Raw genomic sequence first — 576,716 nt, forward strand, 5'->3', positions numbered from 1 at the left:
GGTCATGGTTTGATGGTTTGGTTGCTCCATGACACTTCCCAATTTCCCGTCTTTCGGGGATTGGAGATGTTAAAACATAATAGGGACCTATCCACATGGTATTGGTGGAGCTTCAAACTAGGAGGGCTGGAGATATTAAACCTCTTGTCCACCGGTCTCCCACCACTTAACTCAAGTACCTCCCCTAACGTTAAAGGAAATGGTACTAGCCCTGATTTGCTATGACCTTGAGGTACTTGAGAGCATACCCAACAATCTTTTTTATTTAACACACTACCCACTAAAGAGTGATAGTCACTCAATGGATGCCGGTCCATATGGATATTAAAACTGGATTGGCATTTCTTGATGCACCCATCCTCAATGACATTGTCACAGAGCCTACAGATACAGTTTTCTTCAGCTAACAATCCTTCACAATTCCTTCTATTGTCAATGCTATTGGATCGTTTTCTGATACTCGCCTTTACTTGTTGGTTAAGTTGTTCTTGGAAAACTACGCCTCCATCTTTATCATCAGAACCCATTCCAGAACCTTTCTCGACCTCCATGGTACTCTCGCCGGAACAGACTGCTCTGGTCAACATCATGGTCAACAGGAATATCCGGATCACAGTCTCTTGGGGCAAGTCCATCTTATAGGAGGAAACGAGGAAGAATGAGAAGGGGGAAAAAATAATTGAGGGAGAGGGGATGGGAAGTGGAGAAAAACAATAAAAGGGAACAGGGGATCGACAACTGCTTTTGATCTTGTGGTCTTCGATGCTCAGGTGCCGCCTTAGTCCTCCTGGAACAGACACTCCAGTGATACAACCTCTACCGTCTGTTCCTTATCACGGGACCTCTCTGGATCAGCGACCTTCTTACAGTGGGACGAATGAACCCAAGTTTCTCTCTCAGCAACCTTCAATGCTGTGGTGCTAGTCAGTAAGACTTGGTATGGTCCTTCCCATCTGTCAATAAGGCAACCTGAGCGTAGAAAATTCCGTATCATTACATAATCCCCAGGTTCAATGTCATGACAATTACTATCTGGTAAATCAGGAATCACCAACTTCAGATTATCATTTTGATTCCTTAACTGTTTACTCATGTTAATCAAGTATTTTACAGTCACTTCATTGTTACACTTCAAATCATCCTGAGGGTTAATCATAACATGTGGTTGTCGACCAAACAAGATTTCAAAGGGAGACAGATTAAGAGCGGACCTGGGAGTGGTTCTGATGCTGTACAGTACAAAGGGTAAAGCTTCTGGCCATGTCAATCCTGTTTCTGCCATGACTTTACTCAGTTTATTTTTAATAGTGCTGTTCACTCTTTCCACTTTCGCACTCGCCTGTGGACGGTATGGAGTGTGCAGCTTGCTATCAATTCCCATCAACTTACACATTCCTTGAAAGACATCACCTGTAAAATGGGTACCCCTGTCACTTTCGATTATTCTAGGGATACCATATCTACATACAAATTCCTGCACAATTTTCTTAGCAGTAAACATAGCGGTGTTTGTGGCCGCAGGAAATGCTTCAACCCAATTTGAGAAAACATCTATACAAACAAGTACATATTTCAAATTTCGACAAGGGGGTAATTGAATAAAGTCAATCTGTATTACCTGGAAAGGGCCGCCGGCAGGTGGGATATGAGATGGTTCTGTAGGTATTGCCTTTCCGATGTTCTTTCTCAGACAGGTAAAGCATGACATTGCTCTCTTACCTGCATGAGATGAGAATCCTGGGGCGCACCAATATGCTCTTACCAACTTGCACATCCCTTCCTTGCCCAGATGAGTCAGCCCGTGAGCTGCTTCAGCTAAACATGGAAGGTATGCTCTGGGGGCCACTGGTTTACCATGTCCTCCGTCCAGAGTCCTGAGGACTCCTGGTCATATCCCTTTGCCTTCCAGACTGCCTTTTCCTGTGTGGAACACAAATTTTGCATTTCACACAACTTCTGTGTGTTAATGGTATTGAATACCATCAGTTGTGTGGTGTCTCTCTGTCTGGGGGTAGCAGCTGCTAACTTAGCTGCTTCGTCTGCTCGGCTGTTACCAAGTGATACGGGGTCCTGGCTATATGTGTGTGCTTTACACTTGATAACAGCCACTCTGTCGGGTTCCTGTATCGCTGTTAGAAGCCTTTTGATGTGAGCTGCATGCGCTACCGGTGTACCAGCTGCCGGCATGAAATTTCTGAGGCGCCATAGGGCTCCGAAATCATGGACTACCCCGAATGCGTATCTAGAGTCGGTGTAGATATTGGCTGATTTGCCCTTAGCCAATTCACATGCTCTGGTTAGGGCGACCAGTTCAGCAACCTGGGCTGAGTGAGGTGGGCCTAGCGGTTCCGCTTCTATGGTGCCTTGGTCATCTACGACTGCGTATCCAGTACACAAGTCTCCCGAGTCTGACTGTCTATGACAACTACCATCCGTGTAGAACGTAAGTTCTACATCTTCCAGTGGGTTGTCACTGATGTCAGGCCTTGCGGTAAAATTTTGGGTCAAATATTCCATACAATCATGAGTGTCTTCCTTTGTATTAAATCCTCCTTCCCCACCACTCTCATCCTCCACCCTTTGTGCCTGTCCAGGCACACCCGGGAGATATGTTGCAGGATATAATGCACTGCATCTCCTTATGGTGATGTTTACGGGGGCCATTAGTGCCAATTCCCATCTTGTAAACCGCGCTGATGAGACGTGCCTGGTTTGGGCATAATTTAACAAGGCTGACACTGCATGTGGTGTATGAATTGTGAGGTTGTGACCTAGCACGACGTCTTCGCTTTTCGTTACTAGCAATGCTATCGCAGCAACGCTTCGCAAGCATGTGGGGAGGGATCGCGCTACCGTATCTAGCTGAGCGCTATAATATGCTACTGGCCTGCTGGTATCACCGTGCTTTTGGGTTAGTACGTCTGCTGCGCAACCAGCACTTTCTGTTCCGTACAGCTCAAAGGGTTTCCCATAGTCTGGCATACCTAATGCTGGTGCCTGCGTTAGGCACTGCTTAAGTTTCTCAAATGCCAGTTCGGACTCGTCTGTATGCGAAATCCGATCTGGTTTGTTTGAGGAAACCATCTCCTGCAAAGGTAATGCTAAGATGGAAAACCCTGGGATCCAATTACGGCAATACCCACACATTCCTAAAAACGTTCTGATCTGTTGCTGAGTTTGTGGCAGAGTCATGTCTCTAATTGCTTGGATTCTATCAGCGGTCAGGTGTCTCAGTCCTTGTGTTAGACAGTGTCCCAAATATTTTACTCTAGTTTGGCATAATTGTAACTTGTCTTTGGAAACCTTGTGTCCTGTGTCTGAAAGATGAAACAGGAGCTGTTTCGTATCCTTCAGGGATGCTTCCAATGAATCTGAACACAGTAACAAATCGTCCACATACTGTATCAGTACTGATCCACTCCCTGGTTGGAAAGACTGTAAACAATCATGCAAAGCCTGAGAAAATATACTTGGACTGTCTATGAAACCTTGTGGTAATCGAGTCCATGTGTATTGGACTCCTCTGTATGTGAATGCAAACAAATATTGACTGTCAGGGTACAGAGGTACCGAAAAGAAAGCGGAGCAGAGGTCAATAACAGTGAAAAATTTCGCAGTGGGAGGGATTTGCATAAGGATGACAGCTGGATTTGGCACTACGGAGAACTGACTCTCAACTATTTTGTTAATCCCCCTTAGATCCTGCACTAGCCTGTAACCCCTCCCCCCACTCTTTTTAACAGGGAAGATGGGACTATTGGCAGTGCTGGACGTTCTTACCAGAATGCCCTGTTGTAGCAAGCGCTCTATTACTGGGTAAACTCCTAACTCCACCTCTGGCTTCAGAGGATACTGTGGGATTTTTGGAGCTATTCTACCATCTTTTACTTGTACCACTACCGGAGCTACGTTTGCCATTAATCCAGTGTCCTGTCCATCTTTAGTCCAAAGTGACTCTGGTATCTGAGATGTCATCTCTTCTATTTGGGATGAAATCCTATTTGTCATAATGGTATGTGACATTAATTTTGACGGGGAATCTAACATGTCTTGCACTTCTTGAGCGTGATTCTCAGGTATGTCCAAGAATACACCTTCAGGAGTACAATAAATGACGCACCCCATTTTACACAGTAAGTCTCTTCCCAGGAGATTGGTTGGTGCCGATGCAGCCAGCAAAAAGGAATGCTTGGTATGTAAAGGCCCTATTGTAATCTCGGCTGGTTTGCTAACAGGGTAGTGCTGGACTACTCCTGTTACTCCTATGGCTGGGATTGTCTTACCAGTGGTTCTCATGCCCACTGCCGAATTTATCACTGACTTGGCCGCCCCTGTATCTACAAGAAAGTTTAAAGTGTTACCAGCTACGTTAATTGCAATTTCGGGTTCACTTCCAAGGCTAGCAATCAATTTTACTGGTTGCAGATTACAGGTATGGCCACACCCCTATTGGGTATGGTGACCTCCCTGAATCCCGCTGGCAGCAACTATTTGTGAAGGGGTTAATTGGGAGCTACCAGGGGCTTGCCAGTCTCTGTTCGGGGGGTATCTTTTTGTTTCCCCTGCATGTGGCTCATAACTCCGTTTCTGCGGACCCTGATCCCAATGTCGTGTGTCGTGTCGTTGTCTAGGGGGTTGATAAGATTTTTGTATATTTCTCGATCTACAGTCTCGTGCAAAGTGTCCTTGTTTGTGACAAGAATAACATGTTACCACATTTGACTTACCCACAGGGTTTGGTGATATTAACACAGGCTGTTTTGTGGTCAGGGCCTGTATACTTACTGCCATTAACTTATCACCTTGTTGTTCCCTGTGTCTGGTGATGTTCCTATCGTGATCAATTGCAGCCTCTCTCAAAGTAGCCACAGACAGACCTCGCCAACATGGTTGTGTGGTCTGTACCCTAGTCTTTAAGGACTCTTTTAAACCATCCATCAGTACCGATACTGCTACTTCCCGATGGTTTATGTTTGTTTTAATGTCCTCTATGCCTGTGTACTTTGCCATCTCTAATAATGCCCTGTGAAAATACTCTGTAGCTGTTTCTGACTCCTTTTGTTTAATGGAGAATATCTTGTTCCATTTAACTACTGCTGGGAAATACTCTTTTAACTGTAAGCTTATTCTCTTTACATTGTCTTTGTTGTACACATCTGTAAGAGGTACATCCTGGTCTAAACCACAGTCAGCTAAAAATTGAGCTGCATCAACATTGGAGGGTAAACATGCTCTCAGCAATATCTGCCAGTCTTTATTGTTGGGCTCTACAGTGTTACCTAGGTCTCTGATGTATTTTTGGCTGGCAACTAAGTCTTTTCTAGGGTCAGGGAATTCAGACACTATGGTCCTTAATTCCATTCGGGAAAATGGGCTGTACATGGCAATGTTCCTAATGGGAGTGGTTCCCGATGTGTCTGTTTTCCCATTTGGCACTGCTATTACCCTAACAGGAGTAATTCTAACAACATCATTCTGTGTAGATTCTACAACCTGTGGTGAAATGGCTTCAGCATAGTGCATGGTGCCGTACTTACCCGTTGATACGACCTCACCTACCCCTCCGCTAGGGGCTTTTGTTACTAATCTCGTGGGTGGAGCTGTGCCTACTGTTGTCTCTGCTATGGTGGCTGCTAGAGAGAGAGCTGATATTGTTGTCGCTTCGTCTTCTTGATCACACTCCTGGGGAAAGTTCAAAACAGGGTACAACTTGCACGGGTTAATACTTGCATTGGTTAATTGGTTAACATTATCTTTAACATTTATACAGTTGCTAAGTGTTTGGTTGTTACACCTTAGTGCGTCATTCTCCGCAACCAATCTCTCTCCTGATATGTATGGTGGCGGTGGGGCCGTGGCAATCAGTTTCCTGACAGACCCAGATCCCGCCGCCTGAGCCAATCCTCTCTGTATGTCACCTTCCTGTTGCCACAGCTGCAAATAATCATAATGCTTGATTCGTCTCTTTGCTGATTTAATGAGACATATCCTTCTCCTTAAATTCGTTAACACTTCTGAGCTGAAGCTACCTACTATTGGGAATTTCTCCCCGTCATGTACTGTCATTCTCTCCCATTCATCACATAATACTTCTGTGTGACTTCCGTACTTCTCACACATTACGTACCTTGCCGACCCAACGGGCCGGTTTACGGAATCAACCCGAACCGAGGTTGATCGCCTCCTTCCTGAACAGCTGGCCCCCATTATTTGCAGGTGTTACGGACCCTTACAAAAAACCAAGAGGTTCACGATAGGTTGACGGTAAGGTTTACCGAGCACCTTACTCAGTCTGCCCACGCCGACCAATACGACCTGATCACACCGATATGGTGCTGGCGCACTCGACCCAGGGCACCTAATAACCTTTGTTTACTAGAATATGTGAGTGTGATCCGCAGAGCATTAACCCTTTCCAGTAAAGGTGTGGTCGTTGGATAATTCCTGAGTGACCAGCGAACTTCCCTTTCAAAAAATAAAAAATTACACAAATCACGTCAGAATGTACAAATAGCGTTTATGACCCGTAGTACGTAAATGGTACTGGTCAGGTTTACTAATTTGCACACAATTACGTGCGGTACAATCGTTCAGCACATAAGCAACTAATCTTATGTGCTGGGCGACCAGTGGAATCGAAAATTGCGGCTGCGAATTCCTTCAGCGAGCTTGTATGGCCTATATGGGTGTTGCACCAACCTTTTTAGGCGTAGTGCCTGTGGACTGTATAGCGGACTTCCTTGTCTGCTGTACCTGAACCTGTTGGTCTGCTATGACCTCCTGGTCTGTTACCGTATGACCTCCTGGTCCGCTATACTCTAATGCTCAATTTTATGTTTAACCAAGGATGCCTCCCTAGCCACCGTGCATGTCACTTACACGTATGTTCCTCACGAGTACTCGGTGATTTCTTTTGGTTCAACCTCAAAATTGTATATATGTAAAAACACTCACTCACCACATGTACACTTTTGTTTCTATTTCTATTTCTGCGCAGAAATTTTTCTTTAGACCAGATGTGTTACAAATTAGGAGAAGGATCTATTAATTTAAATTTCGAATGTTAAAATAAATTTGCGCTATTTATCGCCTGTTGCGTTACTTATCGCGTTGCGCTATTTCTCGCGTTGCGCTATTTTTCATCTGTAAAAATAACACTTGTGATTTGAGTTACGTGGGCGTACACGGACGCTCCGTTGCGTAATGTACGCTGCGTGCGTCGGCCTTTGGGTTGCGTACGCAAGTCTCAGTTCTTTGGCCCTCATTCCGAGTTGTTCGCTCGCAAGGCGATTATAGCAGAGTTACACACGCTAAGCCGCCGCCTACTGGGAGTGAATCTAAACTTCTTAAATGTGCGACCGATGTATGCGCATTATTGCGATCACAAACGAGTTAGCAGTTTTAGAGTAGCTTCAGACTTACTCTGCCTGTGCGATCAGTTCAGTGCTTTTCGGTCCCGGCTGACGTCATAAACACACCCAGCGTTCGCCCAAGCACTCCCACCGTTTCTCCGGCCACTCCTGCGTTTTTTCCGGAAACGGTAGCGTTTTCAGCCACACGCCCCTAAAATGCCGTACATCCGCCCAGTAACACCCATTTCCTGTCAATCACAATGCGATCGCCGGAGCGATGAAAAAGCCGTGAGTAAAAATACTTTCTTCTTAGTAAAGTTACTTGGCGCATGCGCAGTGCGAACATTACGCATGCGCACTAAGAGAATTCTCACTGCGATGCGATGAAAATCTCCGAGCGAACAACTCGGAATGAGGGCCTTTGTTAGAGACACGTGTACGCAAAGCAAAGATCCACCGTAACACACTTTATATGTTTATCAATGTAGATGATCCTTTATCATCTACCGCGCACCACACTGACTTCGCCTTGTCTCTCAGGCAAAGCTGTGTTTGTCTATACTTTAACTATATTACCTTTTTACTCTTAAACTATGAAATAGCGGCAAATCTCTCTTTAACACGTTTTATCAATTATATATAAAAAATTTAATGGCAAACAGGAGAGTGATATACGAAAATACACGAAATGAAAAAGAAATGCAGATATGTGTGCGTGTGTACGCAAGACAGAAAAATGAACAGTTTTAAAAAGACACTATCGTTTTGTTCTTACCTCCGGTCCCGGATTCCTTCAGCACCCTTTACTAAGAGAAGCAGACGCTTATCCCGACAGCACTACGAGGAATATAACCTCCCGCCCTTTGCTGATGGATAATGTCTGCTGTATCTACCTAGTGCAGATATGTGAAGGACGGGCGAGCCGCCAATTGATAAAGCAGAATATTTATCGTATATAATACCCTTTATGAGGTCTAAGAACACTATACGCTATTTACGTATGAAGTACCGTAAGGGTACGCACGTTGCGTAACAATCGCTTAGCCGTAGTCGAGACGCTCAAGCGTCACGTTCGCTCACGGCCAAGAGATCACAGGCAGGCACGCTATTGGCTGCCGACTAACGTAATGATTCGCTAGAGCGTAGCGAACGCTCGGGACCACGAGGAGATCACCAGCGGCGCTGACGCTCACTATGTTAAACCTTTACCTCTAAACCATAAACAGTGTATTATGCAGTAAAACCTTAGTGTAATGATAGAGTGTAAATGCAACACAGTATAACCTTATTATCTTTAAAGCTGTTCGAGCGTCACCGACGCTCTGAGAATACTTAATGCTATAAGAAATACACAGATACCGTGCTTAGGGTCCAACGCCTAATATGTATATATTATGAATGATATACTTGCAAAAGAATTAATACAAATACAAATCATACACTACAATATAACATAGACTACCTAACCAGATAACTACACAGGAAATACAATACAATTACTATTTAAGGGAAAATAAGAGAGAAAGAGGAGAAGAGAGAGGGAGAGAGAGAAATGGCTCACAATAACAAGAAGATCAATATGATTGCGGAGAAACACTTACGCACAAGGGGAAACGATCACATGCGCCTCGATATCCAGCTCCCGATTATCAGCAATGAGAACCGTTGAAGAGAGTGAACTGGATATGGTCGGCTTCTCTATTTATGCCCCACACACAATACAATTCATGGTCCCTACAATCCCATTGTTCATTGGACACAGGAATTCGGCTTCGCATCATAACAAAAGGTCATAGGTTGATTCATACAGGTGGGCTGTGACTACTTCCAACTGTTCAGGTGGGTGGGATACTGGGTTTCCCGCCGCATGACTAAGTAAGAACAAATAATAGTAAATGGACATAAACTTCTTATGTCCATAACTATTCGCACGAGCGATTAATCCGCTCCAAACCAACACCGGAATATTGCTATTTAAATACTCTTCCGATGGGTACCAAACACCACTGTATGACCCCTGTTAGACCCTTCGTACAATACAAAGAGGGATTTCTCTGTCCAGGAACATGCTATGTTAACTAAACTTTCAGAATCTATCAAAGGGACCATTATCTATAAAATACATTATATGGTGAAAATATGTAACGATTGAGTCGCACGCTACGATCACATAAACTCTACCATAATGCGCATACCGTGCGCCTGCGGGTGCCCGCGACTGTGAGTATGCGCACGTACGGGAGAGCGTACGCATGCGCAGCATGGACCTGTGTGAGGTGCAAATATGGCAGTGTGTATAGAGATATTTTTCTGACTTTGACAGCCTGGATGCCGACGGCAACTGAAATCAGTACTCTGGAGGTAAGTAATATAAATGGTATAATAACAGTCACAGGTAATGAACTGGTCTGGGAACCAATGTAATTAGCAAACTGCGATGATCGGCTTGGAAGCCGATGGGGAACATCGATGGCTGGCTTGGAAGCCGATGGTAACAGGATCAATATGCAGTAGGTAGGTAATGCAACCAATGGTAGTAAATACAGGCAATAAGTAACTCCGGTAATGAGTCTGGAAACCGACAGCAATAGAATTCACAGTCAGAATATATGCACAAAGTCCACAGAGCCAAGCAAGGCCATAGCAGGAAACAGTTGATAATATACTAGCTGGTTGTTTAAGTGCTGGATGCAATAGCACAGTGCTGAATTCAGATTAACAACACACAGGTGAGAATGGTGAGGCAGCACCGGGAGAAAGTCTCTAACTGCATGCAGAGGTGGAAGCTGACTGTGGAAGGAGTTGTAGCAGAGCTGGATGGCTGGAGCCTGTAGTTCCACGGAGACACTGAAGCTAGGAAGTCACTGGAGACTGCTGGTGACTGGAGCGGAATGCAGATGGAACTGCAACAAACTGGATGGCTGATGCCTGTAGTTCCACCGAGACACTATAGCTAGGAAGTCACTGGAGACAGCTGGTGACTGGATCTGAATGCAGATGGAACTGCACCAAACTGGATGGCTGATGTCTGTAGTTCCATGGAGCTAATATACAGGGGAATCTCTGAAGACAGGAGACTAGAGCCAGGAGACGCTTGTTCACAGGATGTGACGCGTTGTTCAAGGCAATGATACTGAACAGGAACTCTGAGTATATACCCCCTGGTCAGCAGGGATTGGAGGATCAAGTCATGTGAGCGCTCCAATGCTCAGGAGTGGATAGCATCAAGTCAGCTGACTGCAGGTGTCATGGCAGCACCAATACTGTGGAGATGGTGGGAATACATCAGGGTACACACTGTATGGCAAGCGGGGTACACACTGGAGAGAGTCTCTGAACATTGCATGCAATTATGGAACATGCTGGTAAGTGAAATGATGCAAAATGCAGATTCCTGACAAATAACATTGATTCAACCAGGAATTGTATCTGTTCACTTTTGAGGTCTGTGTCTTCCTCCCACCTTCTCTTTACATGTTTGCACCCTATCTCATGTTGCATGCACGTATATAGTGATTTGACATCACAGGTTGCTAATAAGAGGTCTTCTTCCCATTTTATGTTGTTAATCATATTTATTACATGGGTGGTATCCTTTATATACCCTTTTTGTTTTACAACTACAGGTTGTAGAAATGTATCCACATACCCTGAGAGATTTGCAGTAAGAGATCCGATGCCGGCAATAATTGGTCCTTATGGATTTTTGGTAGATGGTAGAATACCGGTGTGATGGGGTTTTGCTGGTTAAGATAATCATACTCCTTTTTATTCGATATGCCCTGATCTGATCCTTTCCTTAACAATGATGCTAGCTTCTCCATGTATTGAGTAGTAGGGTTAGTCTTTAATTTAAAATATGTAGATCCGTCTTTTAGTTGAGATAATGCTTCCTTCTCATATGATGATCTGTCCATAATTACTATTGCCCCACCCTTGTCCGCAGGCTTGATAATAATTTCGTCATTCATGCTCAAAGATGTTAGGGCCTCTTTCTCTTCTTTAGTAATATTCAACTTTCTTCTGGGGATTTTTTCTGTCATTTTTTCTATATCTTGTTCAACCAGTATTTCAAATGTTTTGATGAATGGACCTTTTAAATGCTGTGGGTAAAATAATGATTGCTCCTTTAATCCAGAATGAACAAGTGTCATGTTCTTGATTGATTTGTTCCTTATTTGCTAGATGTTTCATATGGAATTTCTTCAGGGTTAGTTTTCTAATAAATTTATGCAGATCTATAAACGTGTTGCATTTATTTAATTTGTTCATGGGTGCAAGTTTGAGTCCCTTCTGTAGGACTCTCAGTTCCACATCACTAAGTTCATAATTGCTTAAGTTGAAGATGCCTTCTGTTGACGTCTCTTTGCATTCTTCTTTGATTTGTTGTTGTTTCTTTTTCCATTTGTTCTTAGCCCCGCCATGCTTTCCTCGCTTGTGCTTGGGCTTATAGTTCTTCTCTTTCTTTTCCCCTTGTCCTGATAGGGCTGTGTCAACTTCGGTATTGCACCTTGCTCCATCAATACATGGTCCTTGTATACCATCCCTAAAAAAAAGTGTATATAGCACGTATTTTACCCCAGAATTGACAGTGGGTACCCGAAAATAAAAAAACGCCGGGTCCTTCAGGACACACTCTGGCCAGCAATGCTGTCCTGTGCTGTGTCAGTTTCACTCTCAGCAGAGGAGATTATGGAGAGTGTGATATCCCGCCCTACCCTCACACTGTGATTTGCACCGCACCCGATCATACAGCCTGCTGTGTGTGGCTGAGGGCTGTCACCTCCAGCCAGGGCATGTGGCTGTGACATTGCTGGGGAAAGCCATGGTGCCCCGTCGGTGAACTACAGGGAGCCAGAATACTGACTGCGGAGGAAACAGCATGCAGGAGTCTTGCCCGCAGAAGATGCCAGCAGTATGTGGTGGGACAGGAGGCGGCTGGGGGTAATACTGGATGAGGGGGGGCATGGGCAGGGATAGGACAATCAGGCTGGAGAAGAGTAGGGGGCAGCTTCTGCAGAACCTAGACAACCCCCTTCACCCCCTCTACGATGCTGCAATACCGCTCTCTTTCCCCTCTAACCTGCCACTCTCCGGGGGTTATTCCGGTGCGGTCAGAGGTTCTATCACTGTTGCTTCCTTGGAAGCAGTAGCTATAGCACTGTATGTAGATGCAGCAGGAGGCGTCTATTACATGCAGACACCTCATGTGGCACTAGTGATCTGACTTGCATCCTAGGACACAGCATCAGATCAAAGCACCCCTTGGTGTCATGCAAGACACCCGTCAGAGAGGCCAGGAAGTGTCCATCCCACAACAGGGATTCCTCACCTCTTCCTACCCCCTAAACGGCAGCGACACGCCACAGTTTTTCAAAATGGAGCCCGTTGCCATGCCCTCCCAACTCCTAAAAAGTTATGACTCTTAATTAATGACAGTCTGATGCCGGCCTGTGTCCTATGCCACAGGACCCGCTCATGCATTGCAATGTAGTGCAGCGTATAAGGGGACTCCAGTGCAGTGATGTAGTATGTAGGGGGGACGTAGTGCAGCTAAGTGTAGTGGGGAAACTGCTGCTATGTGCAGTGAGCACAGCCACAGGTACTAACCGTCTTGCTTACCTTTAGCATGGGTTGGGGGAAGGCGTGTGAGTGGGGGGAGGGGGGGGGGGGGTGGCAACAGAAATTGTGGGGCCCTGTACAGCGATATCTCTGGGACCCTGCAAATACTCCCCGTCCCCCCCCCTGTTAAAGCAGGGGGTGAATTTTTTTAAAAAAAGAAGAGGATTTTGGTACTTACTGATAAATCCATTTATCTGAATCCACTCTGGGACACTGAAACTTCTTTATATAGCTGGGGTTTGAAGTATGCAGACTGGAGGTGGCACAATCTGACCCAAAATTTTTTTATGAAAAGCTGGCTCCTCCCCCTTCTCGCCCTCCAACCCTCAGTTTGAAAAATTTGACAGAGAGAAGAGGGAACATGAAAACAAAGCCCTATGGAGAGGAACCAACCATAGCAACAAGTCAAACAGGAACCAAGAACCATTAACAGAATAATTCAAACTGTTTGAACTAAGTTTAATAAGAACACTGTAGGTTGACAGCACCGAGGCGGGCGTCCTGTGTCCCCAAGTGGATTCAGAGTAATGGATTTATCGGTAAGTACCAAAATCCTCTTTTCTCTTTCATCCACTAGGGGACACTGGAACTTCTTTATGCAACTGGGGACGTCCCAAAGATACTTCCATGGGCGGGAGTGCTGTCTGAAGCCTGCAGAACCAAGTGTCTAAACCTTGTATCCCTGGATGCAAAAGTATCAAACTTGTAGAAACGAGTGAACGTGTGTGCAGATGACCACGTTGCCGCCCTGAGTAGTGAGTAGTGGAGGGTCCTCTATCCACCACCCAGGAAACGCCCACTGATCTGGTGGTATGAGCACCTACCCGAAATGGAACTCTTACCCTTAGCGATACAAGCTTGTCTGATGGCAAATTGTATCCATCTGGCTGAGGTCTGCTTTGAAGCCGGCCAACCCTTCTTTGGCCCATCATACAGAACAGAGAGTCAGACTTTCTAATAGATGACGTAGCCTGTATATAAATCCTCAAGGCCCTGACCACATCCAAAGACAAATCCCCCTTCCGCAGATCCTTAGAAGAAGGGAACAACAAGCAATGGGCTGGTTAATGTGGGAACCGGAAACCACCTTATGTAGTAAATCTGCTATAGTACGGAGCTCCGCTCTGTCCTCATAAAAACCGAGGAAAAGGACTCTTACACGACAGAGCTCCCAACTCTGAGACTCTTCTTGCTGATGCCAAAGCTAATAACAGGGTAACTTTCCAGCATATATATTTAAGATCCGCTGTCTCTATCGGCTCGAAAACTGCGGATTTCAGAAATTTGAGGACTAATTTTAGATCCCACGGGGCCGTGGGTGGATGAAACGGTGGTTGTTTTCTCAAAACACCCTGCAAAAATGTGTGAACCTCCTGCAAGGATGCCAGACATTGTTGAAACAGAATAGAGAGGGCCGAGAGTTGTACCTTCAAGGATCCCAACCTCAAACCCCCATCTAGTCCAGCTTGGAGAAATCGTAAAAGTCTATAGAGGTGAAATTCCTTGGAGCTCCACTACTTAGAGTGACACCAGTCCATATACTTCTTCCATATTCTATAATAATGTGTCGCCGTGACTGGTTTTCCGTGCAGCTAGCATGGTGGGGATAGCAGAGTTCGGAATACCCTTGCTTCTTAGAATCCTGGTCTCAATAGCCACGCCGTCAAATGTAGACTGGTCAGGTCTGGGTGAAGGAATTTGCATTGTGACAACAAGTCCTCCCTCTGAGGCAGCCTCCAAGGCTCTTCCGCCAGGAGTACCATCGGTCCGAGTACCAAATCCTGCGAGGCCAATTCACCCACACTCTTTCCTTTTTCACCTTCTTTAACACTCTTGGTATGAGGGGAAATGGCGGAAAGATGTATACCAGATCGTATGACCATGGAATCACCAGCACGTCCGCTGCTTCTGCTGCTGGATCCTGCGTTCTGGCCACATACCTTGGTAACTGATGGTTGTTGCGAGAAGCCATTAGGTCTATCTGTGGTAGACCCCACCGTTGCGCTACTATCTTAAACCTGTGGGTGTAGACACCACTCCCCTGGTTGCATATCTTGGTGACTGAGATAGTCTGCTTTCCAATTTTCCACTCCTGGTATGAAGACTGCTGACAGGATTATACTGTGCTTTTCTGCCCAGGACAGGATTTTTGTGGCTTCCTTTAAAGCCATGCGGCTCTTTGTCTCTCCCTGATGGTTTATGTAGGCCGTTACCGTCACATTGGGGGTCATTCCGAGTTGATCACTCGCTAGCAGTTTTTAGCAGCTGTGCAAATGCTATGCTGCCGCCCACTGGGAGTGTATTTTAGCTTAGCAGAATTGTGAACGTTTTTATCTCAGAGCACCTGCAAAAAATTTTTGTGTAGTTTCAGAGTAGCTCAAAACCTACTCAGCGCTTGCGACCACTTCAGACTATTCAGTTCCGGATTTGATGTCACACACCCGCCCAGCATTCGCCAGCCATGCCTGCGTTTTCCGTGGCACGCCTGCGTTTTTCCGAACACTCCCTGAAAACGGTCAGTTGCCACCCAGAAACGCCCACTTTTTGTCAATCACTCTGCGGCAACCAGTGTGACTGAAATGCATCGCTAGACCCTGTGCAAAACTACATAGTTTGTTGTGCCCGTACGTCATGCGTGCACATTGCGCCACATACGCATGCACAAAACTGCCGGTTTTTAGCCTGATCGCTGCGCTGCAAACAAATGCAGCTAGCGATCAACTCGGAATGACCACCATTGTCCGAATGTACTCTCACGTGTTGCGCCCTTACTAGTTCTTCTGCCAGAAGGAGAGCATTGTAGATGGCTCTTAACTCCAGAATATTTATTGGAAGACTGCTTTCCTGTGGTGACCATCTTCCCTGAAATTGATGGTTCTCCAGTACTGCTCCCCATACTCTGAGACTGGCATCTGTTGTTAGAATCTTCCAATCCCAGATTCCAAACCTCTTTCCAGCTGCAAGGTTCCTGTGGACCGACCACCAAATTAACAAGGTCCTGGTCTGGGACGACAAGCGAATCCTTCGATGGAGAAGCAAGTGCATGCCTGCCCCTTGGGCAATCAGATTCATATGAAAAGTCCTGGAATAGAGCCTGCCGTATTAGATCGCTTCAAAAGATGCCACCATCTTTACACAAAGATGCAGTGAGACAGTCTGGTCCTTCAGAACCTGACGTACCATTTCTCTGATATCTCAAATCTTGTCTTCTGGGAGAAACCCCTTCAAATGTATCGTATCTAAAATGAGACCCAGGAATTGAATCCACTGTGTTGGTTGAAGGTTGGATTTCTTGAAATTCACGATCCAGCCGTGTCGAATCAGAAAATAGGATTTTAAATACCTACCGGTAAATCCTTTTCTCGTAGTCATAGAAACATAGAAACATAGAATTTGACGGCAGATAAGAACCACTTGGCCCATCTAGTCTGCCCCTTTTTTATTTTATCCTTTAGGCAATCTCAACCCTTTTTTAATCTTGATTCTTTGTAAGGATATTCATATGCCTGTCCCAAGCATGTTTAAATTGCCCTACAGTCTTAGCCTCTACCACCTCTGATGGGAGGCTATTCCACTTATCCACTACCCTTTCTGTGAAGTAATTTTTCCTTAAATTTCCCCTGAACCTCCCCCCCTCCAGTCTCAATGTATGCCCTCGAGTTCTAATACTTCTTTTCCTTTGAAGAATGTTTCCCTCCTGAACTTTGTTAAGACCCTTTATATATTTGAAAGTTTCTATCATGTCTCCCCTTTCCCTTCTCTCCTCCAAACTATACATGTTAAGATCTTTTAGCCTTTCCGGGTAAGTTTTGTGATGTAGGCCATGCACCATTTTATTTGCCCTTCTTTGTACACTCTCTAATGTATTTATATCCTTCTGGAGATAGGGTCTCCAGAACTGGACACAGTATTCCAGATGGGGCCTTACCAATGACCTATACAGTGGCATTATCACTTCTTTTTTCCTGCTACTGATTCCTCTCCCTATGCAACCAAGCATCTGACTTGCCTTTCTCATTGCTTTGTTGCATTGCTTTCCTGCCTTCAAGTCACTTGAAATAGTGACTCCTAAATCTCTTTCCTCCTCAGTAGTTTCCATTATAGTACCCTTGATACTATACTTAGCCTTTGGGTTTTTGAGACCCAAGTGCATGATTTTGCATTTTTTAGCATTAAACTGTAGTTGCCACGTTCTTGACCATTTCTCAAGCCTACCTAGGTCATCAATCATTTGTTTGACCCCTCCCGGTGTGTCTACCCTGTTGCATATCTTTGTATCATCTGCAAAAAGGCATATCTTCCCTTCAATACCATCTGCAATGTCACCAACAAAGATATTAAAGAGAACTGGACCAAGTACAGATCCCTGGGGTACTCCACTGGTAACATTTCCCTCCATAGATTGCACTCCATTAACTACAACTGTCTGTTTCCTATCCTGCAACCAGGTTCTTATCCATTTCACTAATTTATAATCCACCCCCAGGCTTTCAAGTTTATTTAGCAGTCTGTGATGTGGGACAGTGTCAAATGCCTTACTAAAGTCTAGATATGCTACATCTACAGCTTCCCCTTGATCTATTATTTTCATCACAGAGTCAAAAAAGTCAATAAGATTTGTTTGGCATGATCTCCCACCAGTAAATCCATGCTGTTTTGGATCCTGTAAGTTGTTTGATTTAAGATATTCCACTACTCTTTCTTTTAATAGTTTTTCCATTACTTTCCCTACTACTGATGTAAGGCTTACTGGTCTGTAGTTACTTGCTTCTTCCTTGCTTCCACTTTTGTGCAGTGGAACTACATTTGCTCTTTTCCAGTCCTCTGGAATATCACCTGTATTTAGTGACTGGTTAAATAATTCTGTTAAAGGTGTAACCAGGACATCTTTTAGCTCTTTGAGTATCTTTGGGTGTATCCCATCTGGTCCCATTGATTTATCCACTTTTAGTTTTGAAAGTTCTGTTAGGACCTTTTCCTCTGTAAATGTATTTTCATCTACCTTATTTTTATGAATGTCCTTGCAATTTAACTGTGGCCCCATCCCTTCTTCTGTAGTAAATACTGAGCACAAATAATTATTTAGGTGATCTGCTATTGCCTTGTCTCCCTCCACCAAATGCCCACTCTCTGTCTTAAGTCTTATTATTCCTCCATTTGATTTTCTCCTTTCACTTATATACTTAAAAAAAGTTTTGCCCCCTTTATCTACTGACTGGGCCATTTTCTCCTCAGCTTCTGCCTTTGCACGTCTGATCACTTTCTTAGCATCCTTCCGTCTGTCCAGATACTCCTCTTTGTCATTATTATTTTGAGTCTGTTTGTATTTCCTAAAAGCCATCTTTTTTGCTTTCACACTAGTTGATACTACTTTTGTGAACCACACTGGCTTCCTTTTCCTGGTGCTTTTCCTAACCATTTTGATACAAAGGTCTGTTACACTTAGTAATGCACTTTTAATTTTTTTCCACCTCTCCTGCACCCCTTCCAAGTTCCTCCAGTCTGCCAATGAATCACTTAAACATCTCCCCATTTTTGCAAAGTCTGCATTTCTAAAATCCAACACCTTTGTTTTTGTGTGAGAGGAGTTGGATCCTGTCTTTATACTAAACCATACTGCTTGATGATCACTGGATCCCAGGTGCTCACCCACATATATATCAGATATCTTATCACCATTTGTAAGAATTAGATCTAATATTGAGTCTTTGCGAGTGGGCTCCCTCACCAATTGCTTGAGATATGCTCCCTGTAAGGAATGTAGAAATTTGCCACTTGTAGCTGAACTTGCAAAAGACCCCTCCCAATTTACATCAGGTAAATTAAAGTCTCCCATGATTATGACTTCTCCCTTAAAAGCCATTTTAGAGATGTCCAACAATAGGTTCCTGTCCAAATCCTGCCCCTGGCCTGGTGGTCTATAGATCACCCCAATGCGAATAATGTCCTTCTTCCCAGTTTCTATGGTGACCCAAAGGGCCTCAGTTTTGGCTTCAATATTTTGTATTAAAGTGGCATTTATGCTTTTTTTCACATACATTGCTACCCCTCCTCCTATTCTTCCTATTCTATCTTTCCTAAATAAATTGTATCCTGGTATAGTTAAGTCCCAGTCATGATTCTCATTGCACCAAGACTCTGTAATTGCCACAAAATCCAGGTTATCCCTTGTCATTATCGCAATTAGCTCTGGAATTTTGTCTCCTAAGCTCCTAGCATTTGCAGACATAGCTTTAAAAAATGTTTCTGTGCATTTGTTAGTAGTAGCCATGTCCAGAGTGTACAAAATAAATGACAAGTTTAAAGTTGAAATTACCTGTTTGGGGATGTTGCTCAGTATTTGTTTTCTTTTACTAATCAGTAATCATACTCTGTCCTTTACACCATGACTATACCTTACTAAATATAAAGACATAGTACACCTGACCACAATGGGTTAATGTTCAAAAGAGGTAATCACCAGTTAGTATGCAATACTAAACTGTTTCACTGAGCAACTTCCCCACACATGCAATGACATTTTCAAGAAATCATTACATAAAGAAACATACATAAGTTTGCATAAGAGAGAACTGTAGTGAGCAGATTGGGGATGCCTTTTCCTAGGTTTTGTAAAAACGGATGATATGCATAAGATGAATTACATACTTTTGAGCATTAAGGCAGTCCTTTTGTGGTAGTGTTGGTGTGTTGATGTTTTCCTTCTGGTTTTCTTCGGTTTTACGCAGGTATAACGCTATTTTTATAATAACACTTTTATGTCAGCACTTCTATGGAAGCACTGCCAGCCGACGGCTATCCAGCCGTATACTAGATTTCAAATAGGAACAATATCCATGTGAATGCAATGATTGCAAACTCCACCCAAGACCATCCCCCTTTAAACTAAGGCCATAAATTAGCTTAGAAAAACAGACATTACATGCCAATAAGGCAGCCAACTATATCTCTACAAAGAGAAAAACATACAAGAAAAAAAAAACCCGTATTCAATTTACTTAGACTATTCAAACATGAAATTCATTTGACATAATCAGCAAATGCAGTACAACTTGCTGGGATGTGTAGTCTAGACTATTCAAACATGAAATTCATTTGACATAATCAGCAAATGCAGTACAACTTGCTGGGATGTGTAGTTCAACAAATCATACCTAGACTATTCAAACATGAAATTCATTTGACATAATCAGCAAATGCAGTACAACTTGCTGGGATGTGTAGTTCAACAAATCATACCTAGACTATTCAAACATGAAATTCATTTGACATAATCAGCAAATGCAGTACAACTTGCTGGGATGTGTAGTTCAACAAATCATACCTAGACTATTCAAACATGAAATTCATTTGACATAATCAGCAAATGCAGTACAACTTGCTGGGATGTGTAGTTCAACAAATCATACCTAGACTATTCAAACATGAAATTCATTTGACATAATCACCAAATGCAGTACAACTTGCTGGGATGTGTAGTTCAACGAATCATACCTGTTGAGCACAAAGAGTGATGAGGAGTTGGTTCACAAGTTCACAATTGACAACAGCTGATGATATAACTTAACGTCCATAAGGGATATTGGGGACAGAATTAGTACGATGGGGTATAGACGGGTCCAAAGTATCAAGCGCACTTTAAATTTCTTCCACTGGGTGTGCTGGCTCCTCCACTCTATGCCTCCTCTTACAGCTCAGTTACAGGTAAAACAGTGCCCGAAGCAGAATGACATACTTGAGAGAAGGAACATAACAACTACAACAGGTGTGGTGAGATTTAAACACCAGCACACCAATACATAGCAAAGTCTGGCAACAGTAACAGCAACAGCTGAACAGGAACATGTAATAGAGAAAAAGACAAAGAAAATCTTGGGCGCTTACAATCAAGGTCCTGCAATGTTTAACTAATGACCAATCTGAAACTGCAGCTCCACTATGAAGTCACTGTAACCTCAAAAATAAAGCTAAAACTATAGAGAAAAATGAAGCGCTGTCCAGATCAGTTAAAGATAAAAACATACAACATTCATTAAACACACATTACATGTATATAAATCCACACGGCCGGTGTATTAAAAATAAATTAAAAAACCCCAGTTTATTCTCAGTCACTCTGAAGTAAATGAATTTCTTCAAATGCACGCTTGTTAATCACAATTGGTTAAGCACATGAAAAAGCTTGAAACATTCCATGCATAATTAGCTTTTTTTAGTAGCAAGCAGAAATGGTTAATATCTGTGGTTAGTGACTATTTCCAATTGTAGCAAAGTGGCAAGCAGAACTGGTTAGTATATAGATTTAATGACTGTTTCCAATTGTAGAAATATGTGGCAAGCAGAACTGGTTAGTATATATATATATATATATATATATATATATATATATATATATATATATATATATATATATATATATATATATATATATTCAGTGACTGTTTCCAATTGTAGCAATATATTTAAATATTCTTAGCAGTCTAGCGCGGCCACGCAAACTAAATAGCTTCACCCCGCGTGTCTTCAGACCTGGAAGCTCATGCAATGAAGGTGACGTCTCAACCCTTAGATAGCAGATGGCAATGCAGTCCGGTCCTCACGCTCAAGGCAACAGGTGGAAGCTAACGGAGATCCCCAGCCATGGGTCACAATCCTCTCTTATGCATTTCTCCGCCTGTAATCAGCTCGGCGGCTTCCTCAGAAAGATAAATGCACGGTCACTTGATTCAACAGAGAACCTGTAGAAAGTCACCGCACAGAGGCGGGAGCCCAGTGTCCCTCATTCCGAGTTGTTAGCTCGCTAGCTACTTTTAGCAGCTGTGCAAACACATAGATTGCTTGTGCAGCACTGCTATGCAAAAAAAGTTTTGTGTAAAACAAGACTAGCCCTGCAGTTACTTATCCTGTGCGATGAATCCAGCGACGAAGGTCCCGGAATTGACGTCAGACACCCGCCCTGCAAACGCCTGGACACAACTGCGTTTTCACGAACACTCCCAGAAAACGGTCAGTTGACACCCATAAATGCCCTCTTCCTGTCAATCTCCTTGCATTCGGCTGTGCGAACGGATTCTTCGCTAGAACCATCGCACAACAACGATGCTCTTTGTACCCGTACGATGCTGCAAACATCGGCAGCGAGCGATCAATTCGGAATGACCCCCAATATCCCTTATGGACTACGAGAAAAGGATTAACTGGTAGGTATTTAAAATCCAATTTTCTCTAGCATCCATAAGGGATATTGGGGACATAATTAGTACGATGGGGATGTCCCAAAGCTTCCAGAATGGGCAGGAACGTGCAGAGACAACTGCAGCACCACCTGCCCAAACTGGGTATCCTCTTTGGTCAGGGTATCAAATTAGTAGAACTTCAAAGGTGTTCATCCCCGACCAGGCAGCAGCTCGGCATAGGTGCAGGGCCGAGATTCCATGGGCAGCCGCCCAGGAAGAACCCACCGATCTAGTAGAGTGAGCCTTCAGAGACTGTGGAACCGGTAAGGCTGCCGACGCATAGGCCTGTTGGATAGTAAGCATAATCCAATGAGCAATGGACTGCTTTGAAGCAGGGCAACCCTTTTTTTGCTCATCATAGAGCACGAACAAGGAATCCCTCTTTCTGATCCGAGCCATCCTCTTGACATAGATTTTCAAGGCTCGTACAGCATCCAATGCCTCCGGAAGAGTAACAGTGTCAGAACCAGACTGAATCACAATAGGTTGATTCATGTGAAATGTGGAGACCACCTTCGGCAGGAACTGCCCTTCTAGTCCTGAGCTCCGCTCAGTTCTCGTAAAATACCAAGTATGGACTTTTGCACGACAAGGCCCCCAATTCTGAGACACGTCTAGCAGAAGCCAGGGCCAGTAACATCACCATTTTCCACGTGAGGTACTTATCTTCTACTGTCGTCAGAATTTCAAACCCAGAGGACTGTAGAAAGCATAACATTACATCCATTCCCAAGGTGCCGTAGGCGGCACGAAAGGAGGTTGTATGTGAAGCACCCCTTGCAAGAAGGTCTGAACTTCCGGCAAGAGAGACAACTTCTTCTGAAAGAAGATGGAAAGAGCTGAAATCTGGACCTTAATGGATCCCAGACGCAAGCCTTTATCCACACCAGCCTGCAGGAAACGGAGGAACCTTCCCAAGTGAAATTCTGCAGAGGGATATTTGCGTTCCTCGCACCAAGAGACATATCTCTGCCAGATATGATGACAATGTTTTGACATCAGAGGTTTTCTGGCTTGTACCATAGTGGCAATGACCTTCTTGGAAAGCCCTTTGTGAGCTAGGATGTTCCGCTCAACTTCTATGCTCTCAAACAAAGCCACCGTAAGTCCGGATAGATGAACGGTCCTTGTTGAAGAAGATCCCTTCTTAGTTATAGAGGCCAAGGGTTCTCTACGGACAAGTCCAGGCGAGCCATGTACCACGCTCTTCGGGGCCAAGACGGGCAATCAAGATTGCTTCCACTTTTTGATGTCTAATTCGCTTGAGTACCCTTGGGATCAGAGGAAACAGGTAGACCAGCTGGTAAAGCCAAGGCGAAGTCAGTGCATCCACTGCGCTCGCCTGAGGGTCCCTGGTTTGTGAGCAATAGCAGCGAAGCTTCTTGTTGAGACGAGAGGCCATCAAGTTGATCTGTGGGCAACCCCACCTGTCGACGATCAGTTGAGACACCTTTGGGTGTAGACCCCACTCCCCCGGGTGGAGGTAGTGGCGACTGAGGAAGTCCGCCTCCCAGTTGTCCACTCCCGGAATGAAGATTGCGGACAGCGCTCTTGCATTTCTTTCTGCCCAGAGGAGTATTCTTGACACTTCTCGCATGCTGGCCCTGCTTTTTGTCCCTCCTTGTCAATTTATGTACGCCACCGCCGTGGCATTGTCTGACTGCACCTGGATTGCCCGATCCCATAGTAGAGTAAACGCCTGAAGCAGAGCATTGTGGATAGCCCGACGTTCCAGAATGTTGATTGGAAGTAGGGCCTCTTGGGCAGACCACATGCCCTGGAACTGCGCCCCTTGGGTGACAGCTCCCCATCCTCTTAGACTCGCATCCGTCGTGAGGAGGATCCAATCCTTAATCCCGAAGTTTCGGTCTTCCAGGAGGTTGGAAAACTGTAGCCACCACAGGAGTGAAATCCTGGCCCAGGGTGACAGCTGAATCATCCGGTGCATCTGAAGATGGGAACCGGACCAGTTGTTCAGGATGTCCATTTGGAAGGGTCTGGCATGGAACCTTCCGTACTGTATCGCCTTGTAGGAGGCCACCATCTTTCCCAATAATTTTATGCAAAGATGAACGGAGACTCGAGCAGGTCTAAGTACCATGCGAACCATTTCCTGGAGCGTTCTTGATTTTTCCTCTGGGATGAAAACTTTCTGTGCTACAGTATCCAGTAGCATTCCCAGAAACAGGAGTGGCTGAGACGGTTCCAGGTGGGACTTCTGTAGAATGAGGATCCACCCGTGATGAGACAGAAGTTGGATAATGCGATCTATAGGGAGCAATAGAAGCTCCCTGGAGCTCGCTTTTATCAGCAGATCATCCAGGTATGGAATCACATTGACCCCCTGGACCCTGAGCTGGAACATCATTTCTGCCATCACTTTTGTGAACACCCTCGGAGTTGTAGACAGGCCGAATGGTAACGCCTGAAACTGGTAGTGATCGTTCAGCAGGGCAAACCTCAGATAGGCCTGATGAGAAGGCCAAATTGGGATATGTAGGTAAGTGTCGGTCACAACTGAGGGCCTGAGCTGACGGGAGGCAGCCTCAGTTGTAGGGGCTGAGGTGTAGTGAAACCTGGGAGGTTGTATCAGACCCCTGGACATGTAAGTTACACGTAGGAAGATTACCCGAAGGCGTGACCACGACAACCAAGATAAGTCAATGATGTTTATTTGACAAACTCCATGCAACACAGCAGTAATAAAAGAGAAACGTAAAATCAGCAGTAATATAACACAGTTCCTGGGTACTACAGGATGGCAATGGCCACAGGGCTCTGGTAGTATGGGTACAGTTCTTATTGTCCTCTAGATGGAAAGTCCTTACCAGGCCCGACTGTAGTAATGGAGATAGCCCAGGATCATACCAGCTGATGTTCCATGGGAAGCTGGACTGCTGTAGATAAAGTGGCTGCTGTGGGTACTGGTTGGAACCAGACAGATGTAGACACGGAGTGGATACTGGATGGAACCAGCCAAATAATAAATGAAGCTTGAGAGCGATTAAATACAAATGATATATGGAGCTTGAGAGCGGTGAAATAATAATACCGGTAGTTAAATGGAAATCTGCAGAAATGGTACCGGCACTTTAAGAGGAGCTGATCTCTGCTGGAAGCTAAGTGCTGGAAGCAGGTGAATCTGTAGCTGGAAACAGATGAGTACCAGAGGACTGGAGAGTCAGGCTGCACCGCAGGTGGTAGACTGGAGCGGGTCTCTTTAGTGGAAGCTTGGAGACAGGAACTGGAACCTGGAAAACAACCACAGGAGAGAGACAGACTGGAACTAGGTTTGACAACCAAAGCACTGACGCCTTCCTTGCTCAGGCACAGAATACTTATACCTGCAGCAAGGAAGGGATTGGCTAGGCAATTATGCAGATTTCAGTGGAGCAATGGATTGGTGGAAATTGAACAGGTGACAGAATCCAACATGGCTGCGCCCATGTAGTCACTTGGAGGGAAAGTTGGTTTGGTAATCCATGTGGAAACTTAGCAGCAATGGCGGCGCCGGCCACAGAAGACAGGAGACGCCAAACTGATGACTGCACACTAGAACCACGCGGACGACAGCGGAGGCGGCAGCTGACATGAGGCGCCACTCTGATATCCTGTATACTGAAACACAGGAACAGCGGCAGAGGCCGCGGAGGACGGGAGACGCCATTCAGGAAGTAAACATGGCGCCGCTGTGACAGCGTCTCAGGGTGACAGGAGAGGGAAGCAGAATGTGGACATCAGTATCACAGATGAAATCCGGCCCTGGAACGCTGAGCCAGCCTCAGGAGACATCTAAAAGGCAAGTAATGGCGTCCAGATACCTGGATCGTGACAGTGTCCTTGATATCCAGGGACACTAGGAATTCCTGTTGTTCCAGGCCTGTGATCACCACCCTCAAAGATTCCATTTTGAATTTTAAAACCTTAAGATGAGGATTCAAGGACTTCAGATTCAGAATGGGTCTCACAGACCCGTCTGGTTTCGGTACTACAAACAGACTGGAGTAGTAACCCTGTCCTTGTTGCAGGAGTGGTACTGGAACAATGACCTGGGACTGGACCAACTTGTTTATGGTCAGAAGCAGCGTACCACGCATACTTTCCAAAACTGGTAAGCCTGATTTGAAAAATCGTTGGGGAGGAGAACCGTCGAACTCCAGCTTGTATCCCTGAGATATAAGGTCCCTTACCCAAGCATCCTGACAAGAACCGTCCCAGATGTGGCTGAAGTGATGTAACCAAGCTCCCACCACGAGATCCCCTCAGGGTGGGTGGGCCCCCGTCATGCTGAAGTTTTTGCGGAAGCAGAACCGGTGTTCTGGTCCTGAGACCCAGCAACTGTTGGTCTTCTAGGTTTTCCTCTGGAGCCTCTAGCTGCGTTAGAGGCCCCTCTGGCTCTAGATCGAAATCTGGAGGACCAAAAGGACTGAGTAGATGGTCCCGGACAGGTACGTCTAGCAGGTGGGTGTTACGATTCCTCTACTCCAGACTGGAGAAGATCTTATGGCAAAGATCTGAGTACAGGAATGAAATACAGGTTGTGGGAGCTGGAGAGCCTAGTAACCCCTGGCGCCCTAACTCCGTTGTCTCGCCCGTGTTATCAGAAATCCCCTGCGAGACTATGGTTGCTTGAGCCCATGGCAGCCGCGTTCGAAGGGCGGATTATGTCTGCCCAACCCCGATGCCCCCGCAGGTCTTAATGGGAGACAAGGGGAAGTCCGAGACAGGGTGATAACAAGGGGCCCTCTGACTAAGCAACCAAGCCAGGGGTTACAAGCTAACTAAACTAAATCAAAAGGTATGTGCGGACTAGCCGCCAGGGAAAAGGACAACCAAAGATCCACGGATCCGACACTCCTATCCGGCACCGCTGGACACCAGAGTGGATCTTGTGGAAGCGGAATCCTCCGCAAAGCTCCAGAACTCAAAATAAACACAATAATTAATAGTAGCGGACAAGCCGCAACACACGGCTGCGCCGCGACTCACGAACGCCACCAGATGTTAAAGGTGCTCGATCAGACTCCAGGAACAGATGGTAACTTCCGAGTACAGGATCACTGAGAACAGGAACAAACGAACAGACCGGGACTGGGAACTCTCTCTGCAGCAGAATCAGGCAAACAGGAAGCTATCACCGGCGTCTGTGAGGAGTCCTGGGAGTGCTTTTAACAGAGAGTCTTCCAATCAGCTGTTTGGAGGCTGATTGGATTAAATGCCATGCAGCTGACAAGCTGCATGGCCAGGGAAACAGATGAGTGATCATTACAACATGCCGTGCAGCTGCATGCTACACAGCCAGGAAACCAGTGATGATATAAACTTAGACCCAGCAACGGGGAACACGATCCGACAGTGGCGTCCCCGTTGCTAGGCGCCGGCCGCACTGACGAGCGGACCCTCGGCGCCTAACAGTACCCCCCCCTTGAGGAGGGGTCAAGGAACCCCTAAATCCGGGTTTCTGAGGAAATTCTTGAAAAAATGCCCTTTTGAGCCTTGGGGCATGAAGGTCCTCATCTAGGACCCACGACCTTTCCTCAGGACCATAACCTCTCCAATGCACCAAAAAATAAAGCCGACCCCGGGACAACTTGGAATCGAGAACCTTCTCAACCACGAACTCCTGCTGACCCTGTACATCAACTGGTGATCTCCCCTGAGGTTTTTTACGAGGAAATCTGCTAGATGAAACATATGGTTTGAGCAAAGAGCAATGGAAGGTATTTCCGATCCGTAACGTTTTTGGTAGCTGTAACCGGAAAGCAACTGGATTGACTTTTTTGATAATGAGAAATGGTCCAATAAATCTAGGACCCAATCTGGCTGAGGTTTGTCGAAGTTTGATATTGCGAGTCGACAGCCACACCCTGTCTCCTACTCTAAAAGTGCACGGCCGCCGGAACCTGTCCGAAAAATCTTTTTCCCTGAAAGCTGCTTTTCTGAGAGCTATGTGCACTTTTTTCCAAATAAGTTTAAGATGAGAGGTCAGGGCCAGAGAGGAGACAGAGGAATGTTGGAAAAATGAATTAGCTCTGGGGTGGAAACCAAAAACTGCAAAAAATGGAGACACATTGGTGGAGGAATGACAGGCATTATTATAAGCAAACTCTGCCAATGGAAGAAACTCAGACCAGTCATTTTGGAGTTTGGCCGAGTACAAACGCAAATATTGTTTTAAGGATTGGTTCACTCGCTCAGTCTGTCCATTTGATTGTGGATGATAACCGGAGGTTAATGATGATTTCATTTTTAACGAAGCACAAAAAGACTTCCAAAACTGTGCAATGAATTGTGGACCCCTGTCAGAAACAATATCAGTGGGTAACCCATGGAGTCTGAAAACATGACGGAGGAACAAGACTGCCAATCCCTGGGCAGATGGCAATCGGGGAAGACCAATAAAATGAGCCATCTTACTAAAACGGTCCACTACCACCCATATGACTGTGCATCCAGCTGACAGAGGGAGATCCACCACAAAATCCATGGAGATATGCGACCATGGTCTAAGGGGAACATTCAATGGCATAAATTGACCAATAGGCAAAGAACGGGGAACTTTATGCTGTGCACAGACCTGACACGAAACAACAAACTCTTTAATGTCTTTAGAAAGACCAGGCCACCACACTGAGCGGGATACCAATTCAAAAGTTTTAGCGACTCCCAGATGCCCTGCAACTTTGCTATCATGAAATTCCTCCAAAACAGTTGCTCTCAAAAACTCAGGAACAAATAGACCACAACGAATCTTCCCAGAAACTCACGGAGCACATCATTAATGAGATCCTGAAAGACTGCCGGAGCGTTAGATAGGCCGAATGGCATGACCAGATACTCATAGTGACCTGATTGAGTACTGAATGCCGTTTTCCACTCATCCCCTGATCTGATTCTAATGAGATTATATGCTCCTCTCAGGTCAATCTTAGAAAAAATAACAGCCGAACGTAGCTGATCAAAGAGGACAGAGATCAGAGGCAGAGGGTAAGTATTCTTTACTGAGATTTTATTCAGGGCTCGAAAGTCAATGCAGGGTCTGAGGGAACCATCCTTCTTCTCTACAAAGAAAAAACCTGCACTTAAAGGGGATTTAGATGGCCTGATAAACCCTTTCTCAAGACTTTCTTTCACATACTCATTCATGGCCACAGTTTCAGGACCAGACAATGCATATAACCTTCCTTTAGGCAACGTGGCACCAGGAATTAACTCAATGGTACAATCATAAGGCCTATGGGGAGGCAAAATATCCGCATTGCCCTTGGAAAACACATCCAAAAAATCTTGGTATTCTCCAGGAATATGTGCGGACCTGGCAGCAGCTACTCGGATAGGAAGTGTAATACATTCTTTATCACAGATGGTACTCCATTGTAGGATCTCCCCAGACTGCCAATCTATGATGGGATTATGAAAGGCCAGCCAAGGGTGACCCAGAACCACAGGAACTGCTGGACAATGGGTAAGAAAAAACTCAATCTTTTCAGAATGTAGAGCTCCCACCGAGAGCAAAACAGGAGGTGTACATAGAGAAATAACCCCATTGGATAAGGGACTCCCATCTAAACCATGCATGGTGATACACCTACTTAAGGTTAACTGAGGAATACCTAAGGCCTTGGCCCATGTTAAGTCCATAAAGTTTCCTGCAGCTCCACTGTCCACAAAAGCAGAGACCGAGGAACAGAGGCTGTCATAAGAAACTTTAGCAGGAACCAATAGTGAATTATTTGAGGAGATGAGCTGTAGACCAAAGTGAACCCCCTCACTATTCACTTGGTCAGGAAGTTTCCCGACTTGTTTGGGCAACTACGGGCAAAATGTCCCTTACCTCCGCAGTACAAACACAGACCAGAATTTTGCCTCCTGGTTCTTTCTTCCGGAGACAATTTGGAGAGACCAATCTGCATAGGCTCCTCCATGTCTACCGGAACGGAAGAAACACAGGGAAAAGAAACTACAGATGCCCCTTTCTCAGTCCTCCGCTCTCTGAGCCTACGATCTATTTTAATAGAGAGCTCCATGAGTTTATCAAGGTTCTCAGGAGCGGGATACTGAAGGAGGCTGTCTTTTATAGATTCAGATAAGCCGAGGCGAAACTGACTGCGCAGGGCAGGATCATTCCAGCCACAGTCGTTCGACCAACGGCGAAACTCTGTACAATAATTCTCTGCAGGATTCCTACCCTGTCTTAGAGCACGCAACTGACTTTCTGCGGATGCCTCTCTATCAGGGTCGTCATACAATAGCCCTAAAGATTTCAAAAAGGCGTCTACAGACGATAAGGCCGGATCGTCTGTCTTTAAACCAAAAGCCCAGGTCTGAGGATCCCCCTGAAGCAGAGAAATTATAATTCCAACCCGCTGAGCCTCCGTACCTGAGGAAACTGGTCTTAAACGAAAATACAGTTTACAAGACTCTTTAAAATTAAAAAACTGTTTTCTATCCCCAGAAAAACGGTCGGGCAGATGCATTTTTGGTTCAGGGATGACCCTCGGGGAAGTCCGTAACAGATCTTCCTGTGAGCTTACCCGGAGGGACAGATCCTGAACCATCTGGGTAAGTTCCTGAATCTGACTAACCAAAAAATGGCCAGGATTTGGCCCAACACCGGTGGGATTCATGAGGCCGACAAAATTCTCCCAACTGGATAAGTGAAAAAATTAACTCCTGTTGAAATTTTTTTTCTTTTGTCGGGCCGGTGATAATGTTACGATTCCTGTACTCCAGACTGGAGAAGATCTTATGGCAGAGATCTGAGTACAGGAATGAAATACAGGTTGTGGGAGCTGGAGAGCCTAGTAACCCCTGGCGCCCTAACTCCGTTGTCTCGCCCGTGTTATCAGAAATCCCCTGAGAGACTATGGTTGCTTGAGCCCATGGCAGCCGCGTTCGAAGGGCGGATTATGTCTGCCCAACCCCGATGCCCCCGCAGGTCTTAATGGGAGACAAGGGGAAGTCCGAGACAGGGTGATAACAAGGGGCCCTCTGACTAAGCAACCAAGCCAGGGGTTACAAGCTAACTAAACTAAATCAAAAGGTATGTGCGGACTAGCCGCCAGGGAAAAGGACAACCAAAGATCCACGGATCCGACACTCCTATCCGGCACCGCTGGACACCAGAGTGGATCTTGTGGAAGCGGAATCCTCCGCAAAGCTCCAGAACTCAAAATAAACACAATAATTAATAGTAGCGGACAAGCCGCAACACACGGCTGCGCCGCGACTCACGAACGCCACCAGATGTTAAAGGTGCTCGATCAGACTCCAGGAACAGATGGTAACTTCCGAGTACAGGATCACTGAGAACAGGAACAAACGAACAGACCGGGACTGGGAACTCTCTCTGCAGCAGAATCAGGCAAACAGGAAGCTATCACCGGCGTCTGTGAGGAGTCCTGGGAGTGCTTTTAACAGAGAGTCTTCCAATCAGCTGTTTGGAGGCTGATTGGATTAAATGCCATGCAGCTGACAAGCTGCATGGCCAGGGAAACAGATGAGTGATCATTACAACATGCCGTGCAGCTGCATGCTACACAGCCAGGAAACCAGTGATGATATAAACTTAGACCCAGCAACGGGGAACACGATCCGACAGTGGCGTCCCCGTTGCTAGGCGCCGGCCGCACTGACGAGCGGACCCTCGGCGCCTAACAGTGGGGACCCCAAAGGGAGAAACGTGGACTTCCCAGCCGTATCTTTGGAAATCCATGCATCCAGGCCACCTCCAAAGAGCCATTCACCTGTGAAGGGAAGAGATTCCACATTACGGGGTTGGAGTCAGCATCAGCAATCCACTGACGTAACCATATACCTCTGCACGCAGACACAGCCATAGCCGTGGTTCTAGCATTAATAGTGCCAATCTCTTTAAGGGAGTCACAGAGAACTCTTGCCGTGTCCTGAATGTGAGTCAGGAGAGCAACAGTATAGACTAAGGTCAAATCACCCGAGAGACCTTCCTTAATTTGACTAGCCCAGGAATGAATTGCATGTGTCATCCAGCAACCTGCAATGACCGGCCTTTGTGCTACACCTGCGGCAATGTAAATAGATTTTAGAGTGGTCTCTATTTTCCTATCCGCCGGGTCCTTCACTGTAAGGGAGCCCGGAGCAGGGAGCACTGCCTTTTTAGAAAGGTGAGAGACTGAGACGTCTACTGCTGGAGACTCTTCCCAGAATTTTCTGTCTTCAGGGGCAAAGGGGAAGGTATTCAGAAACCAATTTTGACCTTGATATTTATTATCTGGATTTAAATAAGTCATCCAATTCCTTGGAATCAGGGAATGTGACTTTTAGTTCCTCTTGTGGGAGGAAAAATGACTGCTGAGTATTAGCATCGCCCAGTGGGAGCTTTAACACCTCCCTAATAGCCAATATGAGGGGTTCGATACCCTGGATCGGGGTGGGATCCCCACTTATGGGGTCCACATCATCCCCAGTGTCCTGTATATCATCATCAGTATCTGATAGGTGTGCAAGTAGAGCACCTGAAGCAGGCAGGGAGGGACGTTTAGCAGTAAGGCTAGCCACTGCTTGTTGCAGTTCCTGAGTAACATAGTAACATAGTAACATAGTATCTGAGGTTGAAAAAAGACAATTGTCCATCGAGTTCAACCTATTTGTGGTGTCCTATGCATGATGATTTGACTAAAATTTCTGACTGATGCTGCTGTCAGCCATTGCATTTTATCCCTATTTATAGTAACTATAATGCATGACTATGCACCATACCCCTGGATATCCTTATCCAATAGGAATTTATCTAACCCATTCTTAAAGGTGTTGACAGATTCCGCCATTACAACTCCCTCGGGCAGGGAATTCCAAACACGTATTGTTCTTACCGTGAAAAAGCCTTTATGCCATATTGTGCGGAATCTCCTCTCCTCTAACCTGAGCGAGTGTCCACGAGTCCTCTGTGTTGATCTAACCAAAAACAGGTCCCGCGCAAGCTCTGTGTATTGTCCCCTTATATATTTGTAGATGTTGATCATATCCCCTCTTAGTCTCCGCTTTTCCAATGTAAACATGCCTAGTCTTTCAAGCCTTTCCTTGTATTCCATCGTCTCCGTGCCCTTAATTAGTTTGGTCGCCCTCCTCTGTACCTTTTCAAGCTCCAGGATATCCTTTTTGTAGTACGGTGCCCAGAATTGTACACAGTATTCAAGGTGTGGCCTCACTAGTGATTTATATAACGGGAGTATAATACTCTCGTCCCTAGCATCAATACCCCCTTTTATGCATGTTAATATCTTATTAGCCTTCTTTGCTGCAGTCCTACTTTGGGTACAACTGCTTAGCTTGCTATCTATGAGGACACCTAAGTCCTTTTCCAGTACAGAATCCCCTAATTTTACCCCATTTAGTAGGTAGGTGTAATTTTTGTTCTTGTTACCACAGTGCATTACCTTACACTTGTCTGTGTTGAAGCGCATTCTCCATTTGGCTGCCCATGCTTCTAATTTAACTAAGTCGTTCTGAAGAGACTCGGCATCCTCCTCTGTATTTATAGCCTTACACAATTTGGTATCATCTGCAAAAATTGACACCATGCTCTCTAGACCTTCTGTTAGGTCGTTAATAAAAATATTGAACAATAGCGGTCCTAATACTGAGCCTTGCGGCACACCACTTAGCACTTCAGTCCAAGTTGAAAAAGATCCATTAACCACAACGCGCTGCTTCCTATTATCTAACCAGTTTTTGACCCAAGTGCATATTGTGCTTCCTAGCCCTGATTCTTGTAGCTTGTAGATAAGTCTCATGTGTGGTACAGTATCGAACGCTTTGGCAAAGTCTAAAAAGATTACATCCACGTCTTTACCCTGATCTAGGTTTGCGCTTACTGTTTCATAAAAGCCAAGTAAGTTGGTTTGACAGGATCTGTCCTTCATAAACCCATGTTGATTCCTTTTAATGACCTTATTGGTTTCAAGGAACTTCTGAATACTATCTCTTAGAATACCTTCCAATACTTTCCCCACTATAGATGTAAGACTAACTGGTCTATAATTACCTGGTTCAGCTTTACTTCCCTTTTTGAACATAGGCACTACTTCCGCTATACGCCAGTCTTTGGGAACCATACCTGATATAACTGAATCCTCAAAGATCAAAGATAGCGGTTTTGCCAGTTCAGAGTGAAGCTCCATTAGAACCCTTGGATGAATACCATTGGGCCCTGGTGATTTATTAATCTTTCGGTTATAAAGTGAAACTAAAATCAATAATGAAAAAGCAGGTAATATACTTAAGGTTGTTTATTCTAGGATGCTGAGATACTTTCTTTCCCAACAGGTATAAATTCGGTTTAAAAGTCAATCAGTGATTGGGGCACGCTCCTGGTTTGAGCTTAAATTCTGAAGTGCAAGGTTCAATTGAAAGAACAAATGCTGTAATCTTTGTAAAGTCGAAAAAAAGAAAAAGAAAAATGCCACAAAAAAATATTAATGATAATATGTACTAAAGTCCAAACGGTTTACAAGTCTATACAGACAGCGGCGTCCCGCTAATCTGTGCTCTGAAGTGAAGGATTCTCTTGTGAAGTGATGAACAGTTGACAGCGGTAGTGTATGCTTTGGTTAGAGTGGAGAATAAGGACCCTGGACTGGCGCTATTCCTCCTGCAGCACGTCCCACAGTAGAGCGCCCGAATCAGGCCCGCTCTGTGGGGCCGCTGACCTGGGGTGTGCGCCTGTCACAGAGGCGAAGTGGACCCGGCCGGAGCTCTCCGAGCGGCTGGCCGCGCCTCTCCTCCTCCTACAGGGACTTACCTTCTCCCTTCCCCTCCGCCTTCCACTCTCCGCTGTCTCGGGCTTCTTCCGTCGCCTGGCAACCGGTTGCTTCCGGAACTCCGGATCACGTGACCGGATGGTTTGCGGAACCATCTGGGCGGCCTATAGCATACACTCCCAGAGGAAGACCCTAACAGGTCGAAACGCGTTAAAAAAGGAGCTACCCATCTATACTACATTGGACTGAGGACGAATATTCACTACAAAGAAGGACAGTACTGCTAATCCTTCCGCAAACCATCCGGTCACGTGATCCGGAGTTCCGGAAGCAACCGGTTGCCAGGCGACGGAAGAAGCCCGAGACAGCGGAGAGTGGAAGGCGGAGGGGAAGGGAGAAGGTAAGTCCCTGTAGGAGGAGGAGAGGCGCGGCCAGCCGCTCGGAGAGCTCCGGCCGGGTCCACTTCGCCTCTGTGACAGGCGCACACCCCAGGTCAGCGGCCCCACAGAGCGGGCCTGATTCGGGCGCTCTACTGTGGGACGTGCTGCAGGAGGAATAGCGCCAGTCCAGGGTCCTTATTCTCCACTCTAACCAAAGCATACACTACCGCTGTCAACTGTTCATCACTTCACAAGAGAATCCTTCACTTCAGAGCACAGATTAGCGGGACGCCGCTGTCTGTATAGACTTGTAAACCGTTTGGACTTTAGTACATATTATCATTAATATTTTTTTGTGGCATTTTTCTTTTTCTTTTTTTCGACTTTACAAAGATTACAGCATTTGTTCTTTCAATTGAACCTTGCACTTCAGAATTTAAGCTCAAACCAGGAGCGTGCCCCAATCACTGATTGACTTTTAAACCGAATTTATACCTGTTGGGAAAGAAAGTATCTCAGCATCCTAGAATAAACAACCTTAAGTATATTACCTGCTTTTTCATTATTGATTTTAGTTTCACTTTATAACCGTATCATTCACCACCACAAATAGGGTTTGAGCGCTGGTTCCCTGTGGATTTATCCACATCTGTATACTTACCATTTAAGGGGGGGTGGGACCAGAGCCGGCCCTAACCAATATGATGCCCTAGGCAAGATTTTGGCTGGTGCCCCCTAGCACCACCGCTAGTTCCGCCTCTGACCCTGCACCCCTTTCCCAGCACCATCACCCCCCACCCATCGCAGTCCTTTTTTTTTTTTTTCCTACCCCCTGTAATTTAAATAAGAACAGTGTGCACATTTGGCCTTACACATATGCCGCACATTATTAGTGCCCTTATACACATAATGACACACATAGTGCCCCTTACACATATGTTACACATTATTAATGCCCTTATACACATAATGACACATGTAGTTCCCAGCGTGAGCCAACTGGCAGCTCTGCTAACGTCGGGTGCCTATTTTTTATGAAAATGCATCTTATTTGCATTGCTATGTGGCTAGGATACACAAGCAGCTTCTGCTGATTAAAATGATATGCAGCATGCCTATATACTGTGTGCGACTGTGGTTGTATCTGCATACGAAATGCTACACACAGAATATAGGCATGCCGCATATCATTTTAATCAGCAGAAGCTGCTGATACCCCTAGGCATACCAGATGCCCTAGGCAATTGCCTAGTTTGCCTATACCTAGGGCCGGCTCTGGGTGGGACACCCCTCATTACCAGCAGCACACCCCGCCTCAGATTAACACCTCAGTGCGCAGAGAACCCATTTCTGTATTTATTAATCTTTAAATGTTTTAATCGGTCACAGACTACTTCCTCGCTTAAATAAGTACCTATCAGTGTGATATTGTCATTATTGAGATTGTGTGTCAGTCCCTGAATTGGGTCCTCTCTAGTGAATACTGTTGAAAAAAACTCATTTAGTGTGTCCGCTATGTCATTATCATTTTTGCTTAAGACTCCCAACTTGTCTTTTAAAGGGCCTATACTCTCCTTTTTTAATCTCTTGCTATTAATGTATTTAAGAATTTTTTGGGATTCGCTTTGCTTTCCTTTGCTACTAGTTTTTCAGTTTCTACTTTAGCCGCTCTTATTTCCTTTTTGCAATTTTTGTTACATTCCTTATAGTGCTGAAATGACTCTGCTTCCCCATCAGATTTGTATTTTTTAAATGCTCACCTTTTCTTGCCCATAAGTTCCTTAATCTTTTTGTTAAGCCACATCGGTTTATGATTTTTATTCCCTTTTTTGCTACTCATAGGAATATATTTGAGTGTATTTTTAGCTAGCAGGAATTTTAGTACCTCCCATTTCTCCGTAGTATTTTTTCCTAAAAACAAACCTTCCCATTCAATATCCCTGAAAAATACCCTCATCTTTTCAAAATTTGCTTTGCTAAATTTTAAAGTCCTAGTTGAGCCAGTATAGGGCTGTTTGTAGAAACTGATATTGAATGTGACCATATTGTGGTCGCTGTTTCCTATGGGTTCTCCTACTATAATACCCGATACCAAATCCCCATTGTTTGTTAATACCAGGTCTAAGATTGCATTGTACCTAGTTGGTTCCTCAATTAGTTGGACTAGGTAGTTATCATTTAGTGTGTTTAAAAACATACTGCCCCTAGCAGTATCACATGAATCGTTTTTCCAGTTTATCTCTGGATAATTAAAATCTCCCATCACTACTATGTCTCCTACTCCTGCTGCTCTTTCAATTTGCTTTAGTAACAATTCATCATCAGATGCGTTGATACCAGGCGGCCTATAGCATACACCCAATACTAACTTTTTAATTCCTTTTTCCCCGCATGCAATTTCTACCCATAATGTCTCAACAGTGTCTACAGTCCCCTCCTGAATATCTTCCCATATATTAGGTTTTAAAAACGGCTTTACGTACAGACACACCCCTCCACCCTTTTTATTTAGTCTGTCTCTCCTAAACAGTGTATAGCCCTCTAGATTGACTGTCCAATCATGAGATTCATCCCACCAAGTTTCAGTAATGCCTATCCATACTGTTTGCTTGCTGCAAGTATTTCTAGTTCACCCTTTTTACCAGTAATGCTTCTGGCGTTTACATACATACAACTAAGATAAGTATTTTCCCTTGCGTTAGGGACATCTTTCACCTTATGTAGCAATGATGACCTGTAATCGTCATTGGTTAGTGCTTTGGTAAAATCCCTTTTAGTACCCATGTTAGTAACCTTACCGCCTGCTCTTACCCTCCCCCCAACTTCTCCCCCATTTCGTTTACTACCGCCATCCCCACTATTCTCACTGCATGACCCGTAGTTTCTAGCTATACCCTCCCCCCAGGCTCCTAGTTTAAAATCTCCTCCAACCTTCTAACCATCCTTCCCCCCAGCAACGCTGCCCCCTCCTCAGTCAGGTGCAATCCGTCACGACAAAAGAGATGGCGCCTGACCTGAGAAGTCCGCCCAGTGTTCCAGGAACACAAACCCCTCTTTCCTGCACCAATCCCTAAACCACACGTTTACCTCCCTAATCTCCCTCTGCCTCCCTGGACTAGCGCGTGGCACGGGTAATAATTCCGAGAATATTACCTTAGATGTCCTTGCCTTCAGTTTCTTTCCTAAGTCCCTATAGTCTTTCTTAAGGACATCCCACCTTCCGCTAACTTTGTCATTGTTATTTCCGCCGGCGGACTCCGGACCCCGCTCATCAGTACGGAGAACTACGTCTTTGAAGGTATTTCCCACGTGCAGGACATTCTTTGGACGTCTTTGAAGGTATTTCCCTCGTGCAGGACATTCTTTGGACGTCTTTGAAGGTATTATCATTTGGAAGGGAAATTTCTATAAGTGCCTTATCAGTGACTATTTAAATGCACTTGACTGCAGGATTACTCCTGGAAAGCTACCAGCAGTGACCTAACAAATTCCCATAGAGAGAGTAAGTCGCTAATTAGCGTGTCTCGTCTATTCTAAATTTTTACTTTACCTATGTACTGGAGACCACTGAAGTACTGTGGGGCATAATTATCAATTTACAATTACCCCTTGATTTTTTACCTCCTATTATATGTTTTATGTTTGTTCTTGTCATGTCCATGTTTACCGGTAATAGGTAGTCACATATATACCCTGATGTGGTTTTTAAATTTAAAACCCTATCATCCTTGATGGTTTCAATAAAATACATTTGAAAAGTATAATCATTGCGTTTAGTGTTTTAGTTATTACCATATTCTGTCCAGAGCGCTGGGGAAAAACTTTGGGGTTTATTTACTAAGATTCGTATTTTTCAGAATCATGTTCAAGTTCAAATGCGACTGACATCGACAGTGTAATCTTGCAACTTTTTGAATTGATTACGACTCATTTACTAAGCATTCGTATTCGTATTTTTGGTATCTTCCGATGTCGATGTCATTCGTGCTTTTCTGCTGTAGAATGCGGCCGCGTTTAGTTTTTTTAGCGGCCGCGTTGGGTTTTTTTTTACGACTGCGTCACAAGTCTGTTACGGCAGTGTTTTGGAATTTGCGGCCGCGTTTTGACTTCTAAGTTTCGATTTCGTCACGCGGCCGTGATTGGTTGTATTCGTCAAGGAGGAGTGTCTGTGCATGTTACTATAAAAACGCCCCAAACACTCCGCACCTCGTGGGTTTAGCTAGTGGAGAGGAGAGAGGAAGGTGTATTTGGAGTTTTTGGTGGATTTGGAGAGGAGTTTGGTGATTGTTGAGTGCTGTACTGTGTGTGTTAGTAGTCTTGTGAACTTTGTAGTATTGTTTTTTACCAGTTTGTAAACTTTTTTGTCCTTGTTGTTTTTTTTCAGTCTTTTGTCTTTGTTTGTGAGTGAGTGAGCGTGTGTGTTGGCTGTGTGGTGTGTAGTAGGAGTAGTGGAGGAGTGTGTTTTGTGTTTTTTTTTCCAGTGTTTTCTGTTGTTTGTCATGTCCGACTCAGAGGTCAGTGTGGTGGCGGAGGTTAGTGAGGTGGAGGCTGGTAGTGAGGTGGAGGCTGGTAGTGAGGTGGAGGCTCGTAGTGAGGTGGAGGGGGGTAGTGAGGTGGAGGGGGGTAGTGAGAGGGAGGAGGTGAGTGAGGAGGAGGAGGAGGAGGGGGTGCCTGTTGCTGAATTTTCCAGTGATAGTGATGGTGTTGTGGCTCCGCAGCCACGCACCACTACCAAGACTGGCAGGAATATAAAGTTCAGCTATGCTGAAAACATGGCGTTGGTGCGTGAGCTGATGAAGCACCATCGCCAATTGTTTGGTCAGGATGCTGCCAGGGTGTCCTCCCGCAGGAAGTCTGCCCTGTGGGGGCAAGTCATACTTGCTGTCAATAGTGAGGGTGTGGTGAGGCGGACAGAGGACACGTGCCGCAAGCGTTTCTATGATATCAAGCGGCGTGTCAAGGCCAAGATGGCCAAAGAGTCAAAAGCTGCACGTAGGACCGGAGGTGGCCCACCTTTACGTGTCGCCTATCGGGACTGGGAGGAGCCTGTGCGGGCATTGATTCCTGGCGAAGTGGTGTCTGCTACTCATGTCCGGGATTCGGACCGACCCACGCAGGATGGTAAGTTTGTTTGGTAATGTTGATATTAAAATGTCTGTTTTTTTTTTAAAAAAAAATTTTTGGCAATTTTTAGGGCTTTTTTTTGTTTTATTTAAAGATTGCAGGCCTATGCTCCCTTAAGGTGTGTTTTTAAAAAAAAAAAAAATTATTCTGCTTGCATATGTTGTTTGAAAATTTTTGGCCCTATTTTTGGCGATAATGCTGTAACATGTGTGTTTGTTTGTATGCCTCATTTTGAATTAACTTAAACATACCACTTAAAAGCTGGACATTTTTTAAAACATTACATTTTGTTTAACTTGGAAAGTACTGAATCTCTGCAATATTTTTATACATTTATGTTTGCTGAGAAAAAAAAGTGTGTCCCACATGAATTACATTTTGATTTTCAACTCCAAAAAAAAATAATTGCAGCTCTTAAGCTTTTTATTGTTGTGGAAACCAAAACAAATATATGCTTACAGTACATCAATGGTTTTCACTGGGTCCTTTTTAAAAAAAAAAAAGATAATAATGTTGGTGTTCCTTTTTTCACAGTCACACAGACCAGCCGCCCAGACAGGCCTCAGACCAGTCGTGATGATGCCGGTATTGCAGGTAAGTCTTCACTGTAGTCACATATTCTGAAAACACATAGAAGTACAAAATATTAATTTTTACATTTCCACCTAGGTTCTGCTTCTGGAAGCCGACCTCCTGTAAGGCGCCCATCACAGTGCTCGGGCCACTTACCCAGGAGGCCAACTAAGACTCGGCGTCTTGGGTCTGATTCTGCACCTCCATCATCCCCACCCAGGCGAAGGCTATCGGCAGTGTCATCCCAGCCACCACTGGCACTATTGGCGAGTTCGCAGAGTGATGAGCCCAGATCACCTCAGTTATCTGGTGAGTAAAATTGGATAAAAAACACATAAGCAATAATATACAGAGTACATTTATGATGTTGTTAGTTGGTTTGGAGTTTACATGTTTTCCCCTGCAATCAATGTGATGTAATGTCTTCAATTGCTCAAGGTGATTTGCTTAAAATAAATAAGGTCTTAGTGGATGGTCTATACAATCTAGTTGTTTGTAAAAAACAGATTTGAGGATACATTAAGCACACACACGTTCTCATTGTTCAAAATTATGAAGTCAATTAAATTTTAGTTCAAAACCCAAAAGCCAAAATAGTGATCACACATCGTCCCTGTCCAGTATGTAGATGGCTTACTTGCTCTGCTCCTCGGCACTATACAGGTAAGTAGTCTATCTCGTGGTGAGGGGAGGGAATCTAACAGTGTAATGTTGTGGAGGGAAGTTAGTTAGGTGAGGAATATGCCAATTTGACAATGTCTGTGCCTGTGTGGGGTTTATGTTTGTAAAAAGTGCAAAATTGTTAACGTAGAGAAAAACAAGAGGTAATATTACAAAAATGTCGTATTAGGAATGTATTAATGTGTTGTATTAGCCACGCCAAATTTAAAAACAAACAACATTGCATGTTGCCTCCCCCATACAGAGCCCAACTTGATGTCCGGTGACGAGCAGCAGGGACCAGAACAACAGCCATCATTCACACTGCAACTTACAGCTGTTGATCCAAGCATGCCAATCCAGTTGCAGGATATACCCCAACCAGCAGTCCACAACTGGCACAAGCTCCGCCCCAAACCCAAATTCCTGACGACTTTTGGTCAAGTTGGACAAGCCAACAGGCCCAAAGCAATGCCACCCTCACCCAACACACACAACACCTTGCCAGTCTGCCCCATCATCTTCCGCGTCTTAGTCGCAACTCGGGCAGACTAATAGTACAAGTAGGGAGAATGGCAACCTCTATGGAGCAAATTAGGGCGGAAAACAGTCAAATGAACGCCAACTTAACACGCATTATAGATGACCAACAGCGACATCAGCAGGCACTTGTACAGATAATACAACACAATCAAGTGGTGAATGAGGCCTTATCCAGGATAGTAGCCAGCCACACTGCTACAAACACTCAGCTGATTGCCAGTTTGAATAATCTGAGCAGCAATATTGCTAACATGGGTGGCCATCAAGCTACCTCCAGCTCTGGAACCACAACCCCTGTTCAAACGCCAGTAACCTCCCCTGTCCGGCGTTCATCAAGAGCACGTGCCAGTGAGCCAGCACCCAGCACACACAAGAGAAAAAAATAACAGTAAACTGTTGTTAAGAAAAAATAAAAGCTTTTGTTTTAAAAACACATTCCTGTGTCCGACTCAAAAATGTATGAAGCTGGTCTGTATGTATGATGTTAGGTTTTTCAAGGGTAATGACTGTAAATGTTTTGTTAGCATCAACTAAGCACAATGGACACCACTATAAACAACAAACAGTAAGTAACAGAACACACAATAGAAAGTATAGGAAATTGTTTAGTGAAGGCTAATTACAGCATAATAAAACTAACCTGTAAAATATCGCAGGATCACTTCTTGACGTACCTGCCTCCCTACATTTGTACTGACACTGTCACCAGATGGTTCTAACTCCTCTGCTTGCTGGCTGCTTTCTCCCTCACCATGTGCAAGATGTTGGCTTAAACACAGATTATGGAGAAAACAGCAGCAGAACACAATCCTAGTCACCTTTGAGGGACTATACAACAAAAGGCCACCAGATTTATCAAGACACCGAAAACGTGACTTCAGCACCCCAAAACATCTTTCTATCACATTCCGTGTAGCCTTATGTGCATGATTATAACTGTGTTCTGCAGGAGAATCAGGTTGGGACAATGGAGTAAGGAGCCAAGAGTAGCAGCCGTAACCCCCATCACCTGAAAAACATATATAGTCAACATTAGGACATATGTTAGATTATTCTATCACCTCCTACAAAATCTAGGCTGTGGTTAAAAGACATACACACATAACATTTACAACATACCCAACAGCCAGCCATCAGGCATTTGTCCCTCCTCAAATTTATCGAAGAGCGATGACTGACTGAGGATGAAGGAGTCATGGCAGGCACCAGGGTAACCTGCAACAACACTCATAATTTTTAATTTTGCATCACAGACCACCTGGACATTAGTTGATTGATCCATATGCCTATTAGTATATATATACTGGCGGCCCTTAGGTGATCTCAGCTGAACGTGTGTGCAATCTATGGCCCCCAGCACATTGGGCATGCCAGCAAGCTCATAGAAAGCTACCCTGACAGCACTCCACTCCGACTCCTCGGTAGGGAAGCAGATTGAGGCTTTAATGTGTGGCTCCAACACATCCAAAACCTGAGTGGACATTAAAGAAGCTAAGGTGAGTGTCATGTTAGGTAGTCTCTACAATACTGTGGTGTTTCAAATTACACAAGCAACACTTAGCCATAACCGCATAGGTATTTGTCGACTCACCTGCATCAAATATCTTGAAAAGGTGGGCTGTGAGATCCCAATGACGTCGCCTGCCACAGCCTGGAAGCTCCCAGTAGCCATAAAGTGTAACACAGCCAGGAGTTTGTGTAGGCCTGAGACAGAGCGAGAGCGTGCTGTCTCAGGGTCTATGCCCAGTTTGACAAGGTCATACAGGTGGAAAATGTTGTTTCTATTTAGGCGGAACATCTGTATGACCCTATCATCGGACAATGCATTTAAGTTTAAACGCCCTTTAAAAAAACGAGGCTGGCGCAGCCTCCGCGGTACCTGGACAACCTGTTGGCCATGTTCACTTACCTGGTCCTGATTCCTGGGAGCCTCATGAAGCAGTCTAACGTATCCCACAGCCAACAAAAAACCATTGCCACACACTACAGCCGCCATTTCAGAGTGAGAGTAGTTCAGAATGTGGCTGAAACACTTTTATAGGCCCAAAAAATCAGGTGTGAGTAATGGAAAATTAAGTTCACATGTAAACGCGGTTTTCAAAGGCTGGCGCGTTTTTTTTTAGGAAAAAAATGCGAATCGTAATTATTTGCGGCCGCAAAAGCATTTTCGCGGCAGCAAATACAATTACGAATGGTTAGTAAATGACCGAGATTCACATCTAAACAGGCGTAATTTGACCGATGGTGTATTCATTCGTAATTTTAGACTTGGACAAGGAAAAAAATACGAATGCCCTCATCACTGCCGTAAATACTGTTTAGTAAATGACCGAGATGACACTTAGAAGAAAAAACGCAATCACGGTCAAAATCGGGAGCTTAGTAAATATACCCCTTTGTGTTTCTGTGTTTCCGATTTGGTGGAGCAGGGTAGTAGCTCCACTCCCTTCAGCAGCACTGACAGGAATAACCCTTCCTTTCTTTCTCTATAAGCACAGTACCACAATTTTTTCTGTATGCACTGTGTGGGCCCACGAGGACCAAGTTTGAGAACCTCTGGTCTATTCATTCGTATTTGTGTGGTCAGCAGTGTATCTCAGTACGAATAGCACCAACACTGCCGAGATTTGTGTTTAGTAAATTCCTGAGATCACACTTTGAAAAAAAAAACAACTTGAATTAAATCCGGACCTTAGTAAATATACCCCTAAGTTCCTGGATGCCAAATCACTGTGCTTAGCATCTCTGTACAGTATTTTGTGTTTGAGTACTAAATAGCACGAACAGCTTGTAACGTACAGCAGCAAGTGTTATCATTATAAGTATAATGGGGAGAGATAAAATCTCCTCCCTGAGTTCCTGGATGCCAAATCACCGTGCTTAGCATCTCTGTACAGTATTTTCTATTTGAGTACTAAATAGCACGAACAGCTTGTAACATACTCTGCTGTAATGTCTACAGTGGCAAGTGCTATCTTTAAAAGTATAATGGGGAGAGATAAAAGCTTCTCCATAAATTCCTGGATGACAAATTACCATGCTTAGCATCTCTGTACAGTATTTTCTAGCTAGCCAGAAACCCCGCATCCCGTGCAAGCTGGGTGGACAACTGGAGGGGACTCGACACACGGTTGCTTGCCGTTTCCCTTTGCAGCGTCACATAAACTAGTGGTTGGTCTGCCCCGAAAGCTAGGAGTCTCCTCTTTTGTATGATACAAAAGTCTCTGGTACACCCAGAACCAGAGATATCAGGACACAAAGTGGACCCATTTTCCCATAGACTATAATGGGCCCGTTAATTCAGACCCACCATCGGTTCCGATGCTTGCCATGAGCCTTGTGGGGGTCACAGAAACTTGGGGTTGGTATCCTCCGGTAGCTAATCGTCTCCCCTTCCATACCAACCTGATACTGAGCCGATTGGACCCTCAGAACCGGAGATATTAATATTTAAGCCCATTTTAATTGAATTGAATAGCTCACATAAACCGAACGTCAATGGACCATTGCTTTAACACGTTCGTTTGTGTATGTATACACTATTTTTATTTATTGATTTGTTGGTTACTTTTTTTGGGCCCGACAGACAATTAATATTTTCAACAGCATCTCTGAACTCAGCTGGTTAATCCCCACCTCCCCCTTCCCCCTCCCCTTTATTTTGTTAAGGGACTTAGATGCTCATATAGCAGAACACAGTATTAAGCCACCACCTCCCCCTACCCCCATTCCACTTCCCCCTTCCCCCCTGGGAGCCTGCACAGTTCATACAGTAGAAAATGAGGGCGATCAGGTTACAATAAATGTACAACACAATACTGTACTGTATATGAAAATCAGATAGAGAACTGCAGGAGCTTTGATAGATGTGTAAATGGTACAGTAGCAGTGATCCCTTCTCATAAAGTACAACACAGATTCTCTAACACCGACGATCTACATTACTGTGCTGCTCGAACAGTTAGTTGCATCAGAATACACTAATTTATATTAATTGGTATGTCTACGGGTCCTCATTGCCACTGTGTATATTAGATAGCAAAATGAGTCGCTCCTGCAGATTTACCCTGATTTATGTGAAACCTGTGTGCACCCTTCCATTGAATGTATTACAATGAAAAAAAAAATTTATAAAGTGAATGTAAGGGGGGGGGGAAATACATTGACACTTTGAAAATCAAATCCGGGACTCTAAGCGTGGGAGGCGGAAGCCTTCCCCACTTGCCCACGTCGCTGCATGGAAGATACACAAGTTCATGTGTAAAAGTACTGCAAGCAGCGATTCCTTCCAATTGGTTTTCGTTTATGCCGTTAGGGGACTTGGATGTTCATATCGCAAAACACGGTATTTAGTGCACTGTACATACTTTAAAGTCAATGAACTACATTATTCCTTTCACACATTAGTTGCGTCTATATACACTATTTTAATTTTTACTCTATTGCTTTGTCTACGGGACTTGGACGCTCACATGCAGTAACACAGCAATTGACAAGTGTTTTAACACGTTCATTGCGTCTGTATAAACTTTTTTTTTTACTCTCTCCGTCTGACCATTGGTCACCATCTGTGTGTACAGTATGCAGTACAGGACTGTATATTAACATTACAGTCGTCCCTGACCATTTGCCAGAGCTTGTACTGTAGATCAATCCACCGCTATTCGATCTAAAGTACTGTATTAGTGGAGCATTAGCCACCCAGTAGTGGAGATGTGTATTGCATGCTGAGTATGTAGTCGTGCCTCAATGCGCCTGTCCGTGATTAAACTCAGCAACCTAAGCTATCGCCTAGGCATCACTAAACCTCCGTTTAGGCGGAGAAACAGCCAAGATAACGGAGAACCCATCTGTAGTAGATGCCTTGGCCGCCATAACACCTGCCTCAGAGGCCGCCTCCTGAATATAGTGGGAGGCTGTGGTAATATAAGACAGATATTGCCTGGCAGTGTCAGAAAAATCCTGAGGCAGCTCATCCTCAAGTGCCTGAACCCATGCTTCAATTCCTTTCGCAGCCCAGGAGGCTGCCATAGTGGGTCTATGTACAGCAAATGTAAGGGAGTAAATAGACTTCAGGCATCCCTCCACATGCTTATCTGTCGATTCCTTCAGTGAGGTGACAGTGGTGACAGGCACAGTAGATGAAACCACAAGACGGGCAACATGAGAGTCCACCGGCAGAGGAGTTTCCCACTTGTTACTCAACTCCGCCGGGATAGGAAAACGAGCTAGCATCTTTTTAGACAGGGAAAATGTCTTTCCTGGAGACGACCAGGTTTCCTGACGTATGTCAATTAAATGGTCAGAATGTGGTAAGACTACTTTAGTAACCTTCTGACGTTTGAACTTATCAGGTTTCTTAGACGCAGTAGTGGGCTCGATCTCATCATCTATTTGGAGAATCAGCTAAATATATTCCACTAGGTCAGGAACATGAACCTGGGTTGTAGATTCCTCATCAGAAGCGACAGCATCAGTGTCTGATGGATCAGTATATTCCTCATCCTCATCAGAAGAATTACCCAAAATATTAGTGGATAGTGAGGAAGAAATGTCCCGCTTAGATGACCCCTTGGCTCCAGAGGGCCGTGGGGTAAACTTTTATCTAACCAAGGATTGATTTGGTTGTAACTGTGTAGACAGAGTGTCCGCCCAAGGCGGATTTACTACAGGGACAATATGTGGCTGTAATGGCACAGGAGGCCCTACAGGGGGCGTAAGATGTGTCACAAGCGTATTCAGCATACATGAGAACGTTGCCCAAGGTGGGTCCATATTGACCACAGGTGCTGCGGGTTGACTGGGAGGTGTATGGCATCCAGTGCCTGAACCATCAGCTAAAACTTCCCCCTCAGGTAAATCCGTGGTGCCAGCACTGCATGCTGAAGAGGCGTCCGTGGATTTCCCGCCCTGTGTGGCAGACATCATAGGGAATCTAGCCTTAGTGCGTAACAGTACAATATAGCCAGACAAACACAATACCTGCAAATAACTTCCTGTGTTATGTGACAGTAAATACCACACACAAACAGAGGATTTAAGCGGTATGAGGTGACTGAAATACACAGTAAAAAATATCAAACAGTATATACTGTGTAGCACTATATATATATATATATAGTGACAAGGATCACAAACACGGGGACTCAGATGAACACTTTCAGTGTTTATTTTGAAAAGCAGGTCACAATATAGCAAGTTAAATCCATATGCAGTCGGTATTACAGGCAGTACCATACAGGCACTCTCAGCATAGCAGACTCTTGATAGGCTCCAGTGGTCCCTAATCTAACCCACACAACCAGGCCTATCACTTGGGTAGCTATTCCACCATCACGAGCAAGGTGACTCTTCCCTGGAAGACCTTATATCAGGAAATCCCAGGTGCTGCTGAACACACACCTGAGATTCTGCTACTGCTTCCAAAACCTGGTCTGGATCCTCCACATTACTTTCACATGGAAAAATGCTGTCTCTGCCACACTCCTCCCCCCTTAGCTTCAACCACCCTGGTGAAGCTACACCATTTTCAGGCGAGCTCTCTGCCTCGTCCACCCCTACCTGTCTCATCCGCCCAGGTACACAGCCTTCCACTACCTTCCAGAGGTCACCCACCTCGCCTTCTTCCTCCTCCCCTAGCTTCACAATAGGGTTGCTTGGAGGAACAGGACATACAAACCTCCAGGAAAGAGCATCGGCATTGAGGTGCCGTTTCCCCGGACAATGCCTCACCTCAAACTTAAATGGCTGCAAAGCCAAAAACCAATGGGTCACACGAGAATTCACCTCTTTGTTTGTATGCATCCACTGTAAGGGTGCATGGTCTGTGACCAACAAAAACTCTCATCCCAATAAATAATACCTTAATGACTCAACTGCCCATTTAATGGCCAAGCACTCCTGCTCCACAGTTGAGTACCTGCGCTCCCTGGGCAATAATTTACGGCTAAGATAGAGGATGGGCTTCTCCTCTCCATCTACCTCTTGGGATAGGACTTCTCCTAATCCTGTACCAGAGGCATCCGTTTGTAACACAAGTCAGGAGCTTGCAAGACAGGTTCAGTACACAATGCTCGTCTTAAATCCTGCCAAGCAGTTTCCACTGGTCTACACCACGTTATCTTGTCTGGGAATTGTTTTTAAGACATTCAGTTAGTGGAGCCGCTCTAGCCGCGAAATCTCGAATGAACCTGCGATAATATCCGACCAAACCGAGAAATGTCCTAAATTGTGATTTACATTTAGGTTTAGACCAGGTGAGGACTGCTTCTACCTTATTAGGCTGAGATTTAACCTGTCCTCTGCCCACAATGTACTCCAAATACTAGGCCTCAATCATACCAATGGCACATTTCTCAGGGTTGGCGGTAAACCCGTGTGCCTGTAGAGACTGTAAAACGGCTTCTACCTTTGGTAGGTGTGACTCCCAGTCAGAGGTGAAAAAAACAATGTCATCTAAATATGCAGTCACATATTCCCTGTGGGGCCGCAGCAACTTATTCATAGCTTTCTGGAAGGTTGCTGGGGCACCACGTAAACCAAATGGGAGCATTTTATATTGGAATAAGCCTTCTGGGGTAAAGAAGGCTGTTTTTGCCTTAGCAGCGTATGTTAATGGAATCTGCCAATAACCTTTTGTCAAATCCAGTGTAGTGAGATATTGACGATTGGCTAAATTTTCTACCAACTCATCAACCCGGGGCATAGGGTAAGAATCAAACCGGGACGCTTGAATTAATTTACGGAAGTCATTGCAGAACCATAAAGCACCTGAAGGCTTCAGTACTAAGACAATTGGATTATTCCACTCACTGGTGGATTCCTCTATAACCCCTAGGCGTAACATCTCTTCCGCCTCCTGCTTTACCGCTGCCCGCTTCGTTTCAGGTATGCGATATGGCCTCTGTTTAATGACCACCCCAGGTGGAGTCACAACATCATGTTGGATGATCTGTGTCTTTCCCGGAATGGCAGAAAACACATCTTGGTAGCGTTTCGCCAAGTTCACCACTTCCCGTTTCTGTTCAGGAGTAAGCGTGACTTCAATGGGTACCTGGCATTCTGAAACTTTTTTAGCTACTAAAGTGGGCCGATTGGCAATTTCCTTCCAGGGTTTTAACAGGTTTACATGGTAGACTTGTACCTCCCTCCTTCTACCCTCCAATCGGACTCTGTAATTGACTGGTCCCACTGCCTCGATGATCTCATAAGGGCCCCGCCATTGTGCATACATCTTGCTTTCTGTGGTGGGCACCAGCACTAACACTTTGTCTCCTGGATTAAAGGACCGGTTGACTGAGGTGACGTCATAACTCTGTTTTTGACATTGTTGGGCCCTTTCCATGTGTTCGTTCAGTAGTGGCGCAATTTGCCTTAGACGGCCGTATAACTGGGCCACAAACTGAACGACGTTAGGGTCCTGGCATGGTTGTTCTTCCCACCCTTCTTTTAAGAGATCTAGAATTCCTCTGGAATGTCTCCCATAGAGGAGCTCAAAGGGACTAAACCCTGTAGAGGATTGGGGTACCTCTCTGACCGCAAACATCAAGTTAGGTAGGAGCAGATCCCAATCTCATTTTTCTTGTGACACTGCCCTCTTTATCATTTGCTTAAGGGTTTTATTAACTCTTTCTACCAGGCCATCTGTCTGCGGGTGGTACACCGAGGTGGTCGTCCTGTTTATGTTTAGCAACCGACATAAATCTTTCATGAGTTTAGGCACGAAAGGTATACCTTGGTCCGTTAAGACCTCTTTCGGTATTCCTAAGCGGGTATACATGGTTAGTAAATACAATGGTAATGTGGTCACAATAGGTGCGCTAGAAAACAGTGTGCAGCCCGACAGTCGTACCCACAACAGAGGATTTCCCGTCACCTCCACCACAAGTCAATATATACAGAAAAAATGGGGTAAACTTATCTGGCGCTACTGTTGACCGGATTTCCTTTATCACTAATTCTCCGGATTGTGTGGTTTGTTCATATCATATCCACCCAAAAGCAAAAATGGAATTGGATATAGTGATGTACAGTTTTTTTATTATATAACACTGTTTGTATATATAAAAGTTTGGCGTATTGCAATGTCACAATAAAATATCACATAAAAGCTTCACACATAACAAACAATGACAAATATCAGCCTTATTGTCTGTGATATATATGAAATTACCAGAGGCGGCGAACTGACAAAGCAGTTCAGTCACAGCATGTGTAATGTGAGTCCCGGGCTCCCACCGATCTTATACGCACGCTGGAACAGCTTATCTGGGTTTCACTGGTCACAGTCAGGTCCAGCTCTCCAAACTGTCAATGTCCCTGCATCCAACGCGTTTCCACCCCTACACTGGGGTCTTTTTCAAGGAGTTCCAGGATGTATGTGTGAAGCAATCCTATCCACTATTTAAAAGACAGTCATCCAATCGGATTCCTCCTTTCCCAGCTGAAATTGATAGCCTGATGAAAACTACATTTCCCATCATGCTTCTGATGCTCTTCCTATATTCATGCTACTTCCTGTCTATTCACATTACTTTCATGTAGATCTAAAAGTCCAGACTACGGTACCCATGCATCCCACCCCGAGTCTGTTACAAATCCCCTACCTGGAATATGATTTACAGAAAGATTCGTCCATATTCCAGTCTAGATCGTCCCGGAGCTAATTTTCCGAGGCCGTCACGTAATATCCGGTCTGGTTGCCTAGGCAACCTTTATACTTTAGAGTCTGTTATGCCGAATGTGTCCGCGCGCACACACCTGCATGCAAACCTCGGCAAAGGATCACCGTTTCACGATATGGGGCTGCAACTTATTCGCAGACTACCCACGGACAGCGTCATTCCCGTATGTGTCACCATGGCAACAGCACTGGCGGTCCGTAACGTCACATCCGCCCCGGCTGCCATGGTCACCACCTATCGCGGACGTCGCAATGATGGATGTAATATGTTCTATACAATCCAAACAAAATGTTACACCAAACCCACGGACTCAGGTACTTTCTTAAGGGCCGACAGCTGTCATCATCCCAATTGGTTAAGTGCCATCCCAGGTGGACAATTTAGGAGGATTAAGCGAAATTGCTCCAAACCTCAGGGTTATAAGGAAGAAGCATCCCGGATGATGAAAAAATTCACGGCCTCAGGATATGAAGAAATCAATTTAGAAAAAACCATAAACACAGTAGAGGCCATACATAGAGATGATCTACTAATTAATAGAAAGAATATGTCCACCAAGAAGGTCAACCAAGATTGGGCATTCGTAACTGCTTTTAACAGTCAATATAGAAGCCTGGAAGGAATTCTTAACAAACATTGGAGTATACTTAAGGGTGACCCCATTTTAGGAAAAGTGATACCGGAAAAACCGAAATGTATATACAGAAAGGCACCGAACATAGGTTCAAAAATAGTGAGAAGCATGTGTCCACCAAAGAGAATGGGACAAACGGTGAAAACAAAGGGTTTCTTTAGGTGCGGATCCTGTGTAGGATGCAAGAATATAAAAGGAGGGAGTGGTAAATTAACAGAGGTGACCATAAACGGGAAGACATTCAAAATAAATGAATTTATTACATGCAATGTTAAAAACGTTGTTTATGGTATAGAGTGCAACTGTGGGCTCTTCTATATTGGCCGCACATCAAGGGCACTCAAAATCCGCATAGGGGAACACCTACGAAACATAAAAAATGGCTTACAGTCACATGCTTTGTCAGAACACTTCAGACAGAAGCATGGCAGCAATGCATCAGAGATAAAAAGCTTCTTCGGTCTGAAGTGGGTACCAGGACATTGGAGACATAGAAATTTGGCCAGCCAGCTAGCCAAATCCGAAATGCAAATCATTTTTGATTTGGGAACTCTGAAACCCGGTGGCCTCAATAAAGACTTCGAAATAAAGTGGTTTTTATGAAATTAGGTCCATATCCGATAAGAGAGTATGGTGGGCGATTCCTCTTTATACATCCATTTTTAGGGTTAAGGGGGGCTTATTTTTTCTTCGGGGATAGATTGTACATATTGGGAATATGGCATCTATGATGTTAGATATATCTTACATCTAAATCTGTTTTAACTTTCAGTATCCTGATGTATAACCATGGGAATAAATATGATCATTCTAGATCAGGATAATGGATCTGGACTTTAAAGTTAGGACTATGGACATACGACGGATTATATATGACATATGGAATCCCCAGGGGCCGACGAGTGAGAGGTAACATCAGAATTGATGAAGTCTTGGCAGGATCTGCGACAACTTGATCCATGGACAGGATCAGAAAAAATAACATGGACTGATGTAATGGGGGACATTATGTGGGACATTATGTGGGAAATATCATGTATATAAGAATGCATTGGAAAAGGAAGTGATGGGGGAGATCTGAAGGATCACATTATGTCTGACATGTACATGTAGATATATGCCACATAAGAGAGGGCAACCAATTTATTTAATTTATTTTAAAGTTCTATGTAATATAAGAATGCGGAACAATATAGAACATCTGCCCTGCGTCGTTGCCGTAGGGTGGTTGTCATGGCTACCAAAGCGGAAGTGACGTTGCCAACAACCAATGTGATCGTCATGGCAACGCTCGCGGTTATTATCGAATTAACTACAGCATTCACTAAATAATGAACCCCGTTCTACTTGTGTTTAAACAGGATTGTATAGAACATATTACATCCATCATTGCGACGTCCGCGATAGGTGGTGACCATGGCAGCCGGGGCGGATGTGACGTTACGGACCGCCAGTGCTGTTGCCATGGTGACACATACGGGAATGACGCTGTCCGTGGGTAGTCTGCGAATAAGTTGCAGCCCCATATCGTGAAACGGTGATCCTTTGCCGAGGTTTGCATGCAGGTGTGTGCGCGCGGACACATTCGGCATAACAGACTCTAAAGTATAAAGGTTGCCTAGGCAACCAGACCGGATATTACGTGACGGCCTCGGAAAATTAGCTCCGGGACGATCTAGACTGGAATATGGACGAATCTTTCTGTAAATCATATTCCAGGTAGGGGATTTGTAACAGACTCGGGGTGGGATGCATGGGTACCGTAGTCTGGACTTTTAGATCTACATGAAAGTAATGTGAATAGACAGGAAGTAGCATGAATATAGGAAGAGCATCAGAAGCATGATGGGAAATGTAGTTTTCATCAGGCTATCAATTTCAGCTGGGAAAGGAGGAATCCGATTGGATGACTGTCTTTTAAATAGTGGATAGGATTGCTTCACACATACATCCTGGAACTCCTTGAAAAAGACCCCAGTGTAGGGGTGGAAACGCGTTGGATGCAGGGACATTGACAGTTTGGAGAGCTGGACCTGACTGTGACCAGTGAAACCCAGATAAGCTGTTCCAGCGTGCGTATAAGATCGGTGGGAGCCCGGGACTCACATTACACATGCTGTGACTGAACTGCTTTGTCAGTTCGCCGCCTCTGGTAATTTCATATATATCACAGACAATAAGGCTGATATTTGTCATTGTTTGTTATGTGTGAAGCTTTTATGTGATATTTTATTGTGACATTGCAATACGCCAAACTTTTATATATACAAACAGTGTTATATAATAAAAAAACTGTACATCACTATATCCAATTCCATTTTTGCTTTTGGGTGGATATGATATGAACAAACCACACAATCCGGAGAATTAGTGATAAAGGAAATCCGGTCAACAGTAGCGCCAGATAAGTTTACCCCATTTTTTCTGTATATACATGGTTAGTAGTTCTCTGGCAATAGTGCCAGATTTCATATTGCGCAGGGGTATAGCCTCTGGGTACCTGGTGGCATAATCAACTACCACCAATATGTATTGGTGCCCTCGAGCAGATTTTTCCACTGGCCCTATCAGATCCATACCAATCCGCTCAAAAGGTACGGAAATGATAGGGAGGGGTACCAGTGGAGCACTAAACTCTGGCCGTGGGGCTGTCCTCTGGCAGACTGGGCATTCCTGACAATACCTCTTAATGGAAGCATAGATGCCGGGCCAAAAGAACCTTAACTGGATGCGTTGGAGTGTTTTCTCCTCCCCTAGATGGCCACCCCACAAATGCGTATGAGCAGCTTCTAATACCAACCGCTCCAGTTTTCGGGGAACTAAGAGCTGATCTACTCATTTCCCTTGTAAAGTAGTGACACGATATAGCAAATCATTTTCCAAAACAAAATATGGTACACCCCCTGATGGTAACGCATCACCTACCCTGTCGTTAACTACTTTGACAGTCTCAAAGGCATGTACCAAATTGCTGTCATCGTGTTGATCTCTCCCAAAGTTCTGCAGTGATATCTTCTCACCAACTGGGTTCCATTAGGGCCTCGGACTCAGTCTCTTGGGGTGGTTTGAGACCGGCAGCCTCTCTCCCGGATGCTAAACTTTGGTAGTCTCTGGTCTCTGGCTTCTGAGTTTTTTCGGTGGTTGACGGTATGTTGGTAGCATGCCAGCTAACCAGCTCCTGCAACAATGGAAAGTCCTGGCGCAGGATCAGTTGATACGGGAATCTGGAGGTCACCGCCGCTACCACCTTTAATGACCTTCCTTGAATGGTCAGGGGTAAGTAGACACATGGGCACTCCTCCACATCGCCATGGACGCACAACACCCTGACAGGAGGCTGGACCTTGTCAGCTCCCGGAGGAACCACGTTGACCGCGACAATGGTGAGCTCACTGCTGGTATCCACCAGGGCCCAAATCTCCTGGTTGTCCACCTGTACCTACACTCGGAACGGGGAGGACTCTGCTTGGGATACCCCTGCCACTGCCATGCTGACCAACGGCCAAGCTGTTTTCCCCGCACTGCAATCCATCGTCTTGCTCTGTTTTGGGCATTCCCGTCGCACATGACCAGGCTCGCCGCACTCAAAGCACACCAAGGGAGGCGGAGCCTTTGGTTTAACCACTGGGACCTGAGGTCTGGGTTTAGATGGCGGCCCGTAGCTTCACCTGGCTTTATTCTGCTTCCCCAGTGTCAGGTGCCGCTCAATCACCACTGCCAACTCCCCAAATGTCTGGGGGTCAGCCTGAAGGGCCCACTGCTGCCCCGAGCGGTCTAACACCCGCATAGCCTGTTCCAGTGCGACTACCTCCACAATCTGTACTGCAGAGTTTTTATCTGGCTGCAACCAGGCCCTTGCCAGTCAGGCTAGTTTGGCCAGCTAAATCCTGGGAGGCTCAGAGCCCTCCAGCCGCCAGTCATGGAATTCCTGGGCTTTGCTGGGCCCCGTCACTCCAATCCTATCCAGTATAGCCTTTTTCAGGCCAGGATAGGAGCATGCCTCAGCCACAGTCATGTCCACATATGCCCGCTGTGCGTGCGCTCAAAAGTGCAAAGGAATATCTCTATATCATCCGCTGGGGTAAGCTTCAGTAGCCTTTCCCGCTCTGGCTCAGATTTTTTAAGCGCTTTTAACTCATCGCAAAACATTTGAATTTGAGTTTGCTGTCTTTCAGCCTGGGTTCGTTGCCCCTGATGCAACATCTGAATCTGGGTTTGTTGCCCCTCATGTAACATTTGAATCTGGGTTTGTTGCCCAGCTGCAAGTTCAGCAAATTGTTTTAGTAATTTCTCCATATTGCCCTGCGTGGCCCATTTAAGGACAAATCTAGGAGGTTTAATATAATGTGCCAGGCTTATCAAACAGTCCATGCCGACACCCGCCTGCTTTGCTGGCTTATTTAACACATAACAGCAAACAGTCTGTCTATAACGCTATGGCCCTTTAAGGTTGACACTTGCACTGCATAACCAGAGAGGAAGAAAAGAAAAGGGAAAAACTTGCAGTTTAAACACTGGTATGCTTACCAACAGTTTCTGCTATACACCGTGTCCTTGCTCGCATTTTCCACCACTTGTGACAAGGATCACAAACACGGGGACTCAGATGAACACTTTCGGTGTTTATTTTGAACAGCAGGTCAGCACATAGCAAGTTACATCCATATGCAGTCAGTATTACAGGCAGTAGCATACAGGCACTTGTAGCATAGCAGACTCTTGATAGGCTCCAGTGGTCCCTAGTCTAACCCACACAACCCAGCCTATCATTTAGGTAGCTATTCCACTGTCAAGAGCAAGGGGACTCTGCCCTGGAAGCCCTTACATCAGGAAATCCCAGGTGCTACTACTGCTTTCAAAACCTGGTCTGGATCCTCCACATTACTTTCAAATGCTGTCTCTGTCACAATATATACATATATATATGAAACCTTGATGCACCTAGCCCGCCAGGGTATAAAATATAGTGATAGCAAGGGGATCCGGTCTCTAGGTCGACAATGTTTAGGTCGACCACTATTGGTTGACAGTAACTAGGTCGACATGTTCTAGGCCGAAATGTGCTTTTCACATTTTTTTTTCTTTCTTTTTTTTGAACTTTTTCATACTTAACGATCCACCTGGACTACGATTGGGAATAGTAACCTGTGCAGAGCACAGCGGCAGCGGAGCGAGGTACCTTACCCGAAACATGCCGAGCGAAGCGAGCCATGCGAGGGGACACGGTGCATTAATTGGGGTTCACGGTCACTGTACGGAGAAAACGACAACAAAAAAACTCATGTCGATCGACCCTTTGACCTGTCGACCTAAAACATGTTGACCTAGACACCCTGTCGACCTTGAGAACCCTTCGACCTATTTACTGTCAACCAATAGTGGTCGACCTAAACACAGTCGACCCTACGCTCCACACCCAATAACAAGTAGTGTGATACACGAGAATGAAATCCACACAGCAGCTACAGGCACACTCAGTCACAGGTACAATGCAGAAGTTATTACAGATGAACAATAAAACTGCACTGGACTGGTAAAACTACATATAGATATGTATGAATATAGATATAACAATGCACAGTAGATACTGGATGTATATCACAGAATACTTGTACTAAATATTCAGATACAGAAGCGGTACACTTGTTCTTAACTAACACAGTCTAAATGACATGTAGAATGCTTAAGTGTCTGTAAATGCACAGCGCTGATGAGACAGGCGGCTTTACGGAGGAGACAGTGCCCTGCAGTTCCGGAGATCAGCCCCGCTACTTGTGTAAAGATTGCACCAAAATCTCCTCAGGGAGTGAGGGAGAGTGAAATGCAGCTCCAGGGTGGGAACACCAGCAGTAGATGGCGCCCGGAGCTGGAGGAGGGGCTACAAGTCAGCGCCTTATCCCCTATGCTAGTCCTCACCACCGGGTACTGTGGAGCCTATGTAAAACGGAATTTAGTAAATCCGACATGTGCTCCCTGCCCTGGTGGATATAGTGGGGTCCCTGTGCAGTACAGTGTCCATGCCAGCAGCGCGGTCCGTGTCCTGCCGGACCACGATTTACCGGCGGGTCCCACCTGGGGGACCCTTTTACCTCCTCCCTGCCGTGCAGCCACGCGATCCTGGAGAGCATCAGCGGTGGTGTGCCTGATGACCCGTGCGCCTCCGCTGCAAGTACCCGGGAACCCGTCCGTGGGAGTATGCAGCGCTGCTGGAGAGGTGATGGAGCCGCAGCACAGTATATCAGAGTGACATATAAAGTGCTGCGGCCCTTGAAGTCTTCATAAAAAGCTCTTTTCAGGGCTGCCTAGCGCAGCCCCACCTGTTAGTTGACCTGCTCTGCAGGCACCAACTTAAAAACTAAGCTCCAGTGCCTGGAGGCGGGGTTATAGAGGAGGCAGTGCAGTGCATCCTGGGAACAGTCAAAGCTTTAGCTTGTTGGTGCCTTGGATCAAGATCCAACCCCAATGTATTCCCTGTGGAATTCCAGTGTACGCCACTGCAGAAATTGATTTAATGATAATATATTTTGAAGGGACGTGGAAATAATGAAGTGGGACCCCAAATTGTATAAATGATGGGTTCCTGGGACAAACATAATTTTTGTCTCAGCATGATCACTGAATACTATGTATCCCCCGAATGTATGTAGAAGGGCCCGCAGCAGAAATCTCTGATGCCTGCTGTGATCCCTCCAATGTCACCCACAGCCACATCCCCATAGGTTTCTATAGGGGATGTGATGCTGCTCGATGTATCTATATAGACCGCCACATTGCGGTAGTACATTGTCGCCTATGGGCTATACAGCGTGGGATGTAGTTCCAGCAAGGTTTCCCCGAAACTCTCCGCTGGAAATGGCCCCTGTGCACGACTGTGAGGCTAACGCGAATGCGCAGAGGCCCAGTCACCTTACTTGGCCCATCGCAGGGACAGGTTCTTTTTGGAACCCATGTTCCTGCTTGTGCTGGATGTTACATCCTGCCGATAGGATCGCATATTGCAATGAGATCATGGGCGGTAAAGGTCCATACACACTTAACGATAAAATGAGCGACGTCGCTCATTTTCCCCCTCCTTGAGCGACGTCGCTCATTTTCCCCCTCCTTGAGCGACGTCGCTCATTTTCCCCTTCCTTGAGCGACGTCGCTCATTTTCCCCCTCCTTGAGCGACGTTGCTCATTTTATTGTCAAGTGTGTATGCCGCCAGCGATGACCGATGGGTCGGCAACAATCGTCGCTGTCGGTAGGGCATGCATGAAGGATGTGGACTGTCGTCCAAGACCTTCATGCAGGGCTGGCGGGGGCGTGACGTCACTGAGCGATATGAGCGGTCATATCGCTCAGTGCGTACAGGCGGCCGCCGACCGGCTGGCCGGGGAGGGGGAAACATTAGACGATGTCGCTCACAGAGCGACATCGTCTAATGTGTATGGGCCTTAAGATCCCACACAGATGGTATGCAGTATGTGATCCTTAAAATGCCCCCCCATACTCCTGTATTATTAGGGAAGTACGGATGGTGTAATGGTTAGCATTACTGCCTCACAGCACTGAGGTCATGGGCTCGATTCCCACCATGGCCCTAACTGTGTGGAGTTTGTATAGTCTCCCCGTACTTGCGTGGGTTTCCTCCAGGTACCAAAAAATATACTGGTAGGTTAATTGGCTCCTAACAAAAATTAACTGTAGCGTGAATGTGTGGGTACACAGGGACGGATTAAGGTATGTGGGGGCGCCTGGGCAACAAATTTGTGGGGGCCCCTGTAGATAAAAGTATTTTTCAAGCTATCAGAGAGTGACAGATTTCCCTATAATATATAAAGGCAAACGTAGGATATATATATATATATATATATATATATATATATATACTGCAATGTTGGGTCTGGCATTCCTCGTCCCTCCTGGGTATCTGCACCGGTGCCCTTCTTTAGCAATGGTAGCTCAATATATTTGGTGGAAAAGGTATATATAACAAGTATATATATATAGGCGCTGTTATGAGTGTGTTTTTCTTAGCAGCTGAATAAATAGGGGTAGTCAAACCCTTTAAATAACAAGAGAAAAGATGTAAATACAGCGCTATTTGACACAATATATATTAAAATAAAAATAAGTATTTAATAATAAATTGTTTTTTTATATATAAAACAGTAAAATATAATAAAATTAAGGCAGTTATGTTTACACCTGTAACACAATATGTCACAAAAAGCCTGGTGGACTTAGAATTTGTAAATACTGACACTAACTGGTATGTTATGCACACATCAACATATTTTTTGACCAGCAAATAAACAGTCATGTATATGGACCAAATGAATAATAGTTCATCCGAGTAGATGTTGTTACCACATCTGTGTTCCGTTTAAAGAGGCTCCCATATAGTGCAAAGTCCGTATGGCAACGGCGACAATTGTTTGGGTCCTGGTTCACAGTTCACTCGGAACTCCGTGTTCCATTGGATGGACTCTCCTATGGAAATGGTAGGCAAAAGGCAATGCCTGTAGGGGTCCTGGTTCACGGAGATGAAAAGGTACAGGGTCCTGACTGTAAATGGTGGTTTGATGAAAGTGCAGGTCAGCAAATGTCCACACAGGTCTTGGCCTAACGCGTTTCGCTGCTCCAGGCAACTTTTTCAAAGGTGATGTGACATTGAGAGTGGTCACCCTGTGAGGCTATTTGTGATATTTGGATTAGGGTTTCTTCTCCATGTCCAGGTCTTCCTGGACATGGAGAAGAAACCCTAATCCAAATATCACAAATAGCCTCACAGGGTGACCACTCTCAATGTCACATCACCTTTGAAAAAGTTGCCTGGAGCAGCGAAACGCGTTAGGCCAAGACCTGTGTGGACATTTGCTGACCTGCACTTTCATCAAACCACCATTTACAGTCAGGACCCTGTACCTTTTCATCTCCGTGAACCAGGACCCCTACAGGCATTGCCTTTTGCCTACCATTTCCATAGGAGAGTCCATCCAATGGAACACGGAGTTCCGAGTGAACTGTGAACCAGGACCCAAACAATTGTCGCCGTTGCCATACGGACTTTGCACTATATGGGAGCCTCTTTAAACGGAACACAGATGTGGTAACAACATCCACTTGGATGAACTATTATTCATTTGGTCCATATACATGACTGTTTATTTGCTGGTCAAAAAATATGTTGATGTGTGTGAAAGGGATTTTAACCCTTTTGTGTGCCCCCTCGATGTGATCATCTCTTTGGTACCAGTGAGAGCAGCTCTTAACCCCATGCAGACAACACACAGTTGAGGGTTAAGAATCACTCTACTTTATTATAAGGTTAACAAAGGTTTATAAAGACAACGTACATGGGTGTAACTGACATGTGTTACACTCTTATTGGCTCGTTAGTAGTTACTAGGCAGAATACAGAAATAGTGCATCAGGTGGATTTCCATATATGGGTTTTCTGCAAGGTCTCAAACCTCTGGGAAAGTTGGTAACAGAAGTAGAAATAGAGATAACAGGTTTGGTCTGGAATGTAACTCTCCCTGAAAAGGAGACACAGACAAGCCTTGTATTGTATGAACAGATAAGGGTACCCTGTACAGAGTGGTACGTATCTTTTCAAACACATAACAGTTCATATAGCATATTTAACCCTTCAATCCCCTCTTAGAATCATATATTTATATAACATGATTCTTTTTCATGGAGCTTTTTATTTCTATATTCAGTTAGGTATTGCTTATAGGCTGCAGGGGAGTTAGGAGGGATTGTAAGGACGGCTTCATACATAAGCGAGTTTTCAATACCTTTTGTGGCGAGTTTTCTGCAGCAGGGTATAATGCAAAAGAAAACAACACAAAAAATTGCTATCACAATCAATATGTAGATTCCTAGTTGAACAAGACCCTGTTTCCAATTTTCAAACCAACCAAAGTATTGGCTCCATGGGTTATCAATACCTGAATTCCTTTTTTTAGCTCTATGGATAAATCATCTAGTTTTTTTATGGCTAGGGTAACTTTACCATTTGGCCAGTATTGTCACGTATATAGGTACAACACCCTTCTACCTTACTAATGTAAACACAAGTACCACCTTTTTTGCTAGTATCATATCAAGGGCCATTTGGTTTTGGAATGTCATCTGGGAAGTGGCTTCTAGTTGCTCAGAAAGACCCTTAAGAGCATCTTTTGTGTCATTTACAAATCTCTGCTGATTATAGTAGATATAATTGATCCATGCAACATTTCCATTGACAGTTATTATAGGGATTAAGGATTCAAATCCTGCAGCTACTTCATCTCTAGCTTTGAATTCATCTGGCACCCCTCTTGGGACCCCAATTGTGTCAATATAAACATGTGGATCGAAGCTACCTACTGGAGTTTCCCTTTTTCTTCTATGTGTGGGAGCAGTGTTTGAGGTAGGGGAACCTTCATTAGTTTCTGTGTTATTGTATAAACTAAAGAAACAGCTTTCTTGGTCTAAGGGGATATTTAGAGGGACTGTTCCCAGATGGGGTCTGGATTTACCATATACATAACAATTAGTCATATTATGTTTCTTGGCATTATAGCTCATCCATTCTACCCAAAGATTAATATCTGAAAACCCAGTTTCAATGGCCATAGTGTCTTCAAAAGTGGGGTTGTCTATAGCAATCATTTCCTGGAAGGTGGTTATATGAGGTCTCAAGAGGTTGGGGCGTGGTTTAGGGGACTTGAGCTGGGCATACTTTTCATTGTTAAACATATCCTGTAACAAGAATTGTGTAAGGGATGGATTTATAAAAAAGGATTCACCCAGGACATAGGTGCCTGCATCAGTAGACTGGGGATGTCTTATGCTTAATATGAATTTACTATCACATCTGTTTTGTCTATAAAGGGTAAGACGGGTAAGCAGGGACTCACCATGTTTGTCTTTACTTGAGAGAGCCTCCTTGGGCTGGTATCCATAACTATGACCAGAATTCCATCCCACTGATCCCTAATATGCACATTTATTTCCCCAATATTTACTAGTAACACAAATATAAGCTTCATTGGGGGTATTACGTGTTCCATACTGGTCACATCCCCATTCATAATGTTTTCTGAGGCATGGGCCAAAATTGCAAAAGTCTATTTTATAAGTAGCAACCTCAGTGTTGGAGGAGTTGTACCAGAATGTGTAAATGCCAGAGTTTTGTGTAATGTCTACTTCAGCTGTAGCTTGGCAAGTGAGGACCATTAGGATTGTCAACATAGTCCCCTGGCCATAGGTAGGCATCTTGTTCTTTTTCTGCATCGTCTGCTTCTCCATGTTGGAGGTCAGGGCTGTCTGCCCCGGTTAGTACCTCGCTGGAATCTCCTCGACTTGCTTCGCGGTTTGGGCTGGGTATCTTCTTTACTCGGGATGCGTGTATCCACGTGGGCCCGTCTTCAGTAAGGACAGCCGTCCTGGTCACTGCCACGACTTCAGTTTCTGGACCATAGGTGAAATCCCCTGGACCTTTATTCCTCGGGAGCACTTTCACAACGACTTTGTCTCCGACTTGAAAAGGATGTGTTGATTCCTGTGGGTTAGAAGGATTTTTACAAACAACCTTGTGTTCAATTTCATCTAGTTTCGTTATAAGGGACCTAACATATTCTTCCTTTATAAGTTCTAAATCACCTTCCTGTACTATTAATGGTTTCTTAGCCCAAGGTGTGGGAAAGGCCTACCCATAAGTATTTCAAAGGGTGAATAACCTAGGGTCTTTTGTGGGGTCATTCTGATTTCTGCTAAGATAATGGGAAGGACCTGTTTCCATTTGTGGAAGGTACCTCCTGTGGCCTTCCTAAGTTTGTCCTACCCCATGGTAGTGAGCAATGAACAAAGGGGCACTTGTTTGGGGTATACAAGGTTTCCCCTCTTTGCAGATTAATCCTGATTTGGGATTTTTCTGCAATACAGGATATATCCAGTCATCCAAATCCTTGTTGGAGGTTGTGGCCTGTAGTTCCGTGATAAGATATTGATCATTAATGGCAGGGGGGGTCATGACAGTCATATGGGACTGGGCAATGGGTTGTAGAGCTGCTTCTTTGGCAGTTCTGTCAGCAAGGGCATTTCCTTCTGATATGTCGTCCTTGCCACCAGTATGGGCCCTACAGTGCAAAATTGCAATGTCAGAGGGCAGTGTGATGGCATGGAGGAGGTTTGTGATAAGTTGTGCATGGGAAATGCCTTTTCCATCGGCTCCTACAAAGCCTCTTCTTGCCCAAATAACTTCATGGTCGTGGACAACGCCATGGGCATATTTGGAGTCTGTGTAAATTGTAACGGGTTTGTTTTGGTACATGTGGCAGGCTCTGATAAGGGCTATGAGCTCTGCAGCCTGTGCCGATTGGTAAGGTATGGGCTTTGCTTCAAGAATGTCATTGGGCAGGCGCACAACGGCATAACCTGCTTGGTATGTGGAGTCATTTGGTCTGCTACAGGAGCCATCAACAAAGACATTGTCCGAACCGGGTATTGGCACAGGGGACATGTCTAATCTCGGGGAGGTCTCTGATTCTATTGATGCTGAGCAGTCATGGTCGTCAGGTATGTCATCTTGGGGACCCTTTTGTCCTAGGAGTGCATTAAGAATGGGTGCTGGGCCTGATGACGTGTTTGCATATTTGATGATGAGGGATGGGTTGCTTTGCAATAGGACCTCATACCCACTAAGGCGTTGGGCCGACATATGCTGTGTATGCAAGCCGTTAAGTATTGCTACTACATCATGCGTTGTGTGTAGAATTGTTGTGTGACCTAAGGTGAGTGTAGTTGCCATCTCAGCCACCATTGCACAAGCTGCCAGTGCTCTGAGGCAGGCAGGCATACCTTGGACCGACACAGGAATGCCACAGGGCGCAGTTTGCCTCCATGTGAGTTAGTACCCCCGCCATGGTTTTACAGTTGTCCCTTGCATATAAATGAAACGGCAGTACAGTTTGGGAGGCTCTGTGCCGGACTTTTTACCAACATACATTTTAGACTTTCATATGCAGTTAACATTTCTTGTGACCATTGAATCTGTTTAGGTTTGTTATTGAGAGTGGCTTGTCTCAAGATATTGTCATAGTAGGAACAATCAGATATCCACTGTCTGCAGTAATTAATCATGCCCAGAAAGGATAACATTTCCTTCTGAGTAGTTGGGGTGACCAGGCCCAATACAGACTGAATGCGTTGTGGACTGATTTTCCTTTCTCCCTCTGTGAGTACAAAACCCAAATAATCGACATGCTTTTTACACCATTGCATTTTTGTTTTAGACACCTTGTGTCCACATTCACAGAGCCAGTTTAACAGTGATATACCATCCTGTCGGCAGGCCTCCTCCGTTTGACTACAGAGAAGCAGAATATCTGCATACTGTAGCAGGACAGAACCATAGGGGGGGTGCCAGGGAGCCAATATGGCTTGGAGTACAATGCTATACACAACAGGTGAATAAACATACCTGTGGTAATCTGCACCATGTTAACTGCTTGCCCTCAAAAGTAAAAGCAAAAAGTAACTGTGTTTGGGGGTCCACTGGTATGCTGAGAAATGCATTTTTTAAATTAATCACTGAAAAAAATGCAGCATCTACAGGGATGGCTGAGAGGAGTGAGTTTACATCAGGTACAATTGGTGCAATGGGAACAATTAGCTGATTAATTGCTCTAAGATCTTGCACAAACCTTATAGTCCCATCTACTTTTGCTACAGGGTTAACTGGTGTGCAGTATGGGGATACTACATGTCTAAGAATGCCTTGCTCTAAAAATTACTGTACCATAGGTCTAAGACCTTCTATTTTTTCTTTTAAACAATGGATATTGTTTCTGGTAAAGGGGTGTACATCAGGTTTCAGTGTGGCCTTGTAGGGGGTACAAGATATTAGGCCAGTGTCATAGGGCCCCTCTGGAACCTATTGTCTTGGGGTGGGCGGAAAGACCTATTTGGCTTTCCCGGGGGGTTCTGGTAGTTATGTGAGGGTATAGTACTGACAGATTTCCTCATTTCAAAACAACCTGCTGCTTCTTTCTCATATAAATGTTTTTCAAAATCTTTAAAATTATCAGAGGTCCAACTGGAAACACTCTGTTTTACAGTTAATGACACTGTTGGCAACAAGTTGTTTATAAATGTAGAAATGAGTAAGTTGTCGGTATTAACTAGGGTGAGACCTGCCTCCTCTGACCAACACTTTTAAATCACTTCCCATTCTCACTAGGTTTCTGTTTGCAAGCTAGTGCTGCTGGGAGAGACGAGCAGCACATTCCTTGCAGGTCTCTCCCGGGAGGGGAGGGGGGTATTCAGTCTCTTTACTCTGATCTGATCCCATATTACCAATAAGTAACTAACGTGTCTAAACTGAATTAATAACAATCTTTATCATAAAAAAAACCATAGATTGTTCCAAACACAGTGTCATATAGTGCGTGTACACTTACCACCCACGCAATATATTTCTAAAAGAATTCACAAATAACAGGGAAGGGGAGCAATAGTCTATGTATGCATTCAGCTGATCTGATCATAAATCATTGGTAACATGTGGGATTACACATTCCCTACACAAACTACCAGAGACAGAACAGAGAAGATAAGGAATAACAGCACAACTTGTGATACCAAATGTACGTACACTTACCACCCGTACAATTAATATCTCTGCAATTGTGGACAATGTTATTTGTTACAAATCAACTTTCAAATGTACTTAAAATCACTGTAAACAACAATGTCCTCTGAGACTCAGCGCCCGTGCACTTACCACCCATTCACTGAGTGTCCTTAATAGAAAAAATTACAATATGAGTACTTATAAGACAAACATACAAACATTTAGGTGATCAAATCGAGGAGGCGTTGTTATTTGGATTTCTGGTCCATCTATGGTATCCCGGATACCTGTGCCTTTTAAAGATTATATGGACCCCTGGTCCTTGTATTGGTATCCCTGATACCTTTGCCTTTAAAGATTGGTATCCCTGATACCTTTTTGTGGCGCCCGGCGCCTTTAAGAAAACAAGTTTCTTTTCTGCCAAGTCCCGGACTTGGATTGTATTTTTGGTCACGTGTTCCCGGAACACGGAATGAGTTCAGATCTAGTAGTAATCGCAATCCCTGAACGGAAAAGACAGACAATAAAATTCTCTATCTTACCGGGCAGGGGACGATCGCCTAGATCCCGGACCTAGCCCCCAGCTGAAAGGGATTTTAACCCTTTTGTGTGCCCCCTCAATGTGATCATCTCTTTGGTACCAGTGAGAGCAGCACTTAACCCCATGCAGACAACACACAGTTGAGGGTTAAGAATCACTCTACTTTATTATAAGGTTAACAAAGGTTTATAAAGACAACGTACATGGGTGTAACTGACATGTGTTACACTCTTATTGGCTCGTTAGTAGTTACTAGGCAGAATACAGAAATAGTGCATCAGGTGGATTTCCATATATGGGTTTTCTGCAAGGTCTCAAACCTCTGGGAAAGTTGGTAACAGAAGTAGAAATAGAGATAACAGGTTTGGTCTGGAATGTAACTCTCCCTGAAAAGGAGACACAGACAAGCCTTGTATTGTATGAACAGATAAGGGTACCCTGTACAGAGTGGTACGTATCTTTTCAAACACATAACAGTTCATATAGCATATTTAACCCTTCAGTGTGCATAACATACCAGTTAGTGTCAGTATTTACAAATTCTAAGTCCACCAGGCTTTTTGTGACATATTGTGTTACAGGTGTAAACATAACTGCCTTAATTTTATTATATTTTACTGTTTTATATATAAAAAAACAATTTATTATTAAATACTTATTTTTATTTTAATATATATTGTGTCAAATAGCGCTGTATTTACATCTTTTCTCGTAGCTCAATATATACATGGTAGAAGGCGGCACTCGGAGACTTGCATATATTCAAAAAGACGTTAATCTCCTCCTCTAATAACAAAGTATACGCGGTACTAGGAACCCCCCCTGCGTGCATGTATATATATATATTTATATTTCTCTTACGTCCGAGAGGATGCTGGGGACTCCGTAAGGACCATAGGGATAGAGGGGCTCCGCAGGAGACATGGGCACTTTAAGAAAGACTTTAGGTCTGGGTGTGCACTGGCTCCTCCCTCTATGCCCCTCCTCCAGACCTCAGTTTACTACTGTGCCCAGAGGAGACTGGGTGCATTTCAGGGAGCTCTCCTGAGTTTCCTGACAGAAAGTATATTTGTTAGGTTTTTTATTTTCAGGGAGCCTGCTGGCAACAGACTCCCTGCATCGAGGGACTGAGGGGAGAGAAGCAGACCTACTTCTGTGAGTTGAAAGGCTCTGCTTCTTAGGCTACTGGACACCATTAGCTCCAGAGGGATCGGTACGCAGGTCTCACCCTCGCCGTCCGTCCCAGAGCCGCGCCACCGTCCTCCGCGCAGAGCCGGAAGATAGAAGCCGGGTGAGTATGAGAAGAAAAGAAGACTTCAGAGGCGGCAGAAGACTTCATGATCTTCACTGAGGTAACGCACAGCAGTAACACTGTGCACCATTGCTCCCATACACCTCACACACGGCAGTCACTGTAAGGGTACAGGGCGAAGGGGGGGGCGCCCTGGGCAGCATATGAACCTCTCTTTGGCAAAAACATATATGTATACAGCTGGCCACTGTATATATAGAAGAGCCCCCGCCAATTTCTAGTGTATTTGAGAGGGACAGAAGCCCGCCGCCGAGGGGGCGGGGCTTCTGCCTCAGCACTCACCAGCACCATTTTCTCCACAGCACAGCTGAGAGGAAGCTCCCCGGACTCTCCCCTGCTTATACCACAGTGAAAGAGGGTTTTAAAGAAGAGGGGGGGCACATAATTAGGCACATATATACATATATACACAGCGCTACTGGGTAAACATATGTTTATTGTGTTTTTTCCTGGGTCATATAGCTCTGGGGTGTGTGCTGGCATACTCTCTCTCTGTCTCTCCAAAGGGCCTGTGGGGGAACTGTCTTCAGATAAGAGGATTCCTAGAGTGTGTGGTGTCGGCACGCGTGTGTCGACATGTCTGAGGTAGAAGGCTCTCCTAGAGAGGACGGGGAGCAAATGAATGTGGTGTCTCTGTCGACACCTGACTGAATGGATATGTGGAATGTTTTAAGTGCTAATGTAAATTTATTGCACAAAAGATTAGACAAAGCTGAAGCTAGGGTACAGCCAGGGAGTCAACTCATGTCTGTCCCTATGTCGCAGGGACCTTCGGGGTCTCAAAAGCGCCCACTATCCCAAATAATAGACACAGATACCGACACGGATTCTGACTCCAGTGTCGACTACGATGATGCAAAATTACAGCCAAAATTGGCTAAATGTATTCGATATATGATTATTGCAATAAAAGATGTTTTGCATATCACAGAGGAACCCCCTGTCCCTGACACGAGGGTACACATGTATAAGGGAAAGAAACCTGAGGTAACCTTTCCCCCCTCACACGAGTTGAATGAATTATGTGAAAAAGCTTGGGAATCTCCAGACAAAAAACTGCAGATTCCCAAATGGATTCTTATGGCGTATCATTTCCCGCCAACGGACAGGATACGGTGGGAATCCTCCCCTAGGGTGGACAAAGCATTGACACGCTTATCCAAAAAGGTAGTGCTGCCATCCCAAGATACGGCTACCCTCAGGGATCCTGCTGACCGCAAGCAGGAGGTTACCTTGAAGTCCAATTACATACATTCTGGTACCTTACTCAGACCGGCAATTGCGTCGAGCTGGGTTTGTAGCACTGTAGCATCATGGACAGATACCTTATCAGCGGAAATTGAGACCCTAGATAAGGATACCATTTTATTGACCCTAGGGTATATAAAAGATGCTGTCTTATATATGAGAGATGCTCAAAGACGCTATGTCGATTTCTGCTAGACGAGTCCTATGGACCCGGCAATGGACAGGTGATGCCGACTCAAAGAGGCATATGGAGGTTTTACCTTACAGGGGTGAGGAATTGTTTGGGGAAGGTCTCTCGGACCTGGTCTCCACAGCTACAGGTAAATCTAATTTTTTGCCTTATATTCCCTCACAGCCTAAGAAAGCACAACATTACCAAATGCAGTCCTTTCGATCACAAAGAAACAAGAAAGTACGAGGTGCGTCCTTTCTTGCCAGAGGTAAGGGCAGAAGGAAAATGCTGCAAAACACAGCTAGTTCCCAGGAACAGAAGTCCTCCCCGGCCTCTGCAAAATCCACTGCATGACGCTGGGGCTCCGCTAAAGGAGTCCGCCCCAGTGGGGGCACGTCTTCGAATTTTCAGCCATATCTGGGTTCACTCGCAGGTGGATCCCTGGGCAATAGAAATTGTTTCTCAGGGTTACAAGCTGGAATTCGAAGAGGTGCCTCCTCACCGGTTTTTCAAATCGGCCCTGCCAGCTTCTCCCCAGGAAGGGGAGATAGTGTTAAATGCAATTCACAAATTGTATCTTCAACAGGTGGTGGTCAAGGTTCCCCTGCTTTAACAAGGAAGGGGATATTACTCAACCCTGTTTGTAGTCCCGAAACCGGACGGTTCGGTCAGACCCATATTACATTTAAAATCCCTGAACCTATAATTGAAAAGGTTCAAGTTCAAGATGGAATCGCTAAGAGCAGTCATCGCCAGCCTGGAAGGGGGGGATTTTATGGTATCTCTGGACATAAAGGATGCATATCTTCATGTTCCCATTTATCCACCTCATCAGGCGTACCTGAGATTTGCGGTACAGGATTGTCATTACCAATTTCAGACGTTGCTGTTTGGGCTTTCCACGGCCCCGAGGATTTTCACCAAGGTAATGGCGGAAATGATGGTGCTCCTGCGCAAGCGAGGTGTCACAATTATCCCGTACTTGGACGATCTCCTCATAAAAGCGAGATCAAGAGAGCAGTTACTGAACAGCGTATCACTTTCACTGAAGGTGTTACAGCAACACGGCTGGATTCTCAATATCCCGAAGTCGCAGTTGGTTCCTTCGACTCGTCTGACTTTCTTGGGCATGATTCTGGATACAGACCAGAAAAGGGTTAATCTTCCGATAGAAAAAGCTCAGGAACTCATGACTGTAGTCAGAAACCTATTGAAACCAAAACAGGTGTCAGTGCATCACTGCACTCGAGTCCTGGGAAAGATGGTGGCATCATACAAAGCCATTCCCTTTGGCAGACTCCATGCGAGGACTTTCCAGTGGGACCTACTGGACAAGTGGTCCGGGTCACTTCTACAGATTCATCAGTTGATCTCCCTGTTCCCCAGGGCCAGGGTATCTCTCATGTGGTGGCTGCAGAGTGCTCACCTTCTAAAAGGCCGCAGGTTCGGCATTCAGGACTGGATCCTGGTGACCACGGACGCGAGCCTCCGAGGTTGGGGAGCAGTCACACAGGGAAGAAACTTCCAAGGTCTTTGGTCAAGTCAAGAGAATTGACTTCACATCAACATCCTGGAATTGAGGGCCATATACATCGCCCTACGTCAAGCGGAGACCTTACTGCGCGACCAACCAGTTCTGATCCAGTCAGACAACATCACCGCAGTGGCTCATGTAAACCGCCAAGGCGGCACAAGGAGCAGAGTGGCAATGGCGGAAGCCACCAGGATTCTTCGCTGGGTGGAAATTCATGTAAGCGCACTGTCAGCAGTGTTCATTCTGGGAGTGGACAACTGGGAAGCAGACTTCCTCAGCAGACACGACCTGCATCCAGGAGAGTGGGGTCTTCATCCGGAAGTCTTCGCACAGATTGCAAGTCGGCGGGGACTACCCCAGATAGACATGATGGCGTCCCGCCTCAACAAAAAGCTACAGAGGTATTGCGCCAGATCAAAAGATCCTTAGGCGGTAGCTGTAGACGCCCTAGTGACACCGTGGGTGTTCCAGTCGGTCTATGTATTTCCTCCTCTTCCTCTCATACCCAAGGTGTTGAAAATAGAAAGAAAGAGAGGAGTGAGAACAATTCTCATTGTTCCAGATTGGCCACGAAGGACCTGGTATCCGGATCTGCAGGAAATGCTCACAGAAGATCCGTGGCCTCTTCCTCTAAGACAGGACCTGTTGCAACAGGGGCCCTGTCTGTTCCAAGACTTACCGCTGCTGCGTTTGACGGCATGGCGGTTGAACGCCGGATCCTAGCAGAAAAAGGCATTTCGGATGAGGTCATTCCTACGCTGATAAAGGCTAGGAAGGACGTGACTTCTAAACATTATCACCGTGTATGGCGAAAATATGTTTCTTGGTGTGAGGCCAGGAATGCTCCTACAGAAGAATTCCATCTGGGCCGTTTCCTTCACTTCCTACAAACTGGAGTGAATTTGGGCCTAAAATTAGGCTCCATTAAGGTTCAGATTTCGGCCCTATCCAATTTCTTTCAAAAATAATTGGCTTCTCTCCCAGAAGTACAGACTTTTGTAAAGGGAGTGCTGCATATTCAGCCTCCTTTTGTACCTCCGGTGGCGCCTTCGGACCTTAACGTGGTGTTGAGTTTCCTTAAGTCGCATTGGTTTGAAATACTTCAAACGGTGGAGTTAAAATATCTCACTTGGAAGGTGGTCATGTTATTAGCCATGGCTTCGGCTAGGCGAGTGTCGGAATTGGCGGTTTTGTCTCCTAAAAGCCCCTATCTGGTTTTCCATATGGATAGAGCGGAATTGCGGACTCGTCCTCAATTCTTGCCTAAGGTGGTGTCTTCTTTTCATATGAACCAACCTATTGTGGTGCCTGTGGCTACACGTGACTTGGAGGATTCCGAGTCTCTTGATGTGGTCAGGGCTTTGAAAATTTACACGGCCAGAATGGCTAGAGTGAGAAAAACAGAAGCACTGTTTGTCCTGTATGCAGCCAACAAGGTTGGTGCCCTGCTTCAAAGCAGGCTATTGCTCGCTGGATCTGTAACACGATTTAGCAGGCACATTCTACGGCAGGATTGCCGTTACCAAAATCGGTCTAGGCCCATTCCACTAGGAAGGTGGGCTCGTCTTGGGCGGCTGCCCGAGGGGTCTCGGCACTACAGCTGTGCCAAGCTGCCACTTGGTCGGGTTCAAACACCTTTGCAAAGTTCTATCAGTTTGAGACCCTGGCTGAGGAGGACCTTGTGTTTGCTCAGTCGGTGCTGCAGAGTCATCCGCACTCTCCCGCCCGTTTGGGAGCTTTGGTATAATCCCCATGGTCCTTACGGAGTTCCCAGCATCCTCTAGGACGTAAGAGAAAATAAGATTTTAAACCTACCGGTAAATCTTTTTCTCATAGTCCGTAGAGGATGCTGGGCGCCCGTCCCAAGTGCGGACTAATTCTGTAGGATTGTATATAGTTTTGCTTACATAAGGGTTATGTTATATTTTTCAGCGGTCTTGGACTGATGCTATGTTGTTTTCATTCTGTTAACTGGTTAGTATATCATAAGTTATACGGTGTGATTGGTGTGGCTGGTACGAATCTTGCCCTTGGATTAACAAAAATCCTTTCCTCGTACTGTCCGTCTCCTCTGGGCACAGTTTCTCTAACTGAGGTCTGGAGGAGGGGCATAGAGGGAGGAGCCAGTGCACACCCAGACCTAAAGTCTTTCTTAAAGTGCCCATGTCTCCTGCGGAGCCCGTCTATCCCTATGGTCCTTACGGAGTCCCCAGCATCCTCTACAGACTATGAGAAAAAGATTTACCGTTAGGTTTAAAATCTTATTATATATATACATATATTAGTGATGAGCGGGTTCGGTTCCTCGGGATCTGAACCCCCCCGAACTTCACCCTTTTTTGCACGGTTCCGAGCAGACTCGGATCCTCCCGCCTTGCTCGGTTAAACCCGAGCGCGCCCGAACATAATCATCCCGCTGTCGTCTTCTCGCGGGATTTGTATTCTATATAAAGAGCCGCGTGTCGCCGCCATTTTCACTTGTGCATTGGAGATGATCGCGAGAGGACGTGGCTGGCGTTCTCTCAGTTTCTGTGTTCAGTGTGCTGCAAATATCTGTGCTCAGTGTGCTGCAAATATCTGTGCTCAGTGTGCTGCAAATATCTGTGCTCAGTGTGCTGCAAATATCTACGTTCTCTGCCTGAAAAACGCTCCATATCTGTGCTCAGTGTGCTGCAAATATCTGTGCTCAGTGTGCTAATTGCTTTATTCTGGGGACTGGGGACCACCAGTATTATATAGTAGGAGGACAGTGCACAGTTTTGCTGACCAGTGACCACCAGTATTATACGTTCTCTGCCTGAAAAACGCTCCATATCTGTGCTGCATTGTAGTATATAGTAGGAGGACAGTGCAGAATTTTGCTGACCACCAGTATATATATATAGCAGTACGGTACAGTAGTCCACTGCTCTACCTACCTCTGTGTCATCAAGTATAGTATCCATCCCTACCTGTGGTGCATTTAAGTTTAGAGCAGTATATATATATAGAAGGAGGACAGTGCATAATTTTTCTCACCACCAGTATATAATATATAGCAGTATGGTACAGTAGGCCACTGCTCTACCTACCTCTGTGTCGTCAAGTATACTATCCCATCCATACTTGTGGTGCATTTAAGTTTTGCACAGTATATATATAGTAGGAGGACAGTGCATAATTTTGCTGACCACCAGTATATAATAAATAGCAGCACGGTACAGTAGGCCACTGCTCTACCTACCTCTGTGTCGTCAAGTATACTATCCATCCATACCTGTGGTGCATTTTCTACCTACCTCTGTGTCGTCAAGTATACTATCCATCCATACCTGTGGTGCATTTAAGTTTTGCGCAGTATATATATAGTAGGAGGACAGTGCATAATTTTGCTGACGACAGTATATAATATATAGCAGTACAGTACAGTAGGCCACTGCTCTACCTACCTATGTTTCATCAAGTATACTATCCATCCATACCTGTGGTGCATTTAAGTTTTGCGCAGTATATATATATAGTAGGAGGACAGTGCATAATTTTGCTGACCACGAGTATATAATATATAGCAGTACGGTACAGTAGGCCACTGCTCTACCTACCTTTGTGTTGTAAAGTATACTATCCCATCCATACCTGTGGTGCATTTAAGTTTTGCGCAGTATATATAGTAGTAGGCCATTGCTATTGATATATTACTGGCATATAATTCCACACATTAAAAAATGGAGAACAAAAATGTGGAGGGTAAAATAGGGAAAGATCAAGATCCACTTCCACCTCGTGCTTGTCACGATCCGGGTATCTGGACGCCATTTCTTATCATTCAGATGTCTCCTGAGGCTGGCTCGGCGTCCCAGGGCCGGATCTCATCTGCGCAGCTGAGGTCCACACTGTACATCTCCCTCCTGTCACTTTACAGCGCTGTCACGAGCGGCACCATGTAAGTCTCAGAATGGCGTCTCCAGTCCTCCGCGGCCTCCGCCGCCGTTCCTGTGCTTCCAGCATGCAGAGTGGTCTGTGTGGCGCTTCATGCCTGCCGCGGCCTCCGCTGTCATCTATGAGGTTCCAGCATGTAAGTTGTCAGTGTGGCGTCTCCTGCCCTCCGTGGCCGCGCCGCCATTATTGCTGAATCTGCACATGTTCCTCTAACTAACATTTCCCTCCAAGTGCTAGCATGGGCGCAGCCATGTTGGATTGCATCACATGTCACAGTTTCCACCAATCCATTGTTCCACAGGAATCTGCATAATTGATCAGCCAATGCCTGCCTAGCTGCAGGTATAAATATCCTGAGCCTGAACCAGAAAATCGTCAGTGCTTCGTTTGTCTAACCTGTTTCCAGTCTCTCTCCAGTGGATGTGTTTCCAGGATTCCAGCTCCTGTCTCCAGCTTCCACTTAGAGACCCGCATCAGCATTTCATCTGCGGTGCAGCCTGACTCTGCAGTCCTTCGTGGCTATCTCAAGTTCCAGTTATAGCTTCCAGCGGTGATCAGCATTTCTTAAAGTGCCGGTTCGCTTCTCAGCATATCTTTACAAACCACCGGTATTATCATTGCATCGCTCTCAAGCTTCATATCATTATTCAGCTGGTTCTACCCAGCATCCACTCCATGTTAACACCTGTCTGGTTCCAACCAGTACTCACAGCATCTACTTCATCTACAGCAGTCCAGCTCTCCAAGGAACATCAGTTGGTGTGATCCTGGATTATTCCCACTACTACAGCCAGGCCTGGTGAGGACTTTCCATCTAGAGGTCTATAAGAACTGTACCCATTCCACCAAAGCCCTGTGGTCATTGCCACCCTATAGTTCTCAGGAACTGTGATATATTACCTGCTAATATTACGTATTTCTTTTATCATTGCTGTGCTGCATGGAGTGTGTTCAATAAACATCATTGACTTTTACCTTGGTTGTCGTGGTCACGCCTTCGGGCAAACTTCCTACGTGTAACTTACATGTCCAGGGGTCTGATACAACCTCCTAGTTTCACTACACCTCAGCCCCTACAACTGAGGCTGCTTCCCGTCAGCTCAGGCCCTCAGTTGTGACAGTAAGCACTGACCAAATGAATCCAGCCGGAGACCAGGATCAAGCGGCCAGGCCGATGCAAGAACTGGCAGCCAGGCTCGAACATCAGGAGGCTGCACAAGGCCACATTATCCGCTGTCTCCAGGATCTCTCTACTCGGCTGGATGGGATCCAGACAACCCTCCGTGGATCTGGCGCGTCCGGTGCGTCCACCACAGCGACATCTGTTGTAACTCCGCCCACTCTACCTATTTCTGCTCCACGTCTTCATCTTCCAACGCCAGCAAAATTTGATGGATCTCCAAGACTCTGCAAGGGATTTCTCAATCAGTGTGAAATTCACTTCGAGCTACAACCTGGCAGTTTCCCCAGTGATCGTACTAAAATTGCCTATATCATTTCTCTTCTCAGTGGCTCAGCCCTTGACTGGGCATCACCTTTGTGGGAGAAGTCCGACACCCTGCTGTCTTCCTATACCGACTTTGTAACGACATTCAGGCGCATCTTCGACGAGCCAGGCCGAGTAACTTCTACTTCCTCTGAGATTCTTTGTTTACGCCAGGGAACGCAAACTGTGGGACAGTATCTTATACAGTTCAAGATCCTGGCGTCCGAACTGGCTTGGAACGACGAGGCCCTGTATGCTGCATTCTGGCATGGCTTATCGGAGCGCTTTAAGGATGAATTAGCTACCAGAGACTTGACTTCTAAGTTGGATGAGCTAATATCTTTATGCACCAAAGTTGATCTGCGGTTTAGAGAAAGAGCAACTGAGCGGGGAAGGTCATCTATTTCAAAATCTTCTGCTCCTCCTCCTCGTCAGCCGTCTCCATCCAAAGATGAGCCCATGCAAATTGGTCGTTCCCGTCTATCTCCTGCTGAGCGACGAAGACGTCTTTCTGAGTCCCTCTGTCTTTACTGTGCAGCTCCGTCTCACGCAATTAATGCCTGTCCCAAACTTCCGGGAAACTTCAAATCCTGTGAAAAAACTACCAAGGTAGGATGGCGCTGACAGGTGTTATAGATCCTCAAGCTGCTGAATAAAAAGGGCTAGTTAGACCCTTAAATAGAAACAGAAAAGGTAAAAACAATTCAGCGCTAGGAACTAGTTAAGTGTATATTAGAAAATTTATTAAGAACGTACGTCATCAATTTCATACATATTGATATATACTGCTGCAACAGGTATTAATAAAAAAATTATATATAAAATATATGGTAAGGGTACCACAATTTGAAAAATAGAGCCAAAATCAACACTGCTAAATTTTGAGAAAAATTCTTGAAATGCTGGGTGTATTGCGAGAAGCCTTATCCTAGGGAAATTTTTGTACGGTGTTACCAGTTCACTGTAGTGAGTCCTCCAGTCGGTTAGCACTCCGTGGAAAAGGAGATCCTCTCACTTGTTTTGGTTGTCCCGTGCTGGTACTGGTAAGGGAATTGGACCATAGCAAGGTCCTGATGTTATTGTCTTCCCAGAAGTTGTCCCTTAGGGATCACCGTTCCCAATAGTCGGATAGCAGGCGAATCTTGTAGTTTGAAAGTCCCAGTCTTATCACCAATGCGTTTCACTGCTGGTGCAGCTTTTTCATCTTCTTCGACACCATTTTTTATCAACTATGGATTCCACCCTAAAGTTCCAGAATTCCAACCGCTTCCAGCAACTTCCGTTCCAGCTGTGGATATCACCTTGCGCCAGTTTTCAGACAACTGGAAGAATGTGCGTGCAGCTTTGCTTAAAGCATCATTTAGATACAAGAAGTTTGCAGATAAGAAGCGTAGGGCAGTTCCAGCTCTCAAGGTGGGTGATCGTGTGTGGTTGTCTACAAAGAATTTGACACTAAGAGTTCCCAGCATGAAATTTGCACCTCGTTACATCGGTCCTTTTCCAAATTGAATAAGTCATCAATCCTGTTGCTTACAGACTTCAGTTACCGCCATCCTTGAAAATTCCTAGGACATTTCATGTTTCCCTTCTGAAACCGATGATTCTGAATCGGTTTCATTCTGCGCTACCTCCGGCTCCTAAAGTCCAGACTCAACGAGGAGTTGAGTATGAAGTTGCCAAGATTCTGGATTCACGTTTCCGCTACGGCCAGTTGCAATATCTTATTGACTGGAAGGGATATGGTCCTGAAGAGCGCTCTTGGACCAATGCTTCAGATGTCCATGCTCCTGCCTTGGTCCGGAATTTCCACTCTAGATTCCCTCAGAAGCCGAAAAAGTGTCCTGGGGCCACTCATAAAGGGGTATCTGGACGGCATTTCTTACCATTCAGATGTCTCCTGAGGCTGGCTCGGCGTCCCAGGGCCGGATCTCATCTGCGCTGCTGAGGTCCACACTGTACATCTCCCTCCTGTCACTTTACAGCGCTGTCACGAGCGGCACCATGTAAGTCTCAGAATGGCATCTCCAGTCCTCCGTGGCCTCCGCCGCCGTTCCTGTGCTTCCAGCATGCAGAGTGGTCTGTGTGGCACTTCATGCCTGCCGCTGCCTCCGCTGTCATCTATGAGGTTCCAGCATGTAAGTTGTCAGTGTGGCGTCTCCTGTCCTCCATGGCCGCGCCGCCATTATTGCTGAATCTGCACATGTTCCTCTAACTAACTTTTCCCTCCAAGTGCTAGCATGGGCGCAGCCATGTTGGATTGTATCACATGTCACAGTTTCCACCAATCCATTGTTCCACAGGAATCTGCATAATTGATCAGCCAATGCCTGCCTAGCTCAGTGATCGCAAAAACGCGCTATGGTGCGTTTTTTACCCGTTTTTGAAGACATGGGACTCCAGTTTACAAAGTGGGAGGGTCCCCGGGGACGCGCTCCTCATTAGCCAATCCCTAAGGGGGATTTGTTTTAACTGACACGCTGGCCTCGGGCTGAATGATATTGAGGAGTTGGAGCCAGTTTCCCCTCCTCTTTGGCGCCTGGCTGCTTGCGGAGGCCGGGTGACTTTGTGTCGGTGAGTGAATAGTGCGGCTGGTGGATGGGTTACGGGGGGGGGGGGGGGGGGGTTGCCACAGCGTCTCTGGGGGGTGGGCAATGTGCAGGGATCGGCGTCCTCCATGATCTAGTGGGTGAGGCTGGGCTTTGTGACTGAGGCTTCCCGCGGTGCCGTCTGAGGCAGTGGCCACGCTGCTGCTCTTGCTTTGAGGTGTTCAACCCCTCGAAGCAAGAGCGGCAGCGTGGCCACTTCCTCAGACGGCACCGCGGGAAGCCTCAGTCACAAAGCCCAGCCTCACCCACTAGATCACGGAGGATGCCGATCCCTGCACGTGTGGTGCGTTTCCTGTACTGTGTCCCTGTGTCCGCTACGGCCCGGGGGGAGGGTGGGGGGGAGAGGAGGAGGACGACGGTGATTACTGCAGTGTGCCTTAGTGCTCTTACCTGGTGCAGTGTGTCTCAGTGCTCTTACCTGGTGCAGTGTGCCTCAGTGCTCTTACCTGGTGCAGTGTGTCTCAGTGCTCTTACCTGGTGCAGTGTGTCTCAGTGCTCTTACCTGGTGCAGTGTGCCTCAGTGCTCTTACCTGGTGCAGTGTGCCTCAGTGCTCTTACCTGGTGCAGTGTGCCTCAGTGCTCTTACCTGGTGCAGTGTGCCTAAGTGCTCTTTCCTGGTGCAGTGTGCCTCAGTGCTCTTACCTGGTGCAGTGTGTCTCAGTGCTCTTACCTGGTGCAGTGTGTCTCAGTGCTCTTACCTGGTGCAGTGTGTCTCAGTGCTCTTACCGGGCGCATTGTGTATAACATGCTCTACCGGGCGCATTGTGTATAACGTGCTTTACTGGGCGCATTGTGTATAACGTGCTTTACCGGGCGCATTGTGTATAACGTGCTCTACCGGGCGAAGTGTGTATAACGCGCTCTAACTGGCGCAGTGTGTATAACGCGCTCTGCCTGGCGCAATGTGTATAACGTGCTCTAACTGGCGCAATGTGTATAACGTGCAATAACTGGAGAAATGTGTATTACGTGCTGTACCTGGTGCAAAGTGTATAACGTGCTGTACCTGGTGCAAAGTGTATAACGTGCTGTACCTGGTGCAAAGTGTATAACGTGCTGTACCTGGTGCAAAGTGTATAACGTGCTGTACCTGGTGCAAAGTGTATAACGTGCTGTACGCTGTACCTGGCGCAAAGTGTATTACGTGCTGTACCTGGCGCAATATGTATAAAGTGCTCTACCTGGCGCAGTGTGCATAGGAGGTTCTACCTGGTGCAATGTGTATAAGCGGCACTACTGTGTGGTGTAATGTGAATTGGTACTATTATGTGGTCACGCCCCTTCCCCACGAAGCCATGCCCTTAAAATTGTGTGGCGCGCCTTCGGCGCGCATTGCCTATACTTTGCAGTCTGGGAGGTGGGACACCAATTCACTTCCTGCCTAAGGGCACCAAAATGTCTAGTTACACCTCTGGTGCAGGGTGTCCTGCATGCTACACAGCCCAGCAGCATTGTCGCCCCATCCTCCCCACCTTGCAACACTTTTGTAGTGTCCAAACAAGATTAAGTTTAAAAGAACCTTCCAATGGGACCCAGAAAAAGACCGGTAGGACCCCAATTTTCAAAAGTGAGGGGTCCCTGGGACCCACTTTTTTTTGGGCTCAGCGCGATCACTGCTAGCTGCAGGTATAAATATCCTGAGCCTGAACCAGGAAATCGTCAGTGCTTTGTTTGTCTAACCTATTTCCAGTCTCTCTCCAGTGGATGTGTTTCCAGGATTCCAGCTCCTGTCCCCAGCTTCCACTTAGAGACCCGCATCAGCATTTCATCTGCGGTGCAGCCTGACTCTGCAGTCCTTAGTGGCTATCTCAAGTTCCAGTTATAGCTTCCAGCGGTGATCAGCATTTCTTAAAGTGCCGGTGCGCTTCTCAGCATATCTTTACAAACCACCGGTAATATCATTGCATCGCTCTCAAGCTTCATATCATTATTCAGCTGGTTCTACCCAGCATCCACTCCATGTTAACACCTGTCTGGTTCCAACCAGTACTCACAGCATCTACTTCATCTACAGCAGTCCAGCTCTCCAAGGAACATCAGTTGGTGTGATCCTGGGTTATTCCCACTACTACAGCCAGGCCTGGTGAGGACTTTCCATCTAGAGGTCTATAAGAACTGTACCCATTCCACCAGAGCCCTGTGGTCATTGCCACCCTGTAGTTCTCAGGAACTGTGATATATTACCTGCTAATGTTACGTATTTCTTTTATCATTGCTGTGCTGCATGGAGTGTGTTCAATAAACATCATTGACTTTTACCTTGGTTGTCGTGGTCACGCCTTCGGGCAAACTTCCTACGTGTAACTTACATGTCCAGGGGTCTGATACAACCTCCTAGGTTTCACTACACCTCAGCCCCTACAACTGAGGCTGCCTCCCGTCAGCTCAGGCCCTCAGTTGTGACAGTGCTGAAGCTGCTGCCACTAGTCATGTCCGAGACGATGAAATGTCATCAACGTCGTCTGCCAAGGCCGATGCCCAATGTCATAGTAGAGAGCATGTAAAATACAAAAAAATAAAGCTCAGTAAAATGACCAAAAAATCTAAATCAAAATCGTCTGAGAAGAAGCGTAAACTTGCCAATGTGCCATTTACGACACGGAGTGGCAAGGAACGGCTGAGGGCCTGGCCTATGTTCATGGCTAGTGGTTCAGCTTCACATGAGGATGGAAGCACTCACCTCCTGCCAGAAAACTTAAAAGAGTTAAGATGGCAAAAGCACAGCAAAGAACTGTGCGTTCTTCTAAATCACAAATCCCCAAGGAGAGTCCAATTGTGTCGGTTGCGATGCCTGACCTTCCCAACACTGGACGGGAAGAGGTGGCGCCTTCCACCATTTGCACGCCCCCTGCAAGTGCTGGAAGGAGCACCCGCAGTCCAGTTCCTGATAGTTAAATTGAAGGTGTCACTGTTGAAGTACACCAGGATGAGGATATGGGTGTTGCTGGCGCTGGGGAGGAAATTGACAAGGAGGATTCTGATGGAGTCAGGCACCCGGGGAGACACCTGTTGTCCATGGGACGAATATGGCCATTGACATGCCTGGTCAAATTACAAAAAAAATCACCACTTCGGTGTGGAATTATTTCAACAGAAATGCGGACAACTGGTGTCAAGCCGTGTGTTGCCTTTGTCAAGCTGTAATAAGTAGGGGTAAGGACGTTAACCACCTAGGAACATCCTCCCTTATACGTCACCTGGAGCACATTCATCAGAAGTCATTGACAAGTTCAAAAACTTTGGGTGACAGCGGAAGCAGTCCACTGACAACTAAATCCCTTCTTCCTCTTGTACCCAAGCTCCTGCAAACCACACCACCAACTCCCTCAATGTCAATTTCCTCCTTAGACAGGAAAGCCAATAGTCCTGCAGGCCATGTCACTGTCAAGTCTGACGCGTCCTCTCCTGCCTGGGATTCCTCCGATGCATCCTTGAGTGTAACGCCTGCTGCTGCTGGCGCTGGTGTTGTTGCTGCTGGGAGTCAATCGTCATCCCAGAGGGGAAGTCAGAAGACACTTGTACTTGCCTCCCGCAGCAAGAACAGCAGCGGCGGCACCAGTAGCAGTATCTCGCAAACGCCAACTCGTTCCTAGGCAGGCTACGCTTTGTATCACTGCTTTCCATAAGAGGCACACAGCTGACAACCTCTTACGGAAACTGAGGAACATCATCGCAGAATGGCTTACCCCAATTGGACTCTCCTGGGGATTTTTGACATCGGACAACGCCACCAATATTGTGCGTGCATTACATCTGGGCAAATTCCAGCACGTCCCATGTTTTGCACATACATTGAATTTGGTGGTGCAGAATTATTTTAAAAACGACAGGGGCGTGCAAGAGATGCTGTCGGTGGCCCGAAGAATTGCGGGCCACTTTCGGCATTCAGCCACAGCGTGCCGAAGACTGGAGCACCAGCAAACACTCCTGAACCTGCCCTGCCATCATCTGAAGCAAGAGGTGGTAACGAGGTGGAATTCAACCCTCTATATGCTTCAGAGGATGGAGGAGCAGCAAAAGGCCATTCAAGCCTATACAGCTACCTACGATATAGGCAAAGGAGGGGAAATGCACCTGACTGAAGCGCAGTGGAGAATGATTTCAACGTTGTGCAAGGTTCTGCAACCCTTTGAACTTGCCACACGTGAAGTCAGTTCAGACACTGCCAGCCTGAGTCAGGTCATTCCCCTCATCAGGCTTTTGCAGAAAAAGCTGGAGACATTGAAGGAGGAGCTAAAACAGAGCAATTCCGCTAGGCATGTGGGACTTGTGGATGGAACCCTTAATTTGCTTAACCAGGATTCACGGGTGGTCAATCTGTTGAAATCAGAGCACTACATTTTGGCCACCGTGCTCGATCCTAGATTTAAAACCTACGTTATATCTCTCTTTGCGGCAGACACAAGTCTGCAGAGGTTCAAAGACCTGCTGGTGAGAAAATTGTCAAGTCAAGCGGAACGTGACCCGTCAACAGCTTCTCCTTCACATTCTCCCGCAACTGGGGCTGCGAGGAAAAGGCTAAGAATTCCGAGCCTACCCGCTGGCGGTGATGCAGGGCAGTCTGGAGCGAGTGCTGACATCTGGTCCGGACTGAAGGACCTGCCAACGATTACTGACAAGTCGTCTACTGTCACTGCATATGATTCTGTCACCATTGAAAGAATGGTGGAGGATTATGAGTGACCGCATCCAAGTAGGCACGTCAGACAGTTCGTACGTATACTGGCAGGAAAAAGAGGCAATTTGGAGGCCCTTGCACAAACTGGCTTTATTTTACCTAAGTTGCCCCCCTCTCCAGTGTGTACTCCGAAAGAGTGTTTAGTGCAGCCGCTCACCTTGTCAGCAATCGGCGTACGAGGTTACTTCCAGAAAATGTGGAGAAGATGATGTTCATCAAAATTAATTATAATCAATTCCTTCGTGGAGACATTCACCAGCAATTGCCTCCAGAAAGTACACAGGGACCTGAGATGGTGGATTCCAGTGGGGACGAATTAATAATCTGTGAGGAGGGGGATGTAACCAGTGAAAGGGGTGAGGAATCGGACGATGAGGAGGTGGACATCTTGCCTCTGTAGAGCCAGTTTGTGCAAGGAGAGATTAATTGCTTCTTTTTTGGTGGGGGCCCAAACAAACCAGTCATTTCAGTCACAGTTGTGTGGCAGACCCTGTCGCTGAAATGGGTTTGTTAAAGTGTGCATGTCCTGTTTATACAACATAAGGGTGGGTGGGAGGGCCCAAGGACAATTCCATCTTGCACCTCTTTTTTCTTTCATTTTTCTTTGCATCATGTGCTGTTTGGGGACTATTTTTTGAAGTGCCATCCTGTCTGACACTGCAGTGCCACTCCTAGATGGGCCAGGTGTTTGTGTCGGCCACTTGGGTCGCTTAGCTTAGTCACACACAGCTACCTCACTGCACCTCTTTTTTTCTTTACACCACGTGCTGTTTGGGGACAATTTTTTTAATCTGCCATCCTGTCTGACACTGCAGTGCCACTCCTAGATGGGCCAGGTGTTTGTGTCGGCCACTTGGGTCGCTTAGCTTAGTCATCCAGGGACCTCGGTGCAAATTTTAGGACTAAAAATAATATTGTGAGGTGTGAGGTGTTCAGAATAGACTGGAAATGAGTGGAAATTATGGTTATTGAGGTTAATAATACTATGGGATCAAAATGACCCCCAAATTCTATGATTTAAGCTGTTTTTGAGGTTTTTTTGTAAAAAAACACCCGAATCCAAAACACACCCGAATCTGACAAAAAAATTTCAGGGAGGTTTTGCCAAAACGCGTCCGAATCCAAAACACGGCCGCGGAACAGAATCCAAAACCAAAACACAAAAAATTTCCGGTGCACATCACTAATATATATCACTAATATATATATATACACATACATACATACATACACACACACACACACACACACACACACACACACACACACACACACACACACACACACACACACACACACACCCCCCCATGCAGAGCTGCTGGAGGCACACACACTGATGGACTTGTACAGTACAGTATACAATCTTTATTACATATATTGTAATTATGTAGTAGTAGTATTATTATTAATAGAATATGCAGTATACCTCCCCCCAAGCGCAGGGATCCTGACTGCTGCCGTTCGGGTGTTCCTGTTATTTCCAGTGCTACGGTGTGGTTGTATTCGGTGCTAGGGTGCAGGTGTCCACTCACTGTGTCTGGTTCTTCGAAGCTGGGTGTCTCCAGTGCCAGGATGTAGATGTTCCTGGTGTCCCGGGGCGGGATTTACTAAAGGGAAAATGCGGTAAAACCCCCGTTTTACCGCATTTTCATTTGTACTAAGCCCCGACCGCTGCGTTTTCGCCCCATAGGGTATCGCCATCTTTTTATGGTGATACCCTATAGAAGCCTATGGGATTCTTACCGCCGCCCCGCTCACGACAACCCCCCTCCCCCCGGCATACCTGTGTGTAACTGTGAGCTGCTGCTGGTGCGGCCCCCCTCCTCCTTCTCCCCCGCAGCACATCCTTGTCTCTTTCCGGCTGCAGGGGGGAGGAGAAGGACGAGCCCGGGGACTCTCTGCACACATCACCTCCCGGGTCTGGGAGGTGACGGAGACCCCCGTTGACCCCTGAAGACATCATCGCGGGGGCCTCCTATACCGCATTGCGATACTAACCGCATATGTTAGTACATATGCGATTAGTATAGCTGCGATAGGCGGCGAGGGGCGGCGATGACATATAGTACATTCCGCCCTCGGTCTTCAGCACAGGGTGTCCATGGTGCCGGAATGCCGATGTTCCAGGGGCCTGGGTTAGGTCGCGATCTCTACTGGCTCTCTTGTTTGCCTAGTCCTGTATGCAGCGCCGAATGTTGCGCCCGGGCTGGGGAGGAGGCCAAGGTCTGTAATCCTCACACACCTCCCAGCCCGGCCACTGTCAGTGCTATCAGCAGCCGCAGCTGTTACGACTAGGAGGAGGGGGGAGCGGGTTGATCGGCCACGGAGTGGGGGCCTAGGGACGACCGCCCCTGTCACCCCTCCTTTAATCCAGCCCTGTGTGTACATGTGGTAGGGCATATATTTTGGCGCCCCGGGTGGAGAATAGGGGCGTGGCTTCATACAGGGGGCGTGGTCAGTTATGCCCCCTGTAGAGTTGTGCCCCCTGTAGCGTAGCTCCGCTTGCACACACACAAAAAAATAATACGTACAATCCCCGCTCCTGACCGGCGCCGCTTCTCTCCTCGGATCTATGGGAGACGTCATGACGTCTCTCCCATAGTACAGCATACACAGACACTACAGGTCAAATATGACCCCTAGCGTCTCTCAGTCCCACAATGCTGTGCGGTGCGCGATGCACAGCAAAGGTCCTCTCCAGGAAGGGAAACCAGACGCATAGCGTCTAGTTCCCTTCACTGCGGGGGACACAGTAGAGGATCTTACCATGGCGCGGCGCCCTCCGGGCAAAAGTCCTGCTTGCCCGTGGCAAGATCCGCTACTGTATAGATTGTAAGCTCCACTGGGGCAGGGACTGATGTGAATGGCCAAATATTCTCTGTAAAGCGCCGCGGAATATGTGTGCGCTTTATAAATACATGTTAATAAATAATAAAAATAATAACAGGATTTTGGTACTCACCGTTAAATCCTTTTCTCCTAGTCCGTAGAGGATGCTGGGGACTCCAAAAGGACCATGGGGTATAGACGGGATCCGCAGGAGCTTGGGCACACTAAAAAGACTTAAATTGGCTCCTCCCTCTATGCCCCTCCTCCAGACCTCAGTTATAGGAACTGTGCCCAGGAGAGACGGACAGTACAAGGAAAGATTTTTGTTTTAACTAAGGGCTACCAAACTACCAGCCCACACCATAAACATACCGTACAACCGGAATAACGCCAAACCAGATAACAGTATGCATAAAACTCCAGCAACCAGCTGCAACAAACCAATACACAACTCGTGTACAAACTAACTTAACCAATAAGAAAACACACTGCAAGTAATAGTCCGCACTGGGACTGGCGCCCAGCATCCTCTACGGACTAGGAGAAAAGGATTTAACGGTGAGTACCAAAATCATGTTTTCTCTTACGTCCTAGAGGATGCTGGGGACTCCAAAAGGACCATGGGGATTATACCAAAGCTCCAGAACGGGCGGGAGAGTGCGGACGACTCTGTAGCACCGACTGAGCAAACGCCAGGTCCTCATCGGCCAGGGTATCAAACTTATAGAACTTAGAAAAAGTGTTCGAACCCGACCAAGTAGCTGCTCGGCAAAGCTGTAGCGCAGATACACCTCGGGCAGCCGCCCAAGATGAGCCCACTTTCCTGGAAGAATGGGCTTTAACAGATTTCGGCACCGGCAGTCCTACCGAAGAATGAGCCTGCTTGATCGTACTACAAATCCAGCGTGCAATAGTCTGTTTTGAAGCGGGATGACCAATCTTGTTGGCCGCATACAAAACAAACAACGCTTCAGTTTTCCTAGTAACAGCTGTCCTAGAAACATATACTTTTAACGCTCTTACAACATCCAGAGATTTTGGAATCGCCACCTCTTCCGTAGCTACAAGAACCACAATAGGTTGGTTAATGTGAAATGAAGAAACCACCATCGGTAGAAATTGTTGACGAGTCCTGAATTCCGCCCTATCCGAATGAAAAATCAAGTACGGGCTCTTATGAGATAAAGCTGCCAATTCCGACACTCGCCTGGCAGATGCCAGCGCCAAAAGCATAACGACCTTCCAAGTGAGAAATTTCAACTCAACCTTGCGCAAAGGTTCAAACCAGGAAGACATGAGAAACCTTAAGACGACATTGAGGTCCCATGGAGCTACAGGAGGTACAAACGGCGGATTGATATGCATTACACCCTTCACAAAGGTCTGAACCTCTGGGAGGCAGCTAACTCTTTTTGAAAGAAAATAGACAAAGCCGAAATTTGCACTTTGATGGAACCCAAATTCAGGCCTGCATCTACGCCCGTCTGTAAAAAGTGGAGAAAACGACCCAAGTGAAAATCCTACGCAGGAGCCTTTTTAAGCTCACACCAGGAAACGTACTTCCTCCAGATACGGTGATAGTGTTTCACCGTAACCTCTTTCCTAGCCTTAATGAGAGTTGGAATGACTTCCCTGGGAATACCCTTACGAGCTAAGATCTGGCACTCAACCTCCATGCCGTCAAACGCAGCCGCGGTAAGTCTGGAAACACGCATGGACCCTGCAACAACAGATCCTCTCTTAGAGGAAGTGGCCAAGGATCTTCCACCAGTAAGTCCTGAAGATCCGGGTACCAGGCCCTTCTTGGCCAGTCTGGAATGACGAGAATCGCCTGAACCCTTGCTCGACAAATGATCCCCAGCACCTTTGGAATGAGAGGAAGTGGAGGGAACACATACACCGACTGGAATACCCACGGAGACACCAGGGCGTCCACTGCAGTGGCTTGTGGGTCCCTTGACCTGGAACAATAACTCGGGAGCTTCTTGTTGAGCCGAGACGCCATCATGTCTATCAACGGAATTCCCCAGCGTCTTGTCACTTCTGCAAATACCTCTTGGTGCAGAGCCCACTCTCCCGGATGGAGGTCGTGTCTGCTGAGGAAATCCGCTTCCCAGTTGTCCACCCCCGGTAGGAAAACTACTGACAGTGCGCTGACGTGTTGTTCCGCCCAGTGAAGGATCTTTGTGGCCTCCGCCATTGCCGCTCTGCTCCTCGTTCCGCCTTGCCGGTTTATATGGGCCACCGCTGTGATGTTGTCTCACTGTACCAGGACCGGTCGATCCTGAAGAAGACTTCTTACTTGGAGCAGGCCGTTGTAAATGGCTCTTAACTCGAGAATATTTATGTGGAGACAGGCTTCCTGGAGCGACCATTTTCCCTGGAAATTTCTTCCTTGGGTGACTGCGCCCCAGCCCTGGAGACTTGCATCTGTCGTCAGAAGTACCCAATCCTGGATACCGAATCGGCGTCCCCCCAGGAGGTGATGAGCTGGGAGATAGACTTATCTTCCGGTGAATGTGTAGATGAGATCCGGACCATTTGCTCAGCAAGTCCCACTGAAACACGCGGGCGTGAAATCTGCCAAATGGAATGGCTTCGTACGCCGCAACCATCTTCCCCAGAACCCGAGTACAATAATGGATTGACACACTCGTCGGCTTCAGAAGTTCTCTGACCATCGTCTGCAGTTCCCGAGCCTTTTCTTCTGGAAGGAATACCTTCTGTAACTCCGTGTCCAGAATCATGCCCAGAAAAGGAATTTATTGTGACGAAAGGACTGCATTTGTTGATGTGGTGCCTTTTTCTGTTGTGTGGGAACATAAGGAAGAAAAGAGGACTTACCCGCAGTCGGGGTCGAGACTAGGTCCGCCAGGCCGTCCCCAAACAAGACAGTACTTTTAAAGGGTAGAGCTTCCATAGACCTCTTGGAGTCGGCATCCGCATTCCATTGATGGCTCTCCTGGCAGAGATCGACATGGCATTGATCTTTGATCCCAAGAGACAGACGTCCCTTGCCGCGTCCTTTAGGTAATCCGCAGCGTCCTTAATATAACCGAGAGTTAGAAGGACATTATCTTTATCAAGAGTATCCATGTCACTAGCTAAATTCTCAGCCCATTTAGCAATAGCATTTCTCATCCATACCGACGCCACAGCAGGTCTGAACAATGCACCCGTATTAGCGAAAATGGACCTCAGACACGTCTCCAACTTGCGATCCGCCGGATCCTTGAGAGCTGCCGTGTCAGGAGACGGAAGCGCCACCTTCTTAGACAAACGGGATAGAGCTTGATCAACAGTTGGAGATGTCTCCCATTTTTTCCTGTCCTCAGAGGGGAAAGTATACGCCATATAAATCCTCTTGGGAATCTGCCATTTCTTATCCGGCGACTTCCAAGCCTTTTCACAAAGAGTATTAATTTCATGAGAGGGGGGAAACTTCACCTCAGGTTTCTTTCCCTTGAACAAGCAAATCCTTGTTTCCTGTACCGCAGGTTCATCAGAAATCTGCAAAACATCCTTTATAGCCACAATCATGTACTGAATACTCTTAACTAATCGTGGATGTAACGCAGCCTCAGTGAAATCAACCTCGGAATCAGAGTCCGTGTCAGTATCCGTATCCCCCACCTGAGTAAAAGGCCTCTTATGGGACCCGGATGGGGTCTGTACCTGAGATAAAGCCTCCTCCATGGACTTTTTCCACACCTGCGTCTGTGACTCAGACTTATCTAACCTCTTAGATAAAGAAGCTACATTGGAATTGAATGTATTAAGGAGTGCTAGTAAATCAGGAGTCGGCTGCGTCGACAGTGCTACATCTAGCCCCGCATCCCCACCTTCCATAACCTCCTCTGGTGAATAACATTCAGGCTCCTACATGTCGATACGTAGTACCGACACACAACACACACAGAACCGTCCCAGCAAGGTGACAGGCCCACAATGCAGCACAGAAGAGGAGACAGAGGGAGTATGCCAGCTCACACCCTAGCGCCTGTATATTGGTACACGAATATATGTACCCAGCGCTGCCTTATCAAAAAGACTGGTACCACACTGCGGCTCCCCTCTGGAGATGCCCCCTTTACTTGAAATCAGCGTGGAGGTCTCGGCAGCGTCTCTCCCTCCGTCTGGTGCAGGGAGAAAATGGCGCATGTGAGCCGCGGACCGAAGCTCCGCCCCCTTCCCGGCGTCTTCGGCCCGCCAAATTCAAACTCATGTAAAATGCCGGCGGGGGTCTGTAAAAGGTGCCTCGGCACCCACAATCATATGCTGCCCTTACAAAACTTCAGTAACATGCCTCCTAGGGCGCCCCCCCAGCGCCCTGCACCCAGTGACAACCGTTGGTGATATGTGTGTGGGAGCATGGAGCACGGCGTTACCGCTGTGCTTTACCTTCCGTCACTGAAGTCTTCTGCCGTCCTGAAGTCTTCTGATCTTCTCATACTCACCCGACTTCTGCCTTCTGTGAGGGGGTGACGGCGTGGCTCCTGGAACAAGCAGCTAGGCGCACCAAGTGATCGAACCCTTTGGAGCTAATGGTGTCCAGTAGCCCAGAAGCAGAGCCTTGAAACTCACAGAAGTAGGTCATGCTTCTCTCCCCTCACTCCCACGCTGCAGGAAGCCTGTAGCCAGCAGGTCTCCCTGAAAATAAAAAACCTAACAAAAGTCTTTCTAGAGAAACTCAGTAGAGCTCCCCTAGTGTGCATCCAGTGACTCCTGGGCACAAAGTCTAACTGAGGTCTGGAGGAGGGGCATAGAGGGAGGAGCCAGTTCACAAACAGTTTTAAGTCTTTTTAGTGTGCCCAAGCTCCTGCGGATCCCGTCTATACCCCATGGTCCTTTTGGAGTCCCCAGCATCCTCTAGGACGTAAGAGAAAAATAATTAGCTTGCCATACATGGCAGAATCACTGACAGTCTCATGCACCCGCAGGTGAGTATTGCTCCAGTGTTAGCAATAGTAGGAGCATACAGAGGTAGGGTGACTGTATATAGTACTGGACAGTGGCCCCTGATCTCAACCAAGCAGCAGTGCACAGTAGCTGCAGGGGCTGTATAAGCATCGTTCCGTAATGTGGCTACCGGAACAGTGTGGTGTTATTATACAGGACGCCTCATGTCCCTCTCTCACCTGTGGCAATGCCAGGAGGTGTCACCTGAGCAGCATTCTGTGCGACACCCACAGACACCCGTTACTGTATAATGGGGACCTCCTGCCAGGGTGTGACTAACGCTGCAGGGAGCCGTTCCGGTAATTACCCAATACAGTAGCCAAGACCCGTCACACGGGAGAGGTGTCTCAGTACAGATAGAAGGCGAGCGCAGAGCAGCTGGTGATTCCCTGAGGTGCTGGGAGATCGGAACTTATCATTATAAGCAAGTGACTGACTGCCACCTGCACGACCATACCCCGCCTGTGGGCGGCAGCAGCCCCGGGGGACGTGGTGGTACCGCGCCACTTTAGAACGAGCGGGAAGGAGTCGCGGACGGTACTGGGGCAGCAGAGGAGGAAACATGGAGATGCGGCGGGTCCCAGCAGCAGGTCAGTAATACATTTCATTTATCGTTGATCGCGCAATAATAGGCGATCTCTTCGTCTGGAAATAACATCCAGCACATGCAGGGGCGCCCCTCCCTGCGATGTGCTCAGACGGATGCGGGTTTGGGGGGGGGGGTAAATTTCGGATATTAGTAAATTTGGCAGAAACCTATGGGCATACATGTCTACCTGTCCTCTCCATGAGGGAGAAAATGCTCTGTTCCTGGACTTTCCTGGTAATGTATGATTGCCATCACCTGTGCTGAGCTAGTTAATTGATAAGAAAGGTGTTTCACCACAGGTGATGGCAATCATACATTACCAGGAAAGTCCAGGAACAGAGCATTTTCTCCTTCATGGAGAGGGTCAGGTAGGCAAGTATGCTTTAGAGCAGGGGTTCTCAAACTCGGTCCTCAGGACCCCACACAGTACATGTTTTGCAGGTAACCCAGCAGGTGCACAGGTGTATTAATTACTCAGACACATTTTAAAAGGTCCACAGGTGGAGCTAATTATTTTACTTGCGATTCTGTGAGGAGACCTGCAAAACATGCACCGTGTGGGGTCCTGAGGACCGAGTTTGAGAACCTCTGCTTTAGAGGGTTCCCGTGCACCATAATAATTGTGGGGGATGGTATATGGTAGAATGGGAGATGCAGCTGCTGGCGGCAATGGGGATTCCTTATATTTTTGAGCTAACCCCCGAAAACAGATGCTTTCAGGGATATGGCCACAAATCTACTTTGATAAATGGGCCCCTTAAGGTGTGTACACACTGACCGATATATATCAGACGTTCTCTTGAACGGCTGATATATCGCGGGTCCGTTGGCCAGTGTACAGCCGACTATGGTTAGAAATATTGGCACGTCAGTGTGTGTGCATGGGCGATCAGCCAACCACCCGTACACAAGCTGCAGGAGCCGGCCGTGACTGACAGCTGAACTGGGCGCAGTGACAAACGCAGGATTATTAGAGGGGGGTTTCCAATTGAAGTCCACAATCTCCCACTCTACGTAACACTAGAGCAAGTGCAGGAGTCTTGGGGAGTGGTAGATGAACCTAGTAACGACCCTGGACATTAATGTAAACATTGTGTTTTTTTTATTTTTATACACTGGATACTGGATGGAATACAGTATTAATATTTCTGCAGCGTGGTACATTGGTTTCCACAGGGAAACATCGGGGTGTAGAGATGGATCTTGATCCAGGCACCAACAGGTTAAAGCTTTAGGCTGTCCCAGGATGCATTGGGGCCTCCTCTGTAACCCCGCCTCCAGGCACTGTGAGCTCCGTTTTCGAGTTGGTGCCTGCAGAGCAGGTCACTTAACAAGGGGGCTGCGCTGGGCAGCCCTGAAAAAGCTTTCTAAGAAGACTTCAAGGGCCGCAGCACTTGCATGTCAGAGTGACATACTGTTCTGCAGCTTCATCACCTCCCAAGCGGCGTCGCATAGTCCCGCGGCTCAGTTCCTCGGTACTTGCGGCGAAGAGGCTCCGGCATTAGCCACACAGTCGCAGACGCTCTCCTGGTTCACGTGGCTGCTACGGGCGGGGAGGCGGTAAGAGGGTCCCCGAGGCGGGACCCGCTTCTAATTCGCCTTCCGGTCACAGTCTAGGGAGATGGACTGCAACGCTGGCGTGGACACTGTTACGCGCAGGGACCCCACTATATCCCCCAGGGCATAGGAGTACAGGTCGGGTGTACTAACACCAAGTTTAATAAGACTCCGTAGTAGGACCAGCATAGGGGAGCCAGCGCTTGACCTGTAGCCCCTCTACTGGGCGCCATCTCTGAGCAGATTTTCTCGCCCTGGATCTGCCTTCCGCTCTCCCTCCCTGACTGAGACGCTGGGTGCCATCTTAGAGCGTAGCTGTGGCTGGTCTCCCTTGTAAAGCCGCCTGTATACAGCAATGTGACTTTACAAACACTTAAGTATTCTACATATCTATATACAGACAGCGTTAGTTAAGAACAAGTGTACCTGTTACAGAATATTTTGTACGAGTATTCTGATATATACCTCTGGTCTAGGACCGCGCTGTGTTATATATATCTATATAGTATTGTATACTAAAGAAAATACAAAATAGGTGTACATAAGATCCCACTGAGCGCCAATCACCGCAATCACGTGATATTCCCAACTGAATTCACAATACGTTCCTTTCTTACTGTTTCCTCCTCAGATAATGTCACACCAATATAAAGGTCAGCACATGAGGAAGAGAATAAAACAGATCATGTGTAGAAACATCTATTTAATTTACACACAATAAACATAAAATTGATAAAAAGATAAAAATATTGCTCCAATGAATCTGGCTACTGAAGTACAAAACAATTACCAGAGGTAATGTGAACCGTCCTGAGTCAGTTCAAACAAAGGGGTCGATTCAATTCGGCAATTTATGAATAGCGCCGGGAATTAGCTCCCGACGCTATTCAATTCAGCTGCTAATTACCCGCAGTTGTCTGGAATTCTTCTCTCATCTCTGGGGGGTGAGAGAAGAAAACCGACAAAAGTGCTGCCGCGTGGCTGGCACGAGGCTGATTCTGCCGGGAATCAGCATCGCCGCGGGTAGTTAAGTCGGAGAATGCCCGTTCTCCCGACAAAACTACCTGCTAAGTCGGCGAGAACGGGCTTTCGCCAACTTAATTTTAGCTGAATTGAATAGCGCCGGGAGCTAATTCCCGGCGCTATTCATAAGTTGCCGAATTGAATCGACCCCAAAGATTTCAAATGTCACCAGTTTTCGTTCCCGGGTAGGCAGTCTGGGGACGACTCACTCCGGCAGATGGTCAGCTCCAACAGTCCACAGTCACAATGGAGATCCAGTAATATACAACGCGTTTCGACCCTATTCCTTGGGTTTTTTTCAAGGCAATAAATTTAGAAATCCACAGAGGGGTATAAAAACCCCTTCCATCCAATCAAAAATAACCTTACACAGTTGAATTTCATTAGAGTGGTGAGGTTTTCCTGGTAGCCATGACGACCATAACACAACTGAGGCTCCGGCCTGACATCACTTCCGTCAGGTGCCACAATAAATAGAGTCCCTCCTGGGTCTATTACGACCCGTGGAGGCTTCCCTGGTGCGTGTATACAAAGCTCCCCCTGTAACCATGGAGACGTGGCTAAACCGCGTCACGGCATTTCCGTAGTGTCGGACTTCCTGTATTAGCCTGATGGAGAGAACCGTTATGTAGCGGTCGTCATGGCAACCGCGCGTCACCGCTCATAGTGTTCATGCTAGGCTGTTTTAGCAGGGCGCCGCGCCCTGCCCAATTTTTTTTTCTCTAACGTCCTAGTGGATGCTGGGGACTCCGTCAGGACCATGGGGAATAGCGGGCTCCGCAGGAGACAGGGCACATCTAAAAAGCTCTTTAGGTCACATGGTGTGTACTGGCTCCTCCCCCTATGACCCTCCTCCAGGCTTCAGTTAGGTTTCTGTGCCCGGCCGAGTAGGGTGCAACCTGGATGGCTCTCTTATAGAGCTGTTTAGAAAAGTCTTTTTTAGGTTTAAACTAATCAGTGATTCCTGCTGGCGACAGGATCACTGCAACGTGGGACTTAGGGGAGAGACTTGCAACTCACCTGCGTGCAGGAGGATTGAAGTCTTAGGCTACTGGACACTGAGCTCCAGAGGGAGTCGGAACACAGGTCAGCCTGGGGTTCGTCCCGGAGCCGCGCCGCCGATCCCCCTTACAGACGCTGAAGACGGCGGAGACGGAGGTCCGGTGACAGGCGGCAGAAGGCTTCACAGTCTTCATAGAGGTAGCGCACAGCACTGCAGCTGTGCGCCATTGTTGTCTCACAGGCTCACTGACACGGTCACGGAGGGTGCAGGGCGCTGCTGGGGGCGCCCTGGGCAGCAATATAAATACCTAATTTGGCAAAAGAAATACACCACATATAGCCATTAAGGCTATATGTATGTATTTTAACCCAGGCCAGTATTAAAAAAACCGGGAGGAAAAGCCCGCCGAGAAAGGGGCGGAGCTTATTCTCCTCAGCACACAGCGCCATTTTCCCTCACAGAAAGGCTGAGGGGAAGGCTCCCATGCTCTCCCCTGCACTGCACTACAGAAACAGGGTTAAAACAGAGAGGGGGGGCAATTATTTGGCGATATAAATATATATTAAATGCTATAAGGGAGGAACACTTATATAAAGGTTGTCCCTGTATAATTATAGCATTTTGGTGTGTGCTGGCAAACTCTCCCTCTGTCTCCCCAAAGGGCTAGTGGGTCCTGTCCTCTATCAGAGCATTCCCTGTGTGTGTGCTGTAGGTCGGTACGTGTGTGTCGACATGTATGAGGAAAATGTTGGTGAGGAGACGGAGCAAATTGCCTGTAATAGTGATGTCACTCTCTAGGGAGTCGACACCGGAATGGATGGCTTACTTATGGAATTACGTGATAATGTCAACACGCTGCAAGCCGGTTGACGACATGAGACAGCCGGCGGACAAATTAGTATTGGTCCAGGCGTCTCAGACACCGTCAGGGGCTTGTAAAAACGCCCATTTACCTCAGTCGGTCGACAGACACTGACACGGACACTGACCCCAGTGTCGACGGTGAAGAAACAAACGTATTTTTCCTTTAGGGCCACAAGTTACATGTTAAGGGCAATGAAGGAGGTGTTACATATTTCTGATACCACAAGTACCACAAATAAGGGTATTTTGTAGGGTGGGAATAAACTACTTGTAGTTTTGCCTGAATCAGATAAATTAAATGAAGTGTGTGATGATACGTGGGGTTCCTCCGATAGAAAGTTATGGGCGGTATACCCTTTCCCGCCAGAAGTAAGGGCGAGTTGGGAAACACACCTTAGGGTGGATAAGGCGCTCACACGCTCATAAAAACAGGGCGTTACCGTCTCTAGATACGGCCGCCCTCAAGGAGCCAGCTGATAGGAAGCTGGAAAATATCATAACAGTATATACACACATACGGGTGTTATACTACGACCAGCAATCGCCTCAGCCTGGATGTGCAGCGCTGAGGGGGCTTGGTCGGATTTCCTGACTGAAAATTTTGATACCCTTGACAGGGACAAGATTTTATTTACTATAGAGCATTTTGAAGATGCATTTCTATATATGCGTGATGCGCAGAGGCATATATTGCATTCTGGCATCAAGAGTAAATGTGATGTACATATCTGCCAGACGAAGACACGACAGTGGTCAGGTGAGGCAGATTACAGACGGCATATGGAAGTATTGCCGTATAAAGGGGCGGTCCATTGGACCTGGTGGCCATGGCAACAGCTGAAAAATCCACCTTTTGTTACCCCGAGTCACATATCGGCAAGAAAGGACACAGTCTTTTCAGTCTCAGTCCTTTCGTCCCCATACGGGCAGGGGGGCAAAGGCCAGTCATATCTGCCCAGGGGTAGAGGAAAGGGAAGAAGACTGCAGCAAGCAGCCCATTCCCAGGAACAGAAGCCTCTCACAGCTTCTGCCAAGTCCGCAGCATAACGCTGGGGCCGTACAAGCGGACTCAGGTGCGGTAGGGGGTCATCCCAAGAGTTTCAGCACGCAGTGGGCTCACTCGCAAGGGAACTCCGGGATCCTACATGTAGTATCCCAGGTGTACATTGGAAATTCGAGACGTCTCCCCCTCACACAATTCACAGGCTGTATTCCCAGCAGGTGATAATCAAAGTACCCCTCTTACAGAAGGGGGTAGTATTCCACACTATATTGTGGTACTGAAGCCAACCGGCTCTGTGAGATCTGAAATATTTGAACACTTACATACAAGCGTTCAAATCAAGATGGAGTCACTCGGAGCAGTGATAGCGAACCAGGAAGAAGGGGACGATATGGTGTCACTGGATATCAGGGACGCTTACCTACAGGTCCAAATTTGCCCTTCTCACCAAGGGTACTTCAGGTTCCTGGTACAGAACTGTCACTATCAGTTCAGACGCTGCCGTTTGGATTGTCCACGGCGCCCCGGGTCTTTACCAAGGTAATGGCCGGAATGATGAATTTTCTTAAAAGAAACATGGACGCTTTCCTGATAAGGGCAAGGTCCAGAGAACAGTTGGAGGTCGGAGTAGCACTATCTTAAGTAGTGCTACGACAGCACGAGTGGATTCTAAATATTCCAAAATCGCAGTCTTTTCCGACGACACGTCTACTGTTCCTAGGGATGATTCTGGACACAGTCCAGAAAAACGTGTTTCTCCCAGTGGAGAAAGCCAGGGAGTTATCCGAGCTAATCGGGATCCTCCTAAAACCAGGAAAAGTGTCAGTGCATCATTGCACAAGAGTCCTGGTAAAAATGGTGGCTTATTACGAAGCAATTCCATTCGGCAGATTTCCCGCAAGAAGTCTTCAATGGGATCTGCTGGACAAATGGTCCGGATCGCATCCTCAGATGCATCAGCGGATAACCCTATATCCAAGGACAAGGGTGTCTCTCCTGTGGTGATTACAGAGTGCTCATCTTCTAGAGGGCCGCAGATTCGGCATTCAGGATTGGATGCCGGTGACCACGGAGGCCAGCCTGAGAGGCTGGGGAACAGTCACACAGGGAAAAAATTTCCAGGGAAGTGTGATTAAGTCTGGAGAATTCTCTCCGCATAAATAAGCTTAGAGCAAATATATAATGCTCCAAACTTAGCAAGACCTCTGCTTCAAGGTCAGCCGGTATTGATCCAGTGGGATAACATCACGGCAGTCGCCCACGTAAACAGAAAGGACGGCACAAGAAGCAGGAGGGCAGTGACAAAACTGCAAGGATTTTTCGCTAGGCGGAAAATCATGTGATAGCACCGTCAGCAGTGTTCTTTCCGGGAGTGGACGACTGGGAAGCAGACTTCCTCAGCAGGCATGACCTCCACCCGGGAGAGTGGAAACTTCATAGGGAAGTTTTTCAGCATGATTGTGGACCGTTGGCAAAGACCAAAGGTGGACATGATGGCGTCCCGCCCAAACAAAAAACGGGACAGGTATTCCGCCAGGTCTTGAGACCTTCAGGCGATAGCTGTGGATGTTCTGGTAACACCGTGGGTGTACCAGTCAGTGTATGTGTTCCCTCCTCTGTTTCTCATAACCAAGGTATTGAGAATTATAAGACATAGAGGAGTATGAACTATACTAGTGGCTCCGGATTGGCCAAGAGGGACTTGGTACCCGGAACTTCAAGAGATGCTCACAGAGGACTAAGGGCCTGGGGAGCTAAGAAGGGACTTGCTTCAGCAAGTACCATGTATATTCCAAGACTTACCGCGGCTGCGTGTGACGGCATGGCGGTTGAATGCCGGATCCTGAAGGGAAAAGGCATTCCATAAGAGGTCATACCTACCTTGGTCAAAGCAAGGAAGGAGGTGACCGCACAACGTCATCACCACATGTGGTGAAAATATGTTGCGTGGGTAAGGCCAGGAAGGCTCCACGAAGGAAATTCAACTAGGTCGATTTCTGCACTTCCTGAAAACAGGAGTGTTTTGAGCCTCAAATTGGGGTTCATTAAGATTTAAATTTCGGCCCTGTAGATTTTCTTCCAGAAAAAATTGACTTCAGTTCCTGAAGTCCAGATTGTAAAGGGTGTATTGCATATACAGTTCTTTTGTGCCTCTAGGGGCACCGTGAGATCTCAACATAGTGTTGGGATTCCTTAAAATCATATTGGTTTGAACCGCTCAAATCTGTGGATTTGAAATATCTCACATGGAAAGTGACCATGCTGTTGACCAATATCTCACATGGAAAGTGACCATGTTGTTAGCCCTGGCCTCGGCCAGGCGATTGTCAGAATGGGCGGCTTTGTCTTACAAAAGCCCATATTAAAATTTTCCATTTGAACAGGGCAGAACTGGGACTCGTCTCCAGTTTTCTTCCTAAAGGGGTGTCAGCGTTTTCACCTGAAACAACCTATTGTGGTGCCTGCGGCTACTGGGGACTTGGAGGACTCCAAGTTACTAGACGTTGTCAGGGCCCTAAAGATAAATATATATATATAGTTAGGACGGCTGGAGTCAGAAAGTCTGACTTGCTGTTTATATTGTATGCACCCAACAAGCTGGGTGCTTCTGCTTCTAAGCAGTCTATTGCACGCTGGATTTGTAGTACAATTCAGCTTGCACTTTCTGTGGCAGGCCTGTCACAGTCGAAATATGTAGATGCCCATTCCACAAGGAAGGTGGCATCATCCTGGGCGGCTGCCCGAGGAGTCTCGGCATTATAACTTTGCCGAGCAGCTACGTGGTCAGGGGAGAACACGTTTGTAAAATTTTACAAATTTGATACTCTGGCTAAAGAGGACCTATAGTTCTATCATTCGGTGCTGCAGAGTCATCCGCACTCTCCCGCCCGTTTGGGAGCTTTGGTATAATCCCCATGGTCCTGACGGAGTCCCCAGCATCCACTAGGACGTTAGAGAAAATAAGATTTTACTTACCGATAAATCTATTTCTCGTAGTCCGTAGTGGATGCTGGGCGCCCATCCCAAGTGCGGATTGTCTGCAATGTTTGTACATAGTTATTGTTACAAAAAATCGGGTTATTACTATTGTTGTGAGCCATCTTCTTAGAGGCTACTTCGTTTTGTTATCATACTGTTAACTGGGTTCAGATCACAAGTTGTACGGTGTGATTGGTGTGGCTGGTATGAGTCTTACCCGGGATTCAAGATCCTTCCTTATTGTGTACGCTCGTCCGGGCACAGTACCTAACTGAAGCCTGGAGGAGGGTCATAGGGGGAGGAGCCAGTACACACCATGTGACCTAAAGAGCTTTTTAGATGTGCCCTGTCTCCTGCGGAGCCCGCTATTCCCCATGGTCCTGACGGAGTCCCCAGCATCCACTACGGACTACGAGAAATAGATTTATCGGTAAGTAAAATCTTATTTTTTTTTAGGGCAGAATCCGCCCTGCCCTTTCTGTGGCACCCTGCTAGAACAGCCGCCCGCTTTCTGCCCTCCCAGCATGTAAAGATGCAGTGCGCATGCGTGCGGCATCCATTCACGCTGTGAGAGAGCTTGGGGGAAGCCCAGCACCTCCGTAGGTGCTGGGCACGCCCCCAACAGTGATCTGCCCCCATCTGTGGGCTGAACCGCCCACTTTTATTACGTTTATTGACCACACCCCCTATTTTGAATGGTCACGCCCATTTTTGGCGCGCGCACACCCTTGTGCCCCTGACAGTCCGGCGCCCTGCCCAGATCCTAGAGTGAACACTACGCTCAGTTTATCCAATCCCTATGCGCTCCTCCCCAGTGTCTGTAGTAACGGAGATAGCTGGCTGCATGGTGATCTAATTCCAGTTTATTTATTTTTTCATCATATGATTTTTATTTTAAGTTAGAAACATATGTCATTTGTCGAAATACAAACGGTAAACAAGAGTTTGTAAAAGCAGAGTGGTCGTTATAGAAACAAATTATGCTAGTAAACTTCTTTGAGAGAATGGTGAGGAGGTGTGGTATGATTGGTAGAGAGAAGAACTGGAAGTCGAAGAATCCAGAGCCATGAGGTGAGGGAGAAAGCGGGGGAGTAGAGCAGTGTCAGTAATGGGACGTGAGTTCAGAGGATAGAAGGAAAAAATAGAAAAGAGAGGAAAGGGAAAAGAAGGATGAAAAGTAAATAAATAGAGGGGAAGAAAATAAAAAATAAAAAACAACATTTATAGGGGGGGGGGAGGGGATATAGAAGGAGGGGTTGTGGTTGCGAGGCTAAGTCTTTAATTAGTTAAGTCCTGGGAGGGGGCGGTCGTGGAGCCTGTACCATGGGAGCCAGGTGGAGTGGAACTTTTTAACTGTATTGTGGCGAAGGCTAGTGATGTATTCCATGTTTGCCACAAACCAGATTCTATTCTTGAGAGCCTGGCTGCTGGGGGTTTCAGGATTCTTCCAATTACTTGCAATTTGGTATTTTGCTGCGCAAGATATGAAGAGGACTAGGTTTTTAGATTCCTTGGAGATGTGATCGGGCGGAGAGCAGAGAAGGAGGTTCGCAGGCGATAAGGGCTCTGGCAAGTCGATTAGTCGTGAGATAAGCTTACGGACCTTTGCCCAGTAATGAACAATCACCGGGCAGGTCCACCAAATGTGATAGAATGTGCCTACTTGGTCGCAGCTTCTCCAGCAAAGGTTGGAGGTGTCGGGGTAGATCTTGTGCAGTCGGTCCGGTACCAGGTACCATCTAGTATATATTTTGTAAGAGTTTTCCCGTATGGCCACGCTGATGGAGCATTGTGAGATCCACTCATGTGGTTCGAGAGGTGGGGGTGTAGGGCTGAGGATAGTCTTGTAGAGGAGGGAGATGGTGCCTCTGCCGGTAGAGTAGTAAATACAGAGTCTCTCAAAAGGTGTGGGGGTCGATAGAGGAAATTTTAACTGTAGAGAGGAAAGAAAGTGGCGAATTTGCAGGTATTGGTAAAACAGTGAGTTAGGTAGGCTGTGCGTAGTTTGTAGGTCAGAGAATGATTTAATATAGTGTGTCCCTGTGAAGTGGTGTATCCTGGTAATTCCCGCTGAGATCCAGGGGCGGGCCATTTCCCGAGAGAGTCCCGGGGGAAATGTTGGGTTACTCCAGATGGGAGTCAGGGGGGAGGGGTGGCTTGATAGTTTTAATTTTTTGCTCAGGTTTCGCCAATGTGTAAGTGTCAATTCTATTGCGGGGGAGGTGTAGTGGGATGGGGTGCGTATTTTACTAGAGAGCCAGCGCAAGTAAGAGTTTGATGGGAGTCCCGATAAATCACTCTCTAGGTCAACCCATCTTTTAGTGTGTTCTGGAGCGTGCCAGGCAGCTAGTTGGCTTAGTCTGGTCGAGTCATAGTAGCGTTGGAGGATGGGAAGGCCCAGACCCCTGTTTTGAGAGTGTTTGGCTAAAATATCCCGCCGGATTCTAGGCTTTTTGTGGTTCCAGACAAATTTGCAGAGGGAGGACTGGAGTTTGTTAAGAGTCTGGGAGGGCACGGAAATCGGGAGTGTCTGAAATAGGTAGAGAAGTTTGGGAAGGACATTCATTTTTATAGCATTGATTCGTCCCACCCAGGAAAGAAAGTAAGATTCCCATTGTTGAATATCAGTGAGGATTGACGTGATAAGAGGGGGGTAATTAGCCTTGAAGAGGGAATTGTAAGTTTTGGTGATGGAGATTCCAAGATATTTGAGGGAGCGTCTGCGCCAGGAAAAGTTAAAATTCTGTTGTAGTTGTAGCTTAGTTGGTTTGGGGATGTGCAATGCGAGGGCTTCGGATTTGGTTTGATTAATTTTATAGCCTGAAAGATTGCCATATGTGGCTAGTTCCTGGAAAAGGTTTGGGAGAGAAATAGTTGGGTTTGTCAGGGTCAGGAGGATGTCATCGGCAAAGAGGGAGATGGTGTACTGAGTATGGTTGACTTGGACTCCTGTGATGTCAGGGTTAGTCCGGATGTGGCTTGCAAGGGGTTCAATGATGAGTGCGAATATAAGGGGGGATAATGGGCATCCCTGCCGTGTTCCATTTGAAATTTTTAGGGGGTCCGAGAGAAGGCCATTGGAAAGAACCGAGGCTGAGGGGTTCTGGTAAAGGGCTTGTATAGCCTGGAGAAATTTACCTTGAAGGCCAAAACGTTGTAGAGTCTGTTGCATGAAGGGCCAAGAAACTCTGTCGAAGGCCTTCTCTGCGTCTAGGGCAAGGGTCAGGGACGGGATCTTGTGGAGGTTAATGTGGTCGATAATGTCCACGACACGTCTAGTGTTGTCAAGTGCTTGTCTGGATTGAACAAAACCCACTTGGTCGGGGTGTATGAGCGAGGGGAGGATAGGATTAAGTCTATTAGCTAGTATTTTGGCAAAAATTTTCAGATCCGAGTTTAAAAGTGATATGGGTCTATAATTAGAAATGAGTTGGGGATCTTTATTGGGTTTTGGAATCACGGTAATGACGGCCTTGGTAGTGTGGGGGTGAAAGGAGGATCCATCTAAGATAAGGTTGAATAGTGATGTGAGGTGGGGGAGTAGTGCGGGTTGAAAAGTTTTATAATATGACATTGGGTAGCCATCAGGGCCCGGGGTCTTAGATGGTTTCTGGCTCCCGATGGCAAGGGTTAATTCCTCGGGGGTGATGGGTTTGTTCAGGGCCATGGAGGTGTTGGCGTCAATACGAGGCAAATCTGTGGAGGCTAAGTAGTCTGCAGCCGTGGGGTAAGTCGGGTCAATTGAGGAGGAAGTGTCTGGTAAGTTGTAGAGTTTCTCATAATACGTCCGAAAGAGAGAGTTGATAGTCTTTGGGTTGTATTGGAGGGTGTTTTGTTCGTCCTTGATAGCCGGAATAGTAGTGTGCGCTTTCTGAGCCCTCAATCTGCCGGCTAATAGCGAATCGGCTTTATTACTTTTTTCGTAGAATTTCTGTTTCAGCCAGCGGAGTGAGTGCTCGGTTTTTTCGGCTAGCAACGCGTTCAAAGTGGCCCTGGTGGAAGTGAGTTTTGAGTAGAGAGATTGCGAGGGTCGTTGCTTATGTAGTGTTTCTAAGTTGTGGACTTCAACTGTGAGGGTTGATATTTTTTGTTTGCGATCCTTGTTCCTATGTGATGCGTAGTTAATGATGTGTCCCCTGATTACTGCTTTGTGGGCTTCCCAGATTAGTGGGGTGCAAGTAGTGTCAGTCATGTTTAAGGAAAAATAGTCGGCTAAAGCTAGTTTGATCTTTTCCTGAAATTGAGGGATTTTTAGGAGCGTTTCATTTAGTCTCCAATTGGGGCGAGTCGTCGGGGTGTCAAGGAAGTCGAAGGAGACTGTGATAATGGAGTGGTCAGACCAAGGGTTAGTGAGAATAGATGAGTCTAGTACATGTCGGGAGAGCAATGCGCCGCAGTAAAATAGATCAATGCGAGAGTATGATTGGTGTGGGGTTGAGAAGAAGGTATAGTCTCTGGCTGTTGGGTTGAGAGCTCGCCAAACGTCGAAGAGACCAGATTCGAGGATATGTTTGTTTAAAGAGCGTGAGGGAGAGTCTCGATGGGGGCGGGACTGGGCAGAAGATTTATCTAGATCGGTGTCTGGGACAGTGTTGAAGTCCCCTCCTAGTATTAAGTACCCTTTTCTGATTTTGTTCAGATCTGAGAAAAAGGTGTTAAAGAAAGAGGATTGCCCAGAGTTGGGAGCATATACAGTTAGTGTTCACTCTAGGAGTGAACTGGGGCAGGGCGCCGGACTCAGTGGGGGCACATGTGTGCGCGCGGCGAAGCCGCCCGGAATGGGGGCGTGGCCACGCAAATTAGGGGGCGTGGTCACGCCTCCGTCATTTTAGGGGGCGGTGCGGCCCACAGACGCTACTATAGAGAGCGTCTGTGGCCGGCTACGTCACTGTTGGGGGCGTGCCCAGCACCTCCGTCGGTGCTGGGCTTCCCCCAGCCCTCTCCCAATGCGTAAATGGATGCCGCGCGCATGCACACGGCATCTATACACGCCGGGAGGGCAGGGAGCGGGCGGCTGTTCTAGCAGGGCGCCGCAAAAGGGCAGGGCGGGTTTTGCCTGTTAAAAAACGGGCAGGGCGCGGCGCCCTGCTAAAACAGCCTAGAGTGAACACTATACAGTGGCGATCGTGCATTCTAGGTGTCCGAGCGTGCCCGTCAGAATGATATACCGGCCATCCGAGTCTGTGTGGGATGAATGGAGTGTGAATGGGATTTTGGAGTGGATCAGAATGGCCACCCCATTGTGTTTCGATTGACTTGAAGAGTAGAAGGCCGTTGGGTAGCGTTTAGTGATTAGGGAAGGGTGTGATCGAGATTTGAAGTGGGTCTCTTGAATGAGCACAATTCCCGCTTTTTAAGGTTTGGAGAGAGTGGAATAGTGACGAGCGTTTTTGGGGGGTGTTGAGACTCTTGGTGTTCAAAGACGCCAGGAGTAGGGGCATCTTTTATGGCGTTGGGAGGGTGCGCAGAGGAGAAATGGGGGAGAAAGAGGGATGCGCAGAAGGAGAGGAAGCTAAGAAAATGAAACAATAGTGAGAAAGTGAAGGGAGAGATAGGGAAGAAAAAAAAAAGGAGGGGGGGGGGGGGAGAAGGTAGGGTGGGCCTGTGTAGATGTTCCTTACGACCAGCGAGAAGGAACGGGCACAGAAAGTGGGATCAAAGGATCCAAGGTGGAGGAGCGTCAGGTAGCGATCGTACTCCCTCCACGGAGGGAAAGAGGTGGGGATGGGGGTGGGCCTAGATGTTTGAAAACAACAGTGTGGGCCTGTTTGGGCTTGTGTGGTGGGTACAGGGAGTGAAGGAACACGTCCCTCCAGTGGTGGTCTGTGTGATAGAGGCAATATTAGTTGAGAGGCGTATGAGTCTTTGAGAAAGTGGTGTGTGGTTAAAAGGTAACATGCGAAGTCAAACAACAAATACAATAATAGCAATACAACATCAATACCAACAAAACTGAAAAGTAGTTAGATTTTCGGACTGAGCCTCTTGGTTCCTATATGGAAATAGAGAGAGCATGTTAGTTATTAGTATGCTACGTGAGGCGTATATGTCGTCGGGCCTAGGAGGATAGCCTAAACCGCAGGGTTTCAAATAGCGGGATTAGCAAGGTGGGTTAGAGAGAGGTAAGGACAGACAAAATACAGTATGTTCATGGACCGGTTAAGATGTGAAACTAAAACAGGTAAAGTAGTCTATAGAGGTATTATAACAGTAAAATGAACAAAGCGTCTTTGTAGTTGTAGATGCTGAGGCAATCAGGGTGGATGAAGGTCAGAGGTGTGGTCAGCTAGTGGGTCAGAGTCCTCCAGGTGTGATAGGAAGTCATTTCCGTCTCTCGGGTCTTTAATGACGATTGTCTTCCCATTATACTCGATCAGGAGTTTGAAGGGAAAACCCCAACTGTAGCGGATACCACGTGTGCGGAGAGCTGATGTTAGATCTCTGAGTTCTCTTCTTTTAAGTATGGTGGAGGGGGCAAAGTCCTGAAAAAACTGCAGTTTGACATCTTCAAACATTATGTGTGGCTTGCCCCGGGTCGGGAGAAGGACCATCTCTTTATCCTTGAAGTTGAGGAAGCGCATGATGATGTCTCTCGGGGGCTCGCCGTCTCGGGGTCTAGGACGGAGGGCTCTATGAGCTCTCTCCAGAGGTAGCTCTCGAGAATCTGCACTAGGTAGAAGAGTGGAGAACAGCCTTTGGAGGTATGGTTCGAGGGCTGTCGGGAGAATGGACTCTGGAATGTTGCGGATTCTGAGGTTATTTCTCCGTTTGCGATTTTCCAGGTCCTCGTTCTTATATCGGAGCTCTGTTATATCTTGGTTGAGATGGTCTATATCCCTGACCGTTTCTATGTGGTCTTTTAGTAGAACGTCTTGTCTGGCTTCCAGTTTGGAGGTTCTGGAGGATAAGGATGAGATATCTGACCTAATAGAGGTAACTGCTCTGTCGAGTTTGGTTTCTAGGGATTCTTTAAAGTCCATTATGAGTGACTTCAGAGCCATGATATCCTCTTTGGTCGATGGTGCGGGCGAGGGTAGTGGGTCATCTCCACCTGGAAAGGATAGGCTGGGAGAGGGAGGGCCAGAGGGTAGGGAGGGTTTATCGCCCTTGTCGGTTTTGGTGAAGTGTTGAGAAATATCTGTACCCGCACGTCTTCTCGTGTTCGGGTTAGGTTTGGACATGATTGCGCGTTGGTGAATGAGTGTGGAGGAAAAGGGGACCACACAAAGCGTTGAGGTAGGAGGGTAAAGTAGGATTATTTAGTCGCCAGAGAGGGAACCACTGGAGGGCTTAGTTATGATGTGATCAGTGGAGCATGAGGATTGGTGGGCGTATTAGAGAGTTGAGGTATACCCAGTCGGTGCTGTTTGTGAGTACGTTGGACACCGCGGTAGAGGAGGTCCGAGGGTTTTGGGTCGGATGTCACAGTCGCGGCTGCGGCCGGCCGTTAGTAGATCAGAGGCAGCGCTCCGTTGCCGCGTTGTGCGGTTGCGTAGTGTAGATAAGTGGGTGCGACAGTAATGGAGGTGGGTACAGTGCTGGAGAATGCGGTGGTTTCGGTCGTGCGGGGAGACTTGGACAGAAGGAACGGTACTTTTAGTGACCAGAAGCCACCTGGGGGTGGGTGACTGGATGCAGGAGCGTTTCAGCAGCAATAGTCGCCTGGTGTTATGTACAGCGGCCAGCGAGTCACCATCAATCTCTCCCGGAGGCCTCTAGATTGGTGATGGGGCAGAGGGATTTGTGACAATCGCAGGTAACGCTCAGTGTCACTGGTGTTGGGTACAAGGGAGAGGCAGTTTGGAGGTCACCAGGTCGCGGACAGGTCAGGATGGACCAGCGGGCCTCGGCTAGAGAGCTAGCTTGTGGGTTAATGTAGGGAGGCCCAGTAGTTCTCAAGGCTCTGTTGTCCCTGCACTGTAGAAGGAGGAGGCTGGGGAACAGGATTTGTGGTGGCGCCAGTCCCAATATGGCCGCCGGAGCTGTCTCGTCCCGTGGGTCTGCTATATGTTTGGGACCACCAGATCACAGTGTCAGCACTGGCGGTGTTACAGGTGTGGTGTACGGCTCGGGGACCCCTGTAAAAACCGGCCCAGCAACCGCAGCAGTGAAGGAGCATGTGGCGGCGCCAACCACAAGATGGCCGCCGCCGCTCGCAGCAGCCCTCACCTCAGTCGGTTTCAGCGGTCCGCGGCTCCTGGGGGTGTCCGCAGGCAGTGCGGCGATGGTCCCCACAGCGGAGGGTATACGGAGAGTGGGACAGTTAATCCTCGGCGGGAGGCAGGACGGTCCGGATCGAGCGGACGGGACGCTTCGGCGGCCCGCCACAGAAATCGAGGCCCCGGCTCCAATACCGAAGGTAGGCCGCAATCTGCGGGGGGCAAATCAGGGCCCCCCTGACTCCGCAGCTCCCGGCTCCTGGTGCCGGACGGGTCAGCAAGTCTGGGGATACAGGTGCAGGCCGGCCTGGCGTGGTTAAGTTGGGTCAAGGGACGATTAATGTAGGATTTAGCCTGGAGCTCCACGGGATCACAGCTTTCTCTATTGCTGGCTAGGCCACGCCCCCTCCTAATTCCAGTTTATTTTATATGTCCATCCTGAGATAATCGTTGTATAAAGGTCCACTTAGTAGTCATTAATTAACACTCCTGATTCACATCAAAAGTCCCAGTCACAGCGGATGAAGTTCATAAATACATATTAAGTGAAAATCCACAATTCTGGACCTGGTAGGTATAGGATATAAATAAACCTCAAAAAGAGAAAGAAGGAGAAAATATCATAAAACCAATAAAAATCTAAAAATTGCAGGAGAACTATAAGCATACAATAAAGGGGAGGTATCATAAAAACCACTTTAGCTCAAAATCACTATTTAGGCCATTTGGATGCAATGTATTAAAATCATAAATGCACTGCTATTCACTTTTGGCCAGTACAGTAGTGATATCCCTTTGACGAGCACTGCACTTTGCTATCTTGAAGCCTGCAAAGCATTTAATAGCATTGGTGGAACAACGATGTCGTTTATAGGGTCGAAACGTGTTGTATATTACTGGATCTCCATTGTGACTGTGGACTGTTGGAGCTGACCATCTGCCGGAGTGAGATGTCCCCAGACCGCCTACCCGGGAGGGAAACTGGTGACATTTGAAATCTTTGTTTGAACTGACTCGGGCCGGTTCAAATTACCTCTGGTAATTGTTTTGTACTTCAGTACCCACAGATTCATTGGAGCAATATTTTTATCTTTTTATCAATTTTATGTTTATTGTGTGTAAATTAAATAGATGTTTCTACGCATGATCTGTTTTATTCTCTTCCTCATGTGCTGACCTTTTATATTGGTGTGACATCATCCGAGGAGGAAACAGTAAGAAAAGAGCATATTGTGAATTCAGTTGGGAATATCACATGATTGTGGTGATTGGCGCTCAGTGGGATCTTATGTACACCTATTTCGTATTTTCTTGAGACACATTTGGGGTCGTTTATGGAGAGTCACCCATTTGGTGTATTTATCCTATAGATCTGCCGAAGTATCCGTGCGCAGTTTTTTTGAGTATCCAATAATTTTATTTTGCATCCAGTATTGTATACTAGTGCAGTGCAGTTTTATTGTCATACTAATAATTATCTGCATTGCCGCTGTGACTGTGTGTGCCTGTGTCTGTTGTGTTTATTTCACTTTCAGTGTTTCCCAGATATATCTATCACTATATTCTGTACCCTAAGTTACTAGGTGCGTCAGGGTCATTTATATAGTGCGTCGCCGTATTTACCTATAAAGTGTATTCTACTGTGTACTCAGTCACATAATACCAGATTAATTTGGAGGTGTTGTGTACTGGATACTCAGTCACATACTAAAGAATTTATTCGCAGGTATTGTACTCTGTCTGGCTTTATCGTACTCATATGCTGTTACTGCATTTGCTGAAATGTCGAACAAGAAGGACAGTAAGTCCGGGGACGCTCCTGCATCATGCAGAGCATGCGCCAAGGATTTACTTGAGGGGGAAGTTTTTATATGATGGTCTGTGTAATGCGTGCCATACCTCTCCCAGTCAATCCACAGCTCCTGCAACCAATCAGGAGCCACCATGGGCTACATTCTCAACCCTGTTGGGTACTCTGGTAGACCGTTTTACGCTTACTATGGGACCACCTGTGCCAATACAGCCACAAATTGTCCCGGTGGTTAATCCGCCTTGGGCAGATAATTTGTCTAACCAGTTGCAGCAATTAACTCAATCTTTGGTTAGACACAAATCTGCTATAGGTCACACTCGTGCCCCTGGGTCATCTAAGCGGGCTGCCTCCTCCTCACAATCCACGTATCTCTCTGAAGCTTCTACTGAGGAGGTTGGGGATCAGACTATCCTGTCATTCACTGAATCGGATGCTTCTGACGAGGAATCTTCTTTACAGGTTGATGTCCCTGACCTGGTGGCTGCTATTAGGAAGGTCTTACAAATCTCTGATGATGAGGAGGATTCCACTACGGTGTCTAAGAAACCTGACAAGTTCAAATGTCAGAAGGTAGCTAAAACTACTACCACATTCTGACCATTTAGTGGACATACGCCAAGAACCCTGGTCTGATCCAGGAAAGATATTCCCCCTGCTTAAACGGGCCTTAGCTCAATATCCTCTCCCTGCAGAGTTATGTAACAAGTGGGAAAATTCACTGCCGGTGGATTCCCATGTCACCCGTCTAGTGGTATCGTCTACTTTGCCTTTCACCACTGTCGCCTCACTCAAGGAACCGACAGATAAACGTGTGGAGGGATGCCTGAAATGTATTTATTCCCTTACAGATGCTGTACATAGATCCACGATTGCAGCCTCCTGGGCTGGAATAAGTATTGAAGCATGGGTTCAGGCACTGGAGGAAGAGCTACCCGAGGAATTATCTGACAAGGCCAGACAATACCTGTCTCATGTTACCACCGCCACCTATTACATTCAGGAGGCGTCCTCTGAGGCGGGTTTGTTGGCGGCTAAGGCGTCAACTACGTCTATCCTGGCTTGCTGTATTCTGTGGTTGAGGTCATGGAAGGTGGACCTGGACTCCAAAAAGACTTTGGAGGTACTCCCTTTTAAAGGGAACATCTTGTTTGGAGAGGACCTAAATAAAATTCTGTCTGATTTAGCGGCTGCTAAAACAGCATTTCTCCCAAACCCTACTCTCTCTACACAGAGGGCAAAAGGTACCACTTTTCGTTCCTTTCGGCCTCAAGGGAAAGCAAAAGGTCAGGCATACCCGAGACAGTCTAGTGCTACCAAAACCACAAAGCCCAAGGAAAAGCAGACCTGGGCGGCCCGTCAGCCTGCTTCTAAACAAGACAAGCCTGCTGCATTATGGGGCGGGCCTCCCCCTGGGGGACCCCAGTGTGGGAGGCCAACTTTTACAGTTCACCCAGGTCTGGTTGAAGACCACTTCAGACGCATGGGTGTGGGAAGTCGTCTCTCATGGGTCTCCTTCAAGAGACGTCCCCCTCGCCGGTTTTGCATCACGGTTATCCTTTCGGATCCCTTAAAAGCTCAGGCTCTACAAATGGTTGTGAGTTCCTCCTAGATACAGGAGTGGTAGTGCCAGTATCTCTGTCCCAGAGAGGCAGAGGATACTAGTCGACCCTGTTTCTAGTTCCGAAACCCAACAGGTCTTACCGGCCTATACTCAACCTCAAATCATTGAACAAGTTTGTGAGAGTGTCCAAGTTCTGTATGGAACTCTGCGCTCAATTGTACTGGCTATGGAACCCGGAGACTATATGGTATCCCTGGACATACAGGATGCTTACCTGCATATACTTATTGCCATGTCGCATCAGCAATATCTGCGGTTTGCTATTGGCAACATCCACTATCAGTTTCAGGCTCTGCCATTTGGACTGGCTATGGCCCCTCGGATCTTTACCAAGGTTATAGCCGTGATGACGGCTCATCTCCGTCGCCAGGCATTCGGGATCCTGCCGTATCTGGACGACTTGCTGATTCTAGCAAACTCCCCACGATGTCCTTCTCAGTCATCTACAACCAACGATAAACTTCCTACAAGCCCATGGGTAGCTCATCAATTGGAGGAAGTCCTCGCTGGTCCCAGCTCAGCATGGTGCACCTGGGGGCACTCCTGGACACACACAGTCAACGTCTGTTTCTGTTTCCAGTGAGGGTCCTGAAGCTTCAGGACAGAATAAAATACTTTCTTTGTTGCCCCAGAGTGTCGATACACTCTATGATGCAGGTACTTGGCCTGATGGTGTCGGCATTCGACATGGTGAAGTACGCTCAATTTCATTCCCGCCCCAACAGAGGTTAATCCTTTTCAAGTGGGACGGCCTACCTCATCGGATCAGGTCTTGCATGATGATATGGACTCCGGAGGTTTGTCTGTCGCTGACCTGGTGGCTTCAGGACCAGCGATTAAGCAGGGGTCATCCCTTCTGGATCCCCAACTGTGGGTCCTGCTGACTATGGACACCAATCTGAGGGGATGGGTTGCGGTGTTGGAGCAACATTCTTTTCAGAGTCGGTGGACCAAGGAGGAATTCCTCCTCCCGATAAACATTCTGGAGTTGAGGGCAGTGTTCAATGCGTTGTCTCTCGCCCTGCCTCTAGTACAGAACAAGCCTGTTCAAGTACGGTCAGACAACGCCACCACGGTGGCATACATAAATCATCAAGGCGACACTCGGAGCCGCATGGCAATGTTGGAAGTGTCAAAAATCCTTCAATGGGCGGAACGCCATCTGTCAGCGATATCGGCAGTGTTCATTCCGGATGTCCTCAATTGGGAAGCGGATTTCCTCATTCGTCAGGACGTGCACGCCGGAGAGTGGAGCCTTCATCCGGAAGTCTTTCAACTCCTAGTGGACAAGTGGGGCCTACCAGATGTAGACCTGAGGGCGTCTCGACACAATCACTGAGTTCCGGTCTTCGGATCAAGGACCAGGGATCCTCAAGCAGCGTTCGTGGATGCACTAGCCATTCCATGGAACTTTCGGCTACCTTACGTGTTCCCTCCAGTGTCACTCCTGCCCAGGGTCCTGCAGAAGTTCAAGCAAGAAGGAGGAATACTACTTCTAGTCGCTACAGCGTGGCCCAGACGGCATTGGTTCTCAGACCTGCAAGGTCTATCGACAGAGCGTCCTCTTCTACTTCTTCAACGACCAGACCTCCTCGTACAAGGCCCTTGTCTCTGTCCTTACCTGGCCAGACTGGCTTTGACGGTGTGGCTCTTGAAGCTTCACTCCTGAGGGCTAAAGGATTCTCTGAGGTGGTCATCCAAACTATGTTGAAAGCCGCAAACTGGCATCTACCGGGATCTATTACAGGGTCTGGAATTCTTACTTCACCTGGTGTGCTGATAAGAACTATGATACGTACAGATTCAAAACATCCAGAATCCTGGCTTTCCTGCAACTCGGCCTGGACTTAGGCCTTCGTCTGGCCTCTCTTAAGGTTCACATATCTGCCTTGTTGGTGTGGTTTCAGAGAAAGATTGCGTCTATACCTGACGTTCATATATTCACTCAGGGTGTGCTATGGATTCAGCCTCCCTGTGTCCCTCCGGTGGCTCCATGGGATCTGTCTGTTGTCCTGACTGACCTGCAAGAGTATCCATTTTAACCTCTTAAGTCAGAGGACTTTAAATGGCTCACAGCCAAGGTCCTCTTTCTGCTGGCTATTGCCTCTGCTAGAAGGGTGTCGGACCTAGGCGCTTTGTCCTGTCGTCCACCTGTTCTGATATTTCATCGTGTCCGAGCAGTTCTTAGAACTCGCCCTGGTTATTTACCTAGGGTGGTGTCATCTTTTCACCTTAACCAAGAGATTGTGGTTACATAGTTAGTGAGGTTGAAAAAAGGTAAAATGCCTATTGAGTTGAACCTGTATCCGTATTAAGCAGTGCACATTATAATGCACCAACCAAAATAATGGTTTCGTACCTATTAACAACTATATTTTGTATCACTCCCCTATACATATTGTCAATACAGGTTGAGTCTCCCTTATCCAAAATGCTTGGGACCAGAGGTACTTTGGATATGGGATTTTTCCGTATTTTGGAATAATTGCATACCATAGTGAGATATCATGGTGATGGGACCTAAATCTAAGCACAGAATGCATTTATGTTACATATACACCTTATACACACAGCCTGAAGGTCATTTTAGCCAATATCTTTTATAACTTTGTGCATTAAACAAAGTGTGTGTACATTCACACAAATCATTTATGTTTCATATACACCTTATACACACAGCCTGAAGGTCATTTAATACAATATTTTTAATAACTTTGTGTATTAAACAAAGTTTGTGTACATTGAGCCATCAAAAAACAAAGGTTTCACTATCTCACTCTCACTCAAAAAAGTCCGTATTTCGGAATATTCCGTATTTCAGAATATATGGATATGGGATACTCAACCTGTATATTAAATGCTATAGCCTTGGATGCCTTTTTCAGCTAGAAAACTGTCCAATCCGTTTTTAAAAGCATTTACAGAGTCTTCCCTTATTACCTTCTCCGGCAGTGAGTTCCAAATCCGTATTGCCCTTACGGTGAAGAACCCTTTCCTACATTGTGTACGAAATTTTCTCTCCTCTAGCCTCAGTGAGTGCCCACGTGTCCTACAGAGTTTTTTTTATTAATAAACTAATCCCCTGCTAACTCTTTGTATTGACCCTTTACATATTTGATGATATTAATAATGTCTCCTCTTAGTCTCCTCTTTTCAGGGGAATACAAATTTAACCCAGTAGGCCTTTCCTCATACTCCAGTGACTCTAACCCTTTAATCAGTTTAGTAGCGCGCCTTTGAACTCTTTCGAGCTCCCCGATATCTTTTTTATAATATGGTGCCCAAAATTGAACACAATATTCCAGATGCGGCCGTACCAATGATTTATACAGAGGCAGGATTACATCCTCATCCCTTGTGTCAATGCCCCGTTTTATGCACGCATTTTACTTGCCTTCTTTGCTGCATTTTGACATTGTGTACTGTTATTAAGCCTATTATCTATGAGCACCCCCCAAATCTTTTTCCACCACAGTTACGTCTATCTTTTCCACATTTAGAATGTAGGATGCAAGTTTGTTTCTAATCCCAAAGTGCATAACTTTGCATTTATCAATATTGAATCTCATTCCCCATTTAGACTCCCAAGTTTCAAGTTTAAATAAGTCATTTTGTAAAGACTCCATCGATTTCTGAATGAATTACCTTTACACAGTTTAGTATTCATCTGCAAAAATTGACAATGTGCTTTTCAGGCCTATTCCTAGATCATTGATAAATATATTAAACAGTAGCGGGCCAATTACAGACCCTTGTGGTATTTCGCTGACTACTGGTGCCCAGCTGGAGAACATCCCATTAACCACTACTCGTTAAACCCTGTTTCTCTGACGTCCTAGTGGATGCTGGGAACTCCGTAAGGACCATGGGGAATAGACTGGCTCTGCAGGAGACTGGGCACTCTAAAAGAAAGATTAGGTACTATCTGGTGTGCACTGGCTCCTCCCTCTATGCCCCTCCTCCAGACCTCAGTTAGAATCTGTGCCCGGCCAGAGCTGGGTGCTCCTAGTGGGCTCTCCTGAGCTTGCTAGAAAAGAAAGTATTTGTTAGGTTTTTTATTTTCAGTGAGATCTGCTGGCAACAGACTCACTGCTATATGGGACTGAGGGGAGAGAAGCAAACCTACCTGCTTGCAGCTAGCTTGTGCTTCTTAGGCTACTGGACACCATTAGCTCCAGAGGGTTCGAACACCGCGCCCGACCTCCATCGTCCGTTCCCGGAGCCGCGCCGCCGTCCCCCTTGCAGAGCCAGAAGACAGAAGAGAAGCGATGAAATCGGCGGCAGAAGACTCCTGTCTTCCCACAGGACACCACACACTCCGGTCACTGTAGGGTGCAGGGCGCTGGGGGGTAGGGGGACGCCCTGGCCAGCAATTATAATACCTTTTGGCAAAAACTACACATAATACAGTCTGACAACTCTATATGTGTGTGAACCCCCGCCATTGAGTTACATAAAACGCGGGACAGAAGCCCGCCGCTGAGGGGGCGGGGCCTTCTTCCTCAGCACACCAGCGCCATTTTCGCTTCACAGCTCCGCTGGAAGCAGCTCCCCAGGCTCTCCCCTGCAGTATTCTGATACAAGAAGGGTAAAAAAGAGAGGGGGGGCGCATAAATTTAGGCGCAAATAAGATATTTAAGCAGCTATTGGGTAAATCACTTTTATAGTGTAAATCCCTGTGTTATATAGCGCTGTGGTGTGTGCTGGCATACTCTCTCAGTCTCCCCAAAGGACTTTGTGGGGTCCTGTCCTCAGTCAGAGCATTCCCTGTGTGTGTGTGGTGTGTCGGTACGGCTGTGTCGACATGTTTGATGAGGGTTACGTGGAGGCGGAGCAGGGGCAGATAAGTGTGGTGTCGCCCGCGACGGGGCCGACACCTGATTGGATGGATATGTGGAAGGTCTTAACCGACAGTGTCAACTCCTTACGTAAAAGGTTAGATGACGCAGCAGCCTTGGGACAGCCGGGGGCTCATCCCGCGCCTGCCCAGGCGACTCAGAAGCCGTCAGGGGCTCATAAACGCCCGCTAGCTCAGATGACAGACACAGATGTCGACACAGAGTCTGACTCCAGTGTAGATGAGGATGAGACAAATGTACAGTCTACAAAGGCCATCCGATGCATGATTACTGCAATGAAAGATGTATTGCACATTTCTGACGTTAACCCGGTTACCACCAAGAGGGGTATTATGTTTGGGGAGAAAAAGCAGCCAGTGACTTTTCCCCCATCTGATGAATTAAATGAATTGTGTGGAGAAGCATGGTGTTCCCCTGATGATAAGAAACTAGTGATTTCTAAGAGGTTACTGATGGCGTACCCTTTCCCGCCAACGGATAGGTTACGTTGGGAAACATTCCCAAGGGCGGACAAGGCGCTCACACGCTTATCTAAAAGGGTGGCACTGCTGTCTCAGGATACGGCCGCCCTAAAGGAGCCCGCGGATAGAAAGCAGGAAGCTATCCTGAAGTCTGTGTATACACACTCTGGTACTCTACTGAGACCAGCTATTGCTTCAGCCTGGATGTGTACTGCTGCAGCAGCATGGACTGATACCCTGTCAGACAACATTGATTCCCTCGACAGGGATACTATTTTGCTAACCCTTGAACATATAAAAGACGTTGTCTTATATATGCGGGATGCCCAGAGGGACATTTGCCTGCTGGCATCTAGAATTAATGCAATGTCCATTTCTGCCAGGAGAGTATTATGGACTCGGCAGTGGACAGGTGATGCTGATTCTAAAAAACACATGGAGGTTTTACCGTATAAGGGTGAGGAATTGTTTGGGGACGGTCTCTCGGACCTCATATCCACAGCAACAGCTGGGAAGTTGACTTTTTTACCTCAGGTTCCCTCACAGCCTAAGAAAGCACCGTATTATCAAGTACAGTCCTTTCGGCCTCAGAAAGGCAAGCGGGTCAGAGGCGCATCCTTTCTCGCCAGAGGCAGGGGTAGAGGAAAGAAGCTGCACCAGGCAGCCTGTTCCCAGGAACAAACCTCCTCCCCTGCTTCCACTAAGTCCACCGCATGACGTTGGGGCTCCACAGGCGGAGCCAGGTGCGGTGGGGGCGCGTCTCTGAAACTTCAGCAACCAGTGGGTTCGCTCACAGGTGGATCCCTGGGCTGTACAAATTGTATCTCAAGGATACAAGCTGGAGTTAGAGGCGACTCCCCCTCGCCGTTACCTCAAATCAGCCTTGCCAGCTGCTCCCAGGGAAAGGGAGGTAGTACTGGCAATTCACAAGCTGTACCTCCAGCAGGTGATAATCAAGGTCCCTCTCCTTCAACAGGTAAAGGGTTACTATTCCACAATGTTTGTGGTACCGAAACCAGACGGTTCGGTGAGACCCATTCTGAATTTAAAATCCTTGAACACTTATATAAAGAAGTTCAAGTTCAAAATGGAATCACTCAGGGCGGTTATTGCAAGCCTGGAAGAGGGGGATTTTATGGTGTCGCTGGACATCAAGGAAGCTTGCTTGCATGTCCCCATTTACCTACCTCACCAGGAGTACCTCAGGTTTGTGGTACAGGACTGTCATTACCAATTCCAGACGTTGCCGTTTGGTCTCTCCACGGCACTGAGGATATTTACCAAGGTAATGGCCGAAATGATGATACTCCTTCGGAAGAAGGGAGTTATAATTATCCCGTACTTGGACGATCTCCTTATAAAGGCGAGGTCCAGAGAGCAGTTGTTGGTCAGCGTAGCACTCTCTCAGGAAGTGTTGCAACAGCACGGCTGGATTCTGAATATCCCAAAGTCGCAGCTGATTCCTACAACGCGTCTGCCTTTCCTGGGCATGATTCTGGACACAGAAGAGAAGAAGGTGTTTCTCCCAGTGGAGAAGGCCCAGGAATTGTCATCTCTGGTCAGGGGCCTCCTGAAACCAAAACAGGTGTCGGTGCATCACTGCACGCGAGTCCTGGGAAAGATGGTGGCTTCTTACGAAGCAATTCCCTTCGGCAGGTTCCATGCAAGGATCTTTCAGTGGGATCTGTTGGACAAATGGTCCGGATCGCATCTTCAGATGCATCGGTTGATCACCCTATCCCCGAGGGCCAGGGTGTCTCTGCTGTGGTGGCTGCAGAGTGCTCATCTTCTCGAGGGCCGCAGGTTCGGCATACAGGACTGGGTCCTGGTGACCACGGATGCATGCCTCCGAGGATGGGGGGCAGTCACTCAGGGAAGAAACTTCCAAGGACAGTGGTCAAGTCTGGAGACTTCACTACACATAAATATACTGGAACTGAGGGCCATTTACAACGCCCTGAGTCAAGCAGAGCCCCTGCTTCAAAACCAACCAGTACTGATTCAGTCAGACAACATCACGGCGGTCGCCCATGTAAACCGCCAGGGCGGCACAAGAAGCAGGATGGCGATGGCAGAAGCCACAAGTATTCTTCGATGGGTGGAGAACCACGTGCTAGCACTGTCAGCAGTGTTCATTCCGGGAGTGGACAACTGGGAAGCAGACTTCCTCAGCAGGCACGACCTCCACCCGGGAGAGTGGGGACTTCATCAAGAAGTCTTCACACAGATTGTAAATCGTTGGGAACTGCCACAGGTGGACATGATGGCGTCCCGCCTCAACAAAAAGCTAAAAAAATATTGCGCCAGGTCAAGGGACCCTCAGGCAATAGCTGTGGACGCACTAGTCACACCGTGGGTGTACCAGTTGGTTTATGTGTTCCCTCCTCTTCCTCTCATACCCAAGGTACTGAGGATAGTAAGAAAGAGAGGAGTAAGAACTATACTCATCGTTCCGGATTGGCCAAGAAGAACTTGGTACCCAGAACTACAAGAAATGATCTCAGAGGACCCATGGCCTCTGCCTCTCAGACAGGACTTGTTACAACAGGGGCCCTGTCTGTTCCAAGACTTACCGCGGCTGCGTTTGACGGCATGGCGGTTGAACGCCGGATCCTAACGGAAAAGGGCACTCCAGATGAAGGGATTCCTGCGCTGATAAAAGCTAGGAAGGATGTGACAGCAAAGCATTATTACCGCATATGGCGGAAATATGTTGCTTGGTGTGAGGCCAGTAAGGCCCCAACAGAGGAATTCCAGCTGGGTCGATTTCTGCACTTCCTACAGTCAGGGGTGACTATGGGCCTATTGGGGTCCATAAAGGTCCAGATTTCGGCCCTATCTATTTTCTTTCAAAAAGAACTGGCTTCACTGCCTGAAGTTCAAACTTTTGTCAAGGGAGTGCTGCATATTCATCCCCCTTTTGTGCCTCCAGTGGCACCTTGGGATCTTAACGTTGTGTTTGATTTCCTGAAATCACACTGGTTTGAGCCACTTAAGACTGTGGAGCTAAAGTATCTCACGTGGAAGGTGGTCATGCTGTTGGCTTTAGCTTCAGCTAGGCGTGTGTCAGAATTGGCGGCTTTGTCATGTAAAAGCCCATATCTGATCTTCCATATGGACAGGGCAGAATTGAGGACTCGTCCCCAATTTCTCCCAAAGGTGGTATCAGCGTTTCATTTGAACCAACCTATTGTGGTGCCTGCGGCTACTCGGGACTTGGAGGATTCCAAGTTGCTGGACGTAGTCCGGGCTTTGAAAATGTATGTTTCCAGGACGGCTGGAGTGAGGAAAACATACTCGCTATTTATCCTGCATGCACCCAACAAGCTGGGTGCTCCTGCTTCAAAACAGACTATTGCTCGCTGGATCTGTAGCACGATTCAGCTGGCACATTCTGCGGCTGGACTGCTGCATCCTAAAACAGTGAAAGCCCATTCCACAAGGAAGGTAGGCTCTTCTTGGTCGGCTGCCCGAGGGGTCTCGGCTTTACAGCTTTGCCGAGCTGCTACTTGGTCGGGTTCAAACAGATTTGCTAAATTCTACAAGTTTGATACCCTGGCTGAGGAGGACCTTGAGTTTGCTCATTCGTTGCTGCAGAGTCATCCGCACTCTCCCGCCCGTTTGGGAGCTTTGGTATAATCCCCATGGTCCTTACGGAGTTCCCAGCATCCACTAGGACGTCAGAGAAAATAAGAATTTACTCACCGGTAATTCTATTTCTTGTAGTCCGTAGTGGATGCTGGGCGCCCGTCCCAAGTTCGGACTCTCTGCATTACATGTATATAGTTATTGCTTAACTAAAGGGTTATTGTTATGAGCCATCTGTTAAATGAGGCTCAGTTGTTGTGATAACCATACCCAGTTAACAGTATGAACAAGTTGTACAGTGTGATTGGTGTGGCTGGTATGAGTCTTACCCTGGATTTCAAATCCTTTCCTTGTTGTGTCAGCTTTTCCGGGCACAGTTTCCCTAACTGAGGTCTGGAGGAGGGGCATAGAGGGAGGAGCCAGTGCACACCAGATAGTACCTAATCTTTCTTTTAGAGTGCCTAGTCTCCTGCGGAGCCCGTCTATTCCCCATGGTCCTTACGGAGTTCCCAGCATCCACTCCTACTACGAGAAATAGAATTACCGGTGAGTAAATTCTTATTTATCCAGCCAATTTCTAATCCATGTACAAATAGTATTTCCTAGTCCATGTTCCCTTAATCTGAAGATACAGTGCGTATCGAAGGCTTTTGCAAAATCTAAAAAGATCACATCCACTGCTTTACCCTGGTCGAGTTTTCGCTCACTTCCTCGTAGAAGCTAATTAAGTTAGTTTGAAACGATCTGTCCCTCACAAAAGCATGCTGACTATTGCTAATACGCTTAGATTTCCGTAGATAATCCTCTATGCTATCCCTCAAAATTCCTTCCAATATTTTACCCACTATAGAGGTTATACTAACTGGTCGATAGTTCCCAGGATGATTTTTAGATCCCTTTTTAAATAATGGCGCTACCTCAGCTATACGCCAATCCCTCCAGCCCTCATCTCTTCTGATTTGTCCTCCAAAGAGAGGTCTTTGGATGTGGTACGGGATCTCCGCATATATGTGGAGAGGACTGCCTTTATTCGGAGGTCGGATTCCCTTTTTGTACTGTTTGGTTTCCACAAACGTGGCTGACCGGCGAATAAGAAAACCTTGGCCAGATGGATTAGAATGGTGATTGCACAAGCTTATGCGCAGGGGGTGCACTTCCAGCTCCTGCTGCTATTAAAGCCCATTGTACTCAGTCTGTTTGGCCTTCTTGGGTGGCGCGTCCGCAAAACAATTGTGCAAGGCGGCTACGTTGTCTTCTGTGAACACGTTCATTAGGTTCTAAGCCTTTCATACTTCTGCCTCCTAGGATGCTTCCTTTGGACGCTGGGTTCTCTTGCCCGTTACGGCGCGTCCCCTTCCTTGAGGAACTGCTTTAGGACATCCCTGATGTTTCCCTGTGGAAACCAATGTACCTCGCTGCAGAAAAGGAGATTTATGGTAGACTTACCATTGTTTAAATCTCTTTCTGCGAGGTACATTGGTTCCACGGGACGCCCACCCTGACGCACCTAGCTTCTATTGGTTTGTATGGCATTAGCCGCTGGTACCTTCTCATGTCGTGAGAATTTGGTTCTATGTGATTAACATCTGTCTTCTCTTTTACCTGCTCCTGCATTGGACTGGTTAAGGAAACTGAGCTCACAGTGCCTGGAGGTGGGGTTATAGAGGAGGCCTCAGTACATCCTGGGACAGCCTAAAGCTTTAACATGTTGGTGACTCTGGATCAAGATCCATCTCTAAACCCGATGTTTCCCTGTGGAACTAATGTACCTCGCAGAAAGAGATTTAACAATGGTAAGTACACCATAAATCTCCTTTTATAACACTATAGATTGTCTCTAGTATAGGCTGTATCAAACATTTAAATAATATAAATAAGTGGTCATGAAAAGGTTAAACATACAATAATAAATAAATACACAAACGTAATCGAACCGGTATTGCACTTTCTAAGCACACATTCTCCCACATCATGGTAAGGCTCCTGTCTCTTCTTCCTAGTAGCTACTCTCTGGTCCAGTGCGCTGATTAAGGGTTCAGATCCACACGCACAACAAACTTGGTAGAGAAGAAGCTGCTACCACTGGGCATGTGCAGCAGCTCTGCTCTGTCCCTTACACTGCATGATGTGGCGGCTGCTCTAGTAATCGTATATACAATTGCTATTGTTGTCACAATTTGAGCCACTTGACAAGAGTAGGGGGGTTGCCGGGCAACCGGATTTCCCTCCCACGTTTGCCTATGGGGCGGGCATGTGTAAATGGCTACCCAGTTTATGACGTCGGTTCCCGACGGACGGGCAGTGTGTATGCACAGCACATTGCTCGATCCGGCTTTAGATGTATCTGCAGATCAATTCAATTGATCTGCAGATATATATTCCAGTGTGTACCAACCATAACACTTATGCGGCTATTGCTCTGGTAACGCCCAGCTACCGGACAGGGAAGGGGTGGTGTCGGGGGTAGCGGGAGATAGACGCAGATGTTAGGTAACACCCGCATGTATGAAGGAGGTACCGCATCAGGTACCTGCTGCAATCCCTCCTTGGCCGTCCGCAGCTTTATTCCCCCCATAGGTTTCTATGGGGAATGCAATGCTGCCAGATTTACCAATATCCGGAATGCAAAGCATTCTCGGTTTTGGCCCCACAGCTACGGCCATCTGAAGATGGTGGTACAGTAGCCTTTTGTAGCCCTTGTTCCTGCGGGTACTGATTGGTACATCATCCTGATTGCTTTTCCAATGTTATCCTGGGGGAGAAGAACCCACCCAGATCGCTACTAAGCCTTTGATCCCTGGGTTAACGCGTAATCTGACGTTACCCTATAGAAGTCTATGGGCTTCTTTTCGCATTCAGCACCGAGAGGGAGCCAATCGGATCTCTCCCAGTCATCCCCTTCCCCCCTCTCCTGCTGCCGTTGCATCTTTCTGCACATGCACAGACTATTTCCTGGAAACTTGGAAGTCCAGTGGCTGGCACTGATTGCAAAAGACAGTTCTCATAAGGGAAGCTGTCCTTTGCAGTACTAATCGCATATGTTATTAGCATACTGAGCGAACAGAAGTGTTGAGGTCACAATTATCTTGGGGCTGCGCTACATCCTACAGCACCTAGACTGACCGGCCTCTTATGTGAGAGTCCTATTTGTCGACTTCAGTTCGGCATTCAAAACAATCGTCCCCAGTATTCTACAAACCAAACTCCTCTCCTTAGTGGTCCCAGAATCAACATGCTTCTGGATCGTTGAATTCCTGACAGCAAGGAAACAAGTGGTGAAAGCCGTGTCATTCCCGTCTAGTGGGCGCACAATCAGCACGGGGGTCCCTCAAGGATGTGTCCTCTCCCCCCCTGCTCTTCTCTCTATATACCAACGACTGCACCTCGACCGAGCAATCGGTAAAAATAAAAACATTTGCAGACGACACCACTGTCATCGGCTTAATTGAGGACGAAGACAAATCTGCATACAGACGCGAAGTGGAACAGCTAACACAGTGGTGCGGTAGGAAGAACCGTGACCTAAATCGCCTCAAAACATTTGAGATGGTGGTGGTCTTCAGAAGGAAACCCAGTGCCATGCAACCACGCGTAATAGCCAACACTGTGGTTTTGTGGGTCAACTCCCTAAAATTTCTAAGGTCAAAAATTTCCTGAGACCTCAAATGGGGACCCAACATAAGCACTGTGGTAAAGAAGACCTAGCAGCAGATGTTCTTTCTGAGGCAACTCGGGAAATTCAACATCCCGCAGAAGCTGCTGCTCATCATCTACACAGCGATGGTAGAATCGGTCCTACGTTCCTCGATCACAGTCTGGTATGGGGCTGCCAATGAGAGTGACAGATGGAGGCTGCAAAGGGTGGTGAGGACAGCTGAAAAGATCATTGGGGGTGACCTCCCTCCTGTCCAGGAATTGTACCAGTCAAGGGTCAGGAAGCGAGCGGAGAAAATCGTGGCAGATATGCAGCACCCAGGTCACAAACTGTTTGAACCGCTTCCATCAGGCAGACACTACAGGTCCATTCCTGCGAAGTCGACCAGATCCATTAAAAACCTTTTCCCACTAGCTGTCCACCAGCTGAACAATATATAAAAGGTCTAACATGTATAATATGTCTAATATGTTGAGTCTATCGTACAGTTGCAATGTGCAGTATGATCTCGTACGTGTAATGTATGCTACGCTTTTCTCCCTTCTTATGCTATGTATTCCCCCTTCATGTTGCTGCTTGGCGATACATGAGTACACCTGCCCAATAAAGCTGATTCTGATATGTATCATTGCGATGTCACTGTGATGTGTAGCGGGCTGTACCGGTGAGGGTTAGTGCATCCCGCCCTCACTCTGGGCCGGATGCACTAAAATTGTGCGGTACATCCCTCCACACAACACATCCATACTAATTTAACATGTACTAACATATGCAGTTAGAATCACAAGGGTAGGCTTACCACACCATCCCTTTAAATCGGGATGCTCATGGATTACACAGGTTCTGTGGCTGATTAAAGCCAGAGGAAATGCAGGCTTTAAGTCAGTTAGCCACAGAACCTGTGTAATTTCTTAGTGTCCCAGTTTTAAAGGGATAGGGGTCTATTCATGTAGCAGAGAAAAGCCCTGTTTTGCGTTGAATGGGGCTTTTCTCTGCTTACCGCAATTCACAGAGCGGGTTACCGTGGAGAAGTCTCTGACTTTTCCAGCGGCACCCCCTGCGTGCTTGAATCGCATCACTATACTTTTTGTATGCTGAGTGCAATTTATGAAGGAACGGAGAGCTCTGTTTTCCATTTCTCTATGGAGTTCAGATTTACCATCTCAGGGTGGTGTAACCTGAACTGCGGTGCAGTAACTGCACGCTCCTCCTGACACTAGCTCCGCCCCCCTGACCTCCCAGCAGCCACTTCGGCATGCGCAGAGGGACCCACTGGTATATTCCGAACATCGCAGAAGGGATTCCCCTGGAGGAAACTGCATCGCTGGAACCCCAGACTCTGTAGTGCCTCGCTGGAGAGGTGAGTATATGTGAATTGATACTTATCACAGATATACATCACATCGAATCGATGCAATGAATAGTGATAAGTAACATTGAATTTTTCGTCTTCTTTATGAATAGACTCCATAGTATGGTAAGCCTATGCAAAGGACAGCTCTACTGATAAGAAATGTCTTTTGCTCTCTTGCGTAACCAGAACTTTGGGGGCCCCATAGCAAGGGACCCAGTGATTCTTGAGAGACACATCTCTGCAGAAGTTATTACTTTTATGCCCCATTATAGTGCCTTAGCTCATTTTCTGAACCATAGTAGTGCCTTAGTCTAAGGTGCCATGAAACTGGAAAGTGCAAAGGTAAAGTATCTATAGAAATTCTCCCAAACTTAAAAAAATAAATGGATTAAGGCATCGACACTTTCCATATGGGCCAAATAAAAATATTTAGTATTTGTATAAACAAGAATTGGGGTTACAGATGTATCTGGTTTTAGAGGGCGGTGTTCCTGGCCACAGCACTGATAGCCAATAACAATGTCAGACAACCTCCATCTCAGGGGTAGGCAACCTGTGCATGCCAGGTGTCTAGGAACTACACATTCCAACATGCCTTGCCAATGTTTTGCTGTTAGGGGACGCTAAAATTGTGTCGGGACATGCTGGGATGTGTAGTTTCTCAGTAGTTTGAGCACCACCGGTTGCCTATCTGTGCTCTAGCTACTCGCTGTCCACGCGGTAAAATCCCAAGTACTGACCACTCAGGGGTGAATGGGACCTAATGGTGGATGTTACTAATTTTTGTGTTCTCCCAGCATCATCGGATTCTGCAGCAGACGGCACAAGAGAGACCGGTACAGAGAAAAACAATAAGAACATGGAAGGAAGTGGACAGAACAAGCAAACAACCAAAGATGAAGCAAAGCCTTTAGATGGCAGCAGTTATGGTGAGATAAGTGATGGGGAATGTTCTTTTGTGCTGGACCCAGGGTCTACATAGGGAGGGCACAGTATTCTCATAGTGATGTTCATAAAGCAACTTATAGGCAAATAAACATGTTCATAAGTCATAATTGGTCACTTGCCCAGATCCCAGGGGAGTTCTGTTATCTGGGACAGTTAGCAGCCCTCCCGAATCCTACCACTTCTGTGCTGAAGAGGTGGGCGTTATGTCGTGGTTCGACCAATTGTTGGATTTTAGGGGGGGGGGGGCGGGGGGGTTAACAATAATGATGTGATTAGTGGCTCCAAGTCCCCACTACAGCCTCCTGGTCCTCCCTCTGCCCAGACCTTCCAGAGCTTAGCCTTCCAGAGTTGGTTGGTATGGTATAAGGAACGTACAAGCAGCATGAAGGGAATGCGGGAGTGCCAGGATACCTATTCTTCTGCAACCACAGCTTTAGCTAGGGGGGTGGGGGTGGGGGGGGGGCATTTGCAAGCAGGGATAATAGGATTTCTCTGACGTCCTAGTGGATGCTGGGAACTCTGAAAGGACCATGGGGAATAGCGGGCTCCGAAGGAGGCTGGGCACTCTAGAAAGATTTATGACTACCTGGTGTACACTGGCTCCTCCCACTATGACCCTCCTCCAAGCCTCAGTTAGATCTTGTGCCCGGCCGAGGTTGGATGCACACTAGGGGCTCTCCTGAGCCTTTAGAAAGAAAGTATAGACTTAGGTTTTTTATTTTCAGTGAGACCTGCTGGCAACAGGCTCACTGCAGCGAGGGACTAAGGGGAGAAGAAGCGAACTCGCCTGCTTGCAGCCGGATTGGGCTTCTTAGGCTACTGGACACCATTAGCTCCAGAGGGATCGACCGCAGGCCCAGCCTTGATGTTCGGTCCCGGAGCCGCGCCGCCGCCCCCCTTACAGAGCCAGAAGCAAGAAGAGGTCCGGAAAATCGGCGGCATGAAGACTTCTGTCTTCACCAAGGTAGCGCACAGCACTGCAGCTGTGCGCCATTGCTCCTCATACACACTTCACACTCCGGTCACTGAGGGTGCAGGGCACTGGGGGGGGGGCGCCCTGAGAAGCAATAAAAACACCTTGGCTGGCAAAACAATCACAATATATAGCCCCAGAGGCTGTATATGTGATAAATACCCCTGCCAGAATCCATAAAAAAGCGGGAGAAAAGTCAGCGAAAAAGGGGCGGAGCTATCTCCCTCAGCACACTGGCGCCATTTTCTCTTCACAGTGCAGCTGGAAGAAAGCTCCCCAGGCTCTCCCCTGTAGTTTTCAGGCTCAAAGGGTTAAAAAGAGAGGGAGGGGGGGGGGCCACAAAATTTAGGCGCAATATTGTATATACAAGCAGCTATTGGGGAAAATTCACTCAGTTATAGTGTTAATTCCCACATTATATAGCGCTCTGGTGTGTGCTGGCATACTCTCTCTCTGTCTCCCCAAAGGGCTTTGTGGGGTCCTGTCCTCAGTCAGAGCATTCCCTGTGTGTGTGCGGTGTGTCTGTACGGCTGTGTCGACATGTTTGATGAGGAGACTTATATGGTGACGGAGCAGATACCGATAAATGTGATGTCGCCCCCTGTGGGGCCGACACCAGAGTGGATGGTTAGGTAAAAGGTATTAACCGACAGTGTCAACTCCTTACATAAAAGGGTGGATGACGTAACAGCTGTGGGACAGCCGGCTTCTCAGCCCGCGCCTGCCCAGGCGTCTCAAAGGCCATCAGGGGCTCAAAAACGCCCGCTCACTCAGATGGCAGACACAGATGTCGACACGGAGTCTGACTCCAGTGTCGACAAAGTTAAGACATATACACAATCCACTAGGAACATCCGTGACTTGATCTCGGCAATAAAAAATGTGTTAAACATTTCTGACATTAACCCAAGTACCTCTAAAAATGGGTTTTAGGTTGGGGAGAAAAAGCAGGCAGTGTTTTGTTCCCCCTTCAGATGAATGAATGAAGTGTGTGAAAAGCGTGGGTTCCCCCGATAAGAAACTGGTAATTTCTAAAAGTTACTGATGGCGTACCCTTTCCCGCCAGAGGATAAGTTACGCTGGGAGATATCCCCTAGGGTGGATAAGGCGCTCACACGGTTGTCAAAAAAGGTGGCACTGCCGTTTTAGGAACGGCCACTTTGAAGGTACCTGTTGATATAAAGCAGGACGATATCCTGAAGTCTGTATTTACACACTCAGGTACTAGACTGAGACCTGCAGATCGTGCTGCTGCAGCGTGGTCGGTGACCCTGTCAAACATGAGAACATATTAAAGACGTCGTATAATATATGAGGGATGCACAGAGGAATATTTTGCCGGCTGGCATCCAAAATTAATGTAATGTCCATTCTGTCAGGAGGGTATTAGAGACCTGTCACTGGACAGGTGATGCTGACTTTAAAAGAGATTCTGCCTTATAAGGGTGAGGAATTATTTGGGGATGGTCTCTGGGACCTCGTATCCACAGCCACAGCTGGGAAGAAATATTTTTACCTCAGGTTTCCTCACAGACTAAGAAAGCACTGTATTATCAGGTACAGTCCTTTCAGCTTCAGAAAAGCAAGCGGGTCAAAGGCGCTTTCTTTCTGTACAGAGACAAGGGAAGAGGGAAAAAGCTGCACCAGTCAGCCGGTTCCCAGAATCAAAATTCTTCTCTCGCTTCCTCTGAGTCCACAGCATGACGCGGGGGCTCCACAGGTGTAGCCAGGTACGGTGGGGGGCCGTCTCAAAAATTTCAGCGATCAGTGGGCTCGCTCACAGATGGATCCCTGTTTCTTTCAAGTAGTATTTCAGGGGTACAAGCTGGAATTCGAGATGTCTCCTCCCAGCCGTTTCCTAGAATATGCCTTGCCGACAACTCCCTCAGGCAGGGAGGCTGTACTAGAGGCAATTAATAAGCTGTATTCCCAGCAGGTAATACTCAAGGTGCCCCTACTTCAAAAGGACGGGGTTACTATTCCACACGGGTTGGGGTACCGAAACCGCATGGTTCGGTGTGACCCATCTTATATTTAAAATCCTTGAACACATACATAAAAAAATTCAAGTTCAAGAGGGAATCGCTCAGGGCGGTTATTGCAAGCCTGGACGAGGGGGATTACATGGTATCCCGGGACATCAAGGATGCTTACCTGCATGTCCCCATTTTCCATACTCGCCAGGAGTACCTCAGATTTGTGGTACAGGATTACCATTACCAAGTCCAGACACTGCCGTTGGGACTGTACAAGACACCGAGGGTGTTTACCAGGGTAATGGCCGAAATGATGATACTCCTTCGAAAAAAGGGAGTTTTAATTATCCCGTACTTGGACAATCTCCTTATAAGGGCGAGGTCCAAGGAGCAGTTGCTAGTCGGGGTAGCACTATTTTGGAAAGTGCTACAACAGCAGGGTTGGAATCTAAACAGTCCAAAGTCACAGCTGGTTCCTATGACACATCTACTGTTCCCGGGGATGGTTCTGGACACAGACCAGAAATAAGTGTTTCTCCCGGAGGAGAAAGCCAAGGAGCTGTCATCTCTAGTCAGAGACCTCCTGAAGCCAAAACAGGTATCGGTGCATCATTGCACGCGAGTCCTGGGAAAAATGGTAGCTTCCTACGAAGCAATCCCATTCGGCAGGTTCCATGCAAGAATTTTTCAGTGGGACCTGTTGGACAAGTGGTCCGGATCGCATCTTCAAATGCATCGGCTGATAACCCTGTCTCCAAGGACCAGGGTATCTCTACTATGGTGGTTGCAGAGTGCCCATCTTAAGGAGGGCCGCAGGTTCAACATACAGGACTAGGTCCTAGTGACCATGGAGGCCAGCCTTTGAGACTGGGGGCAGTCACACAGGGAAGAAACTTCCAAGGACTTTGGTCAAGTCAGGTGACTTACCTACACATAAATATTCTGGAACTGAGGGCCATTTACATTGCCCTGGGTCAGGCAAGGCCTCTGCTTCTAAACCAGCCGGTACTGATCCAATCAGACAACATCACGGCGGTCACCCATGTAAACCAACAGGGCGACACAAGAAGCAGGATGGTGATGGCAGAAGCCACAAGGATTCTCCGATGGGCGGAAAATCATGTGTTAGCACTGTCAGCAGTGTTCATTCCCGGAGTGGACAACTGGGAAGCAGATCTTCTCAGCAGACACGACCTCCACCCGGGAGAGTGGGGACTTCGTCCAGAAGTCTTCCAAAGGATTGTACACCATTGGGAAAGGCCACAGGTGGACATGATGGTGTCCCGCCTCAACAATAAGCTATAAAAGATATTGCGCCTGGTCAAGGGACCCTCAGGCGATGGTTGTGGACGCTCTGGTAACACCGTGGGTGTACCAGTCGGTTTATGTGTTTCCCCTCTGCCTCTCATACCAAAGGTACTGAGAATAATAAGAAGGCGAGGAGTAAGAACGATACTCGTGGTTCCGGATTGGCCAAGAAGAGCTTGGTACCCAGAACTTCAAGAAATTATATCAGAGGACCCATGGCCTCTGCCGCTCAGATAGGACCTGCGGCAGCAGGGGCCCTGTCTGTTCCAAGACTTGCCGCGACTGCGTTTGACGGCATGGCGGTTGAACGCCGGATCCTGAAGAAAAAGGACTTTCCGGAGGAAGTCATTCCTACGCTTATTAAAGCCAGGAAAGGTGTTATGGAAAATCATTATCACCACATATGGCGGAAATATGTTGCATGGTGAGGCCGAAAAGGCCCCAACAGAGGATTTTTAACTAGGTCGATTTCTGCATTTCCTGCAAGCAGGAGTGAATATGGGCCTAAAACTAGGCTCCATTAAGGTACAGATCTCGGCTCTGTCGATTTTCCTTCAAAAAGAACTAGCTTCAGTACCTGAAGTTCAGACATTTGTAGAAGGAGTGCTGCATATTCAGCTCCGTTTGTGCCTCCTGTGGCACCTTGGGATCTCAACGTGGTGTTGAGTTTCTTAAACTCACATTGGTTTGAGCCACTAAAAATCGTGGATCTGAAATATCTCACGTGGAAAGTGGTCATGTTATTGGCCTTGGCTTCGGCCAGGCGAGTATCAGAATTGGCGGCTTTATCTTGTAAAAGCCCTTATCTGATTTTCCATATGGATAGGGCAGAATTGAGGACTCGTCCCAAGTTTCTCCCTAAGGTGGTGTCAGCGTTTTACCTGAACCAGCCTATTGTGGTGCCTGCGGCTGCTAGGGACTTGGAGGACTCCAAGTTGTTAGACGTTGTCAGGGCCCTGAAAATATATGTTTCCAGGACGGCTGGAGTCAGAAAATCTGACTCGCTGTTTATCCTGTATGTACCCAACAAGCTGGGTGCTCCTGCTTCTAAGCAGACTATTGCTCGTTGGATTTGTAGTACAATTCAGCTTGCACATTCTGTGGCAGGCCTGCCACAGCCAAAATCTGTAAATGCCCATTCCACAAGGAAGGTGGGCTCATCTTGGGCGGCTGCCCGAGGGGTCTCGGCTTTACAACTTTGCCGAGCAGCTACTTGGTCAGGGGCAAACACGTTTGCTAAATTCTACAAATTTGATACCCTGGCTGAGGAGGACCTTGAGTTCTCTCATTCGGTGCTGCAGAGTCATCCGCACTCTCCCGCCCGTTTGGGAGCTTTGGTATAATCCCCATGGTCCTTTCGGAGTTCCCAGCATCCACTAGGACGTCAGAGAAAATAAGAATTTACTCACCGGTAATTCTATTTCTCGTAGTCCGTAGTGGATGCTGGGCGCCCATCCCAAGTGCGGTTTATCTGCAATACTTGTACATAGTTAGTGTTAACTAAATCGGGTTATTGTTATGAGCCATCTGTTGAGAGGCTCAGTTGTTTTCATACTGTCAAACTGGATATAGTATCACGAGTTGTACGGTGTGATTGGTGTGGCTGGTATGAGTCTTACCCGGGATTCAAAATCCTTCCTTATTGTGTACGCTCGTCCGGGCACAGTATCCTACCTGAGGCTTGGAGGAGGGTCATAGTGGGAGGAGCCAGTGTACACCAGGTAGTCCTAAATCTTTCTAGAGTGCCCAGCCTCCTTCGGAGCCCGCTATTCCCCATGGTCCTTTCGGAGTTCCCAGCATCCACTACGGACTACGAGAAATAGAATTACCGGTGAGTAAATTCTTATTTTTAATACCTACCGGTAAATCCTTTTCTCTTCACTTCATAGACCATGAGGTATAGACGGGATCCTCAGGAGACATGGGCACTCTAAAGACTTTTAGTGGGTGTGAACTGGCTCCTACCTCTATGCCCCTCCTCCAGACCTCAGTTATAGGAACTGTGCCCAGGGAGACGGACATTTCGAGGAAAAGGATTTATTTTAAAACTAAGGGTGAGATACATACCTGCTCACACCACAAACACGCCGTACAACATGGCATTTGTAACCAAACCCAGTCAACAGCATGAACAAAAAACCAGCAACAGGCTGATTATAATCAAACACAACCATTGTGTAACACAAGCAAAAACTACAACCATTACTGCAGATAGAGTCCGCACTGGGATGGGCACCCATCATCCTCTACGGACTAAGAGAAAAGGATTTACCGGTAGGTATTAAAATCCTATTTTCTCATACGTCCTAGAGGATGCTGGGGACACTTCATAGACCATGGGGTTTATACCAAAGCTTCAGATCGGGCGGGAGAGTGTGGATGACTCTGCAGCACCGATTGACCAAACAAGAGGTCCTCATCAGCCAGGGTATCAAACTTGTAGAACTTTGCAAAAGTGTTTGAACCCGACCAAATAGCCGCTCTGCAAAGCTGTAACGCCGAGACCCCACGGGCAGCCGCCCAAGATGAGCCCACCTTCCTGGTAGAATGGGCCTTAACCGATATCGGTAACGGCAATCCAGCCGTAGAATGAGCCTGTTGAATCGTATTACAGGTCCAACGTGTAATAGTATGCTTAGAAGCAGGCGTCCCCAATCTTTTTGGGAGCATATAGGACAAACAGAGCCTCCGTTTTCCTAAGTTGAGCTGTTCTGACTACATAGATTTTCAAAGCCCTGACCACATCCAGAGACTTTGAGTCCACGAGGGTGCCAGTAGCCACTGGCACCACATTAGGTTGGTTCATGTGAAAAGCTGAAACCACCTTTGGCAGAAACTGCTGCCGAATTCTCAACTCCGCTCTATCTTCATGGAAGATCAAATAGGGGCTCTTGTGAGACAAGGCCGCTAACTCAGACACCCGCCTTGCGGATGCCAAGGCCAACAACGTGACCACTTTCCAAGTGAGGAATTTTAATTCAACCTTCCGTAAAGGTTCAAACCAAGGAGATTGCAGGAACTTTAACACCACGTTGAGATCCCATGGTGCCACCGGAGGCACAAAAGGAGGCTGGATATGCAGCACCCCCTTTACGAAAGTCTGAACCTCAGGGAGGGAGGCCAATTCCTTTTGAAAGAATATTGACAAGGCCGAAATTTTTACCTTAATGGAGCCTAGTTTTAGGCCCGCATCCACACCAGCTTGTAGAAAATGGAGAAAACGCCCCAGCTGAAATTTCTCCGTAGGGGCCTTCTTGGATTCACACCAAGACACATATTTTCTCCAAATACGGTGGTAATGCTTCACCGTTAATTCTTTTCTAGCTTGAAGTAGAGTGGGAATAAATTCACTGGGAATCCCCTTCCGGGCTAGAATATGGCGTTCAACCGCCATGCCGTCAAACGCAGCCGCGGTAAGTCCTGGAATACGCATGGACTTTGCTGTAACAGGTCCTCTCGTAGAGGAAGAGGCCACGGATCTCCTATGAGCAACTCCTGAAGATCCGGATACCAGGCCCTCTTTGGCCAGTCTGGGACAATGAGTATCGCCGGAACTCTAGTTCTTCTTACGATCCTTATCACCTTCGGGATGAGTGGAAGCGGAGGGAACACGTAGACCGACGGAAACACCCACGGTGTCACCAGGGCGTCCACCGCTATTGTTTGAAGGTCCTTCGACCTGGAACAATACATCCGAAGTTTCTTCTTGAGGCGAGACGCCATCAGTCTACATGAGGAATTCCTCAATGACTTGTCACGTCTGCAAAGACCTCTTGATGAAGACCCCACTCCCCTGGATGGAGATCGTGTCTGCTGAGGAAGTCTGCTTCCCAGTTGTCCACTCCTGGAATGAAGACCGCCGGCAGAGCGCTTACATGTCTTTATGTCCAGCGGAGAACTTTTGTGGCCTCTGCCATTGCCGCTGTGCTCTTTGTTCCACCATGGCGCTTTATGTATGCCACTGCTGTTATGTTGTCCGACTGAATCAAGACGGGCAGATCTTGAAGATGATTTTCCGCTTGTCGAAGGCCGTTGCAAATGGCCCTTAATTCCAGAATGTTTTATGTGCAGACAAGCCTCCTGACTTGACCATTTTTCGTGGAAATTTTCCCCCTATGTGACTGCTCCCCATCCCCGGAGACTTGCATCCGTGGTCACCAGGACCCAATCCTGGATCCCGAACCTGCATCCCTCTAGAAGGTGAGGACTGTGCAGCCACCACAGGAGAGAGATTCTGGTCCTGGAAGACAGGACTATTTTCCGGTGCATGAGTAGGTGAGACCCGGACCACTTGTCCAGCATGTCCCACTGAAACACCCTGGCATGAAACCTGCCAAACGGAATGGCCTCGTAGGCCGCCACCATCTTTCCCAGCAGTCGAGTGCACTGATAAATCGACACCCTCGCTGGTTTCAGAATCCCTTTTACCATGTTCTGGATTTCCAGAGTTTTCTCCACCGGCAGAAAAACTCTCTGTAACTCTGTGTCCAGAATCATGCCCAGGAATGACAGCCGTGTTGTCGGAACCAACTGATTTTGGCAAATTCCGGAGCCAACCATGTTGCTGCAGAATCTTCAGGGAGAGCGTGACGTGTTCTAGTAATTTTTCCCTTGATCTCGCCTTTATCAGGAGATCGTCCAAGTACGGGATAATTTTGACTCTTTGCTTGCGCAAGAGGACCATCATTTCCGCCATCACCATTGTGAAGATCCTTGGAGCCGTGGAAAGCCCAAACGACAACGTCTGAAATTGGTAATGACAATCTTGAACCGCAAACCTCAGGTACGCCTGATGTGGAGGGTAAATGGGGACATGTAAGTACGCATCCTTTTATGTCTACTGACACAATAAAATCTCCTCCCTCCAGACTGCAGATCACTGCCCGAAGAGATTTCATTTTGAATTTGAATCTCTTCAGATAGAAATTGAGAGATTTAAGTTCAGAATCGGTCTGACCGAGCCATCCGGCTTCAGAACCACGAGCAGGCTTGAAGAAAAGCCTTTTCCTTGTTGAGACGGTGGTACTGTGACAATGACCTGATTTTGACACCGCTTTTGTATGGCCGCGCATAACACCTCCCTTTCGGGGAGAGAAGCTGGCAAGGCTGATTTGAAAAAACGTTGAGGGGGCACATCTTGAACCTCCAGTTTGTAAACTTGGGTTACTATATCTAGAAACATAGAATTTGTCGGCAGATAAGAACCACTTGGCCCATCTAGTCTGCCCCTTATTTTTTTTATTTTTTTTTATATTATTTTTTATCACTAACCTTATTTGATCCTTATTTCTTTGTAAGGATATCCTTATGTCTATCCCATGCATGTTTAAATTGCTCAACTGTCTTAGCCTCTACCACCTCTGATGGGAGGCTATTCCACTTGTCCACTACCCTTTCTGTGAAATAATTTTTCCGCAAATTTCCCCTGAACCTCCCCCCCTCCAGTCTCAGTGCATGTCCTTGTGTCCTATTGCTTCTCTTCATTTGGAGAATGTTTCCCTCCTGGACTTTGTTAAAACCCTTGATATATTTGAAAGTTTCTATCATGTCCCCCCTTTCCCTTCTCTGCTCCAAACTATACATATTGAGATTTCTTAGTCTTTCTGGGTATGTTTTGTGATGTAGGCCATGCACCATTTTAGTTGCCCTCCTTTGTACAGTTTCTAATGTATTAATATCCTTTTGAAGATATGGCCTCCAGAACTGAATACAGTATTCTAGATGAGGCCATACCAATGACCTATACAGTGGCATTATTACTTCTTTCTTTCTGCTGCTGATTCCTCTCCCAATACAGCCAAGCATCTGACTAGCCTTCCTCATTGCCTTGTTACATTGCTTACCTGCTTTTAAGTCATCTGAAATAGTGACTCCTAGATCCCTTTCCTCCTCAGTAGTTTCCAGTATAGTGCCATTAATACTGTATTTAGCTTTAGGATTTTTGAGACCCAAGTGCCTGATTTTGCATTTTTTGGCATTAAACTGTAATTGCCAGACTCTTGACCATTCCTCTAGTCTACCTAGATCCTCAATCATTTGTTTTACCCCATCTGGTGTGTCTACCCTGTTGCATACCTTTTGTGTCATCTGCAAAAAGGCATACTTTCCCTTTAATGCCATTTGCAATGTCACCAATAAAGATATTAAAAATCACTGGTCCAAGTACAGATCCCTGAGGTACTCCACTGGTAACATTTCCCTCCTGTGAATGCACTCCATTTACTACAACTCTCTGTTTTCTATCCTTCAACCAAGATCTTATCCATTCAATAATCCTAATATCCAATCCCAAATTTTCAAGTTTATTTAGCAGTCTGCGATGTGGAACTGTGTCAAAAGCCTTACTAAAGTCTAGATAAGCTATATCCATGGCTCCACCTTTATCCATCACTTTAGTCACACAATCATGTACTGAATATTCTTAGCCAGTTTAGGATTCAATCTGGCATCACTATAGTCGACACAGGAATCGGTATCTGTGTCCAGTAACTGGGCAAATCAACGCTTCTGTGCCCCCGAAGGGGTTTGTGACAATGCATCCTCCAAGGACCTTCTCCATGCTCGGTGCTGGGACTCAGATTTATCAAATCTCTTCTTTAATAGGGCCACATTAGCATTCAAAACACTCAACATATTCACCCAATCAGCAGTCGGTGGTGCCAACGGGGTCACTCCCACAGTCTGTACTGTCTCCACACCTACTTCTTCCTGGGAAGAGCATTCAGCCTCAGACATGCCGACACACATGCACCGACACCACCAAACACTCTGGGCTATAGGGGACAGACCCACACTAAGACAGTCAGGGAGACACAAAGGGAGATTGCCAGCTCACAACCCAGCACCTAACTTGTTTTTGAAATGTGCAATACACAGCCCCAGAACTGTCAGCGCTTTTCAGCGCTCCGGTGTCACTCCTGCCCAGGGTAATAAGGAAGTTCAAGCAAGAAGAAGGAATCCTACTTCTGATCACTCCAGCGTGGCCCAGACGGCATTGGTTCTCAGACCTACAGGGTCTCTCGTTAGAGCGTCCTTTTCTGCTTCCACACGCCCAGACCTCCTCATTTAGGGCCCTTGTGTCTACTAGGATTTGACCCGGCTGGCTTTGACGGCGTGGCTCTTGAAGCTTCAGTTCTGAGGGACAAAGGATTTTCCGAGGCGGCCATTCAAACTATATTGAAGGCCCGTAATCCGGCATCTGCTCGGATTTTTCATAGGGTCTGTAATTCTTACTTTGCGTGGTGCGCATCTAACAATCATGACATCTACAAGTTTAGTACGGCCAAACTTTTGGCTTTCCTGCAACAGGTCCTGGACTTGGGCCTTCGTCTGGCCTCCCTCAAGGTTCATACTGTATTTCTGCCTTGTCGGTATGGTTTCAGAGAAAAATTGCGACTCTGCCTGATGTTCATACATTCACTCAGGGTGTTTTACGGATTCAACCTCCCTATGTCCCGCTTGTGGCTCCTTGGGATTTGTCGGTTGTTCTGGAGGCCTTACAAGATTCTCCGTTTGAACTTCTTGAATCTGTGGACCTTAAGTGGCTTACTCTTAAGGTTTTGTTCTTGCTGGCTAATGCCTCTGCTAGACGGGTTTCAGACTTGGGTGCCTTGTCCTGTCGATCACCCTTTCTGATTTTTCACCGTGATTGGGCGGTTCTTAGAACTCGCCCAGGTTATTTGCCTAAAGGTGGTGTCGTCCTTCCACCTTAACCAGGAGATTGTGGTTCCAGCATTCACCTCTCCAGGTTTGTCCTCCGAAGAGCGGTCTTTGGACGTGGTATGGGCTCTCCGTATTTATGTAAAGAGAACATCTTCTCTTAGGAGATCTGATTCCCTCTTTGTTGTGGCTGGCCTGCTAATAAGCAGACCTTGGCCAGATGGATTAGAATGGTGATTGCACATGCTTATGTACAGGCTGGCCTTCCAGCTCCTGCTACCATCAAAGCCCATTCTACTCTGTCTGTTGGACCTTCTTGGGCGGCCCGCTGTGGTGCGACCCTTGAACAATTGTGCAAGGCGGCTGCGTGGTCCTCAGTGAACATGTTCATAAGGTTCTATGCCTTCGATACTTTCGGCACCCAGGATGCCTCCTTTGGAGATTTATGGTAAGAACTTACCTTTTGTTAAATCCCTTTCTGCGAGCTATACTGGGTTCCACAGGGCGCCCCACCCTGATGCACTTAGCTTCTTTGGGTTTGTATGGCATTAGCCGCTGACACCTTCTCCTGTCATGAGAATGTGGTGTATGTAGCTACTAACGGTTGTCGTTTCTTTTACCTGCTACTGCATTGGACTGGTTAACAAAACTGAGCTCCTGTGCACGGAGGCGGGGTTATAGAGGAGGTGGTGCTGTGCATCCTTGGAGCAGTCAAAGACTTTAGCCTGTTGGTGCCTCTGATCAAGATCCTACTCTACACCCCAATGTTATCCCTGTTGAACCCAATGTACCTCGCAGAAAGAGATTTAACAAAGGTAAGTTCTTACCATGTATTTGTATAAACAAGAATTGGGGTTACAGATGTATCTGGTTTTAGAGGGCGGTGTTCCTGGCCACAGCACTGATAGCCAATAACAATGTCAGACAACATCCATCTCAGGGGTAGGCAACCTGTGCATGCCAGGTGTCTAGGAACTACACGTTCCAACATGCCTTGCCAATGTTTTGCTGTTAGGGAACGCTAAAATTGTCAGGATATGCTGGGATGTGTAGTTTCACAGTAGTTGGAGCACCACCGGTTGCCTATCTGTGTTTTAGCTACTCGCTGTCCACTATGGAGAATCTCAAGTACTGACCACTCAGGGGTGAATGGGACCTAATGGTGGATGTTACTAATTTTTGTGTTCACCCAGCATCATCGGATTCTGCAGCAGACGGCACAAGAGAGACCGGTAACCTGTCAGAGAAAAACAATAAGAACATGGAAGGAAGTGGACAGAACAAGCAAACAACCAAAGATGAAGCAAAGCCTTTAGATGGCAGCAGTTACGGTGAGATAAGTGATGGGGAATGTTCTTTTGTGCTGGACCCAGGGTCTACATAGGGAAGGCACAGTATGCTCATAGTGATGTTCATAAAGCAACTTATAGGCAAATAGACATGTACATAAGTCATACTTGGTCACTTGCCCAGATTCCAGGGGAGTTCTGTCATCTGGGACAGTTAGCAGCCCTCCCGAGGGTGTTATGTCGTGGTTCACCATGAGTTGCGAACCCAATGACCAATTGTTGGATTTTAGGGGGGGGGGGGGGGGGGTTAACAATAATGATGTGATTAGTGGCTCCAAGTCCCCACTACAGCCTCTTGGACCTCCCTCTGCCCAGACCTTCCAGAGCTTAGCCTTCTAGAGTTGGTTGGTATGGTATAAGGCAGGGCTGGCAAAACCAGTCCTCGAGATCTACCAACCGTACACATTTTCCAGATCACCTAGCTGGTGCACAGGTGTAGTCAGTACTAATTAAGATGTGCTGCATTCATTCCTAACTGACAATTCTACAGGTCTCCAGGAGGCCTGGAAAACATTAACTGTTGGTAGATCTCGAGGACCGGTTTGGCCAGCCCTGGTATAAGGAATGTACAAGCAGCATGAAGGGAATGCGGGAGTGCCAGGATACCTATTCTTTTGCAACCACAGATTTAGCTAGGGAGGGGTGGGGAGGGAGGAGGGGGGGGGGGGGGGGGGGCATTTGCAAGCAGAGATAAGGAAATAAATAGCTGAAGATACGGGACATAGAAGGGGATAGGTGCTGGTTTATAGAAGTGGAGATGTTGCCCATAGCAACCAAGCAGATTCTAGTTATCTTCTAGGAGGTGCTAGATAAATAATAAGTAGAATCTGATTGGTTACTATGGGCAACATCTCCATTTCTATACACCCGCACCTCAGTGCTCCAGCAGATTGGTGGCTGGCATGTTGTAGCTTTCAGCATGTTAATTAAGAACTAGACAAGGGAAAAATGTGATATTTCAAAATAGAAAAAATACTCCCAGCATGTTTGTTAGGTATCTGGGGTCTCTAGATGGAGGACATGTGACAAAGATTTTTGCAAGAAGCAGGATGGTAGAAAGATTTGGGCCTTCGAGATTAAGTATATAAACCAGAGGTTCTCTAACACAGTCCTCAAGGGTATCCGGATGATAGATAGTGTCTTGTTAGACAGTCAATAGATAGACACCACATGTTAGACAGACATTAGGTCGACAGAGTCAAAAGGTCGACATGAAAAAGATAGACAGTATAAAAAATACAAAAGAGATACGGGATGAAAATGGTCGACATAAAAAAGGTAGACACAGGTTTTTTTAATATTGCATTTTTATTACCTATTTCATATCTTCTCTATCCATGTCGGCATAGAGTTGGTTATAACCCTTGCGAGTCCTTTCTACAATTAGGGATCCCAGATGACAAAGCTTCGCACACAAACCCCAAAGTGTGTCTACCTTATGTCGACCATTTTCATATCGACATTTTGACCCAGTCGACCTTTTGACTGTCTAACATGTGGGGTCTATCTATTGACTGTCTAACTAGACACTGTCTATCTGTTATACCACACCCGTCCTCAAGGCACCCAACGGTCCAAGTTTTAAGTATACCTGTGCTTGGGGACAGGTGACTTAATTAGCACCTCAGTCAATTTGATTTAACCATTTGTGCTGAGCCATGGATATACCTAAAACCTGGATCGTTGGGGTGCCTTGAGGACCGCGTTTGAGAACCTCTGGTGTAAACCAAAAGAGAGAGGAAAAAAGAACTCCCTGTGGGGGGGGGGGGGGGGGGTACACTTAATAAATATAATTACTTTCTCTTACGTCCTAGAGGATGCTGGGGACTCCGTAAGGACCATGGGGTATAGACGGGCTCTGCAGGAGACGTGCACTCTAAAGACCTTTTATTGGTGGGAACTGGCTCCTCCCTCTATGCCCCTCCTCCAGACCTCAGTTAGATCCTGTTCCCAGGGGAGACTGGTTGCACACTAGGGGAGCTCTACTGCGTTTCTCTAGAAAATACTTTTGTTAGGTTTTATTTTCAGGGAGCACTGCTGGCAACAGGCTCCCTGCTTCGTGGGACTGAGGGGAGAGAAGCAGACCCACTTTCCTGGACTGATGGGCTTTGCTTCTTAGGCTACTGGACACCATTAGCTCCAGAGGGTCGGAACACAGGTGTCGTCCTTGCTGTTCGTCCCAGAGGCGCGCCGCCATCCTCCTCACAGCGCCGGAAGATAGAAGCCGGGTAAGTAAGGAAGCAAGAAGACTTCAAAGGCGGCAGAAGACTTCAGATCTTCATGAGGTACCGCGCAGTGGTCGAGCTGCGTGCCATTGCTCCCACACACACACAAGGCACAGCAAGGGTGCAGGGCGCAGGAGGGGGCGCCCTGGGCAGCAATTATGGCCTCAGAATTAGACTGGCTCATATATAGATACTGCGGAGGCAGTATATATTAAAAACCCCGCCAGTATAAAGAAAAATAGCGGGACCGAGGGAATCCGCACCGGTAGGGGCACGTCTTCAGCTCTTCAGCCAGGTCTGGGTTCAGTCGGATTTGGATACTTGGGTAGTCGGAATTGTGTCCCAAGGCTACAAACTGGAGTTCGAAGATGTGCCTCCACACCGATTTTTCAAATCGGCCTTGCCAGCTTCTCACCCAGAGAGGGCAATAGTTTCAGCTGCCATACAAAAGCTGTGTTAACAGCAAGTGATTATCAATGTTCCCCTAGTGCAACAGGGGAAGGGGTTTTATTCAACCCTATTTGTGTTCCCGAAACTGGTTGGCTCAGTCACGCCAATTCTGAATCTAAAATCCCTAAACCTATATTTGAAGAGGTTCAAATTCAAGATGGAATCTCTCCGGGCAGTGATCTCCAGCCTGGAAAGGGGGGGATTTTATGGTGTCACTGGACATAAAGGATGCATACCTTCATGTCCCCATATATCCTCCTCATCAGGCGTACCTGAGATTTGCTGTACAGGATTATCATTACCAGTTTCAGACGTTGCCGTTTGAGCTTTCCACGGCCCTGAGAATTTTCACCAAGGTAATGGCGGAAATGATTGTGCTCCTGCGCAAGCAGGGGGTCACAATTATCCCATACTTGGACGATCTCCTGATAAAAGCAAGACCAAGAGAACAGTTACTAAAAAGCGTGCGTCTCTCCCTGAGAGTACTACAATAACACTGCTGGATTCTAAATCTACCAAAGTCGCAGTTGGTTCCGACAACTCGGCTGTCGTTTTTGGGCATGATTCTGGACATGGAAAAACAGAGGGTTTTTCTCCCAATGGAAAAAGCCCAGGAACTCCAGAACATAGTCAGGGACACCGCTGAAACCAAAAAGAGTGTCAGTTCATCAATGCACTCGAGTATTGGGAAAGATGGTGGTGGCGTACGAGGCCATTCCGCAAGAACCTTTCAGTGGGACCTTCTGGACAAGTGGTCAGGGTCCCATCTACAGATGCATCGGAGGATAAGCCTGTCCCCCAGGGCCAGGGTCTCTCTCCTGTGGTGGCTCCAGAGTGCTCACCTTCTAGAGGGTTGTAGGTTCGGCATTCAAGATTTGATTCTTGTGACCACGGACGCGAGCCTCCGAGGATGGGGAGCAGTCACACAAGAAATAATTTTCAGGGAATATGGTCAAGCCAGGATGCTTCTCTACACATCAGTGTGCTGGGATTAAGGGCCATATACAACGGCCTGAAACAGGCGGAGAATCTTCTTTGCAACCTACCCGTTCTGATCCAGTCAGATAACGTCACAGCTGTGGCGCATGTAAACCGCCAGGGCGGGACAAGGAGCAGAGCAGCAATGGCAGAAGCCACCAGGATTCTTCGCTGGGCGGAAAATCATGTAAGCGCTCTTTTAGCAGTCTTCATTCCAGGAGTAGACAACTGGGAAGAAGACTTCCTCAGCAGGCACGATCTCTATCCAGGGGAGTGGGGACTTCATCAAGAAGTCTTTGCAGAGGTAACAAGTTATTGGGGACTCCCTCAAATAGACATGATGGCATCACGCCTCAACAGAAAGCTTCGGACGTATTGTTCCAGGTCGAGGGACCCTCAGGCAGTGGCGGTGGACGCCCTAGTGACACCGTGGGTGTTTCAGTCGGTCTGTGTGTTCCCTCCTCTTCCACTAATCTCAAAAATATTGAGAATCATAAGACGAACAAGAGTGCAGACAATACTCATTGTTCCAGATTGGCCTCGAAGGGCCTGGTATTCAGATCTTCAAGAAATGCTCACAGAAGATTCGTGGCCTCTTCCTCCCAGTGAGGACCTGTTACAACAGGGGCCCTTTATGTTCCAAGACTTACCGCGGTTACGTTTGACGGCATGGCGGTTGAACACCAAATCCTAGCTAGGAAAGGGATTCCAGGTGAAGTCATCCCTACTCTAATTAAAGCTAGGAAGGAGGTAACGGCAAAGCACTATCACTGTATCTGGAGGAAATATGTGTCTTGGTGTGATGCCAAAAATGGAAGATTTTCAGCAGGGTCATTTTCTCCATTTTCTACAGACAGGTGTGGCTATTGGCCTAAAGTTAGGGTCCATTAAGGTGCAGATTTCAGCCTTATCTATATTCTTTCAGAAGGAATTGGCTTCTCTCCCAGAAGTCCAGACTTTTGTAAAGGGAGTGTTGCACATCCAACCTCCTTTTGTGCCCCCAGTGGCACCTTAACGTGGTGTTTACAGTTCCTTAAATCGCACTGGTTTGAACCTCTTCAAACAGTTGAATTAAAGTTTCTCACTTGGAAAGTGGTCATGTTGTTGGCCTTGGCATCTGCAAGGCGGGTGTCCGAATTGGCGGCTTTGTCTAATAGGAGCCCCTATCTGATTTTCCATGTGGATCGATCAGAGCTGAGGACTCGTCCTCAATTCCCGCCTAAAGTGGTTTCGTCGTTTCACATGAACCAACCTATTGTGGTGCCTGTGGCTAAGGGTGCCTTGGAGGATTCCAAGTCCCTTGATGTAGTCAGGGCCTTAAAAATGTATATAGCCAGAAAGGCTCGGGTTATGAAAACAGAGGCACTGTTTGTCCTGTATGCAGCCAACAAAGTTGGCGCTCCTGCTTCTAAACAGACTATTGCAAGCTGGATCTGTACCACGATTCAGCAGGCTCATTCTATGGCTGGATTGCCGTTACCAAATTCGGTAAAGGCCCATTCCATTAGAAAAGTGGGCTCTTCTTGGGCGGCTGCCCGAGGCGTCTCGGCATTACAGCTTTGCCGAGCAGCTATTTGGTCGGGTTCAAACACTTTTGCAAAATTCTACAAGGTTGATAGCCTGGCTGATGAGGACCTCATGTTTGCTCAGTCGGTGCTGCAGAGTCATCCGCACTCTCCCGCTCGGTCTGGAGCTTTGGTATAAACCCCATGGTCCTTACGGAGTCCGCAGCATCCTCTAGGACATAAGAGAAAATAAGATTTTAAACCTACCGGTAAATCTTTTTCTCCTAGTCCGTAGAGGATGCTGGGCGCCCGTCCCAGTGCGGACTATTTCTGCAAGACTTGTATATAGTTGTTGCTTACATAAGGGTTATGTTACAGTTAAGCTCAGTCTCTGGCTGATACTGTTTTGTTCATGCTGTTAACTGGTTTAGTATATTCCATGTTATACGGTGTGGATGGTGTGGGCTGGTATGTATCTCGCCCTTAGATAAACAAAAATCCTTTCCTCATATTGTCCGTCTCCTCAGGGCACAGTTCTCTAACTGAGGTCTGGAGGAGGGGCATAGAGGGAGGAGCCAGTTCACACCCATAAAAGGTCTTTAGAGTGCCCATGTCTCCTGCGGAGCCCGTCTACACCCCATGGTCCTTACGGAGTCCCCAGCATCCTCTACGGAATAGGAGAAAAAGATTTACCGGTAGGTTTAAAATATTATTTTTAAAATGTAGCTTTTATTAATATTTGTAACAGTTTTAAGAGCAATTGATAAGTAAAAATGATGATGTACCACTGAACATGGAACGTAATTGATTCCTTTAATGCTACAGACGGAGCCACGCTCATCTTGGCTTCTCTGCTGCGCCTAGGCACACCATGGGTTATTAGCATAAGCCTTTCATCTATTGTTCATAGCTGCAATACAATACAGAGAACATTACAGCAGGGGATTAAGGGGTCCATTTACTAAACCTTGGATGGAGATAAATCCGACGGAGATAAAGTTCCAGCCAATCGGCTCCTAACTGCCATGTAACAGGCTGAGTTTGAAAAATGACAGTTAGGAGCCAATTAATTATCCTCTCCGTTCATGTTAATACAGTGAATTACAGTTCTAGCCCTGTTAGTATTCTCGATGGGCCAGCCTATCATGCTCGTTCATGTTTCAGATGGGGTGGTGCCTGTGTATGGGGCATATATTGGCACTCCTAAAATGTGTACATGCAGGAAATATTCAAAATATACTGTAAGTCTAGAGGATGAAAAACAATTGAGTACTGTAAGATTCCTCATCAGATCACCTCTACCATCTCTGCGTGTGCAAATGTACAAGTAAATAATAATTTATAAGACAGCAGACCATGCTTTAAGTATCGAGGGTGGAGAACAATTCAGCAATAGTCACGTGCCCTGTCTGTACAAATACAAGTAGAAAGCGGTTTATGTTTTAATGAGACTGACAATTGGGGGTATCCAATAACCCGCGGTCATTGTATCGCCGGGGGCTATCCTGTTTCAGTACCGGTTACGGAGACACTCAAAAGACAGGGAAGGAAGGGGAGGATTACCGCTATATACCTAAGGTGGGCGAATCCTGCAAGAAAAAAAAACTTCTGTCTAGATTGTGAGAATGGGGTGTTAAGCCATATTAATGGCTGCCATGAACTACTTCAAAGAAATTGAATTATCGTAATTTGCTGTTATCTCTTGCTGTACAAACACCTATAGAGTGGAAATAGAACTTGTGGAGAGCCACTGAAACCGCAAGGGGCTATATTGCGTTTTACACCCCCTCCCGCCGGTCAAATAACAGCCGGGACCTCCATGTCAGTATTGTGACCAGTCACACATACCCAATCCAAACACTGCTAGGTAAATTGGACTGTAATTTGTATTAATACATTTCAGTCTGAAGTAAGGCAGGAAATCATTGTGTATTTGTGGGGGTTTACTGGACTCTCAATGTTCACACCTTGGGGTATATTTACTAAGCTCCTGATTTTGACCGAGATGCCGTTTTTTTCTTCAAAGTGTCATCTCGGTAATTTACTAAACTCAAATCACGGCAGTGATGAGGGCATTCGTATTTTTTTGGAAGTCCTGAAAAAAAAATACGACTGAATACACAATCGGTCAAATACGCCAGAAAATTAGTAGAACTTGGTCATTTACTAAAAAGTGCAAATCTCAAAATAGCCAAACACTGCCGTGATAAATTACAATTCGTAAAAAAGTGCTAAAAAACCCCAGACCTGCTTTTTTGAGCCGTGATTGGATAGGCATGCACGGATCCATGAGATCCGTGCATGTATATCAGTGGGAAGGGGTGGGAAAGTGTTAATTTTCCCCCAAAAAATTGCGTGGGGTCCCGTCTCCTAAGCATAACCAGCTTCGGGCTCTTTGAGCCGACCCTGGTTGCAGAAATATGGGGGAAAAATGGACAGGGGTTCCCCCATATTTAAACAACCAGCATCGGGCTCTGCGCCTGGTCCTGGTTCCAACAATACGGGGGACAAAAAGCGTAGGGGTCCCCCGTATTTTTGAAACCAGCACCGGGCTCCACTAGCTGGATAGATAATGCCACAGACGGGGGTCACTTTTATACAGTGCCCTGCAGCCGTGGCATCAAATATCCAACTAGTCACCCCTGGCCTTCAATCAAGGGGTCCCCCCCCCCCAGCCACCCAAGGGCCAGGGGTGAAGCCCGAGGCTGTCCCCCCCATCCAATGGGCTGCGGATGGGGGCTGATAGCCTTTTGTTGATAGTGAAATGGACAAAGAAATTTTCTCCACAAATTGCTCAGCGGTTGACTGAAAGTGACCTCACCGCTGACCACAAAGTTCCCACCATTGGTTACAATGTAGCGCATAGGCGCTACATTGTAACACTGCCGTGTGCCGCCTGTCAGTCAGTACAGGAGCACACAGCCGATCAAGAGGGTGCCACAACGTGGCGCTCCCTGATTGGCTGAAGAAACCCACTTAGACATAAGTCAGAGGGGGTTTCTGGCATTTGGGGAAAGGGGACCCATGTGAAAACATGGGTCCCCTTTCAGTGCGTGGTCGGGTATCCGTTTTTTTATTTTTTCAAGTACGTGGATTACAAAAGGATTATCCGAGGAGCCTTCTACCATGGATTATGTGAGTATAATTTTTTCTACAGGTACACCATGGATTCTACTGGAGAAGAGGACCGACCTGCGTGGGAACATAAGGTAAGTATGTGTATATGGTGGTGTGGATGGATGTATTAAAGTTATACTATCAAGGTGTGTGTGTGATGTCTTTTTGGGGGTATTTTTTTAGTAGTAGTACTACAGGTACCAGCGGGCCCGTTTTTCCTCCGCATGCTGGTACTTGTGGTTCTCCAAGTACCAGCTTGCGGGGGAGGCTTGCTGGGCCTTGTAGTACTGCTACAAAAACAATATCAATCACTATCAACAAAGACTATCAGCCCCCCATCCGCAGCCCATTGGATGGGGGGGGGGGGGGGGCAGCCTCGGGCTTCACCCCTGGCCCTTGGGTGGCTGGGGGGGGGGGGGGAGGACCCCTTGATTGAAGGGGTCCCCACTCCCCCAGGGTACCCCAGCCAGGGGTGGCTAGTTGGATATTTGATGCCACGGCTGCAGGGCACTGTGTAAAAGTGACCCCCGGCTGTGGCATTATCTGTCCAGCTAGTGGAGCCCGGTGCTGGTTTCAAAAATACGGGGGACCCCTACGCTTTTTGTCCCCCGTATTTTTGGAACCAGGACCAGGCGCAGAGCCCGATGCAGGTTGTTTAAATATGTGGGAACCCCTGTCCATTTTTTCCCCATAATTCTGCAACCAGGATCGGCTCAAAGAGCCCGAGGCTGGTTTGCCTTAGGAGGGGGGACCCCACGCAATTTTTTTTTTTTTTACATTAAAACAATTTTTTTTAATTTTTATACAAGGTGAACAATGAAGCCCAGCACGGATCTCTCAGATCCGGCCGAGATTCATTGTATTAAAGTCGGCAGTGTTTTACAATTCACTCACGTAAAACACTGCAAAAAAAACGAATTACATCGACATCGGAAAACCCGAAAATGCAGAATACGGCATCTTAGTAAATTAGTCGTAATCAATTCAAAAAGTTGCAATTTTACACTTTCGATGTCATTCGTGATTAAACTTTGACCTCAAACGGGAAAATACGAATCTTAGTAAATTTACCCCGTTGTTGTAAATCTTTTGCTTTGGGTGGAGTTTTCTGAGGATGGCGGGCGTGATGTGTGTTGAGTGAGGGGGGCGCTCATTTCACACAGCAGTGAAGTGAGCGATGTAGTAGATTGTGCAGGCCAGTCTAATCGCTATGGGGCATATACACTGAGTCTCAGTGACTGAGAGATCAGTGCTTCATTTCTAAGCAATCCAGGCAGATTGCTTAGAAATTGAGCACGGATCTCTCAGTGTGCAGTGCACCCCCCTTTATTGTAAAGTGTGATGAAACATTAATATGCATATCGGAGATAGATCGTTGTCCCTCTGTATTTCTACAGTCTAACGTCTATACCTCCTCCAAAAGGCCTATGATCAACATACAACAGTAAAAACCATCTTCACGTTAATATTAGTTTTCTCTGGTTACACTGTTCACACCCCAAAAGTTTGCAACTGTGATCCTGTCTGCAATGAAACACCCCCTCTGCTAATTAGATTGCTGAACATACTGATGAACACCTCTCCCCCTGAGCCAGATGATAGTGTGTAGTATTTAAGAACATCATTGATAATGCCTGCAGTCAGGACCATGGCCTGCATTTGTTAAGAATGCATTTTAAGGATGTCATTTCAAGGATGCAGATAGAACCGGAGTTTGGACTTTGGACTATTCTAGGGCCCTCATTCCGAGTTGATCGCTCGCTAGCTGCTTTTAGCAGCATTGCACACGCTAGGCCGCCGCCCTGTGGGAGTGAATCTTAGTTTAGCAGAATAGCGAACGAAAAATTAGCAAAACTGCTACTAAATAATTCTTAGCAGTTTCTGAGTAGCTCCAGACCTACTCCTAGATTGCGATCAGCTCAGTCCATTTAGTTCCTGGTTTGATGTCACAAACACGCCCTGCGTTCGGCCAGCCACTCCCCCGTTTCTCCAGCCACTCCCGCGTTTTTTCTTGGCACACCTGTGTTTTTTTAGCAAATGCTGTGAAAACGCTGAGTTGCCGCCCAGAAACACCCACTACCTGTCAATCACACTACGATCACTCGAGCGTTGAAAAAATGTCGCTCGAGCTTGTGTAAATCTACTAAGTTCTTAGCTAAATAACTAAGCACATGCGCTCTGCGTACCATGCGCATGTGCAATTAGTAGCAAATCGCAGCATAGTGAAAATCGTCAATGAGCGAACAACACGGAATGACCCCCTAGATTAAAAAATGAAACCACTATTTTTACAAACACTGCAGCTCAGGATCATTATGTGGCCTCTCGTCAACTCTGCCATGAGAACACCAGGACCAGGCCTACCAGCCCTGGAAAGTCCTGTTCTGGACCATTTATTTGCAAACCTTCTTACTCCTGATCAGTGCAGAAGAAGGTCCATCATTCAGATGGTCCATTCTCTTTTAGATTCGGGGGTAGTTGTTGTTCAGGAAGGTCAACGAGGCCAGGGATTTTATTCACATCTTTTCTTGGTGAACAAGCCGGACGGAACCTTCCGTCCGATTTTCAATCTCAAGTGGTTAAATCTGTACCTTTTACTTGGAAAGATTCAAGATGGCATCCATACGGTCAGTGGTCAGTTCCATGGAACAAGGAGAATATTTGGCTTATATAGACATAAAGGATGCCCATTTACAAATTCCCATATGGAAGGGACATCATCATCATCTTCTAAGATTTGCTGTAGGTCATTGGCACTTTCAGTTTCAAGCCCTGCCACTTGGTTTATCAACAGCGCCCACAGTTTTTACAAAGGTCATGGTCCACTTGATCTCTGCTCAGAAAGTTAGGTATAAGGGTTATGCCTTATCTGGATGATCTGTTGATAAAGACTCACTCAGTAAGTCTGTTGAGACAACATCTTCAATTGATATTGGACACACTCCAAAAATTTGGGTGATATACAGTCTCATTCTGGAGTCCATGTCTACACCAAGCTTTGAGTCTTTTGACTTTGACTTCTTAGTTCTTGAAACCAAGATATTGAGAGCCAAGGGGATTTATAGTCAGGTTGTGGAAACCATGATCCAGGCATTTTATGTGGAAGTGGCTTTTTAAATATATTTTATGTTGGATCTGGCTTTAAAAATGTCTTTTATGTGGATCTGGCTTTTCAAATGTATTTTTTACCAGTGGCGTGGCCTAGCAGGCACAAGTGCGCACCCCATTTTTGCATGTGCGCTTTCAACTTGATGTCGGCTCTTTGACGTGCCTAACAAGATTTTTTGGCTCTTTGACTCTGATTGGTTGGCCACCCCTGCCCTAGACAGTCTTGCGTTTCCAAATCCACCAAGCCAGAGACCAAGCAACCTTGGGTGGCCTGTCAGCCTGCTGCAAAACACAACAAGCCTGCTGCCTGACGGGGTGGGCCTCCCCCTGTGGGACCCCAGGGTGGGAGGCTGACTTTTGCAGTTCGCCCAAGTCTGACTCACTACCACTTCAGACGCTTAGGTGCTGGAGGTTTTCTCTCACGAGTACGCTGTCTCATTCAAAAGATGTCCCACTCACCAGTTCTGACCCATTGAAAGTGCAATCTATACAAACAGTTGTAAACTCCCTCCTGAGTACTGGATTGGTTGTACCGGTTCCTCTGTCCCAGAGAGGCAGAGGTTACTACTCGACCCTGTTTCTGGTCCCGAAATCCAATGGGTTATTCCGGCCTATACTCATCCTCAAGTCTTTGAACAAGTTTGAGAGTATCCAAGTTTCGTATGGAAACACTGCGCTCAGTAGTTCTGGATATGGAACCCGGAGACTATATGGTATCCCTGGATATACAGGATTCATATTGCCATGTCTCATCAGCAGTTCCTGCGGTTGGCTATTGGCAACCTTCATTATCAATTCCAGGCTCTGCTGTTTGAACTGGCTATGGCTGCTCGGATCTTCACCAAGGTCATAGCTGTTATGACTGCCCATCTCCGTCGCCAGGGAATCAGAATCTTCCCATACTTGGACGACATCCCTGATTCTGGCAAGTTCACACGTCCCAACTTAGAGCATGGTACACCTTGGGGCACTACTAGACACACACAGGATAGGATAAGACTCTTCCTTCGTCGCCCCAGAGTGTCGATACACTCTGCGATGCAAGTCCTTGGCCTGGTGGTGTTGTCCTTCGACATGATAGAGTACTCTCAATTTCTTTCTCGTCCTCTGCAACGGTTGATCCTTTCCAAGTGGGACGGCTTACCTCATCAGATCAGATCTCAAATGGTCTCTTTGACTCCAGAGGTTTATCTGTCGCTGACCTGTTAGCTCCAGGACCAGCAACTGAGCACAGGCCGTCCCTTCTGGATCCCCGACTGGGTCCTGCTGACAACGGACGCCAGTCTTTGGGGTTAGGGAACAGTGTTGGAGCAACACTCGTTTCAGGGTCATTGGACCAAGGAGGAATCTCTTCTTCCAATCAATATTGTGTAGCTGAGGGCAGTGTTCAGTGCACTGTCTCTCGCCCTGCCTCTGGTAAGGAACAGGTCTATTCAGGTACAATCAGACAACGCCACCAAGGTGGCCTACATAAACCATCAGGGTGGTACTTAAAGCTGCATGGCAATGTTTGAAGGTTCCAAAATCCTATGTTGGGCGCCAAAGCCATCTACCAGCCATATCGGCGGTGTTCATGCCAGGTGTCCTAAACTGGGAAGCAGACTTCCTCAGTCGCCAGGACGTTCACTCCGGAGAGTGGGGTCTTCGTCCCGAAGTCTTCCAACTCGTGCTCGACAGATGGAGGTCTACCAGACGTAGACCTCATGGCATCTCGACACAGTCACAAGGTTCCAGTCTTCAGATCACAAACCAGGGATCCTCAGGTAGTGTCCATTGATGCATTAGCAGTTCCGTGGAATCTTCAGCTGCCTTACATATTCCCTCCAGTGTCACTCCTGCCCAGGGTGCTTTGGAAGTTCAAACAAGTAGGAATGCTGATTCTGATCGCTCCAGCGTGGCCTAGACGGCATTGATTCTCAGACCTGCAAGGTCTGTCGATAGAGCGATCCCTTCTACTTCCTTAGCGTCAAGACTCCTGGTACAGGGCCCTTGCCTCTACCCAGACCTGGCCAGACTGGCTTTGATGGCGTGACTCTTGAAACATCACTCCTAAGGACCAATGGGATTTCTGAGGCTGTTTTTCAGACTATGCTGAAGGCCCGCAAACCGGCCCCTTCCCGGATTTATTACAAAGTTTGGCATTCTTACTTGACCTGGTGTGCTGATAAGAATTATGACGCCTAAAGATTCGGAACTGCCAGAATTCTGGCTTTTCTGTAAAGAGGCTTGGACTTAGGTGTTCGTCTTGCCTCCCTCAAGGTCCACATATCTGCCATGTCAGTGTGATTGCCTCTATACTTGATGTTCATTCAGGGTGTTCTACGTATTCCGCCTCCCTATGTCCCCCCAGTGGCTCCTTGGGACCGGTCTATTGTATTGCAAGCCCTTGAGGAGTCTCTCTTCGAACCTCTTGAATTGGTGGATCTCAAGTGGTTCATGGCCAAGGTCCTGTTCTTGCTAGCTATTGACTCTGCAAGAAGGGTCTCGGACTTAGGTGCTTTGTCCTGTTGTCTGCCGTTTCTGATTTCTTTACTGTGACAGGGCAGTTCTTCGAACTCAACCCGGTTGGTGTCGTCATTTCACACCTTAACCAAGATATTGTGGTCCCGGCCTTTATCTCTTCTGACTTTTCAGCTAAAGAACGTTCTTTAGATGTGGTTAGGACTCTCCGTGTCTATGTGGACAGGGCTGCCTTCATTAGATGTTCTGATGCCTTCTTTGTCCTGTTTGGATTTCACAAACGTGGCTGGCCTGCTAATAAGCAAACTCTGGCTAGATGGATTAGAATGGTGATTGCACATGCTTATATGCAAGCTGAACTTCCAGTGCCAGCTTTGATTAAGGCCCATTCTACTCTGTATGTTGGAACTTCTTGGGCAGCCCGCCGTGGCGCGTCCGCATAACAATTGTACAACTGTCCTCTGTGAACACGTTTCTTAGGTTCTATGCCTTTGATAGCTTCACCTCCCAGGATGCTTCCTTTGGACGCTGGATTCTCGTGTCCACTCAGGCGCGTCCCCTCCCTTGAGTACTGCTTTGGGACATCCCCGATGTTTCCCTGCAGACACCCTATGTACCCTGCTGCAGAAAAGGAGAGTTGTGGTAGACTTACCATTGTTAACTCTCTTTCTGTATGTATGCATGCACTTAACAGGAGGCTGCCATAAGCAGCCTTTTCAGAGCTTCATTTTATAGACTGAAAACAATCGAAATGTAAAGAAGACTTCCAGGGCTGCTGCAGGCACAGTCTAATAGACCTTCCTGCATGCAGCTCCATCACACCCAGAGGCGTTGTATACTCCCGCGCCGCGGTTGCCAGGTCACTACAGCGGAGGCGCCGGCTTCTTCCAGGAATATTGAAAAAATACCCAGGGGTATTCGGGCGCTGTGAGGCGAGGTGCTTGACTAAGCAGCAGCCAGATTTTAGGGGAGTCACTCCCTATACGATAACAATAGAAAAGAAAAGGAGGCTGCGCTGTCAGAGGAAAGAACAGTACCATTCACTAAGTGTGTAAATTTTAAAACCATTTATTAAAAAACAATAACTCTTTAAAAAGCAGTATTTTGTGCAAAATAAGCCAATTGTAAGCAAGGAATGATATAGCCAATTATATAGGATGGATGAAGTTTACCCCAGGAAATGATTCAGGACTCTAGGATCCGTTCCACATTTTGCCCGTAGAAGATATGTCCAGTTAAATTCCACTGTAAAGAGTCCCTTTTAGATGGTATTGTAGAGAGTCCAAATAAAAGTTCCATATGCCGCTAGAGGGTTAGTGCAATATCCCATGTATGGTGGGTACCTCATGCGATGCAGAGATAGGATGGTGCCTCTCTAGGACTCCACTGGATAACTGGTAGGTGATATTGGCTGGTTCGGGTCCAATTCAGGGTTGTCCTGTTCCAAAGGGTAAATGCCTGGACATATCATCTATTGGTAAAATGTGGAACGTATCCTAGAGAATACAAAACATCAGTCCTGAATCATTTCCTGGGGTAAACTTTATCCATCCTATATAATTGGCTATATCATTCCTTGCTTATAATTGGCTTATTTTGCACAAAATACTGCTTTTTAAAGAGTTATTGTTTTTTAATAAATTGTTTAAAAAATTTACACACTTAGTGAATGGTACTGTTCTTTCCTCTGACAGCGCAGCCTCCTTTTCTTTTCTATTGCCGGCTTCTTCCATCCTAACGTGAGTCACACACACGCCACAGTCTCCCTGATCGCGGGGCCGCAGACAAATGGGAGGTAAGGGGCTTCTGTGCCGCACTTTATGATCCAGCGCGGCCGTAGGAGGCGGGCCGCGCGCACGCTGGCGTGGACACGGATTACTGGGCTGATGTTCCACTAGCCACCAGGGTTATATTATGGGCACAGGTCATGGGGGATGTTGTACCAAGCTCCCCCCGCGTTAGTTTTACTTCCCGCACACCTGGTGGGGATGCCGTCAGGGGGGGCAGGTCGGACCTGAGGCCCCTCCCCCCAGCCCCAGGGCGCCATTTCAGCAATGTTCCCACCCTGGAGCTGCTTCCCTCCCTAATTCCCGATTAGCAGCCATTACAAACAGAGCCTTGCTGTTTCCTGGGATTGCTGGAGCAAATACTCCTCTGTGGAACCGCCTGACTGCCAGTGCTGTGCTTCCTACAGGACACTTGAGTATTCTACCTGTCACTGGGACTGTGTTAGTTAAGAAAGAGTGCATACTGTCAGGGTTGTGTGGTACAAACACCCTGTGATCTACATCCAGTGCTTACTGTGTTTGTTATATCTATTGTTATCACATATAGCCATACTGAGTATTACTTTGTATTGCTAGTCCAGTGCAGTTTATGGTACATAATATCTGCATGGTACGCTTGTGACTATATCTGTGTGTGTGCATGTAGCTGCTGCGTGGCTGCCTTATTGCAGGGTATTTCACTCAGCGTGCTATTCCTATATTGTTATACCTGAGGGGGCCAAGTGTTTCAGGTTTTTCTATTTTCAATATAGGATTATATCACAAAATATACCGTCGGGGTATTTTTGTGTTTGATTTATAGTCACCTTATATTCTATATCTATTGAACCTCCAGTCTGTGCCTTCTGAGAGTTCTTGCTAGGTATAGTGCTGCTACACCTTGTACCGGGTTGCCCATTATTGTGCACATAGTTATGTCTGCTACACGTAGCAACAACGTTGGGGCCTCTCCCACACTGCGTAGTAGTGAGGCCGCTGACGCAACAGAGGATAATTTAGCAGCTGAGAGTTCTGGTTCAGGGGGTTCATTACCCCCCCAGTGGGTCAGTAGCGCATGGGTCATCACAGGATCCACCTTGGGCTACATTCTCCACATTGCTAAGCACGCTTGTGACTAAATTGACGCCCCCTGTGGGACCACCTGTGCCACTGCAGCAGTTTATGGTCCCTGCTACGAACCCGCCATGGGCGGATCAGCTTTCCACTCAGCTGCAGCATTTGAACGGATCTATGACTAAGTCTCACTCTCGCCCGCCTAAGACTAAGTCGTGTTCTAAACGGGCCATTACCTCCTCCCAATCCACGGCTTTAACCGACACATCCTCTGAGGAGGAAGTTGCATATACTGACCCCGATGACACTAACGCTGACGTTTCAGATGGGGAAGGAAAGTCATCCGTGGATGTCCCAGATTTGATTGAGGTGATTCGGCTAATTCTTCAAGTGTCTGATTCTGATTCTCCAAGAAACCGGATAGGTTTAAACGTAAGAATGTGGTTTAACAGGTTTTACCCTTCTCTAAACACCAGGTTGGCATACGTCAGGAATCCTGGGACAAAGTTTACACTGAATAAGAGACTGTTGGCTCGCTATCTTCTCTTCTATGGAGGTGTGTAAAAATTGGGAAACCCCACCTCCTGTAGATTCTCATGTGGTGTGTATGGTTGCAGTGATCGCGCTGAGCCCAAAAAAAAGTGGGTCCCAGGAGCCCCTCACTTTTAAAAATTGGGGTCCTACCTGTCTTATTCTGGGTCCCATCGGAATGAAGATTATTAATCTTATTAATGATTCAAATATGAAACCCCACAACTTGATTTGGACACTACAAAAGTGTTGCAAGGGGGAGAAGGGGGTGACCGTGCTGCTGGGCTGTGTAGCATACAGAACACTGCTCCCAGAGCTGTACGTAGACATTTTGGTGCCATTTGGCAGAAAGTAAATTGGTGGTCCCCCTCCCATACTGCAAAGTATGGACAATGCGTGCCGAAGGCACGCATAAAAAATTTAGGGGTCTGGCTTTGTGGGGAAGGAGCTTGGCCACATAATGGTACCAATTCACATTACACCACAGAGTAGCGCCGCTTATACACATTGCACCATGTAGAACCACCTACACACACTGCACCAGCTAGAGCACGTTACACAGATTGCACCAGTTAGAACACGTTATACACATTGCGCCAGGTAGAGCACGTTATACACATTGCGCCAGGTAGAGCACGTTATACACATTGCGCCAGGTAGAGCACGTTACACACATTCCACCAGGTAGAGCACGTTACACACATTCCACCAGGTACAGCACGTTATACACATTGCACCAGGCAGAGCACGTTATACACATTGCACCAGGCAGAGCACGTTATACACATTGCGTCAGGTAGAGCACATTATACACATTGCGTCAGGTAGAGCCCGTTATACACATTGCGTCAGGTAGAGCACGTTACACACATTCCATCAGTTAGAACACGTTATATAGATTGCGCCAGTTAGAACACGTTATACACATTGCGCCAGGTAGAACATGTTATACACATTGCGCCAGGTAAAGCACGTTATACACATTGCATCAGGTAAAGCACGTTATACACATTGTGTCAGGTAGAGCACGTTACACACGTTGCGCCAGGTAGAGCACGTTACACACGTTGCGCCAGGTAGAGCACGTTACACACATTGCGCCAGGCAGAGCACGTTACACACATTGTGTTAGGTAGAGCACGTTACACACATTCCACCAGGTACAGCACGTTATACAGACTTCGCCAGTTAGAACACGTTATACACATTGCGCCAGACAGAGCACGTTATACACTATGCGCCAGGCAGACCACCTTATACACAATGCAGCAGGTAGAGCACGTTATACACTTACTTTGCGCCAGGTAGAGCACGTTACACACATTGCAACAGATAGTGCACGTTATACACATTGCGCCAGGTAGAGCAGTATATAATGGCCACTGTGGGTGTGCATGTAATGGTCACTGTGTGGGTATGTGTGGGGGGTGTATGTTGGCCACTGTGGGAGTATTTGGTGTGTTTATAATGGACACTGAGGAGGTATGGGCAGAGTGTATGATGGGCCCTGCCCCATCCTCCATATTTGCATCATTAGCTGCCAACACTCTCCACCCTCCCACACACACACGCTCCCGCTTTTAGTTTATAACTTACTTAATCCCCCAGGGAGTGCAGCCGTATGCAGCCAGAGAGAGACAGGGTTTTTCAGTGATCGCGCTACTCTGGCTAGTGAGCAGCCACTGTGTGTGTCATAAGACAGCCTGCCCCGGCGCCTGCTCGCAGCTGCCTCTTACTGTAGTTTGGAGCAGCACGGCGAGCACGCTGGCGGACAGGGAGGAGGGACGTCACATCTCAGCCGCACTTGAATGACAAGACATTGCCGGCAGCGCGATTGGACGGGAAGAAGCTGCGGGCAATGCGATTGGACAGGGAGAAGCTGCCGGCAGCGATTTGATGGCGAGAGAGGCACTGAAGAATGGTATTGGCAGAGACGCACTGGTCAGTTAGAGACAGCGCGTCCCGCGGGACCCGATCATTTTAAAAAAGAGAGTCCCCGTCTGCTTGTAGCGCGTAAAAACGCGCTATAGCGCGTATTTTGCAATCACTGTGGTTGTTTCCTCTGCTCTGCCAGTAACTACCGTCACCTCTCTGAAGGAACCGATGGATCGATATGTGGAGGGCTGTTTAAAAGCGATTTATACCCTAACAGGGGCTGTACATAGGCCAACAATTGCAGCGACATGGGATGTTGAGGCGTGGGCTCAGGAACTCGAGGCGGAACTGTCTGCCGATGCGTCTGAGCATGCTCAACAATGTCTCCTATATTGCCACGGCTTCTCTGTACCTTAAGGAGGCGGCCTCCGATGCCGGGGTGCTCGCGGCCAAGGCTGCTACTGCATCCATCTTGGCCAGACGTAGCCTTTGGTTGAGATCCTGGTCGGTGGATTTTGGATTCCAAGAAAACCCTGGAGGTGCGTCCTTTCAAAGGAGACATTCTCTTTGGAGAAGACCTAAATAAGATTGTGGCTGATCTGGCGAGAGCTAACACAGCTTGCCTACCTAGTACGGCTCCTTCTACACAGAAGGCTAAAAGTACTTTTCCTCAGCCCTGTCGTACTCCAGGTAAAGCAAAAGGTCAGGCGTACCCAAAGCAAGATCGTGCTTCCAGACCAGACAAGCCCAGATCAAAGCGTGCGTGGGCTGCCTGTCAGCCAGCTTCCAAAACTAAAAAGCCTGCCGTATGACGTGGCGGGCCTCCCTCTGGAGGATCCCAGGTAGGGGGCCGACTTCTAGGTTTTGTCCAGGAATGGTTGAAGACCACTTCGGATGCCTGGGCGAGGGAAGTCGTCACTCGAGGTTACGCCATACCTTTCAAGAATCGTCCCCCGTAGTGTTTTTTCCTGACAGATGTGCCTCTGGAACCGGCAAAAGCAGACACGTTACACTCAGTGGTACATTCACCCCTGGTCACAGGAGTGATGGTACAGGTGCCTCTGGCTCAGAGAGGCAAGGGGTACTATGCCACGCTGTTTCTAGTCCCGAAACCGAACGGGTCCTCGCGGCCCATTCTCAATCTGAAGTCCTTGAACAAACGTGCGGGTCTCCAAGTTTCGTATGGAGACTCTGCGCTCTATTATTCTGGCCATGGAGCCTGGGGACTATATGACAGGATGCCTACCTGCATATTAATATCGCGGTATCTCATCAACAGTACCTGCGGTTTGCGGTGGGCAACCTGCATTACCAATTTCGGACGTTACCCTTTGGTTTGACAACGGCTTCCGGAGTCTTCACCAAAGTAATGGCGGTCATGACGGCTACTCTCCGCCATCAAGGGGTCAGGATCCTACCGTACTTGGACAATTTGTTGATCCTGGCAAATTCCCCAGAACTTATCCTGTGTCATCTTGATCTGACGGTCCAGTGCATGAAAGCCCACGGGTGGCTGATCAACTAGAAGAAATCCTCCCTGGTTCCTGCTCGGAGCATGTTACACTTGGGAGCGTTATTGGACACTCACAAACAACGGTTGTCCCTGTCTCAGGAGAAAGTCCTGAAGCTTCAGGACAGGATTCGATGCTTCCTATCTCGTCCGCAAGTGTTGATACATTCGGCAATGCAAGTGCTGGGTCTCATGGTGTCGGCTTTCAACATGGTGGAGTATGCTCGGCTCCACTCTCGCCCTCTGCAGAAGTTAATTCTGACCAAGTGGGACAACCTGCCTCACCGGATCAGATCTCGCATGAACTCATTGTCTCCAGAGGTCCGCCTGTCATTGAGTTGGTGGCTGCAGGACCAGCGATTGAGCAGGGGCCTTCCCTTCTGGATATCCGACTGGGTCCTACTGACGACAGATGCCAGTCTGAGTGGTTGGGGCGCGGTGTTGGAACAACACTCTCTTCAGGGTCGATGGACCAAGGAGGAGTCTCTGCTCCCAGTCAATATTCTGGAACTGCGGGCAGAGTTCAACGTGTTGACAATGGCCCAGCATCTAATTCAGAACAGACCTGTTCAAGTACAGTCGGACAAGGCCACCACGGTGGCGTACATAAATCATCAAGGCGGCACTTGAAGCCGCATGGCAATGAGGGAAGTATCAAGGATTCTTCAGTGGGCAGAACGCCATCTGCCGGCCATATCAACAGTGTTCATTCCGGGCGTTCTGAACTGGGAGGTGGTCTATCTCAGTCGTCAGGACGTGCACGCCGGAGAATGGAGCCTACATCTAGAGGTGTTTCAACTTCTCGTGGACAAATGGGGCCTCCCTGATGTGGACCTGAGTGCGTCTCGACACAATCACAAGGTTCTGGTCTTCGGAGCAAAGACAAGGGATCCTCAAGCAGCGTTCGTGGATGCTCTGTCAATTCCATGGAACTTTCGGCTGCCGTATGTGTTCCCTCCGGTGTCACTCCTGCCCAGAGTAATACGGAAGTTCAAGCAAGAAGGAGGAAAACTACTTTTGCTAGCTCCAGCGTGGCCCAGGCAGCACTGGTTCTCCTATCTACAGGGCCTCTCGCTAGATTGTCCCCTTCTACTTCCACAACGTCCTGACCTCATCGTATTGGGCCCTTGTGTTTACCAGGACTTGGCCCATCTGGCTTTGACGGCATGGCTCTTGAGGCATCCGTCCTGAGGGCCAAGGGTTTTTCTGAGACGGTCTTTTAAACTATGTTGAAGGTCCGTAAGATGGCTTCTGCTCTGATTTACCATAGAGTCTGGAATGCTTTACTTGGTGTGCGTCTCACAGTCCTGATGTTTTCAAGTTTAGCACGGCCAAACTGTTGGCTTTCCTACAACAGGGCCTAGACTTAGGCTTGCGTCTGGCCTCCCTCGAGGTTCACATCTCTGCCTTGTCGGTTTGGTTTCAGAGAAAGATTGACACCCTACCTGATGTCCATACACTCAGGGTGTGTTGCGGATTCAGCCTCCTTATGTGTCGCCTGTGGTCCCATGGGACTTGTCGGTGGTTTTGGAGGCCTTGCAAGTGTCTCCGTTTGAGCCTCTTGCCTCTGCGGACCTTAAGGGGGTTTCCCTTAAGGTCCTATTCTTGCTGGCTATTGCTTCAGCTAGAAGGGTCTCAGACTTGGGTGCCTTATCCTGCAAGTCTCCCTATTTGATTTTTCACTGTGACCGGGTGGTTCTTAGAACGCGGCCAGGTTATTTGCCTAAAGTGGTGTCTTCTTTCCACCTTAACCAGGAGATTGTGGTTCCGGCCTTTAATTCTCCTCAGTTGTCTCCCAAAGAACGGTCTTTGGATGTGTTACAGGCTCTCCGTATCTATGTGAAGAGAACATCCTCCATTAGGAAATCTGATTCTCTGTTTGTACTGTTTGGTTTTCACAAACGTGGCTGGCCTGCTTCCAAGCAGACTCTGGCCAGATGGATTAGAATGGTGATTGCACATGCTTATGTCCAGGCTGGTCGTCCAGCTCCTGTTACCATTAAGGCCCATTCTACTTGGTCAGTTGGACCTTCTTGGGCGGCCCACCGTGGTGCGACCCTTGAACAATTGTGCAAGGCGGCTACGTGGTCCTCAGGGAACACGTTTATAAGGTTCTATGCCTTCGATACTACCGCTTCCCAGGATGCTTCCTTTGGACGCCGGGTTCTTGTGCCCGCTACAGTGCGTCCCCTCCCATGAGGAACTGCTTTGGGACATCCCTGATGTAATTCCTTCTGGAGCCCAGTGTACCGCGCAGCAGAAAAACGAGATTTATGGTAAGAACTTACCGTTGTTAAATATCTTTCTGCGAGGTACACTGGGCTCCACAAGGCACCCACCCTGACGCACTTAGCTTTTTTGATTTGTATTGGCATAGCCGCTGACACCCTCTCCTGTGGTCGTGTAATTGGCTACGATCGGTTGTCGTCTTTGGTACCTGCTACTGCATTGGGCCGGTTAACAAAACTGAACTCTCTGGCAAGGAGGCGGGGTTATAGAGGAGGCGGCGCTGTGCATCTTTGGAACAGTCAAAAGCTTTGAGTCTGTTGGTGCCTCGGATCAAGATCATACTCTACACCCCGATGTAATTCCTTGAGCCCAGTGTACCTCGCAGAAAGAGATTTAACAACTGTAATTTCTTGCCATAAATCTCGTTTTTTAAATGATAATAAATGTGCGATTTAGCCCCTGGAAGAACAACATTGATTTTAGATCGATTTTTTTTTTTTTTAATCTATTAAAATCATCCTTTACTGAATTTACCCCTAAGTCTCAATATGGTAATACTAAGAGGAAAGCTGAATGTAGTTGCTTCACTTAGAGCGTGCCTGTAACTCGCGCACATTACGCAGACGTGATCAGGTGTAGAGGACACAGCTGTACAGTGTATTCATTCTTGCCTACTCACAAATTTTAGGGAATGTGGGAGAGTAGAATCCCCCCAGAGCGTTGGGTAGGTGTGACCTCCGGTCAGGAGACTGCCGGTCACCATACCGACGCCAGGATCCCGGCTGCGAGATGCCCGGTTGGGTGGAGGGGGCGAGCAAGTGCAACAAAGCCTTTTGTGGGCTCGCTACGCTCGCCACGCTGCATGCCCGGTGGTAAGCTGCACTCGCCACATGTTATTTTCCCACTCTATGGGTGTCGTGGACATCCACGAGTGGGAATAGGCCCCGTCAGTCGGCATGGCGACTGTCAGGATTGTAAGCTGGCGGGATCCCGACTTCTGTATTGTGGCCGGCGCTCTCCTGACCACCGGTCACACAACTACATCCCCCCCCTCCAGTACATTCCCAATTCCCCACAGAAGTGAACAGTCTGGGAGTTTGAGTCATGAAAATTCATGCGAGGACAGGAAACAACGTCCCACAACCACCCGCTTTCTTCCTGAATCTCCTAGAGGAATAATGTATTATTGCAGAGGGCGATTAAAGCACCTACGAGTTTGTCACGAATCATATATATATGATTTTCTTTGCTTTGCAAATCTTTCTTACCCCCTTGTAGAGGAGATGATAGACTACAAAACATGATTATTCTGGATAAGCATTTAGGGGTCTATATGTTCTAACTGAAAATCTGTGTAGGGGTTCTTTCCTCCTCACTGGCAGCTTAACATGGCATTCCTGATGTATACGTTGCTTTGATGGGTACAGCAAAACACCATTTCTCTTACGTCCTAGAGGATGCTGGAGTCTACATTAGTACCATGGGGTATAGACTGGTCCACTAGGAGCCACTGGCACTTCAAGAGTTTGAAAGTGTGGGCTGGCTCCTCCCTCTATGCCCCTCCTACCAGACTCTGTTTAGAAAATGTGCCCGGAGGAGCCGGTCACAGCTAGGGGAGCTCCATAGGAGTTCTTCTAGCTTTATTATTTTAAATAGAGTTTAGGCACAGGGAGGCTGCTGGCAACAGCCTCCCTGCTTCGTGGGACTAAGGGGGGGGGGGGGGAGTAGCGTCCGCCCTGCAGGGTCTGAGCCACCATCTCCGCTGACAGGACACTGAGCTTCTAGCTCCTGAGGGGATCGAACGTTCCCCGCCACAGGGGATCGCTCACCCTAGCAGCATGCCGCCACCCCCTTACAGAGCCAGAAGATCAGTGGCGAGTTAGTCACCGGCTCCCCTGGCAAGCGGGGAGCCGGTGTTAAGATGGCGGCAACAGGGTAGGGAGCGCAGTACTAACTGTGATCCGGGGCTCAGTGGTACATAGTGCGGCGCTGTGAGGGGCGCCCTGAGCCAGCGCCTACACCCTATACTGACCTCCAAGCCTGTCAGGGTCCTAGGATCGCTGCCAGCACTTTTCCTCAGGCCAGTATAATCTTCAGAAGAGCAGGAAGCAGTGCCATGAAAGGGGGCGGAGCTTCTCCTCAGAGCGGAACCAGCAGCGTTCAGCACCATTTTCCTGCCTGCAGAAGCGCTGTCAGTGAGAGCTGTCCTTCCAAATCAACTCCAGCTATCTTATACGGTACCAGGGGGTTGTAGAAGAGTGGGGAGGCTGTAAATCTGTACTGTGCAACCTATTAAGGTGCACAGTAAGCGCTGGTTGGGGTCTCCCTATATCCTGAAGAGCTGCGTGTGGGTTGGCTCCAATCTCTGTGTCTCTCTTGCCATTCTTAGGGGGGAAACTCTGTCTGCCCCTTCCGTGTGTGTGTGGAGTGTCTGTGGTATCCATTAAGCTATGTCCAGGGACTCTGTGTCATATGCTGCAGAGGATGTGTCCTCTCAGGATCTTCCCATTCCATGTAATCAGGATTGCACTGTGTTAGCACAGGTCCCAGCAAGGGAGCCTGAGTGGTTAGCCTCTATTAAAAGTATGATTTCTCAGATATCTACTAGGGTTGCACAAAATTAATATGCAACTCAGGTTTTACGGAACTCTATGGCAGTTTGGTCCGGTTCTGTTACCTCAGGGGCCCCTACTGTATGCTCCCAAAAACGTTCTCTTGTCCAAATTATGCAAGATGACACGAATACCGATTCTGATGCGGCAGGGGGTGAGGGGGATGTGCTGCGGGGGGTGGCATCTCTTGCAAAAGGGGTGCAGTTGATGATAGAGGCCATTAGAGATGTGTTGAATATTGCCAATACAACACCTGAACAGGTTGAGGAGGCTTACTCACTGACAATAAGAAAGCCTCGCTAACCTTCCCTGCGTCTAAGGAATTAGATGCTTTATTTGAAAAAGCCTGGGAAAACCCAGAGAAAAAATGTCATATCCCTAGAAAGGTTCTGGTTGCTTTCCCTTTCCCTGAGGAGGATAGGAAAAAATGGGAAAACCCACCCATAGTTGACGCGTCTGTATCAAGACTCTCAGAAAAGGTAGTTTTACCTATCCCCGGATCTACCGCGTTAAAATAACCGGCTGATCGCAAAATTGATACTACGCTCAAATCCATATACACGGCTTCAGGGGCAATACTACGTCCAACTATAGCCTGTGCATGGATTTCCAAAGCTATAGTAAAGTGGTCAGGCACATTACTTGAGAATTTGGATTCAATGGATAAAAGTGACGTTGAATTGTTTTTTTCATAACATTCAGGATTCTGCAGGATTTATGGTGGAATCCATGAAAGACCTGGGTTCGATGGCTGCTGGGATATCTTCCATGTCTGTCTCAGCTCGTCGGAGACTTTGGCTATGCCAGTGGTCTGCCGACGCGGAATCCAGGAGAGGTGTCAAGACCCTACCCTACACAGGTCAGGCTCTCTTTGGGAAGCGTTTGATGCATGGATTTCCATGGCTACAGTGGGTAGGTCACCTTTTCTTCCCTCAACTGCGCCTGCTACAAAGAAACCTTTTTCTTCAGCTGTCTCACAGTCCTTTCGGGCTGCTAAAACTAGAAAGGCCAAGCCGTCCAACACCTTCTTTAGAGGAGGTCGGCCAAAATCCAAGAAACCTGCTGCAGCGGGTTCCCAGGAACAGAAGACTGTTTCAGGTACGCCAAAGTCCTCAGCATGACGGTGGACAAAGCGGCCTGGTGGTGGGAGCTAGACTTGGGCATTTCAGCCACGTCTGGGTGTCGTCCTGCCTGAATTCCTTGGTGCAAGATATTGTATCCCAGGGATACATGCTGGAGTTTATAGATCTCCCTCCTCACCAATTCTTCAAATCAGGCTTGCCAGCTTTGCTAGCGGACAGGGCTATCCTACAGGAAGCCATCCAGAAGTTTGTGGAGTCACAGGTCATTGTACCAGTTCCAACCCATTTGCAAAACAAAGGTTACCATTCGAACCTTTTCGTGGTACTGAAACCGGATGGTTCGGTCAGACCCATTTTGAACTTAAAATCACTAAACCCCAGGAGGGCGTGGCCACGGCGGCAAAGGACTAGGAAGCAGGATCGAGGAGCTCCCTGGATAATTAATCCTGTCATAATCCTGGGGCTCTGTTCCTGCTCTCCTCTGGACTCCTCTCCTGCCTGGCGGTACTGGGGAGGCGGCGGGCACCGCTGTGAGTTTGTGCGAGCGCTCCCGGCTCGCGTCGGCGGCCGCCCGGACTCCGGGCCTAGGCCGCAGCTCAGTCCCCGGCCTCGATTTTGGAGCTCCGCCGGGCGAGTGCGCGCGCGCACACGATCGAGCGCCCGAGGCGGACACAGCGGCCAGCGGCACCGGAAAAGAGCAGCACCCCACTCCTGCACCCCCAGGGCTCCAACTATAAATCATCCTGCTCCCCTGAAGGCTGGTGCAGTGAGGGAAGAGGGGGAAATCTGTGTGCTGGGCGGCCATTTTACCTGCAGCTCCCTGTATTACTGACCACAGCAAGGTGCAGTGTGGGTGAAGACTGCACTGGGCTGGAGGTTTGGATATTGTCCTAGCTGCCCTGCCTATTGCTTATACTGCTGGAATATCACACACTGGACATATTTATTTATACCATTGGACCCCCCTGGTCCCCCTTCTCCCTTCATTACAACATCTGGCTATCCCAGTGCCTGGCGTGCTGCTGATACTGCATCTACCACCCACTGTTATACTTTTTGACACTGAATAACGGGACTCACAGTATTACTGGGCCTTCACACGATGGTGAGGGGCGGCCAGAGTGCGGCCGCGGCTAAATTGGAGAAGTTTGCTCGACAGCCTGCATCCCAGTCGACGCAGTCATCTCCTAAGCCCTCCCCCCCTGCCAGAATGGATCCATCGGCTGGGGCCGACTCGGGGGCGAATACGCAGCCGTCTGCTCCCTCCATCCAGCAGGTCCTGGAGGCCATAGCGGCCAGTGAGCAACGTCTATCGGACAAGATGGAGAAGGTGCAGTGTGATTTATCACTGCTACGACAGGACGTCCAACGAGTACGGGAGAGGGTGGGCAAACTGAGACAAGGGTCTCCAACTTGGAAGACCTCAGCGGTCCTCTGCAACAATCTGTGTCTGCAGTTACACAACAAGTCACGACGATGCAAGCCAAACTCCTGGACATGGAGGGCAGACTCCACAGAAACAACGTGAGGTTCGTAGGCCTCCCCGAAAAAGAAGAGGGGCCACATCCCGAGGATTTCTTGGAATCCTGGCTAAAAGAGGCATACGGTGCTGAATCCTTTACCTCTCAGTCTTCAGTGGAGCGGGCTCACCGCGTGCCCTTCCGGCCTTTACCACCAGGTGCCCCACCACGAACTTTTATAGCAAAATTCCTGCATTACAAGGACCGAGACTCTGTCCTGTGCCTGGGACGCGTGAAGGGCCCCCTGATCCGGAATGGAATCCGGGTGTCGGCATTTCCGGACTTTGCAGCGGACGTCCAAAAAGACCGAGCCCAGTTTCTTCCCATAAAGCGACGCCTTCGTGACCTGAACCTATCCTACTCGATGCTGTTTCCCTCCAGATTGCGTGTGGTGGCGGACGGGGAGACCAAATTCTTCAGCTCGCCCAGGGAAGCGGCCTCCTGGTTGGACAGATATGCTCCGGGGGCCCGCCAGCTGGCTCCAGACTGACATCGGGTCGCCCTCCTCTATGGGCCTACAACCCCCAAGTATAAGTCCAGGGAGCTTCCTCTCGTTTAGTGGTTCTGGACTTTGCTGAGAAGTGTTATAAACGTATAAACGCATAAAGGTTTAGGTATTGGGGTTGTTTGATCTGTACGCCTAGTACAGTGTTGCCGTAGGCTTTGGGTTCTCCAGGGCTAGAGTTCGGTTAGGGATCTAGGTATGCCACAGTTCGGGGAGGTATACGGGGAGGGGGGATGCCTGGGGGCCGCTGTTGGCCTCAGTAGTTTTTCTGTTTTATGTTTTGAATTTACGAAGCCTATATACTTGCTATACAGAGGGTGTGGTGGGGTCGCACTGTTTTCAGGGGTTCGGCTCGGGGTCCGGGACCTGTGGACTACGTGATTACGTGAGCGGAGAGCCGGGTGGATGAGCGGTCGATAGGAGTGTTGCGCCCCGGCTGATGACTTGGCTGACATGCCTCCCTTAAAAATCTTGGCGTGGAATGTCCGGGGCATCAACAACAAAGTAAAGCGATCCTTAGTATTTAAAATGATCAAGAAATATTGCCCGGATATCATTTGTCTAAGCGAAACCCATTTGGAGGGAAATAGGCTGTTGTCGCTCCGCAGGCCTTGGGTGGGCTGGGCATATCATTCCTCGCACTCCTCTTGTTCCCGAGGGGTGTCGGTAATGATAAAGAGGACTGTACAGTTTGAGATGATCAGAGTAAATACAGATCCACATGGTAGATACGTGTTCATAGAATGTAAACTGTTCTCACATAATTTTTTCCTATTGTCTGTGTAAATTCCCCCCCCCCCCCCCTGTTTTCATATGTTGTTCTGCAAAAGGCCGCCTCATTTGTTGCCTCCTCCCCCCACACCCCTGTCATCTGCCTGGGGGACTTCAACGCTGTGTTGGATGCCTCTTTGGGCAGATGGAGGGCTCCTCGGGATCAAGGGACAGGGGGCGGCTTGATCTCACCGGGATCTAAATTCGCAGATTTTCTAGACAGTATGCAGTGGGTAGACGTCTGGAGGATTCGGAATCCTAGTCTTCGGCAATACTCCTGTTATTTGGGTACACATGGCTCTTTTTCTAGAATCGACCTGGCCCTGGTCTCACCTGGGCTTTTGCCTGGCGTGACGCCCCTGGTGCTCTCAATAGATGGGGAATGTCAGAGGGGACAGTTATATTGGCGGCTACACCCTTCTTGGCTGGCCCAGCTGGGCGAATGCCCGGAGTTGGCGTCCACATGGGAGGGATTTTTTGCAGAAAATGTGGGATCGGCCCCGGCCCCGGTTGTCTGGGATGCATTCAAAGCGTATTTGCGAGGTACATTGATTGGCAAAATTGCAGCCTGCAAGGTGGCTAGAAGGGCGATGGAAAGACAGCTTGAGGCTGAGTGTAGAGATCTGGAGACGCGATACCTGACTGAGGGTACTCCTGCGCTGAAGGCCCGCTGGCTTGTGGCTCAGGAGGCCTGGCTGGCTCACCTTTCAGATACAAATGCACGTTCCCTTTTGTTTAGGGCCACTAACATTTATATGCAGGCGGACAGACCAGGTAGCCTGCTGGCCCACTTAGTGCACTACGATCGACCTGGGACCACGATAGCGCAACTGCTTGACTCAGGCGGCTCCATGGTGGATGCCACCCCTGACATCGCACAGATGTTCCTCAGCTACTTCAGGGAGGTATACGATAGCAGACTGACATGTTCCACGGAGGAACTAGACCTGTACCTGACAAATATTCCCCTTTCTAAACTCTCCCCTGAGGCCAGGGACGCACTGGACGCACCTCTGACCCTGGAAGAGGTGGCGTCGGCGGTAGAGGTGTCTCCTAGTGGTAAATCCCCGGGTAGCGACGGTATTCCCACGGAACTATATAAACAGTACATTGAGTTCTTTGGCCCTCCGCTGCTTGACACGTACGTTAAAATGATTGCCGCTAACGGCCTTCCTCCCTCAATGTCCGAGGCGATCCTTATAATGCTTCCAAAGCCTGGTAAGGACCCCAAGTTGTTGGACTCCTACAGGCCGATCTCCCTCATCCCCACTGATGCCAAGATCCTGGCGAAAATTCTTGCGGTCCGGCTCAACCTAGTAATTGAATCTATAATTCATCCGGATCAAACCGGCTTCATGCCTGGGAAATCCACATCCATTAACTTGCGCAGGCTATACACCATTTTGCAAGCTCCTCGCGACTTCCCCTCGGACGCGGCTGTGGTCTCATTGGATGCAGCCAAGGCATTCGACAGTGTTGAGTGGCCTTACCTGTGGGGAGTCATGAGGAGCATGGGCTTCGGCCCAAACTTTATTCAATGGATCAAATTACTATACCAGAATCCACGCGCCAGGGTCTTGGTGAACGGCTACATTTCCTCCTCCTTCCCTTTGACACGGGGCACCAGACAGGGATGCCCCCTCTCTCCTGCCCTGTTTGCCATAGCCATAGAGCCCCTCGCTTGCTTGATCAGATCGCACCCGGACATTGGGGGAATAGGTACGGGTTCCTGCACTGACAAGATAGCCCTTTATGCGGATGACTTGTTGTTATTCCTTCACGACTACGCGGTAGAGATGCCCACTGTGCTGCGGGTCATTGAGACCTTCGGTGGGTATTCGGGTCTCCGCATAAACTGGTCCAAATCATTTATTATGCCCATTATAGGCTCCCTCCCCCAGGTTCCGAAAATATCCCTGCCGCTGTGTTGGACAGTCCAGTTTAAGTACCTCGGAATTCTAATTACAAACGACCCATCAGACTTTGTGCCCTTAAACCTTGACCCTCTTGTACAGACAGTAGTGCGCAAATCGAGAGCTTGGTGTAAGCTACCACTGACAATGACGGGCAGGGTCGGCCTCATTAAACGGTAGTTTTGCCTAAACTATTGTATGTTCTATTACAGTCCCCTGTATACATCTTTCCAGCCTTCTTCAGGAAATTAAATAGCGTCCTGTCATCCTTAGTATGGGCCAATAAAAGAGCTAGAATAAAATTAACCACCCTCACCAGACAAAAAAGGGACGGCGGCCTGGCCTTGCCCCACTTCCAACTGTATTACTATGCTGCTCAGCTATCACATATCAGTATGTGGCTTCGGGAGGGGGGGGGGGGGCTTGGCTAGGTCGGGCGTTCCTTCGATGCTATTACCCGGACCTTTCCCCGGCACAGGTCCTGGTGGGGGGAAATCCTTCTAGATTTTTACCTCCTATTGTCTTTCAGGCAATGAGGATATGGCTAGCATTGAAGGGCCTGCTCGGGTATGAAGTGACAATGCTAAATTCCTTTGTCGTATAAACAACCCTTTATGAAGTCTAAGAACACTGTACGCTGTTTGCTTAAGAAGTACCGTAAGGGTACGCTATCTGCGTAACGATCGCTCAGCCGTAGGCGAGACGCTCAAGCGTCACGTTCGCTCGCGGCCCAGTGATCACAGGACACGTTATTGGTTATGACTAGAGTAATGATTCGCTATGGCGTAGCATACGCTCGAGACCACGAGGAGGTCACCAGCGGCGCAGACGCTCACAATGCTATACCTTTATGTCTAAACCTTATACCAATGAGATACACAGAATACCTTAATGTGAATACAGGGTGTAAGTGCAACCTTGTGTAACCTGACTAACTACAAAGCTGCTTGAGCGTCACCGACGCTCAAGTGAACACTTAACACTATAGAAAATACACAGATACTGGTTTAGGGTCCAAAGCCTATTAACTGTATTATATCTAATATACTTGTAAAAGGGGATAACAGTACAAATGATACACTACAATATAACAGAGACTTCCTAACCAAAATACAATACTATCTAATACAATACAATACTAGTCTAGGGGAGATGTGAGAGAAAAGAGACTGGAGAGAGAGAAAAGAGAAGTGGAGAGAGATGAGAGAAATTGGCTCACAGTAAGACAATGATTACGGAGAGAAAACTTACGCACAAAGGGTATGATCGCATGCGCCTCGATATCCAGCTCCCGATTATCAGCAGACAACCGTTGATGAGAGAGTGAAGTTGGATATGGTCGGCCTGCCTATTTATGCCCCACACACAATGCAATCTCATAGTCCCTACAATCCCATTGTCCATTGGATGAAGGAATTCGACCCTGTATCACAACAAAAGGTCATAGGGTGATTCATACAGGTGGGCTGTGACGATTTCCAACAGCTCAGGTGGGTGGGAAACTGGGTTTCCCGCCGCATACCTGAGTATGAGTAAATAATAGAAATGGACATTACTTCTTATGTCCATAACTATTCGCACGAGCGATTAATACGCTCCAAACCAACACCGGAATATTGCTAATTAAATACTCTTCCGATGGGTACCAAACACTGCTGTATGATTCCTGTTAGACCCTTCGTACAATACAAAGAGGGATTCCTTTAAACAGGGACCTTCTATATTAACCAAACTTTCAGAAACTATCAAAGGGATCATGATCTATAAACTACATTAATTGTGAAAATATGTAACGAATGAGTCGCACGCTACGACTACATAAACTCTACCGTAAATACGCATACCGCGCCTGCGAGTGCACGCTATTGCGGGTATGCGCCTTCACGGGAGAGCGTACGCATGCGCAGCGCGGACCAGTGTGCGGTGCAAATATGGCAACGTGCATAGAGACATTTTTCTGACTTTGACAGTCCACCCTTTGGCAGTCAATAATAACTGCCACCTTCTAAAATATTTAAGGAGAAAAATGTAAGTCAGGGGTTAATTGATTTCCATGGTGGGGTAAGGAAGAAGAGAGGAGTAGGTGTGAAAAGGGTATGACCTAGTGAGAAAGTAGAAGCATGTGTGTATGAGTCCATGTTTGGAGGGTCATGTATCATCGTGCCGTACGTGTGGTAAATCAAGCTTCGAGGTATTGCGAAGTATACATTTGAATTCCTTCTTATCCCGTACTAAGGGTCTGTGGATGGGCTGTCAAACTCTACCGAGCTCATTTCGGCTTTCAGTTGTAACAAAATGGGGATGCACATTTTAGTTGATGATACATGAATGGGGGAGGTATGTGGTTGCTGATATCTGTGCCTGTATTCCCTATCGTCTATGTGTGTCATTACCTGAGGGTTGTAGAGATGAAGATAAAGAACACTTATGGAAAATGCTATGATATTCTATGTCAGGGAAATGTACATCTGTCGTTGAAGTTGTGTTCGGTATCTGTTGAGAGTCGTCTTCTTTGCGCTGTATTGCTCCTTGGGCATGAGCAAATAGCTTTGTCAGAGCCATCGGATTTACAAAAAATGTTGGGCTAGCGTGAGTTTAAAAGTACTAGGGAAACTGGGGATCCATGGCAAAGTTCATCAAGTGTCCATATCATAGGTTGTCAAAACTTCATCTTTGGTGCTTGTCTGTTGTCTGTATAGCGTCTCATCAACTTCCTCGTCCAAGGGGGTCTTTGTATCTTGGAGAAAAGCAGAAAAACAGGTGAAAGAAACGGACCGTATAATCGCATTTTCATCACATCCTGGTTTCTATCATTGGGTCATAAATCAAATCCAGGTTAATTACAGTTTCCTCGCTCCTCAAGCTCATCACTCTTGTACTTTGTTTGCACCTCATTAAAGCCTGCCCGCATCTAAATATCAATCCAATCGATATAACGACACCCAAGATACATAGTAGAAACTTTCCAACATCCATTATGACTCCTTGAGCCCAGTCTCCCAAACCGGAGAACCAATTTCGCGGGTTCAACCATGACACCCAACCAGTCAGCTCATTACCTACAGCAGCAAGGGTGAGATTGTGTTTTCGACGAAATTCCCACTTTAATTGCAGAATATCGTCCATCTTTTGGTCTATGACTTCTACCGGATCCTCGGTGCTATTTGTGATATACGTGCAACACTTTATGCCGTACTGTGTTGCCAATGTAACACAATATCCGCCTGTTACTGCTGTAAGATAATTAAGAACCATCCTATGCTGAACTAGTTCTGTTTTGTAGGCTTGAAGTTCTCTTCCAGTGTATCTAAACGTGTCATCATACATTTCAGTGATATTATCTAACAAATTGGCGAGTGCGGAAATGTATCTATAATTCATCACTCCCCGAGCGGTACGAGTGAAATCTAACGCTACCAGAACCTGAATCCCGGTGGATTCATGGATAAGATCAGAGGCCGGATGCTCTAACCTTTCTGACAGTTGTCTTTTAACTCGGTGCTCGTAATGAGTGTGAGTATAAGGAGCTTGGGCACCACGGTGTATGTCCTTCATTTTGTCATGTGTAACAGTCATCACTTCAGGCAATACTTTTCCAATATAACACAATCCTTCAGAGTTTGGGGCGAGCCACTTGTACGCCTTTCTCCCGCATATGAAATATGCATCATCGGGGAGAACATAAGGGACGGAGAAGGACATGACCATGTTACAAACCTTCCAGGTGAAATCTCCTGACCCTAATTCTTCCATCTGCTTAATGCACGTATCAGTTTGTACGATATGTGCACAGTATCCTTGTGATACCTCTCCAACTCTAGTAATCCTATTTCCTAAGGTATATCGATACCGGAAAGATTTTCCTCTACTGGCTATGTGGCGTACGAGCTCTGTATCTGTAGGCATTCTATCTGCTCTGTGTGAAAAGGTCATGGTAAGGTTGCTCCATGACACTTCCCAATTTCCCGGCTTACGGGGGTTGGAGATATTAAAACATAAGAGGGACCTATCCACATGGTATTGGTGGAGCTTCAAACTAGGAGGGCTGGAGATGTTAAACCTCCGGTCCACCGGTCTCCCACCACTTAGCTCAAGTACCTCCCCTAACGTTAAAGGAAATGGTACTAGCCCTGATTTGCTGTGACCCTGAGGTACTTGAGAGCATACCCAACAATCTGTTTGGTTTAACACGTTACCCACTAAGGAGTGATAGTCACTCAATGGATGCCGGTCCATATGGATATTAAAACTGGATTGGCATTTCTTTATGCATCCATCTTCAACCAGATTATCACAGAGCCTACAGATACAATTTTCTTCAGCTAACAATCCATCACAATTTCTTCTATCGGATCGTTTTCTGATACTCGCCTTTGCTTGTTGGTTTGGTTGATCTTGGAAAACTACGCCTCCATCATCATAATCGGAACCCATTCCAGATCCTCTCTCGACCTCTATGGTACTCTCGCCGGAACAGACTGCTCTGGTCAACATCATGGTTAACATCAAAATCCGGATCACAGTCTCTTGGGGCAAGTCCATCTTTGAGGAGGAAATGGAGAAGAATGAGAAGGGGGAAAAAGAAATTTTAAGGGAGAGGGGATGGGAAGTGGAGAAAAACAATAAAAGGGAGAGGGGAGTCGACAGCTGCTTTCGATCTTCAAGGCTCAGGTGCCGCCTCAGTCCTCCTGGAACAGACACTCCAGTGATACAACCTCTACCGTTTGTTCCTTATCACGGGACTTCTCTGGATCAGCAACCTTTTTGCAGTGGGATGAATGGACCCAAGTCTCTCTCTCAGCAACCTTCAATGCTGTGGTGCTAGTCAATAAGACCTGGTATGGTCCTTCCCATCTATCAATAAGACAACCTGAGCGTAGAAAATTTCGTATCATTACATAATCCCCAGGTTCAATGTCATGACAATTACTATCTGGTAAATCAGGAATCACCAACTTCAGATTATCATTTTGATTCCTCAACTGTTTACTCATGTTAATCAAGTATTTTACAGTTACTTCATTGTTACATTTCAAATCATCCTGAGGGTTAATCATGACATGCGGTTGTCGACCAAACAAGATTTCAAAAGGAGACAGATTAAGAGGGGACCTGGGAGTGGTTCTGACGCTATACAAAACAATGGGTAAAGCTTCTGGCCACGTCAATCCTGTCTCTGCCATTACTTTACTCAATTTATTTTTAATAGTGCTGTTCACTCTTTCGACCTTCGCGCTCGCCTGTGGACGGTACGGAGTGTGCAGCTTGCTATCAATTCCCATCAACTTACACATTCCTTGAAAGACATCACCTGTAAAATGGGTACCCCTATCACTTTCAATGATTCTAGGGATACAATATCTACATACAAATTCCTGCACAATTTTCTTGGCTGTAAACATAGCGGTATTTGTAGCTGCTGGAAAAGCTTCGACCCAATTCGAGAAAACATCTATACAGACAAGTACATATTTCAAATTTCGACATGGGGGTAATTGAATGAAGTCAATTTGTATTACCTGGAAAGGGCCGCCGGCAGGTGGGATATGGGATGGTTCTGTAGGTATTGCTTTTCCAATATTCTTTCTCAGACAGGTAAGGCATGACATTGCTCTTTTACTCGCATGAGAGGAGAATCCTGGGGCGCACCAGTATGCTCTTACCAATTTGCACATCCCCTCCTTGCCTAGATGAGTCAGCCCGTGAGCTGCTTCAGCCAGACATGGAAGGTATGCCCTGGGGGCCACTGGTTTACCATGTCCATCCGTCCAGAGCCCTGAGGACTCCTGGCCATATCCCTTTGCCCTCCAGACTGCTCTTTCCTGTGTGGAACACAAATTCTGCATCTCACACAACTTTTGTGTGTTGATGGTATTAAATACCATCAGTTGTGTGGTGTCTGTCTGTATGGGAGTAGCAGCTGCAAGCTTTGCGGCTTCGTCTGCTCGGCTGTTACCAAGGGATACTGGGTCTTGGCTATATGTATGTGCTTTACATTTGATAACAGCCACTCTGTCGGGTTCCTGTATCGCTGTTAGAAGCCTTTTTATATAAGCTGCATGCGCTATCGGTGTACCAGCTGCCGTCATGAAATTTCTGAGGCGCCATAGGGCTCCGAAATCATGTACTACCCCGAAGGCGTATCTAGAATCGGTGTAGATATTGGCTGACTTACCCTTAGCCAATTCACATGCTCTGGTTAGGGCGACCAGTTCAGCAACCTGGGCTGAGTGAGGTGGGCCTAGCGGTTCCGCTTCTATGGTGTCTTGGTCATCTACGACTGCGTATCCAGTACACAAGTCTCCCGAGTCTGACTGTCTATGACAACTACCGTCAGTGTAGAACGTGAGTTCTGCATCTTCCAGTGGATTGTCACTGATGTCAGGCCTTGCGGTAACATTTTGGGTCAAATATTCCATACAATCATGTGTATCTTCCTTTGCATTAAATCCTCCTTCCCCATCACTCTCACCTTCCACCCTTTGTGCCTGACCAGGCACACCTGGGAGAAAAGTTGCAGGATTTAATGCGCTGCATCTCCTTATGGTGATGTTTACTGGGGCCATTAATGCCAATTCCCATCTTGTAAACCTTGCAGATGAGACGTGTCTGGTTTGGGCAGAATTCAATAAGGCAGATACCGCATGCGGTGTATGGATTGTGAGGTTGTGGCCTAGCACGACATCTTCGCTTTTCGTCACTAGCAATGCTATCGCCGCAACGCTACGCAAGCATGTGGGGAGGGATCGCGCTACCGTGTCTAGCTGGGCGCTGTAGTATGCGACTGGCCTGCTGGCGTCACCGTGTTTTTGGGTTAGTACACCTGCTGCGCACCCAGCACTTTCTGTTCCGTATAGTTCAAAGGGTTTCCCATAGTCTGGCATACCTAGTGCTGGTGCCTGCGTTAGACACTGTTTGAGTCTCTCAAATGCTGTTTCAGATTCGTCTGTATGCGAAATCCGATCAGGTTTGTTTGAGGAGACCATTTCCTGCAAAGGTAGCGCCAATATGGAAAATCCTGGGATCCAATTACGGCAATACCCACACATTCCTAAAAACGTCCTTATCTGTTGCTGGGTTTGTGGCAGTGTCATGTCTCTAATGGCTTGGATTCTATCAGCGGTCAGGTGTCTCAGTCCTTGTGTTAGACAGTGTCCCAAATATTTTACCTTAGTCTGGCATAATTGTAACTTGTCTTTGGAAACCTTGTGACCTGTGTCTGAAAGATGAAACAGGAGCTGTTTCGTATCCTTCAGGGAAGCTTCCAGTGAATCTGAACACAGCAGTAAATCATCCACATACTGTATCAATACTGATCCACTCTCTGGTTGGAAAGACTGTAAACAATCATGCAAAGCCTGAGAAAATATACTTGGACTATCTATGAAACCTTGGGGTAACCGAGTCCACGTGTATTGGACTCCTCTGTATGTGAATGCAAACAAATATTGGCTGTCAGGGTGCAGAGGTACCGAAAAGAAAGCGGAGCAGAGGTCAATAACAGTGAAAAATTTGGCAGTGGGAGGAATTTGCATTAGGATGACAGCTGGATTAGGCACTACGGGGAACTGACTCTCAACTATTTTGTTAATCCCCCTTAGGTCCTGCACTAGCCTGTAACCCCTCCCCCCACTCTTTTTAACAGGGAAGATGGGACTATTTGCTGTGCTGGACGTTCTTACTAGAATGCCCTGTTGTAGCAAGCGCTCTATTACGGGAAAAACTCCTAACTCCACCTCTGGCTTCAGAGGATACTGTGGGATTTTTGGAGCTATCCTACCATCTTTTACTTGTACAATTACTGGAGCTACGTTTGCCATTAATCCAGTGTCCTGTCCATCCTTTGTCCAAAGTGACTCTGGTATCTGAGATGTCATCTCTTCTACTTGGGATGGATTCCTATTTGTCATAATGGAATGTGACATTAATTTTGATGGGGAGTCTAACATGTCTCGTACCTCCTGAGCGTGATTCTCAGGTATGTCCAAGAATACACCTTCAGGAGTACAATAAATGACGCAACCCATTTTACATAGTAAGTCTCTACCCAGGAGATTAGTTGGTGCCGATGCAGCCAGCAAAAAGGAATGCTTGGTATGCAAAGGCCCTATTGTAATCTCGGCTGGTTTGCTAACAGGGTAGTGCTGGACTACTCCTGTTACTCCCATGGCTGGAATTGTCCTACCAGTGGTTCTCATGCCCACTGTCGAATTTATCACTGACTTGGCCGCCCCTGTGTCTACAAGAAAGTTTAAAGTTTTACCAGCTACATTGATTGCAATCTCTGGTTCGCTTCCAAGACTGGCAATCAATTTAACTGGCTGCAGATTACAGGTATGGCCACACCCCTATTGGGTATGCTGACCTCCCTGAATCCCGCTGGCAGCAACTACTTGTGAGGGGGTTAGCTGGGAACTCCCAGAGGCATGCCAATCTCTGTTCGGGGGATATCTTTTTGTTTCCCCTGTATGTGGCTCAAAACTCCGCCTCTGTGGACCCTGCTCCCAATGTCGTGTGTCGTGTCGTTGTCTAGGGGGTTGAAAAGATCTTTGTACACTCTTGGTTCTACATTCTCGTGCATAGTGTCCCGGTCTGTTACAAGAAAAACATGTTATTACACTTGCCTTACCCACAGGATTCGGTGGTACATACGCAGGCTGCCTTGTGGTCAGCGCCTGTATACTTACGGACATCAACTTATCACTTTGCGACTCCCTGTGCCTAGTGATGTTTCTGTCGTGATCAATAGCAGCCTCTCTCAATGTGGACACTGACAGACCTCGCCAACATGGTTGTGGGGTCTGTACCCTAGCTTTTAATGTTTCTTTCAAACCATCCATCAGTACAGATACTGCTACTTCTCGATGGTTTGGGTTGGTCTTAATGTCTTCTATACCAGTGTACTTTGCCATTTCTAATAGTGCCCGGTGAAAATATTCTGTTGCCGTTTCGGACTCCTTTTGCTTAATGGAAAATATTTTATTCCATTTAACAACGGCTGGGAAATACTCTTTTAGCTGTAAATTTATCCTTTTTACATTATCCTTGTTGTACACGTCTGTAAGCGGTACATCTTTATCCAATGCACAGTCAGCTAAAAATTGAGTTGCATCGACATTGGAAGGTAAACAAGCTCTTAGCAGTATCTGCCAATCCTTGTTGTTGGGTTCTACAGTGTTACCTAGATCCCTGATGTATTTTTGGCTAGCAACTAAGTCCTTCCTGGGGTCAGGAAATTCGGACACTATTGTTCTTAATTCCATTCGGGAAAATGGAGTGTACATGGCAATGTTCCTTATGGGAGTGGCTCCAGACACATCTGTTTTTCCATTGGGAACTGCTATTACCCTTACAGGAGCAATTCTAACAGCCTCATTCTGCGTAGATTCTACAACTTGTGGTACAATTGTTTCAGTGTAGTGCATGGTGCCGTACTTACCCGTTGACACGACCTCACCTATCCCTCCGCTAGGGGCTTTCACTAATCTCGTGGGTGTCGCTGTGCCTACTGTGGTCTCTGCTATGGTGGCCGCAAGAGAGAGAGCTGAAATTGTTGCCGAATCTTCTTCTTGATCACACTCCTGAGGAAGGTTCAAAACAGGGTACAACTTGCACGGGTTAATAATTGCATGAGTTACTTGGTTAACATCATTTACATTTACAGGGTTACTAAGTGTTTGTGTTTTACAACCCAGTGCGTTTCTCTCCGCAATCAACTTCTCTCCTGCAATGTATGGTGGAGGAGGAGCTGTGGCTATCAGCTTCCTGACTGCCCCAGATCCTGCCGCCAGAGCCAAACCTCTCTGTATCTCACCTTCCTGGTGCCATAACTGTAAATAATCATGATGTTGAATTCGTCTCTTTGTTGATTTTACGAGACATATCCTCCTCCTTAAATTTTGTAACACTTCTGGACTGAAGCTACCTATTCTTGGGAATTTGTCCCTGTCTTGTACAGTCATTCTCTCCCATTCATCACATAAAGATTCTGTGTGACTTCCGTATTTTTCACACATGATGTATCTTGCCGACCCGACTGGTCGGTTCTCTGAATCAACCCGAACCGAGGTTGATCGCCCCCTACCTGAACAACTGGCTCCCATAATCTGCAGGTGTTGCTTACTACTCCTTTGATCTTTAAATCACGGTCTTCAGCGAACCGTTACAGCAAACCAAATTATTCAAAAATAGGCCGGCGGTGGCGGTTTACCGAGTACCCCACTCACTCGCCCACCTCCACCAATACGACCTGATCACACCGACGTGGTGCTGGCGTACTCGATACAGGGCCCTACCAAAAGAACCTTCGGTTTACTGGAACATATGAGGGTTACCCGCAGGACACTTACTCTTTCCAGTAAAGGTGGGGTTGTTAGATAGTTCCTGAGTGACCAGCGAACTTCCCTTTAAAAATAAAAAATTACACAAATCACGTCAGAATGTACAAATAGCGTTTGTGACCACTTTACTCTAATGGTATTAGGTCAGATTACTAACTACTGCACACAATTACGTGCGGTCCAATCGTTCAGTACATAAGCACTACCTGTTATGTACTGAGAGATTTAATGGAATCGATGTTTCCGGCCGCGATTCCTTCAGCAAGAGCTTATGGCCTATATGGGTTCTGCACCAACACCCCAGGCGTTGTGCCTCTTGTACCTTTATAGCGGACCTCTTTGTCTATTTTACCTGTTACCTTATGACCTCCTGGTCTGTTAATGACCTCCTGGTCTGTTACCTTATGGTCCGCTATATTCTAATGCTCAAATATTATTTAACCAGGGATGCCTCCCTAGCCACCGTATATGTCACTTACACGTATGTCCCTTGACGAGTACCCGACTTTCCTTTTGGTTCAACCTCTAAGTTATATAAACTTATGTGATAAAAACACACTCACTCAACACATGTACACTTTGTTTCTATATCTATTTCTGCGCAGAAATTGTCTTCAGTCCAACTGTGTTACCAATTAGGAGCAGGATCTGTTAAACTAAATTTCAGATTTTCCAAAAATAGATTTGCGTTATTTACCGCTTCGCGTTATCTACCGCTGTGCGTTACTTATCGCCTTTGCGCTAATTATCGCTTTGCGCTAATTCAACTTTTCGTGACTTGAGCTACGTGGGCGTAACCGGACGCTACGTTGCGTAATGTACGCTGCGTGCGTCTGCCTTTTGGATTGCGTACGCTAGTCTTTGTTAGCGACACGTGTACGCAATGCAAAGATCCACCGTAACACAATATATACTTTTATCAATGTAAATGATCCCTGATCATCTACCGCAATCCACACTGACTGCCTTATCTCCCAGGCAAACCGTGTGTTGTTCTATACTTTAACTATTACCTCTACTATGAACTAACAGCAAATCTCTTTTAGCAAACAGGAATAGTGATATACGAAATTTGAAAAAGAAATGCAGATATATGTATGCGTGCGTGTATACGCAAGACAGAAGAGAAATAAACAGTTTTAAAAGACACAAGCGTTTTGTTCTTACTTCCGGTTCCCGGATTCCTTCAGCACTCTTTATCTAAGCGAAGCAGACGCTTATCCCGTCAGCACTGCGAGACAACCTCCCACCCTTTGCTGGAGGGATAATGTCTGCTGATCTACCTAGTGCAGATATGAGAAGGATCGGACGAGTCCCCAATTGACAATGCTAAATTCCTTTGTCGTATAAACAACCCTTTATGAAGTCTAAGAACACTGTACGCTGTTTGCTTAAGAAGTACCGTAAGGGTACGCTATCTGCGTAACGATCGCTCAGCCGTAGGCGAGACGCTCAAGCGTCACGTTCGCTCGCGGCCCAGTGATCACAGGACACGTTATTGGTTATGACTAGAGTAATGATTCGCTATGGCGTAGCATACGCTCGAGACCACGAGGAGGTCACCAGCGGCGCAGACGCTCACAATGCTATACCTTTATGTCTAAACCTTATACCAATGAGATACACAGAATACCTTAATGTGAATACAGGGTGTAAGTGCAACCTTGTGTAACCTGACTAACTACAAAGCTGCTTGAGCGTCACCGACGCTCAAGTGAACACTTAACACTATAGAAAATACACACATACTGGTTTAGGGTCCAAAGCCTATTAACTGTATTATATCTAATATACTTGTAAAAGGGGATAACAGTACAAATGATACACTACAATATAACAGAGACTTCCTAACCAAAATACAATACTATCTAATACAATACAATACTAGTCTAGGGGAGATGTGAGAGAAAAGAGACTGGAGAGAGAGAAAAGAGAAGTGGAGAGAGATGAGAGAAATTGGCTCACAGTAAGACAATGATTACGGAGAGAAAACTTACGCACAAAGGGTATGATCGCATGCGCCTCGATATCCAGCTCCCGATTATCAGCAGACAACCGTTGATGAGAGAGTGAAGTTGGATATGGTCGGCCTGCCTATTTATGCCCCACACACAATGCAATCTCATAGTCCCTACAATCCCATTGTCCATTGGATGAAGGAATTCGACCCTGTATCACAACAAAAGGTCATAGGGTGATTCATACAGGTGGGCTGTGACGATTTCCAACAGCTCAGGTGGGTGGGAAACTGGGTTTCCCGCCGCATACCTGAGTATGAGTAAATAATAGAAATGGACATTACTTCTTATGTCCATAACTATTCGCACGAGCGATTAATACGCTCCAAACCAACACCGGAATATTGCTAATTAAATACTCTTCCGATGGGTACCAAACACTGCTGTATGATTCCTGTTAGACCCTTCGTACAATACAAAGAGGGATTCCTTTAAACAGGGACCTTCTATATTAACCAAACTTTCAGAAACTATCAAAGGGATCATGATCTATAAACTACATTAATTGTGAAAATATGTAACGAATGAGTCGCACGCTACGACTACATAAACTCTACCGTAAATACGCATACCGCGCCTGCGAGTGCACGCTATTGCGGGTATGCGCCTTCACGGGAGAGCGTACGCATGCGCAGCGCGGACCAGTGTGCGGTGCAAATATGGCAACGTGCATAGAGACATTTTTCTGACTTTGACAGAAGGCATGGACCCTGATACTCCCCTATGGCACTCCACATTGCTTAATGAACTGAGGTCCCTAGAGGGCGGGGAGGTATGGGCTCCATATTCGATAGACTCGCTGTCCCAGTTATATAGTGACGGTTCATTGAAATCATTTCAGCAATTAAAGGAGGAGTTTGGACTTCCGAACTCTTACTTCTACAGATTTCTACAGCTCAGGCACGCCTTGCGGGCGCAATTTGGAGATTCCCCCCGGCGCTCCTCCCCTTTCCCATAAAAACATTTCTACATTCACTGGGTCGAGTCAAGGCGATTTCCTTCACCTACTCGTACCTTCTTCAAACAATACAAGCAGACCCGCTCTCGAATCTTCGGGAGAACAGGGAGTGTGACTTGGGTCCCATAGACGGGGATGACTGGGAGGGCGCTTTGGGTAATCCGAGTCAGGTCACCAAATCGCTGCGGTTTCAGCAGATACAGCTTTTTATTCTGCATAGATCATACATGACACCGAGCAGGCTGGCCAGATTCAGGTCTGATAGTGCTGATGTTTGCCCTAAGTGCGGGGCTGCCGGAGGCACATTCTGGCACCTCATATGGGAATGCCCGCTGCTGCAGGTGTTCTGGGCTGGGGTCGGGTCGATTCTGGAACATACGGGAACACAGAGGGGATTGCTGACTCCGAGATTCTGTATTTTGGGGGTGGGCTACTCTGATTCTGGGTCCCGATGGGAAAGCATGTATGCCCGCAGCATATGCGCACTTGCAAAAGTGTGTATCGCGCAGACATGGATGGCCCCTAGTCCTCCCACAATACCTGCTTTCAAAAGTTTGGTCAACGATACCCTATTAAAAGAACGATATGTATATATGAAATATAATGCCCTTACCAGATACGAGAAGATTTGGTCTCCCTGGATCACTTCCACATACTCCTCCCTTGCCCTTCAAATTTAGCGGGCACCGGCCATCGATGCGAAAGCGCTATTTGGGCCCCGGGGCGCTGGGCCGAGCCTTTTATCTCCCCTTTAATGCAGCTGTTTAACCATCTAGCTGTCACACCACACCATACACACATTAGCTTGACTAGGCTTGAGTTTGTTTTAGAGGGTTTAGTTCGGGGGTAGTGGGGTTGTGGGCTATGGCCCTCATTCTGAGTTGATCGCAGCAGCAAGAAAGTTAGCAATTGGGCAAAACCATGTGCACTGCAGGAGGGGTAGATATAACATGTGTAGAGAGAGTTAGATTTGGGTGGGGTGTGTTCAATCTGCAATCTAATTTGCAGTGTAAAAATAAAGCAGCCAGTATTTACCCTGCACAGAAACAAAATAACCCACCCAAATCTAACTCTCTCTGCACATGATATATCTGCTTCCCCTGCAGTGCACATGGTTTTGCCCAATTGCTAACTTTCTTGCTGCTGCGATCAACTCAGAATGAGGGCCTATATACGGCTCACTAGACGGGGTAATTACACAAAAGGTGTGGGGAGAAAACATTGAAAATGTTAAGTATGTGAACCATGACTTGTCTGCAGACTACAAACATTATGCATACTGCGGGAAGACCGCACGGGAATAGTAATACGGGGAATGTCATTCGTACATGTATACTACCAAAAAGTTAACAAGAATGACTCAGAATATTGTGACAATCCACTGTGACTCCCAATGTATACTGAAATGTCTGTATCTCTAATATGAAGGTGAATAAAAACTACTCTATTTAAAAAATAAAAATCACTAAACCCCTTTCTGAGGGAATTCAAATTCAAAATGGAGTCTCTGAGGGCGGGGATATCAGGTCTGGAAGAGGGAGAATTCCTGGTATCCCTGGATATCAAGGATGCGTACCTCCAGATTCCGATTTGGCCGCCGCATCAGGCTTTTATCCGATTCGCACTGTTAGTCATTTTCAGTTCCAGGACCTACCATTCGGCCTGTCCACAGCACCGAGGGTATTCACCAAGGTGATGGCAGAGATGATGGTTCTCCTCTGCAGACAGGGGGTAAACATAATTCCGTATCTGGACGATCTGCTGATAAAAGCATTGTCTAAGGAGAAGCTGTTACAGTCCATTGTTCTCACGACCCACCTACTCACGGAACACGGTTGGATCCTGAATCTTCCAAAATCACATTTGGAGCCAACCAGGAGGTTGTCCTTTCTGGGAATTATCCTCAACACGGAAGTGCAGAGGGTGTTTCTCCCGGAGGAAAAAGCGATGGTGATACAAGCAATGATCCGGGATGTCCTGAAGACAACCCAGGTGTCTGTTCATCAGTGCATTCGACTTCTGGTGAAGATGGTGGCCTCTTTCGAGGCTCTGCAGTACGGGAGGTTTCATGCTCGACCCTTCCAACTTGATCTCCTGGACAAATGGGGGGGATCTCATCTACACATGTACCAGAGAAGGTCAGGATTTCACTCCTCTGGTGGCTACAATTACCTCACCTTATGGAGGGCCGCAGGTTCGGTATTCAGGACTTGATCTTTCTAACCACGGATGCAAGTCTCCGGGGTTGGGGCGTAGTCACTCAAGGGGAGAGTTTCCAAGGTCATTGATCAAGTCTTAAAGCCGGCCTGCCTATAAACATTCTGGAACTAAGAGCCGTCTACAACGGTCTTCTCCAAGTGGCTCATCTTCTGCGAGATTGAGCCATTCAAGTGCAGTCTGACAATGTAATGACAGTGGCTTACATAAACCGACAGGGCGGAACGAAGAGCAGAGCTGCAATGTCAGAGGTAACAAGAAACATCCTCTGGGCAGAAAAACACGCGTTGGCGCTGTTGGCAATCTTCATTCCGGGAGTAGACAACTGGGAAGCGGACTTTCTCAGCAGACACGATCTCCATCCAGGAGAGTGGGATTTCCATGCGGAGGTGTTCACGGAGGTAACAGATCTTTGGGGTATACCTCAAATAGACATGATGGCCTCTCATCTCAACAAGAAGCTTCGGCGGTATTGTTCCAGGTCAAGGGACCCACAAGCCGTGGCGGTGGACGCTCTAGTGAATCCGTGGGTGTTCCATTCGGTGTACGTGTTTCCTCCACTCATTCCAAGAGTTCTAAAACTCTTAAGGAGAACAAAAATTCAGGCAATCCTCATTGCTCTGGACGGGCCAAGAAGGGCTTGATACGCGGATCTACTGCTAGAAGAGCCGAGGCCTCTTCCTCTTCGGAAGAACCTGCTGCAGCAGGGGCCGTTCGCTTATCAAGACTTACCGCGGCTACGTTTCACGGCATGGAGGTTGAACGCCAGATATTAGCTCGGAAGGGCATTCCGACCAAGGTTATTCCTACCCTGGTACAGGCTAGGAAAGGAGTAACGTCTAAACATTACCATCTTATTTGGAAAAGATATGTATCTTGGTGTGAGTCCAAGAAATTTCCTACGGTGGAGTTTCAACTGGGACGGTTTCTCCTCTTCCTGCAAATAGGTGTGGATATGGGCCTGAGGTTGGGATCCGTAAAGGTCCAGATTTCGGCCCTATCCATTTTCTTCCAGAAACAATTGGCTTCCCTCCCTGAGGTTCAGACTTTTCTGAAAGAGGTTCTGCACATCCAGCCTCCCTTTGTGCTACCTACGGCGCCCTGGGATCTTAATGTGGTGTTAAGTTCCTCCAATCGGATTGGTTCTAGCCTCTACCGGAGGTTGAGGTCAAGTTTCTCACGTGTAAGGCTGTCACTTTGTTGGCCTTAGCTTCTGCTAGACGTGTGTCGGAGTTGGGGGCTTTGTCTTGTAAGAGCCCTTACTTGATCTTCCATGAAGATAGAGCTGAGCTCCGGACACGTCCGCAGTTCCTTTTGAAGGTTGTGTCTGCATTTCATATCAACCAACCTATTGTGGTGCCAGTTGCTACTGACTCCTCAGTTTCATCAAAGTCCTTGGATGTTGTAAGGGCTCTGAAAATCTATGTGAAGAGGGCTGCTCGTCACAGAAAATCGGACTCTGTTTGTCCTGTATGATCCCAAGAAACTTGGGTGTCCTGCTTCTAAGCAGACAATCTCTCGCTGGACTAGGTTTACTATCCAGCATGCGTATTCTACGGCAGGATTGCTGTGTCCTACGTCTGTTAAGGCCCACTCTACTCATAAGGTGGGTTCTTCCTGGGCGGCTGCCCGGGGTGTCTCGGCTTTACAGCTTTGCCAAGCGGCTACTTGGTCTGGGTCGAACACGTTTGCAAAGTTCTACAAGTTTGATACCTTGGCCGCTGAGGACCTGAAGTTTGGTCAATCGGTTCTGCAGGAGCCTCCGCGCTCTCCCTCCCGCTCTGGGAGCTTTGGTACATCCCCATAGTACTAAGGTGGACCCCAGCATCCTCAAAGACGTAAGAGAAAATAGGATTTTAATTACCTACCGGTAAATCCTTTTCTCGTAGTCCGTAGAGGATGCTGGGCGCCCGCCCAGCGTTTTGTGATCCTGCAGTGGTTACTTAGTTCAGTACTGCTTAATTCTTGGTTAAGTACTGTTTTGTTACTTGGTAAGTAATATTGTTCAGCCGTTGCTGATGTTTCAAGCTAGTTAGCTTGGTTTGCCTTGTGTGTGAGCTGGTGTGAATCGCGCCACTATCTGTGTAAAATCCTTCTCTCGAAGTTGTCCGTCTCCTCGGGCACAGTTTCTAGACTAAGTCTGGTGGGAGGGGCACAGAGGGAGGAGCCAGCCCACACTCTCAAACTCTTAAAGTGCCAATGGCTCCTAGTGGACCCTTCTATACCCCATGGTACTAATGTGGACCCCAGCATCCTCTACGGACTACGAGAAAAGGATTTACCGGTAGGTAATTTAAAATTTTATTTTAAAGAAAAGTGCAGCTTTTTGACGCTTGTTAAGTTATGACACTTCTCAATAGCCATAGCAGACTGCAGTGACTGAGGTAAAAGGCGAAACAAGAAGGACCATAGGAGGAATATGGCTTCTCTGTGGTAGCACTCTTGTTAAATAGGAGGAGCCAGGAATAACGTTTTTGTTGGCAAAAAGGGGTAATGACTGCTTTATAAATGTTAATTTTAGACCACTACTTCACTTAACGTTTAAGTGTATTCTATTGCTTGTACTTAAGACGTTATTCAGTATCACATGCCAGGTACCGCCCAGTACAGGGCAAGGCTGCCTAGTATGCTAATCTCCGTCCTGCGATGCAGTTGCAAATCTTTAGATTGTAAGCTCTCCCGAGCAGGGCCCTCTTCCCTCATGTCCTTATCCTTTGTCTTACTTTAATAATCTTCAACTGAACCACATCCAGCAGTCTTCTGCCACCTGATACTTATTCCAGTGTCATCTGCTGATGTAGCTATGTGTATTTACCCTGTACTTGACCTATACTGTCATCAACTGTAAGTTGCTGTTTTCCTGTTTGATTATTTATGTACTCTGTAACCGGGCGCTGCGGAACCCTTGTGGCGCCATATAAATAAAGGATAATAATAATAATTGTGATTGCATCGCAGAATGAGAAATTAAGTTTGACCCCCTGCATACGCAACCAGGTTGCGGATGCAGGTGCAGTGCCGCCATTTTTATCGTCGCATAGGCCGCCTCCCTAAAACGGTCCGGACATGCCTGCATTGTCTGGACCACTCCCCCGTAATGCCGCGTCTATGCCTGCTGCTGTCAATCAAATTGCGATTGTGTCCTTTAGGGATACAGTCGCAACGCAGAAGTCCACGCACGCGCGCTGCTGACTTCATGTGATTTTTGCTCTTTAGCGAATTAACCTGAATGATGGCCTTAATCTGTGATTTTAGGGCCTAATGCAGACCTGATCGCGCCTCTGTGAATTTGCAGAGGTTTACGCTCAGATAATCGCCGCCCAGACAGAGTGAAATTCCGCCCTGTGCAAGTCTGTGTACGCCGTGCGAAAATCTCTACGAACGCCGGTCAGCTGCATGTCCGTTCGCAACTCACTCACCATGGAATGATTTCTCCAGTGTGTGCGTATCCCAGGACTTACTCCTACACTGCGATACACACAGGCTGATCGGGGCTGAAGCTGACGTCACACACCCGCCCTGAAAATGCTTAGGAACGCCTGCGTTTATCCTGACACTCCCAGAAAACGGCCAGTTACTACCCCAAAACGTCCGCTTCCTGTCACTCAGCCTGTGTTCATCTACCGATCAAAAAAGACGCTGGATTCTTTCACTGTTTGGCCTCGCGCCTGCTCACTACGATCCATACGTATGCGCAGTTGATCGATAATCGTCTGCCTTGCGAATTCGCACAACAGCGATCAGGTCTTAATTAGGCCCTTAGTTTGTTATGTCTCTTAATTCACCATGCATAAGTCTCATGTAACGTTCTCTTATTTTATATCCAATCCATTTTAGACTATCGCCTTTATAAGTATCTAGTGCTTCTATCTATTTTCTTATTTGGACTGATCTCTGCAATTATTTATTGTTTCTGCAGGACAGGTAAGCACATATTACTTTTAAAATCACACACATGTATACTTTTAATTTTTTGAAGATAACCTTTAAACATTTTTCAATCCTAAATCGAGAAGACTCCCCTTCCACCTCGTGCACTTACCCTGTCTGCACTCCTCCAGGGCCCCTTCTCTCTATTGTCCGCAATCTGAGGTGTTAACGAGGGGGAAGGGTGTTAGTCTGTTCCGAGTCAGACGTGGGGGTAAATTTACTAAGATGGGAGTTCTATTTAAGATGTGATGTTGCCCATAGCAACCAATCAGATTCCAGGTATTCTCATCTAGAAGGTGCTAGATAAATGAGAAGTAGAAGCTGATTGGTTGCTATGGGCAACATCTCATCTTAAATAGAACTCCCATCATAGTAAATTTACCCCATGGTCCCACTGCACACGTTTAACTCTGGAATTACTTTATAGAACTACTATATAGATGTTAGCTAAGCACTGAATTTTTAAATCAGAATCGTTCCATGAGAAATAACTTCAACGTATAATCTCTCCTACAGAACAAATCACTTTATTTACAAGCGATTTGTGCTGAATGATATCATAATCTATAATGGCAGTGTTTGCTTTAGATTTATTCATGAATAGTCTGACTGTGTTTATGACGAACCTATCTGCTTACAGCATTGTAATGGAGGCTACTGTTTTTATATTATGTGAACTGTGGAGAGGAGGGTCCAAATGTAATAGGCTGAGAGTTGCGGGTAGTGGCGAGATTCAGTGATGTAGTCTCAAAACCTACCTTCAAAAAATGTTCTGCTTTAAATCTCGAGGCCACATCATTGAATTCTTTCCGCTTTCTGCAACTCACAGGATGTTACATTCGGGCCGAGGTGAATTTAGAAAGCGCCTGTGTAAGATTCAAGTGGAGCTGTGAAACTGCTCATCTGTCCACACTCCCATGCTTCAGCAATAAGTGTTATAAATTGACATAGTGGCACAGTGGTTAGCATTGCGTGCTTCACAACAGTATGGGTTTGCTCTGAACCAGGGCACCATCTGTATGGAATTTGTCACTCCACCTAAAAAAACAGGTTGATATGCTGGACAAGAGCATATTTCTTGGGAAGTAGCTTCAAAGTATAATCTCTTCTACAGGGCAAATTATTTATTGCTGTCACTTTAAAAGCAACTATTTGTGCTGAATGATGTTGCAAAACGGGGGTACTGGCTGCTTCATAAATAGACCTCTCAGTGCAGGAGCGGTTCTTGGTGCGGGCAAGCAATACCTGCGCCCGGGGCGCTGCGGCCTGAGGGCACGGCCGCAGTCACCCCGCAGGCACCGCCGCCTACCCGCACCCCGCTCCCAGGCTGCAGCGCACGCCGTGGGCTGTGTGGGCGTCCGCTGCAGCCGGCTCCAGTGACAGACACTAGAGGGCAGTATTGACCTCTAGTGTCTGTGCGGCGCTGCTATGGGAGAGACGTCATGACGTCTCTCCCATAGAGAGGAGCCGCGGGAGGCAAGAGACGGAGCAGCGGCTGTGATCGGGAAGCAGTGGTAAGTATTGGGTTTTTTTTGTGTGTGTGTGTGTGTTTTTTCAGCGGCAGGGGGCACAGCAGTAGAGGGCACAACTCCAGGGGGCATGCAGCAGAGGGCACAAATACAGTGGGCACAGCAGCAGAGGGCACAACTCCAGGGGGCATGCATTAGAGGGCACAAATACAGGGGGCACATCGGCAGAGGGCACAACTCCAGGGGGCATGCATTAGAGGGCACAAATACAGGGGGCACAGCAGCAGAGGGCACAAATACAGGGTGCACAGCAGCAAAGGGCACAAATACAGGGTGCACAGCAGCAGAGGGCACAAATACAGGGGGCACAGCAGCAGAGGGCACAAATACAGGGGGCACAGCAGCAAAGGGCACAACTACAGGTGGCACAGCAGAGAGGGCACAACTCCAGGGGGCACAGCAGCAGAGGGCACAACTCCAGGGGGCACAGCAGCAGAGGGCACAACTCCAGGGGGCACAGCAGCAGAGGGCACAACTCCAGGGGGCACATAAGCATAGGGCACAACTCCAGGGGACACAACTACTGGGGGCAAAGCAACAGGGGGCACAGCTACTGGGGGCAAAGCAACAAGCGACGGGGCACAACTAATGGGGGCACAGCCACTGGGGGGAAATCTACTGGGGGGCACAACTACTGGGGGCAAATCTGGGGGCATAACTGTGACCACGCCTCTATTTTTGGGCGTGCGCCTCCGGCGCGCACAAACTGTTTTACCGCGCTCTGGGGGGGGGAGGGGGGGCGCGGGGCATTGTAAAGTTTTGCACTGGGCGCTACAAGGTGTAGAACCGGCCCTGCCTCTGTGTTATAACAGTTGTATAATTTAGGGGTCAGGTGGGTCGACTGAGACAATCTGTCAATAGTGGATTAATTACTATATGTATTTTAGTGCACAGCAACTCTTTATTAGTAAACCAATTTTATGATAGTGTTACTTTTCAGGCCATTGAGTCATTTAAAGTGTAAGGCCAAGTACACATTAAGACGACCCACAATCGGAAGAAAAAAGAGAAAATGGGAGACTGCGCTCACTGGTGGGGGAGGGAAATGTACGGAATTGGTGCTTCTAGACCTGGAGGTGTCCAACCTCCTACTGAATTATGAATTGGATATGGTCAGCGCACTCAGATGTGAGGATGTGTGTGAAGATTTGAAGGATGAGAGGGGGGGGGGAATATCAATTTAGTAAATGACTGTGTGTAAAATGATTAAAGAAATGAGGACTATGTTTGTACTGATTTGAGGGGATGCAGTCTCTTTACCTCCAATCATAATACCGACGGACTATATACCGACACCCATTGACCGATGGTCGATATCCCGACAAGGTCTAAATACCGACACGGACTAAATACCGACATGTGAAATACCGACAAGGTCTAAATACCGACATGTAAAATACCGACAGGTCGAAATACCGACACAAGTTTTTTATGATTTTTTTCATTAAAACCGACTTTTTCATACTTTACCGTCCCAGTGGACCTGGAGGGGGAATATAATAGTGTGCCGAGCGCAGCGAGGCACCGTGCCCGAAGCATGGCGAGCGCAGCGAGCCATGCGAGGGGACGCGGTACACTTTATATGGTGTCCATGTTGATTTATGTCGACATACACACAAAAAAACATAAAAAAAATCATGAAAAACTTGTGTCGGTATTTCGACCTGTCGGTATTTTACATGTCGGTATTTAGACCTTGTCGGTATTTCACATGTCGGTATTTAGTCCGTGTCGGTATTTAGACCTTGTCGGGATATCGACCATCGGTCAATGGGTGTCGGTATATAGTCCGTCGGTATTATGATTGGCGGGATATCATACCGATCCCGATTTGAGATCTGTTATTTATTTGTGGGTAAAAAAAAGTCTCTATCAGGTGTGTCATGCAGACCACCCTTTGTATAGTATACCCTCCTAAATGGTATACCCTGATCTGGATTGACCCCTGATGGGTGAATGTCAGGTGTTCCTGTTAGGGCACCTTTACCATAGGTGGATATGACCTATGTATTTAGTATGAGTATAATAGTTTATCAGTGTTCGTGGGGTGATGAGACTGTTGCGGCGTCCCACTAGTCCGACCCTTGTATTGCTGATGTCTATGTGCACCACTATGAGGAAGACAGGTTACGGGCTTGGTTCTTTTACTTACCGCCGGGGGTGCGTTCAGCGCGCCTGTGCCGGCTCAGCTTCCGTGCCTGTATCCTCCGGTGCTGTTGTCTACCAGTCCGTGGCGTCTCGAACACCATGCGGTGCAGCAGCCGCTGCACTCGCCTGCTTAGGGTCCCGTTCCATCATGTAGCTACACTTAGAAGAAAACCAACCAAATATACATACAACATAAATGCCACACACAGAGTAATCTCCTATATAATAGCCCAGATCTGTGACTTTGTGATTCATTTGCTAACGCTGGGCGGAGTCACAAACCTGGGCGCAGTTAGTCAAATGAGTCACAGATTTGGCCAAATCTATAGGAGACAAGGAGCAGAAGCAGATAGTATGGGCATGGCACAGGCAGGGGTGCATACCTCCCAGCTTTCTGCAGGAGCTTTCTTCAGGCAGGAGGGACACACACACACACACGGCGAAAAGGGGGCGTGGCTTCACGGGAGGGCCCCCGTTTTCGTCAGTGAGAGAGCATGCCCAGCGCTCTGTGAGCTGCTGGCATGCCCCCAGGGGCTGATTATGAGTCCGGGGGGCCCAGGGCACTTGTGACAGGGAAGCCCTATATCATTGCTGTGCCTGCTATGGGGTTGGGGGCGTGGCCTAATAGCGCCACGTGAGGCCACGCCCCTTATGCAAAATCCGGGATTTTTTTATTTTTTTTTATGGTATTTTGGCCCCTCAGCTAGGGGTAAATCCAGAGGGGGTGGTCACTCCCCCCTACACACCCGCACAGGCAGAAGAAAGCAGGGAGACTACTGCCTCCCTGCAACACCACAGACCTGCCAACACGCAGCAGCGTATACTGACTGTAGCACAATGCTGTTGCTGGCAGGACAGAGGAGCTTCAGAGCTGGGACAGAGCTACTCCAGCCGGGGGGGCCCCTTAAACTGTGGGGCCAACAGTACGTACCGCCTGCCCCCCCCCTTAATCCGTCTCTGCTGCGGGAATACCCCCTTAATCCGTACCCCCTGATGCCCCCTCTCCCTCTGTCTCCACTATTCAACGCTGCTCTGCTAAGCAGAACAGCGAGTACAGGAGCTTTTCAACTGCCCCCCCCCACCGCGGGACACTGCGACCCGCGGGTGGGACAGCGGGACAGACCCCAAAAAATGGGACTGTCACGTGAAAATCGGGACATTTGGGAGGTATAGGGGTGTGTGAGGGGGTATGCCGTACAGACAGACGGGCACCGGCTCACTGTGTACTTGACCCCCCACATCCGCATACTCAGCAGGGTCTCTCTGGCGCAGAGGAGCGTCACTTTCTGGCATACTCCACGCTTCTTAGCTGCAGTTTTGTGGGTCACCAGCTACTGTGCACTTTCCGTACTACCTCTGTTATCTCCAGCCCCGGCAACCCCACCGCTAGCTGCAGCGCTGCCGCCCGCAGTGAGGTGCGCCCAGCTCCTTCACACACTTTAGCCGGCGGGTAGCGCTGCAGAAGTCCGTGTTGCTTGCAGGCTCTGACCCCTTCCTCCCTCCAGCCGCAGCGTCTCCTGGGAGCTAACCAGTCACTCCCAGTCTCCCCTTACCACAGTGCCCAGCAGCCGCGAGGTCGGCACCACGTGCATGCTATGACCCCCTCCTCCCTCCAGCCGCAGCATCTCCTGGGGGCTAACCAGTCACTCCCAGTCTCACCTTACCACAGTGCCCGCCCGCTGCGCGAGGTCTGCGGTGTGTGACTGAGGAGAGGGGGAGGGATGTGGACGGGCAGAGGAAGCAGGACTTCAGTCTAAGAGAGTCAGCCATGCCAAGTCTCCACCAGCAGCAGATCCCAACAGGTTGGAGTGGAACAGCAGCAGCCAGCAGCAATGACTCCGGTAAGACACATCTGTCTGTCACCACTGTTTTGTCCCTAATACCAATCTCTCCCGTGCCCTGTGTTCTGGTATGTCCCTGTCACCCCTGGCCTTGACCTGCCACCCTTATCCTGGCCCTTTCACCCATATCGTAGCCCTTTCACCCTTATGCTGGCACTGTTACCCCTATCCTGGCCCTGTCACCCCTGTGCTTGCCCTGTCAACCCTATACTGGCCCTGTCACCCCTGTCCTGGTCCTGCCGCCCCTACCCTGGCCCTGTCACCCCTATCCTGTCCCTGCCATTTCTGTCCTGGCCCCGTCGCCCCTGTCCTGGCCCCGTCACTCCTGTCCTGGCCCCGTCACTCCTGTCCTGGCCCCGTAACCCCTGTTCTGACCATGTCACCCCTGTCCTGGCCCCGTCAACCCTGTTCTGACCCTGTCACCCCTGTCCTGGCCCTGTTACTGCATACCCTCCAACTACCTTTTTGGCATGTACAGTACCCGCAGCACCTCCAGACCTCTCCCCAATGCACCACACCTCCGCACCTTCCCCTCCACCACATGCGGCACTCCATCCCTCCCCCACATGCTGTACCTCCAGACCCCCTACACCACCCGCGGCTCCCACTCCTCCGCCCCTTCACCACCTCCAGCACCTCCAGGCCCCCTTCACCATTCACCCCCCTTATATGTCTCCCCCCACACCTGCCCCCCTCCACCCGCAGCATCTGCAGACACCCTCCTCTATCCGCGGTCCCCCCATCACCCACCCCTCCCCCACCAATGGAACCCCCGCACCTGCCCCTCCACCACCTGCAGCACCTCCAGACCTCCTTCCCCATCCGCCGCAACACCCGTATCTGCCCCTCCCCTACCCATGGCGCCTGTGGACCCCTACCCCACCAGCGGCACTCCCGCCCCTTCCCATCCCACAGCACCTCTGGAACCCTTCACCCATCCACAACCTGCCCCTCTCCCACCCATGGCACCCCTGCCTCTCCCCCACCTGCAGTGCCTCTGGACCCCTCCCCCATCTGCTTCCCCCACTCCTCTGCCCCTCCCCCACCCACAGCACCTCCCGACCCTTCCCCATCCGGGCCCCACCCCCACTTCCGCCCCCCCCTGCACCCGCAGCATCTACAGACACCATCCGCAGTCCCCCCCGCACCCGCTACATTCTGTACATCGTGCCCTGCAGGTGCTGTTCACGCCGTCGCAAGGGACTGCGCCTACTTCACCATTGCACGCCCTTTCATTGTGCAATATTTAACCACTAACAAAGGAATGCAGGTAATACTCTATATAATACAAATATTGAACTCCAGAAAGGCATGCAAGGGTTAAGGGGGCGTAGCCCCTTGAGACGGTGTAAAGAGCGCCCGTAGGGCGCGATGAAGCACCTAGTTCATATATAAGAAAGAATGGGTGTCTTTAATTGACACACCAATACTTTCAACCTAGGTGACACACACAAACCTTTGGTCCGTACATTACCATATCAACACAGTAAAACAGAGGTGATCTTAACCCTTTAGTTCCATGCATATCATCATGGTAAAATACACCTCGTCACAATCTTTCATCTACTGCATCCTACTACGGATATCGTAAGAAACACACAAATGTGATAAAGAAATAATTATAAATATACTCCACATATATCCATAGGTACTGATAATATTTTACCAACTCTTAACCCCTTCCAATCCTATCTGCTAATTTCTCCAAAAAAAGACAATTTTCTCCTCACCACTCTCCCTCCCATCTCTCTCTTCAATCTGATCTTATTATTCATCCTCCATTCATACTATCTATTTTCCAAAAAACAATTACTCCACATGACTTACTTTTTTGGTTTACAATACTGCTTTACATCTGTTTCCTTTTATTGATAAACCCCATCATCTCAACAATTGCATTCCCTCATTTAACCCCTCACGATACACTGCACTCACCATTAAATCATTAATCCCATTCACAACAAATGGTTAACAATCACAGACATACAGACACATATCCACGGACAACTGCTTGATTGACAGATTACTCCTCCAATGACTAAGGAGTCTGAATTCCCATGACAGCCAATTACAGACACATAGGCACAGATTGACATATCAACTGATTGACAGATGACTCCACCAATAACAGACGGAGTTGAACTCACATAGAGCCAATCAATACATACAGGGATGTTTAAAAGCATCCAAGGACTTATGGCAGGTAATCCTTGACAAAGGCATTATTGCTGAAACGCGTTGGACACTGCTGGACACTGCAACACCATTTTCTCTTACGTCCTAGAGGATGCTGGGGACTCCGTAAGGACCATGCGGTATAGACGGGCTCCGCAGGAGACTTATCACTGACCTGGTTTGGAAGTGTTGTGGACTCGGGGTCTCCTCCGGTGACCGGGAAGAGGAACCGCTACTGGGTCGCAGTAGAGACGGCCGGATGTAGGTCTTCCTCATACAGGGTTAGGACGGTAGGCAGGAGGCACGGGTGAATGCTTGAAGGTCTTCTGAAAGACAAGACTTGTAAAGGTGCTGATGAATTGGTGGAGAGTACCAAAAGCTTACTGTGAGCGATGTTGGGGTGCTGGAGGCACTGAGGTGCTAGAGGCACTGAAATGCTAGAGGTACTGAGGTGTTTGAAGGCGCTGAGGCGCTTAGAGACGTTGAGATGCTTGGAGGGACGAAGGTGCTGAGTGCTGCGGCACGGAGGTGCTGAGTGCTGAGGCACGGAGATGCTGAGGCACGGAGGTGCTGAGGCACGGTGGTGCTGAGTGCTGAGGCACGGAGGTGCTGAGGCACAGAGACACTGGAGGCACGGAGGTGCTGAGTGCTGAGGCACAGATACACTGGAGGCACGGAGGTGCTGAGGCACGTAGGTGCTGAGGCACAGAGACACTGGAGGCACAGAGGTGCTGGGGCACGGAGGTGCTGAGTGCTGGGGCACGGAGGTGCTGAGTGCTGAGGCACGGAGAAACGGGAGCTCTGGAGATCACCACAGTCTCAGCAACGATGATAGTCAGGCGCCGGAGCACTGCCCGGCGTCTGAATTTGAACTTCCCGCCAGAGCCTGATTGGTGGAGGTACCGATGACGTCACCCGCACCTCCCGTGGACGTCGAGCGCACACGCTGGCCGGACGGAGCGCTGGACGCGGGAACCGCCAGCGAGGACGGCCGCACAGAGACCCAGCGCGCCCGGAGGCGTAGGTATGGAGACCACGGCGGCGCTGTGACAGTACCCCCTCCTCTAGGAGTGGCCCCTGGACACTTTCCTGGCTTCGTAGGGTGTCTAGAATGGAATATCCGGATTAGTCGAGGAGCCGAGCCCTCAGAAACCTTTATCCAACTTCTCTCCTCAGGACAATATCCTTTCCATTCTACCAGATATTGCAGATTCTTGTGAAGGTAACGAGAGTTTAGAATAGTTTTGATCTCGAAGTCTGTTCCTGTTTCAGTCTCCACTGAGGTGGGGCTAGAGGCCTTTGAATGAAAACGATTAAGGACAAGAGGAATGAATCTTGGAGCAAACTTCATGGTGGGCACCTTCAACCGGAGATTACGTGTGGACAGCCATACCCTGTCACCAACCTTGTATTGAGGAGCGGCTCGCCGTTTCTTATCTGCAAAGAACTTGTACCGGACTGAAACCTTCTTAAGATTAGCATGAATCTTACTCCAAATTTGTCTGAAGTGTTGTAGAGTGGACGTTACAGCTGGAACCTCTTCTATCGGAAGGCTTGGTAATTCCGGAACACGTGGATGGAACCCGTAGTTGACGAAGAATTGAGATTCACCAGTGGAAGAATGAAACGAATGGTTATGGACAAACTCCGCCCAAGGTAACAACTCCACCCAGTTGTCCTGTGAAGGGGAGAGATAAAGACGAAGGAAAGTCTCTAGAACTTGAATGACTCGTTCCGTTTGTCCATTCGTTTGGGGATGATAAGCGGATGAAAACTTAAGTTTAATCTGTAGAGTCGAGCAGAGGGCTTTCCAAAACCTTGCGGTGAACTGTACCCCACGATAAGAGACTATTTCCTGTGTCAACCCATGCAACTGAAAATGTTCTTGGATGAATAGTAGAGCTAGTTTCGGAGCTGTCGGTAGACCAGTCAATGGAACGAAGTGTGCCATCTTCGAAAAACGGTCGACGATTACCCAGACGGTGTTGCAACCCTTGGAACAGGGCAAGTCAGTGATGAAGTCCATGGAAATGTGAGTCCAGGGTCTCACAGGAATAGACAAAGGACGAAGCAACCCAGCAGGAGGCAGGCGAGGAGATTTATGTTGTGTACACTGTGGACAAGAATTAACGTAATCCTGTACATCCTTCCTCATGGTGTTCCACCAATAAGAAACTTGTACATCTTCTGGGCACCGGGATGACCGGAAAACTTGGAGTTATGGGCCCACTGTAATATTCTTGGCCGGAATCTAGCTGGTACGGACATTCTTCCAGGAGGAGGAGCTGGAGTAGTTAAAGCAGCGGAGATAGAAACTGGATTTAGAATTAAACTCCGCTCAAAAGATTCATCCTCGTCTGTGGAAACTTGTGAACGGGACAGCGCATCCGCTTTAACATTGAGAGTCCTGGCCCGGTACTTGATAACAAAAGAAAATCGAGTAAAGAAAAGTGCCCATCTCACTTGGCGAGGATTCAAGCATTGTGCGGATTTGATGTACAACAAATTTTTGTGATCCGTGTAAATGGTCAACACATGTTTAGCCCCTTCTAAGAGGTATCTCCACTCTTCCAAGGCGGTTTTAATTGCCAAAAGTTCCTGGTCTCCAATAGTGTAATTTCGTTCGGCCGGAGAGAATTTACGAGAGTGGAAGCCACACGGATGTAATTTCTTATCAGAGGAGTACTGAGAGAGAACGGCCCCAACCCCGACTGAAGATGCGTAAACCTCTAGGAAGAAAGGTTAATCGAAACTTGGTTGTTGGAGAACTGGAGCGGACATGAAAGCTAACTTCAAGTGGGAAAAGGCCTCAATGGCTTCGAGGAGGCCACAAACTCGGATTAGAGCCCTTTCTTAACAAGTAAGTAATGGGTGCGACAATGGTGGAGAAACCACTAACGAATTTCCTGTAGTAATTCGCAAAGCCCAGGAATCTTTGTATTGCTTTCAAAGAGAGAGGCTGAGTCCAGTCACGAATGGCAGAGAGCTTTTCCGGATCCATGCGAAGCTCCGTCCCCGAGATGATATAACCGAGGAACGGAATTGATGTTACTTCAAAGGTACATTTGGAAAGCTTAGCATAGAGATGATTCTCTTGTAAACGGTGGAGCACTTCTTTGACTTGAGTCCTGTGTTCAACAAGATTTTTGAAAAAATCAGAATGTCGTCTAAATATACTACAACACTCTGATATAACATGTCTCGGAAGATTTCGTTGACGAATCCCTGGAAAACAGCAGGAGCATTACTAAGACCGAACGGCATCACCAGGTATTCGTAATGCCCATCCCGGGTATTGAAGGCAGTCTTCCATTCATCCCCTTCTCAGATGCGTATAAGATTATATGCTCCCCTCAAGTCGAGTTTGGAGAAAATGTGGGCGCCACGAACCCTATCAAATAACTCTGTGATTAGTGGCAAGGGGTATTTATTCTTGATAGCGATATCGTTTAAACCGCGGTAGTCGATACATGGTCTCAACCCCCCTTCCTTCTTCACGAAAAAGAAGCCTGCTCCAGCAGTGGAGGAAGAGGGGTGAATAAATGCCTTGAGCAGATTAGACTTAATATATTCTGACATAGCTTGGGTCTCGGGGAGTGACAGGGGATATGTGCGACCACGAGGTGGCGTCTTCCCTGGGACAAAGTCAGTAGGGCAGTCCCAAGGCCTATGAGGTGGTAACAGATCAGCTGCTTGTTTCGAAAACACATCCTTGTACCCTTGATACGCCTCCGGAATATGCTCTTCATCCGTCTTGGAAGAGTCACGGAGCGGACAAACAGGACTGAGACGGTAAGCGTGACAAAAGGTACTCCAAGATAGAATTTGAGAAGACTTCCAGTCAATGTAGGGATTATGAATTTTCAGCCAAGGCATTCCAAGGACCAGATCGTGATGCATTTCTGGAATCACCAAGAGTTCCAGACCTTCTTGATGTAGAGCCCAAATCTGCAGCTTAACTGGCTCCGTGCGCCACATTATGAGACCCTTGGAAATTCTAGTACTGTTGATAGCCGTCAACGAAATAGGCCGCTCGATAGGCCGTAACTTTAAATCCATGCTTTGGACACAGGAGGAAGAAACGAAGTTCCCCGCAGCTCCGGAATCCAACAAGGCTTCACAAGACTTGGAGGCTGAATCGGTGACTAAAGTTACAGGAAGCAAACAGTCCAAAATTGGAGAAGATTTTGTTGTAACCCCCAGCTTGACTCCTCCGGAACAAGCTAGGCCTGCCCGTTTCCCGGACGGGATTTACAAAACTTGAGGAAATGATCTGCGGCTCCACAGTAAAGGCAAAGTTTACCCTCACGACGACGCTGTTGTTCTTCCGGAGACCGCCGGGATCGGTTAATTTGCATGGGCTCGTCCGAGCTAGGCATAGTCACCGGTCTAGGAGTAGGATTCCGGAACCTGGAACGATCTGAACGGCTACGTTCTCTTCCACGCTCCTGCATCCGAAGATCCACCTTGACGCAAAGGGAAATCAACTCTTCTAATGGATCCGGCAGATCCCTTGTGACCAACTCATCTTTCAGCCGGTCGGAGAGACCGTTCCAGAAGGCAGCTCTCAGAGCATCATTATTCCAGCGCAATTCAGATGCAATGGTCTGGAAATGAACCACGTACTGACCCACGGAACGGGAGCCCTGACGAACACGGAGCAAGTCGGAAGAAGCAGTGGTCATCCTGCCGGGCTCGTCGAAGATTCTTTGAAAGGACGTGATGAAGTTGGTGTAGTTGGAAACCACAGGATCAGATCGTTCCCACAACGGAGACGCCCAATCCAACGCTGACACTTCAAGCAGGGAAATTATATACGCTACCTTAGAGCGATCCGTAGGAAAGTTATGAGAGAGCAGCTCGAAGTGCACCTCGCACTGATTTAAAAAAACACGGCAATTCTTTGGGTTCCCATTATAGCGGGAAGGAGTAGGAACCTGAAGACGTGACCTGGTACCGGCCGGAGGTTGGACATTACTGAAAACAGCAACTGGAGCAGTTACGGGAGCTGGAGCCGTAATTGCGGAGGCTAAGGATGCTTGGATTTGATCCAGTCGGCCGGACAGTTCCTGGAGATATTGCATCACCTGACCCTGTGTTGCCTCTTGAGACTGAACTCGGGAAGCCAAACTTTGGATGGCGCTCAACTCTGTGTTCCGATTCCCCGGGTCCATGAGGCCTGAGTATACTATCACTGACCTGGTTTGGAAGTGTTGTGGACTCGGGGTCTCCCCCGGTGACCGGGAAGAGGAACCGCTACTGGGTCGCAGTAGAGATGGCCGGATGTAGGTCTTCATCATACAGGGTTAGGACGGTAGGCAGGAGGCACGGGTGAATGCTTGAAGGTCTCCTGAAAGACAAGACTTGTAAAGGTGCTGATGAATTGATGGAGAGTACCAAAAGCTTACTGTGAGCGATGTTGGGGTGCTGGAGGCACTTAGGCGCTAGAGGCACTGAGGTGTTTGAAGGTGCTGAGGCGCTTAGAGACGTTGAGATGCTTGGAGGCACGAAGGTGCTGAGTGCTGCGGCATGGAGGTGCTGCGGCATGGAGGTGCTGAGGCACGGAGGTGCTGAGTGCTGAGACACGGAGATGCTGAGGCACGGAGGTGCTGAGTGCTGAGGCACGGAGGTGCTGGGGCACGGAGGTGCTGAGGCACAGAGACACTGGAGGCATGGAGGTGCTGAGGCACGTAGGTGCTGAGTGCTGAGGCACGGAGGTGCTGAGGCACAGAGACACCAGAGGTGCTGAGGCACGGAGGTGCTGAGTGCTGGGGCACGGAGGTGCTGAGTGCTGAGGCACGGAGAAACGGGAGCTCTAGAGATCACCACCACAGTCGCAGCAACGATGATACTCAGGCGCCGGAGCACTGCCCGGCATCTGAATTTGAACTTCCCGCCAGAGCCTGATTGGTGGAGGTACCGATGACGTCACCCGCACCTCCCGTGGACGTCGAGCGCACACGCTGGCCAGACGGAGTGCTGGACGCCGGGAACCGCCAGCGAGGACGGCCGCACGGAGACCCAGCCCGGAGGGGTAAGTATGGAGACCGCGGCGGCGCTGTGACAAGACATGGGCACTCTAAAGAACTTTAGATGGGTGTGCACTGGCTCCTCCCTCTATGCCCCTCCTCCAGACCTCAGTTAGATCCTGTGCCCAGAGAAGACTGGGTGCACTGCAGGGGAGCTCTGCTGAGTTTCTCTGAAAAAAGACTTTTTGTTAGGTTTTTTTATTTTCAGGGAGCACTGCTGGCAACAGGCTCCCTGCATCATGGGACTGAGGAGAGAGAAGCAGACCTACTTAAATGATAGGCTCTGCTTCTTAGACTACTGGACACCATTAGCTCCAGAGGGTCGGCACGCAGGTCTCACCCTCGCCGTTCATCCCGGAGCCGCGCCGCCGTCCTCCTCACAGAGCCGGAAGATAGAAGCTGGGTGAGTATGAGAAGATAGAAGACTTCAAAGGCTGGAACCTCAGTCAAAAAGAGCGATAAGCAATTACAGCATTGAGCAGAGATGAATCTATCGTCATAAAACCCTGTGATAAGGGTAGGGGTGTTGCCATTCTTAATTTGTCTGACTACACTCAAGAAATCATGAGACAATTATCCGACACAACTACATATCAAAAATTAAAAACTGACTCATCTATACAAATCAAGAACAACTTTGAGAAACTTCTCAACAAACATCTAGAATCTGGAGGTATATCCAAGGGTGAATTTGAATATCTGACTATAGAGAATCCTGTCACACCCACAAGTTATGTTCTACCGAAAGTACACAAGAGTCTGACCACACTCCCCGGTCGACCCATAATTACCGGTACGGGCAGCTTAACATCCAATCTATCAGCAATGGTAGATCGACTATTACAACACTCTGTTATTCAAACCCCTTCCTTCATCAAAGACACCAGAGATGCCATTAGGAGGATACAAAAGATCAATTGGAAAGAAAACACCTTTTTGGTAACAGCTGATGTCTGCTCACTTTACACCATTATCAAGCATGAGGACGGCCTTAAAGCAATCAAGTGGTTCCTTGACCAAACCCAATACACGGAAGGAAGAAAGAGCTTCATTGTAGAAGCCATCAATTTTTTTCTTATGAACAACTTCTTCTTTAATGGGCACCGCCATGGGCACCTGATTTGCCCTAAGTTACGCCAATCTTTTTATGGCATATTGGGAATCCACCACCATTTATCCAGGCGTAACTTGGGGTGAACAACTTAACGATTGGGGCCGATATATTGATGATGTAATCTTCACCTGGACGGGAGAAAGAGAAGAACTAGAGTCCTTTTGCACCTCTTTGAACAACAATAACATCAATTTATCATTCACCTTTTCCATCAGTCAATGTGAAATCAACTTCTTGGACCTTCAAATATATATCAAAACTGGATCAGTCCACACAAGAACATATCACAAACCCACTGATACACAGAATTACACTGCAATAAACAGTGAACATCACATCAACTGGTTAAAAGAGATCCCTAAGGGACAATTCATAAGAACAAGAAGAAATTGCAGTGAACTTCCGATATGTGAATCTCAAATACAGGATCTCAAGAAGTTGTTCTTGGAGAAGGGATACAAATCTAAAGATATCGAGCAATCAGTACAACAAACGCTGTTAATGGAAAGATCGACACTAATAGAAGAGAGAACAAAGCTCCCTAATGCCGCCAAAGAGACACAGTTGGCATTTTTTTCCAGTTTTGATTCAGACCATAAACTTTTTGAACAAGTCATAAAAAACATTGGCATATACTGCAAGGCGACCCCATCTTGAAGAAAATTATTCCGTCACCAAAATTCATCTATCGCAAGGCCCCAAACCTAAGAAATCTATTGAGAAGTGCGTTACCATTTAGAACATCCAACCCCATAAGGACATCTGGTTTCCACCGATGTGGGATGTGCATTGGGTGCAGAATCTGAAAAATTCAAATTTACCGAAGTCGCAGTCAATGGTATCAAGATGAAAATCCGCGACTTCATCACTTGTAACACCACCAATGTAGTTTATATTATTACATGCAAATGTGGGAAAACTTATGTCGGTTGGACGTCGAGATCATTAAAAACTAGAATAGGGGAACATCTTCCGAACATTAAAAAAGGTCTAACAACTCACCACCACAGAACATTTCAGAACCGAACATCAATGTTCCACAAACTCTATTTCCGACTTCATAGGCCTGCGCCACATTAAAGCAACGTGAAAGAATCGCAATCTGGAGACAAATCTTGCGAAAGCCGAAATGAAAACCATTTATAACTTACAAACTCTTTTTCCTATGGGTCTCAATAGAGATTTTGAAATTAAATGGTTCTTTTGACAATTCTTTAGCATATTCTTTAAAAAACATTTTTTAAATACTCTTAAAAATTCTAAAAAAATGTTTTTGTTATTTATTTGTTTATTATTTACTCATTATTTTTATTCACTTATTTTACATGTACCGGTACTATGGACCACGTTAAGAACAACATACCTTGATGAACACTTATAATAAGCTTTTCTGGAATTATGAAGTATTGTGGACACATGAAATAACAGGATCTGTTTTCACCATCCATTTCCGGTCAATGGAATGCACCCCACTTCCGATAACGTCACTTCTGGTTTCGGATGAAGCAAGACTACTTCCAGTCGGCGGGTGAAACGCACATGAATGTCACTTCCGGTTCCGGTAATGCACAGGGAACGTCACTTCCGGTTCCGGTAATCAGCAGACAGGAAGTGCTCTTCAAGAGGCCAATTCATCAATGGCACCCCTTATATAAAGACAGAATGTTAGCACTGGAGACATATTACCTTGAAAAAGGGACTTTGACGTCCCGAAACGCGTTGGTATCTGCCTACCAGTGCCCCGGACTACCAAGAACTGTTTTGAACTCGGTTCATTCCACAGGGAATTCTCACCTTCCGGAGCCTTATGCAGGGTATCTTTCCCAGGTATACCTTGCATATTACACCTGCGGCTCAGGCCACCATCTTGGTAGGATTCCCTATGTTATTCACTCTTGTTCAATTTAAGTGTCATGTTTTAAAAAAGTGTCTGTTTAAATTTAAACCTTAGCTTGTTTTTACTACACTTGACACATGCCTTATTTTTAATTTAATTGTACGCGTTATTTGAACAGGCTTGGGAAACTCCAGACAAGAAACTGCAGATTCCCAAGATAATTCTTAGGGCATATCCTTTCCCGGCACAGGACAGGGTACGGTGGGAATCCTCGCCAGGGTGGACAAGGCTTTAACGCGCTTGTCCAAAAAGGTGGCGCTACCGTCTCCAGACACGGCAACCCTCAAGGATCCTGCTGATCGCAGACAGGAAACTATCTTAAAATCAATTTATACACGTACGGGTGCCTTGCTCAGACCGGCAATAGCGTCAGCTTGGGTTTGTAGCGCTGTAGCAGCTTGGGCAGATACCTTGTCAGCTGACATTGATACCCTAGATAGGGATATCATTTTATTGACCTTAGGTCACATTAAAGACGCAGTCTTATACATGAGAGATGCTTCGAGAGACGTTGGGCTGCTAGGTTCAAGAGCCAACGCCATGGCGATTTCTGCTAGCTGTGCCCTGTGGACCCGCCAATGGACGGGTGATGCCGACTCAAAGAGGCATATGGAAGTTTTGCCTTACAAGGGTGAGGTTTTATTTGGGGAAGGTCTCGCGGGTAAATCAACTTTTTTACCTTATGTTCCCCCACAGCAAAAGAAAACACCACAATATCAGATGCAGTCCTTTCGGTCGCATAAGTCCAGAAGAGGTCGGGGCTCTTCCTTCCTCGCCAGAGGTAAGGGTAGAGGGAGAAGAATGCCTGCTACGGCTAGTTCCCAGGAGCAGAAGTCCTCCCCGGCTTCTACTAAATCCACCGCATGACGCTGGGGCTCCACTAAGGGAGTCCGCACCGGTGGGAGCACGTCTTCGACTTTTCAGCCACGTCTGGGTTCAGTCAGACGTGGATCCTTGGGCAATGGAAATTGTATCCCAAGGCTACAAGCTGGAATTCGAAGACGTGCCTCCTCGCCGATTTTTCAAATCGACTTTACCAGCTTCTTCCCCAGAAAGGGAGAGAGTTTTAGCTGCAATTCAAAAACTGTGTCAACAACAAGTGGTTGTCGAGTTTCCCCTAGTTCAACAGGGGAAGGGTATACTATTCAACTCTGTTTGTGGTCCCGAATCCGGATGGCTCGGTCAGACCCATTCTAAATTTAAAATCCCTAAACCTGTACTTGAAAAAGTTAAAATTCAAGATGGAGTCGCTGTGGGCAGTTATTTCCAGCCTGGAAGAGGGGGATTTTAGGGTGTCACTAGAGATAAAGGATGCATACCTTCATGTCCCCATATATCCCCCTCATCAGGCGTACCTGAGATGCTGCACAGGACTGTCATTGCCAGTTTCAGACGTTGCCGTTTGGGCTGTCCACGGCCCCGAGGATTTTCACCAAGGTAATGGCGGAAATGATGGTGCTCCTGCTCAGGCAGGGAGTCACAATAATCCCGTACTTGGACAATCTCCTGATAAAGGCGAGATTGAGAGATCAATTGCAGAAAAGCGTGTCGCTCTCCCTGAGGGTGCTGCAGCAGCATGGCTGGATTCTAAATCTACCAAAGTCACAGTTGATTCCAACGACTCGGCTATCTTTCTTAGACATGATTCTGGACACGGAACAAAAGAGGGTTTTTCTCCCAATGGGAAAAGCCCAGGAACTCCAGAACATGGTCAGAGACCTGTTAAAACCGAAAAAAGTGTCAGTCCATCAATGCACTCGAGTACTGGGAAAGATGCTGGCGACCTATGAGGCCATCCCCTTCGGCAGGTTTCATGCGAGGACTTTTCAGTGGGACCTTCTGGACAAGTGGTCGGGGTCCCATCTACACATTCATCAGAAAATAAGCCTGTCCCCCAGGGCCAGGGTGTCTCTCCTGTGGTGGCTGCAGAGTGCTCACCTTCTCGAGGGTCGCAGGTTCGGCATTCAAGACTGGGTTCTGGTGACCACGGATGCGAGCCTCCGAGCATGGGGAGCAGTCACACAAGGAAGACATTTTCAGGGACTATGGTCAAGCCAGGAGGCTTGTATACACATCAACATACTGGAATTGAGGGCCATATACAACGGCCTACAACAAGCGGAGAATCTTCTTCGTGACCTACCGGTTCTGATTCAATCAGACAACGTCACAGCCGTGGCTCATGTAAACCGCCAAGGCGGGACAAGGAGCAGAGTGGCAATGGCGGAAGCCACCAGGATTCTTCCCTGGACGGAAAATCATATAAGTGCTCTGTCAGCAGTCTTCATTCCGGGAGTGGACAACTGGGAAGCAGACTTCCTCAGCAAACACGATCTCCATCCAGGAGAGTGGGGACTTCATCAAGAAGTTTTTGCAGAGATAACAAGTCATTGGGGACTTCCTCAAATAGACATGATGGCGTCACGCCTCAACAAGAAGCTTCGGAGGTATTGTGCCAGGTTAAGGGACCCTCAGGCAGTAGCAGTGGACGCCCTGGTGACACCGTGGGTGTTTCAGTCAGTCTATGTGTCCCTCCTCTTCCGCTCATCTCAAAGATACTGAGAATAATAAGACGAAAAAGAGTGCAGACAATACTCATTGTTCCAGATTGGCCTTGAAGGGCCTGGTATTCAGATCTTCAGGAAATGCTCAAAGAAGATCCGTGGCCTCTTCCACTCAGGGAGGATCTGTCGCAGCAGTGGACCTGTGTGTTCCAAGACTTACCGCGGTTACGTTTGAAGGCATGGCGGTTGAACACCAAATCCTAGCTGGGAAAGGCATTCCGGAGGAAGTCATCCCTACTCTGATAAAGGCTAGGAAGGAGGTGACGGCGAAACATTATCTCCGTATCTGGAGAAAGTATGTATCTTGGTGTGAAGCCAAGAATGCTCCTATGAAAGATTTCCATCTGGGCCGTTTTCTCCACTTTCTACAGACAGGAGTGGATATGGGCCTGAAATTAGGCTCCATTAAGGTACAGATTTTGGCCCTATCAATTTTCTTTCAGAAGGAATTGGCTTCTCTCCCAGAATTCCAGACTTTTGTAAAGGGAGTGCTTTACATACAGACTCCTTTTGTGCTCCCAGTGGCACCATGGGACCTTAACGTGGTGTTACAGTTCCTAAAATCTCACTGGTTTGAACCTCTTCAAACGGTTGAATTAAAATTTCTCACTTGGAAGGTGGTCATGTTGTTGGCCTTGGCATCTGCAAGGCGGGTGTCCGAATTGGCGGCTTTGTCTCACAAAAGCCCCTATCTGATTTTCCATGTGGATAGAGCAGAATTGAGGACTCGTCCTCAATTTTTGCCTAAGGTGGTTTCATCGTTTCATATGAACCAACCTATTGTGGTACCTGTGGCTACGGTTGACTTGGAGGATTCCAAGTCCCTTGATGTAGTCAGGGCCTTAAAAATTTATGTAGCCAGGACGGCTCGGGTTAGGAAAACAGAGGCACTGTTTGTCCTGTATGCAGCCAACAAGGTTGGCGCTCCTGCTTCTAAGCAGATTATTGCTCGCTGGATCTGTAACACGATTCAGCAGGCTCATTTTACGGCTGGATTGCCGTTACCAAATTCGGTAAAGGCCCATTCTACTAGGAAGGTAGGCTCTTATTGTGCGGCTGCCCGAGGCGTCTCGGCATTACAGCTTTGCCGAGCCGCGACTTGGTCGGGTTCAAACACTTTTGCAAAATTCTACAAGTTTGATACCCTGGCTGATGAGGACCTCATGTTTGCTCATTCGGTGCTGCAGAGTCATCCACACTCTCCCGCCCGGTCTGGAGCTTTGGTATAATCCCCATGGTCCTTACGGAGTCCCCAGCATCCTCTAGGACGTAAGAGAAAATAAGATTTTAAACCTACCGGTAAATTTTTTTCCTCCTAGTCCGTTGAGGATGCTGGGTGCGCCCGTCCCAGTGCGGACATATTTCTGCAAGGCTTGTATATAGTTATTGCTTACATAAGGGTTATGTTACAGTTAAGATCAGTCTTTAGCTGATGCTGTTTTGTTCATACTGTTAACTGGTTGCGTATATTCCATGTTATACGGTGTGGATGGTGTGGGCTGGTATGAATCTTGCCCTTAGATTAACAAAAATCCTTTCCTCGTACTGTCCGTCTCCTCTGGGCACCCCCGGCGGTAAGTAAAAGAACCAAGCCCATAACCTGTCTTCCTCATAGTGGTGCACATAGACATCAGCAATACAAGGGTCAGACTAGTGGGACGCCGCAACAGTCTCATCACCCCGCGAACACTGATAAACTATTATACTCATACTAAATACATAGGTCATATCCACCTATGGTAAAGGTGCCCTAACAGGAACACCTGACATTCACCCATCAGAGGTCAATCCAGATCAGGGTATACCATTTAGGAGGGTATACTATACAAAGGGTGGTCTGCATGACACACCTGATAGAGACTTTTTTTACCCACAAATAAATATCAGATCACAAATGTATTTATTTATTTATTTATTTATTAACAGTTTATTATATAGCGTAGCAAATTCCGTTGCGCTTTACAATTTGAAATCACAATAACAAACTCAGTACAAACATAGTCCTCATTTCTTTAATCATTTTACACACAGTCATTGACTAAATTGATATTCCTCCCCCCCCCCCCCCCCCCTCTCCACCCTCCTCCCATCCTTCAAATCTTCACACACATCCTCACATCTGAGTGCGCTGACCATATCCAATTCATGACCCGCAATCGGAGACTGCTGGTATACTCTAGACAATTTAATGTACGACGAATAGAAAAGAGAGACACTCTGGTGGTGAGTCAGCACCACCTTCCCGGTGCTATTCACCAATTTAATTCATAGCTGCATATGTTTTGAGACTTGGGCCCCTATTTATCAAGCAGCAGTTTGTGAAGTGGTAAATACCGTTTTCACTCGCCGTGCTATAGTGGCATCGCGCTCTTCTATTTAAGAAGAGCCTATGCCACGGCGAGCAAATGCAGTATTTGCCAAGTCAGTGCTGATGTTTACCTTGCATCAGTGACGACGAATGACCTGTGTCCCCGGACTGGCCTCCTACCGCGCATGCACCGGTTTATGCTAATTCCCAGCACATGTGCGGTAGTGATTTCCGGACGCAGTGGCCATTTTCGTTATCTGATCTCTATAGCAACCCGGCATGCCGGGATTGCTGCGGGAGGGGGGATCCAGCGCGCAGTACGGACACCGTTGCAGTGGTGTCCATAACGTCTGCCCGGAGCAGACAAAGGCATTTTAGGTAAGCGAGCGCTGTTTCAGAAATAGCGCTCGTTGTTAAATACACTTTAGTGTGCAGCAGTATAGGGAATATGAAAGGCTAATAACGCTGCTAGTTAGCAGTGCTATTAGCCTTGTTAAATAGAAATTGGTCCCATTTACCACCTAAAACGAGTTTCCAGCAAGGAAACTCGTTGATAAATGGGGGGACTTGGTTAGAGTCTGGTACATAAGAATAGATTAATGGTTAAAACACTGTGCTTCTAGTTATCTATATAAACACAAACTTGAGTGTCTGTGTGCCTGCTAGAAAATGTTGGAAGACTTCAATTATAAAGAAATCATACATTCATTTTGAACACACACATAAATACAAAAAATAATCACAATAGTCATAGACTAAAAAATAATTGGTCATATAGGACTTAATCACAGAATGTCCCAGGTATTTTGCAGTATATAAATAGTTTGCAGGATCCTTCGTATTCTCCAAGGATAAATATACAATGTAGCACTGAATAGTGAGGTGATACGAATAGTGTCCTTTAGAGTTGAATAAAATTTTTGCTACAAATAAGTCCTTATTGAGACCAAGTACTTCACTGTATCCACAAATTGTTAAAACAAGTTTGTTTAAGGTCATTTGTATACGCCGGCTTCCCGGTTGTAATCAGACACAGTTCAATGAAAGCAAGGAAAAGCTGCTGGAATAATTACCCACGAGCAGATGTAGTAATCTTTCCACTTATGTTGCACCTCCGTTTCTCCTCTCCCGGTGGTGAGGTTGTCACCGCCGCGGGTGATTATTAGTGCAGATACAAAATCAATTCCGTACAGTGTAGAGCCGGGTACTCCATGCTGTGCATACAAGCCACAGTGGCGGAGATGAATTTTGTTCAGTGGAAACCCGGGTATTTAACGCTGCCCATACAAACCACAGTGGCGGAGGTGAGTCGAAGCGCATCCAGCAGCACCACGATCGTGGGATAGGGGTGGATAGTTTAAGCCAGTGTGTCTTCTGAAGCTGGTGGTACAGTGTATCGTCAACGCGTTTCATCCCGCAGTGCCCTGGGACTTTCTCAAGACTACTGATTTAATGAACGACGGAATGATCTCTTGCTCCGTACTTCATTAAACTGCACTGAATAGCATGAGATATCTTTTGATTGGCCCCCCCGTCGTGTACTTCACACCTCCACAGTCATACATGGAGGAGAAGTGCTATCCGTGCACATAACGTGCGCTGATACCACTTTTCCCCCATATTTGAGAATCATACATCTACCCCCAGTGTGCAGTTGAATAAAATGTTGATTAGAACCTAAAGTTATCTAGTAATGAGATCTTCACTCAGTATAATATATGAGCTTATCTGTCTATTGGGGGAAGTCCAGGTACAGCAGTCTCCTATACTTCCCCAAATGGACAGATAAGTTAATATATTTTCTCTGACGTCCTAGTGGATGCTGGGTACTCCGTAAGGACCATGGGGTATAGACGGGCTCCACAGGAGACTGGGCACTCTTAAAAGAAAGATTAGGTACTATATCTGATGTGCACTGGCTCCTCCCTCTATGCCCCTCCTCCAGACCTCAGTTAGAATCTGTGACCGGCCAGAGCTGGATGCACCTAGTGGGCTCTCCTGAGCTTCCTAGAAAAGAAAGTATTTGTTAGGTTTTTTATTTTCAGTGAGATCTGCTGGCAACAGACTCACTGCTACGAGGGACTGAGGGGAGAGAAGCAAACCTACCTGCTTGCAGCTAGCTTGTGCTTCTAAGGCTACTGGACACCATTAGCTCCAGAGGGATCGAACACAGGGCCCGACCTCGATCGTCCATTCCCGGAGCCGCGCCGCCGTCCCTCTTGCAGAGCCAGAAGAACGAAGAGAAGTTGAAAATCGGCGGCTGAAGACTCCCGTCTTCATTAAGGTAGCGCACAGCACTGCAGCTGCGCGCCATTGCTCCCTTAGCACACCACACACTCCGGTCACTGATGGGTGCAGGGCGCTGGGGGGGGCGCCCTGGGCAGCAATTAGATTACCTTAATTGGCGAAAAGCACATAATGCAGTCTGATAAACTGTATATGTGCATTAACCCCCGCCATTATACATTTAAAAACGCGGGAGAAGCCCACCGCTGAGGGGGCGGGGCTATCTTCCTCAGCACACCAGCGCCATCTTCTCTTCAAAACTCAGCTGGAAGGACGCTCCCCAGTTTCTCCCCTGCAGTTCCAGACTTCAAGGGTAAAAAAGAGAGGGGGGGCACATAAATTTAGGCGCAAAACTGTGTAAATAAGCTGCTATAGGGGAAAAATCACTCAGTATAGTGTACATCCCTGTATTATATAGCGCTGTGGTGTGTGCTGGCATACTCTCTCTCTGTCTCCCCAAAGGACTTTGTGGGGTCCTGTCCTCAGTCAGAGCATTCCCTGTGTGTGTGAGGTATGTCGGTACGGCTGTGTCGACATGTTTGATGAGGAAACTTATGTGGAGGCGGAGCAGGTGCCGATAAGTGTGATGTCACCCCCTGCGGGGCCGACACCAGAGTGGGTGCATATATGGAAGGTATTAACCGACAGTGTCAACTCCTTACATAAAAGTTTAGATGACGTGACAGCAGTGATACAGCCGGTATCTCAGCCCGTGCCTGCCCAGGCGTCTCAAAGGCCATCAGTGGCTCGAAAACGCCCGCTACCTCAGATGGCAGACACAGATGTCGACACGGAGTCTGACTCCAGTGTCGACGAGGATTAGACTAATGTACAATCCACAAGGGCCATCCGTTGCATGATTACGGCAATGAAAAATGTGTTGCACATTTCTGACATTAACTCGGTTACCACAAAAAAGGGTATTATGTTTGGGGAGAAAAAGCAATCAGTGACTTTTCCCCCATCTGATGAGTTGAATGAAGTGTGTGAAGAAGCGTGGGGTTCCCCAGATAAGAAACTAGTGATTTCTAAGAGGTTACTAATGGCGTACCCCTTCCCGCCAGAGGACAGGTTACGTTGGGAGACATCCCCTAGGGTGGACAAGGCGCTCACACGCTTATCAAAAAAGGTGGCACTACCGTTTCAAGATACGACCGCCTTAAAGGATCCTGCTGATAGAAAGCAGGAAGCTATCCTGAAGTCTGTGTATACACACTCAGGTACTATACTGAGACCTGCAATTGCGTCAGCATGGATGTGCAGTGCTGCTGCAGCAGCTTGGTCCGATACCCTGTCAGATAATATTGATACCCTTGACAGGGATACGATTTTGCTAACCATAGAGCATATTAAAGACGTCGTCTTATATATGAGGGATGCACAGAGGGATATTTGCCGGCTGGCATCTAGAATTAATGCAATGTCCATTTCTGCCAGTAGAGTATTATGGACTCGGCAGTGGACAGGTGATGCTGATTCTAAAAGGCACATGGAGGTTTTGCCTTATAAGGGTGAGGAATTGTTTGGGGATGGTCTCTCGGACCTCGTATCCACAGCAACAGCTGGGAAGTCGACATTTTTACCTCAAATTTCCTCACAGCCTAAGAAAGCACCGTATTATCAGGTACAGTCCTTTCGGCCTCAGAAAGGCAAGCGGATCAGAGGCACTTCCTTTCTGCCCAGAGGCAAGGGAAGAGGGAAAAAGCTGCATCAGACAGCCAGTTCCCAGGAACAAAAATCCTCCCCTGCTTCCTCCAAGTCCACCGCATGACGCTGGGGCTCCACGGGCAGAGCCAGGTGCGGTGGGGGCGCGTCTCCGGAACTTCAGCGACCAGTGGGTTCGCTCACAGGTGGATCTCTGGGTTCTGCAAGTGGTATCTCAAGGATACAAGCTGGAGTTCGAGGCGACTCCCCCTCGCCGTTACCTCAAATCAGCCTTGCCAGCTGCTCCTAAAGAAAGGGAGGTAGTACTGGCGGCTATTCACAAGCTGTACCTTCAGCAGGTGATAATCAAGGTACCCCCCCCCTTCAACAAGGGTGGGGTTACTATTCCACAATGTTTGTTGTACCGAAACCAGACGGTTCGGTGAGACCCATTCTAAATTTAAAATCCTTGAACACTTATATAAGAAAGTTCAAGTTCAAGATGGAATCGCTCAGGACGGTTATTGCAAGCCTGGAAGAGGGAGATTTTATGGTGTCGCTGGACATCAAGGATGCATACCTGCATGTCCCCATTTACCCACCTCACCAGGAGTACCTCAGGTTTGTGGTACAGGACTGTCATTACCAATTCCAGTCGTTGCCGTTTGGTCTGTCCACGGCACCGAGGGTATTTACCAAGGTAATGGCCGAAATGATGATACTCCTCCGAAAGAAGGGATTTATGATTATCCCGTACTTGGACGATCTCCTTACAAAGGCGAGGTCCAAAGAGCAGTTGCTCGTCAGCGTAGCACTCTCTCAGGAAGTGCTGCATCAGCACGGCTGGATTCTGAATATCCCAAAGTCACAGCTGATTCCTGCGACGCGTCTGCTGTTCTTGGGCATGATTCTGGACACAGAACAGAAGAAGGTGTTTCTCCCGGAGGAGAAGGCCCAGGAATTATCATCTCTGGTCAGGGACCTCCTGAAACCAAAACAGGTGTCGGTGCATCACTGCACGTGAATCCTGGGAAAGATGGTAGCTTCTTACGAAGCAATTCCTGTCGGCAGGTTCCATGCGAGGATCTTCCAGTGGGATCTATTGGACAAGTGGTCCGGATCGCATCTTCAGATGCATCGGTTGATCACCCTGTCCCCGAGGGCCAGGGTGTCTCTGCTGTGGTGGCTGCAGAGTGCTCATCTTCTCGAAGGCCGCAGGTTCGGCATACAGGACTGGGTCCTGGTGACCACGGATGCAAGCCTCCGAGGTTGGGGGGCAGTCACTCGGGGAAGAAACTTCCAAGGACAATGGTCGAGTCAGGAAACTTCCCTACACACAAATATTCTGGAACTAAGGGCCATTTACAATGCCCTGAGTCAAGCAGAATCCCTGCTTCAAAACCAACCGGTGCTGATTCAGTCAGACAACAAAAAGCTAAAAAGATATTGCGCCAGGTCAAGGGACCCTCAGGCGATAGCGGTGGTTGCTGTAGTGATACCGTGGGTGTACCAGTCGGTTTATGTGTTCCCTCCTCTTCCTCTCATACCCAAGGTACAGTGAATAATAAGAAAGAGTGGAGTAAGAACTATACTCATTGTTCCGGACTGGCAAAGAAGAACTTCAAGAAATTATCTCAGAGGACCCATGGCCTCTGCCGCTCCGACAGGACCTGCCACAGCAGGGGCCCTGTCTGTTCCAAGACTTGCTGCGTTTGACGGCATGGAGGTTGAACGCCGGATCCTAATGAAAAAAGGGCATTCCGGATGAAGTCATTCCTACGCTGATAAAAGCTAGGAAGGATGTGACTGCAAAACATTATCACCGCAGATGGCGAAAATATGTTGCTTGGTGTGAGGCCAGGAAGGCCCCAACAGAGGACTTTCAGCTGGGTCGATTTCTGCACTTCCTACAGTCAGGAGTGACTATGGGCCTAAAATTGGGATCCATAAAAGTCCAGATATCGGCCCTGTCTATTTTCTTTCAAAAATAACTGGCTTCACTGCCTGAAGTTTAGACGTTTGTTAAGGGAGTGCTGCATATTCAGCCCCCTTTTGTGCCTCCAGTGGCACCTTGGGATCTCAACGTTGTGTTGGATTTCCTAAAATCACATTGGTTTGAGCCACTTAAGACCGTGGAGTTAAAATATCTCACGTGGAAGGTGGTCATGCTGTTGGCCTTAGCTTCGGCCAGGCGGGTGTCAGAATTGGCGGCTTTGTCGTGTAAAAGCCCATATCTGATTTTCCATATGGACAGGGCAGAATTGAGGACTCGTCCCTAATTTCTTCCTAAGGTGGTATCAGCGTTTCATTTGAACCAACCTATTGTGGTGCCTGCGGCTACTCGGAACTTGGAGGATTCCAAGTTGCTGGACGTAGTCCGGGCACTGAAAATCTATGTTTCCAGGACGGCTGGAGTCAGGAAAACTGACTCGCTATTTATCCTGTATGCACCCATCAAGCTGGGTGCTCCTGCTTCAAAGCAGACTATTGCTCGCTGGATCTGTAGCACGATTCAGCTTGCACATTCTGCGGCTGGACTGCCGCATCCTAAATCAGTAAAGGCCCATTCCACGAGGAAGGTGGGCTCTTCTTGGGCGGCTGCCCGAGGGGTCTCGGCTTTACAACTTTGCCGAGCTGCTACTTGGTCGGGTTCAAACACTTTTGCAAAATTCTACAAGTTTGATACCCTGGCTGAGGAGGACCTTGTGTTTGGTCATTCGGTGCTGCAGAGTCATCCGCACTCTCCCGCCCGTTTGGGAGCTTTGGTATAATCCCCATGGTCCTTACCGAGTACCCAGCATCCACTAGGACGTCAGAGAAAATAAGAATTTACTCACCGGTAATTCTATTTCTCGTAGTCCGTAGTGGATGCTGGGAGCCCGTCCCAAGTGCGGACTCTCTGCAATACATGTATATAGTTATTGCGTAACTAAAGGGTTATTGTTATGAGCCATCTGTTAATGAGGCTCATTTTTATTTCATACTGTTAACTGGGTATAGTTATCACGAGTTGTACGGTGTGATTGGTGTGGCTGGTATGAGTCTTACCCTGGATTCCAAATCCTTTCCTAGTAATGTCAGCTCTTCCGGGCACAGTTTCTCTAACTGAGGTCTGGAGGAGGGGCAAAGAGGGTGGAGCCAGTGCACACCAGATATAGTACCTAATCTTTCTTTTAAGAGTGCCCAGTCTCCTGCGGAGCCCGTCTATACCCCATGGTCCTTACGGAGTACCCAGCATCCACTACGGACTACGAGAAATAGAATTACCGGTGAGTAAATTCTTATTTTATCATCTTGTACATGTATTTTTTTACAATTTTGTGTCACTATGTAACACCTATCATAATTTGAGGATCTTTTTATTGCGGAACTAATTTGTTCCTAAATATGTTGGTGTATTGCTACTCTACAACAAATTTGCAGTGTTAAAATTGTAAACACTATGTTGCATTTCTTTTTTTAAAATTTATATCCTATACCCTGATTTTACTGGTGGTCAATGGACCGAAGATTTCATTAGTTGCGGTTCTGATCATCATTTTATTCCACTGCACAGTGGGTGCTTTATCATTTCTATTACGTCCTTGAGGATGTTGGGGACACCAAAAGAACCATGGGATATATACGGATTCGCAGGAGACATGGACACTTTAAGACTCTCAAAGGGGGCGTGACCTGGCTCCTCCCTCTATAGCCCTCCCCAGACTCAGTTTTAGAAAATGTGCCCTGCGAGATGGAGGCACTCAGGGGAGCTCTCAGAGTGTCACGATCCGGGTATCTGGACGCCATTACTTACCCTTCAGATGCCTCCTAAGGCGGGCTCAGCGTTCCAGGACCGGATTCCGCTGTTCCTGAGTTTCCACATGCAGAGTGGTCTTTTCATCAGCCGCGGCCTCCGCTGTGCCCGCGTGGTTAAATGTGCATCTATCAGCCTGGCGTCTCCTGTCTCCGGTGGCCGGCGCCGCCATTACTGTTTCCCAGACCACATGGATTACAAACCAAACTTCCCTCCAAGTGTCTGCATGGGCGCAGCCATCTTGGATTCTGTCATCTGATCATTTCCACCAATCTGCTGTCTGTGTTGTTGATTTGCATAATTGCCTAGCCAACCCCTTCCTTGCTGCAGGTATAAGTAAGCTGTACCTGAGCAAGGAAGACGTCAGTGCTTTGGTTGTCAAACCTAGTTCCTGTTTGTCTCTCTTCTATGATTGTCTTCCAGGTTCCAGCTCCTGTCTCAAGACTTCCACCATAGAGACCCGCACCAGCATTCCACCTGCGGTGTAGCCTGACTCTCCAATCCATTGTGGATTCATCTGTTTCCAGCTACAACACTACCTGCTTCCAGCCTCAGCTTCCAGCAGAGTACAGCTTCCCTTAAAGGGCCGGTGTCCTTTCTACACTTTACCACTCTCCACCGGAATTATTATTTCTCCGCTCTCAAGTTCTACATTTCAGTTCACATTTCATCGCTCCCAAAGTTCATTTATTATTTAACTGGTTCCAGCCAGTATCCACTCCGTGCTAACAACAGTCTGGTTCCAGCCAGTATCCACAGCAGCTGTTTTACCTTCAGCAACCCAGCTCTTCCTGGAACACCAGCTGGTACAATCCTGGGTTATCTCCATTGCTACAGCCGGGCCTGGTAAGGACTTTCCATCTAGAAGATCATAAGAACTATCTCACACTACCAGTGCCCTGTGGCTCCTGCCATGCTGTAGTACTCAGGAACTGTATTTATTCTTTGCTGACTTTTACGTTTTCTTTTATTGCTGCTGTGATGCGGAGTTGTCATAATAAACATCATTGACTTTTATCTAAGTTGTCGTGGTCACGCCTTCGGGCAGTTATTATTCATGTTACTTACATGTCCAGGGGTCTGATACAGCCTCCCAGGTTCCGGTACATCTCAGCCCCTACAACTGAGGCTGCCTCCCGTCAGCTCAGGCCCTCAGTTGTGACAGTAAGCACTGACCTAATGAATCCAGCCGGAGACCAGGATCAAGCGGCCAGGCCGATGCAAGAACTGGCAGCCCGATTAGAACATCAGGAGGCTGCACAGGGCCACATCATCCGCTGTCTCCAGGATCTCTCTACTCGGCTGGATGGGATTCAGACAACTCTCCGTGGATCAGGCGCGTCTGGTGCGTCAACCACAGTGACTCCAGCTATAACCCCATCCACCTTACCCATTTCTGCTCCACGTCTTCATCTTCCAACGCCAGCAAAATTTGACGGATCTCCAAGATTCTGCAGGGGATTTCTCAACCAGTGTGAGATTCAGTTTGAGCTACAACCTGGCAATTTTCCCAGTGACCGTACAAAAATTGCCTACATTATTTCTCTTCTCAGTGGCTCAGCCCTTGATTGGGCATCACCGTTATGGGAGAGGTCCGACACCCTGCTATCTTCTTACACTGCATTTGTGTCAACATTCAGGCGCATCTTCGACGAGCCAGGCCGGGTAACTTCAGCTTCGTCTGAGATTCTCCGTTTACGCCAGGAATCACGTACTGTAGGACAATATCTTATACAGTTCCAGATCCTGGCATCCGAACTGGCATGGAACGACGAGGCCCTGTATGCTGCATTCTGGCATGGTTTATCTGAGCGTATTAAAGATGAGTTAGCTACCAGAGACTTACCCTCCAAGTTAGATGAGCTAATCTCACTTTGTACGAAAGTTGACTTACGTTTCAGAGAGAGAGCAACTGAGCGTGGAAGATCATCTGCTCCAAAATCTTCTACTCCTCCTCTTCGCCAACTGTCACCAACTACAGATGAACCCATGCAAATTGGCCGTTCCCGTTTAACTCCTGCTGAGCGCCGAAGACGTCTCTCCGAGTTTCTCTGTCTGTATTGTGCAGCTCCGTCTCACACCATTAATGCCTGTCCCAAACGTCCGGGAAACTCCAAATCCTAGCTCGCCAAGGAGAGGGCCGGCTAGGAGTAATGATCTCCTCTCCATCTCCTCAAGATTGTAACCTCCCAGTCTCGCTTCAAGTTGCTCAACGTTATCAGAACGTCATTGCCCTCCTGGATTCCGGAGCAGCTGGGAACTTTATTACTGAAGCCTATGTTAAACGGTGGTCCCTACCCACCGAGAGACTTCCTTCGTCCTTTTCCTTAACTGCTGTGGATGCCAGTAAAATTTTTGATACAGTTATTTCTCTAAGGACTCTACCAGTTCGTCTGAGAGTGGGAGTTCTTCATTCCGAACTTATTTCATTTTTAGTGATTCCAAGAGCCACACATCCTGTGGTCCTGGGCCTTCCATGGCTCCGTCTTCACAATCCTACAATTGATTGGACGACTACGCAAATCCTGGCATGGGGTTCCTCCTGTACTAAGACATGTTTGTTTAAAGTGTTGCCTGTCTGTTCTTCCTCCCCCAGGTCGTCTGATGTTCCACCTCCTCCATATCAAGATTTCACGGATGTGTTCAGTAAAGCTTCTGCTGATATCCTTCCTCCTCATAGAGAATGGGACTGCCCGATTGATCTCGTTCCAGGGAAGGTTCCACCTCGAGGCCGAACTTATCCGTTGTCTCTCCCCGAGACACATTCTATGGAGGAATACATTAAAGAGAACCTAGCAAAGGGGTTCATTCGACCTTCTTCTTCTCCAGCCGGCGCAGGCTTCTTTTTTGTAAAGAAGAAAGATGGTGGTCTGCGGCCGTGCATCGACTACAGAGGTTTGAACGACATTACCATCAAGAACCGCTATCCTTTACCCCTGATTACTGAGCTCTTTGACAGAGTTAGCGGAGCTACCATCTTTACAAAGCTGGACCTGAGAGGTGCATACAATCTCATCCGGATCCGTGAGGGTGACGAGTGGAAGACCGCATTTAACACCCGTGACGGACATTATGAGTACCTCGTCATGCCCTTCGGATTGAGCAATGCTCCAGCTGTCTTCCAGCATTTCGTCAATGAGATCTTCAGAGACATTCTATACCGTCATGTCGTGGTCTATCTAGATGATATCCTCATTTTTGCCAACGATTTAGAGGAACATCGTTTCTGGGTAAAGGAGGTTCTGTCCCGTCTCCGTGTCAATCATCTCTACTGCAAATTAGAGAAATGCGTCTTTGAAGTCAAGTCCATTCCGTTTCTAGGGTACATTGTGTCCGGTTCCGGACTAGAGATGGATCCTGAGAAACTACAAGCAATCCAGAATTGGCCGGTACCCTTAACCCTCAAAGGGGTCCAGAGGTTCTTAGGGTTCGCCAATTATTACCGAAAGTTTATACGAGACTTTTCCACCATTGTGGCGCCTATTACTGCTTTCACCAAGAAGGGTGCTAACCCGTCCAAGTGGTCTGAAGAAGCCATGCAAGCTTTTCATCTTTTAAAACAGAGGTTCATCTCTGCACCTGTCCTGAAACAGCCTGACATCGACTCTCCTTTCATCTTAGAGGTGGATGCCTCCTCCGTTGGAGTAGGAGCGGTGTTATCTCAGAGGGCTAAAGATGGTCATTTACATCCTTGCAGTTTCTTCTCACGGAAGTTCTCCCCAGCGGAGCGCAACTATGCCATTGGCGACCAGGAGTTGCTAGCCATCAAGCTCGCTCTAGAGGAGTGGAGATATCTGTTGGAGGGAGCTTCTCATTCAATCACCATCCTTACAGACCACAAGAACCTTCTATATCTAAAAGGCGCACAATGTCTCAACCCTCGTCAGGCCAGATGGGCACTTTTCTTTTCCAGGTTCGACTTTAAACTCCAGTTCTGTCCGGGCTCTCAGAATCGCAAGGCCGATGCCCTTTCCCGCTCATGGGAGCAAGAAAATGAGTCAGAGTCTTCAGACAAGCATCCTATTATAAATCCGTTGGCATTCTCCACGGTAGGGATGGACTCTACGCCCCCATCAGGGAAAAGTTTTGTGAAGCCGACACTAAGGAAGAAGCTCATGCATTGGGCCCATGCTTCCCGTTTTGCCGGACATACAGGTATCCAAAAAACCCTGGAGTTTATCTCTAGGTCCTATTGGTGGCCAACTCTGAAAAAGGACGTTTTGGAGTTTATTGCATCTTGCCCAAAGTGTGCTCAACATAAAGTATCCCGCCAGTCGCCTGCGGGGCAACTGGTTCCACTATCTGTTCCCCGTCGACCATGGACCCATTTGTCGATGGATTTTATTACAGATTTGCCCATGTGCAACAAGTTCAATACCATCTGGGTGGTAGTTGACCGGTTCACCAAGATGGCACACTTCATTCCTCTCACCGGTCTTCCGTCAGCTTCCAAGTTGGCTCAAGTATTCATACAAGAGATCTTCCGACTCCACGGTCTTCCAGAAGAAATTATCTCAGATCGAGGAGTTCAATTCACAGCCAAATTCTGGCGAAGTTTATGTCAAGTCCTCCAAGTCAAGTTAAAGTTTTCCACGGCTTACCATCCTCAGACCAATGGTCAAACTGAGAGGGTGAATCAGGACTTGGAGGCCTTCCTCCGCATCTATGTGTCCTCCTCTCAAGATGACTGGGTTCAATTACTTCCCTGGGCCGAGTTCTGTCATAACAACCAGTATCATTCTTCATCTTCCTCAACACCATTCTTCACCAACTTTGGATTCCACCCTAAAGTCCCTGAGTTCCAACCGCTTCCAGCAACTTCTGTTCCCGCAGTGGATATCACCTTGCATCAGTTTGCCAATATCTGGAAGAGCGTACGATCAGCTCTGCTCAAGGCATCGTTCAGGTACAAGAAGTTTGCGGATAAGAAGCGTCGAGCAGTTCCTGCTCTCAAGGTGGGTGATCGGGTATGGTTATCCACGAAGAATTTGAGGTTAAGAGTTCCCAGTATGAAGTTTGCACCTCGCTACATCGGTCCTTTTAAAATTGATCAAGTCATCAATCCTGTTGCTTACAGACTCCAGTTACCTCCCTTCTTAAAAATACCCAGGACATTCCATGTTTCCCTGTTGAAACCGCTAATCTTGAATCGGTTTCATTCCTCACTTCCACCAACTCCGAAAGTCCAAACTCAACGAGGCGTTGAGTATGAAGTGGCCAAGATCCTGGACTCACGTCACCGTTACGGTCAACTTCAGTATCTCATTGACTGGAAGGGCTATGGTCCTGAAGAACGCTCTTGGACCAATGCCTCTGACGTCCATGCTCCTGCCTTGGTCAGAAATTTCCACGCAAAGTCTCCTTTAAAGCCTAAGAAGTGTCCTGGGGCCACTCCTAAAGGGGGGGGTGCTGTCACGATCCGGGTATCTGGACGCCATTACTTACCCTTCAGATGCCTCCTAAGGCGGGCTCAGCGTTCCAGGACCGGATTCCGCTGTTCCTGAGTTTCCACATGCAGAGTGGTCTTTTCATCAGCCGCGGCCTCCGCTGTGCCCGCGTGGTTAAATGTGCATCTATCAGCCTGGCGTCTCCTGTCTCCGGTGGCCGGCGCCGCCATTACTGTTTCCCAGACCACATGGATTACAAACCAAACTTCCCTCCAAGTGTCTGCATGGGCGCAGCCATCTTGGATTCTGTCATCTGATCATTTCCACCAATCTGCTGTCTGTGTTGTTGATTTGCATAATTGCCTAGCCAACCCCTTCCTTGCTGCAGGTATAAGTAAGCTGTACCTGAGCAAGGAAGACGTCAGTGCTTTGGTTGTCAAACCTAGTTCCTGTTTGTCTCTCTTCTATGATTGTCTTCCAGGTTCCAGCTCCTGTCTCAAGACTTCCACCATAGAGACCCGCACCAGCATTCCACCTGCGGTGTAGCCTGACTCTCCAATCCATTGTGGATTCATCTGTTTCCAGCTACAACACTACCTGCTTCCAGCCTCAGCTTCCAGCAGAGTACAGCTTCCCTTAAAGGGCCGGTGTCCTTTCTACACTTTACCACTCTCCACCGGAATTATTATTTCTCCGCTCTCAAGTTCTACATTTCAGTTCACATTTCATCGCTCCCAAAGTTCATTTATTATTTAACTGGTTCCAGCCAGTATCCACTCCGTGCTAACAACAGTCTGGTTCCAGCCAGTATCCACAGCAGCTGTTTTACCTTCAGCAACCCAGCTCTTCCTGGAACACCAGCTGGTACAATCCTGGGTTATCTCCATTGCTACAGCCGGGCCTGGTAAGGACTTTCCATCTAGAAGATCATAAGAACTATCTCACACTACCAGTGCCCTGTGGCTCCTGCCATGCTGTAGTACTCAGGAACTGTATTTATTCTTTGCTGACTTTTACGTTTTCTTTTATTGCTGCTGTGATGCGGAGTTGTCATAATAAACATCATTGACTTTTATCTAAGTTGTCGTCACGCCTTCGGGCAGTTATTATTCATGTTACTTACATGTCCAGGGGTCTGATACAACCTCCCAGGTTCCGGTACATCTCAGCCCCTACAACTGAGGCTGCCTCCCGTCAGCTCAGGCCCTCAGTTGTGACACAGAGTTTCTCTGAAAAGACTTAATGTTAGTTTTTTTATTTTGGGGAGATCTGCTGGCTACAGACTCCCTGCTTCGTGGGAAAGAGGGGAGAGCAGTCTAGACCCACTTCTAATGAGTTTCAGGGCTCTGCTGCTGCTGACAGGATGCCTTCAGCTCCTGAGGGGAGATGAACGCCGGGCTCTCCTGGATGCTCGCTCCCACAGCCTGCCGTCACCCCTCTTCAAACCAGAAGTCAGAAGACAGGTGAGTATGTGAGGAAAAGACATCTTCTCTTCAGCAAAGACGGCATATAGAGGTATCGCGTGATTTGTTCAGTGCGCGCTAGGCTCCCGGACTGTACACATCGCTGGGTGCAGGGCGCTGGGCGGGCGGGGGTGGTGCCCTGGGGAGCTAAAAATACCTCATAAATAAAGCTGGCATATCTGTACAGTGCCCTGGCACTGCCCGCAAACCGCCACAAGGATAAACATGTAAAAATAAGCGGGAAGAAGCGCGCCATGTTGGGGGCGGGGCTTCTTCCTCCAGGCTCACTCATCGCCATTTCCTCCTCCAAGCAGCAGCGCTGGTCCTTCCTCACAGCAGCAAGTACCAGGGACTATAAAAACGAGGGGGGGGCAGATTATTTCTATACAGATATATAGCGCTGCAGCTCTGTGACACTTGAGGGTGTTTTTTTCAGACCTGCACTTTGGCGCTGGGGTGTGAGCTGGCTCCTTTCCTTTTGTTCCCTCACAGGCTTTTCTTTGGGTGCTGTTGGGGAGACAACATGTCTGAGGCAGAATTTTCCTCTCAGGGTGATCATTTATTGGGGTCACCAAATGTTTTGGGGGTCCTGTCGGCACCGTCGACTGCTGATTGGTTAACTGCTTTAAATGCTAATGTTACTCTATTAATTCAAAAGTTTACTGAATCTGACTCTCAACTGCAGATTTGGAAGAGATCAGTAGATGACGCTTTATTACAAGGGTCACTAAAACGTGGTGTTGACCAATTAGATGACACAGATACCGACACGGACTCTTATACCGGTGCCGATTATGCTGAATCTAGATTAGATCCTAAATTGGCTAAGACTATTCAATATATGGTTGTGGCTGTCAAAGACATATTACGTATTGACGAGGACCCCTTTACACCAGAAACGAGGGTCCTTATTTACAAAGAAAAGAGACGCTCTGTTTCTTTTCCTCCTTGTTTTGAACTAAATTACCTTTTTGATGGCATTTGGAATATACCTGATAAGAAATTTCTCATTCCTAATAGGATCAAGGTGACATACCCCTTTCCCGCAGCAGATAGGGATAAGTGGGAAATACCACACACAGTAGACAAAGCCCTAGCACGCTTGTCTAAACAGGTAGCGCTCCCTGCAGCTCAGTCGACGACTCTTAAGGAGCCGGCTGATCATAAGCAGGAGGCTACTTTAAAAGCTATTTTTACTACCACAGGGACGCAGCTTAGCCCGCTTATTGCGTCAGCGTGGGTTAGCGCCATTGAAAAATGGGCTGAAAGTTTATCTGCAGATTTAGATACTCTGGATAGGGATAGCATCCTAGTGACGCTTGGTTATATCAGGGACGCGGCTGCGTAGTTGAAAGAGGCTGCAAGAGATGCTGGCCTCCTGGGAGCTAAGGCTAATGCTATGTCAATTGCGGCTAGGCGTGCACTATGGACTCCTCAATGGAATGCTGACGCTGATTCCAAGAAAAATATGGAGTCCCTTCCCTTTAAGGGTGGGCAACTGTTTGGTAACGGCCTTACTGATTTAGTGTCAGCGGCCACAGCGGGTAAATCTACTTATTTACCTAATGCTCTTGCGCAACAGAAGAAACCGCACTATCAAATGCAGTCCTTTCGGCCCAATAAATATAGAAAAGGCCGAGGTAACTTCTTCCTCGCTACCAGAGGTAGAGGAAGGGGCCCTCCTCGAGTTCACAAGAGCAGAAGTCCTCCCCGGCTTCCGCCAAATCCACCGCATGACGCCGGGTCTCCCTTACAGGAGACCGCACCAATGGGGGCACGTCTAAGGCTTTTCAGTCAAGTTTGGGTTCGCTCGGACCTGGACCCTTGGGTGTTACAAATTACAATTTTGTTAGCATTGGCATCCGCAAGGCGTGTGTCTGAATTGGCGGCCTTGTCTCACAAGAGCCCTTATTTGATCTTCCATGAAGATAGGGCAGAATTGAGAACTCAGCAACAATTTCTGCCAAAGGTGGTTTCCTCTTTTCATATTAACCAACCTATTGTGGTGCCAGTGGCTACTGGCACTTTGGCTGAGGAAAAGTCTCTAGATGTCGTCAGAGCATTGAAAATTTACGTTGCCAGAACGGCTCCAGTTAGAAAAACAAAGTCTATGTTTGTGCTAGACGCTCCCAATAAACTTGGGTATCCTGCTTCCAAGCAAACCATTGTCCGCTGGATATGTCACACGATTCAGCAGGCTCATTCCACGGCAAGTTTGCCGTTACCTAAATCGGTAAAAGCCCATTCCACTAGGAAGGTGGACTCGTCCTGGGCAGCTGCCCGGGGTGTCTCGGCATTACAACTTTGCCGAGCTGCTACTTGGTCGGGGTCAAACACGTTTGCTAAATTTTACAAGTTTGATTCCTTGGCCGATGAAGACCTAAAGTTTGGTCAATCGGTGCTGCTGAGTCATTCGCACTCTCCCGCTCGTTATAGAGCTTTGGTATAATCCCATGGTTCTTTTGGTGTCCCCAACATCCTCAAGGACGTAATAAAAAACAGGATTTTAATACCTACCGGTAAATCCTTTTCTATAAGTCCGTAGAGGATGTTGGGTGCCCGTCCCAGTGCGTACTGTATCTGCAGTTTAGTTCTGGTTACAGACAGGTTATGTTATGGTTTCTTCAGCTTGTTGCTGAATTTTGTTCATGTCCGTTGGTATGTGTTCAGTTGAATGCCATGTTATTATATTGAGCTGGTATGATGCTCACCTTGTTGTTAATTCCTTTCCTCAAAATGTCTATCTCTCCGGGCACAGTTCCAAACTGAGTCTGGGGAGGGATATAGAGGGAGGAGCCAGGTCACGCCCCCTTTGAAAGTCTTAAAATGCCCATGTCTCCTGCGGATCCGTCTATATCCTATTGTTCTTTTGGTGTCCCCAACATCCTCTATGGACTCATAGAAAAGGATTTACCGGTAGGTATTAAAATCCTGTTTCTCTTACGTCCTAGAGGATGCTGGGGACTCCGTAAGGACCATGGGGAATAGACTGGCTCCACAGGAGATATGGGCACTAAAAAGAACTTTAGGTATGGGTGTGCACTGGCTCCTCCCTCTATGCCCCTCCTCCAGACCTCAGTTTAATACTGTGCCCAGAGGAGACTGGGTGCACCACAGGGAGCTCTCCTGAGCTTCCTGAAGAAAGTATTTTGTTAGGTTTTTATTTTCAGGGAGCACTGCTGGCAACAGGCTCCCTGCATCGTGGGACTGAGGAGAGAGAAGCAGACCTACTTAAATGCTATGCTCTGCTTCTTAGGCTACTGGACACCATTAGCTCCAGAGCGAGTCAGAACGCAGGTCTTCCCTAGCGGTTCGTCACGGAGCCGCGCTGCCGTCCTCCTGTGGGGTGCAGGGCGCGGGGGGGGGGGAGCGCCTTGGGCTACAATGTAGACCACAGCTCTGGCTTTTAGGAATATAATTACTCAGTTTGATATTATTTCAGAGCCCCCGCCAGTTTAAAGAAAGAGCGGGACCGAAGCCCGCCACTGAGGGGGCAGGGCTTCTCCCTCAGCACTCACCAGCGCCATTTTCTCCTCAAGCACACACTGAGAAGCTGGCTCCCCGGACTCTCCCCTGCTGATCACCGGTGACAGAGGGTTTTAAAGAAGGGGGGGTGGGCACATAATTGGGCGCAGTGAATAGCGCTGTATCTAGGTAATATTTTTCTTTTTCTCCAGATTATTGGCGCTGGGTGTGTGCTGGCATACACTCTGTCTCTCCAAAGGGCCTTGTGGGGAAACTGTCTCCAGATAGAGCTTTCCCTGAGTGTGTGGTGTGTCAGTACGTGCGTGTCGGCATGTCTGAAGCGGAAGGCTCTCCTAGGGAGGAGGTGGAGCGCATGAGTGTGGTGTCGCCGTCGGCAACGCCGACACATGACTGGATGGATATGTGGAATATTTTAAATGCAAATGTGAATTTATTGCACAAACGTTTGGACAAAGCAGAGTCCAGGGACAACACAGAGGGTCATACCCTGCCTTTCCCTATGTCACAGGGACCTTCTGGGTCTCAAAAGCGGCCGCTTTCTCAGTTAGTTGACACAGATACCGACACAAAGTCTGACTCCAGTGTCAATTATGATGATGCGAGGTTGCAGCCAAAATTGGCTAGGAGTATTCATTATATGATTATTGCTATAAAGGATGTGCTGCATATTATAGATGACCCCGCGGTGCCTAATCCTAAGATCCACATGTTTAAAGAAAAGAAGCCTGAGGTTACTTTTCCACCTTCTTTTGAATTAAATGAGTTATTTGAAAGTGCTTGGGAAACTCCAGATAAGAAGCTGCAGATTCCCAAAAGGATTCTTATGGCGTATCCTTTCCCTATCAAGGACAGGATACGGTGGGAATCCTCCCCAAGGGTGGACAAGGCGTTGACGCGCCTTTCCAAAAAGATGGCGCTGCCGTATCAGGATACAGCGGCCCTCAGGGATCCTGCTGACTGCAAGCAGGAAACTACCTTGAAGTCAATTTACACACATACCGGTACATTACTCAGACCGGCGATAGCGTCGGTTTGGGTTTGTAGTGCTGTACTAGCGTGGACCGATACCTTATCTGCTGATATGGATACGATGAATAAGGAAACTATTTTATCGACCCTGGGACATATTAAGAATGCGGTCCTTTATATGAGAGAGGCTCAAAGGGACATAGGCATACTGGGGTCCAGAGCAAACGCTATGGCGGTTTCTGCCAGGCGGGCGCTGTGGACCAGACAGTGGTCGGATGATGCCGACTCAAAGCGGCATATGGAGGTTTTGCCGTACAAGGGTGAGGAGTTGTTTGGGGAAGATCTCGCAGACCTAGTTTCCACAGCTACTGCTGGTAAATCAACTTTTTTACCTTCTGTTTCCTCACAGCCTAAGAAAGCGCCACATTATCAGATTCAGTCCGTTCGGCCGCATAAATCCAAGAGAGCTCGGGGATCTTCCTTTCTTGCCAGAGGTAAGGGCAAGGGGAAAAAGCTGCTGGCTACAGCCAGTTTCCCAGGAACAGAAGTCCTCCCCAGCTTCTACTAAATCCACCGCTGGGGCTCCGCTGGGGGAGTCCGCTCCAGTGGGGGCACGCCTTCAGCCAAGTCTGGGTTCACTCTCAGGTGGATCCCTGGGCAATAGACATTGTTTCCCAGGGGTACAAGCTGGAATTCAAAGAGGTGCCTCCTCGCCGTTTTCTCAAATCGGCACTGCCGACTACTTCCCCAGAGAGGGAGGGTAGTTTTAGCAGCAATTCAAAAATCCTTAAACCTATACTTAAGGAGGTTCAAGTTCAAGATGGAGTCGCTCAGGGCGGTCATTGCAAGTCTGGAAGGGGGAGATTATATGGTGTCTCTAGACATAAAGTATGCATACCTTTATGTCCCCATTTATCAATCTCATCAGGCGTTCCTGAGATTTGTGGTGGAGGATTGTCACTACCAATTTCAGACGTTGCCATTTGAGCTGTCCACGGCTCCGAGAATTTTTACCAAATTAATGGCGGAGATGATGGTGCTCCTGCGCAAGCAGGGGGTCACAATTATCCCATACTTGGACAATCTCCTGATAAAAGCGAGATCGAGAGAACAGTTGCTGGTCAAAGTATCACTCTCCCTGAGGGTGTTACAACAACACGGTTGGATTCTAAACCTGCCAAAGTCACCGTTCTTTCCAACAACCAGATTGCCTTTCTTGGGCATGATTCTGGACACGGAACAAAAGAGGGTCTTTCTCCCTACGGAAAAGGCCCAGGAACTGCGGGACTTGGTCAGGGACCTGTTGAAGCCAGACAGGGTGTTGGTACGTGAGTGCTGGGGAAAATGGTGGCATCTTACGAGGCCATTCCATTCGGCAGGTTCCATGCCAGAACCTTTCAGTGGGACCTTCTGGACAAGTGGTCCGGGTCACACCTACAGATTCATTAGATGATCCGCCTGTCCCCCAGGGCCAGGGTTTCTCTCCTGTGGTGGCTGCAGAGTGCTCACCTTCTAGAGGGTCGCAGGTTCGGAATCCAGGACTGGGTTCTGGTGACCACGGACGCGAGTCTCCGAGGATGGGGAGCAGTACACAGGGAAGAATTAAGGGCCATATACAACGGCCTTCGTCAGGCGCAGACCTTACTTCAGGGTCTACCGGTTCTGATTGTCAGACAACATCACAGCAGTGGCTCATATAAACCGCCAAGGCTGCACAAGGAGCAGAGTGGTAATGGCAGAAGCCTCAAATATTCTTCGATGGGCAGAGAGTCATGTAAGCGCTCTGACAGCAGTCTTCATTCCGGGAGTAGACAACTGGGAAGCAGACTTCCTCAGTAGACACGATCTGCATCCAGGAGAGTGGGGACTTCATCAGGAAGTCTTCGTAGAGATTACAAGTCAGTGGGGTCTGCCTCAAATAGACATGATGGCTTCACGCCTCAACAAGAAACTTCCGAGATATTGCGCCAGGTCAAGGGACCCTCTGGCGATAGCAGTGGACGCACTAGTGACAACGTGGGTGTTTGAGTCAGTCTATGTGTTCCCTCCTCTTCCTCTCATTTCAAAGATACTGAGAATCATCGTTCCAGATTGGCCTCGAAGGGCCTGGTATCCGGATCTACAGGAAATGCTCTCAGAAGATCCGTGGCCTCTTCCTCTCAGGGAAGACCTGTTACAATAAGAGCCCTGTCTGTTCCAGGACTTACCGCGACTGCGTTTGACGGTATGGCGATTGAAAGCAGGATCCTAGCGGAGAAGGGCATTCCGGAGGAGGTCATTCCTACTCTGATAAAGGCTAGGAAGGAGGTGACATTGAAACATTATCACCGTATCTGGAGGAAGTATTTGTCTTGGTGCGAAGCCAAGACTGCTCCTCCGGAAGAGTTCCATCTAGGCCGTTATCTTCACTGCCTGCAAACAGGAGTGAATTTGGGCCTAAAGTTAGCTCCATTAAAGTTAGAGATGTGTTAGGCGCCGTGGTCCGCGATGTCCTCGCGGCCCGGCGCCTAGCAACTAGGGACGCCGAGCGTGCTAGCCGCCGGGTCCCTAGCAACGCTGGACGCCGGGCGCGCTGAGCCGCCTGGACCCTAGCAACGGGGACGCCACGGGCGGACCGCGCTCCCCGTTGCAGGGTCAATCAAGTTAAACACACACACTTGTCTTCTGGTCGTGCAGCAAGGCAGCTGCACAGCATTTATGCTAATCAGGCTCTGAACATCTGATTGGAGGACTCCCTGATAAATACCTTCTCAGTGCTTCACACAGACGCCGGTAATAGCTTCCTGCATGCTGCTTAGGTTGCTGAACGTCTGTTCCAGTCCTGCTGTGTCCGGTCATTCCTTTCCTCAGAGTTCCTGAATCTGGCAGTGTCTTCTCATCCCAAGGAGTCTTCTGGTCCTCAATTGCCCGTAACAGTCGCCAGAGGATCTCGTGTGGTTTTCGTGAGTTGCGGCTCTGCCGCGTGCTGTGGCCCAGCCCGTTTCATTCTGTATTCTGTTTCGGAGCATTTGCGGAGGTTTCCGCTTCCACAAGTCCTCTCCGGAACTCGGCGGTGCCGGGTAGTAGAGTGGACAAGTGGGTATTTGGGTTGTCCTTTTCCCTGGCGGTTTTCTTGTATGATGACCCAGATAGAGAGGCGTCCGCTGAGAATCATCTGCGCGCTCTCAAACAAGGTAGAAATCCAGCTGAGGTTTATTGTACCGAGTTTCGCCGTTGGTCGAACGACTGTGGCTGGAATGACCCGGCCCTGCGCAGTCCGTTTCGCCTCGGTTTATCTGAATTTATTAAAGACAGTCTCCTCCAGTACCCCGCTCCAGAGACTCTCGATAAACTCATGGAGCTTGCTATAAAGATTGATCGTCGTCTCCGAGAGCGGAGGGCTAAAAGAGGAACAACTGTAAGGTCTAGTCCTTGTGTTTATACCTTCCCAGAGGACGTCGAGGAGCCCATGCAGATAGGTCTCTCTCGGCTGGCTCCTGAGGAAAGAACTAGAAGACAAAAATCCGGTCTTTGTTTGTACTGTGGGGATAAGGGACATTTTGCTCGTAACTGCCCGAACAAGTCGGGAAACGCTCTGACCAGGTGAATTGTAAGGGGGAGCACTTAGGTCTGCAGCTTATCTCCTCAAACAACTCTCTATTAGTCCCTGTTAAGGTTTCCTTTGGCAGCCTCAGTTCTTTGGTGTCGGCTTTTGTCGACAGTGGAGCTGCAGGAAACTTTATGGATTTAACTTGGGCTAAGGCCTTAGGCATTCCACATTTACCGTTAGATAGATGTATCACCATGCACGGCTTAGATGGGGGTCCGCTTTCCAATGGGGTAATTACTCACCGTACACCTCCAGTAGTACTTACAGTAGGAGCCTTACATTCTGAAGATATTGAATTCTACCTTACACATTGCCCGGCAGTTCCTGTTGTTTTGGGTCACCCTTGGCTTGCCTTTCATAATCCCACCATTGATTGGCGGTCCGGGGAGATTTCCCAATGGGGTACTTTTTGTGCTAAAGAATGTATTTCGTATCCAGTCAGAGTTGCAGCAGTCGTCCCAGAGCTCATTCCTGTGGAATACCAGGAGTTTGCCGATGTCTTCTCCAAAGGCAATGCGGACATTCTGCCTCCCCATCGGCCCTATGATTGTGCAATTGAGCTAGTTCCAGGTGCCACTTTGCCTAAGGGGAGATTATATGCCTTGTCCGGGCCAGAAACCATGGCCATGAATAATTATATTCAGGAAAGCCTTAAGAAGGGATTTATTAGACCATCAAACTCTCCTTTAAGTGCTGGTTTTTTCTTTGTGGAGAAAAAAGATGGCTCACTTAGACCATGCATTGATTTTAGGGCTCTGAATAGGATCTCCGTTAAAAACACCTATCCTTTGCCGTTAATTTCTGTGCTTTTTGATCAGTTACGTTCCGCCGTGATTTTTTCTAAAATTGACCTTAGGGGAGCTTACAACCTCATCCGAATTAAATCTGGGGATGAGTGGAAGACGGCTTTCAGCACTCACTCGGGTCACTATGAATATCTGGTGATGCCGTTCGGCTGTTACGCACACCAGTGCTAACAGGAGTATACTGGTGTATGAACAGAGAGGGAAGCGAAGCAAACGAACTCACAGACAGTATAACATAACATACACAGGATGTGATGGAATAACTAATAAACACAAAGTGAACGGAGAAGCCCAAAGGCTCAGGAATTGGGTGTCTCCCTAGTGTCAGGAATGCTCAGATGGAATAGAGCGGACAATGAAGCGATGTGTAGTGATTTAACATGTGGAGCACCTGAAATGATGTTGCTAAGAGCAACAGAAAAAACCCCAAAGGGTTACCAACGGGTGTGGGAATAAACTCCTTGGTCAGAGATAGAAATATAGACACAAGGAGAGTATCCACAATCCTAACCCCCACTTGCAGGGCACAGGTTCAGCTTACTGCCACTAAACTGACACCTGGACGCCCTGCACAGTGAGGGAGGATTAAGCAAGCAGGTCTGAGAGTACAGCCGCAAACCTGCTGGGTTCACAGAATAGCAAAAGAACCCCAGCAGGTCAAACAACTGACTCCAGTCTAACTGCTAGGTCCGGATTGGCAGAATGAAGTACCGAATCCCAAGGCCTATTCGCAGTAAGCAACAAGTAAATACAAAGTCACACAGTACTAGCTAACTCTTTGGAACTGACTAACAAACAAAGATTCAGCAGCATTTGCCTAGCCTGAGAGGATGGTTTATATAGCGGGTGCTGTCCACGCCCCACTCAGACCTCACAGACTGTGTGCACAAAACCAGCGCCGGATTCCCTGCCGTGCACAGAGCCTGTACCCACTACACAGTAAAAACCCGGACCGGAGTATCAGTGTTACTTCGCTAACACTTGCCTCCCGGTTGCCATGGCGACGTGGCAGCACAGAGCAGGAGATCCTAACAGTACCCCCCCTCTGACGAGGGGTCAAAGAACCCCTATCACCGGGTTTATCGGGGAACTGCGAGAAGAAAGAGCGTGTCAGTCTGGGGGCATGAAGATCACAACTGCGCACCCACGACCGCTCCTCCGGGCCATACCCCTTCCAGTGCACCAAAAATGACAGCCGACCCCGAACCATCTTGGAGTCAATAACCCTTTCAACCACAAACTCCCTCTGACCCCGTATCAGAAGAGGAGAAGGTCTTCCACTGGAAGAAGGATTACTAACCGCCAGTTTTAAAAGGGAACAATGAAATGTTTTATTGATACCCAATGAACGGGGCAGATCTAACTGAAATGCCACCGGATTGATAACCCTGGTGATCTTATAAGGGCCGATGAACCGGGGGCCAAACTTATGAGATGGCTGTCTCAACTTCAAATTCTTGGTGGACAACCAGACGAAGTCTCCTTATTTGAAGCTGCAGGGTCTTCTCCGCTTATCAAAAACCCTTTTGGTCACTAATGACACAGACACAAGGGCTTTCTTCACTTTCCTCCAAATACCCCTAAGGACCGAACAACAGAGGAACCACCAGACGTGGAATCCAGGGGGTCAAAAGAATTGGCCTTAGGATGATGCCCATACACACAAAGGAAGGGAGAGATCCCTGTAGCAGAGTGAGCCGCGTTGTTATAGGCAAACTCCGCCATGGACAGATGAGCAACCCAGTCAGTATGACACTTGGAGACATAACACCTGAGGAACTGCTCCAAGGACTGGTTCACCCTCTGTCTGCCCATTAGACTGTGGATGGTAGCCTGACGACAAGCTCACAGAAATCTGGAGATCAGAACAAAATGCCCTCCAGAATTTGGCCACAAACTGGGATCCACGGTCAGAGACCACATCAAGTGGCAACCCGTGGAGGCGCACAACATGCTGCATAAATAACTCAGACAGGCTTCTGGCCGATGGCAACCCAACCAGTGGAACGAAATGCGCCATCTTCGAAAACCTGTCAACGACAACCCAAATGGCTGTCATCCCCGAGGATTTGTGCAAGTCCACCACAAAATCCATTGAAATGTGGGTCCATGGCTTAGACGGAATAAAGAGTGGATGTAATGGGCCGACAGGAACCCCTCTAGGAGTTTTATTTCGGGCACAAACGTCACATGCCCGAACCCACTGATCCACATCCCTAGCCACCGAGGGCCACCACACCGCCCTAGACAGCAACTCCCGAGTTCTGGCAATACCCGGATGCCCTGCCGACCTCTTGGCATGGAATTCCAGGAACACTCGCTGTCTTAACCTAGGAGGCACAAACAAGAGACCTACCGGAAGGTCTGGAGGAGCCTGCTCCTGTTCTCTAAGGACTAATGACAAGAGTTCCTGGGTAATGCCCACTTTAATACATGATGGGGACACAATGGGCAATGGCTCCTCGGTGGTCTCTTGAACTGGAGCAAAACTCCGCGAGAGCGCATCAGCCTTGATGTTTTTTGACCCAGGGCGATATGTTATCAAAAAATTAAAGCGAGCAAAAAACAAAGCCCATCGTTCCTGCATGGCATTGAGCCGCTTCGCTGACTCTAAATATGCCAGATTCTTATGGTCAGTGAGAATTGAGACCACAAACTTAGCCCCCTCAAGCCAGTGTCTCCACTCCCCGAGTGCATCCTTTATAGCCAACAATTCCCGGTTACCCACATCATAATTCATCTCGGCAGACGAAAATTTACGGGAAAAGTAAGCACAGGGATGAAGGCGATTATTAGACACCCCCATCTGAGAGAGCACTGCCCCTATACCTATCTCAGAGGCATCCACTTCTACCACAAAAGGACGCTCTGGATCTGGGTGTCGCAGCACCTTGGCCGAGACAAATGCCCTTTTGAGACGGGCAAAGGCCGCTTTGGCCTCACAAGACCAGTGAGCAACATACCCCCCTTTCTTAGTGAGTGCCACCAAGGGGGCCACTATAGACGAAAATCCAGCGATAAACCGTCTATAAAAATTCGCAAAGCCCAGAAAACGCTGAAGCGCCTTCAAACTAGTGGGCTGCACCCAATCCAGGACTGCCTGTACCTTAGAACCCTCCATTTGGAAACCTGAGGAGAAAATATACCCTAGAAATGCGATTTGCTGGACTTCAAACTCGCACTTCTCCAGCTTCGCCCCAAGCTGGTGGTCTCTGAGTTTCTGGAGGACTAAGCGTACATGCTTCCGATGTTCCTTCAGGGAATGAGAGAAGATTAGGATGTCATCTAGATAAACAATTAAGAATCTATCCAAATATTCCCTGAGCACATCGTTCATGAATTCCTGGAAGACTGCCGGGGCATTAGAGAGCCCAAAAGGCATAACCAAATATTCATAATGCCCTGAGTGGGTATTAAAGGCAGTCTTCCATTCATCCCCCCTCTCTTATTCGGATTAGATTGTAAGCACCGCGTAGGTAAATCTTAGAAAAAATGGTGGCAGTACGAAGCTGGTCAAACAAAACCGAAATGAGAGGCAGTGGGTATGAGTTTTTAATCGTGATACGGTTCAATTCCCTGAAGTCGATGCAGGGTCGCAACGAACCGTCCTTTTTACCCACGAAAAAGAACCCCGACCCAACTGGGGACTGTGAGGGTCTGATAAATCCCTTAGCCAAGTTCTCCTGAATGTACTCTGCCATAGCCTGAGTCTCAGGACGTGACAGGGAGTACAACCTGCTCTTGGGAAGCTTAGCATCCGGCAACAAATCAATGGCACAGTCATAGGGGCGATGGGGAGGTAGTACCTCCGCAACTTTTTTGGAGAACACATCCGCAAAATCTGCATAACATCCTGGCAATCCTGGCAAACTTAGCTGCGAGAGCCTGACTGGAAGGCTCAAGCAACTCCTGAAACAATCACTACCCCAACTAAGAATCTCCCCAGAGACCCAGTCAAATTGAGGGTTATGGGCCCTTAACCAGGGTAACCCCAAAACCAATGGGGCAAAAGAATAGACAGTCACATAAAAAGACAATTTTTCAGAGTGTGTGGCTCCAATAAACAAAGGAATTTGGCTGGTGCAGGAGGTAATTTTACCCTGGGACAATGGTTCCCCGTTTAACCCACAGATCTCAATCTCTGATGCCAAAGGTACTGAGGGAACAGAGTGTTCCAGGGCGAATTGACAGTCCATGAAAACCCCATCGGCCCCACTGTCAACAAAGGCCTTAGTCTTGACAGTTTGACTGAGGATCTCCAAAGTCACCGGAATGAGAAAAGTCTTTTTAGGAAATTCTGACTTCTGGCCTGACAGGATATTTCCCATCACCCTCAGGCCCTGAAGTTTTCTGTTTTTTCTGGGCATGATACTACAACATGACCTTTATTCCCACAGTACAAACACAAACCCTGCTGTCTCCTCCGCGTCTTCTCACGCGAGGAGAGGCGGGTAGCCCCAATCTGCATAGGCTCCTCGGAATATTCCTCAGAGTCTGAGGTTCCCTTGGGAAAAAAGGAAACTGCGGTCTCCCTTTCAAGCCTACGCTCTCTCAGCCGTCTATCCACCCGGATGGATAACTGCATGAGCTGATCTAAGCTATCAGGCTAGGGATAAGGTCCCTTCGGTACTGGTTTCTCAGGGCTGGGTCATTCCACTGGGTATCATGAGCCAACCTCCGAAACTCCGTACTATAAACCTCAGCTGGCCGTCGCCCTTGCTTAAGAACCGTAATCTGAGCCTCGGCTGAAGCCATCTTGTCAGAGTCATCATACAAAATGCCCAGTGCCGTAAAAAAAGGGTCAACACTTTTAAGCGACGGACAGTCAGGCTGTAACCCATATGCCCAGACCTGTGGGTCTCCTTGTAGCAAGGAAATCACCATGCCCACCCGCTGAATCTCCGACCCAGAAGACTGGGGCCTAAGCCTGAAATATAGCTTACAGCTCTCCTTGAAACAAAAGAACTGCGAGCGATCTCCAGAAAAACGATCCGGGAGATTTACTTTCGGCTCCTTAACCCCTGAACTTGCCGCTGCTGCTGCGGGAGCTCCAGTAGCTGCCTGCGGGGTGTTCATTTTAATCTCATTAAATTGTCGAGTCAGGACCTGCACCTGATCGACCACCTGTTGCAAAGTATTTTGAGGGGTATGCTCCATATTCCCACAAAATTTCAACAGGAGTAGGGCTGCTGAATATGTTACGCACACCAGTGCTAACAGGCGTATACCGGTGTATGAACAGAGAGGGAAGCGAAGCAAACAAACTCACAGACAGTATAATATAACATACACAGGAGGTGATGGAATAACTAATAAACACAAAGTGAACGGAGAAGCCCAAAGGCTCAGGAATTGGGTGTCTCCCTAGTGTCAGGAATGCTCAGATGGAATAGAGCGGACAATGAAGCGTGATGTGTAGTGATTTAACATGTGGAGCACCTGAAATGATGTTGCTAAGAGCAACAGAAAAAACCCCAAAGGGTTACCAACGGGTGTGGTAATAATCTCCTTGGTCAGAGATAGAAATATAGACACAAGGAGAGTATCCACAATCCTAAGCCCCACTTGCAGGGCACAGGTTCAGCTTACTGCCACTAAACTGACACCTGGACGCCCTGCACAGTGAGGGAGGATTAAGCAAGCAGGTCTGAGAGTACAGCCGCAAACCTGCTGGGTTCACAGAATAGCAAAAGAACCCCAGCAGGTCAAACAACTGACTCCAGTCTTACTGCTAGGTCCGGATTGGCAGAATGAAGTACCGAATCCCAAGGCCTATTCGCAGTAAGCAACAAGTAAATACAAAGTCACACAGTACTAGCTAACTCTCTGGAACTGACTAACAAACAAAGATTCAGCAGCATTTGCCTAGCCTGAGAGGATGGTTTATATAGCAGGTGCTGTCCATGCCCCACTCAGACCTCACAGACTGTGAGCACAAAACCAGCGCCGGATTCCCTGCCGTGCACAGAGCCTGTACCCACTACACAGTAAAAACCCGGACCGGAGTATCAGCTGCGCTCGGGTTACTTCGCTAACACTTGCCTCCCGGTTGCCATGGTGACGTGGCAGCACAGAGCAGGAGATCCTAACATCGGCCTGTCAAATGCTCCGGCAGTTTTTCAAGACCTCATTAACGATGTTCTCCGTGACTTCCTAGGGAAGTTCGTGGTCGTTTATTTAGACGATATCTTGATTTATTCTGAATCGATGGAACAACATGTTACCCAGGTGCGTCTGGTTCTTCAAAAGTTACGTGAGAATCATTTATATGCCAAGCTGGAGAAGTGTGATTTTCACATCACAGAAGTATCTTTTTTAGGGTACATAATTTCTCCCCAGGGATTTTCCATGGAACCGAAGAAGCTCCAGGCCATCCTTAATTGGGCGCAACCCACTAATTTAAAAGCAATTCAGCGCTTTTTAGGGTTTGCGAATTATTATAGGCGGTTCATTCATTCTTTTTCTGACCTGGTTGCTCCCATAGTAGCTCTGACTAAAAAAGGAGCGGATCCTTCCAATTGGTCGCATGAAGCCGAGTTGTCTTTCCAGGCCTTGAAACAAGCCTTTGTCTCGGCTCCTGTCCTCAGACATCCTAATCCGGAATTGCCCTTTATTGTGGAGGTTGATGCCTCAGAGGTTGGAGTGGGGGCTGTCCTTTCTCAGGAAGATCCGGAGTCTCTGGAGTTACATCCTTGTGCCTTTATGTCCAGGAAATTCTCCTCCGCTGAATCCAGCTATGACGTTGGTAATCGGGAGTTACTGGCAGTAAAATGGGCTTTCAAGGAATGGAGGCATTGGCTGGAGGGAGCTAGACATACTATTTCGGTTTTAACTGACCATAAGAACCTGCAATATATTGAATCAGCTAAACGGCTTAATGCTCGGCAGGCACGTTGGGCATTATTTTTTAGTCGTTTCAGGTTTATCATCACTTTCAGGCCTGGTTCCAAGAATACGAAAGCTGATGCCCTGTCACGTAGCTTTCTTCCGGTTCACAATAGCAATCCTGTTGTTACCCCCATAGTTCCATCTTCGGTCATCCGGGCAGGCCTCACACAGGATTTATTTACCCAGTTAAACCAGCTTCAACACCAAGCTCCTAGACTTACTCCTGCTGGTCGTCTTTATGTCCCTGAATTTTTGAGAGCCACTGTTTTAACTGAGTTTCATGACAACAAAGTCTCAGGGCATCCGGGTATCACTAAGACCTTGGAGTTAGTCTCTCGCTCAGTGTGGTGGCCTAGTCTTTCTAAAGACGTTAAGGAATTCGTCCATTCCTGTCAGGTTTGTGCACAGCATAAGGTTCCTCGTTCGTTGCCTATCGGGCAACTCATGCCTTTAACTGTTCCTCTCAGGCCATGGTCTCATATCTCCATGGATTTCGTGGTTGACCTTCCTCTTTCAGCCGGATTCCGAGTCATTTGGGTGGTAGTGGACCGTTTTAGTAAAATGACTCATTTTATTGCTCTTCCCCGATTGCCTTCTGCTCAAGGGTTGGCAGTTTTGTTCCTCCGCCATGTGTTCAGGCTTCATGGTTTGCCCACTGATATTGTTTCTGATCGGGGTCCACAATTCATCGCACAATTCTGGAAACGTTTTTGTGCCTCATTGAAGATGAAACTGTCTTTAACATCTGGTTATCACCCACAGTCTAACTGGCAAACCGAACGAGTCAACCAGTCATTAAAACAATATTTACGTTTGTATTCAGCCAAACTCCAGAATGATTGGTCCGAGTTTCTCCCTTTGGCTGAATTTGCTTATAATAACTCTTGTCATTCCTCCACCAAAGAGTCTCCATTCTTTTCAGTTTTTGGTTTTCACCCCAGAGCCAATTCTTTTTTTCATCATTCTCCAGTCTCCTCGCTGACCTGAACCTCCCATCTCAGAGCAATTTGGAGAAAAGTTTACCTTGCTCTCAGAAAAGCGGCCTTCCGAGAGAAGAAATTTTCTGACAGACTCCGACGTCCTTGCACTTTTAAGGTGGGAGATAAGGTGTGGTTGTCTACTCGCAACATCAAGCTTCGACAATCCTCGGTTAGACTGGGACCCAAATTTATTGGACCATTTCTTATCATTAAGAAGGTCAACCCAGTTGCCTTTCGGCTACGTTTACCAAGATCTCTCAGAATTGGAAATACTTTTCACTGTTCCCTGTTGAAACAATATATTTCTTCCAGTAGATTTCCTCGGAGGATCTCTCAGGGTAGATCTCCAGTGGATGTGCAGGGACAACAGGAGTTCTTGGTAGAGAAAGTTCTTGATTCTAGAATATCCCGGGGTCGGCTTTATTTTTTGGTTCATTGGAAAGGCGGTCCGGAGGAAAGGTCTTGGGTCCTGGATAAGGATCTTCATGCCCCTAAACTCAAGAGAGCATTTTTTCTGGAATTTCCTCAGAAACCTGGCTTTAGGGGTTCGTTGACCCCTCCTCAAGGGGGGTGTACTGTTAGGCGCCGTGGTCCGCGATGTCCTCGCGGCCCGGCGCCTAGCAACTAGGGACGCAGAGCGTGCTAGCCGCCGGGTCCCTAGCAACGCTGGACGCCGGGCGCGCTGAGCCGCCTGGACCCTAGCAACTGGGACGCCATGGGCGGACTGCGCTCCCCGTTGCAGGGTCAATCAAGTTAAACACACACACTTGTCTTCTGGTCGTGCAGCAAGGCAGCTGCACGGCATTTATGCTAATCAGGCTCTGAACATCTGATTGGAGGACTCCCTGCTAAATACCTTCTCAGTGCTTCACACAGACGCCGGTAATAGCTTCCTGCATGCTGCTTAGGTTGCTGAACGTCTGTTCCAGTCCTGCTGTGTCCGGTCATTCCTGTACTCAGAGTTCCTGAATCTGGCAGTGTCTTCTCATCCCAAGGAGTCTTCTGGTCCTCGATTGCCCGTAACAGTCGCCAGAGGATCTCGTGTGGTTTTCGTGAGTTGCGGCTCTGCCGCGTGCTGCGGCCCAGCCCGTTTCATTCTGTATTCTGTTTCGGAGCATTTGCGGAGGTTTCCGCTTCCACAAGTCCTCTCCGGAACTCGGCGGTGCCGGGTAGGAGAGTGGACAAGTGGGTATTTTGGTTGTCCTATTCCCTGGCGGTTTTCTCTAACGTCCTAGTGGATGCTGGGACTCCGTCAGGACCATGGGGAATAGCGGGCTCCGCAGGAGACGGGGCACATCTAAATAAAGCTTTTAGGATCACATGGTGCGTACTGGCTCCTCCCCCTATGACCCTCCTCCAAGCCTCAGTTAGGTTTTTGTGCCCGTCCGAGAAGGGTGCAATCTAGGTGGCTCTCCTAAAGAGCTGCTTAGAAAAAGTTTTTTTAGGTTTAAATCTCAGTGAATCCTGCTGGCAACAGGATCACTGCAACGAGGGACTTAGGGGAGAGATTTCCAACTCACCTGCGTGCAGGATGGATTGGAGTCTTAGGCTACTGGACACTTAGCTCCAGAGGGAGTCTGAACACAGGTCATCCTGGGGTTCGTCCCGGAGCCGCGCCGCCGATCCCCCTTACAGACGCTGAAGACGGAGGTCCGGAAAGCAGGCGGCAGAAGACTCCTCAGTCTTCATGAAGGTAGCGCACAGCACTGCAGCTGTGCGCCATTGTTGCTACACGGCTCACTGATTCAGTCACGGAGGGTGCAGGGCGCTGCTGGGGGCGCCCTGGGCAGCAATATAAAATACCTTTAGTGGCAAAATAAATACATCACATATAGCCATTAAGGCTATATGTATGTATTTAACCCAGGCCAGTTTTCTTAAAACCCGGGAGAAAGGCCCGCCGAAAAAGGGGCGGAGCTTATTCTCCTCAGCACTCAGCGCCATTTTCCTGCTCAGCTCCGCTGGTGAGGAAGGCTCCCAGGACTCTCCCCTGCACTGCACTACAGAAACAGGGTAACAAAGAGAAGGGGGGCAAAATTTGGCGATATTGATATATTAAGAGCGCTTATATCAAAAACAACACCTTCTAGGGTTGTTTATATACATTTATAGCGCTTTTGGTGTGTGCTGGCAAACTCTCCCTCTGTCTCCCCAAAGGGCTAAGAGGGTCCTGTCTTCGATTAGAGCATTCCCTGTGTGGCTGCTGTGTGTCGGTACGTGTGTGTCGACATGTATGAGGACGATGTTGGTGTGGAGGCAGAGCCGTTGCCGGTAATGGTGATGTCACCCCCTAGGGAGTCGACACCGGAATGGATGGCTTTAGGTATGGAATTACGTGATAATGTCAGCACATTACAAAAGTCAGTTGACGAAATGAGAGGGCCGGAAAACCAGTTAGTACCGGCTCAGGCCTCTCAGACACCGTCAGGGGCTGTAAAACGTCCCTTACCTCAGTCAGTCGACACGGGTACCGACACAGATGAATCTAGTGTCGACGGTGAAGAAACAAACGTATTTTCCAATAGGGCCACACGTTATATGATCACGGCAATGAAGGAGGCTTTGCAGATCTCTGATACTGCTGGTACCTCAAAAAGGGGTATTATGTGGGGGGTGAAAAAACTACCTGTAGCTTTTCCAGAATCAGAGGAATTGAATGACGTGTGTGATGAAGCGTGGGTTAACCCCGATAGAAAACTGCTAATTTCAAAGAAGTTATTGGCATTATACCCTTTCCCACCAGAGGTTAGGGCGCGCTGGGAAACACCCCCTAGGGTGGATAAGGCGCTCACACGTTTATCAAAGCAAGTGGCGTTGCCGTCTCCTGATACGGCCGCCCTCAAGGATCCAGCAGATAGGAGGCTGGAAACTACACTGAAGAGTATATACACACATACTGGTGTTATACTGCGACCGGCAATAGCCTCAGCCTGGATGTGCAGTGCTGGGGTAGTGTGGTTGGATTCTCTGACTGAAAATATTGATACCCTGGATAGGGACAGTATTTTATTGACTCTAGAGCAATTAAAGGATGCTTTTCTTTATATGCGAGATGCTCAGAGGGATATTTGTACTCTAGCATCAAGAGTAAGCGCGATGTCCATATCTGCCAGAAGAAGTTATGGACGCGACAGTGGTCAGGTGATGCGGATTCCAAAAGGCATATGGAAGTATTGCCATATAAGTGAGAGGAATTGTTTGGGGTCGGTCTTTCGGACCTGGTGGCCACGGCAACTGCCGGCAAATCCACTTTTTTACCTCAGACCCCCTCCCAACAGAAAAAGACACCGTCTTTTCAGCCGCAGTCCTTTCGCTCCTATAAAAAGCGACCAAAAGGACAGTCTTATCTGCCGCGAGGCAGAGGAAAGGGTAAGAGAGGGCAGCAAGCAGCCCCTGCCCAGGACCAGAAGCCCGCCCCGGGTTCTACAAAGCCATCAGCATGACGCTGGGGCTTTACAAGCGGACTCAGGAGCGGTGGGGGGTCGACTCAAGATTTTCAGCAATCAGTGGGCTCACTCACAGGTGGACCCGTGGGTCCTGCAGATAATATCTCAGGGTTACATGTTGGAGTTCGAAAGGTCTCCCCCTCGCCGGTTCCTAAAGTCTGCTTTACCAACGTCTCCCTCAGAAAGGACGTCAGTTTTGGAAGCCATTCACAAGCTGTATTCTCAGCAGGTGATAGTCAAGGTACCCCTCCTACAACAGGGAAAGGGGTATTATTCCACACTATTTGTGGTACCGAAACCGGACGGTTCGGTAAGGCCTATTCTAAACCTGAAATCCTTGAACCTGTACATACAGAAATTCAAGTTCAAGATGGAGTCACTCAGAGCAGTGATAGCGAATCTGGAAGAAGGGGACTTCATGGTGTCCTTGGACATAAAAGATGCTTATCTACATGTCCCAATTTACCCCTCACACCAGGGGTATCTCAGGTTCGTGATACAAGACTGTCATTATCAGTTTCAAACGCTGCCGTTTGGTTTGTCCACGGCCCCTCGGGTCTTTACCAAGGTAATCACCGAAATGATGGTTCTTCTACGAAGAAAAGGCGTATTAATTATCCCTTACTTGGACGATCTCCTGATAAGGGCAAAGTCCAGAGAACAGCTGGAAGTCGGTGTAGCACTAACCCAAGTAGTGCTTCAGCAACACGGGTGGATTCTGAATCTTCCAAAATCTCAATTGACCCCGACAACACGTCTGCTGTTCCTGGGAATGATTCTGGACACGGTTCAGAAAAAGGTGTTTCTCCCGGAGGAGAAAGCAAGGGAGTTATCCGAACTTGTAAGGAACCTCCTAAAACCAGGAACTGTGTCAGTACATCAATGCACAAGAGTCCTGGGAAAGATGGTGGCTTCTTACGAAGCGATTCCATTCGGCAGATTCCATGCACGGACATTTCAGTGGGATCTGCTGGACAAATGGTCCGGATCGCATCTGCACATGCATCAGCGGATAACACTGTCACCAAGAACAAGGTTGTCTCTCCTGTGGTGGTTGCAGACTGCCCATCTGTTAGAGGGCCGCAGATTCGGCATACAGGACTGGGTCCTGGTGACTACGGATGCCAGCCTACGAGGCTGGGGAGCAGTCACACAGGGAAGAAACTTCCAGGGCGTGTGGTCAAACCTGGAGACGTCCCTTCACATAAATATACTGGAGCTAAGAGCGATCTACAATGCTCTAAGCCTGGCAAAACCGCTGCTTCAGGGTCAGCCGGTGTTGATCCAGTCGGACAACATCACGGCAGTCGCCCACGTAAACCGACAAGGCGGCACGAGAAGCAGAAGTGCAATGACAGAAGCTGCAAGGATTCTGCGCTGGGCGGAGAATCATGTCATAGCACTGTCAGCAGTGTTCATCCCGGGAGTGGACAACTGGGAAGCAGACTTCCTCAGCAGACACGACCTTCACCCGGGAGAGTGGGGACTTCATCCAGAAGTCTTCCACATGATTGTGAACCGTTGGGAAAAACCAAAGGTGGATATTGCGCCAGGTCAAGAGACCCTCAGGCAATAGCTGTGGACGCTCTGGTGGCACCATGGGTGTACCAGTCAGTGTATGTGTTCCCTCTTCTGCCTCTCATACCAAGGGTACTGAGAATTATACGGAAAAGAGGAGTAAGAACAATACTGGTGGCTCCGGACTGGCCAAGAAGAACTTGGTATCCGGAACTTCAAGAGATGCTCACGGAGGATCCGTGGCCTCTACCTCTAAGAAGGGATCTGCTTCAGCAGGGACCTTGTATGTTCCAAGACTTACCGCGTCTGCGTTTGACGGCATGGCGGTTGAACGCCGGATTCTAAAAGAAAAGGGCATTCCAGAGGAAGTTATTCCTACCTTGATTAAGGCTAGAAAGGAAGTGACTGTACAACATTATCACCGCATTTGGCGGAAATATGTTGCGTGGTGTGAGGCCAAGAAGGCTCCAACGGAAGAATTTCAATTGGGTCGATTCTTACATTTCCTGCAAGCAGGATTGTCTATGGGCCTAAAATTGGGGTCCATTAAAGTTCAAATTTCGGCCTTATCAATTTTCTTCCAGAAGGAATTGGCGTCAGTGCCTGAAGTACAAACTTTTGTCAAAGGTGTACTACATATACAACCCCCAATAGTGCCTCCAGTGGCACCGTGGGATTTGAACGTAGTTTTGAATTTTCTCAAATCTCATTGGTTTGAGCCTCTAAAATCGGTAGATTTAAAATACCTTACATGGAAGGTAACCATGCTATTGGCCCTGGCTTCAGCCAGGAGAGTTTCAGAGTTGGCGGCTTTATCATACAAAAGCCCATATCTGATTTTCCATTCGGACAGGGCAGAATTGCGGACACGTCCTCAATTTCTCCCTAAGGTGGTTTCGGCTTTTCACTTGAACCAGCCTATTGTGGTGCCTGCGGCTACTAGCGACTTGGAGGACTCCAAGTTACTGGACGTTGTCAGAGCATTAAAAATATATATTTCAAGGACAGCTGGAGTCAGAAAATCTGACTCGTTGTTTATATTGTATGCACCCAACAAGATGGGTGCTCCTGCGTCTAAACAGACGATTGCACGTTGGATCTGTAGCACAATCCAACTTGCACATTCTGTGGCAGGCCTGCCACAGCCTAAATCTGTAAAGGCCCACTCCACAAGGAAAGTGGGTTCATCTTGGGCGGCTGCCCGAGGGGTCTCGGCATTACAACTTTGCCGAGCAGCTACGTGGTCAGGGGAGAACACGTTTGTAAAATTTTACAAATTTGATACTCTGGCTAAGGAGGACCTGGAGTTCTCTCATTCGGTGCTGCAGAGTCATCCGCACTCTCCCGCCCGTTTGGGAGCTTTGGTATAATCCCCATGGTCCTGACGGAGTCCCAGCATCCACTAGGACGTTAGAGAAAATAAGAATTTACTTACCGATAATTCTATTTCTCGTAGTCCGTAGTGGATGCTGGGCGCCCATCCCAAGTGCGGATTGTCTGCAATACTTGTACATAGTTATTGTTACAAAGATCGGGTTATTACTATTGTTGTGAGCCATCTTTTCAGAGGCTACTTCGTTTTTTGTTATCATACTGTTAACTGGGTTCAGATCACAAGTTGTACGGTGTGATTGGTGTGGCTGGTATGAGTCTTACCCGGGATTCAAGATCCTTCCTTATTGTGTACGCTCGTCCGGGCACAGTACCTAACTGAGGCTTGGAGGAGGGTCATAGGGGGAGTAGCCAGTACGCACCATGTGATCCTAAAAGCTTTATTTAGATGTGCCCTGTCTCCTGCGGAGCCCGCTATTCCCCATGGTCCTGACGGAGTCCCAGCATCCACTACGGACTACGAGAAATAGAATTATCGGTAAGTAAATTCTTATTTTCCGCACATATTCTAGTTTTAGGTTAGTTTGTAGCCCCTGGCTTTGTTGTTTAGTAAGAGGGCCCCTTGTTATCACCCTGTCTCGGATTTCTCTTTGTCTCCCATTAAGACCTGAGGGGGCATCGGAGTTGGGCAGACGTAATCCGCCCTTCAAACGCGGCTGCCATGGGCTCAAGCAACCATAGTCTCGCAAGAGATTTCTGACAGCACGGGCGAGACAACGGAGTTAGGGCGCCAGGGGCTATTTCCGTTCCCGTTCCCTTTCCCAGCATTACGTTCCAGAGCTAAGGTCCTTGCTATAAGATCTCCCCAGACCAGAGTGCTGGAATCATAACAAGATGAGCGGGTTCGGTTCCTCGGAAACCGAACCCCCCCCCCCCCCCCCCCCGAACTTCACCCATTTTACACAGGTCCGAGGCATACTCGGATTCTCCCGTATGGCTCGGTTAACCCGAGCGCGCCCGAACGTCATCATCCCGCTGTCGGATTCTCGCGAGATTCGGATTCTATATAAGGACCCGCGCGTTGCCGCCATTTTTCACTCGTGCATTGGAAATTATATTGAGAGAACGAGGCTGGCGTCCTCTCACTTTGTTTCAGGGGGCTGCGTATCTTTATTCTGGGGACCAGCAGTATTATAGGAGGAGTACAGTGCAGCGTTTTGCTGACCAGTGACTACCAGTATTATACGTTGTCTGCCTGAAAAACGCTGCATTGTAGTCTATAGTAGGAGTACAGTGCATAATTTTGCTGACCACCAGTATATAATATATAGGAGCACGGTACAGAAGGCCACTGCTCTACCTACCTCTGTGTCGTCAAGTATACTATCCATCCATACCTGTGGTGAATTTCAGTTTTGCACAGTTTGCTGACCACCAGTATATAATATATAGCAGTACGGTACAGTAGGCCACTGCTCTAGCTACCTCTGTGTCGTCAAGTATACTATCCATCCATACCTGTGCTGCATTTAAGTTTTGCACAGTTTGCTGACCACAAGTATATAATATATAGCATTACGGTACAGTAGGCCACTGCTCTTCCTACCTCTGTGTCGTCAAGTATACTATCCATCCATACCTCTGGTGCATTTCAGTTGTGCGCAGTATATATAGTAGTAGGCCATTGCTATTGATACTGGCATATAATTCCACACATTAAAAAATGGAGAACAAAACTGTGGAGGGTAAAATAAGGAAAGATCAAGATCCACTTCCACCTCGTGCTGAAGCTGCTGCCACTAGTCATGGCCGAGACGATGAAATGCCATCAACGTCGTCTGCCAAGGCCGATGCCCAATGTCATAGTAGAGAGCATGTAAAATCCAAAACACAAAAGTTCAGTAAACTGAACCAAAAATCAAATTTAAAAGCGTCTGAGGAGAAACGTAAACTTGCCAATATGCCATTTACGACACAGAGTGGCAAGGAACGGCTGAGGCCCTGGCCTATGTTAATGGCTAGTGGTTCAGCTTCCCATGAGGATGGAAGCACTCATCCTCTCGCTAGAAAAATGAAAAGACTTAAGCTGGCAAAAGCACAGCAAAGAACTGTGCGTTCTTCTAAATCACAAATCCCCAAGGATAGTCCAATTGTGTCGGCTGCGATGCCTGACCTTCCCAACACTGGACGGGAAGCGGTGGCACCTTCCACCATTTGCACGCCCCCTGCAAGTGCTGGAAGGAGCACCCGCAGTCCAGTTCCTGATAGTCAAATTGAAGATGTCACTTGAAGTACACCAATATGAGGATATGGGTGTAAGGAGGAAATTGACCAGGAGGATTCTGATGGTGAGGTGGTTTGTTTAAGTCAGGCACCCGGGGAGACACCTGGGACGAATATGGCCATAGACATGCCTGGTCAAATTACAAAAAAAATCACCTCTTCGGTGTGGAATTATTTTAACACAAATGCGGACAACCGGTGTCAAACCGTGTGTTGCCTTTGTCAAGCTGTAATAAGTAGGGGTAAGGACGTTAACCATCTCGGAACATCCTCCCTTATACGTCACCTGCAGCGCATTCATCATAAGTCAGTGACAAGTTTAAAAACTTTGGATGACAGAGGAAGAAGTCCACTGGCCACTAAATCCCTTCCTCTTGTAACCAAGCTCCTGCAAACCACACCACCAACTCCCTCAGTGTCAATTTCCTTCTTACACAAAAAAGCCAATAGTACTGCAGGCCATGTCACTGGCAAGTCTGACGAGTCCTCTCCTGCCTGGGATTCCTCCGATGCATCCTTGAGTGTAACGCCTACTGCTGCTGGCGCTGCTGTTGTTGCTGCTGGCAGTCGATCGTCATCCCAGAGGGGAAGTCAGAAGACCACTTGTACTACTTCCAGTAAGCAATTGACTGTCCAACAGTCCTTTGCGAGGAAGATGAAATATCACAGCAGTCAACCTGCTGCAAAGCGCATAACTCAGGCCTTGGCAGCCTGGGCGGTGAGAAACGTGGTTCCGGTATCCACCGTTAATTCACAGGCAACTACAGACTTAATTGAGAGACTGTGTCCCCGATACCAAATACCATATAGGTTCCATTTCTCTATGCAGGCGATACCTAAAATGTACACAGACTTTAGAAAAAGAGTCACCAGTGTCCTAAAAAATGCAGTTGTACCCAATGTCCACTTAACCACGGACATGTGGACAAGTGGAGCAGGGCAGACTCAGGACTATATGACTGTGACAGCCCACTGGGTAGATGTATTGCCTCCCGCAGAAAGAACAGCAGCGGCGGTACCAGTAGCAGCATCTCGCAAACGCCAACTCGTTCCTAGGCAGGCTACGCTTTGTATCACCGCTTTCCAGAAGAGGCACACAGCTGACAACCTCTTACGGAAACTGAGGAACATCATCGCAGAATGGCTTACCCCAAATGGACTCTCCTAGGGATTCGTGACATCGGACAACGCCAGCAATATTTTGCGTGCATTACATTTGGGCAAATTCCAGCACGTCCCATGTTTTGCACATACATTGAATATGGTGGTGCAGAATTAATTAAAAAACGACAGGGTCGTGCAAGAGATGCTGTCGGTGGCCCAAAGAATTGCGGGCCACTTTCGGCATTCAGCCACCGCGTGCCGAAGACTGGAGCACCAGCAAACACTCCTGAACCTGCCCTGCCATCATCTGAAGCAAGAGGTGGTAACGAGGTGGAATTCAACCCTCTATATGCTTCAGAGGATGGAGGAGCAGCAAAAGGCCATTCAAGCCTATACATCTGCTTACGATATAGGCAAAGGAGGGGGAATGCACCTGACTCAAGCGCAGTGGAGAATGATTTCAACGTTGTGCAAGTTTCTGCAACCCTTTGAACTTGCCACATGTGAAGTCAGTTCAGACACTGCCAGCCTGAGTCAGGTCATTCCCCTCATCAGGCTTTTGCAGAAGAAGCTGGAGACATTGAAGGAGGAGCTAAAACAGAGCGATTCCGCTAGGCATGTGGGACTTGTGGATGGAGCCCTTTATTCGCTTAACCAGGATTCACGGGTGGTCAATCTGTTGAAATCAGAGCACTACATTTTGGCCACCGTTTGGAGGCCCTTGCAGAAACTGGCTTTATTTTACCTAAGTTGCCCACCCTCCAGTGTGTACTCCGAAAGAGTGTTTAGTGCAGCCGCTCACCTTGTCAGCAATCGGCGTACGAGGTTACTTCCAGAAAATGTGGAGAAGATGATATTCATCAAAATGAATTATAATCAATTCCTCTGTGGAGACATTCACCAGCAATTGCCTCCAGAAAGTACACAGGTACCTGAGATGGTGGATTCCAGTGGGGACGAATTAATAATCTGTGAGGAGGGGGATGCACACAGTGAAAGGGGTGAGGAATCGGACGATGAGGAGGAGGTGGACATCTTGCCTCTGTAGAGCCAGTTTGTGCAAGGAGAGATTGATTGCTTCTTTTTTGGTGGGGCCCCAAACTAACCAGTAATTTCAGTCACAGTTGTGCGGCAAACCCTGTCGCTGAAATGATGGGTTTGTTAAAGTGTGCATGTCCTGTTTAAACAACATAAGGGTGGGTGGGAGGGCCCAAGGACAATTCCATCTTGCACCTCTTTTTTCTTTCATTTTTCTTTGCATCATGTGCTGTTTGGGGACTATTTTTTTGAAGTGCCATCCTGCCTGACACTGCAGTGCTACTCCTAGATGGGCCAGGTGTTTGTGTCGGCCACTTGGGTCGCTTAACTTAGTCATCCAGCGACCTCGGTGCAAATTTTAGGACTAAAAATAATATTGTGAGGTGTGAGGTGTTCAGAATAGACTGAAAATGAGTGGAAATTATGGTTATTGAGGTTAATAATACTATGGGATCAAAATGACCCCCAAAAAACACCAGAATCCAAAACACACCCGAATCCGACAAAAAAAATGTCAGGGAGTTTTTGCCAAAACGCGTCCGAATGCAAAACACGGCCGCGGAACCGAATCCAAAACACAAAACCCGAAAAATGTCCTGTGCACATCACTAATTAAGGTTCAGATTTCGGCCTTATCCGTTTTCTTTCAAAAGGAATTGGCTTCTCTTCCAGAAGTCCAGACTTTCGTGAAAGGGATGCTGCATGTCCAGCCTCCTTTTGTGCCTCCAGTGGCACCATGGGACCTTAACGTGGTGTTACGGTTCCTTAAGTCTCACTGGTTTGAACCACTTCAAACAGTTGAGTTGAAGTATCTTACTTGGAAAGTGGTCATGTTATTGGCCTTAGCTTCGGCACGGCAAGTGTCAGAGTTGGCGGCTTTGTCTCACAAAAGCCCTTATCTGATTTTCCATGTGGATAGAGCTGAGTTGCGGACTCGTCCCCAATTTTTGCCTAAGGTGGTTTCTTCTTTTCATATGAACCAACCTATTGTGGTGCCAGTGGCTACAAGGGACGTGGAGGATTCCGAGTCCCTAGATGTGGTCAGGGCATTGAAAATTTATGTGGCCAGAACGGCTTGGGTTAGGAAAACAGAGGCTCTGTTGGATAAACAGAGCCTCTGTTTTCCTAACCCAAGCCGTTCTGTATGCAGCCAACAAGGTTGGTGCTCCTGCGTCTAAACAGACTATTGCTCGCTGGATCTGTAACACGATTCAGCAGGCTCATTCTACGGCTGGATTGCCGATACCGAATTCGGTAAAGGCCCATTCCACTAGGAAGGTGGGCTCTTCTTGGGCAGCTGCCCGGGGCATCTCGGCATTACAACTTTGCCGAGCCGCGACTTGGTCGGGTTCAAACACTTTTGCAAAATTCTACAAGTTTGATACCCTGGCCGATGGGGACCTAATGTTTGCTCATTCGGTGCTGCAGAGTCGTCCACACTCTCCTGCCCGTTTTGTAGCTTTGGTATAATCCCCATGGTCCTTACGGAGTCCCCAGCATCCTCTAGGACGTAAGAGAAAATAAGATTTTAAACCTACCGGTAAATCTTTTTCTCGTAGTCCGTAGAGGATGCTGGGCGCCCGTCCCTGTGCGGACAACATCCTGCAGGACTTGTATATAGTTATTGCTTACATAAGGGTTATGTTTCAGTTGGATCAGTTTTGGACTGATACTGGTTTTGTTTCATACTGTTGACTAGTTCGTATATCCCATGTTATACGGTGTGGATGGTATAAATCTTGCCCTTAGATTTACAAAATCCTTTCCTCATACTGTCCGTCTCCTCTGGGCACAGTTTCTCTAACTGAGGTCTGGAGGAGGGGCATAGAGGGAGGAGTCAGTGCACATCCATTCTAAAGTTTCTTTTTAGTGCCCATGTCTCCTGTGGAGCCCGTCTATTCCCCATGGTCCTTATGGAGTCCCCAGCATCCTCTACGGACAACGAGAAAAAGATTTACAAGTAGGTTTAAAATCTTATTTTTATTACGCAGGATGCGTTCATTAGGTCGACATCACTTAGGTCGACATGCATTAGGTCGACATGTGCTAGGTTGACAGGTCAAAAGGTCAACATGAGTTTTTCACATTTTTTCTTATTTTTGGACTTTTTCATACTTGACGATCCACGTGGACTACGATTGGAAAGAGTAACCTGTGCCGAGCGCAGCGAGGCATCTTGCCCGAAGCATGGCGAGGGGACATGCAAGGGGGACAGATTCCTTGTCACTTTACAAAGAAAACGACACAAAAAAAACAACTCATGACCTAGTACATGTCGACCTAATGACCCCGTTGACCTAAGTGGTGTCGACCTAATGACCCATACCCTATTACACTATTAGGCACTTCATTCTCTCCATTTGTTAGATTTATTTTTAATATGTGATTACCAACACATAACACCCTGATTTAAGAAACGGCCACTCATAAACTAAATAAGGAGCCACACCAAAATCACAAGTCCAACATAAATTAGCTCTATCTATCTATCTATCTATCTATCTATCTATCTATCTATCTATCTATCTATCTATCGCACTGATGCCCGTTAGGGGCCAGCAAGTAGGCTGTAGTGTTATAGTGCCAGGGACTGATGACATTGGCTGTGCCAGGAGAGCATGGCAGACTGATTGCTGAGCACAAGGAGTGCTAGGAATTTTTTTTTATGTTTGTTGGTTTATTTTAGGCATGTTCCGGTGTGACCTGGCACAAGCCTGTGTATGCTATATGCACAGTGTCTGCTGCCATTAAAAGACACTGTGTAAAACTGGAAGACCTGACTCACAAGTCCTTATTTACAGTACCTGTTTTACTATATATATAGATAGATATGTATATATCATATAAAGTGATGAGGAGGCTGCGGCACTCACAGGACTTCTTAATCCAACTTACTGTCTCACATAGTCAGCGTGACTCCTTATTGATTGTCAGCGTTTAATTTTAATTTATAAAATTTTCGTCCTGATGAAATTTTATAAATTAAAATGAAACGTTGACAATCAATAAGGAGTCACGCTGACTATGTGAGCTAGCAAGCTGGATTAAGAAATCCTGCAAGTGCCACAGCCTCCCCTCCACTTTTGCATATTTCTTTTTCATCCACTAGGGGTCACTGGAGTACTCTTGGGATATGGACGGTGCAGTAGCAGGGATAGGCACATTTAAATATTTAAATGTGTAACCCTCCTTCCCCCTCCATACTCCCAAGTACCTCAGTGTTTTTTATGTGCCTCATGGGATAGGACATACTGGATTCAGCTTCCAGATATATTTTTACTTTTTACGTTTTCACCACAGCCCTTCCCAGCTTATTAAGAAGCTTGGGTCCGGTTCTGTGTGTACTGCTCTGGGCCCCTCCTCAAGACCTCAGTTAGAGAAACTGTGCCCAGAGAAGACGGACAGTACGAGGAAAGGATTTTGTTAATCCAAGGGCAAGATTCACACCAGCCCACACCATCCACACCGTATAACCAGGAATATACGAACCAGTCAACAGTGTGAAACAGACCAGCATCAGTCAAAGGGTATCCGGACTCCAGGTCGACAACAAAAAGGTTGACACACCTTAGGTCGACACCAATTGGTCGACACACCTTAGGTCGGCATGGACAAAAGGTCGACAGGAACAAGGTCGACATGGAAAAAGGTCGACATGAGTTTTATGTTTTTTTTTTCTTTTTTGGAACCTTTTCATACTTAACGATCCACGTGGACTACGATTGGAACGGTAATCTGTGCCAAGCGGAGCGGAGCGAAGGCACCATGCCCGAAGCATGGCGAGCAAAGCGGTGCACTAATTGGGGTTCCCGGTCACTCTACGAAGAAAACGACACCCAAAAAACATAAAAAACTCATGTTGACCTTGTTCCTGTCGACCTTTTGTCCATATCGATCTTTTGTCCATGTCGACCAATTGGTGTCGACCTAAGGTGTGTTGACCTTTATGTTGTCGACCCTGAGTCCCAGACCCAGTCAAAGACTGAACAAAACTGTAACATAACCCTTATGCAAGCAAATAACTATATACACGTCTTGCAGAATGTTGTCCGCACTAGGACGGGCGCCCAGCATCCTCTACGGACTAGGAGAAAAAGATTTACCGGTAGGTTTAAAATCTTATTTTCTCTTATGTCCTAGTGGATGCTGGGGACTCCGTAAGGACCATGGGGATTATACCAAAGCTCCCAAACGGGCAGGAGAGTGTGGATGACTCTGCAGCACCGATTGAGCAAACATGAGGTCCTGCTCAGCCAGGGTATCAAACTTGTAGAATTTAGCAAAAGTATTTGAACCCGACCAAGTCGCAGCCCGGCAAAGCTGTAATGCTGAGACGCCTCGGGCAGCCGCCCAAGATCCAGCCGTAGAATGAGCCTGCTGAATTGTGTTACATATCCAGATAGCAATAGTCTGCTTAGAAGCAGGAGCGCCAACCTTGTTGGCTGCATACAGGACAAACAGAGCTTCTGTTTTCCTAATTCGAGCTGTCCTGGCTACGTAAATTTTTAAGGCCCTGACTACATCAAGGGATTTGGAATCCTCCAAATCTCCCGTAGCCACAGGCACCACAATAGGTTGGTTCATATGAAAAGAGGAAACCACCTTGGGCAAAAATTGAGGACGAGTTTGCAACTCAGCTCTGTCCACATGGAAAATCAGATAGGGGCCTATGTGCGATAAAGGCGCCAACTCAGACACTCGCCTTGCAGACGCCAAGGCCAACAACATAACCACTTTCCAAGTGAGATATTTTAATTCCACGGTTTGAAGAGGCTCAAATCAATGAGACTTAAGGAACTGTAACACCACGTTAAGGTCCCATGGTGCCACTGGGGGCACAAAAGGAGGCTGTATATGCAGCACTCCCTTCACAAAAGTCTGGACTTCTGGTAGAGAAGCCAATTCCTTCTGAAAGAAAATAGACGGGGCCGAAATCTGTACCTTAATGTAACCTAATTTTAGGCCCAAATTCACTCCAGTCTGTAGGAAGTGGAGAAAACGGCCCATATGGAATTCCTCCGAAGGAGCATTTTTGGTCTCACACCAAGACACATACTTCATCCAGATAAGGTGATAATTTTTCGCTGTCACCTCCTTCCTAGCCCTTATCAGAGTAGGAATGACCTCATCCAGAATGCCCTTTTCAGCTAGGGGGCGGCGTTCAACCGCCATGCCGTCAAACGCAGCCGCGGTAAGTCTTGGAATTGTCAAAGTCGAAAATTATCATGATTCACAATGCCTTGTACTAACCCCAATGCACATGCCCGCTGCTCGTGCACCCACTCCCCCGTGCGTACGCATCCCCTCAGGTTGCGTAAGGGACGCTCCGACGTCTCCTGCGCATGGAGATGTGTATTCACGGCGGAGTTTGTAAGCAACTAGCGGGCGACTCGATCGCAACATATTTAACCCACATAGTGTGTTTTATAGACAATATTCCCATAAGCAATGTCAGCAAGTATGTTTAGTGTAAACAGTTCGTGGACAGAGGGATTCCTCTTTGCATGATAGGAAGGGTCAGATAAAGGTTGAACGGTGGTGTCTAGTATCAAGCTGTGAAGTATTTTAATAGTAACATTTCGGTGTTGGTTAGGAAGAGATTGCTCGCTCCTGCGTATAGTTATGTATAAAAGTAGTTTATAGACATTTACTGTATTTGCTGTTCATTATCCATGCGGCGGGAATCCTGAGGATACCTCCCACCTGAGCAGTTGGAGAAAGATACAACCCACCTGTTCGAACCCACCTATGACCTTTTTGTTATAATGCAGAGACACATTCCTGTGTCCAATGAACAATGAGATTTTAGGGACCATTGTATTGTTACTGTATGCTGTGTATATAAAGACCACCATTGCTGGGCCAGTCACTCACTCTCTGCAAGGTTTTCACATTGAAGGCTGAGGGCTGGATCCAGGACGCGCTTGCGAATCATTCCCACGTGTGTAAGTTCTCTGTAGCCATTTTGTTATCTGTAGTGTTTGCCATTTATTCTCTTTCTGTTTGCTCGTGTTTGCGATAGTTTGCTATTGTTCACATTATTCCTTGTTATTCTGTTTAGATTTTGATGTTAGTTTTGTAGTGTATAAGCTGTATTGTTTTCCCCTTTTTATACTAAAAGAATCATCCCCGAAGGTGTTAGAGCCTGAGTGGTTGTTAAATCCATACCAGGTCTTGTGTATTTCACCATTTACTACAAAGGGTTTCTGAGCGTCTCAATCGCTCAAACAGCTTTCATATTGAGGGTAATTCCAAGTTGATCGCAGCAGGATTTTTGTTAGCAATTGGGCAAAACCATGTGCACTGCAGGGGAGGCAGATGTAACATGTGCAGAGAGAGTTAGATTTGGGTGGGGTGTGTTCAATCTGCAATCTAATTTGCAGTGTAAAAATAAAGCAGCCAGTATTTACCCTGCACAGAAACAAAATAACCCACCCAAATCTAACTCTCTCTACACATGTTATATCTGCCTCCCCTGCAGTGCACATGGTTTTGCCCAATTGCTATCAAAAATCCTGCTGCGATCAACTTGGAATTACCCCCATTATCAAGGTCAATAAGCGTTACATCATTGTAGTATTACAGTACTAAGGTTTACAGTATAAGCATACCCTTACAGTGTGTTGTTAATAAGGTTTACTGTGTATCATTCTGTGAGCGTCTGCGCCGCTCGTGTCCCACTCTCACGGCACAGCGTCCGCTACGCCAATAGCATAGCATTACGGTACTCGGGCCGCCTATAGCGTTTTCGATAGTAGCGTGAGCCTGTGAGCGTACGCGTCGCTCGTGTGTCGCGCCCACGGCCTAGCGTCTGCTACGCTAAGTGCGTACCCTTACGGTACTCCGTGCGCCAATTGCGTACTTAGTCCATAATAAGTATATAGCTTACTTTTAAAGGATATATTTGACTTTATCAGAATAGACAGGGCCCCTGTTGCAACAGGTCCTCTTTGAGAGGAAGAGGCCACGGATCTTCTGTGAGCATTTCCTGTAGCTCCGGATACAGGCCCTTCGAGGCCAATCTGGAACAAAGAGAATTGCCTGTACTCCTTTTCGTCTTATGATTCTCAATATTTTTGAGAGGAAGAGAAGGGAACACATAGACTGACTGGAACACCCACGGAGTCACCAGGGCGTCCACCGCTACCGCCTGAGGGTCCCTTGACCTGCACAATACCTCGGGAGCTTTTTGTTGAGGCGTGACGCCATCATGTCTATTTGAGGCAGTCTCCACTGACTTGCAATCTCTGCAAAGGCTTCTTGATGAAGTCCCCACTCTCCTGGATGGAGATCGTGTCTGCTGAGGAAGTCTGCTTCCCAGTTGTCCACTCCCGGAATGAAGACTGCTGTCAGAGCGCTTACATGATTTTCCGCCCAGCGAAGAATTCTGGTGGCTTCTGCCATTGCCACTCTGCTCCTTGTTCCGCCTTGGTGGTTTACATGAGCCACAGCCGTACGTTGTCTGACTGAATCAGAACCGGTAGGTCGCGAAGAAAATTATCTGCTTGACGTAGGCCGTTGTATATGGCCCTCAATTCCAGTACGTTGATGTGTAGACAAGCCTCCTGGCTTGACCATAGTCCCTGAAAGCTACTTCCTTTTTTTACTGCTCCCCATCCTTGGAGGCTCGCGTCCGTGGTCACCAGAACCCAGTCCTGAATGCCGAACCTACGACCCTCTAGAAGGTGAGCACTCTGCAGCCACCACAAGAGAGATACCCTGGCCCTGGGGGACAGGCTGATCATCTGATGAATATGTAGATGTGACCCGGACCACTTGTCCAGAAGGTCTCCCTGAAAGGTCCTCGCATGGAACCTGCCGAATGGAATGGCCTCGTAAGACGCCACCATCTTTCCCAGAACTCGAGTGCATAGATGGACCGACACCCTTTTTGGCTTTAACAGGTCCCTGACCACGTTCTGGAGTTCCTGGGCCTTTTCCATTGGGAGAAAAACCCTTTTACATTCTGTATCCAGAATCATGCCTAAGAAAGGCAAACGGGTCGTTGGAACTAACTGTGACTTTGGTAGATTGAGAATCCAGCCGTGCTGTTGCAACACCCTCAGGGAGAGTGACACGCTGTTCAGCAACGGTTCTCTCGATCTCGCTTTTATTAGGAGATCGTCCAAGTACGGGATAATTGTGACACCCTGCTTGCGCAGGAGCACCATCATTTCCGCCATTACCTTGGTGAAAAGCCTTGGGCCGTGGAAAGCCCAAACGGCAACGTCTGAAATTGGTAATGACAATCCTGTACAGCAAATCTCAGGAATGCCTGATGAGGAGGATATATGGCTGGCGATGACCGTTCTGAGCGATTCCATCTTGAATTTTAACCTTTTCAAGTATAGGTTAAAGGATTTAAACTTCAGAATGGGTCTGACCGAACCATCCGGTTTCAGTACCACAAACAGGGTTGAGTAGTACCCCGTCCCCTGTTGAAACAGTGGCACCTGGACCACCACTTGTTGAAGACACAGCTTTTGAATTGCATTTATAACTACTTCCCTCTCCGGGGAAGAAGCTGGTAGGGCCGATTTGAAAAACCGGCGAGGAGGCACCTCTTCGAATTCCAGCTTGTAACCCTGGGAAACAATGTCTATTGCCCAGGGATCCACCTGTGATTGAATCCAGACGTGGCTGAAAAGTCGAAGGCGTGCCCCCACTGGGACGGACTCCCTCAGGTGTGCCCCAGCGTCATGCGGTTGATTTTGTAGAAGCCGGGGAGGACTTCTATTCCTGGTAACTAGCTGTAGTTGGCAGCTTTTTCCCTCTGCCCTTACCTCTGGCGAGAAAGGAAGATCCCCCGTATTCTCTTGGATTTATGCGACCGAAAGGACTGCATCTGATAATGTGGCATTTTCTTTTGCTGTGAGGAAACATAAGGTAAAAAAGTGGATTTACCTGCAGTAGCTGTGGAAACCAGGTCCGTGAGACCTTCCCCAAATAATTCCTCACCCTTGTAAGGCAAAACCTCCATATGCTTCTTCGAGTCGGCATCACCCGTCCATTGTCGGGTCCACAGGGCTCGCCTAGCAGAAATCGCCATGGCGTTGGCTCTGGAACCCAGTAGGCCAACGTCTCTCTGAGCAGCTCTCATATATAGGACAGCATCCTTAATATGACCCAAGGTCAATAAAACGGTATCCTTATCCAGTGTATCAATCTCAGCAGACAAGGTTTATAAGAAAAAGAGGGTTGTGTGAGGAACTGCGCCACTCCTAAATATGGCTGTAGGATTTGGGTGGCAGCTGTAGAACAATTGGTGAGTGTACTATAGGCACCCACTTGAGTTTTATATGGTGTAGAAAAATGTTCAGCGCTCACCCTCCCCCCCCCCTTTTTTCTAAAAATAGTATATGCAATCAGCTATTCTATTAAAAAATATTCACATACAATAAAATTCAAAAATAGTTTATTCAGAGAAAAGTATATAAAGTTTTAAAATAAGAATGAGGTAATGTCAGGTTTGGCTAATAATTAATCAATTAATTAATTAAGATGAAAGTAAAACTAATTGAGAATAAAAACGGACCTGAAAACTGTATAAATGAATCTAGTTTAACAAGCTTAATACCGGTATACAAAAACAGACATATAGCACAAATATGAACACAAATATGGGCTGCAAGAGTTCCACATGTGGGTACACTTTCAGCGTTTTACCCCGTTACGTGCATATGCTTGTGGAGTCTCTATAGGATTAAGTGATCCAATCTGAGTTTTGCGTCTGGTGTTACCTATGGGCAGTCTGTGCTGTAACGTAACTCGATACACTTAGGTGTTTGAAACAAAAGCTCCGGGTAAGTAGTTAAATTCCTTGCATGGAAATAGTCCTGTGGTACCATTTTCCGTTGGTGGTATAGTGAGGTTCCCGTGGTCTGCCGGCAGACACCCGCTGCTCCGTGTCCCTCTCTTTTCCGGACTCCGTGCAGGGATCGATTTCTCCGCAATCAATGCATTTCGCCTTGGTGTAGGCTTCGTCAGGATGGCTGGATAGTTGATTCACGGATCGCCTTCGTCTTTATAGCTGCTGCTGAGTGCCATTCTCCTCCGCCCTTACTTAAGATGGCCGCACTGTTCTTTTTCGAGGTGTATCTTTTGCCCATACTTAAAGCAATCATATACAGTGGTTCTTTCCATTATTCCTGTATTAAAATACTAATAATTGGCAGTGGTTTAGTGGATAAGACTGGATCCATGGTATTTATTAGTGTATTAGTATCTATTTTAAAATTTTATAATAAATTGCTACGTACTATTCGAATCAAGGAGTTACGTGATATGATATTATATCGTATGAAGGTCTTCTATACTGTATTGTTCCTTATACTGAATGAGTATAAGGAACAATACAGTATAGAAGACCTTCATACGATAGCAAGTTCTTATAAAATTTTAAAATAGATTTTAGTTCCCGATTTATAAATTTTTTCTTTTGTTTTATGTTGTTTGTTGTCTATCCCTATGTCCGTTTATGTCTCTATTCATGTCTATAAAAATATTTCTTACAGCTGTAGAAATATATCTTATGTTTACCCAAATGGAAGTAACCAATAGCAACCAAGTTTGTGGAAGAAGGAGAATATGTGGATATCACAATAAGTACTAATAAATACTATGGATCCAGTCTTATCCACTAAACCACTGCCAATTATTAGTATTTTAATACAGGAATAATGGAAAGAACCACTGTATATGATTGCTTTTTAAGTATGGGCAAAAGATACACCTCGAATAAGAAAAAGAACACAGTGCGGCCATCTTAAGTAAGGGCGGAAGAGAAGGCACTCAGCAGCAGCTATAAAGACGGAGGAGATCCGTGAATCGACTATCCAGCCATCCTGTCGAAGCCTACACCAAGGCGAAACACGTCGATTGCGGAGAAATCGATCCCTGCACGGAGTCCGGAAACAGAGGGACACGGAGCAGCGGGTGTCTGCCAGCAGACCACGGGAACCTCACTATACCACCAACGGAAAAAGGTACCACAGGACTAATTCCATGGAAGAATTTAACTACTTACCAGTAGCTTTTGTTTCAAACACCTAAGTGTATCGAGTTACGTTACAGCACAGACTGCCCATAGGTAACACCAGACGCAAAACTCAGATTGGATCACTTAATCCTATAGAGACTCCACAAGCATATGCACCTAACGGGGTAAAACGCTGAAAGTGTACCCACATGTGGAACTCTTGCAGCCCATATTTGTGTTCATATTTGTGCTATATGTCTGTGTTTGTATACCGGTATTAAGCTTGTTAAACTAGATTCATTTATACAGTTTTCAGGTCCGTTTTTTTCTCAATTAGTTTTACTTTCATCCTAATTAATTAATTGATTAATTATTAGCCGAACCTGACATTAACTCATTCTTATACATATTTTAAAACTTTATATACTTTTTTCTGAATAAACTATTTTTGAATTTTATTGATTGTGAATATTTTTTAATAGAATAGCTGATTGCATATACTATTTTAGAAAAAAGGGGGGGAGGGTGATCTCTGTACATTTTTCTACATCAGCAGACAAGGTATCTGTCCTTGCTGCTACAGCGCTACAAACCCAAGCTGACGCTATCGCCGCTCTGAGTAATGTACCAGTATGTGTGTAAATTGACTTCAACGTAGTCTCTTGCCTGCGATCAGCAGGATCCTTGAGGGTTGCGGTATCCTGAGACGGCAGCGCCACCTTTTTGGAATAGCGCGTCAACACTTTGTCTACTCTGGGAGAGGGTTCCCACCGTATCCTGTCCTTAGCCGGTAAAGGATACGCCATATGAATCCTTTTGGGAATCTGCAGTTTCTTGTCTGGAGATTCAAAGCCCTTTCAAACAACTCATTTAGCTCATGTCAAAAGGGGAAAGTAACCTCAGGTTTCTATTCCTTATACATGCGTACCCTCGTGTCCGGGACCGAGGGGTCATCTGTGATATGCAAAACATCTTTTATAGCAATAATCATATAATTAATACTTTTTGCCAATTTCGGCTGCAACCTCGCATCGTCATAGTCGACACTGGATTTAGAATCCGTGTCGGTATCAGTGTCTGCTACTTGGGATAGTGGGTGCTTTTGAGACCCAGAAGGGCCCTGTGACATAGTGAAAGGCAGGGATTAACTCCCTGTATTACCCCTGGACTCCGCTTTGTCCAACCTTTTGTGTAATAAATTCACATTTACATTTAAAACATTCCACATATCCAACCAATCAGGTGTCGGCATTGACGACGGAGACACCACACTCATTTGCTCCACCTCCTCCCTAGAAGAGCCTTCCGCTTCAGACATGCCCGGCACACGCGTTCCGACACCCCACACACTCAGGGAAATCTCTAATCTGGATATAGTTCCCCCAACCAGGCCCTTTGGAGAGACAGAGAGAGAGTATGCCAGCACACACCCAGCGCCAATGACCCTGGAAACACAAGTCCCAGCTATATACAGCGCTTTTTAAAAAAAAAAATATATGTATGTATTGACTGCGCCCCAAATTATGTGCCCCCCCCCCTCCTTCAAAGCCCTCTGTCACCGTGTTCAGCAGGGGAGAATCCGGGGAACCAGCTTCTCAGCAGCGTGCTGTGGAGAAAATGGCGCTGGTTAGTGCTGTGGGATCAAGCTCCGCCCCCTCAGCGGCGGGCTTCGGTCCCGCTCAAAATACAAAATAACCTGGCGGGGGATTGTTTATCATACAGCCATAGCTGAATATACCTGTAATGCCCCCCCTGCGCTATGCACCCATCTGTGCCTGTGTGTGTGTGTGTGCGGGAGCAATGGCGCGCAGCGTTACCGCTGCGCTTTATCTCAGTGAAGATCCGAAGTCTTCTGCCGCCTGTGAAGTCTTCTTTCTTCGTATACTCACCCGGCTTCAATCTTCCGGCACTGCAAGGAGGACGGCGGCGCGGCTCTGGGACGAACGGCAAGGGTGGGACCTGCGTTCCGATCCCTCTGGAGCTAATGGTGTCCAGTAGCCTAAGAAGCAGAGCCTATCACTGAAGTAGGTCTGCTTCTCTCTCCTCAGTCCCACGACGCAGGGAGCCTGTTGCCAGCAGAGCTCCCTGGAAATAAAAAACCTAACAAAATTCTTTTTCAGAGAAACTCAGGAGAGCTCCCCTGATAGCACCCAGTCTCCTCTGGGCATAGGATCTAACTGAGGTCTGGAGGAGGGGCATAGAGGGAGGAGCCAGTGCACACCCATTCTAACATTCTAAAGTTTCTTTATAGTGCCCATGTCTCCTGCGAAGCCCGTTTATTCCCATGGTCCTTACGGAGTCCCCAGCATCCTCTAGGACGTAAGAGAAAACAATTTGTTGAAATTTGGTGCAATGGCTGTTTTCCCCATGGATGATCGGTTGCCAGCAGGGACCAGGAAAATTCTACAGAAAGATGGTCTTAGAGAGAGCTAAAATAAAAGTGTTGTACAATTCACTGATCTCCTTAGAAAATCAACTTTCTTCTGCGGGGTACACTGGGCTCCACAAGGATTTTAACATCGGGGTGTAGAGTAGGATCTTGATCCGAGGCACCAACAGGTTCAAAGCTTTTGACTGTTCCCAAGATGCACAGCGCCGCATCCACTATAATCCCGCCTCCATGTACAGGGAGCCCAGTTTGTAAGTTGGTGTTGTGCAGTATGCCTTAGGCAGCCTTTTCAGAGCTTCATTTTACAGAAAAAGATGATGATTCTTGTACAAGAATACTACAGGGCTGTTGCAGGCAAGGTCTCATAGACTTCCCTGCATGCAGCTCCATCACCTCCAGCGGCGCTGTATACTCCCGCGCCCTGGTTGCCGGGTCACTGTAGCTGAGGCGCCGGCTTCTTCTAAAAGTAAGTCACACACACGCCGCTGTCTCCCGGATTGCGGGGCCGCAAACAAAGGGGAGGTAAGGGGCTCCTGTGCCCGCTCTTTACCGCGATCCAGCATGGTTGTAGGATGTGGGCTGCGCGCGGTGGCGTGGACACTTGAGTACTGGGCAGCTGCTCCACTAGCCAACCGGGTCGATTCATGGGCACAGGTCGTTGACACTGATGTTTCGGATGGGGAAGGGAAGTCATTGGTGGATGTCCCGGATTTGATTGAGGCGATACGGCTCGTTCTTCAGGTGTCTGATGATTCTGAGCCTGAGACTTTCTCCAAAAAACCGGCTAGGTTTAAACATAAGAAGGTGGTTAAACAAGTTTTACCCCAGTCTAAACACCGGGTTGACATACGTCAGGAATCCTGGGAAAATCCGGGGACCAAATTTACACCGAATAAGTGACTGTTGGCTCGCTATTCTCTCTCTGCGGAGGTATGTCAAAATTGGGAAACCCCTCCGCCTGTAGATTCTCATGTGGCGCGTATGATTGTTTTCTCTGCTCTGCCAGAAAACTACCGTGACCTCTCTGAAGGAACCGACGGATCGAAGTATGGAGGGCTGTTTAAAAGCGATTTATACCCTAACGGGGGCTGTGCATAGGCCAACTATTGCAGCAACTTGGGCTGCTGAAGCTGTTGAGGTGAGGGCTCAGGAACTTGAGGCGGAACTGCCTTCCAGTGCATCTGAGCATGCTCAACAATGTCTCTCGTATATTGCCACGGCTTCTCTGCACCTTAAGGAGGCAGCCTCCAATGCCGGGGTGCTCACGGCTAAGGCTGCTACTACGTCCGTCTTGGTTAGACATATCCTTTGGTTGAGATCCTGGTTGGTGGATATGGATTCCAAGGAAATCCTGAAGGTACTTCCTTTCAAGGGAGAAATTCTCTTTGGAGAAGACCTCAATAAGATTGTGGCTGACCTGGCTACTGCTAAAACAGCTTGCCTACCTAGTACGGCACCTTCCGCACAGAAGGCTAAAAGTACTTTCCCTCGGCCCTTTCGTCCTTCAGGCAAAGCAAAAGGTCAGGCGTACCCGACGCAAGCTCGTGCTTCCAGACCTGTCGAACCCAGACCGAAGCGTGCCTAGGCTGCCCGTCAGCCAGCTTCTAAAACTGACTAGCCTGCCGCATGACGGGGCGGACCTCCCTCGGGGGGATCCCAGGGTTGGGGGCCAACTTCTAGGTTTTGCCCAGGAATGTTTGAAGACCACTTCAGATTCCTGGGTGAGGGAGGAAACCCTTCAAGAATCGTTTTTGCCTGACAAATGTGCCTCTGGATCCAGCAAAAGCAAACACGTTGCACTGGGTGGTACATTCCCTCCTGACATCAGGAGTGGTAGTACAGGTGCCTCTGGCTCAGAGGGGCAAGGGGTTCTATTCACCGCTGTTTCTAGTCCCGAAACCGAACGGGTCCTCGCGGCCCATTCTCAATCTGAAGTCCTTGATCAAGCATGTGCGGATCTCCAAGTTTCGTATGGAAACACTGCGCTCTGTTGTTCTGGCCATGGAGCCTGGGGACTATATGGTCTCCCTGGACATACAAGATGCCTACCTACATATTCCTATTGCAGTATCTCATCAGCAGTACCTGCGGTTTGCGGTGGGCAACCTACATTACCAATTTCGGCGTTACCCTTTGGTTTGACAACGGCTCCCCGTGTTTTTACCAAAGTAATGGCTACACTGCGCCGTCAAGAGGTTAAGATCCTACCGTACTTGGACGATTTGTTGATCCTGGCAAATTCCCCAGAACTTCTCCTGTGTCATCTCGATCTGACGGTCCAGTGCATGAAAGCCCACGGGTGGCTGATCAACTGGAAGAAATCCTCCCTGGTTCCTGCTCGGAGCCTGTCTCAGGAGAAAGTCCTGAAGCTTCAGGACAGGATTCGATGCTTCCTATCTCGTCCACAGGTGTCGATACATTCGGCAATGCAAGTGGTGGGTCTCATGGTGTTGGCTTTAGACATGGTGGAGTATGCTCAATTTCACTCTCGCCCTCTGCAGAAGTTAATTCTGACCAATTGGGACGGTCTTCCCCACCGAATCAGATCTCACATGATCTCCTTGTCTCCGGAGGTCCTGGTGGCTTCAGGACCAACAATTGAGCAGGGGCCGTCCCTTCTGGATCTCCAGCTGGGTCCTTCTGACAACGGATGCCAGTCTGAGAGGTTGGGGTGCAGTGTTGGAACAACACTCTCTTCAGGGTCGGTGGACCTAGGAGGAGTCTCTGCTCCTGATCAATATTCTGGAACTGCGGGCAGTGTTCAACGCGTTGACAATGGCCCAGTATCTAATAGAGAACAGACCTGTTCAAGTACAGTTTGACAACGCCACCACGGTGGTGTACATAAATCATCAAGGCGGCACTCGAAGCCGCATAGCAATGAGGGAAGTGTCACGGATTCTTCAGTGGCCGGAGCGCCATCTGCCGGCCATGAACGCTGTGTTCATTCCGGGCGTCCTGAACTGGGAAGCGGACGATCTCAGTCGTTAGGACGTACATGCAGGAGAATGGAGCCTCCATCCAGAGGTGTTTCAACTTCTCGTTGACACGTGGGTCCTTCCAGATGTGGATCTGATGGCGTCTCAACACAATCACATGGTTCCGGTCTTTGGAGCAAGGGCAAGGGATCCTCAAGCTGCGTTTGTGGACGCTCTGAAAATTCCATGGAACTTTCAGCTACCGTATGTGTTCCCTCTGGTGTCACTCCTGCCCAGAGTAATACGGAAGTTCAAGCAAGAAGGAGAAAACCTGCTTCTGGTCGCTCCAGCGTGGCCCAGACGGCACTGGTTCTCCTATCTACTGGGTCTCTCGTGGGATCGTCCCCTTCTACTTCCACAACGACCAGACCTCTTCGTTCAGGGCGCTTGTATTTAACAGGATTTGGCCCGTCTGCCTTTGACGGCATGGCCCTTGAGGCTTCCGTCCTGAGGGCCAAGGGTTTTTCTGAGGCGGAAGTTCAACCTATGTTGAAGGCCCGTAAACCAGCTTCTGTTTGGATCTACCATAGGGTCTGGATTGCTTACTTTACTTGGTGTGCGTCTCACAATCATGACGTTTAGTACGGCCAAACTATTGGCTCTTCTACAACATGGCCTAGACTTGGGCTTGCGTCTGGCCTCCCTCAAGGTTCACATATCTGCCTTGTCGGTTTGGTTTCAGAGAAATATTGGTACCCTGCCTGATGTACATACATTCACTCAGGGGTGCCACCTGTGGCCCCTTGAGATCTGTCGGTGGTTTTGGAGGCCTTACAAGAGTCTCCGTTTGAGCCTCTTACCTCTGCTGACTTTAAGTGGCTTTCCCTTAAGGTGTCTTTCTTGCTGGCTATTGCTTGAGCTAGAAGGGTCTCGGACTTAGGGTCCTCATCCTATAAGTCTCCCTATTTGATTTTTCACCATGACCGGGCAGTTCTTAGAACACGGCCAGGTTATTTACCAAAGGTGGTATCTTCCTTCCACATTAACCAGGAGATTGTGGTTCTGGCCTTTAATTCTGCTGAGTTGTCTACCAAAGAGCAGTCTTTGGATGTAGTATGGGCTCTCCGTATCTATGTGAAGAGAACTTCCTCCTGTAGGAAATCTGATTCTCTTTTTGTGTTTGGTTTTCACAAACGTGGCTAGCCTGCTTCCAAGCAGTCTCTGGCCAGATGAATTAGAATGGTGATTGCACATGCTTATGTACAGGCTGGTCGTCCGGTTCCTGCTACCGTCAAAGCCCATTCTACTCGGTAGGCCCACCGTGGTGCGACCCTTGAATAATTGTGCAAGGCGGCTACATGGTCCTCGGGAAACACGTTTATAAGGTTCTATGCCTTCGATACCGCCGCATCCCAGGATGCTTCTTTTGGACGCTGGGTTCTTGTGCCCGCAACAGTGCGTCCCCTCCCATAAGGAACTGCTTTAGGACCTCTCCGATGTTAATCCTTGTGGAGCCCAGTGTACCCTGCTACAGAAAATGAGATTTATGGTAAGAACTTACCGTTGTTAAATCTCTTTCTGCGAGGTACACTGGGCTCCACAAGGCGCCCACCCTGACACACTTAGCATCTTTGGGTTGGTATTGGCATAGCCGCTCACACCCTCTCCTGCGGTGAGTGTGTGGTGTAATTGGCTACTAGCGATTGTTGTCTCTGGTACATGCTACTACATTGGGCTGGTTATCGAAACTGAGCTCCCTGTGCATGGAGGCGGGGTTATAGAGGAGGCGGCGCTGAGCATCTTGGGAACAGTCAAAAGCTTTGAGCCTATTGGTGCCTCGGATCAAGATCCTGCTCTACACCCCGATGTTAATCCTTGTGGAGCCCAGTGTACCTCGCAGAAAGAGATTTAACAACGGTAAGTTATTACCATAAATCTCGTTTTTACTTTTATGATGATGTGAAGGAATGCTTCTGCTGTAAGATCCTCGTACCAGAGTATACCCAATAAGTTTAATGGTTCATTTCCTTTTTCAAGAATACATCATTGTATTCCAAAACGTACGTAAAATGTACTTTTACATCACACATGCATCTTCGTCAATGTGAGACAGGTGTTATTTAAACGGGATGTAGTTGGCATCCCGACGGACGTGATGCCGGCGGTCAGAAACCGGCACCGGAATCCCAACACCTGTCAGAGCTATTTCACACGAGCCGGTTTTCACCGGCTGGCAAAAAGCTGGATGGCTTTTTGCCTTGCAGTGTTTTCAGTGTACCATGAAAACACATTGGCCCTCATTCCGAGTTGTTCGCTCGCAAGCTGCTTTTAGCAGCTTTGCACGCGCTAAGCCGCCGCCTACTGGGAGTGAATCTTAGCTTAGTAAAATTGAGAACGAAAGATTTCCAATATTGCGAAAAGACTTCTCTGTGCAGTTTCTGAGTAGCTCGAGACTTACTCTGCCAGTGCGATCAGTTCAGTGCTTGTCGTTCCTGGTTTGACGTCATAAACACACCCAGCGTTCGGCCAGACACTCCTCCGTTTCTTCAGCCACTCCCGTGTTTTTCCCAGAAACGGCAGCGTTTTTTCACACACTCCCATGAAACGGCCAGTTTCCGCCCAGAAACACCCACTTCCTGTCAATCATACTCTGATCACCAGAACAAAGAAAAAACCTTGTAATGCCGTGAGTAAAATACCTAACTGCATAGCAAATTTACTTGGCGCAGTCGCACTGCGAACATTGCGCATGCGCAGTTAGCGGAAAATCGCTGCGATGCAAAGAAAATTACCGAGCGAACAACACGGAATGACCACCATTGCTTCTTTCACACAGCACGGCCCCGGCCCGGCTGCCGGGTTGCGTCCGGAAATATTCACTGAAAGGTCCGGCTTGTCTTTGTAGGCAGAGAACCGTGTGTTTGGAAGCTTTCACACCCAACAGTTTTTATTTTTAACCGCTGCTACTGTGCATGTGCACAGCATTACACATGGCTCAAATCTGTTGTGTGTGAAAGACCCTGCCAGATGGCAAAAAGCCGGACAAAGTTTGTCCGGCTTTTTGCATCCGGTTAAAAATAGAGATGTGCACCGGAAATTTTTCGGGTTTTGTGTTTTGGTTTTGGGTTCGGTTCCGTGGCCGTGTTTTGGGTTCGAACGCGTTTTGGCAAAACCTCACCGAATTTTTTTTGTCGGATTCGGGTGTGTTTTGGATTCGGGTGTTTTTTTCAAAAAACCCTAAACAGCTTAAATCATAGAATTTGGGGGTCATTTTGATCTCAAAGTATTATTAACCTCAATAACCATAATTTCCACTCATTTTCAGTCTATTCTGAACACCTCACACCTCACAATATTATTTTTAGTCCTAAAATTTGCACCGAGGTCGCTGGATGACTAAGCTCAGCGACCCAAGTGGCCGACACAAACACCTGGCCCATCTAGGAGTGGCACTGCAGTGTCACGCAGGATGGCCCTTCCAAAAAATACTCCCCAAACAGCACATGATGCAAAGAAAAAAAGAGGCGCAATGAGGTAGCTGTGTGAGTAAGCTAAGCGACCCTAGTGGCCGACACAAACACCTGGCCCATCTAGGAGTGGCACTGCAGTGTCAGGCCGGATGGCCCTTCCAAAAAATACTCCCCAAACAGCACATGACGCAAAGAAGAAAAAATAGAGGCGCAATGAGGTAGCTGTGTGACTAAGATAAGCGACCCTAGTGGCCGACACAAACACCTGGCCCATCTAGGAGTGGCACTGCAGTGTCACGCAGGATGGCCCTTCCAAAAAACACTCCCCAAACAGCACATGACGCAAAGAAAAATGAAAGAAAAAAGAGGTGCAAGATGGAATTGTCCTTGGGCCCTCCCACCCACCCTTATGTTGTATAAACAGGACATGCACACTTTAACCAACCCATCATTTCAGTGACAGGGTCTGCCACACGACTGTGACTGAAATGACGGGTTGGTTTGGACCCCCACCAAAAAAGAAGCAATTAATCTCTCCTTGCACAAACTGGCTCTACAGAGGCAAGATGTCCACCTCATCATCATCCTCCGATTCATCACCGTGTACATCCCCCTCCTCACAGATTATCAATTCGTACCCACTGGAATCCACCATCACAGCTCCCTGTGTACTTTGTGGAGGCAATTGCTGTTGGTGAATGTCTCCATGGAGGAATTGATTATAATTCATTTTAATGAACATCATCTTCTCCACATTTTCTGGATGTAACCTCGTACGCCGATTGCTGACAAGGTGAGCGGCGGCACTAAACACTCTTTCGGAGTACACACTTGTGGGAGGGCAACTTAGGTAAAATAAAGCCAGTTTGTGCAAGGGCCTCCAAATTGCCTCTTTTTCCTGCCAGTATACGTACGGACTGTCTGACGTGCCTACTTGGATGCGGTCACTCATATAATCCTCCACCATTCTTTCAATGGTGAGAGAATCATATGCAGTGACAGTAGACGACATGTCCGTAATCGTTGGCAGGTCCTTCAGTCCGGACCAGATGTCAGCATCAGCAGTCGCTCCAGACTGCCCTGCATCACCGCCAGCGGGTGGGCTCGGAATTCTGAGCCTTTTCCTCGCACCCCCAGTTGCGGGAGAATGTGAAGGAGGAGATGTTGACAGGTCGCGTTCCGCTTGACTTGACAATTTTCTCACCAGCAGTTCTTTGAACCCCTGCAGACTTGTGTCTGCCGGAAAGAGAGATCCAAGGTAGGTTTTAAATCTAGGATCGAGCACGGTGGCCAAAATGTAGTGCTCTGATTTCAACAGATTGACCACCCGTGAATCCTTGTTAAGCGAATTAAGGGCTCCATCCACAAGTCCCACATGCCTAGCGGAATCGCTCAGTGTTAGCTCCTCCTTCAATGTCTCCAGCTTCTTCTGCAAAAGCCTGATGAGGGGAATGACCTGACTCAGGCTGGCAGTGTCTGAACTGACTTCACGTGTGGCAAGTTCAAAAGGTTGCAGAACCTTGCACAACGTTGAAATCATTCTCCACTGCGCTTGAGACAGGTGCATTCCACCTCCTATATCGTGGTCAGTTGTATAGGCTTGAATGGCCTTTTGCTGCTCCTCCAACCTCTGAAGCATATAGAGGGTTGAATTCCACCTCGTTACCACTTCTTGCTATGTGGTGCCTGTACGCCGAAAGTGTCCCGCAAGTCTTCTGGCCACCGACAGCATCTCTTGCACGCCCCTGTAATTTTTTAAATAATTCTGCACCACCAAATTCAATGTATGTGCAAAACATGGGACGTGCTGGAATTTGCCCATATTTAATGCACACACAATATTGCTGGCGTTGTCCGATGCCACAAATCCACAGGAGAGTCCAATTGGGGTAAGCCATTCTGCGATGATCTTCCTCAGTTGCCGTAAGAGATTTTCAGCTGTGTGCGTATTCTGGAAACCGGTGATACAAAGCGTAGCCTGCCTAGGAAAGAGTTGGCGTTTGCGAGATGCTGCTACTGGTGCCGCCGCTGCTGTTCTTGCGGCGGGAGTCAATACATCTACCCAGTGGGCTGTCACAGTCATATAGTCCTGAGTCTGCCCTGCTCCACTTGTCCACATGTCCGTGGTTAAGTGGACATTGGGTACAACTGCATTTTTTAGGACACTGGTGAGTCTTTTTCTGAGGTCTGTGTACATTTTCGGTATCGCCTGCCTAGAGAAATGGAACCTAGATGGTATTTGGTACCGGGGACACAGTACCTCAATCAAGTCTATAGTTGGCTCTGCAGTAATGATGGATACCGGAACCACGTTTCTCACCGCCCAGGATGCCAAGGCCTCAGTTATCCGCTTTGCAGCAGGATGACTGCTGTGATATTTCATCTTCCTCGCAAAGGACTGTTGGACAGTCAATTGCTTGGTGGAAGTAGTAAAAGTCGTCTTACGACTTCCCCTCTGGGATGACCATCGACTCCCAGCAGCAACAACAGCATCGCCAGCAGCAGTAGGCGTTACACGCAAGGATGCATTGGAGGAATCCCAGGCAGGAGAGGACTCGTCAGAATTGCCAGTGACATGGCCTGCAGGACTATTGGCATTCCTGGGGAAGGAGGAAATTGACACTGAGGGAGTTGGTGGGGTGGTTTGCGTGAGCTTGGTTACTGGTCAGTGGACTGCTTCCGCTGTCGCCCAAAGTTTTTTAACTTGTCACTGACTTATGATGAATGCGCTGCAGGTGACGTATAAGGGAGGATGTTCCGAGGTGGTTAACGTCCTTACCCCTACTTATTACAGCTTGACAAAGGCAACACACGGCTTGACAAATGTTGTCCGCATTTCTGTTGAAATACTTCCACACCGAAGAGCTGATTTTTTTGGTATTTTCACCAGGCATGTCAATGGCCATATTCCTCCCACGGACAACAGGTGTCTCCCCGGGTGCCTGACTTAAACAAACCACCTCACCATCAGAATCCTCCTTGTCAATTTCCTCCCCAGTACCAGCAACACCCATTTCCTCCTCATCCTGGTGTACTTCAACACTGACATCTTCAATCTGACTATCAGGAACTGGACTGCGGGTGCTCCTTCCAGCACTTGCAGGGGGCGTGCAAATGGTGGAAGGCGCATGCTCTTCACGTCCAGTGTTGGGAAGGTCAGGCATCGCAACCGACACAATTGGACTCTCCTTGTGGATTTGTGATTTCGAAGAACGCACAGTTCTTTGCTGTGCTTTTGCCAGCTTAAGTCTTTTCATTTTTCTAGCGAGAGGCTGAGTGCTTCCATCCTCATGTGAAGCTGAACCACTAGCCATGAACATAGGCCAGGGCCTCAGCCGTTCCTTGCCACTCCGTGTGGTAAATGGCATATTGTCAAGTTTACGCTTCTCCTCCGACGATTTTATTTTAGATTTTTGAGTCCTTTTTTTTACTGATATTTTGTGTTTTGGATTTTACATGCTCTGTACTATGACATTGGGCATCGGCCTTGGCAGACGACGTTGATGGAATTTCATCGTCTCGGCCATGACTAGTGGCAGCAGCTTCAGCACGAGGTGGAAGTGGATCTTGATCTTTCCCTATTTTTGGAACCTCAACATTTTTGTTCTCCATATTTTAATAGGCACAACTAAAAGGCACCTCAGGTAAACAATGGAGATGGATGGATACTAGTATACTTATGGATGACGAGTGACTGACGACACAGAGGTAGCTACAGCCGTGGACTACCGTACTGCGTCTGCTAGTATAGAGATGATAATGATATAAAAAATATATATATATCACTACTGCAGGTATATATAATATAATGACGGACCTGCTGGACACTGTCAGCAGACTCCTAAACTACTAGTATGAAGAAGATAGAAAAAAAAAACCAACCACAGGTAGGTATACAATTATGGACGAGCACTGGCGACACAGAGGTAGCCACAGCCGTGGACTACCGTACTGCGTCTGCTAGTATAGAGATGATAATGATATAAAAAATATATATATATCACTACTGCAGGTATATATAATATAATGACGGACCTGCTGGACACTGTCAGCAGACTCCTAAACTACTAGTATGAAGAAGATAGAAAAAAAAAACCCACCACAGGTAGGTATACAATTATGGACGAGCACTGACGACACAGAGGTAGCTACAGCCGTGGACTACCGTACTGCGTCTGCTAGTATAGAGATGATAATGATATAAAAAATATATATATATCACTACTGCAGGTATATATAATATAATGACGGACCTGCTGGACACTGTCAGCAGACTCCTAAACTACTAGTATGAAGAAGATAGAAAAAAAAACCCCACCACAGGTAGGTATACAATTATGGACGAGCACTGACGACACAGAGGTAGCTACAGCCGTGGACTACCGTACTGCGTCTGCTAGTATAGAGATGATAATGATATAAAAAATATATATATATCACTACTGCAGGTATATATAATATAATGACGGACCTGCTGGACACTGTCAGCAGACTCCTAAACTACTAGTATGAAGAAGATAGAAAAAAAAAACCCACCACAGGTAGGTATACAATTATGGACGAGCACTGACGACACAGAGGTAGCCACAGCCGTGGACTACCGTACTGCGTCTGCTAATATAGAGATGATAAAGATGATAGAGATGAACAAAAAATATATAACACTACTGCAGGTAAATATTTATATAATATAATGAATGACGGACCTGCTGGACACTGTCAGCAGAATGCGTTTATAGAATAAATTAAAAAAAACACCACAGGAGTGTTTAACTTTTTCAGGCAGACAATATACTGGTGGTCACTGGTCAGTCACACTGGCAGCAAAAGTGTGCACTGTACTCCTGCTATAACTGCACCCCAGTCTCCCCCACAATTCAGCTGTGTGAGCAGTGAGCACTCAGCACAGTCCGATATACATATAGATGATATTATCATGCAGCACACTGAGGCTGAGCACAGATATGGTATGTGACTGTGTATCGTTTTTTTTCAGGCAGAGAACGGATTATATTAAATAATAAATAAAACTGGTGGTGGTCAGTCACTAGTAACTATCAGCAAAACTCTGCACTCTGAGTACTCCTAATGCTCCCCAAAATTACTAAGTAATCAACTCAAGTGTCTCTATCTATTCTAACGGAGAGGACGCCAGCCACGTCCTCTCCCTATCAATCTCAATGCACGTGTGAAAATGGCGGCGACGCGCGGCTCCTTACATAGAATCCGAGTCTCGAGATAGAATACGAGCCTCGCGAGAATCTGACAGCGGGATGATGACGTTCGGGCGCGCTCGGGTTAGCCGAGCAAAGCGGGAAGGTTCGAACCTGCCTCGGACCCGTGTAAAAAGGCTGAAGTTCGGGGGGGTTCGGATTCCGAGGAACCGAACCCGCTCATCTCTAGTTAAAAACCGGGTAGTATGAAACAGCCCTTAGAATGCTAATGCTGGAATCCCGACAGCCTGAATTCCAAACGTAAGTATGCCGGGGAGGGTTAGCTTCAGGCTGCAGGGGAAGTATTGGGGTTAGACTGCTCGAGGGGAGGGTTAGGTTGTGGGGGGGGGGGGGGGGGGAGCTGTGGGAGGGGAGGGTTAAGGTTAGGCTGCGGGAAGGGAGAGTTAGGGTTAGCCTGCAATAGGGGAGGGTTAGGATGTGGGAGGGATGGGTTAGGGTTAGGCTGTGGTAGGGAGGGTTAGGCAGCGGGAGGTTAGGTTAGTATATTAGGCAGTACGGGTGTTTACTGCCTCACAGCACTAAGGTCATGGGTTCGATTCCCATCATGGCCCTAACTGTGTGGATGTAACCCTATTCTTACCCAAGCCCTCTTATTAATAAGGTTACTATAAGTATATGTTGCGTGCCTCCACCCAAGCTAATTATCTAGGCTTGCCTGGGTAAGCCTTTGTCTAGTTGTAAATAATAGAAATGACTCGATTTACCTTATATATGTGCATGAATTACAATGTGGTATTAAACCTGTTCTTCCTTTTGTGTTTTCAGGATGTCCGGACAGAATTCCAAATTGCAATGTATATGGTAAGTGTGTGTGTGTATATATGTGTATATGTGTATAAGCATAAGGAAGTACAATACATTTACAGTTCTACTATCTCTCTTAGGGGCCTATACAAATCATTTTGCATGGAATACAAAAAATACCGTTGTGTTAATAAGCGAGTGACCCGGGTGCTCTTAAACATAGTGTGCACAATCACCGTTGGGGCCCATAAAATAAAAGCATGTAAAACGGAATGCCTAACACTATTCTTTAGCAGTAATATTCAGTGCTTTAGTAAGTCAATGAAGAAAGTGCTTGGCTCAATCTGTTATTGTAACAGTTACTTTCTTCTATACTGCTACTTATGTTTCTTATTTAGCTGATGATAGGAAGTAGCTATTTTGGCTCATAGGTTATAACATCAGCAGTTGATCAACAGTTATTAGGGGATTTGTATCCTTCAGCATATAAACTCTTGTGAAGATGATATACAGTAGCTAGCCCTTGGTATGCTGTGCCTTTTGGATTCTTTTGATAAAGCTATAGCCTTTTATATTTCATTATAAATATAATTTCTCTAACGTCCTAAGTGGATGCTGGGGACTCCGTAAGGACCATGGGGAATAGCGGCTCCGCAGGAGACTGGGCACATCTAAAGAAAGCTTTAGGACTGACTGGTGTGCACTGGCTCCTCCCCCTATGACCCTTCTCCAAGCCTCAGTTAGATTTCTGTGCCCGACGAGAAGGGTGCACAGTAGGGGCTCTCCTGAGCTTCTTAGTGAAAGTTTTAGTTTAGGTTTGTTATTTTCAGTGAGACCTGCTGGCAACAGGCTCACTGCATCGAGGGACTAAGGGGAGAAGAAGCGAACTCACCTGCGTGCAGAGTGGATTGGGCTTCTTGGCTACTGGACATTAGCTCCAGAGGGACGATCACAGGCCCAGCCTGGATGGGTGCTGGAGCCGCGCCGCCGGCCCCCTTACAGAGCCAGAAGAGCGAAGAGGTCCGGAAAAATCGGCGGCAGAAGACGTTCCTGTCTTCAATAAGGTAGCGCACAGCACTGCAGCTGTGCGCCATTGCTCTCAGCACACTTCATACTCCGGTCACTGAGGGTGCAGGGCGCTGGGGGGGGGGCGCCCTGAGACGCAATAAAACATGATAAAAATACCTTACATGGCAAAAAATACATCACATATAGCTCCTGGGCTATATGGATGCATTTAACCCCTGCCAGAATATACAGAAAAACGGGAGATAAGGCCGCCGAAAAGGGGGCGGAGCCTATCTCCTCAGCACACTGGCGCCATTTTCCCTCACAGCTCAGTTGGAGGGAAGCTCCCTGGCTCTTCCCTGCAGTCACTACACTACAGAAAGGGTTAAAAAAAGAGAGGGGGGCACTAATTAGGCGCAGTATTAAAACATACAGCAGCTATAAGGGGAAAAACACTTATATAAGGTTATCCCTGTATATATATATAGCGCTCTGGTGTGTGCTGGCATACTCTCCCTCTGTCTCCCCAAAGGGCTAGTGGGGTCCTGTCCTCTATCAGAGTATTCCCTGTGTGTGTGCTGTGTGTCGGTACGTTTGTGTCGACATGTATGAGGAGAAAAATTATGTGGAGACGGAGCAGAGTGTCTGTAACAGTGATGTCACCCCCTAGGGGGTCGACACCTGAGTGGATGTACTGTTGAAAATTACGTGACAGTGTCAGCTCTGTATAAAAAAACAGTGGTTGACATGAGACAGCCGGCTACTCAGCTTGTGCCTGTCCAGACGTCTCATACTGACTCCTGTGTCGACGGTGAAGAGACAACCGTGATTTCCAGTAGGGCCACACGTTACATGATTGAGACAATGGAAAATGTTTTATACATTTCTGATAATACGAGTACCACCAAAAAGGGGTATTATGTTCGGTAAGGGAAAAACTACCTGTAGTTTTCCTGAATCTGAGAAATAAAATGAGGTGTGTGATGATGCGTGGGTTTCCCCCCGATAACAATTGATCATTTCTTAAAAAGTATTGGCTGTATACCCTTTCCCGCCAGAGGTTAGGGTGCGTTGGGAAACACCCCCTAGGGGGGGATAAGGCGCTCACACGCTTGTAAGAACAAGGGCTCTACCCTCTCATGAGATGGCCGCCCTTAAGGATCCTGCTGATAGAAAGCAGGAGGGTATCCAAAAATGTATTTACACACATACTGGTGTTATACTGCGACCAGCAATCGCCTCAGCCTGGAGGTGCAGTGCTGGGTTGGCATGGTCGGATTCCCTGACTGGAAATATTGATATCCTAGATAAGGATAGTATATTATTGCCTATAGAGCATTTAAAAGATGCATTTCTATATATGCATGATGCACAGCGGAATATTTGCCGACTGGCATCAAGTATAAGTGCGTTGTCCAATTCTACCAGTAAAATGGTCAGGTGATGCGGATTCCAAACGGCATTTGGAAGTATTGCCTTTGAAAGGGGACATTTGGGGTCGGTCTTTTAGACCTGGTGGCCACGGCAACAGCTGGGAAATCCACGTTTGTACCCCAGGTCGCCTCTCAAAATAAGACGCCGTATTATCAGGCGCAGTCCTTTGTTGGCAAGCGGACAAAAGGTTCCTCTTTTCTGCTCGTGACAGAGGGAGAGGAAAAAGGCTGCAGAGATCAGCCAGTTCCCAGGAACAGAAACCCTTTCCCGCCTCTGCCAAGCCCTCAGTATGACGCTAGGGCTTTACAAGCTCAGGCACGGTGGGGGCCCGTTCTCAATGAATTTCAGTGCGCAGTGGGCTCACTCGCAAGTAGACCCCTGGATCCTTCAGGTAATATCTCAGGGGTACATATTGGAATTCGAGACGTCTCCCCCTCGCCGTTTCCAAAAGTCGGCTTTACCGACGTCTCCCTCTGACAGGGAGGCAGTTTGGGAAGCCATTCACAAGCTGTATTCCCAGCAGGTGATAATCAAGGTACCCCTCCTGCAACAGGGAACGGGGAATTATTCCACACTATTGTGGTACCGAAGCCAGACAGCTCGGTGAGACCGATTCTAAATCTAAAATCTAAAATCTTTGAACACTTACATACAGAGGTTCAAATTCAAGATTGAGTCACTCAGAGCAGTGATTGCGAACCTGGAAGAAGGGGACTACATGATGTCTCGGGACATCAAGGATGCTTACCTTCATGTCAAAATTTACCCTTCTCACCAAGGGTACCTCAGGTTATGGTACAGAACTGTAACTATAAGTTCAGACGCTTCCGTAGGGATGGTCCACGGCACCCCGGGTCTTTACCAAGGTAATGGCCGAAATGATATCCCTTCGAAGGAAGGGAATTTTAGTTATCCCTTACTTGGACGATTCCCTGATAAGGGTAAGATCCAGGGAACAGTTGGAGGTCGGTGTAGCACTATCTCAGCTAGTGTTGCGGCAGCACGATTGGATTCTCAATATTCCAAAATCGCAGCTGGTTCCGACGACTTGTCTTCTGTTTCCTAGGGATGATCCTGGACACAGTCCAGAAAAATGGTGTTTCTCCCGGAAGAGAAAGCCAGGAAGTTATCCGAGCTAGTCAGGAACCTCCTAAAACCGAGCCAAGTCTCAGTGTATCAATGCACAAGGGTTCTGGGTAAAAATGGTGGCTTCCTACGAAGCAATCCCATTCGTTAGATTCCACGCAAGAACTTTCCAGTGGAACCTACTGGACAAATTGTCCGGGTCACATTTTCAGATGCATCAGCGGATAACCCTGTCACCAAGGACAAGGGTATCCATTCTGTGGTGGTTGCAGAGTGCTCATCTTCTAGAGGGCCGCAGATTCGGCATTCAGGACTGGGTCCTGGTGACCACGGATGCCAGCCTGCGAGGCTGGGGAGCAGTCACACAGGGAAGGAATATCCAGGGCTTAGAGTCAAGCCTGGATACATCACTTCACATAAATATCCTGAAGCTAAGGGCCATTTACAATGCTCTAAGCTTAGCAAGACCTCTGCTTCAAGGTCAGCCGGTGTTGATCCAGTCGGACAACATCATGGCAGTCACCCACGTAAACAGACAGGGTGGCACAGGAAGCAGGAGGGCAATGGCAGAAGCTGCAAGGATTCTTCGCTGGGCGGAAAATCATGTGATAGCACTGTCAACAGTATTCATTCCGGGAGTGGACAACTGGGAAGCAGACTTCCTCAGCACGACCTCCACCCGGGAGAGTGGGGACTTCACCCAGAAGTCGTCCACATGATTAAAAAACTCGACAGGTATTGCGCCAGGTCAAGAGACCCTCAGGCAATAGTTGTAGACGCTCTGGTAACACCGTGGGTGTACCAGTCAGTGTATGTGTTCCCTCCTCTGCCTCTCATACCCAAGGTACTGAGATTGATAAGATGGAGAGGAGAAAGCACTATATTCGTGGCTCCGGATTGGCCAAGAAGGACTTGGTAACCGGAACTTCAAGAGATGCTCACGGAGGATCCGTGGCCTCTACCTCTAAGAAGGGACCTGCTCCAGCAAGGACCCTGTCTGTTCCAAGACTTACCGCGGCTGCGTTTGACGGCATGGCGGTTGAACACCGGATCCTGAAGGAAAAAAGGCATTCCGGATGAAGTCATCCCTATCCTGATCAAAAGCCAGGAAGGATGTAACCGTAAAAACATTATCACCGCAATTGGCGAAAATATGTTGCGTAGTGCGAGGCCAGTAAGGCCCGACGGAGGAAATTCAACTGGGTCGATTCCTACATTTCCTGCAAACAGGAGTGTCTATGGGCCTGAAATTGGGGTCCATTAAGGTTCAGATTTCGGCCCTGTCAATTTTCTTCCAAAAAAGAACTAGCTTCAGTCCCTGAAGTTTAGACGTTTGTAAAAGGGGTACTGCATATACAGCCTCCTTTTGTGCCTCCAGTGGCAATTTGGGATCTCAATGTAGTTTGGGTTCCAAAAGTCACATTGGTTTGAACCACTTAAATCTGTGGAGTTAAAATATCTCACATGGAAAGTGGTCATGCTGTTGGCCCTGGCCTGGGCCAGGCGCGTGTCAGAATTGGCGGCTTTATCCTATAAAAGCCCTTATCTGATTTTCCATTCGGACAGGGCGGAATGAGGACTCGTCCTCAGTTTCTCCCTAAGGTGGTTCCAGCGTTTTCACCTGAACCAACCTATTGTGGTGCCTGCGGCTACTAGGGACTTGGAGGAATCCAAGTTGCTGGATGTTGTCAGGGCCCTGAAAATATGTTTCCAGGACGGCTGGAGTCAGGAAATCTGACTCGCTGTTTATCCTGTATGCACCCAACAAGCTGGGTGCTCCTGCTTCTAAGCAGACTATTGCTCGTTGGATTTGTAGTACAATTCAGCTTGCACATTCTGTGGCAGGCCTGCCACAGCTAAAATCTGTAAAAGCCCGTTCCACAAGGAAAGTGGGCTCATCTTGGGCGGCTGCCCGAGGGGTCTCGGCTTTACAACTTTGCCGAGCAGCTACTTGGTCAGGGGCAAACACGTTTGCTAAATTCTACAAATTTGATACCCTGGCTGAGGAGGACCTGGAGTTCTCTCATTCGGTGCTGCAGAGTCATCCGCACTCTCCCGCCCGTTTGGGAGCTTTGGTATAATCCCCATGGTCCTTACGGAGTTCCCAGCATCCACTAGGACGTCAGAGAAAATAAGAATTTACTTACCGATAATTCTATTTCTCGTAGTCCGTAGTGGATGCTGGGCGCCCATCCCAAGTGCGGATTGTCTGCAATACTTGTACATAGTTATTGTTATAAAAATCTGGTTATTATTGTTGGGAGCCATCTTTTCAGAGGCTCCTCTTATCATACTGTTAACTGGGTTCAGATCACAGGTTGTACGGTGTGATTGGTGTGGCTGGTATGAGTCTTACCCGGGATTCAAAATCCTTCCTTATTGTGTACGCTCGTCCGGGCACAGTATCCTAACTGAGGCTTGGAGGAGGGTCATAGGGGGAGGAGCCAGTGCACACCAGTCAGTCCTAAAGCTTTCTTTAGATGTGCCCAGTCTCCTGCGGAGCCGCTATTCCCCATGGTCCTTACGGAGTCCCCAGCATCCACTACGGACTATGAGAAATAGAATTATTAGTAAGTAAATTCTTATTTTCTCTGCTCCTGTTAGGCTTAAGTCAAAGCTGCCCCTTAGAGTTTGTCTGAGATAAAATAAGTATATTTACAAGAAATTATATCACCTTTCTCAGTCTTGGTTTACCTGACTCTTATAGCTTTACGACCGAATAGCCTAATGCACCTCAATTGTCTGTTTTCCAGTTTCTCTCTACAGATTCACAGACATACAGTATAACACTGCTGAATTAATGAGCAATAATTTGACTGGTGAAACAGGGATGATAGACTATCTCTTTGCCGTTAATAAACTCTAGTTTTCATTCACTGTCCCTGCCTTATAGGCCCTCTTAATGTCCTTGTCCTGGGTCCTGTTGACTCTTGAATATAAGTATCCCCTTAAATACACATCAGGTTTAGGGTATTGACCTCGTTTAACACTAGAGTAAGATATCTCTGGTTCTCCTTCTCCTTTACAAATACTAAAGTAATGCAGGGAGCTCTTAACTGTGGATGTGGAGTATTAAATATTAAAGAGTCCAAGTTCCACTTTACCCCAATAATTATATACACATAGTACTTCCCTACTACTCTTTGGCTCTATAATAATGTCTTACATGACGCTGTAATTATGAGTCACTATGCGTTATGGCTGCAACGACCGGATACACTCTTTATGCCTTATAGCCACTGTTACTGCATCCTCATTAGCAGCTATCTACTGCTGATTTCCTTAGTCCCAGTCTGTGCTTGGCTAAATGTTCAATAGCCTCCTATTACTTGTGGTGCTTAGTGTAGTTTAGGTGACTGGTTATACACTTACTCCGTTCTGTAGCAGCGCTGGTGTGAGGTGCTTTCCCCCGACTCTCTCTCTTGCCAGTGACAGATGCCACTCCCTCCTCAGCTTACTGGCGCCTTGCCTAGTACACTGCCTCTGATTGGAAGCCCAAGGGGAGTGCCACTGGTATCTTGGTTGTCACGGCACTGCACTTCCCCTGCTGCTTCCGCTGCTGCAGGCACTTGGGTCTCTGCTGTCATCCACCCCAGGTGCAGCCGCACTTCAGCGAAGCTGTCCCTCTCCAACCTCCGCCGGCACCTGGGGCACAGAGAACAGGTACACCACCTCAGCGGCCACTTCCGTCTCTGTTCACCCGCTCCTGGTTCCTCTGTTCCAGTCAGCTAGCTCTGTCTGGCAACGCTCCCCCTAGTCTCAACCGCTGCGGTGTAGTTTACAGCAAGTTTGCAGCGCTTGGCAGCAGTGATCATCGGGGTGCGTGTGCCAACAGAGGGATCTGCAGACTGCCTGGTTGCCGACGGGGAGCTCTATTTATACCCCTCCAGACCTCCGGCTCCTGCAGCTACCTTCCCACTTATGCCTCGCGATATCCCCCCTGCCAGCCACCTCTGTAACGCTCGTGGAGTACTCGAGTCACTTCTACAGCTTTCTGACGGCTCTGTCAGTGTAAACTATACTTCTCACTGACAGCCGCTGCTGCGCCCACATAGCCCCCCTGTCTCCCTATACTGTTCTGCTATAGACCACAATGTAAATTAGCACATGCATTTCCTTCTCATTAAACTGTATATTTTAATAAATGATACATTTCTGTGGCTGGGTCCACAGGATAACATTGGGATATTGTCGAGCGACAGCGAAAATGGCACCAACACGGTCACAAGCTTTCTGGCCTCCCAGGATGCATTGGGGCCTCCACTATATAATCCCGCCCACTGACTCAGTCAGATCAGTTTTTGCTTGGTGCAGCAGGAAGCCGCATGGTCACAGGGCTGCTGTATGAGCAGCCTCAAGCTTTTATTATTTTATTTTTATAGACTTACTATATTGTTTTTTTTTTAGCGACTTCTCTTAACAGCGTCTTAAACGCATACAAGAAAGAGTCGTTTCAACAACTCCCCACCGGGTCGCAACAACGCTTACCTTCGGGTATCAGTGCTGTCTCGACGGGCGTCTGTGTCGGATGTTCTAGCAGGTCCAGCAGACGTTACCAGGCTGTGGCCGGAGCATGGGGAGACGGTGAGTCTATGGACTTCCTCTTACTAGAGGGGTCAGGACACAGCTACACTGATTTGGTGGAGACTACAAACAGTGTGTTGATGCGCCGAACATCTAGAGTGCGACAGCGCTACGCTCCTGGGATCATAGGCGCCAGGACTAGGTAGAGGCCGCGATCCTGGGAGTTTAAGTCAACAGGGAAATCCTCCGAGTTCATGGCCAGTTCCCGCGTGTCTCTTGTTTCATGAACTGAATGACCTCACTTCCGGCTCAGACGCTACCACGAGGGTACTCGGTCGCAGCTTAGACGCTGCAGTTGTGTACACTGGAGATAAACCCGCTAGACCGAGTCGCAGGCCTTAGCGTCTGCATACATGTGGAACTCGCTCAGCGTCTGTGTCTGTTATCAGTTATCAAGAGCGGCAGTGTACACCAGTAGCGTCTGAATCCACTCAGCGTATTACGAGCGTATGTGCTTGGATATGGAAGTGTGATGAGTCTCCCTGTATCCCGCTCTCCGGAGGCAGGGTATACAGTACTAAAAATTCCTTCTACTTGTTAGTATGAATTGTTAATTTTTAGTACCTATTGCATATGAGACCTGTATATTACTGTGTTTTCTGCATGTTATGTTGAAAAAAGAACCAGTTAAAACAGAAGTACAATTTCTCTGACGTCCTAAGTGGATGCTGGGACTCCGTCAGGACCATGGGGAATAGCGGCTCCGCAGGAGACAGGGCACAAAAGTAAAGCTTTAGGATCAGGTGGTGTGTACTGGCTCCTCCCCCTATGACCCTCCTCCAAGCCTCAGTTAGGTTTTTGTGCCCGTCCGAGCAGGGTGCAATCTAGGTGGCTCTCTTAAAGAGCTGCTTAGAGAAAGTTTAGTTAGGTTTTTTATTTTCAGTGAGTCCTGCTGGCAACAGGCTCACTGCTACGAGGGACTTAGGGGAGAAGAAGTGAACTCACCTGCGTGCAGGATGGATTGGCTTCTTAGGCTACTGGCACCATTAGCTCCAGAGGGATCGAACACAGGCCCAGCCATGGAGTACGGTCCCGGAGCCGCGCCGCCGACTCCCTTGCAGATGCCGAAGAGTGAAGAGGTCCAGAAACCGGCGGCAGAAGACTTTTCAGTCTTCATGAGGTAGCGCACAGCACTGCAGCTGTGCGCCATTGTTGTCAGCACACTTCACACCAGCGGTCACTGAGGGTGCAGGGCGCTGGGGGGGGCGCCCCGGGCAGCAATGAAAATACCTATAACTGGCTAAAAATACATCACATATAGCTCTTGGGGCTATATGGATGTATTTAACCCCTGCCAGGTCTCACAAACTCCGGGAGAAGAGCCCGTCGAAATAGGGGGCGGGGCCTATTCTCCTCAGCACACAGCGCCATTTTCCTGCTCAGCTCCGCTGTGAGGAAGGCTCCCAGGACTCTCCCCTGCACTGCACTACAGAAACAGGGTAAAAACAGAGAGGGGGGGCACTTTTTTGGTGATATTAATATATTTAAGCTGCTATAAGGGATACAAAACTTCTGTAGGGTTGTTCCCATATATGTTTATAGCGCTTGGGTGTGTGCTGGCAAACTCTCCCTCTGTCTCCCCAAAGGGCTAGTGGGGTCCTGTCTTCGATAGAGCATTCCCTGTGTGTCTGCTGTGTGTCGGTACGTGTGTGTCGACATGTATGAGGACGAGGTTGGTGTGGAGGCAGAGCAATTGCCGGTAATGGTGATGTCACCCCCCAGGGAGTCGACACCGGAATGGATGGCTTTGTTTATGGAATTACGTGATAATGTCAGCACGTTACAAAAATCAGTTGACGACATGAGACGGCCGGCAAACCAGTTAGTAACTGTACAGGCGTCTCAGACACCGTCAGGGGCTGTAAAACGCCCTTTACCTCAGTCGGTCGACACAGACCCAGACACGGACACTGAATCTAGTGTCGACGGTGAAGAAACAAACGTATTTTCCAGTAGGGCCACACGTTATATGATCACGGCAATGAAGGAGGCTTTGCATATCTTGCATATCTCTGATACTGCAAGTACCACAAAAAGGGGTATTATGTAGGGTGTGAAAATACTACCTGTAGTTTTTCCTGAATCAGAGGAATTGAATGATGTATGTGATGAAGCGTGGGTTAACCCAGATAGAAAATTGCTAATTTCAAAAAAGTTATTGGCATTATACCCTTTCCCGCCAGAGGTTAGGGCGCGCTGGGAAACACCCCCTAGGGTGGATAAGGCGCTCACACGCTTATCAAAACAAGTGGCGTTACCGTCTCCTGAAACGGCCGCCCTCAAGGATCCAGCTGATAGGAGGCTGGAAACTACCCTAAAAAGTATACACACGCATACTGGTGTTATACTGCGACCAGCCATCGCCTCAGCCTGGATGTGCAGTGCTGGGGTGGTCTGGTCGGATTCCCTGACTGAAAATATTGATACCCTGGATAGGGACAGTATTTTATTGACTATAGAGCAATTAAAGGGTGCTTTTCTTTATATGTGAGATGCTCAGAGGGATATTTGCACTCTGGCATCGAGAGTAAGTGCGATGTCCATATCTGCCAGAAGAAGTTTATGGACGCGACAGTGGTCAGGTGATGCGGATTCCAAACGGCATATGGAAGTATTGCCGTATAAAGGGGAGGAATTATTTGGGGTCGGTCTATCGGATTTGGTGGCCACGGCAACAGCCGGGAAATCCACCTTTTTACCTCAGGTCTCCTCCCAGCAGAAAAAGACACCGTCTTTTCAGCCGCAGTCCTTTCGGTCCTATAAGAACAAGCGGGCAAAAGGACAGTCATATCTGCCCCGAGGCAAAGGAAAGGGTAAGAGAGTGCAGCAAGCAGCTCCTTCCCAGTAACAGATGCCCTCCCCGGGTTCTGCAAAGCCCTCAGCATGACGCTGGGGCTTTACAAGCGGACTCAGGAGCGGTGGGGGGTCGACTCAAGAATTTCAGCGCGCAGTGGGCTTGTTCACAGGTGGACCCTTGGATCCTGCAGGTAGTATCTCAGGGTTACAGGTTGGAATTCGAGAAGTCTCCCCCTCGCCGGTTCCTAAAGTCTGCTTTGCCAACGTCTCCCTCAGACAGGGCGACGGTATTGGAAGCCATTCACAAGCTGTATTCTCAGCAGGTGATTGTCAAGGTACCCCTCCTGCAACAGGGAAAGGGGTATTACTCCACACTATTTGTGGTACCGAAGCCGGACGGCTCGGTAAGACCTATTCTAAATCTGAAATCTTTGAACCTGTACATACAAAAATTCAAGTTCAAGATGGAGTCACTCAGAGCAGTGATTGCGAATCTGGAAGAAGGGGACTTTATGGTGTCCCTGGACATAAAGGATGCTTACCTACATGTCCCAATTTGCCCTTCACATCAAGGGTACCTCAGGTTCGTGGTGCAAAACTGTCATTATCAGTTTCAGACGCTGCCGTTTGGATTGTCCACGGCACCTCGGGTCTTTACCAAGGTAATGGCCGAAATGATGATTCTTCTGCGAAGAAGAGGCGTATTAATTATCCCTTACTTGGACGATCTCCTGATAAGGGCAAGGTCCAGAGAACAGCTGGAGGACGGAGTAGCACTAACCCAAGTAGTGCTGCAACAGCACGGGTGGATTCTGAATTTTCCAAAATCTCAATTGACCCCGACGACACGTCTGCTGTTCCTGGGAATGATTCTGGACACGGTTCAGAAAAAGGTGTTTCTTCCGGAGGAGAAAGCCAGGGAGTTATCCGAACTTGTCAGGAACCTCCTAAAACCAGGAAAAGTGTCTGTGCATCAATGCACAAGAGTCCTGGGAAAGATGGTGGCTTCTTACGAAGCGATTCCATTCGGCAGATTCCACGCACAAACTTTTCAGTGGGATCTGCTGGACAAATGGTCCGGATCGCATCTGCAGATGCATCAGCGGATAACCCTGTCGCCACGGACAAGGGTGTCTCTTCTGTGGTGATTGCAGAGTGCTCATCTGTTAGAAGGGCGCAGATTCGGCATACAGGATTGGGTCTTGGTGACAACGGATGCCAGTCTGAGAGGCTGGGGAGCAGTCACACAGGGAAGAAACTTCCAGGGTGTGTGGTCAACCCTGGAGATGTCTCTTCACATAAATATACAGGAGCTAAGAGCGATTTACAATACTCTAAGCCTGGCAAAACCCCTGCTTCAGGGTCAGCCGGTGTTGATCCAGTCGGACAACATCACGGCAGTCGCCCACGTAAACAGACAGGACGGCACAAGAAGCAGGAGGGCAATGGCAGAAGCTGCAAGGATTCTTCGCTGGGCGGAAGATCATGTAATAGCACTGTCAGCAGTGTTCATTCCGGGAGTGGACAACTGGGAAGCAGATTTCCTCAGCAGACACGATCTACACCCGGGAGAGTGGGGACTTCATCCAGAAGTCTTCCACACGATTGTGAACCGTTGGGAAAAACCAAAGGTGGATATGATGACGTCCCGCCTCAACAAAAAACTGGACAGGTATTGCGCCAGGTCAAGAGACCCTCAGGCAATAGCTGTGGACGCTCTGGTGACACCGTGGGTGTACCAGTCAGTGTATGTGTTTCCGCCTCTGCCTCTCATACCAAAGGTACTGAGAATTATACGGCAAAGGGGAGTAAGAACAATACTAGTGGCTCCGGATTGGCCAAGAAGGACTTGGTACCCGGAGCTTCAAGAGATGCTCACGGAAGATCCGTGGCCTCTACCTCTAAGAAGGGATCTGCTTCAGCAGGGACCCTGTCTATTCCAAGACTTACCGCGGTTGCGTTTGACGGCATGGCGGTTGAACGCTGGATCCTAAGGGAAAAAGGCATTCCAGAGGAAGTCATTCCTACTCTAATTAAGGCCAGGAAGGAAGTGACCGCACAACATTATCACCGCATTTGGAGAAAATATGTTGCGTGGTGTGAGGCCAGAAAGGCCCCGACGGAGGAATTTCAACTGGGTCGATTCCTGAATTTCCTGCAAACAGGATTGTCTATGGGCCTCAAATTGGGGTCCATTAAGGTTCAAATTTCGGCCCTGTCGATTTTCTTTCAGAAAGAATTGGCTTCAGTTCCTGAAGTCCAGACGTTTGTCAAAGGAGTACTACATATAGAGCCCCCGGTGGTACCTCCAGTGGCACCGTGGGATCTCAATGTAGTTTTGGATTTTCTCAAATCCCATTGGTTTGAGCCGCTCAAATCGGTGGATTTGAAATATCTTACATGGAAAGTAACCATGTTACTGGCTCTGGCTTCAGCCAGGAGAGTATCAGAATTGGCGGCTTTGTCGTACAAAAGCCCATATCTGATTTTCCATTCGGACAGGGCAGAACTGCGGACGCGTCCTCAATTTCTCCCTAAGGTGGTTTCAGCATTTCATTTGAACCAGCCTATTGTGGTGCCTGCGGCTACTAGCGATTTGGAGGACTCCAAGTTGTTAGACGTTGTCAGAGCCCTAAAAATATATATTTCAAGGACGGCTGGAGTCAGAAAATCTGACTCGCTGTTTATACTGTATGCACCCAACAAGCTGGGTGCTCCTGCTTCTAAGCAGACGATTGCTCGTTGGATTTGTAGCACTATTCAACTTGCACATTCTGTGGCAGGCCTGCCACAGCCTAAATCTGTAAATGCCCACTCCACCAGGAAGGTGGGCTCATCTTGGGCGGCTGCCCGAGGGGTCTCGGCGTTACAACTTTGCCGAGCAGCTACGTGGTCAGGGGAGAACACGTTTGTAAAATTCTACAAATTTGATACCCTGGCTAAGGAGGACCTGGAGTTCTCTCATTCGGTGCTGCAGAGTCATCCGCACTCTCCCGCCCGTTTGGGAGCTTTGGTATAATCCCCATGGTCCTGACGGAGTCCCAGCATCCACTTAGGACGTCAGAGAAAATAAGAATTTACTCACCGGTAATTCTATTTCTCGTAGTCCGTAGTGGATGCTGGGCGCCCATCCCAAGTGCGGATTGTCTGCAATACTTGTACATAGTTATTGTTACAAAAATCGGGTTGTTATTGTTGGAAGCCGTCTTTCAGAGGCTCCATCTGTTATCATACTGTTAACTGGGTTCAGATCACAGGTTATATGGTGTGATTGGTGTGGCTGGTATGAGTCTTACCCGGGATTCAAAATCCTTCCTTATTGTGTACGCTCGTCCGGGCACAGTATCCTAACTGAGGCTTGGAGGAGGGTCATAGGGGGAGGAGCCAGTACACACCACCTGATCCTAAAGCTTTACTTTTGTGCCCTGTCTCCTGCGGAGCCGCTATTCCCCATGGTCCTGACTGAGTCCCAGCATCCACTACGGACTACGAGAAATAGAATTACCGGTGAGTAAATTCTTATTTTTCCTACTTATGTATAAGTTGTTATGGGGGTTGTATTCTCATAGGGCAATGTCTAATGCTTTAACATGTGACTGACTGCTAGTATGTGTGCTGACTTTTCTGTGTAATGTCAGTCCTGTTCTGACCCTCAAATCAGGTGCACTGTGGTCAGATTGATCTCACCTCTATATACTGACATATTGGGTGATTTTCAGTCATTGTGTAGTCAATAACAGGTTATTACCATGTCTGTGAGCGGCAAAAAGTGATGAGGAGAATTTGTCAAGCACTCCTACATCCCTAACATGCTTATCTTGTAAGACAGGGTTAATTGGTATGGACCAATTGGTCACTTATGAGGGTTTGTGTGCAAACTGTTTCGCTTCTCAGCAAAGTAAAATACAGGAGTTGGTTAAGCCACCAACAGAGCCACCATGGAATATATTCGCAAAGACTCTATCTTCAATAGCGGACAGGTTAACTCCGGTAGCACCACCTCAAGGGTTAGGTTACACTATGAACCCATACATGCAGCTCCCTTCTTATGGCTTGGTTCCAGTAGCGTCTACAAGCAACCAGGGGACAGGTAAGACTAAGACAGATACGTCTGTGTGGCAGACTACACAAGAGGATACACTGGATGATGATGCGGAAACAATAGATTCAACTCCGTATGATGATCAGTCGCAGAGCTTTAGTTCAGATGATGTAGCTGAACTGATTAATGCTGTGAAGGCTGTTCTCTCGTTGGAAGAGCCAGCCAAGACAGTGTTAAAAACTAAAGCACCTGTATTTAAACGAACAAAGTCAGTGAAAGCTGAATTCCCAGCGTCAGATAAGCTGACGGAAATGATGGATGAGTCATGGGCGGCGCCCAGTAAAAAGTTTAAGATTCCTAAAAGATGGGATTCTTATTATCCATTTCCAGCTGTGGATTGTTCGAAAAGAGAAGTTCCTCCAAAAGTAAATGCACATGTTCTGCGACTCGTGCATAAATCTGCTTTACCACTGTCATCTACCTCACTAAATGATGTCACAGACAGAAGGGTAGATAGCCTTTTGAAAAATATTTTTTCTCTAGTAGGAGCAGTGGTAAGACCTGCTATGGCTTCGGCCTAGGTAGCAAAGGCAATGGGCGAATGGATAGAGGAACTAGAGAAGGACATCCCTTCTCCTACTATGGAGCAAGAGGATCGTTTTTGCCGTTTAAGAAAATCTGCCCAGTATTTGGAAGAAGCAGCAATTGATGTAGGAACAGTTGCTTCTAAAGCTTCAGCCTTGACAGTAGTCGCTCGCCGAGCAATTTGGCTACGTACCTGGAAGGCAGATGCGGAATCCAAGAAAGAATTGGAAGCATTGCCTTTTGTAGGTAATATATTATTTGGAAAACAGTTATCGGATATCCTAGAATCAGAGCCTGAATCGAAAAAGGTCAGATTTCCGGCTACCCATAACCCTAAGTCCAAGGGTTTAAAATGTCGCTCTTTTCGTTGGCAAAGCGAAAGCAAAAGAGGAGCCTAAACAACCCCAGTTTAAATCCAGGGGTAGGAAGCAGTGGGCTAGCAAGAAGCCAGCTTCCAAACTGAACAGAAACCTTCAGCCTGAAGAGACGGGCCTCCGCCTGGAGGATTCCAGGGTTGGGGGCCGACTCCTTCATTTTGCACACATATGGCAACAGTCAACAACAGATGCTTGGGTGCAGAAGGTAGTATCTCAGGGTTATGGGTTCCCATTCAGGAGGCAGCCTCCTCAAAGATTTTTTTGCACCAGCCCGTCTCGGATAGAGTCGAAGGCCAATGCCCTGCAAGAAGCAGTCCAAAAATTACTGCAGTCAGGTGTGATTGTCCCAGTACCTCCCATCACAAAGGGGACAGGGGTTTTACGCCAATCTATTTCTAATCCAGAAACCAAATGGGTCATACCGACCAATCCTCAATCTGAAAATGTTGAACAAATACATATGGATCCCGAAGTTCCACATGGAGACGCTACGCTCCATAATGTTGGCTATGTAACCGGGAGATTACATGGTATCTCTGGATGTACGGGATGCTTACCTACATGTGCCTATAGCACTGTCACATCAGTGTTACCTCAGGTTTGCCATCCTCCAAGAACATTTCCAGTTCCAAGCTCTGCCTTTCGGGCTAGCTATAGCACCCAGGGTGTTTACCAAGTTCATGGTAGTTATGGCAGCTTGTCTGCGCAAACAGGGGATAAGAATATTCCCATACCTCAACGAACTGTTAATCTTAGCACAGTCGCAAGATTTACTGTTGAGCCATCTTCAACAGATGATAGTTTGTTTACAGAGACACGGGTGGCTCATAAATTGGGAAAAGTCGTCCCTGAATCCGTCACAGCGGATGGTTCATTTGGGGGCCATATTGGATTCAGACCTACAGAAAGTTCTCTTACCAGAGAAAAAGATAGTCAAGGTGCAGGTCATGGCTCAGGAAGCGTTGCAAGCCCAGACAATATCAGTCCATGCAGCAATGCGACTGTTGGGTCTGATGGTATCAACCTTCGACATGGTGGAATATGCGCAAATCCACTCCAGACCGTTGCAGCACCTTATTCTGACCAAATGGAACGGAAATCATCAGACGATAAAGAAGCAGATGATAAAGATTCCAGTAAATGTAAAAAGGTCTCTAGCGTGGTGGCTACAGACAGGCCATTTAAACAAGGGGAGACAATTTTGGATAAAAGAGTGGCAAGTCCTGACAACAGATGCCAGCCGGCAAGGCTGGGTTCGGTACTCGGAAGCCTATGGTTCCAGGGAAAATGGACCGCAAAGGAAAGTCGTCTGCCGATAAATCTGTTGGAGATGGGGTCTACCGGAGATGGACCTAATGGCGTCTCGGCTAAACAACAAAGTTCCGAGGTACGGATCGAGAACAAGGGACCCAGGAGCGGTCCTTATAGACGCACTGTCAGTAGAATGGAGGTTTCAGCTGGCATATCTGTTCCCTCCAATATCTCTGTTACCCAGATTAGTGAGAGAGATAAAACAGGCAAAGGGAGCAATCATTCTAATAGCTCCAGCTTGGCCAAGAAGGCATTGGTACACAGATCTGTTGAGAATGTCCATGGAAGCACCGATACTGCTCCCTCAACGTCCAGATCTGTTAATGCAGGGTCCTTGTTGTCAAAGTCATCTGGATCGCCTGTCTTTGACGGCGTGGCTGTTGAAACCTCTATCTTAGAGGCTAAAGGATTTTCGAAACAAATAATCCAAACTATGCTTAGAGCAAGAAAGCCTTCTTCGGCCCGTGTGTATCATAGAATATTGCAAGCCTATATTCACTGGTGTTCTGGAAAAAATTAAATCAGAGATCTTTTAAAGTAGCTAGGATTTTGGATTTCCTTCAAGCAGGATTGGATAAAGGTTTGAAAGCTGCTTCCTTGAAGGTTCAAGTATCAGCGTTAACTGTATGGTTTCAGCAGAAGATTTCTGATTTACAGGATGTATGTACGTTTTTTCAAGGAGTAGTACATATTCAACCTCCATTTGTTCCTTCTGCAGCTCCCTGGGATTTGAATTTAGTTCTTACATTTCTCCAGGGTCCTCTGAACCACTTGAGAGAGCAGATTTTAAGTGGTTAACTGTTAAAGTTCTTTTTTTACTGGCAACGGCGTCAGCTTTGTGTCAGATTTGGGAGCATTATCGTGTAAGTCTCCTTTCCGAAGTTTTTTTCCAGACAGAGCAGTTCTCAGAACGAGATCTAGCTATCTTCCAAAGGTGGTATCAAAGTTTCACCTGAATGAAGAGATTGTAGTCCCAGCTTTTCAGGTATCGGGACTGTCAAAGTCAGAAAAATATCATGATGCACACTGCCATATTTGCACCTCATATGTGTCCCCGCTGCGCATGCGTACGCTCTCCCGTGCGTGCGCATACCCGCTGTTACGTGCACCCGCAGGCGCACGGTGTGCGCATTTACGGTAGAGTTTATGTGCGCCTAGCGTGCGACTCGATCGTTACATATTTTCACCATATAATGTATTTTGTAGATTATGGTCCCTTTGATAGAATCTGAAAGTTTAGTTAATGTAGCATGTTCATAGACAAAGAGATCCCTCTTTGTCTGATACGAAGGGTCAGACAAGGGTTATACAGTGGTGTTTAGTATCCATCGGAAGAGTATTTAATTAGCAATATTCCGGTGTTGGTTTGAAGCGGATTAATCGCTCGTGCGAATAGTTATGGACATAAGAAGTTTATGGACATTTACTATTATTTGCACTTTATTATCCATGCGGCGGGAAACCTAGTTTCCCACCCACCTGAGCAGTTGGAAATAGTCACAGCCCACCTGTATGAATCAACCTATGACCTTTTGTTATAATGCGAAGACGAATTCCTGTGTCCAATGAACAATAAGAATATAGGGACCATTGTACAGTATTATGTGTAGGGTATAAAAGGACAAGCCGACCTGATCCAGCTCTCTATTCTCTTCAACGGTTCTCATTGTTGATAATCGGGAGCTGGATATCCAGAGGCGCATGCTATTGTTTCCCTTGAGCGTAAGTTTTCTCCGCAATCATATTGTCTTTCTTGTTATTGTGAGCCATATATCTCTCTCTCTCTCTTCTCCTCTTTCTCTCTCTTTCTCTTATATTGTTATTGTACTGCTATTGTATTTCATGTGTAGTGATCTGGTTAGGTAGTCTATGTTATATTGGTAGTGTATGACTTGTATTGTTTTATTCTTTTTGAACGTTCATTCATTTCCTTAAAAGGCGTTAGACCCTTAGACCGGTATTGTGTGTGTGTTCATTACATTGCAGTGGGTAATAGGAGCGTCTCTATCGCTCAAACAGCTTTAGTGTAAACCATCTTACACTGTGTTGCATTTTCACCTTATCATTGCACAAGGGTTTACAGTATAAGTACATTGTTTATGGTATAGTTATAAAGGTTTAACATTGTGAGCGTCTGCGCCGCTGGTGATCTCTTCGTGGTCCCGAGCGTCCGCTACGCTAATAGCGTATCATTACGTTAGTCGGCAGCCTATAGCGTGCCTGCCTGTGATCTCTTGGCCGTAAGCGAACGTGACGCTCGAGCGTCTCGACTACGGCTAAGCGATTGTTACGCAACGTGCGTACCCTTACGGTATACCATACGCCAATAGCGTACTGTGTTCTTCCACCTTTTAGAGGGTTTTATGTAAGATAAATATTCGGCTTTATCAGGACTATCTGCGGGAGAAGCGTTGCTGGACATGGTCCGTTCTTTAAGAATCTACATAGATCGTACTAGTGCCATCAGGAAAACAGATGCTCTCTTCATCCTCTATGGATTCCATAGAAGAGGATGGCCTGCTAGTAAACAGACGCTGGCGAGATTGCTCCGAATGGTAATATCAGAAGATTATTCTCATGCAGATCTCCCTATTCCGGCTAATGTCTCTGCACACTCTACACGTAAGGTAGGTCCTTCTTGGGCAGCACAACAGGGTGCTTCAGGAGAACAGATATGTAGGGCAGCCACATGGTCTTCCATAAACACTTTCATTAGACATTATGCCTTGGATACTTTTGCCTCTCATGACGCAGACTTCGGGCGAAAGCCAATATTCATACTACTGCAGTTTGTATATTCTCCCTGTACTTGCGTGGGTTTCCTCCGGGAACTCCAGTTTCCTCCCACAATCCAAAAATATACAGGTAGGTTAATTAGCTTCTGACAAAATTAACCCTAGTGTGAATGTGTGTGCGTGTACATGTGATAGGGAATATAGAGTCTAAGCTCCACTGGGGCAGGGACTGATGTGACAAAATATTCTCTGTAAAGTGCTGCAGAATACGTGTGCGCTATATAAATAACTGGTAATAATAATAATAATGTACTTTACTTCCGTTCCCAGTAATCACTGGAAATACTTCTAGTTACTGCGGCCGCAGTGTTCTGTAGTTTAATAACTTTAAGGAGTTTTTGGAGCGTATATATTTTAGCTCTTTTATAGTTTATGTTGTGGGATGCTAGTGTGCTCCTAAAAGTGGTGATTAAGTAAATAATTTAATTATGTATGTCTAGTATACATCATTTGCACATTACAGGATATCCTGTTTCAGCCATTTTGGATTCCTAATTCAGTAATCAATAATGCTAATGGACTGCCTTATAAAAAAAAAAAAAAAACTCCAGCACAGGATGTGATTAAGTAAATAATTTAATTATGTATGTCTAGTATACATCATTTGCACATTACAGGATATCCTGTTTCAGCCATTTTGGATTCCTAATTCAGTAATCAATAATGCTAATGGACTGCCTTATTAAAAAAAAAAAAAACTCCAGCACAGGAGATTTGTCATTGCCCCTGAGGAAGTCAGAAAGATGAGACACCATTCCTCCTAGACGAAACGCATTGGCTGATAACTGCTGTTTGCCGCTGTTCAGATAAGCTCGTATTTCTCTGAATATATTTACGGGCATTTACTTATGTTCCTGTGTCTTGTATGTTAATTGGACTACACTTTTTGTTTTTGTATTTTATCTTTTATGTATTCTGGATGTATATTAAAATTTTAAACTTCATATTGCTTATGACCTCGTGTAAGTCATTACAAGAACCTGAGAATGCCTTTTGAAATATTTAATTTGATACAGGCCCACCTATATTTGCAATATATACACTTTGGGGGTGTAAACACATTATTGCACAAGGAGGCGCTCCTGTCGCTCTTTTTTTTTTTATATATATATATTTTTTATATATATTTTAGGTTGGAGAAATTTGTATGCATCTGGATGAGGAGCCTGGCCGTCCCATATTAGTGGATTTTCCTTTGCATGAATCATTGTTGCATACTTTTTAAGTGCTTCAAGCACACATTGGCCTAGTGCCTGTTTTTGTTTATTTTCCTTTATAGATATATATATGTGTGTTTGTGTATGTATGTGTATATATATATATATATATATATATAAGTTGTAACACTGTAGGGGTGCAAGGCGCCTCTTCCTGGGGAATATGGCAGCACGCAGCAGCTGAGGAACAACACAAGTCCAGTTTCTGGTACAACTGGCCCCGGCCAGTTTTATTGAAACAGAAAATAAAACAAACACCAAAAGAAAATACCTTGCCTGTCCGGCACTAACTAAACACAAGATATTCCTAACTGTCACTAAACAAAACACAGAGTTCTCCAGTAAATACTGTGTAGCTCACTTGTATCAGAAAGCGTGTTTCTCTCACACAGAACCTGCAGCCTTCCCAGGCAGTCTGCACACACTAATCAGGCTAGCAGCCCTATAACACTCTTACACAGCTGAAACCCTGATTAGCCTTCTGTGAGGCCAAATACCCGAACTGGGCCCAATGTCTAGAACTCGCCTTATCTCTCTCTCCGAGCCTTTACCCAGCTTTTACAGCAAACTGAAAAGGTTCTGACAAAACAAAAGCATTTTTCCTAGAAGTTAACATTTTCTAAAACATGTAAGACAAGAACCTGGGACAAACATACCTGCTCTCAAACACTATCCCAGTGTTCTTGTCCCATATCCCCCTCCCCTGTTTCGACCTAGGGGCCGGAACACTTGTAGCCCCCAAACAGAAGATGCGAGACAATGCATCTGCGTTGGCCAATTGTGTTCCCGGTCTATGTTCGACAGTAAACTTAAAGTCCTGCAACGCTAGAAACCATCTAGTTACACGAGCATTCTTGCCTCTATTTACATACATCCATTTTAAAGGGGCATGGTCTGTCACTAGTCTGAATTTTCTACCCAAGAGGTAATATCTCAAGGTATCTAGTGGCCACTTAATGGCCAAAGCCTCCTTTTCCACAATGGCATACCTTTTTTCATGCTCATTGAGTTTCCTACTCAAATAAATTATAGGGTGTTCGTCCCCAACTCTGGTTTGGGACAGCACAGCCCCTATCCCTACCTCTGAGGCATCTGTCTGTACCACAAATTCTTTTGAAAAATCTGGTGTTATCAATACCGGTTGTGAACACAAAGCCACTTTTAACGCTTGGAACGCTTTTTCTGCATCAGGGTTCCATTTCACCATATTTGACTGCTTCCCTTTGGTAAGGTCTGACAACGGCACCGCCGTGGTCGCAAAATTGGGAATAAACCGTCTATAGTACCCAGTTATTCCCAAAAAAGCCCTTACCTGTTTTTTATTCACTGGACGAGGCCAGTTTTGAAGAGCATCAATTTTATTCAATTGGGGCCTAATCAGACCTCTGCCTATGGTGAAGCCCAAGTATTTGACCTCCTCCATTGCGAGGCAGCACTTCTTTGGGTTAGCAGTTAACCCTGCCTGTCTGATTGAGTCCAGTACTGCTTGTACTTTAACCAAATGGGACCCCCAGTCTGTACTGTGAATTACTACATCAACCAAATAGGCAGCTGCATATTTTCTATGGGGCCTCAAAATTTTATCCATCGCCCGTTGAAAGGTTGCTGGAGCCCCATGCAACCCAAAGGGTAACATCTTGTACTGGTACAGCCCCTCCGGAACCGAAAAGGCTGTTTTTTCTTTTGCGCCATCAGATAAAGGTATTTGCCAGTAACCTTTGGTCAGGTCCAACGTGGTGAGAAACCTGGCTGTTCCCAGCCTTTCTATAAGCTCGTCCACACGGGGCATGGGGTATGCTTCAAACTTGGACACCTCATTTAACTTATGAAAGTCATTACAGAAGCGTATGCTACCGTCGGGCTTCGGGATGAGAACTATGGGACTGGACCACTCACTGTTAGATTCCTCTATGACTCCAAGTTCTAACATGGTTTTAACTTCTTTAGAAACAGCTTCTCGCTGAGCTTCCGGAATCCTATATGGCTTTAAATGGACCCTGACCCCTGGTTCTGTGACAATGTCATGTTTTATTATGGTCGTTCGGCCAGGCAGCTCTGAAAATATTTCCCTATTTTGGATGAGAAATTCTTTAACCTGATTTTTCTGACCAGCTGATAATGTCTCTGACACCTTCACTGCGGGAAGCAACCGAGGTGAAGACACCGAAGGGCAAGGCTCCGCTGACAGAGACAACCTATCTTTCCAGGGTTTGATTAAGTTAACATGATAAATTTGTTCGGGTTTTCTCTTTCCCGGCTGGTATACTTTGTAATTAACCTCATTCACTTTTTCCCTAATCTCAAATGGACCCTGCCAATTAGCTAGGAACTTGCTTTCCACAGTGGGTACCAAAACAAGAACTCTATCTCCAGGAGCAAATTCCCATATCTTGGCACTCCGGTTGTATACCCTCTGTTGAGCACTTTGGGCCTGTTCCATGTGCTCTCTGACAATAGGTACCACGGCTGCAATCCTATCCTGCATTTGTGTTACATGTTCAATAACGCTTCTATAAGGAGTGGGCTGTCCTTCCCACGTCTCTTTGGCAACGTCCAACAGCCCTCTGGGGTGTCTACCATACAACAAATCAAATGGAGAAAACCCCGTACAGGACTGAGGAACTTCTCTGACGGCCATTAACAAGTAGGGCAACAAACAATCCCAATTTTTCCCATCTTGATCAACCACCTTTTTTAACATACTTTTTAATGTTTTATTAAACCTTTCCACCAACCCATCAGTTTGGGGATGGTAAATGGACGTCCTGAGGTGAGTGACCTTAAATAATTTGCACAATTCTTTCATGACCTTGACATAAATGGAGTACCTTGGTCAGTCAAAATTTCTTTTGGTATTCCCACTCTACTAAAAACCTGCACCAGCTCCTTAGCTATCGCCTTGGTTGTGATAGTGCGTAAAGGGACAGCCTCAGGATATCGAGTGGCATAGTCCATTATTACCAGGATATACTGATGGCCCCGAGCGGACTTTAACATGGCCCCCACGAGATCCATGGCTATTCTGTCAAACGGGACTTCTATAATAGGCATGGGAACTAGTGGGCTCCTGAAATGGGGTCTAGGGGCATGATACTGGCATTCAGGACAGGAAGAACAATATTCAGACACTTCTTTATAAACCTCTGGCCAAAAGAACCTTTGAAAAACTCTTTCAGTGTTTTTTCTGCCCCTAAATGTCCTGCTGTAACGTGACTATGAGCTAAATCTAGTACCGTTCTCCGATAAGGCTGGGGTACTACCAGCTGTTCTACCACATCCTCACCCTTTTTCACAATGTGGTACAAGAGCTCATTACAGATGGCCATGTGGGGATACGTAACCCTGTCACCTGGTACCACAGGCTCCCCATTAATAATCTTAATATTCTCTCTAGCCTTTATCAAGGTAGGATCCTTTATCTGTTCAGATGCAAACAGATCCTTTTTTACCTCCAGGTCAGGCACGCTTTCGTTTCTAACCACTATGTCTCCGTTCCCAGCAAGAGGATCCTCACTGGAATCCCGATCTGTCACTTCCCCAGCCAAACTGGCAAAAGGCAAAGAATCAGTAAGTTCCGAAGACACACGTACATCCATACAATCACCGGTATTATCAACTGGCTCTTCACTTCTCACATCTGTTGATAAACGTGATTCCCACAGCTTCCAAAAATGAGGAAAATCCCTCCCTATTATGGCCTTATGCACCAAGGTGGGGACCAGTCCTACTTTAACCATTGCTGACCCACAACAAGTTTCTATATTCACTTCAGCAGTGACATAATACTGGGTATCCCCATGTATGCAAGGTACCCCAATAGGTATTTGCTGGATCTTTAAGGGGTTCACTAACCCAGCTTTGACGAGGGTAACTAAACTTCCTGAATCTAGCAAGGCCTCTACCCGGTTACCCTCTAAGAACACATCACACATTTGTTTTTCCAGCTCAGTTGAAGGTACCACAGTACAGGCTAACCTTGCAAAGAAAGACATTCTGCGACTTTCAAAGGCAGCATCATATTGCATGGGTTCTTGCATGACTGGGCAATTGGCAATAACATGACCTGGCATACCACATCTAAAACATTTAACCACACGATTATCAACCCGTTTGGGCAACATAGACCGTTCTAGCCCCATTGGCCTGTCTCCAGGTCCAGTGTTTACAGTCTCTCCAGCCTTGCGTTCTCTTAACCGCCCAGCAACGTTTTCCCACGGAACAGTCTTACCAGTCTTTACTGAAGGGCGCTGTCGAGGATCTATGGGTTGCTGGGTGGTCATCAGTAGTTCCTCTGCTGCCAAATACCGCTCTACCATGTCCACTAATTGGTCAGCAGTACCCGGGTTTCCATGGCTCACCCACTTGCGCAGGACCATGGGCAAAGATCTCAAGTAGCGGTCCATGACGACTCTTTCAACCATCTGGGGACCAGTTAATGTCTCTGGCTGTAGCCATTTTTTTGTTAGCTGAATAAGGTCGTGCATCTGGGAGCGCAGAGGCTTCTCCATGGCGTACACCCAACGGTGCACCCGTTGTGCTCGTACTGACAGCGTGACTCCCAGGCGGGTCAGGATCTCAGTCTTTAGTTTATCATAGTCCCGAGCCTCAGCAGGGCTTAAATCAAAGTACGCGTTTTGGGGCTCACCTGACAGAAAAGGTGCCAGCAGACTGGCCCACTGTGCTTTTGGCCAGTTCTCACGCTCTGCAGTCCTTTCAAACGTGGTCAAGTAGGCCTCCACATCATCAGCCTCTGTCATTTTCTGCAGGAAGTGACTGGCCCGTATAGAACTAGAGCTGGTTGGAGCACTGACGGCCATATCTCCAATCTGGGCTGCAAGGCTCTGCATCACTTCCGTTAGGGCCTCTCGCTGTAGTCTCCAATTTTCCTCCATTGCCACCTGCTGCTGTCTGTTGGCCTCCTGCTGAGCCGCTGTAGCTTGCAGCAAGGCTTTGAGCAGTTCCTCCATGTCGACAGACTTTTCAGGCGGCTTTATAGCTGCTTTCACCAAGGACATATATCAAATCCTCAGGGCAAGTCTCTGTAACATCACACTGGGCTGTATCTGCATAAACCACCGTTTTCTGCAGGCCTCACAAAGCTGCTGCTTTCACTTATGCGCAGAACGGCATGCTCGCATTCTCCACCAAGTTGTAACACTGTAGGGGTGCAATGCGCCTCTTCCTGGGGATTATGGCAGCACGCAGCAGCTGAGGAACAACACAAGTCCAGTTTCTAGTACAACTGGCCCCGGCCAGTTTTATTGAAACAGAAAATAAAACAAACACCAAAAGAAAATACCTTGCCTGTCCGGCACTAACTAAACACAAGATATTCCTAACTGTCACTAAACAAAAACACAGAGTTCTCCAGTAAATACTGTGTAGCTCACTTGTATCAGAAAGCGTGTTTCTCTCACACAGATCCCTCCTGTCTTCCCAGGCAGTCTGCCCATACTAATCAGGCTAGCAGCCCTATAACACTCTTACACAGCTGAAACCCTGATTAGCCCTCTGTGAGGCCAAAGACCCGAACTGGGCCCAATGTCTAGAACTCGCCTTATCTCTCTCTCAGAGCCTTTACCCAGCTTTTACAGCAAACTGAAAAGGTTCTGACAAAACAAAAGCATTTTTCCTAGAAGTTAACATTTTCTAAAACATGTAAGACAAGAACCTGGGACAAACATACCTGCCCTCAAATACTATCCCAGTGTTCTTGTCACAATATATATATATATATATATATATATATATATAAACCAAAGAAGTATATCTCTGTGGAGCGCACCTATTGAAGTATTGGCCCTCATTCCGAGTTGTTCGCTCGGTAAATTTCATCGCATCGCAGCGATTTTCTGCTTAGTGCGCATGTGCAATGTCCGCACTGCGACTGCGCTAAGTAAATTTGCTATGAAGGTAGTAATTTTACTCACGGCTTTTTCTTCGCTCCGGCGATCGTAGTGTGATTGACAGGAAATGGTTGTTTCTGGGCGGAAACTGGCCGTTTTATGGGTGTGTGTGAAAAAACGCTACCGTTTCTGGGAAAAACGCGGGAGTGGCTGGAGAAACGGAGGAGTGTCTGGGCGAACGCTGGGTGTGTTTGTGACGTCAAACCAGGAACGACAAGCACTGAACTGATCGCAGATGCCGAGTAAGTCTGAAGCTACTCTGAAACTGCTAAGAAGTTTGTAATCGCAATTTTGCGAATCTTTCGTTCGCAATTTTAAGAAGCTAAGATTCACTCCCAGTAGGCGACGGCTTAGCGTGAGCAACTCTGCTAAAATCGCCTTGCGGGCGAACAACTCGGAATGACCTCCATTGTTCGATATAATTATACTTAGTTAAGAATGTGATTTAGTATTTGGTTACTGATGAAGAGAGGATGACTTAACAGACACACCCTTTTGCTTTAAAACACTTGTTTCTTTTTATTGCTAAAAACAATTTTAAATTCTCTTTTCCATTAAAAGAAGTTGATGAACATTTTTACAGTGGCCCTCATTCCGAGTTGTTCGCTCGGAGATTTTCATCGCATCGCAGTGAAATTCCGCTTAGAGCGCATGCGCAAAGTTCGCACTGCGACTGCGCCAAGTAACTTTACTAAGAAGAAAGTAGTTTTACTCACGGTGTTTTCATCGCTCCGGCGATCGTAATGTGATTGACAGGAAATGGGTGTTACTGGGCGGAAACACGGCGTTTAAGGGGCGTGTGGCTGAAAACGCTACCGTTTCCGGAAAAAACGCAGGCGTGTCTGGAGAAACGGTGGGAGTGCTTGGCCGAACGCTGGGTGTGTTTATGACGTCAGCCGGGACCGAAAAGCACTGAACTGATCGCACAGGCAGAGTAAGTCTGAAGCTACTCAAAAACTGCTAACTCGTTTGAGAACGCAATATTGCGAATACATCGGTCGCACATTTAAGAAGTTTAGATTCACTCCCAGTAGGCGGCGGCTTAGCGTGTGTAACTCTGCTAAAATCGCCTTGCGAGCGATCAACTCGGAATGAGGGCCAGTGTTCATTACAGACACAAAAAATTTCTTCCAACGCGTTTCGTCTTATAGCGACTTCTTCAGGGGGTGTTTTTTATGAATGATAAATAATTTGTTTAATTTGAAACGGCTATATTTTCATAAAGATATGGTCCACAATATGCTTAGAATTATTTGAAAAAAATAATTGACTTCCATAATTTAGCAATGTTTGGTAGAACTTCCCATTTGAGAACGCCTGGTAATAAATATTATTCTTCCAAGTAATGACTTGTAGTTAGTTTATCCAACTTTTTATTTGTAATTTTCCCGCAATTCTTTCCTATACCAAAAAAGGATCCAAAGTAGCCTGAATATAATTAAGCCTCTTTAATTTACCAACAGCTCTCCTATATGTCTGCATGCATAGAGATCCAGAAGTGTAATATATATATATATATATATATATACACATACATACATACATACACACACGCATACACAGTAATCAGAACATGTCGTCACTCCCGTATTCATCCACACTACCCCGGTGCTCATAAATATAACTTGATAAAGTATCCAAACAAATACCTGTATGCGACTTAAAAAATTAATCACCAGACTTGCAGTATATTCTCCAACATTTCAAGGCTTACACCTTTTCTCCAGCAGGGTCCACAGGTTATCCACAGGATAACAATGGGATATGATGGAGAGACAGCGTATTTGCAGCAATCAGTCAAAGCTTTCCGGCCTCCCAGCATGCAATGGGCCCGTCCATATATCCCCTACCCCTGGCTCAGGCAAATCAGTTTTTTGTTTGGTGCGGCGGGAGCCGGACCATGGTCAGAGGGCTGCTGTTTCTTTAGCAGCCCCAAGCTTTCTTATTTTATTTTTATAGTCTATTTTTTGAGTGATCTTTCTAAACAGCGTCTTATACGCATATTGGAAAGAGTCGCTCCAACAACTCTCCGCCGGGTCGCGACAATGCTTACCCATGAGTACAGTGCTGTTTCGGTGGGCGTCTGTGTCGGATATACTAGCAGGTCCAGCAGACTTTACCAAGCTGTGGCCGGAGCACAGAGAGACGGTAAGACATCGATTTCGCTTAGTAGGGGAATACGGACACAGCCGCACTGTATTGGGAGGAGACTACCAAACAGTAGCTGACACGCCGCCATCGCGGGGGCTCCAGCACTAGGCCTTAGGGATCTTAGGCACCAGGAATAGCATGAGGCCGTGATCCCTAGGGTTGATGTCAGCAGGGGGAGTCAGATGCTCTTCTGGTCGCCCCTCCCCCCGGTTCATGACCAGCCAGTTTCCGCCATGAACTGTTTCCTTGCTTCCGTCTCAGACGCTATTAGCTACACTAGGAGACGAGGGGACCCGGTCTCAGCATAGGCGTCTGTGTGACCGGGGCGTCTGTGTTCACTGAGCGCTACCCCATGGAGACCCGGTCGCAGCATAGGCGGCTGTGTGACTATTGTGTCTGTGTTCACTGAGCGCTACCGCGAGGAGACATGGTCGCAGCATAGGTGGCTGCGTGACTGGTGCGTCTGTATTCACTGAGTGCTATAACAAGGGGATCCGGACGCAGCATAGGCGGCTGTGTGACCGGAGCGTCTGTAATCACTGGGTCAGGAAGCGGCAGTGTACACTAGTAGTTGCGTCTGGATCCACTCAGCGTTTGCTAACTTATTGATCGATCCTGGAAGCGGGGTGAGTCTCCCTGTATCCCACTCTACTGAGTACGGGTAATACAGCACTAAGTCTCTATCTACCTTTGAGTACGAATAGTTAAAGTGTCTGTTGCATATGAGTCTGTACCATTACTGTTGTTTCTTTCGCATTGCATCTGAATACGTTAGATCTGTTTTAAACATGATTCAGGAGTGTGTGCTCCTACATAAATAATATATTGTTTGTCGTTGATTATATACTCATATTGCTTATTATATTAATGTGACTGTCTGCTAGTATTTAGGCTGACTTTACATATATGTCTGTCTAGTCTGTCTTAGATCCTTATTGCTGAGGTATGGAGGGTCAGATGAATATCGTTTAAAGATTACAGCCACAAAATTGTGTGGTATACTGTGGAAGTGCTGATTATTTATCATGTATAAGAGCGGCAAAGGTGAGAACACTCATATTATGTTTGTTTTACAAAGCTGTATTGTCCTCTCATGATCTGGTTCAGGGTGGTTCATGTGCATAGTGTTTAGCTTCAGCAGAAATACAAGGCAGATTCAGGTACAAATGTCTCTTCCTTGGGCTATCTTTGCACACCTTTTATCCAATAAGCTGTATGGATAAATCTCTTCAGAATCCTGTACCAGGAATAGCCTTTACATGCAGATCCACATATGGTGCATCACTCCCAGCAGCAGCTTCTCAGAGCAATGGTAAGTAAAATCTTCACATTCACAGGCTACACATTTCTGAATTCATCGGAAGATGAAAGTCCAATTTATTCTACTTCATTATACAAAAAAGAGGTAAGTCTCATCTGGAATATAGCTGAGCTACTTAAACCATTGAGGGAGCCTGGTTAAAAGCCTAGGCACCTGTATTTGAACATCCTAAAAACCTGAGTTTCCTGAGTCAGATCAGCTGACAGAAATCAGGGAAGAGGTTAAGGTCATGCCCAAATAAAAGTTAGAATCCTAAGAAATTGAATTCTAATTACCTTCTTCCAATTGGGGATGTTTTAAAAGAGGTGGCTCCTAAAGTAGTTATGCAAGTGATCTACTTTATCTTTGCTTTCCCTGTCTAGGAAAGTCATAGGGCCAAGCCTTGGGTTTGACTTAAATGGCAAAGACAGTGGTTGTCTGGGCTAATGCAATTGAAGGAGAGTCTTTTCATTAACGGCAAAGTTCTCATATATTGCAATGATTCTGGAGAAACACTAATATATTGGCATTGTATCCTTCGGGGCATTAGCCTCAATCATATCTGCACGAGAGCAGGTTGGCTGGAAGGTGGAAGCCGATTCAGAATTTAGGAAAGGTTCGAAATCGTTGTCCTTTCTGGAACATTTTTCATTGGTAAAGAATTAACAGATATTCTGAAATCAGGAGCAGATTCCAAAAAGGTCAACTTTCTTCCACATACAGTTTTAAACTTAACGTTCTGTTTTCGGCCCCTGGGTTTGATTCCTTGGAGGACTAATAAGGCATGGGCTGTCATAAGTCCGGTTGGATCTACAGCTATATCACAGTGGGATAGGCCCAATCTCATCTGAGTTGGGAGGATAAGCAGTGTTGAGCCTGGTTGATACTCGGATACGAGACCATCTGGTATGGGGCTGTAGAAAGATAAGCCATCAGTAGCATGGTGTGGGCCTCTGCCTGGGGACCCCAGGCTGGGAAGGGGGGCCATTTCTTCAGGCATACAGTTCTGACACAGTACTAGGTATGTTTCGCCTTCACAGCCATCTCGGATAGAGATGAAGGACAAGGCTTGCAAGAAGCAGTTAAAAAATAGCTTCTGCAGGAATAGTCATTCCAATTCCTCTTGCAAATGAGGACAAAGTTTTTACCCCAGCCTGGTAAATTCAGAAGCCAAACGTGTCATTTCGGCCTATGCACTTGCAATCGGTATGTTCCTTATGCTTGGCATAGAGCTAAGGGATCAAGGCTACTCCTGGATCTACAGGATGCTTGCCTTCAGGTGCTATATCACTGTCCATCAGTGTTATTTAAGGGTTTGCTATCTTCCAACAGCATTTTTTAGTTTAGGACTTACCTTTTCAGTTAGCCTGACTATTTAACAAACATATGAAGGTGAGCACATCTTATCTCCGCTAGCAGTGGTTAAGAATTTTCTCAGACCTAGATGATCTTTAATCCTGGCATGCAGGGATTACCTTTACGTCCTCAGCAACAGACTCTGGGGGTCATTCCGAGTTGATCGCTCGCTAGCTAGTTTTAGCAGCCGTGCAAACGCTATCCCGCCGCTCAGTGGGAGTGTATTTTAGCTTAGCAGAAGTGCAAACGGTTGTATCGCAGAGCGCCTGCAAAAAAAAATTTGTGTCATTTCAGAGTAGCTCAAAACCTACTCGGCTCCTGCGATCACTTCAGACTATTCAGTTCCGGATTTGACGTCACAAATCCACCCAGCGTTCGCCCAGCCACGCCTGCATTTTTCCTGGCACGCCTGCGTTTTTCTGCACACTCCCTGAAAACGGTCAGTTGCCACCCAGAAACGCCCACTTCATGTCAATCACTCTGCGGCAAGCAGTGCGACTGAAATGCATCGCTAGACCCTGTGCAAAACTACATTGTTCGTTGTGCCGTACGTCGCACGTGCGCATTGCTACGCATGCGCAGAACTGAGGATTTTTAGCCTGATCACTGCACTGCGAACAAATTCAGCTAGCGATCAACTCGGAATTACCCCCAATAACCTGTATACAGAAGCACCAGTGAATCAATAATGAACCATTAAGTGTCTCCAGTTCCGTCACATCGGATGATTCACTTGGGGCTGTTCTGGATCAGGTCTGCAAGAAGTAAATTTTACCTTGCAACAAAATATCCAGGGTGTAGTAACATAGTAACTAAGGTTGAAAAAAGACAATTGTCCATTGAGTTCAACCTATTTGTGGTCACCTATGCAGTCTTATTATAGGACTAGTTATTTTTATGTTAGTACTAGTTATATTAACTTTAATGCGTGCCTACGCACCATAACCCTTAATGTCTTTATCCAGTAGGAATTTATCTAACCCATTCTTAAAGGTATTAACCGAGTCCGTACTTACTACTCTCTCAGCCATCGAATTCCAAACACGTATTGTCCCCACTGTGAAAAACCTTTTCGCCTCAATGTGCGGAAACTCTTCTCCTCTAACCTAAGCGAGTGACCACGTATCCTCTGTGCTGATCTTCTAGAAAACAGGTCCCTCCCAAGCTCTGTGTATTGACCCCTTATATATTTGTAGATGTTGATCATGTCCCCTCTTAGTCTTCTCTTTTCCAATGTAAACATACCCAGCCTTGCAAGCCTTTCCTCGTATTCGAGCGTCTCCATGCCCTTGATTAGTTTGGTCACCAGTCTCTGCACCTTTTCTAGCTCCAGGATATCCTTTTTGTAATATGGTGCCCAAAATTGCACACAGTATTCAAAATGTGGCCTCACTAGTGATGTAAATAATGGGAGTATAATACTCTCGTCCCTTGCATCAATTCCCCGTTTTATGCATGCTAATATCTTATTAGCCTTCTTTGCTGCACTCCTACTTTGGGTACTGCTGCTTAATTTGTTATCTATGTGAACTCCTAAGTCTTTTTCCAGTACAGTGTCCCCTAATATTACCCCATTTAGTATGTAGGTGTCATTTTTGTTCTTGCCCCCACAGTGCATTACCTTATACTTGTCTGTGTTGAATCTCATTCTCCATTTTGCTGACCATGCTTCCAGTTTAGTTAAGTCATTCTGAAGAGACTCAGCATCCCCCTCTGTATTTATAACCTTACACAATTTGGTATCGTCTGCGAAAATTGACACCATGCTCTCTAGACCTACTGTTAGGTCGTTGAGGAAAATGTTGAACAAAAGTGGTCCGAGTACAGACCCTTGTGGCACACTACTTAGTACTTTAGTCCAATTTGAAAATGATTCATTGACCACAACGTGCTGCTCCCTATTATCTAACCAATTACTGAAGTGCATATTGTGCTCCCTAGCCCTATTTCTTGTAGCTTATAGATAAGACGCATGTGTGGTACAGTGTCGAAAGGTTTGGCAAAGTCTAAAAAGATTACATCCACCTTCTTAACCTGATCAAGGTTCGCACTTACTGTTTCATAAAAGCCAAGTAAGTTGTCTGTCTATCACAAATCCATGTTGGTTCCTTTTAATGACCTTATTTGCATCAAGGAACTTTTGAATACTGTCCCTTAGAATACCTTCCAATACTTTCCCCACTATAGGTGTAAGACTAACTGGTCTCTAATTACCTGGTTCAGCTTTGCTCCCCTTTTTGAATATCGGCACTACCTCCGCTATACGCCAGTCTTTGGGAACCATACCCGATTTAACCGAATCCATGAAGATCAAAAATAGAGGTCTTGCTAGTTCAGCGTGCAGATCCATAAGAATCCTCGGGTGAATTCCATCAGGACCAGGTGACTTATTAATCTTTAACTTTTTTAATCGGTCACAGACTACCTCCTCACATAAATAAGCATTTAGCAGTGGGACATTATCTTTGTTGAGATTTTGTGTTAGACCCAGCATTTGGTCCTCTCTGGTAAATACAGTTGAAAAAAACTTGTTTAGTTTGTTTGCTATGTCATCATCATTTTTTATTAAGATTCCCCTCTTGTCCTTTAAAGGGCCTACACTTTCCTTCTTTAGTCTCTTGCTGTTGATGTACTTAAAAAAAAATAATTGGGATTCGCTTTGCTTTCCTTTGCTACTAGTTTTTCAGTTTCTACTTTAGCCGCTCTTATTCCTTTTTTGCATATTTTGTTACAGTACTTATAGTGCTGAAAGTACTCCGCATCCCCCTCAGATTTGTATTTTTTAAATGCTCATCTTTTTTTGGCCATTAATTCCTTTATATTTTTGTTAAACCACATTGGTTTGGAATTTTTATTCCATTTTTTGCTGCTGGTGGGAATAAATTTACGAGTATTATTAATTAGCAGTGATTTTAATACATCCCATTTCTCTGTAGTATTTTTTCCTTGAAACAGAATTTCCCATTCAATGTCCCTTAACGCGTCCTTCATCATGTCAAAGTTGGCTTTGCTAAAGTTTAGAGTCCTAGTTGAGCCAGTTTAGGACTGCTTATGAAAACTGATATTGAATGTGACCATATTGTGGTCGCTGATTCCTATGGACTCTCCTACTTCAATATTTGATAGCAATTCCCCTTTGTTAGTTACCACCAGGTCTAAGATTGCATTGTACCTAGTTGGTTCCTCAATTAATTGAACAAAGTAATTATCATTTAGTGTGTTTAAAAACATATTGCCGCTAGCAGTATCACATGAATTGATTTTCCAGTTTATCTCGGGATAGTTAAAGTCTCCCATCACTACTATGGGGTATATGCAATTCCGGGCAAATTGCAGCATTTTTTTCGCCCGTTTTTAAATTCGACCGTCGAATTCCGTCCGGCGGGTGCCGGAATTCGACATATTCAATAAAAAACGGATTCGACAGTCCCGCTGTCGAAAAACGGACCAATTGACGGATAAGTGCGTCCTGGATTCGACTTTTCAGATGGCACAAAAATCATTAAAAAAAAACCAAAAAAATTGCGTGTGGTCCCCCCTCCTAAGCATAACCAGCCTCGGGCTCTTTGAGCCGGTCCTGGTTGTAATAATACGCAGGGAAAATTGACATGGGATCCCCCATATTTTTAGAACCAGGACCGGGCTCTGCGTCTGGTTTTGGTGCAAAACATACGGGGGACAAAAGACGTAGGGGTCCCCCGTATTTTTTACACCAGCACCGGGCTCCACTAGCTGGAGAGATAATGCCACAGCTGGGTGACACTTTTATACAGCGCCCTGCGGCCGTGGCATTAAATACCCAACTACTCACCCCTGGCCGGGGTACCCTGGAGGAGTGGGGACCCCTTAAATCAAGGGGTCACCCCCCCCTCCAGCCACCCAAGGGCCAGGGGTGAAGCCCGAGACTGTCCCCCCCGCTCCCTCTCCATCCAAGGGCTGCGGATGGGGGGCTGATAGCCATGTGTAAAAATAAAAGAATATTGTTTTTTGCAGCAGAACTACAAGTCCCAGCAAGCCTCCCCCGCGTCTGAGCTGTCAGACAGCGCATCGCACAGCCCCACCATTATCTTCAATGGTGGGCACTTTGTGGTCAGCGGTGAGGTTACTCGCGGTCATTCCCACCATTGAAGATAATGGAGGGGCTGTGCGATGCGCTGTCTGACAGCTCAGACGCGCATAGGCAATCAGGAGAGTGCCACGACGTGGCGCTCCCTGATTGCCTGAAGGGACCCTCTGTGACATCAGTCACGGGGGGTCTCAGCATTTGGGAAAAGGGATCCCATGTGTTAACATGGGACCCCTTTCAGTCCGTGTGGATCGGGTAAATGCGGTTTGTTTTTTTGCCAAGTACATGGATTACAAAAAAGAACAGGACACTGGATTTAGGTGAGTATAATTTTATTTTCAGGTACCCCGGATTCTGTCGACAGACAGAGATGTGGCCAGAGTCGGCGTGTCCACATAGGTAAGTATGTGTGTGTCGGCATTTATGTAATAAAGTTTTACTTTCAAGGTGTGCGTGTCCTGTTTTTATTTGGGTATTTGTTTTTTGCAGAAGAACTACAGGTACCAGCGGGCCCGTTTTACCCCCACATGATGGTACTTGCGGTTCTCCAAGTACCAGCTTGCAGGGGAGGCTTACTGGGGCTTGTAGTTCTTCTGCAAAAAACAATATTCTTTGATTTTACACAAGGCTATCAGCCCCCCATCCGCTGCCCATGGATGGGGGGACAGCCTCGGGCTTCACCCTTGGGTGGCTGGAGGGGGGGACCCTTTGATTTAAGGGGTCCCCACTTCTCCAGGGTACCCCGCCCAGGGGTGACTAGTTGGAGATTTTAATGCCACTGCCGCAGGGACCGATATAAAAGTGTCCCCCGGCTGTGGCATTATATCTCCAGCTAGTGGAGCCTGGTGATGGTTCAAAAAACACGGGGGAACCCTACGCTTTTTGTCCCCCGTATTTTTTGCACTAGGACCGGACGCAGAGCCCAGTGCTGATTCTAAAAATACGGGGGATCCCATGTCAATTTTTCCCCCGTATTTTTTCAACCAGGACCGGCTCAAAAAGCCAGAGGCTGGTAATGCTTAGGAGGGGGGACCCCACGCATTTTTTTTTCAACATTTTACCCCATTCCCACTCCTTCCCACTGAAACCATGCACTCTCAATTTTAGTCAGTTAAAAAAAATATTATTTAAAAAAATATATAAATAATAGTTGTAAATCCTAATAGACAAACCAAGTACCTAATCCCTTCTAATATAAATAGATATGCTATTAGCAATAAAAAAAAACCACAAAAAAAACCCATGATTTTAATTTTTTTTATTAGATTCCGCCAGCAAAGTGAGGCGGAATGAAATTGACGAATTTACTGTCGAAAAGCACTGTTGTCGAATCGACATTCTTCTATTGAATATACTTTTGTCGAAAAACGCGTATTTACCATTGCAGAAATGTCGAATTTGTCAACTGTCGAATTTCCAAAAGTCGAATCTAAAAAGTCTGGGTTTTTTTGTCGAAAAGTACTGTATTGCATTGTTGAATTTATTTTTTTGTCGAAAAATTACCCGTTTTTCGACATTTGCTGCAATTCGACCGCAATTGCATATACCCCTATGTCTCCTACTCTCTTTCAATTTGATTCAGTAACAATTTCTCATCGGACACATTAATACAAGGCGGCCTGTAGCATAACCTCAATAATAACTTCTTTATTCCTTTACCCCCGCATGCAATTTTTACCCATAATGTCTCAATAGTGTTTACAGTCCCTTCTTGAATATCATCCTGTGTAACTTGTTTTAGAATAACTTGTTTAAAGACATACCCCTCCACCCCATTTATTTAGTCTGTCTCACCTGTACAGCGGGTAACCCTCTAGTTTGACTGTCCAATCGTGAGATTCGTCCCACCACGTTTCTGTAATGCCTATCATATTCCCTGCTTGCTGCTAGGATTTCTAGTTCCCCCTTTTTACCTGTAAGGCTTCTAGCATTTACATACATACAATTGAGATATGTATTTCCCCTTATGGTAGGGACATCATAATTCTTATGCAGCAAAGATGACCCGTAATCGTCATTGGTTACTTTATTCTAAAACCCTTTTTAGTTCCCATGTTGCTACCCTTGCCGTCTGCTCTATTCCTCCCCCCTACTCCTTCCTCGTTTTGTTCACTAATGCCACACCTGCTATTCTTACTGAATCACCCGTAATTTCTTGCTAAACCCTCCCCCCAGGCACCTAGTTTAAAATCTGCTCCAACGCTCTAACCATCCTTCCCCCCCAGCACCACTGCCCCCTCCTCATTCAGGTGCAATCCATCACAACAAAAAATATGGCGCCTGACTGAGAAGTCCGCCCAGTGTTCTAGGAACACAAACCCTTCTTTCCTGCACCAATCCCTAAGCCACACATTTACCTCCCTAATCTCCCTCTGCCTCCCTGGACAAGCGTGGCACGGGTAATAATTCAGAGAATATTACCTTAGATGTTTCTTGCCTAAGTCCCCATAGTCTTTCTTAAGGACATCCCACCTTCCACTAACTTTGTAGTTGGTGCCAACGTGCACCAAGACCGCTGGATCATTTCCAGCCCCTCCCAACAATCTATCTACCCGGTCCGCGGTGTGCTGCACCCGGGAGACAACAGACTGTACGGCGATCACGGTCCCGATAGCAGATTGCTCTATCTGTCTTCCTAATAATGGAGTTCCCTACCACTACAATCTGACTAGGTACCTTACTAACTTTTATCCCAACTGCGCCAGAGGGACTGCTCCTCATGTTGCTAGATGGAACAGTCTCCTCTGGCACCGTCATTTCCTCACTATCATCCTCCAATTCCTCGTACAGTCGTGCAAATTTATTCGGGTTTGATAGTTCAGAGATGTCGAGCCTCCCCCTCTTTCTCTTACGTCCTAGAGGATGCTGGTGTCCACATTAGTACCATCGGGTATAGACGGGTCCACCAGGAGCCATTGGCACTTCAAGAGTTTAACAGTGTGGGCTGGCTCCTCCCTCTATGCCCCTCCTACCAGACTCAGTTTAGAAAATGTGCCCGGAGGAGCCGGTCACAGCTAGGGGAGCTCTCCTGAGCTTTCCTGGAAAAGTTTAATTTAGAGTTTATTTTACAGGGAGGCTGTAGGCAACGGTCTGCCTGCAGCGAGGGACTAAGGGGGGGAGCAATGTCCGCCCTGCGGGGTCTGGGCCACTGACTCCGCTGGCTGGACACTGAGCTCTAGAGGGTTCTGATCGGTCTCCGCCACAGGGGAATCGCTCGCCCCAGCAGCATGCCGCCGACCCCTTACAGAGCTGAAGTGAGTGGTGAGTTAGTCACCGACCCCCCCCCCCCTAGCAAGCGGGGAGCCGGTGTGAAGATGGCGGCAAATGGGGATGGAGCACGGTATTAACCGCGCTCCATCCCCATTATCCCCACTATGTACCTCTGGTACCGTCCAGGAGCTCGGTATTGACCACGCTCCTGGACCTTACCAGAGGCACATAGTGCAGCGCTGTGAGGGGCGCCCTGGGCCAGCGCTTACCCCACACACTGGTCAGCAAGCCTGTCGGGGTCCAGGGATCTCAACCAGCAAAACTCCTAAGGCCAGAATAATCATCATAAGAGCGGAAAGACAGAGCCATTAAGGGGGCGGAGCTTCTCCTCAGAGTGGACCCTGCAGTGTTCCAGCGCCAGTTTCCTGCATGCAGAGCTGAAAAGAAGATACTGGTCCCTCCACTTCAACTCCAGCTTACTGTATAACGGTACCAGGGGGTTGTAGAAGGGAGGGGAGGCTGTTATATTGACTGTGTGTCCTATTAAGGGGCACAAGTCAGCGCTGATAAGGGGTTTCTCCTTGCTAAAAAGCGCTGGTGTAGGTTGGCTCCAATCTCTGTCTCTCTCTTTTGCCATTCTTGGGGGGGGGGGGGGGGGGGGACGACACTCTGTCTTACCCCCACCTGTGTGTGTGTGGAGTGTTTGGTGATCACCTGTAGCAATGTCCAGGGATACAGTGTCATATGCTGAAGAGGATTTATCCTCCCAGTATGATCCCATTCCATGTAATCAGGCTAGCACTGGTTTAGCACAAATTCCAGCAAGGGAACCAGAGTGGTTTTCCTCTATCAAGACTTGGATTTCTCAGATTTCGGATAGGGTTGCCTGTAATGAATCTGCAACCCAGGTATTGCAGCCCTCTATGGCTGTATAGACCTTGTCTGGTACCTCGGGTCACCCCACTATATACCCCCACAAACGTGCGCTTGTGCAGGTAACACAAAACAACACGGATACCGATTCTGACACTACAGATGGTGATGGGGATGTGTTGCGGGGGTCCGCATCTCTTACAAGGGGGGTGCAATTGTTGATAGAGGCTATCAGGGATGTGTTAAATGTAAATGATACCACACCTGAGTGGGTTGAGGAGGCTTTTTTCACTGAAAATAAGAAAGCCTCGCATACCTTCCCTGCGTCAAAGGAGCTGAATGCTATATTTGAAAAAGCATGGGTGAACCCTGAAAAGAAGTTTCAGATCCCTAAGAGGATTCTGGTAGCTTTTCCTTTCCATGAGGAGGATAGGAAAAAGTGGGAAAACCCACCGATTGTTGATGCATCTGTATCCAGACTCTCAAAAAAGGTGGTTTTACCTGTATCGGGATCTACCACCTTAAAGGAGCCGGCAGATAGGAAAATTGATAATACGCTGCAATCAATGTACACTGCTTCGGGGGCCATATTACGTCTCACTATTGCTAGTGCATGGATTGCAAGGCTATAGTGAAGTAGTCGGCTGCCTTAATTGATGATTTGGATACGATGGATAGGGATGACGTTGCATTTTATTTACGCATTATTCATGATTCTGCAGGTTTTATGGTAGAATCCATGGCTGCGGGAATTTCTTCCATGTCTGTTTCAGCTTGTCGGGGACTATGGCTACCCCAGTGGTCGGCCGACGCGGAATCCAGAAGAAGTGGGGAGTCGCTACCCTATACAGGTCAGGCTCTCTTTGGGGAAGCTCTAGACGCGTGTATATCTACTGCTACAGCGGGTAAGTCTCCATTTCTTCCCTCAGCAGCACCTGCTCCGAAGAAATCCTTCTCCTCAGCTGCGCAGCAGTCCTTTCTGCCTAACAAGCCCAGAAAGGCCAGATCATCCAAAACATTCTTCAGGGGAGGTAGGGTTAAGTCCAAGAAACCTGCCGCTGCAGGTTCCCAGGAACAAAAACCTGCTTAAGGTACCCCAAAGTCCTCCACATTATGGTGGATGAGACGGCCCGGAGGTGGGGCCTGTGGGAGCGAGACTCGGACAGTTCTGTCATGTCTGGGTATCGTCCAGCCTGGATCCCTGGGTAGTAGATATTGTGTCTCAGGGATACAGGCTGGAATTTCAAAGTCTCCCTCCTCATCGTTTTTTCAAGTCAGGCTTACAAACTCTTTTGGAGGACAGCACAGTGCTTCAAGACGTTGTCCAAAAGCTGGTAGAGGCAAAAGTCATTGTTACGGTACCACCTCACATGCTGACAAATGGTTACTATTAGAATCTTTTCGTGGTACCGAAACCGGAACCTAAAATTGTTGAACCCCTTTCTAAAGGAGTTCAAGTTCAAGATGGAGTCTCTCAGGGCGGTGATATCAGGTCTGGAAGAGGGGGAATTCCTGGTATCACTGGATATCAAGGATGCATACCTTCACATTCCGATTAGTCTGCCGCATCAGGCTTATCTCCGCTTCGCATTGCTGGACTGTCATTTTCAGTTCCAGGCCCTGCCATTCGGCCTCTCTACAGCACTGAGGGTGCTTACCAAGGTGATGGCGGAAATGATGATGCTACTCCGCAAGCAGGGTGTGAACATCATTCCTTATCTGGACGATCTCCTGATAAAGGCATCGTACAGGGAGAAGCTGCTGCAGTACATTGTTCTCACAACGCGACTGCTCCAGAGTCACTGGTGGATTTTGAATTTTCCAAAGTCACATTTGGAACCAACGCAGAGATTGTAATTTCTGGGAATGATCCTGGATACGGAAGTACAGCGGGTGTTACTTCCGCGGGACAAGGCGTTGGGGATCCAATACATGGTCCGGGATGTCTTGAAGCCACCCCAAGTGTCGGTTCATCAAAGCATTCGTCTGTTGGGAAAGAAGGTGGCCTCCTACGAGGCTCTCCAGTACGGAAGGTTTCATGCTCGGCCCTTCCAACTGGATCTCCTGTACAAGTGGTTGGGATCTCACCTCCACATGCATCAGAGAATTCGTCTATCGCCAAGGGCAAGGATTTCTCTCCTCTGGTGGCTCCAATTGCCTCACCTCCTAGAAGGCCGCAGGTTCGGGATTCAGGACTGGGTCCTGCTAACAACGGATGCAAGCCTCCGGGGCTGGGGAGCAGTCACTCAAGGAGTAACCTTCCAAGGATGGTGGTCAAGCCTGGAAGCCGGCCTGTCCATCGACGTCCTGGAACTAAGAGCCATCCACAACGGTCTTCTTTAGGCAGCCCCTCTTCTGAGAAATCGGGCCATCCAAGTGTAGACGGACAACGTCACAACAGTGGCTTACATAAAGCGACTGGGCGGAATGAAGAGCAGAGCGGCAATGTCAAAATTGTCAAGAATACTCCTCTGGACAGAAAAACACGCGTTGGCGCTGTCAGCCATCTTCATTCCGGGAGTAGACAACTGGAAAGCAGACTTCCTCAGCAGACACGATCTCCATCCAGGAGAGTGGGGACTCCATCCGGAGGTTTTCAGGGAAATAACAGATCTTTGGGGATTACCCCAAATAGACATGATGGCCTCTCGTGTCAACAAGAAGCTTCAGCGTTATTGTTCCAGGTCGAGGGACTTACAGGCAGTGGCAGTGGACGCCCTGGTGTCTCCGTGGGTGTTCCAGTCAGTGTACGTGGTTCCACCACCCCCACTCATCCCAAGAATCCTAAAGCTCATAAGGAGAACAAGGGTTCAAGCGATCCTCATTGCCCCAGATTGACCAAGAAGGCTTGGTACGCTGACCTTCTGAATCTACTGCAAGAAGAGCCAAGGCCTCTTTCTCTTCGGGAGGACCTGCTGCAGTAGAGGTCGTTCGCCTATCAAGACTTACCGCAGCTACGTTTGACGGCATGGAAGTTGAGCGCCTGATTCTTGCTCGGAAGGGTATTCCGAAAAAAGTTATTTCTACCCTCATACAGGCTAGGAAAGGGGTAACGTCAAAACATTACCATCGTATTTGGAAGAAATATGTTTCTTGGTGTGAATCCAAGAAGTTTCCTGCGGTGGAATTTCAACTGGGACATTTCCTCCTCTTCCTGCAGACAGGAGTGGATATGGGTCTAAGGTTGGGATCTGTGAAGGTCCGGATTTCAGCCCTATCCATTTTCTTTCAGAAACAATTGGCTACCCTCCCTGAGGTTCAGACATTTTTGAAGGGAGTTCTGCATATCCAACCTCCCTTTGTACCGCCCACGGCACCATGGGACCTTAACGTGGTATTGCAGTTCCTCCAGTCGGATTGGTTTGAGCCTCTACAGGAGGTGGAGCTCAAATTTCTTACATGAAAGGCAGTCACTTTGTTGGCCTTAGCTTCTGCTAGACGTGTCTCCGAGCTGGGGGCTTTATCATGCAAAAGCCCTTACTTGATCTTCCATGAAGATAGAACTCCGGACTCGTCAGCAGTTTCTTCCAAAGGTTGTGTCGGCATTTCATATCAACCAACCTATCGTGGTGCCAGTGGCTACTGACTCCTCAGTTATTTCAAAGTCCTTGGATATCGTGAGTGTTCTGAAGATTTATGTGAAGAGAACTTCTCGTCACAGGAAGTCGGACTTTCTGTTTGTCCTATATGATCCCAAGAAAATTGGGTGTCCTGCTACTAAGCAGACTATTTCTCGCTGGATTAGGTTCACTATCCAGCACGCTTATTCTACGGCTGGACTGCCGTGTCCAAAATCTGTTAAGGCCCACTCTACTCGTAAGGTGGGGTCTTCCTGGGTGGCTGCCCGGGGTGTCTCGGCACTGCAACTTTGCCGAGCTGCAACTTGGTCTGGGTCGAGCACGTTTGCAAAGTTCTACAAGTTCGATACTTTGGCCTCTGATGATCTGAAGTTCAGTCAATCAGTTCTGCAGGAGCCTCCGCGCTCTCCCTCCCGTTCTGGGAGCTTTGGTACATCCCCATGGTACTAATGTGGACCCCAGCATCCTCTAGGACATAAGAGAAAATAGGATTTTGGTGCCTACTGGTAAATCCTTTTCTCGTAGGCCGTAGAGGATGCTGGGCGCCCGCCCAGCTCTTCGTTTTACTGCTATTATTTGGTTCAGTACAACTTCGTTTTAGTTGAGTACTGCATTGTTACTTGGTAAGTAATGTTTCAGCTGTGTGCTGAGTAGTTCAAGCTAGTTTTCTTGACGTGCCTTGTATGTGTGAGCTGGTATGACTCTCACTACTATCTGTGTATTTCCTTCTATCGAAGTATGTTGTCTCCTCGGGCACATTTTCTATACTGAGTCTGGCAGGAGGGGCATAGAGGGAGGAGCCAGCCCACACTGTTAAACTTTTAAAGTGCCAATGGCTCCTGGTGGACCCGTCTAAACCACATGGTACAAATGTGGACCCCAGCATCCTCTACGGACTACGAGAAGAGGATTTACCGGTAGGTACCAAAATCCTATTTTTTCTTCCTTCTAACTGTGACCCTGTAACTGCCTGGTCATCCTCATCTACCAGTGACCCCTCCCTCAACTACTCCACCGTTTTATCTAAACTTCGCTTGAGATTGTGAATGTCCCTCAGTCGCGTAACGGGTTGCTCTAGATCAGTTACCTGGGCTTCCAAGGCAACCATTCGCACACACCTCGTGCAGATGTACTCACACTGGGACGGTTGCTCCAGGTGCGTGTACATCTTGCACGACATGCACTGAGTAAAATCCCCAATCCCAGCCCCACCCATTTTTTTGTAAGGTCTAACTCCCTGTTACCCAAAAAGAACTAGAGAAGCAAAACAATCTAGGCAAAACACCCACTATACAATAATGAAGTTGAGCTTATACTTATCTATCCTTTGCGTCCCCTAATCCTGAACTTTTATGCAGCAGTAGTTACCGGTTCCTTCGCTTGTATTCAGCAGTCTCCGTCCCCTTCCGTCCTCTCCTCTGATGTCTGCAGCAGCAGTCTTCCTTGCCCTCTTGCGCAGCTCAGCAGTGGATTCAGACCCTACAGGCCGATTGTGGGTCCCTGGTAGTACCTGCTGGCAGCAGCAGTAGGCTCTTTCCCCACTGGCAGCGTCCCTGGGCAGAACCTAGTATACTCACACACAAAATTTAAAAAAAACAAAGACAGAAACAAAGGCAGCCCTATATCCTCAAAATATCAGCCCCTCACACACACAAAATCTCAGCCCCTCTGTTACTCCAATTTAGAAACCCTCTCCCTCACTCACAAGGTCAGCCCCTTGCAGCATCACCAGAGACTTAATGGTATTGCTAATATTTGTGTTCCTGCTTGCGTATTATAAAACTGACCTTTTTCTGTATTCTAACAAACCTGCTGCTGTTTTCAAATCACAATTCACTTAAGAAGCCAAGCTTCACTTTACAATGCAAGCTCCCACAATGAGCCGAGGATTCAAGTTTTTGTCACACAGTCAAACGGATCTATTCAAGCAACAAAGCGGGTGTTGGGTTTGACGGTATCATCATCAACAGAGTAGCTCTGCAGTGTCTGAATTTTACCAAATAGAATCTTCAGTCACACCACACTAAATGTGCCCAATCTCATTGGGTTGTGGAAGATGGGCAGTGTTGTACAAGTTGGTACTTGGAGGAACCACCTGGGAATACAAGGTACTGTAGGTAATTATGGAAGGCTTCACATAATGAAAACGGAATGGTACTTAAGATAAAAGTAAGAATGTCGTCATCCTGATGGAAACAGGCTTCCCAGCTGGACAAAGGGAAATCCTTTTGCATATCAGATTGGAAAAATTCTGTCACTGAGGAACAGTGTCAGGAAGGTTGTGTTCCCAAAGAAGTAGGTTGTATGCCAAATAAAGGTGGAACCTTGGGCCACATATGGGGCACTGGTGTAGGCACAGGAGAGTCTTCAAGGAAAACCAGTCTAGTGCCGTGCGGACTATGGGGGTCATTCCGAGTTGTTTGATCGTTATTTTTTTCCGCTATGGAGCGATTAGTCGCAAACTGTGCATGCGCAATGTGCGCCTGCGCCAAGTAAATTAGCACAAAAGTTTGGTATTTTACTCACGGCGTAACAAATTTTTTTCATCATTCTGGTGATCGGAGTGTGATTGACAGGAAGTGGGTGTTTCCGGACGGAAACTGTCCGTTTTCTGGGAGTGTGCCGAGAAACGCTGCCGTTTCTGGGGAAAACGCAGGAGTGTCTGAAGAAACGGGGGAGTGTCTGGCCGAACGCTGGGTGTGTTTGTGACGTCAAACCAGGAACGAAACTGACTGAACTGATTGCAGTGTAGGAGTAAGTCTCGAGCTACTCAGAAACTGCTAAGAAATTTCTATTCGCAATTCTGCTAACCTTTCGTTCACTATTCTGCTAAGCTAAGATACACTCCCAGAGGGCGGCGGCTTAGCGTGTGCAATGCTGCTAAAATCAGCTAGCGAGCGAACAACTCGGAATGAGGGCCTACGCGAGTACCTCAACATCAGAAAGGAACTCGCAGCCGAAAAGCGATGAAAAAGGTAAAGTACATACTAATATGGGCAGAACTTCATCGTTCAGTCGGGTCCGCTATTTTCATTCCAGGAATCCTAAATGGGGAAGCAGACTTTCTCAAGTTGACACACCGTTCAGGAAAATGAATGGGCTCCAGACCCGGGGGGTTGTGGATTTTGGTGAACTACAGGTGTTTGTCAGAGATATATCTCATGGAGTGTTTGTCGGAACAACAAAGTGCTCACATAGGGGTAAAAAATAATGGATCCCAGAGTGATCTTTGTGGATGTCTTATCGGTGAGATGAGACGTTCTTCTGGTTTTGATGTTTCTCCAATCACCCTATTACCAGGGTTGTGAGCAGGCCCGGCGCTACCCGCTCAACGAAGGGATGCAGTGCAGGGAGGCGCTGGGACGGAGAGGCGCTTCCACTGCTCTGCATTCCTTCCCTGCTGCGCCGTCCTGTCCCCCCTGCTGCTGCTGCTGTGCCTGTATGACAGGCACTGGCAGCGGCGCTTGTAGCATTAAAATCCTCCTCCCTCCCCTCACCTGTGTGACAGGACAGCACTGCGTATGGGACAAAAGGGCGCGGAGCTACACTGGATGGAAGGGGCGGGGCTACACGGACCAGGCTGCTATAGTGTACAGACTCAGAGGGAGACTGGCTTAGGTAAGTGAAGGGTGAGAGGGAAGTGTGTGTGTATTGTGTCTGTGTGTGTGTGTGTTTGTGGCATGTCTGTGTGCGTTTATGTGTGCTTTAAGAACGCTACTACTACAGGGGGGGCATTACGTGTAACGTCGCTACTAATGGGGGGGCCATTACGTGTAACAACGCTACTACTAGGGGGGTCATTACGTATAAGGACGATACTACTACTTGGGGGGGCATTATGTATAGGATGCTACTATTACTTGGGGGGCATTACATATAACCATACTACTACTACTTGGGGGGTCTTACGTATAAGAACGCTACTACTACTGGGGGTGCACTATGTATAAGGATGCTACTACTGGGGGGGCATTATGCATAGGGATGCTACTACTACTGGGGTGCATTACATATAAGGACGCTACTACTACTTGTGGGGCATTACGTAAAAGGTGAATAAGATTGTGCTACATTGTGGCGTAATTTTGAATGGGGGTACTATTGTGTGGCTATGCCCCTTACTTGTGAGACCACACCCCTTTTCCCGGTGCGCGCCAAAGGAATATGGGAGGGCGCAAATTTATAGTTTGTAGGGGGGCGCCGAACACCCTAGCACCGGCCCTGGTTGTGAGAAAGCTAAACAGGAAAACCAGCAGAGAATGGCAATGGATACTCCATTTCTGCTCTCCCAAGGTCCAGAACTACTGACGCAGGGTCCTGGCTATCGAAGACATCTGAATCTACGGTCCTTGATGGCATGACCTTGATACATTTATCCTGAGGGTAACAGGATGGTTTGCAGCAGGTGATTTAAACAAAAGGTCAGAACAAGGAACTCTTCCTTAGCTCACCTTTATCACCAAATATGGCAAGCCTATGTTCAGGCTTACAGTGAGGTTGGATCTTAGATCTTTCAGAGTTCTGGGGTCTTAGCATACTTTCGGGCACGAATGGATAAAACTTTGAAGGTGGCTCCCTTGGAAAAGAAAGGGTCGGCATTGACTGTAGGGTTCCAAAACTAAATAACTTACAGGATGTGCATGTTTTTTTCCAGTTTATGCAGCGCATTCAGCCTCTGGTTGTTCCTACAGTGCCGTAGGATGGGTGTTAGTCCTTGAAGCCCCTCAAATTGCCCAATTTTAAAATAGATCATAAATTTGTTTTCTACTGACTAAGGTGTCAGCTAGAGGAATATCAGACTTAGCGGCATGGTCACGTTTTTCCCCATTTCTGATCTTTTATCCACATAAACCAGTTATCAGAACTAGGTTTGGGTATATTTCCAAGGTGAAGTTCCACCTTAACAAGGAAAATATTATCCCTGTCATTCAGGTTCTGGGCCTCGCTGCAGGAGATGCATCACTAGACGTGATCCGTGCATAAGGGATCTACGCGTAATATACCAGTGCCATCAAGAAAGAGATTCCCTCTTCATTCACTATGGATTTTACAAGTGAGGATGGCCTGCTGGTAAGCAGATGCTGGCAAGATAGCTTCAGAGGATGATTTCAGAAGCATATTCTCTAAGCTGATCTCCCTATTCTGGCTAATGTCTCCGTTCATTCTACCCGTAAGGTAAGTCCTTTTTGGGCAGCACAATGTGATGTGCCTAAACAGAACAGGGTTGTAAGGCAGCCATATGGTTTGCCATTTGCACATTTAATAGACATTATGCTTTGAATACCTTTGCCTCTCACAATGCTGAACTCGGGCGAAGGATTCTCCTAATCATCAGGAGCGTCCCCACCACTAAACTGCTTTGGGAAATCCCATTGTTATCCTGTGGATAACATGTGGACCCTGCCAGAGAAATATACGTTATGGTAAGAACTTACCGTTGATAACGGTATTTCTCCTAAGTCCACAGGTTCCACAGGGATCCCACCCTGACGCACCTGATTTGAGGATCCTTTTTACTCATTAACCTATTTCTTCTTGTACGGAAGGGTGTGCATGTGGGTTATTCTCGCCTGATTAGGGTTCTACATGATGCTCCTGCCTTCTGCTTTGGAATACAACTGATTTGCCTGAGCCAGGGGGCGGGGATATATGGACACAACCTTATATCCCTGTGTGAATCACCCACCATCACCACACTCCCAGACGCCGCACGGACAGGTCCGCTGTCTCATTTCCGGCCAGCGCAGCTGCAGTAAGCTCGGACTTCATGCATCCCATTAGCACAGCCAGATTGCCATGCAACCAACAGCATGTTCTCCCACGGCCAGAAGATACATTGCAGCCCATAGAACAAGCGTCTGTGAAGCAACAACACAATTGAAACATATCCCAAACAACAGATCATTAAATCTAGATATCAGACATACTTGAACATACAGCAATTCAAAAATGTGATGGCACCAGAAAGGGGCAGTTATACAGTGGCTCATTGGTCCCCCTCTAATATAAAGAGAGTTACATTATAACTGTCATATAAGGTGCAGTAAAAATCCATAGGCAGTTGTCTCTCTAACATTAATCACACACAAAAGTGTAGCATGTTATATGTCCCAATGGTCTCTCCACTAGCACTGTACATCCTGAAATATAAAAACACATATATTGTATATGCCATAGTGGGACCCACTGCAGCCACAACATTCCTCTGTCAGGGATTACGTAACCGTATTCCGATTAATCTTCTTGTTCAGTCCGTAGGAAACAGAAGTATTTAGCCTCATAATCCAGCTTTCTTCCTTTATAAGTCTTAGCACGGCCACTTCCCTGTATTGATTCAGGGACATGATCAATTATAAAATATTTGATTGAAGCTAAATTGTTACCTGTGGATTTAAAATAATGAGCCATCAGTTCTATCTCCAAGCGGATCTATGCGGGGCCATGCAATCAGGGAACCTGCGTGTTATCTTGCCCAAATAGTATAACCCGCAAGGACACATTGTGACATAAACCACATGTGTTGTCCATCCAAACAGACAGAGCAATTTGCAGTTTTATAAAGCTTTCGCATTGAAATGTTGCCTTCAGATATTAGTGCGAAAGTCAGAAAGCTATATATTTTTACCCTGTTAATAAAATGAGCAATAAAAGCTCTCAATAATAGGAGAATTGGAAAGCTTTTCAGTGGCAGTAAAAAGCACTTTAGCTCAAGATATAAGTTAGTCTTCTTAATAATGCGTTGGATATCGCGTGACCGGCGGGCAGGAGATCGCCAGTCAGCATACCGACGCCGGAATCCCGGCATGTAGATGGCGGGGGGGGGGGAGCACAGTGAAGCCCCTTGCGGGCTCTCTGTGCTCGCCATACTGTGGGCTCGTGATTATTACTTTATGCACGTCGTAGACACCCACAAGTGGGAATAGTCCCTGTTGGTCAGCATGCCGACCGTCAGGATTGTGAGGGGGCGGGATGTAGGAGGAGGTATTGTGACCGGCAGTCTCCTGACCGCCGGTCATATAACTACATCCCTTATTAATCATGGCCATGATAGTTTGATAGAAATGTAAATACCACTATTTCTCCTGGGCTTACAATGTGATTCCTTATCCACTCCCGGCTATTGAAAGATTGTAACATCCATATCTGGGGATGGAGTCCCAAAGTGAGGTAATCACTCCAGGGAAGTAGCAGGTACCAGCTGGCTTTGTGTGGCTAAAAAATGCGTTTCCCCGCCTGTACTAATTGTCAGCGGCTTACTCAGTAATGTGCTGTGGTCTGGTGGGTTACGTTTTTAAAACCGGATATGCACGTCTTGTGCATGCACAGTCCGGCTGCTGTCCAAGCCTCTCTTTCGATCTTAATGAACTGCGCATGTGCGGTGGCCATTTTATGTATTCCAGTGCTTGTTTTGCATTCCAAGTGCTGGCTAATGCATTACTGCACTTCCTGGTTCGCGCTGAATGGTCACACTGATGTCTAAGAATAGATCTATAAGAAACAAGACTGCTACAATTGTCAGGCTTATTGTATCTGCAGATTTAGCTTGATGAAAATGCAGCACCTATTGTGAAAGTTCCCATTCCAGCAAACTACTCTGTCATCCACATCCCAAGACTAGACTGTACGGGAGGTGAGATGTCTATCTGCTTTAACAAAGCACTTAAGCTTAAGGTCCACCCTAAGGAAATTACCCACTCATCTGAGTGCATCGCTGCCCGGAGTTCTACAGGATTAGGTTTCAGAGTACTTCTCATTTACTGGCCCCCCTGGAGATCGAAAGTTCTTTCTACAAGAAATCGCAGACACTGTTGCTGGTCTAGTTCTGGAGCACCAAAGATGCTCATCCTCTGGGATTTCACTGCATGGATTGTTGACAAGCTCTCACACCTTGGTCAAGACCTTGGCCAGTATTTACTAAAAAAAACGAGTTTTGCCGATTTGTGGGTTTTTTACTTAGTCCCAATCCGGGAATTCACTAAGCACAAATCTCGGCAGTGTCTGGTCTATTCGGAATGGATTTAACGGCAAAGTTCCGAAATACTAATGAATAGACCATCGGTCAAACGCGGCTGTTATTTCATAGAATACGGCCATTCACTATTCATTCGTATTTGGGTGTTAGTTTCTGAGTGCTCAAGTGCTGGTCTATTTTTTTGCGAATCGTTAAAAAAAGCAGCAAAAAAATAGACCTGCTTTTTCCAGTCGAGTTTGGATAACCATGCACGGATCAGTGAGATCTGTGCATGATTATCTATGGGAAAGGGTCTGTTTAGTGTAAAAACAGAAGAAAAAAATTGCGTGGGGTCCCCCTCCTAAGCATAACCAGCCTCGGGCTCTTTGAGCCAGTCCTGGTTGACAAAATATGGGGAAAAAAATGACAGGGGTTCCCCCATATTTCATCAACCAGCATCGGGCTCTGCGCCTGGTTCTGGTTCAAAAAATACGGGGGACAAAAAGCGTAGGGGTCCCCCATATTTTTTAAACCAGCACCGGGCTCCACTAGCAAGGTACATAATGCCACAGCCGGGGGTACACTTTTATTGTGGTCCCGGCGGCCCTGGCATTACATACCCAACTAGTCACCCGTGGCCGGGGTACCCTGGAGGAGTGGGAACCCCTTAAATCAAGGGGTCCCCCCCCTCCAGCCACCCAAGGGCCAGGGGTAAAGCCCAAGGCTGTGTCCCCCCCCATCCAAGGGAGGCGGATGGGGGGCTGATAGCCTTTGTGTGAAAAAGTGTAAGATGAAGAATAAACATTGCCTTTTACCTGTGGAACTACAGGACCCAACAAGCCTCCTCCACATGCTGCTACTTGGAGAACCACAGGTACCATCATGCGGAGCATTAAAGGGCCCGCTGGTACCTGTAGTTCCACATGTAAAATAAATATTTAAATAAAGACAAGACACGCACATCGTACACAGTATAAGTTTAAAAAAAATACACAGTACTTGCACACTCACACTTACATGCATACTTACAGACAGTATACTTGACTACATCCCATGAAGCGATTCGGTCTCTTTGTCCAGTAGTGATCCATACGTACCTGTAAATAAATAAAAAAAATACTTGTGTAGATTGGTCCTCTTGAGTCCATGTAGGCATCCAGGGGTTAAAAACAAAAAACGCGTTAATCCAAACCAGCGGACGTACACACATGGATCCCCTTATCCTGAATGCTGGGTGACCATGTGACTTGTCACATTCTAGACCCGCCAGCCAATCAGGGAGCTCCACGTCATAGCGCTCTCCTGATTAGCTGTGTGCTCCTGGCCTGCCACTCAAGCTGAGCCCATATTGTTTAATGAGGAAAAATAAATCCCCATTGAAGTCTATGGGTGGGAACCTGTGGTCTACAGCAGACCGCAAGGTTAATTAAGGTCACTCGCCATACATCTTACCCCCCCCCCCCTGTATTTTTGGAACCAGGGCCTTTGGAACCAGGGCCTGTCCAAGAGCTCGGTGCTGGTCGTTAAAATATGGGAGACGCGTAATCCGTTTTTTTTCCCCTCTGTATTTTAGCAACCAGGATCGACTCAAAGAGCACATGGCTGTTTATGCTGCACGTCTTTTAGTTTATTTCTTTTTTAACTTATTTTAAAACTATTTAAACACTTTTACAGACAGAAGCATGCACGGATCTCACTGATTTGTACATGCTTCTCTCAAAACTTGCACCTTGTAATGCAACTCGCATTACAAGGTGTGATTTTAACAACTAGGTTTCTGGTCTGTATTTTCACCAGACCTCACATGCAGGTAGGGTTTTTTTTTACTAAAAACACGCAGTGCATTACATTTGCGAGTTCCGTCACCAACTTGCACCTTCTCAAAGTGTGAGACGTTGCGGGACGAAATTTTACTATAAACTTGTACTGCATATCATCCGGCCCATTGAATCAACAGTAGAAACCAACAATCCGGTCATCATACTGTCGCTCATGTTAGTAATCAGTCAAAGTCCAACGATATAATTTCTGTGTATTACACCATCCACAAGGACTGCCCAGGAAGGTGTAAATCACTGAAACAATGGTGGTCATTCCGAGTTGTTCGCTCGTTATTTTTTTTTCGCAATGGAGCAATTAGTCGCTAATGCGCATGCGCAATGTCCACAGTGCGACTGCGCCAAGTAAATTTGCTATGCAGTTAGGAATTTTACTCACGGCATTACAAGGTTTTTTCTTCGTTCTGGTGATCGTAATGTGATTGACAGGAAGTGGGTGTTTCTGGGCGGAAACTGGCCGTTTTATGGGTGTGTGTGAAAAAACGCTACCGTTTCTGGGAAAAACGCGGGAATGGCTGGAGAAACGGAGGAGTGTCTGGGCGAACGCTGGGTGTGTTTGTGACGTCAAACCAGGAAAGACAAGCACTGAACTGATCGCAGATGCCGAGTAAGTCTGGAGCTACTCAGAAACTGCTAAGAAGTGTCTATTCGCAATTCTGCTAATCTTTCGTTCGCAATTTTACTATGCTAAGATACACTCCCGGTAGGCGGCGGTCTTAGCGTGTGCAAAGCTGCTAAAAGCAGCTTGCAAGCGAACAACTCGGAATGAGGGCCAATATTGTCTATCTATCACTAGTGAATGCAATTTCTCTATAACTAAATGGATAATGCAAAATATAAATTTATGTTGATATTTATTTTGTACAACAGAAACACAGGGAAACTCCTTTCTGAAGTCTGTGCCGTGTGAAGATGATTGGATCTTGTACAGGGACAAATGTTACCATTTCTCTGAGGAACGTTATACATGGAACAACGGCCAGAGCTTCTGTCTCTCACATAATGCATCTCTGGCACTTATTGATGACCAGAAAGAACTGGTGAGTGTGAGATGACGTCTGGTGTGAGCTGTGATTTGTGGGAATGTTTAGAGGATACTGGGGGTCATTCCAAGTGGATCGCTAGCAGAAAATGTTCACTGCGCAGCGATGATGCAAAAAAGGCACTTCTGCGCATGCGGCGCAATGCGCACGCGCGACGTTCTTTCAGAACGGCCGATGTAGTTTCACACAAAGACTAGCGAAGCTTTTCAGTCGCACTGGTTGCCGCAGAGTGATTGACAGGAAGTGGGCGTTTCTGGGTGTCAACTGACCATTTTCAGGGAGTGTTTGAAAAAACGCAGGCGTGCCAGGAAAAACGCAGGCGTGGCTGTGCGAACGCAGGGCGTGTTCCTGACGTCAAAACAGGAACTGAACAGTCAGAAGTGATCGCAAGCGCTGAGTAGGTCTGAAGCTACTCTGAAACTGCACAAAATAAATGTGTAGCCGCTCTGCGATCCTTTCGTTCGCACTTGTGCTAAAATACACTCCCAGAGGGCAGCGGCATAGTGTTTGCACGGCTGCTAAAAACAGCTAGCGAGCGATCAACTCAGAATGACCCCCATTATCCTGAGTTGAGCAAATATTCTGACTGTGTCCTACAGTGTTTTATATTTTAGTTTTGGTGTTCACTTTTTTAAATTAGTGATGGTGGTAATAATGGGCTCATTTATCAATGAGAGATCAATTTCACTGTGAGTGATAAATTGTACGGGCCAATCAGCTCCTGACTGTCATTTTTCAAACGCAGCCTGTAACGTGATAGTTAGGAGCTAATTGGCTGGTGCAATTTATCACTCACAGTTAAATTTATCACTCATTGATAAATGAGCCCATAAATCTGGGAGCCGCTAGGATTAAAAAACATTAATTTTTTGACTAAACATTTCTTCTCATCTTAATATCGGTGTAAACCTATATTACAAAACATTGCACGTTTCGTCTGAAATTTACTAGTTTGTTTTTCCCAAATGTCTTTTGTTTTTATGTGCATTTTGTAAATTGTGAAATTGACTGGCGGCCAACCTCACATAAAACTGCTTTATTTCTCTTACGTCCTAGAGGATGGGGTCCATATTAGTACCATGGGGGTGTAGACAGGTCCACCAGGAGCCATTGGCACATTTAAGAGTTTAATAGTGTGGGCTGGCTCCTCCCTCTATGCCCCTCCCACCAGACTCCGTTTAAAAAATGTGCCCGGAGGAGCAGGTCACAGATAGGGGAGCTCTACAGAGCTTCTTTAGAAAAGTTTATTTTAGAGTTTGTTTTTTTACAGGGAGGCTGCTGGCAACAGACTCCCTGCATCGAGGGACTGAGGGGGGAGCAGTGTCCACCCTGCGGGGTCTTGAGCCCAGGCCCGGCGCTACCCGCTCAGCGAAGGGATGCAATGCAGGGAGGCGCTGGGACGGAGAAGTCCCCCCTCACCTTCCCAGCATCCAAATAATTAAACACTATCTTTGAAAAAACCTGGGAAACTCCGGAAAGTAAATTTCGGATCCCTAAGAGGGTCTTGGTTGCTTTTTCCTTCCCAGAGGAAGATAGAAAGAAGTGGGAGTCTCTATCGATAGTTGACGCCCATGTCTCCAGGCTGTCAAAACAGGTGGTTTTACCATTCCCAGGATCTACCGCGTTGAAGGACCTGGCAGATCGCAAGGTGGATGCTACGCTAAAATCCATTTACACTGCTTCCGGGGCTATATCACAACCTACTATAGCCTGTGCTTGGATTGCAAAAGCTATTGCCAGGTGGTCAATCACTCTGCAGGAGGAATCGACTTCGCTGGATAAGGGTGACGTTGATGTATTTTTGCACCATATTCAGGGGGTCCTGGTGGATTCCATGAAGGACCTGAGTTCCATGGCTGCGGGGATCTCCTCCATGTTCGTCTCGGCTCGCAGGGATCTCTGGCTGCGCTAATGGTCTGCAGACGCGGAATCCAGGAAGAGCGTGGAGGGCCTACCCTATACTGGTCAGGCTTTCTTTGGGGAGGCATTGGATGCGTTGATTGCCATTGCTACCGCGGTTAAGTCTACTTTTCTCCCCTCAGCTGCACCGGCTACGAAGAAGCCTTTTACACCAGCCACGTCACAGTCCTTTCGGCCCACAAGGCCTAGAAAGAACAAGCCTTCGAACACCTTCTTCAGAGGTGGTCGTGCCAAAGAAAAGAAACCTGCTCTCACAGGTTCCCAAACCCAGAAGCCCGCTTCTGATACGCATAAGTCCTCCGCATGACAGTGGACAGCTAGGCCTGGAGGAGGGTCAGGTGGGGGCAAGACTCCGACAGTTCAGCCACATCTGGGTGTCGTCTGGCCTGGACCCCTGGGTACTGGATATAGTGTCCAGGGGGTACAGACTGGAGTTTAAAAATCCCCCACTTCACCGTTTCTTCAAGTCAGGCTTGCTAGCTCTGCGGGCAGACAGAACAGTTCTTCTGGAGGCCATCAGAAGACTGGTGGTGTCAGAGGTCGTTGTTCCAGTTCCGCCTCAGCAGTGGAACAAGGGTTATTATTCGAACCTTTTTGTGGTAGCAAAACCGGATGGTTCGGTATGGCCTATTCTAAACTTAAAGTCTTTGAACCCTTATCTCAGGGAGTTCAAATTCAAGATAGAATCTCTGAGAGCTGTCATCTCGGGACTGACGGAGGGGGAGTTCCTGGTGTCTCTAGACATCAAGGATGCTTATCTCCACATTCCCATTTGGTAACCTCATCAGGCATATCTCAGGTTTGCACTGTTGGACGATCACTATCAGTTCCAGGCGCTGCCATTTGGCCTCTCCACAGCACCAAGGTGATGACGGAGGTGATGGTTCTCCTCCGCAAATAGGGGGTGAACATAATTCCATATCTGGACAATCTCCTGATCAAGGCGTCGTCCAGGGAGAGGTTGTTGCGATCCATCGCGCTCACAACACAGTTGCTCAGGAAGCACAGCTGGATCCTGAACCTTTCCGAAGTCTCATCTGGAGCCGACAAGGAGGCTGTCTTTCCTGGGAATGATCCTCGACATGGAAGTGCATAGGGCATTCCTCCCAGTTGAGAAAGCGTTAGTGATTCAAACAATGGTCCGGGATGTCTTAAAGCCTACTCGGTATCGGTTTATCAATGCATACGCCTTCTGGGGAAGATGGTTGCCTGCAGTATGGTAGGTTTCATGCTCAACCTTTTCAGTTGGACCTCTTGGACCAGTGGTCGGGCTCTCACATGCACGAAAGGATACACCTGTCTCCGAAAGCCAGGATTTCACTCCTCTGGTGGCTGCAACTTCTGCACCTTCTGGAAGGATGAAGGTTTGGAATTCAAGACTGGATCCTTTTAACCACAGATGCAAGTCTAAGGTTGGGGAGCAGTCGCTCTGGAGGAAACCTTTCAGGGAAGATGGTCGGATCAAGAATCACTTCTCCCAATAAACATCCTGGAACTCAGGGCCGTGTACAACGCCCTTCTGCGGGATCGGGCTGTTCAGGTGCAGTCGGACAACGTGACCACAGTGGCCTACATAAACCGACAAGGCGGAACAAAGAGCAAGGCTGCCATGTCAGAGGTGTCAAAAATCCTCCTCTGGGCAGAAAGGCACGCGGTGGCGATGTCGGCAATCTTCCTTCCGGGTGTAGACAACTCCATCCAGGAGAGTGGGGCCTCCACCCGGAGGTGTTCGAGGAGGTAACCAGTTGGTAGGGGGTTCCTCACATAGACATGATGGTCTCCCGCCTCAACAAGAAGCTGCGGAGGTACTGTTCCAGGTCGAGAGACCCACAGGCTGTGGCGGTGGACGCGCTGGTAACACCGTGGGTGTTCACGTCAGTGTATGTATTCCCTCCACTTCCTCTGATACCAAAAGTTCTTAACTGGTAAGAAGAACAAAGGTTCTGGCAATCCTCATTGCTCCGGTCTGGCCAAGGAGGGCTTGGTACGCAGCTCTACTGGATCTTCTGCTGGAAGATCCAAGGCCGTTGCCTCTTCGGGAGGATCTGCTACTGCAGGGGCCGTTCGCTTATCAAGACTTACAAAGGATATGTTTGACGGCATGGCGGTTGAACACCAGATCTTAGCCCGGAAGGGTATCCCGAGTGAGGTCATTCCTACCCTGATACAGGCTAGGAAGGGGGCAACGTCTAAACATTACCATCGCATTTGGAAAAAATATGTTTCTTGGTGTGAGTCCAAGAAGTTTCCTGTGGTGAAAAGGATTTACCGGTAGGTAACCAAAATCCTATTTTCAAACAACCAGATCTAATACTGCCATTGTGATTTTTACACATGGTATTAATATAATGAGCTTTCCAAATCGTGATGCACTAAAAGGACAAGACAATTTTAAATGAAACTTGTGATCTCTAGTTTTAATCCATTAAAATATCTAAACTTAATTTAGCATGCCAATTCTTTATGAGAGGCATTTGGGATCCGGGATCCCGACCGCCAGGATAGCGACAACTGTTCTCCCTCTTGGGGGGTCCACCACACTCCTGGAGAGAGAATAAATAATGTTGCGCACCACCGTACCCATGTTTTCTCTATCCATCGGTGTGCCTCCTGTGTTTTTTTTTTTATATTTCCTTTACAGTAGTACTACAGGTGCCAGCAGCCCCTTACTGCCCAGGCATGCTGGCACTTGTGGTTTGCCAAGTACCAGCATGTGTGACAGGCTAGCTGGGACCTGTAGTTCTGTTGTAATGGACAATATTACTTATATTGTTACACCATTAATCCTGCACCCACTGCCACCAAGGATGCAGGAAATAGCCCTGGGATTCTGCCCAAGCATTTGAGAGAGGGGTGGGGGGGTCAGCCTGGACTGACCAGCTGGGGGCTGGTTAATGTTTTGGCAGGGGAAATTACGTGATATGTGTCCTGGTGCTGGTTACTGGAAATATGGTGGAATCTCACATGTTTTTTCTCCCATTTTCCCAGAACCAGAACAGGCTCATAAGTCCTGGTTATTCTTTGGGAAGTGGGGGCACTTTTTTTTTTTTTTTTAAACATTTCATTAAGGTATAACACACAGAAGCACTGCATAGACCACACAAATCACAATATGTTGCTCGCAGGCCACTCTAAATCCATGAATTGTATTTTCTGTCTTAAAAGTACTTGCAAGTTGGTTCAGTAGTCTGTTGACTTCTGTTTGTGTGTTTGTCTGTCTTTTTCTGTTCGGTTAGTGTTTTTACGCCTGTGTTTGGCTTAAGTCAATCTCAAAACAGGTTAAAAAATCACCTGAAAATGTGGGAGGTAATGGGGGAGTGGCAAATAAAATACAGGCCTGTCACAACATTTCAAAGGAAGGGGGGGTGTCACAGCCAGTGACTGCGTCAGGGCCGTAACTAGGGTGGTGCAGAGTGTGCCAGTGCACATAGCACTGCAGGGTAGGGCCACTGTTGGCACCACTTATCAATTATCTGCTTTCATTTCACGTGCAGCTTCCCCCCTTTTTGAAGCACAGCATCACCTGACAGCCTCTGTGTTCTTTCCCCACGCCTTCTGTCGCTAATACCTATACAGCATTCATGAACTTAACTTGACAGCACTTTGTTATTCAGTCACACGGTCCTTTATTACATTTCAAAATGCTGACATACCCGGGATTCAAACCCATTGCCTGTGGCATTGCAGTCAGATGGAGGGATGTTATGGCATCCGAGTTTGATGGAGGTGCGGGATGCCGTCCGAACTATGACTTTTTTCAAAGCGACAGTCATTCACAAGGCATGGTTTTGCTTTGTAAATGACTATCGCTTGAAAAAAATGTTCAAGCTCGGCTGGCATCCCACACCTCCAGCAAACTCGGACGCCATTACATCCCGCCGTTGCACTCTATTCATTAGTCTATCTGTCCTTGCAGTGAAAGCTAGAGAATTCTAGCTATTTGATGCTTATCTTGTACTTTGTGAAAAAATGATCAGCACTGCGGCTGAGGAGATCTATGTAGTGTGTGGCTGCAAGAGATCGGATGTGTGACTGCACACTACATAGAGCTACTCAATTGTAATGCTGGTTATTTTTTACAAAGTACAAATAGCTTCATATAATTTGAAATCGTTTTTATGCAGTATCAAATATCTCAATGAGTAGGGTGTTTGACTGGAAAGCAACAGGTTCTAGGTTTGAATCCTGGATATGGCAGTATATTGAAATGTGTTATTTAATTGTTATTTAATAAAGAGTATCTTAACTGAATAACAGTGAGCTCTCAAGTTACAGTGAATCCGGAAAGTATTCACAGCGCTTCACTTTTTCCACATTTTGTTATGTTACAGCCTTATTCCAAATTGGGATAAATTCATTTCTTCCCTCAAAATTCTAAACACAATACCACATAATGACAACGTGAAAACGTTTTTTTTTGAGATTTCTGCAAATTTATTAAAAATAAAAAACGAAGAATTCCCATGTACATAAGTATACACAGCCTTTGCTCAATACTTTTTTGATACACCTTTGGCAACGGGTGGTCTTCAGTATGCCGACTGTTGGTATCCCGGCGCACAGTATACCGGTACCGGAATCCCGACAGCCGACATACCGACACTTTTTCTCCCTCGTGGGGGTCCACGACCCGCCTGGAGGACGCGCACCACTGTGCCCGCAGCGTGGCGAGCGCAGCGAGCCCGCAAGGGGCTAATTTGTGCTAGCCACGCTGTCGGTATGCCGGCGGTGGGGCTCCCGGTGCCAGTATGCTGGTCGCCAGGAGCCCGGCTGCCGGCATACCATACTACACCCTTGGCAACAATTACAGCGTCAATTATTTTTGAATGTGATGCCAGAAGCTTGGCACACCTATCTTTGGGCAATTTCGCCCATTCCTCTTTGCAGCACCTCTCAAGCTCCATCAGGCTTGATGGGAAACGTCGGTGCACAGCCATTTTCAGATCTCTCCAGACATGTTCAATCGGATTCAAGTCTGGGCTTAGGCTGGGCCACTCGAGGACATTCACAGAGTAGTCCTGAAGCCACTCCTTTGATATCTTGGCTGTGTGCTTTGGGTCGTTGTCCTGCTGAAAGATGAACCGTCGCCGCAGTCGGAGGCCAAGAGCGCTTTGGAGCAGGTTTTCATCCAGGATGTCTCTGTACATTGCTGCATTCATCTTTCCCTCTATCCTGACTAGTCTCCCAGTTCCTGCTGCTGAAAAACATCCCCACCATGCTTCACTGTAGGGATGGTATTGGCATGGTGATGAGCGGTGTCTGGTTTCCTCCAAACATGATGCCTGGGATTCATGCCAAAGAGTTCAATCTTTGTCTCATCAGACCAGAGAATTTTATTTCTCATGGTCTGAGAGTCCTTCAGGTGCATTTTGGCAAACTCCAGGCAGACTGCCATGTCCTTTTTACTAAGGAGTGGCTTCCGTCTGCCCACTCTACCATACAGGCCTGATTGGTGGATTGCTGTAGAGATGGTTGTCCTTCTAGAAGATTCTGCTCTCTCTACAGAGGAATGCTGTAGCTCTGACAGAGAGACCATTGGGTTCTTGGTCACCTCCCTGACTAGGGCCCTTCCTCCCCGATTGCTCAGTTTAGACGGCCGGCCGGCTCTAGGAAGAGTCCTGGTGGTTCCAAACTTCTTCCATATATACAGATGGAGGCCACTGTGCTCATTGGGACCTTCAAAGCAGCAGATATTTTTCTGTACCCTTCCCCACTTTTGTGCCTCGAGACAATCCTGTCTCGGAGTTCTACAGACAATTCCTTTGACTTCATGCTTGGTTTGTGCTCAGACATGCACTGTCAAGTGTGGAACCTTATATAGACAGGTGTGTGCCTTTCCAAATCATGTCCAATCAACTGAATTTACCACATGTGGTCTCCAATTAAGCTGTAGGAACATCTCAAAGATGATCAGTGGAAACAGGATGCACCTGAGTTAAATTTTGAGCTTCATGGCAAAGGCTGTGAATACTTATGTACATGTGATTTCTTAGTTTCTCTGACGTCCTAGTGGATGCTGGGGACTCCGTAAGGACCATGGGGAATAGCGGCTCCGCAGGAGACTGGGCACAAAAGTAAAGCTTTAGAACTACCTGGTGTGCACTGGCTCCTCCCCCTATGACCCTCCTCCAAGCCTCAGTTAGATTTTTGTGCCCGAACGAGAAGGGTGCACACTAGGTGGCTCTCCTGAGCTGCTTAGTGAAAAGTTTAGTTTTAGGTTTTTTATGTTCAGTGAGACCTGCTGGCAACAGGCTCACTGCATCGAGGGACTAAGGGGAGAAGAAGCGAACTCACCTGCGTGCAGAGTGGATTGGGCTTCTTAGGCTACTGGACATTAGCTCCAGAGGGACCGATCACAGGCCCAGCCATGGATAGGTCCCAGAGCCGCGCCGCCGGCCCCCTTACAGAGCCAGAAGACAGAAGAGGTCCGGAAAATCGGCGGCAGAAGACGTCCTGTCTTCAACAAGGTAGCGCACAGCACTGCAGCTGTGCGCCGTTGCTCTCAGCACACTTCACACTCCGGTCACTGAGGGTGCAGGGCGCTGGGGGGGGGGGGGGGCGCTCTGAGACGCAATAAAAACACCTTGGATGGCAAAAAATGCATCACATATAGCTCCTGGGCTATATGGATGAATTTAACCCCTGCCAGAATACACAGAAAAACGGGAGATAAGGCCGCCGAGAAGGGGGCGGAGCCTATCTCCTCAGCACACTGGCGCCATTTTCCCTCACAGCTCCGTTGGAGGGAAGCTCCCTGGCTCTCCCCTGCAGTCACTACACTACAGAAAGGGTTAAAAAAGAGAGGGGGGCACTAATTACGCGCAGTATTAAAAATACAGCAGCTATAAGGGGAAAAACACTTATATAAGGTTATCCCTGTATATATATAGCGCTCTGGTGTGTGCTGGCAAACTCTCCCTCTGTCTCCCCAAAGGGCTAGTGGGGTCCTGTCCTCTATCAGAGCATTCCCTGTGTGTGTGCTGTGTGTCGGTACGTTTGTGTCGACATGTATGAGGAGAAAAATGATGTGGAGACGGAGCAGATTGCCTGTAATAGTGATGTCACCCCCTAGGGGGTCGACACCTGAGTGGATGAACTGTTGGACAGCCGGCTACTCAGCTTGTGCCTGTCCAGACGTCTCATAGGCCATCAGGGGCTCTAAAGCGCCCGTTACCTCAGATGGCAGATATAGACGCCGACACGGATACTGACTCCAGTGTCGACGGTGAAGAGACAAATGTGACTTCCAGTAGGGCCACACGTTACATGATTGAGGCAATGAAAAATGTTTTACACATTTCTGATAATACGAGTACCACCAAAAAGGGGTATTATGTTCGGTGAGGAAAAACTACCTGTAGTTTTCCTGAATCTGAGAAATTAAATGAGGTGTGTGATGATGCGTGGGTTTCCCCGATAACAACTGATAATTTCTAAAATGTTATTGGCATTATATCCTTTCCCGCCGGAGGTTAGGGTGCGTTGGGAAACACCCCCTAGGGTGGATAAAGCGCTCACACGCTTGTAAGAACAAGGGCTCTACCCTCTCCTGAGATGGCCGCCCTTAAGGATCCTGCTGATAGAAAGCAGGAGGGTATCCTAAAATGTATTTACACACATACTGGTGTTATACTGCGACCAGCAATCGCCTCAGCCTGGATGTGCAGTGCTGGGTTGGCGTGGTCGGATTCCCTGACTGAAAATATTGATACCCTAGATAGGGACAGTATATTATTGCCTATAGAGCATTTAAAAGATGCATTTCTATATATGCGTGATGCACAGCGGAATATTTGCCGACTGGCATCAAGTCTAAGTGCGTTGTCCATTTCTGCCAGTAGAGGGTTATGGACACGACAGTGGTCAGGTGATGCGGATTCCAAACGGCATTTGGAAGTATTGCCTTATTAAGGGGAGGAGTTATTTGGGGTCGGTCTTTCAGACCTGGTGGCCACGGCAACAGCTGGGAAATCCACGTTTGTACCCCAGGTCGCCTCTCAACATAAGAAGACGCCGTATTATCAGGCGCAGTCTTTTCGTGGGCAGGCGGGCAAAAGGTTCCTCATTTCTGCCCCGTGACAGAGGGAGAGGAAAAAGGCTGCAGAAATCAGCCAGTTCCCAGGAACAGAAGCCCTCTCCCGCCTCTGCCAAGCCCTCAGTATGACGCTGGGGCTTCACAAGCAGAATCAGGCACGGTGGGGGCCCGTCTCAATGAATTTCAGCGCGCAGTGGGCTCACTTGCAAGTAGACCCCTGGATCCTTCAGGTGATATCTCAGGGGTAAAAATTGGAATTCGAGACGTCTCCCCCTCGCCGTTTCCTAAAGTCGGCTTTACCGATGTCTCCTTCTGACAGGGAGGCAGTTTTGGAAGCCATTCACAAGCTGTATTCCCAGCAGGTGATAATCAATGTACCCCTCCTGCAACAGGGAACGGGGTATTATTCCACACTGTTGTGGTACCGAAGCCGGACGGCTCGGGGAGACCGATTCTAAATCTAAAATCTTGAACACTTACATACGGAGGTTCAAATTCAAGATTGAGTCACTCAGAGCAGTAATTGCGAACCTGGAAGAAGGAGACTACATGATGTCTCGGGACATCAAGGATGCTTACCTTCATGTCCCAATTTACCCTTCTCACCAAGGGTACCTCAGGTTTATGGTACAGAACTGTCACTATCAGTTTCAGACGCTGCCGTATGGATGGTCCACGGCACCCCGGGTCTTTACCAAGGTAATGGCCGAAATGATGATACTCCTTCGAAGGAAGGGAATTTTAGTTATCCCTTACTTGGACGATTCCCTGATAAGGGTAAGATCCAGGGAACAGTTGGAGGTCGGTGTAGCACTATCTCAGGTAGTGTTGCGGCAGCACGATTGGATTCTCAATATTCCAAAATCGCAGCTGATTCCGACGACTCGTCGTCTGTTCCTAGGGATGATCCTGGACACAGTCCAGAAAAAGGTGTTTCTCCCGGAGGAGAAAGTCAGGGAGTTATCCGAGCTAGTCGGGAACCTCCTATAACCGAGCCAAGTCTCAGTACATCAATGAAAGGGTTCTAGGAAAAATGGTGGCTTCCTACGAAGCAATCCCATTCGGCAGATTCCACGCAAGAACTTTCCAGTGGGACCTGCTGGAAAAATGGTCCGGGTCGCATCTTCAGATGCATCAGCGGATAACCCTGTCACCAAGCACAAGGGTGTCTCTCCTGTGGTGGTTGCAGAGTGCTCATCTTCTAGAGGGCCGCAGATTCGACATTCAGGACTGGGTCCTGGTGACCACGGATGCCAGCCTGCGAGGCTGGGGAGCAGTCACACAGGGAAGGAATTTCCAGAGCTTATGGTCAAGCCTGGAGACATCACTTCACATAAATATCCTGAAGCTAAGGGCCATTTACAATGCTCTAAGCTCAGCAAGACCTCTGCTTCAAGGTCACCCGGAGTTGATCCATTCGGACAACATCACGGCAGTCACCCACGTAAACAGACAGGGTGACACAAGAAGCAGGAGGGCAGTGGCAGAAGCTGCAAGGATTCTTCGCTGGGCGGAAAATCATGTGATAGCACTGTCAGCAAGTGGGGACTTCACCCAGAAGTCTTCCACATGTTTATAAAACTCGACAAGTATTGCGCCGGGTCAAGGGACCCTCCGGCAATAGCTGTAGTCGCTCTGGTAACACAGTGGGTGTACCAGTCAGTGTATGTGTTCCCTCCTCTGCCTCTCATACCCAAGGTACTGAGATTCCTACATTTCCTGCAAACAGGAGTGTCTATGGGCCTGAAATGGGGGTCCATTAAGGTTCAAATTTCGGCCCTGTCAATTTTCTTCCAAAAAGAACTAGCTTCAGTCCCTGAAGTTCAGACGTTTGTGAAAGGGGTACTGTATATACAGCCTCCTTTTGTGCCTCCAGTGGCACCTTGGGATCTAAATGTAGTTTTTGGGTTCCAAAAGTCACATTGGTTTGAACCACTTAAATATGTGGAGTTAAAATATCTCACATGGAAAGTGGTCATGCTGTTGGCCCTGGCCTGGGCCAGGTGCGTGTCAGAATTGGCGGCTTTATCCTGTAAAAGCCCTCATCTGATTTTCCATTCGGACAGGGCGGAATTGAGGACTTGTCCTCAGTTTCTCCCTAAGGTGGTTTCAGCGTTTCACCTGAATCAACCTATTGTGGTGCCTGCGGCTACTAGGGACTTGGAGGACTCCAAGTTGCTAGACGTTGTCAGGGCCCTGGAAATATAGGTTTCCAGGATGGCTGGAGTCAGAAAATCTGACTCGTTGTTAGTTCTGTATGCACCCAACAAGCTGGGTGCTCCTGCTTCTAAGCAGACTATTGCTCGTTGGATTTGTAGTACAATTCAGCTTGCACATTCTGTGGCAGGCCTGCCACAGACAAAATCTGTAAATGCCCACTCCACAAGGAAGGTGGGCTCATCTTGGGCGGCTGCCCGAGGGGTCTCGGCTTTACAACTTTGCCGAGCAGCTACTTGGTCAGGAGCAAATACGTTTGTAAAATTCTACAAATTTGATACCCTGGCTGAGGAGGACCTGGAGTTCTCTCATTTGGTGCTGCAGAGTCATCCGCACTCTCCCGCCCGTTTGGGAGCTTTGGTATAATCCCCATGGTCCTTACGGAGTCCCCAGCATCCACTAGGACGTCAGAGAAAATAAGAATTTACTTACCGATAATTCTATTTCTCGTAGTCCGTAGTGGATGCTGGGCGCCCATCCCAAGTGCGGATTGTCTGCAATACTGGTACATAGTTATTGTTACCAAAAAAATCGGGTTATTGCTGTAGTGAACCATCTTTTCTAGGGGCTCCTCTGTTATCATGCTGTTAACTGGGTTTAGATCACAAGTTATATGGTGTGATTGATGTGGCTGGTATGAGTCTTACCCGGGATTCAAAATCCTTCCTTATTGTGTACGCTCGTCCGGGCACAGTATCCTAACTGAGGCTTGGAGGAGGGTCATAGGGGGAGGAGCCAGTGCACACCAGGTAGTTCTAAAGCTTTACTTTTGTGCCCAGTCTCCTGCGGAGCCGCTATTCCCCATGGTCCTTACGGAGTCCCCAGCATCCACTACGGACTACGAGAAATAGAATTATCGGTAAGTAAATTCTTATTTTTTTTATTTGTAATAAATTTGCAAAAAAAAAAAAAAAATTCACGTCATTATGAGGTATTGTGTGTAGAATTTTGGAGGGAAAAATGTATCCCATTTTGGAATAAGGCTGTAACATAACATAAAATGTGGAAAAAGTGAAGCACTGTGAATACTTTCCAGATGCACTGTAAATGCATGAATGTGGTATAAAGAGGATTTGTGTCTAAATCCTTTTTTTGCAGTGTTCTATAAATGTGTGTGTATATATGTGGGAAGGGGCTTCATAGCATGGGGTTTCTCTTGGATCAATTTTGTAATGCCCCTTCACCATGAGGGTATGCGCCTTATGTCCCTGTTGGAAAAATGGGGTGGGGGCGGGGCACCAATTCTCTTTCTGGCACAGGGCACCAAAAAGTCTAGTTACGACTTCTGGACTGCGTCTTCATATGCAGTCAAAATGTCCCCAGTGTCTTAATTCCATTGGACATTCTGGGCAACCATAGGGTTTACCAGATGTTTGTTGGTGCGACTGATGTTCGCCCAGTGGTGAAACTTTGTATGCAAGTGGCAGATCTGAGACATTGAATGTGGTATCTCCTGTCATATCCTGGCGGTTGCAACATTTGCATATTTTTGACATCCACTGCATATGAGGACACAGCAAAGGCACAATGAGCTTCCACCCCTGAATCAGACCCTCTGACAAGAAAGTCATTAGGTAACAGGTTCAGTAAACAAGAAACTTGCAAGGTAACAGGGTTTTTGCTTAGTTCTTTATAAACAGACTTTGCATCCAGTCACTGCAAGATGAGGCCTTTATATGTTGACATATATAGAAATACAGTCCTGACACAGAAGCATAACACATAGGGGGAAGTCAACTATTATATCGCGTCTGATCTCCTGTCTAAAGTGATGTCGGGTGTAACTGGGAAAAGTTCAGTTGGAGCTCTCAAACGTGTCACTCGGAAGTTTTTTTTAATGGGGCAATCACTTTCAAGGCATGGTTTTGCCTTGTAAGTGATTGCTCCTTTAAAAAACCTCTGAGTTCAGCCGGCATCCCGCACGGCCGCCGAACTCGGGCGGCATTACATCCGGCCCTTGGTGTGTGATTAGCAGTCAGCGGGGGAGATGTACAGTGCAGATATAAGTGTAAAGTACACTATAGCTACAGTATTTGACACTTAAATTAAACATTGACATGTATGGAAGCCCATAGCGTAGAGGAAAACATTGGGGGTGATTCAGACCTGGTCGCACGCAGGCGTTTTTTTGCAGTGCTACGATCAGGTAGTTGCCGCCTACAGGGGGAGGGGGTAATCGCTGTGCAAGGGTACAATCGCTTGTGCAGAGAGCTCCACAAACAAAAGTGTGTGCAGTCTCTGCACAGCTCAGGACTTACTCAGCCGCTGCGATGATCTGGCCCGGAGCCGACGCCAGGAATCCTCCCTCCAAACGGCTGGGCACGCCTGCATTTTTCCGGACACTCCCTAGAAACAGTCAGTTGACACTCACAAACGGCCTCTTCCTGTCAATATTCTTGCGACCGCCCGTGTGATCACTTTCTTCTTTTAACCTGTTGCTGTCCGGCGACCCCCGTAGCCGGGGGCCGCCGCCGCGGGGGGACGCATGCGCAGTTGCGACCTGATTGCAGCGCTGCAAAAAAAGTAGCGTGCGATCAGGTCTGAATGACCCCCACTGTCTCTATGGTATCTGCATACATCTAATGACTTTGTCATTGTTATACAACAGTATAGTGACGGAAATCATTTGGATGTTACTAAAAAATAGAGATGGGCTAACGCAAATCCAGATTTATCTGGATTTTTCTTGTTGACTTTCCAAAACACGTGACATCAGAGTCTATAACCTGCCTTTTTGATATCCTGGTAAATCTGAACTGTGGAGATACCAGGGGGTTTATTTACGAAGGTCCCGATTTTGTCCCGAGTTTTTTTTTTTTTTTTCTAAGTGTCATCTCTGGAATTTAGTAAACACAAATCTTGGCAGTGTTGGGTTTAGTCGCATTGTTTTCCCCGGCTAAGTTCACAAATACGAATGACTAGACCATCGGTCAAACAAGCCTGTTATTTGATACAACTCGGTAATTTACTAAGAATTCGTATTCACACTAACTGCCAATAATAGCCAAACACTGCCGGTAAAGCATAGAATTCGATAAAAAAAGCAATTTTAAAATAGACCTGCGTTTTCCTGGCGTGTTCGCATAGTCATGCATGGATCAGTGAGATCCGTGCATGCTTATCTGTAGAAAGGGGTGTGAAAGTGTTATTAATCAAAGAAAAAAATTGTGTGGGGTCCCCCCTCCTAAGCATAACCAGCCTCGGGCTCTCTGAGCCGGTCCTACTTGTAAAAATACAAAGGCAAAAATGCGTAGGGTCCCCCCATATATATATAACCAGCACCGGGCTCTGCGTCCGCTCCTGGTTCAAAAAATACGGGAGACAAAAGATGTAGGAGTCCCCCATATTTTTTACACCAGCACCGAGCTCCACTAGCCAGAGAGATAATGCCACAGCTGGGGGACACTTTTATATAGGTCCCTGCGGCCGTGGCATTACCCCCCCCCCCCCCCCCAACTAGTCACCCCTGTCCGGGGTTCCCTGGAGGAGTGGGGGACTCCTTAAATCAAGGGGTCGCCCACCCAGGGACCAGGGGTAAAGCCCGAGGCTGTCGCCCCCCCATCCCTGGGCAGTGGATGGGGGGCTGATAGCCTTTGTGGGGAAAAAAAGAATAGAACTACAAGTCCCAGCAAGCCTCCCCTGCAAGCTGGTACTTGGAGAACCACAAGTACCAGCATGTGGGGAATTAACGGGCCCGCAGGTATCTGTAGTTTTTATAACAAAAAAATACCCCCCAAAAAAACACAACACACACCGTGAAAGTAAAGCTTTATTTTACATAAATGCACACTTACACACTCACATACTTACCTATACTCCCACGGAGCCCCTCGGTCCCCTTGTCAAGTAGAATCCACGGGGTACCTGTCAAATAAAAATTATACTTACAACCAATCCTGCGTAGATCTGTCCTCCTTCTTATCCGACGTAATCCACGGACTTGAATAAAATAACAAACCGGAAATCCAATCCCCGAATGCCGGGACCCCCCATGACTGCTGTCACTGAAGGTCCCGCCAGCCAGTCAGGGAGTGCGACGTCATGGCGCTCTCCTGATTGGCTGCGCGCTCCTAGCCTGTCAATCAGGAGGAGCGCACTGGCTAGAATGGGGCTTAGTGCAGCTCCCAATGATGGGAACTTTGCGGTCTGCGGTTTAAGTGGTACCTCTCCCAGCTGCTGTTGTTGCAAGCACCCCTGCCTGGGATCTCACGCTGGTATGCAGAGTCCTGATTTATTCCCCTTAGCACTGGGGTATGATAGTATAGAAATTTGCCGGCCGGCTCAGCAACATCAGGATCGAGCAGATGAATGCTGAAATGCTTTGGTGAAGTGTCTTGTCCTAGGACATACGTGTTTCCCCGCCTCCGGACTGGTGTCAGCGGCTTCCTCAGTGTGAGGACTCTGCATATCAGCGTGGGAGAGGTACCACTTTGGGTGCATTGCATGGTGTAATTGTTTGATATTTTTACTAATCAGCTTCAATGCTATAACGTATGTTTGCATACTAATGAAATACTAACTGCTTCAAAAAGTGCAATAAATAAGGAAAAAGCTGCATATGAAATAAACAAACTGTGCTTATAAATTACTACTGCATAATAATCCAAACAGACCTTTGCAGTTGTCGCTTGCTTCCCTTCTAGCCACCGATCACAGTTTCTTCGCAGTAAACTACTAAATTCTGTGTAAGTAGAATCTCCACTTTTTGACATGGATCGGAACTTAGTGCGGTAGAATTCGGGGGTAACTGCATACCAAGCCAACAACACTCTCCCAATCTCCTGGTAGTCTCTTCCTTGCTCTGGGCTCAGGGCATGGTATGTGTCCTGAGCTCGACCCATCAAACTAGGCACTAAATAATTTGACCACTCCCTCCCAGGTATATCATGTATATTCATCGTGGACTCAAATACCTGAAGGTGCGTGTCAATATCCGTGGCTGATTCCACAAAGTGTGGTACATCGTTGTAGCCCACTCGCAGCATCTGTCTTTCTTCTGACACTGGTGCTGATGCGATTGATGGTACTATGACAGGCCTCCCCCAGAGCCTCACCCAATACTGCTGCCCTCTAATGTGCGGGGGTGGCCATTGCCCTGGTGTCATTACTTGTCCTCCTCTCCAACAGGGTGTTCCAAGTCCCATTGCACCCGTTTTTCGATTAGGGACCTCTTGGTATCCACTGTGTTGATTATAATTTTTCTTGCATGACACAGTTCCTGCAGGACTCCTTTCTTGTTGTGTTTGTAGGATTGTGCTACTCTATTCTGCTGTAATATCTTGCTTCCGTGCTTGTCACCTGAGTGATCCCTCTGCTTGCCACTAAATGTGAAGATACCGGGTTCCAAATCACTCAGCGAGGGTGGTAGATGAAAAACCAACATTGGTTTCTTGAACAGAATGGGTTATAAACAGCTCAGCACACTTCTGTAATCCAATTCCACACGACAATTCCCACCACAAACTCCTGACAGAACATTACTTCTTAGTCAAGAAGCAGAGAATCTCTCCTTCAGCTCTCTGGGCAGCTCTACATATACCCCCAGAAGCTTCATATTTCAAGGGTGTGTTTTTCTTTCTTAGGATATTACAGCATTGGAATACAATGTACATATTCTAATCAAGGTGATTACATCAGTCAGTGAGCCACCCTGTCTGGTCAGCTCACTGTTGGACAATAGGGAGTAAACTAAAAGGGACCTTTGAGTGTCCACTGTGGTGTTAGTAAACAATAGGAAACTCAGTCTAAATGTGCATACTGTGCACATGGAGAGATTTTGACTATGTGAGATTTTGACTGCACAATTTCCCTTGAACTGGCAGTAGGAGATTTTGACTAAAGGTCCATACACACTGAGCGCTTTTCCCCCCTGCCCAGCGATGTCAGTGGAGGTGAGCGGCTTTCCATAGCAGGACGCTATGGAAAGCCGCTCACCCCACCGTTCATCTACTGGTAATACCAGTAGATGAACGGCGGCCGCCAGCGATGAAGCGGGAGCACGCATCAGCGCTCATCGCTTGAGCTAAAAGCAGCTAAACACACCAAAAGTGAGCTGCTCTCAGCTCAAAATCCTCCAGTGTGTATGGGACTTTAGTGTGCAAGAGATTTTGGCTATCTCATTTAAATAGGGGGATGCTTTTACAGAGTGGGGGAGTGACATATATACGTTAGTATTTTTATTTTTTTAATTACAGGTACACCAGTGGATTGAGAGCCAAGTTGTCCATTATTCTGCAATTGATGCCACAATTTCTTAGTATGTTATATTTTTCTAACTGTTACACATACTAACAAACATCAGTCTCTCATTCCCAGTTTTCACCTCTTTAATCATAACCGTAGTTTGTGCTGAATCCTGTCTGTTATAATAGAAAATAAAGGAATAGACAAATTATAGCAGGAACTTTTCGGGATAGTTCTACAAGTGTCAGCTGTCACATATCCATACCAACCAACTTTTGCTGCCATCAACTCAGGACAGACGTCTAAAAAGGGGGTGTGGCATCAGTCGGGATAGGAATGGCCTCAGACGAGATGGGTTGTGGTATGACCCTGTTTCATCATTTTGGGCGTGCACCTAGCGATCAGTTCCCGAACAGCTGGGCAGCCCCCTGGCTCACCTTCCTGCACTGGTTAGATGTAGCAGACACCTCCTCAGTACCTGCTCCCTCATCCACCATCGCTAGTGGTATGGACCGGGGTCCCTGCATCTCTCTTCTCCAATGCTACTGCTGCCACTTGCACCATGCTGAGAATGTCACTACACATGTGCGCCCAGTGGTCTGCAGTCCCCAAGGACACACTCAGCTGCATCTCACTGCTACAACCATTAACAACCCACCCTCGGACCTGACACTATACATGTGTGCCCGGCGTAGCAGGGACACACAGCGGCATCTCCCCCCAATCCCCACCTCCCAGAGCAGAAGCTAGGCAGAGGAGAACTGCGGGAATTGGGCAGGCACCCGAAGTGTTCATACTCATGTTTTTAGTAGTGTCTGGAGCTCCTGAATGCTGCTGGCTCTTCCCTCTTCAGCCTCCGCGCACCAAGCTTTACAAAATGGGTGGCGGGGAGTGGCTATAATTAATCAGATCGCTGTCGCTGGGAAAAATCGCTGTGGACAAAAAATATGAGCGACTTAGTAAAAATGTACTTGCCTGCACAGTCTATTTTTCCCAGCGATAGCGACCTGGCGGGGACGCGCATCTCTATCACTGGCTGTGTACACATGGAGAGATATGCACTAACTTTCTGAGCGATTTTGACTATATAGTCAACATCGCTGAGCCATATCACTCCGTGTGTATGGACCTTAACATGAATACATTATCCAAAGGGTAACAGATAACATAACGCAAATGCATATATTAACATTATTAAGGTTGATTTAAGCACAATTTGGGGGTGATGAGGGACACGCTATGGGGATAAAAAAAAAGTTTAAAAAAGTACACATTTGACATGGGAAATGAGGCATAGCTATATTAATTGTCACAGACCTCTCATTTCCTCACACGAACCCGCACATTTCTACAAAAAAAAATATTTTTTGTGGTGTAGCTTTATTTTACATATCGCCAGTATTACCTGCTGGTAGGTGTACTGGGCAGTGGCTGCTTCTGTGGCAGTCTATCTGCGAGGTCTCGCGCATGCACATTGGAACTGACCAGGAGGCAAAATGCAGCATAGAGCTGATGCACTATGGTGATTGCTGGAAGAGGATGTTTTCTATCCCTCACATTGGTGACCAAGATGTTAATATAGTACATCTCCTCATTTGTGCTATGCGATTCGCCTTAATAAGAGGCGAAGCAGGAAGAGCTATAGCTGAACGAATAGTGCCACTGTAGTACAACTGCACCAGTGTATTTACATTCTTACCCAAATAATTTGCTCCTCAGTGTCAATCTCTTCCTTCAAATGCAAGCACAGCAATGAAGATGGATGTAAATCCTGATCTCTGAACCTTTGTTCCTATTCTCTCAGCTCTTATTCCCACCCGCAGTGGCTTTGCAGAAAGTCTGTCACTCTGTAAAGGTTTTCTGCAGACTAGACTGACTGCACTCAGCCCTTATATCTCCACCTCTCAAGATGGCTGCTACAGCGGTTCTTCTCACACTTTCCTCAGACCAATTGCCTCTCGTGTCTATATTGGCGCTATCTGAAACATAGCACGCTGATATGCAGGGCAATATATGAATAGTCAGTGGTACTGACCATTCCGAAACCTGTAGCTGTTGATTTCCATAGATGCAGGTGTCGTTGCCCTATCTCCACAGCAGGGACAGCGCTGTCATGGCTGCCGGCTCTGTGCTGCACAGAAGATCTCACGCATGCCCAGAGGAGCCAGTGGGGGAAGAGACACATCGCATCAGCACTAGGCTGATGTGCTGTGGGGGTCATTTCGAGTTGATCACTCGCTACAGATTTTCGCAGCGCAGCGATCAGGGCAGAACGGGACAAATCTGCGTATGCACCGCAATGCGCACGCTCTGTGTACGGGTACAAAGAGTAGTGTGGTTTTGCACAGGTTCTAGCAACGATTGCATTCGCCCAGCCGAACGCAAGGAGATTGAGAGGAAGTGGGAGTTTATGGGTGTCAACTGACCGTTTTATGGGAGTGTTTGGAAAAACGCAGGCGTGTCCAGGTGTTTGCAGGGCGGGTATCTGACATCACTTCCGGGACCTTCATCGCAGCAATCATCGCACAGAATAAGTAACTACAGGGCTGGTCTTGTTCTGCACAAAATGTGTTTGTAATCGCTCGGCTGCACAGGCGTTTGCACACTTGCAAAGCGAAAATACACTCCCCCGTGGGCGGCGACTATGCGTTTGCACGGCTGCTAAAAGTAGCTAGCGAGCGATCCACTCGGAATGAGAGCCATATAGAATGCAGTTGCAGTAGTAATCCTACTACTACCTACATTCAGCCAACCAACCAACCAGATGCAGCTACCATTTTTCATAATTATGAGTTCATAACCTGTACCAGGGGTCTAGATCCCACAAGTGATCTGCCTCTAAACAGCAGCATATGACCACACCTTTACTGTTCTTGGGGGGTAATTCAGATCTGACCGCAGCAGCAAATTTGTTAGCAGTTGGGCAAAACCATGTGCACTGCAAGTGTGGCAGATGTAACATGTGCAGAGAGAGAGATTTGGGTGGGTTATATTGTTTCTGTGCAGGGTAAATACTGGCTGATTTATTTTTACACTGCAATTTAGATTTCAGATTGAACACACCCCACCCAAATCTAACTCTCTCTGCACATGTTACATCTACCCCACCTGCAATGCACATGGTTTCGGCCAACTGCTAACAAATTTGCTGCTGCGATCAGATCTGAATTAGGCCCTTAGTGTCACATTCAGAGATGGACTCAGTAGCACAGTCACTGCGTCTCTGTGTTTGGTTTAAACAAGACACGATTTGGGACTTTGTAATCCATAACACACTGGATGTGCAAATCTCCCCTGTTTAACGGGAAATGAGGCTGTGTGTGTTCAGTTGCAAGCTTGCATTGCTTAAGTTGCTGTCTGATATAATACTACATGTTATAAGTGTGCACACAACTGGTATTTACACAAATGAAATGCATTTTCTTCCTGGCAGAAATTCCTGAACAGACATAAATGCCTCGACCATCACTGGATTGGACTATATTGGAATAATACGAATACTGGCTGGACATGGACTAATGGAACATTGTACACTCAGCAGTTGTGAGTTTTCTCTGATTTCAATCTGTAAAATTGGTATTGATTTATGTCCATAGCAATGTAGAGTCAATAACAATGTTAGTGGTTGTACTGTTCTGTCACACTTGCCCACTCTCCCGAAATTTCCAGGAGACGCCTCAGTTTTGCAGAGCGTTTCCCAGCCCCCAAGTAAATGGACAAGTCTTACTCAACCCGGCACTCTCCGTGTAAAGTGGATAGGACAAGTTGCCGGATGACACAATTCTAAGTGAATCTGGTCATTGCAGCCCTGCTGCTGTGACGGGTAGCCTGTTTTTAGGTCGACACATGAATAGGTCGACAGGTATGGACTGTCGCCATGGTCATTATGTCGACATTACCAAGGTCGACACACAAAAGCTCGACACAGTTTTTTAAGGGGTTTTGAGGACCTTTTCATACCTCCTCTATCCAAGTGGGCATAAAGTTGGTTATAAACCCTGTGGCGAGTGTAGCGAGCCACCATGCCCTGCGAGGGGACGCGTTTCAACTGTCGGTGGTCCCAGGTGGCAATTGGGTCCAAAATCCCCTAAAAAAAATGTGTTGACCTTTTGAGTGTCAATCTTAGCCAAGTCGACCTTTCCATACCTGTCGACCTTTTTCATGTGTCGACCTTCAGTCAGTGTCAACCTAGTCACTGTTGACCTTTAGTGGTCGGCCTAGTGACTGTCGACCTAGACAGGGTCGATGCAATGAACCACATCCTCTATGACGGTTAGACTAAATTTTTGTCATACCATTGAGGGTTATGGACCTGTGATGATGTAATTTGCTACTACCCCAACCCTTCCACCTGGACCTCCCTCTCCCAGACACTGACTTGCCAATATTAGCAAGAATTCGTTATATGGGTATAAGGAGTAGAAACTGTTGTAGTATAAGGGCAGAATGTACTAATTCTAGAAAGTGGTCAAAACTCCAAAACTGCCATTTTCAGATATTTGACCATATTTCTCAAAGCTTTGGAAAGTGTAACTTTGTGGACCTTGTACCTGTTAGGCAATGTCAACTATAGATGGTGTTGCCTAATAGACGCCTATGGGCTAATTTTTGCATAATTCCCCAAAAGGGATCCAATAGAATCCCTCTGTGTCCCAGGTGGCTCCGAATCTGCCACGCATGCACAGAAGGGCTCACGATCATAAACCTCAAAGTCATATTATCACAAAGAGCAGCTCTTTTCGGAAGAGCTGTCCTTTCCAATTTTAATCTCATTCATACATCCATATGGCACCACTATGCATGCTATCAGTGGTGGAATGTATCGCACACAAAATGTGATGCATGATACATCCCACCCTAAAATAGAAACTGCTCTTAATAGTGGACATTGGACTCTGTCAGTGCATGCTGTCATATTATGGTTACTGGGAAAACGTTATCTTATATTCAGTATAATTGCTAAATATTAATATTTCTTCAGTCCTAGTTAATACAGCGCAAAATGTGGAATAATAGTAATTTTAGTTTTATAGCACTCTTTCTCCCAATAGGACTCAAGGTGCTTAACATATAGAATAAACATAATACAGCACAGAAAAGCCCTTCATAAACTATAGAGATCCTAAAGAGACTTTAGTGAAACGCGTGAGTAAGCAGGAAAGTCTTTAGTCTGTTTTTGAAGGATTCTATAGTTGGGGCCTCTCGAGCTGCACGGGGCAGTGAGTTCCATAGAGCAGGAGCCACATGGCTAAAAGCTCGACCACCCCCTGCCTAGATGAATTCTGGTAGATTCTAGGTACTGCTGATAGTCCTTCATCTGCAGAGCGCAGTAAGCGAGCGGGGCAGTATGGGATCAGAAGCTGCTTCTCATTTAGGACTTTGAAAGTCAGTAAACCAATCTTGAAATAGATTTGCCATCTTACAGGCAGCCAGTGGAGGGAGTAGAGGATGGGTGTAATGTGGCTGTAACGGGGCTGGTTGGTTAACAGCCTGGCAGCTGCATTTTGTACCATCTGAAAGCGGTATAACTAATTTATTCTGGGAAGACTCAGGTAGAGGGCATTGCAGTAGTCTAGGCGTGATGATACAAATGCATGTATGAGTTTTGGCAGATCTCCAGAGGGATTTAAACACTTGCCTGGCATGGTGGCATTAGATGCGACCATACCAGCAAGTGCTTTGTCTCACCTAGTCGCACAGGATGCGATTAGTCAGATAAAAAGTGTTGGCAGCTGCAGGGAAGAGAAACTTCCCTCTGCTGCTGCTCTCAGAGGGACATTCTGCCTCCCTGCACCCTCCCCTCAGTGTTGCCGTGCTGCTGATTGGTCAGCACGGCATGACCCCCCCCCCCCCCCGCCCACCCAGTCGCTGGGGAAGTGTAAGCCAAGCCTCCACCCCTGTGTACCTGGCAGCTTTCTGGGATGTTTGGAAAATATATATTTTTTTTCTTTAACTTTTTCCCAAATCATTTTGGGTAGGGTAAAATTTATGTTCTTCACCTAGTTCACATATATATAAAAAAAAAAAAAAAAAAAAAAAAAATTCTGAGCAGTTTTTTGGGGGAAAAATTGTCAGTTAAGTGCTTGCTTCTGGCTATGTTCCTCAGATGAAAGAATGAGGATTTGTATAGCAGTTTGCAATCTCGCAGTCCAGAGTCTGTCTCAGTAATATCAATTCTTGCAATTTTATCAATTGATATCATTATTGGGATGCTACGATTGCTAATCTGCATTATAGAAATGTCCGGCCTGAGCAAGACGGTAGCCGACAGATACATGATCTCACAGCACAATATTGGCTTTTGTTTTCCTACAGATTTGCAATCAAGAACGTGTCAGGAAATTCAGATCAATCCGAATATGCTTTCCTGGATGATGAGGGTGTTGCAAGTGAGGATGGAAACCATGAGAAAAAATTGATCTGTACAAAAGTATCTGACTTATGGAGAGATGAGGAAGCATTGCTCATGTTCTCCACTTGACTCAACATTCAATGAGCTTCATGAGAGAACCTCTCTCCCCTTGTGAAGAAACGAGTTGCTACAAATCTGTCCTAAGTAATCCTGTGTCACCTTGAGGCATGTATAACGTGCAGATGTATACGCTACGATACAATACGGTCCATGCCATACAATTTTCAGCTTACCTGCTAGGTTGCCATTACTCTGTGAATTAATATTACAGTACTGTATACAGGGCTGCCATCAGAAATTGTGGGGCATGAGACTGACAAAATAGGCACGGTCCCTTTGGGGGTGGAGCTGTGAATAATGTGGGTGAAGCTACAGTGTGGGTGGGGCATGAATTGGTGCTTAAACCAGTTTTCTCATATGTCCTAGAGGATGCGGGGGTCCACTTCAGTACCATGGGGTATAGACTGTTCCGCAGGAGCCACGGGCACTTTAAGACTTTTCAAGGGTGTGAACTGGCTTCTCCCTCTATGCTCCTCCTCCAGACCTCAGTTTTAGAAATGTGCCCAGGCAGACTGGATGCACTCTGAGGAGCTCTACTGAGTTTCTCTGAAAAGACTTATGTTAGGTTTTTTATTTTCAGGGAGAACTGCTGGCAACAGTTTTCCTGCTTCGTGGGACTGAGGGGGCAGAAGTAGGAACCAACTTCCTAAAGAGTTTCATGGCTCTGCTTCTGGCTGAAAGGACATCATTAGCTCCTGAAGGGAACTGAACGCTAGCCGTGCCTAGATGCTCACTCCCACAGCACGCCGTCACCCCCCCTCACAGAGCCAGAAGTCAGAAGACAGGTGAGTGTATGAAGACAGATCTTCAATCAAGAAAGTGACGGCTAAAGGTACTGCGCAGCTGGTGGGAGCGCAGCGCGCCATGTTGCCCACACATACACAGGCACTATGGAAACTGGCATAAATAAGGGGCATAAGTTGCTGAGGCACAGTCCTACCCCCGCCAGTATAAAAAATTACCCCATAAAAGCTGAGGAGAAACACACCATTAAAGAGTGGAGCTTCCTCCCCAGTCAGCCAGCACACTGCTGAGCGCCATTTCTCTCTCTCCTCAGGCTGCAGAGACAACGCTGGTCCTCCTCCACTACTGAACAAGTATCAGGGTGCAAAACAGGGGGGGCCCACAGTGAATTTGGTGCTATATAATTGTGTGATTAGTATTATAAAAGCGCTGCATGTCAGTGGGCATTTTGTGTTCACAGACATTGTGTTACTGGCGCTGGGAAGTCCCGGAGTGTCTGTGGTGTGGTTGTGCATGTGTGTGACATGTCTGTGGCAGGGAATTCTCCTCTGTGGGAGACATGTTAGAGACACAGAGGTGTAAAATGACACCAAGAGCCTGACTGGGTGAAAGGTTACATGATAGTGTGAATCATATCAGTAAGAGGTTGGACTGAATCTCGTACAGAAAACTGAATATAATCTGTTGAAGATGTGATTTTTAATAGTTCTGCCTTTCATCCACAGGGACCCCTCTGGGTCACATACAAACAAGTAGTACAAACTGATACAGACACGGACTCTGATTCCTGTGTCAACACTAGTGATTCCAGGGGAATAGGTCCTAAGTTAGCAAAAAGCATTCAAAACATGTTTTAGCTATAAAGGAGGTGTTAGAAGTTACGAAGCCCCTTCTTTTACCACAAGGAGAGGGTTTACTTTAGTAAAGAAGTAATGTCATTTTCCCTCCACCTCAGGAGTTGAACAGTCTCTTGGAGGGAGTCTGATTTAACCTGAAAAGAAAGTTCAGATTCCCAAAAGGAATTCAGGCAGCTTACCTTTTTCCAAAAGGTGGGAGTCACCCCGCATTTTAGACAGGGCCCTGTCATAAAAGAGAAAAGGTGTTTCTCCCTGCGGCTGGAATGGCTTCACTTAAGGAGCCGACAGACCGCAAGTGAGTGAGGTGATCTATTGATGTGGCCAGTGGGACACTACTCAGGCCTACCATTGTCTGTGAGTGGGTGAGCAGTGCTATTGAAAAGTGGTCAGAAAACTTGTCATTAGACATTGACACAATAGATATACGTACGTACTAGAAACCATGAAATATATTGGTTTCTTGGGATCATAAACCGCTACCATGGCAGTATCAGCTCGGAGGGCATTGTTTATTCGCCAATGTAATGCTGATGCAGATTACAAAAGAAATATGAAGGCTCTCCCGTATAAAGGTGAGGCCTTATTTGGTGATGGGCTGGATGCGTTAGTCTCGGCGGCTACCGCAGGTAAGTCGACATTCTTGCCTTATGCTCCTACATCGGCGAAAAAGACACATCACTCTCACATACAGTCCTTTCGGTCCAAGAAATACAAAAAAGCCAAAGGTTCCCCCTTTTTTGCAGGTAGGGGAAGGGGAAAAGGAAAGAAATCTGCAGCGTCTCTGAAGGGTTAAATCTCCTCTGTCATTGTGCATTGTGTAAATATTGTTTCTTTTTCTTTTGCCTTGGATTTAGCTTGCATTGCATAAAATGAATATAGCTCCACCCATAGTTTGTTGGGAACTGTGTGAAATCACCACCCCTAGATGAAGTACTAGGCTGTATCCTACATCCCCCCATGTAGCCTGTTTTATCCCTCCTATGCAGTAAAGTTAAACCAATAAAGTATTTACTTTTGCCTACCCCTCCCTGGACATTCCAATCCCTCCCTAGACAATGATGCCTTATATACCATTGTTATGAACAATAAACGCAGAGTGATTCTTAATTACATGGTGTCGTGTATAATCTGTAATTTTAAGGATTGCTCTCACTGACGTCAGTGGCCATCAAATCGAGGGGTACAAGAAGAGGCTGATATCCTTTCAAGTGGGGGCTCAGTCCTGGATTCAGTTGATCGCCCCCGAATCGGTAAGATAGAGAATTCATTGTCTGTCTTTTCCGTAAGGGATTGCGTTCAAACACTGAATTTGAACTCGCTCCGTGTTCCGGGAACACGTGACAAGGTAATATTTAAGTCCGGGACTTAATATTACGAAGTTTTATGTAAAAACATAAAACAGGTATCAGGGATACCATATAATCTTTAATGTCTGGGACTTAAAGATACGTCTGAGAAAAGCGCAATTCTCCAAAGACGTTAGTATCTGGGATACTTAAAAAATAGACCTGGGGTCTATACGTAACGTAGAAAATACCCCGATTTGATCGCCTATATTCTTGTATGTTTGTAGTGTGATAAGTTCTTATGTTTGGTCCAGACGGCTGGTAAGTTTTCGTCTGCCAGATATCTTTACTCAAAACACTTTTCTTGCTTCCTGTTTAAAACGCTGTATTTTTTCTGACATCTTGTACGAAGGTAAGCGTACCCGTCAAAAGATTTCATGTTCTCATTATACAGATAATATTGTGATATTGTCAATGACTAATTAACTGGTGTTAACTAATGCATGCATAGAAAGTTTTTGTAAATTGCATAGAAAGTCTTTTTGTTGTGAAGTTGTATAGAAGGTTTTTTTTTAAACTGCATTTTTGTTGTGATATTGCATAGACAGTTGTTATAAGTTGTTGTAGAAATTGCGTAGAAAGCTGGTGTAGATTGTATTCTTTACTATGGGAGGGGGTCAGAGTAAGACAGTCATTTACCCCCCACCTTTACCAGGAGAAACATGTAAGGAATATGTTGCCCGTAACTCCACCACAGATTATTATTTAGTTAACCCTTGGGTAGATAACTTAGCGGGGTGGACAGAGAAAGTTGGCAGCCCCAGTCCATTCCCCCGTGACGGTATTAATTATCCCTTTTATATGGACATGGTCAAAGGTCTTTGTCTGGAAGACAAGGAAGCCTGGCCATGGTACGATCATGACCCACAATGGGACATGACATATATGCGTGCTGGAGGAGAGCAATGGCTCACGATAGCACCTCATTGGTATGACAAGAATATCAAGCAGAAACAGCGTAGAATAAAATCTGTAACTTCCAGACTGCATAAAGCTGAGGAATTTAGAAGCAACAAGTTTCTGAAAAATTCTTCTCCCCCGCCTTACAATCCCCTATACCCCTCCTTAAAAGACACAGATCTGTTAGCTGCAGTTGCTTTGTCACGAATTCCGATGCAAAGGGGAGGGGGAGGAGGGGAAGGGGAAGGAGAAGGAAGCTCAGTTGCTTTGTCACGAATGCCGATGCAAAGGGGAGGGGGAGGAGGGGAAGGGGAAGGAGAAGGAGGCTCAGGAGGAATAGCCCCCCCTGACAGTACCCTCCACATAGACGTAACCACCCCCGCCCCTAGTGCCCCTACTCCTAACAGACAAACCGCCTCCCGCCGCAACGCTGACTTAACTATTGCTACTGACAACCCTCTCACCCCCTCCATAACGCGATCCGGCACTGGTTTCCTTGAAAACAGTGCTGGTGCCAGCGGTGTCGCTACACACCTGCCCTTTATGACAGTAGGGGATCAGTTGTTAAAGAAACCCATTGAAATAGAGGATTTGGACAGAATTGTTAAGAACTGTCCCAAACCCACTGTTGCACCTGACGGCTGCATAGCTTACTTGAAAAAGGCTTGCACAGGACGCAGCTATACTCAAGAAGATATGAAGCTGATCATAGATGGGGTTATAGACCATTACAACGGGTGGGATTGGAAAAAGATTCCCACCATAAACACTCCTACCACCCTTAACGATGCCGTTCGCTACCCTCTCAATACTGGGGACGGTGTAACGGAGATGTGGAAGGAAATTGAGACCCATATGAAAGAGATTTTTAAAACCCGAGCTTCTCTTCCTATTGCCGTAGCATGTAAACAAAAGCCCACTGAAACTGTCACTGAGTTTTGGAAGAGGTTTAAAAAGTGTTGGTCTGAAGATGCAGGTCTTACTCTTGTAGATACAGACCATTTACTAATTTCTACCTTTGTAAATAACTTGTTGCCATCTGTTATGGTCCCAGTTAAGCAAGGTGTTTCTTCCTGGACCTCTGATAATATTAAGGAATTTGAAAAGCACTTATATGAAAAGGAAGCTGCAGGATGCTTTGATGTTAAAAAAACCCTTGCAGAATGCCCCAACTCATAATTACCAAAATCAGAGAGGTCGGGGAGATAGACGCCAGCAGCACTCCACTGGCCCACCCCGCAATCCAGCCCGATATCAAAACCCACAAGCCAGGCCACCCCACCCCCCTGACTCTGCCAGCAGGAAACAAACCTCCTGCTTCAACTGTGGAAGGGACGATCACTGGGCAAGGGATTGCCCTTGTCCCCCACAAAACCACCGACAGCCCCAAGCTCCGGCTCCCTCCCGGGATCATCCCCGACAGTCACACAACAACCCCTTTCAGGATCATGTCCGATTCCGGGTTGACTGGCAGGATCCCTCCCACTGACGGGGCCCGGAGGAGGGTATCCCAGCCTTTGCCCAACTCACCAGACACTGGAAGGACCCACCGCTACTAACCTTGATTATAGGAAAGAGAGCAATCCCTTTCCTGGTGGATAGCGGGGCAACTACTAGTGTTTTGTGTGTCGACCTGTACGATGGTCATTTGGAAAAGACTGCTCCTTCAATGGGAATCAATGGGATACCCACAGATGCTTACCTGACAGATGCCCTTAGTGTCAGAACCACGGGAGGCACGTATATGGGTAAACACAATTTCACTGTAATACCTGAATGTCCAATTAATCTTCTGGGAAGGGATCTTCTTAGCAAACTCGAAATCTCCATTCTCCCTTCACCCACTAGCAGTGGCCTGGAGGTCGAGTCCCCACACCTACCGGTGTGGGAGGCAACAGACATTACACCTGATTTTGACAAAGTGAACCCTGCTCTATGGTCGGAGGGTCCCTATGACACTGGCCTCATTCCTTGCACACCATATAGAGCAACCCTGAAACCTGACACACAACCTGTCTATCAAAAGCAATACCCCTTGTCACAAGAGAAGGTTGAAGGTCTTAGACCAATGATACAACAGTTTCTCCAACAAGGCATTCTCAGACACATAATCTCACCTTACTGCACACCAGTCAACCCTGTTGCTAAGTCAGATGGTAGTGTAAGGTTTGTACAAGACCTTAGGGCAATTAACCAACTCATTGTGCCTATAGCACCCATTGTACCTGACATTAACTCACTCATTTCAGCTATCCCTGCAGATGCTGCATTTTTTTCGGTAATTGATTTAAAAAATGCATTTTTTAGCATTCCAGTGGATGCACAGACACAGTTACTTTTTGCCTTTTCTTTTGAGGGCAAGCAACTCACCTGGTGTCGTTTACCCCAGGGCTTCATTGACGCACCTGTTGTGTATAGCATTGTACTCCAGGCCACATTGGGGCCCTGGCACCCTCACCATGGTTCAGTCCTGCTACAGTATGCAGATGATCTGCTGCTCTGTAGTCAAACTGAGGAGGCCTGCCGGGAGGATGGTATATCACTGTTAAACTGGCTCTGTGAATGTGGACACAAGGTGTCCAAAACAAAAATGCAATGGTGTAAGAAGCATGTGGATTACTTAGGTTTTGTGCTCACTCAGGGGGAAAGGAAAGTCAGTCCACAGCGCATTCAGTCTGTATTGGGCCTGGTCACCCCAACTACCCAGAGAGAACTGCTGTCTTTTCTGGGTATGGTAAATTACTGCAGACAGTGGATATCTGATTGTTCCTATTATGATAACATCTTGAGACAAGCCACACTGAAAGACAAACCTAACACTGTACAATGGTCACAAGAAATGTTAACTGCATATGAAAGCTTAAAGTGTATGTTAATGAAAAGTCCGGCACTTGGCCTCCCCAACTATGTACTACCTTTTCATTTGTTTGCAAGGGACAATTGTAAAACCATGGCGGGGGTGCTCACACAGTTTCATGGAGGAAAGTTGCGCCCAGTGGCATTTTTTTCCAAAGTAATGCCTGTCACTGTGCAAGGTATGCCTGCTTGCCTCAGGGCACTTGCAGCCTGTGCAATGGTAACTGAAATGGCCACCACACTCACCCTAGGCCACACAACAATACTTCACACCACTCATGATGTTCTAACCATTTTAAAAGGGTTACACACACAACACATGTCAGCTCAGCGCCTCAGTGGATATGAGGTTCTCCTTTTGAACAACCCCTCCCTCACCATTAAGTATGCCACCAACTCTTCAGGTCCTGCACCCATTCTCAACGCTCTCCTGGGGCTCAAAGGTCCTGAAGACCACCCTCCTGAACCCCATGACTGCTCAGCTTCCATTGAGTCAGAAACATCCCCCAGACTGGACATGTCCCCTGTCCCTGTCCCCGACGCGGATGTCATTTTTGTAGATGGTTCCTGTAGCAGACCCAATGACACCACGTACCAAGCGGGTTATGCTATTGTCACTCTCCCTGACATTATTCTGGAAGCACAGCCCATTCCTTACCAGTCAGCACAGGCTGCAGAGCTCATTGCTCTCACAAGGGCTTGTCACCTTTACCGGAATAAACCAGTCACCATCTACACTGACTCCAAATACGGGTACGGCGTCGTGCATGACCATGGGGTCATTTGGCAACGCCGTGGTTTCCTTGGAGCTGATGGAAAAGGCATATCACATGCCCAACTCATCTCTGACCTTCTGCATGCCATAACCTTACCCTCTGACATTGCAATCCTCCATTGCAGGGCACACACCGGGGGGAAGGATGCAGTCTCCCTTGGAAATGCCCTTGCTGACTCTGCTGCCAAACATGCAGCCTCACAGCCCATCACCCAGGCCCACATGTCCATCATGACCCCCCCAGCTCTCGACAACCATTACCTGATCACCCAGTTACAGGCCTCAGCCTCCACTGCCGACCTAGCTGACTGGACTTACCCAGTTTTGCAGAAGAATCCTAAAACAGGATTAATCTGCAAAGAGGGGAAACCTTGTATACCCCAGTCCAGTGCACCCTTGTTTATTGCTCACTACCATGGCATAGGACACCACAGTAAGGCAACAACTACCTTACTTTTACGTAATGATTTCTATGTCACGGATGCCAAGTCATTAGTAGATCAGTATGTCAGTAGATGCATCACTTGCCTGCGAAACAACCCCAACAACCCTGACAAGGCAAAACATCAGCATCTTGAATATCCCACCACACCCTTTACACACCTGCAAATTGACTTCACCCATATCCCAGGTACTGGTAAACAGGAGTATGCCCTGGTCATTGTAGACATGTTCTCTCGATGGCCAGAGGTATTCCCCACTAAATCTGAGGATGCAAAGACAGTTGCTAGGATCCTAACTCAGGAAATCATCCCCAGATGGGGGTGCCCATTGCAAATCAATAGTGATAAAGGCTCCGCCTTTACAGCAAAAATTACACAGGCCTTGGTAAAGGCCCTGCAGGTGGAATGGAAGTTCCACATCCCGTATCACCCGCAGAGTTCAGGGGTCGTAGAACGCATGAATAGGACCCTCAAAGACAAGCTTAGGAAGGCCACAGGAGGCACCTTCCACAAATGGAAGCAAGTCCTTCCCATTATCTTGGCAGAAATTAGAATGACACCACAAAAGACTTTGGGTTACTCCCCCTTTGAAATATTAATGGGTAGGCCCTTCCCTACACCTTGGGCTAAGAAACCATTAGTAATACAGGAGGGAGATCTAGAACTTATCAGAGAAGAGTATGTCAGGTCCCTGATAATAAAACTGAATGAAATTGAACATGAGGTTGTTTGTAAAAACCCTTTGAATCCACAGGAACCTACACACCCCTTTAAAGTCGGAGACAGAGTCGTGGTGAAGGTGCTCCCCAGGAACAAGAGCCCAGGAGACTTTACCTACGGTCCAGAGACAGAGGTCGTAGCAGTAACCAGAACAGCAGTCCTGACAGAGGAAAGCCCCACCTGGATCCATGCATCCCGAGTGAAAAAGGTTCCTAGACCAGACCTAGAGAGGGAAGCAAGTGATTCCAGCGAGGTACAAACGGGGGCAGACAGCCCTGACCTCCCACCTAGCGAAGACAGAAGAACAGAGGAGGATGAGGAACCTGTCCCCTACCTCTATCCTGGGGACTATGTTGATAATCCTAATGATCACCGATGACCCCACTCCTCCCTCTAATACTCCTGCTAATCGAAAGAAAAGAGCACTCCCAGGAGGTAGCTTTGACCCCCACGTATACATTGATGCTATAGGGGTCCCAAGAGGTGTTCCAAATGAGTTCAAAGCTAGAGATGAAGTGGCTGCGGGTTTTGAATCATTGTTCCCTATAGTAACTGTAAATAAAAACGTAGCCTGGATTAATTATATATATTATAATCAACAAAGATTTGTTAATGATACCAAAGATGCTCTTAAAGGTATAGCTGAACAGCTAGAAGCCACTTCCCAAATGACATTTCAAAACAGAATGGCCCTTGACATGATTCTAGCAGAAAAAGGCGGTACATGTGTTTACATTAGTAAGGTGGAAGGCTGTTGTACATATATTCCTGACAACACTGGTCCCAACGGTAAGGTTACTTTAGCCATAAACAAGTTAGAAACCTTATCCATAGAACTTAAGAAAAATTCAGGTGTTGATAACCCATGGAGCCAATATTTTGGGTGGATTGAAAATTGGAAACAGGCTCTTGTGCAAATAAGTATATTCATAATAATAACTTTAATCTTTATAGGTCTCATAGTTTATTGTGTGATTCCCTGTGGAAAGAAACTCACATCTAAAGGTATTGACACAGTCTTGATGTATTATGATGTTACCACTAGCCCCATCACCTCCTCTGATAGCAAAGGCCCCGATGATTATGTTCAATATCTAAAAAATTGGAGAAACAAAAAGGGGGCTCTACAGAAGAATCATGTCGTATAACAATCATGATTCTAAGAGGGGATTGAAGGGTTAAATCTCCTCTGTCATTGTGCATTGTGTAAATATTGTTTCTTTTTCTTTTGCCTTGGATTTAGCTTGCATTGCATAAAATGAATATAGCTCCACCCATAGTTTGTTGGGAACTGTGTGAAATCACCACCCCTAGATGAAGTACTAGGCTGTATCCTACATCCCCCCATGTAGCCTGTTTTATCCCTCCTATGCAGTAAAGTTAAACCAATAAAGTATTTACTTTTGCCTACCCCTCCCTGGACATTCCAATCCCTCCCTAGACAATGATGCCTTATATACCATTGTTATGAACAATAAACGCAGAGTGATTCTTAATTACATGGTGTCGTGTATAATCTGTAATTTTAAGGATTGCTCTCACTGACGTCAGTGGCCATCAAATCGAGGGGTACAAGAAGAGGCTGATATCCTTTCAGTCTCCCGGATCGCAGGAGCAGAAGTCCACCCCTGCTTCTGCCAAATCTGCAGCATAACGCTGGGGCTCCCTTGCGGGAGTCCGCTCGGGTGGGAGCACATCTGAAACTTTTCAGCCAAATCTGGATTCAATCTGGCCTGGACCAGTGGGTCTTACAAATAGTGTCCCATGGGTACAAACTAGAGTTTCAAGACGGCCCCCCCATGCCGATTTTTCAAATCGACCTTGCCAGCTTCTCTTCCGGGAAGAGAGGCAGTAACAACAGCAATTCAAAAATTATGTCAGGATCAGGTCATTGTCCTGGTACCCTTGGCACAGTAAGGAGAAGGTTTTTTATCCAAACCTCTTCGTAGTTCCGAAGCCGGACGGCTCGGTCAGACCGATTTTAAACTTGAAAAATCTGAATCTCTACCTAAAAAGGTTCAAGTTCAAGATGAAATCCCTGAGGGTAGTGATTTCCTGTCTGGAAGAAGGGGACTTCATGGTGTAAGTAGACATAAAAGATGCTTACTTGCATGTTCCCATTTATCCTCCTCAGCAAGCTTATCTGAGATTTGCAGTACAGGATTGCCATTACCAGTTTCAGACGTTGCCGTTCGGACTCTCCACGGCACCGAGGGTATTCACCAAGGTGATGGCGGAGATGATGGTCCTCCTTTGTTAAAAAGGAGTCAATATAATTCCTTATCTGGACGATCTCCTGATAAAAGCGAGATCCAGGGAACAGTTGGTGCAGAACATCGCACTCTCCCTGTCAATACTCCAACAACACGGTTGGATCATGAATTTTCCAAAGTCGCAGTTGTAACCGATGACAAGATTGTCCTTTGTAGGGATGATTCTGGACACAGGAGTACAGAGAGTATTTCTTCCAGCGGAAAAGGCTCTGGAAATCCAGTAAATGGTCAAATAAATATTGAAATCAACAAGCATGTCGATCCATCAATGCATGTTTGGGAAAATGGTAGCGGCCTACGAGGCCATGCAGTTTGGCCTATTTCATGAAAGAGTATTCCAGTGGGACCTGTTGGAGAAGTGGTCCGAATCCCACCTACACATGCACCGGAAAATAATCCTGTCCCCCAAAGCCAGGATTTTGTTCCTGTGGTGGCTACACAGTTCTCACCTACTAGAGGGACGCAGGTTTGGGATTCACGACTGGGTCCTAATAACCACGGAAGCAAGTCTCTGAGGCTTGGGAGCTGTCACACAGGGGGAAAGCTTCCATGGAAAATGGTAAAGTCAGGAAGCCTGCCTTCACATAAATGTTCTGGAATTGAGAGCCACTTACAACGGTCTTCTACAAGCGGTACATCTTCTTCAAGATCCCGTACAGATCCAGTAGGACAATGTAACAGCATTCACATACATAAACAGGCAAGGCGGAACGAAAAGCTGAGCGGCAATGGCAGAGGTGACAAGGATTCTCCTCTGGGCAGAAAGACATGTTAGAGCTCTGTCAGCAATTTTCATTCCGGGAGTGGACAACTGGGAAGCACACTTCCTCAGCAGACACGATCTCCATCCAGGAGAGTGGGGCCTCCACCAAGAAGTCTTCGCAGAGGTTACAAGTCTTTGGGGAGTTCCTCAAGTAGACATGATGGCATCTCGTCTAAACAAGAAGCTTCAGAGAGTGGATGCACTGGTGACCCAGTGGGTGTTTCGGTTGGTATATGTTTTTCCTCCACTTCCACTGATTCCAAAAGTTCTCAAAATAATAAAAATAAGAGTTTGAGCACTCTTAATTGCCCCAGACTGGCCAAGGAGGGCTTGGTATCCAGATCTTCAGGAGTTGCTCATAGAAGATCCTCGGCCTCTTCCTCTTCGAGAGGACCTACTACAGCAGGGGCCGTGTGTGTATCAAGACTTACCGCGGCTACGTTTGACGGCATGGCTGTTGAGCGTCGGATCCTAGCCCAAAAGGGTATTCCCAAGGAAGTCATCCCCACTCTTATTCAGGCCAGGGAAGGAGTAACATCTAAACATTACCACCGTACTTGGAGAAAAATGTGTTTTGGTGTGAATCCAAGAAGGCTCCTACGGAAGAGTTTGAGTTGGGACGTTTTCTCCATTTTCTGCAGGCTGGTGTGGATGCGGCCCTTAGATTGGGGTCAATCAAGGTCCAGATTTCGGCCTTATCATTTTTCTTTCAAAAACAATTGGCCTCCTTTCCAGAAGTTCAGACGTTCGTAAAAGGGGTTCTGCACATCCAGCCTCAATTTGTGCCTCCAGTGGCACCATGGGACCTTAATGTGGTGTTGCAGTTCCTTCAGTCAGATTGGTTTGAACCTCTGCAGGAGATAGTATTGAAGTTTCTCACTTGGAAAGTGGTGATGCTTTTGGCCTTGGCATCCACAAGGCGGTTGTCTGAGTTGGGGGCCTTGTCTCACAAGAGCCCTTACCTGATCTTCCGTGAAGATAGGGCAGAGTTAAGAACTCGTCAACAATTTCTTCCAAAGGTGGTTTCGTCCTTCCACATAAACCAACCTATTAGTAGCTACTGACACTTTCACTGAGTCACAGTCTCTAGATGTGGTTAGAACTTTGAAGATTTATATCGCAAGAACAGCTCGATTACGGAAAACAGAGGCTCTGTTTGTCCTGCATGCTCCCAACAAGATTGGGTGTCCTGCTTCTAAGCAGACTATTGCGCGCTGGACCGTAAACAAAAAGATGTAAAGATGGCGCTTTAGTTCAAAGGTGCTGCAGTCCACCAGCCGGGATGGTCAACCAAATCCCAAAAAGTCACAATTTATACAGTCAAATTTTGCTGTGGAGCGCTCCCTGGGTTACTAGGGCAATATTCAATCTTCAAAAGTGTAGACTCTGGTGAGTATATTATTAGTTCGGTAAGGATTCTCCACTCCAATTCACACGATTTTACCCAAAAGATGAAAGAGAGAGCAATATAGTGAAGTATAGTCAGATTCAATTATACTTATATAAATGGGATTATCCAAACAAAATGGAGTCCCACTGAATAGGCGGACCCACGTACCAGATTTTTAGGGGTGTCAGTAGTGCCCACCCAAATGCGCTTGTAATGTAACTTTCACTGCTTTCTCGTAGTTTTCCTCAGAACTTCTTCACCAATTCACCTAGGTGTTGTTCACATTTGAAGCCTCCCAACATGACCCTCTCCAGGAGGGACAGAATGCCGCTGGATCAGAGGGACAATTCAGCACGGTCATTCTACGACAGGCTTGCCGGTACCGAACTTGGTGAAGGCCCATTCTACTAGGAAAGTGGGCTCATCCTGGGCGGCTGCCTGGGGCGTCTCGGCTTTACAACTTTGCCGAGCAGCTACTTGGTCAGGGTCAAAAACATTTGCTAAATTTTATAAGTTTGACACCTTGGCCGATGAGGACCTCAAGTTCGATCAATCGGTACTGCAGGGTCATCCGCACTCGCCCCCCCCGTACTGGAACTTTGGTATAACCCCATGGTACTGAAGTGGACCTTAGCATCCTCTTGGACATATGAGAAAATAGGATTTTAATACCTACCAGTAAATCCTTTTCTCCTAATCCGTAGGGGATGCTGAGCACCCGACTCAGTGTGTACTTTACCTATAGTTTGTTTTTTATAGTTACACAAGTTGTGTTTTATTTGTTTTCAGCATATTGCTGTAAATGGTTCATGCCTGTTGGCGTGTGTCATGTTGAATGCCTTGTTGTGCGGCATGGTTGAGGTGTGAGCTGGTATGAATCTCACCATTAGTATAAAAGTAAATCCTTTCCTCTAAATGTCCGTCTCCCTGGGCACAGTTCCTATAACTGAGGTCTGGAGGTGGGGCATAGAGGGAGGAGCCAGTGCACACCCTTGAAAAGTCTTAAAGTGCCCATGACTCCTGCCGAACCGTCTATACCCCATGGTACTGAAGTGGACCCCAGCATCCTCTATGGACTAGGAGAAAAGGATTTACCGATGGGTATTAAAATCCTATTATTATTTCTCTGACGTCCTAGTGGATGCTGGGAACTCCGTAAGGACCATGGGGAATAGCGGCTCCGCAGGAGACTGGGCACAAAAGTAAAGCTTTAGGACTACCTGGTGTGCACTGGCTCCTCCCCCTATGACCCTCCTCCAAGCCTCAGTTAGATTTTTGTGCCCGGCCGAGAAGGGTGCATTCTAGGAGGCTCTCCTGAGTTTCTTAGAAAAAGTTTAGTTTTAGGTTTTTTATTTTCAGTGAGACCTGCTGGCAACAGGCTCACTGCATCGAGGGACTAAGGGGAGAAGAAGCGAACCTGCCTGCTTGCAGCCAGCTTGGGCTTCTTGGCTACTGGACACCATTAGCTCCAGAGGGACCGAACACAGGCCCAGCCTCGGAGTCCGGTCCCAGAGCCGCGCCGCCGGCCCCCTTACAGAACCAGAAGCAAGAAGAGGTCCGGAAAATCGGCGGCAGAAGACATCAGTCTTCACCAAGGTAGCGCACAGCACTGCAGCTGTGCGCCATTGCTCCTCAGGCACACTTCACACTCCGGTCACTGAGGGTGCAGGGCGCTGGGGGGGGGGGGCGCCCTGAGCAGCAATTAAAACACCTTGGCTGGCGAAAATACATCACATATAACCCCCAGGGCTATATGGATGTATTTTAACCCCTGCCAGAATCCATAAAAATGCAGGAGAAAAGTCAGGGGGAAAGGGGCGGAGCCTATCTCCTCAGCACACTGGCACCATTTTCCCTCACAGCTCCGTTGGAGGGAAGCTCCCTGGCTCTCCCCTGCAGTTACTACACTACAGAAAGGGTTAAAAAGAGAGGGGGGCACTAATTAGGCGCAGTATTAATAAAACAGCAGCTATAAGGGGAAAAACACTTCTATAAGGTTATCCCTGTATATATATAGCGCTCTGGTGTGTGCTGGCATACTCTCCCTCTGTCTCCCCAAAGGGCTAGTGGGGTCCTGTCCTCTATCAGAGCATTCCCTGTGTGTGTGCTGTATGTCGGTACGATTGTGTCGACATGTATGAGGAGGAAAATGGTGTGGAGGCGGAACAATTGCCTGTAATGGAGATGTCACCCCCTAGGGAGTCGACACCTGAGTGGCTGTGCTTATGGAAGGAATTACGTGACAGTGTCAGCTCTTTACAAAAGACGGTTGATGACATGAGACAGCCGGCTACTCAGCTTGTGCCTGTCCAGGCGTCTCAAAAGCCATCAGGGGCTCTAAAACGCCCGTTACCTCAGATGGCAGATACAGACGCCGACACGGATACTGACTCCAGTGTCGACGATGAAGAGACAAATGTGACTTCCAGTAGGGCCACACGTTACATGATTGAGGCTATGAAAAATGTTTTACATATTTCTGATAATACAAGTACCACTAAAAAGGTTATTATGTTTGGTGAGAAAAAACTGCCTGTAGTTTTTCCTGCATCTGAGGAATTAAATGAAGTGTGTGATGAAGCGTGGGTTTCCCCCGATAAAAAACTGATAATTCCTAAAAGGTTATTAGCATCATACCCCTTCCCGCCAGAGGATAGGGCACGTTGGGAAACACCCCCTAGGGTGGATAAAGCGCTCACACGTTTGTCAAGACAGGTGGCACTACTGTCTCCGGATACGGCCGCCCTTAAGGAACCTGCTGACAGAAAGCAGGAGAATATCCTAAAATGTATATACACTCACACGGGTGTTATACTGCGACCAGCAATCGCCTCAGCCTGGATGTGCAGTGCTGGGGTGGCTTGGTCGGATTCCCTGACTGACAATATTGATACCCTAGATAGGGACAGTATATTACTGACTATAGAGCATTTAAAAGATGCATTTCTATATATACGTGATGCACAGAGGGATATTTGCCGACTGGCATCAAGAGTAAGTGCGCTGTCCATTTCTGCCAGAAGAGGGTTATGGACGAGGCAGTGGTCAGGTGATGCTGATTCCAAAAGGCATATGGAAATATTGCCTTATAAAGGGGAGGAGTTATTTGGGGTAGGTCTATCAGACCTGGTGGCCACGGCAACTGCTGGGAAATCCACATTTTTACCCCAGGTAGCCTCTCAACATAAGAAGACGCCGTATTATCAGGCGCAGTCCTTTCGGCCCCATAAGGGCAAGCGGGCAAAAGGCTCCTCATTTCTGCCCCGTGGCAGAGGGAGAGGAAAAAGGCTGCAGCAAACAGCCAGTTCCCAGGAACAGAAGCCCTCTCCCGTTTCTGCCAAGTCCTCAGCATGACGCTGGGGCTTTACTAGCAGACTCAGGCACGGTGGGGGCCGTCTCAAGAATTTCAGCGTGCAGTGGGCTCACTCACAGGTGGACCCCTGGATCCTTCAGGTGGTATCTCAGGGGTACAAATTGGAATTCGAGACGTCTCCCCCTCGCCGTTTCCTAAAGTCTGCTTTACCGACGTCTCCCTCCGACAGGGAGGCGGTATTGGAAGCCATTCACAAGCTGTATTCTCAGCAGGTGATAATCAAGGTACTTCTCTTGCAACAGGGAAAGGGGTATTATTCCACACTGTTTGTGGTACCGAAGCCGGACGGCTCGGTGAGACCTATTTTAAATCTGAATTCCTTGAACACTTACATACAAAGGTTCAAATTCAAGATGGAGTCACTCAGAGCGGTGATTGCGAACCTGGAAGAAGGGGATTATATGGTGTCTCTGGACATCAAGGATGCTTACCTCCATGTCCCAATTTACCCTTCTCACCAAGGGTACCTCAGGTTTGTGGTACAGAACTGTCACTATCAGTTTCAGACGCTGCCGTTTGGTTTATCCACGGCACCCCGGGTCTTTACCAAAGTAATGGCCGAAATTATGATACTCCTTCGAAGGAAGGGAGTTTTAGTTATCCCTTACTTGGACGATCTCCTGATAGGGGCAAGATCCAGGGAACAGTTGGTAGTCGGGGTAGCACTATCTCGAGTAGTGTTGCGGCAGCACGGTTGGATCCTCAATTTCTCCCTAAGGTGGTTTCAGCGTTTCACCTGAACCAGCCTATTGTGGTACCTGCGGCTACTAGGGACTTGGAGGACTCCAAGTTGCTGGACGTTGTCAGGGCCCTGAAAATATATGTTTCCAGGACGGCTGGAGTCAGAAAATCTGACTCGCTGTTTATCCTGTATGCACCCAACAAGCTGGGTGCTCCTGCTTCTAAGCAGACTATTGCTCGTTGGATTTGTAGTACAATTCAGCTTGCACATTCTGTGGCAGGCCTGCCACAGCCAAAATCTGTAAATGCCCACTCCACAAGGAAGGTGGGCTCATCATGGGCGGCTGCCCGAGGGGTATCGGCTTTACAACTTTGCCGAGCAGCTACTTGGTCAGGGGCAAACACGTTTGCAAAATTCTACAAATTTGATACCCTGGCTGAGGAGGACCTGGAGTTCTCTCATTCGGTGCTGCAGAGTCATCCGCACTCTCCCGCCCGTTTGGGAGCTTTGGTATAATCCCCATGGTCCTTACGGAGTTCCCAGCATCGACTAGGACGTCAGAGAAAATAAGAATTTACTTACCGATAATTCTATTTCTCGTAGTCCGTAGTGGATGCTGGGCGCCCATCCCAAGTGCGGATTGTCTGCAATACTTGTACATAGTTATTGTTAACTAAATCGGGTTATTGTTGTTGTGAGCCATCTATCCAGAGGCTCCTCTGTTATCATGCTGTTAACTGGGTTCAGATCACAAGTTGTACGGTGTGATTGGTGTGGCTGGTATGAGTCTTACCCGGGATTCATAAATCCTTCCTTATTGTGTACGCTCGTCCGGGCACAGTATCCTAACTGAGGCTTGGAGGAGGGTCATAGGGGGAGGAGCCAGTGCACACCAGGTAGTCCTAAAGCTTTACTTTTGTGTCCAGTCTCCTGCGGAGCCGCTATTCCCCATGGTCCTTACGGAGTTCCCAGCATCCACTACGGACTACGAGAAATAGAGTTATCGGTAAGTAAATTCTTATTTTTTTTAATTGTCAAATTATAACATGTCAAGTAATCATAAATTATATTATGCCCTAACCCTGCCTCATCCACCTTAGTATAATACATAAACACCCCCAAGACAGCTCCACCTCATTCATACATACATATACACCAGCCACTACCTTTCACACATATATACCCAGCTCTGCCCCATCCACCTCCCTCTCTCAAATACACATACCCCAGCCACCTCCCTCTCACACATATAGATATGGTAGCTTTGGCAGTACGGATGGTGTAATGGTTAGCAGTACTCCATCACAGCACTGATGCCATGGGATTGTTTCCCACCATGGTCCTAACTGTGTGGAGTTTGTATATTCTCCCCGTACTTGCGTGGGTTTCCTCCGGGTACTCCGGTTTCCTCCCACAATCCAAAAATATACTGGTAGGTTAATTGGCTCCCAACAAAATTAACCCTAGCATGAATGTGTGTGCGTGTACATGTGATAGGGAATATAGATTGTAAGCTCCACTGAGGCAGGGACTGATGTGAATGACCGAATATTCTCTGTAAAGCTCTGTGGAATATGTGTGCGCTATATAAATAACTGGTAAGAATAAATTTGGGGCAGATGTATTAAGCCTGGAGACGGCATAAGGAAGTGATAAACCAGTGATATGTGCAAGGTGATAAACACACCAGCCAATCAGCTTCTAACTGTTAATTTACATATTGGAGCTGATTGGCTGGTGCGTTTATCACCTTGCACATATCACTGGTTTATCACTTCCTTATGCCTTCTTCAGGTTAATACATCTGCCCCAAATAGCTCTGCCTCACCACGGTCAGCCAGAGTTTACTAGTTTGCTACTCGGTCTGCCGTGATTCTGCAGACATAATGTTGCCTTCTCTTTTATGTTAAACATTATGCTATGCTGTTCCTATGTATTCATCCATATTGTCGTTTTTTTTTTGTTTGTTTTTTTGGTCTCATCTATGGTGGCGGGAATTTTGTTGAGGACATTTCTATACAGATATCTTTGTACGCAACTGCAGAGGCAGACCTCCACTCTGTCCGGGCCCGGTTCCCCGCTGATGGTGGCCATGATTGTATACAATAGCAATCCCTGACTGTCAGCCAATTACGTACAGTCAGGAAAGTAAACAGTCTTTAATTGAATTATTTTCACTACAGTATGTGTCTTGTGATTTTCCATTGACGTGCCTACTTCGTTACGCATACAGATTTTCTCTTACAACTTTGCTCCATGCGCTACAAATCGCGTTACATATAATGTGAGAGTGTCTTTTGACTCTGTAGCACCGAGCATTTTTCTTTTTGCATTTTTGCCTGTATTCTGTGCGTGACTGCGACTGTATTTTCATACAAAATGCTATGCTAGTGTTTTCCTGGCATTACAGATACAACCGCAGTTACACACAGAATATAGGCATGCTGCATGTCATTTTAATCAGCAGGATCTGCTGTGCGTCCTGTTGCATTACATTGCGTCTAAGATGCATTTTCGCTGCAAAAAATGCAAACAAATATGCCCGGCGCTACGGAGTCCCACCACAGCATGGCGCAACTTGAAGGGCTGTTTAGTGTGACTGCAGCTAGGCTGTAAGAGGACACATCTGTACATTAATTTGTTGGACATCACTAATAGACAAATTGCATTGGCGAAGTTGTCGCACACTAAGTACAGTAGATATAGTATAAGTATATAAGAAAATTAAAAAAATCTATATAAAAAACACATAATAAAATTGAGTATAACAATTATAGTATTAAGAAAATGGGTTCCCATACTCTCATCCAATCAGCATTTCCTTTTTATGTCCTAAGACAGTCACCGGCAGGTACTGTCATATCACACAGTATTGCACACGTTACACTGCTGTCTGTGTTGAGTGTTCTGTATTTTTTTTTGATGATACAAGAGGAGACCATCCAAGGTTTTGAGAAGTATGAAATGTGTTAGTATGTGAATGTTTCAGTTTAAATAAAGGATTACCCCATTCATTGTGTAGAGTGTTCTACTACAGTCTCCAAGAATATGGCTCTTCAAGGGATGCTTCATTCCCTCACCAAGATGGCCACTGTTACAGTATCTGTGCATGCGTGGTGCCATCTTGTTCACCGTGTATGAGTGACATGGTGGAGGACCGTTGTCCTCCACGCCAGAGACCAGCGACTTCAACCCCACAGTGCTACTGTTCCAGAACCCTGCACTGCTGCCTGAGATTGTTACCGGAAACTGATCCCCTCTCTGCTACAGGCTCCGCTTCATCCAGTCATGCAGTGTAAATATAGCTATACCATCACATCAGAGGCATATCTAAGGCAGGGTGAGTGGGGCACGTGCCCTGGGCGCCTTGGCAGGCCCAGCAGAGGGGGGCGCCGCTGGCGGCCAGGGCATCATGCCCACCTGCCTCTGCTATTCTGCCCCCCAATTGTGTATCTCACTGGATCTGACACTGTGGGGCAATATGTATCTGGCACTGTGGGGCACTGTATCTGTCACTGTGGGGCAATATGTATCTGGCACTGTGGGGCACTGGATCTGACACTGGGGCAATATGTATTTGGCACTGTGGGGCACTGTATCTGACACTGGGGCAATATGTATCTGGCACTGTGGGGCACTGTATCTGACACTGGGGAAATATGTATTTGGCACTGTATCTGTCACTGTGGATCTGACACTGGGGCAATATGTATCTGTCACTGTGGGGCACTGTATCTGTCACTGTGGATCTGACACTGGGGCAATATGTATCTGGCACTGTGGGGCACTGTGTAAAAAGGGGACTCTGCGTGCGTACTGTGCAAAAATTTAATGAAGGTGTGCTGAGAGGCGACACAGGGGGTAGGTGATAGTCATGTTGGCACGCCCTATTTTCAGTTTCCACACCCCTTGTGGTGCGTGACCACGCCCATTTTTTCGGCGCACATACTTTGTGTGCATGTGTTGGGGTTTTTTGGGGGGTGGGGTGGGGGCGCCACTCTTCATCTTGCCCTGGGCTCCGAAAACCCCAGTTACGCCTTTGCATCACAAGTGCTAATAAACCACATTGTCACACTGGACTGCTTCTTTATCAAATTACAATTCCACTGGTGTGTATATTACTCTGCTAAATCACCAAACGGGGCACCGATTATGGGCCCAGGCACACTGCATGAAAGCACCAAGGGCACAAAATTGTACAGGCACCCAGAACACTTAAGTACTGAACGTGTACCTCAATATACAGTATAAGTGGAAGATGGGGGAAAAGCATACAGAGTATATGCTAGAGTGCCCCAGGCATATTGTGAAGTCTTTCAAATGCCCAACCAGCGCACAGGCGCCATCTTGGTCACATGTAAAAACACAGAGAGCTGCTGCAGCATAAAGAAGCAAGTCTGCAGTGTGTTTTAAGCTAAAGAGTGTCACAGAAAACCCCTTTACAATACCAGAACTGCAAAATAATTGCTGTAAGGAGCACACATTTATAGCCTCGTTTATCACAATCTGTATCTGAGGATACAGATGACAGGTAAAAAAAAATCGGCCAAACTCGCAATACAATAATTGAGTAAATCGCATGGATGTATCAATTATCGCATGTATGGGAAAAAAAAACAATGTCCTACTGTGCATGCTTCCAGGACGTTGCCGTGTGCCGAATCCTGCTGCTGTGCTGTGACTCCTGGTACTTTGCAGCATCACTTTACTGCACAGGGGTCTTAGCACAGCAGCAGGAGATCCGATACCCAGCAGCGCTCACCAGAACACCGATCATCGGCTCCTGGACTATTAAGTCTGATTTTTAAGATGATCAACTCCTGTGGCCATCGGATGTCACAACTGAGGGCTGGTGCTGACCAGAGGGAAGCCTCAGTTGTAGGGGCTGAGGTATATGTGTACCTGGGAGGCAGTACAGGGTTCTTGGACATGCAGGGAACCTTTAGAACAAATGCCCAAAGGCGTGACCACGACAACAAGGGAAAGTTCAAAGGTTTTATTAAACACAGTTCAGAGGAATACTGATGACTTGGTACTGGTAATAGGAAACACAGTTCAGAGAAATACTTGGGATCGATGACGGAACACCGATGGTTACTTTGGGATCGTTGGTAAGCTTTGAGTGAAGCTGGAGTTCGCAGATAGAAATGCACTATTGTACTTAGAAGCACAGGTGAAGCATGAAGTAATGCTGGGGATCGTTGGAGAGCTGTAGACGAAGCTGGAGAATGGCTGCTGGGAAGCCGGAGTTCAGACACAGGTGAATCGGTAGACTAGAGGGTTAATCACTGGAGTGTCGGGTTACACTGCAGAGTGTAATCACCAGGGAGTCAGGCTGTACTGCAGAGAAAGTCCATGGGAGAACTGCACACTGGAATCACTGAAGACAATTGAAGCACTGACATCTTTCCACCCCAGGAACAGGATATTTATACCTGCTGGGAAGCAGGGATTGGCTAGCTGATTAACCAGAGACCAGAGTGCAGCTGCTGTGTAATCAGGCTGAGAGCAGAGTGCAGCTGATAGGTAACATGTGATTAGGAAAACATGGCTGCACCCATGTAGCTTTTGGAGGGAAAGATTGTTTGTAACTTGAATGTGAGCTTTAACCATGAAGCTGCCAGAATCACAGTAAAGGGATTTGAGACAATGAGATGCAGCGTGCTGCACACATGCAGTGCAGATGGAATCCAGGCTTGGAACACTGGGACAGTCTCAGGAGGCATTTGGAAGGTAAATACTGATAAGGAATTACCTAGATCGTGACAGCACCCCCCTCCTTTAGGAGTGGCCCCAGGACACTTCTTATACGTTCTTTACCTGAACAAATGGAAGGATCTAGATTGAATCCTGATGAACTTGAACTGGCTGGGACCAGAGGAGACTGTACCGGACCTATGGACGAGACCAAATTAAGTCCAGACAAACTTGAACCGGTTGAGACCAGCGGAGACTTTAGACCGACGGATAGGACCGGATTAGATCCGAAGGTATTGGAATCGGCTGGAACCGAAGGAGGCTGATCTGGACAGACGGATAGGACCGGATTGGGTCCAGAAAAGCTTGAACCGGCTGGGACCGGAGGAGTCTTCGGATTGACGGTTGAATCAGCTGGAACTGAAGGAGTCTTTGGACCTACGGGTGGAACCGGATTGGGTCCAGATATATTGGAATCGGCTAAAACCGAAGGAGTCTTTGGACCTACGGATGGAACCGGATTGGGTCCAGAGATATCGGAATCGGCTGGAACCGAAGGAATCTTCAGACAGAAGGATGGAACCGGAATGAGTGATATCCGAGTGTTCAGTTAGACTATCCTGGATCTGGTCCATGCTGGATGCCAACAGGGTGGTGCTCTCTGAAGACGGCAAACAGGAGTTCATAACTGCATCTGTAGCACAAAAATTTTCATCTGGGAACTTGGCTCTGGATACTTCCCTTGGGACTGAAACTTTGGTGACCCCTCCTGGGGTTGATGAATCAGACACCTCTCTCAGGGTTGTTTTCTCCAGCACCCCTCCTGTGGTTGACAGATCAGAAACTCCTTTTTGAGAAGACTCGTATGCCCCTACTAGAGCTTGAACATTGGATACCCCTCCTAGGGCTGTAGACACAGAAGCCCCTCCTTGGGCTGTAGACGCAGACGCCCCTCCTTGGGCTGAGTAAAGAGCATCATCATTCCAGGAAAGTTCGGATGCTAGCATCTGGTACTGTACCAGATATTTACCGACTGTTCGTGTCCCCTGACGTAGCCGGAGGATATCAGAGGAGGCAGAGGTCACACGATCTGGTTCATCAAAGATGCGCCTGAAGGTTGCCACGAAATCTGCATATGAAGAGAGCAGGGCATCAGACTTCTCCCATAGAGGTGATACCCAATCGAGGGCGGAGCTACTGAGGAGGGAGATGATGTAAGCAACCTTGGTGCGGTCAGTTGGGAAACTGCCAGGCTGTAACTCAAAATATATCTCACACTGATTTAGGAAACCCCGACAGGCTTTTGGGGAACCATCAAACTTGGCAGGTGTCGGTAAATGGAGACAAAGAGCAGAAACAGGAATGGTGGGTGGGGATACCACCAAAGGTACTGCAGCCGGCACACTGGACGCCCCTGAACCACGGAGGGTTACTTGTATTCCATCCAGCCGAGAGGAGAGGTCCTGGAGACAGCGGATCACATGGCCCTGTGCAGTCTCCTAACGTTCAAGGCAGGCTGCAAGTTCTTGCATCGGCTTGGTCGCTTGGACCTGGTCTCCGGCCGGATCCATTAGGTCAGTGCTTACTGTCACAACTGAGGGCTGGTGCTGACCAGGGGGAAGCCTCAGTTGTAGTGGCTGAGGTATATGTGTACCTGGGAGGCAGTACAGGGTTCTTGGACATGCAGGGAACCTTTAGAACAAATGCCCGAAGGCGTGACCACGACAACAAGGGAAAGTTCAAAGGTTTTATTAAACACAGTTCAGAGGAATACTGATGACTTGGTACTGGTAATAGGAAACACAGTTCAGAGAAATACTTGGGATCGATGGCGGAACACCGATGCTTACTTTGGGATCGTTGGTAAGCTTTGAGTGAAGCTGGAGTTCGCAGATAGAAATGCACTATTGTACTTTAGAAGCACAGGTGAAGCATGAAGTGATGCTGGGGATCGTTGGAGAGCTGTAGAAGAAGCTGGAGAATGGCTGCTGGGAAGCCGGAGTTCAGACACAGGTGAATCAGGGTAGACTGTAAGGTTAATCACTGGAGTGTCGGGTTACACTGCAGAGTGTAATCACCAGGGAGTCAGGCTGTACTGCAGAGAAAGTCCATGGTAGAACTGCACACTGGAATCACTGAAGACAATTGAAGCACTGACATCTTTCCACCCCAGGAACAGGATATTTATACCTGCTAGGAAGCAGGGATTGGCTGGCTGATTAACCAGAGTGCAGCTGCTGTGTAATCAGGCTGAGAGCAGAGTGCAGCTGATAGGTAACGTGATTAGGAAAACATGGCTGCTCCCATGGTAGCTTTTGGAGGGAAAGATTGTTTGTAACTTGAATGTGAGCTTTAACCATGAAGCTGCCAGAATCACAGTAAAGGGATTTGAGACAATGAGATGCAGCGTGCTGCACACAGACAGTGCAGATGGAATCCAGGCTTGGAACACTGGGACAGTCTCAGGAGGCATTTGGAAGGTAAGTACTGATAAGGAATTACCTAGATCGTCACATCGGACACACATAGCTGATCACACTGCTGGCTCCCTGCACAGCTTTCTCTGCCGGGGGCAGAGAAAGCTGTGTAGAAGTACCCATATCGCAATGCTGCCTTGTGATTACACCAGCTGACGTTGGCGTAATTATCACAGGGCACACTGCTGTATTTTTTTTAAATTATTAATTATGTCACATACTGTATTTTCTATTATAAGTATGTGGAATGTCATCTGATTACTAAAAATATGCGATTTAAAGGATTTGTAAAAAGTTGTCATGAAAACTGCTCCAAAAGCCCTTTAGTACATTTGACTGAAACTAAAATAATGTGAAAGGGTTGTGAAATAACCCTTTTTCACATTATTTTAGTTAAAAAAAAGCTTGATAAATTGGCCCCAAAGAAATTACACCAATAATGGTGTTCATTAAACGTAAAGGTGCAGAGCGCTACACCAGATGGAAATTTGCAAAGGAAATGCAACTTAAGCAGGAGAGACTGTAGGAAGTGAAGTAGAGAGATCCATGGGTATAGGTTTGAGTGTGGAGCAACATGTAAACTACATAATTCATGAGAAATGTCAGCTAGAGACATGTCAGGATGGAGGTCTCATGAGAATATATTTAAGTCATGCATTGTATAATATAAAGTGACATGAATGCAGAAGGTCGAATGATCATATAGACAGGATGATGTCTGTATCATCAGTTAACGTCTCTGGCTATGTAAATAGATGATGAAGAAATAGCAACAGCCATGATTCAAAATGTGATACAGGTTGAGTATCCCATATCCAAATATTCCGAAATACGGAATATTCCGAAATACGGACTTTTTTGAGTGAGACTGAGATAGTGAAACCTTTGTTTTTTGATGGCTCAGTGTACACAAACTTTGTTTAATACTCAAAGTTATTAAAAATATTGTATTAAATGACCTTCAGGCTGTGTGCATAAGGTGTATATGAAACATAAATGAATTGTGTGACTGTACACACACTTTGTTTAATGCAAAAAGTTATTAAAAATATTGGCTAAAATTACCTTCAGGCTGTGTGTACATGGTGTATATGAAACATAAATGCAGCTGTGCTTAGATTTAGGTCACATCACCATGATATCCCATTATGGTATGCAATTATTCCAAAATACGGAAAAATCCGATATCCCAAATTCCTCTGGTCCCAAGCATTTTGGATAAGGGATACTCAACCTGTACCAGAGTTTAACTTCTTAGTTGTGACATTAGAAGCAAACAGTGCAAAGTTAACACACAGTAAGAGCACAGCTATTACAGTTTCAGGAACATGCACCCTGTGAATCTAATGCTGAGACAACTGCATTGCAAGCAAAGAGTTAGAAATTCAGAAAATAGAAGTGTTTTAATTGTAACAATATAGGTCACAAAGCAATCAATTGTAAGCAGAGAAAAAGTGGATACAGTGCAGAACCAGAAATATTGTAAGATGACAAGGATCAGTCAGTCCTGAGTGTTACAGATAACCACAGAAAGGACTCTCGGTATACCGATTCAGGTGCAACAAGACGTTTTGGCTGCAATAAGCAGTTGTTCACCAAGAAATAAGTGCAACCCGATCACAAAGAGATTGGCAATCAAACATTGACTATCACAAAACTTGTGACAATTAAAGCTCACTTGAATTGGCTCAAGAACAAAAGTCACAGAAATCCAAAATATGTCCCATAGTTTGGGACAAATGTTATTGCCATCAGTATCCTATAGCAAACAGGCCACAAAGTTCAATTTGCCAATGGAAAGTGCATTGTGATAAACAGAAGTGGGATAATCATCACTACAAGCACAAGACGCCAGCAATTGTATGTCCTTGATACACAGCACTGCTACGCAATGATGACAAGTGAGTCATAGTCATTGGAACTCTGGCATAGAAGATTTGATCACCTTGGATATGACAGTGCTAGGAAGCTGCATAATGGGATGGTCACAGGAATGTCTGACTAATACAGAAAAAAAACCTGTGTGTGAAAGCTGCATATTTGGGAAACAATCGATAAGCAGAGCTACAGTGCCATTTGAAATAGTACATTTAGGCCATCATTCCGAGTTGATCGCTCGCTGCCATTTTTCGCAGTGCAGCGATCAGGTTACTACTGCGTATGCACCGCAATGCGCACGTGTGTCGTACGGGTACAAACATCGTTGCTGGGCAATGGTTCTAGCAATGAATCCATTTGCACAACCAATCGCAAGGAGATTGACATGAAGAGGGCATTTATCGGTGTCAACTGACCGTTTTCTGTGAGTGGCAGGGAAAACGCAGGCGTTTGCAGGGCGGGTGACTGACGTCAATTCCGGGACAAGACAGGCTGAAGTGATCGCAAGGGCTGAGTAAGTTCAGACCTACTCAGAAACTGCAAAAAAAAAAAAATTTGTACCGCTCGGCTGCCCATGCGATCGCACACTTGCAAAGCGAAAACACACTCCCCTGTAGGCGGCGACTATGCGTTTGCACGGCTGAAAAAAGTTGCTAGCGATCGAACAACTCAGAATGAGGGCCTTAGACGTGTGTAAACCAATGGAAGTAAAGTATGTTAGTGGTTACAGGTACTTCATGACATTTATAGATGACTCAAGAATGGCATACATACTTCATCAAGAAGAAATCTAAAGTAGCAAAAAAAAATTGGAAAGTGCATGAGACTTATGGAAAACCAAAATGGCCACAGTCTATTAGTTCTGCTCTCTGATAATGGTAAAGAGCATCTAAATAGAGAGGTTGAACAATTCTTGACAAAATATGGAACAGAGGTTCAGTTGACCATTGCTTATAGTCCTTAACAAAATGGCATCAGTGAACAAGCAAACTGAGCATTAGTGGAGAAAGCAAGTTATATGAAGAACGCAAACCTAGAGAAACAGTTTTGGACAGAAGCCGTATCCACAGCAGTTTATGTACAAAAAATGTTCTCCAACAGTTGCCCTAAACGACATAACACCTATTGAGGCCTGGTCAAAGAGAAAACCAAGTGCAAAACATCTAACAACATTTGGGAGTACCAATTATGTCCATATGCCAAACGAAAGAAGACGCAAGCTGGATTTGAAATCAATAAAGTGTGTAATTCTCGTTTATTGACATGAGAGTAAAGGCTACAGAATGCGTAATCCATTTACAAGAAAGCTTGTCAAGTGACTTATTCAAAGAGACATTACAGCTTATAGAAAAGCTGGATTTTGACATGCAGAGTAGGGATGGCCATCTATATAGTAAGTGTCCATCGATTGCAGCCTACTATCCTATGTCCATCAATGGCTTCACCAACCGATGATCATCCCTTTTCTTTGACTGACTGTCCAATGGGTCAGTCAGAATCTGAGAACGGGGCTTTGCGGGTGTCATCAATGGAGAGAAACAATCTGGTTCTCCACCATCAATGGCAAAATAATTTTACATTGGCCATAAACCATCAATGATTATAAATTATTGGACAAGCCAGTAGCTCGAGAAATATCTGATATAGAGACATGGAAGTTCAACCACAAAGATCACCTGCTAGATCAAAAATCGTCAAGCCATCCAGAAGATATGATGATAAATTTGCAAACACTGCATGCTGTATACCTCAGGAAATCCAAAAGCCAAAGTCAAAGATTTATTGGTGTAAATGGAAGTCTAAAAATAGAAAAAAGTATTTTTAAGAGTTAGGAGTCCAAAGTACAAAAGACATCAAGAATCATGACAACAGTTCAAAAGTTCTGAGTCAAGAGACTGTTGCTGAGGCCTATGTTGTCAGTGAGATGGACATTGCTAAAGTTCAAGTCAATAAGGCCAGACCACAGTTGTCTGATATGGTGTTCTTTTATATGTCTAACCTTTTTTTTATAGGTTTCTACGGGAAAGCTTCAGTTTGTGTAACAAGGAGAAGCTCGTAGTGATGGGGGTGTTAGACATGGAGTGCGCTACTGCGCCGTCTCAAACAATATAGCTCCTGAGGAGATGCCTCATTCTTTTACCAAGGTTGTCTGCACTGTATCTGTGCATGTTCAGCACTACCTTAGGGCCTGAATCAGACCTGATCACTGCTATGCATTTTCGCACAGTGTCCGATTATCGAATGACTGCGTATGCACCGCAATGCGCATGCGTGACGGACAGCAGTGACAGGATGGTGCGAAATTTTCGATCGCACGGGTGTTTGCAAGGTGATTGACAGGAAGAGAGTATGGGTGGTAACTGACCGTTTACTGGGTGTGTCCAGAAAAAATGCAGGTGTTCCCAAGCGGTTTCAGTGAGGGTGTGTGATGTCAGCTCCGGCCCCAACCAGCCTGATTTCTTCGCACTGGAGGGGTGCACACAGACTGGAAAAACCATTCCATGGTGAGTGACTTGCGAACGGATTTGCAGCTGTGACTGAGGGACATTTTCGCACGGCGCACACTTGCACGGGGTGAATTTATACTCCCCCTTGGTGGTGACTATCTGATCACAAGACAACAAAATGTGCAGCACAGCGATCAGGTCTCAATTAGGCCCTTATTCTCTGTATGAGTCACATGGTGGAGGATAGCTGTCCTCATCTTAGCTCCAAAAACACATAACTTCAACTCTGCAATACTGCTGTTCCAGAATGCTGCCTGAGACTAGGAGACAGTCATTGACTGAGGTGCTACAGTATCTGCACCCCACTCCACTACACTTTCATCCAATCAAACAGTGTAAAAGTGAGTATGGCTGATCCATCGCTTGTGCTAATAAACCACATTGCCTTGTTAACCACTGGACTGTTCTTGCCTATATTACAAATCGGAAGGTGTAATACTGTACTGCAAATCTGCAGTGCAGTACTCTGCTAAATCACCAAACTGCACACACATTTTCAGCAGCTGGGACCTGTAGTCCACTTGTAAAGAACAATATTATCTACTCATTAACTATTAACCTCACAGCTGCTGCCACCAGGGGAGGTTTTCAGGCCAGGGCTGAAGGTTCCTCAGGAGGGGGGAACCCATTTTATTTTGGGGGCCACGGCTTTCCATGGAAATTCAACCCTGGACTGACCAATTTGGGGCTGGTTGCTGTTCTGGCACTGGGAGCCCATGCTGAGTGTCTACCTGCTGTAGTGTCAGCCCCCCATCTATTTCAGCCTGATCACTTTAGAATCTGGGTATACCCATGCCGTTTTTATTCCATGATTTTCCAGTACCAGCCCAGATTGAGCGGTCTGCTACCAGTTATTGATTTGGGGAGGGGGGCACACATTTTTAGGGGGGGAAATGTTGCAAGGTACCCATTTATTGGTATAGGGCATCCCCATAGAGTTCTGATATCTATCCTAAAGCAGGACTGTATGGCCTCCTTGGACATCCAGGATGCGTAGTTACACATCCCCATTCGGGAAAGTCATCAACAGTATCTCTGATTTGCTATTCAGAAAAAGCATTACCAATTCAGGGCATTACCTTTTGGACTCTCCACGGCACCGCAGGTATTCACCAAGGTGATGATGGCTCATGGCTACAGGGAGCCTGCATTCTCCCATACCTGGATGACCTCCTTCTTATGGCACAAACTTAGGCCAGCCTTCAGGAGCACATCCATCTCTGACAATTTTGCAGTCGCACAGATGGCTGATTAATTGGCGCAAATCCAGCCTGACCCCCTCTCAGCGTATGGTACATCTGGGAGCACTCTTAGATTGCTGTGTACAGAGAGTTTTCCTTCTGTACGACAAATGGAAGTCCATACAGGAAATGATTTGGCTGTTCCTGGCTCAGCGATGATTCTCCATTCACTTCTGCATGCACCTACTGGGAAAAATTCTGCTTCGAGATAGTGGAGTATGCACAGTTCCATTCTAGAATGTTGCAGCTGGAGCTCTGCAGAGTTAGAGGGGGTAATTCAGATCTGCTTGCAGCAGCAAATTTGTTAGTTAATGGGCAAATAATGTGCACTGCAGGGAGGGCCGATATAACATGTGCAGAGAGAGTTAGATTTGGGTGCGGTGTGTTCAAACTTAAATCTAAATTGCAGTGTAAAAATAAAGCATCAAGTATTGACCCTGCACAGAAACAATGTAGCCCACCCAAATCTAACTCTCTGCACATGTTATATCTGGTCACTCCAGACTGGCCAAAGACGTCTTGTATGTGATCTGGATCTGTCAGTCGGTCCCCCATGGTGCTTCCACTGCGGACAGACTTGCTGTCTCGGGCCATGTCTGCATCTGAATCTTCAGCATCTGGCTTTGACAGGTTGGCTATTGAGGCGTTGGTCTTGAGAACAAAGGGTTTCTCCTCTCAAGTTATCAACACCATGATCTCAGCCATGAAGCCTTTCACTGCTCGAATATATTAACGTGTATGGCGCACTTATTTTCAGTGGTATTCTGCACGTCACCTAGAGCCTCTTTTGGCTTTCCTGCAGTTGGGACTAGACTCTGGTCTCTATTTGGCTTCTCTCTAGGTCCAAGTGTTGGCACTCTGTGTTATTCCAATGCCGGGTGGCTCGATTTTTGGCTGTAAAGACCTTCATGCAAAGAATTCTCCATATCCAACCCCCCCCCCCCCCCCCTATATTCCACTGGTTCATCATGGGATTTGTACTTGTTCCCCTAGTCAGGGCCGGCTCTACCATTAGGCAGCTTTAGGCGGCTGCCTAGGGGCGCCAGCTCCTGGAGGGTGCAACTAAATTATTCTAGCAAAAAACTGAAGGATGACTCTGTGTGCGGCTTCCTCTTTACACTGCGCTGGCTGCTGCTGAGGGTCTAATCAGGTGCAACCGTCACTATCAGGCCGTACTACAGAGTGCCTCAGCACTTCCTCCGTGCTAACAAGTGTAACATCATGTCATATGAAGGCACATAGGAGGCGGATGTAACTATGGCTCCCCAAGGGGCGCACCCACGGCCGCTGCTCATAGTCCTGATGCAGGCCCCTGGATCCTGACGCAGCAAGCAGCACTTGACTACATGTCTGCACCTGCAACATCGCTGTAATGCTGCTGCCTGCCTGTAAGAAGAGCCATGCTAATTATGAGGGAAAACAAGGAAACACTGGGGGTAATTCTGAGTTGATCGCAGCAGCAAGTTTGTTAGCAATTGGGCAAAACCATGTGCACTGCAGGGGGGACAGATGTAACATGTGCAGAGAGAGTTAGACTTGGGTGGTTATTTCGTTTCTGTGCAGGGTAAATACTGGCTGCTTTATTTTTACACTGATTTAGATTTCAGTTTCAATGCACCCCACTCAAATCTAACTCTCTCTGCACATGTTACATCTCTCCCCCCTGCAATGCACATGGTTTTGCCCAACAGCTAACAAATTTGCTGCTGCGATCAACTCAGAATTAGGCCCACTATTAGGTAAGTAACTCATGGTGGTTTCTGCGAGACCACAGACAGTACACATATTACAGCCTGGTGGGTGGTTTGCACTTGTAAACAGCATAATAGGGAAACACAGGCACTGGGGTACAATACAGTACATATGGAGAAGGGGGGGCAGTAATGAACTTACAGATGGGATGGAACACAATAAGGAGCATACAAATATATGTATATATATATATATATAATACTGTATGTATGTATGCCAAACCAGTCCTTGAGATCTACCAACACTTCATGTTTTCTAGGCCTCCTGGAGATCTGTAGAATTGTCAGTTAGGAATGAATGCAGCACATCTTAATTAGTAATGACTACACCTGTGCACCAGCTAGGTGGTCTGAAAAATGTGAACTGTTGGTAGATCTCGAGGACTGGTTTGGCCAGCCCTGGTATACAGGATAGATAGATAGAATTGTTATCCCACCACTCAGCAAAAAAAATAAAATTGGCCTCTGTGTCCTATACAATTGCCAACATGCCGGCTAGCGTGTATACATAGGCAGAAAGAACGGTCATCACTCAAGGATTTGAAAGTAAAAGTACTGTAAATTGTGAACACAGTCACGAAAATATACTTTTTCACTTCAAAGGTTCAGTTGTTTCTGAACTGGGGGGGGGGGTTTGCAGGTTAGGGGGCTCTAGGCTGGAGATTTGCCTAGGGTGCATAGAGACCTTGCACCGGCCCTGCCCCTAGTGCACAAGTTCTTTTTACAAGATGGATTCCTTGTTTGTCCTTTATGATGAACAAAAACTAGGCTGGCCAGCTTCCAAACAGACTATTGCTCATTGGTTGCGGGTAATGGTTCGCCAAGGTTATCTGTTAGCTGGGAAGCCGGTTCAGTTAGGGCCCATTCCACACGGTCGGTTGGAACTTCATGGGTAGACCGCTGGGGGCCTTCGGTGGAGCAGCTTTGCAGGGCAGCTACATGGTCTTCTACCCATAACTTCCTCAAGTTTTATAGGTTTGACACCTTGGCATTTGGATGCTGGGTCCTCAGTGCAGCTCGGAAGCATTTCCTCCCATAAGGCGACAACTTTGGGACTTCCCATGGTCCCAGTGTCACACCATTGGGTGACTGAAAAAATAAGATTTTACTCACCGGTAAATCTATTTCTCGTAGTCCGTAGTGGATGCTGGGTACTCCGTAAGGACCATGAGGAATAGACGGGCTCCGCAGGAGACTGGGCACTCTTTAAAGAAAGATTAGGTACTACATCTGGTGTGCACTCGCTTCTCCCTCTATGCCCCTCCTCCAGACCTCAGTTAGGGAAACTGTGCCCGGAAGAGCTGACATTACTAGGAAAGGATTTGGAATCCAGGGTAAGACTCATACCAGCCACACCAATCACACCGTACAACTCGTGATAACTATACCCAGTTAACAGTATGAACAACAACTGAGCCTCATTAAACAGATGGCTCAGAACAAAAAACCCTATAGTTAAGCAATAACTATATACAAGTATTGCAGAAGTCCGCACTTAGGACGGGCTCCCAGCATCCACTACGGACTACGAGAAATAGATTTACCGGTGAGTAAAATCTTATTTTCTCTGACGTCCTAGTGGATGCTGGGTACTCCGTAAGGACCATGGGGATTATACCAAAGCTCCCAAACGGGCGGGAGAGTGCGGATGACTCTGCAGCACCGAATGAGCAAACTCAAGGTCTTCCTCAGCCAGGGTATCAAACTTGTAGAATTTTGCAAACGTGTTTGATCCCAACCAGGTAGCAGCTCGGCAAAGTTGTAAAGCCGAGACCCCTCGGGCAGCCGCCCAAGAAGAACCCACCTTCCTCGTGGAATGGGCTTTGACTGATTTAGGATGCTGCAGTCCAGCCGCAGAATGTGCAAGTTGAATCGTGCTACAGATCCAGCGAGCAATAGTCTGCTTAGAAGCAGGAGCACCCAGCTTGTTGGGTGCACGCAGGATAAACAGCGAGTCAGTTTTTCTGACTCTAGCCGTCCTGGAAACATAGATTTTCAGGGCCCGGACTACATCCAGCAACTTGGAAGCCTCCAAGTCCCGAGTAGCCGCAGGCACCACAATAGGTTGGTTCAAATGAAACGCTGATACCACCTTAGGGAGAAATTGGGGACGAGTCCTCAATTCTGCCCTGTCCATATGGAAGATCAGATAGGGGCTTTTACATGACAAAGCCGCGGTAAGTCTTGGAACAGACAGGCCCCTGCTGTAGCAGGTCCTGTCGGAGCGGCAGAGGCCAAGGGTCCTCTGATATCATTTCTTGTCGTTCCGGGTACCAAGTCCTTCTTGGCCAATCCGGAACGATGAGTATAGTTCTTACTCCTCTCTTTCTTATTATCCTCAGTACCTTTGGTATGAGAGGAAGAGGAGGGAACACATAAACCGACTGGTACACCCACGGTGTCACTAGAGCGTCCACAGCTATCGCCTGAGGGTTCCTTGACCTGGCGCAATATCTTATTAGCTTTTTGTTGAGGCGGGACGCCATCATGTCCACCTGTGGCCTTTCCCAACGATTTACAATCAGCTGGAAGACTTCTGGATGAAGTCCCCACTCTCCCGGGTGGAGGTCGTGCCTGCTGAGGAAGTCTGCTTCCCAGTTGTCCACTCCCGGAATGAACACTGCTGACAGTGCTATCACGTGATTTTCCGCCCATCGGAGAATCCTTGTGGCTTCTGCCATCGCCATCCTGCTTCTTGTGCCGTCCTGTCGGTTTACATGGGCGACCGCCGTGATGTTGTCTGACTGAATCAGCACCGGCTGGTTTTGAAGCAGGGGTTTTGCTTGACTTAGGGCATTGTAAATGGCCCTTAGTTCCAGAATATTTATGTGTAGGGAAGCCTCCTGACTCGACCATTGTCCTTGGAAGTTTCTTCCCTGAGTGACTGCCCCCCAGCCTCGGAGGCTTGCATCCGTGGTCACCAGGATCCAGTCCTGTATGCCGAATCTGCGGCCCTCGAGAAGATGAGCACTCTGCAGCCACCAAAGCAGAGACACCCTGGCCCTCGGGGACAGGGTGATCAGCCGATGCATCTGAAGATGCGATCCGGACCACTTGTCTAACAGATCCCACTGAAAGATCCTTGCATGGAACCTGCCGAAGGGAATCGCTTCATAAGAAGCTACCATCTTTCCCAGGACTTGCGTGCAGTGATGCACCGACACCTGTTTTGGTTTCAGGAGGTCTCTGACCAGAGATGACAACTCCGTGGCCTTCTCCTCCGGGAGAAACACCTTCTTCTGTTCTGTGTCCAGAATCATACCCAAGAACAGCAGACGCGTCGTAGGAACCAGCTGCGACTTTGGGATATTCAGAATCCAGCCGTGCTGTTGTAGCACTTCCTGAGATAGTGCTACTCCGACCAAAAACTGCTCCATGGACCTCGCCTTTATAAGGAGATCGTCCAAGTACGGGATAATTATAACTCCCTTCTTTCGAAGGAGTATCATCATTTCGGCCATTACTTTGGTAAATACCCTCGGTACCGTGGACAGACCAAACGGCAACGTCTGGAATTGGTAATGGCAGGCCTGTACCACAAAACGGAGGTACACCTGGTGAGGTGGGTAAATGGGGACATGTTGGTAAGCATCCTTGATGTCCAGTGATACCATATAATCCCCCTCTTCCAGGCTTGCAATAACCGCCCTGAGCGATTCCATTTTGAACTTGAACTTCCTTATAAGTGTTCAAGGATTTCAAATTTAGATTGGGTCTCACCGAACCGTCTGGTTTCGGTACCACAAACATTGTGGAATAGTAACCCCGTCCCTGTTGAAGGAGGGGAACTTTGATTATCACCTGCTGGAGGTACAGCTTGTGAATTGCCGCCAGTACTACCTCCCTGTCCTGGGGAGTAGCTGGCAAGGCTGATTTGAGGTAACGGCGAGGGGGAGATGTCTCGAACTCCAGCTTGTATCCCTGAGATACCACTTGTAGAACCCAGAGATCCACCTGTGAGCGAACCCACTGGTCGCTGAAGTTCCGGAGACGGGCCCCCACCGCACCTGGCTCCACCTGTGGAGCCCCAGCGTCATGCGGTGGACTTAGTGGAAGCAGGGGAGGATTTTTGTTCCTGGGAACTGGCTGTCTGGTGCAGCTTTTTCCCTCTACCCCTGCCTCTGGGCAGAAAGAACGCTCCTCTAACCCGCTTGCCTTTCTGAGGCCGAAAGGACTGTACTTGATAATACGGTGCATTCTTAGGCTGTGAGGGAACCTGAGGTAAAAAGGTCGACTTCCCAGCTGTTGCTGTGGATACGAGGTCCGATAGACCGTCCCCAAACAATTCCTCACCCTTATAAGGCAAAATTTCCATGTGCCTTTTAGAATCAGCATCACCTGTCCACTGCCGAGTCCATAATACTCTCCTGGCAGAAATGAACATTGCATTAATTCTAGATGCCAGCCGGCAAATGTCCCTCTGTGCATCCCTCATATATAAGACTACGTCTTTAATATGCTCTATGGTTAGCAATATAGTGTCCCTGTCAAGGGAATCAATGTTATCAGACAGGGAATCAGACCACGCTGCTGCAGCACTACACATCCATGCTGAAGCAATAGCAGGTCTCAGTATAGTACCTGAGTGTGTATACACAGACTTCAGGATAGCCTCCTGCTTTCTATCTGCAGGCTCCTTTAAGGCGGCCGTATCATGAGAAGGCAGTGCCACCTTTTTTGATAAGCGTGTGAGCGCCTTGTCCACCTTAGGGGATGTCTCCCAGCGTAACCTATCCGTTGGCGGGAAAGGGTACGCCATTAGCAACCGCTTAGAAATCACTAGTTTCTTATCTGGGGAACCCCACGCTTCTTCACACAATTCATTTAACTCATCAGATGGGGGAAAAGTCACTGGCTGCTTTTTCTCCCCAAACATAATACCCTTTTTTGTGGTAACCGGGTTAATGTCAGAAATGTGCAACACATTTTTCATTGCCGTAATCATGCATTGGATGGCCCTAGTGGATTGTACATTTGTTTCATCCTCGTCGACACTGGAGTCAGACTCCGTATCGACATCTGTGTCTGCCATCTGAGGTAGCAGGCGTTTTTGAGCCCCTGATGGCCTCAGATGCCTGGGCAGGCGCGGGCTGAGATGCCGACTGTCCCAAAGCTGCGTCATCGAACCTTTTATGCAAGGAGTTGACACTGTCGGTTAATACCTTCCACATATCCATCCACTCAGGTGTCGGCCCCGCAGGGGGCGACATCACACTTATCGGCACCTGCTCCGCCTCCGCGTAAGCGTCCTCATCAAACATGTCGACACAGCCGTACCGACACACCGCACACACACAGGGAATGCTCTGACTGAGGACAGGACCCCACAAAGTCCTTTGGGGAGACAGAGAGAGAGTATGCCAGCACACACCAGAGCGCTATATAACAGAGGGATATACACTATACACAAAGTGACTTTTCCCCCAATAGCTGCTTATATTACAATTTGCGCCTAAATTTATGTGCCCCCCCTCTCTTTTTTACCCTTTCTGTAGTGTATACTGCAGGGGAGAGCCTGGGGAGCGTCCTTCCAGCGGAGCTGTGAAGAGAAAATGGCGCTGGCTGTGCCTAGGAAGATAGCCCCGCCCCTTCAGCGGCGGGCTTCTCACGCTTTTTTAATGAAAATTATGGCGGGGTATTAGGCACATATACAGTTTAGAACTGTATTATGTGCAGTTTTGCCATTAAGGTATTCTTATTGCTGCCCAGGGCACCCCACCCCTCCCCCCCCCCGGCGCCCTGCACCCTACAGTGACCGGAGTGTGTTGTGTGCATAGGGAGCAATGGCGCACAGCTGCAGTGCTGTGCGCTACCTTAATGAAGACCGGAGTCTTCAGCTGCCGATTTTCTCCGGTATCTTCCGTCTTCTGGCTCTGCAAGGGGGACGGCGGCGCGGCTCCGGGAACGGACGATCGAGGTCAGGCCCTGTGTTCGGTCCCTCTGGAGCTAATGGTGTCCAGTAGCCTTAGAAGCCCAAGCTAGCTGCAAGCAGGTAGGTTTGCTTCTCTCCCCTAAGTCCCACGTAGCAGTGAGTCTGTTGCCAGCAGATCTCACTGAAGATAAAAAACCTAACAAATACTTTCTTTATAGTGAACTCAGGAGAGCCCCTAGAGTGCATCCAGCTCTGGCCGGGCACAGATTCTAACAGGTCTGGAGGAGGGGCATAGAGGGAGGAGCCAGTGCACACCAGATGTACCTAATCTTTCTTTAAAGAGTGCCCAGTCTCCTGCGGAGCCCGTCTAGTCCCCATGGTCCTTACGGAGTACCCAGCATCCAATAGGACGTTAGAGAAAAGGGAATTTTGTCTTACCTGTAAAATCCTTTTTTATGAATCCACAGTAGACACTGGGCACCCACCCTTCCTCTCTTAGACAAGGTTATCTCGGACATGTTCTTCTGCCTGTCAAGTGTCTTCTGGGTGCAGAATTTTCCCCTTCTGCCTTTCCATTCTTTTCTTCAGTTTGTAGAGTAATAACTGACTAGCTTGATGCAGGCTGGGTATAGGGGAGGAGGGGCCTCCCAGGATGCACTCCTTGGCGCCTGGCTGGACGCCTGACTATACCCATGTCCCAGTGTCAACCATGGCTTCAGAAAAAAGGATTTTACAGGTAAGACAAAAATTTTATTTTTCAGTTCTCTCCTCTTTCAGCCTTGTATCCAATATGTTGCTGACCAGGTAGTGTGCTAAGGAGGCATGTGCAGGTTGTTCTATACTTTCAGAGTTTTTGGTATACCATAGTTGATTTACGTATACAAGGTGGGTAAGGTTTCTTGTATTTGATGTATAGTTTAAGAGGTTTAGTTGTTTTTTTTTATTTGTGTCACAATCCTGACTTATTATTCTCATAGTCTACTAGTTGTATTGTGACTTACCTCTGCCACCTGTTCTGCAGGCTACGATATCCAGATTTGTTTGAGGGTTCTGCTCAGTACACAAGCTGCTGCATGTGTCTTTGTTGCTGATTACTGGGTCTTCTTTTTTTACCAAAATATATTTTATTGAGGCTTAGTACAAACAGTAATGTGCAGTACAAAGAGGAAAGACAGAGCCATACATAGATGAGAAGAAGCATATTGTCAAACAAATAGAAGACTGTGACGGCATAGTCTTGAATCATACCTCAAATTTTCCATTTTCTAACATAGGACATAGAAATCAGAAAGGTGTCCATTGTAGAGCATAATGAAATAAAATGAAAAAAAAAAAATAAGAAAAAACTTCTAAAGGTCTATAATAGGTCTGATATAATAATAGGAATTTAAACATACAGAGGCGTCCATCTACGTGGAGGACGCATAACACAAACAATAAACAATTAGAAAAAACAGCATCCGCCAAGGCCAGGGGACAGTCGACCCATTCATGGAGAAATCATCAGAGCAAGAAAAATTATAAAAGATGGAGTTCCAAGAAAATGTAAGGAGGGAGTGGAGGAGAACAAGAGGAGAAGAAAGAAAAAGGGAAAAGGAGGGGATTAAAGGTAGTGGAGATTTATAGGAGGGAGATAGGAGGTCTATGATCTAGGAGTTGGTGGCAATACCATGTGGTGCAGTGGAAGCTTTGTTGGATAGCAAGTTTAGTGGAAGTGGGTAGTGTATGGATAAACTTTCCCCAGCATTGAAATAATGCGGGAGTCAGAATCTCCTTATTAAGAAATGTCTCTAAAAAGTCCATTGTAAAGAGAAAAAGTAGTCTAGAGGTCGCCATGGGTAAGGCGGGAGGGGTGTCATGTATCCATTGCTGAAGTATAGATTTCCTTCCCACGGCTGAAACAAGTGTCACTATTGTTTTATCATGAGAGGGAATGTTTGGTCAAGGAGGTGTCCAAAGAGGGCCCAAGAATCAGTACATTGGAAGTTGATACCTAATTCAGAGGAACTATATATCTGTAACTCACTCCAGAATGATTGTATGTAGGGGTAGTGCCAGAAGCAATGCATAATATCAGCCACTGGTGCAGAGCACTTAATGCATGCCGCAGAATCAGAGAGGCCCATTAGAGGACTCCGTTTTGAAGATATGTAAGCTCTGTGCAAAATCATATATGACATTTCCTGATAAATACTCGCTGGAATAAGCTTCAAAGATTTATTAAAACTGTCCATCACTGTATCCAGGGACATAGAAGGGATCTGAGAGGACCATTTTTGTAGTTGATCAAGATCAGAAGAGGGTATGATGTCTGTGCGTATTCGGGCATAGAGCGTTGAGAGTATGTGCCAGAGTGTAAAAGTGTGTCTAGAGGGTTAAGAAAGTCTGGCTTACATAGTTGTGATAGAACCGAATGTATATAGTGTGAGGCCTACAAATAATAGAATTCATGGAGGGGGCTAATGTTATATTTATCCATGGCTTCAGTAAAAGTCAGCTGTTTATTCAGAGAATTGAGAAGATTATGAATGTGTGTAATCCCCGCGGCACGCCAAATATTGAAAGGGAAGGACGCCCGGCCATTTTGAAAGTCTAAATTACCCATAAAAGGGAGAAATAATGAGTGAAAGTAATGTAGGTTTAATGACTTCCTAGACCTCCATGCTAGGATAGTGGAGGTCAAAAGTATATTGTCAAAGTGAGGTAGTTTCAGAGTAGTGTTATTGGTATGTAAGAGGTAGCTGAGGGACAGAGGGGCGCAAAGTTGGAAATCCAACAATGGGGTATATTTACTAAGCTCCCGATTTTGACCGTGATTGCGTTTTTTCTTCTAAGTGTCATCTCGGTCATTTACTAAACAGTATTTACGGCAGTGATGAGGGCATTCGTATTTTTTTCCTTGTCCAAGTCTAAAATTACGAATGAATACACCATCGGTCAAATTACGCCTGTTTAGATGTGAATCTCGGTCATTTACTAACCATTCGTAATTGTATTTGCTGCCGCGAAAATGCTTTTGCGGCCGTGAAAAATTACGATTCACATTTTTTTCCTAAAAAAAAACGCGCCAGCCTTTGAAAACCGCGTTTACATGTGAACTTAATTTTCAATTACTCACACCTGATTTTTTGGGCCTATAAAAGTGTTTCAGCCACATTCTGAACTACTCTCACTCTGAAATGGCGGCTGTAGTGTGTGGCAATGGTTTTTTGTTGGCTGTGGGATACGTTAGACTGCTTCATGAGGCTACCAGGAATCAGGACCAGGTAAGTGAACATGGCCAACAGGTTGTCCAGGTACCGCGGAGGCTGCGCCAGCCTCGTTTTTTTAAAGGGCGTTTAAACTTAAATGCATTGTCCGATGATAGGGTCATACAGATGTTCCGCCTAAATAGAAACAACATTTTCCACCTGTATGACCTTGTCAAACTGGGCATAGACCCTGAGACCGCACGCTCTCGCTCTGTCTCAGGCCTACACAAACTCCTGGCTGTGTTACACTTTATGGCTACTGGGAGCTTCCAGGCTGTGGCAGGCGACGTCATTGGGATCTCACAGCCCACCTTTTCAAGATATTTGATGCAGGTGAGTCTACAAATACCTATGCAGTTATGGCTAAGTGTTGCTTGTGTAATTTGAAACACCACAGTATTGTAGAGACTACCTAACATGACACTCACCTTAGCTTCTTTAATGTCCACTCAGGTTTTGGATGTGTTGGAGCCACACATTAAAGCCTCAATCTGCTTCCCTACCGAGGAGTCGGAGTGGAGTGCTGTCAGGGTAGCTTTCTATGAGCTTGCTGGCATGCCCAATGTGCTGGGGGCCATAGATTGCACACACGTTCAGCTGAGATCACCTAAGGGCCGCCAGTATATATATACTAATAGGCATATGGATCAATCAACTAATGTCCAGGTGGTCTGTGATGCAAAATTAAAAATTATGAGTGTTGTTGCAGGTTACCCTGGTGCCTGCCATGACTCCTTCATCCTCAGTCAGTCATCGCTCTTCGATAAATTTGAGGAGGGACAAATGCCTGATGGCTGGCTGTTGGGTATGTTGTAAATGTTATGTGTGTATGTCTTTTAACCACAGCCTAGATTTTGTAGGAGGTGATAGAATAATCTAACATCTGTCCTAATGTTGACTATATATGTTTTTCAGGTGATGGGGGTTACGGCTGCTACTCTTGGCTCCTTACTCCATTGTCCCAACCTGATTCTCCTGCTGAACACAGTTATAATCATGCACATAAGGCTACACGGAATGTGATAGAAAGATGTTTTGGGGTGCTGAAGTCACGTTTTCGGTGTCTTGATAAATCTGGTGGCCTTTTGTTGTATAGTCCCTCAAAGGTGACTAGGATTGTGTTCTGCTGCTGTTTTCTCCATAATCTGTGTTTAAGCCAACATCTTGCACATGGTGAGGGAGAAAGCAGCCAGCAAGCAGAGGAGTTAGAACCATCTGGTGACAGTGTGAGTACAAATGTAGGGAGGCAGGTACGTCAAGAAGTGATCCTGCGATATTTTACAGGTTAGTTTTATTATGCTCTAATTAGCCTTCACTAAACACTTTCCTATACTTTCTATTGTGTGTTCTGTTACTTACTGTTTGTTGTTTATAGTGGTGTGTCCATTGTGCTTAGTTGATGCTAACAAAACATTTACAGTCATTACCCTTGAAAAACATAACATCATACATACAGACCAGCTTCATACATTTTTGAGTCGGACACAGGAATGTGTTTTTAAAACAAAAGCTTTTATTTTTTCTTAACAACAGTTTACTGTTATTTTTTTCTCTTGTGTGTGCTGGGTGCTGGCTCACTGGCACGTGCTCTTGATGAACGCCGGACAGGGGAGGTTACTGGCGTTTGAACAGGGGTTGTGGTTCCAGAGCTGGAGGTAGCTTGATGGCCACCCATGTTAGCAATATTGCTGCTCAGATTATTCAAACTGGCAATCAGCTGAGTGTTTGTAGCAGTGTGGCTGGCTACTATCCTGGATAAGGCCTCATTCACCACTTGATTGTGTTGTATTATCTGTACAAGTGCCTGCTGATGTCGCTGTTGGTCATCTATAATGCGTGTTAAGTTGGCGTTCATTTGACTGTTTTCCGCCCTAATTTGCTCCATAGAGGTCGCCATTCTCCCTACTTGTACTATTAGTCTGCCCGAGTTGCGACTAAGCCGCGGAAGATGATGGGGCAGACTGGCAAGGTGTTGTGTGTGTTGGGTGAGGGTGGCATTGCTTTGGGCCTGTTGGCTTGTCCAACTTGCCCAAAAGTCGTCAGGAATTTGGGTTTGGGGCGGAGCTTGTGCCAGTTGTGGACTGCAGGTTGGTTGGGGTATATCCTGCAACTGGATTGGCATGCTTGGATCAACAGCTGTAAGTTGCAGTGTGAATGATGGCTGTTGTTCTGGTCCCTGCTGCTCGTCGCCGGACATCAAGTTGGGCTCTGTATGGGGGAGGCAACATGCAATGTTGTTTGTTTTTAAATTTGGCGTGGCTAATACAACACATTAATACATTCCTAATACTACATTTTTGTAATATTACCTCTTGTTTTTCTCTACGTTAACAATTTTTCACTTTTTTCAAACATAAACACCACACAGGCACAGACATTGTCAAATTTGCATATTCCTCACCTAACTAAATTCACTCCACAACATTACACTGTTAGATTCCCTCCCCTCACCACGAGATAGACTACTTACCTGTATAGTGCCGAGGAGCAGAGCAAGTAAGCCATCTACATACTGGACAGGGACGATGTGTGATCACTATTTTTGCTTTTGGGTTTTGAACTAAAATTTAATTGACTTCATAATTTTGAACAATGAGAACGTGTGTGTGCTTAATGTATCCTCAAATCTGTTTTTAACAAACAACTCGATTGTCTAGACCATCCACTAAGACCTTATTTATTTTAAGCAAATCACCTTGAGCAATTGAAGACATTACATCACATTGATTGCAGGGGAAAACATGTAAACTCCAAACCAACTAACAACATCATAAATGTACTGTGTATATTATTGCTTATGTGTTTTTCAACCAATTTTACTCACCAGATAACTGAGGTGATCTGGGCTCATCACTCTGCGAACTCGCCAATAGTGCCAGTGGTGGCTGGGATGACACTGCCGATAGCCTTCGCCTGGGTGGGGATGATGGAGGTGCAGAATCAGACCCAAGACGCCGAGTCTTAGTTGGCCTCCTGGGTAAGTGGCCCGAGCCCTGTGATGGGCGCCTTACAGGAGGTCGGCTTCCAGAAGCAGAACCTAGGTGGAAATGTAAAAATTAAAATGTTGTACTTCTATGTGTTTTCAGAATATGTGACTACAGTGAAGACTTACCTGCAATACCGGCATCATCACGACTGGTCTGAGGCCTGTCTGGGCGGCTGGTCTGTGTGACTGTGAAAAAAGGAACACCAACATTATTACCTTTTTTTTTAAAAAAAGGACCCAGTGAAAACCATTGATGTACTGTAAGCATATATTTGTTTTGGTTTCCACAACAATAAAAAGCTTAAGAGCTTCTCTTATTTTTTTTGGGAGTTGAAAATCAAAATGTTATTCATGTGGGACACACTTTTTTTCGCAGCAAACATAAATGTTTCAAAATATTGCAGAGATTCAGTACTTTCCAAGTTAAACAAAATGTAATGTTTTAAAAATTGGCCAGCTTTTAAGTGGTATGTTTAAGTTAATTCAAAATGAGGCATACAAACAAACACACGTTACAGCATTATCGCCAAAAATAGGGCCAAAAATTTATAAACAACATATGCAAGCCGATAAATTTTTACAAAAAACACAAACACACCTTAAGGGAGCATAGGCCTGCAATCTTTTTTTAAATTAAAAAAAAGCCATAAAAATTGCGAAAAAAAAAAAAAAAAAAAGATTTAAACAGACATTTTAATATCAACATTACCAAACAAACTTACCATCCTGCGTGGGTCGGTCCGAATCCCGGACATGAGTAGCAGACACCACTTCGCCAGGAATCAATGCCCGCACAGGCTCCTCCCAGTCCCGATAGGCGACACGTAAAGGTGGGCCACCTCCGGTCCTACGTGCAGCTTTTGACTCTTTGGCCATCTTGGCCTTGACACGCCGCTTGATATCATAGAAACGCTTGCGGCACGTGTCCTCTGTCCGCCTCACCACACCCTCACTATTGACAGCAAGTATGACTTGCCCCCACAGGGCAGACTTCCTGCGGGAGGACACCCTGGCAGCATCCTGACCAAACAATTGGCGATGGTGCTTCATCAGCTCACGCACCAACGCCATGTTTTCAGCATAGCTGAACTTTATATTCCTGCCAGTCTTGGTAGTGGTGCGTGGCTGCGGAGCCACAACACCATCACTATCACTGGAAAATCCAGCAACAGGCACCCCCTCCTCCTCCTCCTCACTCACCTCCTCCCTCTCACTACCCCCCTCCACCTCACTACCAGCCTCCACCTCACTACGAGCCTCCACCTCACTACCAGCCTCCACCTCACTAACCTCCGCCACCACACTGACCTCTGAGTCGGACATGACAAACAACAGAAAACACAGAAAAAAGAAAACACAAAACACACTCCTCCACTACTCCTACTACACACCACACAGCCAACACACACGCTCACTCACTCACAAACAAAGACAAAAGACTGAAAAAAAACAACAAGGACAAAAAAGTTTACAAACTGGTAAAAAACAAGACTACAAAGTTCACAAGACTACTAACACACACAGTACAGCACTCAACAATCACCAAACTCCTCTCCAAATCCACCAAAAACTCCACCAAACTCACCAACTCCAAATACACCTTCCTCTCTCCTCTCCACTAGCTAAACCCACGAGGTGCGGAGTGTTTGGGGCGTTTTTATAGTAACATGCACAGACACTCCTCCTTGACGAATACAACCAATCACGGCCGCGTGACGAAAACGAAACTTAGAAGTCAAAACGCGGCAGCAAATTCCAAAACACTGCCGTAACAGACTTGTGACGCAGTCGTAAAAAAAAACCCCAACGCGGCTGCGAAAAAACTAAACGCGGCCGCATTCTACAGCAGAAAAGCACGAATGACATCGACATCGGAAGATACAAAAAATACGAATACGAATGCTTAGTAAATGAGTCGTAATCAATTCAAAAAGTTGCAAGATTACACTGTCGATGTCAGTCGCATTTGAACTTGAACATGATTCTGAAACATACGAATCTTAGTAAATAAACCCCAATGAATCAGTAAAAACATTTGTATCTCTAAGCCAGTCCATGGCAAAACAGAGAAGACAGGCCCTATTGTATTGCTCTATGTCCTCCATTCTGTACTGTCTGGGATAATTTGAGAAGGCTTATTCGAGGCCGCTTATTGGACCAGATGAACTTAGATATGTACGAATTAAGGAGGGATACATTAGATTTTGTCAGCAGGACAGGGACCATCTGGAGGACATAGAGCAATTAAGGTAAAATGGCCATTTTAACAAGATTACAACGACCTAGGAGATTGAGAGGAAAGTTTTGCCAGAGACCGAGTTCAGTTTTAATTGTAGTGAGAATAGGGTGAACTTTGTAGGAATAGAGTAGGGCGGGATCCGAAGGTAATAAAACCCCAAGATAAGTGAGGTGAGTAGGAGACCATCGGAAAGGGGGGTCCCACCCTATAGTGGCGTGACAAAATATGGCTAAGGCCTCCGATTTGTCATAATTAATGGAAAACCCTCAAAGGAAGAGAAGCACTCTATAGCTTCCTGTGGCACCGGGATGGACTGTTTAGGGGTAGAGGTGAGGAGAAGAATATCATCTGCAAACTATAATTTTCAGTTCCTGAGTGCCAATTTTAATACCCCTGAAACTAGACAGGTTGATAATATAGCGTATAAAGGGTTCTAACGCTAAATTGAAAAGGAGGGGGTAAAGAGGACAGCCCTGCCTAGTTCCCCTTTCAAGGGTAAAGGGAGTTGAGGAAATATTATTAACCATCACTTGCGCAGTAGTGACAGTATAGAGGGAGTTAACAAGGCCACAGAGCTTCTCCCCAAAGTGTTGATGGCGTAAGACTCGATCAAGGTGAGGCCAGGCACCCTTATCAAAGGCCTTTTCTGCATCAAGATTGATTAGAATGTTATGGACAAGGTTGTGAGAGCGAGAGTAAGTGATGGCGGCCAAAGCAGCTCTAATACCCCGCACCGACTGTCTATTTTTATTGAAACCCAACTGGGCAGGCGATATAATGCGAGAAAGACATAATTGTAGGTGATCAGCCATTAATTTGGTCAGAATCTTAAAGTCTTGATTGAGGAGGGATATTGGCCTATAGGAGCTAGTGAGGGAAGGATCTTTGCCAGGTTTCGCTATGACAATTATCCTAGCTTCATTAAATCTAATTGGGGTTTGCTTGGAGGTGAGGATATGATTATAGAGGGACGTAAGAGTGGGGGCTAAGTCATCTCAAAGCATTTTATGGAATTCCACACTAAAGCCATCGGGGCTGGGACTCTTATTATTTGGCAGGCTTTTAATAGTGTCAATAACTTCCTCAGCCGTAATTGGGCTTTCTAATATGTCCATCTCCTCTTGGGAGAGGATAGGGAGATCAGCCATTTCAAGAAAAGAGCGGCTGGCAGCAACATCATCAGGGCCTTTAGTATATATGGAGCGATAGAAGTGCATAAATTCAGTACAAATAGAATCGGTATCTGAAACCAATTTCCCTGAGATATTGATGGTGTTAACCCACGTATGGGATTTGGGTCCTTTAACCAGATTAGCTAATAATTTGCCCGATTTATTGCCCCATCTATGAAACTTATTCCGCTGGCAGTCATAAGAAAGTTGAGCTCATTTAGTGAGGAAAGTGTCATAAATGAGTTCTGCTGAACTTTGTTTTATGGGCAGGAGTGTCATGTTGTTTATATCTCTGATAAGAGGATGTGAGCGTCATACTCAGTGTCTGTAATTGTGAGGAGAATTTTTTCCTTTTGGGGTGAGTGTAAGACGTAACGTGCACCTAAGAACCACTTTAGCAGCACGCCAAAACTGCAGGGAATCCAGATTCTGGTCGCTGTTATCTAAAGTGCAAATAAGCCAGGATTGTTTGAGGTGAAGAAGGAAGTCAGTGGATTACCTTAGGTATGCGGGGAAGCACCAGCATGGGGTAAAACGATGAGGTAATTAAATGTGTAAAGATATAGGGGCGTGATCAGAAATGATGTCGGTAATTGATGTGTGAGTAACCTTAGGAAAGAGGCACGTAGAAGTGGAAATGTAGTCAATGCAAGAGTGAGACGAGTGGGGGTGAGAATAGAAAGAAAAGTCTGGGTAGGGTGGAAAATGCGCCATGGGTCAAGTAGGTCGAGTTGTGTGCAAAAAGAAGACAGTAGATGACAGAGAGGGGTAGTACTTACTCAGGATCTGTCCATGGATGGGTCGAATACCTGGTTAAAGTCCCCGCCTATAATCAGATTTTGGCCACCCCATGTAAGGAGTGTCGAAAAAAGCTGCAAAAAAAGTCAGGGGAGACATTAGGCACATAGACATTAAGAAGAGTATATACAGTGTTTTCAATTAATATATCTAGCAATATGAACCTGCCTTCGGGATCAAGAAACTTTCTACTGATTGAGTATTGTAGGTTGGCATGGAAGAGGATAGCCACTCCTCGAGACTTAGAATAGTACGGGGCTAAAATACATTCCCCTATCCAAGGGGCTCGCAGGGAATTTCTAGGGTCGTCTAGCCAATGTGTCTCCTGAAGGAATGCAATATGAGGGGTCATACGTTTCAAGTGTGATATCACTTTCCTTCTTTTAACAGGGTGGTTAAGTCCCTCTACGTTCCAGGAGACAAGACGTAGTAAAGCATTTCTTGAGTCTCCATCTATATGAGAGTGTGGGGAGGCTGCAGAGGCCCTATTAGTCTACACCCACAGTCGGAAATTTTAAAGTGAGTACGTATAAGGTGAGATAGGGCCTCTCCCTGTCCCAGCGAGCGGGGAGAGGATACCCCAGGAGAGGAAGGGGGCCCCGGCCTAGGCAGACACAACTTAACAAAGAAACAACAACACAAATAGTAAACAGTTAGGAAATTAACTATGAGTATACATATGTTACAAACATAATACTCCACATGCAAGACCCGAATTTTGAAATCAGGACAATAGCATATTACAAGCTAGTAGGGATAGTTCACAGTCAGGTGGGGAGAAATGTAGCTTCGCCTCCTCGGGGTCGTCAAAGAACAGTGGTTTGCCATTCTCGAAGACCCGGAGGCGTGCCAGGTAGAGCAATGAGATCTTGATCTTAGTATCTAAAAGGTGCTTGCAGACGGGAGCAAACTCTCTGCGTTTGGTAGCCACATGGGTAGAGAAATCCTGAAAAAGGAGGAGGCGGTCGCCATTGTAAGACAAAGTAGCTGTCTTGCGATAATGATCAAGAAGTTTCATCTTGTCTGCGTAGTTCAGGATCCTCATTATGACAGGACGGGGGCATCCAGTGGAATTCTTCCGTGCGTGTCCGATCTTGTGGGCTCTCTCTATGACAAGTGGGACTCCTTTGAGATCCATAGCTAATTCCTCTGGAATGCCAGAGGAGAGGAGATCCATAAGTTTGTGGCCTTTAACTGTTTCATGAATGCCAATGACTCAAGTTGGTACGCCGGCTGCGATTTTCAAGGTCATCAATCTTCTCAGAAAGGTCAGAGATTTCTGATTGATTGGCTTGTATAGTCCGCTGAGCCGTCAACAGGTCATCTTCTAGTGTTGATATCCGCTGCTCCGCTTCATCTAAATGACTAGAGTGTTGGTTGAGTTGGGTTAGAGTGGACTCGATGGCTTCCTTGATACCAGCCAGTTTTTCGTCCAGGAGGGGTCCCAGGACAGCCACCAAATCATTATGCTTCATTTTCGGTTGCTTAACAGGCAGTCTGGATCTACGTGTGTGCTGATATGCAGAGCGCGAGACCGAATTAACTGAGTCAGAAGAATTGCCACAGGGAGTGTCATCTCGAGGCGGCAGTGGAGCCCCCGCTGAAGTAATTGACGTGGGAATTAGGAATTTTTCCATTCAGATTTGTCAAATTAGAGAAACAACAGCAACAGGAGTACGCAGAGAGTAAGAAGTGTTGAAAGTGTATCGGGTCTCACATGTGAAGCACTAAGTTGCTAGGTCATCACATCACGGTAAACATATCGTAGGACGCAGCAGGAGTTAGGACAGTCCCGTACACAAGGGGAGATAAAATAGTCACAGAGTGCCTACATGGAGCTTCCAGAAATTATAAACAAATAAAGGCAAGTAATATGAGGAGTGTATATGACAGAGTAATTCCTTCTGCAAAGCTGGACAATATCACTGGGGGGGGGGGGATGAAGGAGAGGTGATACTGATGGTCCACCGAGGTCTCACCAGAGGTAAAGCTAAATGGCTAGCAATGGGAGGACAGTGAGAAGGGTCTTGACTGCAGCAAATATCTGTATAGGTCAGACTGGAAAGGTTGAGCAGCCGCAGTGTCTTCTGAGGAGAAGCCAGGCAGGGGGCAGATGCTGCAGGCCAGTAGTACAATAATCCCCAGGCTGGAAGGGGGAGTCTGTGGTTTAGATTGCAGGCTCGTCCGGACCTCCACGCCAGTGTGGTGTCCGCGGTGGGGGCAGCCAGGAAATCAAGGCTGTAGCCATGAGAGTGGTGGTGGGCCGCGATCGCACCACGGGTGGTCCAGCGGGTCTGCAGGCAGGGGGAAACAGTGAGCAGGTTACAGGGAGGTAGGGGGGAGAGTTCCTCACCGCACCATCAATGATCCGCAGCTGTGACAGTGTGGCTCCCATCTCTGTCACCAAACCTCAAAGCAGCCTGCAGCAGTGGAGATAAAATGGCCGCCGGCCAGTGTGAGGCACCGGGAATGCAGGCTTCAGCTCAGTCCTCCGGGCGGCAGGGGCAAGGCAGCTGTCCGTGGGCCACACAGGGCCTTCCATGGGTGGGGACACAGCCAGGGAGCCATGGAGGAGGCAGGGCAAGCTCACCCACCACCGGCACAAGGCGTACGGAGGTCCGGCGGGCCAACGCCAAAATCGAGGCCCCGGCTTCAAGCTGGCGAGTAGGCCTCAGCTTGTGGGAGCGTCCACAGCAACTCCCGGTCGGTCTGTGAGCAGTAAGGGGTAGGAAAAGGGCTAAGGAGGAGGATGGGAGTGCTGGATATAATTAAAACACACCAGGAGAGTATATTAGGTGGTATCAAAGCAGGAGCTGATGGAAGATGCAACTGCTCTCCTCCGGTTCTAGGCCACACCCTTACTGGGTCTTCTTATTGGCTGATTATGCACCTGAGAGTTCTCTGTGAAGTCTGCACAATCCTGATTACAGCAGAGGTTGCCGTCCAGATAGCAGTGCTGGTCTTGAACTGCAGAGAACAAGTGCTTGCTATTCTCTTTGCATATTCACATTATGCTCTATGCCAGAATTCCCTCCAGAATCTGTGATGGGCACAGCCATGATATTCTGGATCAGGTGATAAATCAAACACAAACCAGAAGCAAGCCTGCAATCACATGACACTTCTAGCCCATCCCTAGTCAACCAGGGTTATATCGGAAGCATCCTGGATCCTTCCAAAGGTCCAGTACAGTGTCTACAGCCTAGTTGTTTCCTTTCCGGTAAACTCCTGCATTTTATCTTGCCCTGTTGCTCTAGTGCCATACTCCACCTTGCTGCACTACTGGCTCCTGTAACATTGGTTCCAGTCTGATATCCTGAGTCATCGGTTCTAGCCTGATATCCTGAGCCATCTTTTCCAGTCCAATAACCAGCACTATTGGTTCCAGTCTGAAATATGCATCATTGGATCCAGTCCATTACCAGTTACCATTGGTTCCAGTCAGATATCCTGCTCTATCAGTTCCAGGTTATAGTTCACAAGCTACATTCCTTGGTTTATCCAGTGCTAGCTTTGAGTTACCCAGATAAGGGGCCATGACCTGCCTGTCGGGCGCAACAAAGCCCAGACCTCCTTGTGGGGGTTAGACTCTGCACCCCTTCTCAAGGTCTCAGCCTATCATTTGATTCTCGTTCTCTGGCCCTGCTGTACAGAATCCCGCTTTGACCGAACCTTTGCTTAACATTTCCTCTGGCTGCATAGGTAGTTACTACTCGAACCTGACACTGCTTCATATCTGTGTAAACCATTCCATAGGCTATACAGGTGCTTTCAGTCCATCCCGGCTTCCTGGTTCTGTTCCAGATTATCCACCATCATTCATTCTGGTGTTTGGTACTACTTCTATGACAGTTATGAGCTACGTAACATTAATCACTCCTACTGTAATGAAAATGAATGCATAAAACTATTCTCCAAAGCGGTTGATGAAATTTTTTTTTACGTTATGACTGTTACTTAATTTTAATGTCATATGCCTACATTGGTGGATTTTGTACATGTAGAGATGCAGTACACATTTGATCATGTGGGAGCAAAAATTTGAGTTGTATTCTGGAAGGAGACTTGGTAACAGGAGGTTGGCTAAAAAGGCGCACGCTGCTGCATCTAATTCGAGTGTTGGAGGCATGTCTCAGACATGCTGTTGAAAGCAATTGTGTATAAAGATGATAAAACACTCCAATAGGAGGCCAGATTTAGATGCCATCGGTTGACTGCAAGTTTTGATGGTGCAACCGATGGGGTATCTAAAGATGTACCAATAGGTATTTAAGCACCTTAAAGTGAGCATCTCACTCCTTTTACATTTGGATGCATGTGTGAACACCGGTGGAATTTGTAGTGGTATACACCTAATTTTGCAGAAACAACTATGGCAAATTATTAACACAAAGACTGCCCATTGTATTACACTTTCTATCAAGTTATGAGTCAACCACATATTAACATATAACATACCAACATAACTACAGATGGGTCCTCCGTTATCTTGACTGTTTCTGCGCCTAGACGGAGGTTTTGTTACGCCTAGGCAATAGCTTAGGTTGTTGAGTTTAATCACAGACAGGCGCATTGAGGCACAACTAGATACTCACCATGCAATGCACATCTCCACCACTGGGTGGCTAAAGTTCCACTAATCCAGTACTTTAGATCGAATAGCGGCGGATTGAACTACAAGCTCTGTCAAATGGTTAGTGATGACTGTAATGTTAATAGATGGTGACCAATGGTCAGATGGAGAGAGTTAAAAAAATTAATAGTTTATACAGACACTAACGAACATGTTAAAACACTTGTGTATGCAGATGCAAGATTGTGCATGCAGACGCAACTAATGTGTGAAAGGAATAATGTAGCTCATTGACTTTAAAGTAAGTACAGTGCACTAAGGCCCTCATTCCGAGTTGTTCGCTCGCTAGCTGCTTTTAGCAGCATTGCACACGCTATGCCGCCACCTACTGGGAGTGTATCTTAGCATAGCAGAATTGCGAACGAAGGGTTCACTAAGTTTCTCGTAATGATTACCCCGCAGTTTCTGAGTAGCTCCAGACTTAGCCATTGCGACCAGCTCAGTCCTTTTCGTTCCTGGTTTGACGTCACAAACACACCCAGCGTTCGCCCAGCCACTCCCCCGTTTCTCCAGCCACTCCTGTGTTTTGGAACTCGAACGCCTGCGGTTTTCTGCACACTCCCATAAAACGTACAGTTTCCGCCCAGAAACACCCACTTCCTGTCAATCACACTACGATCACCACAGCGATGAAAAAGCTTAGTAATGCCATGAGTAAAATACCTAACTTTTGTGTAAAATAACTAAGCGCATGCGCTCTGCGAACCATGTGCAGATAGCGGATAATCGCACTATAGCGAAAATCATCAACGAGCGAACAATTCGGAATGACCCCCTAAATACTGTACTTTTGAAATACATTTATGAGCGTCCGAGTCCCCTAAGGCATAAACCAGCAGCAATGGGAAGGAATCGCTCTTTGCAGTACTTTTACACATGAACTTGTGAATCTTCCATGAAGCGTCATGGGCTAGCGCGATGAACGCTTCCGCATCCCATGCTGAGAGTCTATGGTTCAGTTTCTAAAGTGCCAACCTTTTTCTTTCTTTTTTTTTATGTGTTCCCGTGACATTCACTTTATTATTATTTTTTTCTTTGTTATACATTCAATGGAATGGTGCACACAGGTTTCACATAAATCAGAGTAAATCTGCAGGAGTGACTCACTCCGCTATATACAATACACAGCAGTAATGAACATCCATAGCTAAGTGCTGCTATATACAATACACAGTGGTAATGGAGCAACACAGTACTGTAGATCATCAGCGTTTGTGTATTGTACCTGACCTGAACTCCCTCCCTGTCTACTGCATGAACTGTGCAGGCTCCCAGGGGGGAAGGGCGATGGGGGTAGGGGGAGGCGGTGGAAAATATTGTGCTTTTAAAATACAAGTATGAGCGCCTGAGTCCGCTAAGGCATAAACCAACACCAATGGGAAGAAAGTGCCAACCTTTTTTTTTTTTATGTGTTCCCGTGACATTAACTTTATTATTATTATTTTTCTTTGTTATACATTCAATGGAAGGGTGCACACAGGTTTCACATAAATCAGAGTAAATCTGCAGTAGTGACTCATTCCGCTATATACAATACACAGCAGTAATGAACATCCATAGCTAAGTGCTGCCACAATGCGGGGGTTCACGTGCCTTAGACATTTTGTCACCTTGCGATGCGATCGAGTCCGGTGTATCGTTATTTGCATAGACCTTGCTTATCCCTATCACCCCTGTGTATTTTAGCTAGGGGATTGTGACGCTCCCTCAGCATTGGACCATAGCCTGCAAGACCTATGCCATCGCTCGCTCCATAGCTGAGTGCTGCCACAAGGCGGGGGTTCACGTGCCTCTGACATTTTGTCACTTTGTGATGCAGTCGAGTCCGGTGTATCGTTATGTGCACAGACCTCACTTATCCCTGTCGCCCCTGTGTATTTTAGCTAGGGGATTGTGACGCTCCCTCAGCATTGGACCATAGCCTGCAAAACCTATGCCATCGCTCGCTCTATAGTTGAGTGCTGCCACAAGGCGGGGGTTCACGTGCCTCGGACATTTTGTCACTGCGATGAGATCGAGTCCGGTGTATCGTTATGTGCATAGACCTCGCTTATCCCTGTCGCCCCTGTGTACTGTATTTTAGCTAGGGGATTGTGACGCTTCTTCAGCATTGGCCCATAGTCTGCAAAACCTGTGCTGTTACTTGCTTCGTAGCCGAGTGCCTCCATGGGGCAAGGAGTCACAGGCAGTAGCCATTCTAATTGAGTCTGACCTGCTACAGAATTGTACAGTATGTGTACCGTACGGTGCATAGAACCTTAACAGTAGAAACGCTCCTGCAGCTTTGCCCTGCTTTATGTAAAACTTGTGTGCACACTTGTATTGAATGGGAAAGTATACTACAGTACGATAGATATAAAAATAAAAAAAATAATAAAGTGTCTGGAAGAAACTAACATGCATTCGAACTTTAGGAATCGAACCCGAGACTCTAAGCATAGGAAGCGGAACACTTCACCACTCGGACACTTCACCGCCAACAGATGAATAAGTCCATTGGTTTTGATTATGCTGTAATGGCTACAGGATTAGGACGCTAACGTACAATATCCCTAACATCAATAGTCAACAATGTGCATGTAACACGTCTGTTTGCGTCTGTGTACACTACTGGTTTTATGTTGATTTATCTGACTTGGACACTCACATATTCCTAAAGTACTGTAAATGGACCATACTGTGGCTTTATCACGTTTCTTTGCATCTGCATATGCTGTACTATTTGCGTCTGTACTGTATATATTGTTATATACTGATGAAATAATGTAGCGTAATGAGATGCACTAGTAAAGTAGTTCTTACTATGTATTTCAGTATTGTATTTTATGGGAGACCACACGCATGCTCAGTGGTGATTGTAAAAGGCGACATCTGGTGGATGATCGCAGGTATTACACTTAAAGGTAACAACAAACGCTCTGTGTGCCTCCCTGCGACTAGGTGTGCCTCTCTGCGACTAGGCGCGCCTACCTGCGCCCCGGTACACTGCGTATGCCTGATCACGACTAACGCCTCAGCCAGCCAAGATAACGAAGGATCCATCTGTATAAAATGTTCATTTTAACAATAGCAGCCACAGGAGCTATAACTGTAGTTAGGCAATTATACCACTGCCCAGGGAGCAGCAACATTTCTGCCCTGTGACACCTATTTTTCATCCAGAGTGCCTGGGATGCTCAAAGTGCTCAGTTTCTCCATGAAAAAAAATCATATAGAGGTTTGCATAACTTGGTGCAAACTTGGGCTCCATGGCTGTACCGTGTTTTTGTAAAAGAACCACTCACTGTTAAAAAAAAAAAAAAGTCAGGCCTCTGGTGGGTGGACCTACCTAAAGGTTGCTAGCTCATGAAGCTCATCCATCCACCTGGCTCTGATAACATCTTAGAGCGGGTGTTGGCAAGCCGGCAGCAGTGGCTTGATTACAGTGGAGCTGTGAGAAGCATGGGGAGTGAGAGGCCAAGGCATTATATCACCTGCCTTTTCTTGTGGCTTGCGGGCACTGACACTGCTGGGAATCTGCAGCAGCAAGGATGCATGGCTGCCATTATAAATCCTGCTAATTTTGATGCTGGCTACCTGTGGTTGGGAAGTCTGCAAAAAGACTGATTTATGCTCTTGGCATTCTTGGGGCTCCCCCTGTTGGCTGGCCAGCTTTATGTGTATTTGATTCAGTGCCCAGGGATAATCATTGTTACTTTGGCTGACAAATAACATATCACTATTTTGCTGACTGCATGTGTTTGAATATCAATTGAGTCAGTTTTTTTTACCAGTGGGCCTTTTTGACTTAAGTCTGCTAGTAACTTTCCATTGATATTGATACGTCGCAGTTATCATCTTCATGGATAAATTTATGGCAAAGCCTCCCAAGACCCTTAGAGGTAGCCAAACTGGCAAGGGAAAAGGTAAAGACCTTCCTATGACCGGCTTTCTCCTTCATTGGTCTCTGGGCCAAATACCAGTACTGGGGGGCAAATGCTTGAATTATCTGCTGCTGAGTCTACTAGTTTTGTAACTACACAAGAGCTGAGAGCTGTTCTGGCCTCATTACTGGATCAAAAACTTGCACCATTAAAGGGCTCTTTGGATTCCGCCCTCGCACAACTAGCTCAAAATGATCATTGTATTACAGAGGCGGAGCAGAGAATTTCTGATTTGGAAGATGAGTTATCAGTTGTGCGCAGCACTCTTTCAGCACAAGAGAAGTCAGTGACATCTATACAGGATAAACTAGAGGACCTTGAGAACAGAAACAGAAGAAACAATGTTCATATTATTAGGAAGCGAGAATCTGTAGACTGGGTGGAAACTAGGAAGTTCCAGAACTCACGTGTGGAGCAGTGGCTAGGAATGAGTAATCGCAGCAACACCTACTCTACCCCTGACTCCGTTACTCCTCACAGTGGTCGGATGGTGCCTGCAGAGCTAGTCTTCTGCCTTTAGCAGCCGCGTTTGAATGGGCGAATTAGGTCTGCCCAGACTCCGATACCCCCAGGTCTTAAGAGGTAACAAGGCACCAACCAAGACTGAAAGTTATTAAGGAGAAAGCTAACTAAAACCTGCAATATACCAATGGGAAAGAATACAGAAGGACTGTGAATAGATTATGTGTGGCGCTGCTGCCAAACTCCCCACATAGAAACCAAGGCACAGACTAAAGAGAGAGAGTTCTTAACACAAACACATTACACGTATAACAAGGCACAGAGTACTGAAAGCAATGACACAGAATACATAAGTGACTGAGAATGCAGTAATGTGTAAAATATAATAAGCAACCAAATGAACTGTGTGAGCAACAATGCTCTTAGATGTTATAAGCAACTAAACCGTATATACATGTACAACAATGCACAGGATGGAATGAATAATAAATAATTGAGCAATGAGTTCCTAAAGATCTTGGCAGAGTAAAGCAAAGTGTAACAACAAGAACACTTAGCTGCAGGAGACTCCTGGATTCAGGGCTAGGCAAGACAGAGCAAGACAAAGCAGGAATGACCGGAGCTGTCTGATACTACTTCCAGGCAAGGTCTCACATATAGAATCATGAACTCTGGTAACAAGGTTAATGTGCTTCAAATTTTGGCAGGACAAGACACACAGGATTCTAACAGGACTGGGAATCCCAAGCAATGCAAAGGCACCAACTGTACAAGTTCAAGATATAACACCATAGGATAGGAACCAGGCACTAGTACATACAGGACAAGAATCTTCTATCACCGGCTCCAGCTGAAGGGCAGGCTGGGTAATAAAGGAATCAGGATGGCTGGAAGCCAGACACAAGGGTAATGGCCTAATTAGCTGACAGGTGAGACAGCACAGGCCACACATACCTGAAACAGACTGCAGTTACTCAGACTCACCACATAATGGCCTAATTATCTGACAGGTGAGACTGCACAAGAAACAGGCTACAGTTACACAGACTCACCAAGGGCGGCCCGCAACAGTACTATAAACAAGTACATGAGAAACCCTGGCATGCAAACAGAAATATAACATAAAATACATAAACAGAATGTAAACAGGAATAAGCCACTGCTGTGGCTCATAACAGATATAATCAGTTTCCGGAGTCGGTGAAACCTGCTGATTTATTGCAATTTGCCTAAGAGTGGCTTTCTCATGAATTGGGCAGCATCTGGGATTCAGGCTTGCTGTTGGTGGAACGTATTCACCGCATTGGTCCTGATAAATGAACATCCAGAGACAGACCATGTCCAGTAATCATGAGAGTGCTGAATTTTGTGGAAAAAGTAAAGCTCCTGGATGCATACAGGAAACACTCTGATTTGGTTTACCAAGGGACGAGGAATCTCCTTTTTCAGGACTTTTCTTACCTTGTAGTGTCAAGACGGAGAGAATATGCACCTGTATGCAAATAACTTTTTGATCTAGGCCACAGATTTGCCTTACTTTATCCGGCCAAATTGCAGGTGTTTTGTGACAGAAAGCCCTACTTCTTTAATAAGGCACAGGTGGCAAAGAACTTTGCGGATTCGCTGTCACCATGTTCCTCTCCATTGATAATGTGGACTGATACTGTATTATGCTGATTTCTAGCTATTTTGCCTGAATTACAGGTTTACATTCATGGTATTAGTGGTAAAAAAAAAATGTTTGCTTTGCTGCTATTTCATTTCAGACGGTGAATTGTTCTTTTATTGTCTTGTTCTAATGCTGTTTAGTCCATTACTTTATAGGATGATAATATGTCAATATGTTTTTGAGCTCATTCTTGGGTCTGAACCACTTCATTTCCTATCCCCCCCCCCCCCCACCCTTTTTTTCAATCCCCTTTTATTTCTTAACATAGATATGTGTCTGTATTTATATGTTTATGCAAGTACGTGATTTTGAGTTTTGGGTATTGACATGGTGCCATAGGCCAACTGTGCTTCCTCAAGGCCTGCTCGCTGGGATGGGCAGAGGTTATACTGTATGTTTGTTGTTAAGTTTTGTTTTTGGCCTAAAGTGGGTATAGGATGATATGGCAATTCCTGCTGCTGCCTCTATTAGGGTTACTAAAGCAATTAAATAGATTTTGTGGAATGTTGAAGGTTTAAATTCCCCTATAAAGAGATGTAAAGTATTGACCAACCTTAAACGCCTGAAATCTGATGTGGTATTTCTAGAAGAGACCCAATGGGATTCATGTGACCCAATACCCTGAGGGATAATTGGATTGGAAACTATACAGTTACTTCATTTTCGGCAAAGCATAGCAGAGTATTAATTTTATTTCGCAATCATTTACCATATATAATCAGGGACACTTTGATTCTGAATGCCACTTTCTTTTTTTAAATTGTTACTACATGGCTCACTGTATACTTGGGTGACCATATATGCCTCCCCTTATCCTAATGGGCCATTTATTTCTGAATCTTTACGTAAAATTGCAGGATTGGGTGGATAGTGAGTTAATATTGGGAGGGGACTTTAATAATGTTCTTTCCAGGGTTTGGATAGGTCTGAAGCTATAGCTGGAGGTAGTGGAACTCCCACCTCTTCCTTACAGTTGTTACTTGATTCTTTACATTTATGTGACCCCTGGAGATGCCAACACCTGACCTCACGTGAATTTCCCTTTTACTCACATCCCAAATCGATTTTTGGTTGGTATCTTGCACTTTATTTCAATGGATACACCAGGAATTGGCCTGATTGATTTATCTGACCATGCCCCTGTGTGGTTTACGCTTTCCTTAACCACTTCTTTTGTAACTTCATATAATTGGCAATTTCTGGGTTAATTGTCCAAATCACCTGATTTCAAGAATTTTTTGTTTTTGGAAAGGGCTTTTCTTAATTATGTGGATGACAACATACTGTAGAGCATGTTGAGAATATTAATCTTTTTTGGGCCCTATCTAATCCTGTTTTGAGGGGACAGATTATGGACTATGTGGCCAGGAAACATAAGAAAATATCAATGAAATTGGAGGAACTTAGTCATGCTTTGGCCAAAGCTTATGACGATCTACAGTATTATTGTACAATACCCCAGATATGGGTCAAGCGTATCTTGATGCTAAACGTGCATATGATACATTGTGTACGGAATGCGCTCAGTTCTCATATGATATTTAGCAGAATAACATTTTTAGGGGATATAATAAATCTGGTAGGCTATTAGCAAACTTGGTTCGAACATACTCTGCCCCTTCTCATATTTTGCAACTGAGCGGTTCTCTTGCTGGCCCGGTCACGGAGTCTCTAGCTTTCTCTACTTTATTTCAAGACCATTACAAAGACTTGTATTCTGCTCCCCCTGATTCTCCTGCTTTGGGAATGCAATGTATCAATACGGCTGGTTGTCCTCTTTCCCCATTGCTTTTTAATTTGGCCCTCCATCCCCTACTACGTATGTTTGTTACTGATACTGTTTGGAAAGGGATTTTGGTTGGCACACATGAGGTTAAAGTCTGTGCTCTTGCGGATGATCTTCTAATGTATTTTAGTGATCCTAAATCAGCCCTTTCCTCCTGGTTTAAAACGTTTAATGATTTCCGTGATATTTTGGGTTTCTTCTTAATGAATTTTAACAACACTAAAGCGTTGGTGATGGTTGTGGTTGTGTGGTGATGCAAAGCAGGGATGGACGGGGAGCTTCCCTTTTAAATAGGCACAGGATGTCTTGTGGAATTTGGGCCTGCGAATCCCATCCTCCCCAGACAATATTTATGCTGCTAATATACTGTATTTTATTCAACAACTGTTGGCTGATTATGAAAGGTGGAAACATCTACCTATCTCATATTTGGGCCACTATCACTTATATAAGATGTTGTCCTCTCCACGGTTACTGTATCCAGTTCTGATGCTTACTTATTTGATTGCCAAGAGGGATCTCAAAACTATAGATACTGCTTTGATAAAGTTTATTTGGGCTGGCAAACACCCTAGGATATCCATATTAAAATTACAACAATCTCTAAATTTGGGCGGGTTGAATGTCCCTTGCATACAAGATTATGCATTTACGGCCAATTACAGGTACGCTCTGGACTAATTAGGGGGTCTCAATCATTTTGTATATAAGGATTTAGAGGGTGATTCGGAGCTGATCGTAGATGTGCTAAAGTTAGCACATATACGATCAGATTCTCTGACATGTGGGGGGATGGGTTGCCCAGTACAGGGCTAGTCCGCCCCGCATGTCAGGCCCTACCCCTCCCCCCCACACACACACAGGTGCAAAAGCATTGCATGGCGGCAATGCTTTCACACCTGGCGATTAGACCACTACCTGCGCAGCCTAGCTGTGCTGGTGGATGGCTATCCTCCATGTTTTGGGTCGCATCAGCTGCATGTGATGTCACGCAGCCACCGCGGCCCCCCCCAGCAATGGTCCGGACACACCTGCGTTGTCCGGCCTGCGCCACCCCCCCCCAACGGCAGTCTAACGCCATTGGCACGCCCCCTCCCGTCCCACGACTGCCTCTGCCTGTCAATCAGGCAGAGGCGATCGCACCTCACTGGGTACGCACGCGCTCCACAAAGGGCTCCAGAGTGCAATCGCTGCCGTTGCAGGGATCGCCTATGAATTAGGCCCTTAGATCAAGCTTTTAGTGCAACATGTAACTTGGTCTTTTTGTTACATAAACCCTATGCCCATCTTCCCTCGATGGTGGTAGGGAATCCGCTTCTTTTTACACCATGTGCGGTGTGGCGGATATTGCAGAAACGACAGGACATGTCTTTTTCTAAATCCCTCTTTTTACCTTTGCTACACAACACTGACTTTCAACATGGCAATTCTGCTGGGGTGATTGTTTTGGCATCTCCGGGGTCTGAGTATGGTTTATCAGTTTCCAATTGTGACTGCTCTGTGGTCTTGTCTTTAATTCAACTTAAGGAGCGATTTACCCTCTTAAATTTTCCTTGATTTGTTTACTGTCAGGTCAGAACTTATATTACCATATTGCTGTCTAGCCTTGGCCCAATGGACAAAATTGAATTCGCTGGACACCATAGTTAGGCAAGGTTCTATATCTCATTTTTCTACGGCCTTTCTATACATGCTCTCTAGGAGAACGTTAGACCTTGACAAGATTGACACTGGTTTAGCTAAATGGAAACAGGTGTTCCCTGAAATCCCTATGAAAACTTTTATCAGTACTTGTGTCACTTTGAATAAACAGTTGGTTTCGGCCTCCTATGCTGAGATGCAGTATGAGTTGTTACACAGGGCATATTATACTCCAAAGCTTTGTTTTTTGACAGGGGCTTCTGACAACTCGAATTGCTTTAAATATACTCTTCCCGAAGCTGATATAATTAACTTCGTGTGTGATTGCTCGGTTGTGTAGGCCTTTTGGTCAGAGGTTCAATTTTTGCTCACCAGTGTTAATTTCATCAATGAAAATTTAGACAAACTATTCGTTGACGAAGGTTTTTTCTGTGACTAAAATGTAACGATAACAAAAATATGAATTTCTTAACGAAAATGTTGACTAAATATTTGTCCATGTTGTCATGGCTAAAATTGACTAGACGAAAATGCTGTATCATTTTCGTCAGGACACCACATTTTTCGAGTGATTGATTTTTTGGATTCTTTAATTAATAATACTGTGTTTTATACAGTTTTATCCATCCTCTCTGGCCCTAGATTTACTTTCTTGCACTGCGGCTGCGCAACAATGTAGTTAGCTAATTAGTTAACTTTAGCTAAATAGCTATATATTATAATATACATCCTTACAGCTTCATTTTATTTTGCAGTAGACTAGTACTGTACTACTTACTTGTATCAAGCAGGTTGTATTTTTCTGTAATTATTGAAATTAAAATTTGTAGTAAAAAAAACAATTGTATTGTTGAATTGATATTTGCAGAAAATAAATGACCTGCTGTGAAGGAAATAGCATTTGTGTTGTACTTGTTTGATACCTAGATTACTAAACACATAGGGAAAGGTATACAAGGTACAGTATTCAAGGGAATGATAGAGAAATGATCTTCAGCAAAATCCATTACAGTACCATTAAAATGCAAAGCTATGACTAAATCAATGACTAAAATTAGACGAAAATGTTCGTCAAGATCCACTGACTAAAACTTGACTAAGACGAAATAAAAAAATTTGACTAAAATATGACATTTAATTTCGTCAAATCTTAGGAAAGTGACTAAAACTAAATTGAAAATCCCCGACAAAATTAACACTGTTTCTCACTAATGATTTACATCTCAACTTCACAATTCATAATGCCTGGGCGTTATGGAATGATCATCCACCTTGTACTATCCCTCGTTTATCGAAAGGTATAAGTCTCTTACTAGCTAAAATTGCTGTGGTGTCAAAAAAGTCTAATCAAAATTGATCCAGACTGATCCTATCTCGTTACCCCTCATGACTAGTTGTCTCACATTCCTATACCAAATGGACTGGATTGAATGCTCCTTGGATGCTGAATCCAGAGGCCAAAAATGTTTTGATGTTTGGCTCCCCTACTTGCTCACCCTGCCTTTATCTACTAGGGAAAATGTACATCAGGTTGTATATTTAATGACATGGCACAATATGGAGGTGGTAGAGAAGGGTGTTCCTCCATTTTAGGCACTTCTGATATTTTGACCTTTTTGCACATGTGTATTGTGATATATTTATTGTCTCTTATGTTTTGGTTATTTTAATCTTCAACCTATAATTATGTTGTTTACATGATATTGATTTCTGCCATTGATTGCTGTACCTATGTGGCCCCACGCCACATTTATATTATGTTTCTTGTTTTTTTTGCTTGAAATAAACATATTTAAAAAAAAAAGGCAGTTTAAAAATAATAATTTGAATGACTAAATGATTACATTCTATCAAAGATCTAGCACATTAAGGAACCATTGTGATAAAAACTCTGCAACTTTACCACACAAGGTGGTTTCTCCAACAGTGGCCCTCATTCCGAGTTGATCGCTCGCTAGGCGAATTTAGCAGAGTTACACACGCTAAGCCTACGCCTACTGGGAGTGTATCTTAGCTTCTTAAAATTGCGACCGATGTATTCGCAATATTGCGATTACAAACTACTTTGCAGTTTCTGAGTAACTTCAACCTTACTCTGCCTGTGCGATCAGTTCAGTGCTTGTCTTTCCTGGTTTGACGTCACAAACACACCCAGCGTTCGCCCAGACACTCCCCCGTTTCTCCGGCCACTCCTGCGTTTTTTCCGGAAACGGTAGCGTTTTCAGCCACACGCCCATAAAACGCCGTGTTTCCGCCCAGTAACACCCATTTCCTGTCAATCACATTACGATCGCCGGAGCGATGAAAAAGCCGTGAGTAAAAATACTATCTTCATAGCAAAGATACTTGGCGCAGTCGCAGTGCGAACATTGCGCATGCGTACTAAGCGGATTTTCACTGCGATGCGATGAAAAAGAACGAGCGAACGACTCGGAATGAGGGCCAGTATGCAAGAAGGTACGTATACCACATAAAACAGATTTTTAAATTCAAAAGATTAATTACATATATATAGTAATATTAATTTGAGATTGCAATTATATTACGTTTCCATGTTTCTTTATTGAGATAAATGACCAGTTAATGGACAAATCTTTCAATAAAAAGGGCTTGTACTTTTTTTAATTACCAAATATTTTGGTCATCCTCCAAAAGAAATTCAACTTCCTAAACATAAGACCTGGCATTACCAAGAATTCCGAATAATTCATACTAACCACAATTCCAGCCTTATACGTGGAATAAATGACAATATTACAGTGTTGGTGTTTGGGTCTTTTGTTTGGGTTGTCTGATTTTTCAGATCTGTGAGTAGCACATTCTACATGTAAGGCTTTCACGCATTGGTCAGTATACTATGCATGCAGTTGTATTTCTTTTTAGTCCTTTGGGAACATAAATCAGCTGTAAAAACATATTTAGACCTAATGATAAACCAGTACATTCTAACAATGTCAGATTTTGAAAGCTTTCCGCTGACAAATGATTCTGTAATTAGAACTACATGTTCCAGTGTAATATCCAACTTTATTCACCAATACACATTTTCCCGAGTTCACCTTCAGCTGGATCCTGGGTGGAAAAACAACAGATAAAATGAGAAATTGGATTACAATGGGTGGGAATATTCATAATCGGTTATAATTAGGTGATTATTTACTTGGTAAACTGATGCACACAGATGTTCAGATGCATGAACAAGATCCATGGGCATAGCTATAGCGGTTGCAGGAGCTGCCAATGCTATGGGGTCCAGAGGCTTAGGTGGCCATGGACCCAGGTTATACAGTTGCATTTAAATTTCATGGATTTGTCTTCTAAGCAATTGGGTCTAACCAGTTGCCCAGCCTCAGTGGCAAACACAGGGTTTTTAGAGGGGGGTTTCCAAATGAAGTCCACAATCTCCCACTCTGCAGAGCAAGTACGGGAGTCTTGGGGAGCAGTAGAAGAACCTAGTAATGACCCTGAACATTAATGGTACATTATTCTTTTATGCACTGGATACTGGATGGAATACAGTATTCATATTTAGAACTATAAGATGGTCTCTAGTACGGGCTGTATCTAACATTTAAATAATATAAATAAGTGGTCATGAAAAGGTTAAACATACCATAATAAATAAATAAATAAATACACAAACGTAATAGAACCAGTACTGCACTTTCTAAGCTCACATTCTTCCACATCATGGTAAGGCTCCTGTCTCTTCTTCCTAGTAGCTACTCTCTGATCCAGTGCACTGATTGAGGGCTCAGATCCACACACACACACCAAACTTGGTAGATGAAGTTGCTACTACTGGGCATATGCGGCAGCTCTGCTCTGTCCCTTAAACTGCATGATGTGTGGCGCTGCTCTAATAACCATACTGTATACCATTGCTATTTGTCATAATTTGAGCCACTTGACAAGAGAAATTGGGTTTCCAGGCAACCAGACGCCCCCCCCCCCCCCTTCCCTCTCCCTGTTTGCCTATGAGCCTGAATGGGGTAACATTACTTCTGTCAGTGAGAGGTGTGTGTACTTAAACTGGTAAATGGGAACTGTAATGTGTCATAATCTTAACTGGAAGGCAGTATAATGTGGCATAATCTGATCTCACTGTAATGTGGCACAGTATGAAGTGAAGGCACTATAATGTGGCATAATATGAACTGTGGACAGTATATGGTGGCATAATATGAACTGTGGACAGTATAGTGTGGCATAATATGAACTGGGGGCACTGTAATGTGGCAAAATATGAACTGTTCACACTGTATTTAATGTGACTTGGGGTACTGAGTCACACAATGTGTATTGGTAGTCCTGCAATGTGACCCTGGGGCACTACTATGGGGAAAAACATTAACTAGGGTACATTTACAGTATGTGGCATAAAATTAACTGCTGTGGAGAGAAGTCTCTTAAGAAGTATTGGGACGGGCCCCTTCAATATGTTGCTATGGGGCCCACAAAGTTATAATTAGATCAACATAACAAGATTGTATTTAACACCAAAGTCACTTACAGGCTGGTGTTATAATGTTGGCCGTTCACCCATCTCCATCCATCTGCATCATGATAAAGTCCAATCCAAAACATGACTTCTGCCTGTGGCGTGAGTATTCTGCGTATAAACCCCTGTAACATATCTAGAGAGTTAATGATAACTGCTAAATATTCAATAGAAGTGTTACAGGGTTTTGGATCTAAGATGGGATTACTCTAAATAAAGTAGCCAACCAAGTAGTACCTGCTGTTCCTGGTCCTCTATGACTAGTAGGTGGCCTCTCATCATCTCACACTGCTCCTGGCTCTGATTCCATGTCCTACGTGTGGCATCTGAATAGTAATAACAGTTGTCTCCATACAGCATCCAATCATTAGGACACAGTGCACACCCTGTAAGACACGTCACTGACTTATTTTACAGCTTTATACAAAGATACATTTTTGCACTGCAAATAACCCATATTCCATTACTACAGATCAGCAGCAAAAGGAATGTCCAAGGTGATTCCATTCTTACACTGCACTAATGGAACTTCTCCAAGTTTCATCATTTGCTTTCTTACAATACTTGTATATATTAATTTTCTGTTCTGAATATGGATCAATGATCCCTGTTCTTATCTCCATTAGCACTGTGTTTGTGTCCATCCTAACATAACCTACCTCCTAGATATATAAATAGCAAACATATATCTAATTATAACTAATGAGGACCGGATCAGTCAATATACTGGCTGTTGGGATCCCGACATTCAGGAGACCGGCGCCAAAATACCTAACAGAAGGTTTAGAGAGCATGGTGTCAATTTTTGCAGATGATACCAAATTGTGTAAGGCTATAAATACAGAGGAGGATGCCGAGTCTCTTCAGAACGACTTAGTTGAATTAGAAGCATGGGCAGCCAAATGGAGAATGCGCTTCAACACAGACAAGTGTAAGGTAATGCACTGTGGTAACAAGAACAAAAATTACACCTACCTACTAAATGGGGTAAAATTAGGGGATTCTGTACTGGAAAAGGACTTAGGTGTCCTCATAGATAGCAAACTAAGCAGTAGTACCCAAAGTAGGACTGCAGCAAAGAAGGCCAATAAGATATTAGCATGCATAAAACGGGGTATTGATGCAAGCAAGGGACGAGAGTATTATACTCCCGCTATATAAATCACTAGTGAGGCCACACCTTGAATACTGTGTACAATTCTGGGCACCGTACTACAAAAAAGGATATCCTGGAGCTAGAAAAGGTTCAGAGGAGGGCGACCAAACTAATTAAGGGCATGGAGACGATGGAATACAAGGAAAGGCTTGAAAGACTAGGCATGTTTACATTGGAAAAGCGGAGACTAAGAGGGGATATGATCAACATCTACAAATATATAAGGGGACAATACACAGAGCTTGCGCGGGACCTGTTTTTGGTTAAATCAACACAGAGGACTCGTGGACACTCGCTCAGGTTAGAGGAGAAGAGATTCCGCACAATACGGCGTAAAGGCTTTTTCACGGTAAGGACAATATGTGTTTGGAATTCCCTGCCCGAGGGATATGTAATGGCGGAATCTGTCAACACCTTTAAGAATGGGTTAGATAAATTCCTAATGGATAAGGATATCCAGGGGTATGGTGCATAGTCATGCATTATAGTTACTATAAATAGGGATAAAATGCAACGGCTGACAGCAGCATCAGTCAGAAATTTTAGTCAAATCATCATGCATAGGAGACCATAAATAGGTTGAACTCGATGGACAATTGTCTTTTTTCAACCTCAGATACTATGTTACTATGTTACCTACAGCCGGTGAAATACCGACGCCCGGAATCCCAGCAAACGTTCTGTATTCTCACTCGGTTGGTGGGTCCACGCCATCAACCGAGTGGGAATAGAACCTGTGGTGAGTGAAGCGAGCCACCTGGCCCTATGTGTGGCGAGCCCGTGAGGGGACTCGCTGATGGGATTCCAGCAGACAGGATGCCGCTGTCGGTATAGTACAGCCGGCATCTCGTCTGCCAGGATATCAGATGTATCTCTTTTGGACAATGCAGTAATTATCACAGTGGTGTTGCCAGCTTTGGACATGGGTGGCATCAGAGGTTGTATAAGGCTTTATACAGTAAGTCAGTAATGCAGTGACAGTAATGTCACCGGTTCTACACCCCACTGTAGGACTCCTGGACACCACCCATCCAGGATTAGCAGGCCTCAGCACTTTCAGTTCCAGCTAGGATGGCATCTTACACCCTTCAGTCTGGCCCACAGATGGCTGGAATACAGAGGAGGGCCACGGCTCATAGGTTAAAGTCTCAGAACTCCGAACAGCGCTGCAAATATCCGCACTCCTCAGCGCTACACTAAACAGGTATCACTATATTTGGGAGAATCTAGTATATTTATTACTGTATTTAAACATTGATGCTGGATTACTGCTCCAAATAAATCTGTTTGGTGTTGATTACATTCCTGAAATACCATGATAATTAATATTCACATATTGTGATCTTATTTTATCATGGAACAAGCTTAAAAACAGAAAGATCCTGTCGCCTGTCCAGAAATACCAAAACAAGAATTGCTGTGCCGTATATAATACAGCAGCCCACCCTAATCAGAGGAGTGCCAGTCCTCAGCCAAGGAGATAAAGGGAGGCGCTAATAAAACACAGCAGTACACGTTTCACAAGAAATAAGAAATGTACATTTTAATAATATATATAGAAAAATAATAATTTTTTGGGGAATAAAAGAAGTTAATGCATAAATAGATCAATTACCATAGATGATACGGTACAGTAACATAGAATAATATGGGGGCTGTAAACTTGCAACAGTAATACTAGATAGATAGTAATGTAGCAATAGCTACAAACAACTGAAGCGATTGTAGCAATAAAGTTATATATATATATATATATATATATATATATATATACACACACACACACACACACACACACACAAATACATATACACATATTATACACAGGTTGAGTATCCCATATCCAAATATTCCGAAATACGGAATTTATTGAGTGAGACTGAGATAGTGAAACCTTTGTTTTCTGTGGCTCAATGTACACAAACTTCGTTTAATACACAAAGGAATTAAAAATATTGTATTAAATGATCTTCAGGCTGTGTGTATAAGCTGTATATGAGACATAAATTAATTGTGTACACACACTTTGTTTAATGCACAAAGTTAGTAAAAATATTGGCCAAAATTACCTTCAGGCTGTGTGTATAAGGTGTATATGAAACATAAATGTATACTGTGCTTAGACTTATGTCCCATCACCATGATATCTCATTATGGTATGCAATAATTCCAAAATACGGAAAAATCCGATATCCAAAGTACCTCTGGTCCCAAGCATTTGGGATATGGGATACTCAACCTGTACACACACAGTATGTGTGTATATGTATATGTGTGTGTATATATATATATATATATATATATATATGTATATGCACAATCAGCGGCACTCATGGCTCCTTGTAAATAACAACAGACCACTGTCAGATGTGTCATTGATAACTAATAGACGTGCACCAGACCATTTTAGCTGGTTTTGATTTTGGTTCTAGTTCATCGTCTAGTTTTGGTTTGTAAAAATGCTGCAACTGGTTTTGGTTTTGATTTTGATCCCCCCTTCCCCCTTCAAAATGTGCAAAAAAGCTAAAATCAAAAAATTTGTCCCTTTGTTTAGGGATGCCCTGCACCCCAGACGTGAACCCCTAGAATGTTAGGAACTTGCCTGATATGGACGTGACCTGGACGTTGGTGGGCAGACCCATATCTTTGGCCAAATTTATGTGAACAACCTCATATGATATTTAGGACTCATAGACAGGTCTTCTGGTAAAACACAGTGGGCAGATGTACCTGTGCTAAGCCTGGAGAGATCCTAACTGACAATTTACATATTGGAGCTGATTGGCTGGTACATTATCACCTTGCACTCACTCGCGCACACAGGGGGGGTTTCCGAGTACCTTGAAGCCCCCCCCCCCTGATGAGACGGAGACTGCAGTGTCTCCATCTCAGTAAAAGCCGTGATCGTGACCGCGGACTTGCTGCAGTGGAGCAGTGGAGGATGTCTGGGGGGAGCTGCTGGCTGCGCACGCTCAGCCACAGCAGCTCCCTCCGTCCTCACACAGTGCCGCTGGTTTGCCCCCGCCCCCTATGCCCTGGTGGTACTGTATGTAAGTATAACATATACCGTATGTATACTGTATATGAAATTTGTATGTATGTAGGTATGCCTTTGTGTTTATATATGTATGTATGCGTGTTTGTGTATGTATGAATGCATGTACTATGTATGTATATAGATATATATATATTTATACACACATACTCACACCACGGTGGAAACCCCCCTTACTAAATCCTGCGTTTGCCACTGGCACTTACAGTATCACTGCTTGATCAATTCTCCAGGCTTAGTACATCTTGTGTCTCATCACAGCTGCCCACATTTCTGTGGCATCAGCTCCCTTCAAGAGAAAGGAAAACAGACCTGCATATTCTGCACCTGCAGTAGTAATTTGGAATTCCAAATTGCATAGCTCCAAGGGAAAAAACGGGTTTTCCAGCTCATCCAGAGCCTGACAAAAGCAGCAGGATGAATTCTGAAGTGTTTCGGGCAATATTATCTGCTCATATTCAGTCAAATGCTTCAGAACTCATTGGCCCTCATTCCGAGTTGTTCGCTCGGTCTTTTTCATCGCATCGCAGTGAAATTCCGCTTAGTACGCATGCGCAATGTTCGCACTGCGCCTGCGCCAAGTAACTTTACTATGAAGAAAGTATTTTTACTCACGGCTTTTCCTTCGCTCCGGCGATCGTAGTGTGATTGACAGGAAATGGGTGTTACTGGGCGGAAACACGGCGTTTTAGGGGCGTGTGGCTGGAAACGCTACCGTTTCCGGAAAAAACGCAGGAGTGGCCGGAGAAACGGTGGGAGTGCCTGGGCGAACGCTGGGTGTGTTTGTGACGTCAACCAGGAACGACAAGCACTGAACTGATCGCACAGGCAGAGTAAGTCTGAAGCTACTCTAAAACTGCTACGAAGTTTGTGATCGCAATATTGCGAATACATCGGTCGCACATTTAAGATGCTAAGATACACTCCCAATAGGCGGCGGCTTAGCGTTTGTAACTCTGCTAAATTCGCCTTGCGACCGATCAACTCGGAATGAGGGCCATTGGACGGCGCTTCACAGTGCAGATGGACAATAACCCGAAGCATACTGCGAAAGCAACCAAAGAGTTTTTTAAGGCAAATAAGTGGAATGTTATGCAATGGTCAAGTCAATCACCTGACATGAATCCGATTGAGCATGCATTTCATTTGATGAAGAGAAAACTGAAGGGAAAATGCCCCAAGAACAAGCAGGAACTGAAGACATTTGCAGTAGAGGCCTGGCAGAGCATCACCAGGGATGAAACCTAGCGTCTGGTGATGTCTATGCGTTCCAGACTTCAGGCTGTAATTGACTGCAAAGGATTTGCAACAAAGGATTAAAAAGTGAAAGTGTGATTTAGGATTGTTTAATTTGTCCCATTACTTTTGGTCCCTTAAAAAGTGGGAGGCACATATAGAAACCGTTGTAATTCCTACACCGTTCTCCTGATTTGGTTGTAAATATACTCCAATTAAAGCGGAAAGTCTGCAGATAAAGCACATATTGTTTGTTTCATTTCAAATCCATTGTGGTGGTGTATAGAGCCCAAAATATGAGAATTCTGTCGATGTCCCAATATTTATGGACCTGACTGTATGTGTGTGTGTGTGTGTATATATAAACCAAGAACTACAGATGTGCGACGGTCTATTTTTGCTGGTTCTAAGGGGGTCATTCTGACCTGAACGCTCGCTGCAGTTCTTCGCAGGGCAGCGATCAGGTCAGAACTGCGCATGCCCCGGTGCCGCAGTGTGCCGGCGCATGGCTGACAGCCGAAGGCTGTCATTGCCTAGCGATTGCCTCTGCCTGATTGACAGCAGGGGCGGTCGCAGGGTGGGAGAGGGCAGTACGGTGGCATTTGGCCGCCATTTTGTGGGCACGGTCCGGCCAACGCAGGCGTGGCCGGACCGTGCGTGGGGCGGGCCGCAGTGGCTGCGTGCGACGGCAAGTAGCTCCCAGCCAGCAACTTCTGAAGTACAAAATCATCACCGCTGTGCAATGCTTTTGTACTTCAGCGACGGGGCAGGGACTGACATGCGGGGTGGGCTTGCCCTGTGCTGGGCGTCCCCCCACGTGTCTCTGTTCCTGATTGTAATTGTGCTAAATTTAGCACAGCTATGATCAAGTCGGAATCACCCCCTAATTCATCGTCAGGTTTTGATTTTATTTTCTTCAAATATTGAACAAAAAAAACTAAAATCAAATAATTTGGCCCTTTGTTTGGGCCCCCACACAAGAAGCTACCTATGGGCTTAAGCCTGCTAAGCTAACCGCTCTGCAGTGGTAAGATGTCATCATCGGTACCATCCTCATCCTCACCAGTGTGTACATCATCCTCACACAATATTAATTCTTCCCCGCTCGAATCCACCATTACAGAAGTCTCTGTACTCTGATGTAATTGCCAGTAAAGGTCTTCCTCATGGAATTTGTAGTTCATTTTGATGAACATCATCATTGGCACATTTTGAGGAAGTAGCCTACTACGCTGATTGCTCCCAGCAGCCCTTAGCGCCGAAGCATTCCAGCCCTAAGGCCTGCTGGGAGCTGTAGTTTATTGAGTGCATCTTCTTCCCTGTAATGCGGCACATTGGGACACCGGCGCTAACAATAGTGACTGGCTGCTTGGCTGGTGTGCGAGTCTCCGGGAGAGCCACTGCCAAACGGATGACAGCAGCTTAGCTACTTCCAGAAGAAGAAAGCAGGAGAAGCATTACCCGTCCCTCCCCCACTCGCAGTACCTCCGGGCCCCAACCGCGGCACCCCCACACACATCCCTCCACCACCCTCGGTGGCTCCGGACCACTTCCCCCACCCGCGGCACCCTAGGTGATTCATCAGGCCCTGCATGCGCTGTTCACGCCATTGCAAGAGGCTACGACCCCTTAACCATCGCACGCCCTTTGTCCGTGCAATATTTAATAACTCACACAACAGGGAAGTAGACACACTAAATAAACTGCAGCTCCCAGCAGCCCTGAACGCTTGGCCATTCACATCAGTCCCTGCCCCAGTGGAGTTTGCAATCTATATTCCTGTAGTTTATTGAGTGGATCTTCTTCCCTGTTATGCGGCGCGTTGGGACACCGGCTCTAACAATAGTGACTGGCTGCTGTGCAAGTCTCCAGGAGAGCCACTGCCAAAGGGAGGACAGCAGCTTAGCTGCTTCCAGGAGCAGAAGTAGCATTACCCACCCCCTCCCCTGCTCGCAGTAACTCCGGGCCCCATCTGTGGCACCCCCACCACCCCTCCACCATCTGAGGTAGCTCTGGACCCCTGCACCAAGTCACCGTAGCAGAACCTTATATAGAATCCTATACCAGGAGGATGTCATTTTGCCTTGTTTTGGCATTTGAGATTGATGAGAAAACAAAAACCAGGACTCAGATTGACTTGGTTACTAGAAGTTCGGCTGGGCATGGATATTAAGGTAATCCGAACAGCTCATCTCTAATTTAAACCACCATAAATAGTGTAAGTCAACATTTCAGTGTGTATAAACACAATCCTGTTTACAATAATGTAACAAACAAACATATATAAAACATACAGACTATTAATATTTGTTCCATTAGTGTAACATACAGTAGCTCAGTCAGACTACTGCATCCACTGCATTATGTTGGAGTTCATCAAACTGAGGGGTGCAGAGAATTACACAACATGGAAATTTGCAATGAAAATGAAGAGCGAGTGTATAGCGCAAGCTTTTGAAAACTTCAAGGCTGTGAGGATTGCATGGGCCTTGCACAGTTAGCAGGTTAGCAAACAGTTAAAGAGGTCTGGGGGGTTGGATGTTAATTAGAATAATGGGAGTGTTAGGGAGGAGCTAGCAGCCATTTTGAGGGAGACAGGGACAGGGTTGTTCATCTGCCTCTTTCTCTCCAGAATTTTCCAGAGAAGGTTGTACTGCTCCTGTGAGTATCCACTTATCTCTTCCATTTACATTATTTTCTCTACTTTACTTCTTTAATTATTCTTTACTATCCTCTTTTCATACTTATTCATTCTTTCTATTCCCTGTTCATTCTTTTCTTTCTACTCTCTTAATCTACTGATAATGGCCGCTCGCCCACACAGACGGGCTCTCCCCTTTGCCCGCTACCTAGGTGCTGCGGCTGGGGCGGCTTCAGCGGAGCCTCCCGCTCGGCTCCGTCACCAGTCCCCCAGCCCTCCTGTTTTCCCTGTTGCCACGGGTGTGCTCGCAGGTGCTTCACCCGGCGGTCTCGCAGCTACTTCCGCTGGGGTTCCCGCAATGCGCTCGGGAGGGCTCCGGCGGGTCCCCGGTCGCAGCATCGCTGCTCCTGTCTCTGCCTTGGCCCCGCTGCCGCACGTGGTGCGCGGGTCGGCCCGGCGGCGGGGGCACTCAGCGGCATTTGACCCCTGAAGGTGCTGCAGTGTCAGCATTCAGGGGTAGGGGCGCAAGTGATAGGCAAGCCACAAGGGGGAGGCAGGGGGGCACTCAGCGGCATTTGACCCCTGGAGGTGCTGCAGTGTCAGCCTCCAGGGGTAGGGGCGCTAGTGATAGGCGAGCCACAAGGGGGAGGCAGGGGCTGTCCCCTGGACGGCATGTTGCGACAGCCTCCAGTGGTTCAGTCTCTTCTAATACTTCTGGAGGGGGGTCCTCTCCAGGTCATGGAGCACCTGCGGGGGCAGAAGCGCGTGCGCCCATCTTGTCACGCGGCGCCCGGGCTTGGGATAGGCGTGTCAGGAGGCGTCTAGCGTTGCTTGGTCCTCTGCGGCGGATGCTCGGGCATCTGCGGCCGCTCTGGGTTGGCATGATTGGGGTACCTCCCGTCGGGCTGGGAACCCCCCGGACGGTGCCAGCCTGCCTCAGGCGGTCACTGGGCAGGGGACGAGATGTGCAGCTCAAGGTCCTGCACATCCGGATGGTGGTGCAGGGGCTTTGGCTGGTAATGCACCTTCAGCGAGTGGCATTGCGCGCCCTATTACACCAGCGGCAGGACCTGCGACCGGGGACACAGTGGTTATTTCCATGCTACTGGTTTCCGTGGAGGGGATTTTGACTCCCCTATTGACTGTGCAGGCATCCGGGAGTGGATTGGCGGGGCATTTCAGTGACTTGCGGTCTGCACTGATACCGCTGGTCACTCAACTGATGTCGTTATGCGCTGCTCCCACTTCAGCTGTGGGACAGCAACCGCTGGTTGTTGATGGGTCCGGTGCGCAGGCGTCTGCACATAACTAATTGCCAGGCTATTTGCTGGCACCTTCTGTTCCCTCTCATGTTTCAGATCCAGTGGACATGGCAGAGAGCTTTTGCTAGGTCTCCGCCCACGGATACGGGATCGGATCAATAGTGGGTCTTACGTGGATGTCTTTGCTTTAACATCCAGGTTCCGCAAGGCTTTGGTGGCGGCCAAGAAGAAGCGTGGGATAGGTGAGGATGCCTATCGGTCCTATGTTAACTGGCTCAAGGGGTTCTACACTTTCTCAGCCTGTTATCTGGAGATGCGCCCGGAAGGGGCCTTGAACATCGTATGCTATCTGCACATGGTTCATGGTCTATTCCTTTCTAACCGGCCTCTCGCATGGCTTCAATATGACACGGAGTTCAGGTGCAAGCAGCACGGGCTGCAGATCATGGCCTTCGGAGTGAAGGACGTTGAAGTGTGGCGTGAGGTTACTGAGAGCTCCCTCGAGCTTGAGGAAGCCTCTCCTGCCCAGCCGGTTCAGACGCACGGTCCAACGCGGGAAGAAGGTCCAAGGGTCGTTGTTTTGCCTTTAACGATGGCAATTGCGGATCCGGGTCCACATGTTTTCGACACTGCTGCCTGCGTTGCGGAGTGTCCCATCCAGCTATGGAATGTCCCGAGCCTGGGAGTGCGGGATCGGGTGGCAGATCATCCGGCGTTGATAGCGCCCAGTAAAGCCCCTTCCCCCGTCAGGGTGGACACCATGCACAAATAGCTGCACTGGTACCCACTTTGCCCTTTGGCGCAAATTTTGCTGGATGGTTTTATTGAGGGATTTCGCCTTCCCATTAGCGGCAAGGTCCCTTACTCGGTTCCAGGGGTAGACAACGGGATTTCTGACGCTATTTCTAGACGACTGTGGGATAGGTTCCTGCTGCCGCGCTTGCAGGTGACATTTGCCCTCCTCATTGTTGGCAGGTTATATGGCAATCAAAAAGGATAACTGCTCTGGCATGCCCGGCGGTGGCTCCAGCCACACTAGTAAAATATCGGACAGGGTTCACTCGTTGGGTAGCAGTTACTGAGCGCGGGCAGCTGGGGTGCCGGCGATGGGTTGCCTTACCCGCCTGCCCTAACACATTGGCTCATGCGTACTGTGATTCATGGGCTCGTGGTGGCGGAGCGTTGGCACCTGCACCTTTAATGGGTCCCCTTTGACAGTCTACCACTTTCGGTGTAATTGCCTCCTTGCCTTGGGATTGTCGCCATCAATGTATGGCGTGCATTACCTTTTGCATTGGGGCTGTGACGACGGCAGCGTCCTTGGGTTTCTCAGACGCCGATCTTAAATCGCTTGGTCACTGGTAACCCGATGCCTATACAGTTTCTGTCCACTTTCAGGCCGGCCCTTCCGGGGGTTTGGCTAGAGTTCACTTTTCAGTTTTGTTTTGTATCCGTTTGCTCGCGGAGCGGCGGGGCGGGGTGGGGGTGCCATCGCTTGGCTGCACGTAGTTTTCTGTGCAAGTCTGAGGGGGTGTCCTCCGCTCGGCCTTGTTTCCCCATCTGCTTGTTTTTCTTCGACTGGACTCGACCTGTAGCCTTTTTTGGCCACTCGTCACCGTTTGAACGGTGAGGGTCCAGTTGGATTTTGCCCTGCTTTTCTCCTGAGAACCTGGGGGGTGCTATTGGCTCGCGCCCTCTGTGGCAGGTTTTGCAGGTTTTCACTTCGGGACAGGTCGTTCCCCTCCCCTCTCCTCCCCTGGCCAGTCCCGTAGCGCAGTTATGATTTTGGTGGCACAGTAGTCTCCCACCCACTTATTCGTTAAGGATGCCCACTTATTGAGAACTGATGGCGTCCATTTGACGGATGAAGGTATGGCTTTAGAGAGTTAAGGTATAGTTAGTTGGGTTGTAGTATGGTGGCGGCACCGGCTCCTGCCGAGCCGGTGTGTGGCCGGAAAGAACGGTGGTTGCAGTGGCTATTGCACCGCTGTTTGGAGGTGCGCTCTTTGCCCAATACATTGTATACTATGGCCCTCCTTACCGGGAGTCATTGGGCTTGGATGTCTGGCCGGCCCTATTGCGGTGTATTGGGGAGAGAGTTGGAGACTCAGCGCTTATTGGCGTAGCCAATGAGATAAATAAAGTCATGTCGTGGACATTCGTAGCGGCAATAAGTCTAGTGTCACTGCTGATCCGACCGTTCTTTCTTATTTGCAAGCATACTTAGTTTAAGTATTATAATTAAATAAATAATGGTTGAACGATTTTAATGGCATTTCAGTAGTCTGTGTCGTTATTTCTCTGTGTCGTTATTTTTAGATAAGTTAAGTTAGTTCACATTTTGTGGTAAGGTTATTGTGTAATGATGTCATGCGGTCCGACATTGGCCGATAGAAAGTTTACAACTATAGTGTGTAAGATTGTGGAGAGTTACAGTTCATCCTGATGACAGTCCAAATTCAGATGATGTAGAGGGCCATTGGTACAGTGTAGACAGAGGTGTCACTGGGTCTGGTAACACTCAATGGCACTCAGTATCCCCCTTGCGCACTTCCGGCACGTGTGTCTGGAAAGGGTCATGGACTAAGTTAAAGGGGGTGTGGCCTCGATGTGAATCCTGACTACACTATGTGGGCAGCCCAACATTCCCGGAGATGCTGACCTGCCCCTGGTGAATAGTGTCTCTACTGTCGGCTCTTCCCCTATGACAGGAGCCAGGTGCTACTGTAGAATGTCACACTGCAGCACCTGGCTCCTGTCACTGTGGAAAAACTGGAATTTTGGTGTCACCCTCTCCAAGGATGATACTGGGGTGGAGTGGGGCTTCTGACACCACTGAGTGTAGATCAACACGTGTTTTCTATAAACATGTGTTTTTATCATACATGGGCAAGTGTCAGCTAAAAACAAAAGTACATGCAGCACATGAAGATGGGGGTCTGATGAGAAGAAGTGAATATCAGGTATGTATTGTATAATACCAGTATGAGTGATTACATTAACAAAATTATGCCTATAACTCAACATATAATGTCTGTTGAAGTCCAAGTAGATGATAAAAGGATTGCCATGGCAATGCTGCAAAAAGAATGTACTGTAAATGCTATGCAGAATAAAAAGTGCAACAGCAAATATGAGTCAGCTTTGAGTGTGACAGAGAGCCCTAGAAAAGGTTGCTGGTATATTGACTCAGGTTGTACTTGGCATTTCAGCTGCAATGAAGAGTCATGTAAGACCTCAACAACATTGAGTTAATTATCCGTCTTGGGTTCCTGAACAAAGACATTGTTGATATGGACTGAACTGTCAGTGAGAGGAGTCTTGCAGATGTCCCTTCCAAAGAAATGTGGACTAGAATTGTTTAAAATGTTGATATGTTCCTGCTTTAAAAATCCTTTGCAGGTTGCTACAAGAAAACTAAAAGTAAATGTTTGTGCAACATGGAGAAGATTGTATAGAGGGGGTGTTGAAGCCAGGAGAGTGCTACTGCTCCATGGTGGCTCCTTAAGGGATGCTTTCTATCACCACGATGGCCACTGTCTATACATTTGTGATTGTGCAGCTATATCTTGTCACTGTGTTTGAACTACACAGTGTGACACTGAAGTGTTCCACTTAGCTCAGTGCCCCCTGCAATGTTCTGCATCCACAATGTTGTTCACCACCTGCATTCTGCACCGCTACCCACATACAGTCACCGGCTGGTGGTCTGTTTGCACCGTTCAAGCTCTAAGCTGTATATCCACATACAGTTATATAAACTACCCCGCTGCTTAAGTACTGCGCTGTTCAGTGATTTCAAGGCATCCAATGGTGTGTACATTTATACTGCCATACCATTTGTAACATTTATTATATTCATTCTACTTTTCTTCCAAGTGCTGGGCTGCTCCATTTACAGAATATACTGAGGTATTGATCACCTGGTGCAGATCTGACAGTATTTTGTGTCATCATGAACTTACCAGAGAGTGGATTGGTGGCAGTTACACAGAGCTCCTTCTTTATCTCCATGCTGTCACACTTTAAGGACTGAATTTGAACTGAAAGAGACAAAAACATGGTGATTTGTGAATGCAAAAATCTGTGAACCCACACGGCAGCTGTTGTTAGATTAAGTACATTCCCTTGTGTGATGGTGACCATTATGGTAGCTGTGTGTGTGTGTGTAGTTCCAACACTAGAGTGTGTTGGGATTGGGCTGAGCATTTTAGAGGCACTTTCCAAAAAACAACAACAATGTAGCGCACTGATCAGGCAGTGGTATTGTGGGGCAGTGGCACGGCCCAGGACCTTCAGGTACAGTTAAACATTTAGGTACCAATATGTGTGTGAGTCGCAGCAGTGTGTAATTAAAAAAAAACAGATGTGTCCTAGTACATTGTTGCCCGTGATGCTAAAAATCCTGGCATAGCATTCCATAGCGGGAGTGTGTGTATGCACAGGATAATGAGCAGGGGTACCATAGAACCTAGCTGGCAGCAGTGCTCCCGCTGCCCGTTCATAGAGGGAGCGCCACAGGGCAATAAACGTGGGTAGCGGGGGCTTGTGATCCCGTTTCTCATTACTTGTGCAGCGGGAAGCCGGTAGCAGTAGCAGGCTATGGGAAATTAAAGCTGCGAGAGGCTGTTACTATGCCTCGATAGATACGCAGCCGCCCGCAGCAAGGATGTTAGAGGACACATCTGTACTTGTGTGTGTTCAGGGCTAAGGCAGTTGCACAGTGTTACAAGATTCATTACGTGCCATGCCAGTCACTGCATTAGTAATATAAACGATTAATATTTATGCATGCATACACGTATAAACTCCACTCAGATTGCTTGGAATCATGGTTGGACTTGCCCACAGGGGTACAGAGGAAAGCCCCGGTGGGCCCCACTGCCTGGGGGCCCACCTTCTCCTCTAGGGATCAAGGGGGGTAATTCAGACCTGATCGCTGCTGTGCGTTTTCGCACAGCGTGCGATTAGATCTGAACTGCGCATGCACCGCAATGTGCAGGCGTGACGGGACGCTGCTGCAGGGATCGGCGCCCTGCGACGGGATGGTGCGAAAAATCCAAACGCATGGGCATTTGCAAGGTGATTGACAGGAAGCGGACATTTGTGGGTGGCAACTGACCGTTTTACAGGAGTGTCCGGAAAAACGCAGGCGGGATCAGGCGTTTTCAGGAAGGGAGTCTGACGTCAGCTCCGGCCCTGATCAGAAGGATACAATCACAGCGGCAGAGTAAAGGCCCATACACATGGTGAGATTCGGGTTAACCCCGATTCTCACTATGCGACAGGGGCTAGGTCGGTATCGCAAGCACATAATGAGTGTGCTTGCGATACTGACTATGTGCAATTTTGGCTAAGTATCAATTTTGACTATCTTTTCTTCGAGATAGTCAAAATTGACTTGCCTGCACAGTCTATCTAGGCTTGTGATGCCGACCGCGTGGGACCGCACATCGGGATCGCAAAGTGACTTTCACCTTGCGATCTGCACTAACTTTCCTTACGATTTTGACTATATAGTCAATATCGTAAGAAAATATCTCACTTTGTGTACACACCATTAGTGCTGGGCTGAGCAGAGACTGCACAAAATCAGTTTGTGCGCAGCACTGCTACACATCCGAACTCACACTTGCACAGCAAATTTTCCCTCCCCCTGTTGGCGGTGACTATCTGATCGCAGGGAAGCAAAAATCACTGCCTAGTGATCAGGTCTGACTTACCCCCAAGTTTCAGATTGTGCATTTTAATTATACATTATATGTTACCTTATACTGCAGAGTAGTATGGTTTATTTTCTACATTGCATTGCTGTTATTAATCTAGCACATTACCATGCATTCACTAGCAGGTTTTAGTATTTATATATATATTTATTAAAAGGCACAGATCACATACACTCTCTAATGGATAGCCAAGCCTCTGTGGCAGCTGGCCACGCCCCCTCTGGAAGCTGGCCACACCCTGAAACATGGGCTCTAGCCCCCTACCACCGCATTACCCCAGTGGGCCCTCCATGCCCCAGTCCAGCACTGCTTGGAGTTATGTGTGGAGTTTATATGTGCACACTGATTCAATCGTAGATATTAATCTATTTGGGACCAGAACATCAGGAGGTTTGATGAATAATCATTTTGGGACCACAGCTCATTTGACACTTTTCATCCCATGAGAAATATAGGAAATTACAATGTAATTATGTATCAGCAGATGGTCACTGTATATTTTTTGTTTTAATACGTATTTGCATATTTTTAGATGTGGTTTTAGGGTAAATAAGTTATATTTTAGCTGATATTTTGACAATTTAACTATAAGAGAGCCCCAGGAGGAGTATTTTTTTGTCTTTCTGCCAGTGCAAACCATTGTAACAGTAAACAGGGTCAGTGATCCCAGTAAGCCGCAGTAGGACCAGCCCCCCTTGGGCTGAATGGGGCTTTTTTGGATATAGGCAACATTCCACAATACATGACCCCCACTCTGTGCAAAATTGGTGCTAATGTGGTAGTCTGGGTGAGAGACAGAAGAATCAAGCTCCAGCCCCAGAAACATATAAATATTGGCCACCCTACACATTAGTCTCTTTATACACTGGATAGTGTATGTAGTAAAATATTGATATTTAACACTTTAATTGGTCTATTGTAGTGTTTCCTAAAGTCAGTCCTAAGGAACCGAAAACAGTGCATGTTTTTGAGATCTCCTAGTTAGTGCACAAGTGTATTCATTACAGACTGACACATTTTAAAAGATTCACAGGTGATGTTATTTCATTTGTGATACTGAGGAGATCTGCAAAACATGCACTGTTACGGTTCCCTGATGACCAACAGACAGGGCCGGATTAACAATGGGGTGGATGGAGCTGCAGCTCCAGGCCCCCCACTGAAAATAGGCCCACAAATCCCCTGCAGTTCCGATAGTGTTGACAGGGGGAAAAAAACTTTTCGCCTGTCATCACCAGTAGCATTCCTTCATTTGACTCCTGCCTCAAAGAGCCTGTTCCAATCTGCCAGCAGCTGTGCACAAACGCCCCCCCCAACCCGTCAGTTGAAGCTCATACCAAGGTTCGATATAGGCTCCTCCTCCTTGATCACGATAAGCTCTGCCTCCTTGTCCATCTACAGCTGTGCCCACGATTGGCAAAAGGTCCCCTCACATGCCATCCCAAGCTGTGTCTCTGCCCATTATAACCTCCACCCCCTGGTTCTTCCACTGCTGAGACCCCTGTTGCCTGAAGCTCCGCCCCCGGGCCATTCTAAGCCCGCCCACTGGACAGTACACTGCAGTGCTCCCCGCCCGAGTCATCTGAGGTGTTCTGCCACTGCTGTTTGAGGTACAAAAGAGTATATGCTGTGTATCCCTATACCCAGGACAGCATACTAAGCAGTCCTGACTCTCTCTCACTGAGTCTTCATGTTAACACCCGAAATCCCAACATAGAAAGTTATGTCTGCATGTTTTTAAATATTGCTCATATATATATATATATATATATACACACACACACACTGTATATATACACAATATTATCCATCTATCGTGCATGATAATCAATTGAATTCCAGTGTGTATTACGGATGCTACTGTGCGGTGTAATGTAACTAACGGATGCTGCTGTGCAGTGTAATGTGAATAATGACTAACAGACGCTGCTTTGTGGTGTAATGTGACTAACAGACGCTACCGTGCTGCGTAATGTGACTAATGGATGCTGTCGTGTGGTGTAATGTGACTCGGACACTACCGTGTAGTTTAATGTACCTAACGGACGCTGCTGTGCGGTGTAATGTGACTAACAGACGTTATCATCCAGTGCAATGTGACTTGGACACTACCGTGCAGTGTAATGTAACTAACGGATACTGCTGTGTGGTGTAATGTGAATAGTGACTAACGGACGCTGCTGTGCGGTGTAATGTGACTCGGACATTAATGTGCAGTGTAATGTACCTAACAGGCGCTGCGGTGCGGCGTAATGTGACTAACGGATGCTACCATGTGGCATAATGTGACTAACAGACGCTGCCGTGCAGTGTTATGTGACTCGGACACTACCGTGGGGTGTAATTTAACTAACGGATACTGCTGAGCGATGTAATGTAACTACCGGACACTGCTAGTGGTGTAATGTGACTAACGGATGCTGCTGTGCCATGTAATGGGACTAACGGACACTGCCAGTGGTGTAATGTGACTAACGGATGCTGCTGTGCCATGTAATGGGACTAACGGACACTGCCAGTGGTGTAATGTGACTAACGGATGCTGCTGTGCCATATAATGGGACTAACGGACACTACACACTACTGCGCGGTGTAATGTGACTATCGTACACTACCATGTGGTGTAATGTGACTAACAGGCGCTGCTATGCGGTGCAATGTGAATAGTGACTAACGGATGCTGCCGTGTGGTATAATGTGACTAACAAACACTGCTAGCGGTGTAATGTGACTAACTGACGCTACACACTACTGCGCCGTGTAATGTGACTGCCGGACACTACCGTGTGGTGTAATGTGACTAACAGATGCTGTTCTGTGGTATAATGTGACAAATGGATGCTGCCGTGTGGTGTAATGTGACTAACGGATGCTATCATGCGGTGTAATGTGACTAATGGGTGCTGCCATGCCCTTTATAAAATATAGAGGGTGGCACAAATGGACTTTCTGGTACAGGCACCAAAATGTTTAGTTATGGCTCTAGTGGTCACTGATGCTCTCTGTAATATACAGGGGTCACTGATGTTCTCTTATATAAGGTGGTCACTGATGCTCTATGTAATATATGATGGTCACTGATGCTCTCTGTAGTATACAGTGGTCACTGATGAACTCTAATATATAGTGGTCACTGATGCTCTATGTAATTTATGATGGTCACTGATGCTCCCTGTAATATATGATGGTCACTGATTTTCTCTGTAATACATGGTGGTCACTGATGCTCTCTGTAGTATACAGTGGTTACTGATGCTCTCTGTAGTATACAGTTTTCACTGATGCTCTCTGTAGTATACAGTGGTCACTGATGCTCTCTGTAGTATACAGTGGTCACTGATGCTCTCTGTAGTATACAGTGGTCACTGATGCTCTCTGTAATATATAGTGGTCACTGATGCTCTCTGTAATATACAGTGGTCACTAATGCTCTTTGTAATATATAGTGGTCACTAATGCTCTCTGTAATATATAGTGGTCACTAATGCTCTCTGTAATATACAGTGGTCACTAATGCTCTCTGTAATATATAGTGGTCACTAATGCTCTCTGTAATATACAGTGGTCACTAATGCTCTTTGTAATATATAGTGGTCACTAATGCTCTCTGTAATATATAGTGGTCACTAATGCTCTCTGTAATATACAGTGGTCACTAATGCTCTTTGTAATATTGTTAGGCGCCGAGGGTCTGCTCGTCAGTGCGGCCGGCGCCTAGCAACGGGGACGCCACTGTCGGATCGTGTTCCCCGTTGCTGGGTCTAAGTTTATATCATCACTGGTTTCCTGGCTGTGTAGCATGCAGCTGCACGGCATGTTGTAATTATCACTCATCTGTTTCCCTGGCCATGCAGCTTGTCAGCTGCATGGCATTTAATCCAATCAGCCTCCAAACAGCTGATTGGAAGACTCTCTGTTAAAAGCACTCCCAGGACTCCTCACAGACGCCGGTGATAGCTTCCTGTTTGCCTGATTCTGCTGCAGAGAGAGTTCCCAGTCCCGGTCTGTTCGTTTGTTCCTGTTCTCAGTGATCCTGTACTCGGAAGTTACCATCTGTTCCTGGAGTCTGATCGAGCACCTTTAACATCTGGTGGCGTTCGTGAGTCGCGGCGCAGCCGTGTGTTGCGGCTTGTCCGCTACTATTTATTATTGTGTTTATTTTGAGTTCTGGAGCTTTGCGGAGGATTCCGCTTCCACAAGATCCACTCTGGTGTCCAGCGGTGCCGGATAGGAGTGTCGGATCCGTGGATCTTTGGTTGTCCTTTTCCCTGGCGGCTAGTCCGCACATACCTTTTGATTTAGTTTAGTTAGCTTGTAACCCCTGGCTTGGTTGCTTAGTCAGAGGGCCCCTTGTTATCACCCTGTCTCGGACTTCCCCTTGTCTCCCATTAAGACCTGCGGGGGCATCGGGGTTGGGCAGACATAATCCGCCCTTCGAACGCGGCTGCCATGGGCTCAAGCAACCATAGTCTCGCAGGGGATTTCTGATAACACGGGCGAGACAACGGAGTTAGGGCGCCAGGGGTTACTAGGCTCTCCAGCTCCCACAACCTGTATTTCATTCCTGTACTCAGATCTCTGCCATAAGATCTTCTCCAGTCTGGAGTACAGGAATCGTAACATTATCACCGGCCAGACAAAAGAAAAAATTTTCAACAGGAGTTAATTTTTTCACTTATCCAGTTGGGAGAATTTTGTCGGCCTCATGAATCCCACCGGTGTTGGGCCAAATCCTGGCCAGTTTTTGGTTAGTCAGATTCAGGAACTTACCCAGATGGTTCAGGATCTGTCCCTCCGGGTAAGCTCACAGGAAGATCTGTTACGGACTTCCCCGAGGGTCATCCCTGAACCAAAAATGCATCTGCCTGACCGTTTTTCTGGGGATAGAAAACAGTTTTTTAATTTTAAAGAGTCTTGTAAACTGTATTTTCGTTTAAGACCAGTTTCCTCAGGTACGGAGGCTCAGCGGGTTGGAATTATAATTTCTCTGCTTCAGGGGGATCCTCAGACCTGGGCTTTTGGTTTAAAGACAGACGATCCGGCCTTATCGTCTGTAGACGCCTTTTTGAAATCTTTAGGGCTATTGTATGACGACCCTGATAGAGAGGCATCCGCAGAAAGTCAGTTGCGTGCTCTAAGACAGGGTAGGAATCCTGCAGAGAATTATTGTACAGAGTTTCGCCGTTGGTCGAACGACTGTGGCTGGAATGATCCTGCCCTGCGCAGTCAGTTTCGCCTCGGCTTATCTGAATCTATAAAAGACAGCCTCCTTCAGTATCCCGCTCCTGAGAACCTTGATAAACTCATGGAGCTCTCTATTAAAATAGATCGTAGGCTCAGAGAGCGGAGGACTGAGAAAGGGGCATCTGTAGTTTCTTTTCCCTGTGTTTCTTCCGTTCCGGTAGACATGGAGGAGCCTATGCAGATTGGTCTCTCCAAATTGTCTCCGGAAGAAAGAACCAGGAGGCAAAATTCTGGTCTGTGTTTGTACTGCGGAGGTAAGGGACATTTTGCCCGTAGTTGCCCAAACAAGTCGGGAAACTTCCTGACCAAGTGAATAGTGAGGGGGTTCACTTTGGTCTACAGCTCATCTCCTCAAATAATTCACTATTGGTTCCTGCTAAAGTTTCTTATGACAGCCTCTGTTCCTCGGTCTCTGCTTTTGTGGACAGTGGAGCTGCAGGAAACTTTATGGACTTAACATGGGCCAAGGCCTTAGGTATTCCTCAGTTAACCTTAAGTAGGTGTATCACCATGCATGGTTTAGATGGGAGTCCCTTATCCAATGGGGTTATTTCTCTATGTACACCTCCTGTTTTGCTCTCGGTGGGAGCTCTACATTCTGAAAAGATTGAGTTTTTTCTTACCCATTGTCCAGCAGTTCCTGTGGTTCTGGGTCACCCTTGGCTGGCCTTTCATAATCCCATCATAGATTGGCAGTCTGGGGAGATCCTACAATGGAGTACCATCTGTGATAAAGAATGTATTACACTTCCTATCCGAGTAGCTGCTGCCAGGTCCGCACATATTCCTGGAGAATACCAAGATTTTTTGGATGTGTTTTCCAAGGGCAATGCGGATATTTTGCCTCCCCATAGGCCTTATGATTGTACCATTGAGTTAATTCCTGGTGCCACGTTGCCTAAAGGAAGGTTATATGCATTGTCTGGTCCTGAAACTGTGGCCATGAATGAGTATGTGAAAGAAAGTCTTGAGAAAGGGTTTATCAGGCCATCTAAATCCCCTTTAAGTGCAGGTTTTTTCTTCGTAGAGAAGAAGGATGGTTCCCTCAGACCCTGCATTGACTTTCGAGCCCTGAATAAAATCTCAGTAAAGAATACTTACCCTCTGCCTCTGATCTCTGTCCTCTTTGATCAGCTACGTTCGGCTGTTATTTTTTCTAAGATTGACCTGAGAGGAGCATATAATCTCATTAGAATCAGATCAGGGGATGAGTGGAAAACGGCATTCAGTACTCAATCAGGTCACTATGAGTATCTGGTCATGCCATTCGGCCTATCTAACGCTCCGGCAGTCTTTCAGGATCTCATTAATGATGTGCTCCGTGAGTTTCTGGGAAGATTCGTTGTGGTCTATTTAGACGACATTTTGATTTATTCTGACTCTATAGAACAACATGTTACCCAGGTGCGTCAGGTACTTAAGAAATTACGTGAAAATCACTTGTATGCCAAACCGGAGAAGTGTGAATTTCACGTCACGGAGGTATCCTTTTTAGGGTACATTATTTCCCCTCGGGGATTCCGAATGGAACCTAAGAAGCTCCAAGCCATCCTGAGTTGGGCGCAACCCACCAACTTAAAAGCAATTCAGCGCTTTTTAGGGTTTGCAAACTACTATAGAAGGTTTATTCACTCTTTCTCTGACATAGTTGCTCCCATTGTGGCACTCACTAAGAAGGGAGCAGATCCTACCAATTGGTCATGTGAAGCTAAAGTATCTTTTCAGGCCTTGAAACAAGCCTTTGTCTCAGCCCCTGTCCTTAGACATCCCAACCCAGAATTGCCTTTCATCGTTGAGGTAGATGCCTCGGAGGTTGGTGTAGGGGCTATCCTTTCTCAGAAGGATCCAGATTCCCTTGAGTTACATCCTTGTGCCTTTATGTCCAGGAAATTCTCATCTGCTGAATCCAACTACGATGTTGGTAATCGGGAGTTGCTGGCTATTAAATGGGCTTTTGAGGAGTGGAGACATTGGCTTGAAGGAGCGACCCATACCATTTCTGTTTTGACGGATCACAAAAATCTTCAATACATTGAATCAGCTAAGCGACTGAATGCCCGACAGGCTCGTTGGGCTTTATTTTTCACTCGTTTCAAATTCATTATCACCTTCAGACCTGGTTCCAAGAATACCAAGGCAGATGCCCTCTCACGCAGTTTTCTTCCCGTTCAAGACAATAGTCCGGTTACTCTCATACTTCCGCCTTCAGTCATTCAGGCAGGTCTCACACAGGATGTTTTTTCTCAATTGAAGCTGCTTCAACATCAAGCTCCGGGAAATACTCCTGCTGGCCGTCTTTTTGTTCCTGAGTTTTTGAGAGCAACTGTTTTGGAGGAATTTCATGATAGCAAAGTTGCAGGGCATCTGGGAGTCGCTAAAACTTTTGAATTGGTATCCCGCTCAGTGTGGTGGCCTGGTCTTTCTAAAGACATTAAAGAGTTTGTTGTTTCGTGTCAGGTCTGTGCACAGCATAAAGTTCCCCGTTCTTTGCCTATTGGTCAACTTATGCCATTGAATGTTCCCCTTAGACCATGGTCGCATATCTCCATGGATTTTGTGGTGGATCTCCCTCTGTCAGCTGGATGCACAGTCATATGGGTGGTAGTGGACCGTTTTAGTAAGATGGCTCATTTTATTGGTCTTCCCCGATTGCCATCTGCCCAGGGATTGGCAGTCTTGTTCCTCCGTCATGTTTTCAGACTCCATGGGTTACCCACTGATATTGTTTCTGACAGGGGTCCACAATTCATTGCACAGTTTTGGAAGTCTTTTTGTGCTTCGTTAAAAATGAAATTATCATTAACCTCCGGTTATCATCCACAATCAAATGGACAGACTGAGCGAGTGAACCAATCCTTAAAACAATATTTGCGTTTGTACTCGGCCAAACTCCAAAATGACTGGTCTGAGTTTCTTCCATTGGCAGAGTTTGCTTATAATAATGCCTGTCATTCCTCCACCAATGTGTCTCCATTTTTTGCAGTTTTTGGTTTCCACCCCAGAGCTAATTCATTTTTCCAACATTCCTCTGTCTCCTCTCTGGCCCTGACCTCTCATCTTAAACTTATTTGGAAAAAAGTGCACATAGCTCTCAGAAAAGCAGCTTTCAGGGAAAAAGATTTTTCGGACAGGTTCCGGCGGCCGTGCACTTTTAGAGTAGGAGACAGGGTGTGGCTGTCGACTCGCAATATCAAACTTCGACAAACCTCAGCCAGATTGGGTCCTAGATTTATTGGACCATTTCTCATTATCAAAAAAGTCAATCCAGTTGCTTTCCGGTTACAGCTACCAAAAACGTTACGGATCGGAAATACCTTCCATTGCTCTTTGCTCAAACCATATGTTTCATCTAGCAGATTTCCTCGTAAAAAACCTCAGGGGAGATCACCAGTTAATGTACAGGGTCAGCAGGAGTTCGTGGTTGAGAAGGTTCTCGATTCCAAGTTGTCCCGGGGTCGGCTTTATTTTTTGGTGCATTGGAGAGGTTATGGTCCTGAGGAAAGGTCGTGGGTCCTAGATGAGGACCTTCATGCCCCAAGGCTCAAAAGGGCATTTTTTCAAGAATTTCCTCAGAAACCCGGATTTAGGGGTTCCTTGACCCCTCCTCAAGGGGGGGGTACTGTTAGGCGCCGAGGGTCCGCTCGTCAGTGCGGCCGGCGCCTAGCAGCGGGGACGCCACTGTCGGATCGTGTTCCCCGTTGCTGGGTCTAAGTTTATATCATCACTGGTTTCCTGGCTGTGTAGCATGCAGCTGCACGGCATGTTGTAATTATCACTCATCTGTTTCCCTGGCCATGCAGCTTGTCAGCTGCATGGCATTTAATCCAATCAGCCTCCAAACAGCTGATTGGAAGACTCTCTGTTAAAAGCACTCCCAGGACTCCTCACAGACGCCGGTGATAGCTTCCTGTTTGCCTGATTCTGCTGCAGAGAGAGTTCCCAGTCCCGGTCTGTTCGTTTGTTCCTGTTCTCAGTGATCCTGTACTCGGAAGTTACCATCTGTTCCTGGAGTCTGATCGAGCACCTTTAACATCTGGTGGCGTTCGTGAGTCGCGGCGCAGCCGTGTGTTGCGGCTTGTCCGCTACTATTTATTATTGTGTTTATTTTGAGTTCTGGAGCTTTGCGGAGGATTCCGCTTCCACAAGATCCACTCTGGTGTCCAGCGGTGCCGGATAGGAGTGTCGGATCCGTGGATCTTTGGTTGTCCTTTTCCCTGGCGGCTAGTCCGCACATACCTTTTGATTTAGTTTAGTTAGCTTGTAACCCCTGGCTTGGTTGCTTAGTCAGAGGGCCCCTTGTTATCACCCTGTCTCGGACTTCCCCTTGTCTCCCATTAAGACCTGCGGGGGCATCGGGGTTGGGCAGACATAATCCGCCCTTCGAACGCGGCTGCCATGGGCTCAAGCAACCATAGTCTCGCAGGGGATTTCTGATAACACGGGCGAGACAACGGAGTTAGGGCGCCAGGGGTTACTAGGCTCTCCAGCTCCCACAACCTGTATTTCATTCCTGTACTCAGATCTCTGCCATAAGATCTTCTCCAGTCTGGAGTACAGGAATCGTAACAAATATATAGTGGTCACTGATGCTCTCTGTAGTATACAGTGGTCACTGATGCTCTCTAATATATAGTGGTCACTGATGCTCTCTGTAGTATACAGTGGTCACTGATGCTCTCTAATATATAGTGGTCACTGATGCTCTCTGTAGTATACAGTGGTCACTGATGCACTCTAATATATAGTGGTCACTGATGCTCTCTGTAATATATAGTGGTCACTAATGCTCTCTGTAATATATAGTGGTCACTAATGCTCTCTGTAATATACAGTGGTCACTAATGCTCTCTGTAATATACAGTGGTCACTAATGCTCTTTGTAATATATAGTGGTCACTAATGCTCTCTGTAATATATAGTGGTCACTAATGCTCTCTGTAATATAGAGTGGTCACTAATGCTCTCTGTAATATATAGTGGTCACTGATGCTCTCTGTAGTATACAGTGGTCACTGATGCTCTCTAATATATAGTGGTCACTGATGCTCTCTGTAGTATACAGTGGTCACTGATGCTCTCTGTAATATATAGTGGTCACTGATATTCTCTGTAATATACGGTGGTCACTTATGCTCTCTGTAGTATACAGTGGTCACTGATGCTCTCTGTAATATATGGTGGTCACTGATGCTCTCTGTAATATACGGTGGTCACTGATACTCTCTGTAATATATAGTGGTCACTGATGCTCTCTGTTGAATATGGTATACGAAATGCATACAAAATGGTACGTAACAGTGTTTTATAAGAAAACACTGTAACGTACCATTTCATATGCATACAGCTGCTGTCGCACGCAGAATATACGCATGCTGCATATCATTTAATCAGCATAAACTGCTTGTGCCTCCTATTCGCCTCATTCTGCGAATAAGACACATTTTAATGGAAAAAGTAGAACATAAAGACATTCAGCACTACCGAGTCATGCCACAGCATGACGTGACTAGAAGGGCTGTTTAACATGCAGGGAGGTAAGATGTAAGTGGACACATCTTTATGGTGGTCACTGATGCTCTCTGTAATATATGGTGGTCACTGATGCTCTCTGTAATATATAATTTAACTAGTAGAGTAGTGGTACTTGCACCACCACATTACCTGTTCTGTAAGCGCCATCTAAGTTTAAGATTGGGGGGGAAGGGGGTGTTATATACTTTTATTTGTAAAGACTTTTCTCGGATATTCTTTATCATCTTAAATATTTTTTATTTAAAAATGTGTTTGTATTTTTTGATTAAAAAGTAAAACCCAAACTGGCTCATGCTTGCACATCTGCAAAGCAGTAAGTTAACCCTTGCAGCCATGGTGCAGTATTGTCACAGCAGCTACAATATTTATTTTTCAAAACAGACAACAGCTAAGAAGACAGTTCATTTTATCATTTACTGCAGTGACTAGAAATGGGGTCTGAACACTTAAATAAATATGGTAATAATCAGTGAACAATTTTGTATTTTTTTTTTAATTCAACTATTTTAGCACTCAAGGAAAGGCAGACAATACAGTTCTCACCCTTTCACAGACACAAAAAAAACTTTTTCTTGATATACATTAGCTACACTATAAAGTGGTTGTAGGTAGGTACCATCTATGCCCTAAAAATGTATCTAATATATTATATAAGCACAATGCTTTAAAGCAACTACTCCGCAGTCTTTCTTTTAATTCAAATTGTGGCTGATATATATTTGAAGTCCTCTGTTGCTCAACAGAGACGTAACGGAGCTGCAGCTATCCTTCACTGCTCCTTCTATGTGATGCCTCCTCTAATGGCAAATGTAAATCAGCGCACACCACTGATGTGTGATGACCATGTTGGGTACTCAGGTTCAAGGTGCATGGTGGGAGTATTAGAGGAAACCACTAAACACATGGGGGGAGATTCAAATGTTTGAAAAATCGGTTGGGTGTCTGTTTTTTCCTGTCTATTAGATAAGAAAAAACAGACTCCTAACTGACTTTTCAAACATTTGAATCTCCCCCATAGAGTAGCGGCTCTCCCACAGCTGAACTTCTTCTTAATAAAAATACATGCAAATCAGCTAGTGGTTGACGGCAGGCACGGTAGCGCCCTGAGAGAGGCGGCCTCAGGATAACATATCCCCTGCTCGCACCTCCTTAATCCGATCTGCTGCAGCGTTACACAATAGGCCTTTCGGAAATTTCAGCTCCAGGCCCATGTGGACGTTAATCTGGCACTGCCACCAGAGAGATTCTAAAATACAAACTTTCTGTATGAGACATATTTATCACTTTAAAAATAACAGAAATGGTCAGGAAATGTTTAGACATCCCATAATAAATACACTGTTCATACATAAAATAATGTGACCAGTAAGAGACTGAACGGAGCATTCTGAGCACACATTCTCCCACATCAAGTGAAGCCTCATGTCTCTTCCTGCTCTACTGTCTAGATTGTCTTGTGCACCAAATGCTCAGATCCACACATGCAGCAAACTTGGTGGGAGAAGCTGCTGCCACTGGGCATGTGCAGCAGGGGTGTGGTTCGTTTTATCGACAGTGCCTAGGTCGACAATGTTTAGGTCGACCACTATTGGTCGACAGTCACTAGGTCGACATGGATGGAAGGTCGACAGGGTTTCTAGGTCGACATGTGCTAGGTCAACAGGTCTAAAGGTCGACATGAGTTTTTTTTTTGGTGTCGTTTTCTTCGTAAAGTGACCGGGATCCCAAATTAGCGCACCGCGTCCCCTCGCATGGCTCGCTTCGCTCACCATGCTTCGGGCATGGTGCCTTCGCTCCGCTACCGCTTCGCTCGGCACACTTTACCGTTCCAATCGTAGTCGACATGGATCGTTAAGTATGAAAAAAAAAAAAATGAAAAAAAAAAAAAAAACTCATGTCGACCTTTAGACCTGTCGACCTAGCACATGTCGACCTAGAAACCCTGTCGACCTTCCATCCATGTCGACCTAGTGACTGTCGACCAATAGTGGTCGACCTAAACATTGTCGACCTAGGCACTGTCGATCTTCAGACCGGATCCCGTGCAGCAGCTCTGTTCGGTCTACTATACTACATGTTGTGACTGCAGATTTGATATGATAACATTTACTACTGTTATTGTAGTCATGATTCAAGCTGGTGGGCATGTGTGTGAAGATGAAGGGTTTTTTCGGGGCAGCTGTAAATCCCCCTGTGTTTGCCTATAGGCATCAGGACATTTTATGAATCCGCAACGTAATCTGGTATTTGCAGAAGTGTGTTGAGCTAATATGAATTACTTCAAGTGGAATTGCTTTTAAACTATCTAGGCATACAGTGCATCCGGAAAGTATTCACAGCGCTTCACTTTTTCCACATTTTGTTATGTTACAGCCTTATTCCAAACTGGAATAAATTCATTTTTCCGCTCAAAATTCTACACACAATACCCCATAATGACAACATAAAAAAAGTTTTTTTGAGATTTCTGCAAATTTATTAAAAATAAAAAACTAATAATTCACATGTACATAAGTATTCACAGCCTTTGCTCAATACTTTGTTGATGCACCTTTGGCAGCAATTACAGCCTCAAGTCTTGAATACAATGCCACAAGCTTGGCATACCTATCTTTGGGCAGTTTTGCCCATTTCTCTTTGCAGCACCTCTAAAGCTCCATCAGTTTAGATGGGAAGCGTTGGTGCACAGCCATTTTCAGATCTCTCCAGAGATGTTCAATTGGATTCAAGTCTGGGCTCTGTCTGGGCCACTCAAGGACATTCACAGAGTTGTCCTGAAACCACTCCTTTGATATCTTGGCTGTGTGCTTGAGGTCATTGTCCTGCTGAAAGATGAACTGTCGCCCCAGTCTGAGGTCAATAGTGCTCAGGAACAGGTTTTCATCCAGGATGTCTCTGTGCATTGCTGCATTCATCTTTCCCTCTATCCTGACTAGTCTCCCAGTTTCTGTCGCTGAAAAACATCCCCACAGCATGATGCTGCCATCACCATGCTTCTCTGTAGGGATGGTATTGGCCTGGTTATAAGCGGTGCCTGGTTTCCTCCAAACATGACACCTGGCATTCACTCCAAAGAGGTCAATCTTTGTCTCATCAGACCAGAGAATTTTGTTTCTCATGGTCTGAGAGTCCTTCAGGTGCATTTTGGCAAATGGCATTGTTCTTTTTACTAAGGAGTGGCTTCCGTCTGGCCACTCTACCATACAGGCCTGATTGGTCGATTGCTGCAGAGATGGTTGTCCTTATGGAACATTCTCCCTTCTCCACAGAGAAATGCTGTAGCTCTGACAGAGTGACCATTGGGTTCTTGATCACCTCCCTGACTAGGGCCCTTCTACCCCAATCACTCAGTTTAGACGGCCAGCCAGCTCTAGGAAGAGTCCTGGTGGTTTCGAACTTCTACCATTTACGGATGATGGAGGCCACTGTGCTCACTGGAACCTTCAAAGCAGCAGATATTTTTCTGTACCCTTCCCCAGATTTGTGCCTCGAGACATTCCTGTCTCGGTGGTCTACAGACAATTTCTTTGACTTCATGCTTGGTTTGTGCTCAGACATGCACTGTCAAGTGTGGGACCTTATATATGTTAGACAGTGGATCACTCTGCTGTCTGTCTCCATTCCCAGCACTAGAGGCAGCTTTATTGCTCTAGTGTTTTCCCTCCTAGTGTTAGCTCAGTGCAGGAGGAGGTGCTTAGCTTCCTAACAGTCTGAGAGAGTTCTTCCGGGGAGAGACAACTGCACTGACGTGCAGCTTCTGCTCTCCTCAGTGTGTGACCTTATCTACCCCGCAGCCACATCCTGTGTGTACTGAATTGCTGTGTTACCGCTATACTGCTTCACATGTATACTGTGAGTTCCTGCTGCTGCAGAACATCTTCTAAATACTACAAGCTGTTACAGTATCTCTGTAATTTAAATAAACCAATCATTCTGGTTAAGTGATGTTGTGTGAACTAACATCCCTATCCGACACCGCAACACTCTGCCAACAATATAGACAGGTGTGTGCCTTTCCAAATCATGTCCAATCAACTGAATTTACCACAGTTGGACTCCAATTAAGCTGTAGGAACATCTTAAGGATGATCAGTGGAAACAGGATGCACCTAGTCTCGATTTTGAGCTTCATGGCAAAGGCTGTGTATACTTATGTACATGTGATTTCTAAGTTTTTTATTTTTAATAGATTTGCAAAAAAAGTGATTCACATTGTCATTATCGGGTATTGTGTGTATAATTTTGAGGTTAAAAATTAATTTATTCCATTTTGGAATAAGGCTGTACCATAACAAAATGTGGAAAAAGCGAAGCGCTGTGAATACTTTTCGGATGCACTGTATTGTATATGTACATTTTTTATTATTTTTGTATTGTGGCAGAGACAGCATAAATCAGACATAGGTGTAAAACTGCAAGGTTGTGGCTGGAGAGAATCCAGGCCAGGTATTTCTTGAGGCCAGTTTTGAGAAGCAGCTGATTGCAGGCACCTGTCAGTTGCTGGTAAAAAGGCTTCAGACACAAAGAACATTGCTCCTGATGGCGGACAAGCTGCCCAGGTGGTAGGCCAGGGGGTGGTTTTTGTAAGGGGTCCTGGACCTTACGGTTTACTGAAGAACTGTTTCCTGTAGTTGAAGACTCTTTGAACATTCTTTGGCTGTAAAGAGCTAACCTGTACATCAATTGCCTGTAAACTGCCTTTGTTGAGATCGAATAAAACTACTTGGATTTTACTGTGGTCTATGTGATTCCTGTCACAGTAGGCATGTACAGTATGTTAGGTTTAGAGACCGGGGATGATGAGCCACTGGGAGAATTAGATTTAATGCTTTCTCAGGCACTAAAACACACATCCCAGGCATACTTAAGGATAGAGAAGATAAAAGTGTCGGCAATACCAACCAGACACAGAGAGATTTGTAAATAGTAGAAGTGCCGGAGTGTGGCCAGAAACAAGGTAGTTCCAGTTATTGCTTTTAGAATGAGGAATGCATCAACTATGTCCATTGAGCCTTCCAGGAAGAAAAGAAGTTACTGGGAGATTTAGAACTGTGGAGAAGGGTGCAGCCAGGAGACCCAATAACACAAAAGGCAATCCCCTAACAATGTTACAAAGGGTGATAATAAGGGCTTACAGAATTGCAAGTCTTAGGGGCCCTACTCACTGGCCGACCCGCTGCCGAGCTGCCCGACGGCGGATACGGCCGACGAGCGACCCGGCGGCGGGGGGGCAGTGACGGGGAGTGAAGTTTCTTCACTCCCCCCGTCACCCGGCTGCATTGAAGTGCAGGCAAATATGGACGAGATCGTCCATATTGGCCTGCATGTACAGCCGACGGGGGACCAGCGATGAACGAGCGCGGGGACGCGCATCGTTCATCGCTGGAGTCTCCACACTGAAAGATATGAACGAGTTCTCGTTCATTTATGAACGAGATCGTTCATATCTTTCAGTATATCGGGCAGTGTGTAGCGCCTATAACAGAGAAAGCTGCCTGTCCTGCTGAAAGAGCCACCAATCTAAGGGGCCCTATACATTAAACGACGTGCCGCCGAGGTGCCCGACGGCTGATACGGCCGACGAGCGACCCGGCGGCGGGGGGGGGCAGTGACGGGGGGAGTGAAGTTTCTTCACTCCCCCCGTCACCCGGCTGCATTGAAGTGCAGGCTAATATGGACGAGATCGTCCATATTGGCCTGCATGCACAGCCGACGGGAGATCAGCGATGAACGAGCGCGGGGACGCGCATCGTTCATCGCTGGAGTCTCCACACTGAAAGATATGAACGAGTTCTCGTTCATTTATGAACGAGATCGTTCATATCTTTCAGTTTATCGGCCAGTGTGTAGGGCCTATAACAGATAGCTGCAAGGTTACAAGAGAGAGCTGCCACAATCCCAGATTGAGCTGGCAATCCTAGAGGGGAGGTTCCCATTGAGACGTAAGCAAACAAAGATGGAGTGTAAGTTTCCAGAGATCCTGAGTGGGTCTAGGTCCAGTGTGGAAGTCCATAGGTGGTCCAAGTCCAATCCAGAGAGAAGCTATGTCCAGTGTGGAGGTGTTTGTGTTACAGTACATTTCGAAAGCAACCAGGTTTTCATAACAGGTTAGCATCTGCAGCATGTGTGCTACATATGGCCCATCACCATACAAGGAGCTAATCACCAGTACTTCTGAACGCTTTACGTAGAAGTCTGCTCCTACACTGTTGGTACTATACCTTTCCGCATCTTTTGCTTATGTCTGCCTTATTTATTCAAGGTCCTACTAATTATATCTATAGGTCTGATTCAGAGATGTACACAATGGCTTGAGCTACTGCGATTGCATTGTGTGAAAACATGCTAATGACTCAGACGCCATCTTGTATATAGAGACACCTAAGATGCCTGCACCTGTCCTGCTGCAGCCAGAAAGCAGTCCCAACAATCCTGCATTTATCTAGCCACCCTCCATTAACTCCCAACAGCTGAGTACGTGTCAATCACTTTGAAAATAAATCTTTTCTGTGACCGCTGTTGCAAGATCATTGCAGCACATGTGCAGTGGTAAAAAAAAAAAATGCGTATGACATCAACATGGCATGCACCGCTGAATCAGACCCAATATCTTCTCCTAATAAACATCATCATTACCTTATCACAATTAGCACAACAAGAAAATTTCCAGCGCTTTTCCTTGAATTAACTTAATAAAATAATAAAATAATTTTATAAACAAAGCTTTATAAATATAAAGTTTTTATTCATATATCCGTTCCCATGAATAATATAATCGTTTGTCCACAAGTTAATAAAAGTGTTTGTGATCACAAGAAAATGCTATTCATAAAATACCGGAGTATCTATTGGACTCACACACATAAATACACATAGACATAGACACACATATGACACATGCAACTTATGACAGATACAATGTTTCAGTTATCAGGGGAGTTGATATACTCAGTAGCGTTTTGCTCTTCTCCCTTGTTTTTTTCATTAGGATTATACGGCTTCCGTTTTCAAAACTAGGACTGTTTGAATGACTGTTTCTCTGTTTATATAATTATAATTATTCCCCGCTGTGGAGTATATCCTATTAGCAGTCTGTATCTTATACAGGTGTTGAGATCGTACTGTTTATGATGTCAGTAACGGCTCAATAAAGTTCTTTTGTTATACTGTCCCATAAGCTGCTCCGTAACAATAACATTAGTCTGCCAACAGACTCTTTAACTTGAAATCTATATTGAGTCCAAACGGACTCAATATAGATTTCGAGTTAAAGCCATTTTTAAAAGATTGAGGAATCCAGTGTGTAATCATTTTAATTTTAATTTTTATTTTAGAACACACCATTTTAATAATACAATCTATTACATTAAATTACATAAAAATAAATAGTTAATTGATGTTAAGTGTGAGTCTATGTCTTTTTTGTATATATTTAGTATTGTCATGTCTTTTTTATATGGATTTGTTTCGAGTTATTCAAAGACTCAATTATTCCTTGAGCATTCACTGCACATCCTGAAGAGCAATTAAACATTAATTAAAGACAAAGGTGTCAATTAAGAATGGAGCACTTATGAGATAAAAAGCAGCCCCGTAATGCAATCGATCAACTCGAGCATCCTGACGAAGCCGCAAGGCAAAATGCGTAGATTGCAGAGAGTATCGATCGCCGCCAGCCCGCTGATCTTCGCCTGACGCCAGACACCGAGAACGGGGAGCCCAGGACCAAGGAGGAGGACGCGGTAAGAGGAAAAGAGTCTGCCGGCAGACTAATGTTATTGTTACGGAGCAGCTTATGGGACAGTATAACAAAAGAACTTTATTGAGCCGTTACTGACATCATAAATGGGATGATTCCCACACCTGTATAAGATACAGGGGTATATGCAATTGCGGTCAAATTCCCGAAAATGTCGAAAAACGGGACATTTTCGCCCCCCCAAAAAAAATTCGACAATGCAATTCAGTACTTTTCGACAAAAAAACGGACTTTCAAAATTCTACTTTTTGAAATTCGACATTTGTCAAATTCGACATTTTTGCAATGGTACAAATGCGGCAATTCTACAAAAGTATATTCAATTGAAGATTCTAAATTCGACAACAGTGCTTTTAGACAGTAAATTCGTCATTTTCAATCCGCCACACTTTGCTGGCGGAATCTAATAAAAAATATTTAAAACATGTTTTTTTTGTGTTTTTTTTTTATTGGTAATAGCATATCTATTTATATTAGAAGGGATTAGGTACTTGGTTTGTCTATTTTGGAGGCACAAGTATTATTTATATATTTTAAAAAATATTATTATTTTTTTAATTTTATTTTTATGGAATGGTAAAAATCAGGGGGGAAAAATGCGTGGGGTCCCCCCTCCTAAGCATAACCAGCCTCGGGCTCTTCGAGCCGGTCCTGGTTCTAAAAATTCGGGGGGGAAACTGACATGGGATCCCCCGTATTTTGCGCCTGGTGCTGGTGCAAAAAATACGGGGGACAAAAAGCGTAGGGGTCCCCCGTATTTTTTACACCAGCATCGGGCTCCACTAGCTGGGTAGATAATGCCACAGCCAGGGGTCACTTTTATACAGCGCCCTGCGGCCGTGGCATTAAATACGCAACTAGTCACCCCTGGCCGGGTTACCCTGGAGGAGTGGGGACCCCTTCAATAAAGGGGTCCCCCCCTCCAGCCACCCAAGGGCCAGGGGTGAAGCCCGAGGCTGTCCCCCCCATCCAAGGGCTGCGGATGGGGGGCTGATAGCCTTTTGAAAAATGAAAGAATATTGTTTTTTCCAGTAGTACTACAAGTCCCAGCAAGCCTCCCCCGCAAGCTGGTACTTGGAGAACCACAAGTACCAGCATGCGGGGGGGAAACGGGCCCGCTGGTACCTGTAGTTCTACTGGAAAAAAAATACCCAAATAAAAACAGGACACACACACCATGAGAGTAAAACTTTATTTCACACATGTCGACACACACATACTTACCTATGCTCACACGCCGACCTCTGTCCACTTGTCCAAGTAGAATCCACGGTGTACCTGAATATAAAATTATACTCACCTGATCCAGTGTCCTGTGGTCTTTTATTATAATCCACGTACTTGGCACACAAAAAAAACGAACACCCGGACCAGGCGGACTGAAAGGGGTCCCATGTTTACACATGGGACCCCTTTCCCGGAATGCAGAGACCCTCCCGTCACTGCTGTCACAGAAAGGTCCCTTCAGCCAATCAGGAAGGGCCACTTCGTGGCACTCTCCTGATTGGCTGTATGCGCGTCTGAGCTGGCAGACAGCGCATCGCACAGCTCCCTCCATTAGTTTCAATGGTGGGAACTTTGCGGCCAGCGGTGGGGTTACCCGCAGTCAGCCGCTGCCGCGGGTGACCTCACCGCTGACCGCAAAGTTCCCACCATTGAAAGTAATGGAGGGGGCTGTGCAATGCGCGTCTGAGCTCAGACGCGCAGAGCCAATCAGGTGAGTGCCACGAAGTGGCGCTTCCTGATTGGCTGAAGGGACCTTTCTGTGACAGCTGTCACGGGGGGTCTCTCTGCATTCGGGGAAAGGGGTCCCATGTGTAAACATGGGACCCCTTTCAGTACGTGTGGTCCGGGTATTCGTTTTTTTGTTTTGCCAAGTACGTGGATTACAAAACACAGGACACTGGATCAGGTGAGTATAATTTTATTCACAGGTACCCCGGATCGTCGGATCAGGAGACGAGGCAGTCGGCGGGTCAACATAGGTAAGTATGTATGTGTCGGCATGTATGAAATAAAGTTTTACTTTCACGGTGTGTGTCTCCTGTTTTTATTTGGGTATTTTTTTCCAGTAGAACTACAGGTACCAGCGGGCCCGTTTTTCCACCTGCATGCTGGTACTTGTGGTTCTCCAAGTACCAGTTTGCGGGGAGGCTTGCTGGGACTTGTAGTTCTTCTTGAAAAAACAATATTCGATCATTTTACTCAAGGCTATCAGCCCCCCATCCGCAGCCCTTGGATGGGGGGGACAGCCACGGGCTTCACCCCTGGCCCTTGGGTGGCTGGGGGGGACCCCTTGATTGAAGGGGTCCCCACTCCTCCAGGGTACCCCTGCCAGGGGTGACTAGTTGGATATTTAATGCCACGGCCGCAGGGCGCTGTATAAAAGTGACCCCCGGCTGTGGCATTATCTGTCCAGCTAGTGGAGCCCGATGCTGGTGTAAAAAATACGGGGGATCCCTACGCTTTTTGTCCCCCGTATTTTTTGCACCAGGCGCAGAGCCCGGTGCTGGTTTTAAAAATACGGGGGACCCCTACGCTTTTTGTCCCCCGTATTTTTTGCACTAGCACCAGGCGCAGAGCCCGGTGCTGGTTTTAAAAATACGGGGGATCCCCTGTCAGTTTTCCCCCCGAATTTTTAGAACCAGGACCGGCTCGAAGAGCCGAGGCTGGTTATGCTTAGGAGGAGGGACCCCACGTAAAAAATTTTCGGGTTTTTTACCGGTTTTTTAACATTTTTAAAAATCTAATCAAAATCCGTCAAATCGCCCGTTTTTCGACAGCGGGACTGTCAAATCCGTTTTTTATTGAATATGTTGAATTCCGGCACCCACCTGCCAGAATTCGATGGTCGAATTGTGTCGAATTAAAAAACGGGCGAAAAATTGCCGCGATTCGCCGGCAATTGCATATACCCCACAGACTGCTAATAGGATATACTCCACAGTGGGGAATAATTATAATTATATAAACAGAGAAACCGTAATTCAAACAGTCCTAGTTTTGAAAACGGAAGCCGTATAATCGTAACGAAAAAAACAAGGGAGAAGAGCAAAACGCTACAGAGTGTATCAACTCCCCTGATAACTGAAACATTGTATCTGTCATAAGTTGCATGTGTCAAATGTGTGTCTATGGGGTCGATTCAATTCGGCAATTTAAGAATAGCGCCGGGAATTAGCTCCTGACGCTATTCAATTCAGCTGCTAGTGACCCGCAATTGTCGGGAATTCTTCTCTCATCCCCGGGGGATGAGAGAAGAAACCCGACAAAAGTGCTGCCTCGCGGCCGGCGCGAGGCTGATTCTGTCGGGAATCAGCCTCGCGCCGGGGAGTTAAGTCGAAGAATGCCCGTTCTCCCGACAATTCAACCTGTTTAGTCGGCGAGAACGGGACATCGCCGACTTAACTGGAGCTGAATTGAATAGCGTCGGGAGCTAATTCCCGGCGCTATTCTTAAGTTGCCGAATTTAATCGACCCCCTATGTCTATGTGTATTTATGTGTGTGAGTCCAATAGATACACCGGTATTTTATGAATAGCATTTTCTTGTGATCACAAACACTTTTATTAACTTGTGGGCAAACGTTTATATTATTCATGGGAACGGATATATGAATAAAAACTTTATATTTATAAAGCCATGTTTATAAAATTATTTTATTAAGTTAATACAAGGAAAAGCGCTGGAAATTTTCTTGTTGCGCTACATAACCCGTTTGGGGGAAGGAGTACAACCCTTTGTTTCCAATAGCAGCTACTTTGCATTAACATCAGAAAGAGTAAAGCGCAGCCTGCCACCACCCAAACCTTACTGCCTTCTCACAATTACTCATAAGCATTATTATATAGAAAATAATATATCACATACTGTATGTCAGGAATCGGCGGACAGCTGCGTCTCACCTACCGGCGCGCTGGTGTGCAGGCCTCCGGAGGTCATGGCCCCAGTCGCGGCTGTATGGATGCGCTGACCGCGAGCGTCATTTCCCGTGTCGCTGAGTGCCCCAGAGTTTGGTCCTGCGTTTGTGTTCTGCTGTGTGCCGGCATCTGGTCCATGTGGATGCTGCTGTGATTCCTGCTTCCAATCCAGCCCTGAGTTTCCAGCCAGAATACCGCGACCAATCACTGCAGAGCAAGGGGTATAAGTTCCTGTCCGGGGCTCACTCTCATCGCCTCGGACAACGAGTCACATACCCTGTGTCGAGTTCTTCCAGTTCCTGCGTTCCTGTTTCCAGCGATCCTTTGTGGATATCTCACTTGTTCCAGATTCCGTTTCCACAGCTCTCCTGTTACTCCGGACTTCAGCTACATCCAGCTTCAAAACCCATCAGCAGTAAGAGACTCTCCTCAGGTGTTTTTTCTTATTACTTACCTGTGCACTAATTGTCAGCATACCATCTGTGCAACTCAGCCGCATAACATCTATTGGCTTAGAGACTGTCTCCTGCTTTAGCCTAAGGGGTATATGCAATTCACGGCAAATCGCGGCAAATTATCGCCGTTTTTAAATTCGACACAATTCGACAGGTGAATTCCGGCAGGTGGCTGCCGGAATTCACCATATTCAATGAAAAATGGATTCGACAGTCCCGCGGGCGAAAATCGGCCGATTTGCCGGATTTTGCCGCGATTTAAAAAAACGGGAAAAAACAGGAAAAACCCGGAAAAAAAAATGGCGTGGGGTCCCCCCTCCAAAGCATAACCAGCCTCGGGCTCTTCGAGCTGGTCCTGGTTCTAAAAATGCGGGGAAAAATTGGGCATGGATCCCCCGTATTTTTAAAACCAGCACCGGGGCTCTGCGCCTGGTGCTGGTGCAAAAAATACGGGGGACAAAACGAGCAGGGGTCCCCCGTATTTTTCACACCAGCATCGGGCTCCACTAGCTGGACAGATAATGCCACAGCCGGGGGTCACTTTTATACAGCGCCCTGCGGCCGTGGCATTAAATATCCAACTAGTCACCCCTGGCCGGGGTACCCTGGGGGAGTGGGGACCCCTTCAATCAAGGGGTCCCCCCCCCCAGCCACCCAAGGGCCAGGGGTGAAGCCCGAGGCTGTCCCCCCCCATCCAAAGGCTGCGGATGGGAGGCTGATAGCCTTGAGTAAAATGAAAAGAATATTGTTTTTTTCCAGCAGTACTACAAGTCCCAGCAAGCCTCCCCCGCAAGCTGGTACTTGGAGAACCACAAGTACCAGCATGCGGGAGAAAAACGGGTCCGCTGGTACCTGTAGTACTACTGGAAAAAAAATACCCAAATAAAAACAGTACACAGACACCGTGACAAGTAAAACTTTATTACACACTGCCGACACACACATACTTACCTATGTTGACACGCCGACTGCCACGGTCTCCGACGATCCGGGGTACCTGTGAAAAAAATTATACTCACCTTCCAGCGTCCAGAGGTACATCCACGTCCAGAGATAATCCTCGTACTTGTTAAAAAAACAAACCGAACACCCGTTCCATGCCGGACTGAAAGGTGTCCCATGCTTTCACATGAGACCCCTTTCCCCGAATGCCGGGACACCACGTGACTCTTGTCACTGTAGTCCCTTCAGCCAATCAGGAAGCGCTACTTCCGTGGCGCTCACCTGATTGGCTTGGCGCTGTCTGAGCTGTCAGACAGCGCATCGCAAAGCCGCTCCATTAGTTTCAATGGTGGGAACTTTGCCGTCAGCGGTGGGGTTACCCGCGGTCAGCCGCTGACCGGCGGGTGACCTCACCGCTAGCCGCTAAGTTCCCACCATTGAATATAATGGACGGAGCTGTGCGATGCGCTGTCTGAGTTCAGACAGCGCACAGCCAATCAGGTGAGCGCAACGAAGTTGCGCTTCCTGATTGGCTTTAGAGACCTTTGTGTGACAGCTGTCACTGACAGGTCTCATTCGGGGTAAGGGGTCTCATGTGTCAGCATGGGACCCCTTTCAGTCCGGTGGTCCGTGTGTCCGTTTTCTTTTTTTGCCAAGTACGTGGATTTATCTCTGGACCCTGGCTGAGGTGAGTATATTGATCTTTTCTTTTCAGGTATCCGTGGATTCTACATGGAGAAGAGGACCGATGTCGGCGTGTGAACATAGGTAAGTATGTGTGTGTCGGCAGTGTGTAATAAAGTTTTACTTGTCACGGTGTGTGTGTCCTGTTTTTATTTGGGTAATTTTTTCCAGTAGAACTACAGGTACCAGCGGGCCCGTTTTTCTCCCGCATGCTGGTACTTGTGGTTCTCCAAGTACCAGCTTGCGGGGGAGGCTTGCTGGGACTTGTAGTTCTTCTGGAAAAAACAATATTCTATCATTTTACTCAAGGCTATCAGCCTCCCATCCGCAGCCCTTGGATGGGGGGGACAGCCACGGGCTTCACCCCTGGCCCTTGGGTGGCTGGGGGGGGGACCCCTTGATTGAAGGGGTCCCCACTCCCCCAGGGTACCCTGGCCAGGGGTGACTAGTTGGATATTTAATGCCACGGCCGCAGGGCACTGTATAAAAGTGACCCCCGGCTGTGGCATTATCTGTCCAGCTAGTGGAGCACGATGCTGGTGTGAAAAATACGGGGGACCCCTGCTCGTTTTGTCCCCCGTATTTTTTGCACCAGGCGCAGAGCCCGGTGCTGGTTTTAAAAATACGGGGGATCCCTGCCCAATTTTCCCCCGCATTTTTAGAACCAGGACCAGCTCGAAGAGCCCGAGGCTGATTATGCTTTGGAGGGGGGACCACACGCCATTTTTTTTTTATTATTTTACCGTTCCAGCAATAAAAAAAAATATAAAAAAAATATAATATTTTTAAAAATATATAAATAATACTTGTGCCTCAAAAAAAAAAAAAAAGTACCTAATCCCTTCTAATATAAATAGATATGCTATTCCCAAAAAAAAAAACACAAAAAAAAACATGTTTAATTTTTTTTTTATTGTTTTCACCCTCCAAAGTGTGGCGGATTGAAAATGACGAATTTACTGTCTAAAAGCACTGCTGTCAAATTTCCAAACTTGAATTGAATATGCTTTTGTCTAATTGCAGCACTTGTATCATTGCAGAAAAGTCGAATTTGCAAAAAGTCGAATTTCAAAAAGTCGAATTTTGAAAGTCCGTTTTTTTGACGGAAAGCACTGAATTGCATTGACGAATTTTTTTTTTTGGCGAAAATGACCCGAAATTCGACAATTTCGGGAATTCGACCGCAATTGCATATACCGCTAAGTGTGGCTATATGGACTTGTGCTTTAACAGAGACTGTGAGTTACTCATATACCGGAGTTCTGCTTTCATTACCATTATCCGTTTATCCTGTGTTATTCAGAGACTGTGTATTTCCAAATACTACCGGAGTTCTGTTATCTCATCTGCATTTCATTATCAAGTTATTTACGTTCTGCTGCAAAAGATGTTATTTGGATTCGGTTATCTGTCATAAGTTTTCTACATTACCGGTTTCCATCATATTCAGTATTGCACCATCTGCTTTACATTAATAAATATCAGCGCTTATGCGCAGGACTTTTATATAGAGATGAGCGCCGGAAATTTTTCGGGTTTTGGGTTCGGTTCCGCGGCCGTGTTTTGGGTTCGACCGCATTTTGGCAAAACCTAACCGAATTTTTTTTGTCGGATTCGGGTGTGTTTTGGATTCGGGTGTTTTTTTAAAAAACACTAAAAAACAGCTTAAATCATAGAATTTGGGGGTCATTTTGATCCCAAAGTATTATTAACCTCAAAAACCATAATTTACACTCATTTTCAGTCTATTCTGAATACCTCACACCTCACAATATTATTTTTAGTCCTAAAATTTGCACCTAGGTCGCTGGATGACTAAGCTGGGCGACCCTAGTGGCCGACACAAACACCGGGCCCATCTAGGAGTGGCACTGCAGTGTCACGCAGGATGGCCCTTCCAAAAAACCCTCCCCAAACAGCACATGACGCAAAGAAAAAAAGAGGCGCAATGAGGTAGCTGTGTGAGTAAGATAAGCGACCCTAGTGGCCGACACAAACACCGGGCCCATCTAGGAGTGGCACTGCAGTGTCACGCAGGATGGCCCTTCCAAAAAACCCTCCCCAAACAGCACATGACGCAAAGAAAAAAAGAGGCGCAATGAGGTAGCTGTGTGAGTAAGATAAGCGACCCTAGTGGCCGACACAAACACCGGGCCCATCTAGGAGTGGCACTGCAGTGTCACGCAGGATGGCCCTTCCAAAAAACCCTCCCCAAACAGCACATGACGCAAAGAAAAAAAGAGGCGCAATGAGGTAGCTGTGTGAGTAAGATAAGCGACCCTAGTGGCCGACACAAACACCGGGCCCATCTAGGAGTGGCACTGCAGTGTCACGCAGGATGGCCCTTCCAAAAAATCCTCCCCAAACAGCACATGACGCAAAGAAAAAAAGAGGCGCAATGAGGTAGTTGTGTGAGTAAGATAAGCGACCCTAGTGGCCGACACAAACACCGGGCCCATCTAGGAGTGGCACTGCAGTGTCACGCAGGATGGCCCTTCCAAAAAACCCTCCCCAAACAGCACATGACGCAAAGAAAAAAAGAGGCGCAATGAGGTAGCTGTGTGAGTAAGATAAGCGACCCTAGTGGCCGACACAAACACCGGGCCCATCTAGGAGTGGCACTGCAGTGTCACGCAGGATGGCCCTTCCAAAAAACCCTCCCCAAACAGCACATGACGCAAAGAAAAAAAGAGGCGCAATGAGGTAGCTGTGTGAGTAAGATAAGCGACCCTAGTGGCCGACACAAACACCGGGCCCATCTAGGAGTGGCACTGCAGTGTCACGCAGGATGGCCCTTCCAAAAAACCCTCCCCAAACAGCACATGACGCAAAGAAAAATTAAAGAAAAAAGAGGTGCAAGATGGAATTGTCCTTGGGCCCTCCCACCCACCCTTATGTTGTATAAACAGGACATGCACACTTTAACCAACCCATCATTTCAGTGACAGGGTCTGCCACACGACTGTGACTGATATGACGGGTTGGTTTGGACCCCCACCAAAAAAGAAGCAATTAATCTCTCCTTGCACAAACTGGCTCTACAGAGGCAAGATGTCCACCTCATCATCATCCTCCGATATATCACCGTGTACATCCCCCTCCTCACAGATTATCAATTCGTCCCCACTGGAATCCACCATCTCAGCTCCCTGTGTACTTTGTGGAGGCAATTGCTGCTGGTCATTGTCTCCGCGGAGGAATTGATTATAATTCATTTTAATGAACATCATCTTCTCCACATTTTCTGGATGTAACCTCGTACGCCGATTGCTGACAAGGTGAGCGGCGGCACTAAACACTCTTTCGGAGTACACACTTGTGGGAGGGCAACTTAGGTAGAATAAAGCCAGTTTGTGCAAGGGCCTCCAAATTGCCTCTTTTTCCTGCCAGTATAAGTACGGACTGTGTGACGTGCCTACTTGGATGCGGTCACTCATATAATCCTCCACCATTCTTTCAATGGTGAGAGAATCATATGCAGTGACAGTAGACGACATGTCCGTAATCGTTGTCAGGTCCTTCAGTCCGGACCAGATGTCAGCATCAGCAGTCGCTCCAGACTGCCTTGCATCACCGCCAGCGGGTGGGCTCGGAATTCTGAGCCTTTTCCTCGCACCCCCAGTTGCGGGAGAATGTGAAGGAGGAGATGTCGTTGACAGGTCGCGTTCCGCTTGACTTGACAATTTTCTCACCAGCAGGTCTTTCAACCCCAGCAGACTTGTGTCTGCCGGAAAGAGAGATCCAAGGTAGGCTTTAAATCTAGGATCGAGCACGGTGGCCAAAATGTAGTGCTCTGATTTCAACAGATTGACCACCCGTGAATCCTTGTTAAGCGAATTAAGGGCTCCATCCACAAGTCCCACATGCCTAGCGGAATCGCTCCGTGTTAGCTCCTCCTTCAATGTCTCCAGCTTCTTCTGCAAAAGCCTGATGAGGGGAATGACCTGACTCAGGCTGGCAGTGTCTGAACTGACTTCACGTGTGGCAAGTTCAAAGGGCATCAGAACCTTGCACAACATTGAAATCATTCTCCACTGCGCTTGAGACAGGTGCATTCCACCTCCTATATTGTGCTCAATTGTATAGGCTTGAATGGCCTTTTGCTACTCCTCCAACCTCTGAAGCATATAGAGGGTTGAATTCCACCTCGTTACCACTTCTTGCTTCAGATGATGGCAGGGCAGGTTCAGTAGTTTTTGGTGGTGCTCCAGTCTTCTGTACGTGGTGCCTGTACGCCGACAGTGTCCCGCAATTCTTCTGGCCACCGACAGCATCTCTTGCACGCCCCTGTCATTTTTTAAGAAATTCTGCACCACCAAATTCAAGGTATGTGCAAAACATGGGACGTGCTGGAATTTGCCCAGATTTAATGCACACACAATATTGCTGGTGTTGTCCGATGCCACAAATCCACAGGAGAGTCCAATTGGGGTAAGCCATTCCGCGATGATCTTCCTCAGTTGCCGTAAGAGGTTTTCAGCTGTGTGCGTATTCTGGAAACCGGTGATACAAAGCGTAGCCTGCCTAGGAAAGAGTTGGCGTTTGCGAGATGCTGCTACTGGTGCCGCCGCTGCTGTTCTTGCGGCGGGAGTCCATACATCTACCCAGTGAGCTGTCACAGTCATATAGTCCTGACCCTGCCCTGCTCCACTTGTCCACATGTCCGTGGTTAAGTGGACATTGGGTACAACTGCATTTTTTAGGACACTGGTGAGTCTTTTTCTGAGGTCTGTGTACATTTTCGGTATCGCCTGCCTAGAGAAATGGAACCTAGATGGTATTTGGTACCGGGGACACAGTACCTCCAACAAGTCTCTAGTTGGCACTGCAGTAATGATGGATACCGGAACCACGTTTCTCACCACCCAGGATGCTAAGGCCTCAGTTATCCGCTTTGCAGTAGGATGACTGCTGTGATATTTCATCTTCCTCGCAAAGGACTGTTGGACAGTCAATTGCTTGGTGGAAGTAGTAAAAGTGGTCTTACGACTTCCCCTCTGGGATGACCATCGACTCCCAGCAGCAACAACAGCAGCGCCAGCAGCAGTAGGCATTACACGCAAGGATGCATCGGAGGAATCCCAGGCAGGAGAGGAATCGTCAGAATTGCCAGTGACATGGCCTGCAGGACTATTGGCATTCCTGGGGAAGGAGGAAATTGACACTGAGGGAGTTGGTGGGGTGGTTTGCGTGAGCTTGGTTACAAGAGGAAGGGATTTACTGGTCAGTGGACTGCTTCCGCTGTCACCCAAAGTTTTTGAACTTGTCACTGACTTATTATGAATGCGCTGCAGGTGACGTATAAGGGAGGATGTTCCGAGGTGGTTAACGTCCTTACCCCTACTTATTACAGCTTGACAAAGGCAACACACGGCTTGACAAATGTTGTCCGCATTTCTGGTGAAATACCTCCACACCGAAGAGCTGATTTTTTTGGTATTTTCACCAGGCATGTCAACGGCCATATTCCTCCCACGGACAACAGGTGTCTCCCCGGGTGCCTGACTTAAACAAACCACCTCACCATCAGAATCCTCCTGGTCAATTTCCTCCCCAGCGCCAGCAACACCCATATCCTCCTCATCCTGGTGTACTTCAACACTGACATCTTCAATCTGACTATCAGGAACTGGACTGCGGGTGCTCCTTCCAGCACTTGCAGGGGGCGTGCAAATGGTGGAAGGCGCATGCTCTTCACGTCCAGTGTTGGGAAGGTCAGGCATCGCAACCGACACAATTGGACTCTCCTTGTGGATTTGGGATTTCGAAGAACGCACAGTTCTTTGCGGTGCTTTTGCCAGCTTGAGTCTTTTCATTTTTCTAGCGAGAGGCTGAGTGCTTCCATCCTCATGTGAAGCTGAACCACTAGCCATGAACATAGGCCAGGGCCTCAGCCGTTCCTTGCCACTCCGTGTGGTAAATGGCATATTGGCAAGTTTACGCTTCTCCTCCGACAATTTTCTTTTAGGTTTTGGAGTCCTTTTTTTACTGATATTTGGTGTTTTGGATTTGACATGCTCTGTACTATGACATTGGGCATCGGCCTTGGCAGACGACGTTGCTGGCATTTCATCGTCTCGGCCATGACTAGTGGCAGCAGCTTCAGCATGAGGTGGAAGTGGATCTTGATCTTTCCCTAATTTTGGAACCTCAACATTTTTGTTCTCCATATTTTAATAGGCACAACTAAAAGGCACCTCAGGTAAACAATGGAGATGGATGGATACTAGTATACAATTATGGATGGACTGCCGAGTGCCGACACAGAGGTAGCTACAGCCGTGGACTACCGTACTGTGTCTGCTGCTAATATAGACTGGATGATAATGAGATGTAGTATGTATAAAGAAGAAAGAAAAAAAAAACACGGGTAGGTGGTATACAATTATGGATGGACTGCCGAGTGCCGACACAGAGGTAGCTACAGCCGTGGACTACCGTACTGTGTCTGCTGCTAATATAGACTGGATGATAATGAGATGTAGTATGTATAAAGAAGAAAGAAAAAAAAACCACGGGTAGGTGGTATACAATTATGGATGGACTGCCGAGTGCCGACACAGAGGTAGCTACAGCCGTGGACTACCGTACTGTGTCTGCTGCTAATATAGACTGGATGATAATGAGATGTAGTATGTATAAAGAAGAAAGAAAAAAAAAACCACGGGTAGGTGGTATACAATTATGGATGGACTGCCGAGTGCCGACACAGAGGTAGCTACAGCCGTGGACTAACGTACTGTGTCTGCTGCTAATATAGACTGGATGATAATGAGATGTAGTATGTATAAAGAAGAAAGAAAAAAAAAACACGGGTAGGTGGTATACAATTATGGATGGACTGCCGAGTGCCGACACAGAGGTAGCTACAGCCGTGGACTACCGTACTGTGTCTGCTGCTAATATAGACTGGATGATAATGAGATGTAGTATGTATAAAGAAGAAAGAAAAAAAAACCACGGGTAGGTGGTATACAATTATGGATGGACTGCCGAGTGCCGACACAGAGGTAGCTACAGCCGTGGACTACCGTACTGTGTCTGCTGCTAATATAGACTGGATGATAATGAGATGTAGTATGTATAAAGAAGAAAGAAAAAAAAAACCACGGGTAGGTGGTATACAATTATGGATGGACTGCCGAGTGCCGACACAGAGGTAGCTACAGCCGTGGACTAACGTACTGTGTCTGCTGCTAATATAGACTGGATGATTGATAATGAGATGAAATCAATATATATGTATGTATATATAATATCACTAGTACTGCAGCCGGACAGGTAGATAATATATTTATTAGGTAATGATGACTGATGATGGACCTGCTGGACACTGTCAGCTCAGCAACACCGCAGACTGCTACAGTAAGCTACTATACTATAGTAGTATGTACAAAGAAGAAAGAAAAAAAAAACTACGGGTAGGTGGTATACAATTATGGATGGACTGCCGAGTGCCGACACAGAGGTAGCTACAGCCGTGGACTAACGTACTGTGTCTGCTGCTAATATAGAGTCTAGACTGGATGATAAATTATTGATAATGAGATGAAATCAATATAATATCACTAGTACTGCAGCCGGACAGGTACTATATATATTTATTATGTAATGACTGATGACGGACCTGCTGGACACTGTCAGGTCAGCACAGCACCGCAGACTGCTAGTCTGCTACAGTAAGCTACTATAGTAGTATGTAATAGTATAAAGAAGAATGAAAAAAAAAAAACACGGGTAGGTGGTATACAAAATTATAATAAGAATTTACTTACCGATAATTCTATTTCTCGGAGTCCGTAGTGGATGCTGGGGTTCCTGAAAGGACCATGGGGAATAGCGGCTCCGCAGGAGACAGGGCACAAAAAGTAAAGCTTTAGGATCAGGTGGTGTGCACTGGCTCCTCCCCCTATGACCCTCCTCCAAGCCTCAGTTAGGATACTGTGCCCGGACGAGCGTACACAATAAGGAAGGATTTTGAATCCCGGGTAAGACTCATACCAGCCACACCAATCACACTGTACAACCTGTGATCTGAACCCAGTTAACAGTATGATAACAGCGGAGCCTCTGAAAAGATGGCTCACAACAATAATAACCCGATTTTTGTAACTATGTACAAGTATTGCAGATAATCCGCACTTGGGATGGGCGCCCAGCATCCACTACGGACTCCGAGAAATAGAATTATCGGTAAGTAAATTCTTATTTTCTCTATCGTCCTAGTGGATGCTGGGGTTCCTGAAAGGACCATGGGGATAATACCAAAGCTCCCAAACGGGCGGGAGAGTGCGGATGACTCTGCAGCACCGAATGAGAGAACTCCAGGTCCTCCTTAGCCAGGGTATCAAATTTGTAGGATTTTACCAACTTGTTTGCCCCTGACTAAATAGCCGCTCGGCAAAGTTGTAAAGCCGAGACCCCTCGGGCAGCCGCCCAAGATGAGCCCACCTTCCTTGTGGAATGGGCATTTACATATTTTGGCTGTGGCAGGCCTGCCACAGAATGTGCAAGCTGAATTGTATTACACATCCAACTAGCAATAGTCTGCTTAGAAGCAAGAGCACCCAGTTTGTTGGGTGCATACAGGATAACAGCAAGTCAGTTTTCCTGACTCCAGCCGTCCTGGAAACATATTTTCAGGGCCCTGACAACATCTAGCAACCTTGGAGTCCTCCAAGTCCCTAGTAGGTGCAAGGCACCACAATAAGCTGGTTCAGGTGAAACACTGACACCACCTTAGGGAGAGAACTGGGGACGAGTCCGCAGCTCTGCCCTGTCCGAATGGACAAACAGATATGGTCTTTTTTGAGAAAAAAACCACCAATTTGACACTCGCCTGGTCCAGGCCAGAGCCAAGAGCATGGTCACTTTTCATGTGAGATGCTTCAAATCCACAGATTTGACTGGTTTTAAACCAATGTGATTTGAGGAATCCCAGAACTACGTTGAGATCCCACAGTGCCACTGGAGGCACAAAAGGGGGTTGTATATGCAATACTCCCTTGACAAACTTCTGGACTTCAGGAACTGAAGCCACTTCTTTCTGGAAGAAAATCGACAGGGCCGAAATTTGAACCTTAATGGACCCCAATTTGAGGCCCATAGACACTCCTGTTTGCAGGAAATGCAGGAATCGACCGAGTTGAAATTTCTTCGTGGGGCCTTTCTGGCCTCACACCACGCAACATATTTTTGCCACATGTGGTGATAATGTTGTGCGGTCACCTCCTTTCTGGCTTTGACCAGGGTAGGAATGACCTCTTCCGGAATGCCTTTTTCCCTTAGGATCCGGCGTTCCACCGCCATGCCGTCAAACGCAGCTGCGGTAAGTCTTGGAACAGACATGGTACTTGCTGAAACAAGTCCCTTCTTAGCGGCAGAGGCCATAAGTCCTCTGTGAGCATCTCTTGAAGTTCCGGGTACCAAGTCCTTCTTGGCCAATCCGGAGCCCTGAGTATAGTTCTTACTCCTCTACGTCTTATAATTCTCAGTACCTTAGGTATGAGAAGCAGAGGATGGAACACATACACCGACTGGTACATCCACGGTGTTACCAGAACGTCCACAGCTATTGCCTGAGGGTCTCTTAACCTGGCGCAATACCTGTCCCGTTTTTTGTTCAGACGGGACGCCATCATGTCCACCTTTGGTATTTCCCAACGGTTTACAATCATGTGGAAAACTTCCCAATGAAGTTTCCACTCTGCCGGGTGGAGGTCGTGCCTGCTGAGGAAGTCTGCTTCCCAGTTTCCATTCCCGGAATGAAACACTGCTGACAGTGCTATCACATGATTTTCCGCCCAGCGAAAAATCCTTGCAGTTTTTTTCCATTGCCCTCCTGCTTCTTGTGCCGCCCTGTCTATTTACGTGGGCGACTGCCGTGATGTTTTTCCCACTGGATCAATACCGGCTGACCTTGAAACAGAGGTCTTGCTAAGCTTAGAGTATTATAAATTTACCCTTAGCTCCAGTATATTTATGTGGAGAAAAATCTCCAGACTTGATCACACTCCCTGGAAATTTTTTCCTTGTGTGACTGCTCCCCAGCCTCTCGGGCTGGCCTCCGTGGTCACCAGCATCCAATCCTGAATGCCGAATCTGCGGCCCTCTAGAAGATGAGCACTCTGTAACCACCACAGGAGAGACACCCTTGTCCTTGGATATAGGGTTATCCGCTGATGCATCTGAAGATGCGATCCGGACCATTTGTCCAGCAGATCCCACTGAAAAATTCTTGCGTGAAATCTGCCGAATGGAATTGCTTCGTAGGAAGTCACCATTCTTACCAGGACCCTTGTGCAATGATGCACTGATTTTAGGAGGTTCCTGACTAGCTCGGATAACTCCCTGGCTTTCTCTTCCGGGAGAAACACCTTTTTCTGGACTGTGTCCAGAATCATCCCTAGGCACAGCAGACTTGTCGTCGGGATCAGCTGCGATTTTGGAATATTTAGAATCCACCCGTGCTGTTGTAGCAGTATCCGAGATAGTGCTACTCCGACCTCCAACTGTTCCCTGGACTTTGCCCTTATCAGGAGATCGTCCAAGTAAGGGATAATTAAGACGCCTTTTCTTCGAAGAAGAATCATCATTTCGGCCATTACCTTGGTAAAGACCCGGGGTGCCGTGGACAATCCAAACGGCAGCGTCTGAAACTGATAGTGACAGTTCTGTACCACGAACCTGAGGTACCCTTAGTGAAAAGGGCAAATTTGGGACATGGAGGTAAGCATCCCTGATGTCTCGGGACACTATATAGTCCCCTTCTTCCTGGTTCGTTATCACTGCTCTGAGTGACTCCATCTTGATTTGAACCTTTGTAAGTGTTCAAATTTTTTTAAATTTAGAATAGGTCTCACCTAGCCTTCTGGCTTCAGTACCACAATATAGTGTGGAATAATACCCCTTTTCTTGTTGTAGGAGGGGTAATTTGATTATCACCTGCTGGGAATACAGCTTGTGAATTGTTTCCCATACTGCCTCCTTGTCGGAGGGGGACCTTGGTAAACCAGACTTCGGGAGCCTGCGAAGGGGAAACGTCTCGACATTCCAATCTGTACCCCTGGGATACTACTTGTAGGATCCAGGGGTCCTGTACGGTCCCAGCGTCATGCTGAGAGCTTGGCAGAAGCGGTGGAACGCTTCTGTTCCTGGGAATGGGCTGCCTGCTGCAGTCTTCTTCCCTTTCCTCTATCCCTGGGCAGATATGACTCTTATAGGGACTGAGGCTGAAAAGACGGTGTCTTTTTCTGCAGAGATGTGACTTAGGGTAAAAACGGTGGATTTTCCAGCAGTTGCCGCGGCCACCAGGTCCGATGGACCGACCCCAAATAACTCCTCTTCCTTTATACGGCAATACACCTTTGTGCCGTTTGGAATCTGCATCACCTGACCACTGTCGTGTCCATAAACATCTTCTGGCAGATATGGACATCGCACTTACTCTTGATGCCAGAGTGCAAATATCCCTCTGTGCATCTCGTATATATAGAAAATGCATCCTTTAAATGCTCTATAGTCAATAAAATACTGTCCCTGTCAAGGGTATCAATATTTTTAGTCAGGGAATCCGACCAAGCCACCCCAGCTCTGCACATCCAGGCTGAGGCGATCGCTGGTCGCAGTATAACACCAGTATGTGTGTATATACTTTTTATGATATTTTCCAGCCTCCTGTCAGCTGGCTCCTTGAGGACGGCCCTATCTATAGACGGTACCGCCACTTGTTTTGATAAGCGTGTGAGCGCCTTATCCACCCTAAGGGGTGTTTCCCAACGCGCCCTAACTTCTGGCGGGAAAGGGTATACCGCCCATAATTTTCTATCGGGGGGAACCCACGCATCATCACACACTTCATTTAATTTATCTGATTCAGGAAAAACTACGGTAGTTTTTTCACATCCCACATAATACCCTCTTTTGTGGTACTTGTAGTATCAGAAATATGTAACACCTCCTTCATTGCCCTTAACATGTGGCCCTAATAAGGAATACGTTTGTTTATTCACCGTCGACACTGGATTCAGTGTCCGTGTCTGTGTCGACCGACTAAAGTAAACGGGCGTTTTAAAAACCCCTGACGGTGTTTTTGAGACGTCTGGACCGGTACTAATTGTTTGTCGGCCGTCTCATGTCGTCAACCGACCTTGCAGCGTGTTGACATTATCACGTAATTCCCTAAATAAGCCATCCATTCCGGTGTCGACTCCCTAGAGAGTGACATCACCATTACAGGCAATTGCTCCGCCTCCTCACCAACATCGTCCTCATACATGTCGACACACACGTACCGACACACAGCACACACACAGGGAATGCTCTGATAGAGGACAGGCCCCACTAGCCCTTTGGAGAGACAGAGGGAGAGTTTGCCAGCACACACCAAAAACGCTATAATTATATAGGGACAACCTTATATAAGTGTTTTCCCTTATAGCATCTTTTATATATTTCTAACGCCAAATTAGTGCCCCCCCTCTCTGTTTTAACCCTGTTTCTGTAGTGCAGTGCAGGGGAGAGCCTGGGAGCCTTCCCTCCAGCCTTTCTGTGAGGGAAAATGGCGCTGTGTGCTGAGGAGATAGGCCCCGCCCCTTTTTCGGCGGGCTCGTCTCCCGCTCTTCAATGGATTCTGGCAGGGGTTAAATATCTCCATATAGCCCCCGGAGGCTATATGTGAGGTATTTTTAGCCAAAAAAGGTTTTCATTTGCCTCCCAGGGCGCCCCCCTCCCAGCGCCCTGCACCCTCAGTGACTGCCGTGTGAAGTGTGCTGAGAGGAAATGGCGCACAGCTGCAGTGCTGTGCGCTACCTTAAGAAGACTGAGGAGTCTTCTGCCGCCGATTCTGGACCTCTTCTCGTTTCAGCATCTGCAAGGGGGCCGGCGGCGAGGCTCCGGTGACCATCCAGGCTGTACCTGTGATCGTCCCTCTGGAGCTAATGTCCAGTAGCCAAAGAAGCCAATCCATCCTGCACGCAGGTGAGTTCACTTCTTCTCCCCTAAGTCCCTCGTTGCAGTGATCCTGTTGCCAGCAGGACTCACTGTAAAATAAAAAACCTAAGCTAAACTTTTCTAAGCAGCTCTTTAGGAGAGCCACCTAGATTGCACCCTTCTCGGCCGGGCACAAAAATCTAACTGAGGCTTGGAGGAGGGTCATAGGGGGAGGAGCCAGTGCACACCACCTGATCCTAAAGCTTTACTTTTTGTGCCCTGTCTCCTGCGGAGCCGCTATTCCCCATGGTCCTTTCAGGAACCCCAGCATCCACTAGGACGATAGAGAAATATATATATATTATATACAATTATATATATATATATATATATATATATTAAACTGGTGGTGATTGATTATTAAACTGGTGGTCAGGTCACGTTGCAACTTGCAACTAGTACTCCGAGGCCTAAGCAGACAATCACAAAATATATTATTATACTGGTGGTCAGTGTGGTCACAACAATGGCAGTGTGGCACTGACTCTGGCAGCAAAAGTGTGCACTGTACGTTATATTATGTAGTATGTACTCCTGAGTCCTGCTCTCAGACTCTAACTGCTCCCCACTGTCAGTGTCTCCCCCACAAGTCAGATAATACACTTACAGTCACACTATCTAATCTATAAATATCACTTCAGCAAGTAGTATAGTAGTATACAGTATAGTAGTACTCCTCCTAATAATGCTCCCCAAAATACTGTGTCTCTCTCTTCTCTAAACGGAGAGGACGTCAGCCACGTCCTCTCCCTATGACTCTATAAAATAAATATCACTTCAGCAAGTAGTAGTAGTATACAGTATAGTAGTACTCCTCCTAATAATGCTCCCCAAAATACTGTGTCTCTCTCTTCTCTAAACGGAGAGGACGCCAGCCACGTCCTCTCCCTATGACTCTATAAAATAAATATATCACTTCAGCAAGTAGTATACAGGAGTATAGTAGTACTCCTCCTAATAATGCTCCCCAAAAATACTGTGTCTCTCTCTTCTCTAAACGGAGAGGACGCCAGCCACGTCCTCTCCCTATGACTCTCAATGCACGTGTGAAAATGGCGGCGACGCGCGGCTCCTTATATAGAATCCGAGTCTCGCGAGAATCCGACAGCGTGATGATGACGTTCGGGCGCGCTCGGGTTAGCCGAGCAAGGCGGGAAGATCCGAGCCTGCTCGGACCCGTATAAAAAACCTGAAGTTCGGGCGGGTTCGGATTTAGAGGAACCGAACCCGCTCATCTCTACTTTTATATTGCCTCCCCGCTTTATACATCGCACCAACACTGACCCACTAGCACCCCCGCCGGGGACAGACAAATCCAGAGACCTGACACTGTAGCTCTCACTACAATGGACTGTTGTACAGACCCTCACCTCTAAATGCCGCCATCTCACCTGTAACCAGTGGGGTTAATATTACAATTCATGCGACCCTAGTCCCACATTGATAGTCAGTATAAGGCTGCATGTTTGTGTGTTGTAGGATGTAAAGAAAATATTTTGCCTGTTCCCATGGGTTCTGTTTAAGTATTGCTGACTATATAGAACAGTGGTTCTCATAACAAATATGTGGCCTTAAGAACAGGTAAATAGATGATTTTACATGTTATTATTTAGTTATAATCAGAGATAGAACAATACTGCTGCCTACCATTAATAATGTAGATAATCAATGTATGGATGTTATACAGTTTGTGTATAATTCTGGTGAGGCTACTCCCCTAATCTCACGGTGGATAAAAGCTTGTGATGTGCAACATATTTTGGCCTTTGTGACTGGAGTTGATGTGTACAGTAGGTGTCCAGTGTACACGTACTTCAACCAGGGTGTCTGTTTAGGACAGAAAGAGCCCCCGAGCGATCGATGAAGTCTAAACACAATGAAAGTTTTATATATATATATATATATATACTAGGTGCTTCATCGCGCCCTACGGGCGCTCTTCACACCGTCGCAAGGGGCTACGCCCCCTTAACCCTTGCATGCCTTTCTGGGGTTTAATATTTGTATTATATGGAGTATTACCTGCATTCCTTTGTTAGTGGTTAAATATTGCACAATGAAAGGGCGTGCAATGGTGAAGGAGGCGCAGCCCCTTGCGACGGCGTGAACAGCACCTGCAGGGCACGATGTACAGAATGTAGCGGGTGCGGGGGGGACTGCGGATGGTGCCTGTAGATGCTGCGGGTGGAGGGGAGGCAGAAGTGGGGGTGGGGCCCGGATGGGGAAGGTTCGGGAGGTGCTGCGCGTGGGGGAGGGGCAGAGGAGTGGGGGATGCAGATGGGGGAGGGGTCCGGAGGCACCGCAGGTGGGGGAGGGGCAGGGGTGCCACGGGTGGGAGAGGGGCAGGTGTGGGGATGTTGTGGATGGGTGAAGGGTTCCGGAGGTGCTGTGGGATGGGAAGGGACGGGTGTGCTGTGCCGGGGGTTGGGTAGGGGACCGCAGGCACCATGGGTAGGGTAGGGGCAGGTACGGGTGTTGCGGCGGATGGGAAAGGAGGTCCGGAGGTGCTGCAGGTGGTGGAGGGGCAGGTGCAGGGGTGCCACTGGTGGGGGAGGGGTGGGTGAGGGGGGGACCGCTGATGGAGGAGGGTGTCTGCAGATGCTGCGGGTGGAGGGGGGCAGGTGTGGGGGGAGACGTATAAGGGGGGTGAATGGTGGAAGGGGCCTGGAGGTGCTGTGGGTGGTGAAGGGGTGGAGGAGTGGGAGCCACGGGTGGTGTAGGGGGTCTGGAGGCACAGCATGTGGGGGAGGGGTGGAGTGCCGCATGTGGTGGAGGGGAAGGTGCGGAGGTGTGGTGCATTGGGGAGAGGTCTGGAGGCGCTGCGGGTACTGTACATGCCATAAAAGGTAGTTGGAGGGTATGCAGTAACAGGGCCAGGACAGGGGTGACAAGGTCAGTACAGGGTTGACGGGGCCAGGACAGGGGTGACGGTGCCAGGACAGGGGTGACGGGGCCAGGACAGGGGTGACGGGGCCAGGACAGGGGTGACGGGGCCAGGACAGAAATGATAGGGACAGGATAGGGGTGACAGGGCCAGGGTCGGGGCGGCAGGACCAGGACAGGGGTGACGGGGCCAGTATAGGGTTCACAGGGCAAGCACAGGGGTGACAGGGCCAGGATAGGGGTAACAGGGCCAGCATAAGGGTGACAGGGCCAGGATAAGGGTGAAAGGGCCAGAATAAGGGTGGCAGGGCAAGGCCAGGGACATGACAGAACACAGGGCATGGGAGAGATTGGTATTAGGGACAAAACAGTGGTGACAGACAGATGTGTCTTACCGGAGTCACTGCTGCTGGCTGCTGCTGTTCCTTTCCAACCTGTTGGGATCTGCTGCTGCTGGAGACTTGGCATGGCTGACTCTTTCAGGCTGGAGTCCTGCTTTCTCTGCCAGTCCGCATCCCTCCCCCCCCCCCTCAGTCACACACCGCAGACCTCGCGCAGCTGCCGGGCACTGTGGTAAGGTGAGACTGGAAATGACTGGTTAGCCCCCAGGAGATGCTGCGGCTGGAGGGAGGAGGGGGTCATAGCATGCACGTGGCGCGGACCTCACGGCTTCCGGGCACTGTGGTAAGGGGAGACTGGGAGTGACTGGTTAGCTCCCAGGAGACGCTGCGGCTGGAGGGAGGAGTGGGTCAGAGCCTGCAAGCAGCTCGGATTTCTGCAGCGCTACCCGCCAGCTAAAGTGTGTGAATGAGCTGGGCGCACTCCACTGCGGGTGGCAGCGCTGCAGCTAGCGGTGGGGTTGCCGGGGCTGGAGATAACAGAGGCAGTATGGAACCTGCACAGCGGCAGGTGCCTCACTAAACTGCAGCTAAGAAGCGTGGAGTGTGTCAGAAAGTGACGCTCCTCCGCACCAGAGAGACCCTGCTGAGTATGCCGATGTGGGGGGTCAAGCACACAGTGAGCCGGTGCCCGTCTGTCTGTATGACATACCCCTCACACACCCCCATACCTCCCAAATGTCCCGATTTTCGCGGGACAGTCCCATTTTTTGGGGTCTGTCCCGCTGTCCCACCCGCGGGTCGCAGTGTCCTGCGGTGGGGGGGGGCAGTTGGAAAGCTCCTGTACTCGCTGTTCTGCTTAGCAGAGCAGCGGTGAATAGTGGAGACAGAGGGAGAGGGGGCATCAGGGGGTACGGATTAATGGGGGGGTTCCAGCAGCAGAGCCGGATTAAGGGGGGGGGGGGGGCGGGGGATACGTACCGTTGGCCCCACAGTTTTAGAGGCCCCCCCGGCTGGAGTAGCTCTGTCCCAGCTCAGAAGCTCCCCCCACCCTCGTCCTGCCAGCAACAGTGGCAGCATTGTGCTACAGTCAGCACACGCTGCTGCATGTCGGCAGGTCTGTGGTGTTGCAGGGAGGCAGCAGTCTCCCTGCTTTCTTCTCCCTGTGCGGGTGTGTAGGGGGAGCGACCACCTCCTCTGGATTTAGCCCTAGCTGAGGGGCCAAAATCCCATAAAAAAAAATAAAAACAAAAATCGGAATTTGCATAAGGGGGCGTGGCCGCGCGGGCCGCGATTAGGCCACGCCCCCAACCCCCAGCAGGCACAGCAATGAGATAGGGCTCCCCTGTCTCAAGTGCCCTGGGCCCCCCGGACTCATAATCAGCCCCTGGGGGCATGCCAGCAGCTCACAGAGCGCTGGGCATGCCCCCTCACTGACGAAAACGGGGACCCTCCCGTGAAGCCACGCCCCCTTTTCGCCGAGTGTTTCCCTCCTTCTGCCTGGAGAAAGCTCCTGCAGAAAGCTGGGAGGTATGCAGCCCTGTCTGTGATGCTATCTGCTTCTGCTCCTAGTCTCCTGTAGATTTGGCCAGATCTCTGTGACTCATTTGAATAACTCCGCCCACTGTTGTGACTCCGCCCAGCGTTAGCAAATGAATCACAAGGTCACAGAATAGGGCTATTATATAGGAGATATATATATATACATACATACGCTGCTCAAAAAAATAAAGGGAACACTAAAATAACACATCCTAGATCTGAATGAATGAAATATTCTTATTAAATACTTTGTTCTTTACATAGTTGAATGTGCTGACAACAAAATCACACAAAAATTTGAGCAGTGTGTATGTGTGTGTGTATATATATATATATATATATAATATTATGTTCAGTGACAGATTTCCTATTAGGCGTATGAGGCTTGTTTGGGGGCGTCACTTGGATGCTTGTGTTGGTACGGTCAGTCCACAAGTACCAGTAACTGCAAAATATATCCACTGCACTGTACCATACGCCATCTTGAATAGAATGTAAACAGGCAGGACAAGCATAATTAGTGTCTTTTTTATTATTCTATTAAATTGTCTAGCAAATTAGGGTCTTATAACCATAAAAATAATACAATTAGGCAGCTGACGGTGGCGGTTACTGTGCCTAGGAAGGACTGTTTCTAGCCAATTTGGCTCCCAGTGCAAGATTTAAAAATGTGACACCCCCCCCCCCCCCGATATAAAAAAAAAATGTGTGTGCTCCTTACAAGAGGGCGTAGCCTCATAAAATGGGTGTGTTCTCGCTAAAATGGGCATTGTCTCATCTGAAAAGACTCCCTTACACCCCAGTTTTTGACCCTGCACCAACAGATCATGGCCACCACAGGGTAAAAAAAAAATTCCACCATATTAAGCCCCACACAGTAATGCTCCTGCACTATATTATGCCGCACACGGCAATACCCATGATACATTATGCCCTACAGTAAAGCTACTAATTACTTTTAAATTACCTGCTCATGGCCAAGGGTTTCACGCACTGGGTGTCATGCTGGTTGCCAGGGGTTTCATGCTCGGGTATCCATGCTGGTTGCCAGGGGTTTCATGCTCTGGGACGGGTGTCATGATCATTGCCAGGGCTGTGTAATGCCAGTTGCCAGGGCTGTGTAGTGCTCTTTGAAAGGGGTGTTTACAGCGCCCGCCTGGCCGCCCCCCAGCATCTCCTGCTCTGTCTTAAGTCCTGGTGCTCTCCTTCCTCCCAGTCATTAGTACTCAGCTCTGGGGCGGAGTTTCATGTAATGACGCGTTTGCGTCGTGACGCAAACACGTCATTATGCGAAACTCTGCCCCCGAGTGGAGTAGTAATAATGTGCAGGAGGGGGGAGCACCAGGAGTCACCAAAAGAGCCGTGGCGGGGCGCCCCATGCGACGGCACGCCTCGCCCGCTGCAAGAAACGGCTCTGTGCTCTCACTCCTAACTCCGCCCCTGAGAATGTTATACATTGTTCTACACCTTTGTTTACCAATAAATTGTTGCTCATTTATATTACCTTCTAATAACTTTGTGCTTATGTTCTATTTTCATGGATAGAATGTATGAACCCAATATTGACATTCTCAAACATTTACACTCGCCTCTTTCTTAATAATGAACTTACCTGCTGGTAGCTCAGTCCTTGCTTCCCAGGCTAGCTTCTCATTCTTCAAAGATTGATTTTGATAAACTGAAAAACAAAATGAATATTTCTTTTTTAAATTAAGTTTGTTTTTAATAATTTTACAAAAAGAAATGAAAGACAAAAAAACAAACCCTCCCACCACCCATCAAGTCCATATAATACAAAAAAGTAGTAATACGCCCATCATTAAGGAGCCTTTTTAATAAATCACTATGGACATCACTGGTCCATTGAACAGAATTAGGAGGACTGGTAAGAGGTTTATACGCACTGTGATGGACTATGGGGGTTATTCGGAATTGTTAGCAAACCAAAAAAAGTTAGCAATTGGACAAAACCATGTGCACTGCAGGTGGGGCAGATATAACATGTGCAGAGAGAGTTAGATTTGGGTGGGGTGTGTTCAAACTGAAATCTAAATTGCGGTGTAAAAATAAAGCAGCCAGTGTTTACCCTGCACAGAAACAATATAACCCACCCAAATCTAACTCTCTCTGCACATGTTACATCTGCCCCACCTGCAGTGCACATGGTTTTGTCCAGTTGCTAACTTTTTTGCTTTGCTAACTCTGAATAACCACCTATGTGACTAGGTATCCAGAGACTGTGGCACTGAACACATTTTTAGCAACATAATATTTTTAAAAGAGGTTGCAACCAATCAAGGGACCCCGTTAGAGGGGGAGGTACTGTAAACTGTGTGGTGTAAGTTTGGGGTACATCCCATTCTCACCACTTGATACCATCCCTAGACAAACAGACTGTGTGAGTGATCCAGTAGGACCTTTAAGCAACTGCTGCAGGTGTACATTAACTCAGAAAGGGGTGATTGGGAGAAGTAACTGCGGCAGCCGTTGAATGCATATTGCAATGTGACACAGGACTCCTCCAGATTTTATCCTTTCCAGTTGCTGTACAAATGCAGGGTATGGGGGCCACTTGACCTGGTCTGAGACAGTTGGGAGGGGACATTCCAGGAATCTGAAGTTGCTGTTCTGGAGTGTGTGTCAAAGTATATACATTCATGATGTTGACATTTAGAATGTCAAAATGGTCTTAATGTAGAAATTTGGAATGTTAACATACAGTAGACAGGGGTTCACTACGATATGCCGGCGGTCGGGCTCCCGGCGACCAGCATACCGGCGCCGGGAGCCCGACCGCCGGCTTACCGACAGTGTGGCGAGCGCAAATGAGCCCCTTGCGGGCTCGCTGCGCTCACCACGCTACGCGCGCCACACTATTCTATTCTCCCTCCAGGGGGGTCGTGGACCCCCACGAGGGAGAATAAGTGTCGGTATGCCGGCTGTCGGGCTCCCGGCGCCGGTATGCTGGTCGCCGGGAACCCGACCGCCGGCATACTGAAGACCACCCGTAGACAGAATGCTTATACCACATACCATCAATATGTTAATAAAGAAACCTTATTGAGCCAGCTCTAGTTGTCAGTCCGAGTGACATGTCACCTCACAACAGCCATTTTCCATTATACTTCAAGCTTTTCATTATTTCCTTATATTCAGTTTATTATTTTTTGTTATCACTTTTACTACCTCCGTGGTCGGGGCCCAGTGATAGGTTCCAGAATTGAACACGCTATGACAATCTGTACGTGGGCATGATGGAAGTGTAGCTTACTGTATTTGGAAGTCTTTTGGGTAAATTTGGTCCTCTATGGATGTTATATAGTACAGTGTTCATGATTTGCTTTACATTTGGAATAGAGGTGAAAGATCTGTTATTCTTTTTGTTGATCACTTGAAGTACAATTAATTAAATCTTAACTTCAAGAGCACATATAATAAATCTATCACTATTATAATTAGTATACAACCCTTACTAAAGTAGATAATGTCATACATAGATATAGGTATTGCAAAGATGTACATGTTGATAATTGTTTGGAGTTTAATCGTCACAAGAAATGGTTAAAAAATATATACAGAGATGTTAGTACCAATGTTTGCGTACACACTGTACCTACCTGTACTTACGATAAATATATTGAACAATCAATAGAACTACTAAGCATCTCCATTCAGAAAGAGTGGAGTGGTACAGTTATTTCGGTGGGAGAACTATGCTGATTCTTACACATTACCGGAGTCTCTGTTGCAGACCATCTCCTCTAGGAACATCACTCACTTCCATATCTCACTAATATTTATGTCACAGCTTTGTAATTATCTGCAGATACAGGGGGTAATTCAGACCTGATCACTCGCTAGCATCTTTTTGCAGCGCTGTGATCAGGTCAGAACTGCGCATGCGTATGCACCGCAATGCACAGGCGCGTCGACCAGGTACAAAGCGGATTGCCGCTCAGCGATGGGTTTGTGCGAAGAATCCATTCGCATGGGCGATCGCAAGGAGATTGACAGGAAGAGGGCGTTTGTGGGGGGTAACCCCGTTTTCAGGGAGTGGTTGGAAAAACGCAGGCGTGTCCAAGCGTTTGCATGGAGGGTTCCTGACGTCAATTCAGTTCCCGGACAGGCTGAAGTAATCGCAGCGGCTGAGTAAGTCCTGGGCTACTCAGAGACTGCACAAGAAATGTTCGTACAGCTCTGCTACACATGCGTTCGCACACTTGCAAAGCAAAAATACACTCCCCCTATGGGCGGCGACTATCTGTTCTCAGCAGTACAAAAAAAAACCCTAGCGAGCGATCAGGTCTGAATTAGGCCCCTAGTGCAGAAAAATTACTATTAACCCTCTGTCACACTCCGGGGCTCTGCGCTCCAATACTTACTTCACCACTGTCTCACTCGCTTGCTCTGAAGTCCTTTGGTCCACGCTGCCTCTTCCTGCACACCACACCTACCCTTTCCTTCATTGAAGTCCCACCGTCTCCAGTGCATGGGCACCGCCATTCTGGAAATGGTCAGCTTATTGTATTTCCACCAATGGGAATGCGCCCAGCAGCAAGCTGACTCCGATAGCCAATCAAGGATTAGCAGTCCCTATTTAAACACTTCGTGGACAGCTGGCCAGTTGCCAGTACAACGTCGTTTCTACAAGCACCCATAGTTTTGGATTCGTGCTCCAATCTTAATGTATGTCGGAAATCCAGTAAGATGCTGGCCTGGGTGTTACCTGCCTTTACCAACCAGCCTGTTTACCTCAAATCTGAACCTGTGCTTGTGACTCTGACCTTAGGCTACAACAGACTCTTTGTTCTGGTAGGTGCAAATTGTCCATGTGAGTATGGCCTCCAAAGATAAAGATTGAGTGTCTGTGTAAGCCATCACTCCCATAACACGCACATGACCATCCCTGTGCATCTGTTTAGCCACCTCCCAATCACCGCTGAGGAACTCCCATCATTGCTCCAATACATCTCTGATACCGTGCGTCAGCACCTTTGTGCATGAACTGGGTGTAATGCATGCAGTGTAGGAGATTTTAGGGATTTTCTTGCACGAGTATTAGCAAAACATTGCTCAACTCTGTAAGCGGGTGGGGGCGGATATACCGGCGTTCAGGATGCCGGCAGTCAGAATACCGACCACGGCTGGTTAGAATCCCAACAGGGGTCGGGTAAGTATATTAAGCCTTCCCCCTATCCCCTAACCCTTCCATACCGCATCCTAAACCTAATCCGCCCTTCCCACAGCCTAATCCTAACTCTAGGCCCCCTGCAGCCTAACCATCCCAGTGGGTGCCTAAACCTAAACCCCCCACTGCAGCCTAAATCTAACCGGGATTGTGATCTCATTCAGGATGCAGATGCTGGCGTTCCGAGCAGCGTCCGAATTCCAGCATTGGTATTTTGGCTGACGGGATTCTGATTGGATCTCCAGTAAGCATAGGCATTGCTTGTGGTTCCGAATCAGGCCCAATGTGAGATGCCTAAATTAATCCTTTTAATCTATTTTTGGATTTGGAGTTGTATGTTTAGGTAAACGGACAACCAGGTGGCAGAGCTGGGTACAATACAGAATACGGGAGACAACCAGAAGCTGACACCTCACAACTGTGACATCACTTACCAAGCTCTGCATTGATGCGAATCAAGATGATATTAGCTGCAATTAGAAGGGTAATAATGACACCCTTCCAGGAAGGGGCCCAGAGTTTTGTCTGGAGAGTTTTACCTGAAAGAGAAATAAATAAAAAGATGGTTAGTGCTATTACAATGACAGGACAGCTGTGGTAATGTGACATTCCAGACAGAGCTGCAACAAGGTTCCAGACCACCCCCTAAGTGCATGACGTCACACAGCGGGGGAAGGGCTACCAGCCCTGGAAAGGAGTGTCCTGAGAATTCTCTGAGCAGCTGCATAGACTGCAGAGTACCTGCCTGGAGCATCCAAGTGCAGCAATACTGGTTGCAGGATGCCATTCCAATCACCCTGCTAGCCAGAAGTGTAAATGCTGATTTACATTCAGGACTAAAAGCAACACTTTAAAAACACATTAAATACACTTTAAAATGGAGCCGCTGCGGCCTCTGTAATTAATCCTTAGCCTACGTACTTTTTACACCATTAGCGTACAAAGCCCTGTACCGTGTACGCACTTTGCGTAACCACGCCGCATTGACTGTACAAAGTACACGCAGCGCGTACACACCCAAAGACATTCTGTGAGCACTTAGCAGCTACACGTATGACTGAAATACACTTTAAACCTTTAGCAAGGAAATGGGACACGACACCAGTTTGTATTTAAAACTAAGTTGGGGTCTAACCCACCAACGGTTCGTTACTAGCAGGGGGTTACAATATAAACAATACAATACAATACAATAATGGCTACAGTCAATGGTACATACGTGTTAATTTCCGCCTGCGCTTCCCAGTCTGGTCCTCAGTCATCAGGTAGATGACCTTCAGAGTCTGTGTGTGACCAGGCATGCAGCTGGCTCTTTTATACAATCTTCCAAAACTTAACACAATGGATACCGTAATCTCTTTGTCCATTGGACACAGGGATGGTCATTTACAGTACAGGAGAGGTCATAGGTTGGTTTGAATAGGTGGGCGATGTCTGTTCCAGATGCACTTGTAGGTGGTCTCCTCTGGGTTCCCGCCGCATAATAAATGTACAGTAAATACAGATCCTATTCATTTTCTGCTCCTGTCCATAACTATCCGCAGGAGCATGCGATCTTCTGCAAACCAACACCGGAATATTGCTCTTAAAATATCCTACAGCTGGATACCAAACACCACCTTATAACCTTGTTCTGTCCCCTCCTATCCTGTAAAGGTGAATCCCTTTGTTCTGATACCATTGAAACTGTTGTAACTTGCTGGTGTGATGCAGGGGGACTATGTGTACATTGTGCACTATTTGGATTAAATATGTCATGTGTTTTGATGGCTTTTTCATGCATTCACAAACTCTACCGTAAATACCCATACCACGCGCTAATGCGCAGGACCGCGGGAGCGACCATATGCAAATTGCGAATATGTGCATGCACGGCAGAGCAAGTACGCGCACAGAGGCCATGTGTGTGTAGTTTGTATGTGATGTGTGTACTGCAATATTTTTCGACTTTGACAAAAGCAAGGGTCATGGTGCAGTAATGGTGCCACCCGCAGAGCCATGTACTGTGTGCAAATCAATCAATTGCCCATCCCTGGTTACACTTTGCCAATTGGTCATAGTCATACTTACCGACATTTGTAATCTCCTCTCCAGGAGATGCCCAGAGAAGAGAAGCAGGTGGGCATTGCCGAGCTAATTGTGTCATTAGGCCCCACCCACCAAGGAAAAGTCCGCAACTGGACAATATTTGCATATGGGTGGATCCAAAATGACGCAATTAGCATATTACAGCATCAGTAGGCCCCACCACCTCCGCCGGGTCTGCGATTTTGCCTTCTTATTCTCCCCATTCTGCCCACCTCGCTAGGAAGTGGGCAGAATGTGGAAGGGGTGACCACTTTTCCAGGGCTGCAGGGGACTACCCGAGAAACTGGGTGTCTCCCGCAGAAACCGGGAGAGTAGGTAAGTATAGTCATAATGGTGCCAGAGCCGAATGCAAGAGATCATTTTCACTCTACTATAACCTGTACATTTGGTCCTTGATCTCGTACTTGCTTCTGCTCACTGGCACAAACAATCTCAGTACTGCACAGAAACCTAAGGGCGATCAACTACAAGCCTCAGCACACTGCTAATGGACTGTGTAGTGTCTGCCAGCTGTTATTTTCTTATTCACTTGAATCATAGGTACGAAGGTTGGTCTTCACTGCTACTCACACTGATGGTGGAAATCCATAGCCCATATGGGGCCTGAATCAAAGACGGATGCAATTTGGCCAACATTTTAAGTATGTGCATGCATCTGTGCCTCGGAGCACATGCATCCTGATTGTCAGGTCTCAGAGACTTAGGGGTACATTTGCTAAGCATACGATTTTATTTGAGATTGGCCATTAACTGATTAATTGGATAATCTCCAATTTACCTTGTGGTTTCCCCATCTAACTACAAAGTCAATTTGGGATGACACCTGTGGTTTATCCAGTTAAGTGGATCCCACCATAGGAATGAATGGAGCTGAGTGTCTCCATTCATTCCTATAGGTAAACTGTGATAGGCAGAGCCCTGGGACAGCAAAACCAATCCTATTCGTCTCATTGCATATGTTATATCTGCCCCCCCCCCCCTTTCCCCTGCAGTGCACATGGTTTTGCCCATTAGCTAACAAATTTGCAGCTGCGATCAGATCTGAATTAGGCCCATTGGCCTCTACTTCATCTGAAGCAAAGAAATAATATGTTATCCCAATAATTGTTAAAAAGAAGGGGATTAGATATATACACCATTTCTAGGAAAAACATTATAATGTGTAATTTTTGAATTACAGATACTCACCGACTTGTGCAGGTGGAGGGGTTGATGGATCACGGGTCATCGCTGAGTCCACCAATGTCGGCTGGGGTACCAAAGGAGGCAGAGGTATGTTGAGATATGCTTCTGAAGATGATGGTCCTACAGGGGAAAAAAAAGCTTTTCTGTACAACAGGCCAAGCTGGGGATTTTGAACAAAATTAAGTAAACATTACAAACTTGCCTTTACCTGCTACCTGATCATCCTCGCGTAGGACTGGCCGGGCTCTGGCTGCCTTCAGTGGTTTTGCTATAATGTACAAAAGAAAACATTTAATATATTAAAAACTGATTTAAAAACATGTTTGTTTTTTTAAAGTGAGGAGAGATTGAATTAGGATAACAAAAACCATGTGCATGGGCACATATCAAATGCAGTTACATACTGTAGGTGACCTAGCAGGTGTGGCTAAAGATTTAAATACCATACAAGCCTGGATTATGTTAATGGAACAACATCATGTCTATCTATGCAAACAGTCATTAATAGGCACATAACAGACAGCATTACAGCTTCTATTATCCACTTCCCTCTTCTAAACACTCATGAGCTTTATACTTACTTCTTTTCAAGTACTTTGACAACCACAATTGGCCTCCATAATAAACACTCACAAACATCCATCAATATTTATCTAATTCTTCTGCTTTTATTAGCTGGTGACATATCCCCAAATCCAGGCCCCAACCACCTGTCCCACTCACACTCAGCTGTTTCAAAACATAGAAATCCATGTAACCTCATAAATATCACGTCTCTCATCCCCCTCCAAATCACTAAAATGTGCCTTATGTGCCAATGTGCTCTGTTTGTAATAAATCAACATCAATCCATGACCTCTTTATCTCTCACAACTTTAATCTGCTGGCTATAACAGAAACATGGCTCACACAATCAAGATACGGCCTCCCCTGCAGCACTGTCACATGGTGGTCTCCACTTCACACACACTTCCAGGCTTGGTAATATTAAAGGTGGTGGGGTTGGAATATTACTTTCCCAATTTTTTACATACACAGTTCTACCTCAGGTTCCATCACTCGCATTCACATTGTCACAACGCTGCCGGCCAATTCCACAAATATGCCTATTTGAGAATTGCCACATGCGAAGTGGCGGTCACTTTTGGACACACGGGATTAATCAAACACCTTCAGTTGCCACCAGCAAAGACTTTTCAACGTATTATGGACGTTGCAGGCGTCTTTAGCTTTACCTGTCACACACACACACTGCAATACTTAGAAAAATAGGTAGACGTGAGCCACACGGGCCCTGAGTTCATAAGATTCACAGAATCAGAACTAAAATTACATATTTAATTTCAAGAATATTTCAGAGCTTTAGTTACAAAAACATTACAAAGATTATTAAGAATATTTTAAAACAATACAGCAATCTCAAATGAAAAGAAATAAAAAATACAGAAAACCTAACTCACTTACTCAAACGAACTTAGGTGTTTCTGCTGTGGGGGATTTCACAGGATAACTCAGGTCATCTCCAACATATAAGTTGAGTCAAACAAGGGGGGAGGAAGGGGTGTAGCCCAAAGGCATACTGTAGGAATCTTTTTCAAAGAGTGAGGTCTGGGCTGTGGGAGGTCACATCTTCCTAAGCATGGAGTTGTGGATTTGAAGTTTTAGAGATTTATGACATTAGCCAGGAAATAGGACTCCTGCATTCCAATCAGGACATTTGGACACACTTCCCTGGCCTGTTTACAGAGCTCCCCGCCCCCCCTGTTGACATAACACTAATTGGGCTTATCAGCCCTCAATGTCCAGAGCTTGGCAATATCTGCTTTTGATGTAGAAATGCAATCCCCATTTACAATGGTCATGTCAGGGTACCAGACCACAGATAATTTATATTTTGGACAATCTACAATTCTGAGGTCAGCTCACAGGATAAGTTGTTGCTTTCCCTGACATCTCCCTCTTATCAATATTTACAACCTCTGGTCTGGTCATTGCACATGTCATCTCAAACTTTATGGTCTGCAGATCTCCCCCAGCCTGGATGTATGGCGGTTAAACGCAGGACATTGCCTGTCAGCCATTTTGTCACATCTAAGCTGAAAGAATGCAAAAATAGGATTTTGGTTACCTACCGGTAAATCCTTCTCTCGTAGTCCATAGAGGATGCTGGGGTCCACATTAGTACCATGGGGTATAGATGGGTCCACCAGGAGCCATTGGCACTTTAAGAGTTTGAGAGTGTGGGCTGGCTCCTCCCTCTATGCCCCTCCTACCAGACTCAGTCTAGAAACTGTGCCCGAGAAGACGGACATCTTCGAGAGAAGGATTTTACACAGATAGTGGCAAGATTCACACCAGCTCACACATACAAGGCACATCAAGCTAACTAGCTTGAAACTCATCAACCGCTGAAACATTACTTACCAAGTAACAATGCAGTACTCAACTAAAACAAAGTTGAACTGAACCAAATAACGATAACAGGAAACCGAAGCGCTGGGCGGGCGCCCAGCATCCTCTACGGACTACGAGAAAAGGAGTTACCGGTAGGTAACCAAAATCCTATTTTCTCTTACGCCCTAGAGGATGCTGGGGTCCACATTAGTACCATGGGGATGTACCACAGCTCCCAGAACGGGAAGGAGAGCGCGGAGGCTCCTGCAGAACTGATAGACCAAACTTCAGGTCCTCAGAGGCCAAAGTATCGAACTTGTAGAACTTTGCAAACATGTTCGACCCAGACCAAGTTGCTGCTCAGCAAAGTTGTAACGGCGAGACACCCCGGGCAGCAGCCCAGGAAGACCCCACCTTACGAGTAGAGTGTGCCTTAACAGACGTAGGACACGGCAATCCTGCCGTAGAATACGCATGCTGGATAGTGAACCTGATCCAGTGAGAGATCGTCTGCTTAGAAGCAGGCCACCCCATTTTCTTGGGATCATACAGGACAGAGTCCGATTTTCCGTGACAAGCAGTCCTCTTCACATAGATTTTCAGAGCCCTGACATCATCCAAGAACTTTGATGAAATTGAGGAGTCAGTAGCAACCGGCACCACAATAGGTTGGTTGATATGAAATGCCGACACAACCTTTGGAAAGAACTGCTGACGTGTCCGGAGTTCAGCTCTATCTTCGTGGAAGATCAAGTATGGGCTTTTACAGGACAAAGCCCCAACTCCGACACACGCCTAGCCGAAGCTAAGGCCAACAAAGTGACAGCCTTCCACGTAAGAAATTTGACCTCAACCTCCTGTAGAGGCTCAAACCAGTCCGATTGGAGGAACTGCAACACCACGTTAAGATCCCATGGTGCCGTAGGCGGTACGAAGGGAGGTTGGATGTGCAGAACTCCCTTCAAAAAGGTCTGAACCTCACGGAGGGCAGCCACTTGTTTCTGGAAGAAAATGGATAGGGCCGAAATCTGGACTTTCACAGATCCCAACCTCAGGCCCATATCCACACGTACTTGCAGGAAGAGGAGAAACCGTCCCAGTTAAAACGCCACCGTAAAAAACTTCTTGGACTCACACCATGATACAAATTTTCTCCAAATACGATGGTAATGTTTAGACATAACTCCTTTCCTAGCATGTGTCAAGCTAGTATCAGGCGTTCAACCTCCATGTCGTCAAACGCAGCCGTGGTAAGTCTTGATAGGCGAACGGCCCCTGCTGCAGCAGGTCCTCCAGAAGAGGCATCGGCTCTTCTTGCAGTAGATCCAGAAGGTCCGCGTACCAAGCTCTTCTTGGCCAGTCCGGAGCAATGAGGACTGCTTGAACCCTTGTTCACCTGATGAGCTTTAGAATTCTTGGGATGAGTGGGAGTGGTAGAAAAACGTACACCGACTGGAACACCCACGGAGACACTAGGGCGTCTACTGCCACTGCTTGTGGGTCCCTCAACCTGGAACAATAACGCCGAAGCTTCTTGTTGAGACGAGAGGCCATCATGTCTATTTGGGGTACCCCCCAAAGATCTATGATCTCTTTGAACACTTCCGGATGGAGACCCCACTCCCCTGGATGGAGATAGTGTCTGCTGAGGAAGTCCGCTTCCCAGTTGTCTACTCCCGGAATGAAGATTGCTGACAGCGCCAACGCGTGTTTTTCTGCCCAGAGGATGATTCTTGTTGCCTCTGACATTGCAGCTCTGCTCTTTGTTCCGCCCTGTCAGTTTATATAAGCCACCGTTGTTACATTGTCCGACTGCACTTGAATGGCCCGATTTCTTAGAAGATGGGCCGCTTGGAGAAGACCGTTGGATACGGCTCTTAGTTCCAGAATGTTGATTGGTAGGCCGGCTTCCAGACTCGACCACCTTCCCTGGAAGGTTTCCCCTTGAGTGACTGCACCCCAGCCTCAGAGGCTTGCATCCATGGTTAGAAGGATCCAGTCCTGAATCCCGAACCTGCGGCCCTCCAGAAGGTGAGGTAGCTGGAGCCACCAGAGGAGTAAAATCCTGGCCTTTGGCGACAGACGAATTCTCTGGACTGCAACAGCTTCTCCTTGGATGAAGCCTTTATCAGCAGATCGTCCCAATATGGAATTATGTTCACCCCCTGCTTGCGGAGGAGAACCATCATCTCCGCCATCACCTTGGTGAATACCCTCGGTGTTGTGGAGAGGCCGAATGGCAGGGCCTGGAACTGGATATGACAGTCCAACAGTGTGAAGCGGAGATAAGCCTGATGCGGCGGCCAAATCGGATTGTGGAGGTACACATCCTTGATATCCAGGGATACCAGGAATTCCCCCTCTTCCAGACCTGATATCACCGCCCTTAGAGACTCCATTTTGAACTTGAACTCCTTCAGAAAGGGGTTTAGCGATTTTAGGTTCAGAATGGGCCTGACCGAACCATCCGGTTTCGGTACCACGAAAAGGTTCGAATAGTAACCTTTGTTTTGCATATGAGGAGGGACTGGTACAATAACCTGTGCCTCCACCAACTTCTGGACGGCTTCCTGCAGGACAGTCCTGTCTGCCAGCAAAGCTGGCAAGCCTGATTTGAAGAATCGATGAGGAGGGAGATCTTGAAATTCCAGTCTGTACCCCTGGGACACAATATCTTGCACCCAGGGATCCAGGCCGGACGACACCCAGACGTGACAGAAATGTCTGAGTCTCGCTCCCACCGGCCCCACCTCCGGGGCGCGCAGTCCACCGTCATGCGGAGGACTTTGACGTACCGGAAGCAGGTTTTTGTTCCTGGGAACCCGCAGCAGCAGGTTTCTTGGATTTGGGCCGACCTCCCCTAAATAAGGTGTTCGACGGTCTGGCCTTTCTTGGCTTGGCAGCCCGAAAGGGCTGTGATGCAGTTGAAGAAAAGGGTTTCTTTGTAGCAGGTGCAGCTGAGGGAAGATAAGGTGACTTACCCGCTGTAACCGTGGATATCCACGCATCTAACGTTTCCCCAAAGAGAGCCTGACCTGTGTAGGGTAGGGTCTCCACACTTCTCCTGGATTCCGCGTCGACAGACCACTGTCATAGCCACAGTCCTTGATGAGCTGATACAAACATGTAAGAAGTTCCTGCAGCCATGGAACCCAGGTCTTTCATGGATTCTACCCGAAATTCTGCCGAATCCTGAATGTGACGCAAAAACAATTCAACATCAGATTTATCCATAGTATCCAAATCTTCAAGTAATGTGCCTAACCACTTTACTATAGAATTGGCAATCCAAGCACTGGCAATAGTGGGACGTAGTATTGCCCCTGAAGCCGCATACATGGATTTGAGCGTATTATCAATTTTACGATCAGCCAGCTCTTTCAAGGCGGTGGATCCTGGAACAGGTAAAACCACCTTTTTTGAGAGTCTGGATACCGACGCGTCACCAATGGGCGGGTTTTCCCATTTTTTTTCTATCCTCCACAGGGAAAGGAACCGCCACCTGGACCCTTTTTAGGGATCTGGAATTTCTTCTCAGGGTTTTCCCAAGCTTTTTAAAAAATAGCATTTAATTCTTTTGACGCAGGGAAGGTTTGCGAGGCTTTCTTATTTTCAGTGAAGTAAGCCTCCTCAACCTGCTCAGGTGTTGCATCAGTAATATTCGACACATCCCTAATGGCCTCTATCATCAACTGCACCCCTTTTGCAAGAGATGCTGCCCCCCTCAACACATCCCCATCACCGTCCGCAGTGTCAGAATCAGTATCCGTGTCATCTTGCATAATCTGTACAAAAGCAAGTTTTTGGGAATATACAGCGGGGGGCCCTGAGGTAATAGAACTGGGCCAAACTGCCATAGAATTCTGTAAAGCCTGAGTTGCAGACTCATTCTGTGCAACCCTAGTAGAAATCTGAGAAATCAGAAATTTGATAGAGGATAACCACTCAGGCTTCCTTGCTGGTATCTGTGCTAAAACAGTGCAATCCTGATTACATGGAATGGCATCATCGTGAGAGAACATATCCTCTGCAGAATATGACACAGAGTCCTTGGACATAGCTTAATGGAGACCACAGACACTCCACACACACACACACACACACACACACACACACACACACACACACACACACACACACACGAGGGAAGACAGAGTTTCACCCCCAAGAATGGCAAGAGAGACACAGAGAATGGAGCCAACCCACACACAGCGCTTTTTAGGTAAAGAGAGACCCCCAACCAGCGCTGACTGTGCACCTTAATAGGTTACACAGTCTTTACACAGCCTCCCCCCCCCCCCCCTCCCTCATTCTACCACCCCCTGGTACCGTGAGAGATAGCTGGAGTGGTTCTGGAGGGACTTGCTCTTCACTGACAGTGTTGTGCAGGCAGGAAAATGGCGCTGAACGCTGCTGGGTTCACTCTGAGAAGAAGCTTCGTCCCCAAAATGGCGCTGTCTTCCCGCTCTTTAGAAGATTATACTGGCCTGAGGAATTATGCTGGCAGCGATCCAGGGACCCTGACAGGCTGGAAGGTCAGTGTAGGGTGTAGGTGCTGGCTCTGGGCGCCCCTCACAGCACCACACTATGTACCGCTGAGCCCCGGAGCGCAGTTAGTACTGCGCTCCATACCCTGTTGCCGCCATCTTCACACCGCCCCCCCCGCTTGCTAGGGGGGTCAGTGACTCACTCGCCACCAATCTTCTGGCTCAGTAAGGGGGTGGTGGCATACTGCTGGGGTGAGCGATCCCCTGTGGCAGGGAACAATCGATCCCCTCAGGAGCTCAGTGCCCTGTCAGCGGAGATAGTGGCTCAGAGCCCGCAGGGCGGACACTACTCCCCCCCCTTAGTCCCACGAAGCAGGGAGGCTGTTGCCAGCAGCCTCCCTGTAAAATAATAAACTCTAAAAAAAACTGTAGAGCTCCCCTAGCTTTGACCGGCTCCTCCGGGCACATTTTCTAAACAGAGTCTGGTAGGAGGGGCATAGAGGGAGGAGCCAGCCCACACTCTCAAACTCTTAAAGTGCCAATGGCTCCTGGTGGACCAATCTATACCCCGTGGTACTAATGTGGATCCCAGCATCCTCTAGGACGTAAGAAAAAGTAATTATATATACAGTCACTTGAAAACATTATTGGTGATTATTCCTGCAGGTAATCACCACACCTTAGATCACATATAATTTGTGATCCTCCTTTCTGTATTAAAACATGACATCTCCCCCGTCAAATTGCACACTATGGGCGGTGAACCACATCACCGACTCATTGCTGTGCTACTGACCACTTGTTTACCTTGCCGTGATAAACCATCTGCATTAGTGTGTTGAGAACCCTTTCTGTGCTGGCTGGTAAAGGTATACTGCTGCAAGGTGAGACTCCATCTCAGGAGTTTCCCATTGTCTCCAGACAATCTATTAAGTTCACTCTGACCAACATCAGACACATTTTTTCTAGAGATGAGCGGGTTCGAATTTACTCAGTTCTTAACGCCAGAATTATCGCAAGTTCTTCTTTTCTGGATTTTTCTTATTGGCTAACCAAAACACGTGACGTCCGTGAGCCAATAAGGAGATTCGGGTAAATCCGAGTAAAACCGATAGTGCTCATCTCTAATTTTTACACATTTGGTTCACATGATTTCCTGGTACCTTTAACGCTTCATGGTTGAATACATTACCAACGGGAGTACTCTCATGATTAATGCTCATGGTGGGACAGGTGACTATGTTCTTCTCCCACATAATCTCACCTTGTGCCCTTTCCTGATATGGTGGCCTGCCCCTCACCCACACGGGCCCTGAGGTGGGGGCGCTTTGCTCTACAGGATGCTCTTGATAGGTTTCCCTGCACATCATTTGGGGTATACCTAGGACCAGTGGCGGAACTACCGCCAGTGCAAGCAGTGCCTTGCACTGGGGCCCGCCACTGTCAAAGGGCCCAAAGCCAGCGTGCTGTGCCACGGGGGGAAGGAGGAGGAGGGAGATGGAAAAGGGAGCCGCAGCAGCGCAGTGTAATTGGTGGAGGCGCTGCTGCTGCTGTCCCTCTCCTTCACCATAGGCTGCCCTCCGCCGCTGTGAGTGCTGGGAAGTGCATCCCAGCATTCACAGCAGCAGAGGACAGCCTATGGTGAAGGAGAGGGACAGCAGCAGCAGCGCCTCCACCAATTACACTGCGCTGCTGCGGCTCCCTCCTCCTCCCCTGCCCGGGATCATCATCCGCCATCAAGCTGCACCGAGGAGCCTGGCTGCCAGCGGAGATAGTAAGTATAATCTATTCTGTCTGTCTATCTATCTATTCTGTCTGCCTTAATGTGTAAAATGGGGACGCTGTCTGCTGTAATGTGTAAAAAAGGGATGCTGTCTGCCGTAATGTGTAAAAAGGGGATGCTGTCTGCCATAATATGTAAAAAGGGGGACGCTGTCTGCCGTAATGTGTAAAAAGGGGGACGCTGTCTGCCGATAATGTGTAAAAAGGGGATGCTGTCTGCCGTAATGTGTAAAAAAGGGACGCTGTCTGACGTAATGTGTAAAAAGGGGGACGCTGTCTGCCATAATGTGTAAAAAGGGTATGCTGTCTGCCGTAATGTATAAAAAGGGGGACGCTGTCTGCCGTAATGTATAAAAAAGGAGACGCTGTCTGCCGTTATGTGTAAAAAGGGGACGCTGTCTGCCGTAATGTGTAAAAAGGTCGCTGTCTGCCGTAATGTGTAAAAAGGGGACGTTGTCTGCCGTAATGTGTAAAAAGGGACGCTGTCTGCCGTAATGTGTAAAAAAGGGGACCCTGTCTGCCGTAATGTGTAAAAAAGGGGGACGCTACCTGCCGTAATGTGTAAAAAGGGGGCGCTGTCTGCCGTAATGTGTAAAAAGGGGAATCTGTCCACCATAAGGTGTAAAAGGAGCTCTAACTGGTGTAGTGGTGCTACTGTGCGATGTAATTTGAATAATGGAGACTACTGTGCACCATTATATGAATTGGTATTATTTGTGGCCACACCCCTTCCCGCGAAGCCACACCCCTATATTTTTTGTGCGCACCTACGGCGCGCACTGCCCCTGTTATACATAGAGGGGGGGGGACTCAGATGCTGTATCTTGCACACAGCACTAAAATGTCTAGTTACAGCACTGTTGCTAGGTATCCATTTCCCTGGCCCTGAGCAGGTCCCCCTCACCAGATCCTCTCCAGGGGTAAGGGGGTGGACTTGGATGGGATGGGATGGGGGGGGGGGGGGGGGCAAAGCATTTTGTCGCACCTGGGTCCACCGCTCGCTAGTTCCGCCACTGCCTAGGACATTGGGATCATCGCCTAAATGTCCCTTTCTAAGAGAAATTCTCTCTGATTTATCTCCCCAGCCTGTCTGACTCATCCTTACAGATGCTAAGTCAGGGTCAGCTGGTTGCCCTTCCTGGCTATAGTGGGCAAATATGTGTTTTGTGATGGAACACACTCTTTCGTACACTGTGTTTCCTGTGGTGCTATCTCTGCTGTTAGTGTATGTGTTATAGCCGCGTCACAGCTGCGGCCTTTGTCACTCTGCCCCATCTCCACAAGACTGGGGTCGCCCACCTCCATACACAATCTCTGAACAAACATTATATACCTCTACTCCCCTGTTATCTACACCTGGAGAGAGAGTAACATGTTCCTTTCCTGGCTCAGCCTCAGGAAAAGGTTGATAGGCCCTCCCCCTCAGAGTTTCTGCAGCATCTGACTGTGGCTCACCCCTCCCTGGCTGCTCGCTGTCAGGACAGAGGGGGGTTTGCATGGCATGACTTGCATCACACTCCTGTCCAATCCTTTTGTTCATATTACCCCCTGGCACTTGTAAATGGGGATTCTCAGACATTCTGATTAAACATAATTTCACACTTTTAACATGTCTTTGGCTGAGCACTTTGCAGCTTCACAGGATCATGGTTAATGGACAAATTAACCATATCACATACATCAATGCCTATATCAGGCACAGCCATTCCTGACACTGATAAGTTTTCTACTTTCATTGTTAAGTGGAAAGGAGACAGTCTCTTATCAGCAGAAATACTTTCCGATTCCTTTCCAAGGGTTAATGTGTAGCCCTTCTGCATTGCCCTCTGCTGGGTACCTATAGCTAGGCCACACGTCACATCAGGCACATCTTTATACCATACTTACCTACTCTCCCGGAAGCTGCGGGAGGCTCCCGTTTTTTGGGGTAGCCCCCCGCACCCCCAGAAGAGTGGAAAGGTCTCCCGCATACTGCTCGCACCCTAGTGATGCGAACAGGATGGAGAGATAACCTCCCGCATTCACGGGTCCGTCAGGTGGAAAAGGGGTTAAAATGACGCAAATCGCGTCATTTTAGCCCCGCCCCCTTCCTGCGGACCCGCGAATCGCGGCATTTCCTGATGCGGGGGCGGGGCTTAGTGATGTCACCGACCGCCCCCGCCCCCCGAAGACACCTGCAGCGTCTCCTCTCCCGGCTTCTCCCGGAGAGGAGAAATACAATGTAGGTAAGTATGCTTTATACAGTGTGCCCACATCATTCCCAAGTGTCTGTAACTCGGTGGGTCTAGTGGTACCACAATGGGGAGAAATTTCCTCTTTAACACATACCGGGTAAAATACACCTAGACACTTCTCCCAAACAATCTCTTCCTGCCCTTGTTCTGTATTGGGACTAGCCCTTAGCCTGGAGAGGTAAGCCTCAGTGTATGGGAATCCCTGCCGGGTGTTACGTTCCTGATGCTCAGAACTGGAGAGATGTAGTGATGCGAGTTCAGAGCACCAGAACGTGACGCTGAACTAAGGAGAGGTACAGGAATAGCCCCTAGCACCCTACCTCCGTTGTCTTACCCGTGTGGTCGACTCACGCCTGAATGACTATGGTTTCTTGGGCCCACGGCAGCCGCGTTTGAAGGGCGGATTAGGTCTGCCCAACTCCGATGCCCCCAGGTCTTAGAGAGAGACAAAGCGTGAACCGAGACAGGGTAATAACAAGGGGACCTCTAACTAAAACAAACAGAAGCTAGGGGCTACCAACTACCCTAAAACTAAAAGGTATGTGCGGCACGCCGCCAAGGAAAAAGGACAACAAAAGATACCACTGTCCGTTCCCCCACACGGCACCGCCGAGTTCCGGGGAGGACAGTGAAAAGCGGAAACCTCCGCAAAAACCTCCAACACAAAAGTAATACAAAGTTAAAGCGGCCTAGGCCGCAACTCGCGGCAGAAGCCGCTACTCACGAAACCGGGAGAGAACCCCAAGTAACGAGAACCCTCGGATGACTGCAACAGGTTCGTTTTGGACAGGAAGGATTCCCAGGACCGGCTTCAGAACTCCAGGACACGGGAGCACAGGGAGCAGGATCGACCAGATACAGCTAAATCAGGAACTGACATTACCAGGCAGGAACAGCATGCAGGAAGCTATCACCGGCGTTTGTGTGAGGCACTGAGGAGGCATATAACAGGGAACCCTCCAATGGCAGTGCAGAGCCTGATTGATGAATGTCGTGCAGCTGCCTTGCTGCACGACCAGGGGAGAACAGGTGTGAGTACTCTCATGGCAACGGGGAACGCGGTCCACCTGTGGCGTCCCCGTTGCCATGGACCCGGCGGCCCTGGGCGCACGGCGTCCTAGCGTTGCCAGGGACCCGGCGGCTATCGCACGCACGGCGTCCCGGCGTTGCTAGGTGCCGTGCGGGAGCAGACAGAGCGAGAGGCGCGGCGGCCGTGACCGCTGCTCGGTCAGAGCGTGGACAAAAACCACCGCGCCTAACAGTACCCACCCTTGAGGAGGGGTTAAAGAACCCCTAGAGCCGGGTTTCTGAGGAAACTCCTGAAAGAGTATCTTCTTAAGTTTAGGAGCATGTAAATCCTTATCCAACACCCAAGACCTTTCTTCAGGGCCATAGCCTTTCCAGTGGACCAAAAAATAAAGCCGGCCACGAGAAAGCTTAGAATCTAAAACCTTCTCCACCAGGAACTCTTGTTGACCCTGAACATCCACCGGAAGTCTACCCTGGGAAATCTTCCGGGGGAACCTCCTGGAAACAATATATTTCTTCAAAAGAGAGCAGTGGAAAGTGTTGCCAACTTTAAGTGATTTAGGCAACCGCAGCCGAAAAGCCACTGGATTGACTTTCTTGACAATAAGAAACGGTCCAATAAATTTGGGTCCCAATCTAGCCGAGGGTTGTCGGAGCTTGATGTTACGGGTTGACAACCACACCTTATCTCCCACCTTAAGAGTGCACGGGCGTCGGAACCTATCCGAAAAAAAATTCTCTCGGAAGGCAGCCTTTCTACAGGGCAAGGTGCACCTTTTTCCAAATTATTCTGAGGCGGGAAGTTAAAGTCAACGAAGAGCCTGGAAAATGAGGATAAAAGGAATTGGCTCTAGGATGAAAGCCCAGGACCGAAAAGAAAGGAGACTCCTTGGTGGAAGAATGGCAAGAGTTATTATAGGCAAACTCGGCCAAAGGAAGAAATTCAGACCAATCATTCTGAAGTTTGGCCGAATACAGCCGTAAATACTGCTTTAATGACTAATTAACACGTTCAGTTTGTCCGTTTGACTGTGGATGGTATCCAGATGTTAAAGAGAGCTTCATATTTAATGAGGCACAAAAACGTTTCCAGAAACGGGCAATGAATTGTGGTCCCCGGTCAGAGACAATATCCATGGGTAAACCATGGAGCCTGAAGATATGGCGGAGAAACAAAACTGCCAAAACTTGAGCGGAGGGTAAATCGGGGAAGAGCAATGAAGTGGGCCATCTTACTAAAACGGTCTACCACCACCCAAATGACCCGGAATCCAGATGAAAGAGGAAGGTCCACCACAAAATCCATGGAAATGTGTGACCATGGCCTAAGAGGGATGGTTAAAGGCATGAGTTGCCCGACTGGCAACGATCGGGATATCTTGTGCTGAGCGCAGACCTGACAAGAAAGGACAAATTCCCTTACGTCCTTGGAAAGATTAGGCCACCACACCGAGTGAGAAATTAATTCCAAGGTTTTAGTAACACCCGGATGACCGGAAACTTTGTTATCATGAAACTCAGCTAGAACAGTGCCTCTCAGAAATTCAGGGACGAAGAGACGGTCCGCAGGAGTAACTTTGGGAGCCTGCTGCTGAAGCTGGACTAGTTGTGTAAATAAATCCTGTGTGAGGCCTGCCCGGATGACAGACGATGGAACTATGGGGGTAGTAGCAGGATGGCTATTGTGAACCGGAAGAAAACAACGTGACAAGGCATCAGCTTTCGTATTCTTGGAACCGGGCCTGAAGGTGATAATAAACCTGAAACGAGTAAAAAATAGCGCCCAACGTGCCTGTCGAGCATTAAGCCGTTTAGCTGACTCAATATACTGCAGGTTCTTGTGGTTAGTAAACACTGTAATGGTATGCCTAGCTCCTTCCAGCCAATGCCTCCACTCCTCGAAAGCCCATTTAACTGCCAACAATTCTCGATTACCAACATCATAGTTGGATTCTGCGGAGGAGAATTTCCTGGACATGAAGGCACAAGGGTGTAATTCCTGAGACTCCGGGTCTTCCTGAGAAAGGATAGCCCCCACTCCAACCTCTGAGGCATCTACCTCGACAATAAAGGGGAGCTCCGGGTTAGGGTGCCTGAGAACAGGAGCTGAGACAAAGGCCTGCTTCAAGGCCAGAAAGGCAGACTCGGCTTCAGGCGACCAATTGGAAGGGTCCGCTCCTTTTTTAGTCAATGCTACTATAGGAGCGACCAAATCAGAGAAGGTATGAATAAAACGCCTATAATAATTTGCAAACCCTAAAAAGCGCTGAATTGCTTTTAAGTTCGTGGGTTGTGCCCAATTTAGGATGGCCTGGAGTTTTTTTGGTTCCATGAAAAACCCCTTAGGAGAAATAATATACCCCAGGAAGGACACTTCTGTGATGTGGAAATCACATTTCTCCAGTTTGGCGTATAAATGATTCTCCCGTAATTTTTGAAGGACCAGTCACACATGGGTAATATGTTGTTCAACAGACCCAGAGTAAATCAAAATGTCGTCTAAATAAACGACTACGAACTTTCCTAGAAAGTCACGAAGGACATCATTAATGAGATCTTGAAATACCGCAGGAGCATTTGACAGCCCAAACGGCATCACCAGGTATTCATAATGACCTGGCTGTGTGCTGAAAGCCTTCTTCCACTCATCCCCAGATTTTATTCGGATGAGATTGTAAGCCCCTCTAAGATCGATCTTGGAGAAGATAACGGCAGACCGGAGCTGATCAAACAGTACTGAAATCAATGGCATGGGGTAGGTGTTTTTAACAGAAATTTTATTCAGAGCCCGAAAATCAATACATGGCCTGAGCGACCCATCTTTTTTCTCAACAAAAAAGAACCCTGCACTTAATGGAGATTTTGAGGGCCTAATGAAGCCTTTTTTCAGGCTCTCCTGAATATAATCATTCATTGCCGTGGTTTTCGGCCCGGACAGGGCATATAATCTCCCCTTAGGTAAAGAGGCACCGGGAACTAAATCAATAGCGCAGTCATAGGACCGATGGGGAGGCAGTACATCCGCATTACCCTTGGAGAAAACATCGGCAAAGTCCTGATATTCCAAAGGAATAAGTTCTGGGGTGACTGCCGCAACCCGGACTGGACGGGAAATACACTCCTTAACACAAAAGGGACCCCATTGGGAAATCTCCCCAGACCGCCAATCTATGGTGGGATTATGAAAGGCAAGCCAGGGATGACCCAAAACTACGGGGACAGCCGGACAATAGGTAAGGTAAAATTCGATTTTCTCTGAATGTAGGGCCCCCACTGTCAGTTGTACTGGAGGTGTGCGGTGAGTGATAACCCCATTAGAAAGCGGACCACCATCCAAGCCGTGCATGGTGATACGTTTATCCAAAGGTATCTGTGGAGCGCCTAAAGCCTGAGCCCAACCAAGATCCATGAAATTTCCCGCAGCTCCACTGTCGACTAAGGCCGACACCAACGAACTGAGGCAACCAAAGGAAATTTTTACAGGAACTAATAAGGAATCATTAGAGGAGATTAACTGCAGACCCAAGTGAACCCCCTCACTACTCACTTGGTCAGAGCGTTTCCCTGCTTATTCGGGCAATTACGTGCGATATGTCCCTTGCCACCACAATACAAACAAAGACCAGAATTTAGCCTTCTGGTTCTTTCCTCTGGGGACAGCCGGGAGAGACCCATTTGCATGGGCTCCTCGATGTCCTCAGGAAAAGTATACACACATGGACTAGGCCTAAAAGTAGCTCCTCTTTCAGCCCTCCGCTCTCGGAGACGACGATCAATTTTAATAGCGAGCTCCATGAGTTTGTCTAGAGTCTCAGGTGCGGGGTACTGAAGGAGACCGTCTTTAATAACTTCAGACAAACCGAGGTGAAACTGACTGCGCAGGGCCGGGTCATTCCAGCCACAGTCGTTCGACCAACGGCGAAACTCAGTACAATACGCCTCTGCTGGATTTTTCCCTTGCTTAGGTGGCTCTCAGCTGATGCTTCTCTATCAGGATCATCATACAAAAGGCCTAAGGACTTAAAAAAGGCATCTACTGATAGCAAAGCAACATCATCCGCTCTTAGCCCAAAAGCCCAGGTCTGTGGATCACCTTGGAGTAAAGACATCACAATCCTGACCCGTTGAGACTCAGTACCAGAGGATCGGGGCCTTAAACGAAAATAAAGCTTACAAGCTTCCTTAAAATTAAAAAAATCCTTTCGGTTACCCAAAAAACGGTCAGGTAAATGCATTTTTGGTTCTGGAACCATACTCGGGGAGGCTCGCAAAAGATCTTCCTGCGATCTCACCCGAAGAGTAAGGTCCTGAACCATCTGAGTTAGTTCCTGTATCTGGTTGGCCAAAAGCTGGCTGGGATTTGGACCTAAAACTGCCGGATTCATGAGGCCGAATTTCTAGGCCCACCAATACAAAAGAAAAAATTAACTCTTCTTTTTTTTTTTTTATGGCCGGTGATAATGTTACGTTCCTGATGCTCAGAACTGGAGAGATGTAGTGATGCGAGTTCAGAGCACAAGAACGTGACGCTGAACTAAGGAGAGGTACAGGAATAGCCCCTAGCACCCTACCTCCGTTGTCTTACCCGTGTGGTCGACTCACGCCTGAATGACTATGGTTTCTTGGGCCCACGGCAGCCGCGTTTAAAGGGCGGATTAGGTCTGCCCAACTCCGATGCCCCTAGGTCTTAGAGAGAGACAAAGCGTGAACCGAGACAGGGTAATAACAAGGGGACCTCTAACTAAAACAAACAGAAGCTAGGGGCTACTAACTACCCTAAAACTAAAGGTATGTGCGGCACGCCGCCAAGGAAAAAGGACAACAAAAGATACCACTGTCCGTTCCCCCACACGGCACCGCCGAGTTCCGGGGAGGACAGTGAAAAGCGGAAACCTCCGCAAAAACCTCCAACACAAAAGTAATACAAAGTTAAAGCGGCCTAGGCCGCAACTCGCGGCAGAAGCCGCTACTCACGAAACCGGGAGAGAACCCCAAATAACGAGAACCCTCGGTTGACTGCAACAGGTTCGTTTTGGATAGGAAGGATTCCCAGGACCGGCTTCAGAACTCCAGGACTCGGGAGCACAGGGAGCAGGATCGACCAGATACAGCTAAATCAGGAACTGACGTTACCAGGCAGGAACAGCATGCAGGAAGCTATCACCGGCGTTTGTGTGAGGCACTGAGGAGGCATATAACAGGGAACCCTCCAATGGCAGTGCAGAGCCTGATTGATGAATGTCGTGCAACTGCCTTGCTGCACGACCAGGGGAGAACAGGTGTGAGTACTCTCATGGCAACGGGGAACGCGGTCCGCCTGTGGCGTCCCCGTTGCCATGGACCCGGCGGCCCTGGGCGCACGGCGTCCTAGCGTTGCCAGGGACCCGACGGCTATCGCACGCGTGGGATCCCGGCGTTGCTAGGCGCCGTGCGGGAGCAGACAGAGCGAGAGGCGCGGCGGCCATGACCGCTGCTCGGTCAAGGCGCGGACAAAAACCGCCGCGCCTAACACCGGGTGTCTGCATGCAACAGGAGTGCAGGGAGGGGGGTCAGAGGGGGAAGACCAGCAACGTGTGTTTCTCCCTTTTGACACAGCCCCCTTCTCTGACACAACCCTGGTACCTAACATGATGGCAGCACCCCCGACAGACACATTATTTCCTACATTGATACATGCATCATCAGAATTACTGGTAACACAGGTACAAGACAATACATCATCCTCATTATTATCCTGACTAAGTGCATCATTCCTGGAGTACTTGCAACACAACACAAGCATTTTCCTCAATACAAGGAATCATTGCCCCTCCTTTACACATAGACATTTGCATGTTTTCGGGGCCCCTCAGTACCTGCAAATCAACCTGAGCTGTCTCAACAATACAGGGAGTCATTTCCTTGTCCCTACACATAGACATTGGCATGTTATCTGGATCACTCGGGACCTGAGGGAGATTGGTGATAGCAAGAAAAGCTGGCAACGTTGCAGTATCAGTAATGACATCACCATCATTCATGTAGGTGGAGTGCGTTCACCCCAAACCAGTTTCCCGTACCTCACTCTTAGGCAGGTTGGGTAGCACACATATGGGAACAGGTTCCCCTATCCCCACCTCGTGGTAAGATGCCTGTGGACAAACATGGTTACATTCTATCACATTAATCTGGGTGGCACGGGACACATTGTTGCATACAGCCTTCAACCCAACTACTGATACAGGTGGAACATTGGGGGTCATTCCGAGTTGATCGCTAGCAGAAAATGTTCGCTGCGCTGTGATTAAGTTAAAAAAACTGCACTTATGCGCATGCGTATGCAGCGCAGTGCGCACGTGCGATGTACTTTCACAACGGGTGATGTACTTTTACACAAGGTGTAGCAAAGCTTTTCAGTCGCACTGAAGTGGGCGTTTCTGGGTGTCAACTGACCGTTTTCAGGGAGTATTCGAAAAAGCACAGGCGTGCCAGGAAAAATGCAGGCGTGGCTGGGCGAACGCAGGGCGTGTTTGTGACGTCAAATCCGGAACTGAATGGTCGCACTTCTGCTAAGCTAAGATCAGACTTGCCTACTCTCCCAGAATGGCCGAGAGGCTCCCGAAAATCGGGTGACCCTCCCGGCCCCCCGGAAGAGCAGGCAAGTCTCCCGGTTACAGGGGTCCCCCCCCTGCCCGGCCGCCCACTTAGCGAGTAAAGTGGGTGGTCCGGGCAGGCGATGACGCGATTCTTGTTGAATCGCGTCATTATAGCCACGCCCCCTGCTGTATAATGCCTGCAATAGCAGTATTACACAGCAGGGGTGGGGCTTACACGGGACGATCCCGTAGCCACGCCCCCAGCCCGCCTCTGACACGCCCCCATCCCGCCTACGTCACGCCTCCGGCCCGCCCCCCTCTGCACTTACATCGCAGCCCGACCCCCTGCAGCACGGTAAGTCTGTAAGTATGGCTAAGATACACTCCCAGAGGGTGTCGGCTTAGCGTTTGCACGGCTGCTAAAAACTGCTAGCGAGCGAACAACTCGGAATGACCCCCATAATCTGCTAACTGCACCCCACACAACTCTATATCAGGGCATGCACTTTCTGACAGAATAGATTCAGCCCTGTGTATAACGACAAAGAGTTATTTTCTTGTACACACTGTTTGGTAACATTCTCAGCATCACATACATCGACATTAATGTTGTGCGGATCAGCAGGTGTCCCCTGAGGAAAAGAAGGGTTAGTTCCTGCAGCAATACAGTTCATTCCACTGGTTTTATCACAAGTCTCTGTCACAGTAAAAAATGCTAAATGTTCACGGGGCACTACGTTTTTACCCAGAGTCACTTCTGTGATCCAGCAGTATCACATAGCATTACATGTACTGTACCCAGAGCAATACCATTGCAAGGTTCAGCATCATCACATACTACCTGAGATGATTCATATTTTTCCACAGACTTAGAAATGTCAGGCACAGATTGTGTTATCAATTGTCCAAAGTCAGTTCTCACTAACACATTCTTGGGCAGAGCCGGCCATAGGCATAGGCAAACTAGGCAATTGCCTAGGGCATTTGATATGCCTAGGGGCATCAGCAGCTTCTGCTGATTAAAATGATATGCGGCATGCCTATACTCTGTATGTAGCATTTCATATGCAGATACAGCCACAGTCTCACACAGAATATAGGCATGCTGCATATCAGTTTAATCAGCAGAAGCTGCTTGTGCATCCTAGCCACTTAGCAATGCAAATAAGATGTATTTTCATTTAAAAAAAAAAAGGTTCCCTACATTAGCATTGATGCAAGATTTGTGAGGACACATCTGTATCCAAGCAGAGGCAGAGGTCACAGTGTCAGTAGAAGTGTGAGTGCTGTGTGCATGTGAGTGGGTTGGTTGTGCAGTAGTGTTTGGAATATGTGTAAGGAACATTATGTGTGTCATGTAAAAATGCATTAATAATGTGCAATGTATGTGTAAAGGGCACTGTGTGTGTCATTATGTGTATAAGGACATTAATAATGTGCGGTATATGTGTAACAGGGTACTACTGTATGTGTCATTATGTGTATAGGGGCATTAATAATGTGCGCCAAATGTGCAAACTGTTCCTAATTAAAATATAGGGGGTACAAACACCAAAATAGGGACTGCTATGGGTGAGGGGTGATGGTGATGGGAAAGGGGTGCAGGGTCAGAGGCAGAACTAGCGGTGGTGCTAGGGGGCACCAGCCAAAATCTTGCCTAGGGCATCATATTGGTTAGGGTCGGCTCTGTTCTTGGGAATAATATCAGTCACTCCCACCAATCTTATCGACATAGTTTCCTCCACAATCGGGTTCTCCTGAAAATCAGCCTCTTCTGTCAGGCTCCGGAGCCTTACCTCCGGCGTGTGCTCCCGCGGGTTACCGTCCCGCTGGTTGGCGCGGCTGCGGCGGCAGGCAGCGGCAGGTAGCTGCTGGCGGCGGGTCCTTCTACGGATGTGCGGCTGCCGGGGGCCGAGGGTCTAGAGAGCCGGGCGCTGCAGCGGGGATCGCTGCGGTAAGGTCCTCTAGTGGTGGCACAGTATAGTGTGTCAGAGACAGAAGCTGGCTAAAGCTGTGTGCTAACAGCTAAGTATGCCTCCTGTGCTGGGGGCAGCCATGTTGGAGACCAGAGTATTACCAATGAAGTTCCCAATCTGTGTCCAGCCAATCCTGCATGTTCTCCCCTTACAAAAGGGGGCTGGCTCAGAGGGAGAGTGCCAGTGCTTCAAGTTACCTCCTTGTGAAAGGTTCTCCAGCTCTGTGCTCCCAGGTTACTTCTGGTTCCCTGGTCCTGGTTGCTCTCATCCATCGGTTACCTAAATGCTGCTGCAGTCCTTCTGTCTATTTCCGTTGCCACTCGTGGAAGCGCTCACGGGGTCCTAGAAGAGCTCCAGGTGCTAATGGCGGTTCCGCAGACGTCTTCATTTCTTCTAAGTCCAAGTTCTTCAGCCTCGTCTTTCAAACACAGTCTTCATTTCTTCAAAGTCCAAGTTCTTCAGCCTCGTCTTTCAATCACAAACCACAGTCTTCATTGCTTCAAAGTCCAAGTTCTTCAGCCTCGTCTTTCAATCACAAACCACAGTCTTGAGTTCTTCTTTATCGGAGTTCTTCAGCTTCATTCTTCAAGTCATTTAACCATAGACTCTAATTCTTCCAGTTTCTTAAATTGCTCCAATATTCGTGTACAGCCTGATTATTCATTTAAACTACAGTTATCTTCCTACGAAGTCCTCCTTTCTTTACGCCCTCCGGCCAACGTTAACATTTAGTTTGGCATCCACCCCATGAGGAGGATTTACATTCAGCCATCTCGTTTACTCTCCTCACAGGTAGCTGTCCCTTCAGCCAAAACTCGGTTGTCGGAACCCCAACTTACGCCGAGCGTGACTGTAAGCACTGGTCAAACGGATCCGGCAAGCGAGCAGGCTACCGGGGGCGATGCCTCTGTGGATATTCTGTCTCGTCTAAATAAACAGGAGGCCATGCAGACACAGATTGTACAGTTCATGTAGAATATGTCCACTCATTTGGATTCTCTTCACACAGCCATTTCCACATCTCAGACTCCAGTTCCAGCTTCCAATCCGCCAGCACCTAATCCTCTAGTATCAATTCCAGTTCCTTGTTTACAACTACCGCCATCCAAAGCAATGCCGAGGGTTCCTCAATCAATGCGAGATCCAGTTTGAGCTTCAGTCAGCTAACTTTCCGTCTGATCGGACCAAAATCGCATACATCATTTCACTTCTGAACGGACCAGCTCTGGATTGGGCTTCACCCTTATGGGAGAGAACTGATCCCATACTCTTGAATTACCCGGAATTCGTGGCAACTTTTACGTAAAATCTTTGATGAGCCAGGCCGGACCACATCTGACTCTATGGAGATTCTGCGTCTGCATCAGGGAACCCGTTCTGTCGCCCAGTACATGATCTAATTCCGTACTCTGTCTTCCGAAGTGGGCTGGAATGAAGAGGCTCTCATTGCTGCCTTTTGGAACGGTCTCTCCAACAAAATTAAAGATGACCTGGTCACTCAGGATGTGCCAGTTAAGCTCGATCAGCTTATTTCTTTATGTAACAAGATTGATCTAAGATACAAGGAGCGCTGTCTTGAGAGAACAAGGTTCGAGTGACCCAAATCTCGGGCATGTCCCACTCCTAAACCATCCTCACCGTCTACTGAAGAACCCATGCAGGTCAACCGTTCTCGTCTCACCAATGAGGAACGTCAAAGACGCAGACAGGGAAACCTCTGCATGTATTGTGTTGCGGCCGACCACTTTGTTAAGTCTTGTATTCAACGACCGGGAAACTCCCGCTCCTAGCTTACGCAGGAGAGGTTAAGCTAGGAGCATTCCCCAACCAATTTACCAGGAAGGAATCACTGTTGGCTGTATGTCTAGAACTTCCATCTACCTCCTTTCATGTTACGGCACTTTTGGATTCTGGAGCTGCAGAAAGTTTCATTACTTCCGCCTTGGTCTGACAGTCTGAAATACTAACCACTCGTTTGGAGCGAGCTATCTCCATCACCGCGGTTGACGGAAGGTATATTCCTGAGGGGATCATCACCCACCGTACAGTTCCTCTGAAGATGAAAGTTGGTATTCTCCATTCTGAAGTTCTCTCTTTTCTGGTAATTCCCAAAGCCTCTCAAAAAGAATCCTAGGATTCCCGTGGTTGCAGGAGCACAACCCCCACTTGGATTGGCAAACTATGGATGTACTCGCCTGGGGGGAGTCATGTTCTCAAAGCTGTTTATCCACCGTCAAGCCACTCTTTACCCTACACTCCACTGATCTCCCAGATGCCTATCAGCCCTTTCTGGACGTGTTAAATAAGCAAGGGGCAGATACCTTGCATCCCCACCAAAGTTGGGACTGCCCTATCGATTTATTGCCTGGTAAAACACCTCCCAGAGGCCGAACGTACCCTTTATCTCTCCCAGAAACCCAAGCAATGTCCGAGTACATACAGGAGAATTTGGCCAAAGGGTTCCTTTGCCCTTCCTCTTCTCCAGCCGGGGCAGGGTTTTTTTTCGTTAAGAAGGATGGGGGCCTACGGCCTCGCATCGACTACCGGGGCCTCAACGAAATTACAGTTAAGAATAGATACCCCTTGCCCTTGATTCCCAAACTATTTGACCGAGTAAAGGGGGCTACTATTTTCACCAAATTGGACCTGCGGGGAGCTTATAACCTTATATGCATTCGCACAGGAGACGAGTGGAAGACTGTGTTCAATACTCGCGACGGGCATTACGAATATCTGGTGATGCCCTTTGGCTTATGCAATGCTCCAGCAGTCTTCCAGAATTATGTCAACGAGTTATTCCGAGATCTCCTCTATAAGTGCCTGGTTGTGTATCTGGACGATATTCTAATATTTTCCAAAGATCTGAAAGTCCATCGGGAACAAGCCAGAGAATTCTTGAGACGTCTAAGGGAAAATCAACTCTTTTGTAAACTAGAGAAGTGCACGTTTGATGTTCCCTCCATCCCTTTTTTAGGTTACATCATTTCTGGGAGGGAATTACAGATGGATCCTGCCAAAGTCCAAGCAATCAGAGATTGGACCCTTCCTACCACTCTGAAGGGAATCCAGCATTTTTTAGGCTTCGCCAACTTCTATAGGAAGTTTATTAAAAATTATTCCTCCATCATTGCCCCGATTACAGCACTAACAAGAAAAGGGTCTTATTTTGCAGCTTGGCCACCTGAGGCACTAAAAGACTTTTTGTTTCTAAAAGAGGCCTTCATGTCTGCTCCTATCCTTCGGCAACCTGATCTCAGTCATCCTTTTAAGGTGGAGGTGGATGCTTCTTCAGTAGGAGTGGGGGCCGTCTTATCCCAGTACTTCGAGGATCAGAAAGCTCATCCTTGTGCTTATTTTTCCCGAAGATTCTCTCCGGCAGAACAAAACTACGCCATTGGAGAACAAGAATTGCTTGCCATAAAACTTGCTTTTGAAGAGTGGAGGTACTTACTGGAAGGAGCTCAGCACCCAATCTCAGTAACCACAGATCACAAAAATCTTTTATATCTTCAGACCGCCCAATGTTTAAACCCACGGCAAGCCAGGTGGGCATTGTTCTTCTCACATTTTTCTTTCAAGCTCAGTTATCGTCCAGGGTCTCTTAATCGGAAAGCAGATGCGCTCTCTCGTTCATTGAGTTCAGATGAGTCCACAGATCTTCCGGACAGACAATTCATCCTACTGTAGATCCTGCCTCCTTTGCTACAACTCATACTACTCTGCTTCCGCCACCGGGAAAAACCTTTGTTGCACCAGAACTCTGAAAAAACCTGTTCACGTGGGCTCATACCTCACCGTGTATGGGACACGCAGGTAGCCTTAAGACTCTTAAGTTCATCCAACGCTCCTATTGGTGGCCTCATCTGAAGACGGATGTTTTGGAATTCATAGCTGCCTGCCCAAAGTACGCCCAACATAAAAGTCTAAGAGGATCACCAGCGGGTCTTCTTCATCCGCTATCAGTTCCACAAAAATCCTGGACACACATCTCCATGGATTTTATAACTGACCTACCTGTCTCCAGAGGACGAAACACCATTTGGGTCATTGTGGACCGATTTTCCAAAAATGTGTGCCACTCACAGGTCTTCCAACCGCTCCACAACTATCAAAATGTCCATATCCGACATCTTCCGGTTACATGGACTTCCACAAGAGAGATTTTCCGATCGAGGGCCTCAGTTTGTGGCTAAATTCTGGAGAGCACTGAGTTCAGCTCTTGGAATGGAATTAAGTTTCTCCTCTGCATACCATCCCCAAACGGATGGCCAGACTGAGAGAGTGAACCAAGACTTAGAGACTTTCCTACGACTCTTCATGGCTTCTTCTAAGGGCGATTGGCTGGACTATCTTCCATTTGCTGAATTTGCTCACAATAATCTCTACCATTCCGCTACCAATTCCACACCCTTTTATGTGAATTATGGACTTCATCCACGTGTTCCTGCTTTCCAATCTCTTCCAGCTCTCGAAGTACCTGCTGCAGAGTTAGCCCTTCAGCAATTCACTAAGATGTGGAAACAAGTTCATGAGGCTCTGCTTAAAACGTCCAATAAATACAAATTTTTTGCAGATCGGAAACGGAAGGCTGTCCCTAGTCTCAAAGTTGGTGATCAAGTCTAGATTTCTACTCAAAACTTAAGACTCAAGATCCCTTCCAAGAAATTTGCCCCCAGATTCATTGGACCATATCCTGTTGAAAAAGTATTGAATCCAGTAGCATACAAAGTGACTTTGCCTCCGTACTTGAAGATCCCAAATGCATTTCACATCTCCTTACTGAAGCCTCTCATACTGAAACGTTTTCGGGCTGTGCTCCCTAGACCTCCCAAGGTGCAAGCTGCTCAGGGAAAAGAATGTGAAGTTCATAGGATCCTTGACTGTCGTAAAAGATATGGTTGTCTCCAATATCTTATTGATTGAAAGGGATATGGACCGGAGGAAAGGTCCTGGGTTTCTGAAGAGGACGTCCATGCTCCAAGATTAGTCCGGGCCTTTCATACCAAGAATCCGATGAAAGCACAAGGGTGTTCAGAGCCCACCCTAAAAAGGGGGGGTACTGTCAGGCTCCGGAGCCTTACGTCCGGCGGGTGCTCCAGCGGGTTACCGTCCCGCTGGTTGGCGCGGCTGCTGGCGGCAGGTCTTTCTGGATGGATGTGTGGCTGCCAAGGGCCGGGGGCCGAGGGTCTGTAGATCCGGGCGCTGCGGCGGGGATCGCTGCGGTAAGGTCCTCTAGTGGTGACACAGTATAGTGTGTCAGAGACAGAAGCTGGCTAAAGCTGTGTGCTAACAGCTAAGTATGTCTCCTGTGCTGGGGGCAGCCATGTTGGAGACCAGAGTATTACCAATGAAGTTCCCAATCTGTGTCCAGCCAATCCTGCGTGTTTTCCCCTTACAAAAGGGGGCTGGCTCAGAAGGAGAGTGCCAGTGCTTCAAGTTACCTCCTTGTGAAAGGTTATCCAGCTCTGTGCTCCCAGGTTACTTCTGGTTCCCTGGTCCTGGTTGCTCTCATCCATCAGTTACCGAAACGCTGCTGCAGTCCTGCTGTCTAAGTCCGTTGCCACTTGTGGAAGCACTCATGGGGTCCCAGGTCGTAGAGGAGCTCCAGGTGCTAACGGCGGTTCCCGCAGACGTCTTCATTTCTTCAAAGTCCAAGTTCTTCAGCCTCGTCTTTTAAACACAAACCACAGTCTTCATTTCTTCAAAGTCCAGGTTCTTCAGCCTTGTCTTTCAATCACAAACCACAGTCTTCATTTCTTCAAAGTCTAAGTTCTTCAGCCTCATCTTTTAATCATAAAACAGTCTTCAGTTCTTCTTTATCAGAGTTCTTCAGCTTCACTCTTCAAGTCATTTAACCATAGACTCTAATTCTTCCAGTTTCTTCAATTGCTCCAATATTCGTGTACAGCCTGATTATTCATTAAATTTACAGTTATCTTCCTACGAAGTCCTCCTTTCTTTACGCCCTCCAGCCAACTTTAACACTTACTTTGGCTTCCACCCCATGAGGACGAATTACATTCAGCCATCTCGTTTACTCTCCTCACAGGTAGCTGTCCCTTCAGCCAAAACTCGGTTGTCGGAACCCCAACTTACGCCGAGCGTGACATCTTCCAGCTGCAAATTCTGCGCAGACGGTGGTAATATGCTGTTCGCACAACAGCTCCTCCCAGTAGGGTACACTGCACCTTGGGATGTGAGAACTCCGTAACATAGACCACACTGACTGTAGATGTTGGGGGTACCTGTTCCTCTTTGGGCACCCCTGCAGGCTGGACTACTGCTTCTTCCGCTGATAAAAGAAGCTTTCGTAGACGTTGTCTTTCATCATCCACTCTGTGACACTGATCATGCCAGAATGGGGTATCGAGCTTCCTCAAACTGTGTGCCTCTCTCCATGCATCTGCAAAACATTCCGCCAGCACACGCAGCAGGTACCCAGGACTCACCTCGGGACCTAACCACAGAAATGAAATTCTATACTGGCTGAAGGCATGGCACTCGCTGTCCTCCTCCCACCAGAGCTGCCTGAGCATTTCGCTGTGGGTATTGTCACTGCAGGCAAGACCCTGCAGCTGACATTCTTTAATTAGCTCATCTTGGAAAACAGGTCATCTGGGTCATACCCCCATTGCTCTTCTGACGCTGTCCATGATGGTTGCCCTGCAGCCTCCCTGGCTGCAGCACTTTCTGCCGTCTCCTTGGTACTGGCAGAGGGGTCAGACCTTGGTCTGGTAACTGTTGTACTGTCCAAGTTCCCATAGCCCGTCATACTAGGGACTGGTGTCAGGCAAGGTTTAGCGGTGACATCCCTGGTCTCATGGTATCGCGAGCAATCACTTTCTTGTCGCGATGCAATTTGTAGCTTACATTCTCTTCCAGCTACTTGTTTCTGCCATAGAACTCTCCCTCTGCACCAGGTGTGCAGCACTGGCAGGCTCTATTTCTCTCTCTTCTCTTGTGCACTGGAACACTTTTTCCCTGTCCAGCACGCAGCTCCGACAGTTTCCAAGAACGGGGGGATAAGATCCACATTTGAGGCAGCCACAGCAGGCCTCTCATCGATAACAGAGTCCACATCAGAATCCAGTGTCGCACTATTACTACCCGCAGTACGTAATAGTCCAGTACGCAATACATCTCCTACTGTCTCAGCAACCCAGGCCGATGCATCATTCCCATGCAAAGGTTTGCAGCCATCATGCTGCTCTGTATCTTTCCCACACTCAGTCGGCGAATATTTATCCAAGGCCATATGCACAGGCCTTACGTTGATAACAGAGTCTACATCAGAAATCAGCATGGCACCATTACTTCCCGCAGTACGTAACAGTCCAGTGCGCAATACATCCTCTACTGTCTTAGCAGCACAGGCCGATGCATCATTCCCACACACAGGTTTGCCATCATCCTTCATCAGATGCTTAGACTTAGTCATCTTTGATCTCATTTTCGCCAAAATAAAATAATAGAAAAGAAAAACAAGAGAAGGGGAACAGAGATTGCCACTCACTGTGTGAATTTTAAAATTATAATAAAGCTCGGAGTTCTGATGTTGGTGAAGTGGATGTTCCGCTCACGGAATTACCACATTCACTTAAGTTCTTAGATAAAACAAACAATTATCATCCCACCGCTTGCCACCACTTTGTCACAATGCTGCCCTCCAATTCCACAAATACGCCTATTTGAGAATTGCCACATGCGACGTGGGGGTCACTTTTGGACACACGGGATTAATCAAACACCTTCAGCTGCCACCAGCAAAGACTTTTCAATGTATTACGGACATTGCAGGCGTCATTAGCTTTACCTGTCACACACACACTGCAATACTTAGAAAAATAGGTGAGACGTGAGCCACACGGGCCCCGAGTTCATAAGAATCACAGAATCAGAACTAAAATTACATATTTAATTTCAAGAATACTTCAGAGCTTTAGTTACAAAAAGGTTACAAAGATTATTCTGAATATTTTAAAAAACACACACAGAATACAGCAATCTCAATAAATGAAAAGAAATAAAAAATACAGAAAACCTAACTCACTCAAACGAACTTAGGTGTTTCTGCTGTGGGGGATTTCACAGAATAACTCAGGTCATCTCCAACATATATTTTGAGTCCCCAAGAGATGTACACTTTCTGTCCCCATGAGGGAGACAGATATAGTCTTCAGCTTCAGCAAGCCACCTCCCTTGAGATTTTTAACTACTTCCCTGCTGGACAGTACACATACACCAGTTTTACATACTTGGTGCTTGGCAACAGGCAAGGGGGGAGGAAGGGGTGTAGCCCAAAGGCATACTCTAGGAATCTCTTTCAAAGAGAGTGAGGTCTGGGCTGTGGGAGGTCACATCTTCCTAAGCCTGGAGTTGTAGATTTGAAGTTTTAGAGGTTCATGACATTAGCCAGGAAATAGGACTCCTGCATTCCAATCAGGACATTTGGACACACTTCCCTGGCCTGTTTACAGTGCCCCCCCCCCCCCCCCCCCCCCGTTGACATAACACTAATTGGGCTTATCAGACCTCAATGTCCAGAGCTTGGCAATATCTGCTTTTGACGTAGAAATGCAATCCCCTTTTAACAATGGTCATGTCAGGGTCCTAGACCACAGATAATTTATATTTTGGACAATCTACAATTCTGAGGTCAGCTCACAGGGTACATTGTGCTTTTCCTGACATCTCCCTCTTATCAATATTTACAACCTCTGGTCTGGTCATTGCACATGCCATCTCAAACTTTATGGTTTGCATATCTCCCCCAGCCTGGATCTATGGAGGTTAAACACAGGACATTGCCTGTCAGCCATTTTGTCACATCTAAGCTGAAAGAATACAAGAGTATATATATATATATATATATATATATACACAGTCACTTGAAAACATTATTGGTGATTATTCCTGCAGGTAATCACCACACCTTAGATTACATATAATTTGTGATCCTCCTTTCTGTATTTAAACATGACACACATCATTTGAAGTTCACTCCATCAGGATTTTCACCCCCTTCTCTTTGCGTGCTGCAGCTATCTATCACCCTCCTTGGCAACCCAAACAATTTCTAGACGATTTTTCTGCCTGGCTCCCACACTTCTTATCCTATGACATCTCCACCATCATTATGGGTGATTTCATTATAGCTCTTGACAGTCCACAATCTGTTCATGCCTCCAAACTCCTCTCTCTAACCTCCTCTCTTGGCCTCACCCAATGGTCTGACTCCTCTACTCACAAGGAGGGCCACTGCCTAAATCTTGTATTCACCAGGCTCTGCGTAGTTTCTGAATTCATTAACACTCCTTTCCCTCTCCTTGATCACAACCTGATCACCTTCTCAATCTCTTCCATTACTCTAAACTCTATGACACTAAAAACAAGCAAGCCTCCTCTAACCCGCAGAAATCCTAACAATATAAATTTTCAACAACTTTCTACTTCTCTGCAACAACTGCTCTCACAAATTTCTACATTTACCACACCTGACACTGCTGTATCCCACCTGCATCAGACCCTAGAGAGTGCCCTTGATGAAGTGGCTCCAGCTACCCATCACACTCAACGTAGGCTTAGATGCCTCCACGTAGGCTTAGATGCCAACCATGACACTCTAAATCAACAAGACACCTACAAAAACTGTCACAAAGTAGAACTTCAGTGGTAAAAATCTCAGAATCCAAGTGACTTCCTCACATATAAGACCACCTAGCACTCTTATCGTCAGGCCCTGGACACTGCCAAACAAACATATTTCCAATCTCTCATCTCTTCTCATGCCACCAACCCCAAGTGACTTTTTAATACATTTAAATCACTTCTTTACCCTCCCTCACCTCCCCCTTTATCCGTGCACAAGAACTTGCTTCCTACTTCAAGGACAAGATAAAATACGAGATGAAATGGTATGCTCTATCTCAGCCAGTGACCTGCTCAATTCCCTACCTGAACCTTCTGGCACTTTCTCTTCATTTGATCCCACAAGTGAAGATGAAGTATCAACACTCTTTTCCTCCTCCTACTCCACTACCTCTCCTCTTGATCCTATACACTCACAAGTCAGTAAAACTTTGTCTCCTGTGCTTATCCCAACCTTAACTAAAATATGTAATCTCTCTCTCTACTGGAATCTTTCCTTCTCTGTTTAAGCAAGCAGTGATTACTCCCATTCTAAAAAAAATACTCTAACTACCGTCCCATCTCTCAGCTCCAATGTCTCTCCAAACTACTTGAGAGACTCGCCTTACACACTTTCTTAAAACCCACAACTTATTGGACCCACTTCAATTAGGCTTTTGTGCCCAACACTCCACAGAGATGGCACTTACCAAAGTAGTGAATGATCTGGTCACTGCTAGTCGATCGAAAGGCCATTACACACTTCTTATTCTTCTAGATCTCTCTGCTGCTTTTGACAGTGTTGACCACTCTTTTATCATACAAACACTGCAATCCCTAGGTCTTCAGGACACAGCCCTTACTTGGTTCTCATCCTATCTATCTAATCGCTCTTTCAGTGTTCACTTCTCCGATTCTACCTCCTCTTCTCTACCTCTAGCAGTTGGAGTACCTCAAGGCTCAGTCTTAGGTCCTCGGCTTCTCTCAATTTATACCTCATCTCTTGGTAAACTAATCAGCTCCTTCGGATTTCAGTATCATTTGTACGCTGATATACTCAAATCTACCTATACTCCCCAGATTTATCACCATCTGTATTGGTTCGTGTCACTGAATGCCTGTCTGTCATTTCATCTTGGATGTCATCTCGCCACCTCAAACTCAACATTTCCAAAACAGAATTAATTATTTTCCCACCAGCCAAGAGTAGTTACCAATCTGTTATCTCCATAACTGTTGACAATGCAACTATCCACCCTACCCCACAAGCTCACTGCCTAGGTGTCATCCTTGACTCTGAACTGTCCTTTGTTCCAAACATTCGATCTGTCTCTAAATCATGTTACATGCACCTAAAAAACATATACAAAATATGTCCTTATCTTACACAAGACACTGCAAGAACTCTAATCCATGCACTCATCATCTCCCGCATTGATTATTGTAATGGTCTCCTTACGGGTCTTCCCAAACATAGGCTCTCACCACTTCAATCCATTTTAAATGCAGCTGCGAGGCTAATCTTCCTTGCTAGACGTTCTTCGTCTGCTGATCCGCTCTGTCAGTCCCTCTATTGGTTACCGGTATTCTACTGTGTTAAATATAAAATACTTTTACTTACATACAAGGCTATTAACCAAACTGCACCATCATACATCTCCTCACTCATCTCAAAATATCTCCCTACCAGACCTCTCCGCTCTGCACAAGATCTGCGTCTCTCATCCACACGCATTACTTGTTCACACTCAAAATTACAGGACTTTATCCGGGCTTCCCCCACTCTGTGGAATGCCCTCCCATGCACAATAAGACTCATCGCTAGTCTCCAAACCTTTAAACGTTCTCTGAAAACTCATCTCTTCATACAAGCCTATCAAATTCCAGACCCACCCACATAACCTTCAGTGCTTCCCTATCTAATTACATCCTCTCTGTACAGTACATATAACTTTACATATTTTGTCTTCCAACATTGCTGGGTGATCATATCATACAACCCATAAAGAACCTTGCAATCTGGTGACCATTATGCAATAGGTAGCATCTATCCTTGTGTATTAATGCCTATTTCCCTATAGAGTGTAAGCTTGCGAGCAGGGCTTTCCTACCACTATGTCTGTCTGTTTTTGCCCAGTTTTGTTCTATAATTGTTGTTCTAATTGTAAAGCGCAACGGAATATGCTGCGCTATATAAGAAACTGCTAATAATAGCAATAATAATTATTATTATTATTGGAAAGGGATCTGATGAAGATCCCGATGTTCGGGATCCAAGCCAACTGCCGATTGAGATTGTGATATTCGAGATCCTGGCGCCGACATTTCGATATATGTTGGGATGCCGGTATTGGCATTCTGAGCAGTGTCGGGATTACGATGTCAGCATTACGACTGAATGCCAACGCCATAAACCCGACACTGCTCGGAATGTCAATGCCAGCATCCAAACATGGATCGAAATCCCGGCGCCGGGATCCCGAATGAAAGAATCCCAATCGAACTGTGTTGGGACTCCTGCTTGAAACGCCACGGCTGGGGGGTGGGGTTAGGCTTAGGCTGTGGTTGGAGGGTTAATGTTTGGCTTCATGGGGGGAGATTTAGGATTAGGCTGTGGAGAGGGGGGTTAGGGTTTGGCTGCAGGGGTGGGAGGGTTAGGATTAGGCTGTGGGGAGGGGGGTTAGGGTTTGGCTGCAGGGGTAGGAGGGTTAGGTTCAGGCTGCGGGAAAATAAGATTTTACTTACCGATAAATCTATTTCTCATAGTCCGTAGTGGATGCTGGGGACTCCGTCAGGACCATGGGGATTAGCGGCTCCGCAGGAGACAGGGCACAAAATAAAGCTTTAGGATCAGGTGGTGTGCACTGGCTCCTCCCCCTATGACCCTCCTCCAAGCCTCAGTTAGGATACTGTGCCCGGACGAGCGTACACAATAAGGAAGGATCTTGAATCCCAGGTAAGACTCAAACCAGCCACACCAATCACACTATACAACCTGTGATCTGGACCCAGTTAACAGTATGATAACGTAGAAGCCTCTGAACAGACGGCTCACAACAATAACAACCCGATTTTTTTGTAACAATAACTATGTACAAGTATTGCAGACAATCCGCACTTGGGATGGGCGCCCAGCATCCACTACGGACTATGAGAAATAGATTTATCGGTAAGTAAAATCTTATTTTCTCTGACGTCCTAGTGGATGCTGGGGACTCCGTCAGGACCATGGGGATTATACCAAAGCTCCCAAACGGGCGGGAGAGTGCGGATGACTCTGCAGCACCGAATGAGAGAACTCCAGGTCCTCTTTAGCCAGGGTATCAAATTTGTAGAATTTTACAAACGTGTTCTCCCCTGACCACGTAGCTGCTCGGCAGAGTTCTAATGCCGAGACCCCTCGGGCAGCCGCCCAAGACGAGCCCACCTTCCTTGTGGAGTGGGCATTGACAGATTTAGGCTGTGGCAGGCCTGCCACAGAATGTGCCAGTTGAATTGTGCTACAAATCCAACGAGCAATCGTCTGCTTAGAAGCAGGAGCACCCAGCTTGTTGGGTGCATACAGTATAAACAGCGAGTCAGATTTTCTGACTCCAGCCGTCCTTGAAATATAAATTTTCAATGCCCGGACAACGTCCAGCAACTTGGAATCCTCCAAATCGCTAGTAGCCGCAGGCACCACAATAGGCTGGTTCAGGTGAAACGCTGACACCACCTTAGGCAGAAACTGAGGACGCGTCCGCAGTTCTGCCCTGTCCGAATGGAAGATCAGATATGGGCTTTTATACGATAAAGCCGCCAATTCTGATACTCTCCTGGCTGAAGCCAGGGCTAGTAGCATGGTTACTTTCCACGTAAGATATTTCAAATCCACCGATTTGAGTGGCTCAAACCAATGGGATTTGAGAAAATCCAAAACTACATTAAGGTCCCACGGAGCCACTGGGGCCACTATCGGGGGCTGTATATGTAGTACTCCTTTCACAAAAGTCTGGACTTCAGGAACTGAAGCCAATTCTTTTTGGAAGAAAATCGACAGGGCCGAAATTTGAACCTTAATGGACCCCAATTTGAGGCCCATAGACAATCCTGTTTGCAGGAAATGTAGGAATCGACCCAGTTGAAATTCCTCCGTGGGGGCCTTCCTGGCCTCACACCACGCAACATATTTTCTCCAAATGCGGTGATAATGTTGTACAGTCACCTCCTTCCTGGCTTTTACCAGTGTAGGAATGACCTCTTCCGGAATGCCTTTTTCTCTTAGAATTCGGCGTTCAACCGCCATGCCGTCAAACGCAGCCGCGGTATGTCTTGGAATAGACACGGTCCCTGCTGAAGCAGGTCCCGTCTTAGAGGTAGAGGCCACGGAGCTTCCGTGAGCATCTCCTGAAGTTCCGGGTACCAAGTTCTTCTTGGCCAATCCGGAGCCACGAGTATCGTTCTTACTCCCCTTTGCCGTATAATTCTCAGTACTTTTGGTATGAGAGGCAGAGGAGGAAACACATACACTGACTGGAACACCCACGGTGTTACCAGAGCGTCCACAGCTATTGCCTGAGGGTCTCTTGACCTGGCGCAATACCTGTCCAGTTTTTTGTTGAGGCGAGACGCCATCATATCCACCTTTGGTTTTTCCCAACGGTTCACAATCATGTGGAAGACTTCTGGATGAAGTCCCCACTCTCCCGGGTGTAGATCGTGTCTGCTGAGGAAGTCTGCTTCCCAGTTGTCCACTCCCGGAATGAACACTGCTGACAGTGCTAATACGTGATCTTCCGCCCAGCGAAGAATCCTTGCAGCTTCTGCCATTGCTCTCCTGCTTCTTGTGCCGCCCTGTCTGTTTACGTGGGCGACTGCCGTGATGTTGTCTGACTGGATCAACACCGGCTGACCCTGAAGCAGGGGTTTTGCCAGGCTTAGAGCATTGTAAATCGCTCTCAGCTCCAGTATATTTATGTGAAGAGACATCTCCAGGCTTGACCATACTCCCTGGAAGTTTCTTCCTTGTGTGACCGCTCCCCAGCCTCTCAGGCTGGCATCCGTGGTCACCAGGACCCAGTCCTGTATGCCGAATCTTCGGCCCTCTAACAGATGAGCACTCTGTAACCACCACAGAAGAGACACTCTTGTCCGTGGCGATAAGGTTATCCGCTGATGCATCTGCAGATGCGATCCGGACCATTTGTCCAGCAGATCCCACTGAAAAGTTCGTGCGTGGAATCTGCCGAATGGAATCGCTTCGTAAGAAGCCACCATCTTTCCCAGGACTCTTGTGCATTGATGCACAGACACTTTTCCTGGTTTTAGGAGGTTCCTGACAAGTTCGGATAACTCCCTGGCTTTCTCCTCCGGAAGAAACACCTTTTTCTGAACCGTGTCCAGAATCATTCCCAGGAACAGCAGACGTGTTGTCGGGGTCAACTGAGATTTTGGCAAATTCAGAATCCACCCATGTTGTTGCAGTACTACTTGAGTTAGTGCTACTCCGTCTTCCAGCTGTTCTCTGGACCTTGCCCTTATCAGGAGATCGTCCAAGTAAGGGATAATTAATACGCCTCTTCTTCGCAGAAGAATCATCATTTCGGCCATTACCTTGGTAAAGACCCGAGGTACCGTGGACAATCCAAACGGCAGCGTCTGAAACTGATAATGACAGTTTTGCATCACGAACCTGAGGTACCCTTGATGTGAAGGGCAAATTGGGACATGCAGGTAAGCATCTTTTATGTCCAGGGACACCATAAAGTCCCCTTCTTCCAGATTCGCTATCACTGCTCTGAGTGACTCCATCTTGAACTTGAATTTTTGTATGTACAGGTTCAAAGATTTCAGATTTAGAATAGGTCTTACCGAGCCGTCCGGCTTCGGTACCACAAATAGCGTGGAGTAATACCCCTTTCCCTGTTGTAGGAGGGGTACCTTGACTATCACCTGCTGAGACAACAGCTTGTGAATGGCTTCCAATACCGTCGCCCTGTCTGAGGGAGACGTTGGCAAAGCAGACTTTAGGAACCGGCGAGGGGGAGACTTCTCGAATTCCAACCTGTAACCCTGAGATACTACCTGCAGGATCCAGGGGTCCACCTGTGAGCAAGCCCACTGCGCGCTGAAATTCCTGAGTCGACCCCCCACCGCTCCTGAGTCCGCTTGTAAAGCCCCAGCGTCATGCTGAGGGCTTAGCAGAACCCGGGGCGGGCTTCTGTTCTTGGGAAGAGCTGCTTGCTGTCCTCTCTTACCCTTTCCTCTGCCTCGGGGCAGATATGACTGTCCTTTTGCCCGCTTGTTCTTATAGGACCGAAAGGACTGCGGCTGAAAAGACGGTGTCTTTTTCTGTTGGGAGGGGGTCTGAGGTAAAAAAGTGGATTTCCCGGCAGTTGCCGTCGCCACCAGATCCGATAGACCGACGCCAAATAATTCCTCCCCTTTATACGGCAATACTTCCATATGTCGTTTGGAATCCGCATCACCTGACCACTGTCGCGTCCATAAACTTCTTCTGGCAGATATGGACATCGCACTTACTCTCGATGCCAGAGTGCAAATATCCCTCTGAGCATCTCGCATATAAAGAAAAGCATCCTTTAATTGCTCTAAAGTCAATAAAATACTGTCCCTATCCAGGGTATCAATATTTTCAGTCAGGGAATCCGACCAGACTACCCCAGCACTGCACATCCAGGCTGAGGCGATTGCTGGTCGCAGTATAACACCAGTATGTGTGTATATACTTTTTAGGGTAGTTTCCAGCCTCCTATCAGCTGGATCCTTGAGGGCGGCCGTATCAGGAGACGGTAACGCCACTTGTTTTGATAAGCGTGTGAGCGCCTTGTCCACCCTAGGGGGTGTTTCCCAGCGTGCCCTAACCTCTGGCGGGAAAGGGTATAATGCCAATAACTTCTTTGAAATTAGCATCTTTCTATCTGGGTTAACCCACGCTTCATCACATACATCATTTAATTCCTCTGATTCAGGAAAAACTACAGGTAGTTTTTTCACACCCAACATAATACCCCTTTTTGTGGTACTTGCAGTATCAGAGATATGTAAAGTCTCCTTCATTGCCGTGATCATATAACGTGTGGCCCTACTGGAAAATACGTTAGTTTCTTCACCGTCGACACTAGATTCAGTGTCCGTGTCTGGGTCTGTGTCGACCGACTGAGGTAAAGGGCGTTTTACAGCCCCTGACGGTGTCTGAGACGCCTGGGCAGGTACTAACTGGTTTGCCGGCCGTCTCATGTCGTCAACTGATTTTTGTAATGTGCTGACATTATCACGTAATTCCATAATCAAAGCCATCCATTCCGGTGTCGACTCCCTGGGGGGTGACATTACCATTACCGGCAATTTCTCTGCCTCCACACCAACATCGTCCTCATACATGTCGACACACACGTACCGACACACAGCAGACACACAGGGAATGCTCTATTGAAGACAGGACCCCACTAGCCCTTTGGGGAGACAGAGGGAGAGTTTGCCAGCACACACCCAAGCGCTATAATATATATGGGAACAACCCTATATAAGTGTTGTATCCTTATAGCAGCTTAAATATATTGATATCGCCAAAAAAAGGTGCCCCCCTCTCTGTTTTACCCTGTTTCTGTAGTGCAGTGCAGGGGAGAGTCCTGGGAGCCTTCCTCACAGCGGAGCTGAGCAGGAAAATGGCGCTGTGTGCTGAGGAGAATAAGCCCCGCCCCCAATTTCGGCGGGCTTCTTCTCCCGGAGTTAGTGATATCTGGCAGGGGTTAAATACATCCATATAGCCTCAAGGGCTATATGTGATGTATTTTTAGCCATAAAAAGGTCTTATACATTGCTGCCCAGGGCGCCCCCCCCCAGCGCCCTGCACCCTCCGTGACCGCTGTGTGAAGTGTGCTGACAACAATGGCGCACAGCTGCAGTGCTGTGCGCTACCTCATGAAGACTGAAAGTCTTCTGCCGCCTGTTTCCGGACCTCTTCAATCTTCAGCATCTGCAAGGGGGGTCGGCGGCGCGGCTCCGGGACGAACCCCAGGGCGAGACCTGTGTTCCGACTCCCTCTGGAGCTAATGGTGTCCAGTAGCCTAAGAAGCGAATCCATCCTGCACGCAGGTGAGTTCCCTTCTCTCCCCTAAGTCCCTCGATGCAGTGAGCCTGTTGCCAGCAGGACTCACTGAAAATAAAGAACCTAAAAAACTTTTTCTAAGCAGCTCTTTAGGAGAGCCACCTAGATTGCACCCTGCTCGGACGGGCACAAAAACCTAACTGGGGCTTGGAGGAGGGTCATAGGGGGAGGAGCCAGTGCACACCACCTGATCCTAAAGCTTTATTTTGTGCCCTGTCTCCTGCGGAGCCGCTAATCCCCATGGTCCTGACGGAGTCCCCAGCATCCACTAGGACGTCAGAGAAAGAGGGGTTATGTTTAGGCACCAACGGGGAGGGTTAGGGTTAGACTGCGGGGGGAAGTTAGGGTTAGTATGCAGGAAGGGAGGGTTAGGGAGTAGGTGGGGAGGGTTACCATACTTACCTGCCCTTTCGGGATTCTCTGCTTCGGGGTGCCGGTATCGGACATATGACCGCCAGCATCCCATCTGCTGGGATATCATATGTATCCCATTATAAATATACAATAAGGAAGAAGGTTACACAAGTGTAGATTTGATACATGTTCTGCCAAAACACACACATATTAGTGAGTACTGAAAACAACATGGACGCTCACCAGGCCGGGATGGGGCATCACTGTCACGGACATGTTGTGGCAGCACCATTTCAGGTGGGATGATGGCCTGCAATGTTTCCTCATATTCTATGTAGTCACTGGCCAAAATTGAACCACCACCCATAACCTCGCAGCCTTCACCTCTGAGCCATTTTCAGCTTCACCCGGCATTTTATGTAGCTGCGTCTCTGTTTTCAGGATTCATTATCTCTCCTAATATGTCCTGCAGTGTTCACTTTCTTCACAACACCATTCATAATTTGGTTTTTACAACGGCCTGAAGTACGGGCTTTCATTCATTCAGATAGGACATCATGATGCACCACAGCACTGATTAATGCAATATTCTCATCGTAATTAAATTGCACTGGGTGGAAGCTTCATCTTCACTATCCTCATCAGATTGAGACTACCCTACTGAGCTACCTACTCCTCCAGCTCTACCTCATCATCCCTCCTATCCCGCTCCATAATGTTATGACCCCCCTGGGTGCTGGTAAAGCCACAAGTCACAGAATTGTAGCAGTGAATACAGTATGAGGTAAACCTGATATGCAGACAAACTTAGAAAACACAGGTTACTGGAAGCTGCATGAATACTGGAGATGCAGATACATAGGCAACGAAGATATATTTGATGAACTTGTCAACTGGAATACTAATGACAGAAGCTCAGAAACAAAAAGCAGAATGGTAACCTGATTAATGGCTGAGTTACTTTAGCATGGCGGCCACTGAAGCTAACAGGAACAGGTGCAGGTATCCAGGAATATTGGGAAGGCAAACCATGAAACAAACATCCAAACAGAAGTTTCCTGGCTTGGCAGATCCAGAAAACATGAACAGGTGCCATTAAACATCAGTGAATATCAATTACCAAGCCCTGAGAGCTGGGATCAGACAGACTAAATAGGCAGCTGCCAGGTGTAGTCCATGCTGGTAATTAAATCATCCATTAACCAATACATGAGCGCAGAGCAGAGTCCAAAGAGCAGCACATCTGGTAAGAACCAGTAGTCACGACCACATAACAGGAGCCCTGGCTACCCCTGGTGGCGGGGAAACATACTGCCAGGAAAACACAGCAAAACAGAGAAGAGTTCTATCACATAACAAATAACAACAAATAACACAGAGGGAAAAAACCACAAACTAACACTAAACAGACTCCCCAGGTCTCCTGGGCAACACCGCACCTCTATGGTAATTTGAGTTTTCATTGCTTTATTATGGATTATTTTATAGTATACACGTTCCATTTATAAACAAAAAGACATATGGAGTTACTAGTAACCACCTAAAGAGCGCAATGATTGTCACATACTGTGTAAGCAGGGCCTGCTCTACCATTAGGCAGCTTTAGGCAGTTGCCTAGGGGCGCTGGCTTCTGAAGGGCGCCACTGAATTCATCTATCAAAAAAATGAAGGATGTCTCTGTATTCGGCCTCCTCCTTTTAAACTGCGCTGGCTGCTGCTGCGGGTCTAATCAAGTGCAGCCACCACTATCAGGCTGTACCACATAGTGCCTCAGCGCTTCTCTGTAACATCAAGTCATGTGACGGCACAAAGGAGGTGGATGTAACTATGGCTTCTGAGGGGTGCCCCCACGGCCGCTCCTCATAGCTCTGATTCACCTCCTCCAATATACATATATATTATCCTACTACTCAGCAAAAATTTGAAATTGGCCTCAGTGTCCTATACAATTCCTAACATGCCAGCTAGCATGTATACATAGGCAGTAAGAATGGTAGTCACTCAAGGATTTGAAAGTGAAAGTATATTGTGAAAACTTTTTTACTTTAAAAGTCCTTGAGTGTTGTCCCTTATCTCTGTAGATGTATAATGATGCAATTCACCCCAGCCCACCTAGTGGCCGCCTGCATCTCCCATCCTAGAGGTGGTGGTGGTGGGGATTGCAGGTTAGGGGGTGCTAGGCTGAAGCTTTGCCTAGGGTGCAGAGGAGACCATGCACCGGCCCTGTGTGTAAGTATAACATATATCATGCATTTATTAAAATATAACATGCAACATATATTACAAATTCACTTGAACACATACTGTACACAAACACACACACACACACAAATAAAATAAATTGGTAATGTACCAAAAAGATGTAAAGGGGACATGTACTAAGCAGTGATAAAATTGGAGAAGTGAGCCAGTGGAGAAGTTGCCCATGGTAACCAATCAGCATTGACGTAACATTTATAATTTGCATACTATAGAAGTATACAGAGCAGCTGATTGGTTGCCATGGGCAACTTCTCCACTGGCTCACTTCTCCACTTTTATCACTGCTTAGTATATGTCCCCCTTTATATTAGATGCTTCCAGCCTCAGGATGGATCCAATTATCCCTGGAGGAATCCTGATAATAATACTAGGGGCCCATGAATATTTTAGTGCTTGGGGCGGTATTCTTTTACCTGCGTTAAATTACCACGGGTAATAATATCACAGAGGGTTATTCTATTAGCCACGATAAGCCGGCACAAGTTGTGGCTTATCAAGGCTTTTGTGTACTGCACCGGGTGCCGGCTCCTGACAACTCCCAGTGCAGCGCTCCACCTCCGCCTCCCCTCCTCCCCAGTCACATGACGCTCCCCCATCACGTGCCAGCTGCCGGGGGAAAAGGGGGGATGCAGGTCATGGCACTGCTCCGGCTGCCCCGTTGGGGATCACAGCGCCAAGTCCACGGAAACAGCCCCGTTTTCAAGCGAAAACAGGGCTGTTTCTCACAAAAACACAGGTTTCACTAAATCTGTGTGTCTTTTCGGGTGAAAGGGATTTTTTTTACATAGACGATCTAATAGGATAGCCTGTAAAACAAAATTTGTGAAACATCGGGAAAAACATACGTTTTTCACGCCCAATATTTTACCATGGGTAAGAGGATACCGCCCTTAAATGGAATCGAACCAGTAGATAAAGCACCAATGTATCTTTGATTAATATAAATGACAAGGTGTCAGCAGCAAACAGTACACCAGTGATTGACATAGTAGTCAGCACGCCATTCTTTGTTAAAAACAAATGTAGCCACGCTCGTTGCACCTGCAATGTGGCTGCACGTGAGCACGCATCGTGGGTGCGATTTGCTGCGCCAGGGTGCAACTGTTCGCACCCGGCACCTAGCTAATGTATTTCCCATGGCCATGCGGCATTTGTGGGCTCACATGGCATGACTACTTTGTTCATGTGATAAAAATATTCAGTATTGACACAGCTGACTATATATCAGACCACAAATGACTTATACCCCTTTCACATCGCACAAATAACCCGGTATCGACACGGCAAATTGCCGTGTCGACACGGGTCAGTGTGCGATGTGAAAGCACTTTCTGTGAATTAGCGGGTCGCCTGACCCGGTAATTCAACCCGGTATAAAAGAAGGATTATACCCGGGTTGATTACCGGGTCAGGTGCGGTGTGAATGGGAGCCGTGTCGATGCGACACGGTTCCCATTCACAGCATAGGGAGAGGCGGCGCAGGAGATGAGCTCATCTCCCAGCGCCGCCTCCACCCCCGCCCCTGCTGCTGCTGCGCCCTCCCGCTGCTATGGCAACCGACCCGGTATATTGCTGGGTCGGAAAGCCTGCAGACGGGAGCAAATGCCGGATCCCACCCGGTAAGGACACGTTTCTTTTACCGGGTGGGATCCGGCATTAGCGATGTGAAAGCGGTATTATATGTATCTATATTTTTGAAAATATAGAGAAACTTTCAGATGTAATGTAGCAGCTGCTTTGTTCCTGGAGCCTAATAAGCACTTTTAGCTTTTCTTGGCACATGAGTGGGGAATCCTGTTTTCGGTTAAGATTATAATATATCTGTTACCGGGAAAGTAGGAAATTGAATATTGTGGCGAATGTTTAAGAATTTCAGAATTTTGGTCAATGCCAGAAGTGTGTTAGGCAAAGTACTGTAGGAAATGATTTTCATTACCTACTTTCCATAGTTAACAATGCCTAATGAATGTTGTGCAACGTAGTGAAAATTAAAATACCTCCTTTACATGGAAACAACTTATACCTCTTTCCACTGCCGCTAAAACCTTGGTTATTGCCGTGATAACCCGGGTTGTGGCTCTGTGGAAAAAGGATAATCTGGGTGCAGTGCCAGATTAAGGTCCATATGGGCCTGGAGCTGAACTTTTTGAAGGGCCTATTGTGTGTTACTGCAGCCATGTGATTAGTGATGTGGAGGTATGGCCAGTACTGTGTGCGTGTTGTCTGCATAGAGGGCGGCTAGTTTTATTGAGGGGTGTGGTGTTATAGCTCATAGACAGTTAAAAGATAGATAGTCATTAGTTAGACACTATATGGTCGACAGTCAAAAGTCAGACAGGGTCAAATGTCAGACAGTCAAAAGTCAGAAAGGGTCATAAGTCAGACACACAAAAAATGTAAAAAAATGTGTGTGTTTTTAAACATTTTTAATACAAATTTGTTGAAATTCATCCCCTCGTGGGCTCGCTACGCTCACCACGCTTCGAGCTCGGTGTCTTGCTTTGCTCGCCACAACTTTACTAAAAGGTAGTAGTTTGTGACACGGATAGTAAATGAGGTAAAAGTTGTAGAAAACACAGAAAAAACAACATTTTTTTTTTGTGTCTGACTTATGACCCTGTCTGACTTTTGACTGTCGACCATACAGTGTCTACCTAATGACTGTCTTTTAACTGTCTGTCTATAGACAGGAACCCTCATTGAGGTATAGGGCATAATTCAGACCTGATCGCTGTGCTGCAAATTACACTGTCCTGCGATCAGACAGTCGCTGTCCAGGGAAAGTGAAAATTCGGGCCCATGTAAGTGTGCAAATGCATGTGTACACTGTGCAAAAATTCCCCTCAGTCAGCGGACCGCTGCAAATCCGTTCACATCACACTCACCATCGAATGTTTTCCCATTCTGTGCAGTCTGTGCGTAGCTCAATACTTCTCCAGTGCAAAGAAATCAGGCACATAGGGGCAGGAACTGACGTCACACACAAAACGATTGGGAACCCCTGCGTTTTTCCTGATACTCCCAGAAAATGGTAATTTTCCACCCGCAAACGTCTGTATCCTGTCAATCATCTTGCAAATGCCTGTGCGATCGAAATTTTCGCACTATTCTGTTACTGTTTGGCGCATGTATAGTCATTCGATAATCGACCACAATGCGATTTCCCACAACAGCGATCAGGTCTGAATCGGGCCCATAGATAGGAGGGAGAGCTTGTGAAGCCTTCCATATCATCTGCCCCACCCTGAATTTCAACCTCTGGTCTCGCTGTGACAAGCTTTGGTCCTCTTACAAGTGACTTATGCTCACTGGTGTTTCTATAATGGGTGCAGTGTGTGTGGTGCACACGGGCCCCTGAGACCAGAAGGGGCCCACACCGCACCCATTTGTAAAATACTTACTCCTCCGAAGTCCGGAGCCGCTAGAACACAGTGAAAATGGCCCAGTGGCCATTTTCACGGAGTTCTGCGCATGCGCAGTAGAGAGATCTCAGGGAAAATTGCCGCCACGCCATTTTCCCGGAGATCTGCGCATGTGCAGTAGAGTCTGAGCGCTCTAGTGCTCAGACTCTACGGCGCTCCGGGCAGAGAGGAGAAGGCCCGACGGAGGAGGCTGAACACGGGCCTCCTCCTCTCTTGAAACGCCCCTGCTTATGCTCCTGTGCCCTCCCAATTTATCACTATATCAGTTTGCAATCCTTTAGAGCACCACTATTATATTAAATAGCCCACTACCAAATATATGATAAATATGTTATTAAAGAAGGTGAGTTTCCAGCTAATCATCTTATAATAAGCACATAACCTGAAACCAATTATATCTATACCTTTGTGTCCTCTTACAAGGAAAAAGACAATCTGAGACATGAATACAGGTATGACAGGTATAATTTGGCTGTGCATACACTTTACAAGGACTAATGTGGGGGGTTGTATGTCTGCAGGACACCCATACTGCCCATTTTTTTCATGCTGACTGCCACAACTGTCATACTTGACACTGGCACTTGTAGCAGCCCCATGCTAGATGTAAGGCTTGGGCCACCTGTAGCGGTTTAGCGGGTCTCGTGCGCTTGGCCGGAAGGAGCGTTTTGGGTTCACACAATAGACTTTGCGCAGGATGCCGCTGCACAGGACATGTCCAGTGCCATGACCAGATTTCATGTAGAATACAGTGCGGATATTCAAATGTATGTGTTCTAGTTGAAATCAAGTTGTCCTGTCATCCTGCTTTGGTCCGGCGGATGCAGTACCGCCGCATATATGTGGGCAGCCGCATAACAGACCATGTGCAGTCTCCTTCCTGCCAGCAGGACCTGCTAAACCGTTATGTGTGGCCCAAGCCTAAAGGTGGGTACACACTGATAGATATATCTGCCGATCAATTGATCGGCAGATATATCTATGGATGGATCGGGCAGTGTGTTGAGCATACACACTGCTCGATCTGTCGTGGACTGATGTCATGGACTGGGCGGGCGTGTGTGCTGTCAATCATCGCCGGCCGCCGCAGTATGTGCACGGGCGGTCGGCACCCCAGGGAGGTATAGGGATAGGGTTAGGCTGCAGGAAAGGGTGGGGGGGGGGTTGGATTTAGGCACCGCCGTTGGAGGGATAGGCTGCAGGGGGGGAGGGTTGCCCTGTGGGGATTCTCACCATTGGGATGCTGCGGTGGTCGGTATACTGACTGCCAGCATCCCGACTGATGGCATATCAAACACAACCCATATATACTCACATGTATATAGCCTACTGTATATACAGTACATACATAGGCACACATACATAAAGCCCCAGGGTAAGATCACAGCACATAAATAGCAGCACCAGACATTACTGCATGTATAGTACATTTCACCTCATGGATGCTGACAGCTGCCCTGTGACCATGTGTTTCTTCAGCACACTGTTTCCAGCTGCAGCTCTGCCAGGTTCCCACTACTAGTTGTCATGAAGGGTTTGGTGAGTGGGCGGAGCTTCGGGGAACCAGTAGGCGGGGCTTCTCGCGGATGTGAGTGGGCGGAGTTTCAGTGACTTTTTAGTAAATTCGGGCAGCCATTGGTGCACAGGCGTGGCTAAGGATGGTGCTGGGGTTGAAAGGTTTATTATTTTTCTTGTCTTCCCCTGTGTGTCTGTGAGTGGGCGGGGCATCGGCAACTCTGTGTACTACAGATTGGCGGTTTTCAGACAGCTGCTGTCTGCAGGTGAATGAGCGTGACTGCGGTCGGCTGGGGGGGAGTGAATGGTCGAGGCTTTGCAATTATGTTGGTGTTGACAGGATTCTTTTTTCCTGTCAACACAGTCCGTACTGCAAGTGATCCTTTGGGCCTATTTTTGTGGGAGGGCCTGGAGCTGCAGCTCCACCCGCCCCATTGTTAATCCGGCCCTGTCTGGGTGCCCAGTCCAACCTGGCTAGCTTGTAGGGTTGGTCCCAAGAAGGAACCTGGTTAAGGACCAGTGTAAGCGGGTAAGCCAAATCATCCGACACGGACACAGTTTACAGCATGGGAGAACGGTAATGCACCTGACTGCTTCCTGCAGTAATGACACAATCTGGGGGCGGGGCAAGAGACATCAGGGGCAGAGCCGGAGTCTCAACTGCATCTGAGACTCCCGGCAGCTACTGCACCCGTGTGCTGTGTAAACAGCTCCAACCTGAGAATAATCCGAGTCGGAGCTGTGGGGCTGTCCCGGGTCGGCCCGGTCTTGAACTATTATGGGGCAGATGTATTAAGTCTGGGGAAGTGATAAAGCAGTGATAAGAAGAAGGTGATAAGGCACCAGCCAATCAGCTCCTGTCAGTTTTCAAACCCGTAATGATTGGCTGGTGCGTTATCACCTTGCACTTATCCAGTGGCGTAACTAGAAATTTTTCTCCCCAAGCCAAAAAATTCTTCGGCGCCCCCCCCCCCCTCCTTCATGCTCCATAATTGGGAGCAAGAAAGGGATAAATATGCGCGCGCCTATGGCGCACGTGCCAAAAAAGGGGTGTGGTTTCGTTGGAATGGGCGTGGTTTTGCATAAAGGGGCGTGGCATTGCAGGAAAAGACTACCTTATACCCCAGTTTTGCAACCTGCACGCCCATACGTTGGCCACCACAGGAAAGAAAAATAATCCTGATTCATGCCCCTTACATTATTTGTCATTTTTCCTCCTTATAGTAATGCCCAGTATACATTATGCCACATACTGCAATGGCCCTTAGACATTATGCCGCACACAATAATGCACATGACACAATATGCACACACTGTAATGCCCCCGACACATTATGCCACACAACGTAATGCCTGTGACACATTATGCCACACACCGTAATGCCTGTGACACATTATGACAGGAATCGCAATGCCCGTTATACATTATGCTACACACTGCAATGCCCCTGATACATTATAGCACATACAATGTCTGTGACACATTATGACACACACCGCAATGTCCGTGATACATTATGCCACACACTGCAATGACCCTGAGACATTATACCACATATAACAATGCCCGCGATATAGTATACCATACACCGCAATGCCTGTGACACATTATGACACACACCGCAATGTCCGTGATACGTTATGCCACACACCGTAATGCCCATTACACATTAAGTCCTACAGTAAGGCTTCTAATTACTTTTCAATTACCTGCTCATTGTCAGGGGTTTCATGCACTGGGTGTCATGCTCGTTGCCAGGGGTTTCATGCTCTTGGTTCCATGCACGGTGCCAGGGGTTTTCATGCTCATGGTGTCATGCTCGTTGCCAGGGGTTTCATGCACTGGGTGTCATGCTCGTTGCCAGGTGTTTCATGCACTGGGTGTCATGCTCGTTGCCAGGTGTTTCATGCACTGGGTGTCATGCTCGTTGCTAGGAGGTAGTCCTTGTTGCTAGGGCTGTGCTCCCAGTGCCACATATGTCCCCAGTGCTAGATATTCCCCCATGGTGCCAGGTACTCACATGCCCCAGTGCCAAATATAGCCCCCCCCCATGTGCCAGGTACACATATACCCCCCAGTGCCACATATGCCCCCAGTGCCAGATATTCCCCCCCAGTGCCACATATGCCTCCAGTGCCAGATATGCCCCCAGTGCCATATATTCCCCCCAGTGCCATATATGCCCCCAGTGCCAGATATTCCCCCCAGTGCCATATATGCCCCCAGTGCCAGATATTCCCCCCGTGCCATATATGCCCCCAGTGCCAGATATTCCCCCCCAGTGCCAGATATTCCCCCCCAGTGCCACATATGCCCCCCAGTGCCACATATGCCCACAGTGCCATATATTCCCCCCCAGTGCCAAATATGCCCCCCAGTGCCACATATGCCCCCAGTGCCAGATATTCCCACCCAGTGCCATATATGCCCCCAGTGCCAGATATTCCCCCCGTGCCATATATGCCCCCAGTGCCAGATATTCCCCCCCCACAGTGCCAGATATTCCCCCCCAGTGCCATATATGCCCCAGTGCCAGATATTCCCCCCAGTGCCATATATGCCCCAGTGCCAGATATTCCCCCCCAGTGCCATATATGCCCCCAGTGCCAGATATTCCCCCCCAGTGCCATATATTCCCCCCAGTGCCATATATGCCCCAGTTCCAGATATTCCCCCCAGTGCCAGATATCCCCCCCACCCGCTTTTTGGAGGGACACGGAGGGCACAGCTCACCTCTCCTGTGTCCCTCCTGCTGCATCATCTCCGGCGGCCGCGGGTCTAATAGGGGGAAGTGCCGGTTCGTGAGCCAATTAGAGCTCACGGACAGCACTTTCCCCTATTAGACCCGCGGCCGCCGGAGATGATGCAGCAGGAGGGACACAGGGAGGCGCGCTGTGCCCTCTGTGTCCCTCCAAAAAGCGGCGGAGCGAAGGAGACTGCAGACTGACATGCGGACGCTCGTCCGCATGTCAGTCTGCTGTAAATCAGTGGCGCCCCCGCAGCCCCTCGCCCCCAAGCCACCGCGAGGGCTGCGGGGGCAGTAGTTACGCCACTGCACTTATCACTGATTTATAACTTCTCCAGGCTTATTACATCTGCCCCTCTGTTCCAAATCTCGGGTAAGACCCGGTAATTAAGTAGAAAAGAGGTATAAGTCTACCAGGACCACCTTACCAAGTTTGTTATCCTGAAACCCTTTAAAACCAAGAGACCCAAGGAAGTGACTTATTATTTTGTCTACATTGTTTACATTGTCACTTTTGTCTTGCTGGTTATTTTTTTTCTTCTAAATTGTAAAAATGGTGAACAATTTTAATATATCCAAGCCTGCTCAGATCTGTGCAGTGCTTTAAAAACTCAGTGGATTGTCGGCTGGTTTGGGGTGGTTTTCTGGCATCTTTGTAGCAGGATACAGGTCTTGAAACCAATGGGGATTATTGATAGAAGATTACACCGACCATTAATCATTTCTGTAATTTGGATTTGCAGCCCCACTGTCAATCCGTGGCAGGACCCATTGGTTTCACAACCCCAGAATTCCTGCTATTTATACCCCTTTTAGACTGACAAAAATTTCCCGGGTTATTGCACATGAACGCGCATCAACCCGGGAATTTGCTCAGTGTGAAAGGGTCCTGTAAGAATATCCCAGGTCTCGACCAGGGTTGAATCCGGGATCGTCCCGGGATGCGTTGCAGTGTGAATGGGTATGCCGGGTCAAGGCGACCCGGCACCCGTTCTCTGCATAGGAGGAGGCGGTGCTTGGAGACGATTATCTCCAGGCACAGCCTCCGGTAGCGTCAGTGGTGACGTCACCAACCCGGCAATATGCCGGGTCGGGCCGCAAGTCTGAAGGGGTCGCACCTGGGAAGCACCCGCGTACACATTCCCGAGTGCGACCCGGGTATTGTCAGCATAGGCGTGCACAGCTGATTTTATTAGGGGTTGCACCGCCAGAGGGGCGGGTCTAGCAGCGCCTTTTGGGCATGTCTACCACCCCCCAGGGACATGTCTAGCACTATTTTACATTCTCTTAGTAAAATCACATGGCTTAATCTAATTTCTCCCTAGTTCCTAATACTACTGTACAAGTTGATATACTGTAATAAACCCCAGAGAAATAAAATGGAACATTATGCTGTGACCACCGTCCGGTACTGACTGTCCGCTATGGCATAACCCTGAGTCCTAGCTGCCGCTGCACCCTATTGCTTACACTTCCCCAACCTATCCTTGACCCAGTGGCGGAACTAGAGAGTGGCCTAATTGCATATGCATTCCCCCTCACCCCACACACACACACACACACAGACACACCACACCCATTGCACCCCCGAGCACCTACACCCTGATTTTGAGTAGGCCACTCTGAAAAGTACGGGATATTTAGGGGGCCAAACATTTAACTTTTAACATAACACAAGTAAAGTTTCAAATTTACACATGTGCCATTGTAGAGATGTGCCCTGTGGGCACATCAGTGGTGCTGTCACTGGTTGGGGACAGCGCTGGGGCAGCTTGTCTGTCCCCAGCGCTGGGTGCGTGGCGGCGGCGGGTGTCCGGTGCAGGGATTACCCTTTTCTCTGCAGCGGACCAGAGGCTGCGGGGGCATTTGAATGTTGGCGCCCTCCGGGAGCCAATCGCGGCTCCCGGAGCGGCAGCCAATAGGAGAGGGGCGCGGCGAGCCAATCGGTGCTCGCCGCGTCATAGGCCCCGCCCCCGGCGTCTGACGCCGGGCGGGAGCTTGATGAAAAGTCCACGCGCGGGAGCGCGAGGAGAGAAGACGCCGGGAGAAGACGCCGGGCCGCGCCGAAGAGCGGTGAAGAGGTCCTGAGGCCGTGGAAGAGGCCAGGAGACGCCAGGCCCCTTGAAGAAGATGTCCAGCGGCGGCTGGACGCGGAGAAGAGACGGAGGCGCCGCTGGCCAGGACGGGCCAGCGGCAGAAGAGGGTGCCGGAGACCCCCGGATTAGGTGAGGCCTCAGTGAGGCTAACCTTCCCCCTCCCCTTTTCCTTCCTCGACCACCAGGGACGGGCATTAGGCCCGAGGGCACAATTCGGGCACTAGGCCTGGGCGCAGATAGGAGGTTGGGGGTCATCATTGGATTAGGTGGTTTGGGCATTAGGCCCAAGCTACCAGAAAGCGGCGCAGTAGGTGGGCACTAGGCCCGGGGGCAATTCAGGCAATAGGCCTGTGGGAACATTAGAGGGCATTAGGCCCTAGTGTATTTTGGGCAGTAGGTACATATAAGGTGACCCTGGGCACAAGGCCCAGGTCACCCAACGGGCAACAAGTTAGGCGGGCGCTAGGCCCGTGGGCGGAATCAGGCCTCCGGCCTGTGTGTGCAGTTAGGGGGCGCTAGGCCCAGGGAATAAGTGCCCCCGAGGTGAGTAAAGGTGGCACTGGGCACTAGGCCCAGGCCACCCTGAGGAGTTTAGGTAGGCAGGTCCACGGGACCTGAGCCTCATAGAAGGTCGTGTACAGGAGGTGGGCAGGCCGTGCAGCACCCACCCCCTTTCCAGAGGTAGGGGTGTAAAGGGACAGCACCGTGTGATCTTGTATTCCGATATTGTGTATGTTGTTACCGTGCAGGGCAAAGTGTCTGTTTGTTTAAGTTGTGCATAGTTGTGTTGCACCACTCACACAAGCTAGTTTTAAGGCTCTGTTTATGTAGCTAGTGTAGCGGACGCACACTAGGGTAGTTCTTGGCCCTGCACGGCTGTTTCTCTTTGCCTCCTTACAGGGACCTGTAAGCAGAGAAGATCGGAGTGCAAGACTTGTGACGGTGAGTAGCATCCCTGTACGTTTGTCCCTTGTCTGTCCCCGAGCGCCGGAGTCGGGATTGCTCACGGACGTGAGAATCCTTTTCATCACACTACGTGCGAGAGCGCGAGTGTGTGAAATCTGGGTGGCTGAGGCTTTGTGCCAGTGATGACCTTTCACCCAACCGGTGAAGGTCGTGGTCACCCCTGGGGTATCCCCTTTTCCAGTGGAAGAAGGGTTGATACCCCCTTTTAAGGTAAACTATTCTCTCCTCAGCTCGGTCGTCGGTCAGCTCCGAGAGAGAATCGCCGTGTCCGGATCCGATTGAAGATTGCCAGGTCCGTTGAAGGTTCCGGTACCTGAAGGTGAGAGAGAGCGGCGCCTGGTGAGTACCGACTCTACACCTGCACGGCAGCAGGCACCACCACACGCAGCCGCACCTCTTACATTTTGGCGTAGTCGGCAGGATCAAGGATACCGGATCACGGACACGATGTGGAACTAGTGATGAGCGGGTTCGGTTCCTCGGAATCCGAACCCCCCCGAACTTCAGCCTTTTTACACGGATCCGAGGCAGACTCGGATCTTCCCGCCTTGCTCGGCTAACCCGAGCGCGCCCGAACGTCATCATCCCGCTGTCGGATTCTCGCGAGGCTCGTATTCTATCGCGAGACTCGGATTCTATATAAGGAGCCGCGCGTCACCGCCATTTTCACACGTGCATTGAGATTCATAGGGAGAGGACGTGGCTGGCGTCCTCTCCATTTAGATTAGAAGAGAGAGAGTGAGAGTGAGACACTTGATTTACTGGAGCTTAGGAGTACTCAGAGAGTGCAGAGTTTACTAGTGACTGACCAGTGACCACCCGTGCAGTTTTTTTATTATATTATTATTTAATATAATCCGTTCTCTGCCTGAAAAAAACCGATACACAGTGACACAGTAACAGTATACCATATCTGTGCTCAGCCTCAGTGTGCTGCATCATCTATGTATATCTGACTGTGCTGAGTGCTCAGTGCTCACACAGCTTAATTGTGGGGGAGACTGGGGAGCAGTAGCAGGAGTACATATTATTTAACAGTGCACACTTTTGCTGCCAGAGTGCCACTGCCAGTGACCACTGTCTGACCACCAGTATATTGTGATTGTCTGCCTGAAAAAGTTAAACACTCGTCGTGTGGTGTTTTTATTCTATAAACGCATTCTGCTGACAGTGTCCAGCAGGTCCGTCATTAATTATATAATATATATCTGTCCGGCTGCAGTAGTGATATATATATATATTTTATATCATTATCATCCAGTCTATATTAGCAGCAGACGCAGTACGGTAGTCCACGGCTGTAGCTACCTCTGTGTCGGCAGTCGCTCGTCCATCCATAATTGTATACCACCTACCTGTGGTGTTTTTTTTTTTTTCTATCTTCTTTATACTACTAGTAGCTTACTTTAGGAGTCTGCAGTGCTGCTGACAGTGTCCAGCAGGTCCGTCATTATATAATATATACCTGTCCGGCTGCAGTAGTGATATATATATATATTTTTTATATCATTATCATCCAGTCTATATTAGCAGCAGATGCAGTACGGTAGTCCACGGCTGTAGCTACCTCTGTGTCGGCAGTCGCTCGTCCATCCATAATTGTATACCACCTACCTGTGGTGTTTTTTTTTTTTCTATCTTCTTGATACTACTAGTAGCTTACTTTAGGAGTCTGCAGTGCTGCTGACAGTGTCCAGCAGGTCCGTCATTATATAATATATACCTGTCCGGCTGCAGTAGTGATATATATATATATTTTTTATATCATTATCATCCAGTCTATATTAGCAGCAGACGCAGTACGGTAGTCCACGGCTGTAGCTACCTCTGTGTCGGCAGTCGCTCGTCCATCCATAATTGTATACCACCTACCTGTGGTGTTTGTTTTTTTTCTATCTTCTTGATACTACTAGTAGCTTACTTTAGGAGTCTGCAGTGCTGCTGACAGTGTCCAGCAGGTCCGTCATTATATAATATATACCTGTCCGGCTGCAGTAGTGATATATATATATATATTTTTTATATCATTATCATCCAGTCTATATTAGCAGCAGACGCAGTACGGTAGTCCACGGCTGTAGCTACCTCTGTGTCGGCAGTCGCTCGTCCATCCATAATTGTATACCACCTACCTGTGGTGTTTTTTTTTTTTTATATCTTCTTGATACTACTAGTAGCTTACTTTAGGAGTCTGCAGTGCTGCTGACAGTGTCCAGCAGGTCCGTCATTATATAATATATACCTGTCCGGCTGCAGTAGTGATATATATATATATTTTTTATATCATTATCATCCAGTCTATATTAGCAGCAGATGCAGTACGGTAGTCCACGGCTGTAGCTACCTCTGTGTCGGCAGTCGCTCGTCCATCCATAATTGTATACCACCTACCTGTGGTGTTTTTTTTCTTCTATCTTCTTGATACTACTAGTAGCTTACTTTAGGAGTCTGCAGTGCTGCTGACAGTGTCCAGCAGGTCCGTCATTATATAATATATACCTGTCCGGCTGCAGTAGTGATATATATATATATTTTTTATATCATTATCATCCAGTCTATATTAGCAGCAGACGCAGTACGGTAGTCCACGGCTGTAGCTACCTCTGTGTCGGCAGTCGCTCGTCCATCCATAATTGTATACCACCTACCTGTGGTGTTTTTTTTTTTTTTATATCTTCTTGATACTACTAGTAGCTTACTTTAGGAGTCTGCAGTGCTGCTGACAGTGTCCAGCAGGTCCGTCATTATATAATATATACCTGTCCGGCTGCAGTAGTGATATATATATATATTTTTTATATCATTATCATCCAGTCTATATTAGCAGCAGACGCAGTACGGTAGTCCACGGCTGTAGCTACCTCTGTGTCGGCAGTCGCTCGTCCATCCATAATTGTATACCACCTACCTGTGGTGTTTTTTTTTTTTCTATCTTCTTGATACTACTAGTAGCTTACTTTAGGAGTCTGCAGTGCTGCTGACAGTGTCCAGCAGGTCCGTCATTATATAATATATACCTGTCCGGCTGCAGTAGTGATATATATATATTTTATATCATTATCATCCAGTCTATATTAGCAGCAGACGCAGTACGGTAGTCCACGGCTGTAGCTACCTCTGTGTCGGCAGTCGCTCATCCATCCATAATTGTATACCACCTACCTGTGGTGTTTTGTTTTTTTTCTATCTTCTTGATACTACTAGTAGCTTACTTTAGGAGTCTGCAGTGCTGCTGACAGTGTCCAGCAGGTCCGTCATTATATAATATATACCTGTCCGGCTGCAGTAGTGATATATATATATTTTTTTTATATCATTATCATCCAGTCTATATTAGCAGCAGACGCAGTACGGTAGTCCACGGCTGTAGCTACCTCTGTGTCGGCAGTCGCTCGTCCATCCATAATTGTATACCACCTACCTGTGGTGTTTTTTTTCTTCTATCTTCTTGATACTACTAGTAGCTTACTGTAGGAGTCTGCAGTGCTGCTGACAGTGTCCAGCAGGTCCGTCATTATATAATATATACCTGTCCGGCTGCAGTAGTGATATATATATATATTTTTTATATCATTATCATCCAGTCTATATTAGCAGCAGATGCAGTACGGTAGTCCACGGCTGTAGCTACCTCTGTGTCGGCAGTCGCTCGTCCATCCATAATTGTATACCACCTACCTGTGGTGTTTTTTTTTTTATATCTTCTTGATACTACTAGTAGCTTACTTTAGGAGTCTGCAGTGCTGCTGACAGTGTCCAGCAGGTCCGTCATTATATAATATATATCTGTCCGGCTGCAGTAGTGATATATATATATATTTTTTATATCATTATCATCCAGTCTATATTAGCAGCAGACGCAGTACGGTAGTCCACGGCTGTAGCTACCTCTGTGTCGGCAGTCGCTCGTCCATCCATAATTGTATACCACCTACCTGTGGTGTTTTTTTTCTTCTATCTTCTTGATACTACTAGTAGCTTACTGTAGGAGTCTGCAGTGCTGCTGACAGTGTCCAGCAGGTCCGTCATTATATAATATATACCTGTCCGGCTGCAGTAGTGATATATATATATATATTTTATATCATTATCATCCAGTCTATATTAGCAGCAGACGCAGTACGGTAGTCCACGGCTGTAGCTACCTCTGTGTCGGCAGTCGCTCGTCCATCCATAATTGTATACCACCTACCTGTGGTGTTTTTTTTTTTCTATCTTCTTGATACTACTAGTAGCTTACTTTAGGAGTCTGCAGTGCTGCTGACAGTGTCCAGCAGGTCCGTCATTATATAATATATATCTGTCCGGCTGCAGTAGTGATATATATATATATTTTTTATATCATTATCATCCAGTCTATATTAGCAGCAGACGCAGTACGGTAGTCCACGGCTGTAGCTACCTCTGTGTCGGCAGTCGCTCGTCCATCCATAATTGTATACCACCTACCTGTGGTGTTTTTTTTCTTCTATCTTCTTGATACTACTAGTAGCTTACTGTAGGAGTCTGCAGTGCTGCTGACAGTGTCCAGCAGGTCCGTCATTATATAATATATACCTGTCCGGCTGCAGTAGTGATATATATATATATTTTTTATATCATTATCATCCAGTCTATATTAGCAGCAGACGCAGTACGGTAGTCCACGGCTGTAGCTACCTCTGTGTCGGCAGTCGCTCGTCCATCCATAATTGTATACCACCTACCTGTGGTGTTTTTTTTTTTCTATCTTCTTGATACTACTAGTAGCTTACTTTAGGAGTCTGCAGTGCTGCTGACAGTGTCCAGCAGGTCCGTCATTATATAATATATACCTGTCCGGCTGCAGTAGTGATATATATATATATTTTTAATATCATTATCATCCAGTCTATATTAGCAGCAGACGCAGTACGGTAGTCCACGGCTGTAGCTACCTCTGTGTTGGCAGTCGCTCGTCCATCCATAATTGTATACCACCTACCTGTGGTGTTTTTTTCTTCTTCTATCTTCTTGATACTACTAGTAGCTTACTTTAGGAGTCTGCAGTGCTGCTGACAGTGTCCAGCAGGTCCGTCATTATATAATATATACCTGTCCGGCTGCAGTAGTGATATATATATATTTTTTATATCATTATCATCCAGTCTATATTAGCAGCAGACGCAGTATGGTAGTCCACGGCTGTAGCTACCTCTGTGTCGGCAGTCGCTCGTCCATCCATAATTGTATACCACCTACCTGTGGTGTTTTTTTTCTATCTTCTTAATACTACTAGTAGCTTACTTTAGGAGTCTGCAGTGCTGCTGACAGTGTCCAGCAGGTCCGTCATTATATAATATATACCTGTCCGGCTGCAGTAGTGATATATATATATATTTTTTATATATCATTATCATCCAGTCTATATTAGCAGCAGACGCAGTAGGTAGTCCACGGCTGTAGCTACCTCTGTGTCGGCAGTCGCTCGTCCATCCATAATTGTATACCACCTACCTGTGGTGTTTTTTTTTTTCTATCTTCTTGATACTACTAGTAGCTTACTTTAGGAGTCTGCAGTGCTGCTGACAGTGTCCAGCAGGTCCGTCATTATATAATATATACCTGTCCGGCTGCAGTAGTGATAGATATATATATATATATATATATATATATTTTTTATATCATTATCATCCAGTCTATATTAGCAGCAGACGCAGTACGGTAGTCCACGGCTGTAGCTACCTCTGTGTCGGCAGTCGCTCGTCCATCCATAATTGTATACCACCTACCTGTGGTGTTTTTTTTTTCTATCTTCTTGATACTACTAGTAGCTTACTTTAGGAGTCTGCAGTGCTGCTGACAGTGTCCAGCAGGTCCGTCATTATATAATATATACCTGTCCGGCTGCAGTAGTGATATATATATATTTTTTATATCATTATCATCCAGTCTATATTAGCAGCAGACGCAGTACGGTAGTCCACGGCTGTAGCTACCTCTGTGTCGGCAGTCGCTCGTCCATCCATAATTGTATATCACCTACCTGTGGTGTTTTTTTTTTTTCTATCTTCTTGATACTACTAGTAGCTTACTTTAGGAGTCTGCAGTGCTGCTGACAGTGTCCAGCAGGTCCGTCATTATATAATATATACCTGTCCGGCTGCAGTAGTGATATATATATATTTTTTATATCATTATCATCCAGTCTATATTAGCAGCAGACGCAGTACGGTAGTCCACGGCTGTAGCTACCTCTGTGTCGGCAGTCGCTCGTCCATCCATAATTGTATACCACCTACCTGTGGTGTTTTTTTTTTTTCTATCTTCTTGATACTACTAGTAGCTTACTTTAGGAGTCTGCAGTGCTGCTGACAGTGTCCAGCAGGTCCGTCATTATATAATATATACCTGTCCGGCTGCAGTAGTGATATATATATATTTTATATCATTATCATCCAGTCTATATTAGCAGCAGACGCAGTACGGTAGTCCACGGCTGTAGCTACCTCTGTGTCGGCAGTCGCTCGTCCATCCATAATTGTATATCACCTACCTGTGGTGTTTTTTTTTTTTCTATCTTCTTGATACTACTAGTAGCTTACTTTAGGAGTCTGCAGTGCTGCTGACAGTGTCCAGCAGGTCCGTCATTATATAATATATACCTGTCCGGCTGCAGTAGTGATATATATATATATTTTTTATATCATTATCATCCAGTCTATATTAGCAGCAGACGCAGTACGGTAGTCCACGGCTGTAGCTACCTCTGTGTCGGCAGTCGCTCGTCCATCCATAATTGTATACCACCTACCTGTGGTGTTTTTTTTTTTTCTATCTTCTTGATACTACTAGTAGCTTACTTTAGGAGTCTGCAGTGCTGCTGACAGTGTCCAGCAGGTCCGTCATTATATAATATATACCTGTCCGGCTGCAGTAGTGATATATATATATTTTATATCATTATCATCCAGTCTATATTAGCAGCAGACGCAGTACGGTAGTCCACGGCTGTAGCTACCTCTGTGTCGGCAGTCGCTCATCCATCCATAATTGTATACCACCTACCTGTGGTGTTTTGTTTTTTTTCTATCTTCTTGATACTACTAGTAGCTTACTTTAGGAGTCTGCAGTGCTGCTGACAGTGTCCAGCAGGTCCGTCATTATATAATATATACCTGTCCGGCTGCAGTAGTGATATATATATATTTTTTTTATATCATTATCATCCAGTCTATATTAGCAGCAGACGCAGTACGGTAGTCCACGGCTGTAGCTACCTCTGTGTCGGCAGTCGCTCGTCCATCCATAATTGTATACCACCTACCTGTGGTGTTTTTTTTCTTCTATCTTCTTGATACTACTAGTAGCTTACTGTAGGAGTCTGCAGTGCTGCTGACAGTGTCCAGCAGGTCCGTCATTATATAATATATATCTGTCCGGCTGCAGTAGTGATATATATATATATTTTTTATATCATTATCATCCAGTCTATATTAGCAGCAGACGCAGTACGGTAGTCCACGGCTGTAGCTACCTCTGTGTCGGCAGTCGCTCGTCCATCCATAATTGTATACCACCTACCTGTGGTGTTTTTTTTCTTCTATCTTCTTGATACTACTAGTAGCTTACTGTAGGAGTCTGCAGTGCTGCTGACAGTGTCCAGCAGGTCCGTCATTATATAATATATACCTGTCCGGCTGCAGTAGTGATATATATATATATATATATTTTATATCATTATCATCCAGTCTATATTAGCAGCAGACGCAGTACGGTAGTCCACGGCTGTAGCTACCTCTGTGTCGGCAGTCGCTCGTCCATCCATAATTGTATACCACCTACCTGTGGTGTTTTTTTTTCTATCTTCTTGATACTACTAGTAGCTTACTTTAGGAGTCTGCAGTGCTGCTGACAGTGTCCAGCAGGTCCGTCATTATATAATATATATCTGTCCGGCTGCAGTAGTGATATATATATATATTTTTTATATCATTATCATCCAGTCTATATTAGCAGCAGACGCAGTACGGTAGTCCACGGCTGTAGCTACCTCTGTGTCGGCAGTCGCTCGTCCATCCATAATTGTATACCACCTACCTGTGGTGTTTTTTTTCTTCTATCTTCTTGATACTACTAGTAGCTTACTGTAGGAGTCTGCAGTGCTGCTGACAGTGTCCAGCAGGTCCGTCATTATATAATATATACCTGTCCGGCTGCAGTAGTGATATATATATATATTTTTTATATCATTATCATCCAGTCTATATTAGCAGCAGACGCAGTACGGTAGTCCACGGCTGTAGCTACCTCTGTGTCGGCAGTCGCTCGTCCATCCATAATTGTATACCACCTACCTGTGGTGTTTTTTTTTTTCTATCTTCTTGATACTACTAGTAGCTTACTTTAGGAGTCTGCAGTGCTGCTGACAGTGTCCAGCAGGTCCGTCATTATATAATATATACCTGTCCGGCTGCAGTAGTGATATATATATATTTTTTATATCATTATCATCCAGTCTATATTAGCAGCAGATGCAGTACGGTAGTCCACGGCTGTAGCTACCTCTGTGTCGGCAGTCGCTCGTCCATCCATAATTGTATACCACCTACCTGTGGTGTTTTTTTTTTCTATCTTCTTGATACTACTAGTAGCTTACTTTAGGAGTCTGCAGTGCTGCTGACAGTGTCCAGCAGGTCCGTCATTATATAATATATACCTGTCCGGCTGCAGTAGTGATATATATATATATTTTTTATATCATTATCATCCAGTCTATATTAGCAGCAGACGCAGTACGGTCGTCCACGGCTGTAGCTACCTCTGTGTCGGCAGTCGCTCGTCCATCCATAATTGTATACCACCTACCTGTGGTGTTTTTTTTTTTTCTATCTTCTTGATACTACTAGTAGCTTACTTTAGGAGTCTGCAGTGCTGCTGACAGTGTCCAGCAGGTCCGTCATTATATAATATATACCTGTCCGGCTGCAGTAGTGATATATATATATTTTTTTTTATATCATTATCATCCAGTCTATATTAGCAGCAGACGCAGTACGGTAGTCCACGGCTGTAGCTACCTCTGTGTTGGCAGTCGCTCGTCCATCCATAATTGTATACCACCTACCTGTGGTGTTTTTTTCTTCTTCTATCTTCTTGATACTACTAGTAGCTTACTTTAGGAGTCTGCAGTGCTGCTGACAGTGTCCAGCAGGTCCGTCATTATATAATATATACCTGTCCGGCTGCAGTAGTGATATATATATATTTTTTATATCATTATCATCCAGTCTATATTAGCAGCAGACGCAGTATGGTAGTCCACGGCTGTAGCTACCTCTGTGTCGGCAGTCGCTCGTCCATCCATAATTGTATACCACCTACCTGTGGTGTTTTTTTTCTATCTTCTTAATACTACTAGTAGCTTACTTTAGGAGTCTGCAGTGCTGCTGACAGTGTCCAGCAGGTCCGTCATTATATAATATATACCTGTCCGGCTGCAGTAGTGATATATATATATATTTTTTATATATCATTATCATCCAGTCTATATTAGCAGCAGACGCAGTAGGTAGTCCACGGCTGTAGCTACCTCTGTGTCGGCAGTCGCTCGTCCATCCATAATTGTATACCACCTACCTGTGGTGTTTTTTTTTTTCTATCTTCTTGATACTACTAGTAGCTTACTTTAGGAGTCTGCAGTGCTGCTGACAGTGTCCAGCAGGTCCGTCATTATATAATATATACCTGTCCGGCTGCAGTAGTGATAGATATATATATATATATATATTTTTTTTTTTTTATATCATTATCATCCAGTCTATATTAGCAGCAGACGCAGTACGGTAGTCCACGGCTGTAGCTACCTCTGTGTCGGCAGTCACTCGTCCATCCATAATTGTATACCACCTACCTGTGGTGTGTTTTTTTCTATCTTCTTGATACTACTAGTAGCTTACTTTAGGAGTCTGCAGTGCTGCTGACAGTGTCCAGCAGGTCCGTCATTATATAATATATACCTGTCCGGCTGCAGTAGTGATATATATATATTTTTTTTTATATCATTATCATCCAGTCTATATTAGCAGCAGACGCAGTACGGTAGTCCACGGCTGTAGCTACCTCTGTGTCGGCAGTCGCTCGTCCATCCATAATTGTATACCACCTACCTGTGGTGTTTTTTTTTCTATCTTCTTGATACTACTAGTAGCTTACTTTAGGAGTCTGCAGTGCTGCTGACAGTGTCCAGCAGGTCCGTCATTATATAATATATACCTGTCCGGCTGCAGTAGTGATATATATATATATATTTTTTATATCATTATCATCCAGTCTATATTAGCAGCAGACGCAGTACGGTCGTCCACGGCTGTAGCTACCTCTGTGTCGGCAGTCGCTCGTCCATCCATAATTGTATACCACCTACCTGTGGTGTTTTTTTTTTTTTCTATCTTCTTGATACTACTAGTAGCTTACTTTAGGAGTCTGCAGTGCTGCTGACAGTGTCCAGCAGGTCCGTCATTATATAATATATACCTGTCCGGCTGCAGTAGTGATATATATATATTTTTTTTATATCATTATCATCCAGTCTATATTAGCAGCAGACGCAGTACGGTAGTCCACGGCTGTAGCTACCTCTGTGTCGGCAGTCGCTCGTCCATCCATAATTGTATACCACCTACCTGTGGTGTTTTTTTTTTTTAATATCTTCTTGATACTACTAGTAGCTTACTTTAGGAGTCTGCAGTGCTGCTGACAGTATCCAGCAGGTCCGTCATTATATAATATATACCTGTCCGGCTGCAGTAGTGATATATATATATATTTTATATCATTATGATCCAGTCTATATTAGCAGCAGACGCAGTACGGTAGTCCACAGCTGTAGCTACCTCTGTGTCGGCAGGAGCTCGTCCATCCATAAGTATACTAGTATCCATCCATCTCCATTGTTTACCTGAGGTGCCTTTTAGTTGTGCCTATTAAAATATGGAGAACAAAAATGTTGAGGTTCCAAAAATAGGGAAAGATCAAGATCGACTTCCACCTCGTGCTGAAGCTGCTGCCACTAGTCATGGCCGAGACGATGAAATGCCAGCAACGTCGTCTGCCAAGGCCGATGCCCAATGTCATAGTACAGAGCATGTAAAATCCAAAACACCAAATATCAGTAAAAAAAAGGACTCAAAAATCTAAAATAAAATTGTCAGAGGAGAAGCGTAAACTTGCCAATATGCCATTTACCACACGGAGTGGCAAGGAACGGCTGAGGCCCTGGCCTATGTTCATGGCTAGTGGTTCAGCTTCACATGAGGATGGAAGCACTCAGCCTCTCGCTAGAAAAATGAAAAGACTCAAGCTGGCAAAAGCACAGCAAAGAACTGTGCGTTCTTCGAAATCACAAATCCACAAGGAGAGTCCAATTGTGTCGTTTGCGATGCCTGACCTTCCCAACACTGGACGTGAAGAGCATGCGCCTTCCACCATTTGCACGCCCCCTGCAAGTGCTGGAAGGAGCACCCGCAGTCCAGTTCCTGATAGTCAGATTGAAGATGTCAGTGTTGAAGTACACCAGGATGAGGAGGATATGGGTGTTGCTGGCGCTGGGGAGGAAATTGACCAGGAGGATTCTGATGGTGAGGTGGTTTGTTTAAGTCAGGCACCCGGGGAGACACCTGTTGTCCGTGGGAGGAATAGGGCCATTGACATGCCTGGTGAAAATACCAAAAAAATCAGCTCTTCGGTGTGGAAGTATTTCAACAGAAATGCGGACAACATTTGTCAAGCCGTGTGTTGCCTTTGTCAAGCTGTAATAAGTAGGGGTAAGGACGTTAACCACCTCGGAACATCCTCCCTTATACGTCACCTGCAGCGCATTCATCATAAGTCAGTGACAAGTTCAAAAACTTTGGGCGATGTTAGGGTCTCCTGCCCTGTGCTGCCACGTCGTCATGGCAACCGGGAGACAAGTGCTAGCGGAGTAACCTGAGCGCAGCTGATACTCCGGTTCGGGTCTTTTGCTGTGCAGTGGTTATAGGCTCTGTGCATGGCAGGGGATCCGGTGCTGGTTTTTGTGCTCACAGTCTGTGAGGTCTGAGTGGGGCGTGGACAGCACCTGCTTTATAAGGCCTCTTCTCAGGGTAAGCAGATGCTGCTGAATCTTTGTTGGTTAGTCAGTTTCTGAAAGTTAGCCAGTACTGTGTAGCTTTGTATTTGTTTGTTGCTTACTGCAAATAGGCCTGGGGATTTGGTATTACACTCTGCCAATCCAGACCTAGCAGTAAGACTGGAGTCAGTCGTTTAGCTTGCTGGGGTTCTGTTACTACTCTGTGAACTTAGCAAGTTTGCGGCTGTATTCTAAGACTTGCCTGTCTAATCCTGTCTCACTGTGCTAGGTGTCAGGGGTCAGTTTAGTGGCAGTAAGCTGAACCTGTGCACTGCAAGTGAGAATTAGGATTGTGGAGACTCTCCTTGTGTCTATCATTCCATCTCTGACCAAGGAGTTTACTGCCACACCCGTTGGTAACCCTTTAGGGTTTTGCTGTTGCCCTTAGCAACAGCATTTCGGGTTCTCTACGTATTAAAACACAACATCTTGCTTTTCCCATCTGAGCAGTTCTAATACAAGGGAGATACCCAGTTCTTTAGCCTCTGGGCTTCTCTGTTCACTTTGTGTGTATTTTGTTACCCTATCACCTTCTGTGTACGTTATGTCATATTCCCCAGTCTGTCTGTGAGTCCATTTGTTTTGCATAACAGTTCAAACACCAGTACATTCCTGCAGGCACTGGAGTGCATAACAGTCCTGACACCAGTACTTTCCTGCAGGCACTGGTGTGCATAACATATTCAGCAGCCTAATACTCCTGTTGAAATTTTGTGGGAGTATGGAGCATACCCCTCAAAATACGTTGCAACAGGTGGTCGATCAGGTGCAGGTCCTGACTCGACAATTTAATGATTTGTCCATTAAAATGCACACCTCCCAGGCTGCTGGCGGAGCTCCCGCAGCAGCAGCACCTGCAGGGGTTAAGGAGCCGAAAGTAAATCTCCCGGATCGTTTTTCTGGAGATCGCTCGCAGTTCTTTTGTTTCAAGGAGAGCTGCAAGCTATACTTCCGGCTTAGGCCTCAGTCTTCTGGGTTGGAGATTCAGCGGGTGGGCATAGTGATTTCCTTGCTACAAGGAGACCCACAGGTCTGGGCATATGGGTTGCAGCCTGACTGTCCGTCGCTTAAAAGTGTTGATGCTTTTTTTACGGCACTGGGCATGTTGTATGATGACCCTGACAAGACGGCCTCAGCCGAGGCTCAGATTTTGATCCTTAAGCAAGGGCGAAGGCCAGTTGAGGTTTACTGTACGGAGTTTCGGAGGTTGGCCCATGATACCCAGTGGAATGACCCAGCCCTGAGACACCAGTACCGAAGAGGTCTTTCTAACCAGATAAAGGACCAACTGGTACAATATCCCTTGCCTGATAGCTTGGATCAGCTCATGCAGTTATCCATCCGGGTGGATAGACGGCTGAGAGAGCGTAGGCTTGAAAGGGAGACTGAGATTTCCTTCCTTCCCAAGGGAACCTCAGACTCTGAGGAATTTTCCGAGGAGCCTATGCAGATTGGGGCTACCCGCCTCTCCTCGCGTGAGAAGACGCGGAGGAGACAGCAGGGGTTGTGTTTGTACTGTGGGAATAAAGGTCATGTGGTAGTATCATGCCCAGAAAAGCCGGAAAACTTCAGGGCCTGAGGGTGATGGGAAATATCCTGTCAGGCCAGAAGTCAGAATTTCCCAAGAAGACTTTTATCATTCCGGTGACCTTGAAGATCCTCGGTCAAACTGTCAAGACTGAGGCCTTTGTGGACAGTGGGGCCGACGGGGTTTTTATGGACCGCCAATTCGCCCTGAAACACTCTGTTCCCTTAGTACCCTTGGCATCGGAAATTGAGATTTGTGGGTTAAACGGGGAACCATTATCCCAAGGTAAAATTACCTCTTGCACTAGCCAGATTTCTTTGTTTATTGGAGCCACACACTCTGAAAAATTGTCCTTTTATGTGACTGTCTGTACTTTTGCCCCATTGGTGTTGGGGTTACCCTGGTTAAGGGCCCACAATCCTCAATTTGACTGGGTCTCTGGGGAGATTCTTAGTTGGGGTACTGATTGTTTCAGGAGTTGCTTGAGCCTTCCAGTCAGGCTCTCGCAGCTAAGTTTGCCAGGATTGCCAGGGTGTTATGCAGATTTTGCGGACGTGTTCTCCAAAAAAGTTGCAGAGGTACTACCTCCCCATCGCCCCTATGACTGTGCCATTGATTTGTTGCCAAATGCTAAGCTTCCCAAGAGCAGGTTGTACTCCCTGTCACGTCCTGAGACTCAGGCTATAGCAGAGTACATTCAGGAGAACTTGGCTAAGGGATTTATCAGACCTTCACAGTCTCCAGTTGGGTCGGGGCTCTTCTTCGTGGGTAAAAAGGACGGTTCGTTGCGACCCTGCATCGACTTCAGGGAATTGAACCGTATCACGATTAAAAACTCATACCCACTGCCTCTCATTTCGGTCTTGTTTGACCAGCTTCGTACTGCCACCATTTTTTCTAAGATTGACCTACGTGGTGCGTACAATCTAATCCGAATAAGAGAGGGGGATGAATGGAAGACTGCCTTTAATACCCACTCAGGGCATTATGAATATTTGGTGATGCCTTTTGGGCTCTGTAATGCCCCGGCAGTCTTCCAGGATTTCATGAATGATGTGCTCAGGGAATATTTGGATAGATTCTTAGTTGTATACTTAGATGACATCCTAATCTTCTCCCATTCCCTGGAGGAACATCGGAAGCATGTACGCTTAGTCCTCCAGAAACTCAGAGACCACCGGCTTGGGGCGAAGCTGGAGAAGTGCGAATTTGAAGTTCAGCAAATCGCATTTCTAGGATATATTATCTCCCCAGAAGGTTTCCAAATGGAGGGTTCCAAGGTACAGGCAGTCCTGGATTGGGTGCAGCCCACTAGTTTGAAGGCGCTTCAGCGTTTCCTGGGCTTTGCAAATTTTTATAGACGATTTATCGCTGGATTTTCGTCTATAGTGGCGCCCTTGGTGGCACTCACTAAGAAAGGGGCGGATGTTGCTCACTGGTCTTGTGAGGCTAAAGCGGCTTTTGCCCGTCTCAAAAGGGCATTTGTTTCGGCCAAGGTGCTGCGACACCCAGATCCAGAGCGTCCTTTTGTGGTGGAGGTGGATGCCTCTGAGATGGGTATTGGGGCAGTGCTTTCTCAGATGGGAGTGTCTGATAATCACCTTCATCCCTGTGCTTACTTTTCCCGTACATTTTCGCCTGCCGAGATGAATTATGACGTGGGTAACCGGGAATTGTTGGCTATTAAGGATGCACTCGAGGAGTGGAGACACTGGCTTGAGGGGGCTAAGTTTGTGGTCTCAATTCTCACCGACCATAAGAATCTGGCATATTTAGAGTCAGCGAAGCGTCTCAATGCCAGGCAGGCACGATGAGCTTTGTTTTTTGCTCGCTTTAATTTTTTGATAACATATCGCCCTGGGTCAAAAAACATCAAGGCTGATGCGCTCTCGCAGAGTTTTGCTCCAATCCAGGAGACCACCGAGGAGCCGTTGCCCATTGTTCCCCCATCATGTATTAAAGTGGGCATTACCCAGGACCTCTTATCATTAGTCCTTAGAGCACAGGAGCAGGCTCCTCCAGACCTTCCGGTAGGTCTTTTGTTTGTGCCTCCTAGGTTAAGACAGCGAGTGTTCCTGGAATTCCATGCCAAGAAGTCTGCAGATCACCCGGGTATTGCCAGAACTCGGGAGTTGCTATCTAGGGCGGTGTGGTGGCCCTCGGTGGCTAAGGATGTGGATCAGTGGGTTCGGGCATGTGACATCTGTGCCCGAAATAAGACTCCTAGAGGGGTTCCTGTTGGCCCATTACATCCACTCTCTATCCCATCTAAGCCATGGACCCACATTTCAATGGATTTTGTGGTGGACTTGCCCAAATCCTCGGGGATGACAGCCATCTGGGTTGTCGTTGACAGGTTTTCGAAGATGGCGCACTTCGTTCCACTGGTTGGGCTGCCATCGGCCAGACGCCTGTCTGAATTATTTATGCTGCATGTTGTGCGTCTCCACGGGTTGCCACTTGATGTGGTCTCTGACCGCGGATCCCAGTTTGTGGCCAAATTCTGGAGGGCATTTTGTTCTGATCTCCAGATTTCTGTCAGCTTGTCGTCGGGCTACCATCCGCAGTCTAATGGGCAGACTGAAAGGGTGAACCAGTCCTTGGAGCAGTTCCTCAGGTGTTATGTCTCCAAGTGTCAGACTGACTGGGTTGCTCATCTGTCCATGGCGGAGTTTGCCTATAACAACGCGGCTCACTCTGCTACAGGGATCTCTCCCTTCCTTTGTGTGTATGGGCATCATCCTAAGGCCAATTCTTTTGACCCCCTGGACTCCACGCCTGGTGGTTCCTCTGTGGTTTCGGTCCTTAGAGGTATTTGGCGGAAAGTGAAGAAAGCCCTTGTGTCTGTGTCATTAGTGACCAAAAGGGTTTTTGATAAGCGGAAAAGACCCTGCAGCTTCAAATTAGGAGACTTCGTCTGGTTGTCTACCAAGAATTTGAAGTTGAGACAGCCATCTCATAAGTTAGGCCCCCGGTTCATCGGCCCTTATAAGATCACCAGGGTTATCAATCCGGTGGCATTTCAGTTAGATCTGCCCCGTTCTTTGGGTATCAATAAAACATTTAATTGTTCCCTTTTAAAACGGGCGATTAGTAATCCTTCTTCCAGTGGAAGACCTTCCCCTCTTCTGATACGTGGCCAGAGGGAGTTTGTTGTTGAAAGGATTCTTGACTCCAAGGTGGTTCGGGTTCGGCTGTCATTTTTGGTGCACTGGAAGGGGTATGGCCCGGAGGAGCGGTCGTGGGTGCGCAGTTGTGATCTTCATGCCCCCAGACTGATACGCTCTTTCTTCTCGCAGTTCCCCGATAAACCCGGTGGTAGGGGTTCTTTGACCCCTCGTCAGAGGGGGGGTACTGTTAGGGTTTCCTGCCCTGTGCTGCCACGTCGTCATGGCAACCGGGAGACAAGTGCTAGCAGAGTAACCTGAGCGCAGCTGATACTCCGGTTCGGGTCTTTTGCTGTGCAGTGGTTATAGGCTCTGTGCATGGCAGGGGATCCGGTGCTGGTTTTTGTGCTCACAGTCTGTGAGGTCTGAGTGGGGCGTGGACAGCACCTGCTTTATAAGGCCTCTTCTCAGGGTAAGCAGATGCTGCTGAATCTTTGTTGGTTAGTCAGTTTCTGAAAGTTAGCCAGTACTGTGTAGCTTTGTATTTGTTTGTTGCTTACTGCAAATAGGCCTGGGGATTTGGTATTACACTCTGCCAATCCAGACCTAGCAGTAAGACTGGAGTCAGTCGTTTAGCTTGCTGGGGTTCTGTTACTACTCTGTGAACTTAGCAAGTTTGCGGCTGTATTCTAAGACTTGCCTGTCTAATCCTGTCTCACTGTGCTAGGTGTCAGGGGTCAGTTTAGTGGCAGTAAGCTGAACCTGTGCACTGCAAGTGAGAATTAGGATTGTGGAGACTCTGCTTGTGTCTATCATTCCATCTCTGACCAAGGAGTTTACTGCCACACCCGTTGGTAACCCTTTAGGGTTTTGCTGTTGCCCTTAGCAACAGCATTTCGGGTTCTCTACGTATTAAAACACAACATCTTGCTATTCCCATCTGAGCAGTTCTAATACAAGGGAGATACCCAGTTCCTTAGCCTCTGGGCTTCTCTGTTCACTTTGTGTGTATTTTGTTACCCTATCACCTTCTGTGTACGTTATGTCATATTCCCCAGTCTGTCTGTGAGTCCATTTGTTTTGCATAACAGTTCAAACACCAGTACATTCCTGCAGGCACTGGAGTGCATAACAGTCCTGACACCAGTACTTTCCTGCAGGCACTGGTGTGCATAACAGGCGACAGCGGAAGCAGTCCACTGACCAGTAAATCCCTTCCTCTTGTAACCAAGCTCACGCAAACCACCCCACCAACTCCCTCAGTGTCAATTTCCTCCTTCCCCAGGAATGCCAATAGTCCTGCAGGCCATGTCACTGGCAATTCTGACGAGTCCTCTCCTGCCTGGGATTCCTCCGATGCATCCTTGCGTGTAACGCCTACTGCTGCTGGCACTGCTGTTGTTGCTCCTGGGAGTCGATGGTCATCCCAGAGGGGAAGTCGTACTCGTAAGACCACTTTTACTACTTCCACCAAGCAATTGACTGTCCAACAGTCCTTTGCGAGGAAGATGAAATATCACAGCAGTCATCCTGCTGCAAAGTGGATAACTGAGGCCTTGGCATCCTGGGCGGTGAGAAACGTGGTTCTGGTATCCATCATTACTGCAGAGGCAACTAGAGACTTGTTGGAGGTACTGTGTCCCCGGTACCAAATACCATCTAGGTTCCATTTCTCTAGGCAGGCGATACCGAAAATGTACACAGACCTCAGAAAAAGACTCACCAGTGTCCTAAAAAATGCAGTTGTACCCAATGTCCACTTAACCACGGACATGTGGACAAGTGGAGCAGGGCAGGCTCAGGACTATATGACTGTGACAGCCCACTGGGTAGATGTATGGACTCCCGCCGCAAGAACAGCAGCGGCGGCACCAGTAGCAGCATCTCGCAAACGCCAACTCTTTCCTAGGCAGGCTACGCTTTGTATCACCGCTTTCCAGAATACGCACACAGCTAAAAACCTCTTACGGCAACTGAGGAAGATCATCGCAGAATGGCTTACCCCAATTGGGCTCTCCTGTGGATTTGTGGCATCGGACAACGCCAGCAATATTGTGTGTGCATGAAATATGGGCAAATTCCAGCACGTCCCATGTTTTGCACATACCTTGAATTTGGTGGTGCAGAATTATTTAAAAAACGAGAGGGGCGTGCAAGAGATGCTGTCGGTGGCCAGAAGAATTGCGGGACACTTTCGGCGTACAGGCACCACGTACAGAAGACTGGAGCACCACCAAAAACGCCTGAACCTGCCCTGCCATCATCTGAAGCAAGAAGTGGTAACGAGGTGGAATTCAACCCTCTATATGCTTCAGAGGTTGGAGGAGCAGCAAAAGGCCATTCAAGCCTATACAACTGAGCACGATATAGGAGGTGGAATGCACCTGTCTCAAGCGCAGTGGAGAATGATTTCAACGTTGTGCAAGGTTCTGCAACCTTTTGAACTTGCCACACGTGAAGTCAGTTCAGACACTGCCAGCCTGAGTCAGGTCATTCCCCTCATCAGGCTTTTGCAGAAGAAGCTGGAGACATTGAAGGAGGAGCTAACACAGAGCGATTCCGCTAGGCATGTGGGACTTGTGGATGGAGCCCTTAATTCGCTTAACAAGGATTCACGGGTGGTCAATCTGTTGAAATCAGAGCACTACATTTTGGCCACCGTGCTCGATCCTAGATTTAAAACCTACCTTGGATCTCTCTTTCCGGCAGACACAAGTCTGCTGGGGTTCAAAGAACTGCTGGTGACAAAATTGTCAAGTCAAGCGGAACGCGACCTGTCAACATCTCCTCCTTCACATTCTCCCGCAACTGGGGGTGCGAGGAAAAGGCTCAGAATTCCGAGCCCACCCGCTGGCGGTGATGCAGGGCAGTCTGGAGCGACTGCTGATGCTGACATCTGGTCCGGACTGAAGGACCTGACAACGATTACGGACATGTCGTCTACTGTCACTGCATATGATTCTCTCCCCATTGAAAGAATGGTGGAGGATTATATGAGTGACCGCATCCAAGTAGGCACGTCAGACAGTCCGTACTTATACTGGCAGGAAAAAGAGGCAATTTGGAGGCCCTTGCACAAACTGGCTTTATTCTACCTAAGTTGCCCTCCCACAAGTGTGTACTCCGAAAGAGTGTTTAGTGCCGCCGCTCACCTTGTCAGCAATCGGCGTACGAGGTTACATCCAGAAAATGTGGAGAAGATGATGTTCATTAAAATGAATTATAATCAATTCCTCCGTGGAGACATTGACCAGCAGCAATTGCCTCCACAAAGTACACAGGGAGCTGAGATGGTGGATTCCAGTGGGGACAAATTTATAATCTGTGAGGAGGGGGATGTACACGGTGATATATCGGAGGATGATGATGAGGTGGACATCTTGCCTCTGTAGAGCCAGTTTGTGCAAGGAGAGATTAATTGCTTCTTTTTTGGTGGGTGTCCAAACCAACCCGTCATTTCAGTCACAGTCGTGTGGCAGACCCTGTCACTTAAATGATGGGTTGGTTAAAGTGTGCATGTCCTGTTTATACAACATAAGGGTGGGTGGGAGGGCCCAAGGACAATTCCATCTTGCACCTCTTTTTTCTTTCATTTTTCTTTGCGTCATGTGCTGTTTGGGGGGTGTTTTTTGGAAGGGCCATCCTGCGTGACACTGCAGTGCCACTCCTAGATGGGCCAGGTGTTTGTGTCGGCCACTAGGGTCGCTTAGCTTACTCACACAGCTACCTCATTGCGCCTCTTTTTTTCTTTGCGTCATGTGCTGTTTGGGGAGTGTTTTTTGGAAGGGCCATCCTGCGTGACACTGCAGTGCCACTCCTAGATGGGCCAGGTGTTTGTGTCGGCCACTAGGGTCGCTTAGCTTACTCACACAGCTACCTCATTGCGCCTCTTTTTTTCTTTGCGTCATGTGCTGTTTGGGGAGTGTTTTTTGGAAGGGCCATCCTGCGTGACACTGCAGTGCCACTCCTAGATGGGCCAGGTGTTTGTGTCGGCCACTAGGGTCGCTTAGCTTACTCACACAGCTACCTCATTGCGCCTCTTTTTTTCTTTGCGTCATGTGCTGTTTGGGGAGTGTTTTTTGGAAGGGCCATCCTGCGTGACACTGCAGTGCCAATCCTAGATGGGCCAGGTGTTTGTGTCGGCCACTTGGGTCGCTTAGCTTAGCCATCCAGCGACCTCGGTGCAAATTTTAGGATTAAAAATAATATTGTGAGGTGTGAGGTGTTCAGAATAGACTGAAAATGAGTGGAAATTATGGTTATTGAGGTTAATAATACTTTGGGATCAAAATGAACCCCAAATTCTATGATTTAAACTGTTTTTTAGGGTTTTTTGAAAAAAACACCCGAATCCAAAACACACCCGAATCCGACAAAAAAAATTCGGTGAGGTTTTGCCAAAACGCGTTCGAACCCAAAACACGGCCACGGAACCAAACCCAAAACCAAAACACAAAACCCGAAAAATTTCCGGTGCTCATCACTATGTGGAACGCCACCAAGAAGACCTCCCTGCGGACGGCTCCGGAACAGACGCACCCACGGACGCGTACGGACCAGAGCGACTGGGTGACGGTGTCTGGGGCAGACCTCCTGAAGATGGTGCAGCGGTCGGTCCAGCGTGGAAAGGAAGAGCGCCGGGAGAAGGGGCGCAAGAAGGCCGCTGTGACGTCCTGTAAGAAATGTCGGCAAACAGGGCACTTTGCCGACAAGTGTACTTGGCGAGAGACATCCCCAAAGAAGGTGGTCCAAGAAGCGTACCGAAGACGTCGGAAGGGCCAAGCGAAGAAGGAGTCCTGGTGTTTGCTCTGCAGAAACTACGGGCATGAGCATAACAGTTGTCCCTGGGACGAAGAGTTGAGCCAAGACGAGGTTGATTCCCGGTGTGAAAGCTGTGGAGATCCCCGACATCGGCTCCTGGAATGTCCATGGACTGAAGACAGGACGGACTACGAGGCCACGGTGAAGCAGATGACGGAGTCTCGTCAGCAGCTTTGGGACCGGGTGGCTGCAGAGCCCGTGTGTGCGCTCTGCGAGGCGAGAGGACATGCACTTCCCGATTGTCCGTGGAATGAAGACCGGATGATTGCGGATGGTCGTGCCCAGAGATGGGAGGAGGAAACCAGGGAAATAGAGCGGAAGACCTTGCTTGAAGTTAGTTCGCAGGTGCCCATTTCCTCTGAGCCGGAACCAACGGGTAAAGATTCCCCAGTGAAGGAGGTGGACCAGGAACCCGTCTTGGAGAAGGTGGCAGTGGCCCTCCCTTGTTGGAAGTGTCGGCGATCAGGACATGCGGCCAGTGAGTGTCCTTGGGAAGATGCCGCGGACCTACTCTGTCCCAAGAAAGTGACCCCAGTAACGAAGGATCCTTTCCCGCATCAGGCGGAGGTGGACGACTGGGAGGAGAAGAAACCACGCTGTGAAGAAAGGCGTGAAGACCCAGTGACGGAGACGTCCGGAATCTCCCCGCGATGGAACCGTCCACGACCAGGACGTGCAGAACAGATGTGTCCCTGGTACCTAGAGATGCCAGCGGAAGCGAAGGAGTACGCTGAGGAAGTAACGATGCCAGCGGAAGCGAAGGAGTACGCTGAGGAAGCAGAGGTGCCAGCGGAAGCGAAGAAGTACGCTAAGGAGGAAAATAATACCCCAGTTCAGGTATCGGAGGAGGACTCGGACTACGGTGAGCTGTCCGCCGACGAATCCCTCCAAGAACAGATGGAGGACGACTCTGGCATTGGAAGCGCCGACGAGAGTGACTGGCAGGATCGGGTGGAGTCGTGCTCCCAGTTGAATGCCCTCCGTGAAGAGGAGGAGGTAGTCCTGGAGCAAGAATACCTGCCGGAAGTGCCGAAATGGACGGACGTACGGGGAGAGGATCGCGATGCCGTGGGAGGACCCGTTCCAGAGGAAGACATGGGACCTTTGGAGATGCCCCACGAGGAGATGCGACAGATGGTGGTTGTTGCCCGGGAGGAAACGGATGCCCCGGAGGATTCCACTGTTGGGTGGTGGTCGGTACCACCCCCTGAAGACAGGGACGATGCCACAGACGATCTGAAAGGTCAAGAGTGGGTGACTGTTGTCCCCGTGGAGGAAGATTCCCCTTGGTGGCCAACGTCGAGCGACCGCAAGGAGATGGCACTCCCCCAGAGGATCCGCCGATGGAGGTCAGGAGGTAAAAAGAGGAACCCGGAGGTGGAAGGATGTGGGGTCACAGCCCGCCTGGGCTGGGCCCTCGATCACAACCTCGCCGGAGGGATCTCGGAATTCCCTGACCCGCGGACAAGGGACATCGTGAGGAACTTTGTAGGGACTACAAAGGAAAAAGGGGGGGGAAATGTAGAGATGTGCCCTGTGGGCACATCAGTGGTGCTGTCACTGGTTGGGGACAGCGCTGGGGCAGCTTGTCTGTCCCCAGCGCTGGGTGCGTGGCGGCGGTGGGTGTCCGGTGCAGGGATTACCCTTTTCCCTGCACCGGACCAGAGGCTGCGGGGGCATTTGAATGTTGGCGCCCTCCGGGAGCCAATCGCGGCTCCCGGAGCGGCAGCCAATAGGAGAGGGGCGCGGCGAGCCAATCGGCGCTCGCCGCGTCATAGGCCCCGCCCCCGGCGTCTGAAGTCAGACACCGGGCGGGAGCCTGAAGAAAATTCCGCGCGCGGGAGCGCGAGGAGAGAAGACGCCGGGCCGCGCCGAAGAGCGGTTAAGAGGTCCTGAGGCCGCGGAAGAGGCCAGGAGACGCCAGGCCCCTTGAAGAAGATGTCCAGCGGCGGCTGGACGCAGAGAAGAGACGGAGGCGCCGCTGGCCAGGACGGGCCAGCGGCAGAAGAGGGTGCCGGAGACCCCCGGATTAGGTGAGGCCTCAGTGAGGCTAACCTTCCCCCTCCCCTTTTCCTTCCTCGACCACCAGGGACGGGCATTAGGCCCGAGGGCACAATTCGGGCACTAGGCCTGGGCGCAGATAGGAGGTTGGGGGTCATCATTGGATTAGGTGGTTTGGGCATTAGGCCCAAGCTACCAGAAAGCGGCGCAGTAGGCGGGCACTAGGCCCGGGGGCAATTCAGGCAATAGGCCTGTGGGAACATTAGAGGGCATTAGGCCCTAGTGTATTTTGGGCAGTAGGTACATATAAGGTGACCCTGGGCACAAGGCCCAGGTCACCCAACGGGCAACAAGTTAGGCGGGCGCTAGGCCCGTGGGCGGAATCAGGCCTCCGGCCTGTGTGTGCAGTTAGGGGGCGCTAGGCCCAGGGAATAAGTGCCCCCGAGGTGAGTAAAGGTGGCACTGGGCACTAGGCCCAGGCCACCCTGAGGAGTTTAGGTAGGCAGGTCCACGGGACCTGAGCCTCATAGAAGGTCGTGTACAGGAGGTGGGCAGGCCGTGCGGCGCCCACCCCCTTTCCAGAGGTAGGGGTGTAAAGGGACAGCACTGTGTGATCTTGTATTCCGATATTGTGTATGTTGTTACCGTGCAGGGCAAAGTGTCTGTTTGTTTAAGTTGTGCATAGTTGTGTTGCACCACTCACACGAGCTAGTTTGAGGGCTCTGTTTATGTAGCTAGTGTAGCGGACGCACACTAGGGTAGTACTTGGCCCTGCACGGCTGTTTCTCTTTGCCTCCTTACAGGGACCTGTAAGCGGAGAAGATCGGAGTGCAAGACTTGTGACGGTGAGTAGCATCCCTGTACGTTTGTCCCTTGTCTGTCCCCGAGCGCCGGAGTCGGGATTGCTCACGGACGTGAGAATCCTTTTCATCACACTACGTGCGAGAGCGCGAGTGTGTGAAATCTGGGTGGCTGAGGCTTTGTGCCAGTGATGACCTTTCACCCAACCGGTGAAGGTCGCGGTCACCCCTGGGGTATCCCCTTTTCCAGTGGAAGAAGGGTTGATACCCCCTTTTAAAGGTAAACTATTCTCTCCTCAGCTCGGTCGTCGGTCAGCTCCGAGAGAGAATCGCCGTGTCCGGATCCGATTGAAGATTGCCAGGTCCGTTGAAGGTTCCGGTACCTGAAGGTGAGAGAGAGCGGCGCCTGGTGAGTACCGACTCTACACCTGCACGGCAGCAGGCACCACCACACGCAGCCGCACCTCTTACACCATCACAGCCACATCTGCCTCTTTCTATGCCATTATACCCCTCCTCTGCAGGACATCTGCATTTATCACACATGCTCACCAGCTACTGACTGTTGTGCCCCTTATTCACATTATGTCACACAGTATGAGCTACATTCACATTACACCATGTTACGCCACACAGCATGTGCCTAAGGTAACTTACTGAAAATTCACCACTGGTGGTATAGTGTAGGTATGACAGCAAGGAAAAAAATATATACTTTCAATGCTGATGTCATATCCATATTGTATTATTTATTATCTTTGTACATTTTTCATGGGGTCTCTAATAATGTATGTTTGTTCATTGCGAAGAAAATACATCAATGTGGCCATATGACTGTGGCTATTTCTAATGGAACCCGATATAACAGGAATAGTGACTTACTGTATGTCTCAGAGTCTCTGCTGAACTGTCTCAGCAGAATGTGTCCTTTGGTGGCGGCTCCCAATCCCAGTCAGGCCCCGTCAGGCCCGGCGACAGGGGGGGTCAAAGGGGACAGCTATACCAGGGGACACCGAGGCAGAGGGGCACAAAAGACGGGTGCTGGAGCACCTGATCATACTTATTACATAGTCTGCTCCACATAAAAGAAAAATAATAATAAAAAAAAAACCAATTAACTAGCTGCACTGTCGATACCACCCCCCCAACACACACCCCACCCCACACACATCTGTCACTTGCTCTGGTCTTGGCGCTGCTGACGTATGATGCTGCGCCGGTCCTCCTGCCGGGCACACAGTCCAGGGTAAAAAAAAAAAAACAGCGGCAACCTCTGATTTCCTGGTGACCCCTACTTCCCCAGTGAACCCCTCCCCGGCAAATCCCGTCACCTGATGGTGTAATAGTGAATGATGCCGCCGGCACATATCACCTGGCTGGCTGGCAGCTGCAAGAGACGACTGGCTGATGCTGTATATATAGAGAACATCTTTCCTGTTACCAGCCCTTGTCCCAGCCCCCCCCCCCCTTGTCCCAGCTCCCCCCTACCAGCCTGTGGTGTGGCAGCACGTGTGAACTGAGTCCAAGTCTGGGGCGGGAGGAAAGTGCGGGCAGACATCATCACGTCACATCACAAGGTGAAGTCAGTCCCCCCTGTGAGGCCGCCGACCAGTAAAGGGCACTCACTCAGCAATCAGGGGCAGATTGGGATGGAAACTTAGCCCAGGAAATGTCTTGATGCAGCCCTAATGGGGGCGGGGTCTTTTGAATTGGTGGAGTCTGTTGAGGGGGTGGGATAGTAACCTCGTCATAGAGCATGATTCTGAATCTTGGCCTTCCCTGCATGTTTTGCTGCAGATGCGCTTTTAAACATTTATGTTGATGCTGCTACAAAGCCCTTCCCTGGTGTACATCCGTGGGAATGTGCAAGGGTGGAAACCCCCACTGTCATTGTCTGCATACCCTCCAACTGCACCTTTTTAATAGGTACAGTACCTTTTTTTCATGGTCTGTACCGATTTTTGGCTCTCCAAACTTCCATTGAAAGTATAGGAAATGGGGCGTGACCACGCCCCCTCCTACCCGCGGCCACGCCCCTTTTTGGATTTGTACCGAATTTTCTGTGTAAAATGTTGGAGGGTCTGTGTCTACATACCTCCCAACTGTCCTGATTTTCGCGGGACAGTCCCGTTTTTTTGAGGACTGTCCCACAGTCCCACCCGCGGGACAGGGGGGGGGGGCAGTTGCGAGGCTCTGTCTGTCGCTGCCCTGCTTAGCAGAGCAGCGGTGAATAGACGCTGTGCGCATGCGCACAGCGTCTATTCACTGAAGTCAGAGGGAGAGGGGGCATGCCAGCGTCTCACAGAGCGCTGGGCATGCCCCCTCAGTGACGAAAACGGGGCGTGGCTCGCGATCGCGGGTCCTCCGTGAAGCCACGCCCCCTTTTACTTAGGTCACGCCCCTTTTTAGCGACTTCGCCGAGCGTGTGTCCCTCTTTGGAAGGGGACAAAGTTGGGAGGTATGTGTCTATAGATGCTGAAATCATACTTTATGGGTTATTAGACGCCACCATCGGTTGCACCACTGACATTTGCACCAGCCCTATGCTAGAAAAGGTAAAAGCTGGCATATCAGGGATAAACAAAAGGAAGTCGCAGCACTTTCTCCTAACAGGCTTGTTTGCACATGATATGCCAGTTTTTACCTTTTCTGATGTACGTGTGATTTATACTAAGTAAACCATTATGCTTTTAACATACTACAGTACTGTACCCATGTCCCCTATTTCGTTTGTCTTTTTGCCCCCCTCCCTACACTAAATGTCACCCCAGTACACACAGTGCCCCACATATTACAGTCCAGTACACACAGCCCCCTCCCTCATATTACCCCCCAGTTAACAAAGCGACCCACATGTTACAGTCCAATATACATAGCCCCCCCCATTTTACCTTCTTGTATTCACAGTGCTTCGATGTTACCCCCCAGTATACACAGTGCCCTCATATTAAAATCCAGTATACACAGAGCTACTATATTATCCACCAGTATACACAGCCCCCTCCCCCATATTACAGTCCAGTGTATAGCCAACACCCCATGGTACTGTACCTGCCTTTCTTGATTTTTTCCTATAGAGAGCAGTTGCAGAGAGGAAGTCAGGACAGCGTGGAGAAGGGGGGCAGCAGACCCTCCAACGTGACCCGCCCCACTAGGTACAAAATGCTCTGTTCCTGGACTTCCCTCTTAATTTATGATTTCCATCACCTGTGTTAAATGATAAGAAAGCTGTTTCTTCACAGGTGATGGCAATAATAAATTAAGAGGGAAGTCCAGAAACAGAGCATTTTGTACCTAGTGGGGCGGGTCATGTTGGAGGGTATGGGGCAGGCGATCCAGTGACACAGGTAGCAGACGAGGAGCAGAAAGAAGAGGGCTGGGCTGATACATGCAGCCCACACTCTGACCACCGTGATAGGCTGGCTGTTTCCTGGGGAGGGACCAGCCACTGTGAATGTGAAGGTGCCGTGGCTGCAGTGTCGGCAGAGTCCGTCATATCAGTTTCCCCGCGGCACAGCTTTTGGCAGATCAGCTGTACCGCTGGTTATTCCGCCCGACAATTAGGTTCTGCGCATGTGCCGAAGCTGTGAATGCTGCCCGATAGGAGCTAAGCTCCGTTCGCGGCAGCACCTGTCTGAGTAATGAGCAGGGAATGGGTGGACACCACACCCCAGCCCGGCCGAGTGGAAACTGTTCCAGGATCCCGCCAGTCATTCCGACCCTGCTCAGCATACAGTATTATCAGTAGGCGGCAGGTGCCGGGCGCAGCGGTGGGGGGAGGCACAGGAATGAGCTGCAGGCTGCCGCTGGGCTCCAATCACTGCTCAGCGATCACTGTGCTGCAGCAAGCATGGCGTGTGGGGGGTGCCGGACATTAGGGGGTGCCTGTGCGTACCATGCACCCCCTGTGCGCACGCCTATGATTGTCAGTCTGAAAGGGGTATTAGTAACATTTTCCTGTAGTCTCAGCAGCACCAAACAACAGCAGCGGAAATTAGGGTGATTATACACTGCCTCCTCACCCATCCAATTGTAATCATTTCCCTTACTTAGGGCCTAATTCAGACCTGATCGCAACAGCAAACTTTTTCTCTAATGGGCAAAACCATGTGCCTAATTCAGATCTGATCACAGCAGCAAATTTGTTAGCTAATGGGCAAAACCATGTGCACTGCAGGGGGGCAGATATAACCTGTGCAGAGAGAGTTAGATTTGGGTGGGGTGTGTTCAAACTGAAATCTGATACCCCTTTCACACCGCAGCTTGAACCCGGTAAATTGACGATTTTTAAGGCTTCCTAAACGGTTCGAGCTGCAATGTGAAAGGGTCACCTTCAATTTTCCGTTTTCAAAATACCGGTATTTTTAAACGGTAAAAAAGCAGGGTCCTACCCGTTTCAGACCCGTTTAATTGTGCAGTGTGAAAGGGTCTGAAACGGTATTTGCAAGCCCCAGAAGGTGATAGGCTGTCTCCATGTGTGATGTCACCAGGAAACAAACATTTAAAATGACAACCACTGTTTTGTATGGGTGAAACGGGTTCAGTGTGAAAGGTATCAAAACGGTAATGAAATGGTAATATACTGGTTACAACATGCGATGTGAAGGGGGTTTAACTGCTCAGACCCATTTTAAGAACCGTTTAAAGAACCATTTCAAAAGCAGGTTTTGCGATGTGAAAGCAGCATAAGTTGCAGTGTAAAAATAAAGCAGCCACTATTTACCCTGCACAGAAACAAAAATTACCCACCCAAATCTGACTCTCTCTCTCTCTCATACCTCCCAACATGACCCTCTCCAGGAGGGACACAATGCTCTGCTTCTGGGCTTTTTTCTTTATTTATGATTGTCTGCACCTGTGTTGAACAGGTTAATGTATAAGAAAGGTGTTTCAGCACAGGTGCTGGCAATCATAAATTAAGATGTACGTCCAGGAGCAGAGCATTCTGTCCCTCCTGGAGAGGGTCATGTTGGGAGGTATGCTCTCTGCACATATTACATCTGCCTCACCTGCACTGCATATTAGAGAAAGATTTTGCTTTTACGATCAGTTGTGAATTAGGATCCTTATAGAGGGAAAAAGTCATGGAATATGCAACATGAACTCTTCCACCCAATAAAAAAAACTCTGCTTGTGAGCATCACCCTTATGTTACAATTAATGTTACCTGTGCTGAATTAATTGATTAGAAGGGGGGTGGGGGGGATTTATTCCGCAAAAGTAACTGCAGCAGAAAATTAAGTGGGCAGGTTTATTACAGGACATTACATCTAGGGCACAGGTTCTCAAACTCGGTCCTCAGGACCCCACACAGTGCATGTTTTGCAGGTCTCACAGAATCAGAAGTGAAATAATTAACTCCTCCTGCGGACCTTTTAAAATGTGTCTGAGTAATTAATACACATGTGCAGTGTGTACCTGCTGGGTTACCTGCAAAACATGCACTGAGTTTGCAGACCTATGATCTAGGGCAGGGCTGGCCAAACCGGTCCTCGAGATCTACCAACAGTGCATGTTTTCCAGGCCTCCTGGAGATCTGTAGAATTGTCAGTTAGGAATGAATGCAGCACATCTTAATTAGTAATGACTACACCTGTGCACCAGCTAGGTGGTCTGGAAAATGTGAACTGTTGGTAGATCTCGAGGACTGGTTTGGCCAGCCCTGCTCTAGGGGAAGGTGTCAAGTTGGTTCTGACACCTTCCCCTAGTTGGTTCTGACTTAATTGACATTCAATCTATGGCCCTCATTCAGCTTCAGTTGCAGTTTTGCTAATTTAGCAAAACTGCAACTGCTGAAGATTGCATGGGCACAGCATACTAATGGCGGCCAGCGATTTGAAAACCCCTGCAAAGCTGGGTCGCCTCCTCCAACCGCGCTGCAAACAAGCAGGCAGAGGCGTTCACCTCAATGCGATGCAATTGCATTGGCCGACCCACGCTTGCGCAGAAGGGGTCCTGTGCGTGCGCAGGGGGCAAAAGTTCAGCATAATGCGGTCTAATCACACCATACTTGCCTACCTGACCCTCTCCATGAGGGAGAAAATGCTCTGTTCCTGGACTTTCCTGGTAATGTATGATTGCCATCACCTGTGGTGAAACACCTTTCTTATCAATTACCTAGCTCACCACAGGTGATGGCAATCATACATTACCAGGAAAGTCCAGGAACAGAGCATTTTCTGAGAGGTTCAGGTAGGTAAATATGAATCACACCCACGATGAGAGCTGAATAAGGCCCTATGTGCTTGCCTTATATTATGCAGTTTCAGACGGATACCAGGGAAAGGTAAAACCTGCCCCAGCTCAGAAATCAGCAAAGTTACATGATCTTAATACAAGTGATTACATTTCACACTTTCTCTGATTGACATCAGAACTTTCAGATGTTTTCAACTTACACTGAGGGTGTGTATACACAGTAGAGATGAGCGGGTTCGGTTTCTCTGAATCCGAACCCGCCCGAACGTCATGGTTTTTTTCACGGGTCCGAGCAGACTCGGATCCTCCCGCCTTGCTCGGTTAACCCGAGCGCGCCCGAACGTCATCATGACGCTGTCGGATTCTCGCGAGACTCGGATTCTATATAAGGAGCCGCGCGTCGCCGCCATTTTCACACGTGCATTGAGATTGATAGGGAGAGGACGTGGCTGGCGTCCTCTCCATTTAGATTAGTAGAGAGAGAGAGAGATTGACCTGAGGCTGATACTGTAGAAGAGACAGAGAGTGCAGAGTTTAGTGACTGACCACAGTGACCACCAGACAGTGC

General features: G+C 47.2%; 2 protein-coding genes and 2 long non-coding RNA genes across 6 annotated transcripts; 2 read left to right on the forward strand and 2 right to left on the reverse strand.

Moving 5' to 3' along the window:
- Positions 1-40,974: 40,974 nt before the first annotated feature.
- On the reverse strand, positions 40,975-43,116 carry LOC135058238 (uncharacterized). The gene is made up of 3 exons (XR_010244700.1): positions 42,868-43,116; positions 41,181-41,330; positions 40,975-41,071 (listed from the first exon to the last, which is right to left on the reverse strand). It is a non-coding gene; the product is annotated as an uncharacterized LOC135058238 (long non-coding RNA).
- Positions 43,117-92,636: 49,520 nt separating this feature from the next.
- Positions 92,637-363,266, forward strand: LOC135056806 (C-type lectin domain family 2 member D-like). 2 transcript variants are annotated; one of them, XM_063962409.1, is made up of 8 exons: positions 92,637-93,026; positions 127,762-127,893; positions 141,022-141,159; positions 191,779-191,865; positions 281,246-281,281; positions 335,559-335,728; positions 357,520-357,629; positions 360,402-363,266. In XM_063962409.1, the coding sequence occupies exons 1-8, from the start codon at positions 92,999-93,001 to the stop codon at positions 360,565-360,567; spliced, it is 867 nt and encodes a 288-aa protein (XP_063818479.1). In that variant the 5' UTR covers positions 92,637-92,998; the 3' UTR covers positions 360,568-363,266. The 2 variants fall into 2 exon arrangements, with proteins under 2 accessions (XP_063818479.1, XP_063818480.1); XM_063962410.1 differs by lacking the exon at positions 191,779-191,865.
- Positions 363,267-403,597: 40,331 nt separating this feature from the next.
- LOC135058239 (uncharacterized) lies at positions 403,598-405,582 on the forward strand. Its single transcript, XR_010244701.1, has 3 exons — positions 403,598-403,638; positions 405,182-405,331; positions 405,441-405,582. It is a non-coding gene; the product is annotated as an uncharacterized LOC135058239 (long non-coding RNA).
- A 20,633-nt stretch (positions 405,583-426,215) lies between these two features.
- LOC135058240 (killer cell lectin-like receptor subfamily G member 1) lies at positions 426,216-494,071 on the reverse strand. 2 transcript variants are annotated; one of them, XM_063963777.1, is made up of 7 exons: positions 493,994-494,071; positions 491,152-491,256; positions 487,142-487,207; positions 441,480-441,557; positions 428,402-428,550; positions 428,177-428,289; positions 426,216-426,735 (listed from the first exon to the last, which is right to left on the reverse strand). In XM_063963777.1, the coding sequence occupies exons 1-7, from the start codon at positions 494,031-494,033 to the stop codon at positions 426,618-426,620; spliced, it is 669 nt and encodes a 222-aa protein (XP_063819847.1). In that variant the 5' UTR covers positions 494,034-494,071; the 3' UTR covers positions 426,216-426,617. The 2 variants fall into 2 exon arrangements, with proteins under 2 accessions (XP_063819847.1, XP_063819849.1); XM_063963779.1 differs by having other exon boundaries at positions 426,648-426,735; positions 428,177-428,300.
- Between the last annotated feature and the right edge of the window lie 82,645 nt (positions 494,072-576,716).

Source organism: Pseudophryne corroboree, chromosome 3 (assembly GCF_028390025.1).
Source record: "Pseudophryne corroboree isolate aPseCor3 chromosome 3, aPseCor3.hap2, whole genome shotgun sequence".
NCBI classification, from domain to species: Eukaryota; Metazoa; Chordata; class Amphibia; order Anura; family Myobatrachidae; genus Pseudophryne; species Pseudophryne corroboree.

Excerpts from the sequence above, each read along its gene's own strand:
- LOC135058240 (XM_063963777.1), bottom strand. The coding sequence starts at position 494,033 with ATGACCCGTGATCCATCAACCCCTCCACCTGCACAAGTCG. Across the intron at positions 441,558-487,141 it reads AAGGACTGAGCTACCAGCAG|TTCAAATTCAGTCCTTAAAG; the intron begins GTAAGTTCATTA and ends TGTCTCTTTCAG. Across the intron at positions 428,290-428,401 it reads TAGAGGACCAGGAACAGCAG|GGGTTTATACGCAGAATACT; the intron begins GTACTACTTGGT and ends GATATGTTACAG.
- LOC135056806 (XM_063962409.1), top strand. The coding sequence starts at position 92,999 with ATGGAGATGCGGCGGGTCCCAGCAGCAG. Across the intron at positions 141,160-191,778 it reads TTTAGATGGCAGCAGTTACG|ACTATCGCCTTTATAAGTAT; the intron begins GTGAGATAAGTG and ends AATCCATTTTAG. Across the intron at positions 191,866-281,245 it reads TTATTGTTTCTGCAGGACAG|GATGTCCGGACAGAATTCCA; the intron begins GTAAGCACATAT and ends TTGTGTTTTCAG.